This window comes from Budorcas taxicolor, chromosome 11 (assembly GCF_023091745.1).
Source record: "Budorcas taxicolor isolate Tak-1 chromosome 11, Takin1.1, whole genome shotgun sequence".
Lineage (NCBI taxonomy): Eukaryota > Metazoa > Chordata > Mammalia > Artiodactyla > Bovidae > Budorcas > Budorcas taxicolor.
Window position 1 is genome coordinate 11289337 of NC_068920.1, and position 481135 is coordinate 11770471.

Consider the following 481135-nt stretch of genomic DNA (forward strand, 5'->3'; position numbering starts at 1 on the left):
GGTACATCTTTGTGCATGTAGCTATTTCCATATTTTCAATTAGTTTCTGATGATAGAGTCCCTAGTGGTATTATTAGGTCAGAGAATAGGAACAGTTTTATGGCTTCTAAAACATACTGCCAGATTGCTTTCCAGAGGAGTGGAACCAATTTGCAAGGCCATCACAGAGTCGTTTGCTTCCCAGATGGCCAGGCAGGATTAGGAGTGCAGCCTCTCACGGCAGGAGAGGAGGGGTGTGGGTACGTATGTGTGTGTATTTGTGCACATCTTTCTGGTTTGTATGTGCACTGATTTAAGCCTCAGTGCCGTTATGCATTGTTCTTAGTAGGAATATGCTCGGTATCCAGTTCCCATATAAGTTTTGTAGTTCAAAGTTTAATACACAGCGTGGTAGACATGGAGTTGGGCTTCCCCAGTGGCTCAGCAGTAAAGAATCTGCCTGCAGTGCAGGAGTCGCAGGAGACTCAGGTTCGATTCCTGGGTCAGAAAGGTCCCCTGGAGGAGGGCACGGCAACTCCCTCCTGTATTCTTGCCTGGAGGATCCCTTGGACAGAAGAGCATGCTGGGCTACAGTCCATGGGGTCACAAAGAGTAGGACATGACTGAAGCAACTTAGCATATGTGCACGCACAGACATGGAGTTAAGCAAGTATATATACGTTTTCTATTTCCTTGGAATTTGAAATTTTAAAAAAGTTGGCAAAGGCGACTTGGCAAGCGCATTTAGCCATTGTGATGAGGTTCTGATCGGCCCCCTGCTCTTCAGGAATGCCTGCCGGTGTGGGGGTGAAGGTGGACTCTGAGGAGCTCGGGAAGTAGGAAGGAGAGCCCTGGTAGTGCCCGAGCACGTGCTCGGGAGCAAGGCTGGCCCGGCTGCAGGGTGCACTGCCCAACGGTCTTAAGGGCGCTCCAGTGGAGGGCTGAACTGAGGACTTGGGGATCCCTCGAGGCTTTGTGGGAAAGGTACTATGATTCATTAGCAGTTTGTTCTAGGTCTTTGTCATTGCAATTTTCTTCAATTCTTTATATTTCCCATTGGATCATAAGTGTTTAGTGCCTTTAACTGGAGACTGGACCTTTTGAAGTTGGTTGTCTTTCTGTCCTTTCTCTGAGGGGTTGTGTATTATGCGTGCAGGCGATGGCTTTGTGGCTTCTGATTAAATGGTGAATGAATGAATGAATGAACGGATGAGTGAGGGACGTTAGTACTCCATCTCCATGGTTCCAGGAGGGGTTCTGAAGCCCGGCAGGCAGGCTGCGGGCCCGGCGTGTAGAACCTGCGGTGAGTGCTCTCTGGGGTATGGGAACTTGATTTTGAGCTGAGAAATTTAGGAGAGGCAACGCTGGAAAAGACGGTAGGCGTGTGCGCAGGCCTCCAGGGCACCTGAAAGGGCCTCCTCGTCAGGTGGGTGGGGACGCCGAGCCGGAAGGCTGCGTATCCTCCTCGGAAGGCCGCGTGTCCTCCCTGGAACGCTGCGTGTCCTCCCTGGAACGCTGCGTGTCCTCCCTGGAACGCTGCGTGTCCTCCCTGGAACGCTGCGTGTCCTCCCTGGAACGCTGCGTGTCCTCCCTGGAACGCTGCGTGTCCTCCTCGGAAGGCCGCGTGTCCTCCCCGGGGCGCTCCGGCGGACGGCAGCAGGGCGCGCGGAGCTGCCTCTCCGGCCCCCAGCCCAGCGCCCTTGCCTGTTGTCTCAGGGGGACTTGGGGTGCTTGATTGGCCACGTCCACCCCCCCATTACCTCACGTGATGTGTGTTTGGGGTGCTCTTCGCTGTGCACCCACATTCCCCCTCCCTTGTGGCTCTGCAGATCTGTGTGTGAAACTTGTGACCTTGACGCAGCAGTCAGACTGGGCTCCAGAGCGGCGCAGGCCGAGAGATTTGGCCTGAGAGCCGAGAGAGAGCGCGGGATCAAAACTCAGTGCGGGAGCAAGTTAGAGCTGCGTGGTGTCTGAGTCTGAATGTGAGCTCCTTTTCCTTCTGTGAGGGAGACTGCCCCGTGTGTGGTGTCTGAGTCTGAATGTGAGCTCCTTTTCCTTTCGCGAGGGAGACTGGTCCGTGTCAGCTGCGGCGCTGATTTGCGTGTGCTTCTGCCACAGCTGCGATCCTTGCAAAAGTCTCATCACGGCCCGCGTGCGTGGAGCAGAGTCTGAAGGTCGTCAGGGAGCAGTGACCCCGGGCCTGAGAGCAGAAGCCCCGTGGGGGGTGCTCTGCTCCCCCTCCAGACCCGCCCCCTGTCACTGACTTGCTGAGGCTCAGGCTTTACTGGGAGGAAGCCCCCGAGGTGTCAGATGAGACACCGCGGACTCCCGCAGCAGCCCCATGGGGGCTGCTTGGGGGCTCAAGCGGTGCCGCGGGGGCCCCAGGCCCCCTGAGAGGGGCGACGTTTGCCTGGCGAGCTTGGAGTGGTCCTGCTCTTGGTACTTGGGTTTGGGATTGGTGGGTGTTTACATTTCAGGAGAACTTCTCCTTGGTTCCTATAACTTTGGCTCCCTGGGTGTGACTGCCGAGCTCTGCAGCGCTGGCTCAGTGTGTCCACGCCTTCCTCCCCGGAGAGCACGGGGTCCTCCGGGCAGGCCCCCCGTGGCCTTGTGCTCAGGGTGGTTTGTCTCCACAGCCCTGGAGACCAGCGCCACCCTGCCTTCCGTGCAGGAGCTGACCTGGGTACTCAGCTCAGAGCAGAAAGGAGAGAGGGGCTGACCTGCCCAGGGCCGCTGTAACGTGCGGAGGTCAGCACCTCTTCACTCTGTCTGAACAGGATTAGTTGTTTCTATGACAGGATCTTGAAACTTCTCAAAAATGTAGACTATAAGGAGAAACTGAAAGGAGAGAAAACGTGCTCAAGTTCCTTCCATCTGAAGGCCAACCACTCATAATATTTAAGCGTTTCCTTCCATTCCTTTCTGCTGTGTAACTTTTATGTGGTTCTTATCAGCCTGTTTCTGAAAGTTTTACCTTTTTCTTTCATGCATCACATATGTTCTTCCTTGTTACTGTAGACTTCCCTTTACGGAGATTTACTCTTTCATTGATCGGCCTAGACTGAAATGCGTGCTTGCTCTGTTAACGCGGGAACCAGAGGCTCGTCCTTCTCCCCCTGTGAAATGACGCTGGCTGCCCCCACGTGGTACTGTTTCTAACACAGCAGGGTTTTCTGTGTTTGAGACTAGAGCGCTTTCTTTCCCTTTTAACTTCTGTGTATTAAAACGTGCACATTATGCAACCCTGATAAATGTTACCAAGGGAAAAAATGATTTATACAGAGTTTTCTCTATTTGTAGGTTGTTGTGTTAAACTCAGATCCACTTATTTCTATGCCGTCCTCTTTAGATTTGGGAAACCCTTTAAGATTGAGACTTTCTCAGCTTTTGACCATGGTGGCTTAGTCAGCTAAGGAGAAGCCCGTGAGCCTCTTTCTCAGGCTGGGCACGGAGGGTGAGAACCTAGAGTCTGTTGGTGATGGGGACATGGGGCTGCGGTCCAGCCGCCAGGAACGGGAGGCCAGCGCCCACCGCAGACTGCGTGCTCCCGTCAGCGCGGTGCGTTTTTAATCCGTGTTGATGTCATCTCTTCAGTGTGGCTCCCTGCGGTTTACCCCCTGTGGATTTGTTTGGGGGCGCAAGTCAGTAGAAATAACTTTGCTTGCATCATTGGCTCTAGTGAGTGTTTTTGGGTTTTATGCATTTTACATACATATTCATCCACAAACCAAATTTAGGCGTGTAAAGCTCTTTGATTTCCATTGAACACTTATACGTGTAGAGTCTAAAGCCTGTAGGCAATTTAGACACAAGCAGACAACTTGGGACCATCTTCTGGAAGCAGTTCAGATTATGAGTGACCCTGCAGTCCTTACAAAGGTGCCTTTTGAATTGAAGCACAGCAGTTTCACTCATAGTATCCATCTGCCCAGAAGTCAAAGTATTACAATGCCCAGGCTGTCTTCTGGGCTTCGCTTACTATTACTCTGCAGCGAGTCTCTAGCTTACTATTACTCTGCAGCGATTACTCTGTAGTGAGTCTCGTAGCTTTTCTTCGTGCAGTATTTTTGTGCGTTTTGGGTGCCTTCTCCCTCACACTTCGTAGCAGCCCTGGGGAAGCAGCAGACGGGAGATGTCTTTATCACCCAAGGACTTAACTGTTTGACGACTGAGGACCATGTTGCCAGCTTAGAAAAGACGTTAACAGTGGTGCAGGGTATTAGAGTGACCCAGCAGGGAGAGCCAAGGGAAATCAGAGCTTAAAGACTGGGCCCACGCCTGCAGCCACTGGGAATGTGCTCACTGAGGAGGGCTTTGAAAAATTGGGTTATTCGTTGGATGAGCTCAGAAGTGAGGGGCTCCTCCTTCCTGCCCCCAATTCTCGGCTGTTACTTCCTAAAGAGCTGTCACTCAGGATTTTCAAGAGCACAGTGCCCATGCTTGATTTATCAGTTTTAAAGGGGTCCAGCCTGGACTGCAGCAAGGAGATCAAACCAGTCCATCCTAAAGGAAATCAACCCTGTATATTCATCAGAAGGACTGATGCTGAAGCTCCAATACTTTGGCTGCCTGATGCGAAGCGACTCACTGGAAAAGACCGTGATGCTGGGGAAGATTGAGGGCAGGAGCAGAAGGGGACGACAGATGATGAGATGGTTGGAGGGCATCACCGATTCGATGGACTTGAGTTTGAACAAACTCTGGGAGATAGTGAAGAGCAAGGAGACGGCATGCTGGGGCGCATGGGGTCACAGAGGTGGGTGTGACTCAGCAGCGAAGCGACAGCAGGCCTGGACCTGAATGAGAAACTGGGTGCCCAGTGTGCTGCAAGTGCTGTGGGTGCTGCAGGCCAGAGCTGGGCAGTGAGGTCTGTCCCTGTTGGCCCTGCTCCCGTGACCTTGGGGCTAGTGGGGAAACTGGAGCTCAAGAGCAGACCCAGCGCCGGGCCTCCTGTGGCATAACGGGGGAGGCGCAAGCTGCCAGAGTGCTTGGAGGCGTGGCCTCTAACCCCGATCTGAGGGTTCTGGGGTTGGGGTGGGGAGTGTGAGTGTGAGTGTGTGTGTGTGTGTGTGTGTGTGTGTGTGTGTGTGTGTGTTGGGAGGGCGGTGGTGCCTGCAGACTGACTGTCGCCGCCAGGCTTGTGACTCCATGGATGTGGGGTATGCTGGGGCGTTGGGAGTTGTCAAGCGTCCCAGATCTCAGTGTGTAGCAAAACTTGGGCACCTCCAAGCCTTATAATGATATGTGGCATATGGATTTTATCCACAGAATGTTTTTGATATTAAGGAGCCACTGAAGGACAACCTAGACAGCATATTGAAAAGCAGAGACATGGCCAGCAAAGGTCTGTCTAGCCAAGGCTATGGTTTTTCCAGTAGTCATGTATGGATGTGAGAGTTGGACTATAAAGAAAGCTGAGCGCCGAAGAATTGATGCTTTTGAACTGTGGTGTTGGAGAAGACACTTGAGAGTCCCTTGGACTGCAGGGAGATCCAACCAGTCCATCCTAAAGGAGATCAGTCCTGAATATTCATTGGAAGGACTGATGTTGAACCTGAAATTCCAATACTTTGGCCACGTGATGCAAAGAGCTGACTCATTTGAAAAGACCTTGATGCCGGGAAAGATTGAAGGCAGGAGGAAAAGGGGATGACCGAGGATGAGATGGCTGGATGGCATCACTGACTCAATGGACGTGAGTTTGAGTGAACTCCAGGAGTTGGTGATGGACAGGGAGGCCTGGTATGCTGTGGTCTATGGGGTCACGAAGAGTCAGACACGACTGAGCGACTGAACTGAACTGAACTGAAGGACTTTAACCAGTAGAGCGCTTAAAGTTAGTTCACATGGCTCGGATTTCAAGAATAATGTTTTGGGGTAAGGAACAGCCTACCTGGATATTATTTAAGCAAATAATATTGTTCTGAGGATCGCGGGCCGGTGTTATTAAGGATTAAGACCCTTCACTGCCACAGAACGCTGGACACTGTCACCTTTACTTAGGGGCCGCCTGACCTTTGCCCTTTGCTGTAACGTTTGTGTAAAGCTGTCCCATGTCTTTCCTTGCACGCAGACCCTGCAGAGCTGCCTGGTGAATTCTGACCCTGTGTGTGGCGTCTTGGTCTGGGGCCATAAATATGGTTCTAAAGTCATAAATTATCTGTAAGGAAATTCACTATAGATTTACCTAGGTAAATAAATGAATTTTGAAGCCAAAATCATAGGGGGAAGTGGGAAATTCACTTGAGTAAGAAAAAGGAATAAAGAGAAATGGTCATAATACAGTCTGGAAAGGAGAAGCCACATCTGAAAAACAGTAAGACCTGCACATGAAGAATTTGCAGTGAAGTAATAGCTCTCCCCCACCTTTCAAAGGAAGAGTGACATAACCGGCAAGAAAACACATTTCCCAAAGCATCAAGCTATGTTGACGTTAGCATAATAGTACGGATTTTGAAATGGAGCTGTTATTTTGAAATGAATTTGTTTGCCTGATTTTTGAGGAGGAGACTGGTTTTCAAAGAATTGGGGAACAGCAGGCAGCAGAATCCCCAACACTGTCGTGATGAGCTGGTTGTGTATGTATGTTCAGAGGCGGGCGACCACGCAAAACGGCCAGACAGAAGCCTGCTTCATTTAAAGGAGGTCGTTTCCCTCCTGCCGCCTCACGCGGCACCAGCAGTGAGTTGCGTGGGACAGAAGGCAGTGTGTGCTGCTGAGGCTCAGCCTGTTGTCCTTGAGGCCTCCTTACAGGAGGCGATGCTGGTGGCTATCCAGAGCTTCCCTGGCCTCCCTAACCGACTGATGGAGCCAGATCTCTGTTGGCTGACACCTGCCTTCAGACCTTGTTTGTAGAGAAAAGATCACTAATGGAAGCAGCCAGAGAGGTTGTCAGAGGTCAGACGTGCTGCTCCCAGGCTCATCGAGGGTGAGGGGCTCGATGGATCAGCTGCCTCTTTGAAGCCGGGTCTGTGCTGAGAGTGGTTTTCCTGTGAGTAAATAGTACGTTCAAATAACAGGTCATAAGCGACACACTGGAAACACACATAGGTTCCTGAAGGTTTGAACACTGTAAGCAAGACTATAAAACCACCGAAACAACACAGTCGTGGTGGTGTCGTGTCGTGAAGCTGCTCAGTCATGTCCGACTTTTCGGGGCCCCGGGGACTGTAGCCTCCCAGGCTCCTCCCTCCATGGGATTCTCCAGGGAGGAGTACTGGTGTGGGTGCCATTGCCTTCTCCCAGGGACAACGCGGTAACAGGCCAAAAAGATGGACAGGCGACACGTGGAGAGCTCGGGTGGCCAGTCCTGTCCTCCCAGTAAGAAACCAAGCTCACCAGGCTGACGGCCGGCACCTTTGCTGTTTTTCTCCTCCTCTACTATTTTTTTTTCTTATTCTTCTAAATTTTTTTTCTTCATTCTTTTACTTTTAAATGAAGAGTCCACAGAGCTTCTCCAGCCTCCAGGGCCTGAGGCCTTGAATCACCCCAGTATCCTGAAGCTGGTTGACGTGGCTGGCACCCGGGAGGCACTCCTCCTGGTCACGGGGCGGTGCTCGTCCCCCTGCTGGACCACGGCCGCTGAGGAGGAGGCCCGGGCAGATCCCGCCCGGTGGTGTCCCCCGGGCAGGCCTGGTGTGCGGCCATCAGGGGGCAGCTGCTCGGGGCCCGGAGCCGGGCCTCCTGCTTGCAGACGTCGACCTCCGCAGTGTGCTCCCTCAGCAGCCGGCCGGGCGCCTGCTTTCCTCTTTCCTTCCAGCTGTGTTCTCTGTTTCGTCACACAGACAAAACCGTGAGGTCCGTTTTCCTCTTGATGCTCTGTTGATTTTATAGCACTTCTAATTGCTGACGACAATGACTGTTTTCCTAATCGGATCAGAGTCCCAAGACTTACATTATGGGAGAGGACCTTAGCGATTCTCCTTGTTTACATAGTCGCAGAGGTTATGTTACTTGCCCAAGGCCACAGCTAGTTGGTCAGAGGACTGGGTGTCAAAGGGCTGCATGAGCAGATATTGAGCGGAATATCCGACTTTTTTTCCTTTGTGTTCATAGTGGAAACCTGCCTGATCACTTCCTGACCCTGAACCCAGGTGAGAGGCATGTTAGAGGAAATCATGAGGGACCCCCGAGGAGGGACTGGAACCTTACGTGGAGACACCCCCCTCCCCAACCACAAGGACCGGCAGACTGGGTCAGTGCTGTGCATGGGATCTCTTCAACTTAGAATCCAGTGAAATTATCCTTCAAAAGTGAAGGGACACGCACTTTCTCAGACCAACAAAAGCCACAGGAGACACCCCCGTCCCCGCAGCCACAGTGGCCGGCAGGCTGGGTCAGTGCTGTGCATGGGATCTCTTCAACTTAGAATCCAGTGAAATTATCCTTCAAAAGTGAAGGGACACGCACTTTCTCAGACCAACAAAAGCCACAGGAGACACCCCCGTCCCCCCAGCCACAGTGGCCGGCAGGCTGCGTCAGTGCTGAGCATGGGCTGCGCATGGGAACGGCCCAGGACTCACTGATGGCCTGAGCCTGACCGAGTGATGACCACCTGGGCTCCTGGGCCACAGGACAGCCCCGCTGGAGGGCTGCATCGTCCACGGGAAGCCCCCGCCCTCAGCCCACCCACCCGCAGCTGCATCCTTCCCCGGCCCATGAGCTTGTGCCCTAAACCTCGGGCTCTGCAGCCTCCCAGGCTCAGGTTGGGGCCTCTGGTTGGAGACCCTGTGTCTCTCGACAGTTCAGTCGTGGGAGAGATGAGACCACCAGTCACGGTGGGCAGCACTCTTCAGAGCTCCTTGTGAGTCAGCTTGTCTGCAGGCCCCCGAGTCCTCTGCACATGAGGGACAGGGTCCTGATCCCAAACTCCACCCCGACACCTGGAGGGAAATGGAGCTGTCCAGAGTGCTGGAATTGCTGAGCCTGGACGGAGCCCTGTCCAGCCCGAGGGGCTGTGCCCTACAGGCCTGGAGCACATGAAGGCTAGAGCCCCAGCTTCAGGAGGAGCCTGATCCAGGCCCAACAGGAGGGCGGTGGCTCCTCTGCCCTCCTCACGAGCTGGAGAGCAGACGGGGAGCGAGGCCTTTGGGCTGACCACCTGCTGTCTGTTGCAAACCCACCTTAAACTGGACCAGCCCCTCCCCCGGGCCAGTCCTCTGTTCACGTGCAAGTTCATTTATCCAAGTTGTTAATATTTTGACTCCTGATGGAATGTTAGGGTCTGGTATGGAAATATGGGTAAGAAGTATTTGTTAAACAAACGTATTTATGGGGCAGCTACCGTGTGCTTGAATGGTGCGAGAGCTGGAAAGGTGAATAGAGTATGCCTGTTGTCCTCCAGGGGCAGTAACTGGTTGGAGAGTCATTCACACGTATTTATTATGTGCCCAGAACCCAGCATTCATAAATAAGTGTCTCTTGACTGTTAGTAGGTGTGTGGTGCAGACAGGTGTAGAGGCTGAGCCCCGAACCCAGCCTGGGGTGGGGGGAGGTTGAGGGGCGGAGAAGGGTGAGGGTTGAGTGGGCCAGGGTGGGGAGGGGAAGGCAGGGAAAGGGGGGAGCAGAGACCCTCGGCGCCCCCTGCCCTGACGGAGCAGAGGGTACCCGGCAGGGGGGCTTAGAGCCCGGAGCCTGGAGCTCTGCGCACGGTGGAAGCAGCCCCATGTCCACCGGAAGGGCAGAGTGGCCAGGGGAAGCTCCAGGGCAACGGAGGCCGATGGCTCACTCCGCCTGCCTCCCTGGGCCGCCCAGAAGGTAGACTTGAGCTGGGAAGGTTTCAGATGCACCAACTCCGTGCTTTCCAGATATTCTGTAGGACTCAAGGCGCTTGGATGTTAGTAGATAGGTCCCAGGGTCCAGCTGGTGCAGAAAATGCCCGAGATTAGAGTCCACTCTGTCCCTTGGTGTGTGCCACGCTCAGCAAATGGCTGATTCATCAGACTCTTGCTTTTCTAGCTCCATGCCCATTGCCGTTCTCCCCTTTGGCATCCCAAACACTGGCCCTAACATCCTCCTCGTCTTGAGCTCAAGGTGGGATTTCACGGGAGGGCTTTAGCCATTTCTTTCAGTTACTTAGTTTTCCTGGGTCTCTCATGTGTTCCATGCTGTCAGACTTTTATTGTCTTTTTTTCCCCCCTGTTAATCTGTTTCATGTCAATTTAATTCCTAGACCAGCCAGAAGAATCTAGAAGAGTAGATGAAATTCACATCATAAGATGTGAAAATTCTGGAACTTTTCCCTCCAATCTGTAATATTATCCCTCCGAAGAAAGTTTTGTTTGTGTGTTTTCCCTTTTAACTTGTATTATTTTAAAGCCCCACTGGGTCCCTGAAGCGGATATAGTTCTGGTGGACAGGGCGGTGTTGCACTCAGTCTGTCTTTCATACCATCTTGGAATTGTCCTGCTCTGCCCAAGAGGGATACCAAGGTTTAGCCCTACAAAGATGGGGCTGCTTTTCCATTTTGATTTCAGAGATGCTCAATAGACTTCCTCCTGCTTCCCTTATGCTCCAGATTATACAGGTAGCAAGTTACACTTATATGCTTTTTACTGTGAGTTTCTGTTTTGAATATTTAGGGTGGAAAGCTGCTCTCATCTGGATTCCTTCCAGGATTTTCTGCGGCTCCCTGGGAGGATCGTGTGGAGTGGCCAGTTTGGTGATGGGCTCGTTACTGCTGAGCCTCAGGGAGGAGCTGGCGGGAGCTGGCCTCACCAAGGACTTTTCCCACCTGCCCCCAGTCCTGCAGTGACTGCAGCTCCTGCTCTTCCAGGCTGAGAATCTATTCAGAAAAGAGTGAGGATGATGCAGTACACTTCGCCTGCTTGAAACTGATAGGCCATTTACCTCTGGGATTTAGTTTCTCTACCAATTAATTTATAATCTATTCCACCCTTCTCTCCCCTTACCCGTCAGTCACCACTCTTTTCAGGGATAATTGCAAGGAAGAAGAGACTCTGGCTTTCCATCAAAGTGTGTGTCACGCTTCCACTCTGCTGTTGCGTGCAAAGGTGGACCACCCACCTCTCCACCACCTTTGCTTCCCTTTCTCAGTCCTTGTTCTGTTTCTTGTTTTTTGAACATGTTAGTGAGAGGACATTTGTATAGTTTTGGTGAAATGAATTTCCATTTGCCAGCGTATGAAGAGCACACATTCTGGGAGCCGGATCATAGGTGCCTGATTGACTGTGTACAGAGATTTGGAGAAAACGTGGCTGTTGGCCCTAACACTTGGATGAAGTGAAGGCTGGAATGCAGCCTTCCCCTGCCTTTCCGGGCTTGGCTGGCGGCCCCGGAGTGCTGGGAAGATGTGTGCCGAGACTACGGGCTCAGTGGAAGGAGCATCAAGAGGCTGTCCACCTGGAACACATCAGGAGTCCCCTTGTTCCTTCCCTGCCTCCTTAGACCGCCCTGTTGAGAGACAAGCATCCTGTCGCAGGAAGGCATGTCAGCAGCGCTGCAAACACCTGGGTCCTCGTCTAAGCTGCAGCTCACAGGCGCAGAGCTGAGAAACTGGAGCATTTATCAAAAACGGCTTCCACCTCTCATGATATTCATTTTTAGTTTTGTTAATAAAGAATGTTTCTATGTGGCTTGGCTGCTTCATAGATTCGTAACATATCAAGTCCTTTGGGACATCTCATCCCCCCAAAAGCTGGGAGCTCTGGGGGTGTTTTAAATTTTCCCCTCTGTCACAGGGCAGAGGAATTGCTGACATACTGTGGGCCAGAGCCCCTAAAACAAATCTATTTCCACCTTTTATACCAAAGCTAGGGGAATTGCCGGAGTGACACGTTGTTAATTTTGCTTCCTGATGCTGAGTGCACCTGATGGGTCTGCTGTCCGGCCGCGGGCGGGGACTCGTGGGGACTGGTGTGAGCCCAGCTGCTCTTCCTGCCCCTGGGGCAGGGGCCAAGTTGAGCAGTGTCCACCCTGCAAACACGAGGATCGCTTCGTTGCTAAAGATCGGTGGCCACAAGCATTTCTGGTGGTCTGTCGTGGGACACGTTACCTTCCTACAGCTCAGGCAACAGATTCTGAAAGAGCCGTGTCAGAACTATTTTGCACACATTTTCAGGTTAGAAGTAAAAAAAAAAATGTCCAGTTATTTATGAAGGTGCCTATCACGACTTATGCTTTTTGATAAAATATTCCAAATAATCCATAGAATTTTTCTTATTAAACACTATGAGAAAGATGAAAGGCAGATGACCAGATATCTTTAATATATGCAGTATACATATTGGATGAATTCCTTGTAACACAGTCGTCACTGTGGTAGTAAAATGTCAAGAATTGCAAGTTCAAGGGAAGAAGTCTGAAGTTTAATAAAAAAATGTGAAGACGTTATAAACATCACTAGTAATCAGTGAAATGAATATAAAAGCATGCATTTCTAAGCATCAGATTGGCAGACGTGAGAAAACAGCAGTCAGTGTCAGGGAGGGGCTGGAAATGTGACTTCTCAGGTGCACTTGGTGAGTATCGGCTGCTTGCCGGTGTATTATGACGACTCAGAAGATGCGCTTGCTTTTCCGCTGTGACAGGTACCTTCATCCACGGCTGCTCAGTACGGCTCCATTGATTTCACGTGACGCTCAGTAGGGCGCTTTGCGGGCTTGGTGCCCCTGAGATGTGACTCACTGCACGGAGGGCTTGCACTTGCCCCAGGGGAAGCCCGAGCTGCTGCGCTGGTGCCTGAAAGGACGTTTATCCTGGACAGAACGAACACAGGCTCTAGAGCAGGGGTCTCGACGTGTTGTCAAAAGGAACACTTTCTTTTCCTTCCGGAGGTCATGAACACCTGCATGGGGCCATCCTGGCCAGCCAACTCACAAACAGGCTGGTAGAAGTTGACGTTCATAATCTGAGGTCGGCCAGCTAGCGCAGTGTGTCCAAGTGTCTGTAGGATACTGGTTTCCGAAATCAGTCACGTTCTCCACCTCGTTCAGCATCTCCCAGCGTTGATGCTTCAAAACTGTGACCACCTGGAAGAGCCCGCCCGTGCCTCTTAATTGGCTGCAATTGCTGTCCTGCCATCACCGATGTGCCTGTGAGCTGGTTTTGGTCATAACATTTTTGATACCAAATGCATTTTTTTTTCCTTTCAAATTTTCCAGACAACAGCTGGGTGTCCTACAGTTAAATTCTATACTGAGTACCCAGCGTTAGCTCAACCCTGTAGATAGAAGGCTCAGTCCAAAGGACTCCCCGCTCCTTCAGATGCTAGTCACGCACCGTCCGGGTCTCCGTCTATACCTCTCACCACCCAGGTGGAAATCTTTGGTTTCCACAATGCCCTCCTCAGCTTCAACAATGTGCTAGATTGGTTCACAGAACGCAGAAAGTGCTTTACTTCGGGGTTTACGGGTTTATGATGAAAGGAGGAGCCACCTAGGAGGGTGCGTGGGTCAGGGGCTGGGTGGGAGCGCGGGGTCCCTCCACCCTCCCAGCACCTCGGTGTGCTCGCCACCTGAACGCTCTCCGAACCCCATCGCTTAGGGATTTTTATGGAGGTTTTATCATATGTAGGTCTGATTACAAGTACAAGGATATTGTGGATTAAAAGAAAATCAGAAACATGTGGCATCAAAGAAATTTCATGTTTGTTAACAGACCTCTTTGGACTATGCCTCCAGGCTTCCCCAGAGATATCTTCATTCATTAACTCCGACGGGATTGTTAGATTTGAGTAGTTAGAACATGTGAGCATGTGAACATATGTACTTCAAAACTTCTAAAAGACTGTACAAATGTGATATTGCTAGGTCAGTACTGTTGGTTGATCATCTTATTAAAGATTGCCAAATATTTTGGGGTCCATCATTTATTAGGAACTCTGAAGTTTTCAGGTAGCCTTTGGATAAAAGATTTAATTTTTTCTCTCGTATTGTTTGGTTGCATTAATCACGGCAGTCTGCATTTTAATGTCTCCTTTTTCAAAGTGTGTCTATTAGACTGCTGAGTTGCCATTTTAAAGTGCTTTGTACGTAGATACTCGGAGTGAGACATTAACCAGAGCCATGTTCCCCATCCTCTGGGAGCATTTAAATGTCTCTGCTTTCCCCACATCCAGCCCACCATGCACCCGCTCTGCCCCTTAGGATTTGCCAGTCTCAGGTGCTCAGTCGTGTCTGACTCTGTGACCCCATGGACGGTAGCCCACCAGGCTGCTCTGTCCATGGGATTTCCTAGGCAAGAATACTGCAGTGGATTGCCATTTCCTCCTTCAGGGAATCTTCCCAGTCCAGGGATCAAACCCGCGTCTCTTGCGTCTCCCCGTATTGGCAAGCGAATTCTTTACCACTAGCACCACCTGGAAAGTCCATATACCATAGGGGTCCAGGCAAATTTCAGAGAAGACTGGCTGCTTCTCAGGGCCTGGTACTAACCCATTATATATTGTGTTGGCCAAAAAGTTTGTTCAAGTTTTTCTGTAAGATGTGGGTTTCACATCTTAAGGAAAAACCGGGGTGAACTTTTGGGTGAACCAGTAGTTCCCGGTCTTAAAGGAGACGTTGCTCTGAGCCCGTTGTCCACTGTTCCTGTGTAACACGTGTCAGGATGTCTGGGTGTTTCAGTGAAAATCATGTGCAGTTTCATCAGACTTTATGTACCAGCTCTTCCGCAGTGACCTTACGTTATTTCTAGTTTTCACAGAAACTGTGAAATGGGTATTCCTCACCCCCATTTTTCAGAGAAGAAATCAAAGTCCTGAGAGGTAGCATGACTTGCCAGCCTCCAGGTTAGGTTTGGGAAGTTTGGGAGCTGGAAATCAAGCCCAGGGCTGCTTTGCTCCGGTGGCCGAGGAACCGTGGGCACTCATGGTGCGGTGAGCTCTGGGTGGGGACCGGGAACGCACAGAAAACTCTCCACCCCGCTGCCGCCCGAGGAGGGTGCTGCCTGTTCCTCATCAGGATGCCGAGGAGGTTCCAGAAGGACTTAATTGAAAGCTCTGCATAAATGCATGACTTTATATTAGGTTGGCAGAGGTTTCCTGCCAATATATGAAGTGCTGAGAATCGATAGGAAGAAGTTTACGGTTATAAAGTAGAAACGAGCAGAGCATGAAAGGCTAATTGGGACGTGTTGAATGTTAGGAAACCTGCAGATTTATGTATGTGAGGTTTGGAAGATGCTCCCCTAGCAGTTTCTGGCAGGTTTTGATAATTGATGATGGACCGAAAATAGCTGAGCTCCTCAGATGAGCCCAACAGGATGTGCTCTCCCAGAGAACCCTCCTTCCTCTCCTTGCACCTGAAGGGCACGCACGTGTGTTCCACTGGGTATAAGATGGTTTAGGGTGAGAGAGGGAGTGAAGAAAACGAGGGCACTATTATGTGATTTCAACACTGTTTATCCGCCTCCTGCCCCTGAGATGGTGCCTGAGCCCCTAGCGTGAATGGTAGGGGGGGTCAGTGCCCCCGGGGAAAGGTGCTCCCAGTTGTTACAAGGGAGTAAGACCACAGTGGTTCAGCAAAGACAGCAGATCTAGGCTCGCTTTCATTCAGCAAAGCGACTAATTCTGAGTTGAGTCGGCTCTCACGATTATAAGCCAGATAAAGAATGCTGTACTAACACTGAGTTTCTGATACGATTTTTAAAATTTAATCCAAAACACCGTTTTTTTTGGTATCAGTAACTTCTAAAATGTACCATTCTACTTTTTTAATTGTCTAGGCATTTTCTTCCACCAAGTACTTTTTTGTGTGCTGTTTCGATGGAATTCTGCCAGTGAGATGAAAGAAAACTAAGCCACATGCCTGTGAAGAGCCAATATTTAAGTGATGCTATGTATTCTTTTTCTTTTAGGCTACACCGCACTGCACGCGGGATCTTAGTTCCTCGACCAGGGATCAAACCCGCACGCTCTGTAGTGGAAACTCAGAATCTGAACCACTGGACCCACCAGGAAGTCCCAGTGCTGTATACTTTGATTTTACTTAAGTAGGCGGGAAAGGAGAAGAAAGCACTTTGTGTGTAGAACTCATATTGTGTGCCAGGCACCCTCCTAGATTCCATGTGTTTACATATATGTATATATATTTGTATGTCAATATACTGTTATGTCACTTTGCATAGTATTTATAACCATTTTGCAGATGACAAAACTGTGGTTTAAAGAGATCAAATGAAAAAAAAGAAAAAGAGATCAAATGACTTGCTAGTTAACATGGGTTTAGAATTTGAACCTAGGACTTTTTCTTTCGAAGCTCTTGTTTTTGTTGGTATCTGTCTTGCAAAGACTAAACTGCAGTTATCAGAAGGTTACAGAACATGACGTGGTGAAGCTGTAGTGTTGCTTTTGATCTTGTTACTTTGAGCAGCACGATCTTGTTAAGTAAGTGTTTCCTGAGGGTCCTAGGGTGAGTCTAGAGAATGTGTGAGGGGAGTCGGGCCTCCCTAGGCGTTGAGCCTTTTTCCAAGGACCTCATCGTCTAGAGCAGAGGAGGGTGCCTTTCTGAATTGCTGGTCTCTGCTTATAATTGATTTTTAGAAATTCTTATTGGCAGCTGTCACTTCTCAAGCTGTGCTATTTGGCCACTGTTTTTCTTCACATGGGGGCTTTCCTGGTGGCTCAGATGGTAAAAAAAAACACTCCTGCAATGTGGGAGACCTGAGTTTGATCCCTGGGTGGGGAAGATCCCCTGGAGAAGGGAATGGCAACCCACTCCAGTGTCCTTGCCTGGAGAATCCTATGGACAGAGGAGCCTGGTGGGCTGCAGCCTGTGGGGTCACTGGTCTGATTTGGCCACTTAATATTTTGAGCCATGCCCAGCGAGCTGTCAGACCAGTAGCACAGCTGCACGTCTCGTGTGACTTTGAGCTTGGCCTGTGCTCATCTGGTCTGTGCGCCCTCTGCTGTGCCTTCCCTGGTCCTTTCTGGCTCTCCAGACTTAAGGCGTCCACCACTGACCATCCCCTCGGGGTCTTTCCTCTTCCGTGGACGCACGCCCCTCGTTCTCTGTGTTGGCCCCTCCTCCTGCCCCTCTGCGGGACTCTGGCCATCCTCTCGTCAACGATGCACTCCCCTGTCGGCGTGTTTCTCTGTGTAACTCAGTATCGAGGTGCTCCAGCTTCATATATTTTAAGGTCTTTGATGTTGGGGACGACTATTTGAACAACAGTATTTTACACAAAGTGGGAGTTAAAAACCCCTTTACGAATGATTCAGTGTGACTTCATTTCAGTAAACTCGCTGGCAGCACAGGCTTTGGTCAGGGACCGTATCACAAGGGGCACAAGGGGCCTGGCACTTGCGCACCATCTGTGGGGCTGCCATCCAGGGCACTCCCGCTGGGCAAGCCGATCGGCCCTCTGTGTTTAAGACGCGTAAACCATTTGGTCTTGCTGTCCAGCTTTTAGGAGTTTGTCCTAAAAATGCTGTTATGTATATGCAACCATATGTGTACAAGGGCATTCTTTATAGATTTATTCATTTTAGCAAAATATTGGAAAAAGTTCAGTGTTCAATAGAGAAATTGCTAAATGCATTGTGGGACACTCGTATGATGAAAGACTGCACCAGGCGAAAGAATGAACTAGATCCATGTGCACCTTCCCTGTAAATTCTTCCCTGACAAGAAGAAGGTGCAGAACAGACGCTAACATTTGCGTAAAGTTAGGTCTGCAGCGGGGCGTGTATGTGTGTGTGGATACGTACAGCTCTACGGCGTGGAAACTTGCTGATAGGGAGGTCGAGGAGGCAGTGGAATTTACTCTTCACTGCTTACCTTTTCATAACATTTCAATGTTATTACAATTTTTCTATGAAAAATATCAGATTAATTTTTTAAAAGTCTGAAGTCTGATAGTACAGACTTATTCCCAAGTCTGTTGACTTAACAACAGTAGGTGAGATAATGTGTGTCAAGAGCTTAGCATAGTTCCAGATCTAACAGCGCGTCTTCAGTAAATGAAGCTGAGTGGGGGCCGTGGCGGAGATGGTGGAGCTGGGTGAGGACGCCAGGACTTTACACTAGGAAGTCCTGGTGGCGAAGAACAGCGGATGCCCCGTCCCCCAGCTCAGCCTCACCTGGGGATCCGGGTCCTCACAAAGAGAAGGTCGGAAGTGTGAAATAGTTTATAGTTCTGGTGCGTTGGTTTAGAAGATAAAGTTAAGAAGTAATGTTTTTCTTTGTTCCTGTCTGCATTTTCACGTTCATTTTTTTTTAACATAAAGTCATCGTGAATCACTTAATAGCAGAGAAAAAAATTAAAAGCTGTATGTGTCTCCCCAGGGCCAAGCCATTATTGAGTCAAACTTCACAGCCTTGACAGACGAGCCGTGCTCTCCTGTGGTGTGGAAGCTTGGCCACCACCATCGCGCTCCTGCTATGTCTAAGCCCGGTTTTGAGCAGCTTTCCGGCTCTAAGGTTAGGATCTGATACTGCCACCTGAGGGTGTCCGTCACGGGCTCATGCTTTCCGTGAAGCTTCTGGGGTGGGATCCGGCCGCGCAGGCGCGTGGCCGTCTGCTGGGGCCTCTGGCCTGTGAGAGCCCCGGTCTCCGGCGCAAGTAACCGCCAGGTGAGGAATTCCTGTGTCCAGCCCTGCGTCTGCCCCGCGGGTGACGGTCAGCGACTCGCACACTTGCGGCTGCCTTGTCCATTTCGGTTCTGTTCCACCCAACCCTCTGTGACGACCAAGGCCCTGGTGACCCGCGGGCGACCGTGGGTGGTGCGCGGCCCACGTTTCTTCTGAGTGTTGCGGCTTCCTGGTTTGGCGGGCTGTGCTCAGAAGACCGTTAATAGATGTGTTTTTAATCTTTGTGTCCTGCAGTCAGGTAATGATGTTATTTTTTGTTTTTACCAATATTAAAAAAATCCATAAGTGATTTAATTAAATTCACAGATGTCGTTCAGATAGAAACGATTTCAAACCTTTTTTCTTCTGAACAGATATTCTTAGCTGAAAGTTAACGTGTTTCTGATCAATTAGAAATTACGAATAAATAATTTTTCTGTAATACTTCAGCAGTGCTGTTGGGCGACATACAGTTACATTAGGTGATTCAGTGTGTAGAGGCGTCATGAATTAGTTTTTCACTGTTGCCATCAGAGATTTAAGTTTATGGAGAAATTGTGTGGTCAGTCATCAAAGAAAACGTATATAACAAGTACAATGTTAAAGAAACAAACTTAACATTTGGTATATAAACACAAGGGCTTCCCAAATGGCTCAGAGGTAAAGAACCAGCCTGCCAGCTCAGGAGACGTAAGAGAGGCGGGTTCTATCCCTGGGTGGGGAAGCTCCCCTGGAGGAGGAAAAGGCAACCCCTCCAGTCTTCTTGCCTGGAGAATCCCACGGCCTGGGAGCCTGGTGGGCTACAGTCCAAAAGAGTGTGACTCGACAGAGCGTCCGAGCGCCCATGCGTATAAACACACACAGACTCTCATTTAGTGCCATCGCCAAGTAGTCAGTGGCAGCAATTTTACCTACAATGAGTGTAGTCGGCAGAGGGCGCCTGTGCATTTAACTCCGTTCTCATACTTTGGGGCAAGTGTTTTGCCTTTTGCAGAGAAGAGAGAGGCAGGAGAGGCGGTTTTTTGGAAGGTGCTCAACTCAGCGTTGCTGCTCCCGCTGGCCGAGTGTCTTTCTAGCACAGATGTCAGGAAGCAGTGGGCCTACCGCTTCAGCACAAAGCTCCTGCAAGACTTCATAGGAAAAATTACAGAGGCATAGATGTAACTGAACCATTCATTTTCACCCTTTCCCCTTATATCATTCTGTTTTCACTGCTGACTAAAAATTGTCACTCACCGTCCAGTTCTGTAAGAATGCAGTCACTGGCCTCGGTAGCCGCTGACCTTCAACACCCCCTGAAAGAAGTGCAGGGTGGCGATCAGGAACCAGGCACTCTGCTCCAGGAAAAACTGAAGAAGAGGCCTTCAGATAGATGTTTTCAGAAGATTGTATGAGCCCAGTTCTTGCAACTCTGTATCTAGAAAAGCACTACAGTCGTGACTGCAGACCCCTGATCCTCATGACTAGCAGTGTGTGCGTGCATGCTAAGTCACTTCAGTCGCATCCGACTCTTTGCGACCCAGTGGACTGTGGCCCGCCAGGCTCCTCTGTCCGTAGAATTTCCCAGGCAAGAGTACTGGAGTGGATTGCTATGTGCCCTCTTCAGGGGAGCTTCCAACCTGGGGACGGAACCTTCATTCCTTACATCTACTGCATTGGCAGGCAGGCTCTCCACCACTAGCGCCACCTGGGAAGCCCCGCGACTAGCAGCCATGTTCTGCAAAAATAAGTGTCTCCTTGCATGCACCCCCCCCCCCCCACCAGAATTACATGTACACTGGCTGCCCTTCCCCCACCTCTTTGGAGCAGCTTCTCAGATGAGAGGCTGTCTCCTGGGCTCATTTTGCTCCAGATAAAAACTCATAACTCCCAGGTTGTCCATTTTTTCAATTGACATTATTTATCAGATACCATTTCCTTTAAGATTAAAACAACCCCCCAAATAAGGTAGTTCTTAGTAAGAAAGCCCATAGTGGAGGAAAACATATCTTAGTTCTAAATATCATAGATCATTCTAGAGTTATAAAATAAGACGCGCTTTTTCTCTGAAAGAACAAAGATCTGGCCGTTGATGGTTTTTAAAAGTCAGAGAGACTTTATTTCATTCCCGTGTAACTGGAAGCTGGGAGTCTTCAAAGTGTTTCTAAAACCAAAGATATTTCTTCACATGTATGGCAACTCATAAATCTGTGGGCAAATAAACTGTTTTCAAAAGCCCAGATTTGTTTTTGAAATAAAATATATGCTCGTGTTTCCCAGATCTGTATTTAAAATGATGCGCAGAGCTATTTATGTGGTGTCAGACTCGAAAAGACCGCCAGCATTTCAAAGAGCTCAAGTAAACAGTGGCTGACTCTGTCACTCCGTGCAGAATCTTTCCCAACTGTTTTTTAACCTTGCAGATTTTTTGATACTTGTAAATATCCAAAGATGGCTCCGTGGGTAAAGAATCCACCTACAATGCAGGAGACGCAGGACATTTCGGGTTTGATTCCAGATCAGGAAGTTCCCCTGGAGAACTTGGCAACCTGGCAACCCGCTCTGTATTCTTGCCTGAAAAATCCCATGGACAGGGGAGGCTGGTGGGCTAGAGTCCCTGGGGTCACAAAGAGGTGGACCCTGGTGAATAAACACACACACGGTCTTACATGTTCATTGGTCAAATATACGTATCATTTGTTTCTCTTATTTCCTTGTTGAACAGTCATTCCTAACCCCAGATCAGTTGAAGAATTACTCATATTTCTTCTGTTTTCTTAAAAAAATACTTTTAAAACATTACAGAACTTTCTCTCGTCTTATTTTGGCATGTCAGATGAAGATTAGATCAGATCATTTTTCTCCCAAATATTTAGTTTCTTAACACTGTTTCTTATATGAGCCATTTCTATCTTGATTAATGAAAATATATATTAAGTTTTTAGATATCTCTGAATGTATTTGCTCTTTCAGTTCTTGCACCAGTTTTTATTATTATTTTCCTATTAATTTTTCAAAGAATTCCTAGCTTCTGTCACTTTAATTTTTCAAATAACGTGGGGATTATTTTTATTTACTTCTTTTTTAAAAATTTTTATTTTTACTTTATTTTACTTTACAATACTGTATTGGTTTTGCCATACATTGACATAAATCCACCCTGGGTGTACATGCGTTCCCAAACATGAACCCCCCTTCCACCTCCCTCCCCATAACATCTCTCTGGGTCATCACCGTGCACCAGCCCCAAGCATGCTGTATCCTATATTGGACATAGACTGGCGATTCAATTCTTACATGATAGTATACCTGTTACAATGCCATTCTCCCAAATCATCCCACCCTCTCCCTCTCCCTCTGAGTCCAAAAGTCTGTTATATACATCTGTGTCTTTTTTGCTGTCTCGCATACAAGGCCGTCATTGCCATCTTTCTAAATTCCATATATATGTGTTAGTATAATGTATTGGTGTTTTTCTTTCTGGCTTACTTCACTCTGTATAATCGGCTCCAGTTTCATCCATCTCATCAGAACTGATTCAAATGTATTCTTTTTAACGGCTGAGTAATACTCCATTGTGTATATGTACCACAGCTTTCTTATCCATTCATCTGCTGATGGACATCTAGGTTGTTTCCATGTCCTGGCTATTATAAACAGTGCTGCGATGAACATTGGGGTACATGTGTCTCTTTCAGTTCTGGTTTCCTCGGTGTGTATGCCCAGCAGTGGGATTGCTGGGTCATAAGGCAGTTCTATTTGCAATTTTTTAAGGAATCTCCACACTGTTCTCCAAAGTGGCTGTACTAGTTTGCATTCCCACCAACAGTGTAGGAGGGTTCCCTTTTCTCCCCACCCTCTCCAGCATTTATTGCTTGCAGATTTTTGGATCGCAGACATTCTGACTGGTGTGAAGTGGTACCTCATTGTAGTTTTGATTTGCATTTCTCTAATAATGAGTGATGTTGAGCATCTTTTCATGTGTTTGTTAGCCATCCGTATGTCTTCTTTGGAGAAATGTCTATTTAGTTCTTTGGCCCATTTTTTGATTGGGTCGTTTATTTTTCTGGAATTGAGCTGCATAAATTGCTTGTATATTTTTGAGATTAGTTGTTTATCAGTTGCTTCATTTGCTATTATTTTCTCCCATTCAGAAGGCTGTCTTTTCACCTTACTTATATTTTCCTTTGTTGTGCAGAAGCTTTTAATTTTAATTAGATCCCATTTGTTTATTTTTGCTTTTATTTCCAAAATTCTGGGAGGTGGATCATAGAGGATCCTGCTGTGATTTATGTCTGAGAGTGTTTTGCCTATGTTCTCCTCTAGGAGTTTTATAGTTTCTGGTCTTACATTTAGATCTTTAATCCATTGTGAGTTTATTTTTGTGTGCGGTGTTAGAAAGTGATCTAGTTTCATTCTTTTACAAGTGGTTGACCAGTTTTCCCAGCACCACTTGTTAAAGAGATTGTCTTTACTTCATTGTATATTCTTGCCTCCTTTGTCAAAGATAAGGTGTCCATATGTGTGTGGATTTATCTCTGGGCTTTCTATTTTGTTCCATTGATCTATATTTCTGTCTTTGTGCCAGTACCATACTGTCTTGATGACTGTGGCTTTGTAGTAGAGCCTGAAGTCAGGCAAGTTGATTCCTCCAGTTCCATTCTTCTTTCTCAAGATTGCTTTGGCTATTTGAGGTTTTTTGTATTTCCATACAAATCTTGAAATTATTTGTTCTAGTTCTGTGAAAAATATCACTGGTAGCTTGATAGGGATTGCATTGAATTTGTAGATTGCTTTGGGTAGTATACTCATTTTCACTATATTGATTCTTCCGATCCATGAACATGGTATATTTCTCCATCTATTATATTTTTATTTACTTCTTAATGTACTTTATTTTATTTTTACATTTTCTTGGTCATGCTGTGTGGCATGTGGAGTCTTAGTTACCCGACCAAGGATCAAACCCGCACCCCTTGAATCAGAAGGTTGGAGTCTCAACCACTGGACCAGGGAAGTCCTGGGGATCATTTTTAAAGTTGGAGAGTTGAACCATAAAGAAAGCTGAGTGCCGAAGAACTGATGCTCTGGAACTGTGGCACTAGACAAGACGCTTGAGAGTCCCCTGGACAGCAAGGAGATCAAACCAGTTGATCCTAAAGGAAATCAACCCTGAATATTCACTGGAAGGACTGATGCTGAAGCTCCAATACTGTGGCCACCTGATGTGAGCACCAGTGGGCTCTGGGTTCGACCTGGGCTCTGGCTCTCACCAGGACCCCTGTTTTCCTTGTGTTTGTACAGCCTCATTTTCCTTTTCTACAAAATACCAATCTCGAATTGTGCTGATGACTAGATGAGGGGATATCTGTGAAGTGCTCAGTGACTCAAGAAATACTCGTCGTAATAATGCCATGACTGTTCTATTATTCATCTGTTCTTCCACCAGATCTTTTGCAAGAGGTGGTAGTAAACCAGTGAACAACTTTTAGACATTTTTCTCTTTGATCTGTTGTAAAGGTGGAAAATCTGTAAGGCAAATTGCTATTTTGATATTTTAAAGATAGCAGAAAAGCTGTGGTTTTTCCAGTAGTCACGTATGGATGTGAGAGTTAGACCATAAAGAAGGCTGAGTGCTGAAGAATTGATACTTTAGAATTGTGCTGGAGAAGACCCTTGAGAGTCCCTTGGACTTCAAGGAGATCAAACCAATCAATCCTAAAGGAGATCAACTCTGAATACTCATTGGAAGGATTGATGCTAAAGCTGAAGCTCCAATACTTTGGCCACCTGATGTGAAGAGCTGACTCATTGGAAAAGACCCTGATGCTGGGATAGATGGAGGGCAAGAGGAGAAGGGAGTGACAGAGGATGAGATGGCTGGATGACGGCACTGACTTCATACACATGAGTTTGAGTAAGCTCTGGGAGTTGCTGATGGACAGGGAGGCCTGGCGTGCTGCAGTCCACGGGGTCGCAAAGATCGGACATGACTTAGCACCTGAACAATAGCAAAGAAAGACCCAGGACTGCCGAGGTTGCAAAACTGCTAATTTACATGAGTATGTTCATCAGGGGCAGCGTAAATTAAATAAATGTAATTTGTTGAGTAAAGGGGCACCTTGACCTCTCCACTGCAAGGTCAATGTGGGGTTCCTTTCTGTTGCAGCGTGCCCATAGCGCCTCAGACAGACTGGCGCAGACGAGCCCACGTGTTCTGTGTTCAGAACAGGTGATCGGGAAGCGGAAAGGAGAGGAATTCAGCTTTGTGCTTGAATTTTGTGTTTGAGACAGGCAGACAGTTAAATGCCTATAGCAGCACAGGAGAGCGGCTTGAACTTTAAGAATGTTCCTTCTCCTCCCTTCTCCTGCTTTGCCCTGGGATTTTCACATTTATATTAATTATCTTCACAGCTCGTATTAGGTTATACAATAGAATCTGAATTTCAAATAAATGTCAAAATCAGAAAATAGGCCTATTACCCTTCACAGGCAGCCAGGGAAGAAAACGCGCTTCTGTTCCTGAAGCGTGTTGTCCTGTGAAGCACAGACCTTATTTTTCAAATACCTTGTCACCAAAACAACCAGGAGACCTCATTAAAGAGTCTCCAGGGTGCTGGGGCTGTGGCGGGACGTGGCCACGTGGAAGAGGGAGCCGCGGCCCCAAGGCTGGGCCCGCCCCCCGCTGGCCCAGGATGACCTGGGAGCCTCTCCCCGCTGGACCCAGGCCTCTCGTCCAGGGAGGGAGCAGGTGTACCCAGCCGGTCTTCAGTGTCCTTTCAGGGTGTTCACTTCTCTGGGCAGACACAGGAGGTGCCACTCTGCGTGTTTTTCCGAGCCATTCCCAAAAGAGGTGGTGGTGCTTTGGTCCTTGCTCAGGCTCACGGCGCTCACGTAGATAAAGCTCATCACCACCCTAGCGGCGCTTTTCCGTGTGTGTGTGTGTGTGTGTGTGTGTTTCTTTGCATCATTGTGAAACAGAGCAGGACCCTACGGTCCTTCTCCCCCAGGTCCTCAGCCTGCTTTTTGTCTCTGGACAAGCTTTAGCCAAAGAATAAGTTCCATCAGAGACATGAGACAGTGCAGAAGCAAAGGATAACAGTCAAAGGGACCAAATCGTAATAGTTTAGTCCCTGAGCAGTGTCAAGGGGCTTGCGTTCCTCCTCCCGGGCTGTAGATAACATTCTGAGCCACATCTGGGGATCTGTCCATGGATACTGAAACCCCCACCAGCTGGAAGAAGTCAGTTGCATGACGACCAGCCTGTGGCTAAGACATAAGCTGCCACAGTCCTGAAAACTGGCCTCAGGGACACAAACTGGCTGTGTATTTTCCCGAGGAGCAGGGGTTCAGCATCCACTGATTACGTGTGCTCAGAGATGTTCTAGATCAGAACTGCTGTGAATAACGGGAATTGACTGTGTGTTATTTTCATCGCTTTCACGATTCAGGTATCTTGCAATTTGAATTAAATGCTTTCATGTACTAGCGAATCCTTAAAACTTACAAAACTTACAGAAAAATGCAGAACTATGTTCCAGGGGGTTCAGCCAGGATGATCAGGACTGGTTGGGGCTGCTCAGGGCTGACGGAAGCTGATATGTGGACTTCAGTTTCACTCTCCATCTTGATGCGGTATTCGGGCATGATTTAGCAGGTGTGTGGATTAAGGAGTGCCGCTTGACTCCCGTCCTTGTGAATGACTTGCTGAGACACCTCAGTGCTGTGCTTTGGTTATTTTCACTAGGTCTGCTGTAGGGAGAGGACGGAGCAGTTGCGGTATCACTGTGAGTTAATGGATGGTGTCTCTTCTCAGTGAAACAGCAATTCGGAAATGCCTAATATGGGTATTCTTAGTGGGGGTTACTCCTTTGACCTGGGAAGAGGTTCTTTTTAAAGGACAGAAACATCATCCTGTTCCTCCAGGAGCTTTAAATCCAAGAGATGGGCCAGCGTCCTGATGGGTGGGCTCAGTGAGGGTTTCGTGGGCTTCTCAGGAAGAAAGAAGGGATGGGTCCGTTCAGTGTGGGCAGAGTATGAAGGATAAGACCTGGTGTCACTGAGGTGGAGCATCTCTGGGGTTACGGACCATGTCAACAGGAAGCTGTGTTTCAGTTTAGAAAGAAAACTCAAAAGGAACTTACCAGGACGGTGTCTATTGCAAAAAGTGAGGTTGGCTGGCATTTATCAGGAGAGGATGAGCAATGGGAACGTCAGGGGCAGCCTGGGACCAGGCGAGTCCGGTCAGCCTGGCCCTGACCTGGTGCTCCTTTCGGTCAGGAGGCTGGCGCGGGCCAGCGCAGCAGCGTCTGTCTGTCCCAGTGCGGCCAGGAGGAGCCAAAGAAAGAGAGGCTGCAGAGAGGGGTGACGCTGAGCCACCGTCTGTAGGTCGATAAGTGTTTCAGGCTGTTCGTGTCTGCCTGATAATTGCGGAGCTATTGACTGTACTTCAGGAAAATATAAAAAAGGAGATACAGCGGGGGGAGAGGGAAGGTGGGATGATTTGAGAGGGCAGCAGCATTGAATCATAACCGTTACCATGTGTAAAGTAGACAGCAGTGGGAATTTGCTGTGTGACCCAGGGAGCCCCAGGTTGGTGCTCTGTGACAACCTAGAGGGGTAGGTTGGGGAGGGAGGTTCAGGAGGGAGGGGACATGTGTATGCCTATGGCTGGTTCATGTTGATGTATGGCCGAAACCAACACAAGATTGTAACATAATTATCCTCCAAGTAAAAATAAAATTAAAAAAAGAAGCAGACAAATAAAAAAGTAATTACGGAGCTAAGAACTGGCAAAGACTCTTTCCTCCACTCTAGCCAAGACTCCAGGATTTTGTATGCAGCGACTTTATTTGGAGGATCTTAGATGGAATCAGTTTATTTAGAATATTTAGGAGAGAGGGATTTTTGACCTGGAGGCCATGTCTTCTGTGTAACAGTATTATTTCTAATTACGTAAAATAGTTTTTAATATGCAGTTCAGTGAGTTGATTTAAAACAAGTTTTAATTTTACTTGCCATAGCCGTTCGGCTTGCTAATTACTTCTGGGTGAGCACGTTAGTCTTTTTCATTAGCAAAGTATTTTTTTATTTTGAGACTGTTCTGCACATGTAGGGTTGTTACATTTTATTTGAACGCTGAATTTAGTGGATAATGAATTATGTTGTCATTCTCCAAATGGGTACCATGTGGAACTAGTGTAAATGCCTTTCGTTAAAGACAAAAATAAATGATGACTAGTTGATTGACCCAAGTTGAGATTAACTAGCAGTTTTGATGTTTCATTTGACTTTGATAAGACAGTGAAGAGCATTAAGGGTGAATGTGGTATATTTGTTCTACAGTGTGTTATTTTTTATATGCATTGAGAAGAATTTTTTTTCCCCTGGCATACTTAAGTAAGTATTCATACTGATGGGGACTAGTAACATGAACTTAATTTTAACTGATATTTTTCTGAAGTGAAAATTTGTGAAAGAGTGGTTGGGGGTTCAACTGCCATTCCAAACATGGTTACATCTTTAGATACTTACTAACCAGGCTTTAAATTAATTTTGCAAGGTCTTTTGTGTGTAGTCGTTCCCTCATGTATTCGTTTAATTACAGATTTTCACCTTTTGACTTGTGACAGCAAAACTGATTTCTCTTGGAACTGAGTCCAGTGATGTGTGTGTGTGTGTGTGTGTTTAAAAAAACCTTTACAAAGTTGTGTTTTTCCATTTGTCTGTGTCCATCACAAAATACTTTTCTCTTGAGGACTCCTCTATTCTTGAATAATTAAGTTTCCAGCATGGCAGAACACTTTCTAATCTCTCATTCTTGAAAACACGGCATTTATGAGCAAAGAATGGTATTGCTAGTCATTTCTCCACTGAATTACAGTGATGAAAAGACATCTCTTCTGAATGGGAACGTGGCCTTGTGTATTCAGATAACCATTGTGTTTCGAATTGCCTTCATTGCTCCTTTTTTCTCCCCGCTTAGACTTAGTTTAATAAAAGACATTATCTACACACAAGGTGCCAATCACATACGAAGGCCATGGTGTCGGGGGGTGTGGGGGGCTCTGATCTGTGTGCCTGGGCGCTGCCTCTCCTCGGGGCTGCCCTCTGAGCGAGCTGCCAAGCTCTTGCGTAATTGTCTTGACAAGTGCGCACTGCTTCATGGAGCAGCTGGGCCTCTGCCAGCCCGTGGAAGCCAGGTGCCCCAGGCAGCAGAGCCAGTGCCACTTTCTTGCTGGGGGCTTTAAGCCATACCTTAACTATGTTGCTGAGACCAGTGGTGGATAGATAGTTATCTGAGGCAAGGATTGCGTTCATTTGTTCTGGCGAGGTAAGAGCATTTGAGAATGGTAAAGGGCAGCTGGTGTTTCCGAGCTGCAGACGCTCCTGTGTGTCAGAGTCTTCTCTTTCTGCCTTGGGGGCTTCCCTTGTGCCACTTACATGCTCCAGAATCCGTCGGAAAAACACATTTTGATGGTGCATTTTGAGGGGAGAGAGTTTGTGTGCTTCATGCTGTCGGGCGTTAAAGGGCCTGAAGTAGAAAGGCAAGGTTGTTGCGCAGTGCCCACGGCCACATCTAGGAATTGGGCACACCAGATGTGGGGAAATAGTCATTGTGTCCAAACAGACAGAGCTCAAGGAAGGAGTCCGGGCGCTCCTGGTGCCACTGTGCATTCAGACGTTCTCGTGGGTGATCCGTGTTACTGCAAGAGAGTGATACCGAAATGCAGTGTCCGCCTGACCCTATATTGGTTATTTGCTAGAGGGAGACATGTCCATGTCCACAGATAGTTACCTACCAGTAGGTTCATTTGGCATTAAAAGTGTGACTCTTTCTTTATCTGTTGGCTTCAACCAAGCCAGCAGGAGATAAGTTTTCCTGCTGACCAGTGAATTCCAGAATCTGTACAAACAGTATCTTCTCGTCTTTCTGCACATCTAGGCTGGACTCTCTGTGATTTTATTCTTCATGTGTTGCATAAAACCCCTCCCCAAATAGCCCCCCATTATTCTCCAGGGTGGCCCTCTCCTGATAATGTGTGGCCTTGTGCCCAGGAACAGACTTCATTTGCTCGTGCCCTTTCCCTTCTGGTCTTCCTCTCCCAGGGACGGAACTCTGCCTGGGTCCTGGTGACCCTTTGGTAAGATCTTCACTCTATTTGAAAAGTTTCAGCTGTGTTCTTGGCTTCTTTAACTCCTTCAGTTTGGGTCATATGAACATTCTGTAACCCAATCTTGTTTGTTTCTCTAAAATGTATAAATGTCTTGATACAGAAATTCCTGAATTCAGAACTAGCTTCTACTAACATTGTAGTAGTTGTTGTTCAGTTGCTCACTCGTGTCTGACTCTTTGTAGCCCCATGGACTGTAGCCCACCAGGCTTCCCTGTCCTTCATTATCTTCTGGAGTTTGCTCAAACTCATGTCCATTGAGTCAGTGATGGCATCCAACCATCTCATCCTCTTTCACCCCCTTCTCCTCCTGCCTTCAATCTTTCCCAGCATCAGGGTCTTTTCCATTGAGTTGGTTATTTGCGTCAGGTGGCCAAAGTATTGGAGCTTCAGCTTTAGCATTAGTCCTTCCAGCAAATATTCAGGGTTGATTTCCTTTAGGATTGACTGGTTTGATCTCCGTGCAGTCCAAGGGACTCTTGAGTCTTCTCCAGCACCACAGTTCAAAAGCATCAGTTATACTAACATAACATGATGTGTTTTATTTCTCTACACTGTTTTATTCCAGTTCCCTTCTGAGTAACATCACCTATGAGATAAGAGAAGTGAAAACACTTTCATTGAACCCATTTACTGTTTTGCCATGTAATTAAAACTTCAGTAAGCCTGTTAATCTGTCAATATTAATATATCATAATTAAAGAAAATGCTATTTCTAGAAGTACCCAAAGGTCATTCCCTAACACACAGGTGCCTGAAAAAGTAAAACATGTTATTTGTCTTGAGAAGGAAGGCAAGGGGAGGCTAGAAAGGTGGCTGGGTCCCTCCAAAGCCATATGTGAATTTTCTGCTCAGCCATGAGAGTTTTTAAAGGGAAAAACTGAAGAAATCATCTCAGCTAATCACTGAGATGGGGCGGGAGGCGGGGGGTGGGTTAGGCCGGGGTGCCAGCTGGTGGACTTCTTGTGATTTTTTCTTTGGATGTTAGCTTGTTCTTCTAGTTTGTTCGAGAGATTACTGAAGGGGATGCTAGGGAAGCAATCTGGTCACCTGTTAATGGCTTAGTCTTCATTTCTCTTCCTCTGATCTATGGAAAGAACCAACAGGCTCTTCGCATCAGGTGGCCAAAGTATTGGAGCTTCAGCTTCAGCATCAGTCCTTCCAGTGAATATTCAGGGTTGGTTTCTCTGGACCACACGATGCCTTGCCAGCAGGTTAGGCAAGGCGTGGTGTGGTCCGGGCATCCGAAAGGTGTGCCCGGGCTGGGGAGGAGCAGAACAGGGGGATGTCTTTTAGGGTTAGTGACACGACAAGCGGGGCCCCTCCTGAGAGCGCCTTCCTGCCAAAAGTTGCTCACAGCCTTACTTTTCAGCTTCTTGTGGAAAGTGGTATTTTGGGCATTAGCCTACTCAACATTGTGACATCTGTCAAGGAGCCTGGTGACCGTGGGGTTTTCTGTCCCCCAAGGAATGAGTATGCAGTCACTACCGAGTAAAGGAAACCGATCACACAGTAGAATTAACACTCTTCACGTTTCTGAAACCCGAAAGAGCTCAGCCTTGAAACCGCTCTTTCTGCAGCTGCTAATGCTGGAAACGAGGCTGGTAAATCAACACCACGCAATGCCTGTCACCGACTCCGGACCATAGTGAGGTTTGACCATGAACCTGGAGACGAGGCATGGAAGGGTTTCATGTCACCAAAGGAGAGGTTATGCCACATGGCTCTTCTTCTGCCAGAAGCGGATTCACCAGCGCAGTCAATAAGTTGGATGAATGTGGAATTTGATAACGTGGCTCTGTCACCCGTGTTTAACTTCAGCACGGCCCAGGTCGCGCCAGCCGCAGACACACGCGTGGAAGTCATGTGGACAAAATCCAGAATTCATCCTGTGTTCTCTGTCTCAGTGGGTGACTGTTTTTTTTTAAACAGTCTGGGTTCTTTTTTTAACCTTTAATGGGCCATTTTTAAGCTTTAACTTATATTGTGTCTTATACTGGCAATGAATTAAGTACATTATGAACACGATCTTTTCCTAGGAGATAGGTACTGTTTTCTATGAGAAGCCTGAGGGCCCAAAGCAGTCAAAGGCTGTGGCAGTGATAACACCTTCCCCAGAAGGCTCCTGAGCTTGGTGGCAGCACACGCCTTTGGAGGGAAGAGGCTTTCTTCTGTCTCCCAAGGGCGCTGAGCCAGCCGCTGACAACCCACCAGCGTGACTGAGATGCATAAGGCGGCTCAGGCATGTGTAAAATTTATATCCGTGGCAGTGACAACCTGAGCACTGTGGAGGGGAGACAGATTTCCATTGAAGCTCAGCCAGAAATGCTTCCCGCCACAACTCTGACAAAATAGTGCCATAAATGAACAGAGCCAGAGAGTTTCTGGGCTCCGAGAAAACCTCCCGTGTGACGGCTGCCTCACACACCAGCTCTACGCCCAGGTGCCTAATAAGCCACCGCACAGGTGCACGGGCGTTCAATTCGGAGCTGGGTGTCCTCAGCCCCGTCATCCAAGTGGGCTGTGATGTGGGGTGCACCCCCGGGGTGCTCTGGATGGTCACTGGGAGCAATGCTTTTCCCTTCTAATGCGTTATTATCATGAAGTTAAGTGCTCTCTTGGTAGTATGTAGAGCTTAGAAGTCAAATAACCCACCTACCTGTGGGCTTGCTAGTAACTCAGTGGTAACAATGCCAAGTTTTAGAAGATGGTTTTGGCTGCTTTAAGTTCATGGCAGTTGTTTTTACCACCCTAGGGGGTTGACATCTAAAGCTTGTCATGCCCGAGATCCCCGAGTCCGTTTAAACCTGCTCGTGGGCCAGCGAGAGCGTCCAGAAGTCTCCGGTGTTGTCTCGATGCTCCTAGCATCTTGGGGTTTAGGCCCCTCCACCGGCTCTCTGTCACCTCATTTTTGATGTGCACAGCCTGTGCGAGGTGACTGCCGTGTGACTTCAGCTGTGAAGTCTGGTCCTCTTGTTAAATCCTGGGCATTAGGAAAAAGATCAGGCCACTCTCTGTGTCCTGACTGCTCCGTGTCTCTCCCCAGGTGAGGACGCCCTGCTCCTGGTTTCCCGTGGGTGTGCAGTGGAAACCTGCTCTTTTACCAAACAGACGTGTCATTGATGGGATCCCGCGATGGTATTTAATGGAAGTGACACGACCAGATATGAGGGTAGAAAAGATTTGCATCTATAAAGATAGTTCCAGCTGTCCACTGGTGTGGTCTATCACTCTGTGTAATATTTCCTTAAGCTTTTAACTTCTATTTTTTAAAAATTACATAAAAATAACCGTTACCTAAATTGGTGTATTTTATTTGAAACATCCAAAAAAAAAAAGTGTTGTTCATGTCATCTTACAATATAGTGAACTATTCTGGAAGTCACCTTTTGGCAGAGGTGAGCAGAACTTGGTGATTATGAGGATGGAGTGGGGGTATGGCAGTTCAAACCTCCCTCCATCCTTCAGGGCCTGTTGGATGCAGTCATGGGCCTCCTTTCAGGAATCAGACCCCGAATGGAGTCAGAATAAAAGGAGGTCGTCACATCCATAGGTTTGTTCCATGTGAGGGATCCAGGACATGACATGACATGAATAAAGGACATTTTCTTTAATTTCATTGTCTTGAGTGTCCAGGTGATGCTCATGATTCTCTTGATGTGGGGGAGGGGGATGTGCTGGTGGGAGATGGACTCTCCCCGGCTGAGAGGTGACTGCCGTGTGTGTCCTCTTTCCAGAACCCGTGAAGGAAGCTGCTGCCATGGTCTGCTGGGCTCTCAGGAGAGTCGGCCAGGTGCGTGCCCGCTTGGCCCGCAGAGACAGCGGAGTCTGCCGGGGCCACGAGCATCAGCCCTTGGGCCGGAGGCCCGCCCCGGGGGCACCGGGCAGCACGGTGGAGCTGCTGGGCAAGTCCTACCCCCAGGACGACTACAGCAACCTGACCCGCAAGGTCCTGTCCAAGGTCGGCCGGAACCTGCACAACCAGCCGCAGCACCCGCTCTGGCTGCTCAAGGAGCGGGTGAAGCAGCACTTCTACGCGCGGTACACGGGCCGCGCTGGGACCCCGCTCTTCTCCGTGTACGACGACCTCTCCCCGGTGGTCACCACGTGGCAGAACTTCGACAGCCTGCTCATCCCGGCCGACCACCCCAGCCGGAAGAAGGGCGACAACTACTACCTGAACGCCACGCACATGCTGCGCGCGCACACGTCGGCGCACCAGTGGGACCTGCTGCGCGCGGGGCTGGACGCCTTCCTGGTGGTGGGCGACGTGTACCGGCGCGACCAGATCGACGCGCAGCACTACCCCGTGTTCCACCAGCTGGAGGCCGTGCGCCTCTTCTCCCGCCACCAGGTGAGCCGGCCGCGCCATGCCGCGCGGCCCGGGGGCTTCCTTGGCGTCCGTGAGCCATCCGGCTTTCATCCGGCTTTCACCCGGATGTGCAGGCGTGGCTCTGCACATCCTGGCTAGCGTGCTGCGTTGGTAACGCAGGAACTGGCAGGACTTTACTGCCTCTTGTCTGACTTTTGCCTTCCGGTCCCCGCGTGCCTGCCTCTGCGTTTCTCCTGATGCGTGAGTAGTCAGCGCAGAGGGCTGGAGAGGCAGGGCTGAGACCTGTGGTTGGGTTGCTCCAGGTCCCAGTGAGCAGAGGTTACCCGGACATGGTGTTGGACACCAGTGGATTTCTTAGGTAGCCCAGGGGCACTGGCGCTCTCGTGGCTGAGACTGTAAGGTGCCTTCTTGCCCCCAGGCTCTTTCCTCAGCGTCGCCTGCTGTACACTTGTGGCTGCTGGACGTGTTTTTCTCTGTGAGAGGGCTTCGCTGTTCTATTCCCAAAGTTTCTGTTTGGGTTCAGAGAGCTTTTTTAATCGGGAAATCTGGTATTCTGGTCATTCTCAAAAGCACCCACCTTCTCGCATCTGGTAGCTGACATCCTAACGTGCGAATCTTTTTTTTTTTTTTGCAATTTGCGAAAATTTCTGAAAGCTTGAGTCTGTTTCCTAAGAGTGCAATGTCGCTTGTCTTGCATTAACGTATTTTTAAACCATCTCTGTTTTTATCTAAGAAACAAATGGAATTAATGAGGCGCAGGAAATATCTTGCGTTACTCCCTTAGTGCTTCTTACAAACAGGTTCACAGACACAGGAGGAATAATTGTCCACAAAACTCCCTCCTGCAAGCATCAGGTCAGTGGGTTGTTGTCACTGAGCAGGAACAGTGTCAGCTTCTTGAGTTGTTGGAGTGAGCAGGAACGGTGTTGGCTCCTTGGGTTGTTGGATATGAGCAGGAACGGTGACAGCTCCTTAGGCTGGTAAGTAATCATCGCTTGTTGTGTTAAATGAGTCACGTTGTAGGAGACCACTGCCTCAGGGTGCTCAACTCTTCCTGGGAATCTGTGAAAGTGCAGAAATAGGTATGAGCTTTGCACAGAAGTCCGCCTATGCTTGATCCCAAAACTGCTGAGATGAGCACTTTTCTATTTGGGAAAGCTGACTATTTTCTACATTAACTTATATTATAAGGATGCAGATTTGTTAGGAAACACAAAGGTCAAAGTCTGAGGAATATGACCGAGTGATGGAAGGTCACCTGCAGTTAATGGGCCAGCAGAGGTGTGACATCAGGGAGCAGGTGTCCAGGTCACGGCAGCGGCAGGCGCTCAGCCCAGTTTATCACGTTATAAAAATAAGAAGGGACAGGGCCCACTGGTTGGTGAGCCTGTGAGCCGTGGAAATGGCAGTGGAGGCTGTGAGACGCACTCTGGTGTTTTAATGGAGGAAGAACCCAGGGTCCCTGAGAAGGCGGGAAACGGGTAGATAGGGAATTAACCTCTTCTTGTTTCACACTTCTGCGGGGTCCAGGCCAGGTTAGCGGGAGGCGGGCACGGCTTTTCTTCGGATGATGTGACTGTGTGTTCTGCCTTGTAGTCAGAAAGACTGCACGCACACACGAACACGTATGTATCAATACAGTAAGGTAGTTCCACGGGCCTTGTTTCATTTGCTCCTCATCATAAAACCCTGTGAGGCAGATTACTTCCACTGCAGCCACGGGCAGTCTGAAGCCCCAGCAGGTTTAGTGACTTGCCCAGGGTCACCCCGCCAGCTGGTGGCATCACCTGAGCATCACCCGTTCTGCCCTGTTGCTTTTCATGGAGGAGTTACTTACGACCCAGCCAGGGCTTTAGTTCCAGGAAGTGTCACAGAGAGAGGACTGGTGTTTTGTAGATTCCTGGCCTCAGCTGGTACTAAGTCTGATCTAACCTTAACAATCAAAAAGAGTTTTTTTCCTTCTTTCACTTTATTAGTCTCTGAATAGTGGTTTTTTTTAAATCCCAATTGTTGTAATCATGCTACATATGTAATTTAAAAAACTGTATGGTCATTCTTTAAAAAGTTTTCCTGTTATTTCATAATCTTGGTAATCATTATTTTATTCACTACGTGGTGTATTTCAGGAAGAAGAGAGGTGAGTCATCAGATGTGGGGTAAAGGAAATAAGAATAAGCATAGAAATGGATATACGTTATTTAACTATTAGTTGTGAATAAAACCCTTTTGTGTTCCAGAAAAGGTAAAATGTGTCAGTATTCACAAATTTAAATGTGTTAAATGTACCGATTTAAAGACATCCATTATCAGATCAGACATTTTTCAATCAGAGAATCCTGAAACAGAATCACCAGAGGCTGAAAGTAAAGGGCAAGAAAAAGGTATATGGAGCAAACACTTTAAAACAAAGCTGGTAACACAATTATTAATATTAGATAGAATATGTGGAAAAAATCGTAAGTATGAATAAAGAGGGATAATACATGGACCAAGATGCTTTATGACTTAGGAATTTTAATGTGCCCGACATCATAGCCATAACATAGAAACCAAAGCTGAATAAATCAAAGTTTGAAAAGTTCATTATGATAGTAGATTTTAAATGACTTCAATCAAAGATTGATGAATTAAGCAGACGAAATGAGTCAAGATATAGCAAATCTGAAAAATATGATCAGCATGCTTGATTTGATTGTTTTTAAAATTCTGTAACTATGTATGTGTGTTTTTGTTTGTACAGACAGACAGACAGACAGACACACACACACACACATAAATTCTATACCCAAATGTTAGAGGTATATAGTCACATGGGAAAACTTAAAATAAGTTGTCCATGTACTAGTTGACAGTTGAAGTTGTAAATAAATGTCAGAGACCCAATAACATTATCAGAACTATGCCTGGCTGCCATGTAGTTGATGTGGAAAGCAGTAAGAAAACAGTAATAAAGCTTTCCCTGTCCCTAGCTATCTGCAGATTCACAGCTATAGATTCATGGGTTAAAGAGAAATGTTAGAGTTAGCAAAAGTTACTTATCACTAAGTAGCAATGAAAACACCGACTTCAAACTGCTCAGGTGTGACGAAGATAGTCACTTTATGATTCTGGTGGTAGCCCTGGCCACCGTGACCACTAACATCACCGAAGGAGGAGCAGCCAGACATACGTGTCTCCTGTCGAGAGAATACAAGGCCACCTGTAAGAAGTCCTGTCAAAAAAACCTGGACCTATATCAGCTCAACTTGCTGGCTCTGACAGGCACATTTATAGAGATACAGAGGACAAAGAAACAGATTAAACGATATCATGTGGATGCAATGAACAAAATCCAGCCTGGGGAAATTCTATAGCGATGCTACTCAAGCTGAGATCTGCCTAATGAAGTAAGTAAGCACAAGAATCAGAGTGAGTGGTGAGAAATGATGAGGCGGTCATATTCAAGGCTGTTGTCCGAGGACGTCTGTGGCTCTGCACGCAGTCTGCCAGGCCTCCCTCTTGGTGAGCTCTGTGTGTTCAGTCTGGGGAGTGGTTTTGCACAGCACCTGTGTATCAGTTCCAGACCGATTAGAAACCTGACACTGTCTCTGCCACAGACAGTTTGAGAAGCACTGCCCTTCAGGATAAATGATTCCCTTTCTTCAAATAAAAGCAAGGAGAAAACAATAGCTGGTGCCAAACGAAAAAACAGATCTCAATCAATCACAACGTGCCGGTCCTATCAAGGGAAAGCATCTTTCAAGAGAAAAAAAGATGTGAGGCTGTTGGAAACTTGAACGCTAACTGAACATTTGAGTTTCAGGAGTTCTTTAGCTTTTGAGATCTGACAGTAATATTATATTTTTATACAGTCATTCTCTCTCAGAGATACATATTGAAATACTGTGAACCAAATGATGGATTTTCGTTAAAATAATGGGGGACAGGCATTTGGGGATGAATGTAAGAAGATGGGTCATGAATTGTCAATGACTGAAGCCAGGTGTTGGGTACATGATGAATCATTATCCTCTCAATTTTTGGGTATGTTTGAAATTTTCCTAATAAAAGTTTAAAGAAAAAGACTGAAGGAAAACACTTCAGGGATCAGTCAGGGATCAGTCAGTCTGTCAATCAAAAACATTTTTTTTTCTGAACATGAACTGGGATCCAATGCTGTGCGAAGGTGTCAGTGAGAGAGAGACAGTGTCAGACGGTCACGAGAAGGTTCCTGGCTTCATGGGAAAGATAGCAATTAAGATTAAAAAGTAGCAGGAGGCCAGAAATACCACTCTCTGGGGCATGAGCGTAGATTATATTCAGTAGGAAACTGAAGTAGGCTAAAGCTAGGATGCATAGCCTTGCTTCCATCATTCTCAGACGGTCTTACTGTGGTGCTGTTTTCCAGTTGTGTTCAACTCTTTGTGACCCCATGGACACAGCCTGCCAGGTTCCCCTGTCCTTCTGGCGTTGGCTCCGATTAATGTCCATTGAGTCAGTGATGCTATCCAACCATCTCATCCTCTGTCACCTCCTCCTCTTTTTGCTTTCAATCTTTCCCAGCATCAGGGTCTTTTCCAGTGAGTCGGCTCTTCACATCAGATGCCCAAAATATTGGAACTTCGTCTTCACATCAGTTTTTCCAATGCATATTCAGAGTCCATTTCCATTAGGATGGACTGGTTGGATCTCCTTGCAGTCCAAGGTCTCTCAAGAGTCTTCTCCCACACCATAGTTCAAAAGCATCAATTCTTTGGTGCTCAGCCTTCTTTATGGTCCAACTCTCACATCCATACGTGACTACTGGAAAAACCATAGCTTTGACTAGATGGACCTTTGTCGGCAAAGTAATGTCTCTACTGTTACATATGCTGTCTAGGTTTGCCATAGCTTTTCTTCCAAGTAGCAAGCATCTTTTAATTTCATGACTGCAGTCACGTCCACAGTAATTTTGGAGCCCAAGAGAATAAAATTCGTCACTGTTTCCCCATCTGTTTGCCATGAGATGATGAGACCAGATGCCATGATCTTCGTTTTTTGAATGTTGAGTTTTAAGTCATCTTTTCCCTCTCCCCTTTCACCCTCGTGAAGAGCCTCTTTAGTCCCTCTTCACTGTCTGTCCTTAGGGTGGTATCCTCTTCATATCTGAGGTAGTTGATATTTCTTTTGGCAATCTTGATTCCAGCTTGTGCTTCATCCAGTCTGGCATTTTGCACGATGTACTCTGCATATAAGTTAAATAAGCAGGGTGACAGTATACAGCCTTGACATACTCCTTTCCCAATTTAGAACCAGTCCATTGTTTCATGTCTGGTTCGAACTGTTGCTTCTTGATGTACATACAGGTTTCTCAGGAGGCAGGTAAGGTGATCTGGTATTCTTATCTCTTGAAGAGTTATCTACAATTTGTTGTTACACACACAGTTAAAGGCTTTAGCATAGTCAATGAAACAAAAGTAGATGTTTTCTGGAATTCCCTTGCTTTCTCTATGATCCAATGAATGTTGACAATTTGATCTCTAGTTCTTCTGCCTCTTCTAAACTCAGCTTGTATATCTGGAAGTTCTCAGTTTATGTACTGCTGAAGCCTAGCTCGAAGAAATTTGAGCCTAACCTTGCTAGCAGGTGAAATAAGTGCAATTGTCCAGTAGTTTGAACATTCTTTGGCCTTGCCCTTCTTTGGGATTGGAATGAAAAGTGGTCTTTTCTAGTTTTGTGGCTACTGCTGAGTTTCTCAAATTTGCTGATATATTGAGTGCAGCACTTTGACAGCATCATCTTTCAGGATTTTGAATAGCTCAGTGGGAATTCTATCACTTCCATTATCAAAAACAAGACCTGGAGCTGACTGTGGCTCAGATCATGAGCTCCTTATTGCAAAATTCAGGCTTAAATTGAAGAAAGTAGGGAAAAACCACTAGGCCATTCAGGTATGACCTAAATCAAATCCCTTATGATTTATATAGTGGAGGTGACAAATAGATTTAAGGGATTCGATCTGATAGACAGAGTGCCTGAAGAACTATGGAGGGAGGTCTGTAACGTTGTGCAGGAGGCAGTGACCAAAACCATCCTCAAGAAAACAAAATACATGAAAGCAAAGTGGTTGTCTGGGGAGGCCTTGCAAATAGCTGAGAAAAGAAGAGAAGCAAAAGGCAAGGGAGAAAGGGAAAAATATACCTGAGTGCAGAGTTCCAGAGAATAACAGGGAGAGATAAGCAGGTCTTTTTAAATGAACAATGCAAGAAAATAGAGGAAAACAATAAATGGGAAAGACTGGAGATCTCTTCAAGGAAACTGGAGATATCAAGGGAACATTTCATGCAAGGATGGGCCATGATAAAGGACAGAAACAGTAAGGACCTCACAGAAGCAGAAAAGATTAAGAAGAGGTGGTGAGAATACACAGAAGAACCATACAAAAACATGTCTTAATGACTTGGATAATCATAGTGGTGTGGTCACTCACCTGGGGCCAGAAATCCTGGAGTGTGAAGTCAAGCGGGCCTTAGGAAGCATCACTACAAACAGAGCTGGCAGAGGTGATCTTATTGTAAGGTTTTATAAAATTTGGAAGTCTTGTAGTCTTTCTCAAAAAATAGAAAAAGATGAACATATCAAGGTCATTTCATATTAGACTTGTTAATAACAAATTAGGTATAAAAGACAATATTAGAGGTTTCATCTTAGGAACATAGATTATTCTCATTTTTGATGAACAGGTAAAAAATTATTAAATGAAATGTTTGCAGATTGAGTTCAGTGGCATATTGCGTCTTTCCACGTGATCACTGTGTGTGTGCCACATTACACCATCCTAACTGATGTGAGTTAACGTGGTATAATTATTAAGGAAAAGCATGTGGCCTCGTTAATAGATGTAGGGAAACAAGTTGATGGCATTTAATGTTCTAGGACGTTAAAAAAGCATTTGATGGCATTAACATCTTATGATAAAAACTTTTAGCAAGCTAGGAACAGAAGGGAACTTTCATAACATGATAAATGGTTTTGTCAAGGACTTACAGCATACATCGTAATTAGTGGTGAATCATTATAAACACTTCTATCAAATTAGCAACAGTTCAGGGTTATTTGCCGTCAGTGTGTAGGAGGCACTGTTGCAATCACTGTTCATCATTGTGTGGGAGGTCCTAGCTTATGCAGTAAACCAGAAAGAAAAAAGCAAGTCTAAGCTTTGGGAAACATGAGCTGAAGCTTTATTTGTAAATGGCACGATGGGCTACCCAGGAAGGTGACTAGAATGTCCAGATCCATCATTAGCACTGATTAGACCATTCAGCAAAGCTGTAGGCGCAAAGACAATACGTACAAGAACCTGTTTCTCATCTGTAGGTTATAACCCGTTAGAAAATATAATGAAATACAGATTTCATTCATAACATCACCTACAACGTTGGAGCATCTGGATATCATTGTTGCAGATGTTCAAGGTACTTGTAGATAACATTATCAGATATGATTGAAAGACATAAAGGAAGAGACAGAGGACCAATATACCGTGTTCGTAGATTTATGAAGATGGTAGCTCTCCCACACTTGATCTATAAGTTCACCATAAATCTAATAAAAGCATATTTTGGAGAAGCTGAAGAACCATTTTTCCTATTTGTAGGAAGAGCAAATTTACAAATAGCCAGGAGAAACATAAGTGCACCAGTCTAAGGGGCTGTGCCTTGCCAAGCACCCAGGCTCACCGTATTCTGGTCGTTGGGGTGGTTTCGTGTTGGCACAAGTGTGGTCACATAGAGAACTCTCAAAGACCTCTCCTCCTCTTTGGGAATTTGTTTTCACTATAGAATGGAACCGACTTTAAATAAGTGGGGAGATGGTGGATTCCACAGGAGTCGCTCTTAGTTGCCCAGAGAGGGAAAAAACGCCCGCCCTCCACCTCTCAGCACACACAGAATTCAACTCTAAATGGCTTCACAATCCATCGCGAAGAGAAAGTCTTCCAGACTTAAGAGGAAAACGCAAGATACGACTCTGGGGGAAGAGTACAGCCTCTTGAACTGAGAATTCCTAAAAGAGAGGAATCTTTAATGGAAACAATGTCTCAAGCTGACTCTTAAGGTAAAACTTATGTCTAATAAAAGAATTCTTAAAGGAAGTTAAAAGACAAGCAGTGGGCTGGATGGAGAATCTGCTCCACATGTAACTAACAGAGGATTTGTGTTGATCAGATGTAAAGGCCTCAGTGTGGCACAATCCAGTAGGGGAAATCTGACATACTGAGAGTTGGCCGGCATGTGAGACAGTGAGAAGGCTCTGAGGGCTTTTGAAACCCACGCCTGGAGTCCAGCTCCCAAGCCTATAGTTTAGACGCATCATGAGTGCTTACATCAGCAGGTAGATGAGAATGTTCACAGCACTATGGATCTGGTATGGCATTCCTATGTCTGTGAGAATGAGTAAGTCACAACCAAATACATCAAGATGAATGAACATAGAAAGTGGCATTAGGCAGAGAGAGTTATCAAAGCTAAGTTATTCTGATTACATTTGTGTAACCCTTAAGTCATGGGCAGAACTAACCTGATATGTTGTTTAGGGGTTCGTGCACATGTGGAAAAGTTCTGGAAAGCAAAGAAATAATTTAAACATCAAGTTTGTCGTTACCTGCACAGGAGTGGCAGAGGATTGTAGTCAGCAAGGGGCTGCAAAGTTTTTGGTATAATACTGTTCTCTTTTCTGAAAATGGGTGTGAGTGGTGAGCACAGGCTATATGCTCTTATTATTATTTAGAATGACATACGCTTTTTATGGGCTTGTCCAGTGGCTCAGCGTTTAAGAATCTGCCTGCAATGCAGATGTTGCAGGAGATGCTGTTTCGATCCCTGGGTCAGGGAGATCCCCTGGAGGAGGGCATGGCAGCCCCCTCCAGCATTCTTGCCTGGGGAATCCCATGGACAGAGGAGCCTGGGGGCTACAGTCGGACATGACTTAGCGACAAGGCACAGAGGAACCATGAGTCTTACACCCTGCTGTGCGGAGTGCATATAGTTGCCACCACTTTGTAGAGTTATTTGGTAGTTTTTCTTTTTTTCTTTTTCGTTGTGTTCTCTATGCAGAGAAGGCGATGGCACCCGACTCCAGTACTCTTGCCTGGAAAATCCCATAGATGGAGGAGCCTGGTGGGCTGCAGTCCATGGGGTCGTACAGAGCTGGACACGACTGAGTGACTTCACTTTCACTTTTCACTTTCATGGATTGGAGAAGGAAATGGCAACCCATGCCAGTGTTTCTGCCTGGAGAATCCCAGGGACAGGGGAGCCTGGTGGGCTGTCATCTATGGGGTCGCACAGAGTCGGACACGACTGAAGGGACTTAGCAGCAGCAGCAGCAGCAGCGTTCTCTATGATCTGGCATTTTTCTCTTAAGTGTTAAAAAAAGAGACAGTGGACTATAATTGTACATTAAGTACTTCTGAAAGAGATGGGAATACCAGACCACCTAACCTGCCTCTTGAGAAATTTGTATGCAGGTCAGGAAGCAACAGTTAGAACTGGACATGGAACAACAGACTGGTTCCAAATAGGAAAAGGAGTACTTCAAGGCTGTATATTGTCACCCTGCTTATTTAACTTCTACGCAGAGTACCTCATGAGAAACGCTGGGTTGGAAGAAACACAAGCTGGAATCAAGATTGCCGGGAGAAATATCAATAACCTCAGATATGCAGATGACACCACCCTTATGGCAGAAAGTGAAGAGGAACTATAAAGCCTCTTGATGAAAGTGAAAGAGGAGAGTGAAAAAGTTGGCTTAAAGCTCAACATTCAGAAATGTTCAGATCATGGCATCTGGTCCCATCACTTCATGGGAAATAGATGGGGAAACAGTAGAAACAGTGTCAGACTTTATTTTTGGGGGGCTCCAAAATCACTGCAGATGGTGACTGCAGCCATGAAATTAAAAGACGCTTACTCCTTGGAAGAAAAGTTATGACCAACCTAGATAGTATATTCAAAAGCAGAGACATTACTTTGCCGACTAAGGTCCGTCTAGTCAAGGCTATGGTTTTTCTAGTGGTCATGTGTGGATGTGAGAGTTGGACTATGAAGAAAGCTGAGCACCAAAGAATTGATGCTTTTGAACTGTGGTGTTGGAGAAGACTCTTGAGAGTCCCTTGGACTGCAAGGAGATCCAGCCAGTCCATTCTGAAGGAGATCAGCCCTGGGATTTCTTTGGAAGGAATGATGCTGAAGCTGAAACTCCAGTACTTTGGCCACCTCATGCGAAGAGTTGACTCATTGGAAAAGACTCTGATGCTGGGAGGGATTGAGGGCAGGAGGAGAAGGGGACGACAGAGGATGAGATGGCTGGATGGCATCACGGACTCGATGGACGTGAGTCTGAGTGAACTCCGGGAGATGGTGATGGACAGGGAGGCCTGGCGTGCTGCGATTCATGGGGTCGCAAAGAGTCGGACACGACTGAGCGACTGAACTGAACGTAAATAAGCTAAATGTACCTATGTCAGCTTAGATGAGGTTTTAGTAAAATGTTGAGAGCAACAAATAAATTATGAGTGATACTAAGCTAGGACGTCTTTTAAATAGCTCTTTCAAAATATGCCCAACCGTGCCCAGCAGTGCTCTCAGTGTGTGCTTAGTCCAGGCTCTCTGTCTGTCTGTCCATTTGTGTTTCACTTGCTTCTCAGCTCTTCCTCTCTCTCTCTCTACGCACGTGCACACCTCAATCACACAGTTTTTTTGGTTCCATAACTATGTAGGTAAGTGTGAAAAAAGTACATGGGAAGAGTAAGCACCCAAATCAAGATGGTGATTTCCCGTGAGGTGTAGACAGGGTGAGTGGTGGTGGCAGGTGCCATCATCGTTTCCAAGTGCATCGAGATGTCATGAATTTCTGGAGCGCACAGAAGGTGTCTGTGAGACCAACAAGTTTGAGAGCCTGTTCTATAGCTTCGAAACCATATTTTTTCAAAACTTTAATTGAGACGTCTCTTTTGTAAAAAATAGCAGATTCCCTGTAGTTGCCAGACCCACCAGAGGTAGCCTATATGATCCTTGTATCTCTTTAATCTGATTTAAATGTACTAATTTAGAGGAACGTGCCTGGACCAGCGCTCAAGGAAGCTCCACTTTCTGCTGGTCTTTGGAAATGCCTGTGTTGTCTCTCAGGCAGTGCCCTGTGCGGGGGGCCAGCGAGTGCTTGGGGTGAGGGCGGCGTGGGGCAGACGCTTGGGGTTTACCCTGCACTCTTGGCTGCAGAGGCTTGGTTTCCTCCGGGTCCCTGCCCTGCTTTGATGACTTCCCTGGGTCGGTGTTATCCAGGGTCTTCCTATTACGTGCACTCCTGACAGCCATGGATGGTCCATGTGAGCCTTCCTTCCTGCCCAGTTCTGTGTCCACTCTTGTCAAAGAAATTCTGAATGCTACTTCCTCCCTCCCTATCTCCCTCCCTCCCTCTTACTTTCTTTTCATTTTCAGAATGTGCATATTTTTCTTGCCTTTGTTTTCTTGGCTCGTAGTTCTCAAACCTGAGTGTATTAACAGTCCTGGTTCATGACCAAGTTTTTGTTGATCTCGCAGGCAAATTTAAATTTTAAGAGCAAAGCAGCAAGTCTTGTAGAGGTTTGTTTATTCACTTTAAAGCCCTCTCCCTGTCCTAAGGTGATTTCCTTGTTACTTTCCTGAGTGTCAACATATTCTCTTTTATGAAGTGATGGTCATAGTATTCAAAAATTTTGCCTGTTTTGGGAAGTAAATTGTTGCCGACCTTTTCCTAGTGCCCTGACTTTTTTGAAGTTTTTGCTGGTCTGTGGAATACAAAACTTTAAGTCTTAATAACTGAAGCTGTTGTTATAGAGAAGTTGCGAATATTTTATAATTATGTAATTCATGAATATTCACATAGAAACAAAGGGGCATGTTTTCATAGAAGACATGAATGAAGATATACAGAGAAGTAAGCTTTTGATATAATTTTGACCACCGTTATTGCTATATACTACTTCATTACGACCTCTGTGTCAAGCTCAGATTCCATCCCAGCCCCCCTTTTATTTTTTTAAAGCTTTTTTTTTTTTGCCATGCTGTGCAGCTTGCGGGATCTTAGTTCCCCGGCCAGGGATCGAACCTGTGCCCCCTGCAGTGGAGGCAAGGAGTCTTAACCACTGGACCACCAGGGAAGACCCCACCTCCCTTTTTAAAGTAACCCCTGTGGCTCCCCATTTCCCCTGTGGGAGGGCAGGTCGGGGCCCCTCCGTAGCCACGCACTTGTCTGCAATGACTTGATTCTGGTGGAGTGGACATCCTTCATTTAGCGTCCATTGTGGTCCACCCTTGTTAGAAAACCGCTCTCATTCATCATCAGAAAATTCCATTTTCCTCGCTTTGATGCTCTCTCCCACCTTACAGATGGTTCATTAGAACCCTACCGTTCCTGGGCGGCTTTGCCGGGCTCCCCCGCTGTCACTCACACCGCGAGCCAAGGGTAGCCTCTTTATTCTTGCTCTCTCCCTGAATCACTGTGCTGTCTTTCAGTGAATGACAGGTTTTATCCTCCACCCTGTGGTTATCGGGTTTCCCTAATAGCCTCATGCGGAGGGGCTTTATTGAAGAAGTTTTCATTTGGCCTTGATAGATTATGGTCACCATGTTTCCCTAATCTCTTCTTGACAATCTTTTAGAGGAAGGACTCCCCGTGTCAGAGACACTTAAGCTGAAATGGCTTTTCTTTTTAAAAATTCTTTTTCTCTACCCAAATATTTACTTAGGTGTACCTCTTGACAGTGAAGCAGAAGGCAGCTGGTCACAGCCAGGACCCACCATACATTGAACTCGGGTAACAGTTGGTTGCTGGGGGACGGACTGGGGCTTGGAGACCCATTTAAAGCGAGCCCAGTCTTTGTGGCACTGAGCCCATCAGAGAATTAGTTCTTGCTTCCCAGGTGACGTTAGTGGCAAAGAACCCGCCAGCCAGTGCAGGAGACAGAAGAGATGCAGGTTCCATCTCTGGGTTGGGGAGATCCCTTGGAGGAGGGCATGGCAGCCCACACCAGTGTTCTTGCCTGGAGAATCCCATGGACAGAGGAGCCTGTGGGCTATAGTCCACGGGGTCGCAAAGCATCAGACACGACTGGAGTGACTTAGCACACACGCATGGCAAGGTAGGAACGACAGCCTCTTAGCCTGTGGTCCCAACGCTGACCCTGGCTTACTGCTCTTTGCCTCCGGGAGCTCTCAGCACTTACTACCCTTACAGAGCTGAGGGTTTGTGCACGTCTGGGTTCCCCAGCTGGCCAATCAGTGCCTTGAAGGTCACTCTTCCTTCCTTGTGCCTGGTCCTGTCTCTAGCCCAGGGTCCTGTGCCGAGTAGCAGTCAGTGGATGAGGCATTCAGATGCCTCCCTTGTTCTCCAGACGTCCGGTGGGTCACCGTCCACTTTTCACTCCCAGAGCTGTTACTCCTGCCCCAGGCTTCTCGAGGAGGGCAGGGCTGGATTGCAAGGCCGAGGCTGGCTGTGACTTGATCACGGAAAACTTAACATAGAGAATTATGAAGTGTGACACAGGGAACTGGGTGGTGAGGGGCTGGCAAGTAAGACGAGAACCCTGGAGAGCGTGGAAGTAACAGATGTGGGAGCAGCGGCCGCCCGCAGAGGAGACCCCCACGCCTACCACCACCCACCCTGGCCCCAGCCGTGGCTCCCTGGATGGTGTAGTGGTCTCATGCTGGTGGAATTGCTGGATGTCTGCACTCTGGACTTCACTGGATATCTGGGGTACCAGGGGAAGCTGTTTCAGGGAAGGGGTCTTGCAGGAAGCCCTGTGCTGTGACACTGCCTGAGATGGGTGCTGGGGGAGACAGTCGGGGGCCTGGCGAGCGGGGCGGGCTGCTTGCATGGCAGGGCAAGCGAGGCCTGAGGTGTCAGCACAAGCCCCTTGCAGCATCTCCGCGACCTCTACTGACTGAGCTGAACACTGCGCCTGCTGGCAAAGGACAAATGCTTCAAGAGCCCGGCTCGGTTTTCGCGGAGCAGTCAATGAAGGACTGGCTTGTCGAGAGGCCGTGGATTGATAACTGGCAGAGTCAGCTTGCTCCCTCTCCTGAGTGTCTAGAAGGCTTCAGGGAGGCAGGCTGTTATTCACCCAATGCAGGAGTGGCTGGGGAAAGTCACATTTAAGGAGGCAAAACCATCTGTTCTTGCCACTAGCTCAGGATTTCTGAGTGTCATTTCAGTAGTGGAGAAGTCCTCCAGTTCCTGGTCCTCAGTGCAGGGAATGTATGAAGGACGGAGGGTGGTTTGAAGGCTCGTGCACCTGCGCCAACAGCATCCAGAGAGAATCGGGTGAGGGCTTCTGTCTCGTTCCTCCAGGGTCTCAGGACAGTCACTGACATGTCTGTTCCCCACTTGCTGTTGGAGACCAGCAGGGGCCTCACTCGGTTTTACTGAATCTGCATAATTACAGTAACAGTATTTTTTGTACCAGCTCAAGTGTTGTGCGGAAGCAGCAGAAATATTTCCACAGTGATATTATGCTGGTTTCACAGTAGACTTCACACCTCTCTAGAAACCACATTTCTTGGCCTGCTGCACATTCCTGAGAGCTATTGTGTGGCTGGTGGTGGAATTTCATGTCCTCAGCTTGGTGGGTACAGGTGGGGTGGGGACAGGAGGGGGCTTCTTTGCCGGCCTCTGAGGGGCCAGCAGCCCCTGGCACTCACGTGCCGTCAGACCGCACAGCCAGACGCCTGAGTCTGCCCTTGGAAAGGTGAAGGGTGACACCTGCCATTTAGCCGGTAGCATGCCTTTTCCTCGGCACTTTAAATATCCTCTCTCTGAGGCTCTGCCCTGGAATCTATTTTCCAGTGTCGTCCTCTTGACTCAGCCTGGAGTAGGTCTCAGTGAAGTCATAAACCTGTCCGTATGAATGGGTTTGGAAGATAAAATAGACTTTTCTTCAACCAGATATGGCATCTAAACACAGGGCTTTTTTCCAGCATGTTGTTGTTCAGACGCTAAGCTCTGTCCAGCTCTTTGTGACCCCGTGAACTGCAGCATGCCGGGCCCCCTGTCCTCCACTGCAGCCTGGAGTTGGCTCACATTTGTGCCCATTGAGTTGGTGATGCTATCTAACCATCTCATCCTCTTCTCATCAGGTGGCCCAAATATTGCAGCTTTGGCTTTAGCATCCGTCCTTCCAATGAATATTCAGGGTTTTCAGCTTTATTGAAACTTTACGCAATATTTATCTGATAGATAGCATTTCATCAGAGCAGGGGTTTCTGACCTCCTTCTTTTACCATTTGAAACTGTGATGAGAGGTCTGGACAACCTCCACAAACACACACATACTTTGTGTATAGTCTAAGGGGTATTGTAGGCCCCTGGATTGGATGGTGAAATTAGAAGTCAGTGTCCAAGGAGCCGTGTCAGTCTCCATGTTGCTAATTTCCGGCCTAAGTCTGTAGCAAGTTAGAAGAAACCTGTTTTCTAGTCTCGTAATAATTCTCTCTTCCCACTTCTGCTGTTTCTGTGATATTTCTCTTGGACCACGTTGCTGGGCTGGCATTGTGTTCGGTGGTGGATTTCATAGACAGACTAGTTAGTTAGAGTTAACTTAGCCGTAGGAGGGCAGAGAATGCACCTAACTTGGGAATGACCAGGTGTTAGCCGTCAGGTTGATTTGAGGATTGAGTTGAAGTCAGGAGTTAAGGGTCAGAGGCTGCCTAGGACTGGAGGGTGGGATGAGTGTATTTGGGGGATGCCAAAGGGACAATTTTGAATGTGGTGTTGGAGAAGACTCTTGAGAGTCCCTTGGACTGCAAGGAGATCCAACCAGTCCATTCTGAAGGAGATCAGCCCTGGGATTTCTTTGGAAGGAATGATGCTAAAGCTGAAACTCCAGTACTTTGGCCACCTCATGCGAAGAGTTGACTCATTGGAAAAGACTCTGATGCTGGGAGGGATTGGGGGCAGGAGGAGAAGGGGACGACAGAGGATGAGATGGCTGGATGGCATCACGGACTCGATGGACGTGAGTCTGAGTGAACTCTGGGAGTTGGTGATGGACAGGGAGGCCTGGCGTGCTGCGATTCATGGGGTCGCGAAGAGTCGGACATGACTGAGCGACTGAACTGAACTGAAAGGGACAATTTCTGTGCAAAAATCTGAGAGCCTCTGTCATGAGGCAGGGAACATTCCGGATCCAAAAAATGGAAGTAGTTCTGTGTTTAGAAAGCTGGTGAGGGCCTGGTGATTGGACTCAGGCACACATTTGAGAGTATGGATCTTGTAGGGAGCAGATCTTATCACTCAACTGAGGAAAAGTGACTCCTGGAGGCCTGTTACATGTTGGGGTTCAGTCATTTGTTGTACGTGTTAAGGTTCATGACCCAGGCTTAAAACAGGGAAGGGTTACACCAGACAGATGGAACATGGAACAAACAACTCCCATAAAAGGATCTTGAGTGGAGAGATGGACTTCCAGAGGGAATTTGGGTTTCCACCTCCAGGGTGACCTCAGTATCTTTAGGACACGGACTCTTAGACGAGGTGAACGACTCCTCGGTTGAGTTGGCGCAACTCTTTCACTCTTTCAGTGCAGAGAGAACTCTGTGGTAGTGGTCACATCTCACTTTGGGGGGTTTGGCATTGTGTCCATGTAGAATATGTATCCATCAGTTTTGGCAATAGTGGTGCAAATTATTCTTATTTGAACTACAGTGTCTTAAATATAATTTTAACATCTAGTTGTTAATGTTGATTCCATTATGTGTTAATATAGGCTATAGTCTTTATTAAATAACCGGCAATAAATTCATCCATAAAACAACAATGCAACCAATAATGATTTTTTGTTGAAAGGTTCCACCAGCACTCAGAATCCACAACCAATCACAACACCACTGAAGATGTAGGGGTGGTTTCCTTCTTGTAGTGATTTCAGCTTTTCAAACGTGTTCCAGGGCTTTTGGGTGTTGTCTATTTGCATAAATCACAATTTTGCAGAGGAGCAGACCAATAGGGTGTGTGTGTGTGTGTGTGTGTATGTAGAGAGAGGGAGATGATGAGAGATGATTTATACAAAGAGATTAATTATAAGGAAGTGGCTCACTTGCTCTTGGAGGCAGAGAAGTCCAGACCAAGGAGAACTGACGGGAGAGCTTCAGTCTGAATCCAAGTCTGAAGGCAGGAGGAGACCAGTGTCCCAGCTCAGAGACAGGCAGGCAGAGGGAAAGAATTCTTTCTTAGCCTTTATTCTATTCAAGTCTTCAGCAGACGGAATGAAGCCCACTCACCCGGGGAGGGCCGTCTGCTGTGTTCCGTCAGCTGATTCAGATGTTAATCTTATCTAGAGACAGGTTCATGGAAACACCCAGAAATAATGTCTAACCAAATGCCTGGTGACCCTGTGGCCCAGATAAGTGGACACAGAATGGACCTTCGTGCTCCTGGTTGGCCTGACTCTGTAGTGGACGCTGAGCGCCTCCAGGAAGTTCTGATAACTCCTCACCTGTGTTCCATGGATGCCACATTTCCGAAACTCCCTGTACAGTTAGTCAGTTACTAGAAAATACGTGAAAGTGTGCTTATACATGAGGGTGTTGGAGTGTGCAGCCACACACTCCCCTCTTCAGGGATGAGTTGAGGACCTGAGCTTTTGGGTTGTATCTCTCGGAGCTCATCTGTGCGCCTCGGCATCAGGCATGGGAAATGTTTCTGGGAGCGGTGCCTGTCTCCCGAAAACGACACCAGTGTGGGGGAGTCCAGTCCTGACCCTACGTCTCACTGTCTGTGGCCTGAGACGAGCTCTTGGGCCACTCTGAGCCTCAGTTTCCTTCATTGTCCTTCATGGACACAAGACCGCTCCTGAGTGTGGCTGGAGAGCCTGGCTGGTGCCCGAGTCTGCTGTGCTCAGCAGATATCTGCCCCCGCCCCCATAATTGTCTTAAACAGAGATGCTGGCTAAGCGTTCGTCTACCGGTCTATCATCAGCATGAATCAGTAATCTCGTGGGACCTACTTTTTAGGTCTGATGTACTTTCTTTTTTTAAGCCACTGCCGTCTTTTCTGTGGACTCATTAGTCATGTCTTATGTCGCCTTCCTTGAGGGGAGGCAGTAGGATTTAGACGGAGCCTTGCTTGGTCCTGTTGCGTCTCACCCGCTGCTGACATCACCAACGAGCTGTCTAGCCGCCTGAAGAGGGAAGCGCAGTCTCCTTCCCTGCATCATCTGTCACCCGCTGGGGAAGACAGTGAGGGAGAGCACGATGTTCGCGGCCCCACAGTGGGTGAAGTTTTCTCCTCTGTTACATGATGGTTGTCGTGAGAACAGGTTCATGCCGGGTTGGGGTGTTTTTCGTTGTTATTGTTATTGTTTTTTGCCTCAACGCATCCAGACATCGAAGTTCTCATTTAGTTTGTAGGTAACTTGCCTGCTTTGGCATTTCGAAGTGCCCGATGTGTTCTCTGTACAGCCCAGAGCTTGGAGAATATTAACGTACGTAAGTCTTCCTAAGGAAATGGCGCCCCACTCGAGCGTTCCGGCCTGGAGAATCCCATGGACAGAGGAGCCTGGCGGGCCGCAGTCCACTGGGTCGCCCGGAGTCGGACATGACTGAGCACACACACGCTTCTGGCACTGGGGCCCCTAGGAGAGCCCGAGAGAAAAGCGGCGACAGATGCCCTCCTCCGGCCGTGTCCGCGTCCGCCGTCCTTTGATGATGAAGCCCCAGGAGGCGGGCGGCTCGCTGATGGCGCTCCGCACGTTTCTGCAGGGCCAGCCTCCCGCGGGCCAGGGGCATGCCTCCAGGGAGGTGAAGGACGCGCCGTCCGCAGGCTCTTCCTGATGCTGGCGTCTGGGGAACACGCGTACGCCAGGACCCGAACCCCTCTCGGATAGGTTCGGCCTGAATCGTCGCTCACGGAGGCTGGAGTGGGGACGTTCGGAAAGACCGCGTCGTCCAGGGCGGACCTGTCTGAGTTTGCTGTGGAGCTCTGGCGGGGGGGCTCCCGGGAAGGCTTGGGCGGAAGCCACCTGGAGCTTTAGCTTCTCGTCCTCGTGGCGCCCGGCAACCAGTGCTGGGTCCCCCTGCCTGGCGGAATTAGCTGCTCCACCTGCAAGGTGTTTTTGTAGCCTCTTTGGCCGCAGACGTTGCCGGCTCCGCCTCTGCTCCTGTTACCGCCCTGGCACCAGCCTGGCGGCCGGGAGAGGGCGCCGGGCAGCTGGGGAAGGGGCAGCGTGCCCTCCGTGGGGCCCAGCCTCACCGCGTCCCCTCCCCTGCGCTCAGCTCCGCACCTCGATTAATCGGCCTGTGGTGTGTCGCCAGAAATCCGGGGCATGACAAACCCGATTCAATATCAATTAGCTAGAGCAGGAACGGACTTCCCACAGAAACCCCAGGGCGGAGCTGTGCTCGACGAGGCCCTTTCCCTCACAAGTTTCCCAAATAATGAAGAGCTCGCTCAGGGCCCAGTTGTTTAAAGAAATTAAAAACTGTGGAAATTAGCAGCTGAAATCCACTTGGATGAGCCTGCTATCCCTTTAATACGTCTGTCTGTTTCTCTCACTAAGACATCCCAATCCTCCTTCCACAGTGATTTGAATACTTAATATTTGCTGAGATGCTTAAGTTGGATTTGAATAGCGTAATTGAATTTTTCCTGCTGCATTCAGGGGACAGGAAGGCTTGGGAGTCCCTATGGCAAGACGTGTGAACGTGCTTATTTTTAGAAGTGATTCTTACATATTCTTCCATCCATGAGCCAAGAATTAATAAGCAGCGGGGCTGCCAGGTAGAGGAGACTGTATTCATCAGAATCCCGGCTTTATCTGTCCCTCTCCAGATGAATGGCCTGTGCCTGGGGCTCAGAGCTGTTCTGGTCCGTGACGGGTTTGGGTTGAGCCAAACTGGGCATAGATCAGATGCCATGCGAAGCCCCTCCTAAACAGGATTGTTGTAAGGTCCTGGCCTTCATGTAGCTTCTTGAGAGAGGCAGGTAAATTGGATGGTCCACACCATCTGGCCAGCCCCGGGAGACAGGCATGGCCATGGCACAGAAGGAAACCTGTATCCCTGAGTAGTCAGAGAAGGCTTCCGTAGCATCTTAGAGAGGAGCTTGGAGCTCTCCAGGAGGGGCGGGCGTGGAGCTCCAGGGAGCGCCAGCAGTAGACGGGAAGGCCGGAGGACCCGGGCTGCGATGAGTCCTGGAGCGGCCTGGGCCCAGAGGAGCAGTGGGGAGGGGAGATGGACAGAGAGCTGTGAGCTATTGGTGGAGGGCCTTCCATGTAGCTTTTTGGAGTTTGAGCATTAGTTTAAAAAGAGTGAGGAGTCTTTAGTTTTTAAGCATACGAGGGATGGCATCCTCAGACACAGAACAGACCTGTGGACCCTGGGGGAAGGAGAGGCCGGGACGAATCGAGAGAGCAGCATGGAGACATATACACACCACGTGTAAGAGGGACAGCCCATGCTGTGCTCCGTGACAACCTAGAGGGGTGGCATGGGCTGGGAGGTGGGGGGAGGCTCAAGAGGGAGGGGACACATGGATGCCTACGGCTGATTCACCCTGATGTCTGGCAGAAACCAGCACAATATCGGGAAGCAATTTTCCTCCAGTTAAAAATAAATTTAAAAAAGAAGCAGCCAATGCAAAAAAAAAAAAAAAAAAAAGGATGTCATCGGTTTAGCAGTTTAGAAAAATCTGCCAAATAGCTGGTGGAAATGGAGCAGGGTAGGGCAAGACTGGTCTTGAGGAGACTAGATTATTTATAATCATCTAAGAACCAAGGCGGCTCAAAGCCCCCAAAACAGCAGGGACAGCAGATCGGAAAGGGGAGACTCCAGGGGCAATGCGGGCTTTACTCGGTTTGGTGGCTGCATGAGGGGAAGTGAAGGAAAAGGGAAAACAGCTGGAAAGGAAGCCTAGGCTGCCGCCTTGGAACCATTCCCAGAGTCAGGGGTCACAGAAGGAGAGGTGTTTGGGGTGGGGTCCGGAGAGCTAGTGGACTTCGGACACGCTTGGGTGGAAGTTCTCCCGGCGCGCGTGTCCAGCAGGCAGGCGTGTCTGCGTGTTGGGGGTGGAGACGCAGACGCGGGCTCCATCACGGGTGGTGGCTTGGCTGCGCCCATCTCAGACAGAGTCTGCAGAGCAAGACGGGTACGAGCTGGAAAAGAGGCCTGCGGAGTAGGAATACTAAACGACCAGAAGGAAGGAGAGGAGGCCGTGAAGAGAACCACAGGAGTGCGGCCAGTCTAACTGCGAAGAGAAGGGCAGTCGCAGCAGGAGACGGGATGGAGGGCGTCTTGTTGGTTTTGCGGGCCGTTGTGTAAAGAGAATGGACCACGCTTACTGAGCAGAGAGAGCCAGGCAGAGGTCAAAGGTCCCGGCGCCGTGGTGGTGGGGGGCGGTTTCCAGGTGAGAGCGGTGAGGACGGTGTCACTGTGAGGCATTAGTGGCACCTGCAGCCATCAGGAGAGGGTGTGCGTCTCATTTTTCAGTTTTTAATTGAAGGTGGGCCTGAAGAGCCTGATTCTTTCCTCTCTGTGGCACGGGGCCAGCCCCCAGCCTGTTCCCTGGACTCAGGTACCGCAGCGGGAGAGGTGGGGTGGTTTCCTTGGCACCACGGTCCAGCTGAGATGCAGTGAGCGTGGGCTCCTGGGCATCCCACGTGCCTAGCGCATCCTCCTTGGGTTCCTTGAGGGCCCTTGCGTGTTCAGAGCCCCCGCCACATGGGCGTTATTTTCGTTCTTCTGTGCTCTGTCATCATCCTTCAGAGTTTCGTGCAATGAGCAGTGTGACTAACCCACGTCTCTTCCTCCCGGAGGGCTTCTGACCGCCTCTGGGTTTGAGCAGCGTCTCTTTCTCTTTCCCACCTGCATGAGGGTTATTGCTTTGTCTAAGCTCTCGAAGCATTTCTTTTCCTCGTTTCTCCCGCTTTTTCCTTTGCTTCTCTCCCTTCCTTGGATGAGGAGGGCAGGCTGAAATACCCCGTGTCAAGCACTGGTGTTGTGATAGGAGCCACAGGCTCACCAGCCTCCCTGTGCCCAGTGGTGCCCTCGATCTCCACGTGGCCTCCACCACCCAGTGCCTCCCTGTTACTGGGGCAGCATCGCTGTAGCTCACGCGCGGTTCCAGAGCGGGCCTCCTCAAATAGCCCAGCACCCTGAAGCTCATGCACACTGGAAGATACTCAAAAAGCAAACTTTTAATTTTCCTTCTTTGAGGGATCGATTGGCCCTTGTGCAACAATAATGATTTAGTTGGGATAAACTGTCAACTGTTTCATGGAAGGTGCCCACCGCTGCATCACCGTGTCAAGCACCACTGCTCCTCTCTGCTCAAGCCTTCCATCCACTCCTTCATCCCATCCATCTGACTGGAGGCCCTCTGACCACAAGCCAAGTTGACGATCATGTGTATGCTGTCACGGGAATAAGAGGGGAGCCCAGAAGAAGGGATCAGGGGCCAGAGTTTGATTTCCGTTCACGCTTCATCACTTGCTGTGTACCAGTGGCCGGTTAACTTCTCAAAGTCTCAAGTTTCTTATCTAAGAAATGGGGGAAAGAACAGGGTTGTGAGAATTAAATGAACCCCTCAAGTAGTAAGGTAAGCCCGCAGTAAGGTAGCAAATTAGTAAACGAGCAGTAACTGTTAGCCAAGAGCGGTCCACACTGCTGCAGCAGCAAAGTCAGTTACAGGGTCCTTACATCTGCCCAGGAATTCAGAGGGGCAGGGCGGGGGCGGGGGGATGTTTCGTTAGTATGTAATGTGGACTGTATGGATTAAACCAGTGATAAAGGCATAATTTTAAATGGTTGAACAGAAAAATGGCTGCCTTGGGAGCCACAGAGCAGCCTTAAATAACTGCCTGGAATTTTGCTGTCATTCAAGCCCCATTTATCCTTGGCTGCCCATCGGATTTTGCATAGATGTATGTTATTCTTCTGACCATTTGCCTTTTTATTTGTGTTTTAAATGTATGTTTAAAGTCTGGGCCGTTTTGCAAAAATCCTTTGGCTTTCTAAATTTCAAGTTTAATTGGCTTTTGCAATCCATTTTTATTCTTAAACCTGATTAGAATTAATTTCTTGCACCTATTCTTTTCTCATTTGTGAACTACCTGCCCTGGCTTCTGCAAGCAGTTCTAGTAGGGGTGGAATTTGTATTCTGGGTCACTGAGGCTTCTGAAAGGACACTTAAGAAAATGTCAGAGGAATAGAGGAAATCCTAGTGGAAAAACAAATGGCACAGCCTGTTGTGTGCAGTTAATGGGAGTCTAATTTAGTTTCATGGCCAGTGGATGTCTCTCAAACAGAAAGCTGAGTGAAAGTCAGCCACTTCAAGCTCCCTGGAATCAAGTGTTTCGTCCCTGCGTGGTGACCGCTCGGCTGAGTGGTCTCAGCTTCGCTGGGTCTCCACCTCTCCCGAGTCCGTCCCCTTGCTGGCGGTTGGCTCGGCGGCTCTCTTGTGCCCCTTCCAGCACCAGTGTTCCAGTTCCTCTAAACGTAAAAGCGCTGACTTGTTGACATGTGTTTTTTTTCTCCTGTGCTGTATTATGTGGATGGTATCATGAATTACTGCTTTTGCTTCTTTCAGAATTTTCCAAACTTAAGTCTTTATTGTATGAGTATTTTCTTTGTTCTGCCTATATGTTCCCAACACTGTAGATAGTAGTTTTTTAAAAGCAGTAAAATATTAATGTGATTCCAAAAGTCAGAACTGTATAAACAATCTTCCTTAAAGAAGGGTCCCTCCTGTCTCCGCCCCCTTCCCGCCACCTCCTCTTCACTCCGCCTTTCCCGGTTCCTTTCACCCTGCGGTCTGCTCCATTCCGATTTCTAGTAGGCAGCCAGTCTCATTTCTGTTTCGTCATTCCAGGGGTGTGTGTTTATTTTTGTTTTATGCGAATGAACAGGTTCATTATATAGATATTATATATATTCACTCATGTAGAATATATTTATTTAAATATACTTTGGCCACACCGAGCGGCTTGTGGGGTCTTAGTTCCTCTATCAGGGATCAAACCTGGACCCTCAGCAGTGAAAGCGCAGAGTCCTAACAACTAGACTGCCAGGGAATTCTCAGATTCATGTATATTGTATTATTTTCTCTTCTTTCTTGCATGAAAAGTACCATAGTAAGATTGCTTTTTCCACATAGTGGGGCTTGATAGTTCTAGTAGGGGTGGAATTTGATGATAGACCACATATCATTTCAGAGTGGTCATCCTCATATTTTAATTAATAGTATGTCTTTTAAGTACTCCACTGTATGGATCAGTCAGTTCAGTTGCTCGGTCGTGTCTGACTATTTGAGATCCCATGGACTGCAACACGCCAGGCCTCCCTGTCCATCACCAACTCCTGGGGTTCATTCAAACTCATGCGCGTTGAGTCGGGGATGCCCTCCAACCATCTCACACTCTGTCGTCCCCTTCTCCTCCTGACCCTGATCCCTCCCAGCATCAGGGTCTTCTTCCAGCGAGTCAGTTCTTCACATCAGGTGGCCAGAGTATTGGAGTACTGTATGCATAGTCCGTAGTTTATTTACCTTCTCTCTTTTTGTGTGTGAACATTTCTTTGTTTTTCAGTACTTTGTAATTTTAAATAATGCTACGGTGAAGACCTTGTTATGTATATATTAATTCTGGAGGTGTATTCAGGGTAAATAGCCAGAAGTAGAAGAATTAGGTCAGGAGAGGAATACAAATGTAGTTTGGTTGGATACTGCCAAATTTTCCTCCAGAATGGTCCCACCAGTTTTCACTTCCATCCGCAGTGTGTGAGAGTTCATCTTTTCCCAGGCCTCACCAAAAGAATGTTGTCTTGCTTTTTAATCTCCACCAATGCAGTAGCTGAAAAGCAATGTGTCAGTGTTGTTTCAGTTTGCACTTCTCTGTCTGAACACCTTTTCACAGGTTTAAGGGTCGTTTTCTTTTTTTTGTGTGGTGAATTATCTGTTCATGTATTTCTCCCATTTTTCTATGGAGTTTTCGGCCATTAAACCAGTGAGTTTATTCCACTGCCACTCTCTCTTCTTCCACTTTTGGGTTATACTATTTCTATTTTGTCGTGACATATAGAAAAAAGAGTTCGTTAGTAAGAAATTCCCTATGCTTTCGTATGTTTAAAGCTCTTACGATGGATCTGGTACTGAAAGCCCAGCGTTGCTGAGTGTAAAATTCTTGGTCCGTGTATTTTTTTTTTTTTTAATTGAGTTGTTTGAATATGTGGCTTCACCATTCCTTGTTTGTATGCTGTTTTGGAAGTCTGATGCGAGGTGGGTGGCTTTGCCTTTCTAAGACGTTTGATCTTTTTGCCTGGAGACCTTGAGGATTCTTTCATCGCTGAGGTCTAATGCTTCTGCTGGGACGCATCTTTCATTTGGTCCTTCAGGTACCGTCTTACCTGCTGCTGCTGCTAAGTCGCTTCAGTCGTGTCCGACTCTGTGCGACCCCATAGACGGCAGCCCGCCAGTCTCCCCCGTCCCTGGGATTCTCCAGGCAAGAACGCTGGAGTGGGTGCCATGTCCTTCTCCACCTGGTTCACGTTTATTCTGCTTCCCCGTTTTGTTTTCCCTCTCTCGCCGACTCCAGTTACATACATGTTATTTCTTCTTTGCCTGTCTTCCATTTCTGCTACCTTCTCTCAGATTCTTCTTTGTCTCTTTGTCATTTTCTTGGTTATTTCCTTGTTTTTCTTCAGGTCTTCTCGTTAAGTCTTCACTGAATCATTCCTTGTGTATCTTGTGATTTAGAGTTCAGTTCTGAGATGATTTTCTTTCCCTTCTGTTTCTTTCTTGAGTTCACAGTTCTCTGGTTTTTGTTCATGTTTGTTCTAAACATCAAGCAATTATTTATATCCCCAAATGCTTGCTTGAGCACATTTAATTTCAAGTATCATCTTACACTTTTCTTCTGCTTCTTGGATTTCTTTTATTGGGGAAGAGGGTCATCAGTTGAGCTGTTTTGAATGGTTTTTAAATTTTTAAAGACTCTTTCGTGGTAATTTTCTATAGTTCTGTAGAATTATTTCTGTTCCTTTCTGTGGATTTTTGGTTGTAGAGAAGGTTTTGCAGCTCTCTGGTGCCCTCTTCTGTTAGTGTAGCAAAGTGCGGACTCTTTAGTGGGATTTTTTTGTTTTAGAGGGAGGTGGGGAATGGTTTTATAAAGCCTCTAATTTTTAAGGTTTGTTTTATTTTGTGAAGCACTAGACTTTCTCTTTCGTTTCTTTTACGCCTCCTTACCTAATGGCCCCAAAAATATCTTTTACCGTCTTTTGCCCCTTTCTCTGCCGTTGTAACCATGCTTTTCGAAAACCGTGGTTTCAAATTGAGCGCGCATTTGAACCGCTTTTCCGTGGTCTCCGATCGGATCTGCCAGGACGCTCTTAGGACTGGAACACTCGCCCCTTCGGGCGCTGGTTTTAGGTCTCCCGGCCCTCGCTAGCCCCGTCTTCCCTCCCCTCCTCAGCTTGCGCTCGGTTGCCTCCGTCTTGAATCCGTCTCCCTCCCGGGCGAAGACCTGCTTTGCTGTTAAAGACGGGAGCATTTTATACAGTGGCTAGGCAGCTTCGGACTGGTGACAGCTGTGATTAGTGACTGGTGGTTGTGAAGACGATGTATTTAGTCACTGCAATGTGCCAAGGATCCTGTGCTTCTGTATCGTTTTATTTAATTATCATAAAGTCTCTTTTCATCGCCACCTTTTGAACCACTCCCTGAAGCTTAGCTGCTGTATCACTGTTTGGAGTTTGAAAGTGAGAGTCTCTCAGTCGTGTCCGACTCTTTGCGACCCCATGCACTATACATGTCCATGGAATTCTCCAGGCCAGAATACTGGAGTGGGTAGCTGTTCCCTTCTCCAGGGGATCTTCCCAACCCAGGGACTGAACCCAGGTCTCCCACATTGCAGGCAGATTCTTTACCAGCTGAGCTACCAGGGAAACCCGAATTTTTTGTAGCTTATTGGACAGTAAATGGCAGAAACACATTTCCAGCCTTGTCCTGGCCTTTGGGGTCACAGGGCAACAAGTCCAGGGCGCATCCAGCCTCAGAGGTTTCACAGGACTTCATGCCTAGACTGTCCTCTCTCACCTGGTCTCAGGTCACGTTGTAAGGACAGTGCAAACCCGGTTCACTGGTATTTCCAGGAGCCCGGAGGGTCATGTATCTTGTAAGGAAATGGCGTGTGAATAAGTTGGTGCAAAAGGAAAAGAGGTGATCAGCACGATCAGAACGGTGTCTTTAATTTCCTAAAGACTGTCCCTTACGTGTGGCACAGGGCCTTGATCAATGCTGATACCGAGTGAATGGCAATTTCAGTATGTTCACTGATGATAAGACTTGCTGAGTTTCATTTCCACATTGTGGTTTTTGATGTTGACTGGCGAAGATACTGTTTTTATTTATTTGCATTATTCCTCTTGGTTTACAGTTATTTGCTGGCATAAAAGATGGAGAAAACCTGCAGCTTTTTGAACAGAGTTCCCGCTCTGCCCATAAGCAAGAGACACACACGCTGGAGGCCACAAAGCTGGTCGAATTTGACCTTAAGCAAACACTTACCCGGCTTATGACACATATCTTTGGAGACGGTAGGTACTAAATACCTTTGTCTTTGGGGGCTTAAATATTCAAGAGTTGTCATCTTCCCGAAATCATTAAGCCTACTTGTGTCTAGAGTTTTTGGGCTAAGTTGTAGTTAATGGTTTCAGTCCTTAGTGAGATAGAGCTTATGGATTTCCTGGTTCATTCCATGCGAGGAGCAGGAGGATATGAAAATGGAATTAGCTGGAGAAAGAAAAATGATTACAGCTTTTGATAAGAATGGTAATGAATTGAGATCAGTCTCATCAATGGAGAGGAAGTGAGCAGGCTGATTAATGTCGGAATATTAATATAGTATCACTGGTCAGCCCTGATCGATGGGGCAGGATCCTTAACTGTGTGAGCGAGCCCAGCGGAAGACTTTACACTCTGAGATACTGATCACCACTGTCAGCAGCAAACTACCAACGGCTTCCTGGAGGACAGTGTTTCTAAGGTGTGGATTCTCACTTTAATCACTTGATCTTCATGCTTTCTCTGAGAAATTTTAACATTTCCCTTTCCCCTCCAACTCTTTCTGATTTAGTGGAGATAGTATTTTTGTCTATTTGTATAAAGACGTAAAGAAAATGGGAGATTGTTCTTAATTACGACCTAATTTTTTAAAAGATTTCATTCATTAATTAATTACTGCCGGCTCTGCGGGCCTTTGTGCTGTGCAGGCTTTCTCCCGTTGCGGTGAGCGGCGGCCCCTCTGCTGCCCTGTGCGGGCTGGCTTCCGTTGCCGTGCCTTCTCCGGTCGTGGAGCACAGGCTCTTGGGCTCAGGCGCTCGGCAGTTAGCTGCAGCCTGGGGGCTCAGGAGTTGCGGCTCACGGGCTCAGCTGCTCCCGTGACAGGTGGCGTCTTCCCAGATCAGGGATCAAACCCATGTGTCCCACAGAGGCAGGCGGGCTCTTTACCACTGAGCCACCAGGGAAACCCCTGGGATCTGCATTTAAAAAATGTTTAGACACCAGAAGCCCTGCGTGGTTAGGATCCTCTTTTATTCTCGTACTCTTGTGAGCTTCTTAAAAGAACAAGTTCTTTATTGAAGTGCGATCGACAAAAAGTGAACTGGATGTCTGTATCTAGAGTGTATATCAGCTACGTTTGTATGCAATAAACATATTTACACAGTTTTATAAGTCTCGACATTTGTGTATACCCGTGAAACCGCTAGTAGCATCAAGCTAGTCAGTGGGTCCGTCACCCCCCCAGGTCTCCTCTGATGCCTGGTGGACTCTCCTTCGTGCGTTTCCTGTATCTCCTCACCCCGGGCAACCAGAGATCTGATTCCTGTCACTGCCGGTTCGTTTGCTCCTTCCAGGTTTACGTGGGTGAGTCCTGTGATGTGTGTTCTCCCCACCCCCCCTGCTGGCATGTCTCACGTAGTGTGATTATTTGCAGATTGATCCGTGTTGTAGCGTAATGTCAGTAGCTCATGCCTGGTTTTCTGATGAGCAGTGTTCCATCCTGCCGTTACCTGTCCTTCCACTGAGAGACACTGGGGTTGTCTCCAGTTTTTTTGCTGTTACAGGTAAATCCGTGCATATTCATGAACACGTCTTTGTCTGGACTAATGCCTTCATTTCTTTTTGTTAAGTGCCCAGGAGTACAATGGTTGGATCATTTGAGGTGAATTTTCACTTTCTTGGGAGCCACTAAGCTGTCCAGTAGCACATGAAAACTGCTTGAGCTCCGAGGCGGCCAGTGCTGAAACTTTAGCCGTTCCAATAGGACAGGAGTGATTTGTCAAATAAACATTCGGTTACATAAGTAACTCTTCCAAAGGAACAAGGAAAAATCAACCTGTGAGAGAAGCGGGTGATCCTGAAGGCAACAGGTGACGTGGTTATTAGCAGAATGACTCCTGAACGTGTGAAGAGATGCTCAGTGTGATGAGTAATCAGGAGAAGCACGTGAAAGCTACCTGAGCCTCCCTGAGTCACTGTTCATGTGTGAGAAAGATGAAAACCCAACAGCCAGATATAAGCCTGGTCTACAGCACACAGCCTGGGCCTTACCAGCCGTGTGCAGCGCTGTCCCCCCGGGAAGCTTGGCCGCTTGCTCACTCGCTCGCTCCTCCTGTGCGCCTCACTTTCCCTACCTCTAGACTTCCCTACTTCTGTGTGAGCTCAAATATGCAGTTAAAGAGTCTGATTAAGATTTATTAAGCTAATGTTTCTTCAAATGTCTTGACTGTTCATGTACTATTTAAGAACCCACTAATAACCCCATATATTGCTTATATACGTATATATATTTTTAAAAGTACATCAATTTCATGCTAGTGTGTTTTTCTAGGAGGCAGAGAGTGGTATTACGGAGAAGGTCCAAACCAGGCTTTCAAGTGTGTTCATAGGGTTCTACTAAAACAAAAAGGAAATGAAGTTAAATATGACAAAATGTGATGATTTGATAAAACTGAATAGCGAGTGTGTAGATGTTTGCCATTTTCTCTTTCTGTCTCTTTGTTTGGAATACTTCGTGTTAAAATGGTGTAATGTAATTGTGAGGCAGGTTTCAGATGGAGATTGCTGATGCAAAAATCTTTTTATAGCCAGCTTCTCTTCACTTTCATGATAAAAGATAGGAATTGTGATATTTTTAGCAGTAATGTAATCCAGTTAACACTGGAATAATATAGGGAGATGGATTGTGCTGTTCAGGGCATTTTCGAGGCAAGTAATGGTAAAGGAATTCTAACATCTCCTTGGATACAAGGAGATACAAGCAGTCCATCCTAACGGAAATCAGCCCTGAATTGGAACGACTGATGTGAAGTCGTGATACTTTGGTTGCTGATGCAAAGAACTGACTCACTGGAAAAGACCCTGATTCTGGGAAAGACTGAAGGCAGGAGGAGAAGGGGAGGACAGAGGATGAGATGGTTGGATGGCATCACTGGCTCAATGGACATGAGTTGGAGCATGCTCCGGGAGATGGTGGAGGACAGGGAGGCCTGGCATGCTACATGCAGTGGGTGGGGTCGCAAAGAGTCGGATACCACTGAGCTACTGAATAGCAACCATTCTAACATTTTAGGGAGATAGTAGTCTGTCTCAAGTCGCTTTACAAAAAATTCAGGATCATCTCGATTTTTCTGTTCTCAACCTACGAAGAAAATTGGTTTTAAGCCCTCCTTATTTATATCTTGCTACACATTTCTATCATCACATGATCCCTCATTTGTGAGATTTGTTGTTGTTGTTAGTTGCTAAGTCATGTCCAACTCTTTTTTGACCCCATGGGCCCCCACCAGGCTCTCTGTCCATGGGATTCTCCAGGCAAGAATACTGGAGTGGGTTGCCATTTCCTTTTCCAGGGGATCTTCTCAATCCAGCCCAGGAATTGGACCTGTGTCTCCTGTACTTAGCAGGTGAATTCGGATTCTTGACCGCCGAGCCACCAAGGAAACCCTTGTGAGGTTCAGAAGCTGCCTTGCAGTTACACGGATGACCGAGTGGTTCTGAACTAGCGGATAGCTTCCTTTCTCTAACAGCTAGCATTTGTGTTTCTGCTACTTCTTTGTAATTTTTCATTCCTTTTGCCCCCCCTCCCCTTGCTTACTCTCCCGGCCCCTCCACCTGGGTAATTCTCACTTATCCTCTGATTTCACCTCCAGTGTCCTCCAGCCAGGAACCCTCCTGGAGTCTGTGCTGAACTCTGGGGCGCTGCCTCTTCTGCGCTCCTCTGAGCTCCCTCGGGTGGGTTTCACTTTGCTGGATTTCCACCGTGCTGCAGGCGTCCCCCTATTGGGTACATGAGACACAGTCCCAGTCTTTGTGCAGCTGAGAGTGTGAAGTCCCCTCCTGGGGAGGCCCAAGTGTCAAGGAAGCGCATAGGAAAGGCGGCTCCTCCAGAGTCCAGCCAGGAGAGCTCCAAGTGGGGGACGTCTGAGCTGCCTTAGTCACTGAGAACGAGCATCGAGCTGGACCATGTGAAGGACTGGAAAGAAGAAATATGCGGCCACGTGGAGATGGCCGCATGGAACCAGAAAAATTACATTTAAGTTCTCTTTGCTCCTCTTGCTCTGAAATCTTGAACTAGTCATTTAGTGCTTTAGGTCTTAGTATTTTTAAAGCCCAAGATAATAAATAGTACTGTTTCCCATGAGAATAAAGTGAGATAACATATGTGAACAAGGGCCCTTTAAAAAGATATTAAATGCATGTGTAAATATGTAAAAAAGGAATAAGGAAGGACAGGAAAATGAAGGCAATCAAAATGGGGCCGTACAATCAAAGAACAATAGTTACGTTGGCCTGTCTTTGTTTTGCCTAATAAGATGAGATGTAAACTTATGCCAGACAACAGCACAGAAGTTCAGACTGGCATCAATGGTGCCCTAAAAGTCTTTCTGGGCTCCAGCAGGTAATTAAACAGGCATGCACACTGCCAGACCTTGTATATGTTACAAAGATGTTCCCAGGGGTCCTGAGGATATGCATTCCTCTGAACGTAGCCTTGAACTTTCCTTTGTCTCATTATTCTTTACATTTCTATGTGAATAGCTTTCAAAACTGAGCGTTGAGGTGAAAGTGTCCAGGTAGCTGTTTTCCTTATAAAAGACCATTCCTGCAGAATATGAGTTTTCTCATACACCTCTTATGCCCATGGCCAAGAATTAAGAATCTCAAGTTTTGAAACAGCTATGAAGTTGTAGCATCTCTATTTCAGGCAAACATTTACTTTATTTTTAAAATGCTACCGGCTTAGACTTTTAGGTTTTAGATTTAAGACAGATCGGAGTTACTGTTTCATAAATCTTCACACTGACTTTTTGTTCATGAGACCAGAGTCAGCAAAGTAGTAGAGTGGCAATGAAGTATCCACCTGCTCAGAGAGCGCGTCTTTTCCTTGCCACTGAAGTTGGTCTGTGAAAAAGCTGTTTATTTTTTCTTTCCTTCCAGCCCTGCGATCATCCTTAATCCCATTCACATAATTGCTGAACACCCCCAAAATCCTCCCGCACGCCTCATCTGCCCAGCCTCGCCCAGCCTGGTGCATCTTTGCGGGGTATCGCTGAAGGGGTGTTGGGGCATTTGTATCATCCGCTGAGATGCTTCTCGGGGGAGGGGAGGTGCCCCCGCCAGGCTGACGCTGTGAACTTGAAGAGTGAGGGGCTGTGTTACAGGGGGCGGGCTGTGTGCCCTCACGGCGCTCAGGGGGGTGAGTGTTTGCAGCTCCCTGGGACCTGGCTGAAGGGACGTGCCATGCTCTGACTTGACGTGTTTCAGGGGGTCATTTAGTTGTTTTATTTGGGGTAGGGTTGCTAGTTGCTGAGAAATGTCTCAGTAAACCTTCTGGGTACAAGCCATCTGGACGTCTTTTAGAGCGGCGGTCCCCAGTCTTTTTGGTACTGGGGATGGGTTTTGTGGAAGACAGTTTTTCCACGGACTAGGCAGGGGCGGGGGGTGGTTTGGGGATGATTCAAGCGCATCACATCTCTTGCGCGCTTTATTTCTAACCTAATGCTGCCACTCATCTGACGGGAGGTACCGATCCTCCCCTGGAGGTTGGTGCCCCTGGTTTAGAGTAATAATAGCCGTAGTAGTGATGATGACAGGGAGAGATAGAGTTAACAGTGTCCGATGCTGCATTAAGCTCTCACACGGACTTTCTTTGTTCTGACCTGCATCTGTGACATAGGTGTGACTGTCATCTACAGTTTTAAGGTTCGGGAGCCCAGACATGGAGCGATGGAGAACCAAGTAGCCACACGGCTCCAGGGTAGCCTGAGGCCCGGCTTGAGCCTCCTTGTGCTTTCCTGGAGGCTCAGATGGCCAAGAATCTGCTTGCAGTGCAGGAAGTCCAAGTTTCATCCCTGGGTTGGGAGGATCCCCTGGAGAAGGGACTAGCTACCCAGTCCAGCATTCTTGCTTGGGAAATCCCATGGACAGAGGAGCCCGTGAGCTACAGTCCACGGGGTCGCAAGAAGTCAGACACGACTGAGCAATTGACACTTTCGCTTTGAGTCCCCTAATTTTTACTTCCGAGCCTGTGTTAGATGTTAGCTCTTTTGAAAGGGGAGAAAGAAGTCATTTCAGTATTATTTCTGACACTGGTGTTTCCCAAAGCCATGATGTTAAAAAAAAAAAAATGGGGCCTCCTCCTGGGTGTTGCCCATGACCCTGTAGCTCTGACTCCCCTGTAGTTGCTCTGGATAGAGCCTGCCCACGACAGCATCTTCAGGTGCGTTTCAGGCACCAAAGAGCACTCAGAAACTTCAGATTCAGTCCTTCTTTAATCAGCTGTTGATCAGGAGCTGCCTGGGCAGGCCTCACAATTATTCAACAACTCTTTTTAAATTTATTGTTATGGTCCAAGTTTATTTTACTGTTTTAAATTATTAGTGTTGTGTTCCTTTGTTCTTGAAAAACAAAATTAAAAATTACAACATACTATTTCCTTGTGGCAATTTGTTGTTATTATAGCTACTTTAGTTTCAGGGTTGTTTTTTTCTTCCCCCACTCGCCAAAGCAGTTGATTATTTTCTGCTAACATTTCAATTGCACCAGTGTCCTAAGGCTGTTATAAGAGAGGTTATCTGTTTAGAATTGGAAAGAGAAAATAACCTGCAGACAGCTTTTATGCTCATGGAATTCACTGACATTTTTTTAACTTTGCTAAATTGTTTCCCTCCATCTTGTGCCATCTGTAGCAGATGGTTTCTTTAAGAGCAGCTCAGGTGGGGCGGGGGATTCCTCACGTTTTGGTCTCGCTTTCTGTCCTTCCGGGCTTCCAGCCTGTCTCCCTGCTGAAGGCTGACATTTCCCTGTAGGAAGCACGGGCCCCCCAGCTAAACTAGACAGTTTAGACGAATGCATTTGAAGGAGAGATGGACTGTGATCCCCTGCTGCTGGCCGGATGCGTTGCTGTGGACCAGTCGCATCTCTGTGTCAGAGCCCAGCAGGCTCAGCGTTGTCCGTGAGAGGCACTCCCCACTGCCCGTCCTGGGACCTAGCTGTGGGCGAGTCGTGTCTGTCTCAGAGCAGCCGCAGCGGTGGCTCCTCGCCCAAGGGCACGCCCTTCCCAGGGCTGTCCGCATCCAAAGGCTAGCTGTGGCCGGAACCTGAAGGCCCAACCTTTGGGCCCCAGCCCGCTGCTCCCTTCCACTTCACTGCCCCGCTCCCCAGTTCCCAGGGACTGCATGCCAGCCCCAGGCCCCGAGTTCTCTGGACCTTCAGTCCAGCAGAGGTTCGGGGGCCTCTCAGATGCACTCACAGCTCTGATGGGGACGCACCCAGGGCTCGGCTCTCTCCAAGCCTACAGCTCTTCAGAGCTGCAGCCCCAGGCGTGCTTGGTGATGGCTTCGGTCCCCTTCTCTCGCCAGCAGGGAGCCCCTGCCGTCCTAGCGTTTGACTGCAGGCCTCTGGCCTCGCTTGGATCCCAAGCCAGCAGCGTGTGTTCCTGCAGGTGGCGAGCTCCTGGTGTCTCTCCGATTGCGGACCCCGAGCCCAGCAACACGGAGCTTTGCCCTCTCTGCCCCTTTGCTTTCTCGGCCTGTTTCTGTCCAGGGGAAGTATTTCTCTCGTCTTTGATCGCAGCCGGCCTTTGCGGTTTTCTCTGTTCTATCATGCCTGTCGTGGTATGTGGGGAACAGGAGGCTGACGGTGCGCTCTTGGCTGGGGGCGCTTGGCCCGGAAGCCGAGCGGGGTCCGTCTCCACGGTCTGCCCAGGGGAGGGCAGCGGAGGGCCGTGCTGCCCACCGTCTGGTGCAGAATTCTCATCTCGGCGTTTTCTGACTGTAAACATCGAGGAGAGGTATAAGCTGGCACGGCTCCTGCATCTGTGAGACGGGAGCAGGGGTGACGATCATGCCGTGTTGGCCGCCTGTCCTCAGCTTAAAGGCCGAATTGAAGGAGGCCCGTGAACCATCTCGTGTAGCGCTGTAGCAAATAAGCAATGGACGTCAATGACCTCAGTGTGCACTTTAGGAACGTTTCTTTTTCTTCATATTTTTATGAAAACCCCAGAGACAGTTTAGGTCGTGGTCTGATTTGCGGTGACATGCCGGTCGAAAATCACCCATTGAGTGTTTAAGTTTTTTACACACTTAATAACTTGTCACCAAAACACTGCGAGATGAATGTTGTTCTTATTTTGACCAAGACCGAGGCAGGGAGAACTGAAGGAACTTGCCTGAGGCCCCTCGGCTTGGGGTGGTGGCGCTGGATTCGGTCACGAGTCTGTGGTCACTCTCTCTGCGCACGGGGGACCCACCCACGCCTCTGGGGCCAGACACGGAGGGTGGGGGGTGGGCCTCCGTGTCACTGAATGAGAGAAGCGTGGTGTGGGATGACGTGGTGTTTCTGTGTAGGGAAGGAGGGAAACGAGAGGTGCACGCGTGTGTTTGCTGACATCTGTTAATAAAAAGGAGACCCTGGAAGTTTACCCAGTGGAATTCAAGGGGCAGAGGAGCCAGGAACCAGTATGCCAGTGAGACTTGTAAACCGTGCCTTATTTTTATTTCAGTTTGATTGATGTAATTGACATAGAACATTGTGTTAGTATATGATGGAATGATTGGATATAGGTGTATATTGCAAAAGGGTCGCCATGGTAAGTTTACTTAACTCCAGTCACTCGCAAACTTAGAATTTTTTTTCACTCATGGCCTGTTTATACAGGGAAATGTATTCTTTTTACAGTGTTTCGGTTTTGAACCCTGTGAATATATTACTTACTCAAAAATTTTTTTAAGAAAGCTATTAGAGCAGAGCAATATTGAGAAATGTGGAAAAAGGCCTGTCTGCCGCTTGGTACAGATGCAGCTTAGAGGGCCGTGGGTCTGATTTGGATGTCGTTTGCTTTTATAGAAACTAGCAGAATGACCTGCTTTCCCGTGCGTGCATTAAGTTGCTCCAGTCACGTCTGACTGTTTGCAACCCTGTGGACTATAGACTGCCAGGCTCCTCTGTCCATGGGATCCTCCAGGCAAGAATACTGGACTGGGTTGCCATTTCCTCCTCCAGAGGATCTTCCCAACCCAGGGATCAAACTCACATCTCATGCGTGTCTTGTGTCTCCTGCATTGGCAGGCGAGTTCTTTACCACTAGCCCACCTGGGAAGCTCCCTTTCCTGTGATCTTGACCTAATTCTCTCCTCTGCCAGGTGGCCACAGGGTAGACGGGTGATTGATTGGGTTTCAGAGGGTCCTGGAACTACACAAAGTGTTTCTCATATTGGAAAAGATGTGCTCAGTTTTTCACAAGTTTTAAGATTTATTGCCTCCCCCTAAAGTGTTGCAAATTAATTTATTTGCTATTTATTTTACTCAGAAAATAGTCTTTCGGTGTTATCAGCTAATCTGTCATTAGCAGATTTGATCACGGGAAAGGCAAGACTGCCTGTAACGCTCCGTGTCTGTTTTTCTCCGGCGTCTTTGCAGGACTGGACATCAGATGGGTGGACTGCTACTTCCCCTTCACTCATCCCTCCTTCGAGATGGAGATCAACTTCCACGGGGAATGGCTGGAGGTCCTGGGCTGTGGAGTGATGGAACAGCAGCTGGTAAACTCAGGTACGGGAGGGCCCCGCGTGTGGGCCCAGGCTCTCCTGGGGGCCCTCTTCCCAGGGAGACCCACGCGCGAGCCGTCTGCGTCCACATCTGCACCCTCCTGCAGGGCTCGCCGCCCGGCCTCCGAGCCTGCATCGCCCTCCGGACTTTATTGCGCTGCCCCCTGGGAGAGCACCATCTCTCTCGCCTAGTTTTGCAGAGGCTTCCTGCTCTTGGAGCTCTTCCTTGTCAACGCCGGGTGTGGGTTTGCGCTTACAATGTGCCGTTTGTTGATCGGCTGCTTTGGGATCGCCCACAAGCCTTTGAGGCGTGTCCCACGAGAGCTGTCTGTCTTCCAGGCTATTTAGGAACAAAGCCAGCCTGTCGTCCCTTTTTTGGTTCCCACTGCGTTTGGAGCTGTGCCCCCGGTTCAGCAGGTGTTGCCTAAGTGCTGAGAACACAGCGTAAGACACGTAGGCCTGTCACGCTTGCTGGTTTGTCCTCGACCCTCACTGTTGGCTGGACCACCCGATGCGGGGGATGTGGAAGATGGGGGCTCTGATGAAATTCTCCCTGGACTCTTTCCAGCTCTTCTCTGGAGGACCACTGTTACATGAAAGTGGTTATTTCTAGGAACCCTCCAGGGAACCAATGGTTAGGATGCCTTGCTCTCACTGCCAAGAGCCTCGGGTCAGGGAACTAGGATCCTACAAAGCCACAGGGTCCAACCCACCCCCCACCACCAAAAAAATTATTTCTAAACTTAATTTCAGAGCTGTGAAATTTTTTTTTTAAGTTGCTGTCAGAATTTAAGTTTAAAGATGTTTTATCACATTGGGAATCCTCCAGGGAAAGTTGTCTAGGATTGGGCACCGGGGTAGGAGGGTCCCTGCGTGGGCAGGAGGTGGAGGAAGGGGGCTGATGCTGACGGCCTCCACCGCCCCCCAAGCCCCCTCCCCACGTAGAAGGGCATGCCCTCTGTGACCAGGGAGTGAGGCGGCTCTGACTCAGGCTGGTCACGGGCCTCCTGCCGCAACAGACCGGAGGGGAGTGGGCCCTCTTGGGGACTCAGAGCTGAGGATGGACCCTGGGTTAAGGTCCAGGGTGAGAGAATGAGGGAGGAGAGAGACAGGAGCCGGGGAGTTGGCGCTGCCTGGCCTGGGCCGTGGGGCCCACCCTGGGCCCAGACCCAGCCAGCTGCGGGGTTCTTCTCCACTCGGCCAGGCAAGGCTCACGGAGAGCCCAGCTCCGGGCCACACGCTCCTCGGATGGTTCTCCAACGTTTGAAGGTCTTTCCTGGAGACGAGGGAGCAGAGAGGTGGCCGAGGAGGGCCTGTGAGTGAACGTGGGAGGCGAGGCCGTGTCTGAAGCGGCAGGAGTGACGGCCGTGTCTTCCTCAGCGCGTTGTCTAACCCCGCCCGTCTCCGTTCTTTCAAACGAGCACAGAGACGCCTCCCTCCAAGCTTCTTTCTGACGGTTCGTGGCGGCGAGCTGAGCACAGGCTCTAGCACGTAGCCAGTAAGCGCGCATCTCTGATATTATTAAACATTTTTTTTTTTCCCAAATGGTAAGAGCCACTTATTAACAGAGAGCCCCTTAGTTAGAAATGTTTAAACAGAGGCTGTCCAGCGTGTCATAGAGACAGGTTCTGGTCAGGCAGAACTAGAGCTCCTCTGGCATCTTAGTATCCGTGATGCTCGACGGAGTGAATAGCTTTAGAGGGAGAAAGATTGAAAGTAGTGAGAAACTCGAGAGCAAAGATACGCATCTTAATAGAAAACACAAAGCGCTGGGAGCAGATATGTGAGCTGCAACCTCTTGAGCAGGAACTAACTTCAAAAAAAAAAAGGTGCCTTTGTTTGTTTGGCTTTGTTTTTTAGACAAAAGACTTCTGGGATCCTAGGCTTCCTCCCAGGGGCACCTGGTGTCAGGGGCCAGCACTCAGAACGCAAATGAGGGAGGGTCAGTTACCAATCGGCTATCCTGAATCAGTTGTCACTTCCTCATGCATTGCCAGTATCCTTGACAGGTTTCTATGAGGTTTATTCGCACAGTAATTGGCTGAATATCGTCTCTGAAACAGGTTTCCAAGTCATTATTGTACATTAATGGCACTGCTGTTCTACAATTAGATCAGCCCTATCAGGTAATTCTTGGAGGAAATGACAAAGTAGAAAAAGAAAAGAAAAAAAAGAGAGGACACCTGAGATGCAAATGTGTCTGATAGAGTCACAGGGTGGTGGGGGGTGCTTTCGGGTGTTGGGAAACGTACACATAAAATTTAAATACCTTGCAAGAGAGAGAGACTGAAGGTAAGGAAGAAGAGATGCTTTTATGAAAGAAATTCTGTGTGGGCTTTTCTGTTTGAACTTGAAGTTATTATGACAGAGTTCTGCTCCGTGTTGTCAGACGGGCATGTGTTTTGACGTCTGTAGTCATAATCCTTAAACTGTGCGCCAGGCGGTCACTAACCACAGACAGTGTGTGGAAGTGCCGACAGCTTTGTTTTCTGAGTTCCCGTGGCGCGGCGCGGGGCTGGCTGGCTCTGGTCACACTGCCTCCGCTCACTTTGCCATTCTTACTGACTTTTCTCTGGCATTTCCCAAACTTCGCCCCCACCCCCCCCCCCAGCTTTTAAAAATAGAAGTTCCAAGCAATGCTAAAATCAGTCATTACAGTCTCCATCCTTACGGTTCTTACAGTTGTCCTTCAGTCACTAAATCTTGTCTGCCTCTTTGCAACCCCATGGACTGCAGCACGCCAGGCTTCCCTGTCCTTCATTATCTCCCGGAGCTTGCTCAAACTCATGTCCGTCGAGTCGGTGATGCCATCTAACCATCTGATCCTCTGTCGTCCCCGTCTCCTCCCGCCTTCAGTCTTTACCAGCATCAGGGTCTTTTCCAGTGAGTCAGTTCTTCACATCAGGTGGCCAAAGTATTGGAGCTTCAGCTTCAGCATCAGTCCTTCCAATGAATATTCAGGGCTGATTTCCTTTAGGATGGACTGCTTTGATCTCCTTGCAGTCCAAGGGACTCTCAAGACTCTTCTCCAACACCACAGTTCAAAAGCATTGATTCTTCTGTGCTCAGCTTTCTTTATAGTCCAACTCTCACATCCATACGTGACTACTGGAAAAACCATAGCTTTTACTATACAGACCTTTGTTGACAAAGTGATGCCTCTGCTTTTTAATATGCTGTCTCGGTTGGTCATAGCTTTCCTTGAGGCGCTGCCTAATGCTGAAATGCGTGGTGACCGGAGAGGTTGTCGGGCGACACCTGCAGGTGCCAGTAGCTCACGCAATGCCCTGGAGGCTTGCTTCCACGTGGCCTTGCCAGCAAAGCTCTGGGCGGATGCTGTTACTCTCCCTCTTCCGGAGCCTCCGAAAGGTGATCAGGATTGAATGGCTGGCAGCACCCCTTGCCCAGACCTTGCTGACAATAGTCCGTTCCTATATCTGCTGCCTCAGTAGTAAATTACACGATTCTGAAGTGGCTACAAGTCCTTTCAAATAAATGATTCTGCTGAACATCGAATGAAGGGCTGGAACCAACCAAAGCAACAGCAAACAAAGCCCTGTTGTCCTGCAGTTTCCCTTGCAGAGGGGCCCTGCCCCCATGTGGGTTATCTCTGTGACCAAGCGCATTTAATTAAGTGCATAAGATTAGATTGCTAATTTGAACAGGCAGTGAAAAGGCTTTATGACACATTTAAGTTGACTGTGGCGTATGTGTGTGTTTGTGCACAGAATAAGATTAGGCTCTTCTGGATAGCTCAGAGAATTTTCTCTCTTCTCCCTTGAGTTACAGCGCCTTCACCATTGCTTTCCAGCCGCTGAGATCTGGTAATTGTGATGTGGGCGGCGGCTGCTGTCCTGATGACTTGATTGTTTTTCCCTTGAGGAGATGTTTTGAAGACAGCAGTGAGTCATGTGTCCAAATACTACACACTTACCTCCCTTTGGGCTGACTCAGACAGCCTCCTTCCAGGTACCGTACAGATCAGGAGCACGGAAACATCACTGGGTGACTGTGGGCTGTCGTCGTGCCTGGAAGGCATGTACCATTTATCGAGAGAGTTAGAAGACTGTACACAGGCCAGGGAGGAGGAAAGCCTGACGTGACCACTTTCTTTACCTCATCATTAAAATTTAAAACTTGACCCTTTGGGGAAAAAACCTTATAAATATGCACATGAACATTTTCTAGTTTTAAATAATCATTCTTTTGTTCATTTGTTTGTCAAATATTTCTTGAATTACTTCTAAGGCTGTAGAAAAGCGAAAAAGCATTTTCCTGGCTGTTGAAAACAGCACCGCACAGCCAGACACAAACATAAATGGTTAGAGTGCCACGTGGCGCGTGTCTGTAACAGAGGTGCCGTGGGCAGAATTGGGGAAGGTGGTGCCAAGCCCTCGTTCTGGTTGCACGCAGGGTAGAAGGTAGCCTCTGATCCCAGCATAAGTAAGCTTCCTGTTCGCAAGGGGTCATGTCCTGATCTTTGCCTGGTCGCGCAGGTGACACGCCTGATGCTTCTCTCCCTGTCCAGGTGTGACCCTGTTTTCAGCCTGTCCCTCCCTCTGGTACTGTCGCTAAGCTCCTGCACACGGTTGTATCACGCAGTGTTACCAGTCTAAGTTGGTGAGCTCCCAGGTGGCACAGACCAAGACCATGTGTCCCTGTTCAGACGTGAGCAGACGTGCCGCTCCTGTAATTGGCACCTTGTCTGCGTGAGGCTCTGAGACGGACAAGCCGGAAGACACGGAAAATGGTGAGAGGTGACCTCTCGCGGTAAAGCTCGGCCCGAGGTCAGGAAGCTGGGACTGTGTCATCAGAGCATGAGCTCACGGGCCATTGGTTGGGGGTGTTGGGGTGTGTGAGGAGGGAGCCCTGTCCATCGGGTAGGCCAGTGGGGGTCTAGCAGACAGCCCTGCTCACTGAGGGGTCTCCGCCCCGCTGTCCAGAGTCCGCTGACCATAGACGTTTGCCTGTGTCTCTGGACTCTCAGTTCCGTTCCGTTGGCCTGTGTCCCCATCCTCGTGTCCTTACTGTTATTGTTTATTTATTTTTGCCTATACCGGGTCTTCGTTGCTGTGGGCAGGCTTTCTCTAGTTGCGGAGAGCAGGGCTACTCTCTAGGTGCCGCGTGCGAGCTTCTCTTGTTGCCGAGCAGAGGCCACAGAGCACGCGCTCGGTAGTTGCGGCTCACAGACTTAGTTGCCCTGCAGCGCGTGGGATCTTCCTGGACCGGGGATCAAACCCGTCTCTCCTGCATCGGCAGGCAGATTCTCAGCTGCTGGACCACCAGCGAAGTCCGATGTCCACACTGTTCTGACCCCGTTAGCTTTGTAGCAATTTTTGGAATCGGGACGTGTGAGTCCGACTTTCTTCTTCCTCTGTTCGTTCTTGACTGTTTGCCATGACGTGCTCAAGTCTCCCTAATTAAACAGTAATTTTCTCCTTAAAGTTACCCTTTACGGAAAGACGTCATGCCGATACTCTATCGCCCCTCTCTCGTCTCTGCCTGTCTTCCAGTCCTTTACTGTATCAGCCAGTCCAGGGTCCATCACTCAGCTGAAGAGTTGGGACACCATACAGGTCGAAGCCCCCATGTGTCCCCTCCCTGTTAGCACTTCCCCTGCCCCATGAGCATTCCCTGTTCTGAATTTTGTGTTGTTACCTTGATTTCCTATGCATTTCGTAAACAAGTGAACTTTCCCCGGCTTTTGTGCTTTAACAAGTGGAATCACGCTACCCGTCCTTTCCTGCAGTTCTTCAGGAGGACTGTAGACCTCCACGCGGTGCTGTGAGGCTCCGCTCTGTGGAGTTTCAGTTCATTCATTTTTCGCTGCTCAAATTCTAGTGGGTGAATGTGCCAGAGGTTATTCATCCGCTCTTTAATGGACATTTGACTGTTTGCAATTCTTTTGTTGTTGTTTCAGATGCTACTTGTGCACGTTTTTTGTATATCTTGCATGTATAGGACTAAGAGTTTCTTAGAGTTACGTTTTCTTTAGCTGTGGAATTGCTGGGTCAGCACTTCTGCACAGCTCGGGTGCATGCCAAGTCGCTTCAGCAGGGTCCTACTCTCTGCAGCCCCCTGGACTGCAGGCCGCCAGGCTCCTCTATCCATGGGCTTCTCCAGACAAGAATCCTTCCGGCACCGGAGGTAAACCTGCGTCTCCCTGCAGCCCCGACATCGCGGGCGCTGTCTTTCCCGCTGAGCCACCAGGAGGCCCTCAGCGTCTCAGCTTTGCTGGCCTCACCAGGCTGCTTCCCGAGGAGCCGGGCCCATTTCCACAGAAGCTCCTGTTGCTCCACAGCCTCTCCAGCCTGCGGCTTCGTTCAGTTTATTTGGCCAGTCTGGTGAGTCCAGAACAGTCCCTCACTGTGGTCTTGTTTACATGCAACTGCCGCTGAGGTGGATCACATTTTAACATATTTATTTGACACATACAGTTTTTCTTTTGCTCATTTTGGGTGGGGCTCATTTTTTTGTTTTTAATTGATTGGTAGGAATTAATTTATTTTGAAAGCTAATTATTTGTCACTTTTATACATTACAATTATATTCTCTAGGTTGTGGCTTTTTTCTTTCTTTCAGTTGCTCTTTCAGAAATGGAATATCTGTAGTTTTTACTTGAGTTGCTTTAGGTTTCTTTCTATAACGTCATTCTCCCAGAGTCGCTTCGTCAGGGAATGTGAGTGGGTGTAAGTTGACAAGTTCTGTAAGGATAACCCTTTTGCTTGTCATGCTTGATGCTAGTGGTTTAAGTCTCTGATATTATTGCTGTATCATTCATAGTTTTCATGTAGGGCTTCTGAATACTGAATGACATTCAAGCATCTTCCTTCTCTCTCCTAATGTTGTCAGGCTTGGTCCCGCCCTCTGTGACAGTTCTGGTGTTTGGAAGGCGGATTCTGGGATGCCCTTGTTTGACTAGGAGACATAGCTTGGAGCTTGCTTGAGCACTCCAGTTATACCATTTGCACAGAACTTGATTTGTTTCCTTGTATATTTTGCAGCTCTTCCTTATCCTGCTTAGAATCCATGCCATCCCTTGCAATATTTCTGCTATTGTAACAAAAGCAAATATTTTGGTAACTTGATTCAAGCTGTAGTTTGTATGTATGTTTTTGATGTTTTTGCAGCTGTAGTATATGTTACATACCATCTGTGGCATCATTTTTGTCCACAGGAGACTTCTGGAAAGCAGAGATTCCGCCCTGTGTCTTATTTTCATCATCTAAGGTCTTGGATATTTAGCAGATATAAAGCAGTTGTCCTACCTCCATCAGTGTGGACTTAATTTTCTATTTTCAACCATTCTGAGGCCCTGCCATGTGCTGTGCTGGAAATCGTGGGCCAGTCCTGAGGGTCCCAGTTTTGTCACCTATAAAATTAGGGTCTTAGATGATATAACCTCCAGATTTCCCTTTAGCTCCTGGATCCCATTATTTGGTCTCCTAAACAAGCCGGTTGGTTTCCCTAGTGGCTCAGTTGGTGAAGAATCTGCCTGCAATGCAGGAGACCCAGATTCTATCCCTGGACAGGAAGATCCCCTGGAGAAGGAAATGGCAACCCTCTGTAGTACTTTTGCCTGGAGAATCTCATGGAGAGAGGAGCCGGGCAGGCTACGGTCGATGGGATTGCAGAGTCAGACACGCCTGTTCGAGTAACTTTAATAACTTTGACCTTGAAACAAGCCAGAGTGTGTAGTATTAATACAACCCACAGGGCAATGTGTTTTGTTTTAAAACACCACGTGGAAAACTGCACTGAAGGACTGATGATTTCAAAGTGTGGTGCTGGAAAAGACTCTTGAGAGTCCCTTGGACAGCAAGGAGATCAAACCAGCCAATTTAAAGGAAATCAACACTGACTATTCACTAGAAGGATTAATGCTGAACTTGAAGCTTCAATATTTTGGCTACCTAATGCCAAGAGCCGACTCATTGGAAAAGACCCCGATGCTGGGAAAGATTGAAGGCAGAAGGAGAAGGAGGCAACAGAGGATGAGATGGTTAGATGGCATCACCCACTCAATGAACATGAGTTTGAGCAAACTCCGGGAGAGAGTGAAGGACAGGGAAGCCTGGTGCACTGCAGCCCGTGGGATCAGACAGGACGTAGCGACCAAACAATTGGAAATTGCATAGCACTGGCTTTTGGTATCTCTGGTTGGTTAATCAGGTCTCTTCCCCAGACCCTTTAAAGAAACTCTCTAAGACTGTCAAAAAAATTCTAAAAAGGATGCTCATCTAATTGAATTTTATTTAAACTATTTACGAGCCCCTTGCTTCCTAGAGTCTCTGTGGCTTTGCAGGCAGGCAGTGATGCGCTGCTACTCGACGGCACAGTTTTATTTTCTCCCCTGCAAAGAGGCAATTTGGAAGTTTAGGAATTATTTATGGCACCGTGGGGATAAACACAATCTGCTAAGTTATTTTTTTTAAGATTCGTTTCTGCGTTTTAGGCTGGAAGCAGTGTCTTCATGCAGCAGCCATATTGTCATGCCCGTGGATAAAAGGAAGTGACATCGTTAGGCAAAAGTTTAGGCCAGATTCTCAAATTGTGTTTTTAATGGACGTAATTCAGGAGTTGACCAAGTGTAGCATCTCTCAGACCATATGACTTAGAATGCTCATATTATTAGGGGTTTCATAGGAAAAAGGAGGAAAAGGACATGGCAACCACACCAGTCCTCTAACCTGGGAAATTCCATGGACAGAGGAGCCTGGCCGGCTGCAGTCCATGGATTTGCAAAGAGTTGGACACGACTGAGCGGCTGAACAACAAAACACAGGAAAAAGAAGACTGGCTACTCAGCAAAGTGTGGGACAGAGTGAGTTGGAAAAGCCGTGCGTCTGTCTAGTGGACGGTGTCTCTGAGCTGGGCGAGTAAGCAGAGCCCAGGCCTGCGGGACTCAGAGTCCTGCCGGGAAAAGGTCCCTTCCGTAGGCTGCGTCCCCAGGACACCTGGAGTGACGCTTGTCCGTCGGCTGCTGGGTTGCCCGTGAACTGGGAGGCCTGCAGCGGTGTGGTTTGGGGCAGTAATGACAAAGCACGGTAAGATAATTCTTCTTCATTTTTACCTTGAGGAGTGCCTTCAATGCGAAGGGAAGCAGCCAGTATCAACATTCATAATTTAGCACATTCATTTGGTATTTTAGGCTGTTCGTCTACAGAGTCCTAGAAATGGAGGGTTTGTGGGTTTTGAAGGCATTAGGAGGGGAAAGCTCTCAAAATCATTATTGGATGCTTCCAGGTATTAGATGAGCCTGTCCCTCCTCCGTCTGCTCCTTCAATACATGTTTGTGAAGTATTGGCCTGGCAGGTGCCACGCAAGGGGCTGCGGACACAGAGAGGTTTCTGCCTCTGAGGGGCACCCAGTCCGGTGGCAGGGATGGCAGGTCGTGAGCTGTGTCCCTGGGGCTGTGGTGACAGTCGGAGGAGGGGGAGGCTCCTCAAGAGACAGGCAAGGCTTACCCAGGGCCGTGACGCGGGCCCTGAGCCGGGAGCAGGCTCCGTGATGGTGCAGGGAGGAGGGGGTCTTTCCAGGGAAAGAGCCGGGCCTGGGCCGGACACACAGGTGGGCGGCCTTACTGCAGGTTCTTAGAGACAGATCAGCGCGGAGTGCTGGGAGAAGCCGGGCACCAGGTGGAGGCCGAGGTCCGCCCTGGCAGGGCGTGGAGGGCAAGACAAGGACCTGCCCTCTCACCTTTGTGGGAGCACGCGGTTGAGATTGAAGCACTGTTGAGAGTGAGTCCAAGAAATGCAGCTTCAACGGCAGGAGGCCAGGCGCACGGTCTAGATGGAGTGTGGCAGCGCCGTGGGGGAGGGAGGGCCCCAGGGTCCCCTCCGGGTCCGTGCGCCCACGGCCCGAACTCAGTGTGGTGAAGACGGCACCCTGTCGGGGGCAGCGGGTCCTGCATGCAGCTCTCCCGGGCTTCGTCAACACGCAGAACTCGGGTGTGCTCACCAGCATGCGCCCTCCAGAGGACCGCAGCGGGTTCCAGTGCCCTCTCTCGCCGCCCCCACCCCCACCCCGCTTTGGTACCTTCAGTTACCTTAGTAACCAGCATAGCTCCTTCCTTCATCTTGGAGGTTTGAAGAGGAGGCAGATCTCCTCGGAGGTTAAAGAGCTGACCTCTCACTCCTGTTTTAGAGAGCGCTCTTCTGGATGCTGTGGGCCGCCAGCCCTAAGGAACCTGGGTTCCCTCCGAGAGGACGTGCACGTGCTGGGGGCTCCGGATGGTGGCTCAGGCTCCCCTTGGCGGGCCTCCCCGGGTCCTCCCTGCGCCCAGGCCTGTCTGCTTCCCGAGGAGGAGCAGCATGACCGCATGCAGGAGGGGGTCTGTGGGGTCCTGGGGTACAGTAGAGACCTGTGCCTCCAAGGCCAGACCTGAAGGGGTCCTTGGGCTCGTCCTTCCTCCAGGTCTGTGGCCCTGTCCGTGGTTCGTGCCGTCGGGGCCCGTCCTCCTTGGCCGCGGCTGGTGATTTCCGTGCCAGCCATGGAGGGGCCTGGGCGCTGGAGCGTCTCGTTGTTTGCACGTCCCTCCTGCGTCCTGTCTTGGTGGTGCTGGAAGAGTGATGTGGGGAGGACCCGGGGTCGGGGGGCACAGAAAAGACTCCCTCCTTCTGGGGCTTCCTGACTGCAGCCAACTCTTCCCTCAACCACTACGGGGAGGGTGTACGTGTCCCTGCAGAAAATACCGGGAGCTTCAGACCAGAAAGAGGGACCTTCACTGACAAATCCATTTATCCCTTACCGGCCCTGAATCCCTGTGCCTGATTGAGAAGATGAGAATAACAACAGGCACCTCACTGATGTGGGACGGAACAGGTGAGCCCGTGTGTATAACGTGCTCAGCCCAGTGTCTTGGGCTCAGTCGCTCAGTCACGTCCGACTCTTTGTGACCCATGCACTGTGGTCCCCCAGGCTCCTCTGTCCATGGGATTCTCCAGGCAAGAACGCTGGAGTAGGTAGTCAGTCCCTCCTCCAGGGGATCTTCCTGACCCAGGGATTGAACCCGTGTCTCCTGCGTCTCTTGCACTGTCAGGCAGATTCTTTACTCACTGAGCCACCCGGGAAGCCCCAGCCGCGTGTCTGGTGTTCGGTAAATGATCAAAAAGCGTTAGATCCTTGCTCCTCTTACCTTACGCCTTCCGTCTTTTGGAGAGAAGTTGGAAACGACTCCAGGCGTCATTCACTCCATGCGTCTCCTGAAGTTGCCCGTCGGCGTCTGCAGCCGCTTGTGTAAGGGCGGTTTCTTTCTGGGGTGGGTGCAGAGGAAGACACGAGATGCTCCCAGGCCTCTGTGTCGTGGAAAGGTTAGGGACCACCGGTGTCACTGAGTCCCCTGCTCTTGCACAAGAGGGCTCGGGCTCATGTGATGAGGCGGTTTGAGGGGTGTGCGGCAGAGAAGCAGACTCAGGTCTGCGTGAGGGCCCGGACCCATTCATGGCTAATAACGCTGTCACCTTGAGGACCTTATTCAGACAAGCAGAATTTGTTAGGTAAAGGCGCTTGTCCCCCAGGAGGGTGAAGCGTTCGTCACTAGTGTTTTGAGGAAAGGGTGAGGGAGGCAGGGAGCATCTGTTGGGAAGCTAGATGCTTGGCACGTGCAGATGGATGAGACAGCGCCCCAGGCTTCGAAGAGCCAGTGGGCTAGCGAGGGGTCCGGTCCCAAGCAGACCCTGAACCAGTGGGTCATCAGGGCGGGGGTGGGGGGTTGGCAGCCAGGGCTGTTGGGGGTCCCGTACCCTGCAGAGCTGCTGTCTGACCTTGATGCTGAAGGCTGCCCAGGACTCTGCCAGGACAGAGACAGGTCAGGCCTTCTCGCAGAGGCAGGGCTTGTGAACGGGGGGATCTCTGAGGACTGCCCTGCAGCGTGACTGGGGGGAAGGTGCAGGTGGTGGGTCCAGAGGGCCCAAGGGTGATGGCCTTGGCTTACAGGTTAGGGAGGGTGGGCTTCAGGCTGGGGTCACTACGCCCGGGGGACGTCCTTGGGGGCTGAGGGGAAGACGAATGGGAGACGACCGTCCATTTATGATGTGAGTTTATTTCTAGGTCGCTTCCTTGCTTGTGTGTAACTCTGTGTGCATTCTCCCTTCCGCTGACTTCACTTTTTTTTTTTTTTTTTTTCCCTTTTTCTATTTGGATCCTTCTCGTTTCTTTTTGGGTTTTTTTTTGGCCATGCCTTGAGGCTTGTGGGATCTTAGTTCCCTGACCAGGAATTGAACCCGGGCCCCGGGCAGTGGAAGCACCGAGTCTCCACACTGGACCAGCAGGGGATCCCCAGGTCCTTCCAGTGTTTACTGCAGATGCAAGCGTGCGTTCTTTTTCTTTCCTTCTTAATAAAGGTGGCGCACTGTACCATATTTTTCCACATCTCTTTTTCCCATGTCAGTAAGCTTCTGGAGGTCTCTGCACATTGGAGAGTCTGTCTCCACCATGCGTGTGAGCCACTCGGTGTGTGACCGGTGCTAAGCTGACAGGCACTCTCTGTGCTTTCTGAGCTTGCCATCCGCGGCGGTGTTTCAGTGAATCGCTGTGGGCGTGTCACGATCCGTGCGCCAGTCTCCCTGCGGGATTCGCCTCTAGAAGGGGGCCTGGGGCTCCCTGGTGGTCCAGTGGTTTCCAGGGTAGACGTGGACTCGTTCGAGCAGTCACTCCACGGGTCTTCTCGGGCTGCCTCTTGCACTGTTTCTGCGCTTTTCTGAAAAGCTCCCAGGGCTTCTCCTTGAAGGTGGTCGAGACACTCCCCTCACTTTGTCCACCTCAGCTCCCCTTCAGGAAGGCCTTGGGACGAGTTTTGCTCCCTGACAGTCACGTCGTATTTTCGATGTGATTGGAGGTGCCGTCAGAACTTTCTGGGTCGCTGCTGTTCCTGGATCTGCATTCAGAGTTTACTTTCATTCTGAGCTTTTTGTCTATTTCTTAGAAAAGTTACTTTCGGATTAATTTACATATAAAAGTCCTATATTTTCATCTCATGTTTATCCTGCCACTTCAGGTATAGTGAAATAAATGAAAACGTCTTCAGATGTTGACTTCTAAGGCTTTATTACCAGAGGCAGCTTCATTATGTTTGTGGAAATCCGGTGTGCTTTGAAGGAATTAATCTAGCCTTACTCGCAATCTGTATGTGTTTACATAGAATGAACAAACATTACATTGCGTTTCATGAAAATTCAATTATTCCCGTCTCCGCGACACACGCTCTGCTTCGTATTTAACTCTCAAGGAAGTCAGTGTAATGATTCTTGAACTGTCCTAAGAACTGGGGCTCTCGAGCTCCCCGTTTTCTTGTATATTCTGTGGAGAAATGCCCAGTGGGCCCTCGTCATCCTGCAGCCCTGACCCTGTGTTTGGGGTGTGGACCACATCTGTCTCCAGGGCATCAGGCTCCTATGAGCTTCGCCTTCCTGCTCGGTTGTTCTTAGAATTAAGAGAAGCCAAGCGAAGGCTAACGCGGTCATGATTAATGCAGTGGAATCCACTGTATATGGAGTCTATTCGGAGTCTGCGTGATAGTCCAGTTTGCCAGTTTCTCCCTGAGACCCTAACCTCCCTGAGGGTAGGAACCTTTGCGAGCGGCTACAGTGTCACGGGTATTGAGCAGATGCTCTGCGGGTTTTCAGCGGGCGCAGGTGTCTGTGATGGAATCAGGACGGTTCAGCTCAGGTCGAGGGCCCAGGTGCTCGGCGTCCCTGAGGCACAGGCACAGGGGATGGTGCAGGATCGGAAACGGAATGATCAGGAGGGTGGACAGGGCCGCGGGGCGGGCGGACAGGGACGCTGGGGGTTCCCAAACCGGTCACGAGGAGAACTTGGTGGCCCCTCAGGTCCTTCCTGACCGGGCTTGGCTGCCCCTCCGGCCCCCGCTCGCCCCACTCCCCCCTGCAGACGCCCCTGCAGGGAGCCAGAGGTGCCGCGCGCACTCTGTCCGGGGCTCCTGGCGTTTGCGTGGCCTCCGGCGGAGCTCGGGTCCCGCTGTGCCTCCAGACACTTCCTGAGCTGCTGTTTCTTTTCCTCTCGGTCGCCCTGCTTCACACACGCCTCACCTCAGTAGGTGCTCAGTAGACATTTGGGCTCCCCGGGGGGCTCAGACGGTAAAGACTCCACCTGCAGTGCTGAAAACCCAGGTTCGATCCCTGGGTCGGGAAGATGCCCTGGAGGAGGAAATGGCAACCCACTCCAGTGTTCTTGCCTGGAGAATCCCATGGACAGGGGAGCCTGCAGGGCTACAGTCCAGGGGGGGTCACAAAGAATCAGACATGACTGAGTGACTCACACTTCAGTAGATGTCGAACGCGTGGATGGAGGGACGCGTTTTGGTGCAGATTCCCCACATCTGGGCTGAAAGATGGATTGGATGGAGCGGGGATGGGAGGCAGTGAGTTGGCTGGGAGTGTCTTCCAGTCACCTCGGAGAGAAATGTGAGAGTGTGAGTTACGTCCGGGCAGCAGAAATCCAGGGAGGAAATGGATTCTGGAGGCTGGAGGGAGGAGAGCTGACAGCCCCGAGATGCACAAAGGAGACGGCGTGACGCAGAGCAGAGGAGCCGGGGGAAGCAGAAGAGGAGGGCAGGCGCCAGACGTGCCCCGCATCACGCCGCCCCCGGCTGCTCTTCTGGGTGGTGGGGAGGCCCTTCTGTGTAGGTTTGGTTGAAAATCACCTTATCTAAGGGTCAGCTGCCTTGGTGTGAGGAACCATAATCAAAGAAAGGCTCTACAGCAGAGTGAATCGCGGGATGCTGGAGCCGCCTGCGCCTAATTATCTCATCGTTCAGATTTATTCGTAACAGTTCTACAAAGGCTGCGCGATAACAGTGACTTTTACAGAAAGAGATGCATCTGGTTAAAAATCCAAGGGAGAAACGGGCAAAAGAAAACGAGAACAGGAAGCTGGGGACGCTGGGCCGGGGCTGGGGCCGGGAAACACACGCTCGTCTCCATTGCTGTGAGAAGACATGAATCTGGCTCTCGCTGCCAAATGGGGAAAAGCAGGTGGGAAACACAGTTAACACAGTCTGTAGTATAATATCTGCAAGACAAAAGCTGCCCCCCCCCCCTTTTTTAAGGAAAGCACAATATTCTGGGCACATAGAGCTGTGAGAAGATACCCCCGCACCTGTGAAGCGTGACGGCTTTAACACAGTTGAATTTCATGGTTTTTTTTTTTTTTACATCCTTTGGTCTTTTTTCCTACTGGTGTGATAGTATTTGCTCTGCTTAACATATAATGAAGTTAATTGTGAAAGGTCTCTCTAACCCAAATCCACAGATTACTCCCAAATCCCCTTTTCTGTCTTTTACCAATTGGTCACTTGACAAGTCCACACTGGCAGGCCCCCGCTGTGCAGGGCAGGTCACCTGGTACCCCGGCGGGTACACGGGTGTGGGAATTCCCTGAGGAGCTCACTGTCCCAGTGGGCAGCCTACGTATAAATACCTGGAAAGTGTGTTCCAGGCCGTAGGCTGAGACCTTCGAGGATGTCTGTCAGTTCAGCTGACGGAGAGGCTGGTGTGGGCTGGGTGCGCCACAGGGAGTCTGGGAAGAAGGAATGATTAGCTTGTGATAGCCTCGATGTTTTTATTATTTAGTTTGTGCACTAAATTGGGAATTGAGTCATTAGTTGATTCTTTCAACACATTTTGATTTTCGGTACAGTCTCTGGAAACATCATGTTCCCCAGTTTGTTTTTGGCATAGAAGAGTGCCTGTTAGCTCAGTCAGCGCCGTTTGGGGTTACCAAGGACGCCCTCCGTTCCACAGGTGCCTGGAGACGCGCTTGTGCCATCTCTCCTAAATGCTGTGCCAGCCATCTTAAGTCCTAGTTTACATCTTTTATTCAAGTGGTCGGTACTGTTCTGAAAGCACAAACCCTTGTTTTTCGAGAGGTGATCTTTGAACAGTCAGGTCTTTGTCATTATAATCTCTTCATAATCTTTGAATTTTCGATGCTTGGAGGGTGAAGTCCTGCTGGGCTCTGGTCCCGGCTGCCCCTCTGCCCCCACCAAGCCCGTCCCCGTGGCCCCTGGCATTCCTGCCTCCCCAGCCTCTCAGTTCTTCCACAAGCCCGCCCTTCTGCTGGGACCAGCCTGGCCTAGCAGAGGACCCCATGGGACATACCTGAAGCACCTGTGTACGTACTGGTCCTCGGGAGCATCCGTGTCACCATGGCAATGGACCAATGGTGATTGTTCCCTGACTCAGCTCTTCCCGAAGACTAGGCACCGCGAGAACACGGCCCAGCATCCCCAGCCTCTCGCAGTGCCTGGTGTGGAGCCGGATCACAGATACTTTCGAGAAGTGGTGTCACCGAGAGGCTCCCTGCTCCGGTCTTCACCGAAGACTCGCTTGGTTATTGCTTATTGGCTATTTGTTTCTTACTCTGAAGATGGTTCCCAAGCAGCGTTTTGGTTTTAAATCTCTGCAGAAGATTCCAAAAAGCCACTCCAAAGGTGACACAGGTCTCTATTTGTTGCCTTTCAAAACATATACACATTGGGTGCCAAGGGAAGCTTTCTGAAGCTTGGGTACGTGCTGGTCTCCGGGGAGCCAGTGGGGAGGGCCCGGCGGTGAGGGTGGTAGTCGAGGAACGTCTGATGTGGTTTATGGAGCAGTTTCAAAGCAAAGTGACGGAGGCAGTCGCAGAAATTCTGGGCGGCGGAGCCGTAGAAGCACAGAACGCTGCTCTCCTTTCACTGGCCTGAAATCAGAAGGTCTCCGCCGTCCAGCTCCCTGCCGGTGTTGACTGCCTAAACGCTCTGTGTCACGGAGGCTCAGTCTGTAAACTGCTGCTTTCTAATCGCACTGCTCTCAATTATAAGGCGTTGAAAAGGCGGAAAGTCAGGGGTGACGCGTGGGACGTTGTCAAGACCTTCACCCTCAGTGTCTGGAGACCGGGGGTGGCTGTGGTCTCAGCGCTGACCGAGGAGCTGCCTGGCTCCGGGGGTCCTGGGGCCCCTCCGTGTCCTCATCTGTCAGAGGAAGAGCCTGAGCGGACATTTAGGATTGTTCACAGTCTCAGCTTTATTCATTGAACGAATGTCTATCGTGCCCCTACTGTGAGCTACTCTCCCAGGCCCTCGGGGCACCGCAGAGCACAGCCCAGCCAGCCCTCTGCCCTGCCACGGCCAAGTTCCGAGCATATGAAGGTGGAGTCGGCTCCAGCTCCTCTGTGCGACTGGAGGGCTGTGGCTGGGGGCAGGGCCTGGGGGCGCGGGAGGGCCCCCGGGCAGCAGGGCTGGAGAGCCGGCCGCGTCGTGCGGTGACCAGTGGACATCCCACCCCCGGGCCAAGGGGCCACCTCTCACGGCCGGAAGCGAGGACCAGCAGCGAGGACTGGGTGGCCCTCGTCCTGCTCCCTGCCCCGTCTGTCCCCACGTCCTGGCCAGCATTCTGACTCACAGCACGGGAGGTGCGGGAGGCTAAGCGGCCCCCTCGCCGTGGCCCGAGTCTTCCTGCCGCTGGTTTAAGCTCCGGTCATGGCACAGAAGTGCTCTGGGATCCCCCACCCCCTGCCCTACAGGCCGCGAGCACCTGCTTTGCCAGCCAGGCCTCGAGCCACTGTCCTCGCCCTTCCCTCCCTGCCCATGGTCACGGGGGCGGGCGCGAACCTCCTTCCCCTGGCCGCTCACAGCTCCGGGCCCCCCTCTGCCGGCCAGCGTCCCCCGCCAGATATGGCCGCGTGTCACAGTCGGCTCGACGGCTCTCTCTGACGCTCGGGCCCCGGAGCTGCCGCCTCCTACCCCAGCCCCCATCCGCCTGCACTGTCCACACCGTCCTGGGCAGGGCTGGCCTCCGTGTGCAGTTCCTCTGCGGCTCACTGGACTCCCTGAACGTCCCCGACCCGCAGGACTGGTTGCGTTGTGACTGGTTCTCCTCCCGTATTTCCCAGAGTTTACCTTCTGGCATCATGTGAGGGTTTTTGTGTTTAACCTTCTAGATCTGAGCTCCTTGACAGCTGGGCCCGTGTGTGTTTTATTTATTTATTTTTTAATCCCTTGAAGCACCCGGTTCCTGGACGTGATGAAAATTTAATGACCTGAAATAAATAGAATCGAATTCTTGGAGAGTTGGATTTGAGAGGTGGAAATAAGCCTATGGAAGAAGGAAGGAAAACGAGTCAAAGAAAAATTTAAAAAGCTCGTGCGTGGACGTCTCAGCGAAGACCAGACACTGGGGGGTGTCGCCGAGAGAGGTGGAGGAACGTCGTGGGTTTCAGGGCTTCTGGGCCTCTCCCTCTGTGTACAAGCATTTCCAGCCTCCTGCACTCATCTGCTCTGCGCACTGAGCTCGGCCTGCTGAGAAGCTCCCCGATGCTGATGGCGCTTGCTCGGGTGCCAGCGAAGCGCCGGGTCACGATGGAGAGAGACTCGGGTCCCCCGCCGTGGCCTCCGCATGGCTACCGTGAGTCCTCTGCCCGTGGCTGTCGGTGAGGGCCGCTCAGCTCCAGACTCGGCTCGTGCATCTGCACCCACCCCGGGCCCCTGGGGCCCTTCTCTCGGCCCTGGTTCAGCCCAACTCAGCCTCCTGCTCCTTGGGCCTGTGTGGGTTTCATCCTTCCTGAGCATGGCGAATGAGGGCTGCCCAAGCTGGAGAGGGCTTTGCTCTGCTGTGTCTACACCTGCGGCTGCAGGGAGGCGGGGAGCCCAGGCGGACGAAGCTGGCCTTCCTGCCCGGGGCCCCGGAGCCCTACCCTCTGGGCAGGGAGCACTGTCTCTCTGATGCCCGGGGCCCTGGAGCCCCGCTCTCTGGGCAGGGAGCATTGTCTCTCTGATGCCCGGGGCCCCGGAGCCCTACCCTCTGGGCTGGGAGCACTGTCTCTCTGATGCCCGGGGCCCCGGAGCCCTACCCTCTGGGCTGGGAGCACTGTCTCTCTGATGCCCAGGGCCCTGGAGCCCTACCCTCTGGGCTGGGAGCACTGTCTCTCTGACTGTGGCTAGCCTTCCTGCCTGGGGCCCTGGAGCCCTACCCTCTGGGCAGGGAGCACTGTCTCTCTGACTGTGGCTAGCCTTCCTGCCTGGGGCCCTGGAGCCCTGGGAGCACTGTCTCTCTGATGCCTGGGGCCCCAGAGCCCTACCCTCTGGGCAGGGAGCATTGTCTCTCTGACTGTGGCTAGCCTTCCTGCCCGTGGCCCTGGAGCCCTACCCTCTGGGTAGGGAGCACTTTCTGACTGTGGCCAGAACACTGCCCTCCGTAGTCTGAAATGCACAGAAACTCACAAATGCAGAGAGCTGGATGCGATCTGAATTTCTCCCCTCTCCCAATAACTGCTAATAATTGTGAGTTACCAGTAGCATACCGTGGGGATCTTCTTTTCCATGTGGGGATCACTCCCGTCAGCCTGGGACAGTTCTGTGACCCACCGGGTCCACTGAAGCTGCTGCTCCAGTGGACATTTTCACTGTGTCTTCTGCCTAGTCAGAATGTCTGTGGTTTCTTATTCCTAAGAAGGGCAAGGAGTAAAGGATTATTTATCTCCCTTGGTATTTTTCATTTTAAGAGTCAACACGGGCAGATTTATAGTGTTCGCAAGCATGCTGGTAGCAGTTTGATTGCGGGAAGAATGAAATTTCGCTCAGGCAAGGGCAAATTTATCTGTTGTGGGGAGAAGCGCCATGCCTGTATAAATGGCACAGTTCTGCCCCGAAGATAAATTTTAACAGAGGCGCTGGTTGTGGCTTTTATTCTTTTGTTCCCTCAGCTGCATTAGATTAAAAATTAAAGGATCAAATATATTAATTTGCCTGAATGAAATCATTGAGCTGGATGCGTTGCTTTGTAAAACTTCTGCGTTGACTGCTCCGCATGTGAAGGCTCACAGAACCGCTGGAACTGGGTGCGTGAGAGCAGGCCTGCCTCCTCTGCAGGCCGTCGTCCGAGCCATTCCTCAGACCTGCTCTGCTTCCAAGAAGAAGAAATCAGTTCTCTGCATTTCTGGAAACCATGGCTCTTGGATACTTGAGAAGCAAATTTGAATTTAGGCAAGCTAATTAACCTTTAGCTCAGAACGTTGGTCTTTTCACAGCTGTTTTTAGATAGAGACAGTTGCTAGTGGTTGCCTCCAACTTATTTCACATTCTTTCCCTCTGGAAACCGATCTGTGAGTTTTAATTTGACCCCCCGATATTCTGAAACGTCGCTTTTGTGTCTGATCTTTTCCTATCGCTGTAACTACAGTTTTATTTGAACTTGTCCTTCTTTTGTGCTTTTGGTTTGTGGTGACCCGGCTGGCTCTTTGGGCAGGAGGGTGAGGGGGAGCGCCCAGTGAGTGCCGCCTGTGCTAGTGGGCCCGGAGCTGCTGTCTGTCCCCAGGGCACGAGTCACGTGCATCTGTGCCCGCTGGGCCTCAGCCGTGGAGAGGTGGGAGGGTCCAGACCACTTCTTTTTCTTCCCTTTTTTTTTTTTTAATTTGAAATTTCTTTTTATTATTTTATTTTATTTTTTTTAATTTTAAAATCTTTAATTCTTACATGTGTTCCCAAACATGAACCCCTCTCCCACCTCCCTCCCCATAACATCTCTGTGGGTCATCCCCATGCACCAGCCCCAAGCATGCTGTATCTTTTTCTTCCTTTTGAAGATTTTTCTTTTTGTTAAATGTTGTTCACTGCATAGTTTAGCGGTCACATCGCTGAGCCAGGATGAGGGCAAACGCCCAGCATCTCCACCCGCTGCCCGTCGCACTGCGTCCCCGCCTCCTCCCTTGGAGGCAGCCAGGCTCCTGACATCTGCTCCATCTCCAAGTGACACACCCACGTTGCTACTTCTTGATTTCTTGCCACTTTAGTCTCTCCTTTAACTGTATGATATGAAATAAGAGGATTTAGCCACCTCTGCCCCACCCTGCTGGTGGCTCAGAAGGTGAAGAATCCTCCTGCCATGCAGTCAACCAGGTTCGATCCCTGGGTCAGGAACATCCCTTGGGGGAGAGCATGGGTATTCTTGCCTGGAGAATCCCATGGACAGAGGAGCCTGAGTGACTAACACTTTCTCTTTTCGACGATCAGAGCAGGTGCTCTCCCAGTCTCCCAAAGGTCCCTGTAGTTGGAGTGTGGCCAGGGCTAGGTCAGTGCTCCGCACTGGGAGGTCCTGACAAGCTAAATGCCGTCCACTGGTGCAGTAGCAAACTAGGATCCTCTTCTCTGTCCCACACAGCTTTTTATGCAGTTGTCTTTGCTTATTTCTCTATATTTTTGTTGGTGGCTCAGAGGGTAAAGCGTCTGTCTGCCGTGCAGGAGACCTGGGTTTGATCCCTGGGTCAGGAAGATCCTCTGGAGAAGGAAATGGCAACCCACTCCAGTACTCTTGCCTGGAAGATCCCATGGACAGAGAAATCTGGTAGACTACAGTCCATGGGATTGCAAAGAGTCGGGCACGACTGAGCGACTTCACTTCCTTTCACTTTCGTCGCTAAGTCATGTCTGACTCTTTGTGACCCCAAGGACTGTAGCCCACTAGGCTCCTCTGTCCACGTGATTTCCCAGGCAAGAATACTGGATTGGGTTGCCATTTCCTTCTCCAGGGGATCTTCCCTCCCCAGGGATCGAACCTGGGTCTCCTGCATTGCTGGCAGCTTCTTTACTGTCTGAGCCACCAGAGAGAGCAAGGCCAGCGGTAAAAACCTACAGTCACCCAGCGTCAGAGCTGGAAGGGACCGGAAGGGGCCTCTTATCCAGTCTTGGCAGAGAGGCAGGGGTATTCTCAGCCCAGGATTTCTGGGCGATGTCAAACACATCAGGGTAAACTCTTTGAAGAGCTGTAGTGTCATGGAAACCCTCGGGTCAGCGGCATCAAGGCTGATGCTTTTCTAAGTGGTATTTCTCATCCTGCAGTGCATTGCAAAATAGAAATCTTAAATTGTGAGACACTGCACATCTGTAGTACGGAGTTTAACTCAGTATTTCAGAGCATGCCAATTAGATCTTTTTTACCCCTGGCTGGTAACAGGAAAAAAAATTAGCCATATAATGAAAGGAGAATTTGTGTGATGGTAAAATAAGGTTGTATCTTATGATAACTGAATTCCCTTTCATAGTCTCCTCAAACGTTTCATAGTTTAAGAGAGAACTATTTAAGGATAATCTATAACATTACAGAAAGGATCCTCATTTTCTAAAATACAGTTTGACCAGGAATCTTTAAATCAGTTTCAAAGGGGGCCACTTCACTCGTAAAACATAATCACGCAATCATAACACCAGAGTTTCATCTTTCAGCATTTTCCAGTTGCAGATTCCCGGTGTGATCCGTAGACCATTTCATTTCCACACAGTTAGCGAATTATTCACACTTTTGTGTGAGTGGACTGCCCGGGATGCTGCAGGGGGTTCCTGGCCTTAGACAGATGGACTGGGGAAGAGTAGTGAGAAAAGGGGGGAAGGGCCCTTCGGGGGAGGGCGGTGGGGAGGGCGTCCTGTGTGCAGGCCGCAGCTCTCTCGGGGGGGTGGGAGTTCAGCGTTTCTGTCTCTGGAATTTGTGGCTGTGGATACAGATGTAGGTGTACATTCATCATGTATCTCATAACCCCCTCTCCAGCTAGTGTGACAGGGAAAATGTGAAAGATACGTCTTCCTGACTATCTCAGTTTGCTCAAGTCTAGTCATTCTGAGGCTTCTTCTCAAGTGGCGCAGTGCTGAAGAACCCGCCTGCCGATGCACGAGACGCAAGAGATGCAGGTTAGAACCCTGCGTCGAGAAGATTCCCCTGGAGGAGGAAATGGCAACCCCCTCCAGTATTCTTGCCGGGAGAATCCCGTGGACAGAGGAGCCTGACAGGCTGCAGTCCATGGGGTTGAAAAGACCCAGACACGATTGAGCACAGCACAGCCGTTTTGAGTCTGATGGGATTTGGGTCCTTGAAAAGGGCCAGAGATGGACGTAAGCCCTTGACCCAGTGTCTTAGTGGAACCTGCCGTCCGCCATTGCCACCTGTAGTCTGACCGCTCCTGGGAGTGCCGGGTGGCAGCCCTGCAGTCAGGGTCCCCATCCTCACTCCTCTGGGCCCCCCGTTTTCACCCCCCCTGTCCTCACCCCCCCGGGTCCCCCCCCATCCTCACCTCCCGGATCCCCCCTGTCCTTACTCCCCTGGGCCCCCCTGTCCTCCCCCACCGCGGCCCCCCATCCTCCCCCACCCTGGGCCCCCCATCCTTCCCCACCACGGCCCCCCCTGTCCTCACCCCCCAGGCTCCTCCCCCCATCCTCACCCCCCCGGGTGCCCCCTCTCGTCCTCACGCCCCTGGGCCCACCGCTGGGCTCCCCCCGTCCTCCCCGACCCTGGGCCCGCCCCCCGCCCCGTCCTCACCCCCCTGGGCCCCCATCCTCCCCTGCCATGGCCCCCCCATCCTCCCCCGCCCTGGGCCCCCCATCATCCCCACCCTGGGCCCCCCATCATCCCCACCCTGGGCCCCCCATCCTCCCCCACCACGGCCCCCCATCCTCCCCCGCCCTGGCCCCCCTCCCGTCCTCCCCAACCTGGGCCCTCCATCCTACCTGCCCTGGGCCCCCGTCACAGGTGGACCACTCAGAACTGTTTCTGACAGAGCAAGAGTGCAGTGAATTTTAGGCTTGAATATATTTTTATTTAGTGTATTGTTATTACTATCATTACCAGCATCTTTCAAGAATAGTTAATTTCTAATAAAGAAGCAGAATTTCTTTATTAAAAGAAAGCTGCTATCCGACATCAGCCCTGAACTGAATTTGTATTTGCAGGTGTTCAAATGTTATTAAAAGGGTCATTAGTTACAGAATGGAGAAAAAATAATCATGTCAAATGGTTTTCTTTTTCATCTGCATAACTTTTTGTTCATGGTGAGAGTTAATAAGAGCATCTAGGCTCAAAAATGGAATTGTTCGTGGAGTGTTACGACATGTGGGTCTGGCTTTGTTCAAACTAAATGAAGAAATGGAGGAGAGCATTAACCTATGCTGCTGCTAAGTCGCTTCAGTCGTGTCCGACTCTGTGCGACCCCATAGACGGGCAGCCCACCAGGCTCCCCCCTGGGACTCTCCAGGCAAGAACACTGGAGTGGGTGCCATGTCCTCCTCCAGGGGATCCTCCCAGACCAGGAACTGAGCCCACGTCTCCCGCTTTGGCAGGCAGATTCTTGACTTCTGAGCCACCCGGGAAGCTGTTCAAACTAAACCCAGAAACAGTCCGCAGCTAATGTGAATGTGAATGTTAATAAAATCTAAAAAAAAACGAGGTTCTCTGTCCTCCTGACTTTTCTTAAAACATATCAGTCAGTGAGATCCTGTCGTTCTCCTCCGTTTTCCCTCCTTGTCCTTCGGTGTGCGTTGCTGACGCAGAGCCGGGCGCCCTGGACGCTCGCAGACCTTTCTCACCCTGCTCTGAGCAGCCGCCTTGGCGGGAGATGCTCCACTGGTAGCAGTCAGCCTGCTATCTGTTTTCTCTTCCTCCTCCCTCGCACCTTCCTTCCTGCTCCTACCACTAAATGCCTTCCTCGCCTGTGTAAGGATGCCTGGGAACAGTGAGTGTGCCCGGCGGGCGGCGGGTTGCAGACACCCAGAGGCCAACCCAGAAGCAGCAGCAGAGGGCGCCGGCCTCTCGTTTCCCGCAGCAGAGCCGCACAAACCGCTCTCATCTGAGGAGCTAAAAACGAATGGCACAGACTAATTAAGTCTTGCCAAGGCCTTGTGCAGTGATCCACTGCTAAGTGCCCAAGATAAGTAGGTCTTATTTGAATCTTGGGGAAATGAGGTACAGAGGGAATTTCCCGAGACTCCGTAGGAAGAGTCAGAATTTCAGTCACAGCCCAAGAACCCTCCTCTGGCTTTTCCCTACTCTGGCTAATATCCCAAACGTTCCTGTGCCGAGGAAGAGCCAAAGGGAAAACTCAGGAGATTTGATTTCCTCCTGACTATTCCTTTCATGCAAGATATATGAGACGAATGCCTCCAGTAGATTGATACCCACGACTATGTGTACTGCCTGTTTCTAGAATTTAAAGTTTAATTTAAATTTTATTTTATATTGGAGGATAGTTGATTTACACCGTTGTCTTAGTTTCAAGTGTACAGAAAAGTGATTCAGTTATAACTGAATCTGAAAAAGAATCAGTTGAGTTCAGTCGCTCAGTCGTGTCTGACTCTTTGCAACCCCATGGACTGCAGCACGCCAGGCCTCCCTGTCCATAGAATGGGGATATATCTATATATATCTTTTTCAGATATCTCCATTTCTTTGCATTCTTTTCAGATTGTTTCCCCACATAGGTTGTTACCGAATACTGAGTAGAAGCCCTGTTCTACTGCCTATTTTAAGTTTAGTCTTTTTTTTTCTAAGATAGTTATGCCAGTGGCCCTTTGCTCTTAGCCAACAAAGAGCCTTAGAAAAGGGGAAATGGAAACTAAATAGCATTCGAGGAACCTGTGCGGGCAGCTCAGACTCTGCATGATCGTGTGGGCTCACAGCAGGAGCATCCCCTAGGGCGGGGTGGTCCCACCAGTGTGCCCGGGACCCCGCCCGACCCCGGCGCACCAGAGAATTAAGCCCCGGGAAGCTGCCCTGTGAGCCACAGTGAGCACCGTGGTTGCCATGGAGACCGCTCCTGCTGCCGAAACTCCAAGAAAGACCACTCGCTGGAGCCCGCCCGAAATGAATGAGAAACAAGGGAATTTAGAATAGGCCCTAGGCCGCTTGTCCCACGTGGAGTTTTAATTTCCTTCCCCCCCACCCCCGTCTTCCTCTTCCTCTTTCAAGGGATAGATGGGCACGCTCGGGCCCCTGGGGCCTCCTGGCAGCCGGACACATCCTGGGGCTCTGTGTGCACTGATGACGGTGCGTGACTGATGGGGTTGGGGGGGCGGGGGCCAGGCTTGTGCTGGCCCTCCTGGAGCCCGCGGGCCGCTTGTCACCGGGGTTTAGCAGGCACCTTGGGATTTGTCTGCAGCATATGTGCTGCTGTTAATGATTGAAAAATTACCACAACAATTAGTCACGGATCGCTACCGGCGGGGCCCCCAGATGCGATGGACAGTGTGATTAAACCCGTGTATGTGACAATTAACTCTCCCGCAGGTTTATCCATGGAGAAGGAGGGTGCCCTCGGGGTGAGAGCAGAGGGGAAGGAGGAGGAAGGGCTAGGAGAAGGAGCAGGAGGGAATAACGGCCACACAAGGGGCCCGGTGCAGCTGGCACTGGGGTTTCATCTGATCCCGAATTAATCACAGTTTGATTAATCCTGCTTTATTGCACCTTTCTATTGCCCATTTGTTTATATCTCCCCGTGATTTTATGGAGGCATGACTGATTAAATTCTGCCCATTCCATGTTTTTTAAATTTTAAAATCAGGTCTCTGCATTTAAGGCGATGTCCTAGGTGATCGGAGATGCAATTATCTCGTAAAAGCTAAGCAGGCACCAGACGTAGCATGTCATGAATCCCCTTATGCATCACAGCTGAGTAACCCAGAATAAATATTTGTTTGCTCTCTAGTCTGCCTCAGCGAAAAAGAAGCCTTGTGATGTCAATCTGCTTGTTTATTTGGGTGGAAGAAATAAGAGCGCACACACACAGGCACACATTTTTGTTAAATGCGAGGAGCGCATATAAATTTGTCCAATACAAATACAGATTTGACACATACAGAGTTTTTTGCACAAGAAAAAATAATGTTAATATTTGCATATACTGCCAACATGTATGCATAGCATCAAAGGGTAATGCCTGTAGCCCATAGATAGGTTCACGTGTGGGATTATTTTTAACTAAGGTGTACTATTCTTATATTTTGTTCTGGATGTTACTTTTGGTGGGACTCATCTCTGCATTTAAGCAATGCAATTTCTGCACGTGAACAGTGCCAAGGGGCTGGTGACGAGGACGGACAGGAGCAGAGCCTCGTGCTTTGTAACTCACGTCCGTTGCACATGCATGTGAGTCAAGACTGAGCCATGTCAGGGCACCTAAGGCTCCAGAAGTTGGGGATCACACCTGCAGACACGCTGTTTCTTCTTTCAGCCTTCCTTCGGCTTCTTCAGTCCATTGCTTGTTCAAAGTGAAGTTTGCAGAAGACTCTGAGTGGTTTTTTTCCCCTTTTTTTCTAAGGATTTATTTTTTTATTTTTGACTGTGGCGAGTTTTTGTTGCTGTGTCCAGGCTCTCGCCGGTTGCGGTGAGTGGGGACTTCTGTTGCGGTGCACAGCCTTCTCACTGCACTGGCTTCTCTTGTTGCCGACCACAGGCTCTAGGGTACAAGAGCTCAGTAGTTGTAGCCCACAGGCTTACTTGCTCCGAGGCATGCGGGATCTTCCCACACCAGGGATTGAACCCATGTCCCTTGCATTGCCAGGCAGATTCTTAACCACTGCACCATCAGGGAAGCCCACAACTCAGTTTTTAATTTGCAGGCTAAAGTAGATTATAGGCCTTCCCCTGTGGCTCAGATGGTAAAGACTGCCTGCAACACAGGAGATCTGGATGCGAATCCTGGGTCGGTCCCTCCAGGTCCCCTGGAGAAGGGAATGGCTACTCACTCCAGTATTCTTGCCTGGAGAATTCCATTGTCTTTGTTACTTGTATTGTTTAGCCTGATCTACCCAGGCCTGTAAAGACGGAGGGTCTTTGTGTGGCGTGGGCAGCCGTGTGCAAGAAGGCAATCAGCGAAGATCCTACTGTATAGATGGCACAGCACAGGTGCTGTTCTGACAGATGCCGCTGGATGCCAGCTTCCCTGATGGCTGGCATCACCACTTTTTACAGCATCAACCAAGAAACCCAGTTGCACTGTGGACCATTTGGGAACCTTAGGATCCTTCTCTGTCAGCCTCCTAATAGCCCTTCAGTTCTGCCAGGAATTAATATAAAAGTAGAAGAACACTTCATTCGTGAAATATTCCTCTTCGTTACCAAACTAGAGTAACTGCACACTTCTCGAGGTGCCATCTCATTTCTGTAATCTCATTCCAAAATGCCATATGCAAGGTAGAGGTTGACAAGTGCCTCCAGAGGAAAACTGGGCGAAGTGATGTGATCGTTAGCAGGTGGGAGAAATGACTTCTCCTCGGGTGTTGGACCGCTTCATGGCGTTTGTCTTGGTGTTGGGTTGAATATGTGGGCTTGAAGAGAACCGCAGTCTAGGTGTGTGCACACGTGTTTGTAGTCCTGCCCAGGCGGAACGGGAGGACAGAATCCAATCTGTGTGTGTGATGTGGAGACAGCTGTTGGAACTGAATGGGGGAGGACCTTAGATGCTCAGCCAAGGAGTTTGTGTTTCACCTTCGAGCCCGTGAATTGAGTCACAACAAGAGAATGAGAGGGCGGTTCATGAAGCATGTGTGTTCAGACCAGCTCCCTCTCCTGACCACACTCTGCAAGCTTCTCGTGACGCTGCAGGCAGAGGAGCAGCTGCTCCCCAGGGCCTCCGGGGCCCTGTCCTTCTGGCCTCTGCCTGCGGCTCTGACTCCCTCGGCCACTCTCTCCTCCGTTCCTGCACTGTGGTTACAGTGGTGTCTGGCTTCCGAGCAGGCTGGCCTCTTTCCTTTATGTGTGTATATGTATATATCAGTACTTTTTTAAACCGAAGTATAGTGATTTCAGTTCAGTTCAGTCGCTCAGTCGTGTCTGGCTCTTTGCGACCCCATGAATCACAGCACACCAGGCCTCCCTGTCCATCACCATCTCACGGAGTTCACTCAGACTCACGTCCATCGAGTCCAAGATGCCATCCTGCCATCTCGTCCTCTGTCGTCCCCTTCTCCTCCTGCCCCCAATCCCTCCCAGCATCAGAGTCTTTTCCAATGAGTCAACTCTTTGCATGAGGTGGCCAGAGTACTGGAGTTTCAGCTTTAGCATCATTCCTTCCAAAGAACACCCAGGGCTCACCTCCTTTAGAATGGACTGGTTGCATCTCCTTGCAGTCCAAGGGACTCTCAAGAGTGTTCTCCAACACCACAGTTCAAAAGCATCAATTCTTCAGTGCTCAGCTTTCTTCACAGTCCAACTCTCACATCCATGCATGACTAATGGAAAAACCGTAGCCTTGACTAGACGGACCTTAGTCGGCAAAGTAATGTCTCTGCTTTTGAATATGCTATCTAGGTTGGGTCATAACTTTCCTTACAAGGGGTAAGCGTCTTTTAATTTCATGGCTGCAGTCACCATCTGCAGTGATTTTGGAGCCCAAAAACATAAAGTCTGCCACTGTTTCCACTGTTTCCCCATCTATTTCCCATGAAGTGATGGGACCAGATGCCATGATCTTCGTTTTCTGAATGTTGAGCTTTAAGCCAACTTTTTCACTCTCCTCTTTCACTCTCATCAAGAGGCTTCTTAGTTCCTCTTCACTTTCTGCCATAAGGATGGTGTCATCTGCGTGTCTGAGGTTATTGATATTACATAGTGATTTAATGTTGTGTTAATTTCTGCTGTATAGCAGTTATTCGGCTATGCCTACATACATTGTTTTAAATTTTTCTTTCCCATGATGGTGTATCACAGGTTATTGAATATAGTTCCTCGTGCTATACAGCAGGCCCTTGTTTGCACATTCTGAATGTAAAAGCTTAGATCTGCTAACCTCAAGCTCCCTTTCATCCCACTCTCCTAAGCCCTTCCTCCTTGGCAACCACTAATCTGGTCTCTCTGTTTCTTGTTCTATTTCAGCTTCATAGATAGGTTCATTTTAGATTCCGCGTGACATCATATGGTGCTTGTCATTCTCTTTCTGACATCCTTCACTTAGTATGAGAATCTGTAGGTCCATCCATGTGGCTTCAAGTGGCACCATTTTGTTCTTTTTTGCGGCTGAGCAGCACGCCACCTTATTACTCGCCACCTCTTCTTTGCCCCTTCCTCTCTCGCGGGGCGTTCAGGTGGTTTCGCTGTCTTGGCTGTTGTGGACTTAGGGGAGCCTGACGTTGCTCTCCTTGCCTCCAGCACTCTTCCCCGTGGGCTTTGCAGGACCACCTCTTTCTCATCGTTCCGGCTGCCGTTCTTGTACTCTTGACCTATTTCCCAGCCTGCAGTTGCCCTCCCTCCACCTCTACCCTAAATGGCTCACTGCCGTGGACCCCAGCTGGGGCTCCGTGCTTTTGTTCCGTCCCCTGACTGTGCGCACAGCCACGCTGACCCTTGGTAACTCAGGAGAAGGTGCTTCCCTCCGTTCTGCTTTTGCAATTCTCTCTAGAAAAGTCATCTCCTCTTGTAGCAAATGCTGTTACAGCCCAAGTCTCCGCATAATAAGTCCCAGCCCAAGCAACTGCCAAAGCCCTGTGCAGTGACCCGATTCAGATGGTGTGCTTTATATAAAATTCCAGAAGAGTAAAGAAAACATCATTCTGGTTTGAGCTCATAGCGTTGACTGTCTTATAACTTAATTTTAAAGGTTTACTTAACGGCTTTAAAACAGTTGAGCCGACGCCTACACAGCTGCACCTGGGTCTGGTAACCTCAGGTGGGCATCAGCTCGCCATCGTGATCCAGCCGTCCCAGGGCAGCCTCCGCTCCTGAGGAACAGGGCCGGGAAGGATGGCTGGAGGACCAGGGACCCGTGTCTGTTCTCTCCAATCTCCCTCCTCACTGTCGTGAGCAAGCACACGCAAGAGGTACACGCATGCACACACACAGACACACGCGCAGGTACATACACGCTGTATTGAGTTTTCTTGTCTGTGGCAGCCTAGGCCCCCACACCCGCCCCTAAAAGAGGGACCAGGCGACTAAAGGGCAAGGAACCGCTGGTGCAGGAGGAAGCCCCGCCTCCAGCGGGGGCTCCAGGCCACGCCCTCGGCTCGCAGGATGGCGGGCGAAGTGCCTGGAAGACAGACGACAGGGCCAGGCTCACAGGGTCTCCTGGTGGCTCTGGGGACGGGCCCCGCGAGACCTGGCTCAGGGACCCTTCCCGGGACAGCAGTTCAAGCAGGCGATGAAGTGGCCGTTGCCAAGGGCTCTTATTTTAGGCTTTCACGGTTTGAGGCATGTTTTTAAAAGCTGAGTTCAGGTTTTGCATTTATTTTATTTCTGCTGACTTAACCTCAGGTTTTTAATCCGCCAATATGCAAAAATAGGGTATATAAGCCATCAGATTATCATCCGCTGATGTAGAGAGGGTGAAGTTCTGGGTGAAAAGGAGGATGTGATTATTAACTGTTGTTTGGGTTGGGGATGTCTCGATGGCTGGGACCAGGCTGTCCAGGCCATGGTGCTGCTCAACGTGGCCAGCAACTCTGCCCCTCCCGCTGACCTTAGTGCCTACACCAGTCTAACAGAAGAAAGACCACGAAGGACACTGTGGATGTGGACGTCCAAGGCACGTGGTAAAACGTCCCCAGCGGCCCTTGTGAGTGCCGTGGAGAGCGGTGGGTTGGGCTTCACCTAGATTTATATTTATGTGGATAGACCTTTCTAGGTGTGGACCTGCAGGAATATCTATGGTGGAGCCAGGCCAAGCTCTGCCTTCAGACTTGTTTTGCTCACGCTTTGATGAAGATGTGTTTATCAAGTCAGCAGTTGACACAAGGCTGGGAGCAACAGCTGCTATTAGTGACTTGATCTTGAGTCAAGAAAATCTTGATAGTCTAAAATGATGTGCCCAAAATAACAGGGTGAGAAATGGGAAAGATAAGTAGAAAGCCTTTAAAATAGGTTAAAAAAAAAAAGAGAATTGTACAGCTCCAGCATGAGGAGACATGGAAAATGTAATTTGTCACAAATTCAGTGTGAGTTCACTTATGACAAGAGGATTTCCTGGTGGCTCAGATGGTGAAAGAATCTGCCTGCAATGTGGGAGACCCAGGTTTGATCCCTGGGTCAGGAAAATCCCCTGCAGAAGGGAATGGCTACCCACTCTGGTATTCTTGCTGGGAGAGTCCCATGGACAGAGGAGCCCAGTGGACCACAGTCCACGGGGTCACGACTGAGGAACCACCACGATGATGAAGCTGTTGAAAAATGTTAATGATGTGATGGAAGCATTGTGTGGGGTTCCAGAAAAGCCTTAGCTCTGAGAGGTCATGTGGGTCATTGCAGTGAATCCTCTCCCTTGCCTGAGATGCCCCAGAACTCAGAGATTACCAAGTGGTGTGTCTGTTTGAATGCGTTAAGTAAAAATATTTCATTGCAAGGTGAGATACAGAACTTTGAGATAAACCCTTTGACGCAAAGAAATGACACTACCTCAGAAGAGATCTTCGGAGATTGTTAACAGATCTAGAAAAAGCCCTGCCCTTGGTTCGCCCTTCCTGGCTCTCTGCCACCCCAGCGCATCGTGAAATTACAGTCTCTCCTGCCACTTGTACCTAAAACAAAGCTCCCAAATCAGTATCATTTTACTGATTGAAATCTTTATTTTTTAAACAGGTTTAACTATATGGTGAATTTGAATTTTTTTTTAATGGTTCTCTAGAGTAGACGTCTGCAGCCTCTATAGAGGATTGAAAAACTGAAAACCACACTGTGTGTGTGTGCGCAAGAGCTTGTCTGTTGGTAGAATCCATTTTGCAAAATTAAAAATGAAAGCACTCTTTAAAAAATTCTCCTCTGCAGGTAGCCTGCGGCACGGCATTTCCTGGCAGCAGGAAAAGGCAGCCGGGCCCCTCTGCACGTCTCACGCCTCCCTTTCAGTCCCATCTCTTGGCCCTGGGAAGAAAAATGTTCTGGCACCAGCATGCCCCTGTCATCTCTGTTTGGGTCGGGTACCACCTGTCTCCAGAGCCCGGGGGAGCCCTGTGTGTGTTGCCCGGGTGCCACCTGGTGACGTGGTGGCTGTGCCAGGCCTCCGTGCTAATAAGCCGGGGGAGGGGGCAGTCATGGGGGAGGGAAGTGCCAGCTTCACAAAGCGCCCAGCCCCAGCCCCTCTTTATTATATTAGCTCGTTAAGGCTGCCTGCTGTCTTAAGGCTGCCTGCTGTCTGAGGGGGAATAAAAGGCCTGGGGCACCGCAAGCTGTCAGTTGCAAGCAGGGTGCCAGCTGTAATTACGACCTCGACCTCGGTTTCTTTCCCTTCTTCCTCTTGCTTGAGTCCCCCTGAGCTCTTTACTGTTCAGCTTCAGGACGGGAAGGGGACTCTGACCATTGGTCGTCAGTAGCCAGAGTGTGTACCCATTCAGTTGACTCTTTGAAAGAAGGCTCAGCTGGACTTTCCTAATGGCCCATGATTGAGACCCTGTCTTCCAGTGCAGAGGGTACAGGTTCAATCTCTGGTTGGGGAATTAAGATTCCACATGTTGCCAAAAAAAAAAAAAAAAGACAAGGCAAAACCGAGATGCAGTCTCCATGCACCAGTTCCACCGCCTTGCAGAACCCCGGTCCTGCCTGCTGTGTTAGCGGGGCGAGGCTTGCCCAGGACCTCCTCTCACCTTTCCCACCGGTTGCTTCAGCGTGCGCAGTCATCTCTGGGAATTTGAGTGTGTGTTGGTACACATCATGGCGTGGCGGGCTCTCTGAAAACACTCCCCTGCTTCCAGACTCCCTCCCCCGGTCGCCCTCGCCTTCCTGCGTTTTCCCACTTGGAGATGAAGCCCTCAGGGCCGGCTCCGCTCCTCTGGTCCGAGTGTGAGAAGGGCAGGAATTCAGGGCCGCTCCGGAAAACTGTCCTAGCACCTTCCCTCCCAGCGTGAACGAGGTCACACCGAGTTTTGGATCGAAGGTCCTGCCTCAAGGGGGAGGAGGGGGCCTCAGGATGTGGAGAGGGAGGGGGCCACGGAAGCCCAGGCTGTCTTCCTTAGGAGCCTCCATTTCTTTCTTTTTTTTTTTTAAATGAGATGTAATTCACATTCCATGCAATTCACCGTGTAACGTGTACAGCGCTGTAGCACATGCCTAGGGTTGTGCAGTCACAGTCTAATTTCACCTATTCTTTGTTTTTACCTTTTATAATGTTGTGTTGGTTTCTGCCATACAATGCAAACCAGCCATAATTACACATGTATCCCCGCCCCGTCTCATCCCTCCAGGTCATCACAGGGCCAGACTGGGTTCCCTGTGTTACACGCAGCTTCTCTCCCGCTGTCCATTTTACACACGCTGGTGCATATCTGTGAATACTACTCTCTCCGTTCATCCCACCCTCTCCCTCCCGCACTGGGTCCACAAGCCCGTTCTCCACATTCGCGTCTCCATCCCTTCGGTAAAGAACACGTGGTAGACACGCAGCAGAATGCTGTGCTCTGTGTGCTGAGCTCAGTCGCTCAGTCGTGTCCGACTCCCTGCCACCCTACAGACTGCAGCCTGCCAGGCTCCCCTGTCCATGGGATTCTCCAGGCAAGAACACTGGAGTGGGTTGTCACTCCAGGGATCTTCCCCACCCAGGGATCGAACCTGTGTCTCGATCGTCTTCTGCACTGCAGGCAGATTCTTTACCACCGAGTCACTGGAGAAGCCCCACAACAGAATATTACTCAGCCATAAAAAGAATGAATTCGAGTAAATTCTAGTAGGGTGGATGACCCTAGAGCCTGTTACACAGGGGAAAGTCAGTCAGAAAGAGGAAGACAAATAATTGTATATTAACATATACATATGGAATCCAGGGAAATGGTATTGATAACCTCCATTTCTTTAATTGGTAAATGTGAGTAATCCTATCTGTCTCAAAGGGCTGTTAACGTAAATCTTTTTTGGAATCAGATGGGAGATAAATACCACATTTTCAAAAATTCTAGAAGGTTTTTTCCTCCACGTTTCTGTATTTCTGAAGTCAGTCTTTGTCTTAAAACCAGTATCATCTCTCGATTATTGTGGCAGCATTTCCTAACAGTAAATAAAGCCTGCAGCAGGACCTTACAGTCAGGGGTGGCTCAGGGTTAATGAAGTATGGTTTAACTGAGCTGGGCTGTTAGTGCGATGAAGTAACTTGAGGAACGCAAAGCTAACAGAGGCCTGCTGGTTTGGAGGTTTATGTTACTGAGTAAAACTTCCCGGCACGTGAGTAAGTGACTCAGTTGTGAGATGAGTGAAGGGGACCCGTGGAGGGAAGCGTTCAGGAAGTGATCCTGGGGAGTTCAGCGTGCGGTGCCGTGAGTGAGGAGTCAGTGCTGGAAGCCGCTGGGGTGGTCCCTGGGGTGGTGGCCCTGGGCTGTGGGAGCCATCAGGGGTCGGAGGAAGCACGGTCCCCCCATCTCATATCCGCTTGGCCAGGGTGGTATGAATGCAGGGTTCAGCCCACAGCACCGTCGACCAGAACTTTCAGCAGCAATGGGAAGGTCCTCCGTCCTGTCCAGTACGGTGCCCACTAGCCACACGTGGCCTTGAGCTGAAGCTGCACCTGAGCGTAACTGAGGAACTCGATTTTAGTACCATTTGGTTCTAATTAGCTCAAGTTGAAGGAGCCGCATGCAGCTGTCAGCCCCCGGGAGAATCGGGGGCAGTCCTCGAGCCCAGCGCAAAGGGGTGCTCTTCCCGAGGCGTCTTCTGCAGCTTCTCCCGGCGTCTTGGTTCGTAGACTCAGAACTACCGCGCCTTCCAGGCAGCGCTGGGTCCCGTTATGGGCCTCCGTGTTCTCCTCTAAGAAGTGGGCTTCCTTGCTCCGCAGCCTGTTTCCAGTGAAACACGAGATGACGAATTCAGAGGCCGTCTGTAATCATTTTGGTGGCTGACTGTGCAGAAATTAATCAGGCCAGATCTTGGTCAGCATCTTTGCCTTTGCTGGGCTCGGATCGCTTACACATCAGAATGGAAATAGGAAAGTGCTCGCGTGATGTGGTTTTTAATTTCGTCCTCACACTGTTAAGATTTAAACCGGGAGGTGGGTTTGCAGTCTCTTTTCCTGGGGCAGTGACTGTGGTCGAGAGGGCGGCTCGGGGCTGGGGTCCACTGACTCGTCCTGGAAAGGGCCGGGCATAAACACTGTAGGTTTTGTGCGCTATATGCTGTCTCTGTTGCTGCTGCTGCTTTTCTGAAAAAACCTTTAAAATACAAAGCACATCCTTAGCTCTTGATTATGCGGAAGCAGACCCTGGCCAAAATGTCATGACCCCGGCTCCTGACCTGCTCAGTGCAGTCCGGTGTGGTAGCCGCTCGCTGCGTGGGGCCACGGACACTTTAATGAAAATGGAAGTTCAGTTCCCGCTAACAACAGCCACGTTCCAGGTGCCCCGTCGCCACCCGTGCCTGGTGGCAGTGGGCATGGGCAGGAGGGCAGAGTCTCCCCAGAGCACGGGGAGCCCCGGGTGCGGGCCTCTCCTAGAGTTTGGTCAGCCCCCAGCTTGGCCGCTGACTGACCTGACGGCCCAAGACGAGCCGTCGAATCTTTCCGAGCGTCCGCTCACGCACCTGTAGGACGGGGAAAGGAGAGCGTGGCGCTCCCGAGGGCGCGGTGAGGGGGCAGTGAGTCTGAACTCCTGCAGACCTGGCCGCACTCGAGCCCCCTGCTAGTACTGCACTCGAGCCCACTGCTAGTACTACAGCTCAGCTACGGTGCGTTATTATTCATTCTGGAAAAGCTTCACTTCAAAAGTTCTATTCAGAAGGGTCATCATGCTTTTCACGAGACACTCATGGAATGCAATCCTACATTTGCGTAATAGCTGCTCCATGCAGGGAAGGTCTCTGGGCCTGAATTTCCTGTCATTCCTCTGTCTTGTCTTCAGCTTACCCTTCTGATCCTCTTGGTGCTCCTCCTATGGTAACTGTGTGAAAAATCCACGCTGAATACTTGCTGAGCTTAGCGATGGGGTGGAGATACAGGTTAGCTCGCAGGGGCCAGTGCCCCGCAGTCAGAATTGTCGACAGTCCTGTTTTTCTCTGGCTTACGAAGGAGTTCAGCGACAGTGTCGATCAGCGCTCCTTCAGGGCTCGAGTCTTCTCTCATCCAGAGCCCCGAGCCCAGCGCGACGGCAGGAGGCCAGCCTGGGGGCCGCAGGCTTCTCACGCCCAGTCCCCATGGGCACCTGTCAGCCCCGTATCCATCACGTGGCGGCGTGAATGTGCCGCTGAGAGCCAGCCCTTTCCTGCTGCGATCGGCCTCTGTCCCCACAGATCAGAGGTCATGGTCATTACCAGCTGATATCAGCTGATAATGGTAGTGCTGTTAGTAATCCCAGGCGGTCAGTGATCACGTGTGTGTGTGTGCATGCATGCTTCATACTGTTAGCATCCCAGGAGGGCCCCGTGCCAGTAGACATGAAGTGGCTGGATTCTGATTGTTCACATCCAGGGATGCTGGTGGTTATTCAGAGAGGTTATCGTGAGGTGCATACCTAGAAGGGCTCGGCTGAAGCAGCAGAGCTTAGACAGAGGAGATGTTCTGGTTTTTGTTTTTCAGTTTGCACATCACGGTGTCCCGTTCCCCTCTGGGACACGCAGCCCTGTGTGTGGGTCTGGGCTGCTGGGCCACCGCACGGGCGGTTCCTTTTCGATGGGAGCGGATGTCTGGGCAGACAGAGAGGGGCCCTGCTGGGACCTTCCTGGCCTCAGGGGCCAGAGGTGGCATCTCTGCCCCAGGCACACGGGGTGAGGAAGTGCTGATGGCTGATGGGTGGAATCCAGAAGGTGGGGCCTCAGTGCAGGGGGCTGGAGCAGTTAGTGACTGGCCCCTAGGCAGGGAGCTGAAATTTCAGGAACCGAGGAATCTAGACTGACAGGCTCAGGAAGCGGGTTAGACGCAGTAATTCAGTGTCTTTCAATCCTGGAACGGACTTTATCAGGATCAATCCCTAACACTTGATGGATAAAACAGAATCAGGGCAGTAGCGGCACCAACCAGCTCCAGAAGGGCTGACGGATTCCGAGCACTCAGCACTCTGGGCTGGTACCAGGGCAGAGACAGCCTTTAGTGTTTACAGCAACCCATCGGGCACTCCTGCTGCCGTCCCCGCCTCCCCGAGGACGAAGGGGCGCCCCAGGTCACACATGTCCATGGTGGGGTGGAGCTGGGTTCAGCCCAGGTGGTCCGACAGCAAGTGCCGCCCCACCACCCCCGGCCCTCCATGGGCTCCTCTGCTCTGCTCCGCCGACTGTGCCCATGCCTGGCGTACCTCTCTGGATCTCAGCTCTCGTCTGCACACTGAATGGTTTGACTCAACTGTTCCAGCCTGTAGGTCATTACCAGGCTGAGGTTTTTAGATCCCAGCATCATAGGGATGCTTAGTCCTGTGGGTTGAGCCCTGGGAGGCCACGTGTGCTGTCTGCTGGGCACGTGTGCTATCTGCTGGGCACACGTGCTGTCTGCTGGGCACACGTGCTGTCTGTTGGGCACATGGTGGGCTCAGGAGGTAGCGACCGAGGGAAGGCTGCCCCGGCTCCCCTGTGGCCTCAGGCCATGTCCACTCTGCAGGATATTCTCACCTTGAGGCAGCGTCTGTCATTCCTGAAGCTAATTTCTTGAAGATCTTTCACTGGAAAATAGGTATCAGGGTCAGCGATGTCCTGGGATGAATGTTTTTTCCTGAGCTCCAGAGTCAATCTTCAGCTTGTATATTAGACTCTGACCTTTGTTGTAATGGTTCTTCTGAACCCTGCCCACATCTCCACACCATCTTCCCCCAAACCGCGGCGGCTGAAGTGCTCCGGCTTTGCGGGTAAAGCTCAGCGGTAGTTTGTGGCCGTATTCACAAGGTTGTCTGCCACCAGGCTGTGACTCAGTTCCTCGTGAAGAGCCCTTCACCGGTTCTGTGTATATCAGGTGCCCAGGCTTCTTCCAGCCCATCTGTCGCGGCTCAAAGAGTCAGGAGGGTTGCAGCCTATGATTGCACCTCCTGAGTGTTTCTGGTGACCTCTGCGCCTACAGCTGATTCCGTGGGTGCAGTTACTCCGTGATGCTATCTGACGACCACACTCAGTCGTCCCTGCACATGTCGTAAAGGCTGTGTTGTCTCCACGCTCAGGGAGATGAGGGCCGGTGCAGCACAGCGGAGTCCAGCGGTGAAGGAGGTGCTCTCGGTGTGCACCTGTCTGTTCCCAGGTCCCTGTGGGAAGACGGCAGGCGTCACGAAGCATGAGAGCTTGCTTGTGGACTTGGGGCTGCGGTGCCTCTCAGGGAGCTCATGGATCTGCAGAGCTTCAGCCCCCGCCTTTGGGAAAACCAACAACACGGGCACCCCTGTGGCCTCCAGCGCGGCTGCAGCTGTGAAGTAGCTCAGGCGCGGCGTGTCTAAACCCAGACCATCATTCCTCTTGCTCTCCTCACACACACGCCCGCCCGCGCGTCTTCCTGATTGTATTTCTTTTACTGCTTTTAGCCATTTCATTCAGTAAGTATTTATTGAGCTCCTACTACGTGACTGAACTTTTCTAGACACTGGGTATACACTAGTCAGTAGAACAGGACAGAACGCTGCTTTCTGGAGCTCACAGTCTGGTAGGAGTAGACAGTCAGCAAGGTGAAGGAGTGCATTCATTACATTGTCTAGCATCCCAGGATCATCGACGAGGTCATGGAGACGAAGCAGAGAGGCAGGGTGGGAAGCTCTGATTTAGAGGGGCGAGTGTTTCCATTTAAAACAGGAGAGTCTGCCGATGCCTTGCTGGGCAGGTGACCTCTGACACTTTCACAGTGTTGTGACCTCCAGTCGTCAGACGTGAAGCTCTCCTTTGATCGCCCTTCACCTGCAGTCAGTTGACAGGTCCGGTCGTTTCAGCCCGGGTGACACAGCTCGGTCCGTTTCCTTCTCTCTTGGGCGGCCATTACTTCTTTTTTGTTTTTTGCCAGTGCCATATGGCATTTGGGACCTTAGTTTGCTGAGCAGGGATCGAACCCATGCTCCTTGCGTTGGGAGCGTGGGGTCTTAACCACCAGACCACCAGGGAAGCCCCTCACTGCCGTCACTTCTGGCTCCAGCCTTCACCGTCTTTTCTCAAAATGCTCGGTTGCCTTGGTCCCCAGAGAGGCCTGCGAGGCACCAGTCCCCTTTCAGTTTGATTTTCTCATTAGTCATCACTGGCACGTAAAAGTGCTTTTGCATTTTATGTACAGTGAACATATAACTGAAAAAATAGGTGATGAAATTTTGTACTTTTCATAGACTTCTGTTTCCTTGGGAGTTGAGAAGCATATGATATTGTCATGCACATATAATACTTTTTATTAAGGTGTTATTTTACATAAAATGAAACATCCATTTCAAGTGCGTAGTTTGGTGAGTTTTGAAAAGTATAGATAATCCTGTAACCTTGGTAGGGAAAACAGAAAATTTCCCCCTTGAAAGACTTCCTTATGCCCTTTGCAATTGTCTTCCATTCCAGCCTTGAGCAGTCACTATGCGGTCACTGTCATGATAGCTTTGCCTTTTCAAGCACGTCACACCAGTGGGCCCATATAGTGCATAAGCTTTCACATCACGCCAGTGGCTCGCGCGGTACATGAGCTTTCACGTCACGCCAGCGGCTCGCGAGGTACATGAGCTTTCATGTCACGCCAGCAGCCCGCGCAGCGTGTGAGCTTTCACGGGCTCAGACAGTGCGTAGACTTTTGTGTTTGTTTGCTTTTCCTCCTCTCGTGTTTGAGGTTCATCCATGTTGAACGCTTATTAGTTTAGTATCTTCTATTCTTTATAATTGCCAAGTAGTGTTCCCTAGAGTGGGTTTATCTCAGCTTGTCTGTCTGTTCACCAACTTCTGAGCATCTGGACTGCATCTGGTGTGCGTCTGTCATGTGTGATGCTGCTGTGAACACCCACCCACAGCTTTGCGTGGATGTGTGTACACGGTTCTCTTGAATAGACGGGACTGGAAGTGAGAGAAGGATCACTTGGTAACTTATGTTTAACTTTACAAGAGGCTGTTGTGTTATTTCCCAAAGTGATTGTACCATGTGTGTTCCCATTGAGGATGTATGACTGTGATAGCTGGCCTGCACAGTGACCCCCCAGAAATCCCTGCTTTTTGGGGTTCACGCCTGTGTGTGGTCTTCTCCTGTGTTGTGTCAGGGTTGGTTTGAGTGTAGAACACAGCAGAAATGAGAGACCTTACTTCTGAGCTTAGCTTATGAAGTACACTTGCTTTTTGATTGGTTGGAAGCCGGGGTTACAAGCAGGCTTCTGCAGACGCCCACGAGATGAGGAGCTGAGGCCTCTGGCCAACCCCCAGTTAGAAATCAATAGGTCCTGTTAACAGCTCTGTGAGTTCGCTTGGAAGCACATATTCTGGCCCACTGATACCTCCAGATGACTGCAGCCTTGGAGACACCTTGATTACAACATCACGGGAGACCCAGAGTCAGAAATGCTCACTTAAACACTGTTAGACTCCAAGCCATCAGAAGCTGTGAGAGGCTTAATGTTTGTTGTTTCAAGCCATTGGGCTTTGAGATGGTTTGTTACACAGCAACGGATCGCAGTGAGAGTTCTAGTACCTCCCTCCTGAGCAGCATTTGACATCATCAGCATTTGTTTTTTTGTTTTTTTTTTTAAAAAAACAGATAACTTTATTTTTAAAACTTTAAAATTAGCAACCATTAGAGGGGAATCATCTTTAACTTAATCTTTTCTTCAACATTTGAAGAGTTTCTCATCTTTGTTAAGAGTTCCTTGGCTTTTTCAAAATCGTGTCTTTCAAAAGCTCTGCTCACATCATCAGTCAGTCCTTTCTATTTAGCTGAGACCTCTGGCTGAAGAAGTCTGGGTGGACAAGGCGCTGCAGTTGCTGGTATCTTTGTTGGAGCTTCACAGTGTCGACTCTGAAGGCGCAGTTCAGTCCATGAGGCTGAAGTAGTCTCGAGTCAGGTCAGGAGGCTGCAGCGTGTGGCACTGAGGGCAGAAGAGCCCATCCCCCTGCGATGGGCTCCCCAGGCCGCCGCAGTTCCAACATCGTGGGGGGTTGCTCCCTGCCAGTGACACAGCAGCGCAGTTCAGCAGTCTTTTCCCGAGCAACCCTGTCGGCCACAAGCCCGACACCCGGAGCAAGGCCCCCGGTCCTTCCGCCCCACATCAGGCCAGCAGCCTGCCACCCCGAGGTCATCTGAGGCTGACCGCATTGGTGCTACTGAGTGGCTTGGGGGTATCATCAGCGTTTTTAACTAGGGACTCTTGCAGGTGTCTTGTGGTACCTCGTTGTGATTTTAATTTGCATCTCTCCGACAACTAGTGATATTGGGCATCATTTTTTTTTTAAGGTCAAATTGTTCGTGTTTTTAAAAACATTGCCATTTGTGGAGTGTCTCTTCCTGCTTTTGCGCGTTTAAATACAGGGGCCTCCTGCCTCCCTGAAAGTCTCGTTCTGCCCTGCAGACCTGTCGCGCGGTTTCCACAGCAGCTGAGGGCCCTTCCCCGTCGTGGCCTGTGCCCTTGTTGCTGAGCAGAATTGCTGTCATTTTTTTTTTTTTAAGTATTTGACTGTGCTTAGCTTTAAATTCTCAATCTCCCTGTCTTTATTTCTGAAGTGACCTTGAGTTAATCAGGCACTTCTGAAGCTAATTCTCTAGCCACCACTCAGATTTCTTCCATGGCATTAATTACTTCTCCTTTTCTCTTGCCAGTTCCTAAGAGGTGTGCTTCTTCCATGTTGCAGGATCGCTTCTCTGCCCTTAGAATTTTTTCTCCCAGCGTCTGCTTCATTTCTACACACATGTGCAACGTTCATCATTTTAATTACCTGATTCATATTTTATAATCATCCCTAATTTTTGTTTCCATCATAATCTTCTTTCTGACTTGTCCCTCTAACACTCACTGCTTTTGTGCTTTCTAGATGTCAGGAGATGAATATTCTTCTTCTTAACCCTTCAAAATCAGGTTAAAAATAGTAAGGGATTCTAGTAGAGCAATTCTCAGTTAGGTTAGCAGAATTTTCATAACATCTACCTCATGAGATTGTTGTTAAGATTTAATAAGATAGCATATGTCCTGACTTTTCTATATTAAGAGATGACCTAAAAATTGGACTCCAAAAAAGTAAAATCTATTCTGCAAACATTACTACAAAATTGCTATTTACTGCTGCTGCTGCTAAGTCGCTTCAGTCGTGTCTGACTCTGTGTGACCCCATAGATGGCAGCCCACCAGGATCCCCCATCCCTGGGATTCTCCAGGCAAGAACACTGGAGTGGGTTGCCATTGCCTTCTCCAATGCATGAAAGTGAAAAGTGAAAGTGAAGTCGCTCAGTCGTATCCGTATGGGGTCGCTTAGCAACCCCAGGGACTGCAGCCTACCAGGCTCCTCTGTCCATAGGATTTTCCAGGCAAGAGTACTGGAGTGGGGTGCCCTTGCCTTCTCCGTATTTCCTGCTAGTCTTGTTTAAATGAACACCTCACAGCTTTATGTTAAACACAGATTTTTAATTCCACCAGCAGTGCAGTCATTGTTGGTTTTCAGTCACTCCGTCATGTCCAGCTCTCTGCGACCCCACAGACTGCAGCACACCCAGCTTCCCTGTCCTTTGCCATCTCCTGGAGCTTGCTAAAACTTGTGTCCAGTGAGTTGATGATCCATCTAACCGTCTCATCCTTTGCTGCCCCCTTTTCCCCCTGCCCTCAATCTTTCCCAGCATCAGGGTCTTTTCTAGTGTCAACTCTTCAAATCAAGTGGCCAAAGTATTGGAGCTTCTGCTTTAGCATCAGTCCTTCCAATGAATATTCTGGATTGATTTCCTTTAGGACTGACTGGTTGGATCTCCTTGCAGTCCAAGGGACTCTCAAGAGTCTTCTCTAGCACCACAGTTCAAAAGCATCAATTCTTTGGTGCTCAGCCTTCTTTATGGTCCAATTCTCACATCCATACATGACTACTGAAAAACCATAGCCTTGACTAGACGGAGCTTTGTTACCAGCAAATATTTACTGAGTACCTGCTATATGTTAAGCATTGCGCTAGGTCTGTGAGTGCCCCGTGACTCTGGGCATGCTTGCTGTGAACTTGAGTTTGCTTGCTCTTCATCTGGTATTTATCAAGCCTGTGTTCTGGGCACAGCTCGTGTATGGAAGTGAATAGTCCAGAAATTGTGTCATCCAGGAGCTCCCAGGTGAGAGGCGGACTTGGTGGAGGGTGGTTCCCACACTGGTGACTTTGAATCAGCGGGAAAGGCTCACACAAAGCACAGAGGCAGCTTCCGGGAGCACACGCCTAGTCCTGCCTGGGGCTGCCAGGGAAGGCTTCCCGAAGGGTAACGCTGGGACTGAAGTCCGAATGGCCAGCAGGAGCTCCCAGGGGCCAGGATAGGGCAGTGGTGTCCCAGAGCGTGCGAGACGCAGGACACACAGAGAACTAGAGGACTGCACCCGCATGCCCGTGTCCGTCCTTGCTGCAGAAGGCGCGGCTGCTGGAGCCAAAGATGGACAGATGTCGTGTCTTTGGCTGAAGAATGTCTTCTTCTGGTAGTTTCCATCTTTCTATCGACGGCCATCCAGCTGTGAGTTGTCCCTTGGGTGTGCTTGTGGGAGGAGGTGAGCTCAAGGTCCTTGTACTATTCAGTCTTGCCTCCAGCCTCCAAAAACGGGCAGAGTTTAGAGGGACGGGTCTGCATGGGACGTGTCCCGTCTTATTCTTGTGTCTCGTCACTCTTCATCTCAGCACTGACCCACGTTGCTTATGCTCACTTCAGGAGCGCATTTGCTGCCTCTTCTTTCTTGGTGATTATGAAATGTTACATAACTTGATTATTTCAATGCCTTTGTTACGTAATCGGAGCCCCAATTAATGTAGCTTAAAAAGAGAATTTGTTCTCACTTGATAAATTCTGTGTTGCTAAACCCATTTGCTGTCTCTCCCTGCAGCCTCAGCTCATGTGATCTGCCAAGCAGGGTGACCGCTGCTCGGGACACGGCAAACCCGGCTTCTGTCTCGTCCCGTCCTTTAAGGGTGTCATCATTTTGTGTGTCTTTGTGGAGTAAATCCACTGTCCGCCTTTGACCTGCGTCTGGGATCTCAGGGGTCCGCAGCCACCTGCAGAGCCTCCTGCTTCGAGTCTCAGGGAGGCCCACTTTGACGGCCGTTCTGTGTCCCTGTGTCCTCAGCCCCGAGCTTCCCATTAGCACTGGGAACAAAGTGGAGACGCGTTTCCCCTGTTGGAGAGGGTGGCCCCTGTGGACGGGCAAACCAGGGTTGAGCTCACGCCTGCTCTTCCTCCTCTCTGCCCGCTGCCCAGCCTCAGACTCCGGGCACTCTTGTCCCTTTTGCACGCCAGCTTTCTTTACTTCCCCAGCATCTCCTTTGCCGTGTTGCCTGCCCACAGTCACGTGATTGATGAGGAGCGTTTTAAGCACAGTCTCACAGAGAGGCTCTGTCAGTGTCCTTTTTCTCCCCTGCCCCGCCCTCTAGAACTCAAGTGTTCAAGGTGTCCTGATGGTCTTCTGTCCAAAGAAAATGAGGTGAGGGAAAAGCAATGGAGAATAGCTCTGCTACATGCCTCCTCATGGTTCAGATTCATCTTTTCCTTCTATTTGACCCTTGTAACCCAACGAACCTGTTGGTTTGTTTAAGGAGTGACTGTTCTTCCCTTGGGATCACACCTCCGAAAATGACCGGCTGCAGGAGGTGATGCATCCGGGCACCAGAGGTTGGAGGAGAAGGGAACTTTGTCATTTTCCTTCCCCCCTCATCCCCTCGTTTTCTTCCCTCTCAAATAATGAAGTCTTTTTCCAACTGTGCGCTCTGTGGAGGTCAGGAATGTGATTGCAGGTTGAGCCACCTTGCGTGAGAACGCACATTTCTAGCTTTCGACCCGAGGCAGGGTGGCCGCTGAAAGATGTGAATTTGTCACTCTTTCCTGCCCATGTTTCATCTTTTCTTTCCTTTTCTGCATTGTCATAACTCTCTAACTTTATTATATTTTCTTTGCTTTTCCTCTCTCGGCAAACCTTTGTGCTCCCAGTGGAACCAGAAGAAATTGTACATGGGGTTTTGATATTTTGCCAACTGTTTCCTGTAATTAAAAGTGCATTGGAAATGCAAACACAGCCTCTGTTCTGCTGATGCTTCTGGGGTCTAGTCCACTAGAAACGCGGAAGGTGCACAGAAAGAACTGGAGGCAGGAAGAGAAATGGAAGCCTGCTCTTCAGGCCAAAGGCTCCTTATGGAACATAAACCCTTTAGCCTCTGGGTTATCTGTTCCAACTCTGCTCTTTTATTTGGGTCAGAAGACCATCTGTTATGTTTTATCCACAATTAAACCCCTAACAGGGAAGTGGTGGTTCATGTCCTTGAGATTGGCTTGATCCACACGAATTGTCTTCTCAGGTGAAGTGATCCAGAGCAGAAACCCTCACAGAACTGTTTGGAACCTGTGAGAGCTTGCTGTTTAAATTCTCATGCTTGAAGCGGGAACAGTAAATAGATTACAAGCCATGTGTCAGCCCTAATTGACTGGCTGCCCAGAGTTCAGGGCTGGAAGGCTCTCCAGGACGAGGCTGGTGATCCTGTTAAGCTCCTGCAGCTGTGAGGTCCTCTCTAAGCAGCGAATCACCCCTTCGGTTTGGTGTCCCTCTTCCTTACACCCTTGCACGGCTGTGCAACACACCAGTGAGGCTCGAAGCTCTGCCGCGACAAGGAACTTGCCCTTCTTTTCACCCTCGTAGCATCAGCGTCTAGATCTGTCCCTGGCCCATGTTGACACCCAGTAGATGTGCAATGAAAGGATGAATGAAGAAACAAGATTCTCGTAAACATTCAAGTTTTGTTCTTTTGACTTTAACCAGCAAGGCCTAAAGTTAGGGACTTGGTCTGTCTGTGTATTGCAGTGGGCTGGATGCAGAACTGATTCAGTAGTGAAAGCCCAGGACACAGACCTACAGGGGAAGGGGCCAGGGTGCCCAGAAGAAATGAAACAAAGGACTGCGGCCAACAAAGGCCTCATGGCCAGTCACCCTCTAGTAGGTTTTTTTTAAGTCTCAATAATTGCCAGTCAGTTTTCAGATAAGCAGTTGGAAGAGATGACCTCTAACTTTCATGCTTTATCAATAATTTCACCTTTTGATGGCCTGTCGACTTTTAAATAGATAATATAGAGCAGTAAATTTGGCTCAAACATTCCGAAAAGGAAAAAGTAAACATTTTTTTAGTTTAATGAGATAACAACTAGAATCGTGTGAAAATGCCTGTAAAGAGGGAGTTTATTCCTGGGGCTCCTGTGACTTACTGGGAGGCAACCAGAATCCTTGTTCTTTCATACACAGCACGTCCTTTGTTTCTTTAGCACCATGGTGTTAACCAGGAATCCCAGGGACAGAGGCGCCTGGCAGGCTACAGTCCTTGGGGCCACAAAGAGTTGGACACGGCTTAGTGACTAAACAACATTTAGCCTGAAGACTTCCGTGTTTCTCTCAAGATCTCTCAAGTGTCTTTCCTGCAAGAATGAAAGGTTTGGTTTTTTTTTTCTTTTCTTTTCAAATGTCGGCAAACCCTCTTCTGGTCTAATGTTGAGCTGCTTCCACTCCTGTCTCCATGTTGGAGAAAACTCATTTTGTTAAAATCGTCAGTGGACACTCCCTCGCCCTCAAATTACCGTGACCTGCTCTTCCACTAGAATTCCCCCCTCCGCCAGTTGACTCCTCCCCTGACTCTCTGCAGTGGCTTCGCCGCACCACCTCAGACTGTCTCTTCTCTCCACCTCGGAGCGGGTGTCCCCTTCTCTCTGACCCTCGGTGTTGACGCGTGCTGCCTGCCTTCCTGGCCGATCTGTGGCGGGCCGGGGCGCTCAGCTGGGTCGCTGTCCCCTGGATGTTTTTAGAGGATGACTTCTCTGTTGGTGTTCTGGGAGTCAGTCCGAGATCATTAAACGTCAGACCTCATGAGATGTTCAGCTTCCAGGATATTTTGTCAGCAAAGCAAGGTAGAGTTTTGGGAAGCTGGTGAATTTGTTCTACCCAAAAGCCGGGCACCTGTGCACAGCACACAGGAGACGGGGCTGCATCAGTTCACTCCGGCTGCCCTAATGGAGCTCTGCAGACCAGACAGGGTCACGGGAACGTTGTCCCTCACAGGCTGAAGGCTGGGTGTCCAAGCTCAAGGTGTCACAGGGCTGCTTTCTCCTGAGGCCTCTCTCCTTGGCTGGCAGGTGCCACCTCCTCCCCATGACCCTCCCAGGGTCTTCTCTGTGTGTGTCTGTGTCCTAATCTCACCAGGACATCAGTGGACTGAGAGTCCGTCCACCTCAGGGATCTCATTTCACCTTGTAACCTCTGTGAAGACCTCACCTCCAAACGCTCTGAGGTTCTGAGGCCAGGACCTCACCATATGAATGGAGGGAGGGCACAATTCAACCTGTCAGGGTGTAAGTAAGACCCAACCCCATGTGATCGGAATTCAGTGGAAACAGTCCGTCAGGACGCTGGCGTGGAGCAGGCATCAGGCTTCATCCCGCCTCTCTGGGTCCCGAGCATCTCTCAAGGGTGGATCTTTTTTCCAGGCCTGTTGAGGATGAAATTCTTAATGTGAGACAAAGGACAAACTGGACAGCATGTGGACTCACTGTCTCGGAGTAAATGTCAGAAAAAGGAGTGAGAGGAACATTGTGCTCTTTTCTTAATAGTAGAAGCTAACATGTTTCACCAAACTCTATTTCCCTCCTTCAGTTTTAAGCCCGTTGTAACTTACCGTGATCAGTAAGACATCAGCACTGAAAATGAATGAGCTTCTTCGTTTCCTCTGTGTGTGTGTGTGAGTGTGTGTGTGTGTGTGTGTGTGTGTGTTAGTTGCTCAGTCATGTCCGACTCTTTGCAACCCCACGAACTATAGACCACCAGGCTTCTCTGTCCATAGGATTCTCCAGGCAAGAACACTGGAGTGGATTGCCATTCCCTTCTCCAGAGGATCTTCCTGACCCAGAGACCGAACCCTGGTCTCCTGCATTGCAGGCAGGTTCTTTACTGTTTGAGCTACAGAGAAGTCCCTTCATTTCCTAAATGTATTTAAAATGTCTTCCTCAACGTCATTCTGATCGAGACCTATAAATGTGGGGGGTTTTATCACTCTTAGTTTCATTTTAGGTAGAATTTTAGAAAATATCCGTTTTAAAATTATGATTCCTTAATTTATTCTCCTCCACCCCAAATAAGTCATTCATTAATCTTTGTAACAGGAGCTGGAGCGTCTGAAGCCAATAAAGTGTTTTATATTGTGAATAAACGGGGCCGCTTGGGTGGCTCAGTGGTAAAGAATCTGCCTGCCCGTGTACGAGATGCAAGAGATGCAGGTTCAGCCCCTGGGTTGGGAAGATCCCCTGGAAAAGGAAACGGCAACCCAGTATTGGGTTGGCAATCCAGTTGGGAAATGGCTCTCCAGTGTTCTTGCCTGGAGAATCCCATGGACAGAGGAGCCTGGTGGGCTATCGTCTATGGGGTTGCAGAGTGGGACACAGCCGAGTGACGAAACAGCCATTGTGAATAAACACTTTGAGTCCCCTTTCCCCAGATGCTGTAATGCAGGGATCTTACAGATGCTTATACAGCCCTGGAGCCAGTTTTGAGAGGGATGAAAATCCTCCAAACACATCTCCTTGACTGCTTGTGTCAGGGACTCCAAGGGGTAAGGGGGTCTCTCTGGGGGTGTTTAGGACTTAAATATTTGTTGACTTAGGCAATTTGAAGTTACTTGTTGTTTCACTGAACGGAATCTGGGACAAATCTTAGAGGATAAGAAGTGGTTTGATTTCTTTCATATTTTAGAGTTCTCTACTGGAAATAAAATCTCCTCTGATAATAAAATCGTTCTAGGTTGTCTGGGAAGATTTGTTTATTTGGGAGACTTTTCAGGCTCTTCCTTTGTCTCCTCTTGTTCTCATTGCCAGGCTTTTGGCTATTTCATTTCTTAGTCCTGGCTCAAGAGCACCCGCAGGGGAGCAGGAATGCCAAGGTCAGTCGGATTAGCCAAGTTAGATTCTTGACAGCGAGAAGCTTGACAGGGCTGGTGTTACTTCTCATCAGGCTGAGGACCTTCACCCCTTTCAGGTCTTTTCCGGATTTCAGACGGATCCAGGGAGGACTGTGTTCACCTCTGTGTCCCCAACAGCAGAGGGACCCACCCTCACCAGCTGCTCAGTCCATGGTGTCTGAGCAACTGTTGATTGAGGACTGGGATCCATGCGTTGCTTTTGTGTGCAGTTCCTCCAGAGAATAACGTTACTTTGTCTCGCCTGCTGCTAACCCCTGCCATCCTGCTCGGAGCTGGTCGCCTCTGACACTGCCAGCACGTGGCCCCTTTGCACGTTGAGTCCTAGTCTTTTCATAGCAGGACAGCAGTGTGAAGACAAGGGTATGATGGCTGAGGTGAGCAGAGGGGTCTCTCCATGAACTCAGGAGAACCAGGAACATGAATGAGCCCAGAGGCTGACATTTTGGATGTGGTCATCACATTTCGGCTGACCCAGCCCATCACTGGCTGATTCCCACCTGGCTCTGGCCAGAGCGAGACCTGAGACATTGGAGGAAACACCGTTTTTCAGAGTCACACATCTTGGGAGCAGAAGGAGGTGAAGCAAGTCAGGCTGTGCGCTTCTGTAGCAATGTCTTTACTCCCTGAAATGCAGTCTGTACCTGGGATTCTTCACTCCCATCTCCCGTGAATTAGGGCAGTGCCTGAAAAGGACAGAGCGGGTAAGAATGGAGGGAGAAGGTGGATTTTTGGGAAGAATGGAATGAGAATGCTGATTTTTTTTAAATGTGTAGTTTTATTCATGTATTTATTTCTGGCTGTGCTGAGGCTTCGTTGCTCTGCGGGCTTCTCATTGGAGTGGCTTCTCTTGTTGGCAAGCACAGGCTCAGTAGTTGTGGCACACGGACTCAGCTGCCCCATGGCGTGTGGGATCATCCCGAATCAGGGAGCAAACCTGTCTCCCCTGCATTGGCAGGCGGATTCTTTACCTCTGGACCCCCAAGCAGGCCCTAGAAGGTTGATTTCTAATCTCCCATCTGCCAGTGACTGGGTGTGACCTTGGAGCAGGCGTTTCCTCTCTCTGGGCTCCACCTGTTCATCCACTAGAGGGGGAGGTCCGTGGGTCGGTAGTGATGATCGCGGCTCTTCAGTTCAGTGCGTTACGGAAAGCCCCAGGCCCCGAGTTCCCCGTGGAGTTCCCAGCGTTCACTGCACTTCCGGCTTCGGGATCCTTGCTCCCTGTCTGGGCCTCTTGGCGTGGTGACGTCACTGCGTGCACAAAGAGAAACCTGGCGCAAAGCTGTGTACCACTTCCGGGTGCCGGCGTGTCCTCCGTGAGGTCATTCGTTGCTGTTTGAAAGAGCAAGCCTGGCTCAGAAGGCCGTCACTCCCTCCTGAAACGTTGGGGGCCGCCCTGGCTGGACCTGCTGCTCGCCGGCCTTGGCCCCCAGCTCTCCCCGCGGACGGCTCCCTTCCCTCTTCCCGCTGCAGGGGTGTTGACGGGGCGCCCGGGACTCTGGCGGAGGCAGACAGCGGAGACGCCACGCTGAGGCCGCACTGCCAGGCCCCAGCGTCTGCTGCACACTCGTCGTTTTATGCAGATACAATTTTTACACGATTCTTCGCTTCAGCACTTCTGCCCTGGACGGCGTTTTAACAAGCCAGGTGGGAACGTGAGCCAGCCCTGTCCCGCTCAGCTGTGCCTCCGGCTGCTCCGCTGGGAGCCTTCCCTTTCTCCGGCCGGGGAGGGTGTGTGTGGTGTGGGAAACGCTGGCTGCCGCGCAGTTGCACTTTCCTCCACGTCTTGAGGAAGAGGCTGATGTGGAGGCCGCATAGTCTCCACCGAGAGCCTGCTTCTCTCCGACCAGGCTCTCCGACGCCTGTGGTCTTGCTGAAGCAGGATGCGGGCTACACACGGTTTGAGGAGGAAGGCGGCTCCCTGAAAGCTGTCTCCCTGGCCAGCCGGGGACGTCAAGGCCTGCCAAGCCGCTGAGAGTGAGCGGGGCCTCCCGGTGGCTTCCTGGCGTGGGGGCCGGAGCAGGCCTGCTGGCGCCCGGGTGACGGGGAAGACACCCGCCCGTGCGGTCAGGGGCGCAGACTCCGGGGTTAAGCAGGCCTGGGCTCAGCGCCGAGGGGTCCCGCGGGTCAGGCTGCTCAGGCTGTAAGCCCGAGGACCCGACTCGCGGTCTTAAAGTTTACTGCAGGAAGAGGGGTGAGGTGAGAAAGCATTAAAAGGACACTGAGTTGTTCGTAGAACCAGTGAGCCCTCAAAAGGGGCAGGAGGCAGGGTGGCTCTGGGCTCTGGAATGACCTGAACTGGAGCATTTTCTGTCCCTGTGATGTTTTAACCAAACCCCCAAGACAGGGAGGATAAGTCTTGCCTTGCACTTTCTTAGGAACTGGGTGGGTGGGGGTCCAGTGATGAGTATATGCAAGGTTAGTTCACCCAGGGAAACTGGGCCCCATCATGGAAGGAAGGGCGTGGGGTGGTTGGGGACTCAGCCAACTTGTGGGTGTGATACAAACATCGCAGGGTCTCAAGTCTGAATCTCAGGTTAAGCCTCAAAGTCTCAGGGAGGGGTTCCCCCAGCTCTGGACTGAGAAAGCTGAAGGAAATAGTCCCCTGAAGGACAGTCCCTATTAATTAGCAAGTCCTGCCTGATTTTCAGCTGTTCATTCCCATTTTCTTAGCAGAGCCATTCACGATGAGTGACCCAAGCACGTGTCCATTTGCTCAAGACCGTCCGGGTTTCAGCCTCCGTGCCTTCCAAAGTCACATTGTCTCCAGCTGCTCATTTTTAAAGGGTCGTTATAACTGATTGCGAAGGGTTTCCTGGTGGCTCAGTCATAAAGAATCCACGTGCAGTGCAGGAGATGCGGATTTGATCTCTGGGTCCGGAAGATCCCCCGGAGGAGGAAATGACAGCCCGCTCCAGTGTCCTTGTCTGGAGAATCCCATGGGCAGAGGAGCCTGGTGGACTGCAGTCCATGGGGTCACACAGAGTCGGACCCGACTCAGTGAGTAAAGCACCACCACCATTAATGGTTACATTAAAATAAGCCGGGGTGGGATGGGTAGGCCTGTGCTGGTGCCCAGGGGGCTCCAGATCTGCCTGCAACTTATCCAGTGACTGCAGCCTCTACCCAGCAACTTACGGGGGGCGGCTCTCGGAGTCTCCAGCATGGTCACCAGAGCCCAGCCCTGCCCCGCCTGCTTCACTCCACCGAGGACACGCACCTCCATCCCCTGCGAGCGCCCCTCCATCCCAGACAGCTGCCAGCAGGCCCCGGCCGGGCTGGGCCGTGCAGATGTGTGCCTAGGACTCTGTCTCAGACAACAAGTGATCCAGACTCTGCTCAGCGCCTGAGGCTGTGCGCTGAGGGCTTGCGGAGCCAAGGACAGCTGAGTCTCCTACTTCAGACTAGAAAGTCAGCAGGCAGAGGGGACAGGAAGAAGGAAGAGGATGCCCAAGGCAAGGCAGGGTCATATTTAACCTCCTGTGGGGATGTTTCCCTGAGGCTGACCTCAGGTTCCACCAGTCTTCTGAATATTTTCATAATAAATCAACCCTTTACTTTGTAAATTCAAGTTTAATTGCTCTCAGTTGCACCCGGAAGAGCCATATCTTACCCTCCTGAGCTTAAAGCAAGTTGGGAATAAGACATCGGAGCAGATGGAGAGAGCGGAAGGTTCACTTGATTTCTCCCCGAGCGTCTCTCCCTCCGGAGGCCCATCGCCGCTTGCTCCGCCCTCCTCACCAGGCTCCGCCCTCCTCACCAGCCCTCCTAATGGCACCGCGGATTCTGCATGACAGGTGTCCTCTCTCCTCTGGCTGAAGTGGAAGCATAGGAAAAAGTAAATTTCCAGCGTTTGAGGCCTGCCTCCTCCAGGAATAAGGACCTATCGGGAACTTACTCCTTCCCCACGGTCTCAGTGATGGGCAGAGCGAGGGGGTTGGAAGAATTGCCCTCCTGGAAATTTCTCTGCAGGTGGAAACAGGCCCGCTGGAAGGAGACCCCCCCCCCCCCCCCGCCCGCCCCGCACCTCCACCATGAACCTGAACCAAAGCCTGACCCTCAGCTCTCGAGATGGGTGGACGCCAGCTATCGGATGGTCGCTGGAGGGCGAGCGCCTGGGGCAGGGCTGGGTAAACGCGAGCCGACCGCTGGCTGCCAGCCTCCTGCGCGGCCGTGCTATGTGCTGCCTGTAGCGCCGTGAGCCCGCACCCGAGCGCTTGTCGGGCTCCGTGAGCGGGCTTCCCCGGCTGGTCTCTAGCACCCCAACCCGCGTCTGGAGGTTCCCCGGTCGTTGGCCAGAGACCAGCACGCGCAGATGGCAGGTGGGATGCTTCATGCTTGTCGGTCACGTTGCTCCTGACGCCTTGGGCCTGGGAAAGGTCTGCTCTGGGGGACAGAGTAGATGTCGCTCCCAGACGCAGCGACGGTGAGAACAGCCATCTGCGGCCGGGGTTGATCCTTCAGGCAGGTGTGAAAGCAGCTAGTGGAGAACTTCTGAAAGGCGGCGCAGGAGAAGCTAGCAGGGAGGTCTGCCTGTGACAGTAAACCTTGCGTGTGGCTCGGGTCAGCCGAGTTCTCCACGGAGAGAGGCTGAAAGGCTAAGCCTGCCCCGCTTCTTGGGTATGTGTCTGCGGTCAGTGGCTTTGATATTCATCCCGGGATCACTGTCCTCCGGGTTTGCACATTCGGGTGTGCACGCACACTGCTGGCAGGGGTTTCAGATCTTTGTGCAAACTGGTTCTCACAGACGCCTGACCTGTCCAGCCCTTCTCTGCCACCTACCTTCTCTGTGCATGCAGCGCTTGCTGCCTTTCAAAGACAGGTTGCAGAATTTGGCAACAAAAAGATGGATGGCATCCAACACCTTAGCGGTTACTTCCCTGTGCCGAGCCCGATAGCTCTCCCCTTGTTGAGTGCGGTCCTGCCAGCTAACGTCGACCTACAGACTGGACACGTGACTCAGATGTTTGTGCCCATCTAGGGTTTGATGTATCATCTCACTGGTGTGTCTTGTATCAATTCATGAAAACGGAAGCTCTTCTCTTTTTTTCCCCCAAAGACTAACGTTTGGGCTCCCTGTAACTTGTAATGGCTAAAAATGAGTTTGAAGCATGTTCCTTTTCATCTCTTCTTCCAGCTATTAATTTTTAGTACTTTCATTTATGTTTAAAAAAGCGGTTAGACGTGAAAGTTCCCAGAGAAGAATGAGTAATTGGCAGGCTGAGGTAGCAGCTGGGAGCTGGCCCTGGTTTTCAGAGAATAATCATAATAGCTTTAAAGGGAGGTGAAAACTGTAATCGGAGCTGACTCTTTGAATCAGGGCGTTGTCCAGTGGCCCCGCTCAGCTCTCAGCGATCTCTGGGGAGGCAGGTCAGATGCTGAGGGTTGTCTCTGGACACGGAGGGGAGACCCAGGAGACGGCAGAGGAGCAGAGCGGCTCAGAACATGCGGGATGGACTGGAGGGGGCAGGCGCGAGGGACGTGGGTTCTCAAGGCTAAGGCGAGGGGCGCTTGGACCTCCCGGTGACTCACTTTCTGGGGAGCAGCTGACGAACACGGAAGGGGTGTTGGGAGGGAAATGAGTTGAGCTTGGCTCCGGGGCTGGAGGCAGGGGTACAGACGGCCGGTGGGCAGGGCAGCAGGGCCGCCCTCCTGCGAAAGCGGGCGGCTGCTCTACGTGGGTACCCGCCACGGCGCACCGTGGTTTGGGAAATGGGTCATTGGGAAGAATAGCATCCACAACACTGCGTCTGTATATAACCCGCACCCAGCGTATGCGCATCCCTGTGTGTTTATATTTACACACGGCCTCTGGTTTGTTTCTCTGTTACTTAAAATACAGGATGTTGCCCTTTCTTGTTTTCTAATGTCCCGTGGAGCTCCCCTGGGTGGTGCTGACTGTACCGTTAGCTTTGCATCTCGTGAGGCCTGTGGGCCGGGGATTCAGGAGACTGCCGCCAGGAAGATGGCAGGGAGGAGCAGGCCCCGGGGAGTCTTACGGGGGTGGAGGAGGGAGGCAGGGATCAGCAGGGTAGGTGGTTTTTCTCTCTTTTCTTTTTAAACAAAGATTTTGCCTCATTTCATCCTTTTTTTTTTTTTTTAATTTAATGATTCTGAGGTTATCTCAAGAGTGAAAGATCCCCCCTCTGTTTTCAGGGAAGGCAGCTCTGGGAGGTGGGCACTGGGGGGCGTCCCCCGGGTCACTTTGCCCCATCCTGGCCTGACACCAGCCTGCCCACCTGTGTACGTCTCGCAGCTGTGGACCAGGGCCTCCGTCCCTCTCGGGTTCGCCAGCTCTGCCTCTCTGTGCCCTGCCTGTGTCTTGGGCAGCCTGCTGTCCCCCTCGTGGTGAGGTTCTCCTCGGCCCCCAGAGCAGCAGGCACGGAGCCTCACGCCGGAGGAACTCGAGCCGCCGGAGCGCAGGGCCAGAGCCTGTCTCAGCTCGGTGACTCCCATGCCAGGGAGGCCACCTGTCACCCATCCAAGGTGGACGGGCACGTGGATGGGAGAGCAGAGCCTGACCTCACAGGGGAGCGGGCTCCCAGCCCTGCTCCTGAGGCCGCGCTAGGGCAGCTGAACCCATGGAATGGCATCCTGGTGAAGAGGGGTGGCCGCCTGTGCCTCATCACGGTGGCCAGCGCCCAGGAGCCCTCCCCTGGGCGGGCTTCCTTCTGGTGTGTTCAGGGCCGGCCTCCCAGCTGAGTCCCCTGCTTCCTGTCCTCCTCCCCGGGGCTCTGAAGGCAGGAGGCCCTGGTCCACGGCTGTCCCCCTGGCCTCCCGGGCTCTGAGGGACTGAGACACGGGGCGAGAGGCACGGCGGTGAGAGTGGCCACGTGCCCCCCACCCCCACCCCTGCTGCGTGGCTGCCCTTACTGACTTGGGGCGAGAGGGGGTCGAGGGGCACGGCGGTGACAGTGTCCGCGTGCCCCACCCCCCCACGCGGCTGTACTTACACAGGGCAAGAGGCACGGACGACGGTGACAGTGTCCACGTGCCCCCCCTTTAAGTGGCTGCAGTTACTGACTCGGGGCCACACCTGCCCCCCACCCCCGCCGAGTGGCCACACTTGCTGGTCAGAAGCAGCGAATCAGAGGAAAAGTAGAGCGATGGAGACAGTAATGAGAAAGAACGGTGAAAGCCGAGGTGCAGGTCGTTTTACATGAGAAGAGACTGAAGAAATCTTGGGATTTTTCTTGCCAAGGAAAATGAGGAGAGTGAAAGCGGTTATGCTGGGGGGAAAGGCCTATAAATTACATTTAAATAACTTTCCCCCAAAATATAAATCATGAAATTACATAAAATCATTTTGATTTCATTATGTTAACATTAATAAATTTTAATTTTCAGGTGCATATGCCTAAAGGCCTCCAGGCTCTTAAACACAAAATAATCGAAAAGCTAATTAATCACAAATAGGCAACTTTCCCAACTAACTCTAAGAACAGTTCCAATTAAGAAATAATACCCTCTCTACAAAGTAGAATAAAATACACAAACTGACAAGAAACTTAATTACAAGCCATAGAAACAGAAGAAAAACAGAGAGGAGACTCATTTCCCAGGCCAGGTAGCGTCTTCGGATGTGTTTGGAGGAGAAGCTGAAGGTGGCCCTAAGTGGGCTTTTCTCTGTCCTCTTTATCTTGTGGAGCTTCTCTAGGCCGTTGAATCTGGACTCTCATACATCTCTCATCTCTTCCAGCTTTGACATTAAAAGACTGAACACGTGAAGGTCGTGCACACTTACTCGGCCTCCTACTTAAACCATCCTTTTTCCGCACCTGTGTCTTCAGCACATTCGCATCCCAAGCACCCAGCACAGCGTCTGTAACCCAGGAAATGCTAAATAATGTTTGTAGCATAAATGGAGGGACACGTGATCGCTGGACAAATCACTTCCTTGGCAGAGGACACAGTGGAATAAAGCAAGCACACAGCAGTGACTCTGTCCTTCGCGGGGAAGCCCGCAGGCCCCTTCGAGTTTCCCCCAGGATCCTGAGCTGTGTAGGTCTTCAGAGGTAGAGTCAGAACCTATTAGCGACCCCAGGGAGGAGACAGGCCCTCCTTGTTTCATTTTGCTTTAATTCAGCTGGTATTGATTGAGGTGCCTGAAGGTAGCAGCACATAATGAAACTGGAATTGCGGGGGAGTCAGAGGAGCAGAAGTGAATTCAAGCGCTGGCTCTGCCTCTAATTAGTCCTGTGACCTGTGTCCAGCCGGATCAGAAGCCAGGTCACCCGTGGACCTCCTGGTTATGTAAGCAGCTTGAAATCCCTTTTCCTGCTTGGTGGGTTTCTGAGTCTGGAAAGTCAGAGTGCTAACCCCCCCTATTCTCATGGCCTATTGTGGTTGCTTGACTGTGGTGGGGGGGTTTAGTCCCTAAGTCGCGTCCAACTCTTTGCGACCCCGTGGACTGTAGCCCGCCAGGATCTTCTGTCCATGGGAATCTCCAGGCAAGAATACTGGAGTGAGTTGACAAGCCCTTCTCTAGGGGCTCTTCCTTGACCCAGGGATCACACCTAAGTCTGGCATGGGCAGGCATATTCTTTACCCTCTGAGCCACCAGGGAAGCCCGACATGACTGTGTGGGTAAGCCGAAAAAGGCCCTAGATAAAGCATATTTGGATTCTGGCAAAGCACTTGGGAAAGTCTCCTAAGATAACCTTATGAAAAGAATAGGGCTGGATCCTTCACTTAGACGTATCTGGAAATTGCTGAATGAGCATCTAAAAAACGTCTTGATGACTGAACATGCACGCACGGAAAGAGGTCTCTTGCTTCATTCCACAAGCCCCTGAAGCTGCCCCTCTGTTGTTCAGGGTTCTCTGCGAGCCCTGGGAGGAATGAAAGTCACGCCTCCAGCTTTTCTTCTGAGAGCCTCTTCCGTCTGTCTAGGGAGCAATGGGTTGGCCAGGGTGACGAGAATGATTGATGGTGATCCTCACAGTAACTCCCGTTTAGGAAGCAGTTCAGCTGAAGCTCCGTTTCAGGAGCCCTCGGCCAGAGTGAGTGAACACTGAGTCCTTGGTGCTCTTTGCTGTCTGAGTCGTCACTTGGCCCCCAGTCAGGTCCCTCCGAATCCCCAGGATGGGGAAGGCTTTCTGAACCATTACAGATACTGAGAGTCAAGAAGAGATGATTCTGTGAGGTGTATTTTAGATTTGTAAAGATCTATCAGTAGGTCAGACGTGATAAAAAATTTTCTCTCTTCATTCGATCGTCTCTGATCTCCCACGTTACAGATGGGAAGATGCTTATAGGAAAGCAAAATAGGAAAAAAAAAAAAGGGAATGAAAATCAAGGATGGGGAAAAAATCTGAGATTAAAGTGAATCTAGGAATGCCCCAGATATGTTTTGATTTTTAGAAAATTCTGTGTATTACAAATTCACAAATACTCAGCCAAACTCTTAAATGAAGCACAAGTAATCTGCCAACCATCTAGTTAAAATAAATTGTGTGAATTATAATGAAATTCCTTCCAAGCAAATACACATTTTTAATGGAAGGAAATGTACTTCAGAGGAACATTAAAAAGACACCAATCTGGGTCATCTTAGAGATACGCGTAGCCTTTCTTGCATAGTTATTCTGTAATGTTTTGCTGTTGTTAGTTGCTAGGTCGTGTCCAACTCTTCTGACCCCCATGGACCCCCACCAGACTCCTCTGTCCATGGGATTTCCCAGGCAGGAATACTGGAGTGGGTTGCTGTTTCCTTCTCCAGGGAATCTTCCTGACCCAGAGACTGAAGTCGTGTCTCCTACACTGCAGGTGGATTCTTTACCACTGACCTACCTGGGAAGCCCCTATTCTGTAATAGAATTTGGGGATTACCTGGCTCAGGCCATTGTTTAGAAAGAGTTGGTGGCATTTAAAACTCTAAACATCTCTGAAAATCTGTCCTAAGTGTCTAAAAGTTTTTCAGTGTGAATGTAAAAATTCAGACATCCAGAATATTCACCCTACAATTGGCTGAAGCTCTTCTGGCTGAAACACAAGGTAATCATGCGTTCAGTTTGCAAAATGACTGCATATTGCTGTGAGCAGCTCTGCATGACGAGGAGTATTTTCCCTGAAATTTGGTGCCAACTCTCAACTCTTTCCAAATGTTTTGACACAGTCTTGCACTGACATCCCTTTATCTACAGTCAGACGATTCAAACTGTACTTCATTAATTCTTCCCCCAAGCCCCTCTTGACACTCCCTGACACTTTTGCCAATAGGAATTCCTTGTGGAGTGAGAGCCCATATGGAAAGAACACCCCTGGTCCTATCCCCAGACAGTGACCTTGGCTGATGTAGCCACTTCACGAGAATGTTTATGGCCCGTTTTGGATAAAGTAATTGGTGCTAAGATCCTGATCCAGCAGTGGGTTTTTGTGTCCCCCACGCTGACAGTTGTGTGTCTCTAACCATATCTTACACCTGATACGTCTTAATTTAAGGTGAGTTTCTTGTGTCATCGTAAAATAAAAATAGTAGCAGAGAATATTTTAAAGTGGATTCGCATTTAGTAATTTAGTGCTCAGTGCCAAGTCACTTGAGCCAGCTCTTTGCAACCTTAGAACTGTAGCCCACCAGACTCCTCCGTCCATGGGATTCTCTAGGCAAGAACACTGCAGTAGGTTGCCATGCCCTCTTCTAGGGGATCTTCCCAACCCAGGGATCAAACCTGAGTGTTCTGGCTACCTGCATTGGCAGGTGGGGTCTTTACCAGTAGTGCCACCTAGGAAGCCCTTTCAGTAATTTTAGAATATTGTTAATTACATTGGGGCTTCCCTTGTGGCTCAGACCTTAAAGCGTCTGCCTATGATGCGGGAGACTGGGGTTTGAGCCCTGGGTTGGGAAGTTCCCCAGGAGAAGGAAATGGCAACGCACTCCAGTACTCTTGCCTGGAAAATCCCATGGACGGAGGAGCCCGGTAGACTGTAGTCCATGGGGTCGCAAAGAGTCGGACACGACTGAGCGACTTCACTTCACTTCACTTCAGTTACATTTGCCAAAGCGCTCAATTTCAAGGTATAGGCTCTTAGGTCTATAATTTAGTTTTCTGTTGGATATTATTCAGGGTAATTAAGCATGAACTGCTGCCACTGAGAAACACCCTCAGAATCTGGGTAATTCAGCACCACCAGAGTTCATGTCTTGCCCTCGTGGGGGCTGACTCTTCTGTTTGGTAGCTCAGTGTCACAGACCCTCCCAGCCTGTGCCAGACCATCCCCACGCTGGCTGCAGGGTCGGGGAGAGGAGCCTGGAGGTGGCGCCCCGCCTCCTAGACACCGCACCCCTGAGCTACGTGTACCCCTCCCAGACTCTGTGGATGAGAACCAGTCCTTGGCCTTGAGGGGCAGTGTCGGGACCAGGAGGAGCCCAGGGACAGTGTTTGCTGAGCGGTCTGTTCTCTGCCGTGCTGCCTGGAAAGGAGTTGATAGCAGTAATGACAAACAGCTAGATTCTCAAGCATACAGGCTTTCTCAAATTTTAAGTGAGTTTTAATGACAGATTTTATTTGATCAACGTGACTCGCTGGCGGAGCCTCACAAGCCCAGCTGTGCAATGGAAGGCGGCAGGGGCCCGGCTCACGGGGCCAGCTCTGCCTTCCTCAGTGTGCGCGTTTGTATTTGCCATCTAAATTATTTCACCTCTTTTCTCTTCATACCTGAAATAATTAGCTCGTACCACGATCCCTTATAGCTTCAATTTTTAAATGTCTTTATTCTACTCACGGTCTACCACAGGTAAATGTTTGCACAACCAGGCTCTGCTCTGGAATAGATGGAGTATGTTTGCAGTCTGTCTTTGCATTCTTTTTTGTTAACCAAGGATATAAAATGTTCACTCAGGAACCCAGAATTTAAACGTGCAACTCTGATTTCATTGGTACACTTACTACTCTGAATCAGTTTAATTCTGCAAAGATTTGACTGTCTGCTGTCGTGCATAAGCATTTTGCTGGGTGCTTGGCGTATGAAGATGAGGAGGTCTGGTAGGCTTTTGTTCTGGGGTAACCAGTACTCTAGCGTTGGAGACAGACGTGCACAGATAAGTTCAGTGTGCTCTGGGAAGTGGGATGGTGGCTAACCCAACAGTTAATGGAATGTGACTCTGTGCTTGGCATAGCTTGGGAGGTAGGCAGGGGCATCTGAGCTGATTCCCAGAAAATTAACATAGTAAGTTTGGAAGAGCATGGCACGTGGGGAAAAGCATCAGGTGCTCTTGTTGGCCCTGGAGCTGTCCTGTCCAGCGCAGCAGCCCTGGCCACGTGTAGCTGGCATGCATGTGGAATGCAGTTCAAATGGAGAGTCCTGTAAGTGTGAAACATATACCAGGGTTTCAAATACTTAGTTCAAAAACGAATGTAACCTATCTCATGAATACTTTAACAATTATTGATTACATGGTGCAATGAATATTTTAGATATAGTAGGTTAAGCATATTAATGAATTCCACCTCCCCCAGGCCCGCTGTGTTCAATGTGGCCAGTAGGAAATTTAAACCGCCTGCACGGCCTGTGTTCTGTTTCTGTTGGATGAGGCTGTTTTAGGGCGTAGCTTGTGAAGGAAGACGTGGCCAGAGTTGCTGGGTCCCTTCACTGTCTACCTGAAAGTATCACAGCATTGTTAATCAGCTGTATTCCAAAACAAAATAAAAAGTTTAAAAGCAAATATCTAATAATGCAAAAAAAAAAATCACACAAGAAAGTGGATTACCAATGTTGCAAACAGTCTAAAAGATTTCACTTTGCTGTCTCTTAAATTCTTATCAAATACCTAGAATAAATAGACTTCTAACTTAAACCGTGTTGATTACATTGTGAAACGAGTATTTAGACGCATTAGCTTAAGTATATTAATATAGTTAGTGTCACCTGTGTTTTTTCCCCCCTTTCTTCAGTGTGGCGCTGGAACGTTCAGACCTCCCTGCATGGCCCGTGGTCTGTTTCTATTGGATGAGGCTGTTCTGGGGCAGAGCCTGTGAAGGAGGGTGTGGCCAGAGTTGCTGATGGATGGTGGCTTGGGGGACTGAGGGGTGGCTTGGGTGCTGCTCTCTAGTCAGCTTAGCCTTTATCTGTTTAAGCTGGACAGCTTTCCATGGCAGAGTCACGGTCGGTCGTGCGTGCATGTTAGTTACCCCTGGCTTTGTGGTTGATGGGGCCGCCCCGGTGGCTCAGCAGGAAAGAGTCCACCTGCCAGTCCAAGAGATGTGGCCTCAGTCCCTGGGTGGGGAGGATCCCCTGGAGGAGGGCACGGCCACCTGCTCCCGTGTTCTTGCCTGGAGAATCCCACGGGCTGCGGTCCACGGGGTCGCAGAGAGTCGGACACTACTGAGCGACTAGACAGCAACGAGTGGACGGTGCTGTGCCGGCCCTCAGCTGGAGGCTGGGTTCCTCGCCGGGTGGCGGGGGCTGCCGTACCCAGAGGGCCAGAGGGGCTGCATGCGGGCAGTGGCAATAATGATGGAGGTCAGCAGTTGGAGTTTGGAACAAGGAGTCGGGTGGGGGGACTGCTGGATCTCTGTCTTTGGAAGAGATCTGGCAGGAAGACCCCAACAGTGGTCACTCCAACAGGAAGCAAAACTGAATTTTTTGTGACTGGTGATGCGGTTGTATCACAGGCTGAAGCTTTCTGGTTTGGAGAAGCAGGCTCTGCACTGGGGAGGGGGACAGTGCGTGCAGGTTGATGTGATTGGCCGTGGTACGTTGGCAGGTGCTTGGGTTGATGGAGCTGAAGCTCCAGCAAGAGATCAGGGCTGGAGAGAGAGGCTTGAAAACAGTGGGATCTGTGTAGTTACCTGGAGGACTGGAGGGTGGGGAGGACGGGAGGCAGTGGTGGCCTCCGGAGCACTGAAGGACGCCCCAGAGCCGGACCCCTGGACAGGCGGGGGCCTCGCCCTGGGCGGCCCCACCTCCAGAGCTGTGAGAAGGAGTTTTTAATGTCTCATAAACACTGGTCTCTGGTACTTCGTTATAGCAGCCTGAACTAAGTTCCAGGAGGGAGCTTTGACTTTGGCAGGTAGGGTTCCTCTCGGTGTTGGTTTTTGCGAAGGTTAGTCCTGATAGAACGGAGTGTAGAGGCCGCAGCGCCATTCATCTTGATCATACCGAGGTATTGACGGGGGCTGAAGACTGGACTCCGTGAATGTCAACTGCCCTTTCCAGAAGCTTGTCCAAAGGGAAGGGGTAACATATGCTAGAAGCAGGGTTCGGAGAGTTTGAAGGGAGAGCTTTCAGCACGTAGATTGGTTGGAGAGAGGGGTGGTGATTTTGGATGCTGTTTGCTGGGTGAAGCTTGGACGTGGAAATTTCTCCGTCAGTCCTGTGCTCAAGGCCCAGGAAGGAGGTATATAGTAAGGGGGCTGCTGTGTATTCCAGGTTTCCCTTTTTCTCTGCTGTACTCTCAAAGACCACATGACTCTCTGAGCCGGGTCCCTTATGCCATTTTAAAAAATAACGAAATGGAATAGGGGTCCGCCTGTGTTCTCAGGTTTAGCTGACCCCACTGTGGGGTTTATGCCGTTGCGTCTCGCTGGATGGATCTGGCGTGGTCTCCACCCTGAGCTCCTTTGAGAAAGTGGATGATTTGCCTGTTCATCGTTTTCCCGTGTTGCTTCGAATAAGCCAGTGAGATCAGAAGAGTGAATTCAAGCTCAGACACTGGAACCGTCACCCAGGTGACTTTCTTAAAACTCAGCTTTGCTTCCTGTTGGAGTGACCTCTGTTGGGGTCTTCCTGCCAAAGAGCCCCGGCCAGCTCCCCACGATGCCCGGCTGCTAGCAGTTTTGGGAGGAGGTGGCGACAGTTCCTCCTGACGAAAGACAGAGATGTGCTCGATGACCCTGCCACCCCCAAGGGTGAGCGGAATCTGAGGCTGCTCAAGTCGGTTCAGAGAGGAAGCCGCCTGCCACGGTGCTGCTGCTGGCGGCGGTGTCTGTAAGAAGGTCTGTGTTGGGGTTTGTAAGGCCTGAATGCAGGCATTGCAGGCGAGCCGTGGCAGGCTCCCGTGTCCAGAGAGTCACGCTTCCCTCGGCTCTGGCTCCTGCTGGGGACAGCCCGGTCCAGCTCAAAGCTGCCCCGTTACAGCAGCGCTCGTGTCTCTTGCCTCTAGACCAGTCGCAGTGTCCCTTCTCTGTGTTTGGCAGCGGGTGACGGGTGTGACCAGTTCTGCCCCTGTCCTTGAAGGGCACATTTTGAAAATTATTATTAAGAAAACTTTCAAGCATTCTGCAGAGCCCAGAGAATGATACAGTAGGTTCTCTGTTCACAACACCAGCTCATGAAATGACATGAGAGAGAGGCCCGGCGGCCCGGCGGCGGGGGTGACCCCGTGCCCGCCCACCTTCTTGTCCACGGCTCTGATTGTCGGGCCCCAGTGTCTGCCAGTTGGACGAGTGAGAAATGGTGAAGCCATGCTTTTTCGAATTATCTCTGGAGTTCCTGGGAAAAGACAACACGAAGAGGATAAGTTTGCAAAGAAATAGAGCTCCCCAAGGAAGTCAATGATCGATTAAAAATTCATGACAAATGTATTAAAGCTGAAAATGAGAAAGTATCGACGGATACATATGTTAGTGACCCAGAATATTTTGATTGTCCTGTTGGATTTTGATTGGCTGCTGAATGATGGATTTGGCCACTGCCCCCAAGGGAGGCAGGGTGGGCTTACATTTGACAGATGCTGTTTACCAGCAAGAGTGATGGCCACACACCTGCTTCTCTCCGGATAGAATCACATCAGATGCAAGCTCGGGTTCTTAAAGGCTTTACTTAAAAAAACAAAAGCAAACATATTCTTAGGAGTTCTTAGAAATCCTTTCTTTCCCTTGGTAATTTTTTTTTTTTTAATTTTCCATGTGGGATCTCAGTTCTCTGACCAGAGTCTTTGGTTCTCCATCCTCTCTGGGTCACCTGTTCTCGTGCTAAGTTCCTTGGACATTCAAGGGTTTGTTTTTTTTTTTTTTCTTACATTTTAGCAATTTCTTATTTACTGAACAATTAGACAGTTTACTGAGTTGCTCAGTCATGTCTGACTTGGCAGCCCCATGGACGTAGCCCTCCAGGCTCCTTTTGTCCATGGGATTCTGCAGCAAAAATATTGGAGTGGGGTGCCATTCCCTTCTCCAGGGGAATCTTCCCAACCCAGGGGACGAGCCTGTGTCTCTTACGTCTCCTGCACTGGCAGGCGGGTTCTTTACCAGTGAGCCGCCAGGGAAGCCCTTGCCCGGTGAAGGAACACCGTTTTCTTAGTGACAGTTTATGAGTAGTGGGCTCTCTATAAATCTCCTCCAGCGTTTATTTGAAATGTCTATACTGAGCCAGCAAAATCATTCTTGTAGGACAAGGAAGAGTGGCGTCGATCCCCAGAGTTTGGTGCCGCTCAGAGTTTATGTTGCTCTGCAGTGAATCCAGATCCCTCTCACATCAGAAAGTCAGGGCTGATTAATTGTCAGAATAGACTGGGGCTGTGCTGAGCTAACAGAGGCCCTCCTGAAATCTTAGTGGTTTAATCCACTGAAAACGTCTCTGCCGGAGAGAGACCTCTGTGGAGTCCTCTGTCCACAGCAATGCCATTTGGAACGTGTGGCCCCCCGGGCCCCCGCAGCAGGGGAGGAGAGACCTGGAGGGCCTCCAAGGAGTGGGGGGGTCTCGCTTCCACTCACTTTGGTTCCAGGGGTCGGAGCTCGGTCACGTGGCCCCCAGGCTCTGCTGGCAGGTCCAGAGTGCAGACGATGACTCAGGGCTTGATTTCCACATAGCATTTCCCCCGCGGATACCCTTCTTACTGGCCTGGATGTGACTGGCCGGTTTGTTGATGAAAGGGACACTCTGTGTCATCCTTGCGACTACCGATTTGGTCTGATTCACACATTATGTCACAAAACTTCCATGTGCTTACACCCATGGGACTGTGTTTTTAGCTTTGCCAACCGATAGCTTATTTTTATCCAGCTCTGTTCCCATGTCCCTTTAAGTTCCCCCTCCATCTGCTTTTATCTCTCAGATTTTGTAGCCAAATGGCTAAAAATGCCTCGGATCCCTTGGGAAGAAGAAGGGAGACATTGGGCACATTTAGTTCCCATGCTCCTATTTCCTTGTTCTAGTCCCCATCTCTTTCATTCGGTTTAATATTATACGCCACTCTCTTTGGGGTCCAGAATAAAATATTTGAATATTTCAACTATTTCTGCGTTACCTAGAGGCAGAGGAGGCAAGAGCGAGTCTGGGGGGTTGGGAAGCAGAGAGCCTCGGGAGGCCGTCTGCCTGAGGGGAAGAAGAGGGAAGGACAGTAAACCGCTTATAACCCTAAACCAGCTTTGCTTTCACACCACTGCCTTCAGCAGGCTCTGTCTAATCTTCCTCCTCATCCAGGGTGAGGTTTCAAGCAGATCTCAGCCTTCTTGGTCATGTTCAAGGGCAGTCCAGTCCGATAGCACAGCTTCTGTCTTCTGTCCAGCTTAACGCTGCTTCCCTCCCTGGGCTCATAACGGGGTGCAGGGGTGGGAGCTGGAAGGGGGGTGACGTGGGAGCAGGGGAGGAGAGTGCTGAGCGGGGAGGCGAGGCCGGGAGAGGCCTTCTGTCGCCGGAGAGCTGAAGCGCGGCGGTGGTGGCTTCCGGGAGTGGCCAGTGTCCAAATGCTGACTTTTTTTTCCTCAGAGGACTAAGATCCCGCTAGCTGCATGGCCAAAAAGAAAAAAGAAACAGCTTGGCGTCAGCCTAGAGGTCCTAAAGGCAACTGAACTGTGTGTTCGGGCCCACCTTAAAGGTTAACTCTTCCTGGGTGTAGGTGGTCACTAAAGAGATGGTCTCCCGCCATGGGGACCACAGGCGTGCCACTCTATAAACTGTAGACTGTGGGAGCAAGCCAAGGAAGGAAATAGCATCTTTCTAAGATACTCTTATTGATTTGTTCTTTTTGAAAAGGTCAGAGAATATAGCAGTGAAACGACCCGATTAATGCTGCTGCTGCTAAGTTGCTTCAGTCGTGTCCGACTCTGTGTGACCCCATAGACAGCAGCCCACCAGGCTCCCCCGTCCCTGGGATTCTCCAGGCAAGAACCCTGGAGTGGGTTGCCATTTCCTTCTCCAATGCATGAGAGTGAAAGTGAAAATGAAGTCGCTCAGTCGTATCCGACTCTTCACGACCCCATGGACTGCAGCCTACCGGGCTCCTCTGTCCATGGGATTTTCCAGGCAAGCGTACTGGAGTGGGGTGCCATTGCCTTCTTCAACGCAATTAATATCGACCCAATCACGGCCAGTGATGAGCTCATCCAGCTCTCGTGTGTTGACAGGTGTGGACAGGTGCAGGACAGAGCTGATGTCAGGGACACGAGTTTCCAGCCAGTCTCAGTGGAGGCAAAGAGGTGCTTCTCAGCTTTTCCTCCGGGGATGGAATCCTGTTTGATTTTTAGTTTGTTTTATATGTCATCTTTTAATTATGTTTCAGATAATGATGAAGAGAGATGCAGTTTGGTTATGAGAGTAAATCTTAAAAGGCTCAGTGGCTCCTTTATCTGCTGCCGAAAACAACTCCCACCAGGAAAGAGGGTTCCATTAATTGTCATTACCCGAGAATTATGGAATTAGAGCTGCTGGCATTTCTTTTATCATTTGTATATTTAAGTGACAGTGGCATTACTTACTCTAAATTAAGTTCCTTTCACAGTTAAAAATTATAACAGTGTGACAAGAAATGGCGCACTGTTGACTTTTATTTTGGAATGCCATCTTTCTAACGGAGGTGAAGGTGCATTTTTTCAGACTAGAAGGCAGGAAGGGTTATTCCTTGGCTTTGTAATAGAAGGGAATAGATAAGTGCATCCAAGTTAATTCTCCAGGAGTTTCAATGAGGGGATAGAACGTTTAAAGGGCTTCCTGGGTGGCTCAGTGATAAAGAACCCGCCTGCAGTGCGGGAGACGTGGGTTCAGTCCCTGGGTTGGGAAGATCTCTGGAAAAGGGCATGGCAACCCCCTCCAGTATTACCGCCTGGAGAATCCCATAGACAGAGGAGCCTGGGGGGGAACTACAGCCCCTGGGATCACAGCTTGAACACGACTGATGGGGCTTAGCATGCGCACCACGCTCAGAAGGAAGAGAACACTCTCCCACAGGGCTGCCCCCTGGCAGCCGGGCCTGGGCTGGGTTACTCTCGCCACTTGGAGCCGCCCCATGTGTTTGACTCACGGTCAGTGGAGTCAGAGCCACAAGGCCCGTGGGATCTGTGGGCAGGCCGGCGCTGGCCCGCCGTCCAAGGCCTGTCCCCAAGGCCGCCTCCCTCCCATCATTTGGGCTCCCAGGAGTTACATTCCCCGTTTCTGCTCCTTCCTTCCTGAAAGACATCTCAGTTCTAGGTGACTTGTTGTCTGTGGCCCAGTTTTGATGGCTCTTGTTAATAAGGCACCTTAACAATATCTGTGAAGTAGGTAGAAGCGTGTCCCAGCACTGACCGTTCTGCAGAGTTTGACAGGCTTCCTTGAGTACCTGTTATGGACGTGGGTCAGTCACATTCTGAAACTTGGTGTATGAAGAATCCCCATTTAGTTGAAAGTGATTGTAATTGATGATCATCTTAGTGCATGTAAAATGTGATTCAGTTTTTAAAAAGGCTCCCATACACATTTTGGAATTATATTGTTACCTGAAGTTCTGTGTGTAATTCAGGCAATTCAAAACAGAATAACAACAATCAAAGAAAAGCAACTTCTGTCTCAACAGTGGAAGATGAGCAAAGCTAGTAATGTTAACAGGGCCAGTTTTTGCTCACTGAAAGCCTTTGTTGGCAATGCGCTGCACAGAAGTACTTAATTCTCCTGAGTTCCAGGACCTTGGATTGAGATGGGAGAGAAAGGGTTAAAGGATAAAATCGCTATATTTTGGTGGCCAGTCAAAGGGAGATATAGGAGGTAGGATGTGAGTCCTCGGTTGATTATACTCCAGTCAACATATTTAGATTTTTGTTGCTATTGTTTAGTCCCTAAGTTGAGTCCAGCTCTGTGTGACCCTGTGGACTGCAGCAGGCCAAGCTGCCCTGTCCTCTGCCACCTCTCAGAGTTTGCTCAAACTCCCGTCAGCTGAGTCGGTGATGCCGTCCAACCATCTCACCCTATGTCACCGTCTTCTCTTCCTGCCCTCGGTCTTTCCCAGCATCAGGGTCTTTTCCAATGAGTCGGCTCTTCACATCAGGTGGCCAGAATATTAGAGCTTCCTTTAGTTTTTAACTCTTCGTAAACCCTAAGCAAGGCAAGGCTGTTCCCTTTATGTTTTCAAAAGGCTCTAGACCACCCGGTACTGTCGTCAGCCTGGTCAGCTCGGCTCCGTTTCACGTTTCTGCTGCCGTGTGTTTCCCCCTTGTTGGAAGGAGGTGGATTTTTAGGACTTAGGTCCCTGAAGGAAACTGGCGACGTGATGAGCCTTCTGGCTGGACACAACCCTGGGGCGTTGGTTCAGGTGCTGCCAGTCAGCATTTGCACCAAAAATGGCTAATGAGAACTAACGGGCCCCCCTGTACACACAGCTCAGGGACCACGACTCCATGCTCTGTGGTGACCGAAACGGGAAGGAAGTCCCAAAGCAGGAGGGTGTGTGTGTGTACATGCAGCCGACTCACTTTGCTGTTCAGCAGAAACGAACTCAACATGGTAAAGCAGCTATAGTTGAATAAAAACTTCCTTTAAAAATGACCCATTAAAAAAAAAAAAAGAACGACAACAGAAAAAGATTCCATTACAATGTTGATTAGAATCCAGCCCAGCTCAGACCGTATGAAGGAGCAGGGTTTTCATGGCCTGTAGAGGCTAGACACAGTCTGTTCCCGTCCGTGGTGAAGTTCTCTTCAAAGAGGTCTGCCTTTGGACCCTGTGAAGGACTTGTCGACCGAAGCATGCGGAGCCAAGGCTGAATACAACTCGAGAAAGTTTTCAGGCAGGGGAGCAGCCTCTGGGCTCAGCTCGAAAAGTCAATCATCCCGTGACAAGGCTCTGCGGAAGCGGCTCAAGGATTGTAGCGGGAACGCGGGGGATCAAGGACTCAGCCGTGACGGGAGGAAAGAAACCAGAATTTACGTAGCTGCACTGGCCTTCCCAGGCCTGCCTGTGGACGCGTGTGTCGCACTGGGATGCTGTGGGTTTTTGTCCCCGTGTGGCTGTCTTCACAGCCAACGGTCAAGGGCAGTGGAGGCTTTTTGTCCCCAGCGGCTACTCCACACAAGCCCTGGCAGCTCACACTGCAGGCCCCGTGCGTACTGGTCAGGACCACTGTGAAAGGCACACTCAGAGTGACGAAAAGCCTTCTGAAAAGCCTGCTGATACATTTAAGCAACTGCTTACGCAAATCATTTTAGTAGCTTTCATGGGATAATGACTAAGTCCATCAGGAAACTAGCAGTTACAAAGCAGAAAGCACACAGACGTAAGCACGAGTGGAACGGAACTCTCTTGTGTTTTGAAATACTTTGAACAGAGCCTCTTGAAGTTAATGTTTCATTGGATATATATTTGAAGTAAAAAATAAATAAATAAAAGATAGATTTGAGTCCCAGTGTCTGTGATCTTGCTAAAGTGGTGTTTATTTTTTAAACATAGCTAAGAATACCAGTCTGACATCCCCTGTAGGGTCGTTGTGAGGATCAGAGTCAAGATAATTGAGGTGAAGTGCTTTGTAACTGGTAAAGTTCTATAAAATATGAATACTAATTGCTAGGTTGTTTCAGCGTTTCTTGTCACAGTTATTTTGGGAAAGTGTCAGTTTATTGAGCCAAAGAATTCCTAGACATCAGCCCTTATTGACAGGGAAGTACTTAAAATAATTATTTTTCTAGTATGTCATGGTTAAAAGTTTTAATTTGACCCTGGGCTTTGCCAGGTGGCTCAGATGATAAAGAATCTGCCTGCAATGCAGGAGACCTGGGTTCGATCCCTGAGATTCCCTGGAGGAGGGCATGGCAACCCACTGCAGTGCTCCTGCCTGGAGAATCCCATGGACAGAGGAGCCTGGCGGGCTGCAGTCCATGGGGTCACAGAGAGTCGGACATGACGGAGCGACCAACACAGTTCTCACTTTTGCAGCAGAACAGCCTATGAGAGGAAACGTGGGGTTCAGTCGCTGGGGAAGAAAGTGAGATGGGAGGAGGGGGGATTGGAGCAGAAACAGCTCAGATGCTGGGTCTCCGAAGCCGCTGCCCAGGCCTGCCACTGGCCTGTCTGGACCAGGCCCGGTGATGGTGAAGAAGGCAGGGGGAGGGGACAGGGCATTCCGTTTTCCTGTTATCCCTTCTTTTGTGTCCCAGTTCACTTCTTTCTGAGGTGTCTTTTCAGAAATAGCATCTCGCATATCGCCCCATACTGTGGTAGATAAACCCTCTCACGGATTTAAATTTAAAGTCACTGCCTGTATCAAAAACTTCAATTTTAAGTATTAAATTCTTCCTAATATGACCTGTTTAAATAAAGTCAATAAGTTAAAAAGTGGAGAGATCTCTGAGCCCCACCTTCCTATTGCTCATTCCCTTCCTCTCCGTGTGTGAGCCCTTGTACACGCGCGCGCGGGAAGCTGGTCCAGCCCCTCCAGGGGTGTCAGGGATGGAAGCCAGCCCTGATCCCCAGCCCGTGGATCAGACGCTGCCCACAGAGTCTGACAGCAAACAGTAAATGCACAAATGTGAAAAGTTGTGGAGTCTTAGAAGGTGGTGTTCTCTGAAGAAAACAGAGCAGAGTAAGGGGATTCGTTGCTGAAAATCCTCCTAAGAAGGCCAGCTTCTGTATAAAACCGAAATCGTATGAGATAAGAGTCCAGAGATGGGAAGTTCAAAGGCAGGAAGAAGAGAAGGAGGAGGAGGAGGAGGACACCTAACTGCCTCCCATCTGGAGCGTTTTGTTTAACTGAGGGTGCTTCTTTCCAGTCAGTTTTCTGTTCCAGAGATTCTCGTTTACTGGAACCCTCCAGTTCTGGAATGTAGGAAAAAAGGAAAAAAAAAAAAAAATGCTGCCTTAAAACCCCATCAGCCCAGGAGCACCTGGCAACAAATTACTGCCGAGAGTGCCAAAGGCCTGAGAATTAGACCTGCCCGGATGACAGTGCCTCCGAGTGTCTGGTTAGTTACGGCTCACTCTCCTCCATAAAGAATTTGAGGCACCGTATAAAAGTATGTACAGGAGGATAGAATAAGTAGTTCAGATAATCAGGACGAAGAGGATGTAAGGATAAGAAAATAGAACTGGGACAAGAGAGACGCACAGAGCCGCGCTGCCGTTCTCAGAGGCGACCCGTAAGGATGGCTGTGCGCTTCCACAGGGCGGAGCGAGGAGGGAGTGAGGATCAGTTACGTTAAGTCGAGATACCCTCACACTGAAAACGGTCCAGTTGTTCAGAGAAGAAAAGAAGCTTTTCCTGTTCCCATTTTCTTAGACCTGAGATCAGTGTATTTGACGAAGACTCGTAGGGTCGACTCAGTGGCCTAGTGACCAACTCTCTGGACAGGGAGCTCCTGGCACCTTCCGCACGTGATGGGCCAGACAGCTCCGTGGTGGTGGTGTACTTGCTCAGTCATGTCCAACTCTTGCGACCCTGCGGACTGCAGCCCGCCAGGCTCCTCTGTCCAGGGGATTCCCCAGGCAAGAATCCTGGAGTGGGTTGCCATTTTGCAGGGGTGCAATTCAGAAGAGGCAGATCTCAATGGGACCAAAGCAAAGTGTTTCAAAAACAGAATTTGATGCAGCTCAGCCCATAGATGTCCTTCCTTGCAGCCCTTCCTGGTGACTGACCGTCAGCAGCAGGCTTTGCAGTAAGATTGAGTGTGAGTCAGAGGTGCTGGGCAGTGGAGGAAGCTGGAGGCTGCTCCTCATGAGGGCCTCATCCTTGAGCGTCCGAGTACGAGGTGCTACGGTTTCAGGGGCCGGCCATATGGCCTCTCGCTGGTCTGTCCTCCCTGGCAGCCAGGAGGCCCCGAGTCACACCCACCCTGAGTTTTTGTATATTATGATCTTCCTAAATTCATCTCTTGGTTGCCTTTCAAAGATGATGCGGGCCTGCTCAGTCGCTTCAGTCGTGTCCGACTCTTTGCGACCCCATGGATTGTAGCCCGCCAGGTTCCTCTGTCCATGGGATTCTCCAGGCAAGAATCCTGGAGTGGGCTATTGTGGCCTCCTCCAGGGCATCTTCCCGACCCAGGGATTGAACCTGCCTCTCTTAGGCCTCCTGTATTAACAGGTGGGTTCTTTACTACTAGCTCCACCTGGGAGGCCTCTGGTTCTTATAACCTCCCCAGAATAAACAAATTATTTCATTCAGCCATGAAAATTTTTATCCGGAATGTTTCTTCTCACGCGTTATATAAAAGGCGTATATAAAAGTCTGTCCTGCATTCACCCAGTTACTTCCCCTAAAAGGACAGACGGCTACTGCTTTTCTTTTTTTTTCTATCCATAATATTCCACTGTATGGATATAGTGGGGTTTATTCAACCCGCTTCCTATTCATGGACACTTGGGTTGTTATTGTCTTGTTATAAACAGTGCTCCAGTAAACAGCCTCATACATTCGTAACTTCCTGTGGGTGGGAAGCAGCCTGGTAGTCAAAGCGGCAGTGTGTGTGTGACTCTGAGGATGCCGACAGGGTGATGCTCCTTAGGTCTGGGGGTGAAAAGCCCACACGTGCGCCTGCTCTCAGCGTATGAAAGGTCGTGGTTTCCCTTGGCTTTGGTGTCAAGTATGTGATGAGATGTTTTCATTTTTGCAGGTCAGATAAGTAAAAAATAGTAATCTGGTGCACTTTTGTTTTTCTTCAGTAAACTTTTCATTTGCTTAAGAATCATTTTTTTCTCCCTTTTTGCGCAAGTCTCCATATTCTTTGCCTGTCTGAATAATGAGATTGCTTTTCTTTTTCTTACCTACCGTTAGGGGCTGTGTGTCATTCTTATCTTGCTCTAGGAAAGTTTCAGCTGGTGAAGGTAATGAATGAAAGAAGCAAAGCTAAGAACTAAAAACTGCATGTTAAGCAGATTCAAACACGCTAAACCTACCGCTCTTTCAGCTGCAGGTGCTGGGCTCAGATGGTTGGTTTTATCTAAAATTTTTATAATAAAATATAAAGGATTTAATAATTAAGGAAAAAGTCTAACTCACAGAGCAACATTAATATTCCACCTATCTTTATTATTTTTTATTTGCAAAGACAGTTCAGAAACATGTTTTAAACATATGTAAAAACGATTAACCTTATAATCTTTGAACATCACATTTTATTATTATTATTATTATTTTTTACATTACAATCCTTATTTGTCCCTATATTGAAGAGTGGTATCATAGTTCATACTCATGTTCAGATAGACATTTTTTATAAGCTGGTGATAAACATTCACTGTGTAAATGCACCTTGCCTCTGGTCGGCACCCGCTGAGGTCCTATCCGGGTGTTAGGAGTGGGATGGACCTGTGGCCCCTCGTGCCCTTTAACCCTCTTTCTGGTCTCCCCTCCCCACTGCAGCCGGAGCTCAGGACCGGATTGGCTGGGCCTTCGGGCTGGGGCTGGAGCGGGTGGCCATGATCCTCTATGACATCCCCGACATCCGCCTCTTCTGGAGCGAGGATGAGCGCTTCCTGAAGCAGTTCCGAGTGCAGGACATCAACCAGAAGGTGACGTTCCAGGTGAGTGACGGCGGGAGTCCCGTGAGCACGAGTGACAGGGTCACATGCCGTAAAGAGGATCAGTGAGTTTAAAGGTAATGTGACCTTGCAAAGCGCTTTCAGTAGAGATTCATAAGCACACAGGAGATCCATGGACCTTCTAAAATTATATACTGATAAAAGGAGATTTATCAAGCCTGTTAGTCTAAGCAGGGAACCAACTTTGGGCTTCTTTAATGTCTGTTCTTCATGAAATATCCATCTTTATCACTGATGATACTTTCACAGTTCAGTTTTTTGGGTTTTTTTTTATGCTAATCTAGACACATTGACTTTCTTATGATTAGTGTTTGAAATGTGCATTTTTTTCATCATTTTATTTTCAGTTTCTGTCTTTATATTAAAAGCATGTCTCTTGTAAACAGCTGGGTCTTTTTGTAAACCCGCATTTAATTGGGGTGTTGACTCTTTGTTACACTCAATATATTACATGGGATATTCTTGGGGTTAATTTTTACTATATCTTTAATTCTTATCCATTTTCCTTTTCTGTTCTTTTTCTTTATTTGGAAATTGAGATTTTGTGCGGGGGGTTGTTTGTATTATATTTTATTACTCTATTGCTGTTTAGTTTCTCAATTTTATATTATTTTTAAGTGGTTATTCTAGATTACAGTATGCATAATTAATTCATCACACTTTACCATGAGTAACCAGGGTATTAAAACTCCATGAAACATTTAATGTTACAATACTGTAATTCTATTTACTCTTTCTTTCTCTTGTATTATTACTATCATATTTTATTTCTCTGTATATTATAATCCCACAATACATTGCTCTGTTTGCTTCGAATAGCCATTGTCCTTCAGAGGAAGTTAAGACTGCATCTTTCTTGATATTTGCCCATTCCTCGCTGCCCTTCATGGTTTTCCGTAACCATTTTCTGTAAGTCTGAAGGACTTCCTTTACCGTTTCCCGTGGTGCAGCGTGAGTTTTCCCAGCTTCTGTTTGGAAATGCCTGTTTCATCTTTATTTTATATTAGTGATATTTTCCATGGATATAGGCGTCCAGGTTGCCAATGATGGTGCATGCTTTATTTTTTCCTCTCAGTTCTTTAAAATGTGTCATTTCGTTGCCCCTGTCTTTTCACTTTGGGTTTTGGCGGGTTGACCTGTGTGTGACCTTCTGTCTGTTATCTTCCTTGGGGCTTCAGTGTGTTGAATTAGTGCTTTTCAACCCTTTTTGAAAAGCCTCACATCTCTTCTGACAATTCTGTCTTTCTTTGCTTTTCAGACTGTGACTACGTGTGTATCAGCACATTTGGGTTTGTGCCACAGAACTCTGATGCCCAGGGTGTGCTTTTTATTACTGACTTTTTTTCCCCACTGTGTGCTTTATCGTGGGTAGTTTTTCTCGTCTTTTCTTTGGGTTTCCTTGTCTTCTCTATTGTGTCCACGTAACCACTAAGCCCCTCCAGCGAGTTTTCATTCCAGCTTTGCACTCATCATTTCTCCAGTTTCTACTTGCATCCTTGCGACTGATGAAATGCTCCGTCCCTTCATCCACTTTGTACAGTTTCCCTTAAGCTCTCCGGGCTGCTCATGATGGTGACGTTTAAGTCTTAGTCTGTTATTTCCAGGCTCTCAGTGCTCTGTGCTCCTTTTAGTCTCCTTTCTTCTTAGTTATGGGTCACATTTTGGTGCTTCTTCACTCGTCTTAGTTGTTAAGTGTTGGCAACATGTATCCTCAGGAAGCCTTACCCTCTCCTTGGGCAGGCAGCAAAGGCAACGAAGCCGGGTCGCTTCGTCATAACCAGGAATCGAACTGGATTTTGCGTCTCCGTAAGTTTGTGTAAGAAACTTAACTTCTGGCGGAGGAGGGTGGGGCAGTTAGGATTTGATAGCTGAGACAGTAGGTCTCTGTAAAATGCTTTGTGAATTATAGATCACAGAGAGCTACTTCCTAATGACTCCCTTATAATTAGTATCTATTGACTACATTGTGTCAGTTTCCCGTGGCTAATGTTACAAATTACCACAAAGCTAGCAGGTTCAACCCATATGTCTCTCTTATTTTAAAGCCTGGGAGGTCAGGAATTCACAGTCAGTCTGCTGGGCTCAGGCTCAGGGGCAGCGGGGCCGGGGCCCCCAGAGGCTCCAGGGGAGACCCTCCCCTCCTCCTGCCTGGGTCAGCTTCCGGGCCCACCGCCGTCCTTGACCCCTGACTGCATCACACCGAGTCCCCCCTTTCCTTCCCCGTGTGGCTGCTCTGCCTTCCCTCTGTGCATTTGTCTCTTGTCACAAGGCCCCTTGAGACGGGCTTATCTCCACCCACTAAGACGTTTTCTCCGTCACATCCGTGAAGTAGTCTCTGAGTGTCAGGTAACAGATCCGTGGGCTCCTCGGATGAGGAAGTGGACATCTTTGGGGGCCGTTATTCAGCCCATCACATACACTTTGGTTTTTTTAAACAAAGCGTTCTTTGTTTGTTCGTTTGGCTGCGCCGGGCCTTGGTTGTGGCACGTGGGGTCTCCAGCTGTGGCGTGTGAACTCTAGCTCCCTGACCAGGGATTGAACCCGGGCCCCCCTCGCGCGGAAGCGCAGAGTATTAGCCACTGGGCTACCAGGGAAGTTCTCCATATACCTTTATCTGTTCCATTTCCATCACGGCAAATTGCTTGCTTCAGATAGGATAGAGGAGATTTTGTTGTTAGCTGTAAGTAATATGAAAGTGTGAGCAGTTTCTGACCATTTGTGTGGAGTGGTCGTGGGTCTATACATGGAGGAAATAGGGACTCCTCTGTCACTGACTGATGTTGGCCTGTCTGAGGAAGAACACGTAACATGATTGCGAACGATGGTGAGGCTGAGCCTGAAGGCGCGACGCGTTGGCCGCCGCCAGCCATTCAGTGACGGTGAGACGGTGGGTCTCCTGTCGCCCGTCGTCTCTGAGGTCGGTTGTAGTTAGACTCCTGGGAAGCCAGCGGTCAGGCAGTGGTCTCCCTGGGGTACCAGGCATCAGCTGCGAGTGCTGCTCTGGGAGGACGGGGAGTTTCTTACGGCCAAGGTTGGCTGTTTCCCCTTATTTTGTGTCTTCCCGCGGTCATGGTTCAGGGCCCCATAGTCTGCACATTAACTTATTTTAGTGCCTTATAACACCTGTCATTTGTTGGGTGCTGGGTACAAGTCATGGGACCAGATTGCCTGTATCATAGCCTTCATTCTTCACAGTCTGATGGGAGTGAAGTCTATTAACCCATTGTATAGACAATGAAACTTGAGCCTTGGAGCCAACAAGGAACTCAGCCCCAAGAACTCTGCTAGCAAGTCACAGAGCTAGCATTTTCACTAAAGCCGACTCCAGGGAGCTCCCACCATTGAACTGGTAAAATCTTATTTTGTAGCCGAAGCACCACTCTGGAGTCAATGAGATGAAATGGACGGTTTCTGACTTCAAGCTGTTTTCAATCTAGAGAAGGAGACAGATTTATCAAGCGCTGGCTTCCCCCATGTCTCAGTGATAAAGAATCCACCTGCAGTGCAGAAGACACGGGTTCCACCCCTGGGTTGGAGAGATCCCCTGGAGAAGGAAATGGCAACTCATTCCAGTATTCTTGCCGGGGAAATCCCATGGACAGAGGAGACTGGCGGGCTACAGTTCATGGGGTTGCAAAAGAATCGGACATGACTGAGCGACTAAACAACAAAATTATAAATAACATGAAGTGCAGTGCAGGGCTGCACACAGCCGAATGTAGAGTCTTGCTAATACTGACCAGTGTATGCGGGGATCAAAATTTTCATCTTTTTTTAATCCTATTTTGCTAGTTAATTCTCGGAATCCGTCCACGTCTCTCCAGAATTGTATCAGGACTTGAGCCTGTGATTACTTGCTAATCTCCGGGACTTGGAATAGTTCCTAGATCCGGTTTCCGTGTCATTACCGTAAATGTTGTCTGGTAGAGACTCAGTGCAGGATTATTCGGTGTTTCCTCACTCTCTTCCCAGGTGAATCCAGCTGCGAGAATCCCATCAGCTTCGTTGTGTTGCGGTGAAATTAGTGGACCTCATTTTTCTTCCCACTGTTTCCCCATGCAATTTTTTCCATCTTGCCAAAAAAAAAAAAAAAGCACATAAACATTTTTCTTCTACAGGAAGGGGGATGTTTATCCTAGAAGAAAGTCATAGAAAATCAGAGGCACTGGGGGAGATGACCAGCCACAGGACCGTTTGTCTATGCCCTGTAGGCACTGTTGACGGTCAGGCATGGGGAGATGCAGGGAGCATGAAGATGGACCCATTTGCCGTGGGAACCGTCCTGGTGCATTTATGTAAAGCCTTCATCCCAGTGAGCATCTCGTCCCTGTTCACTGGTACTCCTATTGTGCCGACCTCCACAGCCACTGGACGAAGCGGCCACGGTCACCCCGTGACTCCTGGCCCTTCCTTCCCGTAGTTTCCATCTCCACCTTGCTTTGCCTGCCTTGCGATGTGAGGATGTTTCACGGACCCTCGGTCTGTTGAGTCCTGTTGGATTGTGACCCCGTGTCTGTCCTGGGGCCTCTGTCGTCAGAGGCTTGTAGATTTATGACTGCTTTTTATCTTTGTGAAAGCAAAGCGAAGAGCAGCCACCACACATTTCTTCCTTATTTAACACACTTTTAAAACAGTAAGAGAGGTCCTCAGATCTTCTGGTATAGATTGGACAGTTATGTTGTGTGACCTTTATATGTACACACGTTCAGCATCCTCGTTACAACTTTCTGGCCTTTAACCCAGTGAAGATGTGCAACAGCTTCCTGTTTGTCGACACCACTGGGTACGTGCATGCTCAGTCGCGTCTGACTCTTTGTGACCACATGGACTGCAGCCTGCCAGGCTCCTCTGTCCTTGGGATTTTCCAGGGAAGAATACCGGAGTGGGCTGTCATTTCTTCCTCCAGGGGCTATCTTCCTGACCCAGGGATCAAACTTGCCTCTCTTGAATCTCTTGCATTGCAGGCAGATTCTTTACCACTCAAACCACTGAGGAATCCAAGTTAAGGGGGGGTCTCAGTCTTACCTTAAGCATGGATTGTAGCCCATCAAGGCAAGAATATTGGAGTGGGTTGCCATTTGCTTCTCTGGGGCATCTTCCTGACCCAGGGCTCGAGCCTGGGTCTCCTGCACTATAGTCAGACTCTCTGCCATCTGAGCCCCCTGGAAACCATAATGCCCCCCTTGCCTGGACCTGGCTGTGCCTGTTTTCCCACATCAGTGGTGTGGGAGGCGTGGACAGGATGTGTTATAGGATGAGATTTTCTCTGTTTGAAACAGTGTAGAAATCTGGGTCCCCTGGGCACGTGCACCTGAGTTAACTTACAGTAGCCAAAGGGAAAAGGCTGGACTGCTGACCTCAAAGGGCTCAGCCTGGGATGAGCCTCTGGGAACGATCATCGGAATACCAGAGCCAGTTCAGGTGGAAAGTTCAAGGTTTTTATTAATGTTCTGGGGGCCGAATAAAACCGAAGTAATTTACCTTGCTAAGTTATTAGTCATGAAAGGTAAGCGTATTGTTGTGTCTAATTTGCCTTGTCCTGAATGAAAGGAGAAACAAAACTCCTCACAGTTTCAGTTAGTGGTGAGCTGAACCGAGTAACTGAATAAGTCCGTTATTCAGAGGATGAGGGAAACATTTGGGTTCATCTGTAACTTAAAGTCAGCCTGTATTTAGACTGAGAAATGAGAATTACTTTGTGATTCCATTATCACACAGCTTTTTTTTTTTTTTCCAACTGTGCACTTCGGTTGGCGTTTTGTATGTATAATCTTGTGATCTTGAAAATGAAGAATGGTTAATGTAAGCATTCATTTATATCGTGGATAGCTTAATTATTCCTTCTATCACTTGGCTGAGTGATGAATCAAATGTTTTCTTTCCATTTGAGGAAAGAATTTATTTTCTCAAGGGCCTCCCTGTGAGATTTATAAATTACAATCAAGAGACTGTAATTCATGACCAAGGATAGTGGATTATAAATAGATGACCCTTGTAGAGCCTGTTCGGCAGAGTGTGAACTCCTGTTTAATCAGTGGATGAAGACCAAACAGCTCTGGTATATTTATCTGTATTCATTTTTAAATTATGAAATCTTGTAAACATACAAACATTCGGTTTCCTGATTTGACTTTTTAATGACATAGAACTGTGTGCCCTCCACCCAGCAAATACGCTGGGATTTACCACAGATCCTTGTAAAGAAGAAAAGCATTCGAAATGCATTTGACACACCCATGCCTCCCTGATGGACCCCTCTTCCTGCTTTCTTCCCCAGAGGTGACCTCTGACTTTGGTTTGATGTTTGCCATCCTCAGGTTATTATTGCAGTTTGCATATATCAAAAAAAAAAAAAAAAAAACAACCACTGTAGGATTGCTTCAAAATGACACTGGACAGCCACAGTGGCTAAAAAATAGGAATTCACTTTGCTGTGAATTTCACCTGGAGGTAATGCAACACTGTAAATCAACTATTCTTTTATAGAAAATTTAAAAATTAAACTTTAAATAAAGAAGTAGAAATTCAGGGAGATGTAATGAGGAATTTGATGAGCATATTCTACAATGTGTATTGCAATGCAGAGAATCCAAAACAGCCAAATAACTAAGCTGAAGGACTTGCTTCTCTGATGTCAGGTCTTTTTTACAGTAATTGTAAGAGTGTGGACCCAAGGCAAGGCAAACACAGAGGCCTGTGAAAGGCAGTCAGGAGCCCAGAAACACAGCTTTGTATTATTTCTGGCCTCCTGACACAATATGCACTATAGAACCTGCAGGAGGAGGTGACGTCTGTGCAAACCAAGCACGGATAATTGAGAATCCATATGGGAAAAAAATGAAACTCAACCCCAGACTCCTAATTATTTAGAAACAAATTGCAGGGGTTTGCAGATCTAAGTGGAAAAGGCAATTTATCTGCTACTGACTTTGAAAAAGTCACTTTGCCGTGAATGATCCTTTGATTCTTATTGGAGTAGATTGAATTGGGGAGATTGAACCAAATGAACTGTGGTGATGTAAAATTAAAGCCTAATTAAATGTCTGATCTTGAAAGTTTGTGAATAAGTATTTATTTAAAGTGGTTGCTATAGGTTTTTTTGTAACGCCTTTAAAAAAAATCAAATTAGGGATATTTCCTTCTATTTCTAGTTTGCTAAGAGTTTTTATTACAAATGACTCAAAATTTACAAATGCTTTAGTATATTTTGAGGGCTTCCCTGGGGGCTCAGATGGTAAAGGACCCGCCTGCCAATGCAGGAGACCTGGGTTCAATCCATGGTTGGGAGGATCCCCTGGAGAAGGGAATGGTAACCCACTCTAGTATTCTTGCCTGGAAAATCCCATGAATGGAGGAGCCTGGCGGGCTGCAGTCCAAGGGATCGCGAAAGAGTCAGACACAACTGAGCGAATAAACAACAACCCCCTATCCCACAGCCCTTGGAACCCACTTCATTTCCTTTCTCTTTGAACTGATCACTGTAGGGAGTTCATCTGTGTGTGTCTTTTTGTGACGTGTATTGCTTATTCCTCCATCTGTGGTTGGACACTTGAGTTGCCCCCGACTCTTTGACTGTTGTGAAACAATTCCACTATAAACGTAGGGATATAGTTATCTCTTCAAGACCCCACTTGCAATTCTCTTGGGAACTCTTTTCCCCAGACGTGGGTTGCTGGATCATAGAGTAATTCTCTTTTTAGGTCTTTTGATGAACCGTCACACTGCTTCCCACCACGGCTGCACCATGTTAAACTCCCACAAACAGCACAGTTCCAATTTCCCTTCTTTGCCAAAAATTATTATCTTCTGTCTCTTTTAATATAGTAGCCATCCCAGTAGGCGTGAAGTTGTATCTCATTGTGTTTTGATGCGTTTCCCTAATGATCTGTGATGTTCAGAATCTTTCCACGTACCCGTTGACCATTTCCTTTGCTTTGGGCCAGCCTCCCAAGGGCTGCTGGTCACTCAGTCCCTGCCCTGGTGACGGAAGTGCTGCCGGCCATTTTTGAGGTCCAGCCACAGTCTGCTATGGGTGACTGTGATGGTTCAGTTCAGTTCATTTGCTCAGTTGTGTCCGATTCTTTGCGACCCCATGAATCCCAGCACGCCAGGCCTCCCTGTCCATCACCAGCTCCCGGAGTTCACTCAAACTCACGTCCATCGAGTCTGTGATGCCATCCAGCCATCTCATCCTCTGTCGTTCCCTTCTCCTCCTGCCCCCAATCCCTCCCAGCATCAGAGTCTTTTCCAATGAGTCAACTCTTCGCCTGAGGTGGCTAAAGTACTGGAGTTTCAGCTTTAGCATCATTCCCTCCAAAGAACACCTAGGACCGATCTCCTTTAGAATGGACTGGTTGGATCTCCTTGCAGTCCAAGGGACTCTTAAGAGTCTTCTCCAACACCACAGTTCAAAAGCATCAATTCTTTGCCGCTCAGCCTTCTTCACAGTCCAACTCTCACATCCATACATGACCACAGGAAAAACCGTAGCCTTGACTAGACGGACCTTTGTTGGCAAAGTAATGTCTCTGCTTTTCAATATGCTATCTAGGTTGGGTCATAACTTTCCTTCCAAGGAGTAAGCGTCTTTTAATTTCATGGCTGCAATCACCATCTGCAGTGATTTTGGAGCCCCAAAAAATAAAGTCTGAAACTGTTTCCCCATCTATTTGCCATGAAGTGATGGGACCAGATGCCATGATCTTAACATTCAGTTTTCTGAATGTTGAGCTTTAAGCCATCTTTTTCACTCTCCTCTTTCACTTTCATCAAGAGGCTTTTTAGTTCCTCTTCACTTTCTGCCATAAAGGTGGTGTCATCTGCATATCTGAGGTTATTGATATTTCTCACAGAAATCTTGATTCCAGCTTGTGCTTCTTCCAGCCCGGCGTTTCACATGATGTACTCTGCATATAAGTTAAATAAGCAGGGTGACAATATACAGCCTTGATGTACTCCTTTTTCTATTTGGAACCAGTGTGTTGTTCCATGTCCAGTTCTAACTGTTGCTTCCTGACCTGCGTACAGGTTTCTCAAGAGGCAGGTCAGGTGGTCTGGTATTCCCATCTCTTTCAGAATTTTCCAGTTTCTTGTGATCCACACAGTCAAAGGCTTTGGCATAGTCAATAAAGCAGAAATAGATGTTTTTCTGGAACTCTCTTGCTTTTTCCATGATCCAGCAGATGTTGGCAATTTGATCTCTGGTTCCTCTGCCTTTTCTAAAACCAGCTTGAACATCTGGAAGTTCACGGTTCACATATTGCTGAAGCCTGGCTTGAAGAATTTTGAGCATTACTTACGTAGCGTGTGAGATGAGTGCAATTGTGTGGTAGTTTGAGGATTCTTTGGCATTGCCTTTCTTTGGGATTGGAATGAAAACTGACCTTTTCCAGTCCTGTGGCCACTGCTGAGTTTTCCAAATTTGCTGGCATACTGAGTGTGTATAGCACTTTCACAGCATCATCTCTCAGGATTTGAAAGAGCTCCACTGGAATTCCATCACCTCCACTAGCTTTGTTCATAGTGATGCTTTCTAAGGCCCACTTGACTTCACATTCCAGGATGCCTGGCTCTAGGTGAGTGATGACACTACTGTGATTATCTTGGTCATGAAGATCTTTTTTGTACAGTTCTTCTGTGTATTCTTGCCACCTCTTCTTCATATCTTCTGCTTCTGTTAGGTCCAGACCATTTCTGTCCTTTATTGAGCCCATCTTTGCATGAAATGTTCCCTTGGTATCTCTACTTTTCTTGAAGAGATATCTAGTGTTTCCCATTCTGTTGTTTTCCTCTATTTCTTTGCATTGACTGCTGAGGAAGGCTTTCTTATGTCTCCTTGCTAATCTTTGGAACTCTGCATTCGGATGCTTATATCTTTCCTTTTCTCCTTTGCTTTTCACTTGTCTTCTTTTCACAGCTATTTGTAAGTGATGGCTAAGTGTGATGATTAGATTTCCGTATCTCCTCCGCCCACCTCTGTTCCTCCTGGCATGCCTTTGGACTTAATTTTGCCCGGGGTTGGGGTGGGAAGTGTCTGTTGTGGAAGAGATTATGACCGTTCCTGGGCCCTTGTCCCTCAGCGAAGTCCCGCCAGGTGGCTGAAATCCCTTGAAACCGAGTCTGGATTCTGAGGTCCAGAGGAGCCATGAGAAGATGGTAGCACGGCTTTGCGGAAGGGGGACGCAGCCCCTGTCTTTGCAGATTCTTTCCTCTTGAAATGACTTCTTGGTCGCGGAGCCACGGGGGCAGGTTCCTCCACACCCTGCCGATTGGCCGCCCCTGCCTCAGGTGGGAGGGCGGCGCTTCTCCTGGGCGCCTGGCCCGCCCCGTCCCCGGGCGCGCGGGGCCCTCTCAGGGCCGCGGCCGCGGAGGGGCCGCGCGGGGCTTCTGAGCGGCCGCGCTGGGTGGGCCCGCCCCTCCGCCTGCCCGCGCTGTCCCCCGCCGTGCGCCGCGCTGTCGCCGCCTCCCTGCGGTCTCTTCCTTCGCGACTTCTCTCGCGTGCCCCTCTGCACACGCGGGTCCCGTCCGAGGCGGACTGTCCGCGGAGCGAGGAGGAAGCGGCCCTCGCGGGCTGCCTGCCTCTGCTGCGGGCTGAGACCGCGGTTCCGGCGCGGGAAAGCGGGCAGGGCTTTATCGGCGCTCCCTTCAGAGGCCCCCTGCGCCTCGGCGCCGCGCGCTGTGGCTGTGCCGGCCGCCGGGGGTGCGGGGTCGGCCCCGTCCTGGGGCAGCGCGGGGGCGAGGGGCTCCGAGGAGGGTGGGCCCCGGCCTCTGACCAGGGGGCCGTCTGGAGGCACGACCCCGCCGTCGGCGGCGGCTCTGCCCCGTGTGTGCGGTGTGCGGGGGCCGCTCTGAGATGGAGGGGCACGCGGACGAGGGCAGGCTGAGTTTTCTCTGGAAGGCAGCTAACAGTGCATAAACCATCGTCGTCGTATTTCCACCGGTTCAGAAGCATGGAGGAGGGGTGGGAGCCAGGTGGCCAGGGGTCCGCTCCAGCCCTCCCTCAGGCTGGGGAAGAAATGGGGGGAAGTGGGAAGTGGGAGGGGGCAGCAGTGGAGAGACTAGAAGGTCAGGTTTGGGCTCGACACGTTTTAGGAGACAGAACTGAAGGGCCTTGGGGTGACCACATGGGGTGCCTGTGTGGTTTGTCATCTGAATTGAGATTCACGCCCCTTGAGAGTGAGGGGATCTGTTCACTGTGCTTCCAGCTACACAAGCAGACTCCTGCTGTCCTGGGCACACAGGTTGTTCACACACTTTAGGTAAAGATACGCGAGAAAGAGTGATCTCCAGATGTCTGGCCTTTAGAGCTCAGTGGATGGAACATAGGAGAGAAAAACCAGACTTGGAGAATTTACTGAGTGGAAACGTTTGAACCCAGGATTCACTGATGTCCCCTTTCAAGCTCTGCTATTTTGTTGGCGCTGTCTTTCCCATCATTTTGTTTGTTTTAATTGGCACAGACAGGTCCTCGGAAATGGTAGCAGATATGGCTGTATCCAGGTGACCCCTCAGGCTGAGGCAGGAAGGAGGAGAAGGTGGGAGCCAGGTGTTCACTGGGGAGGGTGAATTGGGGCTGAGTTCTCAGAGGGTGGATGGTCCAGAGCGAGTCCAGCGCTGGTGTAGGAGAATTGCTGGACAGAAGACAGCCTGCAAACACCAACAAGTAAGACTCAGAGGAAGCTTCCTCCCTACCAGAGGACCATACTAACAAGGAGGCGGGCTGAAGAGGGACCACAGGGCCAGATAGCTGTCCTTCTTCAGTGTCTGCTCAGCTGGCCACTGCTGACGTCACTTTGAAGATGCTTCAGGCTCTTGGACCTTGCTTGAGAACAGTTTCATGTAAACACAGGTCATCACCGAAAGCTAGTGTTACATCATTACAAAAATGGGGAAGGGGTGGGAAATCACGGTTTTTGGAAGATTTTGGAGATCTATTCTGGAACATTTCTGTATCTTAAGGAGAAAAAAAAATTTTTTTTCTGACCAAGACTGAAAAATGGGAGGAAAAAACACTCAAATATTCTAGTAAATGCTATCCACATTTGAATATTTGGAAGATCTTCCTAGAGTGTTTATCTTGTTGAAAGTGTGAGGACATGAGAAGAGAAGGTGATCCTGAAGGTTGGCTTGCGCCATTTGATTAAATCTTCGACAATCCTGAATGTTATGGTGTGCCCTCTGCCCCCAGAGGAGTGTTAACAGCCCTCACATCTCCTTTTTTCACTCCTGTGGACTTCAGTTTGCATGTTTAGCATTGTATTACCATAGCTTCTTCATCTTCTAGAGGTAATTCAGTTGCCCTCTTTCCCAGATACTGCAGGTTTATACTTTTATAGGATTTTTCCTTTTCACCCAGTTTTCCAATTATCACCTTGTTAGCTGCACACCTGCTTCACAGAAAATTGCACTGTGCCATTTAACCTTTAGAAAGAAAAAAAGAATGGAAAAACATACCTCATTACTCAGTTGGTTCAGCCTCAAAGAAAGCCACGTCTCTGGGTGTGGAGCTTCAGCGAGACTGCAGAAGAGAGCACCTGAGTACTTAATAGAGTCTAGAACGGGAGCGAGAAAGGTGACTGACAGGCTCCTGGCATCAGGCCGGGCATCCGCAGCGGCCCTGCCACTGTGCATACCCAGCTCCATGCCAGAGAGTGCACCAGCTTATACCTTTCTTTCTGAAAGTGTCGCCTCTGTTACCATGCCACTCTGAAACCATTCTCATTTATCCTTTCCGCTGGTGGTTCACTTTATTTCCTAGTATAGGGGAAGCAGACAGATTCACTGGCTGTTTCACTTTCAGATTTCTCATGGAGATGTAACTTCACACTTAAATAGTTATTCATTTATTGTGCTTACGTTCATGCACTGCATCTGTTAAAGGCAAATATACACCCATTAGTGTGTAAATGGAACTTGGGCACCCAGCAGATGAGGTGGAGCCTCGAATGTGATTTCTTGACTAATTAGCTGATTGTGATCAGAGGAGGGGCCGTAGGAATGGGTGGACCCCTCCGTGGTGGGCCTGCAGCCATCGAGACACAGGCCAGTTTTCTTTTGGTCTGACTTCATTCATGCCTCGATTGCGACATATGGGCGTGATTTTCAAAAACGACTTACGTGCTTGTGTGTGCTCGGTCCTTCAGCCATGTCTGACTCTTTGTGACCACACAGACTGTAGCCCGCCAGGCTCCTCTGTCCCTGGGGTTCTTCAGGCAAGAATACTGGAGTGGGTTGCCATTTCCTTCTCCAATGGATGAAAGTGAAAAGTGAAAGTGAAGTCGCTCAGTCATGTCCAACTCTTAGCAACCCCATGGAATGCAGCCCACCAGGCTCCCCCGTCCCTGGGATTCTCCAGGCAAGAGTACTGGAGTGGGGTGCCGTCGCCTTCTCCGATATATAGGCTTACCTAGCTATTAAATAATAGTAGATAATTTAATGGAAAAGATTGCCCGATCCTATAGAGAAGGAGGGCTCATGAGGTGCTTTGAGAACCACGGCCCGTCACAGCACAGACGATGGTTGGGAAGCTCCGGGGAAGCTGGCTGGTGGCCCTGGCTCGGGGGGCTCCAAGCCAGGGCCTCCCACTTCCCCCTGTCTCAGGCCTAACCTGCTGTCCCCGCCCACACCAGTCCTTTTTGCTCTGGGAAGCCCAGCCTGCCCCTGTATTCTCACCATCACCCCCGTTCCCGACCCTCTCATTTCTGCACTTTGCATGGCCAGGCCCGATCCCGCATGAAACCCAGACTCGCCTCTTTGCTGATTGAAAACGGTTCCATGTTGAGCATGCCTGGGTGGCCTGGGTGGCCCTCCTCACCCGCTCGGGCTCTCGTTGGGATCCTGGGTTGTCCCACAGCCTACCCCTACCACTCCAGCCTAATACAAATAGCCCTGCTTTATCCCCAGAAAAGGCTGAGGCCGTCTAGCACGAGTCCCCCCAACCCCCGCCCTCATTGCCATCTCTGAGTCTTCTCAGCATTAGGGGACCGTGCTGCCGTGAGTATCGATCAGTTTAAATACGTCATGGCCTGAGCAGTGTCTAACATACCTTACTGTTCAGCAGGTCCCAGCTATTGTATCAGTAACTGTGAGTGGATTAAATAGCAAACAAGCATGTTAAGTGCTGTATATGAGCCCTTCCTTTCCTGCCAGATTTATTGCTTAATGGGCTTCCCTGGCAGCTCAGACGGTAAAGCGTCTGCCTACAATGCGGAAGACCTGGGTTCAGTCCCTGGGTCAGGAAGATCCTCTGGAGAAGGAAATGGCAACCCACTCCAGTACTCTTGCCTGGAAAATCCCATGGACGGAGGAGCGTGGTAGGCTACAGTCCATGGGGTCGCAAAGAGTCGGACACAACTGAGCGACATCACTCACTTGTTGTTATTGAATCACTAAGTCCTGTCCAGCTCTTTTGTGACCCCATAGACTGTAGCCCACCAGGCTCCTCTATCCGTGGAGTTCTCCAGGCAAGAGTACTGAAGTGGGTCGCTGTTTCCTCCTCTCTGGGATCTTCCCCACCCAGGGATAGAACCTGTGTTCTATCCTGTTCTATCCTGTGTTTCTTGCCTCTATCTACTTCAAGTTAAATGTACCAAAAAATTTTTTTTGGATAACTCTTAACATTTTAGCCCAATGACTCTGCCCACAAAAAGGAAAAACAATGCAGTTTTAATGCCACATCTCCCTGGGTTTGGCAGAAGGAAGGAGTTGTTTTTCCCCCAGGCCAGTGTTTTTTCTTTTACCCATTCGAACATCCTCTCTGTCTGTGAACAGCACTGTGTGTCTTGTTGGGGCACTATCGATTTCTCCATGGTTATTTCTTTTCTGGAAACATGTAAGTAATCACCATGGCAACACGATCACTCACAGATGACACAAATACACCTCCACATCTATTAAATAAAGTAGCATTTAAAAAAGTAGTGCCTTCCCATTGAGGATCCAGTCCTCACCCTAGCTTCCCTATCTTTCTTTTTCGTTCTTTGTTTTTTTTTCCTGCCCTTGATTTCATCTGCTTTTTTTTCTCTTTTTTTTGCTGTAACTTAATACCCACAGGTAAACAAGGGTAGAGCTCATTTGAAGAAATTGAGGCTTCAGGGTGTTTTTACCACACTGTGGCCCGGTCACCAGGAAGGCCACTGCCAGACACCAGGTAGCCTTGTGCTGCCAGCTTTGCCCACGTAAAGCCCAGATACCCAAACAGCCAGCAGCCTTGTCCACTGTGTGGCGCTACAGTCAGAGACTTGTTCTTTCTAAACCTCAGTTTCCTCATCTGTGAAATGGGCATGATATCCCTCTGGCTTGCATGATTGGAGTGACTGAGACCTTGCCTGAGAAGTCCCTGTGTGTACAGGGCTGGTGCTGGATAGGCTGTCGGGATATAAGTTGACTCTGTGCTTCTGGAGCCCATCAGTCAGGCTGTGATGGTTCAGGAAGGCGTCCTCGAGAAGGGGACCTCACCCTTTGGGTCCAGGCAGCCCTCTCGCTTCCAAATGGAGGGCTGGTGTGTCTCTGTTAAGATTCATAGGTATATGGAGTATCTGTCAAGATGTGCAAACAGCGGAGAACAGTTTGCCAAAACCCACTTTTGATTAGTACACAGGAAACACAGAAACCGTCAGGGAGGTTTCGTCCTCACGGGTTCCAGGAACTTATCCTAAAGTTCCTGGCATAAAATTGTGGGCACAAAATTGTCAGGTACTTGGAATCGCAGCCGCTTGGCAGAGTGGATGGGACGCAGGCAAGGACAGGCGTTTGCAGCCTTCACGTGCTGCTCCGTTCAGAAAGACGGGGAGGAGGGGCCGTCGTCCTGACTGGACCTGCTGCGTCCACACTCGCCACCCGTTTACTGAGCGTCTGGTTCGTGGCCGGCATAGGGGTGGCTCCTGCCTCGGGGTTGGGGGGCGAGAAACGCTTCCCGAACTTGCACGTGCTCTCTTGACTAGGAACGCAGAAGAAGTTATATCGGGAAACACAACAAAACAAAAATGGAGAAGGGAAGGGAGACCATAGTGAGCAGAAAAGTGGAAAGTCTTTCTACGGGCTATATTTTGCTTTTTATTAAGAAAAAAAAAAAGAAAAAATAACATAGTCGTGTGTCTCTCCTGCTGGCGTTGCCACTGGAGTAGGAGCCAGCGTGTGGTTGATCTGGGGCGCCGTGCGTGCGTCCTGCAGGCGGTCTGGCTCCCAGCTCCGCGTGCAAGGTGCTGGGCCTGGGGGCTCTGCACTCTGGACCCTCCTCCCGCCGACAGCGGCCCTGTGAAAACTGCAGCTCCGTTAACAGCAGTCGATGGGAGGAGGGAGGGGAGGAGGGGGCGGGCTTAGGTGTGCTGTGCACAGGGACTGGGCTCCTGTTTCCCAAGACTGTTACCAGGACCGCAGGAAGGTGCTCCCATCCCGATGTGCTCCTGTGAGTCGGCATCAGGACCAGATGTGAGCATCATCACCGCACACACTGAGCCCTCTTTGCGAAGCAGCAGTGTACCCATGGTGCCAATGCTAAGTCCTTTTCATGAGTGTTCTCTTGTTCTTCAGTCCATAAGTCATGTCCGACTCTGCAGCCCTGCTGCCCTGTCCTTCACTATCTCTTGGAGTTTGCTCAAGCTCATGTCCATTGAGTCAGTGATGCCATCCAAGCACCTCATCCTCTGGCGCCCCTTTCTCCTCCTGCCTTCAATCTTTCCCAGCATCAGGGTCTTTTCCAATGAGTTATTTCTCCACATCAGGTGGCCAGAGTATTGGAGCTTCAGCATCAGTCCTTCCAGTGAATATTCAGGGTTGATTTTCTTTAGGATGGACTTCTTTGATCTCCTTGCATTCTAAGGGACTCTCAAGAGTCTTCTCCAACACCACAGTTCAAAAGCATTCCCTTGCAGTTCTTCTGTGCTCAGCCTTCTTTATGGTCCAACTCTCACATCCATACATGACTATAGGAAAAACCATAGCTTTGACTAGATGGACCTTTGTTGGCAAAGTGATGTCTCTGCTTTTTAATATTTTTTTAATAATAAATACTTTTTAATAATGTTCTATAATGTTTATGATAACATCATAAAGGAAGTACTAAGAATATCCCCATTTTATAGATGGAGAATTTAGGCATTTGTCCTTAACTATACGGTGCTCAGGTTGAAGCTTATGAAGTGGCTTTGGCCAGGGAAGGTGGTTAGAAAAGGCAGTGATAGCCATTCCCTGTGTTCGGTCTGACCGCCTGTGGCAGGGCATTGCTAGAGACAGTCCCTGGCTCGTGTGTGTGGCTGATGTAAAGCCCTCCACAACGAGGCAAGCTTTTACCCAGGCTCCATCCATGAAAAAGTATGACCTTTACCAAAGTTAAAAAAAATTTCTTTGGACAATCTTTTACCAAAACAGGATGGTCCTTTGTGCTAAAATGCGAGGCATGAAATGGGAAAGTTTCTGAAGTCATTGTCGACACAGGACACCCAGCCTTACAGGTTCTGTGGTGTAACACGCTAGTTCAGTTTTGAAGGCTCTCGTGTTTTCAAGGCACAGTAACCAGTGCAGACAGGAGAGGTGTGTGGCAGGGGGTCTGAGCAAGGCCTCCCAGGCTTTAAATGTGCCACAGAGTCAAGGGTTTTCCAGCCCTCCTGGGTCCATCACTGGATGCTCTAAACATGCGTCTCACCCATGAAGGGGTGTTCCCTGCGCCTGGTACCGAATCCCCAGGCTTGAAGGAGTGTTTGCGTGTTGAGTGCTCAATCGTGACCAACTCTTTGCAACTTCTTGGACTGCAGCCTGCCAGCCTTCTCTGACCATAAGGTTTTCCAGGCAACAATATGGAGTGGTTTTCCATTTTCTTCTTCAGGGAATCTTTCCGACCCCAGGATGGAACCCACATCTCCTGCACTGGCAGACAGATTCTTTACCACTGTATCATCTGGGAAGCCTAGGCTTGAAAAAGAGCCATTGTGAAAATGAAATGGTTCCGCATCCCAAATGTATTACTGTTCTTTCTCAGCAATTACAATCTGTAAAAGGATTGGAGTCAGAATAAGCAATATTGTGTTCCCAGGGAAGCCTCGGATCTCGCGAGAGTTGGTTTGGGCCACAGTTTATCCGGCGCCCACGGTGGGTGCTGCTGTGGGGGAAGCATGAGGTGGGCCCTGCAGAAGGAGCCTCCGTGCTCTGGGTGTCTCAGTTTCCCCCCTTACAACGTGAAGTCAGCTCTGCTTCCAAGGGATTTCATTTGCATGACAACTTTACACTCTCCCTCCGAAATGTGGAAGCCATGTTAAATTATTAATAAATCAGATTGTTCAGTAACAAAATCCAGCTCCCTGTCTCCTGTGTTTATAACTAGACCATTTGTTTAACAGTCTCTGTCATGCTTCCAGGCTCTGTTAAGTACTTTATAGAAAACCTCTTCCACAGATACTACTAATTAACCCCATTTTACAGATGAAGAAACCAAGGCCCAGCAAGGACACGTAACTGGCCCAGGGCCACTGGCTCCGGAGCTGGGCTGAGTGCAGCGAGTCTGGTCCCTGCTGCCAGGGAGGGCGCGAGGTGACCCCGCGGTCCGTCCTGGCCTTCGCCACAGCAGGCGGCTGTTTCCACTGGGGCACCTCTGTCGGCTGGGTTCTCTTTTGTGTCCCTAAATGTGAGGGCTTTTGAGGAAATTAATGCTTCTGCCTTAGTTTTTCATCCGATCTGTGATGGAGTTCAAAGGCAGGAAGATGGCTTTTCCCAGGAGACATCGCTCTCTCTGCTTTGGAGCAGCTCCGGCTTGGCCCTGCCCCTTTGCTGCACCCCCACCTCTGCCCTGAGCGTGCAGATGAGGGTCCCAGAGAGAAGGGGAGGGACGGGGCTCCGTTTCCCCTCATGTCAGCATTCTCCTCTCCGCGCTTCCTTCTGCTGTCCTGAGCCCAGTCAGCCAAGCCATAAGGCACAAACAGTGGGCTTCACCAGACTCTGGCAGAGTTGGCATCGCCCCGCCCCCGTCACCACCATCAAAACAAACGAGCGAAGAAGCCGCCGTTCCTTTTCCAGCTGCATCGCCAAGTGCTTATTACCCTCTGCGTAGGAATGTCACGTATTTCAGGAGAGATGTGCAAGGCCTTTTTGTAATTTCTTCTCCCCACCCCGGTGTGTGTGCATACGTGTGTGTGCGTGTGTGTGTGTGTCCTTTGGAACAAGGCTGTCTAAGGGTCTGCCTTGGCACGTTTCCTTGATGACTATTTTGTCATCATGTTTTTTCTTTAACCTTCCACAAACACGCATCTGCCTCCAAATAGCATTTAATGAAGAGGTGTTTGAAATAAATCTCTGGAAGCAAAAGCTACTTTCTTCATCATCTGTGTGGCGAGCAGCCAGGGAGGCTCCTGTGTAGAGTGCATAATTAGAAGCAGAGGACTGTGCGTGCGTGCCTGCGTGCGGGTGGATATCGATGGTGTTAATAAAAACCTGGCTTCAGTTCTTCCTCTGATCAGAATAAGAATTAGGTTACCTGGAAACTAAATGACAAGAGGCAGCTGCAGAAAGAAAAATGCATTATTTTTTATTATTGTAATAGCCCTCTTCCAATATTCTTTCTCCTTCCAAATCACGGTACCTCAGGATCTTTAACGATAACTAGGTATAAAAAGAAAGCAGAGTTTTGTGGGGAAAATATTTCTTTTGTAGAATAAAAATGAAAATCACCTGTATAATTATTTTTTTAAAGGCTGTTGGTCCTTTTAGGATTGGCTCCTTGATATCATAAAGCCCTTTTCATCATAATAAGACTCAGCCTCACTGTAGCCTCCGTGGTTGAGGAATGGGGTTAATCAAAACATATAGCTCACCAGGAGCCGTGTGACGTAGCGAGAAGACTAACCTTCAAAGGACTGATAAATAAGAAAGCAGGGTGCATTTAAAAGAACTGTAAAAACTCAGGTGGGAAACTGCCAGGCACGCTTTGGGTCCAGTCAGGACCTCAGTCTTCGCCTTAGGCAGCACTTGATGTGTTCCTGGGAAAGTGGGTTCGTGCTCCGGCCCCTTTGTAGCAGCTCTTTGATGTCTGCCAGTGACCTTGGTCTTCGTTTTCTTCCTCTGTAAAATGGGGATACAGTGGTTCCTGTCTCACAAAGGCCGAAGTGAGGAGAGTGTAGAACAGGAGGTGTCGGTGCCCCTGCGTGTGGGAGCGTCCCCGTTGTCTTCCTGCTGTGAGTGGGGGTGGACAGCATTGCAGGCAAATAGAGGCAGAAGAACAGGATGCACTTTCGTTGAGGAGGTTTCAGATAAGTGAGGAAAAGGTGAGACCATAAGCCCGGCAGATTTCTGTAGATGAAAGATGTTCCCAGAGTATAGGTTCGCACACATTATTTGGTTTACAAAATCTATATTGTTCAGCCCTTAATTTTCAGTTTCCATTCCTGTGGCTCCAGAACCTGTCCCTCCTGCATCACCTTGATCCATGGTGTGTTTCTGGCAAAAGATTTGATAACTAAATTCGGCGACGTGGCTTCAGTCACTGGGAGAGTCACAAAGCCTGTTAATGTTTTAAAGGTTCTGTGATGTCTTGCTATAAGAAACCTGAAGCTAGCATGTCCCCAACTTATTGGACCATAGGACCCTTTTATTTTCATTTATTTATTTTTGTTTGAGAGTTGAAGTATAGGCATCCATTCATTGTGTGTATAGGTCATGATGGCTATGATCACCGTATTTTTCCTACAGGAATGAATAAAGGTGTTTTTCAGTTTCACTGAGATGTAATCGACAATATAGGTTTAAGATGTACAACATAATGGTTTGACTTGTTTATATATATATAGTGAACTGGTTGCCACAGTAAGTTTAGTTAATGTCTATCATACAGATACAAAAAAGAAAAAGAAACATATTTTTCCTCATGGTGAATACTTTCAGGATCTGCTCTCTTAGTAAATTAACTTGGTTTCTTATCACATTAATTTGGCATTATTTCTGATAAGCACGAAGCAGTGAGTTGAGTGAGGGTCTAGAATCTGAAGCTGGTTAGGACCTGGGCTGTGAGTAACCCCTTCAGGCCCCAGCTGCCCACAAACAATTCCATGAAACCTTAAGAGAGATCTGTATCGTCCATGAGGTCCTGCCTCCCTGCCACCACGAGTTCACGAGCTCTGAACGCAGTGGGCTGCCCACATACAGGTCTTGGTTATTGTGACCTTGAGCTCATCCCTTACGTCTCCAAGCCTCAGGATTTTCATTTCCAGAGGGGGACAGTAGTCTTTATCCCATCAGGTTGTTAAATGACATATAATGTATGTCTTTAACATGTTCTGTTAAATGAGGCATGATTGTATGGGAACTGCGAGGTAACACAGTGACATACATGTGGATCTCTGGCTCTGGAGGTGGGGGCAGAGGGCGGGGGCAAAGGGCTGACGGGCCTTTTATTCCCCGGTTGGGATGACCGCTGCCCCTGGAAGTGCCCTGTGCTTAAAGGTGGCTGCGCTGCGCAGGAGCTGTAGTGGAGTGACCCGCGTGTGGCCCATGTTCCTCATACCTGGGACTAGAGCGTGGGGCTCTGACGCTCTGTGGAGCCCCCACGAGTTCTGAGAGGAGACTCTCGCCAAGCGGTGCCCCCAGGGGCATAGATTCCGTCGGTGAGGGGCTCCAGTCCCAGACAGCTGCAGTGAGAACCCCCGGGCCAGGGCACGTGCCCCGCGGGTACCAGGCTCGTGGCCTGGGCCGGCCTCTGCCGGGGATGTGCAGGACACACAGGCGGCCAGCTTGTAGTCAGCCCCATGCCTGCCTCTGAGATGCCTGCCCAGCAGGTTGTCTGCTTATCGAACATCCCCGTCACTTTGCTCCTTCGCCCCCAGCACTAAGTAGGTAGGAACCGTCCCTCTAGACTTTCTCTCAGTCAGTGGAAGAATAGCTTTTGAAAATGGGAGACCAGGAGTTAAAGGAACCCCCCAAAGTCACCAAAACTAGTCGGGGACAGAGCCAGGCTGTCCCAGCGGAGCGATGGCCCCTAGGCTTCGTGTGAAGATGCAAGAGGTGACTGCCTGGTGCGCGGTGGACCCCAGCTCAGTTCAGTTCAGTTCAGTCACTCAGTCGTGTCCGACTCTTTGTGACCCCATGAATCGCAGCACGCCAGGCCTCCCTGTCCATCACCAACTCCCGGAGTTCACTCAGACTCACGTCCATCGAGTCCGTGATGCCATCCAGCCATCTCATCCTCGGTCGTCCCCTTCTCCTCCTGCCCCCAATCCCTCCCAGCATCAGAGTCTTTTCCAATGAGTCAACTCTTCACATGAGGTGGCCAAAGTACTGGAGTTTCAGCTTTAGCATCATTCCTTCCAAAGAAATCCCAGGGCTGATCTCCTTTAGAATGGACTGGTTGGATCTCCTTGCAGTCCAAGGCACTCTCAAGAGTGACCTAAATCAAATCCCTTATGATTATACAGTGGAAGTGAGAAATAGATTTAAGGGACCAGATCTGATAGACAGAGTGCCTGATGAACTATGGAATGAGGTTTGTGACATTGTACAGGAGATGGGGATCAAGACCATCCCCATGGAAAAGAAATGCAAAAAAGCAAAATGGCTGTCTGGGGAGGCCTTACAAATAGCTGTGAAAAGAAGAGACGCAAAAAGCAAAGGAGAAAAGGAAAGTATAAGCATCCGAATGCAGAGTTTCAAAGAATAGCAAGAAGAGATAAGAAAGCCTTCTTCAGCAATCAATGCAAATAGAGGAAAAGAACAGAATGGGAAAGACTAGAGATCTCTTCAAGAAAATTAGAGATACCAAGGGAACATTTCATGCAAAGATGGACTCGATAAAGGACAGAAATGGTATGGACCTAACAGAAGCAGAAGATATTAAGAAGAGGTGGCAAGAATACACAGAAGAACTGTACAAAAAAGATCTTCACAACCCGGATAATCACGATGGACCCCAGCTCAGTGATAACCATTATTAGGTTGTTCATCTGATGAATTTTGTTTAAACTTACAAAACAAAAAGGAAAGGATAATTAATCATATGTTACCTTCTATAGTGTTCTGTTATTTATAAGGACTTTTAATATATATTATCCCATTTGATCTCCGTAATGATTCGATGGGGTGAGACTGTGCCTGCTGTCTGACAGCAGCGTCTGCAAGGCTGAGGCAGGTGGTATCCAGCTCACGTGGGAGTCGGGCTGCTCAGAGCAGCTCGGGGGCCCTGCGTGGCGAGATGTGACTTGCTGGGTGGGTTAGAGGCTGGGGAGCCACAGGCACTGTGCCCACACCCACCTCTGCTGTCCCTTGCTGTGTGTTACCTGCGTCCCATCCACACTGCCGGGGCCACACCGCACAGCTGGCCCCACGGTGAGGATGGGCGCGGGAACCTGGACAACCTAGTGTCCTTTGCGGTGACGAGCATGGGATGGTTTGGGGAGAAGGGAAGAAGTCCCGAAAGTTGCCTTCATGGCGATCCAGTGTATGGAGTATTCTGTTCACTTTTCGGAAGGGAAATTCGTCGTTACTGAGCTCGTAACGTTTCCTCTCTGTGCCTGAGTAGCCAGAGCGGGTGGCTGCTCAACAGTGGCCGTCTTCTCCCCCGGCTTCTGCCAGCGCGCACCTGCGTTGGGCATGGGGAGCCTCCATCAGGACCCGCATTCACCGTCCACGTGCCCGGAGCGAAGGCCTCCATCGCGCCTGCCCTGCGCACTGCGCTTTAAATGGGGCACAGGGCGCCTCCATCAGGACCCGCGTTCACCCCATCCACGTGCCCGGAACGAAGGCCTGGATCCATCCATCATGCCTGCCCTGTGCACTGCGCTGTAAACAGTGTTCGACTCGCATGGATTTGTTGCCGAAGAAAATAACGCTTCACATTTCTCCCTAACGTGGAGAAGTTGAACTCATTGTTTCTGTTACTGAAATAGAATCTAATATTAACAGGTGGAATTTTATTTTAAATAGAGAAGAAACCATTTCTTTTTAAGATGTGGACGCATAAACTGTGGCCCTTGTTTTCCTCTTAACATAATTTCTCTGGGTAAATGACTAAAAATTGAGACCATTTTTTCCTTTATTTTCTTTGTATCTAATATTTGGACAGAAATGGTCACCATAGATCCCCAGGAAGCCCCCCAGTTTTTTTGTTTCTTGGGGTCTTTTTCCCACCCCATCCCATCCCCTGCTTCTCCCAGCTCCCCAGCCCCCTCCCCCGCCCCACCCAGAGCAGCTGCCACGTTTTCTCTGAAAAATTTAGGTCCTCACAGTTAGCTTTTTGTTCCATATCTGTTTCTGCCAAGAGTTAATATTAGGCTATTTTCTGGAAAAACCAAATCCGTAAATGTTTTCAGAGGTCATTTGCCCAAATGCACCTTCCCTGGACGTTACTATGGTCAGATAGGATGGAGAACAAAGCTTCACAGACACAGGGTGGGGGTCTGCCCCGGGCCGGTTCTTTGGCCTTAGGGGATCGGGCAGAAATACCAACACCTGCATGTGTAGGGAAAGGTCGGGAGAGGAGGGGCGGAAGGAAGTCCGGTCCAAGGGAGTCGACCCTGCAAAAGGCCTGAAGTGCAATCTTCACTCCAGGTTGGACCAGCCGCTGGGAATCAGATGTCTCAAGTGGTGGAGGTTGGTTTCCGTTTCGCCCACTTTCCTCTGAACACTGGAGAGTAGTCTGAAGGCCAGCTCTGCATGAGCCAGGTCAAGTCCCAGCTCCTGGCCCTCCTAGCATCCCGCCCTGTAAGGACGGCGGGTGACGGGAGATGCAGCCGGCGCGGGGAGCAGGCCAGCCAGCCTGTGCTTGGAGCTCACGCTGTTTTCAGGTTAAATGTGGGGCGAGGGTTAACACACCTAGTTTCCCATTATGTCTTTTTTAAATCTGTAGCCCCGATTCACTTATCTGAGGTGTATGGAAGGGAAATACCCATCCCCCAGTGAACATGGTTACCTGGAAACAGCTGTCATTAAACTGTATGTGACCTCACTTGAAACACAGTGATGATGTAAGACTATGAAGATAAGCCAAGAAATTTAGTGGAAGATTTAAATGACTGTGCAAACCTTCTCTGAGAGGGCCAGCTAGAATTCAGAAGTCATGATGGCATTGGAAAGGCTCAGTCTTTTAAGCTGAAAACAGTGAGTTTCTTCCCTGGTGGCTCAGTGGTAAAGACTCCGCCTGTCAGTGCAGGAGACACAGGTTCACTCGCTGATCCAGAGAGACCCCACGTGGCTTGGAGCAGCGAAGCCCATGCTCCACAGCATGAGAAGCCCCGGCAATGAGAAGTCACGACAGAGAATAGCCCCTGCTCGCCACAACCAGAGGGGAAAAAAAGTGAATTTAAGAAGTGATGTCTCTGACCAGCTCTGAAGGTGAAATGAGACTGACCAGGAGATAGAAGCTCTCCGTTCTAGAGGCCCTTCTTTGTTCACCTGATGCATTTATCTATTCGCAGCAATATATTTATTGTCTTCATAGTGATTTTTATTGTCTTCACAGCAGTTTTTTGGCGACGTAATCTGCATCCTATAGTTTCCCCATTATACCTGTGCAGTTTGGTGGTCTTTGGTACATTCACGGAGATGTGTGACCAGCTCCACAGTCAGTTTGAGAAGCGTTTCATCTCCCCTGAAAGATGCCCTTTTACGTTCAGCACTTGTCTTCTCTGCCAGCACTCCCCCTATGCTCAGAGGGAGTGGCCTGGGCTGCAGGCCCCTCTCCCTGCAGCACTTTAACCAGAAGCACAGATGAAATTGCACTTGAACAGAGATTTCTGGGGCTTACTTTCCCCCCTTGTTTCTTAAGCTAAGAACCGCCATGTTGAGGCAGGACCCTGGCGCCTTGCCCCGGGTCCGCTCCGTCCCGCAGAGAGCCTGGGCCTGTGCGGTGCTGTGTCCCGCCTGCCTACCCGCCGTCCTTGGTGTTCTAATGCTTGGCGGCGTTTGATTTGTTTTAAATAAATATATTTTTTTAATTTTCATATGCTTGTTTCTTTTGGCCACACTGGGTCTTGTTGCTGTGTGAGGGCCTTCTCTCGCTGTGGCGAGCGGACGCTGCTCTCTAGGCGCTTCTCACTGCAGTGGCTTCTCAGCGCCTGGGGGGCTTCACAGCTGTGGCACGCGGGCTTAGCTGTCCACGGCATGTGGGATCTTCCCAGATCAGGGGTCGCACCCATGTCCCCTGCATTGGCAGGCACATTCCTAACCACTGGACCACTAGGGAGTCCCAAATAAAGAATTCTGAAGCTTGAAAGTAGATCAGAGAGGATTCAAAAAGACCTCAGGTCCTGTTTCTGCTCCTAAGGACATCAGTGGATAGTTGGGGGCTGTGGCTTAGAAACATGCTAAATTAATCCAGTCCACATTCGCCAGAAAGGTTGCATTGTTCCACGTGATTTCCTGGTGGAAATTTTGTTGTTTCCTGCGAATCTTCGTATCTAACTGAAATTCTGTCAAAAGATAAGAACAAACATGGGAGGCTCCCTTAAAGGTTGGAAGCATGCTTAGAACTCGGTGGATCTCACGTGGCTTCTCGGTGAAGTCACAGAACAAAAGTTTCCGAGTGGGATCTGGGCCTCCCTCCGACCAGCACAGTGCACTCCTGGCGCTCAGTGAAATTAAGTCAGAATCAAAAACAAACTGTTGGAACAAAGCGAGAAAATCTGTAAACATCAAGGCAGCATGGAGCCTTGAGTGAGAACAGCCTGAATTTGTCAAGCACCAAACCTGGCAGCCAAATTCAAGAAGCCGTTTTTTGTTACAGGACGAGTAGACGGAACTGTACTGAGGGCTGTCATTTGAAGTAGATGGAACTGTACTGAGGGCTGTCATTTGAATGTACAGGAAAGTCATTGGTAATGCATACTGTTTTATAGGAAAGACCGGCTTTTAAGTTCATTCAGATAAGATCACAGTCACATAGACAGTAAACAGACTGGAAGTGCTTGTAAGTCGAGATAATTAATCGAAAAGCTAAATGAGTCATTTGAAAAGGAAATGTCATGGACGGCACCATAGGGATACATGTTAGCTTTGGTCTTATTTACACAGTTATTAATTGGGCTGAACAGACTGCTTCTGGAAACAGTACTAAGGAGCTGAGCTGCTTCCTGTGAAACTCTTGTTTTAAATTGAGGCCTTAAAGCATGGGGGTTAAGAGCACAGCCTGGCCTTGCCTTTGACCTTGGCCCTGCTGCTCACTGGCTCGTTGACCTTGAGCACATCAGCTAATGTCTGTCAGCCACAGTGTCCCCGTGGACGCCGCGGGAACAGGAAAGGTGGCTGCGTCACAGAAGCGCACCGTCCATCAGTGAGGAAAGCGCCAGTGCCCTCCCCGGCGCACGGCACCCACGGAGGGCACACCAGTAGCATGATCACCATCAAAGCCGAGGGCCTGGGCGGTGTTACCGGAGGAGATGCCGAGCCCGGGGCAGCCCGCACAGGGTGAACTTAGCCCACATGTGGCCGTGGCTGGAAGCTGAGTGGACGTCACCATGGCAGTTCCAGAACGGTGACGAGCTGACGGGGAGGCGGGCCCGCCCCTGTTAGAACGACTGACTGTCACAATAATCTTTAAACAGAAAAAAAAACCATATTAGCTTTGCCTAAAGGGAAGAAGCCAGAGGCTGAGTGAATAATCGCTAACTAGAGCAGACCTTCCCTGTGGGGACGGTAACCTGTGCCCTCTTTGAGCAACACTAGGGGACAGACGGGCGGTTCAGTCGAGAGGGAGGCGTTGGTGCAGAAACCAATTCCTTGAGTAAAGCACGGCTGCACCAGGCTGCGTTACCGTGGACGGGTAAGGTGGCCTTAATAGACAGCGTTCCTGAACAGTTACGGGGCTGGAGGATGTTGACTTCATGGTGGGTAATGGGAAGGCCGCCTGTGAGGTTTTCACCTTAGCAGGTGCGTGGAGACGTTTACATTTTGCATATTGGCAGAGGCAAGCCTGGAGCAAGGGGCCAGCCAGGGCCGAGGAGCCCCGTCAAACCAAAATCTCCCTCTTTAGACAAGCCCCTCCCCTACCGGCAACCCACTCCAGCATCCTTGCCTGGAGAATCCCATGGACAGAGGAGCCTGATGGGCTACAGTCCACGGGATCGCAAGAGTCGGACACGACTGAGCAACTAAACCACCACCACCCCCCCACCTGAGTCCCTTTAGCAACAGGGTTTTGGACAGCTGTCACAGGTGTGCGTCCACTGAGCTGGGCGAGAAGACGATGAAGGATGTGCCTCGCGAGAGTTACTTCGTGTCTTCACTGCAGTTTGCTCACGTAGGCACCATCTCTGTCTGAGAGATGAGGAAACTGTGAGGTAAGTCTCCTCAGACGTGTGAACACACCCAGCAGGACCAAGACCAAGGCCTGACGCTTGGCTGCAAAGCTCAGTGAAGCCGCCTCGAGGTTCGACAGCTGTTCCTCCAGAGGCAGTGGAGGCGCCAGCCCCCTGGGGTCCCTCCCCCATGCCCAGGGTCCTCAAAGAGATCAGTTCAGTTCAGTCGCTCAGTCATGTCCAGCTCTTTGCGACCCCATGAATCCCAGTACGCCAGGCCACCCTCTCCATCACCAACTCCTGGAGTTTACCCAAATTCATGTCCATTGAGTCGGTGATGCCATCCAACCGTCTCATCCTCTGTCGTCCCCTTCTCCTCCTGCCTTCAATCTTTCCCAGTATCAGGGTCTTTTCAAATGAGTCAGGTCTTTGCATGAGGTGGCCAAAGTACTGGAGTTTCAGCTTCACCATCAGTCCTTCCAATGAACACCCAGGACTGATCTCCTTTAGGATGGACTGGTTGCATCTTGCAGTCCAAGGGACTCTCAAGAGTCTTCTCCAACACCACAGTTCAAAAACATCAATTCTTCAGTGCTTAGCTTTCTTTATAGTCCAACTCTCACATCCATACATGACCACTGGAAAAACCATAGCGTTGACTAGGTGGACCTTTGTTGGCAAAGTAATGTCTCTGCTTTTGAATATGCTGTCTAAGTTTGTCATAACTTTCCTTCTAAGGAGTAAGTGTCTTTTAATTTCATGGCTGCAGTCACCATCTGCAGTGATTTTGGAGCCCCCCAAAATAAAGTCAGCCACTGTTTCCACTGTTTCCCATCTATTTGCCATGAAATGATGGGACCAGATGCCATGATCTTCGTTTTCTGAATGTTGAGCTTTAAGCCAGCTTTTTCACTCTCCTCTTTAACTTTCATAAAGAGGCTTTTTAGTTCCTCAAGACCATGATGAAGAAGAGGAAATTCTGAATAAAAGGCAAAAAACGAAGTATAAATACTTATGGGGAAAAGAAATTAGAAATATTAGAAATGAATAATAGATTCACTGAAATAGAGATTTAAAAAAAAAAGAGAGAAACAGATGAGACCAGAAGTCAGTTGAAAGGAGAATGCGTAACTCAGAGGCTGTGACTAAAGAATTACACCCAGCACAGAGCACAAATACCTAAAGATTAAAAACCTGCAGTCAGTCAGTGAAGAGAAATGGAAGGTAGATTGAGAAGCCCTGCAACACGGAGCACTGGGGTTCCAGAAGAGAAAAACGGGGGTCTTGGCTGAAATTTTCCGACATGGATGGAGACGTGAACCGTGTGGGTGAAGGCACACGTTGAGTCCTGAGCAGAATAAACCAAGACAAGCGCAGGCCCAGCCTCATTAGAACCTCCAAGCTTAAGAAGAAAGCCTCCATGCGGCCGGGAAGAAAAGACAGATTCCTGGTGCAGAAGCAGCTCTGCCCGATGGCACACGTGTCATCATTGCGAAAGGGCACAGCTGGGCGGAGACACAGTGACCCTGTAGTCTCAGCCTCATCAGATGGTCTACGTGGGGGTGTCTCAGCCAGGTCAGTTCTGAAGTCTGCCTCCCACATGCTTTCACTGGAGAGGAAAGAAAAGATGTTCACCTGCAGGAAGAGAGGCAAGAGAGAGAGGGTGAGCCATCAGGAGCTGTGAAAGCCTCGAGTTCTACACTTGCCAAGCTCGCAAGGCACCTGCCGTCGCTGCTTTAAACTTGCTACCTCTTGTTAGCGTGAACTAGGTTTGCAATGCAAAGGTCTGGGTTTTCCTCCATGGTTTAACACCTGTATTTATGGTAATATAAACCCTGTATTTTGTAGTGTCTTACATTCTGGCTGTGGGCATGTTGACTGTTGTTCTTGGACTCCTGAAAGCAGTGCCTCCTCCCATGTCTGTCGTGGACGAGATTTCATGCTTATTCCTGACAACCCCTGCCTCCTAACTAATTCCTCTAAATTCCCATGTTCTCTAGAAGTGGCAAAAGGGTACCATTCAAAGGAAAAGCACTGTGTAACCAGCCATCTCCCTTCATCTCGCATTGTTATCTTAACCTGCAGATTGTTTATCACAGCATCTCAGCTCTGAAAAAAACAAGATGTTTTTCAAGAGCGGTGGTACTTTGTTCAGGAGCACCTGGATGGTAGCTCTATTATGTTCGTTTGAAATGTGTGTTCCGAACCAATGCTTTTGTTTGACAGCTTTGTTGATATTGCAAGTTGAGATCATTTATGTTTGAGTACTTGGTTCTTCGGAGGTTTTGCTGTTTAAAAAGTTTTATACTTTTTCAAATCAGTGATTCATCAGTGGGTTTATAGTGCTTAGTGTAAATCGATTTATAAACTTGTTCTTCTAACAGATTTATAGCTTTAGTAGATATTTCCTTAGTTGTATAGATTTCATAGGTATATAATGAAGCATTTAAGGAGACATTTTTTACTGTGGAAGTCACTTACAGACTTGCATCATGACTATCTATGTCTATGTGTGTATATGAGTAATGCACAGATATGTATTTATGATGTATGTATTTAAGCTGTGCAAACAAATGTGATAACTTCTAAAAATACCTAATTTTAAATATGTATCCAATATTGTGAACTAGTTAGTGACCCCTAATAAACTGGGAAAGAGGGGGATAAATTGGAGGAATGGCTACATTCGTGTCTGTCACATCCTTAGAAGCATAATTTGAAAAATAACTCCCTACATAATTAACAGAAGTATTCCCTTAATAATTAGAAATACTAACAAATAATGACATTACTAATTGAAATATCAATTCTGACAGGCCCTTACTTATTTCTCTATTAAAATGGCTTCCTGAAAGTATCACAGGAAGTTAATGAATTGCTTGTTAATTGGATGTGAACTTTTCTCCTCTAGTTTTCAAATGGGAAAAAAAAAATGAAGTATGATGTATTCAAATTGCTTTATACTAAATTGAACATTAATGACAATATAAATAGAATATATGGTAACATTACACATGAATGTGATAAGGATCTATAATATTCACAGGGGAATTTGCTAATTTTGGATACTGACTTATCTTTTAAGTTCGTTTTGTTCCTGAACACTCAAGTGCTGAAGCAATGTCTTGCCAGCATTTTCTAACTAGCCCAAGTGAAACTTGCCCTGAAAACACTCAAACATTGACATCCAACTAACAAATCAGTATCTTGTCTTCTCTCGTTTCATTAGCCTCTCAGCAAATACCCTGCTGTGATCAACGACATCTCCTTCTGGCTGCCTCGCGAGAACTACACGGAGAATGATTTCTATGACTTAGTCCGAACAATTGGAGGAGACCTGGTGGAAAAAGTTGATCTTATAGACAAGTTTGAACATCCAAAGTAAGTTTAAAAAAAAAAAAAAACCCTCTCTGGCTTATCCTTTTTTGTTTCTGTGTGACAAATGGCATGTGGGAGTGTGTAACATAGGTTTGCTGCGATGTAGTGTGTAAGAGACAAATGTGGTCTGAATTTATAGCGAACCTTCAGCATATCAGAAAACTCTTTTATGTCAGTACTTTCTGAAAATCTTTCTAAGATGCGGTTTTCACCTTTCCTGCCTTAGTAAACAAAGGATTTGAAACAGAAGGTTTTAAAGATCTTGGAGTTTTCCAGTGTTGTTTCGGGAAGTGATTTCTTACCCGCTCACATTCTGGGTACCGAGGAAATGAAGCCGAGAGAGCAGTTTGTGGCACGAAAGCTGTTTTGTTGGTCTCTCAGTGAACGTTTATCAAGTGCATACCACACACCAAGACCCTGCTGCGCCCTAGGAGCTCTGTGTGCGTCTGGAAGTGTGCTCAGGGACTGGGGGAGGCGGTGTTCCCTGAGCGCCTGCACACTCAGCTCTGTGTTCATGTCAGTACTTACCTGGCAGCTCGGTTGGGTTTCAGGTCCTTGGCTCGCCCATTTTTGGGGGGAGCAGGGTCTCGTAAATGTTGCTCAGTTGTCTTCTCAAGTTGAAGTTGATGTAAAGAAATCTGAGGCCAGGCTTGATCTTTTTTTCTTTCTTCCTAAAGAATTCTTTGTCTTCAAAGTTTAATAACCGTGTGAGGATCCCTCTCGGATGCGACCTGCTCTTGCTACTCTGTGAACCCTTGTCTCTCTCTAATCAAGGTTTGCTGCCTCCTGAGTCTCAGGAAAGTTTTCTTGAGTCGTATCAACAAGGCTCTCTCCTGATCCCGCCCTTGGGGATCCACACATGCCCTCCAGCCCTCCTTTGTCCGACGCCTCGGGCTGCTGGTTTTCCCTCTGATGTTTGAAAAGTCTCTCTCTCCACTTGGTCTGGGTGCCCCCCCCTCACCTTCTCCCCCACCCCATCTTCTGGGCCCCTTCTTGCCCACATTCAGATACTCTGTCCCACACCCACCTTTTCTGAGTTCTTCAAGCTCATATTCCAGTTCTGTTTTCTTCCTGTCTCTTCCCGAAGTCATTTCTGCTTTGTGATTTTTCCTTCTTAGATAAATTGCTTCATTTGGTTTTTAAAATTCACTGCAAAATACTTAGCCAGAAATTTCATTTGACCCAATGGCAGCATTTTTCTCTGACTTCCCGTCAGTTTTTCTGCCGTTTCCCTTTTTTTTCCTTCCCTGTATTTCAGTTGGCGCATCGGTGGTGTGCGTGTGATTGCTTTTTGTCCCTCATATTTGAATGCGTTGGGTGTTCAGAACCAGCTCTTTGCACGAGGTTGAGGGCTGAGCTGGGGGCTCCCTTTGACATCTTGTGAGTGACACGCCTCCCCAGTCCCGATTAATGGGAGTCAGCGCCCTTTGGTGGAGACCTTCAGCTTCTGTAAAAACACCTCTGGGTTGTTAGGCTGCTTTGTCATCAGGACAGAGTCCCTCATGGTGACTCTTCAGGACAAAGGGATTTATTTAGGGTGAGCCTGAGTCAGGGCTGAAGGCTGCGCAGACCAAGGCAGGTCTGAGGCCAGAGACCCTCCGCATCTCAGCGCCTCCCACAGTTAAACACACAGTCACTCTCCGCCCCTTGCTGCCTCAGCCCAAGGCTCTTCCAGCTCATCCTCTCTCTGATACCAGCACCATTTCTGGGGGGAGGCAGGCTCACTGAGCAAACAGTCACCCCACATGCTGGGCGGAGCCCTGCGCACCAGGCCACTTCCTGGGGTCTGAGCAGGCTGTGGACGAGCCGCCATTGGTTCGAGAACCTATCGTTGGTTTAATAGCGGGGGCCGCCCTAAACCGCCTGGCCCCCTCTTCCAGGCAAGAGCATCCTCAGCAGAGGGGCTCACTGCACAGTTTCAGAACTGGCACGGGGACACTGCTGTCCTCCTCCCGGTCCTCCGCTCCCCTCCTCCTCCCCGGCCGCCTCCACCTGCGGGACTCCCAGCTTGTCCCTGGCTGCTGGCTCAGTCGCGTTCTAGTCTTCACCTGCGGGCCCCCTGATGCAGGCTCCGCAGGGGCCCATGGCCCGTGCCTCCCTCCACCCACCCTCAGTGTTCTCAGGGGTGGAGGGAGGCTCACTGCCTCGTGGCTGGTGGGTGCCTATCCACCCTCCCTCCCTCCCTAGAGGAGCTTTGATTCCAAGACTGGAGGCGGTTTATTGCGTTGGAAGGCGAGACCGTGTGGTCTGGAAAGGGCTGGGAGTCGGGCACCCTATTCCTGCCTCTCTGCGTCCTAATACCTGGTCCCGGGCCGCCGGGCCGTAGTCCCCTCTGCCCACTTGAGAGCTCGGATACCGTCTTTCAGTGGTTGCCGCAAACACAAGATGAGCCCGTCTGTGTGACATGCTTTGAAAACCGCCGGTTTCTAAACTAATTGCTAGGTGTCGAGTATCAACCCGTAACTTCCACAGTCAACCCATCTGGTTTCTGTAAGACAGAGGACGGCCTCAGGACAGCGAGTCCGCTCGGGTCTGGCGGTCGGTCCAGATGACGAAGCTGATTCTAGAGGAGAGAGAGTGAGAGGCCACATCGCATGTCGTTCTGAAATGGAGCCTGGTCTTCCCGCAGCTTGAGGAGTAAAATTTTAATCAGAAAGGAAAAAAAAAGAAAACAAATACTTCATCCAGTGGCGTGGATGCTGGCAGGCCAGGCTCCGTCGTCCACAGGACTGGGCTCCGGGCTGTATGCCAGGGCGATGCTGCGGGCAGTGCCAGCAGGGGGCTGACCTCTCTGGTCGTTTTTCTAGACAGAGCCGAGTAAGCGCAGTTACCGGAACTTAAAGATGGGCCAGCAGTGAGAAGCCTGCCCCAGCTAATCTTGGGAGAGTGTGTCAGAAGACGCGTCCCCTTGAAATAGTCAGCGTGCAGTGCCAAGGAGATGGCCTTAGAACTCCGCTGGCTGCTCGCCCTTCCCTCGTTTTTATCACAAGGCTGGTGGCATGAGTATAAGAACGTCTATTGTTGTGGTTCAGACAGCCCGGAAAGCAGTTCAAAGAAAATTATTTTTAGCCTGGCATTTCTTTTCCCCAATCCCTTCTCTCCCCTCCGTCCCCAAGCCTTCTTTCTAAAGCAGCCAGGGAGGGGTGCATTCTGTCGCCATCACAGAGCGGCCCCGTTGGCCCCCAGCGGGAGACACTATAGAACACAGTTAGTTCAGTCCCCGAACCCCCCTCTTCCGCCGCGTCCCCCAGGACCTCGCCATTTGCAGAAGGATTCTTGGGGGTCCCCTGCAGGCTGACCTGACCCCAGAGGAGCAGCCCTGCACAGAGCAGGGAGGGACCGAGCGCCTCCTGGACGCCAGGGAGGCAGGGCCAGGGGTCAGGCGCCCGGCCAGCAGGGTCCCATCCCCAGCCGCCTGCCACACCACCTCGCGCCCTTGTGGAAACTAACCGGGAAGCGCCTCTCTCCTTTGGAACTTGCTGTTGGCACTTTTCAGGGAGTTCTCCAGCAGTGTCTGTGGTTGGCACCTTGTGCACCTTTTTGTAAGCGTGGGGACTGAATGCCCTCTTCCCAAGACGCAGGTAAGGGTGCCTCACACCCCTTCGTGGTGCCTGGTCTCACCCCCACAGTATCGATCAGAGGGACGCAGGTTAAGACCTGGACCTAGGGCAGCGTGTGTGGGGACAGGAGGTCTCTGTCTTGCTTGCAGGGATGGAGTGAGGAGCAGAACTCCCCTCTCCCCCATCATGGGGGCCAGTTATGAGAAAGGCTTTCCGTCGCTGGGCCTTTAACGTTGTTATCTCAGCTCACAGGGTCACTTCTCTCCACTGGCTGCCGCCCAGATGAGTGCCCAGGGGCTGTGGTGGGAGTCGGCCCTCCCCCGCCCCCCCACCGCCAGTCGCCTTGTCTGTCACCTCCCTTTTCACACCCCACGGAGACTCGGGCCCCATGTGCCGCGGTCCTCAGGAGTCAGTGATGTTGTCCTGGTGACCACAAGGTGCATGAGTCCAAATGCTGCCTCAGAATTGTACAGAGCATCACCACACCCTGACCCTCACTAGAGAGTCGGGAGCTGAGTCTCTAAGGATGGGTCTGTATTTGTAAGGAAGTCTCCGCGATACACTGGTGAGACCTTTTTGAGTCAACTTCAGATCTCCGAGCAGCAGAGACGCCCTGCAGACCTGGGCCTCTCCTGTCTGGCCTCCTGAAAAGCCATCAAGCCTCTTGTGCCCCCAGCGCCTCTGGGCTTCAGTGTCACCCTGGGCTGGGCCAAGACCTGCCGGCTAGGGCGGCTCCAGGCAGCTGACTCCAGTGTCTCCTGGCGACTTGTTTTCCTCAACTTGGTCAGTCTGAGGCTCCAGCAGTGGGGGGGAGCAGTCAGGAGGATGCACCAAAGAAGGCAGGGGGCAGCCACGCCCGGGAGGTGGGGCCCCTCCAGGGGGAAGGACCGGTGATGCACACAGGTGGGCCCAGTGGTCCTGCTGTCTAGGCGTCTGCCTTTGGGGTGTTGGTAGCGGGCCCGGCAGCAGGTGGAGGTGTGCGGCAGGACAGACCGGTGGTCACAGAGGAGCTGGGCTTTGGGACAGCCATCCAGGCAAGTGTGGAGGGGAGCCCAGCTCAGGCTGGCCTGGGGGAGCGTGGAGGCTGCTGCTGGGGTGGGAGCCCCAGATGTTGGGGCAGAATCCTTGCAGGACAGTCTGCGTGTTCTGCTGAGCACTGCTGGCCCAGGGCTTCTGTGGGCCCCACTCTCAGAGGTGGAGTCTGGTTCTGAGTCCAGAACGGGGCAGAATCTGAGACGCGAGGCTAGGGGGACACGGGGAATGGGGGAGTCAGAAAACCCGGTGGAAACAGCCGGTCTTTGTGGGAGCTTCTGTCTCTGTTTCGCTTCATTTTAGTAGTCCATAGCATCACTGTGATCGTTTGTTCAGGTGTAGTTTGGAGCCAGAGAGGGTGTTATCATCGAAGGGATTTGACTGGGGTCTGGTGAGGAGACAGCAAGGTAGAATGTCCCGAGAGTCCCGTGAAGGAGACCAGGACGTCCCAGGGCAGCACGGTGCAGGCGAGGGTGTCCCCATCACGGGGTCTCTTGTGACTCAGACGCTGGGGATGCAAGCGAAGGGGCTTCCGTCCCGCCATCCCCAGGGTCTCCACCCACCTGCTCACATGCCTCTGTCTCCAGCAGGGCCCCCTCGGGGTGTTCTGGAAGCCCCAGAGGGTGTCTTATTCTTGTTCACAAACCAGCTCACTCCACTGAGTGTGGCGTGACTGCATCGCGTCCCCGCGGCTCCTGGCCGGGCATTGGCAGTCCTGCGCAGCCCCGGCCGGCACACCGTCGAGCTGTGGAGCCCCGTGGTGCCCTGCGTGTCCCAGCTTGTGCACAGCTGGTCCACCCACTGGTGTTGCCATGCTCGTCACCTCTGTCTGAGCCCAGTCTCCCCACCGGCCGCGCAGAGACCCTCCCCCACGCCCTGCCCTGGTCTTCTCCCTTCCGGTTACGCAGCAAACAAGAACTGGGGGTTCCGGGTTGGTCCTAAGTCTCGTTTACGCAGGCGTCTTTTCCATGCGTGCACAATTCAGGGATGAGGACAAAGTCCACAAAATGCCAGTCGCCTTCCAGAACTGTTCTGTAGGATGCCTCGTGTAATATTTCTCAGAGGAGAAAGAACACTTCACAGAAGTGCTTGGCGTCTGTGTTTGAGAGATGTGGCCACTGTTCTTAGTCCTCACCTGCTCCTTAAAGGAAGTGGCAATAGTAAGGTGAGGAAGGACCCTAGCCTTGGAAATTAGGCCGGTGAAATATCTGTACCAGAGATGACAGATGTGGTCTCAATGTGTACACGAAGGTTTACCGGGATAATCTCTTACCCTGTGCTATGCATAGTCACCCAGTCATGTCTGATTCTTTGCAGCCCTGTGAACTGTAGCCCACCAGGCTCCTCTGTTCATGGGATTCTCCAGGCAAGAATACTGGAGTGGGTTGCCATGCCCTCCTACAGGGGATCTTTGCAACCCAGGGATCAAGCCCAGGTCTCCCACATTGCAGGCAGATTCTTTACCATGTGAGCCACCAGGGAAATCCATCTCTTATCCTGACTTTCATTAAATATGGTAATTTCTTCTGGATTGTCTGTCTAGTAGTACAACCAGTGTGCAAGTTTTGAAATTCTGTGGTTATAGTAGAAGTGTTTCTAGCACATTCTTCTGTTTTAGCAACTGCTCCATTGCCTTATATTTACACATTTTCCCGTCCTTGCACTGTAAATCAGTGTCAAGCACTAGGTCCTGAATTTTCTACTCTCTTTGGCATTTATAACGAAGTACTCAAGAAATTTTGATGAAATTAATTCACCATAAAGAAAAAAAGGAAAATCTCTCTTTTTTTTCGGAATATAACTGACACCTCTTTCCATGTAGACCAAAAACACACCCCAGTTGGTACCATATTCTGCTTAAATGACCAAAACCTTACATCTCAGTTAGGACAGTTTCTTTTCTTACAGGAGAGAAAAGTGTGGTGTGGATTGCTACATAGAAACAAGAATTAGGTTGCAATAAGTTGGGATGTGAGTAAACCACTGGTTTAAAAATAGTGTGGTTTGGACCAAATGTTCAGATAGAGAAAAGGAAGGAAAGAAAGGGGGTAGGGGGAGTTTTGTGAAGAAGGTTGGTCATATCCTTTATAAAATATATTTTGAAACTCTGAGCTCCCAGGATCAGGAAGCTGATGGCTGGGCCAGACGGGCGGGGGGGTGGGGGTGGGGGTGTTAGAAGTATGCAGATTATCCACGGTTACCTAAGAAACCCCTCTTCTGATTGGAAGAGGAGCAATCACAAGGCAGGAGAGAAATTCAAGGAGTCACATTAGGGCGGGTTCACGTGTATGTCTGTTTCCCGTAATGCAAGGAACGAGGAACATCTGTGAAGAAAGATGACATGAAGAGAAAAGCTGTCTGCTCAGGGAAGGTGGAGAAGCTTCCCACCTCTTGAGAGTGGAGCTCCCAAACCTTGATGCCCCCCACTGTCCTGCCCAGGGTGACAGGCGAAGTGGGCCCCGGCTTCCCTTTCCGTCAAGCCCCTGCCTCCCTTTTCTGGAAGCCCCGGCCCCCTTCCCGGAAGCCCCTGCCTCCCCGCATGCTGTCTCGACAGGGCAGCTGCTGCAGTGGTCCAGTGGGACTCTGCCCCTAGACCCGGCCGACTGGTCCAGAGAGGAGCACCTCACAGGGCTGGGCCGATGGGCCTCTTCTCCATCTTGTTTGGGTGGAAAACTAGAGAGAGCTTGGGTGGAGAGGGGTCTTGCCAGGAACCGTCGCTGGCCATGTTTCCTGTGGTGGAGAGGGCAGAGAGGACAGAGAGCAAGCGGAGGAAGCGGCCAAGAAGGAAGGCGGGTGTCGGCGGGGGCGGGTCCTGGTCCACCGTGTGGGCAGGGCCCTGGCTGCACCGACCTTTCCCTGGTCCTTCCTCGGACCCCACAAGCCAGAGTAACTCCAGGTATGTAAGGTCCTTGGATGCGGGTTTCCATTACTGGAGATGAGACGAGTTCCAGAAGGTTTGGGCCCTGGAAGCGGGCAAAAAGGCAGAGGAAGCAGGCTGAAGCCAGCAGCATCCTGGTCAGAGGACGTGAAGCGGCATGGAGCGGAGCTGTGGCCGCCTTGGGCTCTCAGTGTTTCTGTTCAGTGCAGCTTTGAAGTGGTTCTTCTCCTCTGAGCTGGAGTGGCTAAAAATGAATGCCGTCTGGGTGCGATGCATTCGTTCCAGGGAACCTGCACTGAACACTTACCACAGGGGAACCACTGTGCTGTGTGTGAGTCTCGTGGTCCAGAAATATCAGAGCGATTTTTAGAAACGAGCGCCTGTCCTCAAGCAGCTTGCCGTGTGATAGCAGGTCTGTGCAGACGATGTTTGCAGTCCACGAGCCGTCAGGGGTCTTGGAGGAGCAGGGCACCACCGTGGTTTCAAAGACAGGCCGCGTTGCCCTTTGCCTTAAATGCTCAAGCAGCTTTGCAGATCATGGTTCAGTGGAGTCTTGAAGGCAAAGAGGACTTAGACATGGAAGGGGCCAGGGCAGAGTGGGTGGCTTGCCAAAGACTAGAAGACAGAGGTGGGGGAGGAGTTCAGACTGACCAGCGTGCTGGGCGCACGGGCCTGAGGGAAAGGCCCTGAACTCCCTTATAAAAACGTGGACTTTCTCGTCGAGCACGTGGGAAGTCACTGAGCTGGTTCACCTGTTTGCAGTTTATGAAGGATTTTCCATCTTGCCTGTGGCGACCGTGTTGGCCAGGGGTGAGGTTGGTCATGGGAAAAAGATGTATTGGGTTGGCCAGAAAGTTCGTTCAGGAGTTCCTGTGCCATGTTGTGGCAAAAACCAAATGAACTTTTTGGCCAATCCAGTAGAAGCATGTGTGCATAGTCTGAGTGAGAGGAGATGAGTCCTTGCTGAGAAGGGGGGCTAGAGCCTTGTGGGAAGAAGCTGGCTGGTGGGGGAGATATTCAGGGTCCGAATCTATGGGGAAGGTGAGCCCGTTCCAGGGAGACAGCAGGGGGTAGGGGGAGGAAACACAGCTCCTGGGCCCGGAGGACAGAGGCCGACCAGGCCAGACAGAGGGGAGGAGGGAGCAGCCTTTGGAGGAGGCGATTTGATTACTTTGTGCCTCTTGGGCTGAGGGGTGACACACAGCCCAGCTGATGGGAGAGCCCCCGGAGGGAGGCCAGGTTTAGCATCCATACTCGGGACGGACTAGAACCCCAGTAAGTTCTAGAACAGGAGAAGGGGACGAGGGGAGAGTCCCAGGGAAGACCTCAGGGGTGGAGAGAGGGAGGGTGGAGTTCGGACGGACGGCCCGAGCAGCAGTGGTGCCGGAAGCACAGGAGGAGCCGCCGCCAGGACCGCCGTGGAGTCCAGGAGGTGGTGCCAGGGTCTCCTGAGGGGCTGTGGAAACTGCGGTTCAGAAAACCTTTCGGACCATCTGGTTTCTTCACCTTTCGTCCCCGTCCCTTCGCTTACATTTATTCCACAAGTGTTCGTGATGAGAGGATGTGTGATGTCATGGACACGCTGAGGGTGGACGCACTACAGAGAGAACCATGGGCTGAGGGGGTCGGACCACAGAGAACCAGGGGCTGAGGGTGAACCAGGGGCTGAGGGTGAACCAGGGGCTGAGGGGGATGGACCACAGAGAGAACCAGGGGCTGAGGGTGGACGGACTCCCCAGAGAACCAGGGGCTGAGGGGGGCAGACCACAGAGAGAACCAGGGGCTGAGGGTGAACCAGGGGCTGAGGGGGACGGACTCCCCAGAGATCCAGGGGCTGAGGGTGGACGGACTCCCAAGAGAACCAGGGGCTGAGGGGGGTGGACCACAGAGAACCAGGGGCTGAGGGTGAACCAGGGGCTGAAGGGGACGGACTCCCCAGAGAACCAGGGGCTGAAGGGGGCAGACCAGAGAGAACCAGGGGCTGAGGGTGAACCAGGGGCTGAAGGGGACGGACTCCCCAGAGAACCAGGGGCTGAGGGGGGCGGACCAGAGAGAACCATGGGCTGAGGAGGACGGATCACAGAGAACCAGGGGCTGAGGGTAGACGGACGCCCGAGAGAACCAGGGGCTGAGGGTGGATGGACTCCCGAGAGAACCAGGGGCTGAGGGTGAACCAGGGGCTGAAGGGGACGGACTCCCCAGAGAACCAGGGGCTGAGGGGAGCGGACCAGAGAGAACCATGGGCTGAGGGGGATGGATCACAGAGAACCATGGGCTGAGGGTGGATGGACTCCCGAGAGAACCAGGGGCTGAGGATGAACCAGGGGCTGAAGGGGACAGACTCCCCAGAGAACCAGGGGCTGAGGGGAGCGGACCAGAGAGAACCATGGGCTGAGGAGGACGGATCACAGAGAACCAGGGGCTGAGGGTAGACGGACTCCCGAGAGAACCAGGGGCTGAGGGTGGACGGACTCCCCAGAGAACCAGGGGCTGTGTCCGCCCCCGGGCCCGCCCTTCGGAGCGTGCGTCTGGCCATTCCCTCTGAAGCAGTGCTGCAGGAAGTTTCCCTTTCCCGTCACCCCCGTTTGTTTTCTTTCTCTGCTTGGTTCACTTAAAGGATCGAGTGAGACCGCTGGAGGACCTGCTCCGGAAGCAGAGGCTGTACGGATGTGGTGGTTAGCAACCCGCCACCGGGCGCCGGGTGGTCCTCCGAACACAAGCCTCCTCAGATTCATTTAAAGGGCTGCAGTCAGTGTATTCAGCTCAGGAAAGGGGATGGCCTGAAAACTAGGACCTAAGCATATGAGCAGGATTTAGAATTTAAATGATACTTTGATCAGCATTTCTTGAAATGGCACCCGAAGGTCAGGCCTCATGTCCTCCGGGTGTGCCTGTGCAGCAGGGGTCTGCGTGCCCCTTGTGGGGGTGGCCTCCTCCAGATGGCGGTGGGTCCACCTGGGGACAGGGTTCTGGCAGTCATCTGCACACTTCCACTCACCTCCCAAACCCGAAACAGCCGTCCCACGGTGAGCGGACGGGAGGACGGAAGTGGGAGGGACATATGGCAAGGAAAGCGGGGAAGACTCGGTTATGTTTAGGATGTGATGGTTTCTGACCTAGATTCAATCAATGGATGCCTATATATTGAACCTCTCCCCTTCAGGATTCCTCTGGCAAGAAAACCTATTTAAATATGAATCCCAAATCATGTCAACTCAGGTCTGCCGCAGGAATATAGCTGGCAGTATTAAACAGACCAAGCCCTCGAGAAGCCTAGTCTGAACAGAAGCTATTCTTGGCCTTATTTAAGTAAAGGAGATCAATACAGATATTCAAGATGGGAAAATCCTAATAGTAGGAAACCAAAACTCAAGGTCCCTTCAACCTTCGAAGCAGAGCAAGTGTTTCTCAGGAAACAGGTGTGTCTTAGAGATTTCAGCAGGGTCCCCCAGGGGTGGTGGTAATGCCTTCTTTATGCCCCACCCCTGGCATGGAGCCCCCCTTCCGGCCTGGACGTCCCCCTGCAGGCCGCTCTGCTTGTCCAGTGGCTAGACCAGGTGCAGGGTAAAGTCCGACTCGGTAACGTAGGACCCACTTTACACATTGATATATTGTAATCATACTGTTATACTATTTTTAACAATACTTTTACTTACTAAATAGGTTTTCTGCTTATTGCAATACAAGGGGGATTGTTTTTTCTTTTAGCTCGTGCCATAATGTAAAAATGGCAAGGCAGTTATTATACTCATAACGGCAGATTTGTTTAATTAAAATTACATTCAGTCATGCTGACACTCTCAGAAGCAACTGTGAAAAATAGCTATTATGATCTGTTGATATGCTGCCTTGAGCGACTAATAATTGTAGTTAGAAGGAAGTTTTGCTTCTTTATCATCAGTAAACTTGAACATTCACGTTTGAAAGAAGCAATATTAATAATTTTAAACTTTTATATTTGTTTATCAGTTAGGCCTTTGCATTGTTTTTAAAATCAGCCTCTCCATCCGTCCCCCAGTAAAGAGAAGACAACCGTTCCTGTTAACTTTCACGTGGGAGTGTTTGGTGGAAAAGCAGGTTTAAACAGTCGCCGATGGATGTGAGCGGAGGGGCGCCCTCACGGGTGTCAGTCGCCCTCCTGAGACTGCTCATGGTTCCTGGAGCTCAGTCGGCCTGCAGCGGATACATGGCGTGGCTGTGTCATATTCCGTCTCATTTCTTGACGTGTCCCGGGGGGAGTGGACTGTGTGTCACGGGGCCGGCAGGCCTCATGCAGCAGCCGCGGGCCCTCACGGCTGCCCTGAGTTCAGGGCTTGGCTTTGTCACCAGTGGGACTTTAAGTTGCTCTCTCTCTCTGAGTTTGTCTTTAAAATGGAATTAATGTTAGAACGTACCTTACAAGTTCCTTTGCAGGGGCTGACACGTACGTATATAGTTTTAACTACTGTTGGTGGTGGTGGCGAAATCCTCGGGCTGGCTCTTCTTCTGGGAGAAACTCACGGTAGCTGGAAGTAAGCGCTGACCACACGCCAAGAGCGGCCCAGCTTCCTGCTGGAAAGTTTGTGTGTTGTGTTATGTGTGTAGTTAGGCTCATGCTCATAGGAGACATCTAAGCTGCCTGATGAAAATGAACGACAGAGCTGCTTTCATAAGGTCTGATTGTTTTGGGTTGGAAGACCGGGAAAGAAAGTTGAGGATATCATGAAAGAAAAAAACATGTGATGGGCTTTGAGATCTGAGAAGGAATTTTTTTAACACCGTAAGAAGTTGCAGTATATATTTTTTATCTGAGCACAATAAATGCTCTAGGATGCAGGTGGTGTGATGTTATTGATAGAGAAAATGGGAAGGAATGCCGGACCTTGCAGCCAGCACATCTGTTTGTAAGGCAGTATCTGATGAGATTTCCATTCTGGGGCAGGCCCAACATCTGTGTTACTCAGGTGAGATTCAGGCCAGAAGTGGATCCTGTAGAGTCTTCATTCCAACACTTTGTTTTCTGATTTGGAATTCAGTGCGCAGCCAATCTGGTGATGGCGATGACTGAAAGATCGTTGCTGTCAGTGTTCATGAAACAAGGGAGACCGGTCATTTTTAGGAGGTGGCACAATTCTGCCATCCTCTATTGGTGTTTTAAAATCTGTTTCATGATAAAGTAGTCTCCAGAGCACATCAACTATTACATGTCTGTTTTAGACATCTATTGTTACACCAATTTATAAAATTCCCTGCGGCATGAATGGGTGACTCGTGCAGGGGCCTGAGGGCGCTGGGCACGCTGGGGCCTCCCTGGGCAGCACGTGCCGTGGTGGGGCTGCCTGCGGAGCCGCGCACCGGGGGATGAGACCCCGCTTCCTCACGCCGTCTCTCTAGAGAGAGAGCCATCGTTCTCACCCGCATCCTCGCCTGACTCCTCTCTCGTCTGCACAAGCCACTGGTCCGTCATCTAAAAACCTGGCGTCATCAATCTACCTTGAAAGCAGCGACATAAAAGTCTAAAATTGAAAGAAGGTTCATAGAAGCACATCCAGCTTTTTTTTTTACAAAAGCAGAATGATTGAACTTTTAATTGTAACACATGTCCTTCAGCTCGTGTGGCTGCGGACGTGCTTCCAGGGGCTGGCGCTCCGTCTGCATGTGTCCTGTCCAGTCGTGGTTGTTATCCTGTTGCACGCGCGTGTGTATTGTTCTCAGTCATTATTGGAATTTGCATATGAAATATTATAATGTTTGTACTCTGCATTTAGAGCACTCGTGAAGGTTTGTTCTCACCTGGGAATCCCGTCAGGTATATTAGGAACATCTTTGGGGATTTTCAGGGATGCAGAGTAGGTTGGTTCTTCTTGCTTAGGTAGAATAAACTGGCTCAGAGTTCATCCAACCATTTGCACAAATGCCTGTAGGAAGCTCTGGGGTGCCTGGGAAAGGCCATGTTATGTTGTAAATGGGGTATCAGACCTACCTTCGCTCTCTTCTTTACTGGACGTCTGATTCCTTATTTGCAGATGGGTCCGTGAGAACGGTGCCCGTGAGGTGTAGGGCCGTGGGGCGGTGTCTGTGGACTTGTGGGTTTCACTGACTGTCAGGCAGGGTCTCTGAGGACCAGCCTGTCCCTCACCATCACTGCCGCGGGCGGCGCCTGCGCCGCTGTCTGCTGCTGCGGGCTGGGCATCGGGCTAGAGCAGGGCTGTCTGAAGCCTCACTTGGTTTCTTCCCCTTGTTCCGAGCAGACTGCCCAAGGGTCACGTACTTCCCCCAGATAACTTGTCTCTAATCAACTCTCAAATCATCTGGTGGGTTTCTGAATAATCCTTAAAAAAAAAAAAAAAAGTCATGCTCCATTTTACTGCTTTCTGCTTCACTCTTGGACTGAGTTTTTAAAGGGTATATCCCCAAGATAATGTTGAGCTTGTTCATGACTGTGTGTCTTTCAAGTCTGTTCTTATAATCCTACGTGGGCAATTTAATTAGGGTGAGAGAGTGTGTGTGTGTGGGTGGGTGTGTGGGTGCGTGCACACGTGCGTGCAGACACATGAATTATTGAGTACCTGTTCTGTGTAAGCTACTGTTTTATATGCTGGTACAGAGGGAGGGTTGAGGCTTGGAGAGTTTAAGTCACTGGCCTGAGGTCACACAGCTGTTGGGTGGTCATGGCAGGACTTAAAGGAGACACAGCAGCTCTTGCATTGCTCCATATCTTGCAGAAAAACCAAATCAAATCTGGATGTTGGCCGTCTCTCCCCCTCCCCACCATGAAATGTGCATGCTAAGTCACTTCAGTCATGTCTGACTGTTTGTGACCCCATGGCTGTAGCCCACCAGGCTCCTCTGTCCATGGGACTCTCCAGGCAAGAATACCGGAGTGGGTTGCCGTCCCCTCCTCCAGGGGATCTTCCTGACCCAGGGATTGAACCCGGGTCTCTTGCATTGCAGCTACATTCTTAACCATCTGAGCCACCAGGGAAGCCCAGATTATAATACGCATATGTATAAAATACATACTTTAGATACCTGTATAGGAAACTGTAAGTGAAGAACAGTGTAGGCTAAAGCTTGAGCTATAATTGATCCAGGACAATCCATGTATAATATGCTTCCGAGTCACATGAATCCCTCATATGACTTTTTTAAAAATCACTTGTCCGTTGTTTAAGCTTTCTGATTAATCGGAGTAAGGGCTGAGGATAGTTTACTCCAAGATAAAACTCTGACTCTGAACGAAGTATTTTCCCTTTAAAGCAGCCACTGAGAGTTGATTTATAATATATCCTGCCTTCGCCCCTGCATGTAGAATCTAGCCTAGCACTTCAGGAAGAACGGAAGATGATTTTTTTTAATGTCAAAAAAAAAAAAAATAGAACTTCCTCCTTTGCATCTTCCTCCAGCTTCTGTCGCCGACCTTGGATGCCTGCCCTCCAGGGCAAGATAAGAGAGTAAATTTGCACAGTTGTGAACAACTTAAAAGAAGCCAGTTCTTGAAGGCACTGGACCATGCAGGTGCTCGTCATTGAAGAGTCCAGCAGAGGAAGATGGGCCTGCGGGTAAACGCATTGGGTACCCCGAGCCCCCCGCGGCCCAGTCACATCTTGAGAGGGCTCTCTGCATCCTTGCGACAGTCACTCTCAGCAGCCTGGACAGGCACGTTCACTCTGACCCTGCTTGGGTCTCGTCCTGCAGCACAGAGCATCTCACCCTGAGCTCGACTTCCTCCCAGGGAGATGGTACTGAAGGCAGTGCCGTTATGAGCTCAGAGCATGGGCTTCGGGGGAAAAAGGCTTGATGAGTGGCTTTTTGGAGAAATGTTTATTTTAGACTGATGAACGAAACAAGTAGCTCCACCCTAAGAAGAACTCTCAGCTCCCTTATGCTCTGCCTTCATGCACACACACATTCTCTTCCAGGAGGAGGGGGCAAGTGTCTGTGGGTGAGACAAAGAACCAAAGTGATAATCCAGCTTTGATCAAAATTCTTGTGTAACAGTGTTCCCTCTGAAAATGATTTCTAATCAATGAGCACTTCCACAGCATGCTCAGGAGTAATTACCTTACATGTGTTCCCTCTGAGCTCTGATTAGAAGCAAGATGTGAGATCAGAGGGGCAGAAGAGGAAGGTAAGAAGGGAAAATCTCACCCAGGCACTGAAATGCCCAGGTTGAGGGCTGTTTCATAGGCTCGTGCCCCGGGTAGGGATGTCGACCTCCATTCACCCTCATCCCCCACCGCCGATGAACACATGCCCACTCTTTGGGGCAGCATTGACGATGGCCGCAGGGCACCCTGCCACACTGAGGCAGGGCGACTGGCTGGCTCCAGTGAAAGCGTTTGTCCTGGCAGCAGACAGGTGTGTGGGCTGCTAAACCCCCTTCTCGCCCTGTGTCCTGGTGGTCAGGGGTCAGTTTTCAGCACGGACTGCTAGGTGCAGACTTAGCCCATGCAGTAGTTGAGCCTGGGCTTCGTTAGTCCAAGAAGGGACCCAGGGGCCTGGGAAGGGAAGTCAAAGACTGGGAATGATTCTGCCTGTGAAAGGAAGGCACGGCAAAAGGTGGTGAGGGCCGGCGGGTGGCGGGGTCACTGAGACAGTGAGGACTACGTAGGGTCTGTGCAGACGAGAGGAGGTCTGTGACCCCCAGTGCTCGCTGGATGGGAACGAGTTCCTAGGTTCTCGAGAATGTGTGACGAGGGGCTTCCCTGGGGTCTGATGTTTAAGACTTCGCCCTTCCGGTGCAGGGGGTGCAGTTTCGAGCCCTGGTTGGGAAGCTAAGATCCCACATGCGTCGTGGCCAAAAAACCCATAGAACAGAAGCAGTATTGTAACAAATTCAGTAAAAGACTTAAAAAAAATGGTCCAAATAAAAAAAATAATTAAAAAAAGAATACGTGAGGAAAGTATAATGAGAACACACGCACAGGAAAAGCAGAAACCTTCTTTCTGGCGAGAGTCGGGCTGTGGGCCAGTGCCCGGGAAGAGAAGTTTGTCCCTGTTGGTCAGCGAGACCGGAGCCCTCGGCCCCGTGGTCACAGCAGAGACCCCCCTGGCTGCTCCTTCCCTCCCCCGAGAGGGGCCGGCCATGCGCGTTAGCCCTGCTCTCAGATGGCTGGCGGGATGTCAGCAGGTTGGCCCCTGTGATCTTGGTTGTTCAGCCACGTGATTCCCTTGAAAGCACCCTCTCCAGGCGGCATCCTCCCCAGAGAGGAGCTTGGAAGCACCAGGGTCTGATCTTCCAGTTTTAAACCCAGCGTCAATGGCTTGCTCACGTGATGACCTGCATTCCTACTCCCAGTAGGTAATGATACAGTTTTAAAATTTTTTACCCACTGCAAAAGGACTGAAAGAAGCTCAAATGAATGGCAGGTTTATTTTAGTGACTGGTTCCGTGAATGTGTTTACCAATGGGAATAGCTGCAAACCCAGGTCATCTTAATGAAAACAGACTCAACAGACTCTCCGCTGACGCAGCTCTTAGGGTTCTGAAGCAGTGTATGTTTAGGCACAGAACAGCCCCTTCCTGAACATCTGTGCATTAGAAACCGACTTGGCTAAGGTACCCTCCCCACCTTTGAAGACGCTTCAGTTCTTCTGAGATTCTCCTGCAGACCTTTCAACCACGAGTAAATATTAACAACCATGAGTAAATATTAACTGAGAGAGCGGAGGGCAGTCATCCTGCCTCTGCTGTAGGACGGGGGGCTGCCCTCTTTACACATGTATATACATACTGTACATATGTAGACGGGGGCTCCCTCTATACACATATATATACACACATACTATACATATGTAGACGGGGGCTCCCTCTATACACATATATGTACATACTGTACATATGTAGACGGGGGCTGCCCTCTTTACACATGTATGTACATACTATGCATATGTAGACGGGGGCTCCCTCTATACCACGTATATATACATACTATACATATGTAGACGGGGGCTCCCTGTATACACATATATATACACATACTATACGTATGTAGACGGGGGCTGCCCTCTATACACATATATATATACATACTATACATATGTAGACGGGGGCCTGCCCTCTTTACACATGTATGTACATACTGTACATATGTAGACGGGGGCTCCCTCTATGCCATGTATATATACACACTATACGTATGTAGATGGGGGCTGCCCTCTATACACATATATATACATACTATACATATGTAGACGGGGGCTCCCTGTATACACATATATATGCACATACTATATGTATGTAGATGGGGGCTGCCCTCTGTACCACATATATATACATATTATACATATGTAGATGGGTTGCTGCTGCTGCTGCTAAGTGCTTCAGTCGTGTCCAACTCCGTGTGACCCCATAGACGGCAGCCCACCAGGCTCCTCCGTCCCTGGGATTCTCCAGGCAAGAACACTGGAGTGGGTTGCCATTTCCTTCTCCAGTGCATGAAAGTGAAAAGTGAAAGGGAAGTCGCTCAGTCGTGTCCGACTCTTAGTGACCCCGTGGACTGCAGCCTACCAGGCTCCTCCGTCCAGGGGATTTTCCAGGCAAGAGTATGTAGATGGGGGCTCCCTCTATACCACATATATATACATGCTATACATATGTAGACGGGGGCTGCCCTCTATACCACATATGTATACATACTATACGTATGTAGATGAGGGTCTGCCCTCTATACACATATATATACATACTGTACATATGTAGATGGGGGCTGCCCTCTAGACCATATATATATATATATACACACACACACACATACTGTACATATGTAAGTGAGGGGCTGCCCAGGGGGCCCCTCCCTGCTCGCAGGCTCAGCTGAAACAGCCAGAATGAGCTGTCACATCCAAGGGGGAATCTGGCCAAGGCTCTGGGCCAGTGCGTCTGTTGATATGTTAGATTTATTCAATTAGAGCCACAAGCAAAGGAACCTGAGTTGTGGGGTTGATTTGAATAATACCTCGGAGGAGGAGTGTGTAAAGCCATTAGGAAGCCCCAGGGGAGGAGGAGGGTGGACCAGGCTCCTCCGGGGTCCCCACATGGTCCCCGTGCTCCGGCCTGCTTTGCCGGTCCATCCCCGAGGGAGCAGGGTCCCAGCCAGACGGCAGACGCGCCTTTTGTTCAGGGTCAGGGGGACATTTTCCTGCTTCACCATCCTCTGAGGTCTCCTCCACGGGTGTGAACCTGCAGCAGAAAGAAAGCTGGCGACTGTGGAGGCTTTCAAGCCGGAGGGGCCTTGAGACCCCGAGGGACTTGGTCCTGTCAGATTGGCCCTTTGTCTCGGCAAACGTGCGTCTGGCACACGGAGCTGCATAGAATTGATCTGATGCTTTAAAAAATCAGCACGTGTGAAGTATTGGAATTAATTGCCTGGCCTCATACATTACTGTCAGCTGTAGGATTAACAAACCACACAGGGCCACAAAGAGCCTTTTCTGGGCTCTCATTTTTAGTGCCCTGTGGCCTTTGATCTTTTCACACTTCGTTCAAAGCGTGAGGCGTCTTTGCATGCTTTTTACGCACCAGCTGAAGGTGGGTCGGGAACAGATCGGTGCAAGGAGGCTGTCTGTTCTCAGGCCCACCTGGTGTTCCCCATGGAAGCCTCGTGGTTTGGTGGACTGATATGAGGGGGAGTTCTCGTGCAGGATAGCGGTGGGGAGACACAGGTAAGAGGGGGAAGGCTTTCTCGGAGTTGCTTGATGCCCTTGATTCTGACCTTTAATGTCACTCTTACATCCACGGCCTCTCGCTGTCCTCAGAACGTGTCCCCTGCTGCCCTTCAAATGGGGGCTACAGCGTCTCGAGGAGACCTAGATTAGGGACGGACATGTCTGGCTGCAGGGGCCCAGCCTTCACCAGCCGTGTGGCCCTGGACAATCCCTGAACCCTGAGAACCTGCTTGCTGGCTCCAAAGTGGAGGTGGGGTCTTGTCTCCCTGTCCACTCCAGCCTTTCCAGGGTGCCTCTGCTCTGGGAAAGAGGAATTCTTTACCTGGGCGGGGTTGGATTATGAATCTGCTTACTAAACTCGGTATGGTGTTCCTGGCCCCCTGTAAACACGTTCAGCAGAGATGCCTCGGGAGAGCTGAGGGAGCCTCCATGTGTCCTCTGCTTGTGGTCAGCACTGGCGAATTTGAGAGGTAGGCACCGCACAGCGAAGACATGGGCCCTGATGCACTTTGGTTTGGTTCAGTTTGCTGTGATCCTCACCCACAGTAGGAAGGGTACAGGGAGCTACTCTTTTACCCAGGAGGGTCTTCACCCTCATCCCATTCCAAGCAGGACTCTGGTCCCGCCTCTTCTTTCCTCCTTGCTGGTTGGGACCAAGGGCCACTTATTCACCCATGGCGGCTCAGACAGTAAAGAATCTGCCTGCAAGGCAGGAGACCTGGGTGTGATCGTGGGTTGGGTTGGGAAGATCCCCTGGAGAGAAGGGAATGGAAACCCACTGCAGTATTCTTGCCTGGAGAATCCCCTGGACAGAGGAGCCTGGCGGGCTACAGTCCATGGGGTCGCAAAGAGTCAGACACAACCGAGCGACTAACAGTGTTCATCTTTGTACCCTTAGCAGAGTGTTCGGCATATCATCAGAGCATATTGGTTGCCTGCCTTGGTTCAAAGTCAGCCAAGAAGATGAGAAGGAATATTTGAAATTTAACATAATCCTCAAAATAAAATGGAATTGTCACAGGTAGGAAAGACAGAGCGTGCGTCTGTTCACCAGCCTGGCCTGCACGCGTGCTGACTAGGGTTAGACCTTTCAGCACTTGATCGATCGCCTCTGATTTCTGTATCACCATGGGAGACGTGTACCATTCTGTCCCACTCACCCAGATCACCGCCTCCTTCGTTCAGAACGTTAGGAAGCTGGTCCCTATACCTGAAGCAGGACACGTGACTCCAGCAGAAGTGGGTTCAGGGTGAAGTCTGATGTTTCCCCGTGGGAGGGGCGGGTGGGGAGGTGGCGGGTAGAACAGGAGCGTGCGCTCCAGCCTCCACAGAACCACCAAGGATGGTGCCCACGCATCCCAACAGCCACGTGTGACCCAAACAGGCTGCCGGGGCCCCCCCGCCCCCACCTTTCGGCCGCTCCTGCAGTTGGCTCATGAGCTGATGGTTAAGAGACTGAAATGGGGAGCCAGACAGCCTGGGTTCAGGTCATAGCCATGTGCGGAGGCTCCCCTTGGCGGGGCAGGGGCGGGGGGTGGTGCAGGGTTCCTGAGTCAGGGCCCCGCCTTCCCTCCCAGTCAGGGGGTCGTCCACAGGCTGCAGGGGTTGGGGTTGCCAACAGGGGTCCCTGCTTCCTGAGGGCTGGATCTCCCTAACCTACTTCAGATACTTTCTTTCTTAATCTCTGACTTCAGCCTTCCCCCCCACCCCACCCCCCGTCTCTCTATTTTCTGTCTTTCTGCCCTCAAAGAATTTCTCCCCACCCCCAAACCCACTCTCTTTTTTCTGTCTTTCTGCCCTCAAAGAATTCAAATCCTTTTAGGTTAGAATTGGGGGTTTTCTTTACCCGACTCTATTTGAGGTATATCATTCAGGTCCGCTACCATTTAATAATTTTCTTTATGGCATTTTTTTGGTTGTTATATGGAAGTAGTCTTCATGAGCACGTTTAGTGTCCAAACTAACACTGAGGTATTACTTTGGGGATAAGATCTCGGTCCTCCCCTGCTCCGTCCCTGGGCCCACACGGCCCCCGGCACTCAGTGGGTACCAGCCCATCCCTGCTGAGGGGATGCGTGTTGCATAAAATAACACTGAGCCATAGATTCGTGATGTCTGTGGGTTTATAGTCGGGGCTGGGATTTCGGAGCACCTCATTATTCCGTTTCAACAGTCTTATCACAAAATGTCTTAAAAAACCGCCGAAGCGCACCGTGTCCCAGTTTGTCAGAGGGTTGGTTGCTGTCGTTGTGGTGGTGCTGGCTAAGTCTCCTTGAATTAGTGAGTCCTGCGGAGTTCTGGCTGATGTGGAGAGGTATGTGGTTAGCATCTGTTTGTTCTGTGCATTCATCTCTCAACCATGTTCTCCATCTATTTTAAGGAATGTTTCTTTGGGTGCTGTGTTTTTTTTTTTTTTTTCTATTTATGTCTTCAGCATGAAAATATAAATAGATCATTTATCTCCGGTATCCTTCAAGTGGCTTGCATCATCTCATGCTCTTACATAACCGAAGTTTCTGTCCCCAGGACACATCATTTGGGAGGTTTGAGTGGTTGGAAACGTCCTGGAACATGAAGGCCAGCCTCCAGGGACCTGAGGCTCCCTGTGGGGCCTGAGCTGTGCCTGCCGGCTCCCTGGCTCCTTTCCTGATAATGCCGTACGGGATACTTGTGCCGTTCACCCCACCTGGCACCTGGCCACAGACCATTTAAAGATAGAGCTGAGTTTTGCTCATTGTTGGATCCTCCGCAAAGTCTAACACAACCCTTGGGACTTCCCTGGCCGTCCAGTGGCTAAGACTCCGTGTTCCTGACGCAGAGGGCCCGGGTTCGATCTCACATGCCGCAACTAAAGAGAGCAAGGGCTGCAACTGAGGCGCGGTGCGGCCAGATACATTTTTTTATTAAGTGTAGCTCTACTCTCTGAACGTAGTTGATGCTTTCACAAGTCGTCAGTAGATTTGTGGCATAAATGTCTTTTCTAATTGAGGTGTAATTGACACATAACATTGTGTTAGTCTCAGGTGCGACCCGACAATGATTTGATGTTGGTGTATATTGCAGAATGATCACTGCAGTAAAGCCAGTTCACGTCCATCGTCATATGTGGTTACGTTTTTCTCTTGTGCATAAACGTTTCTTGAACGTGGTAATAGCAGAAAAAACTAAAATGAGCTAATATGTATGTGCTGTGCATATGTATGCATATTATAATTAACGTGTAACATACACTATCTCATTTAAACCGACAGCACCTCCATAGAGCGTGTGCATGACTGTTACTAATACCATGTTATGGATGAGAAAGCCAGGCTGGAGAGCTTTCATAGCTTGCCCAGAGTCCTCACAAAGAAGTGACAGAGCTGAGATCTGAACACCAGGCTGTGTGACTCTAGAGCCTGTGCTCGTAGCCACTCGCTGTAGAGAAGAGCTTGACCTGCTCGCAACCCGCAGAACAAGGTCATCACATGGGGTCTGGGGTTGATCGGTGATGACCATCGGTGATGAGGCCTGAAAGTGTCCCTCTCCTGCCTTTTTGGTTTGGTCAAAAAAAAAAAAAAAATGCCTTCTGACATTTTCTGACAAAGCGTTTTTTTTAATTCCTAGAAGTCTTGATCGCTGGAAGAGGTTACAGTCAGCATCCTTACAATTAGGCAAGTCCCCCTGCCCCCACCATTGGAACCATTCCCTTCCCTGTTAGCAGCCCCGGCAAACTGAGGGCAGAGGGCAGAGCCTGGTCGGTGGGCGGGATTCAGGGGTGACAGTGAGGGGCTTTCAGGACCAGGCGTGGAATGGGAAGTGGTGACGGGAGACACGGAGAGCCACCTGGATCTCCCCGGGCTGGTGGTTTGCATGCTGCTGCCAATTTCAGGGGACAGTTGTCCAGCACAGGGGCCCCGTGCCCCTCGGGGGTGTGGCGAGCTCTCCTGCAGAGGCCGGGGCCTCAGGGTCAGGCAGACCTGATGTTGGGTTCTCATCCTTTTCTTCCTGGGTCCGTGACCTTCGACACATGACTCCCCCTCTCCTGGTGCGTCAGTCACCTTTTGTAAGAAATAAAGTTAGTAGACTTTTGATTAAAGGTGGCAGATTGAACACAAGAATTAGCCTCGGTTACCTCTCAGGATGTTCTGGCAGTAACAGTGAAGAGTTTGGGGTGTTTTTTTGAAGCATAAATTAATCAAGGACCAGGTGAATGGGGCGGGGGTGGGGGACACATCAGCAATGTAAATTTGGGAGCTGATCAAGCCTGAGGGCCGAGACGCCAGGAGCCCACCGGGGACTGAGCTGGGGGCCGCTGCCTCTCACAACAAGCCTGCAGAATTATTTGACTCTTCAAATATGTGCAGATAAAAATAACAACCAAATTTCAGAAAGGAAGATCTGTAAGACTGTTATAAAATAGTTCCCTCTTTCTAGGAATTCAGTAAGTGTTCAGTTCAGTTCAGTTGCTCAGTCGTGTCCGACTCTTTGTGACCCCATGAATTGCAGCACGCCAGGCCTCCCTGTCCATCACCAACTTCCAGAGTTCACTCAAACTCATGTCCATTGAGTCGGTGATGCCATCCAGCCATCTCATCCTCTGTCATCCCCTTCTCCTCCTGCCCCCAATCCCTCCCAGCATCAGAGTCTTTTCCAATGAGTCAGCTCTTCGCATCAGGTGGCCAAAGTATTGGAGTTTCAGCTTTAGCATCAGTCCAAAGAACACCCAGGACTGATCTCCTTGAAGTCCAAGGGACTCTCAGGAGTCTTCTCTAACACCACAGTTCAAAAGCATCAATTCTTCAGGGCTCAGCTTTGTTTATAGACCAACTCTCACATCCATACATGACCACTGGAAAAACCATAGCCTTGACTAGACTTTTTTGGCAAAATGATGTCTCTGCTTTTGAATATGCTCTCTGTGTTAGTTTTCCTTTTTCTTTCAAGGCTCCCCTCATGTACAAAAGTCACCGCGTGGCCGTGTTGACTGACTGCTTTCCTCAAAGTCGTCCAGCCACCCATCAGCCCTTTCACTGTCTGTCACTGACGTCCAGCAAAGAAGAGGACAGTGGGGGCGCTGTGGACAGAGGCTTCTGATCTGTGCTTGTTAACACCTTCCGGCCTCATGGGGCACCTGGACTGAGGCAGTGGCGGCCGGACCCAGGGTGTAGCTGGCATGGTTAGAGGAACCTCCGGCCTTGGTGGGAAGGGCGTTAAAAGCACCTCGCTGCATGTGAGGATCTAGTGTCCAGGGTGCTTCCTGATTGGTGGGAACAGACCAGCTTCCCCCAATCTGCAAGGAGATGGTAGCCCCAGAGGTCCTAACAGGTTCTGTTGGGGCCCCTCAACCTGGTGCAAGAGGCCCCCACCCTGAGAGGTAGAGTTTGGGTTTGTGTGTGTGTGCAGGAGAGAGACTAAACGTGTATATTTATAAAGCAGGCCGTATGCCACTTACTGAACATGCACTGTATTTTTGTCTCTGCTTGCTTCAGAGATAGATAGGGAAGGCCTGCTAATTAGTCAATCTAGGCATGCATCTGGGTGTATCCACGTACATCTCAGTTGCTTCAATTGTGCCCAGCTCTTTGCGACCCCATGAACTGTAGTCCACCAGGCTCCTCTGTCCATGGGATTCTCCAAGAATACTAGAGTGGGTTGCCATGTCCTTCTCCAGGGGAACTTCCCAACCCAGGGATGAAACCCGAGTCTTCTGAATTGCAGGTGGATTCTTTACCAGCTGAGCCACCAGGGAAGCCTAATGTCAAAGTGTACATATTGATGAATTGGTTGAAGAACTGATGCCTGCATCTTTTGAGATGAGAGCCTTTGTCTAAAGGAGAGCCCAGAGCTTAGGTCCCCCGGCCGCACACAAGTGCAGGGTCACCTGAGGCCGTGAAAGGCTGTTTCCACTTGGCTGCACTGATGAGGTTTCCCAGTCAAGCTCAGAAGAGGCAATGGCACAGGAGATCGGATGTGGGAATCCTTTAAATCCTCCTGAAGAAGCTCCCTGGGACCCGGAGCTTTTTACCATGAAGATCGGATAAGTGGCTTCAGTAGAGCTGGCCCTGGAGTTGTGCTGTTTGAGAGTCCTTGGCCCTTGGAAATGAGGTTCTGGCTACAGAGGGGTTTGGGTGTATTTGTGCCCTGTCAGGATTTACACGCTTTCAGCAGCGTGAAGCCTGAACCACATTAACCTTTTTTAAAACCGGAGAATACTGAAAGCGAGCATGGCTATTTTCAAAATTTGATGTTCATAATTGGATATAGCTGTCGGTCTTCAGTAGAAGTTTATGTTATGGTCAGTAGCTTAACAGGCTTAGTGTCAAGTTGTGGTTAAGAGAGTGGGTTTGGAGGCAGGCTGCCTGAGTTCAGATCTGCGTGTCACCATTTATGAGCCGTGGTGCCCCAGGAATATCTCTGCATCAGCGTCTGTACCTGAGAGATGAGGAATGAATGTCAACAGTGCCTGCCTCAGCGCTGTTGTGACGGTCACGTAGATTAACACATGGAAGCACTTAGGAGGGTGCCTGGCACAAAATAAGCACTCAGTAAACATGGGTGGTTGGGCTCCCCCAGCGGTGCTAGTGGTAAACAACCCGCCTGCCAATGCAGGAGACATAAGAAGTGGCAGCCCACTCCAGTACTCTTGCCTGGAGAAGCCCATGGACAGAGGAGCCTGGCGGGCTACAGTCCATGGGGTGGCAAAGAGTTAGACATGACTGAGCGACTTACCATGCACGCAAACGTGGGTGATTATTACTGTTGCTAAGTTCTTACTCTGCAGGGGCTGGAAGCACTAATGCATTTTTGAAAGATTTTTGTCCCCAGTAATTAAAAACCAAAAAAGCATAAAAGGTGGACACTTGAGGGGGGTGAGCACTGTGCTGGGGTCTGAGACATTTAACTGCGTCTCACCTCAGTAGTTCTCTACTGTACGCTTGCTTCTTTGACAAGTGCTTAGTACATGCTTTGTTGTCAGAGCCAAGGTGGCGTTTACATTGTATAAACTGAAGGGAAGTTGCCAAGAATTTTGCATTAAAGAGCTCAGTTTTTCCAGATTGAGATAGATACATTGTTAGCCAAATACATGACTGGAATTTCTGCCACAAATTTTCAAGAGATGCATTTTGGGAGAAATCAAACATTTCCTCCTCTAAGATAAAACCAGGTTATTAGATAATTTTAAATTCATGTCACATTGCTTACTCATCCTTCTCAGAGATGCTGGTCATATCAATATTTTATATGTGTTCACATCCAACTTCAGATCGGGGTTATTTTTTATTTGAATTACTGCCCCCTGAGCTGCCAAGTTACTTGGCTCCGATGCTCACCCCTGTTTTATAATTGTTCCTGATAATGTTTGCAATATATTGGGAGACTTCCGTGCAGATTGCCCATATTAGGCTACAGTTCCTTTACCCTGATCCTTGAGAGCAGTGCCTGCCAGGATTAGCAGTGGGCAAGATTTCTAAAGTAGCTTGTGATTCACTGTGATCAGTACACTTGCTTAGGCCCAGGCTGTCCCCGCCTTCTCCACTTGTTCAGACGGTTGATAACAGATTCATCAGATGCTCAAGGTAGAGCGATCATGTCATCCTGCTGTAGCATTTTACCCTTGAGGCCTTAGAGCCCTGAAGACAAGGCTTTTCCAGCCAGTACTAACCCTGATAGTTAGTCCAAGAGCTGGGATTGGACTTGGATTCATTTAGTAACTAAATTAAAGGGGTTGTGATCACTCACAGCCACTCAGCTCAAAGACAGATAAAATCACGTCCACTCAGCACGAAGGCTAAAAGCCCTGCCATCCTCGGGGAGCGCACAGCTTAGAGAGGTGACGGTCAGGTAAACAGGTAATTACAGAACTTAGCTGTCCGCATCCTCTCCACCCAAGTGCCCCGGCTCGGAGTCATGCAGTTAACCAGTAGATGCTGTTTCAGTCCCTCGATGCAGTTGTCGAGTAGGCAGCTTTGTTCTTGAGGCCTGTCTTTCCACTTATCCAGTCATTTCTTCTTCTGTGAGTCATTTGTCAAAGAACACTCCTGGTGCCTGAGCTGTGCTGGCCACCAGCCTTTCTTTGGTACCACATGCCTGAGGGTGAGAATCAGGTCCTTGCCTTCAGGTGATTTTTCGTCTAGTTGAAGGAGACAGGCATGTGAAGAACTGAGAACAGAGATGTGTCTAAGGACCTGTGATGTGACCAAGAGTGACACAGTGCATCGAAGACACCACTTCAGTCCTGCCGAAGCCTCCCAAGGTGCTCACAGGCGTGCTGTGCAGTAGTTCATGGAACAAACTTTCAAATGTTCCCTCTCAGGGGGCAGTTACACCTTACACTCGGCTGGAAATCCCGTAGGACTTACTGCCTCCTCCTTCCCTTTCTTTCTCCTCGGTTGAGGCGTATCTGGAATGAGTGGTTCTGGAGGCGGGCGGGCTGGTGGACCTGCCCTGTGCTCAGGACTGAGAGGACCTGTCTAGAGAGAGCGTGCCCCCCGCAGCCCGGCCCTGGCTGCTGCTCACTCGGCCGCCCTCTGCACCTCCAGTTCATCCATTCGTCTGCTGGTTCAGTTGAATGCCTACTGTGCGCACACGCTGTAGAGACCGAGGGAAGCAGACAGACCTGGCTGATGTGCTCCAAGAGCTTATGGTCTAGACCAGCTGAAGCAGCTGGCTTTAATCAAATAATCACACGTATGAATGTGACATGACAGCTGGGAGAAGTGTCACAACATGGTGCCTGAAGCACAGCTGAGCCCTGGAATCGAGGGGTGGGAGGAGGAGGAGGCTGTACAGAGGCAGCACCAGCGAGGCTCTGGCAGGGACACGGGGCCCCGGGGGCTGTGTGGCTGGACCGGAGGGGACGTGGCAACGAGGCTGGGGCGGTGGGGAGCCCAGGCCACGGGGGGCCTCGCCACGTCCGAGAGCAGCAGAAACTCCCGAAGTGCATTAAGCAAGCAAAACCTGCTAGGTGACTGGTTATGGTGTTCAGGAGGTACCTAGGCTGCCCTGCAGAGGGAGGACTGGGAGGAGGAGGGACCCGGGGCCAGGAGGAGGAGGGGGGACCCGGGGCCAGGAGGAGGAGGGGGGACCCCAGGCCAGGAGCAGGAGGCACCCCGGGGCGGGAGGAGGTGGCTGCCGTAGCTGGGAACTGAGATTGTGGCCGAGGGAATGAGGGACGTGGACATCCCAAGATTAATAGAACCAAAATCTCCAGAACCTGACCCTTGATTGAATCTGAGGTTATGGAAGACGGTACCCTGTGTACCACGATGTGAAAGGACAGGACTGGCCGAAGCTGGGGTTTGGGCACACTGACCTTGAGATTCACCTGAGATGATGAGGTCAGCGTGCCGCACAGGCTTGAGGGAGCTGGAAAAGTCTAAATCTCACAGGAGACGTGGGGACTAGAATGTCAACTTGTGTGTGCGTGTGCATGCGTGCATGTGTGTGTGTGCGCACATGTGCGTGCATGCGTGTGTGTATACACGAGTGAGCAGCTGCTCTGTGATGCAGGTGGGAGGCCCCTCCCAAGAGGAGTGATGGGGAGGTTGGGTCAGGGTGGGCTGAGGACACGGGGGAGTGTCTGAAACCGTGGAGGTGGGAGCAGGCAACTGCACAGGTGGTCCTGCGAGGGGGACGCCTGGGAGCTGGGCTCGGGCACAGGTCCTTCGTGGGATCCTGGTGCTGGCACATCCCAGCCTGCTTCCTTCCTCAGGAAACCCGCTGCCGAGCCCTCGAGGCATTAGTATGTTCAACTGCACGAAAAGATATTTTACGTTGAAAGATAAAGGAAAGGAGAGGTGGTTTTCTGTTTGTTTTGCTCTTCTTTTCCTGCGCGGGTTTATCTCTGCCGTGAGGCCAGGCCACTGGGATTTTTGTTGACTTCTTACCATGCGTTACTCTGTGCCTCAACAGGTTTTTAAATTCATGACTTTTTTTTTCCAATCTTCTTCTCTTCTCTGTCGGTTCTTTTATTACCGCTTGTATTTTTCATGCGCTGTGCTGTCCTCATCCTTACGATGCGTTGCTTACAATGTTATCACCGCTGTTCTCTATGCATATTATTACTTGCGTTTTGCAGGGCCTTCCCTGTGAACAGCAGAATGTAATTTATGAAAGATGACAATCATGCTCATAGCGTCTCTGTGCTGTGTGTTAAGCTCACCTGACGGCAGTGTCGGGGTTCTTACCCAGACTTCCAGCTCCTGCAGCTGCACGTGGCCTCTTGTGTCTAGAAGGAGCCTCCCGGGCTCCCCCAGGATGGAGCAGAGAGGTCCGCCCACCCATTTATGGCATTTACCGTTTGAACTAAGTCTTGGAGAAGTATCTCCGGATTAATTCAAGTGTGTAAAAGACAAGGACTTCCCTGGTGCTCCAGTGGCTGAGACACAATTCTCCTTCAAGTTATTAATCAAAATATGATCGCCTGAGTAAGCAACGCCAAGTAGTCATTTTTCAGGTCCTTCCGTGAGAAGCTGCTGCTGCTGCTGCTACGTCACTTCAGTCGTGTCTGACTCTGTATGACCCCACAGACGGCAGCCCACCAGGCTCCCCCGTCCCTGGGATTCTCCAGGCAAGAACACTGGAGTGGGTTGCCATTTCCTTCTCCAATGCATGAAAGTGGAAAGTGAAATGGAAGTCGCTCAGTCGTGTCTGACCCTCAGCGACCCCATGGACTGCAGTCCACCAGGCTCCTCTATCCATGGGATTTTCCAGGCAAGAGTACTGGAGTGGGCTGCCATCGCCTTCTCCGTCTGTGTGAAGCTAGCGACGTATAATTGGCATGTGTTGTGGTCAAGAGGGAGATTCCTGGGTCAGGCCGCCCGGCTTGGAATGAGAAGGACCTCCCCTTTGCTGCCACATGTGACCTTGGGCAGATTATAACTTCCCTGCACCCCAGTTTACTTCTCTATAAAACAGACCTAATCCTACCCATCTTATGTGATTATCGTAAGGATTAAAAGAATTAATTCTCACAGAGCTCTTAGAACAATGCCTGGCATAGGGTCAGCACTTAGCAGATTCTAGCTGCGATTAGATGGCGTTCCCTCCTGCACTGGGCACTCAGAAGGCTGGGATTGTCTGCTGCCTCCACTGTCAGCTGGTTCAGCAGACACTCGGTGCTCATCACACGCACTTCAAAAAGTAGGCGACTGTAGAGTTCTTTACAGTGTCTAAATATTAATCCACAGTAGTAAGACTGTGTATGGTGTGAATGTTGATTTCTCTTCTCCCATATTAGTAATAAGCAATACTTGCTCCCTTTGCACTGAAAACAGCCCCCTTGGGACTTCCCTGGGGGCCCAGTGGTTAAGACTTCACCCCCCACAACGTAGAGGGCTCAAGTTCGATTCCTGGTCAGGGAGATAAGATCCCACGTGCCTCATGGCCAAAAACCCAAAAACATAAAGCAGAAGTGATATTGTAATAAATTCAATAGATCAAAAAAAAAAGGTTCACTTCAAAAATAAAAAAAAAAACCCTCTCCCCTAGACGGTGGGGCTCTTGACTACAAGGGTGTGTCTTCTTTCAGCTTGGTACAGATAAAAGCATTCTTTTTCAGCCCTTTTCAACAGAGGAATCAGATGATTGACCTTTTAAGAAAACGTTCCTCCCAAGTCTATTTGGATGGACTCGTTTGCTGCAGAGACCTGGTGTTATTCCGGGCCTCTGTCTCTCCTAATTGAAGGGCCTTGTGCTGACACTGAAGAGGGGTTGCCTTTGGGGCCACCGGCGGACAGCTTTCTTTACCGTCTTGTATTGTTAATGACTCAGAGAATGTTTTCCGATGAGATCAGAAGCAATCCACTAAAGAAAAAACGGAGAGAATGCGAGCGCTTAGGAGAGCAGGAGGAGGGATGTGAGAAATCCTAAAAAAAGACCAGAGCTGGTATGGAAGAAGGGGCGGGGCTGGCTTCCGTCCCAGCCTAGCTACTCAGAATCTTTTTTTCGAGTGGGAAAGGATGACACGAAATCCTGTCTTAACCAACAGTCAAGATGCCTTTGAAATGATGTGAGGGAAGCCGGAGACCGACGTGGCGTGGCGTTGGACCAGGTCCTGCCCTGCAGCTCTTGAGGAAAGATGCGTCCAGCACTGCAGTTCACCCTCAGGCCACCGGAGTGTCTGCATGGACCATCCACGCCGCCCGGGCCGGGTCTTGTGGGGTCCAGGGTAGACCCCTACTGCCGGCTTCCCCCGCCTCCTTCAGCCTCACTCAGCACTGCAAGGCGTCATCTGAACACAAATTAAGTGGCAGTCTTGGGCTTTAAAGAAAAAGGAAAACTTTTTCATTTGAGAAATGAAAAATGTAATGTCTTCTGTGTCAGTTCAGTCTGTGTCCCCTGAAACGATTTCATCTCTATGCTAATTTTATGCTGCAAATAGGAACTCTCCTGCTCAGTAAGAGGAAAGGGCTGGAAATCAAAGACTCTCTGAGTGGCTGGGAGCCCACTAGACCAATCCCCGCCAATTCGTCAATTCAGTGCCGCCGAGAAGGTGTCCTCTGTGCTGGCCTGGGCCTTGAGGCCGCCGGCCTTGTGCTGAGGGATCCAAGGGCTTCCTCTCCCGCCTGGAGCTGACCCCCATGCCTGGGGCGTGGACTCGTGCCTTTTACCAGTCTGCAGGTTCCTCCAGGCTCTCGCTCCAGTGACTTGCCTGGTGTGTCCACTTCCCAAAACTGACTTCTCTGCATTTCCTCCACTTCTGTTTTCAATGAATAATTAAGACATAAAAAGCACCATCTCAAAAGCACAAGTGCCAAGTCACTTCAATTGTGTCTGACTCTTTGAGACCCCACAGACTGCAAGCCCACCAGGCTCCTCAGTCCGTGGGATTCTCCAGGCAAGAATACTGGAGCGGAGTTGCCATTTCCTTCTCCAGGGGGATCTTCCCTACCCAGAGATTGAACCCACGTCTCTGACGTCTCCTGCACTGGCAGGCAGGTTCTTTACCACTAGCGCCACTAAAGCACAAAGTAACCCACGAGTCCAAGCACAGAGCTCTTTGAAATGGATGTTGTGTTATGTTTCGTCCTAGACGCATCTGCTTCTCTCACTGGAACATGAGATGCCGAGGGTGGGAACCTCAATCTGTACTGTGAGCACTAACGTGGGACCTTCCTCCGAGCAGCCACTTACTGCATACACGCTTGTTGAATTTTGTAACTCATCTGGAGATTCCTATCGGTCTGTCCCCTGGTAGTTCAAGGGCAAGTGGACGGGGAAGAGGTTGGCAGGGTCTCGTCCTCACGGCCCTTTAGCTGGTGTCACAGAGGTGCTGCTGTATAGGCTTGACCGTGCCTGTGCCCCTGCAGCTTCCTGTGTCCTTCCACACATGACGCTGCTGGCTTTTAGCTTTCTTTATGTTGTTTAGAGACGTTTCATGATGAAAAGGGAGTATGTATGCCTGTTCACAGACAGGACTGAGGCTGTTGCAAGAGTTATAAAAGGTTGATTTCAGCTGCATTTGGAGAGCCTCCAGCGATGGGGGCTGTTTGTGATGGAGCAAGTGGCCTGAGGGTGAACCACAGGGCTGGACACATCTTTCCTTGAGAGCTGCAGGGCAGGATCTGGTCCAACGCCATGCCACGTTGGTCTCCAGCTTCCCTCACATCATTTCAAAGACATCTTGACTGTTGGTTAAGACAGGATTTCTTGTCATCCTTTCCCACTGGAAAAAAGTAGGCTCCAGGTGGTCAGAGACTGTGGCCCTGCAGATGCTTGCCCAAGGCTCCGCTGGCCATGATGCTGACTGGCGGCCCATCTTGGACACCATCACAGGGTGATGGGAGAGATGTAGTGGGTGAATACGGGGCGGTGGTCCCTTCGGCCCTCTCTAGGGGTGGGGTGGGGACTGGCGGCACCCCGCAATGCATGAGGCCCCCGGGACCCAGTGAAGAGAAGGCCCAGAGGGTGCTGACTGGGCAGACTTGGTGGACAGGACATAACACAGCCTGTCTTCAAAGAAGAAAGGATTTCCTGGAGACTCAGTCCTCACACACGCCTGAGGGATCTGAGATGGGTAGTCAGGGAGACACAGGGGAGTGGGCATGTATGCACAAGGTGGTTCCTATCTACTCGATGATAAGACTGCAAGTTCTGTTTCCATCGTATCCATTTTCCCCTCGCATCAGGGTGTCTGAGCTGGAAACACAGCGCAGGGCAGGCATCTCAGTGACCTGGGAGAGAAAAGTACATTCCACACACTTTCTGGAGCATAAGGGGCTGAAAAATGCATTTCGCCATTTGCAAAGCTGGTGGAGATTGTGTCTCTTCCTTTTAACGATCTCCTTTGAGGTTTACCTGTCTCAGATGGCTATCTAATGCTTTCACTAAACAGACCCTGGAATTACTCAAATGTATGACAGGCTAGTGGCAGACCCACTGCTGGGTGACGTCTTGGCCTCCACCTTCTTTCTGTGGCGTTCTCCTCTTCTCAGCGGAGGGAGCTGGTGATGCGGCAGAGTCAGGGGGACTGGGAGAGGAGACGGCTGGGGCTGGGGCAGTGTTGGCACTGAAGAGGCCCAGAGTGGAGGGACGTGTCTGAACCCGTGGGAGGAGGGGGCGTTCGTCGCCACAGAAGGCCTGGGGAGCTATCCTGGAAAAGGCTCTGGAGTTCACTGACTCCCTGAGCTGAACTGAACTCTCAGTCCTGGGTGCTTCCTGTGACCCCCAGATCACCCTGTGACCACAGGGTGCAGTGCCCTGTGCTAGCAACGGTGTGCTACACAAACGGTCCAGCAATTCCCCAGCTGGCTTAGAATATGCGTTTCTTACTGAAAAGCAACATAACTGGGGGGTGGGCGGGGGTAACTAGTGGCTCTTTGTTTTTGTTTTTTCAATAATTACGATCCACTGCTGTCCAAGTTTCAGATGTACAGGCACGGGGTTTGATTTACACATTCTGTGAAATGATGACCAGTAGGTTCAGTTAATATCCATCTCCTCGTATGGATTCAATAAAAAGAAAATAAAGGAGAAATGGGGGAAAATGTTCTTTTTGTGATGAGAACTCCTGGGATCTAACCTCTTGATGACTTTCTTATGCATCATAAAGCCGTGTTAGCTATAGTGACGTTGTCCATTACATTCTCAAGTACTTTTTTATCCTATAACTGGAAATTTGCTCCTTTTGACCACCTTCCTCCAATGCCCCCTCCCGCATCCCTCACCTGTAATAACTGCAATTCTGACCTCTTTTTCCATGAGTTTGTTTGTTTGGTGGGGGGGGGAGGGGTGTTTTTAATTCCATATGTGAGTTAGATCACAGAGCATTTGTCTTTCACTGTCTCACTTACTTCACTTAAGGTAATGCCTCCAAAGTCCATCCGTGTTGTTGCAAATGGTAGGATTTTCTCATTTTTTTTAATGGCTGAATAAGGTATCATCATGAGCTTCCCAGGTAGTTTCAGTTATTAAAAAATCCACCTGCCATTGCAGGAGACATGGGTTCAGTCCTGGTTCAGGAGGATCGCCTGGAATAGGAAATGGCAACCCAGTCCAGTATTCTTGCCTGGAAAATTCCATGGACAGTAGAGTCTAGTGGGCTACAGGCCCTGAGGTTGCAGAGTCAGACATGACTGACTGAGCATAGTTTATCATTATATATTGATATACAGATATATGTACACACACATATATACATACATATGACAACTACTTGTTTACCCATTCATTCATCATGGACATCTAGGTTGTTCCCATGTCTTGCCTGTTATTTATAAATAACACTTCAGTGACCATGGGGGTGCAGATATCTTTTTGAGTTAGTGTTGTCATTGCCTTTGGATATATTCCCAGAAACGGAATTGCTGGATCATATGGTAGTTCTAATTTTAATTTTTTTGAGGATCCTCCATACTGTTCTCCACAGTGGCCATACCGATTTATATTCCCATCCACAGTGCCTGAGGGCCCCTGTTCTCCACACATGCCAGCGTTTGTTCTCCATTACCTTTTTCGTGATGGCCATTCTCATAGGTGGGAGGTGATAGTTCACGGTGATATTAATTTGCATTTACCTAATGACCAGTGATGTTGAGCATCTTTCATGTGCCTCTTGACTTTTCATATGTCTTCTTTAGAGAAATATCTATTCCAATTCTTTTCAATTGGGTTATTTGGGTCTTTTGGTATTAAATTGCGTGACTTCTTTATATTTTTTGGATATTGACCCATTATCAGAGATATATGGTTTGCAAATATCTGTGCTTGTTATACAGAGCAAGGCACATCAATGTGCTCCGTTAGCACTGGCTGGTCGTGGCCACTGCAGGGATGTGTATTGAGTTAGAAGAGGTGGTGTCTGGATGCGCTTTGTGAGACCCTTCATCACAGGAGAGCAACTAGGCTGACCCCTAAGAACAGTGTGGAGTTCTATCCTGTATGGTACCAGGCTCTGCAGTACCCTTGCCAGCTAAAGAGAGAGAGGAAATTTTAATCAGTGTTCAGTGTGCAGTTCAGATTTGCCACGTACCAGGTGTATGCAATGCTAGATACTATAGATACAAATATAGACCAAGAAAGAAAATTATTAAGAAGTGATTAAGATTGTGTCCAACAAGACCAAATTCAGGGGAGAGAAAAAGAGGTATCATTTGACATTACAGAGAGCCCCTTAAAAGGAAACTACAAATACCAATTGTGGAGCCAGCAGCTGAATCCATAGATTTATGGAAAATCTTGGTGCCAAATGAGCTTGTAGAACCGTCTCTCTCGAAGGGGAAGCAGAGGGGGAGATGCTGGCCTTCTGGTGTGCCTTTCTTTCTGGCCGCAACCGGACTTGACGGGGTTGGTGGAGGCTCATGCTTTCTCATCTTCAAATACTTCGGCTGCGGGTGACTGAAGCTTAGAGCCAGAGCAGCACTCCTGACCTCGATGGGTGATTACGCTGGCGCTGCGCAAGCTTCTGGGGGTGCTAAGCTTTCACACAGCCCCCCCAACTTCCGCTTTACCATTCATGGCAACATGCCTTTAATGCCCAGCATTCTGCCTGCTCAGCTCCACTCTTTCAGAAATCTCTGTACACTCAGAATAAGTAGTAAGCCTGAAAAGACGAGAGGTTTTTAAATTTGACCTCCTCCTTGCCCTGATGAATGAGGTGGAGTTTATCAGCAGCTTCACTTACGTTGAATTTTACTTATGAATGCTGATGATTTATATATGAATTTAATTTTGTTTTATATGTATTGTATATGCAGCCACAAAGGCAAATATTTATTTTCACTCTTGTACTGTTGGACAGTGGCTGCTAACACCCATAATATTGTACAGATTCAAGCTTGGGTCTACCTTTGAGAAAGCTAGGTAGATGCCCAGCACACTGTTAGGATTCTCCATGATGTTGCTAGCTGGTCAATCAGGCATTTCAGCCAGATGATCAAAGAAACCAGTGGGAAGAGAATCGCTAAAGCTTATTTAAATGAATGGTTGACTTTTTTAGTTGGTTTTTGCTGCTTGATTCAGGCAAAATGTTTAATGTTTTTTTTTTTTTTTTTAATGTAGCAATAGCTGAAGCAAAAATCTACAGCTTTGAAGACAAATCCAAGTTGGAATTCTAGCTTTACCTCTCAGTTGCTGTGTACTTTGAGCAAGTTATTTAACTTCTCTGAGCTTCAGTGTTTTTACTTGTAAAAATGGGGATGGTGATACTAACTGCATAGTGTTTTCAGGAGAACTGTGTTTTAATAATAAATATAAGGTACTTAGCACAGTCACTGAAAAAAAAAAACAAATGTTAATTCCCTTCCTCCTAAGAGAGTGATCTTGGATGGATGGATGGATGGGAGTCAGCTCAGAGTGCCTAGCCGATTGTGTTGTTCTGGCTCTCATGGTATTTCAACTGCAACTCAAATCCTGCCTTGTGGGTCACTCCTGCTTGTCATGGCTCCTGGTCTACACAGGAAAGAGTGGGCCGCCAGGGTGGCACCCAGCTGGGCAGAGCACTCAGCAACCCCAAGCCCACGCCCTCCTGTCTGCCTTCGAAGTTCCTGTGAAGGAGGCCGGGAAGGAGTGGGCAGAAGTGAGTCTGGCTTGAGGAACGTGTTGGTTGCATCCCACCCCCCACGTAGCTTCTTTATTTTTATTCATATTCCAGCATTATTTTATGGTGTAGTTTCTTTCGTAAGCCTCTCTAAATCCTCCATGGAGCTAGGCGAGCTGTAAAACCACGAAGCAGCAGAGACCTGTGTCCAAGTTAACTGTGGCGTGCAGCGGATGCAGGCCCCCACCCATGGGACATGATGCCCTGAACACGTATGTGCCAAGGGCCTGTGGGGTTCGGCAGCGGTGGGTGATGCAGTCTCCCCTCGAAGGATGTAGACCAGGGCCGACGGCTGCCGTTGTGCTGGAAGGTCACCCTTCGCTTATCAGGGCAGAGACCAGACGCAGGAAGTCATCAGGGCTGTGTTTCCTCACCCGCTTCCAGAGTGCAGAGGCCCTGTCTTAGGTTCTTCATCCCTGCCATGCGGGACCCTCAGCTGATGCATCATGAACACACGGGGCACGAATGGCCTAATGAGCATGTTGCACATGGGGAGAGTATTCAGAATAAACGAAGTGCAGAATTTCAGAGTGCCTGTGAGGAACGGCGTTTCGGACAAGTTGTTACTACTCGTAGGTACTTCCAGAAACACACACTGTCTGCTCACAAATGCTGCTGAGTGAATAAGTACCTGCTTTAATAGATAGATAAGCTTGGTTCTGATCATCGTGCTCGGCACTGAAGCCCAGTTTGTTGTCATTTTTTAGTTGCTAAATCGTGTCTGACTCTTGGCAACCCCATGGACTATACCACTCCCAGCTTCCCTGTCCTTCACTCTCTCCTGGAGTTTGCTTAGATTCAGGTTCATTGAGTTGGCGATGCTATCTAACCGTCTCATCCTCTGCCACCCCATCTCCTCTTGCCTTCAGTCTTTCTCAGCATCAGGGTCTTTTCCAATGAGTCAGCGCTTCACATCAAGTGGCCGAAATATTGGAGCTTCAGCATCAGTCAATCCTTCCAATGAATATTCAGGGTTAATTTCCTTTAGAATTGACTGATTTGATTGCCTTGCAGTCCAAGGGACTCTCAAGAGTCTTCTCCAGGACCACAGTTAGAAAGCATCAATTCTTCAGTGCTCAGCCTTCTTTATGGTCCAACTCTCACATCCAAACATGACTACTGGAAAACCCATAACTTTGATTATACGGACCTTTGTCAACAAAGTGATGTCTCTGCTTTTTAATAAAGCCCAATTACATTTTTTTTTAAGCACACTTTTCAAGTGTTGCCATGCAGCTTCTCTGGGAAAGCCGACTGTCTGATATATGGCATTCAGGATTTACGTTGCACATCAGGCCCTGTCCTGACAGTGTGAAGTTCCACCAGGACCCTCCATGACTGTTACTAGTTCTTAACGAAGCCCCAAAGTCAGGTGACGTCACTGGATTTGTATGTGACTGGAACATCTTTATTTTTCCTGGCCTTGTTGTGCCCACCCAGCACCGTATTCTCCGTGCCTGACTGTGTAAGAAATCTGAAAGTTCACCCACTGGAATACATACCTCATGTCAGTTGAGTGCCGCATGGTGAATCCTGAGGTAATTACTTTCTGCCTCAGCTGGGGACTTATGGAGCAGAAGCTAAAATTATTCCCGACTGGAGACAATCCCTGAGGTGGCGGTGAGAGTTAAATATAATTCCTTTGCCTCATGTCTATTACGGTTACTTTTAACTAGCTTGTGGCCCGCTGCCGGCCAGCAGCTGAGGAGGAGGAGGAAGAGTCCGCGTCCACGAGCTCCTCGGAAAGGCAGTCGAGGCTCCGGGCGGCGCTTCCGGGACCGCGCTTCCGGGACCGCGCTTCCGGGACCGCGCTTCCGGGACCGCGCGCGCTTCCGGTGGAGAGCTGCCCCCGCAGCCCCGCCCCCGCAGCCCCGCCCCTCCGGTCCCCGGAGCCGCAGGCGCTGGGCGGGCGAGCGGTCCGGCCGTGGCCTCGCCAGGCGCCAGAGGGGTCGTCCGCTGGGCCGGGGGTGCCCTCCGTGCGGGTTTGGGTCCAGAACAGCCCCCCTCCAGCTGCAGGAAGAAGCCCACGTCCAGGGTCGCAGTCAGACCGTCCCGGTAGCGGGGTTAATGTCCTCCTTTCCTCTCCACACCCCGAGTGGTGTCTTCCCCGGCCTCGCGGCCTGGGAGAGGGTTTGCTCTGGAAACGAGCCGAACGTGTGCCTTCAGAGGTCGGCTTGGCCACTGCAGGATGGTCCCCGGCTGAACGCTGTCTGGAGCAGAGTTGACCCCGGAGAGGTCCCCACGCTGCCCGCCGCCTCCTCCCCAGAGACGGCGAGGGATCCTCTCGGCAGAAGCCGCTCCGGGGTCAGCTGCGGGCCTCAGGGACCATCGAACTGTGTCCAGAACAAAAGTTAAGAATTGCTGTAGGTGGCCAGGGACTCCGGCAGGACAAAATTCTGACTGTGAGGAGAGCACCGTCTTGCGTTTCCACAGAAATGTCACGTGTCTACCCGGGACACACGTGCGCTGTTCTAACAGCTCAAGGGGCGGGCGCAGCTGGAAGAAGTCGGGGAGGTGTCGGTGAGCTGATAGCAGCCGATAGCGGGGGTCTTGGCGGCTACAAGGTGGTTACGGAGCAGCAAAGCCAACGTGGGGAGCGGGGCCTGGAGAGGGAGTGAGCAGACAGCACTGAGGTCCGTGGGGTCGGACACAGGATCGCCAAGGTTGGGACAGCTTCCTTACCAAATGCAGGTGCACAGTCAGCAGGGCAGACCCGCTCACCATGCCCTGATGCCCACCCTGGGACTCCCCCAGCACAGCTGCCCCACCGCCCACCCTGGGCAGAGCCCTTCAGACCCCCAGAACTCAGCTTCCAGAGGCCGAGTGTCTGACCGTCCAGCTAGCGCTCCATCCTCTGCACCACAAGTTGCTTCCCTTAGGCCCCAACTCTTCGGAAAACCCCCCTTTTCCGTTTCAACCAGATTTTCACCATGGCAGTCATTTGTGGATTGAATGAACAAGCTGCAATATAAAAAGTAAACTGTAGAGGTTCCATAACTTCAGGGGCAGGTTTATGATTCCAAGTGTCAAAGTGGAGATTTAGTTTAGGCTGTTAAAATTCAGGAAGGCATCATGAAGTCTTCCTGTGTCTCCTTCCTCCTCGTTAAAAATAGCATCTGAAGTCTCCTCGTAGCTGAGTCACTGCTTGGTGTGATCGGGGCTAGGCTGTAACCGGACCTGTCAGAATGAGGCCACCGTGATTCATGATGGAGGCTAAGCCTGGTTGCCACGGACAACGTGTTCCTCTCTGTTCTTTCCTGGAGTTTGGCAACGCCATATTTTGCTTTTGGAGTAGAAGCCCTTTTCCATAATGACAGTAATGGGATGAGGTGGCCCTTCCCCCTGTCACCCACAGAATTGTTGTTTAGTCACCCAGTTGTGTCTGTTTTGTGACCCCATAGACTGTAGCCCACCAGGCTTCTCTACCCATGGGATTTCCCAGGCAAGAGTCCTGGAGTGTGTTGCCATTTCCTTCTCCAATGCATTAAAGTGAAAAGTGAAAGTGAAGTCACTCAGTCGTGTCGAACTCTTTGTGACCCCATGGCCTGCAGCCTACCAGGCTCCTCCGTCCATGGGATTTTCCAGGCAAGAGTACTGGAGTGGGTTGCCATCTCCTTCTCCAGGGGATCTTTTCGACTCACGGATCACACCCAGGTCTCCTGCATTGACAGGTGGATTCTTTACCACCGAGCCACCTGAAAAGTCCCACCCACAGGGTTCCTCACTATTGGTTAGGGGAAAGTGTGTAATTAGCATAACTGAAGACCTGTGGAGAACACAGTTGTACGGGACGTGTATTTCATCTTACCACTGCAGCCTGCTATCAAGCCAGGCCACCAGCCAAGTGCCCAGCACCTTTCAGTTCAGTTCACTCGCTCAGTAGTGTCCAACTCTGCGACCCCATGGACTGCAGCACACCAGGCCTCCCTGTCCATCACCAACTCCTGGAGTTTATTCAAACTCACGTCCACTGAGTTAGTGATACCATCCAACCATCTCATTCTCTGTCTTTCCCTTCTCTTCCTGCCTTCAATCTTTCCCAGCGTCAGGATCTTTTCAAATGAGTCAGTTTTTCACATCAGGTGGCCAAAGTATTAGAGTTTCATGAGCACCTTTCATGAGCCCCAAACTAAGCGTCCCACTGAGGAGAGACAAAAGATCGAATAGATGTGGTCCCTACCCTGGAGAGAGCTTCTCGGGTGGCACTTGTGGTAAAGAGTCCACCTGCCAGTGCAGGAGACATAAAAGATGCGGGTTCGATTCTTGGATTGGGAAGATCCCCTGGAGAAGGACATGGCCACCCACTTCAGTATTCTTGCCTGGAGAATCGCATGGACAGAGGAGCCTGGCGGGCTATAGTCCATAGGGTCTCAAAGAGCCGGACACGCCTGAGCGAACTAGCCTGCACACACACTCCCCTGGAGGAACCTGGGGAGACAGAGCCAATGAAGGCAGCAGCCTGCACTTCCCACGTCAATTCTAACCACGTGTCTGTTCCCAGCCAGCTTTCTTGAAGCAAGAGCCACGCCCTGTGCTCATCGGGCAGGTGTCTGAAGGGTCGGCGAGTTTGTGGACTTGAGGAGAGCTTGTACTGCCCGCAGCCCCCGCCTGCCCCCTTCTGCCATCAGGACTGGGTCCCCACATGGTTCCTTCCTGCCTTGCCGGGGGCATGGGTTTGGGCCAGACCACCGAAAGGTGCAAGGGTCTGGGGAAGCCGAGTGCAGTTGCTGTGGTTTTTTCTCGAAGTGGGGCTTGGGCAGGAAGGAACCCTGTACTTCTGCATGCGTGCAGAATCCGGCTGCACTGCCATCGGCTGGACCTGCGCCAGCTCTTGGGAAGTGAGGGCCGAGATCAGGAGCTCAGGTGCTCTCCAGGAAGCAGAAGGGCTTCACCGCAATGCCAACGATGCCTGTTGCCAATAAACTCAGATTTATGGGAGATGAGATTTCCAGAAGAGGGTGCCTTGTAGACAGATGTGTGCAGAGAAGCAGGGGTGCCAACATGAGCTCTCTGGACACCTGGATATGTGGGAGTATGGGATGGATTTTGTCTATGGGCATAGATGGAGAAATGTATATATAATGTACACCTACCTTCCAGAAGAGTAGAAGGATATACCACAGGATGTTAACTCTGCTTGTCTCTGGATCATAGGATTGTGGTAGCCTTTAACATTGTTTTTGTATTTGTTTTCATTTAAATGTATTTATTTTCATTTAAAATTGTTTATATGAATCAATCATATGATTTTTTTTAAGTCAACCAAATACTAAACAAAATGTTGAAGTTAGACTTTCTAAGAGTAGGTGGTCCAGCCAAAGACCTATTGTGTGTTATATTCCAGCACTGAGTTAGAAACCATTTATCCTGAAGATATGTCCTTTTTTGGGTCAGTTTAAAGATAACTATTTTCAGGCAGTGCATCATTTTCCAAAAAGAGAAGAAAAGAGAAAAATAGGAATGTAGATGTCATAAATTCACAAAACAGAGAAAGTGTTCCGTGTTGATAATTGTATTTTCTTTGCATCTAAACCTAATATTGGTAACAGCCCAAATTTTCTCCATTTGTGGGTATTCTCATAGTTAACCTCCTATTAAGGTGTGTTTGATAGAAATATTAAGAGGAACGCTTACTGGTCAGAAATGTTCCCTTGATAGAAGACTGATGCTGGGAAAGACTGAGGGCAGGAGAAGAAGGGAGTGACAGAGGATGAGATGGTTGGGTGGCATCACTGACTTGATGGACATGAGTTTGAGCAAGCTCCGGGAGTTGGCGATGGACAGGGAGGCCTGGTGTGCTGCAGTCCATGGGGTCACAAAGAGTCAGACACAACTGAACAACAACAGCTGCTGCTCAGATGTTAGTTCTAATTGTCCTCCACAGCCCATGGAGGACGCTGATGGTTGACCCTTGGAGGGCATGGAAACACACTGAGACAGTAGATTAGCAACTGGGAGAGGCTGCTCACCCTCCACGCACCCACAGCCGCAGGCGAGAAGTAATGCCTTCACAGGTGCACTGTGTGGCCTGCTGCAGTTAGGATGCGTGTAGGCCATCCAGCCTTGTTTCCTTCGCAGGAGCTCTGGGAATGCCTGACTTCTTTTTACCTAGGCTCAGATTCTAACTGGGAGTTAGAAGGCACGATACATACGTTTTTCTCAAATTGGAATGATTTTAACTTAAATGAGATCAGTATCCCTAAGTTCTTCTGGGAGAAGTGTTACTTTCCCCGTTTCCAGCATTATAAAATACTTCCATATTTGTGGCATTTTGTTCTCCAAGGAATTCTTTAAAAGAGAGCGTGTGCTTCAGTTTCTTCATTATTCAAAAGAAAAAGCTGAGCTCAACGCCATCAAAAGGAAATGCCCAGAGTCCCCAGAAGAAGCTGGTGGCGGGGCTGGGGCCAAAGCCCCGCTAGCTCTCTTTTTACTCCTTTTAATATGTGGAACTTTTTACCTAAGATTTCCAGCTATTATGAGGAACCACAGAAGTGTTTTCTAACAATGTAGGTGGTCAATCAATATTTGATGAAGACATTGTTTAATAAACTTGCATATTTATTGACCCATTGAATCGATGAAAAGTATAGCACATCTGTATATACACACATAGGTAGGTAGGTAGGAGAATGGATGGATGGATGGATGGATGGATGGACGGACAAATGGATGACGGGTACTAGGTAGCAAGCAGCACCAGCATGCCCTCTCTCTGTCTGCACAAGGATTTAGTTATTATGTGTCCTCGATCCACCTGGCTCTCTTCAAAGGAAGAGGCTCTGCTGCAACAAAGACCCAGCGCCACCTAAAATTAAAATTTTCTAAAAAAGAAGGAGGCTCTGGGGAGGAGTGACAGAATTTTAGGAGACAGGGAAAGTATACTCCTTTTCACTGCAAACCTGCTAGGTGAGAAAGCCATACACAGTTGCACGCGGGTATTTTGGTATCAGCGTAGTATTGTCTTCAGTACCCATTTAGTCAGAAAATATGTCACCTGACACTCCGCAGGTACCAAATGGTGCCAGAGAGACACGCTGAATGAGGATAAATCATAGAGCATGTGTAGGAGGAACGTTACCCTCATTATCCCATGCATCTCTGTTTTGGATTTGTGTTTTCCAGTTGCTCCTATTTTATTTTGAAGGAGTAACTTAGAAAACCTTGAAAGAAGAGCTCACCGACAAATTAGAGTGAAAAGGCGCAGGTAAATAAAGTCACGTGGACTAATCCATAAATACCCTGCAGAAGCTACCTTCTTTTCGTCGCGTCTTCTGTTGGTTTGACATACCAGGCAGAAAGGTAAATTTCTCGCTTCCTTTACGCTGTCACAGAACATATCTTCTTAATCACCTTTTGCACATATTGAACCCCATCTTGGTCATAACTGAGGCATATGCTACACTGAAACCATGGTGAAATTATGCTTTTTCTTCCACCTCAGGGAAATTTCCCTGCTTTATTGAATGAAAGAGGCATTTAAAGTACAAATTAAAGATAACTACTGTTAATAAGTTTGGTTAGGCTCATAGAGACAAATAATACCAGTCAAAACAGCCTGACTCAAGTTTGCTACCAAAAAACGTTTAATCCACTGCCTCTAAGTATGCAAGAAAAATTTCCTGATGGAGATTCTTTACTTATTTTGGCTTCTCTGGCTCTTCGCTGTGGGCCTATAGGCTTTGCTGCCTGGTGTCAGGTGGGATCTTAGTTTTCCTACCAGGGATCAAACCCACATCCCCTGCATTGGAAAGCTGATTCTTAACCACTGGACCACCAGGGAGGTCCCCCTAATGGTATTTAAAGATGTTCGTCGGCTTTGGTTATCAAGGCTACTCACTTGAGCGGAGCATTAGATGAACAGGGGATCTCTGTCATTTCTATTATTGATGGTCTATGTTATTTACTCCTTCTTCTCTCCTCCGTTCTCATGTTGGGCCCTTAGGCGTTCAGTTGGATTTTGCATTTGTTAGATATAAACAACAGCATACCTATCAGACTGGAAACTTATTCAGAAGCATGCGTTTATACAATCTTCCATTTTTAAATCATGAGACTAACAGCGTATTTTACTGTACATGCCTCTGGTGCCCTAGTTTGGGACCTGTGTAAATTCTCAATGGCATCCTAAGAAAAGTATCACAGAGAGCAACGTTTAGCCATAAAGACATTTATGAAGTCGCACGGAGTAGAGTGTAAGTTGTGTGCTTTGTGATGAGACAGTAAATGATTGCAAATAGTGTTTTATATAGAAAAGGCTCACAGTGGTTTGAAAATTTTTGTATGGAGCCATTTTTTTAATATGAAAGTCTCATTCTGTTCACTCGTGTATTAAATGCTCCCAGACTTAATAACCGGAAGCTTCTGTGTTTGTATTGTATATCAGGAAGGGAAGGGCCTTATAGTCGATCTTAAGTGTTGGTGTGCCCCATTTTGCCTTGGGGATCACGACTCCAGCGTTCCCTCCCTCACTCTAGTGTTGTCCCGTGATATTTGCTGCTTCCTGAAGTCAATATAGACGGATCTGAGCCAACTTAAGTGTTGTCTCAACATTTACCTACAGAGGAAATTCCATTTGAGAAAACCGCAGAGTATGGCCATTCCTGGAACAACCGGGAGATGGTTATTACTGTCGGAAAGAACTGTCTGCTTTGCCCTGCTTTACTGTAAAAGGGACCAAATGAGTGTTTTAAAAATCCAGCTCAAATTCAGAGGCATTTTGTATATTTAAAGTATCCACATATCTAAGATTGTTCATGACTGGCTTCATAAACTGCTTTTCTTTCAATTAACAATATTAGAAATGTAGTATCTTAGTAAAACTTTTACAAAATTTTGTGAATCGAAACAAATCCTTCATCAAGCGACACGTCCTGCATTTCTTTTCTTTTTTAAATACAGACTTGGTATGAGTGCTGAGACTCAAACAGACATCGTTAGAAAGGACTAGTCCATGAGAGAGCCAAGAAGCAACGTCTGTGTTCAGCTTCCTGCATCCTCTCCTCCCAGCTCCTCCCACAAGCTTGCTTCCCGCCCTGTCTACCTTGCCCCTGTGCACCTTAATGTCTGTTCAGAACTCGGTGATGAGTCAACGTCGTAAAATTCTGTTGGCAATGGCGCCCCACTCCAGTACTCTTGCCTGGAAAATCCCATGGACAGAGGAGCCTGGAAGGCTGCAGTCCATGGGGTCGCTGAGGGTCGGACATGACTGAGCGACTTCACTTTCACTTTTCACTTTAATGCATTGGAGAAGGAAATGGCAACCCACTCCAGTGTTCTTGCCTGGAGAATCCCAGGGATGGCGGAGCCTGGTGGGCTGCCGTCTCTGGGGTCACACAGAGTCAGACACGACTGAAGCAACTCAGCAGCAGCAGCAGCAGCAGCAGCAGCAGCAGGCCTCTCTGACCGCGGGGCCCTCAGGATGCTCTGTTGCAAACACTTTCTCATCACTAGAGCTGCTGCACAAGGACACAGGAGCCTCCTCCAATTCCGCCCGCCCGCGGCAGGGGAACTCCTGCAGGCAGCGGTGCGTCTCTGCTGCTGGCAGTGGCCTAGCCCCACTGCTTTGGGACACACACCTGGCTTCAGTGAGGAGGTCGGGGGGGGAGTGGGCGCCCACCCCAGATGGAGACCCACTGGGGACTCTTGCCAAAGCCAGGTCTTTTTTCCTTCACCCATGTGCTCATGTAACAGAGTATGTGTGTGTGCGTTTCTTGTTTTGCCTTGCACGTGTTTGAAATGGTTGTTTGCACATCTTATTTTACCCACTTGATTGGCAGTTCCCAGGGGGCAGCGTTCTTGGTCACTCCTGCACAGAGCAGGCGTGCAGGAAATGTATGTAGAGTGACTGAGTGAAGGAACCTGTAAGACGGGCAGCTCAGCCTGGCAGCAGCGTGAGTCTGGGTTCAGATGATGACGGTGAAGACGGCAGAAGCAGGTGGATGCGATGTGCAAGGAGGGGACTGAGAGGCAGGTGAGCGAGGTTCTGGGAGTCAGGCCTTGCCTCAGCAGAGGGCGAGCTCGTGGGCAGAGCTGGAGATGGGGAGTCCACCAGAGCAGGGTCATGAGGGACGATGAGGTGAATGAACATGGAGAAACCGTGTCAAAAATCTTGTTCTCAAAGAAACCTTCTCTAAATGTGCATCCCTCGCAGCCTGCGACATCCCCTTCCCTCACCCAGCCCAACCCAGTTTCCCAAGATCGCTGTTCAGATAAATGACTTTCGAGCAGAAAAAACCCTCTTTGATAGACCCAGCGGATGCACTTGTTTTAAAGAGCGTCTCCCTCTGTTCCTGAAGGTCACAGTCCTCTGTAGACTCAGGAGGAGGGGGAGGGATGGGGAACCTGGAGGCTGGTAAGAGGGGGTTGAGGGTCAGCCCTCAGCCTCGGAAGCACCCCCTTCAATTCAGTTCAGTTCAGTCGCTCAGTCATGTCCGATTCCTTGCGACCCCATGAATCGCAGCACGCCAGGCCTCCCTGTCCATCACCAACTCCCGGAGTCCACCCAAACCCATGTCCATTGAGTCAGTGATGCCATCCAGCCATCTCATCCTCTGTTGTCCCCTTCTCCTCCTGCGCTCAAACTTTCCCAACATCGGGTCTTTTCTAACGAGTCAGCTCTTCGCATCAGGTGGCCAGAGTATTGGAGTTCCAGTGTCAGCATCAGTCCTTCCAATGAACACCCAGGACTGATCTCCTTTAGGATGGACTGGTTGGATCTCCTTGCAGTCCAAGGGACTCTCAAGAGTCTTCTCCAACACCACAGTTCAAAAGCATCAATTCTTCGGCGCTCATCTTTCTTCACAGTCCAACTCACATCCATACATGACCACTGGAAAAACCATAGCCTTCACTAGACAGACCCTTGTTGGCAAAGTAATGTCTCTGCATTTTAATATGCTGTCTCGGTTGGTCATATTCCTTCCAAGGAGTAAGCGTCTTTTAATTTCATTGCTGCAATCACCATCTGCAGTGATTTTGGAGCCCCCAAAAATAAAGTCTGACACTGTTTCCACTGTTTTCCCATCTAGTTGCCATTAAGTGATGGGACCGGATACCATAATCTTAGTTTTCTCAATGTTGAACTTTAAGCCAACTTTTTCACTCTCTTTCACTTTCATCAAAAGGCTCTTTAGTTCTTCTTCAGTTTCTGCCATAAGGGTGGTGTCATCTGCATATCTGAGGTGATTGATATTTCTCCCGGCAATCTTGATTCCAGCTTGTGTTTCTTCCAGCCCAGCATTTCTCATGATGTACTCTCCATATAAGTTAAATAAGCAGGGGGACAATATGCAGCCTTGACGTACTCCTTTTCCTATTTGGAACCAGTCTGTTGTTCCATGTCCAGTTCTAACTGTTGCTTCCTGACCTGCATACAGGTTTCTCAAGAGGCAGGTCAGGTGGTCTGGTATTCCCATCTCTCTCAGAATTTTCCACAGTTTCTTGTGATGCACACAGTCAAAGGCTTTGGCATAGTCAATAAAGCAGAAATAGATATTTTTCTGGAACTCTCTTGCTTTTTCCATGATCCAGCAGATGTTGGCAATTTGATCTCTGATTCCTCTGCCTTTTCTAAAACCAGCTTGAACATCTGGAAGTTCATGGTTCACATATTGCTGAAGCCTGGCTTGGAGAATTTTGAGCATTACTTTACTAGCGTGTGAGATGAGTGCAATTGTGCAGTAGTTTGAACATTCTTTGGCATTGCCTTTCTTTGGGATTGAAATGAAAACTGACCTTTTCCAGTCCTGTGGCCACTGCTGAGTTTTCCAAATTTGCTGGCATATTGAGTGCAGCACTTTCACAGAATCATCTTTGAGGATTTGAAATAGCTCAGCTGGAATTCCATCACCTCCACTAGCTTTGTTCGTAGTGATGCTTTCTAAGGCCCACTTGACTTCACATTCCAGGATGCCTGGCTCTAGGTGAGTGATCACACCATCATGATTATCTGGGTCATGAAGATCTTTTTTGTACAGTTCTTCTGTGTATTCTTGCCACCTCTTCTTCATATCTTCTGCTTCTGTTAGGTCCATACCATTTCTGTCCTTTATCGAGCCCATCTTTGCATGAAATGTTCCCTTGGTATCTCTAATTTTCTTGAAGAGATCTCTAGTCTTTCCCATTCTGTTGTTTTCCTCTATTTCTTTGCATTGATCGCTGAAGAAGGCTTTCTTATCTCTCCTTGCTCTTCTTTGGAACTCTTCATTCAAATGGATATATCTTTCCTTTTCTCCTTTACTTTCACTTCCCTTCTTTTCACAGCTATTTGTAAGGCCTCCTCAGACAGCCGTTTTGCTTTTTTGCATTTCTTTTTCTTGGGCATGGTCTTGATTCCTGTCTCCTGTACAATGTCACAAACCTCCATCCATAATTCATCAGGCACTCTATCTATCAGATCTAGTCCCTTAAATCTATTTCTCACTTCCACTGTATAGTCATAAAGGATTTGATTTAGGTCATACCTAAATGGCCTAATGGATTTCTCCACTTTCTTCAATTTCAGTCTGAATTTGGCAATAAGGAATTCATGATCTGAGCCACAGTCAGCTCCCGGTCTTGTTTTTGCTGACTGTATAGAGCTTCTCCATCTTTGGCTGCAAAGAATATAACCAATCTGATTTCAGTATTGACCATCTGATGATGTCCATCTATAGAGTCTTCTATTGTGTTGTTGGAAGAGGGTGTTTGCTATGACCAGTGCATTCTCTTGGCAGAACTCTTATTAGCCTTTGCCCTGCTTCATTCCGTATTCCAAGGCCAAATTTGCCTGTTACTCCAGGTTTTTTTTGACTTCCTACTTTTGCATTCCAATCCCCTATAAAGAAAAGGACATCCTTTTTGGATGTTAGTTCTAGAAGGTCTTGTAGGTCTTCATAGAACTGTTTAACTTCAGCTTCTTCAGCATTACTGGTTGGGGCATAGACTTGGATTACCGTGATATTGAATGGTTTGGCTTGGAAACGAACAGAGATCATTCTGTCGTTTTTAAGATTGCATCCAAGTACTGCATTTTGGGCTCTCTTGTTGACCATGATGGCTACTCCATTTCTTCTAAGGGATTCCTGCCCACAGTAGTAGATATAATGGTTCACCCATTCCAGTCCATTTTAGTTCACTGATTCCTAGAATGTCGATGTTCACTCTTGCCATCTCCTGTTTGACCACTTTCAATTTGCCTTGATTCATGGACCTAACATTCAGGTTCCTATGCAGTATTGCTCTTTAAAGCATCGAACCTTGCTTCTATCACCAGTCACATCCACAGCTGGGTATTGTTTTTCCTTTGGCTGTATCCCTTCATTCTTTCTGGAGTTATTTCTCCACTAATCTCCAGTAGCATATTGGGCACCTACCAACCTTTGGAGTTCATCTTTCAGTGTCCTATCTTTTTGCCTTTTCATACTGTTTGTGGGGTTCTCAAGGCAAGAATACTGAAGTGGTTTGCCATTCCCTTCTCCAGTGAGCCACATTCTGTCAGACGTCTCCACCATGACCCGTCTGTCTTGGGTAACCCCATATGGCATGGCTTAGTTTCATTGAGTTAGGCAAGGCTTTGGTCCATGTGATCAGATTGGCCAGTTGTCTGTGATTGTAGTTTCAGTTTGTCTGCCTTCTGATCCCGTCTCTCAGTGCCTACCACCTTACTTGGGTTTCTCTTACCTTGGACATGGGGTCTCTCTTCACGGCTGCTCCAGCAAAGTGCAGCCGCTGCTCCTTACCTCTGACGCAGGGTAGCTCCTCTTGGCCGCTGCCCCTGACCTCAGGTGCAGGGTAGGTCCTCTCAGCTGCGCACCCTTGCTTAGGGTGAAATCGGCACCCTGAGCCCCACATGGGTGTCCTCTGGGCCACGTCGCCCCAGCCACCCTTTGTGACCCAAGCATTGCCTGGACACTGTCTGCACCATCTCAGGCCCCTGGAGCCTCAGCCACGTCCATCCCCACATCCCGGAGAAACACAGAAGATGTGAGCGGGGGGTGGGGGGCCAGGGCGGGTGTGCTCGCTGGGGTCCAGGAGCCACACAGCAGGTGTCGAGAAGGGCCTGTCTTCAGTCCCAGACCCCCACTCTTGCACGCCTTGCACGGAGCTCCTAAGGGCGTCTCTAAAACTGCCGGACGACACGATGCCAGGTGCTCCCGAGTGTTTGTCCACTGCGTCTGCTCCTGGCGACTCGGGCTGCAGTCTCTCCTTAACCCAGAAGCGCGCCCTTCTGGTCGGAGGAGCGTCTGACACCCGCGGCTCTGGGGTTGGAAGGGAGAGCTGGGCACTGGGCCATCCTGCCAGAGGCCTGTCCTCAGGAAACAAGTCTCGCGGGGTCGTCTAGTGGTGAAGAGATGCCCGGTGGCTGCTGACCTTCCGTTGAAGCCAGAAAACGGGTGACCGGTGGGCCTTGTACCTCCTGTCTCTTCCTTCAGGCTGTGCTTTTCAAGGGGTGACACCCTCAATCTGGAGAGACCATGCCAGCAAGACGTTAAACCTAGGATCTCAAAATGAGTGATCCCGGGCCTCAGGAAGGTCATCGGAATTAAATGTGCCCTTGGGTCAGGAGACTTCTCTCCCCTTTTCTAACAACATTCGAGCACAGTGTAAGCCCTGCTTTCCCGGCCGCCCTGTTGAGGGTCTCTGCAGGGTTCTCAGAGCCGTGACGTCCTGCCGTCTCCTCCAGCCCTGAACACTTTTCCTGGGCCCCTTCCGTCACCCCTGCTCCTTGTCCCACCACGCTGCAGGCCGTCACTTCCCCGCGTTGGTGCCTGTCTGTGCCCCAGGACGCCCTCAATGGCACGAACGTGTGCCAAAGGTCAGACGTAATGGAAAGGAGACTAAAGCTGAGCCTGGGCCCCGCGGCCCTGGCCGGTTATCGGGGTGAGTTGCCATCCGAGTCAGCCCCTGGCCGCCCCCGTCTTGTCTCCTGCGTGACGCTAGGAAGCTCCGGTCTCCTTTGGGGAAACCCAGCCTCGTGCCCTGGCTCCCCCTCAGGGCCTGTCTTCCCCAGACACCCACCTCTCGGGCCTCACCCCAGGAAGCGCCCGCAAGTCAGTTCCTTCACCCGAGCCCTGTGGGATCCTTAACTTCACCGTGTGGACGGCCTCCCTTTCTCTTCTTCAGCATCCCTGTCCTCAGGGCCTCACCTTTCATCGTAAAGAATTCATTCACCTGTTTTTGCAGAATAAAGAGTTGTTCTGCCTCTAAAGCTAAATTTTATCTGCTAACCCAGTGTGGAAATAGCTGCATCCAGGTATAGGTTGATAGCCCTTGTTTCTTTCTGCTATCCAGTGAAAATCTGATTTCGGCAAGCTCTGCTCCGCGGCCACCATTACAGTGCAGCTCACTGCTGAGGCCCGGGGATGTCTGCAAACCCGCCGTGTGATCAGAGCCCCAGGGTATCCTTGGGTGTTGTGCCAATATAGCAAAGTTGGATGCAGCCCACTGCCCTTCTGGCAAGGAGACGCTTCACCAGGAAAACAGGGCTGCAGCCCTGGCGTAAGAGATGCCCAGACCACTGTGGAGAGCAGTACGGAGGCTTCACTCGCGGCTCAGCTGTTGAAGAGTCCACCTGCAGTGCGGGAGACCCGCGTTTGACCCCTGGGTCAGGAAGATCCCCTGGAGAAGGAAATGGCAGCCCACTCCGGGATTCTTGGCTGGAGAATCCGTGGAGAGCAAAATCTGGCGGTCTACACACAGTCCATGGGCTCGCAAAGAGTCAGACAGGACTTAGCGACTAAACCACCACCAGGAAATGAAATACAGAATTGCCATGTGATCCCAGCAGTCCCACTCCTAGGTATATATATGCAGGCAAAACTGCTCTAATTCAAAAGCATACGTGTACTCCAGCGTTCATAGCAGCACTCTTCACAACCACCAAGACCTGGAAACAAGGTAAGTGTCCATCTGCAGAGGAATGCAGGAAGAGGGCGCGGCACGTACAGACATGGACCGCTGCTCAGGCGTAAGAAGAAGGGAAGAATGCTGGACCTAGAGATGCTCATGCCAAGCGCAGGGAGTGAGATGGAGGCGCACAGGCACAGCATGAGATCGTTCATGTGTGGAGTCTAACGTGGGACAGAGATGAGTTCATCTGCAGAACGGAGCTAGCAGCACACACAGAACAGAAACGGGCCCACAGAGAGAGAACAGACTTCTAGTTACCAACAGCGGGGTTGTGTGGGGGTTGAGGCTGAGCAGATGCAGACTGTTACGTGTAGGATGGATAAACAAGGCCTTCCTGCACAGCACGGGGAGCTGCGTCCACTGTCCTATGACGAGCTGTGGAGGAGAAGCAGATGGCAAGGGATATATATGTGTGTGAACTGAATCGCTTTGCTGTACAGCAGAAATTAACACGATGCTGTGTTTACTTGATGAAATAAATAAAACAGTGACCCTGCGTCATGCAGTCACCCAGCCCATATTCTTTATTCCTGGGGTCAGATAGAGGAGGATGCCTCGTGGGTGTCTGTATCAGGGATGGGGGTGGACCAGGGAGTGTGAAGTGGGGATCATGGTGAATCAGAATAAAGAGACCCCCTGCCCCGTGCCGCCGCACACACCTGAGCTCCGGTCCCTGCACGCCTGTCCTGTCCACCGCCTTCATCACCGCGGACAACACCCCTTGGATCATGGCTTATTGTCCTCTTTTCATGGTGCTGAGAAAATTCAGCCGGTGCTCCTTCCACCTAATGCCTAACATGGTTAGCGTTTTATTGTGTTTCCTTCTAATCTTGTTTCCAAGCTTTTTTTTTTTTTTTTTTTTGCAGAGTTGCATTTTAAATGTATGTAAATGTTTTTTTAGCTTTCACAAAGTAAGATTATAGTGGCACAATCAGTGAAAAAAATCTCTAGCTTTAATAGAAAAATGGACAGTTCAGTAGAAAACAGTTCACTAAGCAGTTTATCTAAACTTATAGCTGGAAAACAAAATTTAAAAGTTCAGCCTCTCCAGCAATCAACGAAATGCAATTTAAAGTAATGATTTCATTTTTCATCCACAGTTAAAATAAATGAAAGCAATAATGACGTAACGAGGCTGGTGCAGGGCTGGGCGCGTGTGTAGAGCTCCAGGAATGAGTGCATTCTGCCTTGTGGCTGAGGCTTTAGGCGTCCGCACCCTGAGCCAGTGGTTATGCAGTTTCAGATCTGTGCTGGTGGATATAGCTGAGAAACAATCAAAGACGTCGGCACTGTCTCATCTAAGAGAGAGAATTGAGGAGCACCCTGAGTGAGGTAGCATCCTGTCACCAATGAGGGGACAAATCAACCACGTGTCTCTGATCCCAACGGTGAACTATTTTGCACATATTTAGAACATCTTAAAGAAGTGTTGCCAACATGGATGAAGAGGTTCGCTGTCTAACTGTAGGTGTAGAGGGTGTGATCAAGTGTTGTATGAACGTGGACGGAAGGGGCTGGTGAGCAATGCAGCTGTGTCGTCCCGGGCTCTCAGGACTGCAGGTGGTTTTCACTTTTTTCTCGACAGCTCCCCCTGTTTCCCAGATTATTTTCAGTGAGTGGGTGTTTCCCTTGTATACAGGGGAGGATAAGTTATCTAAAGAGGAAAAAGAAGAAAACCGCACTCTGGTTGCGGCATCTCATAAGCGTGTTAACCAATGCAAGATGGGAAAATCCCAGGACACACGGCGCGTGCCCGGCCCCTGACTCTGCCTGATCCATCTGCTAAGAACTGCTGACTGTTTTCTTGAGAGATCAGAGGAAGAAAGCAGGCCCTGGCCCCTGGCTGGTGCCTTTATTAGCATCTTTTCAGGTGGCTGTCAGCTGCCCCTGGCCCCCTCCTCTGATCCCCCCACCTCTCCCTTCCGTCGGCGGTTTTTCCTGAGGCTGCTCGCGTCTGGGCAGTGGTTGAAGTCCTCCTTTCATAAACAGTTGTGAAATGATTTGGAGTTTTCCAAGGACAGTACAGGGTGCTGGAGTCAACCCAGACGATCGTCAGAGCTCAGGGTGCTTGCAGACAGACCACCGTGTTTGGCGAGGTTTGCATTCTGCTCAAAGGACAGGCCCAATCCTACCTTGATTTAGAGAAGACTAGACATCTTGATGGAATATTACACAGTCATTAGACACCACAGACTAGGTTGCAACATCAAAACATGCTATGAAAGGCAGCAAACAAATTAATACCTATTTATGGTTACAACAGTGTTGAAAACATATTACTCATATTGAAAGGAAACAGAGGGAGCGTGGAGAAGTGAAAATGATTAATTTGATGGCAGATGATAGGTTTTTCTTTTTTCCTCAAATTCTCTGTGCATGCATGCTAAGTTGCTTCAGCCATGTCCAACTCCTTGCAACACTATGGACTGTAGCCCTCCAGGCTCCTCCGTCCATGGGATTCTCCAGGCTAGAATACCACAGTGGGTTGCCATGCCCTTCTCCAGGGGATCTTCCTGACCCAGGGATCGAACCCAAGTTGTTTATGTCTCCTCCACTGGCAGGCCAGGTTCTTTACCACCACCAGTGCCACCTGGGAAGTCCTTTAATTCTGCAGTGAATGTGTACTGAGCTCTCACTGTACGCCAGACACTGGGCTGGGCCCATGTATTCATTCTTAAATGTGGTTATACAATATGTGAACTCCTAAAGAAATATAAGGCGGGGTGGTGGAGTTCATCCTCAGGTCTGTCACTAGATCTGTCCCTGGTCGTCCAGTGAGCTTTCAGAATCCTCCTTCCAGTGCAGGTGACGCGGGTTCAGTCCCTGGTAGAAGAAGACCCCGCATGTCTCGGGGCAGCTAAGCCCTTGCTCTGCAGCTGCAGAACCGAGCCTCGTCCACGGGTCCTCTGAGGAAGCAGTTCCATCCCGGGCACATGGTTCCGTCTTCCTAATTGCTGTCTCCTGCACTCTGCCCCACCCACCTTTTAGAGCGTGGTAGACAGGCAGTGGTGCTGCCCTTCCACCCGCCGTCCCATGCAGTAAGCTCTCCCGTGGGGAGTCGTGGCCCAGAGCGTGTGTGGGAACACATTGGAGAATCACCCCAATGCCAGCTCTGCTGCAGAGCCCACACAGCCCACAGCCCTGCTGGGCCTGTGCCAGCCCCGCCGTCCTCCCATCAGGAGCCTCGCCGGGCACTGCCACTCAGAACCAGCTCAGAGTCCCCTTGGAGAGCAAAGCAAGGTGGATCTCATGAGTCCCTGGGGATCCGGAAGTTAGGCTTGCCTTTTGTTCTCTAAGGATTGCTGCCACCTCAGGGGCTGGTTTGTCTCCATCACCACCGCCCTCCAGGGGCAGCGATGCCAGCCTTGTTTCTGGAGACGCTTCCACCAGACTCAGCTGGACTGAGGGACACAAGAAGCCGACAGAGGGCACCAGCCTCTCTCATCCCGGCCCCTGCAGGTCGGCAGGCTTCTGTCCGCGCTTCCTCTCAAAAAGCGAAAGCGTCAGTCACGCAGGCACATCCGACTCTGTGTGACACCATGGACTGTAGCCCACCAGGCTCCTCCGCCCATGGGATTCTCCAGGCAAGAGTACTGGAGTGGGCTGCCATTTCCTTCTCCAGGGGATCTTCCCGACCCAGGGATCAAACCCAGGACTCCTGCATTGCAGGTGGATTCTTTACCATTTGAGCCACCAGGGAAGTCCCTTCTCCCTCTCGAAGGCCATATTAAACAGGCCCAGGACTCATCACCTAAGGAGACAACTCACACACGGAACGGAGAGGTAGAATGGGTTTGAAAGGACATTGGGGGTGCTAATCTATACCATCTTGCCAGCGAGAGTCTGTTAGGTCGGCGGAAAGACTCTATGAAGAGCGGTTCCTTTAACACCTGTTCCTCGATTCAGCTTCCAGTCCTTCAGACTGCCAGGCCCCTGGCCAGCGAGGGGACTCGTGTGTGCTTTCCTGCAGCAGTTAGAAAAAGATTAAGTGGAGCCAGAGATCAATCTCCTTTTATAATTTTTCTTCCCGAAGTGGAGAAACTCAGAATGCATCATCCGGAACCCGGGGGATGCAGGGAAGTCTGTGACCTGAGAAGACGTGCGTATGCCCGCAGCCAGCCACATGGAGGCAGGGCCACAGCAGAGCGAGGTGGACCCCCCGCCCCCCGCCACCGCCACCAAAGGAGGCTGAGAGCGCAGGAGACGTGGTCCTGTCCTTTAGGGACAAAGCCAATCGATAGTTGCTTCATTTCTGCCAGTTCAGAGAAAGAATGTGTTTCCTCCTGGATATAATTGCTTTTGCATAAGAGATTCATTACTTGGGAGTCAGGTGAGGGGTCTGAGATGCCCCCCACCTCGGCTTCCTGCCCTCTCCTCCATCCTTGGTCCCCATCTGGGCTGCAGGGCTGGTGGCCAGCTTCACACTGTCCTGTCAGACCCTGTCTGACCGCCCCCTCAACCAGCCAGACTGTAACCCTGCGGGTCTGCGGGCCTCACAGTCACATCTTGCAAGTCGCTGTTGTGATGGGGAGGCTCTCCTCCCACAGTGGCTCACCTTGATCTGTGAGCACCACGGAAGGAGAGACATTTCCAGAAGCTCGGTGGACTCTGCCCCACAGGGAATAGGAAGGACATAAGAATAGTTTGAGGACATGGGGTCACAAAGAGTCGGACTTGGCCTAGCAATTGAACAACATCAACAAAGTTTGAGGACCAGGTTTAGACTCTCCAGACCAGGGAGCTCCTTCTAAATTCAGACTGAAGTGAGAGGCGTCTGAGGCTCCGGGTGCAGGACTGTACTGTGGGCAGGAGGCCACGTCCAAAGGCTGCCCGGAGAAGGCTCGCATTGCATCGGGTCTCACACTATTCAAGTCTGGTTACCTTGGCAGTATTTTCCTGGGTTTTAGGTGAGAAAACCTTCAAAACAGAGCCAGAAGAACAGAGACTGTAATTCAGAAAGGATGTTAGTTAGATCGAAGACCCTTAGAATCCAGCCTCCACTGTGTCACTCAGCAGATGGTCAGGCCACTTTCTGCTCCCTCACGTGTAAAATGGTGAAATGATGCCAGAGAAGATGTGAGAGGGCCCGGAGCAGCCGAAGGAGGTGCCTGGACCACAGTGGACCCTCAGGATGCGTCCGCACAAGCTCACAGGTTCACTCTTGCTAGTGAGAACTGACTTGGCTTCCATGAACCTTTTATCCACTTAAAACTGATCTCAACTCCAGCTTTTAAAATAGCAACTAGCCACTTTCCTTTTCTAGCCATCAAAAATGGAAGCTAAGCTCTTGCTTGCCACCGCACCCTGAGCTGGGCATTGTGCAGTCATGTCCAGAATTCACTTTGAAAGCAAGATTTTTGAAAACCTGGGAGGGAGGTAAAACCTACCTGCAGAAGTTGACAGGATTCAAAAATGTCATGCTTGAAGGTTAGAAAGTTGACTCTATTTACTGCTAACCAACCTTAGGAGAGGAATGCTAAATTGTGTTTATAACATACCTCCTCCCAAGTTTACTGTAATAGATGCCAATGTGAAAATGTGTGTGTACCAGTATACCGAATCTGTGCCAGGAGAACCTGTGGGGTGAGGTGTGTACGTGGCTTTTGTGCATCCCTACCTCGCGTTCTGGTCCAGGTGTTCAGAACATGCTGTTCTGAAACCGTATTGATGATACTGTCCTCAGACCCCTCAGCTAGCTGCTGACCATCCCGGGTGTCGGGTCATTCCAGTGCCTTAGCCTATGGTCCCGACTCTTTTGCCACCAGAAAGGAGGGTCCTTATGCTGCTGCTGCTGCTGCTAAGTCGCTTCAGTCGTGTCCAACTCTGTGCGACCCCATAGACGGCAGCCCACCAGGCTCCACCGTCCCTGGGATTCTCCACGCAAGAACAGTGAAGTGGGTTGCCATTCCCTTCTCCAATGCAGAAAGTGAAAAGTGAAAGTGAAGTCGCTCAGTCGTGTCTGACCCTCAGCGACCCCATGGACTGCAGCCTTCCAGGCTCCTCCATCCATGGGATTCTCCAGGCAAGAGTACTGGAGTGGGGTGTCATTGCCTTCTCCGGAGGGTCCTTATAAACTCAGGTTAATCAATACCATGTCTCCTGAGCCCCATCCCCACATTGAACCCTCTATCAGAGAATTAGTATTTCATCTGTTTTGCAAAATAAATTTTAACGGTAATGGTCAGTCATTGTTGCACTCTTTGGACACACTCACACGCAGCCTGTTAGCCGTCCACACAGCAGTCCAGTCTGCATTCCTCTTCAGTGTTCTCAGGATAAACGGGTTGAACTTTTCACAGCCACAGAGACAATTGTCAAGTGCTGTCGGGTAAAAACCGATGAAAGAGAAAAATGCAGCATCTGAAGAGTGACTTGCGAGATGATGTCAATATTTTATTTTCCTTTAGGAAAGCCCTCGCCAGGTCTGCCCCTTCACCACTAATCTCTGAGCAGCCCGATGAGTTACAAGGCCCTGTTGTTCAGCTTTTAGGCTGGGAGGAAAGGGAAACCGCTGCTTCTGGGGCAAGGAGAGGCTGTTCGCGGGACATTCCCAGGCAGTGTGGCTGGTGCTGTTGCATCGGTCCTGCAGACAAGCGGGAGCACTCTGGGGAATCGTTTATCCTGAGCAAGTTGCAAGAAGGCTGTTCTTCAGTGGACCTAGAATCAGCATCTAGGTATCTCTGGCTAGTCTGGCTATCTTCAGGCGTGTAACAAAGTGCCCCCGCCCCACTCTGCTGACCGTGTTATCCTTGTTTGTGCAGCCATGTTCGTGTTCTGCAGCGTCGGGGCACAGTCGGGGAGAATGCACCGAGTGTGGAGTGAGGCGTCTTGCCTCTGGGGTCTGACAGAGGCTCCAGCGGGACCTCTGGGGTTTCAGCAGGAGAAGACATCCCCTCCGTGTGGCCGGAGAGTCCTCGCCAGCGGCCTCAGCTCTGTAAAGCTTTTATAAGGCGGCTGACGGCTCCAAGGGCGAGTGTTCCAGCTCCGCTCATGGTTAGAGAAGTACAAGTTAATATCTGCAAGTTATACTTTGTCATCTGTTGAATTTGCAGAGATTATTTTAAAGTTTATAATAGTCTATGCTGTCAAATGTACAGGGGGTGATAGGCGCTTTCATCTGTGTTATTTGTGGAAATGCAAATCAGTACAGTTCTTCTGGAAGGCAGTTTCACAATATCTATCAAAATTTTAAATACACACTCCCTTTGATCCAGATTTTATCTATCCCATAAATATCTTAATATAGGTATTCAAAGATGTTTGCCTGTGTGTTTATTGCCATTTCATGTAACGTCAAAAACTGTTCTTCCATGGACGACTGATGAAAGTATACAGGAAACTAGTCACCATTATTTCATCCACCAATAAGAAAAGATGACCAGGATATATTGAAAGAACCAAGTCTTGCATAATTCTGTAGATGATTTTCTGTTTTTAATAGACATATATACTTCTCTTGGAGAGGAAAATGGCAACCCACTCCAGTATCCTTGCCTGGGAAATCCATGGACAGAGGAGCATGGTGGGCTATAGTCCATGGGGTTGCAAGGAGTTGAATATGACTGAGTGGCTAACATTTTCACACTTTCACTTTCATAGATGTTTCTATGCCTAGAAAACATCTAAAAAGATACAAAGGTAGTTGCAACCCAGTGTTATCTCTGCAGTAGGGCACTGGAATTGGGGATATCTTCTGTTCTTCAGTTCATAACCCCCTTCTGTATAATTTAATTTTTTTACTATGAACATATATTATTTTTATAATAAAACAGTAATTTTAAAACCCAGGGTGGAAGACATTCATTTATTAGGGCTCCCTTTGCCAGAAACAGCCTATATAAATGGATCAGCCCCTGTTGACAGAACTTACCCCACCATCGAGAACAGGTATCAACGACTTAACAAGCAGTGAAGGTAATAAAAATTTTAGGAAAACCAACTAGAATCTCTTGGGGGATAAGTCTCTGCCTAGATGAGTTTTTCAGCCTAGTAGATATAGGAAAAAATATTTTGAAAGGAAAGACACTTTCTGAGTTGTCATCTAATGCCATGCATTTTATTTTCTTTTTTTTTTTCTTTTGAACTTTTTATTTTGTATAGCCAATTAACAATGTGATGATAGTTTCTGGTGAACAGGGAAGGGACTCTGCCATCTGTGTACATCCATGCCATGTTTTCCTGTCAGCCAAAGTGGCGCATTTATTGTCAAAATTTGGGAAATACCAATTAGCTCAAAGAAAAAAATGTAATCTCACATTGGCTTTATTTTGGGGCTTCCCAGGTGGCTCAGCTGTAAAGAGTCTGCCGGCCATGCAGGAGAAAGAAGAGACATCAGTTTGATCCCTGGGTCAGGAAGATCTCCCAGAGGAGGGCATGGCAACCCACTCCAGTGTTCTTGCCTGGAGAATCCCAAGGACAGAGGAGCCTGGTGAGCCACAGTCCATGGGGTTGCAAAGAGCTGGACGTGACTAAAGTGACTTAGCATGCGTGCACACAGGCTTGTTTACTGTTACCATGCAGTGCTCAGTCGTGTCTGACTTTTTTCGACCCCATGGACTATAGCCCGCCAGGCTCCTCTGTCCATGAGATCCTCCAGGCAAGAACACTAGAGTGGGTTGCCATTTCCTCCTTGAAGGGCTCTTCCCGGCTCAGGGATGGAACCTGTGTGTCCTGCATTGCAGACAGATTCTTTACCTGCTGAGCCATCAGGGAAACTCTTGGGCTATAAATTTAGACCCAGAGAACAATTCCAAGATTACATCTAAACAAAAAGCTGGACTGAGGACTGATTAGAATGAATTTTGAGATTTTTTTGAAACTGTCATGAGAGGTGAAGGAAGCTGACTGATGGGTAGAGAGTGAAAAGGTGTCTGAGAGAGAAGAACTAAAAGTGTTCTTGGAAAGCACTCTAATCTCCAGCCAAGATAGGTCCACATTTCCTGCGAGAGGGAGTCCTGAAGCCATGCTGCAAAAACTGGAGACGAAAAGACATCGAAGTCCGTCCTGCAAATGAGAAGTCTGGGTTTGTTTATTCATTAATTGAATTTAAAAATATTTATCGAGTACCCCACGCAGTACTCTTTCTACTTCCTGAGTATTTTCCTAGGACACTGCTTATTATTCACTTGAGAAGCCGGTCTGACTTTCAGTAAACAAATACAAACCATGAGATACACGGGAAGTTGATGATTGGCCTTTGAAGTGCTTTCAGGTCATTATTTTCATACTGTGTTCACGTGGGACCTGATTTACATTCATTTGCAGCCTTCAAATATCTAATTTCGGGCAAAGCTTGGCCGAGGGACATAGGCGGCCTCTGAACTATCTTTGGCTGGGTGTGAAGTAAGAGGTTGGGGAAGAATCTCAAACTACATCTCAGCTTAAAAGCAACAGTTTTTGTTTTTTTTTTAATTAAAAAATCATCTGATATCATTTGAACCTTCTTAACCGTAGATTTGTGTGACCCTCTTTAGTTAAAACGCTGGGTGTGGAAAAGAGGCTTGGAAGGAGTCTGGATGGAGCAGAGACCAGAGGTGGAAACCCAGTAACAGTGTCTGGGCCTGCCCCGCCACTGTGCAGGGCTGAGGAGCCCCTCTGAGATGTGGGCCTTGTGAAGCGTCCCCCGAAGCCTCGTGGGTCACGCGAGTCACCAGGACCACACTCCCAGCCTCATTGGAACTCGGGCAGCTCATCAGCGGGCTCACCAGCCACTGGGAGCCTCCGATCACCTCTACCAGCCTCCTGGGACTGGTCCCCAGGGAGGAAGGCTGCCGGTCGGTATATCAGTCGAGACTGCATGCGTGCTAAGTCACTCAGTCATGCCCAACTCTTTGCGACCCTATGGACTGTAGCCCACAAGGCTCCTCTGTCCGTGGGATTTCTCAGGCAGGAATACTGGAATGGGTGGCCATTTCCTCCTCCAGGAGATCTTCCCAACCCAGGGACTGAACCCAAGCCTCCTGCATCTCCTGTGTTGGCAGATGGCTTCTTCACCACTGAGCCACCTGTGAAGCCCCTTCTCAGTCAAGATTAGCCAGGTCAAGTCTGCACTGGCAGATAATCTGAAAAACACCAGTTACCAGGAGTGTACTTCTCACTCCGTCTCCCTGTCTGCCTGTCCACACTGCAGACACATGGTCACTGCAAGACGGTGGGCACAGCAGTGCCCCCGCGTGCCTGGCAGGAGAGGGGAAAGGGTGGGCGCGGAGCAGCACAGCCTGCTCGCAAAACTCTGGCACTCCTCCCGCACTGTGTTTCAGTTCCTCAGACCTCGGGGAAGGACCACGCACTGAAGTAGACGCTTTGTTTTTTTTCCTAAGTATGGGATATTACCAATAGCATTCGATTTATCTGTTTAATTTTTATTTTATATTGGTGTATAGTTAGATTTACAGTGATGTGTTAGTTCCAGGTGTATGGCAAAGTGATAATTTAATACCCGTTCAAGCATCTATTATTTTTTCAAATTCTTTTCCCCTTTAGGTTATTACAGGTTCTTGAGCCGCGTTCCCTGTGCTATAGGGTAGGTCCTCGTTGGCCGTCTGTTTTAAATGTAGTAAAGTAGACTCAATTTTCGTGCTCTTTGAGTGCCTAGTAGAGCTTTTTACAAGTGCAGCCTGGAACAGCAGCCCCTGCGGGGCGGTACTGGGTAAGATAGGGGGTGACTTGTCTGGAGGATCCATTCTGACTTGTCTGACCCCCTCTTGGCTGCTTCCTTACTGATCCCCTACTCCTTGCCGCCGCTTTGAGTCTGCTTATGCCCAGGGCTGTTTGGTTCATCTTTGCAAAGCTCAGCTTTGATGACGTCACCCCCGCACACAGAAATTTGTGGTGGTTTCCAACTGTCTCTGGTTCTGCCGTTTAAACCAGTCCTCTGGCCGGGGCAGCATCCCCAGGTCTTGTTAAAATGCAGCTCTGAGGCCCGACCCCAGACCGACTGAATCAGAATCCGCATCTTCACACAATCCCGGGAGATTTGTGTGCACGTTGAAGTTTGAAAAGCTCTTAACTGTGGCCCTGGTTCTCACACTCGGTAGCACATTTGAATTACTCAGAGAGACTGAAAGAAGAATTGCTAGGTTTCCAGGTGTGGAGGCAGGTCTTGCACCAAGACTCTTAGAGCGCCATGTCGTGCGGCAGAATCTGAGAACCGCACCTGTGCAGGAACCCAGGTGAACGTCACAGCCACCTTTGGGGCCTCCCCAAACCTTCCCAGGGCCATTTCTACTCCACTGTGCCAGACTGACCTCTGACGCCCAAATGCACCCTGTGCTTTTGAGAAAGTGCAGGTTTCATCCGTTCCCAGCAGTCACCAGGACTCTGTACACCACTGGAGAGGGCACAGAGCCCCACGCCTGAATTTCCCTTTTGAAGATGCCATGACTGCAAGTCACGGGCATACAAATCCTCCCATTTACTAAACTGTTCATTTAAAGTATTTCCCAGACTAATAGAATTTCAAACTTGATGTCCCCAGACAGAAGGTTGTTTTACCCTGGTTCCTTCTTTGTTCTATTTTTTACTGAACGTCAGATCTAGAGTAGATAACGGAAAGAATGTGCTTGATTTCATTTAGTTAACTTTTGGGGTTACAAAAGTTCATGTCTGGTTCATGTCTGCTGCCAAGATTCCCACTGCTCACTCCACTTGTGCTGGGGGGCACACATTATCAAATAAAGACCCTCCACGTCTCTGATACCTTTCCCAAGGAGTTGAGACGTCAGACACACAGGCGCCTGCAGGGTTCACTGACGCCCGCCTCTGTGAGACGCCCCTGCTCCTGTGGGTGAAGTCCCCGCCCCTGTGGGCGGAGTCTCTGCTTCTGTGGGCGGAAACTGTATTCCTGTGGGCGGGGCCTCTGCTCCCGTGGGCGGGGTCTCTGCACCCATGGGCGGAGACTCTATTCCTGTGGGCGGGGCCTCTGCACCCGTGGGCGGGGTCTCTGCTTCTGTGGGTGGAGACTCTTCCTGTGGGCGGGGCCTCTGCTCCTGTGGGAGGAGTCCTCACTCCCATGGGTGGAGTCCCCGCTCCCGTGGGTGGAGTGTTTTCCTTCTCAAACGGCTTCGGAAGAGGATGAACACACTACTTCCTGCTTCTGCTTGAGCAAGGTGTGCATTTTCAGCAGGACGTCTATGAGCCCAGCAAGCAGCAATTGCTCTTTTTCCATGAACATTAAATGAGATCCAGGGCCTGAGAAGACTGCAGCGCAGGCCAGGAGGCTCCCTGGGACTTGGTGGCCGAGGCAGACAGGTGGGCCGCCAGCCTGTGGCCATCTGCGGGGGTGTTGGGGGCGTGGGGGTGGACCTGGCACCAGAGCCTGGGGTCCTCTCATCCATCAGGGTGACCTGCTCAGGCCTGCCTGTTCCCAGCTCTGGGAAGGCCCAGGCTTAGTGTGTGTGCTGTGTGCTCAGTCGTGTCTGACTCTGCGACCCCATGGGCTGTAGCCTTCCAGGCTCCTCTGTTTGTGGGATTCTCCAGGCAAGAACACTAGAGGGGTTCGCCATTTCCTTCTCCAGGGGATCTTCCCGACCCAGGGACTGAACCCATACCTCCCATGTCTCCTGCACTGCGGGCAGATTCTTTACCACTAGTGCCACCTGGGAAGCCGGGGTTCGTGTCAGTCACCTCTTGCTGTGAATATGGAGCATGACTGTGAGCGTGGAGCTGCATGCACCTCTAGCTGGGCTCTGGGAACCAGACACTGCGTGCACACACGGCAGCATCTGGTGGGGGATGCAGAATGGAGGCGTCTCACGACCCTCTCGGAACCAGAATGATGGGTTCTTTGCAGCATGTTTTTAAAAAATTATTGTATGGATGTGTGGTTGATTTACAATGTTGTGTTTATTTCTGCTGTAGGGCATAGTGATTCTTTTATACAGATGTGTACATTGTTTTTCATATTGTTTTCCACTACAGTTTATTCCAGGATACTGACTACACTTCCCTTTGCTCTACAGTAGGACCTTGTTGTTTATCCAGCTTATATATAATAATTTGCATCTGCTCATCCCAAACTCCCAATCCTTCCCTTCCCAACCCCCTCCCCCTTGGCGACAACAACTCTGTTCTTTCTGTACAGACAGTTATTTAAGCACTGGCGTCAAGACCCGACACATCTGGTCCTGGCAGGACTTTGTGTCTCTTTTCCTCTGGCACCATCCCTAAAAGAGCAGTAGAAATGAGGAAAAAATGTCATTAAGTGAGATAAATGAAAAGCAGAGAGCGGTTAACTTGATGTCAACTTGAAGATAACATGAGTGAATGTGAGGCTGGTTGCAATGCACGGTGCGTTCCAGCAAGAGCTTTTTATTAGTAGTGGTTTTGTGCTTTAATGGGACGCCCGTGGTGTGTGTTGAGTGCTGTCTACTGTGCAAAGCTGGGCGTGATACTCTTTCATCAGGGATCTAGAAGTTTCCGCTCTGGATGTTCATTGCACCCTGCATCCCTGAGCTCCCCTTGGAAGGTCCCTCCACACTAAAAGATGCTACGTGGGTGCAGCCTCCTGGCCTCTGCTGCTTCCGGTCTCCACTGCTCCCGGGGTCCCCCGGACCCTCAGTCCTTCCCCGTGTGGACCCTGTACCTCTAATCTGGTGCCCTCTCGCCTTCCACTCGCTGCCTCTCTGGGAAGGTCTGTGTCACCTCCCCTGGTGGAGCTTTAAAAACACAATGCCAGGGGATGTCCCTGGGGGCTCAGTGGTACAGAGTCCGCCTGCCGGTACAGGAGACACGGGTTCCATGCCTGCTCCAGGAAGGTCCCGCATGCCCCAAAACAACTAAGCCTGTGCACAGCGACTCCTGCGCCTGCGCTCCAGAGCCACGGACCCGCAAGCACTGAGCCCACGTGCCCCGACTACTGAAGCCCACACGCCTGGAACCCAGGACAGTCAGAAAGAGAAGAGCCCGCAACGAGAAAGGAGCCCCACAGCCAGAGAGTGGTCCCCACTCTCTGCTACTAGGAAAATGCTCTCGCAGCAACGAAGACTCAGCACGGCCAGAAATCAAATAAGTAAATAAAATTATATATACACACATAGAGAAACACAATGCCAGGTCCTCCTTCCTGTGATGGATGGGGTGATCAGAGTTTAAAAGCGTGTCAGCACCGCAGAGACAGGGCAGCCCTTTGGCCCTGCGCCCCCAGGGTGCAGAGTTCGGGCACGGCTCCTGCCCAGCCGAGTGGCAGCCCCAGAGAACAGAGCATAAGAGCTCACCTCTGTCTTGTTCTACCACGTCTTTCAAAGCCCTGCAGCTGAGTCCATATGTTTCAGTCTCTCCTTGGCTGATCGCCTCGTGCAGTTGATACATAGCAGTACAACCAAACAAAAATTTTAAATCTGTTTTGGAGCAAACTCGAACGGGAGAAAATGCTGCCGTTCTCTGCCGAGAGCACATGTGAGCGTATAAATCCCATTGTGTGCGTGTGTATCTGAACGGCGCTTCCAGAGTGCCATTTATAAAATATTTATAGCAGCTTTACTGATTTCGGTTCATGCAGAGCTTTTTGTGACTGAAAAGGAGGCAGAGCCCTTTGCTGATTTAGAAGGTGGTTTGCAGAGCCTTAGGAGTGGGATCCAGGGCAGACACCGTGCTGGTGAAGAGTCCAGGGTTAATGGGAGCAGAGGGACGCAGCCGCCTCTGGGCTGGGCACAGCTGAACACGAGAGGCGCCTCCCAAGAAAGGGGTCGGAGGCTCACCTGGGGGCCTCTCTCCTTTGCTCTCCCCATGTCTGTGGCAGTCGGGTGGGGGGGGTCGGCCTTCCAGCATGGAGTTGACTGATGTAGCTGAAATTGGTTTCCTTACATCTCCAGCTGCTCTTCCTAAATCCTCATCTGTAACTTGAAGCCAAGTAGAAAACTGACTCCCTCACTCACCGAGAATAGAACCCTTGGAACGACAAGCTCGTTCAGGAGAATCACAATATCTGTGTAGTTGCTAAGTCATGTCCGACTCTTTGCGACTCCCATGGACTGTAGCCCGCCAGGCTCCCCTGTCCATGGGATTCTCCAGGCAAGAATCCTGGAGTGGGCTGCCGTTTCCTCCTCCAGGGGATCATCCTGACCCAGGATCGAACCCACATCTCCTGCACTGGCAGGCAGGTTCTTTATCAGTGAGCCGCCAGTGAAGCCCCTAAGCCTGGGTTTGTATGTGTTGCGTGTATGTTCATTTGTATTGTTTTTAAATTGCACGTAAGAGATACCATCGAGAAGGCAATGGGACCCCCTCCAGTACTCTTGCCTGGAAAATCCCATGGACGGGGGAGCCTGGAAGGCTGCAGTCCATGGGGTCGCTGAGGGTCAGACACAACTGAGTGACTTCACTTTCACTTTCCACTTTCACGCATTGGAGAAGGAAATGGCAACCCACTCCAGTGTTCTTGCCTGGAGAATCCCAGGGACCAAGGAGCCTGGTGGGCTGCCGTCTATGGGGTCTCACAGAGTCGGACACGACTGACGCGACTTAGCAGCAGCAGTAGCAAGAGATACCATACAGTATCATACAAGTCTCTTCTCCACTCTTCTTCTATACTCAGAGTAAGAAGGACAAAGCTGAGGAAGCATCTGGAAAAGTCAGGAAGGTTCTGGGAGCATCTACTCGTGTCCATTATCGCTGTGGTTTCTGAGGGAGATGCTGAAGAGATAGATGCTCCTGAAAGGGCTGATACGAAGGGAAAACGAACAGCAGTTGAGAATAGTGGAAGTCCGCTGTTGTTGAGCATTTACTATGTTCCTGCACTGCACCATGGGCTGTGAATGTATGGCCCTTGTGTCATCCATGTAAACCTGTAGTGCCCCCATTTCACACTTAAGAAAACTGAAGTTCCAGGAAGTTAAATGTCTTGCCAAGGTTGTACATGCACACATGCATGTTAAAATTTTAAATGTTATTTTAAGGAATTAAGACATGCTTACATTTATGTCTTAATTCATTTAGACATAATCATGAAACCATTACCTGTTCACAAGAATCACACACGTGTATGAAAAATAACTGAAAGTTTTCATGAAAGGAACCTCAGTGGTTTACATGTTTTCTTTGTTTGTTTTCTGTTTTGCTTTTCGGCTGAACCATGGGGCTTACGGGGTCTTAGTTCCCTGGCCAGGGATCAAACCTGGGCCCACGGCAGCGAAATCTCCGATTCCTAATCACTGGGCCGCCCGCCAGGGAGTTCCTGGTTTGCGCTGGACTCTCTCTCGTGTCCCTGCCGTAGTGGAGAGAGCTGGCTTCCAGTATTGGCTTCTGTGTTCCGTCTGGCGCTCTCACTTGTTTCGGCTGAAGTATATGGAGGATTTGACTTTGCCGCAGATAAGCTATTGAAAAAGAGAGATGTGTTTTAATCTCCTCTTGAAGTCATCATGGATTGTCTTCTTTGATATTACGCCTAAAGTCAACAATAGTAATCCCTTGAAAGTGAGCTGCACCGAGGGATCCGAAGCACTGTCGATGAACTGCTTTGTTGGTTCCGTTAAGACCCGTCGGTCTTGCTGACCGTCTAATGGATCCTTCACCCACGTGTGGTTTTTTGACAGTTATGAGAGGCAGTTGGAAAGTATCAGTTCACTGAGTTATGCAGCTGCTTCCAAGTTGACACCTTTCATTATCCAAGATCAAAAAACATCACGTTCACTAATATCACCACAGATCTCGTCAGAAACATCTTAAGTGTTGGGAGGCCTTGGCAGAAATAAGTTATCCAAAATACAGATTTTCACTTGAAAGCTTGCAGTTTATCTTTGGCAAAAAAAAAAACAAAAACAAAACACTGTCAGTTCTTGAAGCAGCAGGCTCATTGAGTTCATTTTCTGAGAAAATCCCACCATCATCTGTCTGCAGTTCTCTCACCTGAAATCGCTTTTCCAGGAAGAAAAGTGCCTGCAGCTCAGTCACAGAAGTGCTTTCCCTCAAGACGACCCTAATGCGTCAGCGTGTAGCAGGAATGCTCCATGTCCCCGAACAGTCGCACAGAGTACACAAGCCTGGTGCACCCTGGGGGGAAAGAGTCAATAAAGGTGAAGCTTCAGTGGAACCAGATTGAGGTTTTTCTTGCAAGTGTGAGATGGTGAAACCTTCCATGAACACCAGCGTAGTTGATGCCGCTCCTGGGATCTGTGTTAAGGCAGTAGGGAGTCTTCTCCTCGTGGGCCTTTGCACTGATGTTTTAAATGTCTACACACGAGCTTCCCTGGCAGCTCAGTGCTAAAGAATCCATCTGCCTGTGCAAGAGACACAGGTTCGATCCCTGATCTGGGAGGATTCCACATGCCACAATTAAGACCTTGCACCACAGCTATTGAGCCTGTGATCTAGAGCCCGGGAGCCGCAACTACTGAGCTCACGTACCCTGTCAATTCAGTTCAGTTCAGTTCAGTCGCTCAGTCATGTCCAACTCTCTGCGACCTCATGGACTGCAGCATGCCAGGCCTCCCTGTCCATTACCAACTCCCGGAGTTTACTCAAACTCATGTCCATTGAGTCGGTGATGCCATCCCACCATCTCATCCTCTGCCGTCCCCTTCTCCTACTGCCCTCAATCTTTCTCAGCATCAGGGTCTTTTCAAATGAGTCAGCTCTTTGCATCAGGTGGCCAGAGTATTGGAGTTTCAGCTTTAGCATCAGGCCTCCCAGTGAATATTCAGGACTGATTTCCTTTAAAATGGACTGGTTGGATCTCCTTGCAGTCCAAGGGACTCTCAAGAGTCTTCTCCAACACCACAGTTCAAAAGCATCAATTCTTTGGCGCTCAGCTTTCTTTATAGTCCAACTCTCACATCCATACATGACTACTGGAAAAAAAAACCATAGCCTTGACTAGATGGACCTTTCTTGGCAAAGTCATGTCTCTGCTTTTTAATATGCTGTCTAGGTTGGTCTTAGCTTTTCTTCCAAGGAGTAAGCATCTTTTAATTTCATGGCTGCAGTCACCATCTGCAGTGATTTTGGAGCCCAAAAAAATAAAAGTCTGTCACCATTCCCACTGTTTCCCTATTTATTTGCCATAAAGTGATGGGACCAGATGCCATGATCTTAGTTTTCTGAATGTTGAGCTTTAAGCCAACTTTTTCACTTTCGTCTTTCACTTTCATCAAAAGGCTCTTCGCTTTCTGCCAGAAGGGTGGTGTCATCTGCATATCTGAGGTTATTGATATTTCTCCCGGCAATCTTGATTCCAGCTTGTGCTTCATCCAGCCCAGCATTTCTCATGATGTACTCTGCATATAAGTCAAATAAGCAGGGTGACAATATACATCTTTGATGTACTCCTGTCCCTGTTTGGAACCTGTTTGTTTTTCCATGTCCAGTTCTAACTGTTGCTTCCTGACCTGCATACAGGTTTCTCAAGAGGCAAGTCAGGTGGTCTGGTATTCCCATCTCTTTCAGAATTTTCCACAGTTTGTGGTGATCCACACAGTCAAAGGCTTTGGCATAATCAATAAAACAGAAATAGATGTTTTTTTTTGAAACTCTTGCTTTTTCGATGATCCAGTGGATGTTGGCAATTTGATCTCTAGTTCCTCTGCCTTTTCTAAAACCACCTTGAACATCTGGAAGTTCATGGTTCACATATTGCTGAAGCCTGGCTTGGAGAATTTTGAGCATTACTTTACTAGCGTGTGAGATGAGTGCAATTGTGCAGTAGTTTGAGCATTCTTTGGCATTGCCTTTCTTAGGGATTGGAATGAAAACTGACCTTTTCCAGTCCTGTGGCCACTACTGAGTTTTCCAAATTTGCTGGCATATTGAATAAAACACTTTCACAGCATCATCTTTGAGGATTTGAAATAGCTCAACTGGAATTCTATCAATTCCACTAGCTTTGTTCATAGTGATGCTTCCTAAGGCCCACTTGACTTCGCATTCCAGGATGTCCGGCTCTAGGTGAGTGACCACACCATCGTGATTATCATGTACCCTATAGACCCATGCTTCACAACAAGAGAAGCCCCCGAAATGAGAAGCTCGTACAGCGCAACTAGAGAGCAGCCCGAACAGCACCGAAGACCCAGCGCAGCCAAGAGTAAATAAATAATACATGTCAGCACGGCAGAGAGCACGCAGAGTCTTATGTAGTGAAAGTGCTTCTATTGTTTTGTCCTTATGAACTCCTGAAAGAATCTCAGGGACCCCAGAGTCTGCACCAGATACACAGCTGACCTCCGCAAGGCCTTTTCTTCGTGGAGGAGGAAGACAGATAATAAACCTCAAATGTGGGTCATGCTGTCACCAGCAAAAAGCAGGGGTGTCTGACAGGGGCTAGTTTAGGTCGGACGGTTATGAGAGGCTTCTCAGAGAAGGTAACTTTAGGCTGAAACTTCCAGCAGGCAGAGTGGGTCAGGCCGCTCAGCCTCCAAGGCCAGAATGTTCAAGAGGCAGAGGACCCGGGTGCTGAGCATAGGAGTTCATCTGGGGAGGGAGGGGTTAGGAAGATTGTCAAGGTGCCCCACCGGATTGGGCCTTAGAAACCAAGGTGAGGAGTAGGCCTGTATTCTCGGGTCAGTGAGGACTCAGAGCCCCCCGAGCCCACAAGCAAGGTGACGGCCCCCGTACTGCCCCCAGGAGGTTGGGTCTTCACCGGTGGGTGAGTACAGCTGGATTTGAAGTCCTAACGCTAACCCTAGCTGTGAAAACTCTGAACACGAGTGGTAAAAGTCCCACAGATTACACACAGCGTGATCCTGTCTATAAAGGGAAAAATCGCTTCTAACAATATTACAGTTTGTGATGAGGCTGCCTGAAAAGGAAGCCGCGGGACAAGAGGCCTCAGCACGGGGGTCAGGAGGGCCACTTAGGGGGAGTCTACCTGGAGACGTGGGTGCTCGTCAGGGTGCCGGCTCTGCCCTTGAGTGGTGGGGTCCTGGGTGTTTACTGTCTTGTCTCGTTGGTGGTGGTGGCGATTCAGTTGCTCGCTCACATCCGACTCTTTGCCGCCCCGTGGACTGTAACCTGCCAGGCCTCTCTGTCTATGGGATTTCCCAGGTTCGGTTCGGTTCAGTTCATTTGCTCAGTCGTATCTGACTCTTTATGACCCCGTGGCCTGCAGCATGCCAGGCTTCCCTTTTCATCACCAGCTCCCAGAACTTGCTCAAGCTCATGTCCATCGCATCGGTGATGCCATCCAACCGTCTCATCCTCTGTCATCCCCTTCTCCTCCTGCCTTCAATCTTTCCCAACATCAGCGTCTTTTCCAGTGAGTCAGTTCTTCACAGCAGGTGGCCCAAGAATTGGCATCTTAGTCTTAATTAGGTATCTTAATCTTCCCAGGTTAAGGGCAGATAAGTAAGGGAAAGCAGGCAGCCACGGGTGGACCCTTCGTAAGAGTGTGTCATGGATCCCTGGAGCCCTGGGTCACGGCTGACCCGGGTGTGTACACCCGGGGTTTGATATAGAAGGAAGATGAACGTGGAGAAGAAACACGTCTAACACCTCTTTCCTTTCTTTACAAACCAAAAGGCAGCGCTTTGAGCTCTGATGACCGATGTGCAGAAATGAACACAGCATCTGGCTAAGAGCGCGGGTCCGGGGCTGAGGCCACCTGGGTTCCAGCCCTTGCTTTGTGCACTGCCAGCCGGGCACACACCGCCAACCCTCCTGGCCTCGTCGAGGTCTTCATCCACAATGCAGGCCGGGGGCAGATTCCCTCTCTTAGACTCGCTACGGAGGTGGAATAGAACAACGGTGGAAGTGCTGGTTCCCAGGCTCCCAGTCATCTGTGAAGGGCATGCGAAAATCCCCTTTCCTGTAAATTCTCCCCATTTCTTTCCTTTTGTTCTTTTATTATGTAGCTGGGGAAACCAAGAATGAAGCAGGTTTGTTTTTTTGTTTTGTTTTGTTTTTTGAGGAAAAGGTTGTTGAATCTGTTCTTAAGAATGTTTGAATTAAATTCTCTTTGCCTGAGGTGATATTTTTATCTTATTATTCTTTGAACAAGCAGTAAAATATATAAATATATACACATTTATATATGAAATTGGGAAGCTGCATGCTTTCTTCCTGAAAAGAGGCTTCGGGCTTTGGGCCAAGATGTGGCTTGAAACAGATTTTAGCAGCAGCCACAGCAGCAGGCGGTCTCAGTGGTGAGGGCCCAGGCCCCGGCACAGCTGGGAGCCGGCAGAGGCGGGCGGGGTGGAAGGCCCAGGAGACTGCGCGGGGCCACCCTGTTGAATTTCAGGGGTCTTCTGCTGCTGCCCAACCTCAGCTTTCCCATAGGAGCTTTGAATCTGCCTGACCAGGCGGCTTGCAGAGCTAAGACCCTCCTGTAAGGAAGGGGTTGGCGCAGGGCTGATAGCCACCAGCGACCAGGGTGGCCCCAGTGCCACCCCCACCCGGGGCGCCCCAGAGCCACCTCCCAGCGTTGCAGTTCCCGGGAGACCATCACCTTGCCCCGTCGGGAGGCTCCCCCTGCAGCAGCATGGGTAGGAAGGGCACGAGGGTAGAGTTTAGCAGGCACTGAGTGGAGGTGATTTGAGAGCAAGAGGCAGGCTGGGAGATGGGCTGTGTATGGAACGGACAAGACGGAGGAATGTCAGGGGACTTCTGTGGGTGGTTTCCATGACGCTGCCAAGGCGGGGCCTAGGTGACTGAAGGGAGGCCTGTCTTACTGGGTGGGCCACAGCCGAGGCAGGGAGGTTTTCTGTTTGTCTTACAATAAGTTTCCAGTGGACTTCAAATATTCAGAGTCGGGGGTTGCGGGGGCTGAGTGTCTGGGAAGGAAGCTCCTGGAACAGAAAAGCAGGTGAAAGCTGGAACTGGGGGTGGGGGCATCCCAGGCCGGCTCCCTGGGGACGGAGGCCGGGAACAGTGACCCCGGGGCCTCATGCCCGGAGTCGGGCAGGTTGAAGGGAACACATGGGGAGTACAGAGCTTGCCAGGAGGTTGCGTGGGGCTGCACGTGCCAGGCTGACAATCAGAACTGAACCTGATGGTCAACAACAGATGAGAAAAGAGATTGGGGAAGAAAAAAGGTCTGAGTTTTGAAGCACTTATTGGCTCCAGGCAAGGTCTCTCCTGCTGCCCGGGTTCATTCCTGGCTGTCTCCAGGCCTGTTTCCGCATGTGTCAAACAAGAACAATAATACTGCGAACTTGTGAAGACTGGATGAGTTGATGGGGTGAAGCTCTTGGAACAGTCCCTGGCATGTGAAAAAGCACCGTAATCGTGTTCTCCTGTGTTCATCGCAGGTCGTGGTCATTATTTTAGGAACACTGATCAGAAGGAAGGTGGGTGAGTTTGAGCCGTGAGGTGACTGTCACAGCAGGGTGGTAGGCCCACCAGCCTCTCAAGGGCTGGGTCTGCTCCCCCCATGCCCCCACCCCTCCACCCCCCGTGGCGGCTATTCCAGGTTCTCACCTCCTCCTCCTCCTCCCCTGCAGTTGAAACACAAATAGAAACTCGGCTTTTGTTTCTTTTTAAAATCTTTCTTAATCCCCACTTGGGTTAATCACACTGGAACCCCTTAGTCAAAGTGTAGAATGGATATGTGCGCGTGAACTTGGGGAAGGAGTCTCAAGCGTCTCCTCCCGAGCCAGCAGGCCCTGTGCTGGAGACCCCTCGTTGAGGGCTGGAGCCCACCACCTAGATGATCACTGGGGACGGCAGCAAAAAGGAAGATGGTCAGACAGTCATGTTAAATGAAATGAAAGCTAAGGTTGCACACGCAGAACCGTCATTCCCGGTAAGACTGTAGGCGCAAACGAGCAAGCGTGGCAGAGAGGGGCAGACGCAGGACTGCACGCATCATACGAAGACGCAGAGTCTGAGCCCATTGTTTTCTTGTAATGTTTCTGCGGTTTAAAAATGATGTTTAAAAAGTTTTAAAACAGAATGAGGGAGCTGTTGTTTCCGGAGAGATGAGAGGCCACAGACAGGGTGGGGCGGGGACCTCGACAGTCAAAAGAAAGCCCAGGTCCCCACTGCCCTCTCTTCAGCCCCAGAACACAGCGCCTGCTCTGCTCTTGGCAGCTCCCTGCTCTGCTCTTGGCAGCTCCCGCACCAGCTCTCAGCAGCAGACAGCACTCCCCGGGGACTCTGGCCCTGGCAGAGTGGGCTTCCGGGGTGAACTGGACACGGGATGAACATGCCGCATCCTCAGACTGTCTCAGTGATGGGCTCAGTGAAACAAACATGATGCCCGTTCCAGCTCTATCTCCCACCGTCCTGTGCAGATGGCGTGGCCTTGGGTAAGACTCTCAGCCTTCTTGAGCCTCGCTTTTGCCATCTGGAAAATGGGATTCATATTACCTTGGTTGGTGGACTGTTGTGGTAGGAAAAGCATGACTCTGGCCATTGGCACCCAGGAAGTTGCCTTTAAACACTGGGGCTGCTGCTGCTGCAGTGGCGGACGGTGGAGTTGTGTTCTCCACCGTGGGTTTCTCTGGAGAGAGCCAGCGTCCCGGGGTCAGCTTCCCGGCCGCCGCCCGCAGGGCTTAGGCCCGTGCCTCTGCCAGGGCTGTCTCTCTCCCCTGGTCCCTAGAGTGCTCTGTCTGCACCTGTTTCACCGTGGTTGTGGTGTCGTTTGTACTCGTTATCGCTTTTCGGAGGTAACGGCGCAGTACTCAGCAGCCAGAGTGAAATAAAGACCAGGCCAGGGACTGTCTGTCTAAAGGCCGGACATGCTACCCTGGGGGTTTCGGGTAATGGCGAAGAAAGTGCACGCGGGGACCTTCTAGTCAGGCTCTGTGACGTGGGCTGCAGCCAAGCCTGGAGCAGGCAGTGCGGGGCATCGTCTGGAACGAGGGGGCCCTCCTCGCGTCTCTCAACTCATCCTTTCTCCACGGTCCCCAGCTCCACGTGGGTGAAGGCGGGCCAGTTGTCCGTGTGATAAGAACGTGGCTCTGAACAGGCTGAAGCGCTCAGCCGCCCCCTTCGTCCCTGCTTCTGTGTGACGCTCGTGGCCCTGCGTCCTCAGCGCTGGGACGTGTTGTACCCGGGGGCGCCCAGAGAGGGTGATTCTCAGTGAGCTTCTCGCCCTAAGGCCAAGGTCGGTCTGCCCAAGCAGAGAGAAAGGCATCCGGTGCGTGGAGTGCCCAAGGGGCCCCACGGTGGGTGAAAGCCCACTCAGAGCTTAGCTCACCCTGGGCGCTTAACGGATGCTGAGTAACTGGAAGTGGGAGATGGGTGAGTGGTGGGCTCATGGGCCGTGATGAGCTGAAGGGGCCCTCGGACGTTTGCACACTGGTCATTGATGTTTCATCAGCAGCGCCTGCCTCCTTCGTTAGTCCTGAACGGCAGGAGGAGTTGCCAGCCACAGGGGTGACTTCATGAGGAACGTCAACAGGGGAATCATGCCTGGCCTGCAGTTCGGCCCAGGAATTCGGGTTTGTTTCAATAGACTCAGAGGTGGAGATGTTCTAGTACCGCCTGCTGATGTGCTTAAAGGGACCCGGCGTTCATACCGTGGCATTTGGAGGGGAACTGTGGATTTCAGAGCACGGAGGCTTTATTGGATTGTTTGCTTTTTTTTTTTTTTGCTTCCATGCCTATTTTTGAAGCAAGGTTTGCTAAAGCTGCAATGACTGTTTATTCATGCCGGGGAGGGAAGAATAATTTTGCTCATCTAGAAAGGATGCCTTCTTCAAAATGAGTTTTTGCTGTTGGCAAAGCTGAGACTGTGCTCACATGATTCTCTGCCTGCAGTAAAGTGACAGGAAAAACAGTGTGTGCCATGGACAGCCGCAGCTGGCAGAGAGGTGGCTTCAATCGGAAAGCACGCCCTGGACCGGAGGGGAGGCCCAGCCACGGGAAGGTTATGGAGGCTTGGTGTCAAGTCCTGGTTCCGAGCTCCCTGTGGTTGGGTTTCCCCAGGAGATACCAGGTGCTTGCCCCCCGGGAGCTGTGCTTTTTGGTAGGATTTTCTACTCCCTGCGGCTGCCCCTGGCCGCCATCCAGGACTGCAGCTTCGTAGGGGTTCCGAGCCTGCTGTGCTGAAGCTGTCCCACGCGGAACCTCCCTGAGTCCACCTGGGCTCACCACCTCTCTCCCCACTGACTTCCGAAGGTGGTTCAAGGGCCCCTAGTCTGTAGCACCAGGTGGCACGCTTGTGCCAGCACCCAGCCCGAGCCCCACAGGGAACTGGCAGTGGGCACAACAGCTCTCAGGTCCGCAATGCCCACTCGCGCTGTGGACGGCAGTGACTCCTGTGTTTCACAGCTCAGCTGCAAAGGGCACTTAAACAAAGCGGGCCTGGGTCCCCGGCGGCATCAGTCTCTCTGCAGGGATGGGTGGGCCTGTGCGGCCGGGGGTGGACTTGGTCTGGGGCATGTGCTGACTCAGCTTCCTCTTGCAAATGGCCTGTGAGGGTGAGCACGGGGCCCCCAGAGCCCCGCTGTCCCGGGCCCTCCCGAGGGCAGGGCAGGGCGCCAGGCTGCCTGAGCCCCTGTGGAGCCCACCAAGCTCCAGCCCAGGCCAGAGGGCTCCCAGAGCCTGGCCCCAGGGCTGGGCCTGGATGTGGCAGAGAGCAGGGGTGGACGAGCAGGCGAGTGAGGGCGTCTCAGGACCCAAGGTGGGCAGGCAGGGGAGGCGTGCGGTCTCAGCAGAGACGGTTGTTCAGAAAAGGCAACACGCATCCGCTGCTTGGCGTTTCCAAAGCTGACATCTGTGCTCATCCTTTTTCTCCTTGGAACGTTTTGGGATCTCCCGCGGTGCTTGGGTTCCTGTGGGTTTGGAGCCCTGTTCTTCCTCCAGGTGGCGGGGGCCTGGGTCCCTCTCGGGGGCCTCTGTCCTCGCTCTTCTAAGCACCAGGCTTCCCCGTTTTCATCTGCTTGTTTTTGAAGCACAAGCGTCCGAGGATGAAATGACGCACTGCATTCCTTCTCTTCCTCTCAAAACACCTGCCCGTTTCCCAAGGGACTGACTTTGGTCAGCCTAAAGCCAGTCTTCTCAGCCTCAGGGGTGCTGCCATTTGGACCAGATCATTCTTTACTGTGGGGCCGGCTGGTGCTCTGGAGGGTGTCCACCCACTAGGTGCCAGGGGCATTGCACACTGCCTCCCACCAGGCTGTGACAGCCCACAGCGTCTGCAGTAGGAACCACCGCCCCCCCGGAACCATGCCAGGGCAGCCCCCTCCCCTTTCCAACAGGAGCGTCATTCTTGGCTCTTGGATCTGCGTGTTGCTTTTTCACTCGTTCAGCTGCCCAGAGCGACGTGGGAGCAGGTGAGGGCTTGGGGGACAGGGAGGCGAGGGGCCCAGGAAGCGGCAGGTCAAAGACGCGGTGAGATTCCCAGAGCGCAGCATCCCGGAGGCTGAGACAAGAGCGAGTGTTGGGGCCGAAGGTGGGTGGGCTGTGCCTTCTCAGGCGGGCCTGGCGAGCGGGGATGGGGCAGAGGTGACAGTCTGTTCACAGAGGGCACGTCTGACCAGGGTGGGCGCCCTTGGTGGTCAGGAGCCCAGCCCTGCTTCTCCAGTCTCAGCGAATGGTCCCAACGTTCCGGTAACTGACCCTCCTCACCGTGGAGTTAGTCCCTTCATCATGTGTTTATGGTCCCTGAGCTTCACTCAGATCTCGCAGCCCGAGGAGGTAGAGGGGGAAACGGAAGCCCAGCGAGGCTGACTCACTTGCCCCACATCACACAGCTGCTCAGCGGATCTGGGTCCCTGCAGGGTGGCAGGGGAACACTGCCCTCGCCTGCCCCTGCGGGCTGACCATGCCGGACGGTCAGCTGACACGCCTGGGGCATTTAAGCAAATCCAGAATGCCAGCCGCCCTTGTGGGACGGAGCACCGCTCAGAGGCAGAAGGCTCCCTGTCTGTGTTCCCCTCCTCCATCCTGCGCCTCCCTCCTCCCCTTTGCAGTCCCCGCCCCCGCCGGCAGCCCCCTCTCTACAGTGTACGATCCAATGTGCTCCCCCTTCACCTCTGCCCTCAGCTCAGTCCTCCCGCACGTGGAGCCTCATTTTTAACGACGAGCTTCCCCTGTCCTGCCCTTGATCTGCTGCACGTCCCTCGTGGGTCACATTGTGCCGGGGTGGGGTGGGGGGCAGAACCGGAAGTGCCGTGTACCTGGCGCTCACAGCCCCTTTGCAGTGAAATCCATCCGAGGCCGGGGCGCTTTCGATCCGGGGTGCTTTCAATCCGCAGCGCACTGTTTGGTGTCCATCTTCTCGGATGTCCTTTCTCATTAATAACTGAAAATCATGAGAATGGGCTTCCCGGGTCCCTCTCGGGCCTCCGCCTTCACTAGCGTGGTGGGGACCTGGCCCTTCTCTGAGCCCCAGCGTGATGGATCACGTCCTGGGCCTGTGTCCTCTGGGTGGCAGCAGGGCCGGCCCTGCAGACCCTCAGCACCCCCGCCCCTGCCCTCCTCCCGGGGTCCTGCGCCCCCGCTCCTGTCCTCCTCCTGAGACAGGCTGGCGGAGTCCGCCCGTGGAGCGCGTGTGCCTGGGGTTCCAGCCTCACCCACACTGTGCCCTCTGTTCGCTCTGCATGCCTTCTCCACGAGCATCCTTCCAGTCTCATGTGCTGGACCCGAACCCACGTAAACAGCACAGCTCAGCGGTCAGCACCGGGTACCTCGGAGGGCAGGGACCACCTGGAGTTCAGCCCTGAAGGGCACTGGGTGTCTGATGGGTTCCTGCTGGGCCATGCGAGAGGGGGTGCTCTGCCCCCCAGTGTCAGCTATCACAGGTTGTCTCCCTGCAGCCCGCTCCTCACCTAGTTCCAGCATCAGGTGTACTTGTGTTCAGAAAAGCTTCCAAATTAAAATAAATGAATAAGTGAGCATCAGGGCCCTGGGAGAGAGCTTGAGAGGCTGGGGGGAGGAGCGGGCGTTCCTGGAGGCCTGGTGGGGAGGGGAGAGACAGGGTCCCACGGGTCTCCCTTCCCTCCCGCGGAACGACCAGGCCCCTCAGCCCCATTACCAGTCCCCGGACGGCCCCCAGTGAATCTCCTCTCTGTTTCTCTCCTAATCTTTGTCCAGAAATAGGGCCTTTTTAGACACTTTTATTTTAAAAACGAATATTTCAAAGCCTATACCTCCATTCACTGTCCCTTAAATTCAGGTCACTTCTGCAAACGTTTATCAAGTTCCTCCTGTGTGCCGATCCTGGGCTCTGAAGATAAGCCCAGATGGAGGTCCTGCCACCCTCACTGGCAGGGTGGAGGTTGGCAGGACAGACAAGGGACCCTCCGGGCATGGGTGCCCAGCCAGCTGCACACCACACCCTTTAACAGCGAGACAGGGAGCCTGAAAGGTCGTGCCTGGATTCCCTTTTCCCAGGATGAGGTTTTGTGCGATTTTTAACTTATTTGCAGATAATTAACCCTCAGGTCAAAAAATCGTACCCTTCTGCCTCTGCAGAGATTGAAATCAGATTTTTGAAGAGCAGCAATTGCTGTATAGAATTAAAAGCTTCTTGATGAATAATGCTGTCGTTACTGAGGGAGGAAATTACAGTAGCACTTTCTGCGATGTAATTAAAAAACCAAAAAAGCAGAGATGAATGGAATACCCACCAGTGAAAATGGGATTTGGTTTTCAGCAGAGGAAATTGAAGCTGTGTCGGTCACGTGGGTTCCAGTTTCCAGTCTTAAGTGAAGTGAGTCCTGACCCATTTCAGATTATAGCAGGGAGATTCATGGCGCGTTTTCTTTAACCTTTATACAACCATGGCCTAAAAAGTGGGGATGGAGTGTTGTTCCAAAAACATGGGGTCTTTCCAGCCACTGACTTTCTTTCTACAAAGACCAACCCCGTGGGCCAAGCATCCTCGTAGAACATTCAGTCCACATTTATTCCAAGACTCATCAGCTGGACCTGTGGATTTTATAATTGATTGATTGTATTGAAATGCAGAAAGCCCAACTGATAATAATTGTGTTGAAACAAAAGCTAGAAACATATTGTCAATTTAGCCTCAAGGTTTATTTGTTTACTGTATAAAATGGTAACACACTCCAGTATTCTTGCCTGGGAAATCCCGTGGACAGAGGAGCCTGGCAGGCTGCAAGTCCATGGGGTTTCAAAGAGTCAGATGTGACTTAGCAACTAAACAACGAGAGCAAACAAACCCTTGGATGTTTGTGACAGAGATGAGTACAGATCCTTAATTATAAAGCGGCATGAACTCAGCTCTTATTCATTTCAAGCCGCCAAAGCTGCTAGAATCTCCGTCATTCAGTCCAGAGGGGAGTGTTGTCTGAGAGTGATGGTTAGTGCAGAAAGATGGAGATCTGTGTGTGAGTCTGTTGCCGCCCAGGTACCGCCTGGGATTGGTCAGGGAATTTCGGTCAGGTTCCAGGTAGGGTAGGTTTGCAGCTACAGCCACACAGTGTACGGATTTGTCAGGAGGCAACAACTCAGGTTCAAGTTTCAGTAAAGCGGGCAGTGCACGTAGGCATACCTAACCATTTCTCTTCCTTCTTCCAGATTTTCTGGTATAAGGAGAGCTTATCTGCCCACCTCATGCTCAGCCATTTGGGCATTTGATTTTTCTGGAGTGTAATGAGTAAAATTAATAATGAAGTCCATGGTACGGGAAAACTTGTTTATGTTTCTTGCATATGAACCTTGTCAAAGCAGGCACCAGGCATTCTTAGGAAGACCTAGGATTTATGTCAGATCCCTTATTAAAGTGTAAGAGGAGGCAAAAAAAAGAGTGATGGTGAAATGCAGAGCAAAGCAGTCCACTGCTGGATTTCTGTGATGTATAAATACAGTAATGTGTACTCCGCCTCACTCTTCTCGTTCCTGTCTATACAGTTCCCATTAGTACGTGAGCTGTTTCTTGCCTCCTTCCATGCTAAGCCCGATGACTCGGGGTGAAGACATTGATTTAAACCCACTCTACTTTCACTTTGCCCTGTGAATTAGTGTAAGTTACAGAAATGAAATCAAACCTCCTCGCTACTACTCATTAGCAATACAATCAAGCTCTTGTGAGGGAAGATCACATATTCACTAGCTTCTCAGAAGGAAACTTGAGCAACCAAAGCCTCTTATATATGCACTGAGAAGCATGCTCCCAGGTATTCTAGAAGGCCATGGAGGAAGCAAGAAATAGACACACTTCAGAAATAACCTCCTACCAGAAGGAAGACAGCCCCTCCCCTTTCTGCAGCAGCGCGAGAGGCAGGTGACACTGGTTGGCTGTCCTGACCCCCATCCACAGCTCTCTCATCGTGGCCTAGCAGTGACCATGCAACCCCACTCTGAGCTATAACAGCAAGCGGAAGTTTCTGGATGCAGTTTCCATGCTTTTTGCCCAGTCTGCAAAACTACCCTCTGTCTGCAATGAGGCCTGGGGCTGGCACAGCCATCTTGTGACAATACCTTGTTAAGGCTGGTGGGGCAGAAGGAAAAGGGGTCCTGACCCCTCGGCCTCCTCGACTGCCCCTTTGGCCTTTGCTGTGTTCAGTCTCTCAGCCGTGTCTGACTCTTTGTGACCCCGTGGACTGTAGCACGCCAGACTTCCCCGTCCTTCATCATCTCCCGGACTTCACTCAAACTCACGTCCATTGAGTCAGTGATGCCATCCAACCATCTCGTCCTCTGTCGCCCCTTCTCCTCCTGCCCTCAATCTTCCCCAGGATCAGGGTCTTTTCCAGTGTTGGCTCTTCACATCAGGTGGCCAAACTATCGGAGCTTCAGCATCAGTCCTTCCAATAAATATTCAGGATTGACTTCCTTTAGGATGGGCTGGTTTGATTTCCTTACAGTCCAAGGGACTCTCAAGAGTCTTCTCCAGTGCCACAGTTCAAAAGCAGCAATCCTTTGGCACTCAGCCTTCTCTATGGTCCAGCTCTCACACCCGCAGATGACTACTGGAAAGACCATAGCTTCGACCATATATAGACGTTTGTTGGCAAAGTGATGTCTGTGCTTTATAATACACTGTCTAGGTTTGTTCCCTTGCCTGGGGCCTCTGGAAATGTTGAATGCCCTGCAGCCAGTTCAGCTTTTCGTGCAGCATGGCGCCGAATTCATCAGAACTGACACACAGTTGTGGCTGCGAGCTCTGCAGATACAGAGTATGTGGTTCTGTTGCGAAAAGTCAAAGGAAATGGGATCCTACGTGAACAGAACAGGATCCTCGAATGTACATTCCTGAAACCTAGAGAGAGCTCGATGAATAAGAAGCTGTTCAGAAACTGTCTCGGAATGAATGACACAGAGCAACACATCATTTTTACTTAGAAGTAAAGGGACGAGGAGAACAGAATCTTTCCTGTTTATCAGATACAAAGTTATCTACATAATCACAAGGAATGTTTTTATTGCCAGAAACATCTAACTTTTTTAAAAGCTTAAAGTGATTTTTTTATCATTATTTCTGCAAAATGTTTTTATTAAAGGAAACACCATATGGTAACAGCAAGAAGAGTTACTTACAAGTCACGAAGCTAGTCACAGATTCCTTTCCAACACTTAAATTCAAAATACTCATCACAGGTCCCTGCATTTAGAAAAAAAAAAAAAATTTCAAGTTTGAAGACTCCTAAAAGTATAAAACTTTTATCAGAGTGTTGTGCACTTGTTTTGCTTTTTGTTTTCTGTTCTCATCCTCTAGAATATATAATACAGTCTTGTGAGACCTAAGGGTCATGTTCTAACATTGAACAGCCAGTGCAGCGTGGGCACTGTTCGAGCAGCCATCAGCCACAGCCGCAGGTGAGCTGGCCCTTGGTGCAAAGTCTCAGGGCATCAGCCCCAAGGTCTGCGGGGACAGTGTGTGTGACACTGACACGTATCTCCATTCTTCTGCCCTCCTCAGGGTGACCATCTACAACCCAGGCAACCTTGAGCCATCAAAGTCTAACACACTGGGAAGTAGGGTGGGCTGTGTGGCTTCTGGTTCTGTCTCTGCAGTAGCTTAGTGTGGTTTTAAACACTCTGGATTTAAATGCAGAATTAGATGCAGTGAAAGATGGCCTCACCGAAAAAGAGAGCGATAAGACGCAGGCGAGAACCCTCACCTCTAGCTCAGGAATCTCCCACGTTGAGGAAGTTAGGGCTCTGCAGTTGTTGGAAAGATCACTGTAATTTATTTTTTATTGAAATGTAGCTGACTTACAATGTTTCTGCTGTATAACAAAGTGACTCAGTTGTGCACACACGCACATACACACACATACATACTTGTTCGTAGTTTTCCACTATGGCTTATCATGGGATAGGGAGTTTAGTTCCCTGTGTTCCACAGGAGGACCTTGCTGCTTATCAGCCTATCTATAATTTGCATCCGCCCGTCCCAAAGTCCCAGTCTGTGCGTCCCCACCCCCTCCCCACTGGCAGCCACAAGCCTCCTCTCGTGTCCGTGGAGCTGTTTCTGTGTCATAGATAAGCTCATTTGTGTCGTAGTTGAGATTCTACCTGTAAGCGATATCGTATGGTATCTATCTTTGCCTGACTTACCGTGCTTAGTATGATAACCTCTAGGTCCATCCAGGGTGCTGCACATGCCTCAATTCTGTTGGAAGATACCTGTACGATGGCTCCCTGAGGAGCTGAGCGGAGGGTACGGGTGTGCGTGTGCACACGTGTGGTGTGTGTGTGCAGACCGGTGTGAGCACTGCCCAGGCTCCTGCCGAACGATGCCGTCGTGAAAACCCACTCCCCTGCGTCCTCTTTATAGTCACACCCTCTCCTCCCCCCACCACCCTGCCCCCGCCACCACTCATCTCTATATTGCTGCCATTTTTCATCTCTATAATTTTGTCATTTTAAGAATATGAAAGGAATGGAATCACTCAGTATATGAGTTTTCGTGATTGGCTCTTCTCACTCAGCATGATGCCCTTGAGATCTGTGCACAAATCAAAAAATTAAACACCCAAGAATCCTAACTTCTGGCTTAGCCACTTCCAACTGTGTTTATCCTCTCAACAGCTATCCAGAGTACTCACCTCATCATACAGGTGAAGCCTTGAGGCTTGGACACCCACCGCCCAGCGGCGTCCCCAGGGCGCCCACTCCCTCCCTCCCTCGCCCTTCACCTCCCAGACAGCGGCCTTGAGGACTGACCTCTCTCTGGTCGCAGGGACGTCCGGGTCCCCAGGTCCCTGGGACTTCTCCTCTGTGTCCGTTTCTAAACTCATCCTTGGTTGCCATCTTGTTCCTCTGAAGTTTCTGTGTCCATGTGGTCTTGGGAAAGACAACCCCGCCTCTTCCAGTTCTAAGATGAAGGGGTCCATCAGAGTGAGCTTTTCCCCAAAGTGTGCCTGGAACTCCAGGTCTGCCAAACCCTGAATCTCCTCTTAGGATCTGTTACCAAGATGCTCACGGAGCGACTGGGCTCCTTTCCCGCGAACCCTAGTAGCACAGCTTTTCGCCCCCCACAGTGTGGCCTTTAATCATCACCCATCTCCGACTTTGTCCCTTCTTCCTGCATTGACGCCTCCCCAGATCTCTCATCCCTTTGATTCTAAACATAGCTTCTAATGAAGAACCAAGTCACTTATTCTAAGGGCCGAGTGGGGAAAAGAGATGACAGTTCTCAAAAACTGTAGCAGGTTGATTTTTATTTAATACATTTCACTTGTTCTCATTATATGCCTAGCCATCTAAGCGTGAAGTTCAGTGAACTTTGCTGGTGGAAGCCTTTGGAAGAGTTGGAGATTTTTTTTTGTCAGTACAAAGTTTCCTCTTGGTTTTCACCTGGCAGGATTCTCCTTTAGTTGTTTGGTTTTGTGTCTGGCCTTGTTCAGCTGGTTGAGTGCCTTTTCTTACCCCCCCGTAACCTTCACCACTTCCTCTTCCCTGCTTGCCTTTCACTTTTTAAGTGTCTGCAAAGAAGAAGATGTGTTTGAGGGTACTGAAAACCAGGAAAAGGGATCTGGGAATAGTATTGTAAACAGGTAAACGTCCTGTCCCATAAAGGTTTCTTGAAACAGAAGCGTCACGGTCTGTGAAGGAGATGTGGCGAGAAGCTCAGATCCTGCAGAGAGATGGGTCCCAGAGCTACAAAGAGAAATCACGCTTGTGCCTGATGTCCCGTGAGGTGCCTGAAGGTGTGCTCAGGCTGGGGGTGTGTGTTAGATTACGGCGGGAACACGTCATGTGACTCAAGAGATGAGTAGAATCCTGAGTTCGCTGCCCTCTCTGCTGGGTCTAGTTGTCTGAGCTCTGCAGACGCTCCCAGCTATGATGCAGCCTCTGGAGAACCCGAGGGCAGTTCCTCAGCGATCCGGTATCTTACCCAATAGCCACTTGTGTACCCTTGAACCTCCCTGTCACTCATCTCTGAAGCTCTCTTGATGGGACCATCTGATCAGTGACGGTCACCCTGCAAACTGCTCTGCCACGTAGGAAGCCATGGAGGCCTCCTTCCGTCCATCCCAACCCTGACACCAAAGCCCCAGCGACGGCCCCTGTGGGGGACGCTGACCACAGGCTCGGGGGGCAGCAGATGGGCCCAAGCTCACGCATCAGCTTTCCTACGGTGGCTGAAAGGCGACGGTGCTGGTATTGATTTACGGGGCCACTTAATCAATGCCCCAGGTTCTGTTGTCTCTTCGCCACTGTACAAACAGCTTGAATATTAGAAAGTGAAAGCCATGTTCTCTAATGACCCTCTCAAAGTTTCACGGGAGCATTTGATCAGTGACAAACCTCGCTCGGAACAAAACCGTGTTTCTGATGCCGTGGCCGAAAGCTCACCCTTGCTTCTGCGCTGAGGTTGCCTCCAAGTTTGGGAGGCTGGGTCGGGGTCATCGCTGGTAGATGCCGCAGTCTGGAGGAGCTGGGAGAGGGGATGAGCAGACGGGGAAAGCAGCCTCTGAAGTCGTGCTGGGCCTGAAGCCGGCTGTCTCCCTCTCCTTTGAGGAAGTGAAAAACCAACGTATTTATCAGGAAGCATTTAATGAATATCTGTCATGTACGCCACAGCCAGCAATAGTGGACTCCGTTCCTCGAGGGCTGATCCCTGCCGGGAGCATCTCATGTACACGCGCATCTCTCCTCGCCATCCTGCCACGCTCACATCTGGGCACTGAGCCCAGCCGGTCGCTCTCAGCTGCTGACTGCCGTTCCATCTCTTCCTTCTGACCAGTCAGCTCCTGGCACCCACGGTGACAGGGAGCGGCTTCACGTGGGCAGTGACCCACCTGGGGCCTGCGACCCGCCGGGGAGGGTGGGAGGCAGTGGAAGGGACACTCCTGAGGGACACCCCGGACGACGCTTCCCTGGCCTGGGGACCGCAGTCTGGGGCTGAGGGAAGAGCAGGGCTGAGCAAGAGGCAGAGAAACCAGACTGGCTAAGGCCAGCCCTCTGGCCCGCCCCGCTCTTACCAGGACAGCCTGACCCCATGCTTGCTGTGTGCTCTGAGCCCCTTTGCCCTGGGGACTGTGGTCCCCACGGCCAGCCCTGTGCGGGCAGGCTGGACCCGTGTGGCAGAGCCACCGTGACAACCGTGCTCTGCGCAAGCCGCTCTTAGAGTCTCTGTCAACAGGTGAGACACACAGGCTCTGGGGGCTTACGTAGCTTCACCAGGGCACGTGGCCACGAAGTGGCAGAGCTCGGATGCAAACCCAGCTCTGTCTGAGTCCTAAGCCTCCTCTCCTTCCCAGGGGGCCCCATCCGCTCCCACCTCCCGACGGGCTTTCTGTTTGGAAGATGCTCCCTTTTCCAGAGGCGGGAGGAACCGCCCCATTTCCGTGCTGTGCTCCGTGTGGGCACTCGGTGACTCCTCCAGAGGTGGCCCCAGGAGTTCCAGGCGGGTGCTGTGATTTCTGCACAGAACCCTCTAGGTGGGCAGCACATGAAAACGCTTCACCCTTTTATCACTAAATACAGCACGCGTGCAGATAAGTGCCAGCACAAACGTACAGTCTGATGAATAATCCTAAAGAAGCCATCCCGGTCAAGATCTGTCTGGATCTGGTCATTAAACATTGGTGGTGGTGATGGTGTTCGGTCACTAAGTCATGTCTGACTTTCTGCAACCCCGTGGACTGCAGCATGCCAGGCTCCTCTGTCCTTCACTCTCCCAGAGTTGGCTCAGGTTCGTGTCCATTGTGGCGGTGATGCCATCCAACCGTCTCATCCCCTGCCGCCCCTTCTCCTTTTGCCTTCAAGCGTTGGTGGCAAAGAACTGGTCATGGTGATCTTGGTCACTCTGCCCAGCCTAGTCACTCCGTTACCTTCATCTGCAGCGTCTGGCACTCTTCAGGAGAAGCAGTGGTGTTTGTGCCGTGATCTGTAACGTTTATGCCACAATTAACACCCACAAATAGACCCACAAGATGGTATCCTAGAACAGAGCCGTTAAAAAAAATAATAAAACAAAGTTCTGAATCAGGGCTACAGTGATGATGAAGTTATTATTAGCCCTGTTCTACTTTCGAGCTCATGTGATGCCAAATTCTTGGGGGAAAAATGGCCTCCCCAGCGATTTCCTGGAAATCCTAAGTTAGGAGTGGGTCCAGGGCTCTCGGGGCCGTGAGATGACTGCTCCCCACCCGCAGCCTCGCCCCGAGCCCTTTTCCCTTTCGTCGGGAAGGGACGAGCCTTTCCTTTGAGAGCCAGACGTGCTCACGTCTGCGGTAGGAGAGCTTATGTAGACATGCTTCACTGTGTGTGCCTGTGGTTTAATGGTCTCTTTTACTTTTCAGCAGACATCCCGCCTAGATAAATACCAGTTTCTATTTGTGTGTATCTCTTGTAATTGATTCTTTATTAGCTTTTCTCAAAGACAGTGGAATAAAAAGACCTGTTTGAAGAAAGCACAGAATGTCCATCGCTGCCATAAGAGAAGAAATAATCAAGGGGGCTTTTGTACCAAAGGGAGCCCTCTGTGACCCTGTGTGGTAGAGTCAGAGGGGAACCCTGGGAGCGGCTCACCCTTGAAAGGAGCCCCGAAGCCTGTGATGTGGCCCAGGCTCCAGCTGGCCTTCCCTGCAATTAGGAGCGGATCCGTCAGGATGTGTGTCTCCGGTTCAGACGTTAACCCTTACTTAGTCTTCAGTGTAAAAAGACAACAAAAAAAATGTCTTTCAGCTCTGATGAGTCCTTTCATTATTTTAATTACTATGTAATCTGTAATATTTGCTATTTAAACTCCCAGGCAGCCAGCAGGTAGCTGTCTGTTTCACTACGGAGGGCAGCCCAGAGCCAAGCAGGCTTTATTCTAGAAGTCAGGTGCACCCTTGCAAACAGAGACAATGGCACCCCCGAGGAAACACACATACACACACACACGCATGCACACGCATGCACACACATGCACACACACACTCATCTTCCACACCAGCGGTATCCAGTTTCTGTTTGACTGTGTGGGTCCTTGTCTACCTGCCGGCCATCCACGCACACTTGGTGCGGTTCCAGACGGCGGCTTTCTGGGTCCTGGTCACGAACTCGGGCCACTCAGAGTCTTCAGCCAAGGAAGGTGGGTGGCCCGGCGCTCTTAATTTTTTCAAACCAAAGCTCTTTTCGGATAGCACTGACTCAGGCTCGGGTCTTAAGGGAAGGGATCCGGCCTCGAGGCAGCAGCCTGACTGGGCTGGTGAGGCTGGGGCGTGGTCAGGAGGCTGCAGGCCTCCCACCCCCTGCCCCCGCCCCCCAAGGGAGTCTGCTCTCTGCCATTCGGCAGGCGTCTGCTGAGCCGCTGCTATGGACCAAGCATCATCCCGGTGCCCGGCACTAGGCAAGGAATCCTGCCTTCTGGGGGAGTTGGGGGGCTGTGCACAGACAGGTGATGGGTGTCACAGCCCACCAGCCCAGGGATGCCAGGGAGAGCTTCTCAAGGGAGGAGCTTCCAAGCAGAAACCTGAGGAAGGAGTAGAAATTTCTGAACGGGGCACATAGAGGGAAGGTCCCCAGAGTTTGAAGGCAAGGGAACACCCATCACCATGCTGGACTCAGCCTTAGATGGGAGGAAGGATGGAAGAGAAAGGCAAGGATTCTGTGAGCGCTGGCGGGCTGTGGGCTTGCTGACGGGCACCTACCTGGAGGGGCTTCTTGGTGACATCCTCTTCCTGCTTGGAAGGAAGACAAGATCATTTAAGAGATGACCGTTACTAGTAATGGGCTTCCCAAGTAACGCTAGTGGTAAAGAACCCGCTTGGAGATGCAGGTTCCATCCCTGGGTTGGGAAGATCCCCTGGAGTGGGGCTTGGCAACCCACCCCAGTACTCTTGCCTGGAGAATCCCATGGACAGAGGAGCCTGGCGGCCACAGTGCATGGGGTCGCACGGAGTCAGACAGGACAGAGAGTGCATGCATGCACGCGTGTGTGCAAACACACACACACACACTCCTATCTGGGAAAAGGTAGTTTTGTGAAGGATCAGGCTCGCCTGATTCCTCTGCTCTGCTGTGCAGAGGTCCCGGGAGGGGGCGAGCTGCGACTCCCACGAAACGCTTCTGCTTCTCCCCACCCTCCTCCTCCAAGAAGACATGGTAGCCAGCACATCGGGCTCCAGCTCCGTGGTTTCTGCCACATCCCCATTGAAATCTCTGCACTAAAGCTAAGTCCCAGGGCATATTTAATTAAGAGACAAATGGCAAAATGAGGTTGTGGTGGGTGTTTTCTAACTGTGGCCTGCTAGATTTTAATTGCTCCTCGTAAACCGTGAGAGCTCCTCCCAGGCGCTGCTCTGCACACCCCTGTCCTTTTATCATCATGAAGGAGATGTTCTCAGCCGCTGACAGGCCGGGCCTCCTGTCTCCGCAGAGAGACTTGATCTCGCCCGACAATGACTCAGCAACTTGCCGAATCCAATTAGCAGCTTTGCAGCTCCTTCCTCTGAGTGGCTGTTGTCAAGTCTGGCTGCAGACGCCTCCCCCAGCCGCATCGCCCAGCCCAGGGTCTGCCTGCTCGTCACCAGTGATTACCGCTGCTAGAGTGTATGCACCAGTGCGGGGCGCTGGGGGTCCTGGTGGGTTTCAAACCTGCTTGGCCCAGGGTCCTTGCTTTTCTCTGTCCTTCGCCGGAGGTTGACACGGAATGCCCTGGGACACTCACGGTTAGAGCAGCCAGAGGTTCTGGGCAGGAACTGAGGCCCAGAGACAAGAAGGTGCTTGCTTGGGGTTACCTGGGTATTTAGGGAAGGGCTACGCTTCGGGGTCCCGGGTGTCAGGAGACCTGTAGCCCCCGCCATGGTCCCTAAAGACTCTGCCCCAGCTGGCACGGCAGTGAGGCGGGAGCCGTACAGCCCCTCGGGCTCCCAGACTCAGTACGTGACCCTGACCTCTCAGGTTCTCCTTGATGAGACCCTCAGCACCCGAAATTCCCTTCTGTTTTGATTCGGGGACAGGAGGCGGCAGACCGAAGAGAAGGAGAGAGAGAAAATGCAGGCGTGAAAACGTTATGAATCAGCCACTCCCACAAACACTGGAAAAAGCAGGTGGCCAGAGGGGCTCTGCTTTGGGGGGCGGCTCTCTTGAGGGGGAAGAAGAGGGCTCCCTCTGGTGTTGTGCTCAGGGGCCCAGGATTACACTGGGGCCTCCGTCCCAGCTCAGAGCGCTGCCGGCATCTGTCCATGGACGCGAGATCTGTCTGCAGCTCTTCTGATGGACACTTGCCCGTGTTTCTTGAGTTGCTGTTTTTGTCGTTGGAACAGACCTGGGTCCACACCTGCAGGCCTGGTGAATGAGCATATTTTAGTGAACTGTGAAATGATCGACCACGGCAATCAGCCGTCTGGACCTGGGCGCCACCTCCCCGTGTTAATGTGCACGTGAATTTCATGGCTGCGTCCCGTCTGCTGAAAAGGGTGCCACAGACCTGGCACTTCTCTCTGCCGTGTTTTGATTTTTCCTGTGCCCCGAGGTAACTGCAGAGAGTGGTTTTTAAAAAAACAGAACCAACCAGAATATGTCTTCCAAGTCGAGCATAGTCGCCACAGTGTTTCAGAGAGAGACCCACCAGCCTCTTCCCTACAGTTTGGATACGAGCGGGCGGTCCAGACTGAACCCATACCCCAGAGGTGCTGATGGAGAGGCTGCTCAGGTGTGGGCCGGTGGGGTGCTCATGGGCCTGGACGGCACGAGAATGAATGGACACAGCTGAGCACCTGGCGCCCAGTACATCACAACTAATGTCAATGCCCTTGTTTTTTTTTCTTTCTAAGTAAATCAGGGGACACATAACTTTTTATTAACCTAAATAAATGTATGCCCTGCTCATTAAACAAATTAATTACCAAGGCTTATAGTGCTAACTATGGTAAATGCTGTCTTTTACTGAGTATTCATTTTGTACCAGGCATTATGTTATGATCTTATCTCATAAGCCTATTTGTGTTGGGTTCTCAGTCGCCCAGTCGTGTCTGACTCTTTTGTGCCCCTATGGACTGCAGCCCCCCAGGCTCCTCTCCCCATGGGATTCTCCAGGCAGGAATACTGGAGTGGGTGGCCATTTCCTCCTCCAAGGGATCTTCCCAACCCAGGGATGGAACCTGCGTCTCTGGCGTCTCCTACACTGGCAGACAGATTTTTTTTTTTTAAACCACTGACCCACCTGGGAAGTCCGTGTTTTATTAGCCCTACTTAACGGTGTCGAACACTACGCTCAGAGAGAGTCAGGAACTTGCCAGAATGAGAGCAGGTCTCTCAGTCCCTCTGCTGGCCTGACTTACTGTGTTTCGTGAGTGGTAAGGTTCTGTGGGAAGCCCGGAGCTGATGGTAACAACCAAAACAGAACGTCAGCTTTCCTGAGTTATTCACCCCAACTGAGGGCATCTGGAACAGCATGCAAGGTGGAGACCGCCCCTGGAAAAGTGGGACCTCTGAGACCAGCCCCTGTAAGCAGTTCTGCTGGAGCGTCAACCTGGTTCTCCCTCCTCTATGATCTAAGCCATCCTGTGATTGCTGCTGGCTTCTTTTTGAGTTTGGTTTTCCTCCTGAACAATACATTCATAGGGCTTTCATTGCAGGTGTTGAGTGGTAACTTTTCTCATTTTGTCTCACTTTGAAAATGTTTTTCTTTTGCCATTATTCCAGAATAACAGCTTAGCTGAGCGTAACTATATGGGTCCACCTTTCGTCGGTATTGTTCCGTCGTCTCCTGACTTCCTTGGAGCCACTGAGAAGTCTCGCGTGTCTTTAACTGCTCCATTGTGAGTTTTCTCCTTTCCCTCCCTAGTTGCTGTGAAGGTCATCTCTTGGTCTTAATTGTTCTGTAGTTGCATTACCCTGTGCTTAGGGTGGAGTGTTTTTTAAATCCCATTCAGAACTTAGTGTGCTTCCTGAGTCTGAGGCGTTCATCGTTTCTGGAAATCCCCAGCCATCATCTTCTCAGATATGGCCTCTCTTCTCCTCTGTTCCTTCTTCTGGGACTCTGATCCGTCTGATTTTTTTACATTCTCCAGGATTTTCATTTCTGCACTTCCCTCCCTGTTGTGTTGTGCTTAGATGCTCAGTCGTGCCCAACTCTTCGCGACCCCATGCACTCCAGCCCACCAGGCTCCTCTGTCCGTGGGATTCTTAGGCACGAATCCTGGAGTGGGTTGCTATGCCCTCCTCCAGGGGATCTTCCCAACCCAGGGATCAAACCCAGGTCTCCCACATTGCAGGCAGATTCTTTACCATCTGAGCCATCAGGGAAGCCTCTGTACTTCCCTTCAGTTCAATTCAGTCACTCAGTCATGTCTGACTCTTTGTGACCCCATGAATTGCAGCACCCCAGGCCTCCCTGTCCATCACCAACTCCTGGAGTTCACCCAAACTCATGTCCATCGAGTCGGTGATGCCATCCAGCTATCTCACCCTCTGTCGTCCCCTTCTCTTCCTGCCTCCAATCCCTCCCAGCATCAGAGTCCTTTCCAGTGAGAACTCTTTGCATGAGGTGGCCAAAGTATTGGAGTTTCAGCTTTAGCATCAGTCCTTCCAAAGAACACCCAGAACTGATCTCCTTTAGAATGGACTGGTTGGATCTCCTTGCAGTCCAAGGGACTCTCAAGAGTCTTCTCCAACACCACAGTTCAAAAGCATCAATTACTTGGTGCTCATCTTTCTTCACAGTCCAACTCTCACATCTATACATGACCACTGGAAAAACCAAAGCCTTGACTAGACGGACCTTTGTTGGCAAAGTAATGTGTCTACTTTTGAATATGCTGTCTAGGTTGGTTGTAACTTTCCTTCCAAGGAGTAAGCATCTTTTAATTTCATGGCTACAGTCACCATCTGCAGTGGTTTTGGAGCCCAAAAAAATAAAGTCAGCCACTGTTTCCACTGTTTCCCCATCTATTTCCCGTGAAGTGATGGGACCAGATGCCATGATCTTCGTTTTCTGAATGTTGAGCTTTAAGCCAACTTTTTCACTCTCCTCTTTCACTTTCATCAAGAGGCTTTTTAGTTCCTCTTCACTTTCTGCCATAAGGGTGGTGTCATCTGCATATCTGAGGTTATTGATATTTCTCCCGGCAATCTTGATTCCAGCTTCTGCTTCTTCCAGCCCAGCATTTCTCATGATGTACTCTGCATATAAGTTAAATAAGTAGGGTGACAATATACAGCCTTGACATACTCCTTTTTCTATTTGGAACCAGTCTGTTGTTCCATGTCCAGTTCTAACTGTTGCTTCCTGACCTGCATATAAGTTTCTCAAGAAGCAGGTTAGGTGGTCTGGTATTCCCATCTCGCTCAGAATTTTCCACAGTTTATTGTGATCCACACAATCAAAGGCTTTGGCATAGTCAGTAAAGCAGAAATAGATGTTTTTCCGGAACTCTCTTGCTTTTTCCATGATCCAGTGGATGTTGGCAATTTGATCTCTGGTTCCTCTGCCTTTCCTAAAACCAACTTGAACATCTGGAAGTTCACAGTTCATGTATTGTTGAAGCCTGGCTTGGAGAATTTTGAGCATTACTTTACTAGCGTGTGAGATGAGTGCAATTGTGTGGTAGTTTGAGCATTCTTTGGCATTGCCTTTCTTTGGGATTGGAATGAAAACTGACCTTTTCCAGTCCTGTGGCCACTGCTGAGTTTTCCAAATTTGCTGGCATATTGAGTGCAGCACTTTCACAGCATCATCTTTCAGGATTTGAAATAGCTCAGCTGGAATTCCATCACCTCCACTAGCTTTGTTCGTAGTGATGCTTTCTAAGGCCCACTTGACTTCACATTCCAGGATGCCTGGCTCTAGGTGAGTGATCACACCATCATGATTATCTGGGTCATGAAGATCTTTTTCGTACAGTTCTTCCGTGTATTCTTGCCACCTCTTCTTGGTATCTTCTGCTTCTGTTAGGTCCAGACCATTTCTGTCCTTTATCGAGCCCATCTTTGCATGAAATGTTCCCCTGGTATCTCTACTTTTCTTGAAGAGATGTCTAGTCTTTCCCATTCTGTTGTTTTCCTCTATTTCTTTGCATTGATCACTGAGGAAGGCTTTCTTATCTCTCCTTGCTATTCTTTGGAACTCTGCATTCAGATGCTTATATCTTTCCTTTTCTCCTTTGCTTTTTGCTTCTCTTCTTTTCACAGCTATTTGTAAGGCCTCCCCAGACAGCCATTTTGCTTTTTTTACATTTCTTTTCCATGGGGATGGTCTTGATCCCTGTCTCCTGTACAATGTCACAAACCTCCATCCATAGTTCATCAGGCCCTCTGTCTATCAGATCTAGGCCCTTGAATCTATTTCTCACTTCCACTGTATAGTCATAAGGAATTTCATTTAGGTCATACCTGAATGGTCTAGTGGTTTTCCCTACTTTCTTCAATTTCAGTCTGAATTTGGCAATAAGGAGTTCATGATCTGAGCCACAGTCAGCTCCCGGTCTTGTTTTTGCTGACTGTATAGAGCTTGTCCATCTTTGGCTGCAAAGAATATAATCAGTCTGATTTTGATGTTGACCATCTGGTGATGTCCATGTGTAGAGTCTTCTGTTGTGTTGTTGGAAGAGGGTGTTTGCTATGACCAGTGCGTTCTCTTGGCAAAATTCTATTAGCCTTTGCCCTGCTTCATTCCGTATTCCAAGGCCAAATTTGCCTGTTACTCCAGGTGTTTCTTGACTTCCAACTTTTGCATTCCAGTCCCCTATGATGAAAAGGACATCTTTTTTGGGTGTTAGTTCTAAAAGGTCTTGTAGGTCTTCATAGAACGGTTCAACTTCAGCTTCTTCAGCGTTACTGGTTGGGGCATAGACTTGGATTACCGTGATATTGAATGGTTTGCCTTGGAAACGAACAGGGATCATTCTGTCGTCTTTGAGGTTGCATCCAAATACTGCATCTCGGACTCTTTTGTTGACTATCAAGGCTACTCCATCTCTTCTAAGGGATTCCTGCCCACAGTAGTAGATACAATGGTCATCTGAGTTAAATTCACCCATTCCAGTCCATTTTAGTTCACTAATTCCTAGAATGTCAATGTTCACTCTTGCCATCTCCTGTTTGACCACTTCCAATTTGCCTTGATTCATGGACCTGACATTCCAGGTTCCTATGCAATATTGCTCTTTACAGCATCGGATCTTGCTTCTATCACCAGTCACATCCACAACTGGGTATTGCTTTTGCTTTGGCTCCATCCCATCATTCTTTCTGGAGTTATTTCCCCACTGATCTCCAGTAGCATATTGGGCATCTGCTGACCTGGGGAGTTCATCTTTCAGTCCTATCACTTTGCCTTTTCATACTGTTCATGGGGTTCTCAAGGCAAGAATACCAAAGGGGTTTGCCATTCCCTCCTCCAGTGGACCACATCCTGTCAGACCTCTCCACCATGACCCGTCCGTCTTAGGTGGCCTCACATGGCATGGCTTAGAGTCACTGAGTTAGACAAGGCTGTGGTCCGTGTGATCAGGTTGACTCGTTTTCTGTGATTATGGTTTGTGTGTCTGCCCTCTGATACCCCTCGCAGCACCTACCGTCTTACTTGGGTTTCTCTTACCTTCAGCATCGGGTATCTCTTCACAGCTGCTCCAGCAAAGCGCAGTGAAATGCACTGCTGCATTCTAAATAGTTCCACACATCTCTCGTCCTGTTTTTTAAATTCTGCATTCAGTTGTATCTAGTCTGTTGTTTAGCCCTTCCACTCATTTTAAAGTTATAACTATATTTTTATTTCTATACATTTTCTATTAACATGTTGGTCTTTTTCAGAGCTGCTATCATTTATAATGTTCTTTCATATCTTATATGTCTATAAGTATTTTTAAATGTTTCACTTTTAGTCACTGCAAACACTTTTTGGATTGTTCTTGTGTTTGGAATTCTCAGGATACTGATTCTCCTGTGTTTTGTCTGGTGACTGGCATGTTCTAGGCTGTCTCCTCACGTGCTCTGTGTTTCCCAACTGCGCTTATGTTCACCGGGGCCTTTCCTGAAGTGACCCCACGAGGCCCCTGTGTTCTCCAGGGCTGTTCTGCACTCTCTTCTGCCAGGCAGTCTAGGAACCCTACGGGCAGCATCATCCCAGGACCAGTTTTGTGCTGACGTCTCAGCTTGAAGGTCTGCAGCATTTTCTGGCCTACTGTCGCATCAGGGATGCCGCCCTTCAGAGTTCCAGCTTTGTGTGGGAACTTCAAGTCCAATTTCTTGCTTCATGTGGACCAAACCCTCCATCTCCTGTTCTCAGGTAGACATTAAAATTTGAACTCTGGGTTACAGTAGCTGATTCTGCTCCCTCCTCTGGGCAGCACGAGTTCTAGACACATGTTATTACAGGTTTTTTTTTTTCTTTCTTTACTTTTTGCACCTGAAGATTTCTCCTTGCTTTCATAATCTACTCAGCTATCAATGTTTTCAAGTGTTATTCGCAAATCTAGGAGTAGTTTCAGTAGGAGCTTTAGTTTATCATGTTTCACCATCATCTGGACTCTTCTTGGCTCAGTACTGTCTTATTCTGAGCTAATTGTCGTACATGGAACAGATTGTGGAAGAGAAAGGGACAGACTTAACTCTCTGATCACCTGTTCTAGCAATCTGTCCAAAGCACAGCCCAACTGAGTGCCCAACATTTAGTCCTTTGCCCAGTAAAAAACTCAGCCTGAAGTAAGGGAGCTGGAAGCTGTTGGCCCACATGGTATCTTATCAAGGCATGGCAATGTCAGACTGGACCTCAAGCCCACAATGGAGGTGTCTTGTTGACACTTTGTCTTTGAAATTGACTCCTGAGCAGTCTTGCTGAATCTCACCTAAACGTTTATAAGGAACAGAATTCAACTTAGAAAATGGATTATGTTTTTCTCCTGTACACCAGAAATGTAAGCTCAATGTGTTTTTTTTTTCTTTTTTTGAAGTAAGAAAATATCAAGAAAGGAACATTTTTTCCCTTGAGTTTGAAAATGGACAACCACAACTCAATTATATTTTGATATGGTTTATTGGCTCTGACTTTTACTTTATTAGTACTTTCTTCCAAGTTGCTGACCATGCTTTGTTCACATGACTTCCATTTTTCCTAACTGAGGGACTAGTTGGGAGCAAACAGCATTACTTTGGTTTTATTGAGAGCTGGAGAGGTCAATAGATTTATGCACGAAACAGAGATGGCCAGACCACCAAAACAAATGCTGTGCACTTGAGCGGACCCACCTCCATGGCCCCAGACAAAATTGCTTTTTCTTGGAAGTACATTTTAGAGCTATTCGCTGAAGTTTCATCAAGGGAATAGGCTTCTGAAACTCACAGCTGCCTTGAAAGAGCAACATGGTTGAGACCCTGGCCACTAAGTCAGGCAGCAAGCTGGGGACTAAAAGCACAGCTTTGGAGGCAGCTGGGATCCTGCCACTGTTGCCTGCGACCTGAGTGATCTGGGAAGAGGTGTGGTGCCTCTGTGAGCTGTAGTTCTCTCACCTGCAAAATAGGGGTGGGGGGGGAATCCCCATTATGATGGGACTGTGATGAGAATCAAAGGAGAGCTTGCAGCCAGGCATGCTAAGTCACCCAGAAACCCTAATGATGACTCACCTGAAGCTGTGTGTATGGAGCCCACCTAGGCTTTTCTCTGGGGTGGATTTCCTCCTCCGAACCCCTACAATCTCTTCTCCCCTCGGGCAGTGAGGACCTTGGGACTGATCTGGCTTCTTCCACCGTGGCTGCGAGTTCTAAACCGGATTTACCTCCTCGTTCATTCAGCTCACCACCTGCATATCTGTGCTCCGTGTTTTCCAGGTCTGACTTTGGCGTCATCAACCTTATGTTTTCCTTCATTCTAGCTTTTTTTTTTTAATCCATATTTGTTATACAGGGCAAAGATAGAATGAGATATTCAAGGGCCTCGCGCTTTATGCTTAATAGACCTTTCTTTCCTTCAAAGTGTCTTTCTTCCCTCTTTTGCCCTCTCTTTCTTCATACTTCCTGCGCTTTCCCTGCTGTAAAATATTCACTAACAAATCAGTCCTTTCCTTTCTGTGATAAAGTCCTAGTCACGCTTCAGAAGGCATCCGGTAGTTCATCTGTCAGTGGGATATCCCTTAGAAAAGCAGCCAGCGGTGACTGCAGTGGACGTCAGCAGCCCGGCAGAGTGCAGCTGGGAGGGAAGATGAGCCGAGTTTAACGCAGGGGGAGGGAGTGGGGTTCCAGCCTCGGCCCCTACCCGCTCACGCCGTCTCTGCAGCCTGGCCCTGCTCTGTAAGCAGAGGCGACAGTGTCCACCTCTCAGGACTGCCCTGTGGTCACAGCCAGTGATGTCATGTGGGCGTGAGGTTCTAGAAGCTGCATAGCTTTATAATTGCCAGCTTTCCTTATCGTTGCTACTGTTACTATTGACAAAGTGGCTTCAGTGTTTTAAAAGGTATGTGATGCCAAGGCCCAGAGCTTTCGTCAGTGTTGTCAGTATTTGGAATTTAAAATTTGTTTCCATACCTAAGTCATACAAGCTTCTGGAACAAGTTTGTGTCAATGTGTTTCCTGAGAGTAGACGTCTGGGGTGGTCATTTTGAGTATCCAACAGAATACACGCTGTGTGGTGGATGTTCATTTCATTTGTTGACCAAATGAGAGAGTGAATGAATGGCATGGAGAGACAGACAGATGTCTAACCTCCCAGGGAGAGGTGCCAAACATTACAGGCACTTACCCCAAGGCCCTTTGTCACTGTGACCACCACTGGTCCTGGGGTCCCCACCAAGACCACCAGACTGCTTTGCTGCTGACAGTGAGCTGACGGGTCAGCAGGGCTGTTGTGGGGGAGAAGGGCTGGGGTGAGCACAGGGCCAGTGAGGAGAGCCAGGGAGCCCTGGCCAGCTTGCCGTGGGGCGAGGTCCCGCTCAGCCTGTGCTGTGGGTTCCTGGGTGGGCTGCCCCGGAAGCGATCATCACAAGGGTCTGCCGCGAGCACTCCACCCTGGACCACAAAGTCTCCACGGTCCCTGGATCCACGGGATGCTGGATCCCGTGATCCCATGAAACACATTGCTCGGATGATGAGTGTTTAATCAGCTCTCCCTGCCATATTCCAGCCTAGAGTCTATGTCCAGAGGAAGCCTGTGCTCCCAGCCGAGGCCCTGTTTGGTTGCTCTTGCCTTCAACTTCTCACTGTTTGTCAAGGGATGACGCGACTATTAGATCCAGAGGGTCTCTTCTCAAAAGCATTTGCAAAATAGCTGTAAATCATGGACATATGTTTAAATTTCTCTTTACTAATGTATGCTTCCTTTGTAATTAACTAGTTACCGAGTCTTTTAACATAGTCAGCCCATTTCCTCCATGACTCATTAAGGAAATAAAAGCTGTAGGACATGCATACTCATGGGGGGCTCCACCACACACTCCTTGGTTGGGTGGCTCTTAATTCAGACAGGTGACATGGTTTTTATATAGTGTTATACCTCTGCAACCCTCCATCGTTGGGGGCTGTAACAGCTAGTTTAACAACCTCTGGATGCAGTGAAACTGCCAGGAGCAAGGGCCCACCCACCTTTCACGGGCTTCCTTAGGCACCCAGTCCTGAACTCTGGTTTCAGTTGAGGCTTCTTTGATGTTGTTTAGTTGCCAAGTCGTATCTGATTCTTTGTGACCCATGGACTGTAGCCCGCCAGGCTCCTCTGTCCATGGGATTCTCCAGGCAAGAACACCGGAGTGGGTTGCCATTTCCTTCTCCAGGAGATCTTCCCAACCCAAGGATCGAACCCATGTCTCCTGCATTGCAGGCAGATTCTTTCCCATCTGAGCCACAAGGGAAGCCCTGAAGCTTCTTAGCCAAAGTTTTAAAGCCGTCTCCCTGCAGATCAGGCAGCCTCTGGACAGCTCCCCGTTGGACCCCTTATACCTGGAGCATATGCTCAGCGTCCTTTGCTGAAACAAAAGACGAGACATAATGAACACCCCCACCAGTAACACGTGTGTCGCTCACCGCCTGGCACAGCATCCTCGCCCTTCACCTGCCAAATGCTGCTCATGCTTAAGATCTAGGTGTAAGTTCATCTCCGCGCCAGTCTTTTCTCACCCCGAAGTCACCTGCAGCCTGCGCCATGCGTCCAGCACTCGGCGCTAACAGCCTTGCCTGGGGGTGGCCACGCCACGGATCCATGCCTCAGCCCCCACACAGGCGGTAATCTCCCCGCTCGTGCGTCTTGCTTTGGGGTGCTCCTTCCCCTCACCTGCCGCTGTGTCACGCACAGAGCGGCCGCTGCGTGAGTATTTATGTGCTGATGAAGCAATGCTATTCCCCACTCTTTGTCTCGCGCAGTTTCTGCCTCAACGCAGAGTACATCATCGCAGGTCGACTGACTGAGCTGAAAATGTAGCATGTCACCTACCAAAAATCTTGTGTTTTGTGCCCCAACTCATCCACTGGGATGCCAGCTCATTTGGGAAGCCGCCACGTACCAGCCTGGAGTTAAAGTTAGCTGTGTCGACTTGGGCTGGGCAGACGCAGCCGGGGAGGGAAAGAAAACCTCTTCCAAATTTTCCCCACAAAGGAAGAGCACAGAGCTTTGGAAATCTGTGCCGCATGAGACGTTACTTCAAGTTTGTTAGAAATGTAGGAGGGCGGCTTGGAAGACAATAAAAATGTTGCAAAGAATTTTTCAAATGTGGTAAACTCTGTGGCAGCATGGTGAGCTTCGAAACCACTTGTGTGAAAGGCAGGGCAGCCTGGTTGCTAAGTTAGTGACGCCAAGAAGCTGAGCCGTCTGGGCAGGCGGAAGCCAAGCACACCCTTCTCTTAGGATGGTCCTACCCCTGCTGAGCAGGGCCTGGTGGGGTTTTTCATCATTTTTGATTTGTCTGTTTTTAGTATAAATTTGAATTCCCAATTTCCATTTCTAGTAATTGCCAACTAGGTGGTTTGGGCCAACTCTCCTCCAAAAGGAGAAGTTTAAGGTGCTGAAATCCACAGAACATGAAATTCACCCCCGCCACCATTCTTCAGTGACACTGATACCATCACACTCCGGTGTGGCCGTCACCACCGTCCGCCTCCTGAACGTCCTCATCTTCCCCCGTCACCACCACCCACCTCCTTCGCTCAGCGGAACCCTGCCCGCCTTGAACACTGAGTCTCCATCCCCTCCCTCAGACCCTGCGACCACCACTCTCTCCTCCATCTCTGTGAGTCTGGCTACTCTTGGGAACTCGTGGGAGCGGAGCTGTGTAACCTCTGACCTTCGGCATCTGCCCCATTTCACCGACCAGAACGCCTCCCAGCTCCCCCCAGGCTGCAGCACGTGTCTTCTTGGATCCATTTGTACAGGTGAGGGGCTGCAGCTCAGGCTTGCCCGAGGTCTTTGCGGCCTTTCTCTGTGGCCCCAACTGAGGCTGCAGAATCTTTGGGCACATGAATAATAAGACCAGTTGTCAGCTGTAGCCCGAACTGGACGGAACACGTGACATGTATTATCGTTGTTTGGTCCTTCAGAAACCCCGTGGGCCTGGGGTCCGCATCTTAGAGTGAGAGCCTGGGTCAGTGACGAGGAGCTGGGCCGAGACCCAGACCAGGGAAGCGGTAGGGCTGGGCTGAGCTGCCCGTCTGCCTCCCCATGAGAGAGGCTTTTAGGAAGCGTCCCCAGAGCAGTTGCTTTCATCAGAATGTGCAGTGGAGGCTGAGAACTCCGGCCCCCAGCCCAGAAGGCCAGGGCAGAATCTCCTCCTCCTGATCTCGTGGCGTGAGACACCCTCCCCCCACCGAGAAGACAGACGAAGAGAAATTTCCAGGATCCTTGAGAATGAAGTGGGCGGGGAGTGGGGGGAGCTGACGCCTCCCTGAGGACTTGACAAGTATCTGATGTGAAGTGGCTCGCCTTGCCGGCAAAGCCTGCGTCTCCGAGGACCTCTTCAGCTGCCGGCGTGTGGGGGGTGCTGGGGCCCGGGGTGGGGGCCGCTCTGGAAGCAAACCTCTCTCCCAGCTCCCCTCCACCGCTCCGTCGGGGCCTGGAGTAGAGTTTCGTTCCCCAGGCAGTGACTGTCAGAAGAAGCATCTGGCTGTTTTCTGGTGAATGACTCCAAGAACAGAAATCCCGGTGGGAAGAAATTGCCGCTACAGAGGCTGTGTGAGGCAGTGGTGTCCACCTGTGAACACGGGGGCGTGCTCAGAGTGTCCCCTGGGAGCGGCAGGCCTGAGACGTGACCAACACTCAAAGCATGTGACGCGGGGAGGGGTGGCAGACAGTGGTGGGTGGGGGCCCAGGACGGCCCGGGGGCTCTGCTCTGACCCAAGACCCACCTCCTGCAGGCCGTCCCCCTTGGCCAGCCCGCCCGCTCTCACCCGCCCCTGCAATGCCAGCTACTGCCCCTGGCTTCCACCACCAGTGCCCCCAGGGCGGTCGCACCCCACTCTGCCCTTCCCTGAAGCCCCTCAGGTAGGCGCCCCTTCCCCTTCGTCCACGTGGACTCAGCAGAGGCTTGGCCCAGCTGGCTTGTTCCCCCGGGACCTCCGCTGTTGCCCACAGTGTCGCTTGGGATGCAGGGCCAGGGTGAGCCAGCCATCGCTTGGTCCAGCCCACCCCCGGGAGGTCGCATGGCCGGGGCTGGGGCCTGGGTGCTTTCTTGCATTAAACCCTCGAAACCTCTGTTCTCGGAAAGCCCAGGGCAGTTCATTAGGAGCCAGGCACACAGTCCCTGGACCCGAGGTCTTGTGACCGGGATTTCATTTCTCCTCTCCCCTTTGGCTTTTTTAATATAGCGAAGGTCGGAGAGGGGGAGGGGGCTGTGGCTTGCTTAGTGTGCAGAGCACTCGTTTAAATCGTGTCCAGTTCCGAGCGGCAACTCTAGTCTCTCCCTGCCTCCCAGCCCACTCCTCACCAGCCTTCCCAGCCAGGCCCCTGGGGTGCTCATGCCCTGTTCCCTCCCCGGCACCCCTTCTCTCCCCATCAGCAGCACGAGTCGGGGGTGGGGCAGACCGCCCAGGGCCGTCAGGGTCTCATCAGTGTTTGTGGGTCCCACACTAGCAGACCAGCCCAGGAGGCACGTGTCACCATTACACCGCAGCCTGGGAGCCGCGTCCCACGGACCGCAGGGGGCGGGGGAGGGAGTGGAGGCTGCAGCTCCGGGTTCTCTATGCCTCATGCCCCGTCCCCTCCTGATCCCCTTTCCAGCGCACTGTTCCCTCTCCTGAGCCTCCCGGTGGTGCCGGGTCTGCTGTGTGGCCGTCAGGCTGGGCTTCGGCATCACTTGAGCCAGGAGTGAGTCTGGGGCCGCACTGCCCTTAGCTCCAGGAGCTGCACCCGCCCCAGGACAGCTCGTCGCCGCAGGTGGTGTCCCGTGCACTGTGTGTGCGGCCGCCCATTCCGGGTGGCATCCAGCGCACCGCCGAGGACGGAAGGAGCTGGCGAGCAGCAGTGAGCCTCACGGGACCTTCTTCCCACTGACGGGCTGTTGGGTTATGACATGCCGTTGGTTTCGGCTGCACGTCCCAGCGGTTCAGCGTCTCTTGTAGATCGTACTCCGTGCAAAGTGATTATAAAGCATTGGCTGTTCTCCCTACTGTAGGTCCCAGCCTCACTGCTTACTCATTTTGTGTCCGGCAGCTTGCTCCTTTTCATCCCCCTTCTCTTTTTGCCCTCCCCCAACTCCGCCCCTCTGGGAGCCACTGGTGTGTTCTCTGGGAGCCTCTGTTCTCTGGGTGTGCACCCAGAGCGGGGTACACGTGGCAGCTCTGTGTACCCGGCTCACAAGGTACCTCTGTGCACCCAGGTCAAATGGTAGCTCTGTGTCCCCGGGTCACGTGGCAGCTGTGTGTGCCCGGGTCACGGGGCAGCTCTAGGTGCCCGAGTCACATGGTAGCTCTGTGTGCCCGGCTCACGGGGCAGCTATGTGTCCTCGGCTCCCGTGGTAGCTGTGTCCCCAGCTCACAGGGTATTTCTGGGTACTTGGTCACATGGTAGCTGTGTGCCCGGGTCACATGGAAGCTCTGTGTGTGCTTGGGTCACATGCAAGCTCTGTGTGCCCGGGTCACATGGAAGCTCTGTGTGCCCGGGTCACATGGTAGCTCTGTTTAACTTGTTGAGACACTGCCCTATTGAACACCCTTGCCTGGCTCACGTCCAGCCCTGACTCGCTGTGTGGATGTGGCTCAGCGACCTGTGTCCTCTCTGCCTCCTCATTTGTGTGTCGGGACGGTGGTGTGGTCTCCCCGTGAGGGACGTGGGGGCCGTGACGCTGACGTGGACGTAAAGGGCTGAGCGCAGCGCCTGGTGTGTAAGAGGGGCTGCATCTGTGCTGCTGTTTCTCTGATGGGGGAGCCGTGGCGGATGAAAGACTCAGAAGCTTTTGGGCTGAAAGAAGCCACATTAAGAGGATGTAGAAGAATCAGAGAGGCCCTATCCAGACCGTTGGGGCTGGCCCTTCCAGGCGTCCCTCCCCGTCTGGGGACTCCATCTTCTCACCTGCTCCACGCTGAGCCGTGCAGACCCTTCAGCTCCGTGGTCTTCGTGGCTGGGCCACTCCTCGGGGGTGGGAGATTTGGTCCTGCACTCAGACAAGGCCCAGGTTTCCCCGCCAGTAAAAGGAGGACCAGTTATGTCCACCGTCTGAAAGCTCTAAATACAAGTCTCTAGGAAACAGACAAAGGGCACTCCTTTCTCCATCTCACCAGTGACGCTAGGAAGAGGCAAACCTGGTTGGTTTTCAGTTGAATCTACTGAATTATCGCCAGGTATTCTGCCAAATACTGTTTCTCTCCATTTTTAAAATTAATCCGTATGTTCATGATTCATTACACCCAGCTCCTCACAGTGTTTTGTAAAAGCTGTTTGAAGCCCAAGAATCCTTACAGGGGCCTTCTCGGAAGCACTCAGGAGCAAGGAGATAAAACTTTGCCTACTTGTCTTTGGTGGGAAGTCTCAGCCTGGCGAGTCTGCGTTTCAGCTGAGAGACAGAGGCCTGCGTGAACCCCTGGAAAAATATAATAACAGTGGCGTGAGGACACTTCCATCTCGCACTCGTGAATCTTGAGAGTGTCCAGGCCGTGGCTCCCTCTGCCCGCGTCTCCTCTGCTGTCGGGAAAGGTCATCGGAGTCTGCACTTGCCCCATCGATGGAGACGCTGGGGGTCAGGACGTGTGTCATAGCCTGGAAACGAGGTGCCGGCTCGAGGCCTCCAGGCTTGCAGGGCCTGTGTGGTTGGGGAGGAAGGAGGAAGATGCGCCCCACGCAGGCCTCAGGGACCCACCTCCCTGCAGGAGACTGTCCTCCGACCTTGCTTGGGCCCTGTCTGCTGGCAGCCTGGGCCCAGGTCCCGCCGCCACACCTATTCTAGTAAATGTTTGCAGCCCGTGGTTTCTCTGCCCTTTTACTCCTCCTTAACTAACTGACCCTCCCCTAGAACCCTCCGTGTCTCAGAACCCTTGACCCAGCAGCCCCCAGCGGCCGCGGGAGGCTGTCCAGCGGGGCCCAGCTGGGCTCCACCTCTGCATGGACGTGGCTGCTTGGGGACCCGGGCAGTTCAGGCCTTGCCCCTCCAGCCCCACTGCGAGGCCTGCCTGGGAGCCTCCTGTAGCTTGCACACAGCCTCTGCATCAGGCGCCATGGCCTGGGGTCCCCCGAGGGCTCCACAAAGGCTTTGCTTCCGGGAACCAGGAGGCACAGTGGAGACGAGGCTCCTACGGGCCGAGAGCTTGGGGCCCCCCATGTTGACCCTCCCTCCCATCTGCCATCCCCTCAGGATGCTGACAGCATTGCTTCCATCACTGTTAGAGGCAGGGGTGGGAGGAGGGAGGGGAAGAACAGGGAGACCCAGAGGGCAGGACGAGGCTGGCCCGCCCCCACAAGGCCTGAACGCAGACGGCCGCCCCAGGGTCCGGTGATTGTACAGGAGTTCATTCAGCAGCTTTTATGCAGCACCTGCTGTATGCCAGACACTGCTCTGGACACCAGAAGAGCAGAGTGCAGCCCGCCAGGAGCGCACAGTGTCGGCACGGGCCCGCCTGCAGCCCGCAGGGCGAGTCTTTGCTTCTGGTAGGACAGCTTTATTGAGACGTGATTCAGACATCATACACCCATTTAAAGTGTTCAGCTTAGTGGTTTTTATAATATTCATCACCATCTCACTCCAGGCATCCCATTACCCTCAACAGACACCTGGACCCCCTTAGCAGTCACTCGGTCGCCCAGCTGCGCCCCCAGCCCGGGGCTTCAGGAATCTGCCTTCTGTCCGTGTGGACTTGCTGTTCTGGACATTTCGTTAGATGGAGTCGTATAAGGTGTGGCCTTTCGTGCCTGGAGCCTCTCAGTGGAGCATGGGGTGTTCAGGTTCGTCTGGCCTGTAGTACTAGAACGCCCTTTCTCTTCATGGCTGCTTAATTCTCCACACGGAGGGAGAGTGTTTGTCCACCCACCAGGTGAAGGGCTCTTGGGTCGTTTCCACTTTTGGGCTGGCGTGACTGCTGCTGCTCTGAACATTCACATGCCGGCTCGTGTGTGGACACACGCCTTCGCTTCTCTTGAGGGTATACCCGGGGAGGTATCACTGGACCGGAGGGTGACGGTGCGTTTCAGTATTTGAAGGACTGTCGGTGTGTGACCCTCACGTTCCTCCAGCTCTTTGCCCAGCGGCCGCATGACTTGACGTCCGCACCAGCCAGGGGTGTGGAGAGGCCACCCAGAGGCCCTTGGCTCAAGGGTCTGGGCGGAAGGCACGTGGCACGTGGTGCCAGGCTGACATCCCTGGGCCTTGCCTGAGACCACTCATCACTCCAGCTTCATCACCTGCGGCGGGGACGGCAGGGCTGGCTTGGCTGGGGCTGAACAGGAGGGATTTGGTGGCTTAGTTTCAGGAGAGAGACGGAGGTGTCCGTGGTGGGGGGCGCTGGAGGCCCAGGCTTTGCCAGCTGGTGCCCACGCCTCCCTGCTGAGGTGTTGGGCACCCAAGGGTCGGCAGCTGCCGCGCTGCAGACATGCTGTCGCGATCCGCATTGCGACATTCCCCAGCTGCACCGTGGGGCCAGGCCCGCAGCCGCCTGGTGCAGGCGGGGATCGGTGACTTGTCTGCACAACATGGGGAGGGCACCACCATCTGTGTGCTGCCCGTGGCCTGCAGGTTCCTAACCCGCTCTGCTGGTCAGAGTCCCCCAGGGAGCCCCGGGCCCCCCAGCTCCGACTCAGTCTCCAGGAAAGCCTGCTGCTCCCTCCCGTGGCACACCTGCCCACACACACCTGCCCACACTCACACACACACACCTGCCCACACTCACACCTGCCTGCACTCATACACCTGCCCACACATCTGCTTGCACTCACACACCTGCCCACACACACACCTGCCCACACTCACACACTCACACCTGCCCGCACACACCTGTCCACACTCACACACCTGCCTGCACTCATACACCTGCCTGCGCTCACACACTCACACCTGCCCGCACTCACACCTGCCCGCGCTCACACACCTGCCCACACTCACACACCTGCTGGCGCTCACACCCTCACACACCTGCCCACGCTCACACACCTGCCCGCGCTCACACACCTGCCCACGCTCACACACCTGCCCACTCACACACCTGCCCATACTCACACACCTGCCCGCGCTCACACACCAGCCCGCGCTCACCGCCTTTCTCTCCTGTCCTCCAGGACACACAGGACCAGCCACTGCTACCGCATCACCTACCGCCACATGGAGCGCACGCTGTCGCAGAAAGAGGTCGGGGGCATCCACCAGGCCGTGCAGGAGGCGGCCGTGCGGCAGCTGGGCGTCGAAGGCAGGTTTTGAGGGCCCACTTCCCGGGCGCGGCGCTCCCGGGGCTCCAGGGTTGCTGAGTGAAGGAGAGAAGGATCCCATCTGTGGACTGAGGCATCCATCATCCTGCGGTAAACGGGTCAGTTCCAGAACTCTCAGAAAATAAAGCATTGCTCTCGAGAACCTGTGGACATTTGTCTTTCATTTGGGAGAAGCGGGGAGGCACAGAAAGGCGAGAGCTGGTCAGGAGCGCCCTTCCGCTCCTTTTAGAGACGCTTTGCCTGTGGGCGCTCAGGCTGCTTAATCAGTCCCTGGAGTCCGCTAAAGTGTAAACACCAGACATGATTTCTTGCCTGACAGGCTCTTCCCGCCCCAGAATGAGTGAAGCCACACCGAGGGACGGACTGCAGACCCCGGAGGCTTTCCTGCATCAGCTCCCAGCCCATCTCCCTCCTTCTGTTCCTCAAAAGGCAGGAGCACGGGGCGCGGAGGAGACGCCGGGCTCCTTGGAGGCAGAGGGAATGGGCAGGATTTTATTTCCTTTTCACTGGAGCCCAGCCTCTGCCCCAGGGCCTGGGTGGAGTTGCCTCCTGTCCCCAGGGAGGAGACGGAGACTTGGCCGCAGGGCTGGGAGGCCCATGACCTGATGGGACCCGTCCTGGAAGCCCGGGAGTTTTTGTTTCCTGACCAGCGGCCTCTGCTTCCGAGATGACCTTTATGGGGGACTGCGGCGCTTTGGCGTCTCCCCGCTTCCATGCCCGGCACTTCTGTAGTCTGCCTGCCCCACTCCTGACCACTTTTCCTAATCAGATTCCCTCCCCAGCGTGATGCTGGAGGCTCATGGCGGACCACATGCGCTGGGATAAATATCTGATGAGCGCGCCTGTTCGCAGCTGGTGGTGGGGTGGGCAGGCACTCTAGCAGGAGGCACAGCCCCAGTGTCATTTTGCCCTATTATCTGCGGGTCACTTCCTGTGGACTTTCAAGGGAATCCAGTTCAGGCCGCATGCCAGCCGGGCCAAGCCGAGGGCCAGGGCCCAGGAGAGGACGCGCGCAGTGCCCCAGGGGACTGCTGATCTTTCCACCAGGGGCCTTTGCTTGCAGACATTCCTGACCCAGCCTGGGATCCCTTTGAGCCCCCAAACCAGTTAGGCATTCATGGAAATGCTCCCCCCAGACCAGCTGAGGGGGTTATGCTCAGAAAATATGGCTCTGTTCATTGGCCAACCACCAGAGCTCAGAGATGTCTGGGGCCAAGCACTGCACGGGGAGCAGGGAGGGCGGATGTTCGGGGTGGCGGGGGTGAGGGGTGGGGGTCTTACAGAGGGTTTTTCTGAAGGTTCCTCTCAACACGATGAGATGTAGTCAGCCCTCTCATGAGGGGCCTTAACCAGGAACACGCCAGGCAGGGGGAGGCCTCACCCGAGCCTGCTGCCCCAGATTCGGAACCTGCAGCTACACGGGGTTGCCAGGTCCCTCCTGCTCCCAGGCCTTTGTTCTGTTTCCACAAGACCTCAGCCCCGTGAGTTTATGCGACCCCCTCAGTCTGCTCTGGGTACTGGCGCTCCTGCCAAAGGTGGGCCCGGCTACCAGGGGCACCAGGGGACGCCCAGCTCCTGACTTCTTCATGGGAGTGAAAAAGGAGAATAATGAAGAAGAAAAGAAGAAAGAAAAGGTCATCCCTGAGATGGCCGGCACTCTACACTTGGGGACGGACGACTCTGCTTCGGGCAGCGTGGTGACCAGCACCAGGGCCATCGCCACACCCGCTGGGGTGCCCGCCCCTCCTTCGCAGAGCAGGGACCGTGGTGCGACCCTGCGAGCTGAGACCACGAGGCCAAGGACAGGCCCAGGGTCCTCCGGGAGGCGGGGAGCAGAGCTGGAACTCGAGGCGCCCCCTCTGTAAGACCAAAGCCTTCCCACCAGCCCTGTGCCTGCCAGGACGGACAGCGGACGAGCACACGGTGCCCGCGCCTTGCCCTCTGCAGCCTCAGGCCCAAGCCGAGGGGTGTGCCCCCCACGGTCTCCGCTGCTTGAGTGCAAGCCAGCCCGTGCTCGTGTTTGTCTACTGGGACACCAGCCTTAAAGAGGGCTTGGTGTGCACATGCTTCCAAAGGACGCGGGATGACCAGGCCACACTGAGTTAAACAGGAGACCTCAAGGAGGGCGCGCGAACCTGGTTAAACTGCAAGGATCCATCAGTGTAATCAGCGAGTTCTGCTCTAAAGCCGCACGTCCAGCCGGGTCCCAGCTGCACCCCGGCTGCTGGCGTCCGTGTGCAGGACGGGCACCCAAGGCTGGGGCCCAGCTGGGTCATCGCCCTTCTCTCCCGGACAGGAACGGCTTTCACAGGCAGGCGTGTGAGCCTGGCACTGTTACAGGGCACATTTTGAAATCTGCTTTTAACAGCTTCCAGTCTACTGAGTGGCTCGTTTGAAGTCATCTTTGCTTAATAAGAAACAACTAGGATGAAAAGCAAAGTCAATGGAAAAAGGAAAGTCTTTTCAACAGGTGTTGCCAGAGCAACTGGTTCTCCATGTTAGAAAAGAGAAAAAAGGAAAAGGGGGACTTCCCTGGAGCTCCGGTGATTAAGAATCCACACTTCCACTGCAGGGGGGGCAGGTTTGATTCCTGGTAAGGGAACTGAAATCCTGCATGCTGCAGCCAAAAAAAGAATTTTTTTTTTAAATTTTAAAGATGTTATTTAAAAAGAAAATCATCTTAACCCCAATTCCACACTTCACAGAAAAATCAACTGAAGATGGAACATAGGCCTAAATATAAAAGTGAAAAACTTTTCATCGAGCTTAAAGAAGAAAACATAAGGGATTATTCTTGGGACCTCGGGTAGGCAGTGACTTCCTAGAGAGGTCGCAGAAAGAGCTAGCAAAGAAAAAACTGATACATTGGGCTTTTTCAAGATTTAAAACATTTACTGTTTGAAATACATCATTAAGAAAATGAGTAGGAATGGATGGACCTAGAGAGTGTCATAGTGAGTGAAGTAAGTAAGACAGAGAAGGAGAAATAGCGTATGACGTCCCTTATATGTGGAATGTAAACAGAAATGATACAAATGAACTTATCTACAAAACAGAAGGAGGCTCACAGGCTTAGAGAACGAACGTACAGTTGCCAGGAGAAAAGAGCTGGAGGAAGGGATAGTTAGGGAGTTGGGGATGGACGTGTACAGACTGCAGTGTTTAAAATGGGTCACCATCGAGGACCTGCTGGACAGCCCAGGGAACTCTGCTCCAAGTTACGTGGTGGCCTGGATGGGAGGGGAGTTTGCGGGAGAATGGCTGCCTGTATGTGTATGGCCAAATCTTTTCACTGTTCACCTGAAACTATCACAGCGTTGTGAATCAGCTCTACTCAAATATAAAATGAAGAGTTTTAAAAAAATGAATAGGAAACCCACAGATTGGGAGAGAAATTTGTGACACATATATTCAACAAAGAAATTTATATCCAGAATACACGAAGATTTACTACAATTTAGGAATAATTAGCACCCCACTCCAGTACTCTTGCCTGGAAAATCCCATGGATGGAGGAGCCTGGTAGGCTGCAGTCCATGGGGTCGCTAAGAGTCAGACATGACTGAGTGAGTTCCCTTTCACTTTTCACTTTCATGCATTGGAGAAGGAAATGGCAACCCACTCCAGCACTCTTGCCTGCAAAATCCCATGGGTGGAGGAGTCTGGTGGGCTGCAGTCCATGGGGTCGCTAGGAGTCGGACACAACTGAGCGACTTCCCTTTCACTTTTCACTTTCATGCATTGGAGAAGGAAATGGCAACCCACTCCAGTGTTCTTGCCTGGAGAATCCCAGGGACAGGGGAGCCTGGTGGGCTGCCGTCTATGGGGTCACACAGAGTTGGACACGACTGAAGCAACTTAGCAGCAGGAATAATTTCTTTAAAAAGTCTTTTGAAAAATGCACAAAGATTTCCTACAATTTGATAATTTAAAAACTAAAAATAGAAAGAACAAGCACTTCATAAAGACGTTTGTAAATGACCAACACGACGGAAAGGCTCAACGTCGTTGGTCACCAGGGAAGTGCATCTGTGAAGCTTTGAGCAGACAGGGCTCGTCCGTGGTCGCAGAAAGCAGACCGGAGGTGGCCTGCACCTGGGGAGGGACTCACCGGGGCGGCCTGCAGGGGTTTGAGTGACAGGAATCGTCTCCGTCGATCGGCACGCAGGTTACGCACACGGTGCGTTTGTCAAGACTCCTCCGACTGGACGCTTTAAGACCTGTGCCTTGCGCCACAGATACATGACGCCACAGTGAGAAAGAGACAACTAACGCAGGCTGCGTCTCACGACCCGGTGAGCAACTGCAGCTCCACCGAGGAGATGGCAGCTCGGAGCCGGAGCTGGGGGAGCAGGCAGAGAGGTGGGCGTGGGAGGGGCTCTGGGACTTCGGGGACAAGGTCATGCTTGAGATGGGCCGCAGCTCTCCAGGAAGTGTGGTTGGGGAGAGGGTGGGTGGGGGCTGGAGCAACAAGGTGCCTGCACATCTCTCTCCCACGGGGGGAGGATAACACGTGGACCTGCTGAGACTCAGACCCCATGAGGCTCCCTCCCTGCCTGCCGTCAGCCCGCTTCCAGCGGATGCTGTGAGGACCACAGCCTGCCACACGAACCCAGCCCTCAGCCCTTCTGGACCACGTGTCTGAGCCGCCTGGTTACCACTAGCCGGCCACGTCTGCGCCCAGCTCCCCCCATTCCCCGTCCTCCCCCTCCCTCCTCCCCTCCTGCCATCCTCCACTCCCTCCCTGCCTCCTGCCCAGCCGTCTGGAAGAGGCTGCTCTGGCCTGGATTAACTCAGACCCAGACGATGAGAATGAAGCCACAGGCTCGCCGGAGGGAAACACGTCGAGCCTGTTCACAGGCTGACCCCTTGGATGAGGGCACACCGCCTGGCAAAGGGCCCCTCCCTGGCGAGGACTGCAGTCAGCGCCCCTGTCACTGCGTGGCGGCTCCTCAGGCCAGACTGGGCGGGCGGCCCAGCCTCCTCCTGGCTCCCAAAGCCCCTCCGGCCCCACCAGCAGCACCGGGCGGAGGGGAAGCAGGCCGCCTCCCTGCAGGGCGCATCGGGGCTGGAGGCTCTGAGGCATTGCTCTGCGGGTGCAGGGTGGGCCAAGCGCTCAGATGACCGGCCTCGCCTCCTCTGTGCCAGCCCCTCCAGCAGGCTCCCGGTGATGCTCAATTCAGCTCAGCTCAGCCCAGGCCAGGAGAGCCTGTTAACTCCTGGACTGATGCCGTGTGTGGGCCTCGGGGCCTGAAAAATACTGTTGAATGAATGGGGTCGCTTCAAGCATGTTTTCAAGAAGCCAGGCGGTTTAGCAAAATGGTTGAAAACATGGGCTTTGTCCTCAGGCAGAGGCAAGCTCAAACACGGGCTCCGTAACCCCTTAATCTCTCGGGGCAAACCTGCACTCGGTGTTGTAAGGATGATGTGACCCTGTGTATGGGAAGCTGTTCGCATGCGGCCGGGTAGGCAGACAGTGGAAGGAGAGCTGGCTGTGGGTTCAGAGAGGGCCACCCTCCCAACTCAAGTGACCACGGGGTCTGGGAAATTGTGGCACAGGGCGGTACCCTAGAAGGTCTAGACTCCAAGGGAACTTAGAGATCATTTGTCCGGTGGCCCCATTTTAGGGGTGAACTGCTGAGGCCCAGGGCAGTAAGATGATGTCTGTACTACATGGAGGAATAACCAGTGCAGCCTGGCTTAGACAGTTACCTCACAGAACAGCGAGTCTGGAGGAGCAGGGCGGGTTCACTGGCCCAGTGCTTCACCGAGACCCCAGGCTCTTCCTTCTGCTCTGCCAGCTGCAGCAGGTGGGCGAGGTCTCCTCACGGTTACAGTGTGGCTGCAGGGGCACCAACCCGCATGGCTCCACACACCCCCCAACAGAAGAAATGGAGGGGGCCGAGGATCTCTCTCCCTTCACAAGTGTCTTTTTCTCACAGAGAAAACTGCCTTCCCTTCAAGCCTCATTGGCCAGGATTGGGTCCACAGTCCAGCTTCAAGACTTGGGAAGGGAAGTGTCTCTCATTTCTAGCCTCTTCTTTTCTCTAGGGAAAAAAGATGCTACCAAAAAATAAATAAATAAACATAGATAAGGGGAGTGGGAGATGGCATTTCATAGGCAAACCGTAGTGTCACCCAGACTGGCCCAAAGTCAGCCAGCTACTTGCCAACCAGAGCTCTCAGGGCCGGGACGAGAACCCGCTTCTCTCAGTTCCAGGCCCAGTGTCCTTCCTAGGTGTCTCCTCCTGGATGTTGCCAAACCTTGCTGAGCAAGAGCATTAGGAGGTGTGTGGTGAAGGGCCGGGTGAAGGACAGCTAGTCTCCACCGGAGAACTAGTTATGCTGAAGCTTGGAGTCCACACTGAGCAGGAGGCCAGGCTGAGAGGCAGCGAGGGCCGCCCCTGTGTACGCAGGAAACCGCTCAGCCTAGAGGTTCCCGGGCTCCTGGGTGGGCCCGCCCTGCCCCGCCCCGCCCCGCCCCGCCCCTCCAGACCCCGCGTCTGGATATCCGTCAAGCAGGGTGGCGACAGCAGTGGCGGATTCCTCGGGCAGGGGCGCTGGTATCCGTGGCCTGGGCTCCGTGTCCCTCCGGAGCTGGCTCTTCACCGAGTATTTTGATCACTGCCGGGCGCCTGCTTCTCTAGCGTGTTTTAGTCCTTTGAGTGTGTGCTCATTCGTGTCTGATTCTTTGTGGCCCCATGGATTATAGCCGTCCAGGCTCCTCTGCTCATGGAATTTTCCAGGCAAGGATACCAGAGTGGGTTGCCATGCCCTCCTCCAGAGGATCTTCCCAACCCAGGGATCGAACCCAGGTCTCCCATATTGGAGGCAGACTCTTTCCCACCTGAGCTCCCAGGGAAGCCCTTTAGATAACTCATTTTTGTGTGTCTGTAATGCATAATTCAGTAGATGGCAACTGTGCTTTCCAGACAGGTGGACGGACTGGTTCAAAGTCACATAGGAACCCAGCATCCTGGTTCCCTGGGACTTACCGCATTTGCTGTCAGGAGCACTGCGTGTCACCAGAAATCAAAACGCAGAGCCGTTTGTCAGTTTTCCAAGCCAAATGTCAGGAAAGCAGTTACGGAAGCCCCAGAGGCTCGGAGGCAGGACAGAGCCAGCCCCACCGGGTGGGCTGCACATCCCTGGGCCCAGGTTTCCAGAAGGCTGGTGAGGGATGGACCCGAAAGGGAAGGAGCCATGGCTGCCTTCAGTGCCAAGGAGTGATGTGGCCACAGCTCTGTAGGCAAAGAGCAGAAGAACATACCCGTGACCTGAGAAGCTGGCCAGAGGAGGGCGGGGTGGGGGGGGGGGCCTGCCAGGAGGAGGCAGCTGCAGTCCCTGCAGGAGCCGGCTGTGGGGAGGAGAAGGCTGCATGGACAGGAGGCTAGAAAGAGAAACGATGTTTCCAGGGCCTGGCCAGCCCAGCTGATGAAGGCGGCCGATGGCAGCGTCCATCTGTGAGCTGGAAGGACAGCAGGGGTCTGGAGGGACACAGCTGTCCTGGGCCTTGTCGCTTGCAGGACCTGCTGCCACTGATGATGCTAAGATGCTGGCAGAGATTGGACTGCATGGCCTCCCCTGGAAGACACGGATCTCTCACCTGCCACCAGCATGGGTCGGAATCCCAGGTCATGGGTCCCAATAGGGGTCCCGGGGGGTCCCTGGGGTGCCTCAGTGAGGGTTCCCATCTGAGAACCCTCAGAATCCCAGGCCCACACGATGAGTCGCCCCTTTACAGGAGGGATGAAGGGACTGAGGCCGCTGTGTGCCAAGCAGGCTGACACTTTCATGAATTTTTTTTTTACCAAGAAACTCATTTGTAATTTTTCTCCCCCAGGACCCCATGTTTTAAGAGATTCTCATCTAGCAAACAAGTGCATTTACCAAGCAATAACTTATTCATTTTCTCATTTTTAAAATTAATCAAAGATACACAAAACTGCCAGCCAGAGCCTCTGATCTGCAGGAGATAACCCTTATTACCACCCTGGCTTGATTTAATTTCTGCCCAAAGCAAAGGAACTTAACATTTTTGATAGCCCTCACAGCCTCGCTGGGGGAATGTGGGGATTTTCACTTTGCTCTGTGATGTGTTCACAGCAGCTCCCAGACTGCCCCTCACTGAGGCACCCTGGGACCCCTATTGGGAACCACAGCGCCATTTCAGCAGGAAGTGAAACACGCAGGGAATCTCACCAGCCCATCGCAAGCACACATTGCATAATCATCGGCTATTTCATAGGCAAGCTGCTGTCCACCTGTCACCAGTATAAAACACGCTGCTGTGAATGTCTTCAGGTCCACAGCTTTCTGTATCTTGGGGATTAGTTCATTCAGCTCGATTCCCAGGTGGGAATTTCTGAGTCAAAGGGCTCAGTGTTATATCCAAAATCATTTCTGATGATCCAGACAGAGACTTGAGGATAAAACAGGGGGAACCCAGATTTGCAACCGACCACCAAGAGCAGATTTAGAAATCCTGAGGGAGAAGCAAGGGGCTGTGTCCAGCGGAGATGGCCCCCGGAACCCCGGGGGTGTTGGCGCTGTCTTTCTCGCTGTCTCCCGGTGAGGATGCTGACCGTGGCACACGAGCAGCAACGGAAGTGGGAATCAGGTCCTCCGGGCAGGGGGCTGCAGCCACTCGAAGTCTCCCGTCACCAAGGGGACCTTCCCTTTCCCCTCTTCTTTTCCGGGTGAATGTTTCTGAATCTGTGCGGGGTGGTTGGAGAGAATTCGTTTAAAAGGGGGGAGAAATAAAGAAAACAGATCTAGAGGACAGTTTAAAGGCGAGCCTGAGGAATTGGCACCAAACACAGCAGAGCCCCTTCTGGTTCATTCCTGTTTCTGTGAGACTTCACGGTTTGATCTTTTCTCTGTGGTGAATTTATTTCCATTTTCCTTTAATAAAGCAGAACCACCGGCGTGCTCTGCTGCGTCTAATGACACGCAGCCTGTGGCTTGTCGAATGTCCCTGTCCCGATGGGAAGTGTACACAGGCATAACGCGATGGTGATTATGCCGGGGAGAAATTAGGAACAAGGAGGCTCAAACTCACTCTTCCGATCCCGCGATGACCTGCTGCAGGCAGACAGGTTACCCTGGCGATGCTCGGGGCCTGGGACCGCGGGCCCCGCCGCTGGCAGGAAGCTCGAAGCTTCCAGCACCCTTCTCGCCGCCGACTTTTCACAGTCTTAAAAGCCACCCTGGTGGGTTCTGCTCGTCACCAGGTACCCGCGTGGGAGTCAGGCGCGCCGGTGGCTGCTGCCTCCTCCCGGGGTGCCCCTGCTGTTTGCAGCCGCTCGCCCTTCCCAGCCTGCGCTGCAGCTGTGGGCTGACAAGACCTGCAGGGCAGAATTCGCCGCTTCACGAGGTGTGGCAGGCGTGTCTCATGGCCCGTAGACCGGATGACCTTACCGTGTCCCAGTTTCCCCAGTGCGTTTTCCCGCCCTAAACTTGCACAAGGGCAGATGGACTGTGTGACTGAGCTCATCCCCAGAGCCCCTCCCCTCCCGGCCAGAGTTCACAGAGTGCAGATGCGCGGTCGTCCATCTGGTCCGCGGGCGTGCACACACCCAGGCTGCCACGGATAGCCGGCAGGGGCGGAGGATCCTGCAAGGTCAGGCGCCCCCAGCGGCCCTTTCCTCTCCGGGATTTGCCCTCTCAGAGAGGCAGGCATGGGTGGCTATGGCGGAAGTGGTCAAGCCCCTCTTTTAAGCCTGTTTCTGTTTCTTCAAGGTGCTCGGAATCCCTCTCCCCAGGTGTTTGGGGTTTCCCACAGATAACAAAGCCTCCAGGAGCTCCTGTGATGGCGGAGGCAGACCCCACCTCATGCTTCCCCGAGGGCATTGAGCATCGCCGCTGCTGACTTGCTTGAAGAGAGCAGCGGCTCTGAAGAGGCAGGTCCGGAAGACCCCCGCCCCACTCAGCTCTCTCTCCTCTTCCCCCTCATCTTTAAATAGACCTCTGCCAAATTACCTCCCTTAAAAACATATATATGCCAATTACCTCCCTTAAAATATATATATATATGCCAAAGTACCTCCCTTAAAGGTCCTATCATCCTCCAGCCTTCCCTGGTGGTCCAGTGGCTAAGATTTTGCCCTTCCAAGAGGGGACATGGGTTTGATGCCCTGCCAGCGAACTAAGGTCCCACGTGCCAAGGGGGTGCCACCAAAAAGAATCGGGGACTTCCTGTACAGTCCCATGGTTGAGACTCTACACTTCCAGGGCAGGGGGCCTGGGTTGATCCCTGGTAGGGAAACAAAGACCCTACATGCTGTAGGGCAAGGTCAAAAAACAAAAGCCTTGCAGTGTCACAAAGAAGCTGGGCTTCTCACCGAAGTGTGCTATCCTCTCTCAGTAAGATGTGACCTGTGTCTCCGTCTCAAGTTGACCGTCCAGTATTAACCTCCACCACCTGGTGTGTCGGTGGCATTTTCTCCCGCTGCCCTAGGGTTGAGCGTGGACCCTGGGTGGATTTGGGCTCTTGGAGCAGATGGCCAAGTCTCAGGTGGGACAGGAGGAGAGGCAGGCCCACCGCCTGGCAACGACCCAGCTGGGCGGGGCCTCCATCTGGCAGCTACCATCTTACTTGGCTCCACACTGGGGGAGGCGGGAGCTCAGGAGGAGGTGTGGGGCCTTGAACAGTCAGGAAGAGTTGATCATGCTGCCCATACGAAGTTACCCAGGGCCCTTCAGAGATGGTCCTGACTTTGGGACTGGCCACCTGCCACCCAGGAAGGTCCCCTGGAGAAGGGAATGGCAACCCGCTCCAGTATTCCTGCCTGGGAAATCCCGTGGACAGAGGAACCTGGCGGGCTACAGTCCGTGGGGTCACACAGTCAGCACGACTAAGCAACTAGCACTTCACTTTTTTTCCGCCTGCCACCTACGACCAGCTGAGGGCCTCCTATCACTGTTTCCTACCAAATCCAGTACTTTATAAAAATAAAGACATTTTGAGCAAGTTGGGTCTCTCCCAGAAATCCAAAGCTGGTTTAACATTAGAAAATCTGTTAAGATGGTGGGCCACAATGAAAGATGGAGGAAGATCTGTCCTAGAAGGTTCACAGCAGCATTTCTTTAAATGTTCATCAGCAGAACAACAGATTCACAGATGGTGATCTATTCATGTGCAGAGTACTGTGCAGCTGTGAAAAGTGAAAGAGCCAGTGTGTTATGTGTTAACATTCTTGGATTTCAAAAATGCAGCGTTGAATAAGGGAAGCAAGTTGCAGAAGATGACATATACTGAGATTCATTTATATTGAAAATAAAACATAGAAATGGTACTACATCGTGTAGGGATGAATGCATATGTAGTGACTGTGTGAAGCAAAGAGCAGTGATTGTAAGGCCTGATTTCACAGGTTACCTGTTCGTGGGGCGCTGATGCTGTGAAAATTTCGAATGTATGGGCAATGTTTTGTTTCTTCATTCAGATGGTGGATGAAGAGCAGTGCATTGAATTTATTCTACATACAATGCGTACATCTGAAATATTTCACAACACCTTCAAATAAGCGTTGAATTAGCGATGAAATTGAAAAGTGAACAAAGAAGCAATAATGGGGACTACTACCTAGATTAAATTTTGATCTATGAAGAAGAATGAGTAAAAATCTTGGGAGAAAGGAGAATGTTATTTGAGGATTCATGGCGCTGGACTTATATGTATATACTCTAGATTTTAGGGGAAAAGCTTTCAATGTATATATATAAATACGTAAGTTTATATGTAAACAAGGAAATCAAACCTGAATATTCATTGGAAGGACTGATGCTGAAGCTGAAGCTTCAATACTTGGGTCACCAGATGTGAAGAGCCAACTCATTGGAAAAGACCCTGATGCTGGGAAAGATTCAAGGCAAAAGGAGGAGGGGGCGGTAGAGGATAAGACGGTTAGATGGCATCACTGACTCAATGGACGTGAACGTCAGCAAACTCCAGGAGATAGGGGAGGACAGGGAAGCCTGACATGCTGTAGTCTATGGGGTCGCAAAAAGTCGGACACAACTTAGCGACTGAACGACAAAGAAACCGCCACCATAGAGTCCAGGCCAGGGCGCGACATCGTGGAAGGACGTAAAGTGGGGACGTCTGGAGGGTGGAAATGACAGCGAGGCAGCGGGCGAAACTCAGGCGCCTGACGGGGCCCAGGGCCAGGCGGGCGCCGTGGGGAGGAGAATGGGCAGAGGCCTCGGGGGCGTCTCTGGGGGCGGCCTCCACGGGGCTCGGAGGCTGAGCTGTGTGGATTGAGGGTGAGAGGTGTGATGCCTGGTCCTGGCTTGGGTGACTGGCGGGAGAAGGGGTGGCCCGCAGAGGGGAGGCGTGGAGGCCAGCTGCAGACACTTGAAGTCCTGGGAGCCTGTAGGACTTGTGAATGGTGGGTGGCTAATTGTCTCTGTGGAATCAACCTGACTGAGGCATGGGTGCCCAGATAGTTGGTCACACTTATTCTAGGTATACCTGGAGGGTATTTCTAGATGAGATTTGCTCTTGAACTGGTAGACAGAGTAAAGCAGATCTCCTCCCCCCGATATGAGTGGGCTTCCCAGTAGAGAACCCGCCTGCCAATGCAGGACACGTAAGAGATGCAGGTCTGATCCCTGGGTCGAGAAGATTCCCTGGAGAAGGGCACAGCATCCCACTGCAGCCTTCCTGCTGGGAGAGTCCCGTGGACAGAGGAGCCTGGCGGGCTGCAGTCCTCGGGGTCGCAGAGTCAGGCACGGCTGGAGCGACTACACACGCACACATCCTGCGGGTGGGCCTCGTCCCGGCATCTGCAGACCAGACGAGCGCAAAGGCCGCGGGTGTGGGGCCTCGCCCTGCCCAGCTGACAGGGCTACCCCGTCCTGCCCGCCGGCTGGCTCTCCTGGGTGCGGCTGCAGAGCCCGGGGCGGCTCAGTCTCAGCAGCTGGGGGCCGGGGTTCAGGTGCGAGGGCTGCAGGGAGGAAAGGGCTTCTGCCCTGTGCCCGTGAGGGTTCGGCCTCCTCACCTGGATGGGGCTGGTGGCCCCACCTTCATCACACAGCCGTGGGTGCCTCCCTTGTGCCACACTCACCCCTCATCTTCAGACAGGCAGATGCAGTAACTGGTTAACAGACAGGAAGAAAGACTTCACTCACCAGCATATCCATTCACCCATCATTGTCGTAAGAGTCCAAGGAAACATACAGGGGCTTTGCCATTTTCACTATCTCAGGAAGTTTCCTTAATTTCATGAGCTTAAAAAAAAAATGTTAACACTCACAAGATGATGTCAAGTGCCTGGCACCCAGCAGTTGCCCAGTGAATGGTTTTTATTAATATTGGTCTTGTGCCAGGCTGGGGAATCTGTAGATGGTTAACTGCGAACCTGTCCTCGGGAAGCATATTCTGTGAAATCTTTTGTTTCTTTCCAGCAGATGTCGTGGAAGCAGACGTCTTGGATGAAAGTGCAGTGGCCCGGTCCTCTGGGAGCTGCCCACCCCGCCTGGGAGCAGAGCCCCCAGCCCTGAAATCGCTGGGCCAGGGCCAGGCGGGACAAATCCCCTCTCCGCGGTTGGGCACTGGTGCCCCAGGCCCACCCATCGAGGACACCAGGGTTTGCACGACAGGGCAGGAGAAGAGGAATGCGTTTGGTCACTGGTCCCACGGGGGCCTGGAAGCCCGGGAAAGAGACAGAGGCCCGCGGCCTGCCTCCCGGGCTCCAAGTGAGCAAGTGTTGGGGAAGGCGGGTGCCGGAGCGGAGCTGACTTCGCTGTCGTCCCAGCCCCTGCTCAGCTCAAGTCACACGTGCGAACAGGCTTCTGGCTCCAGGCAGCTGGTAGACTCTGGCTGACAGATTTGGGATCTGATTAAGAGACTGTTGATTTCATCCGCGTGTGCGATGTCGGAGATGGATTCTAACAGTTAAAACGGGGAACGGCGGAAAAGAGCCCTAGACCGTTGCCAGCTCTGCAACGCTGGCTGTTGCTTCTAACGGCTTTCTCCAAACTGTTAACTCCCCGACTTGGAGGTGCCTGTGTGCGAAGGGGCACTATTGTGGCGTGCCATCTGGGGGCGCCGAGATGTGCGTGGAGCAGAAGCGAAGAGAGCTCCACATGGAGGGGGCGGCCCTGTGCAGCTCCACGCCCCGCTTCCTCTGGGCCTGCTCTCCTCTTGCACACACAAGCGGTCCCCCAGGCTAGCCTGGCGCTGTCAAAGCAAGCAGGGCTCTCTGCTGAGGAATGCCATGGGATTCTAGCCCAGAGGGTCCACCCATAGACACAGGGATTTAAACAGTATCATTAATTGTCTGCTACAAAAAGAGACACCAAAACTAAAGCTCCCTTTCCTGGGGAACTCTGATGAGAAGCTTACACGTTTATATATTTAAATTTAGCAGCAAAGGATTGGTCGTTTTGGAAGCCACTCAGACATGCCTCATGCCACCCCAAAGAGTGGCTGCATCTGTAACATGGTGGGGTGGGCACAGATGGCCGCCACCACCAACCGCCCTGTGTCTTTTTAATGAAACTTTATCGGCGTTTTGGGCTTCCCAGGTGGTGCAGTGGTAGAGAATCCTCTTGCCAGTGCAGGAGACGTGAGTTCCGTCCCTGGTCAGGGATCAGCTCTATGCTGATTGACAATGTTGTCTTTGTTTCCGCTTACAGCAAAGCGAATCAGTTATGCGTCTACACGTTTAGATCCTTTTCCCATCCAGGTCATTACAGAGAGTTGAGTTCCCTGTTCTGTATAGTAGGTCCTTACACGCTGCGTCTTGACTTCTCTGCCAGTTGCATTTGGTTGAACACAAATCCTGTTGCCCACACTGGTCAGTGGCAGGTCAGACAATGATTCCTTAAATCCAGAACTCTCTATGCAGTTTCCAGGGTTTTCCACCCGGTCTGACCTGAAAACACTCCAGGATGCAGACACGGTAGGCATTTGCAGTCACTAAGGGGTGTCTGTGTCCTGGGGTGTTGTCGTGTGAGATGGGGTGGAAACCCCTGGAAACTGCATTGAGTGTTCTGGATTTAGGGAATCATTGTCTGACCTGCCACTGGCCGGTGTGGGCAACGGGGTCCACTGTCAACCAAATTTTCATTCGCTAGGAGGTGAAGCAGCTGAGGTCTAAGGACAAAAATCCCAGAAGCAAAGACTCAACTCCAGGCCTGAGGCCCTCTGCACCACCTCCCGAGGGAGAAGGCACCCCGGTTCCCTTTCAAGGGGGAGAGGCACTTTCGGCAGGAGCTGAGCCCACACCCCAGCCGTCCCGCTCACCCACTCAGGGGCCGGGAAGGCCCTCCGAGCCGCCCCCTGCGCCCATGTGCAGAGCCCTCCGACTGGAACGTGCCTTGCGCAGGGTGAACGCCCTGCAGGGCTAGATGGCCTCCGCCTCCGGGGGGACCTCGGCTCCCCTTTCAGTCACTGTCACTGGCATGACCAGCTGGGTCCCTGTTAGGGGAGGTTCGAAGCAGACAAGGGCATGACTCGTTTACCAGGGACGCATGGCAGGTGTGGAAATTGGGCCTGGAGGGCAGGAGCTCTCCAAGATCAAGGCTCCCAGGGCGGTTCTGAGGGCAGAGGGGCAGAGACAGGCGGTGACAGGGCTGGGCTTATCCTCTCTGAAGGAGGGGCCAAGTCTAGAGCCCTGGGGGCCTGGGAGCACCCCTGGGTCACTGCTGGGATGGCTCCGTCTCCTCTCGTGGCTGCCTGAACCAGGGAACAGGGCCCCGTCCACCCAGCACAGCGCCTCCTCCAGAGCAGGCTCGTGGCTGCCTGAACCAGGGAACAGGGCCCCGTCCACCCAGCACAGCGCCTCCTCCAGAGCGGGGCTCGTGGCTGCCTGAACCGGGGGAACAGGGCCCCGTCTACCCAGCACAGCACCTCCTCCAGAGGAAGGCATCTGCTAACGGGGCCCTGACCCTCGCGGGGTGCGCGGGATGGAGGGGACAGCGACCCTGAGCCTGGTCTCTGCCTGTGATGCACGTGATCGGACCCCGCTGTGCCTGACTCCAGCCCGGACTCTTCCAGTCAGCAGTACCCTGCGGGGTCCCTGGGAGGGGGCCTGCCTCTCCCCCACATGCCTGTGAAGGGTCCTCCCCTGTGCCACACCTTCCAGAGAGTTCCCCTGCCTCCAGGGCAGCCAGGAGGAGAAAAACCCTCAGATGTTATTTCATCCAGATGAGAACTGGGGCCAGCCCCCCCCCACCACCCAGGGGACCAACATCTGAGCATATCTGGGCCAGCAGGGCTGGGGGCAGGGGTCTCTATCTCGAACCCTGCAGGGCAGGCAGACTCTGCACTGAGCAGAAACCCGAGCTTGGCCAACTCATGGCAGGGCCAGAGCCCCAGGGCGGCCTTGGGGAGAAAGCAAGACGGCCGCAGGGCCCCAGTGACCAATGCCGCCGGGGAGGGAGGCCAGAGACCCTGAGGAAGGAAGACCAGGCCCAGGACGCGGAAGCCGGGCTCTGAAAACCAGGGCAAGAAAGCTGCCCCTCCAGGTTTAGAGGCAGAGGACGCCGGGCAGGCAAACAGACGCAGGAGGCGGAGGGAGAGAGAGAAGCTGAGAGAAGCCGGGACCCGGGACTCAGCAGAGTGGCCTCACGATGTCCAGGGTGATGAAATATTTATGAATGGGGAGGCTGCCTCATGCTGCAGTGCAGCGCCGGGGAGAGCGAAGTTTCAAGAAGACTGTAATAGCAAAGCCCTCCATTAATTATCGGAAGCAAGCTGTAACACCAGTTCCTATGGCAACGGGGTCCCCGATGGATTTTGTGCTCTTTTTTTTTTTTTTTTGAGCTGCTCCCATTTACTGCGGTACATGCATTTGTTTCCCACCAGAGACTTGAGCTTGTCCTCTGCAGACGAATTCCTCCCGTCCTCACAGTGGCTGGAGCGAAGCTGGCAGGCCAAGCCGGGGCGGGAGGGTGGCGGGGAGAGCAAAAGCTTATGCAACTTTGGGCTGAAAGTGCCAGGAGGATGGTATTGGGGGCTGAGAGCCTTTCGCCGGGGTGGGGGTCGGGTGGGCAGCAAAGAAGGCAGGGGCGAAAGGCCGCTGCAGGCAGCTGGCAGAGAGCACAGGTCACTAGGGGCGTCTAGGCCAGCACCCGCTCCCCTAACTAAGGTCTTTGCAATCCAGGCTGGCACCGGGGTGGCGTCCTCGAAACCCGCTGGGTCGTCTGTCAGTGTGCCTGCTACAGCCCAGCGGAGTCTAACACTTACCCATGGAGAGCTCTGGGGGAGGGCGGGAGAGAGCACAGGGCTCCAGTTCCCTGGGAGCAGTCCAGGCCAAGCAGCCACCCTTACCCCGCCGGGGCCGTGTCCCCGCATCCCTTCTCCATCATCACAGCCCCATAGCGCCCCCCGCACCCCTAGGCCCCACCAAAATGCGGGTTTGATTTGGTGCTAGCTGGAAAGCAGTTCTCCCAGGGGGGACAGTCCTGAGACTGCCTGCCCTGGAGTGCTCTCAGAAATGCTCTATCCCAGGCCACAGTCCCCGGGCCACTCCGGGTGGGGTCAGAGGTCAGTCCAGCTGGTGAGCGGCTCTGACCCCCCAGTGCTGCTCCTTCAGGAGGGGGCGTGTGACTTCCCCACTGGGGGCAGCAGCCTTGGGTCCAGGGGGCTGGTGTGGGTCGTGAGAAACGGCCTTGACTTGGAGACAGCACACCTCCACTGCGCTATTCAGGCCAAAAATAAATCCCTGCTGCTCCTGGGGAGTTTTTCTGGGTCTACTCTGCTTTTTAAGTTGCCAAAGAGACTTACAGGCACTGGTGGGGGAAAAAAAAACTGGGAAGATGCCGAAAGAAGAGGCAAAGCAAAGTAATGTCTGTGTGTGCTCACGGGCTTCGCTCCGGCCGCCCCTCTCATGGGGCTGTGGTGGAAGGCGTGCCCAAGAGCCAAAGGGGAGCCTGGGAGCTTTGCTCCCGGGCCATCTCCTCCTGTTTAGATTCATCCCCAGGACTGACTGGGCTTCCCAGATGGCTCAGTGGTAAAGAATCAGCCTGCCAATGCAGGAGACTGGGGTTCCATCCCTGGGTCAGAAAGACCCCCTGGAGGAGGGCATGGCAACCCACTCCAATGTTCTTGCCTGGAGAATCCCATGGACCGAGGAGCCTGGCGGGCTACAGCCCACGGGGTTGCAAAGAGTCGGACACACTGAGGCGGCTGACCACACACAGAACACACAAGCTATCCGCACAAGTAAACGAGCTGACATACGCATGACCTGGCCTTGGCCACCATTTCCTTTGCTTTGCTTCCTTGGATGAGAACACTTGAGACCTACCCTCTCGGGACACTTCAAGCACGCAGTGTGGCACTGTGTCACCCAAGGCCACCACGCTGTCCTCTGCATCCCCAGAACCTGCTCATCCAGCATAAACGAAGTGTTGTCCCTTCACCAGCCCCCGTTTCCAAGCTTCTCTGCCTCTGTAAGCTGGGCTGCGTCAGAGCCCACGTGCCTACAAGTACCGCTCACTTTGGGTTTCTGCATCTGCTTTTTTCCCTAAGAGTAAGGTCCTCCAGTTTCATCCAAGTTATTGCAAATGGGAGCAGTCTCCCATTTTCAAGGCTGAATAATGCTCCATTGAAACCAAGCAGGACCCCATGGGGCCTTTGGGAAGGGGTGGGGCAGACCCTCCCCACATCCTCTGCCTTAGTGCCTCTCTGAAGTACCCAGACTATAGAATTTGAGACACATTTCCTGAGCGGTTTTGCAGATGTAACCCCCCTCACCAAATGGAAGATGTTAACTACTTGATGACCTTAAGCACAGAGCCCCAGGTGTCCTGGAGCCTGAGGACTGGTACAGTTCACCCTGTGACCCCACCTGTGACCCCACCTGTGACCCCACCTGCTACGTCCCATCAGCCGATCAGAGACTTGTGTATGAGATGGTTATGGTTACAGACCCCGCAATCCAACCCCCTCCCCTGGCTTTTAGAAGTGCTTTCCCGAAACCCTTCTGGGAGTTTGGGTCCTTTTAGGGTTTGGGCCACCTGTCTCCTTGCACAGTCCTGCAATAAAACTTTCTCTGCTCCAAACCCCCTTTAGGTTTGTTTGACCTCACTGTGCACAGGGAACAGGCATTTGTGTTAACGTATAAAAGCTCCATTCTTGACTTTTTGAGGCCCCCTTCGTCCTGTTCTCCATAGTGGCCGTGGTCCCCTCATCTCTCCTCATTCAGGTGAGACCTAGACGAGGCCGCCGGGGCCCGCAGCCATGCATCCACACTGGCCTCGTGGGTTCCCCGGCCCCAAGGACCTTCCTGCCAGGCTTCAGGCGCCCTCCCTGGAGACAGACTCCCTTGAGTCTTGAGGGCTGGATGCATAGTCCAGGCCACCAGGTCAAGCGTTTGGGCCCTGGGGCGGAGAGAAACTAGGTTCAGATCCTTAGAGCTCGGCTGTGGGACCTCAGGAGACAGGACCGAGTCTCCGGCCTTCAGCCCTTCCTCTGTACCCCGGGCTGTGGTGGGTCCCACGTGGTCTCCACACACGGTAGATGGACTCGAGCCTGTGGACACGGGTCACGTGCTGGAGGGCGCCACAGCCCTCAGCTCTAATTTCTAATCATTAGAATTTTTATATAACATGGATGGTGATGGTGGTTTAGTCTCGCCGTGTCTGACACTTGCGACCCCATGGACTGTAGCCCACCAGGCTCCTCTGTCCGTGGGATTCTCCAGGCAAGAACACTGGAGTGGGTTGCCATTCCCTTCTCCAGGGGATCTTCCTGACCCAGGAATTGAACCCAGGTCCCCTGCATTACAGCCAGATTCTTTACCAACTGTGCTATAAGGGAAGCCCCTATATAGCATTAAAAATAGGTATAAATAAGTTTGTTAAATACTAATTGCCCTTTGTAAGAGAGAGAGCCCTGGGTGGAGTGCCTCACAAGTATTTGTTGACGGAAGGTTAGCTGACAGCGGAGAACGGGGCCTGCAGGAATAGAGCCGGGGGGGAGCTGGGTGCCCAGGGAGTGAGGGGTCAGTGGTCATTGCATGGGGAGACGGGAGGCTGAGGGAGGCCCAGACCCCCTTCTCAGCCTCTGGTTCTGCCTCAGGCAGTCCTTGGCCTGCAGGGTGGCAGGAGGAGGGCTCCAGACATCCCTCCTGGTTTGGAGAGAAAGACACACCATCCTTCTCTCGGGTCAACCACACCTGTCAACCTCGGGCTCACAGGTCACCCGCTGCCCAGGCAAGGGCCTGGGAAGGTGTGTCCTCCTCCTGGCCCTGTGGTATGGGGGCCTCGGGGAGGCTAGAAACCCTTTTCTGACCCCAGCCACTTCCCACCTTCAAGGAGGGACCTCTGGGGAGCCTGGCTGTGTGCCCGCTGTCGCCCCCCAAAACCCCCCACCCTGAGTGGTCCCCAAGATGTGAAGACAGTTAGCACCTGCTCTGCGCTCCCAGGAAGATACCCCGTCTATCTGCCGGGGGACCCCCTCCAGAGAGGCTTCCCCAGAGGAGCCTGCCTGTTGGGCATTTGCTGTCGGGAGCCACATGGAGCCCAGGGCGTCCTTCCAGGGCAGGGAGTGAGAAATTGCCTGCAGGTTACAGTGCGATGCTGGGAGGGGAGAGGGCAGAGGGCTCTCGGGGCCTGGAGTGGGTGTGGGGCAGAACCGCCAGAGGCCTGGGCTCTACGGCTCTTAATGGGAAAATGAGATATTTCCCCGGCAATTTCTTTTAAGTGACTATTGAAATTAATGCCTCATTCCAGCATTACATCTTTGTTTGAACGTTTGCCTCTCAGAGGGTGCAAAAAAAAAAAAAAAAAGGAGGGGAAAAAAATAAAAAACCTGAAAGGAGCACAGCGAAGCTGCTGAAACTGCTGAGGACGGGGGTGGGGGTGGCGGACCAGGGCTGCTGGGCCGGAAGCAGGCTCCGGGGTTCCATCAGCACCACTCGGGACACGCAGGGGGCCCGGGCCGAGGTTCCGCTCAGCCGTCAGAACCCCATGGTCCAAGCCTTGGCTGGGAGGCTCAGACCCTGGATGCGGCCTCTCACCGGCTTTGTGGCCGTGTCCCAGGCCTCAGTTTCCCTCGGGGGGGCTCACTGGGCTGTCAGGGCGATTTAACAGCTACAGTGTTTGGGCGCATCCTAGGTGTGGGGCCCGGTCCTGCCTGGGGTGGGGGGGGCTCTGTGGCTGGAGGCCCTGAGCTGGGGTGCTGGGGAGGGCGCTCTGAGCCCCAGTTTGAAGGGTGGGACTGGTACCCGAGTTTGTCGTGAGAATTTTTCTGAGCTGATTCACAGGCCTGCCTGGCTTCACTTGAGGCTGGATAATATTTGTATTTGCTTCCTAAAACTGTTGTCATTGTTCAGTCGCTCAGTCGTGTCTGACTCCTTGTGACCCCATGGACTGCAGCACGCCAGACTCCCCTGTCCTCCACCATCTCCTGAGGCTTGCTCACACTCATGTCCATTGAGTCGGTGATTCCATCCAACCATCTCATCCTCTGTCTTCCCCTTCTCCTCCCGCCTTCAATCTTGCCCAGAATCTGGGTCTTTTCAAATGAGTCAGCTCTTCCCATCAGGTGGCCAAAGTGTTGGAGCTTCAGCTTCAGCATCAGTCCTTCCAGTGAACATTCAGGGTCAATTTACTCTAGGATGGACTGGTTTGGATTGGACCGTAAGTAGCCTCCACATGGACCACCCCCCTCCTGGGCCCGCCTTGAATCTCCTTCTGAGAGGAGACCCCTCCCACTGGTTCGTGGCCCACTCGCCTCCCTGGGGGCCGGGCTGTGGGGAGCCCCCCGCCCAGGGAGGCTGCTGGTTGGTGAAGGGTGGGCTTTGCTGGCTGCAGTGGTGACCTCCTGAGCTTGTTGTCCCTGTGGTTTGAACGACACTTCCCCGGGCTGTGCACCTCCAGAAGGAGCTGAGCCCCTGGTCCCACCTGCTCTGTTGGTGGCCCTTGCTGAAGCCACTTCCTAACCCAGGCCCACTGGGTGGGGCTGGCAGAGAGGCCAGTCTTCCTGAGCTGAGAAACAGGCCCTGGATGATCAGGGCTGTGTGGACAGCAGGGGCCCAGCGGGCCCCCGGCGGGGGGAGGAGGCGGGGCTAGGGAGGGGTCTCTGGTCCCCGAGGGTCCTGGGCTAGCAGGCCCTGAGCTCCATCTCCCAGATCCACGAGGGGACACATCAGGACCACTCGGACCAAACCCTGGACTGTGCAACGCTGGGCCAGTCACTGAGCGTCTCTGGGCTTGTTTTGGTAAAATGAGCAGCGGATGCCTCTGAGATTCTGGCCATTTGAGCTGAAACTCTGTGACTCCTGCTGGGATCCCACGGGAGTTTTTCTTCCAAGGATGAGGCAGGAGTGCCAAGTACAGAAAGTTGTCATGGGGTAAGAGGGGGGGAGCCCTGGGCACAGAGATCACGGGTGTCTGCGCTCCCCTCAGACGTGCCGGTCTGCTGTTTCCATGACAACACCGGGCACTGGCGGGAGGTCAGTGTGCTCCCCCAGGGTCTGGACGAGCAAGCCTGGGGGAAATTCCAGCTCGAGGCTGAAGCGAAGGATGTGGGGTGAGCTGAGGGCCAGTGGCTCGTTCCCTGAAGCTGAGCTGTGATCACATCCCCAGGTAGGACCAAGCCTCCCCCGGCACATTCCAGGGCGGCTTTACGTCTGCAGAGGTGGTGCTGTGACTGGCAGGGCAGACACTCTGGACAGCCGGGCTGTGCCGTGGACCCTGCCATCAGGCTGCCCAGGGGATGTGGACGGCCAGCATGGGCTGTGACCCGGGCAGCATCTGCGGGCCGGGCACCCAGAGCAGACCCTCCCCAGGGACAGTGATGGCCGGCTGCCTGCTCCACCCACTGCAAAGAGGCAGACCAAGCTCTGGGGCTTCCTCTCTCTCCCACAGAGAGGGAACAAGCAGGCCTGGAGCTTGGCGAGCCGCTCTCAGGCCCCCCTGGGAGCTGGGGTGAGATGGGGCCTCCAGCAGGTGTAGGCGTGTCCTGAGAGTCATCCCAGGCCCTGGGGTGGAGGGGATGAGAACAGAGCTCCCCACGGGTGGCGGGCTGGCGGCGGGCTGTCGTTACTTGCACAAGGAAGAGAGCCAGTCGGGGCAAGGAAAGCCCCAGAGCCAGGCTTCTCTGGGAAACAGCAGGCAGGGTGCTGGTGCCGGAGGCCGGCCGGATCCGGAGGCCAGGCATCACAGGTGAGGCCTTTTGAGTGACGCATCTTGGTTTCCTTCTGGGCGTGGCTGAGGGAGTGTGTGGAGGTGACTCCAGGCACGTGATAAATGCCCGCATCCTACAGGATGGGCACCCGTCTCAGAACTTGTTCCATGACCGAGTCAGAGGAATAAGGAATCCTCTGCAACTCAGCACTGTGTCTTCTGACGAATTTCCTGGTCAGCTGGGCATTGAGGAAGGGGTGGGGTGGAGAGGAAGGAGAGTGTGACACCCAGCCTGAGAACATACCATGGACATGCCATCTTGTATCACGGGTGATACGAGAAGCACAGGATCCAAGGCCCCCAGACAGAAGTGCTCCCTGAATCCTAGCTCATTCCCTGTCCTGCAGGGACAGTGAATAAGTGAACAAAAGGTGGGAGGAACGACACTTGAAGCAACTGCATATCCGGGGTGCATTTCACTCTGGATGAAACGTGATTCTAGAAAGTTCCGTATGACATGGAAATGTTATAAATTGAATCATACTCCAAGAAAGGGTTTTTTTTTTTCTTTTAATTAAAGTTTAATCAAGAGCTTCCCAAGTGGTTCAGTGGTAAAGAATCTACCTGCCAAGGCAGGAGATGCAAGAGATTTAGGTTTGATCCCTGGGTCGAGAAGATCCCCTGGGGAAGGAAAAGGCAGCCTACTCCAGTGTTCTTGCCTAGAGAATCCCATGGACAGAAGAGCCTGGTGGGCTACAGTCCACGGGGTCACAGAGAGTCAGACATGACTGAGTGCACACATATACGTTCTGAGAAGTTCACAGATCACAAACTGAGCACATCTGTGTATTGAAAAGCAGAGACATGACTTTGCCAACAAAGGTCCGTCTAGTCAAGGCTATGGTTTTTCTAGTGGTCACGTATGGATGTGAGAGTTGGACTGTGAAGAAGGCCAAGCGCCGAAGAAGTGAAGCTTTTGAACTGTGGTGTTGGAGAAGACTCTTGGAAAGTCCCTTGGACTGCAAGGAGATCCAACCAGCCCATTCTAAAGATCAACCCTGGGTGTTCCTTGGAAGGACTGATGCTGAAGCTGAAACTCCAATACTTTGGCCACCTCATGTGAAGAGCTGACTCATTGGAAAAGACTCTGATGCTGGGAGGGATTGGGGGCAGGAGGAGAAGGGGACAGAGGATAAGATGGCTGGATGGCATCACCTACTCAATGGACATGAGTCTGAGTGAACTCTGGGAGTTGGTGATGGACAGGGAGGCCTGGCATGCTGCGATTCATGGGGTCGCAAAGAGTTGGACACGACTGAGCGACTGAACTGAACGGAACTGAGCACACCTATGAAGACCCCTCCCTGAACCCTCCATTCACTTATCCCCTTAGGACAACCTCTATCCTGACTTCTAGGAGCATAGGTTAACGTGGCCAGGTCTCACTTTATTTGGAAGGATTCATATGATTTGTGCTCTTTTTGTCTGCCTTCTTTGGCTTGCCTTGTGTTCGTAAATTTCATCCACGTTGTGGCATGTAGTTGCGGGTTAATTTTCATTGCTGTGGAACACTCCATCGTGTGACGATATCACTGTGTATCAGCCACTAATTGGCAACAAATAGTGCTCATCGGCACATCCTAATCTGTGTGTCAGTGGATAGACGCATGCACTTCTGTTGGGTGGAATCTGAGTTAGAGGTTAGGCATATTCGCGGTTTCAAAAATGCTGTCGGTTTTCTGCAGAACAGCAGTGAATGGGAATCTCAGTCGTTCTGTGTCTCCATCAACACTTGCCATCCCCCGTGCCTTTCGTTCCCGCCATGCAGGTGGGTGTCTGTTGACAGTAGATTATGCTTTTAATTTGTGTGTTTGCCGGATGACTAAGGCAGTAGAGCATGCTCTTCTATGCTATCAGCCACGTAGATAAGCTTTTAGAGGAAAAGCTTGATCAAATGTTGTGTTCATTTTGGTTCGGCTGTCTGTTCTACCATTATTGATCTGTAAAAGTGCTATGAGAACAGTTCTCTTGAAAACGGGAGAATCCTTTTGTGGTATGAGGAGTGTTTGACTCTACATTTAGGAACCTGAGTATCAGATTTTCTCAGAAGTAAGTCACACAAGTACTTACAAATTTCAACACGGAGGTTAATCTAAGTGTGGGGGAAATTCAGCCTCAAACTTTTCCAGCTACAAAGCCTCCTCTTGAAACACCATAAGACAGTCGCTTTTTCCTCCAGTTCATTTCACGCTAGTTTGCCAAGTGGGGACAGGCATGGTCATCCCGTTGGGGGCTGGAATGAAGAGGACAGTGGGCTAGTGGGCGGAGGAAAGGACACAACGGGACCAAGGAGGGTGCGAGGTCCTGCGGTGACGGGACGTGTAACCAGGCGCAACGACACGCTCAATGAGAACGCCTGGGATGAAGCTTCATCTGAGACATGAACAAGGGTGGAGGCCTCCTGAGTTAGATGGGCAGGTGCCTGGAGAATCAGTGTCAGCCCAGCCAAGAGGAATGCTTTTGCTTAATTTGGGGACAAACCGAAGAGCCAAAATATGGAACAGAAATATCTCTGGCAGCAACCATGCCCCTCCTCGGCCCAGATTAGCACAGGTGTGCCACTGGGCAGCTTTAAGGCCCTGCTCCTGTATTTCTAGGGGTGTGAAGTGCACGGACCCAAACTCACCCCGAGGCCCCATGTCAGAGGATGGCCCCCAGCTGTGCCCCACCAGTCCCTCCACCTATGCTATGCCAGGCATCCTGCCTGAAGACAAAGTTTTACCCTCAAAAATCTCACAGTATTGTGGGAGAAATAAAAAGTAAATAATTAATATCAGGATAACGTAGTGGTTGTGAGACAGAGGTTTCTGGGGTGTTAACAAGGAAGGGGTCCTACCCAGTGGCTGAGGAGGGGGACCATCAGGGTGAGAAACCTTGGGAAGGGCTTCCTGGAGGAGTTGCTGCCTGTGAGTGTATTTCTTTCCATCATTTGCAAAGAGGATATATTTGAGAAAAGTTGGGATTTCACAAAACCCCTCCCTGCATCAGAGCAGAAGGGAAAGATTTCCAATTTCCTATCCTATTTAAATACCCCATGCTGTTATACCTAGGGTTCTTGTGACTTATGTTAATAAACCGTTTTCCCCATTTTCAACATGAACTCAGTGAAAGTTAATTAAAATGCTGTAAAATGTGACCTTGTGTGAATTAATCAATGTTAGAAAAAATGAGCCTATTTTCTCTTCCTTCCTGTTCCTTACCTTTGGAAACCCAAGGAAACATTCACCGGCCATGTACACAACGTTGTCAGGACTCACGGTTTTCAACATCCTTCTCGTGCTCACAACCACAGGAATGGACGGCTGGGTGACCAGGTGCAGACTGGAGGGCCTGTTGTGCTGTAATTCAGCAGAGACTCCGTTTACCAGGTGGGGGAAAGACGAGTGGATGCCTGAGTAAGGGACATGGGTGGGAGTTCATTGCAGATGAGGGTTGGGCGTGTAAGCTAACTGTCTCTCCCAAAGCCCGCTGAGCCAGAGGCTGAGAGAGTCAGAAGCTCACATGTGCTCTTCTGGACGGAGTCTACGACAAGACATCAGCTGAATCCACTGAGGTGCAGCTGGGTGCAAGCAGCAGAAACCCTGATTCGCCATCATCTCAGCAGCGAAGTGATTTATCATCTCACGTAGTGACTCCAGACGGACAGCCGCTCTGGGGTTGGTTAACGCGCCAGCTCACCATTGTCTCAACGACCCAGGTTATTTCCATCTTTCTACTCTGCCATCCAAAATATTTTGGATTGTCCTCACCGATTGTTCTCCTGATGGACCCAAGAAGACTGCTTTTAGGAACACCTTTAGGAAGACTGATTTTAGGAACAATACGCAGACTCCGAACCCAAAGGCTTCCTCAGCGGATTTCCTGCTTAGGTCCATTGGTCAAAACGGCACCCCACACCCAAGCCTGAACAAATCATTTGTCGGGACAGATCCTTCCAACACACTGGCCTTCCAGCCAAGGGCATGGACTCTCACCCCTGGTAAAGGTGATGGCCTAGATTTCCCCAGAGGACTTGAATGAGGATGAACAAGATCAGATTCTGTTACTAAGGCAGAACAGCAGGCCACCAACAAGAGGTTCTTGCTTCCTCTGCTTGGAGTTGAGGGCACAGACTTGGGGATTCAGGGCTTGCCCCTTTGAGCATCTCATTTCTTCTTTTCAGGAGCAAGTAGGCACTGGAGTCACAAGAGACAAATGAGTGTAGTCAGTCGTGTCCGACCCTATACAGTCCATGGAATTCTCCAGAGCAGAACACTGGAGTGGGTAGCCTTTCCCTTCTCCAGGGGATCTTTCCGACCCAGGAATCGAACCGGGCTCTCCTGTGTTGCAGGCAGATTCTTTACCAACTGAACTATCAGGGAAACCCAGTGTATAATGAAGAAACAGGTTTATCAGAATGAGAACACTGGGGACCAGACCCAATATGAGCAGGTGGGGGAAGCCCTTAGCAAAGTTGTGGAGTGCCCAGAACTCAGCTTCTGATGCCAGGGAACTCCCTGTTCTGTGTCTTCCCTCCCCAACCCAGATTCCACCCAAGGGACCCAGGGAATCCTTCTCCCCTCTGTCCCACCAATGCCTGCAAGTGGGAACGCGTCAAAGTCCACACTAAGCTTTACATAACAGTGAGCCCAGGAGAGGGCCTAAAAACAGACTTGAGTCCCAGCTCTGCCACTTGCTAACTGCTGAACCATTCTGAGCCTCAATTTTCTCACCTACAAAATGAAAATAGTGATAACTACCCAACGGGCTGCTGCTTCTGCAGTTATCACTGTTCACTGTGAGAGGGCAAGCTAACTGCCAACAAGTTGAGCATCCCCGTGCCTGCAATGCAGGAGACCGCCTGCAATGAAGGAGACGCAGGTTCCATCTCTGGGCTGGAAGGATCCCCTGGAGAAGGAAACGGCAGCCCACTCCAGTATTCTTGCCTAGAACATCCCTGGGACAGAGGAGCCTGGCAGGCTACAGTCCATGGGGTAGCAAGAGTCGTTCACGACTTAGCAACTGAAACAGCACCACCACCTCTCCTTAATAAACATTTATTTCTCACTAACACAGAGTCCAACAGAGATGATTCTGGTCAGCCAGCTCTCCCGCGACCCAAGGACTCAAGGATTCCTCAGGGCCTTCCATTCTGTGGCACCAGGATCTTCAAGATCCAGGGGATCTTCCCAACCCAGGGATCAAACCCAGATCTCCCGCATTGCAGGCAGATTCTTTACCAGCTGAGCCACAAGGGAAGCCCAAGAATACTGGAGTGGGCAGCCTATCCCTTCTCCAGTGGATCTTCCCGACCCAGGAATCAAACTGGGGTCTTCTGCCTTGCAGGTGGATTCTTTACCAGCTGAGCTATCAGGGAAGCCTGAAGGTATCTAAGGGAACGTCATATCTGCTTTCACTATCTAGACCCAGACACAAATTCCTTGCTGTGAACTAGGACCTCTCGAGATCCAAGGGAGCTGGAATAGAAAACTGCTGTGTGCCAGGAAGAGAAAAATACATGTGCTGGGCATCAGGCCGGTCCTTGTCGTTGCTGTTATCAGTAGCACAGTTACTGAAAAGGTGGTCATTTCCAGAGTAACTATGGCCTGTGATGGTTCATTGATGGTCCCTGTCATTACCCCAGGGAGCCAGCTCTAGGAGATGATGACCCTTAAAGGCTGGTCTGGGGTGTCAAAAAATCAGACCCCACTGCTGATGGAACGGTGAGATATGGTGGCTTCTATCTTCTCCGAGGTACCAAGCACAGTCAAGGACACGGCGGGTGTCTGGAGAGCAGGAAGCACCTGGGATGCTCCTCCATCTGAGACAGCCCTTCACTCCCATCAGGCAGGTGGAGGGCTCCTGCTCCACCCTTGGGTGGGTGAGCTGGTCACCTGTGAGCCCAGGGCCATGCTGTCTGCACCTTCTTCCGCCTCCATCTCTGTTTCATGCTTCCCCTCCTCTGCCCGATGAGTCACCGTCACGCCCTCCTCATCTCAGGCCAGCTTCTGGGGAACCACTTGAAATTTCAGGTAAACTGGAGCGTAAGAATCTCCAGAATCCCAGGCCCTGTTGAACTAAGTAGCCGAGAGGGGCCTTGGGGTACATCAGTATTCACCTCCACCTCAGTTTTCACATTCACAAATCAAAACATCACAGACGCAGACTTTGGTGTAAAATAGAATCCCTGAGCCGTGCGGGGACTCAGAGAAGTTCACGGCATCTCATCAGCACACACTTGGCCTTTAAAGGGTTCCGAGAGTGGGGCTCAGCCCATGGGCAGCCAGGTTCTCTGCAAACGAAATTGGAATCAGCAAAGAGGGCCTCTGTCAGCTGAGTTAGACTTGCTTTTCTCAGCAAGTCTACCACATTGTGGATGGGGAGCTGCTGGATCGAAGAATAGGAATTTCCCAAGATCTGTGTTCAGATCACACTGTCTGCCCAGGGGGGTGTCTCAGCGCTACGCTGACCACATGGAGCCCTTCCTCTGCATTCTGCCTCAATGTACTGTCTCCTTGGCTTTGACTGGGTCTGCCCTTGCTTAGGAACTCCTGATTGCCCTCAAACGTGGAGGTCTCTTCACTGAGGACCAAGAGCAGGTGTGTACATGGCTGTACCTCCAGTCACCTGGGGGGCTTCTGTGGCAGGGAACAAGGCTGTTTGTGACCTCAATGGGGACCCCGTTCTCAATACCTGCACTTAAACTGAAAGTGAAGTCGCTCAGTCGTGTCTGACTTTTTGTGACCCTGTGGACTGTAGCCCTCCAGGCTCCTCCGTCCATGGGATTCTGCAGGCAACAATACTGGAGTGGGTTGCCATTTCCTTCTCCAGGGGATCTTCCTGACCCAGGGATTGAACCCAGGTCTCCCGTATTGCAGGCGGACGCTTTACCCTCTGAGCCACCAGGGAGGCCCTTAACCTGCACTTAAGGCGTCCTTATTTCAATAAACAATTATTGAATAATGTGTTGCTTACACTTCCGCATAAGACTGCATCTAAAGAAAGGATTCTTAGCTAAACCCAGTTTGGAAACAACTGCAAGAAAGGGCACCGTATCAAACGAGGAGCAAAGGATGCTCCTGGTGCTTCTACTCAGATTCCGTGGGGCAGAGGAATGGTTGAGGTTTCCTCCGGACCTGCCCGCGCCTGGAGGAAGCAGCCAGCCGCTGTCCTGGGCTGACGCTGCAGCCTGGCTTCACCTCGAGAGCAGGGAGCTCATTTTCCCTCTGAACTCACAGCCTGCTGCCAGCGGGGGGTGGGGGGGACACCTGCAGAAGCTGCTGCAGGACTGTTTGGGCATCAGAGGAGGCCATTCCACTATTCCCTGGGTCCTGGGGGCTCAGCGGGTAGGAGGCAGACAACTGGCGGGCGGGCGGGCAGCTGCACCCCTCTGGAGTCGCCCCGCCCACTCCGCCAGCACTGCCGTGCCATCTGCACCTGTCTGCCCAATCCTGGTCAGTGGCCGCAGTTGGTGCAGGACCATCCAGAAAAGAGGATGCTGTGACTATGAGGAGGAGGGGCGCTGGGATCACCGCTAACCTCTCCACCTCCTCTTGCAGGTAAATGAGCTGGTCAGGAGTGGAGATGACGCCCAAGGTCACGCGGGCGGTAAGGGGGAGCTAGGAACGTGATGCAAGCCCAGCCCACGTCCGATCACAGGGCACTCCCTGGCCCTGGGCCAGATGCCCTCTCCCTGCTTCCTCCACTCTCTCCCCGCTCTCCTTGTGGCCCCATCTGCATTCCACCTTCTCTGACTGCTTCAGTCCTGACCGCAGCTGCAGGGATACCCAACACGCTAGCAATGCCTGTCCCCGTACCCTTCTCCCCCACCATGCGATGTGCTTAACTCAGCTTGGGGCTGGGGGCCTGGTGGCCTCTGACCACGTGGCCATTGCCTGACCGAAACTCTCTGTGACCTCAAGTAGGAGCTGCAGTCTGGAGGCCAGGGGTGGGCTTGGCCAGGGCACCTGCAGCAGCCTGGACTTGCTGACCCTCTGCGCAGACACCGGCATTAGTAACTCCCAGGGTGAGGGTGAGACAGGTCCTTGTCCCACAAGCCTGATTCTCAGACGCCAGACCTGCTTCCCTGGGATAAGAACACTTTAGAGGCCCCTGGGCAGTGTGTGGGTTTCATCTGACAAGCTCAAGGGCTGACTTGTGTCTCCAGCTTCTCCTGCCTTCCTCCTTGGTGCCACCTCCCTCCCCCATCGCCCCCCCACCCACCCGCCCAGAGCGAAGTTGTCTCTCCCTTCTTTCCAGCCTCCACGTACCTGGCGTGACTTACACCCTTATATCCTGCAGCTGTATTGCAGCGACCTGCTTCGTTCTCTGCCCCGGGTTTTCTCACCTGAGACACTCTGAAGGCAGAACCTATCTTCTCACCCAAGGCTGCAGGTGCTGAGAAGGGCCTCGGTCACTGTGGGCTGACTGGGATCCTGGGCACCTGGGGTCCACATCAGGGTGCACAGGGCAGGCTGGGAGGCAGAGTGAGGCTTCCGCCTCCAGCTGGGACCATGGGTGACCAGGGCAGCTGCTGATTTCCTGTGACATCACAACCCTCAATTAACCAATTAATAGCGTTAACCCTCAGTTAACTGAGAAGAAGGCCTCAAGGTGTGTATGAGGGGGCCCTGGAGCGAGCCTGACAAGCATTTCTGGAGTGACCCGTCCCAGTAGGAGCTTTTTCTAGAGCCTGTCTGTGGAACGCTGAGTCCCCACGCTCTGGGAATAATAAAAGGTTTTGAGACCATCCAAGCGTGAGAAAGGCATATCCCTGTGAAGCTTCACAGCGCCTTTTGGTGTATTAAAAGCTCTGAGCGATGCTACAGTAAGAAATGTGAATTGTAAAACTATAAAACCAGAAGCTAAATAATATGAAAGCAATCCCTCCCCTGACCCAGAAGTCAAGTGAGTGCCTGGGAGCAGAGCCTTCTGTCCTCACAAACAACACTGCACTCCGTCCACCCATCTGGGCTCAAGTCAGCCCCTCTTCTCTGTAATTTTGTTTATGCCCACTTTCAATTTCTAAAAAAAAAAAAAGAAAGAAAAGAAATAGTTTGAGCCCCAGAAAGACATCCGGCCAATGAAATGCCGAGCTGGAGCATTACAGCATCAGCGAGGCCACTCATTGGCTGGCTGGGCCTGAGGAGATGGCTGCAGCTGCCTGGCCCCGCCCCTCAGCCCCAGCCTTGCGCAGCTTCAGCGAGGACCAGGGGTGCTGGAAAGGTCGCGATGCCCTTGGCCGTAGGCCCCCATAGCCTGTCAGCCTGGCCATCGTCAGCTGGCAGCTGCCGCTTACAAGCCAGTGGCAGAGAGCGCCTGCCTTCCAGCCCTGGCCTCACATCACACGCTCCTGGGTTGCCATGCTGCCACAGTGGTTTTTCGTGCTCCTCCTGGGGCAAGGGTGCTGCGATTTCTTCCTTGAGCAGATTAACCCTCCATTCAAACGTAGCCCTTTCCACTATGCAGCCCAGGTTGACATTAAGCTCCTCCTAATTTCTCAGTGACTCATTCGTGTTGGCACCCATCATCTGGCACTTGCTGCCGATGTGGTATTGTGTTGCAGGGCAACATCCACTCCTGCTTTCTACTGTTATACAACACCTTCTGATTTTACCTGGGCACACATATTCTGGAATAAAGACTACCTTCCTAGTTCCCTCACAGCTAGATATGAATAAGCTCTGGCCAATAGGAAGTTCAGCTTCAGCTTCAAGAAAGTGTTCGTAAAGGGAAGTGTGCCCTGTATGTACCTTCCACTCTCTCGCTGGCTAGAATGGAGATGTGATATCTGGAACTCAAGCAGCCAGCTTGACCCATGAGGTAGCAACTAGGATTAGGGAGTGGTAAGATGAGAGGCCCTGATGCTGGGAGGGATTGGGGGCAGGAGGAGAAGGGGACGACAGAGGATGAGATGGCTGGATGGCATCACTGACTCGATGGATGTGAGTCTGAGTGAACTCCGGGAGTTGGTGATGGACAGGGAGGCCTGGCGCGTTGGGATTCATGGGGTCGCAGAGAGTCGGACACGACTGAGCGGCTGAATTGAACTGAACTGAAGATGAAAGAAACCTGGTCCCTGATGATTTTGGAAACCAGGTATCAGTCCTGGATTGCCTCCTCTGGACAAACGTTTTTATAAGTTATTGGGTAGCTTTGGAGTTTATGATTGTGTTAATCAGGGCTCTCCAGAAAAACAGAACTAATAGGGTATATATGTATCTGTAAAGAGATATTTGTTTTAAAGAATTATCTCACACAATTGTGAAGACTGAAAAATCTGAAATCTGCGGATCTAAGAAAGAGTTGATGCTGCAACTCGAGTCCAAAGCCAGTCTGGAGGCAGAAATCCCGCATCTTCAGGGCACTGCACTCAATCTCTTCTTTTACAGCCCTCAACTGATTGGACGAGGTCCACCCACATAATGGAGGGTATTATGTTTTGCTCAAAGCCCACTGATTTCAATTTTATCTGCCTCTAAAAAATACCTTCACAGCAGTGTCCAGGTTGTTGTTTGACCCCACAGTGGGTACCACGGCATTTATGGGCTGAATTGTCCCCTCTAAACTTTTACAGTGAACTCTTAGCCCTCTGTACCTCAGAATATGATGGCATTTGATGATAGTATCTTTAAAGAGGTAATGAAGCTAAACCGAGCTTGCTAGGATGCATCCTGATCCAGCCTGGCTGATGTCCTTAGGAGAAAGGGAGGTGAGGACACGCAGAGGGACAGCAGGTGTCTAAAGGGGTGAGCGTGTGAAGACACAGCCAGAGGCGGCTGGCTGTCTGCTCCCCAAGGAGGGGCCTCAGGAGAGACCGGCCTGCTGCCGCCGTGGCCTTGGACCCCAGCCTCCAGAAGCCGGCCAGCCTGAGCAAACCAACACAGCGGGCCTAGCCGAGCTGCCAACACAATGAGCCCTCACAGTGCTGCCTCCTCACCGAGACCGGGAGGACTCGGGAGGCAGGCCCCGGTTGTCCATCTCTGGTGGCCAGGCAGTTCTTATACCATGCAAGGAGCTTAGGCTCCAGATTCCTCAGTGATGGTGGGTGATGGACTGTGGTGAGGAGGGGTGTGCTGTGGTCAAGCTCGGTCTCTGGAGAGGTCGCCCAGGACCCACAGATGGGTAGAGGAGGGTGAGCCTGCAGTCAGGGAGGTTGGTTTAGAAGCTGGCACAGAAGGATAAAGAGCTGCCGGGGCAGTAACGGAGGTAAGAGGACAGCAGAGCAGCGAATCGCCTGCTGAACCAGGGAGGGGAGTCCGGCAGGAATTCCACGGGTCCCGTTGGAGAGGCTGTGGGGACGGGGACGCACCAACCCAAGAGGAGCCTGCAGGCCGTGGTGGGCAAGGCCAACAGCTTGTCTGTTTTCAGGCATGCTGAGCTGTGTGTATCTGGGGGATGTCACTGAGGGCTTCCGAGGTAGTTTCACATGCTCGTTTGGAACTCAAGGGGCAGTCTGCTTGGAAACCCGGATGTCTATGTCCGTTTCTCTCCAGCAATTAAATTTTTAGGAGCTGTGAATATTCCCTCCATTTGTGCCTGTCTCAAACTTTCCCCAACATACCTGGCTCTGTGGTTTTTCTCTTTTCTTTAATACTTCCCTAGTTTTGATTTTGTTTCTATCTGTAATCCATATAAGACTTGTTTTTGAAATGTACTAAAGTAGGGATTTATGATGGATATAGCCAATTGTCCCAATATCTTTATTCATTTATTTATCGTCGTGGGTGCACCAGAGATTGAACCCACAGCCCCTGCAGTGAAAATGTGGAGTCTTAACCCCTGGACCTCCAGGGATGTCTCTTCTTTTTTTTATTTTTTCATTGTCAATATAATGAAAATTTTAGAAAAGAAGCAGACATTTTGAGGACTCCCTGTCACGTGAGAAAAGTGCAATGTCATAGCAAACATAACTCACATTTTCCTGGCGTGGGGTCTTTCCTTCATCCAGTATCTTTTCTCTCCTCCCAATATTCGGGACTGCTGTCATGCTCAGAGGGACCTGCCCTCGGGCTGCACGAAGCGGCCTGGCTGCTCTTCTAAAGGCAGATTACCGTAGAAAAAGCTTTTTTTTCCCCACCTGGAACTGTTTCCCAGGAGCCAAAACCTATTCCTGGTGAAGTCCTCCCTGCCAGGAACAATCATGTCGGGAAAGAACAGAACGCGATCAGGAGCAGCTTGGCCCTTTAGAGCCTGCAGTTGACTGTCCCTGCCAACTGTGACCCCGGTCACTCTCTTGTTAGTGGGCACCTGCTCTGAGCCAGGTCCTGAGCTCTCTGGTGACATTTGGGCCTTGGCATCCTCATTTAACAAAAGCAATGTTAAAAAAAATACCTGTCTTACAGGGTGATTGTGACACATAAAAGGAAGTAATCCATGCAGAAGGGCCTCTCACCATGCCTGCCTCGGGGCAGGAAGTCTGTCAATATCAGGGTATCCTGTGGCTGAAAACCTGGCCTCTAGTTACTCTCTTTCCCTCCCCAATTAAACACACCGGTGGCAGCAGCGGCACCAGCAAGATGCAGTCCAGCTACTTCTTCTAACCGTTTCCTGCTGGAGGGACGTCCATCTCCCTGGTTAGTTGGAAATGACAGGCTCCTGGACCTCATGGGAAGCCCTGAGCTGCTTGATTCGTTGGTTCCCATCCCTGCACCTCGTTCTGAAGGCTTCTCATCTCAGGAATTCATGGGCTCAGGCAATGGCGTGTCACCCCCAGTCTAGGAGGTGTGACAGCCACCTCGCCTGGCACAAAATGAAACAGAGTGGGATTAACTCTTTGTTGCCCAGCAAGGACCTCTAGTCCCCAAAGACCTAAAAATCTGGGGTCTCCCCTACAGGGGGAGGGCTCCTCGTGGGGAGGCCTTTGCTCCCTCCAGCTCCCCAGGGAAGACGCGCCCCTGCCGGGCCCCACTGGGCCAGCTCTCGGGACCAGGTTCCTGCCGGCTGTTCTGCCATGTGATGGTGGCAGCCGCCATAAGGCCCCTCTAGCTGCAGACGCCCGGCCCCGGATGAGGACACTGCAGTCTGTCTGTTTCTTCTTTCGAACACTGACAGCATCCTGAACATCTTTGCAAAGTGAACCTTCCCTGACTAGCAGCTGAAGGAGAGCCACACGGGCTGGTTCCTGAGCTGTTTTCCATCCAATCCTCAAGGTGACAAGCAGTGGTGATGAAGGTGCTAATGACGGTTGTCAAGCCCTCAGTAGCTCCCATTTATTGCCCTGTTCGGCTAAAGACCTGGCAGATCAAGGCCCGTCTGGCTTTTTACTTACTGCAGGCCGGAGGTGGCTAAGTGGCTTGTGCGCATCCTAACACTTCCTCTCCCCACTGTCCAGCTCTGTCCCTATCTCACTTTAGAAACAAGCGTTCAGAGAGGCCAAGAGGTCGTCCAAGGCTGGGCAGCCAGCAATGGCAGAGCCGAAGCTGGTAGCGGGTCCTTCTGCGTGAAGCTGGCACTTGGCTGAGCTCCTGACGGGGGCACCACCCGTGCCCTGTGGCGGGCTGCCTGGGCACCCTGCCGGGTGTCCTTCCTGCAGGGCCCCTCGGGCAGGGATGGAAGGAGTGGGGTTGGGGGGGGGGGGGTGGGGGGCGCGTTGTCCTGTGTCAGCCCCGCCAGCAAGGAGAACGGCCGGGAGGCGGGATGTCTATTGATTGACTGAAATTGGATTTGTTGACACAAACTGCCAGCGTTTCACGGTGATGAAAGGATTGCCCACCAGCCTCATAACAAGCTGAGATTTCCCTGAGGGCTGCCCGAGCTGCTGGTGCGGTTCTTTGTCAGGAGAAGAAAGCAATTAGGAGCATGGGGGAAGTTATTAGGCCTTATTGCTTCGCTCGGCTCCTGCAGCGGGGAGGGGCGCGGATTTCGGGCCCCCAGGCTACGTGCTGTGGGTTCTGTTTTCGCTGCATCCGCCGCGTGCAGCCCGTCGGGGGGGGGGGGGGGGGCGGGGACAAACAGTGCGGACGCTGACTCCAAAGCAGGTGGAGAAGGCGCACACAGGCCGGGTCGCCCAAAGAAACCAGCAGGTGGAACCAGCGTTTGCTGGCTTTAAAAATAGCATCGGTGAAGCACAAACCCGGAACGCACGGCGCACACACCTCTCTACTGTGCTTTGCGCATCCCGCTCCAGGTTCTGTCACGTTAAAACTATTCAGGCTGGCGTAGTTTAAAAGACACATTCCGGGAAGATGGCCCTCTCTACGCCTCTGCAGAGGGGCGGGTAAAGGAGGAGGCAGTACTTCCGTGGGGGGAGGGGGGCTCAAGGAATCGCTTTAGCGGCTGTTACTGGGATCTCAGAGATGCCCGGGAGTGTGGGTGAGCAGGTGGGGGGCGGACCATTAGGGATAATGCCACCTGACATTTGTGCAACTGTTACACCCAACAGAGCACTTTCACTGACACTGCTTTACTTTTTGTTGTGATAATGTAGACGTAATATTTTCCATCCTAATCCTTTTTAAGCGCACTAATCTGCTCCATTAAGCACATCCTTGTCCTGCATCATCACCACCATCCATCCACAGACATTTGTCCTCGTCTCAAACTGAAACTCTGCCCGTATTCAACACTTCGCTCCTGTTCCCCCAATCCCAGCCCCTGGCAACCACTGTTCCTTCTGCCTCTAAGAGCTTGGCTGTCTAGGCGACTCAACATAATATTGACCTTTTACTGACTGGCTTATTGCACTAAGCATGTCTTTGGTTTCATCCACTTTGTAGCATGTTCCAGAATTTCCAAAACTGAACAATGTACCATGGTACCCATGGACCACATTTTGTTCATCCGTCTATCCATCAGCGGGTTATTTCCACGTTTTGGCTGTTGTGAGTAATGCTGCCATAAACACGGGTGTACAACAGGTCAGACCTCTAGTTTCACTTCCTTTGTGTCTATACCCCGAAGCGCAATTGTTGAATCGTATGGTGATTCTATTTTAGGTTTTTGAAGGACTGCTGGGCCATTTTCCATGGCCTGCACCATCTTACATTCCTACCAGCACTGCACAAGGGTTTACCCTCTGCGCATCCTCACCAACACCCGCCACTTCCTGTCATTTCTGATATTAGCCTTCCCGGTAGGTGTGAGTGGTAACTCATGGTGATCTTGATTTGCATTTTCCCGACGATTAGTGACGTCGAGCATCTTCTCTTATACTTGCTGGTTATTTTCATATCTTCTTGGAGAAATGTTTATTTGAGCCCTTTGCCTGTTTTTTTTTTAAATTGTTTTAGTCACGTTGCTTTACTTTTATTCTTACAGTGGCTGGGGCTAGAGTTATGGATAAACCCCATTTTACAGAGAGGAAAATAATCACAGATGTCTGAAAACTTGCCTGCAGTTTCCCAGGTGGTTGACTGTCAGCTCTGACTTTCAGAGCCTCTTTCTCTTGGCCTCTGGAACTGCTGATAGGGGTAGAGCATCCCAGGCTGAAAAAGAGTAGCTGGTGGCCACTCCTGCGGGGGTTGACAGGTGTCACACGCAAGGTGAGGAGGAACTGGGCAGGTGAGGGGGGAGGAACGTCAAAAGCAAGGGAAGAGTGTCGCGCCCACGCCCACATCTGCACAGGCCATCAACAAATGCCTGTGAAGTGTTGGCTCCGTTTCAGGCTGACACGTGGGAGGTGAGCAGAAGAAGGCATTGCCTCCGTGGTATTTATATCCTCCAGCCGCCCTCACGTGGCTGCAGAGCCCTTAATACATGGGTCATCTCCACAAGAAGTGCTGTCAATGCACCAGAGATCAAAAATGGAAAGGACTTCGTGAAAACTTTTCCCTATTGGTTACATGTTGGAAAGATAACATTCATGAAAACTTTTCCCTATTGGTTACATGTTGGAAAGATAACATTCTGGGTGTCTGGGGCTAAATACAGTATATTACTGCTTCCTTCTGCCCTTTGATGTGTGGCGACTATTAACTGGACGATTACATATTAGGCTCATGTTGCATTTATACTGAACAGCGCTGTTCCCGCCAAAGCCAGGGACACAAGTAAAGAAGCGAATAAACAGATATTGCCACATCAGGAAGTGAAGGGTGGAGTGGACTGACGAAAGCTGGGGTGGAGCAGAGGGGCTCCTCTCAGGGGCCGGGCCCTCTGCGGAGATGGTGTCTGGGCAGAGACCTGAAGGCGGGGCACAGGGCAGTGTGGCAGGAGGGGTGAGCCTGGGCTGGAGAGGCAGGCTGGAGAGGCCGGCGAGCAAGGTCCTCCCGCAGCCGCAAAGGCTGGCTGACTCGCCAGGGTGACTGACAGCGGACCCAGGGAAGAGTGACAGCAGGGACAGAGTCCCCACGAGGTGCTGAGCCAGCCAGACTCGGGGGACCTCAGGGGCTGCTGGTTTGGGATGGAGGGGACCCCGTGGTGGGGCCAGAATTCATGTCTGCTCCTGAATCTGGAACCTCATTTTGCCAACAAAGGTCCATCTAGTCAAAGATGTGGTTTTTCAGTAGTCATGTACGGATGGGAAAGTTAGACCATAAAGAAGGCTGAGCACTGGAGAATTGATGCTTTTGAACTGTGATGTTGGAGAAGACTCCTGAGAGTCCCTTGGACTGCAAGGAGATCCAACCAGTCCATCCTAAAGGAAATCGCCTCTGAATATTCACTGGAAGGACTGATGTTGAAGCTGAAACTCCAGTACTTTGTCCACCTGATGAAGAGAGGACTCATTAGAAAACACTCTGATGCTGGGAAAGATTGAGAGCAGGAGGAGAAGGGGACAACAGAGGATAAGATGGTTGGATGGCATCACTGACTCAATGAACACGAGTTTGAGCAAACTCTGGGACATAGGGAAGGACAGGGAAGACTGGCGTGCTGCAGTCCATGGGGTCGCAAAGAGCAGACGCGACTGAGCCAGTGAACAACAACAGCTTGAGTCTGAGTTGTGCTGTGGCATTTGAGTGGATATATGCAGTTCTTGTTTGGAGAGAGAGGTCTGGAGCTTGGAAGAGTCGCTGAGATGGAAAGGACAGGGCATTAGAGGCCACCTTGCAGGACACCCTTGGATCCTTGCGCACAGACGGGGTCACGAGTGTTCCCTGGGGGGTGATAACTGGTCAAATCCGGTTTGAGTCCTGGCTCCGCTGCCTCCTGCTGCCGTTCGCCTCTTCATCTGGGGATGGACCACAGACCTGTGGGTCCTTGTGAGGTGCCTCCTGCTTCCTCGCTCTCAATGTGGGCTGGCCCTAGGATGGCCTGGCCGGGGAGCGTGGTCCTCTGCTGGCCCGAGCCCAGCCCTAAGGGGCACAGCAGCAGCTGCCTCATCTCTTGGCGCCCCAAGCCCTTCATAGAGACTCACCTGTCCTGAGGTCATCATGTTGGGAGAAAGCCCCCTGCTCCATGAAGGGGCTGGATAGGGGGACAGAGAGAGAGAGGCCCAAACAGCCCCGGCCTTCCAGACATTCTCACCGAGGCCCTGGAGCTCAGACTGGAGTACAGACTGCCTGTCTTTGCCCTGCCTTTCGTGACCCAAGTTTATGACCCACAGAAGGGCGAGGTATAAGAAAAGTAAGTTGTCGGTTGAAGCTACTAAGTTTTAGAGTAGTTTATTCAGCAATAGATAAACAGAACAATAGGTAAAATGGGAGAATACTACTTATTTGGTTGTTGGGAGGATGACGTGAAATTTGAAGCACAATTTTTGGCTCTGGGTTGGTACTAAATAAACTTCCCTTTTCTTTCCATTGTACAGGTTATGCTATAAAGTCAGAAACCTGTCTTGTCTTAGTTCAGCCTTGCAGAATGGCAGAGAGGGAACTGAAGCCCTATTTCATGTCATATATATATATATTTTAAATGTATGGAAATATTGATCATGAAATTATAGTAGATATTCTCTCTGTGTTAGTCAACTCTTTTCGACCCCGTGGACTGTAGCCTGCAGGGCTCCTCTGTCCATGGGATTTCCCAGGCAAGAATACTGGAGCAGGTTGCCATTCCCTTTTCCAGGGGGTCTTTCTGATGCAGGGGTTGAACCTGGGTCTCCTGTATCGCAGGCAGAGTCTTTGCCATCTGAGCCACCAGCGAAGCCTGATATTCCCTACATTCGATCGAATATCTCACCTTGGTTACACTGGTTTCGAGTCACATTTTGCTTTTCTTTTGTTGACACCTGTGTTGAAGGTGCCAGACATACCCAGGGAGCTCTTGGATGACTGAACCTGTCAGTCAGGCTGCTCAATCGATGTGCCTATTTTCTTCTTTTTTTAATAGATCATACTTGTCTTTAGTTTGAGCCTTCATTTTTTATTGCCGTATAGTTGATTTACAATGTTTTTTTTTTTAAGTTTCAGGTGTACAGCGAAATTATAGTAAGCGATTATGTAAGCGATTATGTAAGCGATTCAGTTATTATTTAGTCGCTCAGTCGTGTCCGACTCTTTGCGACCCACGGACTGCTGCATGCCAGGCTTCAGTCATACACATATATCTCTCTATAGAATCTGATCTTTTCCATATTCTTCTCCATTATACTTATTACAAAATACCGAGTAGAGTCCCCTGTGCTATGCGGTAGGTTCTTGTCAATTATCTATTCTGAACTAGATTGTAGAGTGCGGATGTTAACCCCAAACTCCAAATTTATCTCTCCCTCATCTCTTCCCTTTGGTGACCATACGTTTGTTTACTACGTCTGTGAGTCTGTTTCTGTTTTGTAAACGAGTTCATCTGTATAATTTTTTAGACTCCACATGTAAGTGGTATCATGCAATATTTGCGTTTCTTGCTCTGATTTCACTTAGTATAATTGCTGGGTCCATCCATGTGCTGCAAATGGGCATTCTTTTTTTAAACTCTTTTTTATGGATGAGTAGTAGGCCATTTTGAATAAATGTGTGTGTGTATATATATATATATATATATATGCCAATTTTATTATTTATGCCTTTTCTGACCCCACACATATTTTTGCTCATAATTATTTAATCTGTGAAGCGAAAGTTGCTCAGTCATTTCTGACTCTTTGTGACCCCATGGACTATACAGTCTACAGAATTCTCCAGGCCAGAATACTGGAGTGGGTAGCCTATCCTTTCTCCAGGGGACCTTCCCAACCCAGGGATTGAACTGGGGTTTCCTGCATTGCAAGCAGATTCTTTACCAACTGAGCTATCAGGGAAGCATGATAAAAAACTTCAATTTGATTTAAATTCTTTATTAAAGCAAATCCACTATGCTTCACCCGGGTTGAGTCTTTAATGAGAGGAATTATAGAGAAGATTATGGCCAAGAGGAGCAGTTTTGCTTTGCTTCTCCAGGAGGAAGTTCTGTGTAAAGATGGGAGAGGAAGTGCAGCTCCCAAAAGCACACCTGTCCCCTGAGAGCAGATGGAGCCGGCCAGGAGGCAGCTGACCAGGCAGCCTGTGAGCTCACAAGGGCGTCTGCGGCCGCAAGGCTTCTGTTTCCATGCTGCTTAGGCATGAGAGCAGAGACAGTCGAAGAAGAGGTCATTTTGGTGGTTATGAATCTGTGTCTGTTTTTTTATTCTATTTTATTGTTTGATTTATTTATGACCAATAAATGAATTTTTGAATTACTGATGCTGGAAAAGATTGAGGGCAAGAGGAGAAGGGGGTCACAGAGGATGAGATGGTTGGATGGCATCACGGACTCAATGGACATGAGTTTGAGCAAGCTCCGGGAGTTGGTGATGGACAGGGAGGCCTGGCGTGCTGAAGTCAGCGGAACTACAAAGGGTCAGACACAGCTTAACAACTGAACAACACCGGTAGTTCAGTAGCTGAGACTCTGCTCTACTATTGTAGGGGGCACAGGTTTGGGAACTAAGAGCTCACGTGAGAAGTGATGTGGCCCTCCCCCCAAAAAATTTAAAAAAATAAAGGAAATGCTTTTTATATTTCACCACTTTGTGTAATGTATGCATGTATATTTATAGACTGCTGCTGCTGCTACTGCTACTGCTAAGTCGCTTCAGTCATGTCCGACTCTGTGCGACCCCATAGATGGTGGCCCACCAGGCTCCCCCGTCTCTGGGATTCTCCAGGTAAGAACACTGGAGTGGGTTGCCATTTCCTTCTCCAATGCATGAAAGTGAAAAGTGAAAATGAAGTCGCTCAGTCGTGTCCAACCAGTAGCGACCCCATGGACTGCAGCCTACCAGGCTCCTCTGTCCATGAGATTTTCCAGGCAAGAGTACTGGAGTGGGGTGCCATTGCCTTCTCTGATATTTATAGACTAAAAAATTATTTTAAAGAAATTTTCTATCTTAAGAGTAAAAAATAAAATGCTATGAGTCTTCCTTAAAAATCATGAGCAATTGTTACTAATTAATTTCTAACCTACATCTGCTTTAAAAGATTCAAAAGATGATCTGGATTCTTCCCCTCTTCTGTCCTTGAAGCCTGGAATACTGTTTTCAAAATTAGATAAGTAATGCTTACACTCATGCTTTCATTCATTCACTCACCCATCAAAACTCTCTTGAATGCCTACAAACTCTGAGATACTAAGATAAGAAATAGATCAGCAATTTATAGAGATTTACTGACAGCACCTCATGATTCCTTTGGGTTTTGGTGTTGCTTTTCAGAGCCAAGGAGTTAGCCAAAGAAATGCTATTCTAAGTGGCCCTGAGATCATAGGAGATAAAAAGGATCACTGTACTGTGGAGAGATCTCTAGCAGACACCAAGGAATAATGAAGTCAGGGAGCCAAGACCTTACTCCTGGAGGTGTAGGCACTTAGGTTCCAGAAGACACCCAGGGCCATTTGTTTGAGCCAAATGACGCTCTTTTGGACAGCTATCCAATTGTTGCCTATATAATTCCAGCCAAGGATAAAAAATTCCATAGATCATCACTGTCTGCTGTAATTGCTAGGATGATTTTTCTTAAGCCAAGGTGAACTCTCCTGCCTGGTACTCTTTTCCAGTGATCTCACCATGCCCCGCGCTTCCACCGAATGTCGGCCTCTTTCTTCACGGGTCCTCGGCCGAGGAGGATCCAGGTGTGATGCCTCCTCGGGATTTCTCCAGGCTACACTCGCCACCCCCAGGTCCTTCATCACCTCCTCACGACGACTCTTTCCTAACTGCCCCCTGCACTTCCTTTGCACACACCGCATTTGTCACCGTCTCCCCTCGAACTTAGTGCCAGGGTCACTGGCATTCTCCACGAGCCGATTGGATCCTCCAGCCTCGTCACCTCCACCTGTTCCACCTTCCCTACCGTCATTCTCTGAATCAACCCTTGCTTGTCTTTCAACACCTGGGCACCTTGGAGAGTCTCGTCGGTGTTCTTAGGAGTGAAGGTGCCCCAGGAGAACATACATCCATTTCTCCAGAGGGAGGCTGCGCTGTGTGAACAGGGCACCCCGAGCCCTGTGCTCAGGAGAACAGCTCTCTCTTTAATGTTGCTTACTTTCCGTTGCGCTGGGTCTTCGTTGCCGTGTGAGGGTGTCTCACTGCACGGCTTCGGCTGTTGCACGGGCTCCAGGCCTGTGGGCCATGGTGCTTGTGATGCACAGGCTTAGTTTCCTGTGCACGTGGGGCCTTCCCGGGGCCAGGGATTGAACCCATCCAGCGTTCCATCTGTCCCTGGGACTGGCAGACAGATTCCTAACCACTCTACTCCCAGGGAAGTCCTGACAACAGTTCTTTCTGTGCTAAGGCGTTAAGAGGCTTCCCTCCACAGTCCCAGGCAAGGAGACAATGCGTGGGACGTGATCACTATACAGAATAGCTCTTAATAATAAATAGAAAAACGCACGCGTGTTTGCTGTGACATTCGCCATTCCCTGTGAAGTGCAAAATATTCGTAGTGTCAAAATGTGGTACCGAGGAGCTTTGGGGCCCTGGCTGAACCGCCTAGCTTCTCCCATCCTCAGTCCTTTTTCAGCTCCCTTGCCGGCGTGGCAGTGACAGTCACTTGCTAATCTGCCTCCCAGGGAGAGAGACCCGTGTTGGGCCTGCAGGACGCAAGCGAGCATCCTTGTCACAGGGACTGTGGTTTTGACAGATGGGAAGAGAATATTATCAAAGCAGCACAGCCCAATTCAGGCGTGTCCTGCCTTTGCACTCTTCAACTGTTCCCAATATCCCCTGCAGAATTTGTAGATGCAGCTGCTTTAGAGGCCACCAAGACTCTCAGAAGAGCCTGTTGAATGTTGTCACACCTTATCCTGGTTCTTCGTCAGGGGTGCTCACCTGACAGCCTCCCTGGAGCAGTATTTAGTTTCCATTAGGCAACAAGCTTCGTTTTCATCGGTTCCTCCGTTAGTCACTCACCCCCTGGCTGGTGGCCGGTCCTCTTATTGGATGTGAACACTCTGAGCATCCAGGTAGCAAAGCCCCCAGAAACCCAGGCTCTTCCCTGAGGCCCCAGCTCCCACTGTGGTCTCTAGTCCCCGCTGCCTCCAACTATGGAGTTCTGTGCCTCGACTCTCTTTAACCTCCAATGGCTGAAGAAGAATAAAAGGTACACAGACAACCACAGAAAACAGCAGTTTATTAACCTGGACTGATCCAGAAAGGGCTATAAAACGAACACCCTAGCCTATGGAGGGTCATAAATAACAAAGATAATTTTCCCATGTTTTACGCAAGTATAATTTTTGGTGGTAAACAGTAAGATGATATATATGTGTACTTCCTATCCCAAACTGTACACAATTAGCATTTAGAAGACTGTAATTATAGCTTGGTTGGGCTTTTGGTAGGTGCTAAAATTGATTTCTTGGCTGAATTATTTTGCAATAGACTTAAACCACTAATTGTACACCTAAACGAAATTGAGTGTGAACAAATCGAATAACTTTTATTTTACCTTGGATAATAATTTATTGATGCAAATAAAGCTCCTTAATTAAATCTGGCATAGCCAGGCCTGTGGAGGCCCACATAAAGACACTCTGTCACCCAGCTTTAGTGGTGATTTTAATTTTAGAATAATGCTCTGCTATTCTTAGAGAGAATTGTGTATCTATTAAGGACTGTGGAGGTAGTGAATTGTTTGAAATCAGTGCTTCTTTGAATTTCAGATGGATTTAGGACAGATCTTTTTGGGAGAAGTGCTACTGATTTATAAATTAGAATTAAATATAGCCAAAACTGAAACTTAGGTTACTATTCCTGAAAATAACTTCTTAATTCAGAAGCTTCCAAAGTCTCTCAAAAAAGAGAAGAAATGGGTCAATTGTGGAGACGCACTTTTATTCTGATCAATACATGTTAGAAACTTGATCAAAGAGAAATGATTAATACAACTGCATTAGTTTCCTAGGGCTTCCATAACAAAAGACTGCATACCAGACAGCTTAAAAAAAGAAACGTCTTGTCTCACAGCTCTGGAGCCTAGAAATCCAAAATCAAGGTACCAGCAGGCACCTCCTCTAGCTTCCGGTGGCTGTCGCGTTCCTTGGCATCCTTGGACTTGCAGCTGAATGACTTCCGTCTCTGCCTCCGTCATCACACAGCTCCTCCCAGCGTGTGTCTCTGTCTCCACGTGGGATATGAAGGCACCAGTCATCCTGGAATACGGCGTAGTCCACCCACTCTACTGCTGTGTGACTTCATCTTCACTAACTGCCTGTGTCCAAGTAAAGTCACATTCCCAGGTACTAGGGGTTCAGACTCCAACACAGATATTTTGGAGGGGGACATAATTTAACCTTTAATAATAAGAAAAAATATCCTTTCCCAGTTCTATATATCTACTTGGGGAGGCAAACAGAAACTTAATGAACAACTCACACAAACAAGAATTGCTTGATACGTATATTCTCAGCCTCTTTTAATTCCCCTTAATCACATCCTAAAGGAGATCAGTTCTGGATGTTTGCTGGAAGGACTGATGCTGAAGCTGGAACTCCAATACTTTGGCCACCTCATGTGAAGAGCTGACTCATTGGAAAAGACCCTGATGCTGGGAGGGATTGAGGGCAGGAGGAGAAGGGGACGCCAGAGGATGAGATGGCTGGATGGCATCACCGACTCGATGGACATGAGTTTGAGTGAACTCTGGGAGTTGGTGATGGACAGAGTGGCCCAGCGTGCTGCGATTCATGGGGTTGCAAAGAGTTGGACACGACTGAGCGACTGAACTGAACTGAATCACATCCCAATAGAATATAAAAACCATTATACCCTGAGGGATGTAAAAGTACGTGGTGAAGTGAAGGCAACTTCTTCCTGTTTCCCCTGAGACTAGAAGAAGAATGAGGGTCCACCTGCGGTAGGAGAGCCTTAAAGCAATATGCACTTGTGTCAAAATGGTAGAGCATCATGGTGACTGGGAAGCTGCCCCGGCCCTTCTCTGTGGGTGTTAGCACCATGGACGGTTCTTCCCTGCCAGAGATGGACGGACTGGAGACATTTTTGGAAGAAAGAGGTGGATTGTCTCAGGCTTTCAAACTGTTTCCCAGAGCCTTGAAGTTGTACAAGGCACATATGTGGGGTTCGTCCATGCAAACCCCTTCACTCTGTAGAGGAAGAAGGAACTCGCTCTGTCCTGTGATTCTCCAGACATCGAGTATATTTGAGTTCATCAGGCTATTTGTGTCCTTCAAAAGCCTTTTCCTCTCTAATCTTTGGCTCGTAACTAGTCTCTCATCCACTGGCGATGTCTTGATAATGTCTTTTGTGATGCAGAGAGCCAGCTTCTCCTGTGTGGCTACAGTGGTATTTTCCTTATAGTTGTGTGTGTGTATGTGTGTGCGCACGCCTGTGCGTGCACGTGCATGTGTGCACAGACATTGTGAGCATATGTTCTCCACAGGACCTTCTGGAAGGGTCTCCCCTCAGCATTGTCCCTAGGGCCGCCCCTGCCAGAGCTGCAGTGTTGACAGTGGTCCACTGCCAGCCAGCACTGCGATGGGAACTGATCCATCCTCGAAGCAGGAACAAGCTGTTTCCCCGCCTTCACCAGTGACTGTAGCAGCCCCCGCCACCCCTCCCATTGTTATAAAGCTGAGAGAAGTGTCAGGACAATGCAGGGAGGGGACGTGGAGCCCTGGGTCGCCTTGTGGCCTCTGGACTTGCTCGGGACTGATCCTAAATGTACCGTTTCCATCAGATGCCTGACTGACGTGGTGGATGTGATGATGTCCTCCTTGTGATGAGCAGTTCTGGTCATATAATCACTTCATGTTCCATTTTCAGCCTGATTGCTATCATCTATCATCACTTCAGGAGCTCGTTTTTATTTTAAAACTTTTTCCAAGTTCTTCCTAGTTTCTTTTATTTTTTTTTTAATTCAAAATCTATCTTTATTATTATTTTTAAAAATTTCTTAATTTTTAAATTAATTATTATTATTTTTTGTTGCTGCACCGCACAGTATGCAGAATCTGAGTTCCCTGGCCAGGAACTGAAACTGCACACACCCACACACACACCCCCCACCCTCCCACCGCCGCCCCCCGCCTTTGGAGCATGGAGTTTTAACCACTGAACTGCCAGGGAAGTCCTGGAGCTGTTTTGTTTTAGACTTTCACTCAGTAAGTTTAATGACAACACTCCATTCAGTAGAGTACAAAACAGGACAAGGCAGCTTTGGGTGGCTGACAAGCCCTTTATTCTACATTGTCCCTTTAGGGCTTTATTTTTATACCAATGCTGTGGTATGCTTAAAATATAGATCATTGAATAAAAGTATTAAAAATACAAGTACAGAAAATACATTCAATAAATTAAAGCAAAAACAAGCTCTGGAACAAGATGACCTTAACCGAAACTGTTTGGATATACCCAGGGAGCTACTTTTTTGAGCCTTATCCCAGGTCTCTGGTCTCAGCGACCCTATTTAATACGCACATCAGCCAAGAAAGGCCCGCAAAAGGTTTGTTTTAAAAGGTAAGCAGATGTAGACTTCTTTTGTAATACACAAAGTGCTGATTTCAGTAGATCCAGTAAAATAGAGAACATCTGAGAAAGATCATCAATCAAATAGTCAATCAATCCAGATTAATGTCAGACATCAGTTTTACAGCACTCTTTTAAAATCTATATAAATTTCAAATTTTTAATAGTTTCTTATACTTTATAGAAAACTCTCTACAATCTCAAATGCTTATTAACATAAGCATACATGAAATACCTTTGTAATAAAAACAGTTGTTCAAATGTTACTAAGGTACTATCTATGGTCCTAAAATAGGCCACTTCCATCTAATAATTATGGATCATCATAATAGGTACATAAATGTATCGGGGTAAACAGAACCGCTGTGTACATGAGCCGTACCTGAGGCTCCAGTAGTCATGGGTGTGAGGTGACCACAGGACGTCCATTTCTGAAGCCTCCACAGTGTTCGCGGCTGAAGGACGACCTTTAGGATCTTCATCAGTGCACACAGAGAAGAGCTCGGTTCCTCTCTGGTACGTTTCACCCAGTTCTTCCGTGTTAATAGGTGGCCTCATTCCCAAAGCTGCCTAGCATGCATCATCGTCAAAGTCACTTTCATCAAAAGTTTCATCATCATCATTGTCTGAAAAACTGATGTGTGGAATAGATAAAGTCATCATTGCCCACTGAGTAAGGCCAAAGGCAAATACGTCTGCCTTGTCGGTAGTAATACCATCCTCCTCCAGAGCTTCCTTAGGTCTCCCAGGCTCAGTGCTAAAGGATCAGGTCTCAGGGGCAGTCACAGTCATGCTTTCATCCAATGGTAGAGAGACTCCTACATCACAGATTTTAATTGTTTCAAAGTCACCTTTAATAACAACGTTTGAAGACTATATCTCCACGGAGCAGTTTCTTATCTTGGTGTGGATGCTTTAACCCTCTTACCATGTTCAAAGCAACTTTTAAAATTATGGCTGCTGGAGAAGGATCTTGGCTGTCTTTATTTTGTTCTTCTATTAAGTCACTCAGAAACTTTTCACCTCCATATTCCATAGCAAGCTGGACCTCACCAGCTTCAGTGAAAGCTATAATGTTTGGATGATTGCGTCTTTTCAAATTCTTAGCTTCATGAGTTAGTCTCTTTAGATACATACTCTGATAAACATCATTACATCTAGGATTAATCTTTTTCACAGCCCAAGGAGAATGAGACAAGACTCTTGGAGATCTTTTCTTCAGGTAGACATTTACTCTAGTACCAAAGCAAAGCTTCTGCATAAATGGAGAGGCGGGGATATTTACACATGGCGTTAAACATGACGCAGACTTCCTTTTTTCACATTATCTGCTTGGTGTCTTGAAACTATTGGTTTCTTCCATTGTAATAATCACTCAAGTTCTGGAGCCACGAGGTAGGACGACGAGACATCCAGGGAAAGGCTATTTTGAAAACTGGTCCCGAGTGGCCCCAAAGAGTCCGCGGCCGCCTGGGGGTCCCACCTGCCAACACACGGACTCAGCAACTGTCATTGTGAATCTGCCGGGCTTTTCCCAGGAGCTGGTTTTTAAATAAGAGTGTTTTCACGGTAAATAGTCCCTGAAATGGAATGGCCATGACTTCGGTCTAGAACCCTCGATATTCTGCACTGTCGATCTCCCACCGGGGCTCGTCTAAGGTCCCTCACAGGATCTTATTCTACTCTGGATACGTCTAGCACTGATGGATCTGATAAATTATGTGGCCTCAGTAGCAGGATAAGCTGCACTGAAACCTAGAATTTCTGGAGAGCCGCTTATACTGTGGGCCCCACTCAAGCCCAGCACTCAAGAAATAGTATCAAGCGCAATATAGGCTGCCCCCCAAATCCAAAGTGTCCCCAAGCCATGGAACGTTTTATACAGGGTAATCATTTACCTTAGAGGGCACCCCTGTAAGAGGCACCGACCTCTTAGGTCTTCATCAGTATGGCAGGACTTAGAAAGCTTAAAGAATTATTATGTTCTGACACACGTGTTTCACTCTAGCCTTCAAAGCCCTCACTACTTCCTGTCTGCCCTTCCAATTAGCATGATGCCAGAAGCACAGTAGACCAGCATGGTATTCTGGGGACTGTCAAGATGACAGAGGGCAGGAAGATGAGTGTGCCCGTGGGGTAAAGCGGTGAACCTGCATTTCTGTCCTTTTGATGTAATGCAGCTGCTTTTGGCTGTCCCTCCTAGGAAGGTTTTAAAAGAACTCACTGCCAGATAGATAGTCGCAACCCAAGTACCAAAGACTGTGTTGATCTGTTCTGGTTTAGATTAGATACCAGCTCTAATTCATCAGCTACAGTTGGGACTACTCATTGGGGAAGTTTTTGGTAATCTACCATCAGTCATGAAAATCCAGGGCTTCCCTGGGGTCTCAGCGATAAAGCGATAGCCCACCTGGTATCGGACTTCCCTGGTAGTCCAGTGGGTAGGACTCTGAGCTCTTGATGCAGGGGTCTTGGGTTCAATCCCTGGTCAGGGAACTAGATCCCACATGCCACAACTAAGACCTGGCAAAACCTAGACAAACAATTAAATAAAATATGAAAAATAAATGCAGGAGCTTCTGGAGACTTAGGTTCGATCCCTAGGTCAGGAAGATCCCCTGGAGAAGGAAATGGCAACCCACTCCAGTTTTCCTGCCTGGGAAATCCTGAACATGGGCCGAAGAGACTGGCAGGCTACAGTCCATGGGGTTGCAAAGAGTCAGACACATCTTAGCAACTGAGTACACATCCGTGAAAATCCATCTGATTTTTGCAGAAACTATAACAGATGAATTGAATGGGGGTAAGACGGCAACTTTCACCCGTGTTCGTTAGATTCCCGAGGGTAGCACCGATCTCAGCCATTCCGCAGAGATTTGCTGTCTTATCTGAGGGAGGGGGTCACCTTCTGGTGTTTCCACTTGTTCCTTCCTGTCTTCTTGGTTGGGTTTCTGCCAGCTGCTCAGCCTATATATTCTAGGTGGCATCCTGGGACAGAGGAAGTGACCACAGGGTTGTCAGACCCTCAGAACTGCAGGGAGACAAGCCTGGGTGCTCTGCTGTCTTTCACTTGAGCTCTTTGCCAATTTATTTGCAGCAGAAAAGCTGCAAAGATAAGCAGCAAGTGGCTGCTCTGAGGCTGAGAAGCTCAACAGAGATTTCAGCAGGCTGATAGTACTGGGAAGACAGAACTGTGGATTCAGTGTCTCCCCGGGAGGAGGGGTCCTTGAAGAAACCCCTGGCTGGCAGGTGGAACCCCAGCAGTAAGGGCGAGTGAGAAATGAACCAGCCTCTGAGGCTGAACCATGTTCTGGATAAGCTCAGTCACAGATTAGATTAAAGTGCTCTGTTTGCCAGAAGCAAATAAACCCTCTCAGGAAAAAGGACATCGTTCACAGGCCTTACAAGTTTCCACGCACAATACTGGTATCCAGCCCAAAGAGCAAAAATAGATGATAGAAAAAGGCCTGCTGCCAGCAGATATGCAGGCGCATCAGATGTGAATTTTAAATAACAGCGATTAGTAATAAAGAAAATAGAGTAAAATGGTGAAAATAGAGTAAATGGTGAAAATAGAATGGCTAGAAATCTGATGAAATGAACCAGCTATTGCTAGACACTGAAATGTCACTGAAAAAAAAAAAAAGCCAGATATAAAAGACTCATATAATTCCTCTATAGTCACATAAACTAAAAAAACAACAACTGGGGACTTCCTTGGCAGTCCAGTGGTTAAGACTTCACCTTCCAGTTCAAGGGGTGTGGGTTTGATGGGAAAGCTAAGATCCCACATGCCTCATGGCACAAAAGCCAAAGCACAAAAGTGCCGGGGGCCAGCGTGAGGAACTCCGCCCATGGCAAAGGTCATGAGGAAGGAGGCTTGGCATACGCAAAGGCGTGATCAAGCCTCAGGAAACCCCCTGTTCCCCAGCATCTAACCCCCAAACCAGAGTCTGTTTTATGCTCTCACCTACACCTCTGACTTTATGGGGGGCTCTCCCCCATAATCGTTTCTCTCAGAGAAGGAGTAAACGTGCAGCTCCAAGGCAATAAAAGTTCCTGGGCGTGACAAGAGTGTTTCAGCTTACGGACTGCTCTGAAGGTTATCTAGGCCGCCTGTATAGGTTCGTCCGGCCACATGTGATTGTTTACAGCCTCCAAATCTGAGAGGCACGAGATGTTTTAGACTTACTACAGGCAAATTCTTTTGGGAAGTTAGAAATTATTAGTATAGTGTGTTGGTTAGGAATTATATTGGTGAAGGGTTTTTCATTTGTTGTGTCAATAATTGCTGCTAATTCCCTGCTCTGGGTGGGACAAGGATGTCTCAGGTCTCTCTGCTGACAGACTAGCTTGTGTGACAGGATTATCCATACTCCTGCCACATGATTGTTTACTACCTCTCAACCATAAACAGCACAGAGAGTTTTGGAGTATTTTGAGAGTCTTAATTAGCACAGGGCTTTTTCTTCTTGTTGAGTCAATGATTGCCGCCAGGCCTCCATATCCTTAGGCACCTGGGAATATATTAATCAATGTATTTGGAATATAGAAAAGGAAATACAGTAGTTTTTGATGTTAGCAATACTAGACTTTTTGAGTTAATGGATTTTCTCTTTTGTAATAGATCACTGTACTTTGTTATAAATCACTGTGTCCTTGCTATGTAAAAACGTAACTTTATCATATCTTAAGACCAAATAGATCTTAAGGGGAACATTGGTGAAAGGATTTTCATTTGTTGGGCTGATGTTTGCTGCTAAATCTCCATGTTCCCTACCCTTATAATGAATATAACTAGCATATAGGAAGAAATAAACATTAACCTTTAAGCATATAGGAGAAATAAGTATTAACCTTTAAGACTAATCATGTTAACCTTGGGTTAAATAAATTCCTTTCTTGATTGTAACTCACTATACCCTCAACCCTATAGGAATGTAACTTTATTTGGAGGGTGGTGCCTGGTTTAAGAAAAAACACCCTTGGAAGAAATAAGTTTTTTGGTTATCAGAAAGAAAGGATCATAAAATGTCAGCAGGTCTCACTCATGGCCAGAAGATGATGTACCTTTTTTATACATTTATGTGAAGCACCTGATTTTGATAAAGGTCAGGACTGCTGACTCCCGCATGACTCTATATTCATCCCTATGTGTAACAAAAGGTATATAAGCAAACCCAAAACTAAAGGGATCGGATCAGTTTCCAGAAAGACTGATTCCCCCATGTCGTTTCTTTCTTGCTCCCGTTTTTCTGGCTGAATTCCCATCTGGAGCATGGATGCTCTTCCACGTAATCCAAGTTATTCAGCCTCTTTTTCTCCACTAATCTTCCTACTACACTATCCATTTCTAATCTCTCTATATCTGTGATTAAATACGTATTTTTCCAAAGACGCCGACTCCGTCCCCACCTTCGAATCACCCTGGATCCACCGGGGCTGGACCCCGGCACAAAAGAGAACCAATATTGTAACAAATTCAATAACAAATTTAAAAATGGTCCAGATCAACCTCCCAAACCACCCCCACCCCCCGCCCCGCCAAAAAAACCCCTAATCCACACTGCTCAAGGCTGCTCACCTTTGGAGAAGAGGGAGGGGGCTTGGAGGCACAGTGAGGCCTCTGAGACTGCCATTCGGGCGGCAAGTGTGTTCTTTTTGAGAATATTTATCAAAATCTACACGGAGAACTTATACACTTTTCCATAAAAGTTAGCCAAAAAGACAGAGAAGCGGCCGCATGGCCTCAGGCTTGAAGGTACAAATAATTGGCATGTTAGAGAGAGTTCGGAGGGCCCTTCCCACTTCTATTGCTCCCGGTCTATTTCGAGCCACCATCGGCTCTTGTCTGGGTTCACGTGGAGCCTCTGACCTGACCTTCCTGCCCCAACCTCTGTCCCCTGGAGTTTACTTTCAACACAGACACAGAGGATCCTTTTGAGACGAAAGTTTGTGGTGTGGCAGCTCTTCTGAAACCCTGCAGTGGGCTCCTAGCTGCCCTCGCAAAACGGCAGAGGTCTTCCCTGGGGCATCCAGCCCTGATCACTTCCGGCCCCACCTCTCACTGCTGGCCCTGGACCCCTGGAGCAGCCACCCCAGCCTCCTCCATCCTTGGATGTGCCAGGCACCGCCCTTCAGGCCTTGGTCCTGGCCCCTCCCCTCCTGGCTCCCTCCTGCAGGGATTCTTGCCCCCTTTTCCTGCTCAACTTAATTTTCCTCTCCATAGTTAGCACTTTCTAACATGTTGTACAATGTCCTTTTCTTCTCATACTCATAACTCATTATCTCTCTCCCCTGCAAGGCGGTAGACTTCATAAGGACAGGATGGATTTTTGTTCACTGGGTGTGTTCTATGCACAGAACAGCGCTCAACACAAAATAGATGCGCAATAAATATTTTAAAATATATGTTGATGACGCAGAAGCAAACGGAGAAGCAAAATCCGAGGACAAACAGGTAACTCCAAAAGAGAACTGGGGCCAGATAGTAGAGTTTTTGTCTCTAAGTTACAGCTCGTATTTACAAGCTGTAATTAAAACGTTCATGTTTATATCAATAAATCTCTGCGTTCTCAATGGTCTGTTTCTGCAGTAAACAATCCTATTCAGTGTTGCATCGTTGCAAGAGGATTGACACTAGATCGAGCTAAGTTAGGGGTTTCCCCAGTGGCTCAGAGGTAAAAAATCTGCCTGCAATGCAAGGAGCCACCGGAGAAGCAAATTTGACCCTTGGGTCAGGAAGATCTCCTGGAGGAGGTCATGACAACCCACCCCAGTATTCTTGCCTAGAGAATCCCACAGACCGAGGAGCCTGGTGGGCTACGGTCCAGGGGTTAACACAGAGTCAGACACGACTGCAGCGACTTAGCAGGCACGCAGAGCTAAAGGCGCATCCTCTGCGCCGTTCCCCACTCACAGGGCCCCGAGGAACCCGCGGAACCTCAGGGGTCTCAGTTTCCTTGTCGTGTGGGATTGAACGCCACGCCACGCGTAAACCCACAGCCCCCGCGTGCGTTCAGCAATGGTCTCTCGAGTACCTACTGTGCTCCTGGTGCTCTCCCAGACTCTGGGGGCGCTTGAGTTATTCCTCATTTTGTGTTTACTGAGGTCCACTCGCCCCGCTAGTACAAAACAGGGCAAAGCGCCTGCCCCGGAGCTCACACTGCAGGGAGGGAGACAGTGGTGGAGCGAGACACAAGAAGCACGCGTTTGGTAAGCTGGAGGGAGGTGGGGCTTCGAAAAATATCCAGGAGAAGGGCCAGGGCCGGGGGGATGCATTGGGTCGGGGTGGGGAGGGTGCAATCTTCCCATCACGGAGTCTTTTCTTTTTTAAAATAACGTTACTTTCCTTTTTGAATTATTTTTTAAAATTTTACTTTTTTGCTTTTGGCTGTGCTGGGCCTCCGTTGCCGTGCAGGCTCTTCTCTGGCTGTGCTGAGTGGGGTTACTCTCTAGTTGCGGTGCCTGAGCTTCTCGTTGCGGTGGTTTTTCTTTCTTTTCTCTTTTCTCTTGTTGTGGGCACAGGCTCCAGTCAGCCTTCAGCAGCTGTGGCTCCCGGGCTCTAGAGCACAGGCCCGGTAGTCATGGTGCATCGCTGCCCTGTGGCACGTGGTATCTTTCCGACCCGCGTCTCCTGCTCCTGCTGCATTGGCAGGCGGATTCTCTCCCCCGAGCCACCTGGGAAGCTCTTCCTCACGGCAGCCTGAGCTTGGGGATGAGCCGTGGTGCCTGCCTTCCAGGGCTCACAGCAGAGTGCCTCTTCCAGGACACATGGGCACAGCATGGACTCCAGGGCTGACCTCTGCTGTGGCGGCAGATGGCGCTTTGCTACGGAGGGAGAAGTCTGAACGCGAGGCCTTGTGAGCCCGCAACACGCCTGCCGGGTCAGGGGTCGCTGACTCAGTTGCCCACAGTCGGCAGGCCTGGGGAGGTGCCCTGTCCTAGACCAGGGGATCGCTTCCTTCTCTAGTGAAAGCGGTGACAAAGGCTGGGCATTTACAGGATGGGAGAGAATTAGCCTCCTGCCGATGTCTAAATCTGCACAATTTGAGAACTAGGGTAGACCCAGGTCCAGAGAGGATTAAACGCTCATTTTGTGACTGTCATAGTTACAGACTTTCCAGAAAAGGAGAAAGACCCATTATCTCCTCTAAAGGGCGTGATAGGCAGTTTCTGCTAAATATTGCATCAAAGAAACTTGAACCAATTCTCCGCACTGAGTTTACGGTGCAGTCTACGGCTCCCCTAAGACAGTAAATGATGATGGAGTGGGGAATATTTACCAAAACCGAAAGTGGGAGCCATTTATTTAGTCATTAACTGTGAGACTGGCCATGCTAAAATTATTACGCTGAAGAAACTCATTTCTTAAACACATAAATAACCTCGAGCACATCATTTAAAAGTTTCCGTTTTCACTGTTCATTTAAAAGGAGAGGATTAGTTAAATAATCCTAACTCTATTAAGGTTTTATTTTAGGGAGATAGGAACATTTCCATAGACGAGAAGGCTGGGTGAGCCACCCCCGTGCACCAGAAGTAATAGAGCTTCCTGTGAAGAGGGGGCTTGAGTGTTCCTTAGGGGGTTTCTCCAGAGAAGCTGTCGTCATTCACTGAGCGGTTGTAAAGACAGCAAGCCCTTTGTTAATCGGGAACTTTCTCCTCTCCTCTGTGCTGCCTTCATCTGCCCCTTTTCTTTCTTTAGGACTGAGGTCAGCTTCTGCAACCTCCAGGCAGCGAAATCCCAGCACGTCTTTCCATCCTTCTTGCTCACCTGTGACACCCAGGCTCTGGGCTGCACGCGGCGTTCCTCCTTCTCCCCACCTGAACATGCTGTTTCTTCTAGCAGCGCAGGAGACAGACCCTCAACAGCCAGCTAGAGCCGATAGGTGTCCCCAGCGACTCTTTTTTAGATTAATTTTTATTGGAGTATAGTTGCTGTACAGCACTGTATTATTTCTACTGCAGAGCAAATGAGTCAGCCACACATAAGCACGAGTCCCTCCCTCTTGGACTTCCTTCCCATTCAGGTCCCCACAGAGTGTTCCAGAGAGTTCCCTGTGCTGCACAGCAGGTTCTCATTACTCATCTACTGTATATACAGGATCAACAGTGCACACGGGTCAATCCCAATCTCCCAACTTCTCCCACCCTCCCCTTTACTCCTTGGTATCCATATCGCTGGAGAGGGTGTGGAGGAAAGGGGATCCTCGTGCACTGTCGGTGGGGGTGTAAATTGACATAGCCACTATGGAAAACAGTATGGAGTTTCCTTAAACAACTAAAAATACAACTAGCATATGACCCAACAATCCCGCTACTGCGCATATACCCAGAAAAAGCCATAATTAAAAAAGATACATGAGCCCCAGTGTTCGTAGCAGCACTACTTACAGCAGCCAGGACATGAAAGCAATCTAAATGTCCATCAGCAGAGACGTGGGTAAAGAAGATGTCTTACCAAATCATTCTGGAGACCATTCTGGGCACTTCCTGTGTGTTAGACAATTTGTTATGAATTACCACTAAAACTTTCCCAAGCGTCTGCTTCCTCTGAGTTCACGAGGCATGGACCCTCTTCTGCCTGAGATGGTTTCTGGGAAATAAAGTAAAAATTTCCACTTCTTTACTGCCTTCTCTCTTTGAAACTATAACATCTTTAGTAGCTTTAATTACCATCAGGACCACAGAGAGCCTGGAGGAGAGTTCTATAGCGATAGACGCAGGGATAAAATGATTTAAATGACTTGCTTTATTTTTCCTAGTTAAAGAACCATGCCTGTACATATTGGGAAATGTAGAAATTAAAAATAGGCAAAAGGAAAAATAAACTCTATCATAAGCCCTCTCAAGGGGACAGTTCAGTTGACAGCCTTCTCGTGTTTGTATCCACACGTACGTCTTTCCCTTTTTCCAAGAATGGAATCACTTTGGACCCACTGACCCACAGCATGCCTTTTCACGTAGAGACACGTCCTGAGTGCTTTCCCATGTCCTTGCATTGTCTCCTGCACGTAGTTTGGACTGACCTACTCTTCTTGGCTTCGGTCTTTTTAAGTCCTGGATCCCCTGTGGGGGCAAATTCTGCCAGCCCCACCTTCACAACAGACCCAGAAACCCGCCTCTGCTTGCACCCTGGTCCGGGGCGTGCTCATCTCACGTGTGGAATATTGCAAAGCTTTCTTGGGGCGCTCCATCCTCTGAACCTGTTCCTTGAGCCCGTCCCAACACTCAGCATAGAGCGGCCTTTGGAAAACTGGACTTCACGTCGCTCTTCTGCACAAACCTGCACGGCTTCTCCCTGCGTGGAGGAGACGGCGAGGCCGTCACTGAGGTCAGACTTCCCGCGTCCCCTCCCCGCCTCTTCCCCTCTCATTCACTCCACTTCAGGGCAGTGGCTTCCCTGCTGTTCCTTGAACATGCTCCAGCCTCAGGGTACGTGATTGGCAGTGGCTTCTTTCTAGAACATTCTCTCCCCATTACCCCCACATCTGCTCCGCAGAGAGGATGTAGGCATGAAGAGCATAAATGGATGATCCTCTGACTTGCCATCTGGGGCATAATCATTTCCCCTCAGGCTTCTTGGGCCCTGCTGCTTAGACCTCTGCCCCCAGCATGCTTCCCACCCAGAAACCCTTGCTCTCGCTGGGAGCTGGGTGGTGAGGACCTGGTCCTCCCACAAAGAAAGCTGATGCTTGTCTCTGGCTCCTGGGAGGTCACCTCCCTGCCTGATCAGAGAGTCTTTGCTGTTCAGTGTGGGCTCCTTGGACCTCACATGATCATGTATGCTAACGGGGGCGGAGTGGCTCACGACCCTCGGGCCAAGTGATACCAGCCCGACTCCGCAGAGAGGGGAACTAGCCTGGGGTTCAACCTTGGGCACCACTGGCCCATTGCTTCTGCCTTCGTAACAGGTGAGCGTGCCAGGCTGGGGTACCTGACTCAGACTGTCACATGCTGATGCTGTTAATAAGAGGCTGGGAATCCTGAGGACAGTGGAGGCCTCGTGTTTGGGACCCCAACTCTACCTTGCATATGTCTGTCTGGTTGCAGTCTTTTCCCTACAACAAACCCTAGTTGTAAGGGTAACAGTTTGAGTGAGGGCCGTGAGTCCTTCCAGTGACCTGTTGGCGGCAGGGGCTGTTTCAGAAAGCTCCTGACCTTGAAGGTGGTGTCAGAAGCCAGGGAAGCCTTGGGGGCTGTTCGCTCAGACTTGCAGGTTGACTGGCTGCAGGTAAGGCCCCGTCTGCCTCTGAGCCGCCTTCAGACAACAGACAGCCCTCCATTACCTTGTGTTAATAATCCAGGTGTTCCACCGTCATCCCAAAAAATGGTCACATGCTCTTAACAAAGGTCCGTCTAGTGAAGGCTATGGTTTTTCCAGTGGTCATGTATGGATGTAAGAGCTGGAGTATAAAGAAAGCTGAGCGCCGAAGATTGATGCTTTTGAACTGTGGTGTTGGAGAAGACTCTTGAGAGTCCCTTGGACTGCAAGGAGATCCAACCAGTCCATTCTAAAGGATGTTCTGGGTGTTCATTGGAAGGACTGATGTTGAAGCTGAAACTCCAATATTTTGGCCACCTCATGCAAAGAGTTGACTCACTGGAAAAGACCCTGATGCTGAGAAAGATTGAAGGCAGGAGGAGAAGGGGACAACAGAGGATGAGTTGGTTGGATGGCATCACCGACTCAATGGACTCCGGGAGTTGGTGATGGACAGGGAGGCCTGGCGTGCTGCAGTCCATGGGGTCACAAAGAGTCGGACACGACTGAGTGACTGAACTGCACTGAACTTATGTTGTTCAGTCACTCAATTGACTCCCACTCTTTGTGACCCCATGGACTGCCACACACCAGACTTCCCTGTCCTCTGTCTCCCGGAGTTTGGTCAAACTTAGGTCCATTGAGTGGATGGTGCCATCCAACCATCTCATTCTCTGTCACCCCCTTCTCCTCCTGCCCTCTGTCTTTTCCAACATGCTCTTATAGCTTATGGTAGATATCAAAGGTGTTTCTTGGGGGAAATAACGAGGTCCTTGTCATTGATGCAGTTCCGTAGTATATATCATATACTTATTAGGTACCCGACTCCGTGCAGGCAGGTGTGTGACCTGCCCTCTGTACAGCAGAGGCTCTCACTTGTGCTTGCCACGGGCAAGTTCACTTTTGCTCATCCTCAGACAGAATATTTACAAAATAAAGCCAAACGCTTCTATTTGTGCTTACTCTGACCTTTCACATGAAACAAATCCTTAACATTGGCAAAGGGCTTGACAAGCATTTAGTATTAATTAATTCTTGCCTGTCTCTGGGGAGCAGGCAAGCATTCTTGGGAACAATATGGACTGTTTCATTAGGCAGGTAAGCCGTTCACCTCGAGGCTGCATTTGCTGTCAGGAGGCTCAGGCTGCTCTTGCTGTCAGGATTCCTCTGGCCCTTGGCAGGCCTAGTGGGGCCTCCTGTCTCCAGGCTTGGAGGCAGGGATGGACAGGGCCCCGCCCTGCGCCTTTGTCTCTTTTCTTCTCCTTTCACTGACAGCCTCATGCCAGACTTCTCCAGTTCTAGCTTTTTCCCCGACTTAGGAAATGAATTGGACTACAATTTACATGTGATGATTAAAAGAAGGTCCCACTGGGGTCTGTGGCTGACATCGTGTAAACTTTGCTCAGGCTAAATGTCTGTCCTTTGAAATCTTCTACAGTTTTCCAGGTAATTATTTTGTTATTTCTAAAATTGGCACCATGACTTTTGCCTGGAAGGCTGTATGGGCTTTCTCCTCTTCCGTCCTCCCTGCTCCTCCCCTGTAGGCCCACGTCTCTCTGTCCAGACACAGGCTGGAGGCACTGACGGAGCGTGGCGGGGGCGGGGGTGTGTGTGTGTGTGTGTGTGTGTGTGTGTGTGTGTGGCATCCTTCACCAGACCCTAGGTCATCCAAATTTTCCCTGCCTGCTGGAAGTGTCTTCCCAGGCAGCTCAGTGGTAAAGAACCAGCCTGTCAATGCACAAGGCATAAAGCATAAGAGATGCAGGTTCATCCCTGGGTCAGAAAGATCTCTCGGAGGAGGGCATGGCAACCCAGTCTAGTATTCTTGCCTGGAGAATCCCATGGACAGAGGAGTCTGGTGGGCTACAGTCCATGGGATAGTAAAGGGTCAGACATGACTGAAGTGACTTAGCACTGAAAGTGTCAGTAATTAGAACACCATGCCGACAGCCTTGCCACATGTTGTGTAGCCATCCGTTAGATTGGAGGAGTATAGTGATTTTAGCTTAAGAGACAGCAGACCCCTCTCCCCATCACCCCTGCTTCTCTGCTGTTTGCACGAGCATAGCTGTCCCACCGTCAGGCAGAGGCCTGCTTGTCGTCCCTTTCTTCTCTCAATGAGAGCTTTGCACATCCCTAATGCATGTGTGGTTGGTAGTACTCTGATTCTCCAATAGGCAGTTCTCTTCTAATTTCAGACTGCAGTCCTCCACACCTTTGAATTCAGGTGTGGCTGGGTGTTGAGTTCCAGAGCAGGATGTGAGAGTAAAGATGATGCACGTTCTTCCTGGGCGAAGGCCTCCCTTTTCTGCCCTGGAGACACTGAAGCACCCCCATGGAGACGGCGGGGTTTTGAGATGGGGTAAAGTAACCTTGGAGACGGCAATGGTACCCCACTCCAGTACTCTTGCCTGGAAAATCCCATGGACAGAGGAGCCTGGTAGGCTGCAGTCCATGGGGTCGCTAAGGGTCGGACACGACTGAGCGACTTCCCTTTCACTTTTCACTTTCATGCATTGGAGAAGGAAATGGCAGCCCACTCCAGAGTTCTTGCCTGGGGAATCCCAGGGATGGGGGAGCCTGGTGGGCTGCCGTCTATGGGGTCGCACAGAGTTGGACACGACTGAAGTGATTTTGCAGCAAAGTAACCTTGGAGCAAATCCCTCCCCACCACCAGCCCATCCTGGACATGTAACACAAAGGGAAATAATCTTTTAGTGTTCTCAGCCTTTAAGATTTGCTGGTGTTTGTTATTAGGACCCAGCCTAGCTCTGGGTTTGGAAAACGACTGCTCCTGGGCTGAATCTGGCCCTCCACTTGCGTTTATAAATAAAGTATTATTGTAACACAGCTTCACACATTCATATACGCCCATTACACACACATACAGTTGCTTTCATGCTGCACTGACATTGGAGAAGCATTCCAGCAGAGGCTGCATGACCCAGGAAGCAGAAAATATCTTCTATTTAATATTTGACCCTTTAGAGAGAAAGTCAGCTGATGCCTGCCTATCCTGATACACTCAGTGAAAGCTCCTTGAATTATTACATTGACAGTGTAAAAGGCAGAAGCCCAAAACTGATTCTAAAATAGCACCTGATTATTTTGAGTGATGGTCAGTGCAGCTTAATTGGCAAGCACTAAAGGAATGCCATAAGTATTAGACTTGGGGGCTTTCTCCTTGGGGCGCTCTGGGCTTGCGAGTAGGGGACGTTTCTCCCTGCTTTTGGGAAGTAAGGACTCAAAGTGAGAAAGAGAAGGTAAGAAAATAAAAAACCCAAGGACTCTGTGTGGGCTGAGGGATTTCTCACCACGATCTCCATCAAAATAAATCCACTCATTCACTCACTTGCTCACTTATTCATTCACCAAGCGTGTCGTAAGCTGCTGTCCCTAAGTCCATGGCTGAATGGAAGGCCCATAGCCATCACGAGACAATCTCACTCGCGGGTGATGCTCGCAGAGCAGTGGTACCGTCTGCCAGTCAGGGTCTCCCCTGATGTTTACCCCACCCTTGATCTAGCCAGCATGGTAGCTGGTGTCCCTGAGGCTGAAGCCAGGCAAAGTCTAAGAACTGCTGATTCACCTGCCAGAATACTTGGGAATTTTCCTCCCTATGAAGGAAGGCCTGAAACAATGTCTTCACACGCAGCTTCTCACGGGGACAATTCCTAGATCATTGCTTCGGCCGGGACACCCCTGCTGAGGCTCATCACACACAAGAACTTTGTCCAAGTGCTTCTGCCTTTGGCTCTTTTCACCTGATCCCCCCCCTAACGACAGCCTAGAAAGAAGCATCATCCTGACGATAACAGAATGACTGAAACTTGGGTTTTCTTTTGGAGGGGGAATGTCTGGGGAGGAAGGAAGGGGGTAGGTGAGCCAGGTGGGAGGTAAATGAGAGGAAGATACACAGCAGCAGAGGTGATAGTAAATTGGCAATGCCGTCTGCAGTTTTATGTGAAGTTTGCCTTCCCCACATCTCTACCTCCAGCAAATTGATTCGGTACCCAGTTCCAGCCATCGTCTTACTTCAAGTTTGGTTGCCTAGGAAACAGAGGCACACTGCTGGGACAGTCTGCCTGTGTCCTGTGCCGGGTGAGGCCATTAAAGCCCATCAACTCGGCCTCTGAGAAGCAACTGAACACGGAGGGTTTCAACTTCCAGCCGGGTTCTTATTTATTTATTTTACTGCCTCGGCAGCAAAATGAGATATCGAACCATTCACTCTATCGATTGGGGCGGTTTTCCCCTGCACCTCTCGGATGCCCGAAGCCCTCCAGAGCTGGTGGCAGCCCAGAGGCCTTTTGTTAACAGTGGGTCCTCGCCGGGATAGCTAGGCAGCTTCCAGCCTCCGACCCCCAGGGCAGGGGCCCAAGCGAAGGGGCACACGGACCATCAGGCTTACAGAGCCTTTGAACATGTGAAGAAAGCCACTCATGGGCCTCTCACAGAAAAACACACATGCACACAGAACTTTGCATGCATTTTAAGGAAGGAACTGGATTCCCAGGCTAAACAAGTTTGTTCTGCTTTCATTTGAAAAAAAAAAAAGGAAATACAGGTCAAAGGTGTCCAAGATTTAACAATCCACTGTCCTGGGGACCGTGTGACCCAAAGAAAGAAACGCACTTCGCTGCACCTCCTGGGTCCTCTCAACCTGCTCGAAAGACAGAGGACTTGACAGACATCATATCTCGGTGTCTTCCGCCTGCTGTATGGTTTTGTGATCTAAGAATGATTTTTACATTTTTAAGTGAGAAGTGGGAAAAAAAAGACTGTTAGGTTTTTGGGGAGACTGGTTGCTTGAAGAACTGAGGAAGTTGCTTCTTGGCTCCAAAGCCTAAAACATTTGCTGCCCAGTCCTTTATAGAGACTGGCACACTTGGTGAGGGGAGGGGCAGTGATGTCAGGGGCACCGCTTGGCTTCATCCACTGTGATGGCTCTTAGCCCACAGGCCAAGGGCCCAGTGTGGATGCTGGGACAGCCTCCAAGAATGTCCAACCCACTTAGACATTCGGAGACGGGGAGAAGGGGCACCGGGGTGATCTGCGGACCTGGGGGCCCCGCTGTGAGCCGGGGTTAGACCAGGTCTCCCTTTTGGAGTCTGATTGAGGCAGACAGACGTGACATTGATTTGTGGCTCTTACAACATCAGTTCGGACCCGTGTCTAATGGTCCCCGCAGTGCTGGAGTACTTGACTTTCCTCAGTGGCCAGTCTCCCGTGTAAATGGCCACGGCCCTTTGGGGGAGACTCGGGAACCCATCACCCTTACACTTGCCGCTTGCTGCAGCCTTTCCTCCCTTCCTCTCTCCCCCTCCTCCTCCTGGGGACCAAGATTCTCCCTCAGTCCCTGGACTCTGGACCCCAAACCTGGATCCACTCTGGAAACAGAGCAGACTGGGGCCTGGCCCTGAGCCTCCAGTGTGTCCACCCCAGGCATCTTGGACCACGCAGACGGGATGCTCGCTTCACCGACTGCCTGTCCATTTTGCCTCTAGGGCCCACGCTGCTGCTGCTAAGTCGCTTCAGTCATGTCTGACTCTGTGCGATCCCATGGACAGCAGCCTTCCAGGCTCCTCTGTCCACAGGATTCTCCAAGCAAGAACACTGGAGAAGGTTGCCATTTTCTTCTCCTCTAGGGCCCACGACTATCCTGCTAACTCCCCATGGGCCAGGCCCTCCGGCTCCTCTCTGACCCCACACCCCCTGTGATAATTGCCTCCACCCACTTCTGCAGATGACGTGCTGTGAAGCGGCCCCTGCTGTCCCTGTGTCCTCTCGTCCCCTTTCCTGGGGGGGAGCCCGGTGCTGCGGCGGTGTCTCCTGCAGAGTCAGCCCTGACCCTGAGGGCAGCTGGGGCCCTCGGGGTGGGAATGGTGAAGCCGGGGGCCTCGTGGTGCCCACCCTCAGCCTCTCACGGTGCGTCCACTCCACTGCGCCCACCCCTCTGGGAGTTTAAACTTGTTTGCACTGCCCGCCACAGACATGCCAGCATTTCTGTCTCACCTGGCTCAGCTGTCACCTCTTCCATCTCTGGAGGCCGTCCTGGTCGTGTGTTGGCACCGTCTCCTGGTCCCTCACCTGGATGTTCTGCCCTGATTCCCAGCAGAGTGCTCCCAAGTCAAGAACATGTCCTGGCTTCCAGCTCCCCAGGGTCCGTCCTCCCACACGCTGCTCCCCTTACCCCGCCCCACGGCTGCCCTGAGCTGCAGTCCTTTCCCTGTTGTCTTGGCTGGAGTCTGGGGTTAGCAGATCCAAACTATTTTCTGCAGGCTGCTGCTGCTGCTGCTGCTAAGTCGCTTCAGTTGTGTCCGACTCTGTGCGACCCCAGAGACGGCAGCCCCCCAGGCTCCCCCGTCCCTGGGACTCTCCAGGCAAGAACACTGGAGTGGGTTGCCATTTCCTTCTCCAATGCATGAAAGTGAAAAGTGAAAGGGAAGTCGCTCAGTCGTGTCCAACTCTTGGCGACCCCATGGACTGCAGCCTAAAGAGTACTGGCGTGGGGTGCCTTTGCCTCCTTTGATCTACAGGCTATCTATCCGTAAGCAGCACGGTCGTACTGCACAGCACGGGGAACTGTATTCAATGTCCTGGGATAGAACATGGCAGAAATAACTGAGTCTCTTTGCTGTACAGAAGCAATTAACACAACAATGTAAACCAACTAGTCTCCAGTAAAATGCATTTCTCGGAGAAGAGGTGTCGGTGGTCTGCATCCTCCCTGTCACCCTATGAGAAACACCGGTTTGACTTCCTCTCTGAGGGGCCTTCCTTGGCCCCCCAAGCAGAGGTCCCCATTTCTCTGCTAAATGGCTCCCTGACTCTTGGAAAACAAAGACGCAAACATCTCCGTTACTGCAACCAGCTCCTTCCTAGGTTACATCTTCCTGGGAAATTGACCAGAGTTTCAGAAGAGCAAGTGATGGTGGTGACGGAGGGGGCGATGGAGGGAGGGGAGGAACCGCTGATTTTGATGGGAAGGTTGAGACCATCTCTCACTTAATCAAACGGTCACATCAGAAGTCACATACCTGGGGGAAGAGCGTCCAGGGCAGGACTAGCAGGTGGGAGAGGTGGAAACAGGCTCGGCATTTCCGGGGAACCCGAAGGGCTGCAGTGATTTAAAGGATGACAAGGAGGCAAAGATGGGAGCTGAGGCTGGAGAGGGGTCCGAGCAGACGTGGTTAAAGAGGTGAGAGTTTCAGGGAAATGCTGGGAGAAAAAGCAGTTAGGGTACTGTTAGTCGTTCAGTTGTGTGACCCCAGAGTCCATCAACAGCATTTTCCAGGCAAGAACACTGGGGTGGGTCTCCATTCCCTTCTCCAGGGGATCCTCCTGAACCAGGGTTCTGCATTGCAGGTGGCCTCTTTACCGTCTGAGCCACCAGGGAAGCTCTGGGTCGAGGCAGACGCTCAACAGAAGGGAGCGTCCTTTGTTTCACAGTTGTTTGTTTGGTTTTGGCTGCCCCACTTGGCATGCGGGATCTTAGTTCCCCAACCAGGGATCGAACCCACGCCCCCTGCAGAGGAAGTTCGAAGTCTTAACTGCTGGACCACGAGGGATGTCCAGTAGTTGTTTAAGGATAGTGGAAGGCTGGGAGAGGCGAGGGGCATGGAGCGGTTCTGGGCTGATGGGACAGACTTGGGAAGAGAAGTAAGAGCATTCACTCCACTTCCTGGAACAGAGAGAGTTTAAAGAAACGTGAAAACAAGGGGAAAAGCCCTTTTATATTTCCCCAAATCTTCCCATCTTTAGGCCTCTCTTTCCTTTGTGTGGATCTGAGTTTTCACCTGGCGTTGTCTCTCTTCTCCCTGAAAAGCTTCCTTTTCTTGTAGAAAACCTGTGAAACTTCCTTCAACTTCTTTTTTTTTTTTTTGGTATCATAGGTCTGCTGGTGACAGTCTTCACTTTTTTTGTTTTTTGTCTGAAAAATCTTTGTCTTTATTTTTGAAGAATGTTTTCGCTAGATACAGGATTCTAGTTTGACAGGTTTTTCTTCTAGAATTTGAGAGGTGTCGCCCCATTGTCTTCCGATTTGCACAGTCTCTGACAAAACGTCTGTTTTAATTCTTCTCTTCCTCACTCTTCCCATAAAATTCATCTTTTTTTCCTTGACAGCCTTTAAAATTGTCTTTTTTCCCCCATAGTCTTTCAGAATTTTGACTCTGACGTGCTTTGGTGCAGTTTTATTTATGTTTTTCTGATTGGAGTTCCTCATGCCTCAGATCTGTAGATTCTTGGATTACTGTGGCCTTCAGTGAACTTTGAACCACAAAAAGGCAAAGAGAGTTTTCTCCTCTGTAGAACGAGGATGAGAAAGTGCTGTTTTGGGGGCTTCCCAGGCGGTGCAGTGGTAAAGACCCCACTGCCGATGCAGGAGACGTAAGACACGTGGGTGTTGATCCCTGGGTGGGCAGGATCCCCTGGAGGAGGAAATGGCACCTCCCTCCAGGATTCCTGCCTGGACAATCCCATGGACAGGGGAGCCTGGTGGGCCACAGTTCCTGGGTTGCAGAGTCTGAGGCTGCTGAGCATGAAACCAGGTGCTGCACTCAGCTGGAAGCAGGGACTGATGACGAGACGGCTACGAGATACACAGAGAACTAAGCGCACCGCTCTCTTCCCGCCCGGAACAGTTTCCTCCACTTTGGTCTGCCGGAGGCTGGGGTTGGCCCCACACCAGGATGGTGGGGCCGCCAGTCTCACTGTAGGTCAAGGTTCCTGCAGCCTCTTTCCTGCATCTTCAGATCGATTATTTTGTTTCCCTCCACTCTGCTTCTGTTAAAACATAAAAACTTGTAAATGCAGCCTACCCACGAATCATTTTTATAACTCTGATTTTATACAGTTTAAGGAAGGTTTTTTTTCTTCTGAAATCCCTTGCCATTGTCGCTTGACCAAGGGAACATGTCCCTGTTGACTTTTATAAGCAAACTTGGCCATGACTTCCCCCGACAGGCCGGCCACTGGGAGGTGGTTAGACACTCAGCGAAAGATTCAGACTGGAGAGTCTAACCTCCCCCTCTCAGTGTAAACACAGCTCAGCATCACTCCACAGGCAGGCGTGGAATTCCACAGTGTGCTGAGGGCTATGCCAGGGCCCACCCAGGTGCAACTTTCCATTTGGAGGATACAGATTTGGTTAATATTGTCACCTGCTGCCATGGAGCCCTTCAGACTGTGTCCGTGGGCTGTGAGGATCCTTAAGAGCAAAGACTGCTTGCAAATTGGGTCTAAAATCTGAAGCCACTTGGCCCTGGGACAATCTTGTTTACGGACTTCTACAGTGTGAGTTATTATAATGAGTAGATAGCGAACCACCGAGCTGTCCCTGTCAGGACTGTGGCAGCCAAACCCCAGGGTGCTTTCCAGGGTTCCCACCCCATGATGCGCACGCCCTCTGCACACATCCCCTCCCCCGGAGCGTGGGAGGGCCTTTGAGCTTGCTTCTAGCCCATAGGATAGCAAAAGGCAAGGGATGTTGAGATATAATTAAGCTCCCATGTTAGTAGGTTTTAAGTTAACCGAGAGGGTGAGGCTGACCTAACCAGGTTAATGCCCTTGAAGGAGGCACCCACCTCTGAGTGCAGAAGCTCCCTGGAGACTCCAGGAAGGAACCGGCCACATAGGAGGGGTCCCAGTGGCAAGGACCCTGGGCTGCCTCTTGGCCCTGCAGGCGACCTCGAGGACTGAGGGTGGGCTCCAGGAACAGCCAGTGAAAATCAGGCCCTTCGCCATACAGCTCCGGGGAAGGGAACTCCGCCACCGACTCGAAGGGTGTTGAAGGTGGTTTCTTCCCCGGGGGAGTTCCAGGTGGAAACGCGGCCCCACTCGGGGCCTGTGGGACCCTCCCTGGAGAATCCACAGAGGCTGGAGACTGTGAGACACTGAATATGTGCTGGGTTAGCACGCTAGGTGTGCGGTGACGCGTCACACAGCCTCAGATGACCAACACGAGGACTTGCACTCTCGTTCCCAGAGCCCCTGCAGGGGTGCTGGTCCCCGCCTGGCAACTGTCCTCAATCAAGGAAAGCCACCTTCCCCAAGGCTGTGGCCCTTCTCCGGCCGGAGGGATGGCGCCAGGACGCTCCGGATGGACAGGCCCTTTGTCTGACCACCCCGCAGTCCAGCTCCTTCCTCTCCCAAGTCCTGCTTTCTTTACTCCCCTGGGTGCGGGTTTGAGATCACTGCACAGAATCTTTCCTACACGCCCATCTCCGCCTCAGATCTGTCCCCGGGGGAGCCTGACCTAAAATAGTCGTCATTATTTTCATACATCACTCATTGTCAGGGGCTGTGCCCTAAAGTCTGAAAGCTAAAGGAAGAGCCAGTCGAGAGAGGAACAGGTGCTGGTGACCTTATTTTCATTTGCTTTCACTCTGTAAGCACAGATTCCCCTATTAATTTTCAATAGCCTTCCCTCTGAAAGACTATTGATCTTTTTTTAAAAAAAGCAATTAGTAAGAAGGCACTGGGATGGTCTGTAGAAATGATTAAGGTTCATTCTTTTTATTTTTCCGGAATGGGGCATGGAGGCCGGGTGTGTGTGTGTGTGTGTGTGTGTGTGTGTGTGTGTTACTCGCCCCACTCCCATTCACTCAACAGATGTTTCTCAGGAGCAGAGCCGGCCCCCTTGCAGGCTGTGCACCACGTAGACACACGCACGGAAGTCCCCACACCGCCGCGGGCTCCCGGATGTGGCATCACTAGTGGCTGAGCCGGGCTGATGGGTGAGACCCTAACGCTCCACTGCCCCACCTCCTTGAAGGACTTACTTACTTAGCTCCAGTGACTTCTCTTGTGCTGTGAAGTTGCACAAATCTGGCTTGGACCCACCAAAGCGTTCCTTAAGCCCTGGTGTGTCACTGTATAGATGGGAAGAGACAGAAAGAGCCATGCGCTATTTTTGTCTCAGGTTCTAAATAAGGCAGTTTACTTTGATTTGACAATCATGGCCAGTAACGCCCACACAGTGCCTCCATGTGCCTGGCAGTGTCTGAACACTCCGCAGACAGTCAGGTAACCCTTCCAACCACCCCAGGTGGTCGCTAACAGTAAAGTTGTGAACAGATAGATGTCCATACGTGCGTTTGAGTAGCATCAGCTTTCGTTTCAGAAAAAGGGGCTGGGCTCATGAACGAATGCTTGGAAAAGGCAAGTGAGACTTATTTAAGTTTGCAGGAAACCCTGAGTTTGCTAATAATTCTTTCTCCCTTTGGAAAAAAAGGTCTCTCTTAGGTGTAGATGTTACATAAAATGTGTGCCTATTCTTGACCACCCAGCACCAATTACCCAAGTTTAAAATAGCCCAGGCTTATCTCTTCCCTTCCCTGTCCTCCCCTGCCCACCTTCTGATGTCCTCTGTTCCTGCACGTATCTGCAAACGGAAGGAGAGATGAGCAGAAACTCACATCTGTCAGGCTCAGTTATGCGTTACCAGCTCTGCTGAAGACCAAGTGGGTGAAGAGCTAGAAATTAATGGAGTGCCTGTCCAGGGCACTCCCCACCCCCACCATGTGCCCCCTGCGCTGGAGACCAGGCTCCCTCAAGGTCTCCTGACTCCAAACTGCTAGGCAGCAGGAGAGCATCCTTACATCATTCTATTTCAGGTTGCCAGCTTTCCTTTGTTAGCAAAAAGTTCTGGAAAAACACCAGTTTAGTTTGTTTCACTGAGGAACAGAATGGGTTTGCTCTCCACTGTGTGTTTCTAGGGTTTCCCAGGTGGTGCTAGTGGTAAGGAACCATCTGCCAATGCAGGAGACAGAGATGAAGGTTCAGTCCCTGGGTCAGGAAAATCCCCTGGAGGAGGGCATGGAAACCTATTCCAGTATTCATGCCAAAAAATCCCACGGACAGAGGAACCTGGCAGGCTACAGTCCCTGGGGTCACAGAATTGGACCAGACTGAAGTGACTTGGCACACGCAGGTGTGTTTCTAACCCATCACTATTTCCTGGCTGCTTTCTATCATGTGATGTCACTCTGTATTGAATTCTGAAAAAGCCTAATTCCCAGTCTGTGCTGATGAGGAATGCTGAGAGAGGAAAAAATACACACAAATGGACAAAAAGAGAACAGTAAGTGCTTTAGTTGTGTCTTTTCTGATAGCTGGTGAAACGCGTCTGTACCCCTTCTTCTCTGTTTTGTTCACCCACAGTGTATTAGTTTCCCATGGCTCTGCTGTAACAAAGGACCAGAAATGTAGTGGCTTACAACACAAATGCATTTTCTTGCAGTTCTGGGGATCAAAATTCCAAAAAGTGTCTTGTTGGGCCAAAGTCAGGGTGTTGGCAGGGCTGCGTTTCTCCTGGAGGCTCTCGGAGAGAATCTGCTCGCTGGTCCGGGCTGGTTTATTGCGGGTGCTCACTCTCCTTGCTTGTGGCCCCGTCCTTCTCCAAAGGCAGCACCAGCCAGGCAAGCCTCTCTCCGCTGACCCACCAGGACACTGAGGCTTCTGCCTCCTCCTTCCACTTTTAAAGGACCCGAGCAATCAGGTGGGGCCACCTGGGTAACCCACGATAACTTCCTGTATCTTAAAGTCAGTTGATTAGCAATTTACTCCCATCTGCAACCTTCATTCTCCTACCCCCATGTCACAGAAAAGGTTCTGGGGATGAGGACATCTTTGGTGGGGGGCATTATTCTATCACACCCAGCGTGCATGTTCTTCCAGGATGATGCCATGGAAACCAAATGTCGTGTAGACCAACAGATAATATATATTTTAAAAAAATAGTAGAGTCTCATAATGTTATCATAATCTGTGTATTACTGCTGGTTGCACTGGGTCTTCGTGGCTGTTGCTGGGGCTTTCTCCAGTTGCGGTGAGTGAGAGCTGCTCTTCACTGCGGTCACCGTGAAAGCTCCCCGCTGCAGTGGTTTCTCCAGTTGCGAAGCACTGGCTCCGGGCCCGCGGGCCTCAGCAGCTGTGGCTCCCAGGCTCCAGTGCTCCGGCTCGGTAGTTGTTGCACGTGGGCTCCGTTGCTCCCCAGCATGTGGAATCTTCCCAGACCGGGAATCGAACTGGTGTCCTCTCCTGGGCAGGTGGATTCTTATCCACGTGCCATCAGGGAAGTCCTGATAATACTACAAAACCCATAAAACAAGAGAAGGAAAATGGAAAGCTCATCTGACATCAATGCTCGCTAATTCCAGAACACAAACATCCACTGTACACTTTGGGTGAGGCCATTGCAGACACTGTCGTTTGTGATTACTCTTCCCTCTGGATAAGTCAGGTGAGTTAGAATCACCATCCAAGCGACATGGAAACAAGCATGATGATCCTGCACACTGTCAAACGAGCGCTTGGTGCGTTTAATTGCTGAGTTAGGTGGTATAGGTGGGGCTTCCCTGGGGGCCCAGATGACACAGAATCTGCCTGCAATGGGGGAGATGTGCGTTCGATCCCTGGGTTGGGAAGATCCACTGGAGGAGGGCGTGGCAACCTACTCCAGTATTCTGGCTTGGAGAATCTCCATGGACACAGGAGCCTGGCGGGCTAGAGTCCATGGGGTCGCAAAGAGTTGGACGCGACTGAGCAACTAAGCATGTGGTATAGACAGTGTGGGTTTTGAGAAGAACGACTCTTTCCCTTTCTGCTGTTCATGACGATTCACAGTTGCTTGAGATGGGCCAAGCACCTCCAATCCATCCATTCATCCAAAGCCATCGACTCACTCAGCATGTATTTTTTCGTGTCTGACAATTTCCAAGTATAGTGCTAGATGCTGGGGACGTGATGACAAGACCAAATGTGTACTGTTTGCTCTTAGACATTTTGACCTAGCAGGGTCCAAGTGGGACCTCCCGTAAGCCCTAGAAGAGAGTGAGGGAACCTGGCCTTGAAGCACTAGGAGGTCTGAGAGGCAGAGAGGAATGAGGAAGTTTCAGGAATAGGAGGGAAAGCTGAATACAGCCACCTGCCCAGAACTGCCCTGGAGACCATCTCTGTGTTTTCACCTCTTTTGATTCCTGGTTCCTTTGCTGGTTGCCCTGACATCACTCTCAAGTCCACAAACTCACAGTCACAGAGGAAGGGGTGAGAGAAATACATTTTCTGGGCTCAGAGGAAGACAACCAGACATCAGACTTCAGGAAAGAGACGACTGTGTTACAGCGAACAAAGGAAAACCTCTTTGGTGCCGGGGTTGGGAAATGCTGAAGGTCAAAAGGCAGCTCGTGACATTTCATCAGAAAGGACACAGGGACACACACTCCAGACAGCTGATGCAGAACGTCGGGGAGATCAGTTCAAGAGCTGAAAACAGGCTCAGAAGAGCAAGTGCAAGGATGCTCTCCCCGCAAAAGGTAGGCAGTCTTCAGACACGGACCTCTGTAACTGCACTTGAATGGCACCTCAGGCTCTCCAGTCCAGATTTTCATTTTGAGTGACTAACTGCCAAGTTGTTGTCTTGGTTTAGACCTTTAAACTGGATTTCCCCCTAATAATTGGTGGACAAATGCTTTCATTATTGTTGCTCAGTTGTGTCTTTTTGGCCACCCCATGAACTGTGGCCCGCCAGGCTCCTCTGTCCATGGGATTTCCAAGAATACTGGAGTGGGTTGCCATGCCCTCCTCCAGGGGATCTTCCCGACCCAGGGACTGAAACTGCCCCTCCTGCATTGCGGCAGGTTCTTTACCACTGAGCCACCAGGGAAGCCAGGACAAAGGCTTTGTCCCTGACAAATCCATCAAAAGCAATGGCATCCACCACATCCCTTGAGTTACCAGGTACATCCTGATGACTTTCCTGCGTGTGTCTCCTGCCTCGACGTCCAGCCTCCGAGCTCTAGACTTGCTTATCCTCCTGCCTACGTGACGTCTCTACCTGGAGGTCTCAGAGCTGCCTCGGATACAATGTAGCCAAAATCAACCAGTGTTATTTCCACCCCAAACCTGGCTGGGTTGCTGTGTTTGCTGACTCAGTGAGGGGCCCTGCCTCTAGGAAGTTCCCTGGGAGGTGACCTTGACTCCTCCCTCTGGCTCACCACCTCCTATCCAGTCAATCCTGAATGCAGCTACAGATTCCCATCACAAAGCCACCATGCTCACCCTCGGGGCCGCTGCCCTGGCACAGCCCATTCTCCAGATTCTGGAAAGTTCTTACATTTCCTCTCCTGCATCAACCTCTCTTCCTCCAGCATCCACTTCCTGTCCCAAATGTTGTGAAGACCTCTCCTTGCTCTTAGGATGCTCAGATGGTAAAGGACCCGGCTGCACATGCAGAAGACGCAGGTTCGATCCCTGGGTCGGGAAGATCCCTTGGAGAAGGGAAAGGCAACCCACTCCAATGTTCTTGCCTGGAGAATCCCATGGACAGAGGAGGCTGGTGGGCTACAGTCCATGGGGTCGCAAAGAGTCAGACACGACTTAGTGACTAAATGACACCCACAAAGACGACTTGCGAGTCCTTGTGCAGGTAGGGACAAGCCCGCCCTCTCCATGAACCTCCTGCCTTGTCTCTCCTCTTTCTTGGACCCCAGGCTCACGGGTAGTTTTAATTCTCGGAAGGCACCACACTCCTCCCACCTCCGCCTCCAGACACCTCTGCTGGCCTGCCTTCAGCAGCCCCCCCTCCACTCCCTGCTTAACTAACCCTTGCTCACCCACGAGACCTCACCTGAGATGCTACCACGTTCCATTGGTTTTAAACACAAGTTCCACATACATCTCTGAAATTGGGGTGCTTTGCACTGCGGTGCCTTTGGCTCCTGTTGGCAGCAGTGGGGTCTCGGCTGTGTGCTGCCTGTGTGTGTGCACATCAACAGCGTGAGCAACCAAGCCTGAATATGGGGCTGGAGGCTTGGCAGCAGGCCCCTGACAAGATGTGAGCGCTGTTTTAACCCTTGTGAACTAATGGCTATGGTGTGGGGGTGGGAAGTGGTGGGTCAGATCTGTTCAGCACATCTCCCAAGCAAGTCAAAAATAACTTTGGCTCTGCATGACCACAAGCCTGGTGCAGGAGGACGTAACAATAGCTTTTCATTCTTTTAGAGTTTCTTTCTAGCAGTATCGTTGTACCGGGGTGCTTGATGGTACAGAGAGGGACCGTGCGTGGAGAAGCAGAGACATCAGCTCTGAGTTGAAGGTAAAGCAGAAGAGCTGGACTCTGAACAGGAAGAAATGTTGGTGATTCCTTAAGCATCTGTCTGACTCGCATTTTCTGTCTTAGCTATGCACAGAGTGACATGTAATTAAAACCTATGTCAAGTTGAAAATGAAATATTCTAAGTCATAAGAGAGCCTCATGTCATATTTAATTGGAGGTGTTATTTTCCTTTCTTAGCGTACATATCAATAGAATAATGGCATGGCTTGCAGTGGGTGACATCTTAGATGTAATCACACACCGTAGTTCTTGAGAGCAGGCTTCACCGGCGCCCCACATTAAGCCAGCCTTTCATATGCTGCCCCATATTCCCGCACTTCGTAGCATCCTCACTAATAGCTGTAAAAGATAGTAAAGTGTCTAATTAGCCCTTTAAAGTCCGCAAGCGTAGGAGCTCCAGGTGAGAAAGACTGCACCACTGAGAGGTACCGCTTTCCCCGGAGGCTAGAGCGTGTTTGCATGGATGAGCGACCCTGGCTGGGACTGAGCTCCCATCTTCAGGGGGCCCAGAAAGAGACACTGTCCCCAGACGCTGTCGGTCGCTGGTGAGGCCAGCGCTCGGCCCCAGCCCAGGTGGCGGAGCGGCGAGGCTGAGTCCCTGAGAGGCAGCTGGACCTCCTGCAGCCCCGGTGCCCCCCACCCAGGGGCGCTGGCACCACCCCTCCCTCCTGGCACCACCCCTCCCTCCTGGCACACCTCAGGGAGCAGTCACAGTTTATCTGGAGATGGCACAGTGCCCGTCCCTGGAAGCGAGGCCTGAGAGTGGCAGGGGGCATCGTGAGAACAGGACAAACACAGATGGAGCAAAGGTGCACCCCCCCCCCCACAACACACACACACAAGGAATCACTTCCCTGTGAAACAGTCTTCCTACAGAGAGGCTGAAAAGACCTGTCAGCCTGCCTTTCTGCGGGAGAGGGGGCTGGGGCTGTGGGAGGGCAGGGAGCACGCGGGGACAGGGCCCCATGGGATGGCCCCCACACTGATTCCCCTGCAGGCCCCCAGGCAGGACTGGGCAGGGCAGGGGGGTGCTCCCAGTCTCCGTCAGCAACAGCACATGCCTGAGAAGGGCAATGAGGCCCTGCCATTCCCTCAAGATGCCCCAGGCAGGTCACTCTGCCTTCCGTTTTTGCATCTGAAAAGCAGAGAAGTCACTTCGAAGTGCTTCCTGCCAGCTCGTAGTCAGAAACGTCCGTGGACAGGGCAGAACGGCAGGCACACGCGGGGATCCCAGCTCCAGGTGGGGGGGCCCTGAGTCTTCCCGGGGGTGGGGGCGTGGAGGTGCTCATGTTTTACTCCCACTTGGCCCCTGCTCCTCTGAGTCAGTCCTGTTTGTGAATCGCTCTCTGACCTGTGAGAGCAGCTGTGTACTGACGGCGAGGACCGGCTAGCCAGACCTCAGCCCCTTTGAGATTCCCCCACACCACGTAAGGGCTTCCCTGGGGGCTCAGATGGTAAAGAATCTGCCTGCCAGTGCAGGAGACACAGACTTGATCCCTGGTTCTGGAAGATCCCCTGGAGGAGGGTGTGACAACCCACTCCAGGATTCTTGCCTGGAGAATCCCATGGACAGAGGAGCTTGGCGGGCCACAGTCCATGGCGTCGCACAGAGTCGGACGGGACTGAGTGACTGTCACGTGTTTTGTGTAGACTACTACACCACATAAAGCCATTCCTGAAGTGTGTATCGGGCACTCGTTTTGTTGAAAAACTCAGTCATTTCTGCAAACTCATTTCCCCCAGATTCTGATTTGGAAAAGCTCAGCTCTTTCCCAACCTCACATCCAGCCTGGACTCCGAAGCTTCCTTCAGGCATCTAATGGGCGAAGGCTTAGAGCCTCCCCACCCCGCCCCGCCCCCAGGCCTGGCCCCAGCCTCTGCAGCAGGAGTAAATGAACGCTGAGACCCATTACCGTCTGATGCAGCCTCACATCCAACCACTTCCCCAAATTCCTCTCTGCAGTGTCCAGACCCCACCTCACTGAGTCCACAGGAAACGGGCCCCAGAAACTCTGGCCTGAAAGTCCCGGGGGTCCTGCCTGTCTTTGTCTCCCCACCAGCTCTCGTTCTCAGCGCTGATGAGGTTGAGAACTGGTCCTTAAGTCGTGTTCCTGAATTCACCAGGGGCCACACCGGAGCCAACCACCCGTCAGCCAATGCCTTGGGACACAGGCCCCACGGAATCAAACACAGACGTTTGCCTTACGTAGACGTTACCTCCATGGTCATACGAAGTAAATGAAACAAAACTCATGGCTAAAGAACAAGCTTCTTTGCATTAAGAAAGCCGGGAGTCTGTCTGGCATGTTTCACTAAGTATTAGAACAGTTCCCAGAAACAGCCCGCCCCGCACAGAATTCCCATTGACTGCTGACGGCACACGTGGGTTCACTGGTGCGACCTTGCCCTCCAGCAGGCCCTGAGGTAGACCTGGGGTCACAGATTTAGGCTGATAGTAAGCCTACAAGTCTGAAAGGTAAGCTGTACATGACAGGTGAGCGTAAGTGGCAGGTAAGCTGCACGTGATTTTCTCAAACTCATTGTAAGCTCCTTGACCGCCGCTGTCACAACTTGGCCATTTTCGAATTCCCCTCGTCCCCGCCATTCCCCTTTCAGCCTATGATCAAGTGCTAGTGATGGATGGATTCTGACAAGTACAGGTTCAGCAGAAGTTTGCTGAATGAAATTATGATGAAGACTTTTGGTTTCTTTGGTGTCTACGTTCTTTGAGATCAAGTACTGAATACAGCAAATGTGACGGCAGATCCAAGCGCTTTTTTCTCTGGGGTTTGACTTCAGCAGGATTTATTCCCCATGAGTCTTGCAGGACTGGTCACAGTTCATGGCCATTCCAGCAAGGGGACTAGGGAGCTACTTAGGAACCAAGAGGGACCCTTGTAAAGCAGTCCAAACCCCTCCCACAAAGCAAGAGGCAGAAAGGCCACGGATAGGTCACCTCCCCCGACTCCCCAGCTCCTGCGCTCCAAGGCATGGTGGACATGGGCTCACAGGCATGGTGGACATGAGCTCACAGGCACGGTGAGCATGGGGCTTCTCACCTGCCTCCTGGACAGTGTTAACTCAGTCACTTGGTGAGACCAAGACCTTGGTCCTGGAATAAGCTTCCCCTGTGGCCTAACCCTGGATGACAGTGGAAAAGAGGAAAAGTTAAAATTGTACATAACCTCCTGCTCCTTTTGCCTCTGTAACTCAGCTTGCTCCTCGCAAAGTTTGGATCACGTAGGTCTCAGAAAGCTGGGACAATACTAGGAACTGGGGCTTATCTCACCCACCTTTGTCCTGCTCTTTGCAATCACCCAGCCTCTGCAAACCCACAAACCCGCTTAATCATGCCTGTCCACATATAAAAACTCTGTAACCCCTGTGTTCGGGGCTCAGAGCTTGGAGTGTTACCTCCTCTGGGCCCGCCGGTGTCATAAACCCGAGTTCTCCAACTCTCCGAGGGTGAGGCTTGGTTCCTCTAGCACTGGTTTCTGCAACAATAGCTGGAAAAAGTTACGAGCGTACTTGCCCTGTGAATAGGGCCCTGCAATGCCAGCGTCCTCCAAGGGGCGTGCCTTAGTCTGCACAGGCTGCCTAGCAAAATGCCACAGACTGCGTGGAGTGTCTAGGTTGCATCTCTGGAGACTGGGAGTCCAAGGTCAGGGTGCCAGCAGGTCAGGTTCTGGCGAGGACCGTCTTCCAGGTGGAGTCTCCTTGTCGTGTGCTCACATGGAGCAAAGGATGAGGTCTATCTGTGGGGTCTCCGTTATAAGGCCTCATTTATGGGGGGGGGCACTCTCATGACTGAAATCCATCCTGAAGGCCCTGCCTCTTAATACCACTATTTTTGGGGATTGGGATTTCAGCATACGAATTTTGTGGGGACAGAAACATTCATCCCACAGCAGGACTGGCCGTCATTGCTATAGCATCTTCAGCAACTTGATGCTGAAAGTAATCAACATCTTCCTTGGAAAAAAGAATCATAGATTAACTTCTGCCCTGAACTGTTCTGGAAGGGCTTTTTAAAAAAACGTGCCTTTATTTATTTGGTGGTGTCAGGTCTCAGTTGCAGCGTGTGGGATCTAGTTTCCTGAACAGGGATCAAACCCAGGCCCCCCGCATTGGGAGCATGGAGTCTTAGCCGCTGGATCACGAGCGAAGTCCCCTCCGTAGGCTTTTAAAGTCAGCAAAAACTAAAGAAGACAAGGAAGCCTGGTGTGCTGCAGCCCATGGGGTTGCAAAGAGTCGGACATGACTGAGCGACTGAACTGAACTGAAGCTAAATGCTTCCACCAATCTCACTGCCCCATTCTCACGAGAATCTGGCTCACGAGATTCAGCGACCCCTGTTTTCTGGCTCCAGCAACCCCTGTTTTCAAGAGGATTTCTGCTGTAATTATGGGAGCACAGGCCGACCAGCCCCATTTCCTTGCTCTGTTAGCAAGATGCTCAGTTATCATTTGAGTTCAGTTCAGCTGTGGAATCTTCTAACTGTAGTTTGGACCCTGGAGGGGCAGAGGCTTAATAGGGGCTGCCTTTTCTGCATCCTGTAAGAATTGCAAAGATCCAATAAGTCAACTTTTACACAATGGGATGGGAAGGGTCTATCTGGGCTAAAAATGTACCAGGAAAAATCATAGGTTGTTTGTTCCTAGCACGGTGGCTCAAAGTACACCCCGTCTTCCACCTTGATACCTTGTTAAAAAGTTGGAAAGTCTCTATCAGGGTGAGAAAGACAACTTTGACTTGTTCAGTGGGTGGTTTTTTAAAAGCCCTAGAGATTCATTCCTAACACAGGTCTATTCAAAAGTGTCACAGACACTTACCGCTCACCCACACATGCAGGGAAGCCAGGAGACAGAATATAGAAGAAATTAGAGCCTCCGGGGTGGAAGGAGGAATTTTCTCTGTTGGCAGTAGGGGCCCTTCGCTCTCTGCTGGGGTGATGTGAAGACAGAGCCCCTGCAACCCATCTCGGTGCACCCACTCGGTGGGGGAGTCAGGCACGGCCCTGGGTTTTTCCTAACATCCAAGTTCTCAACAAAAACCTTCCTGAATTCAAAGCCCTGACTGCGGCTGACATGAGACAGTTATGGTTGCTAACTGTTTGCCGCCCCAAACCAAGAAGTATTAAGTGGCTGGATAACTAGGCTGCCTTCTTCCAAGCCTGCACTCTGGGCTTGGACATGTGGGACAGACGGGATATTCAGTCTCCTGGATGACACTGAGGTCCAGGTATTTACATTTCCAGCCAACACAGTGGGGTCCTGGAGACCAGCCCCTGCAATCTCTGGCCTCACTCTCCACATTGCTGGGGACCCATTTGGAAAGCATCATTAAACTCGGCATCTCCTGGCAAGCTGAGGTGACTGCCGCCTCATTGACTCCATCCCAATCAGGATGTGTCCAGTTTCATTTCCAGTAACCTCAGCTCTTGACTCCAGGTTGCTGACCTTGTCTTCCTGCAGACTTTTCCTTGGCTGGGCCTTCAGCTCCCAGCATCCCTTGCTACCTGTAAAGGCAGAGATCCCCTGCCTTAAGGCTGATCCCACAGAAAACAGCCTTTGACCTTCGAGTCCCAGCCTCAGACCTCGTGAGGGGACAAGGTCAATGGCCATGTATGTATCAGAGTAACAGGTTCGTTGTTGGGCTGGTCCCGATAACAGCGCTCCTTCTTCCTCCCTTCTCTCTTCATCCCCCCCAGCCCTGTTTTTAATTTACCCCTTAGACTAATAATAAGGCTTCTGAGGTGGCATTGGTAAGTCTTATTATTAGTAAAGAATCCTCCTGCCAAGGCAGGAGATGCAGGAAGTCTGGATTCCAACCATGGATCAGGAAGATCCCCTGGAGGAGGAAATGGCAACCCCCTCCAGGATGAGTGTCTGGAGAATCCCAGGGATGGGGGAACCCGGTGGGCTCCCATCTATGGGGTCGCACAGTGTCGGACACAACAGAAGCGACTTAGCAGCAGCAGCAGCAGCCTCCTGCCAAGGCAGGAGATGCAAGAAAAGTGGGTTCCAGCCCTGGATTGGGAAGATCCCCTGGAGGAGGAAATGGCAACCCACTCCAGTATTCATGCCTGGAGAAACCCATGAACAGAGGAGCCTGGCGGGCTGCCGTCCACGGGGCCGCACAGAGTTGGCATGATTTAGCGCACACACAGACTAAAATTTGGGAGTCAGCAAATGCTGAGCCAAACAGGTGGTCCTACTAGGGCTCTGGCGACGAGTGCCCCCGAGATTCTAAGGAGTCGGTTGATTCCCTTATCCTGGTATTACATCCTGGCAAAAGGACAAAACCTGGGTGTCGTTAAGCCTTCCATACCAATTTACCTTTATGCTGAGGAGAAAATGTATCCCAAAGGGTAAGTTATTCAAAACCCTGCAAGTGTCTGGGAAGAGGGACTTCTAATGAAAGTGCCTTTTCAACCATAACTATATCGTGTCCTGACATTTATAATGAAGCCTAGAGCCAGAAATAGATTTTCCAGGAGCGTGGGACGTGTCCCAACAGCTAGATGAAGCCCCTTCTGCTCCAGCGGTGCCTGCGCCTAGGAGGAGTCTGGGGGGCTTTCGTGTCGGTGTGGTTCGGGGGGTTTCTCGAACTGCTCAGGGGCCCCCTCGAGGGGTACAGCGATGGACACCTGCGACCACAGCCACACGTGCGTTCTGGCACAGACAACACAGAAGGAAAATAATTGCCTCCGTTTCTAAGCAAGGCCAAACGCTAACCTTTCACGGTCTGTTTTATTCTCCCTAGAAATTATATCGATTTGGTCTTTCGCTTTGTGATTAAGAGAGAATTTAGTTAGCAGCCAAGGCGCGCTGCTCACATATTTATCAGTGTGCTTGAAACCACCTTGACATCACCCGACAGAGAGTTGGAACAGTTTGTAAAATTAGTTACAAGAAGCCTTGAAAGTTTCTGGGACTTGAAGAAACCAGGCCGGGTCACAAAGAGGGCTCACAGGCCCTCCTGACTCGGTGGGAGCCCTTTAGACGTTTTCAGAGGGGAGACTTAACACCTGTGAAGTAGCCGCGAGAAAAATCAGTGTGCAATTCTGCTTTAAAATGGTGGTTTTCCAAACGCCGCCTGAAGGAAACACGAGAGGAAGAAACCGTCCGCTGTGAACTGGAGGGACGAGGGCGGAGGGCAGGCGGCGGAGACGCGGGTGCTCGGTGCTCGACAGTGGCCACGGTGCGGGCGCGGTGGTCAGAGGAGGAGCAGGAGGCGGTTTTCCGGTCGCCAAGCGGCCGTCCCAGGCTTTTGTGCTGATGCGGGAGGATATACGGGGCGAGCTCCCAAAGAGACCGAGGGGAAAATCGGATCAGTCCCACTTGGCAGAGGATGCTGTGCACAGAAACGCCACATGGATTAGAGCGACGCCATCGTTCACGCAAAGACGGTCCAAGAGTGGAAAGCGGGGTGACGCTGCACTGCCCCTGGGCCCAGCCGGCTGTGCAGACAGAGGTGGTGGTGGGGGGAGGGGGAGGGACTGGGGGGGGAGGGGGGCGGCGCGGGGGCGGGCAACAGGAGGGTGACGCTCAGCCTGTAGGGGGCAGCACTGTTAGCCCCAGTCAACCCGCAAAGCCAGCTGCAGCGATCGAACGAAAAGCCAGCAAACTGGATTTTTATCTGAAATCTCACCTGCTGTAAAAGGTCGGCAACACCCCTAAAACCTCTTTGAAACACTGTTCCGAGAGCCTCTCTGAGACCGAGCCTCTGCGCTCCCGTATAAAAATCTCTCATCAGGGCCGGGGAGAGGGAACTGTGTTATTATCAGCACAGAAGACAGAAGGAAGTGGCAAGTTGCGAAGGTTTTTATGAGAAAACGGCTCTAGAGCCTCCAGGTTGGAGCAAAGCTCTGAAGCTAATGTGTGTGTGTCAGAAGGTTACTCACTTCAAATCTGGAAGTTAAAACCAGAGTTCTGATCATTAAATAATGAGTGATAACAGTTGAAGCCGAATATGAAATCACTTCCACGCAGCAAGAGGTTAAATATTTATGCTGTTATTTGAATCAGAAGTTATATCTGGTAGAAATTCATGAATGGCTGAGTGATGTGTTTTCTGCCGGATCTGTCTGTGATCTGCAGGCTGAGGGAGTTGGCCCACATCCTTACAAATCAGGCGCCACTGCTTATGGATAGCAGCTACTGAAATTTTGGACCCAACGTCTAGAAAGGAAGAGCAAGTCCTTTTAGGGCAAACCCTGCAGCCTCTCACTTGTGTAACACGATGGGAATATTCACCGGGGTTGGAATTTCTTCCCAGACTCTGTTGAGTTTGGATTTTGCTTCATCTCACAGCAATCTTGCCTGAGGTGTTAACGTTTATTCCCCTTAAGTAGCTTCACATGTTATAATGCTGTGCCCTGAAGAATAAAATAGGGGAGAAAAGGCTCCTGGTGGTGGATCAGATTACCTTCCAGAACTGCTTATTCCTGCCCACCTCGCCCTGGTGGGCTGAGCATACACTCCTGACCTTTGGTTTCAGGTGTGGCCTTCGTTGCTGTTGATCAGTTGGTCAGTTGTGTCCGACTCTCTGCGACCACATGGACTGCAGGACGCCAGGCTTCCCTGTCCTTCGCTGCCTCCCAGAGTTTGCTCAGACTCATGTCTATTGAGTCGGTGATGCCATCCAACCATATCATCCTTTGTTGCCACCTTCTCCTGCCCTCAATCATTTCCCAGCATCAGGGTCTTTTCCAGTGAATCAGCTCTTCACATCATGTGGCCAAAGTACTGGAGCTTCAGCTTCAGCATCAGTCCCTCCAATAAATATTCAGGGTTGATTTCCTTTAGGATTGACTGGTTTGATCTCCTTAGTATTTGCTTTAGGGGCTTCTATGCTAAGAGACAGGACGTGATCAAATGCTGGAAAGGACTTGTGTGACCGGGTGTGTTCTGCCATCTTCGTGAGACGCAATTTCTCCAGATAACTATGGCCTCTGCAGCCTGGGGTGAACACGTACAGAGTGGAGCACCACCACCCCACCCCACCCCACCCCAGCCAGACCTAGCTGGGTCTGTGGCTGATGCAATATGTGTCCCCCCTGCCCCGCCCCCACCCAGAGCCCAGCCTGGGGAGCTGCCCTGCCAATACACAGATCCAGGAGAACAAATAGATGTTCTTTTAAGAAACCAAGTTCCGGGAGGATTTTATTATTTAGCATTATTCGAGCACTGACTCACTGATTCCATCCTTTCAGAGTGAATGAGGCTTTTTGCCTTTTAATTGGTCCTTATAATTCGTTTGCTTCTCCAGGGTGTAAGCATTTCACTCAGCGTGGGAAGAGTAGGCATTTTAAAGGGCCGGGAGACCTGGACAACACTCAGAGCGTCTCAGCTTAGCAGTGGGGCTTCTTGCGCGCAGGTTGCCGAAGTCCCACTTGCCATCATCAGTCATCAGTTGAAGATCAGGTACAGTTGGAGAAGGGCATGGCAACCCACTCCAGTCTTCTTGCCTGGAGAATCTCACGGACAGAGGAGCCTGGCGGGCCATGGTCCATGGGGTCGCAAAGAGTCGGACACGACTGAAGCGACTAAGCAGGCACGCACCGTGGGACCTGGGCGTCATCATCTTCTTCGCCCTCTGTCCCGTCTCTCCTATCCACCTTTGGGCCCCTCACTCAGCACCCAGGAGAGGCGGTCCTCACCTACATCTCAAGTCTTTCCAGGGCCCTTGCCCCTGCGATCCCCGGCCGGTTCACTGTGCTCTCTGCGTGGATTAGTACAGTCGTCTCCAAGTTGCCTCCTTCCAATCCACGTCTCATCTTGCGTCCCCCTTCCCACCAGCTTAGGAACACTTGTACTACGTCCAGGTCGCTTTCGGATCATGACGGGCTCCTAACTATGGCTTCCCAGACCCTTTAGGATCCACTTCCTGCCTACCATGCTACCATCTCTCACCACCTGGTGTAAGTATAGAAAAATGGAATTCAGAAATAGACCCACATATGTTAATATACCAGAGAAGGCAATGGCACCCCACTCCAGTACTCTTGCCTTGAAAATCCATGGACAGAGGACCCTGGAAGTCTGCAGTCCATGGGGTCGCTAAGAGTCGGGCACGACTGAGTGACTTCATTTTCACTTTTCACTTTCATGCATTGGAGAAGGAAATGGCAGCCCACTCCAGTGTTCTTGCCTGGAGAATCCCAGGGACGGGGGAGCCTGGTGGGCTGCCGTCTATGGGGTTGCACAGAGTCGGACACGACTGAAGCGACTTAGCAGCAGCAGCATGTTTATATACAACCAATTAATGGGCTCCCCAGGTGGCTAAATGGGTAAAGCATCTGCCTGTAATGCAGGAGACACAAGAGACGCAGGTTCAATCCCCAGGTCGGGAAGCTCCCCTGGAGGAGGGTGTGGCAACCCACTCCAGTATTCTTGCCTGGAGAATCCCATGGACAGAGGAGCCTGGCAGGCCCCAGTCCATAGCGTCACAAAGAGTTGGACACAACTGCAGTGTCTTAGCGCACGTGAAATTATAAATCAGTTATACGTCTATACATGTTCTTTGTCGTAGTCTTTCCCATTATGGTCTTACGTCAGGACACTGAATACAGTTTCTGTGCTGTGCAATAGCCCTTGCTTATCCATTTACACATATCAGTTTGCATCTGCCAGTCCCAAACTCCCACTCCTTACCTCGCCTCTACCCGTCTCTGCTTGGCAACCGCAGCTCTGTTCTCTGTCTGTGAGTCTTTCTGTTTTGTCAGTTCAGTTCGGTCGCTCAGTCGTGTCCGACTCTTGGCGACCCCATGGACTGCAGCACGCCAGGCTTCCCTGTCCTTCACCCACTCCTGCAGTGGCTCAAGCTCAAGTCCATCGAGCTGGTGAGTCTGTTTCGTAGATAAGTTCATTTGTGTGCTATAGTGACTGAACTGAACTGAACAGAACTGAGATTCCACGTATAAGTGACATCATGTGGTATTTGTCTCTCTCTGACTTACTTCACTTAGTATGACCATTTCTAGGTCCTTCCACATTGCCCCCAGCAGTCTTTTTCATCTCCAAGGCCCTGTGAGGGCAGGACAGGGTGTTCAGGCAGTCCTACAACAAGGAGTCGCCTGAGTAATAAGATCCACGGCTGGGAGAATGGTGTCTGCCTCTTGTGGCTCCTCACCTCTCAGATGCTAGTAGATGAAGCAAGGTCCAGCGAGTGTTTCTGGTGTTTCCTCTGTCCCCAAGCGTCCTTCCTGATATCCAGCCAAGTCACTTTGAATTAAGCGGCAAGTGGGCATCATTTAAGAGTTCAGTATGAAAAGCTGAAGGTAAGGGTCAGGGAAGGGAGAAGCCCGTCTCCCCAGGTTGAGCAGGGCTGGTGTGATGGGGGGCCCCAAACCCAGCTGGACGAGGGCTGACCGCTCATCACAGGACCTCGTGTTCCTTCAGTGCTTTTTGGAGCAGATGCATCCTTCCAAGCCGGAGATGGGGGCAGGGCCCCGGGGCAGGCAGGGGTCGGGGCAGGCACTGAACGCCGCAGAGCAGCCAGAGGAGGCTTGTGCCGTCTTCTCTGGAGCCTCCGGGGGCTGATGCAAGGGTCAGGTGGTAGAGGAGGGACTGTCTGCTTTGCCGTCACTGTGCCGAAGCCCCCCCGCCTGCGAGGGGTCCAAAGTCATGGCATCTTCCCTTCTTAAGGGTGTTCTTTCTTTTTTAAAATGAAGTGGAGTTGGTTGACAATATTGTGTTATTTTCAGATGTAGTATATACGTTATTATACAATCATTCAGTAAATGATTCAGTTATATATATATTATTTTTCAGGTTAGTTTACATTATAGATTATTACAGGAGTTTGAATACAGGTCCCTGTGTTATACAGTAAATCCTTGTTGCTTATCTATTTTAGATGTGGTAGTGTGTATCTGTTAATCCCTGGCTCTTGCTTTATCTCTCTCTCCTCCACCTTTCCCCTTTGATAACCATAACTTTGTTTTGTAGGTCTGTGAGTCTGTTTCTGTTCTGTAATTAGATACACTTGTTTTTAGATTCACTGTTGTTTCAGATTCCACATGTAAGTGATATGCAATATTTGTCTTTCTCTCTCTGTCTCACTTCACTTAGTACGATAATCTCTAGGTCATGTCCGACTCTTTGCAATCCCATGGACTGTAGCCTACTGAGCTTCTCTGTCCATGGGATTTTCCAGGCAATAGTACTGGAGTGGATTGCCATTTCCTTCTCCAGGGGATCTTCCTGACCCTCAGATCGAACCTGGGTCTCTGGCATTGTAGAGAGACACTTTACTGTCTGAGCCACCAGGGAAGTCCCTAGGTCCATCCATGTTGCTGAAAATGGTAATGGTTCATTCTCTTTTATGACTGAGAAATGTTCACTGTATATATATACACACACACACGTACATATATATATATACACACATACGTATACACACGTACACACACATATACGCACACATACACACACGTACACACACATATACACACATACACACATACTATATATACACACATACACACATGCACACACACATATACACACATACACACATACATACACACATACACACACATACACACACGTATATACACATATACACACATACACATACATACATATACACACACATACGTACACATGTATACACACACGTACACACATATACACACATACATACACATATAGACACACATACACACACGTACATATACATATATATACACACACGTACATACACATACACACACACGTACATACACATATACACACGTACATATACATATACACACATACACACACGTACACACACATATACACACATACACACACATACATACACATATACACACGTACATATACATATACACACATATACACACGTACACACACACATATACACACATACACACACGTACATGCACATATATACACACATACGTACACACATGTACATATACATATATACACGCATACACACGTACATACACACATACACACATACACACATACATACATACACATATACACACATGTACATACACATATACACACATGTACACACATATATATACACATATACACACGTACATACACATATATATACACACACGTGTACATACACATATATATATACACATATACATGCATCATTGTTGTGTTGTTCAGTTGCTAAGTTGTGTCTGATTCTTTGCGACCATGTGGAGTGCAACCCACCAGGCTTCTCTGTCTATGGGATTCTCCAGACAAGAACACTGGAGTGGGTTGCCATCGCTTTCTCCAGGGGACGTATGTGTACCATGTACTTTATATACATAAATACATAGCGCATCCTTAATCATTCATCTGTCGATGGTGCTTCGGTTGCTCTCTTGTCTTGGTCTTGTCGACAGTGCTGCTTTGGGTGTGTCATTTCTGCTAGAGCAGTTAACAAAGAACACACTGAGTGCCGAGGACTATAGGAAGCCCTTTACGGGATTTTCTGATTTAAATCTCGCAACAGTCTTACAGGGTGGGTGATCTTATTATCTCCATGTTACAGATAAAAAGATGAAGGTTTAAATTAGTTGAGTAACCTGCCCAGGTTCACTCAATTACGACCACAGGACTGAGGCAGGGACTCAGACACGACGGTACTTTAGCCTCACTGTACTTTGTCCAACCAGGACCTGGAGAGAAAACGTGGAGCAGGACCATATGTGGTCGGGGGGACCAGGTAATGCAGGAGTGCCTGAGGAAGTCACTTCTGAGGTAACTCTTGTTTATTCCCAACCCAGACGGTAAGAGACCAACTGGGCAAATGTCTTGACCTGCACCCCCAAGTTGAGAGTTCAGACTATGGGGCTCACACAGGTAGGGTCCTTCTTGGACCCACACGGCGTGACCCAAACCTCAAGGAAGGGGTTGTAACTACGGCAACCACACGTGTGCTAAGTTGCTTCAGTTGTGTCCAACTCTTTGGGACCCTATAGACTGTAGCCCGCCAGGCCCCTCTGTCCATAGCATTCTCCAGGCACGAATACTGGAGTGGATTGCCCTGCCCTCCTCCAGGGGGTCTTCCCAACCCAGGGATTGAACCCGTGTCTCCTGCACTGACAGGCGGGCTCTGTACCACTAGCACCACCTGGGAAGCCCATAGCAGCCATGATTTACCCTAATCTCTACCCATAGAAAGAAGAGAGTTTTATCTTAAAAAGAAAAAAATCAACTGCCAGGATAACTTACGATTGACATGCAACTTGGATAGTGAAAAGCCAGTGGAGAGATTTGGTGACGGAAATACAGCCCTTCAACTACACGAGTCTGAAGCTGTAGGCGAAGGAGATTCATGGGTCAGACAGCTCAGGTCCCTTCCCAGGAGCCATTCGTGCTGGGGTCAGTAGGTTTGGCGTCTGTCAGCATCGCTCCGTTCGCTAAAACCCTCGAAGCCTTGCCTTGTCACATCCCTTTGAGAGCTACCCTTTCCTTCCTTTTGCATTGGCTCACTTACAATGTTAGTAAGCAATTTAAGAAGTGAATTATACTAATTTTGCTTATCCCTGAAGTGTGAAATTTTAGAAGATGGTGCCAAATGAATGATCATGTATATTTCTCAGTTCGTTCAAGCCTTATTTTTTTTTTAGTTTGTTCATTCTTAATGACACTTCTCTGCTGTGTAAATTTCACTGAGCAAAATGGAAGATGAAAACAATTATAAAATTATCTAGAAGTACAGGTTTTGGATGCTGATAAGCAGAGGAAAGAAACTTTCATGGATCTGTATATGCACACTTTTCGTTCACTTAAATTCTAGGTCAGTTGTTCACTGGGCAAAGATACTAGCTAGATTATCAGCTACCACAAACTTCTGCTGATGAGATGAGACTGAAATAAAGCTGTGGCTGAAGATAAGATAGATTCTCATCTTGCACATGCATTTGAGTCTAAAAGTACATTGATGGTGAAAATCAAATGAGGTCAAAGCTAGCCTTGAAAATTCTTTAATTATTCCACAAATAGCATCTATGGTATGATAAGGGTGGGGCTTCTCTGCTAACTCAGATGGTAAAGAATCTGCCTGCAATGCAGGAGACCCAGGTTCAATCCCTGGGCCAGAAAGATCCCTGGAGAAGGGAATGACAGCCCACTCCAGTATTCTGGCCTGGAGAATCCCATGAACAGAAGAGCCTGGCATGCTACAGTCCATGGGGTCATATAGAGTCAGACCTGACTGAGCAACTAACGCTTTCACTTTTTCTTTCTTCATGATATGTGCACTGGATCATGTAGCCATCAACAGTTCACTGTGTAACAAACACCCCACAATCTCCATGGAAACCAACAGTGAGCATTTAATGATGCCTCCTGTGCCTGTGGGTCTGTGGCATCTCTGCTCCGGGTCCTGGGCTGAAGAGGCCTTAGCCGTCTGTCCAGGGTGCGTCCTTCCCATGCTGATGGCAGATGAGCGGGAGAAGATGCCTGAGCATGCAAGCACATTTGAAGCATCTCCTTACTGCGATGGTTACTAATTCCCATTGGCCAAAGCCAGTCATGTGGCCAAGCCCCGACTCATGGGGCAAGGAAGCGCCTCTCCGCAGTGCAAGGCCGTGGCCAAGTGTGGCTCTCTACTGCCACGGGGTCAGGGAACAGGACAAATCATTTGTCACCACATGTCCTTAAGGTGTAATAATTAATTATATAAAGGACAGGTTCTAGTTCAGTCATCTGAGCAAGTGAAATCTGTGTGTGATGCCATTGCCCCATGAGGACAAGATCTTTGCTCAGCTTCCAGGTCTGTGTCCTTGTCCTCCCTGCCCTCTGATGGCCAGCGGAGCCTGTCTGTGAGGACCAACCCAGCAGTCTAGTGGCCAGCACCCACCCAGAGACCCTGCAGAGGTCCCGCCTCCCGGCCGTCATTTCTGCTGAACTTCTGGGGTCCCCATCTGCACCCACCCCTGCTCCCTGCTGCCAATCCAGCCCTCTGGTCCCCTCCTGCCCTCCCCTGACTCCCATGGACCCCATGCTTTGGGCCTTCAGTCCCAGGTGGGACTTCAGTTTACCCCCAGGAGCTGGATAGCTCCCCTCCAGGCCTCCCAGAACCCTGGGACTCAGGATCACCCAGAAGTGAGGTCACCTGGGGCTCAGGGTCACCCAGAAGTGAGGTTACCTGGGGCTCAGGGTCACCCAGAAGTGAGGTCACCTGGGGCTCAGGGTCACCCAGAAGTGAGGTCACCTGGGGCTCAGGGTCACCCAGAAGTGAGGTCACCTGGGGCTGGGGGTCACCCAGAAGTAAGGTCACATGGGAGTCAGGGTCACCCAGAAGTGAGGTCACTTGGGGCTCAGGGTCACTCAGAAGTGAGGTCACCTGGGGCTCAGGGTGACCTAGAAGGGAGATTGGATAACACGGACCTGAAATTTTCACTTTTCCCTAAAATGTCCAATAAGATGATAATGTTCTAATAGTCAGAATTCATTCAGAATAAAAAGCAGACACAGAGTACAGCAGAGCAGATTTAACTGGAAGAAGCGCATGGCAGTTGAGTAGGGCTGGAGAAGTCTGCTCCCAGAAAATCTGGTTGAGCAGGAGTCCCAGGGAAGCTGCGATTCTGGCTGCTGGGAGACCAAAGCCGGCGGTTCTCCCAAGGGCGTCTCAGAGTCCAGCAGCTGCTACCAGCCACTTCCGCTGCCTCCCCTCAGTGATGGCTCTTGAGGGGACCTCCCCTCTCCCTGAAACTGCAGCAAATCATCTCAGCCACTTGACGGAGGGATTTTTTCCCCCACCTGTCTCTGGAAAACCCTAACGCTGACCCATCCTGGGAAAAGAAACGGCAGGCTTTCCTCTGCCGGGGCTCAGGGAGCAGGGGCGATGCTGTTTTGACGCAGACTGTGTGGGAATCCACTTTACCACTGCCTCATATTCAAGCTTCCGAGTGGCAGCCGCCGCTGCACCATGGTCCTGTCCCACACCGTGCAAGTGGACGAGTGCTCAGCCTGGTCATGGGGAGGGGGGAGGGGACGGACACGGATACATGTGGCACTCTGTCCTGACCAAGACAGGGGGTGACGTTTAAAAAAAGTTCTCCAGATATTTATGTTAATTCTAGAAGGCCCATTTTATATTTATCTCAACTGAAGAATACTTACAGTAAAGGGGTTATTTTAACTTGGACACTACATTTTTTTTTTTAACTTGCTGGGGTGTTATATTACTTTAGCTGACTGCAATAGAAGAGCATATTGGAGTTTTTACAAGACTCTCTTGTATGGTAAAACCTGAAAAAAGCCTCCTTAAGTTCTACCTAAGCAGAGGAGAAAAATTCTTCTGGCATTTGTTTCTCTCCTGTTTGGTTTCTTGCCTTGGTTCACATATTATTTTATATTAAAAAAAGCCTTATGCTCTAGGCATAAATCCTACTGGCAGATCTTAGCAACCATCAACAGTAACCACTCCATCCTCTTCAGTCTTGGAAGAATCTATAAAATATATAGAATATGGAGATAATTATACATAGCTTCCCCCAAAATTCCTATAAAGTAAAACTTAAGTTTGAATTTGAAGCCCCCTTTGGATCCTGGATTTTAAGCAGTTATTAATATGCTTGCTCATTCAACAAGCACACATTGAGTACATACCCTGTGCCTAGTGAAATTGTCTAGAGTCCTACCCCCTGGGTCTCTGTCTGGCAGAGGAGCTCCCAGTCGGGTACCAAAAATCTCAGAATTGCCACAATTTAAATACCACCTAGCACACAAGCATTCCCCTCTCCAAACTGAGTTAGAGGAAGCTATGCATGTCGCCAACAGGCTCAGCTTCCCTCAAGGAACCACCGAGGAGCTCTTTCAAACTGGCGACGAGATTACTTTTTTCCAAAACTGCAGTTACACTCAAGTCTGCAGAGAAAGCGCTACTGCCAGCAGGCGGCTCCGGCAAAGCCGTCTGATGAAGGGGATGGCTGAGTGCACTTGGGCTTGACTGAGTGCTCTTGGGTGCCCTTCCGAGTCACCTGGCTTCTCAGGGGGCGTGAGCAGGGGACCCTATTATTCAGAAGATGTGAATGCCTGCATTCTGATGATTCTGCTTTCTCAGAAACATCTTATTGCATCCACTGCTTAACAAGAAGTTGACCTTAATAAATGCCGTAGATTGGGTTTCCCAAAATAGAGAAGGGTTTTTGTTTTTACAAGAACATTACAGCCGACAGTGAAGCTGTAAGATCATAGGGCCAGAGGGTTCTTCAGAGAGTCGCTAGTGTACCACCAGCAGCTGCCCAGAGAAACACAGAAAGGCTGGTGCTGCAAGACCCCTCGCCTTTTAGACCAGGAACTCAGGGCTCTGTGCCCCATGTGGAGCTGAAGGCTGAGTGGACTCCGGTTCTGGGCTGCTCAGAGGACTGACTCCATTACAGAACCCCACAGCACGGAGACAGTCAGGGCTCAAAGATCTTGAGAAGAAATGATTTCCCCATCATTCCTCCTTCGCTGATTAACTGTTACTGACTGCAAATCTACTTGAAACATACCAGTAATGACGTTTTACAAATTACAGAGTGAGATGGAACACCACAATACTATCTATAGGAAAAGACACTCCAATACATACTTTTAAAAGCTAAGCTCAGAGAGAATGTTGCCAATAACTGCAGTGTGAAACGTGGCCGCTTTAATATACGAATCAGCTTACAATTGCCTGTAATCAATGATCTTAACAATATAGTTAATAGTTAGGAGCATAGGGCTCAAGTTAGGTCTGGTTTCAAGTACAGTTTCTGTTACACACCAGCTTGAAAACGTGTGCAAGCTACTTCACCTATCCGGGCCTCAGGTTTTCCTCTATAAGATGTGGTGTCAGAATGAGAGGTAATCTACGTGAAGTCCTTAGCCTGGGGTGGCCGTGTGCTGTGTGCTCACTAAATGTTAATCACAGAATACGCAATGCAAATTAAGGGTCACTATGGGTAACCAGCAAACCTTAAGAGATTCATTATTGTGGCCATGACTCCAGTTGGCATTTCCAGCAGTTTTGGCATAGTTCTTGAAATGCAAGCCCCCTGCCTTCTGGATTTTTCTAAGTGTGCCAGAATTCCCTCTCAGAGTCTTACATAGGAACTTCTGATGGTTTATAAAGTTTAAGTTCACTACCAACACAATTTTTTTTAAGTTTTTTCTGACAAAAAGGAGAAATCACAGAGCTTCAGTTCTTTGGGCACACGGAAAACTCAAAGGAGTGGAGGGCATTTTCAGTTATGAGAACGTTTGAATTGAAACAATGTCAATTCGAACGACATTAGGAGTTTGGCTAATCAAGCCAACGTAACCACAAGTTGCATCTCCCGTTGGTCTCGGCACTAAGACTGCAAGGCTGGGCTGGCCAGGAATGACATGGAGGAAATTAGATGAAGTCCGCAGACACGGCTGATTCTGAGACTCTTTTCCAAAAGAGATGCTTCAGCCAGGGGGAGGGGCATCTGCACGTCACAGGTGGGAAGCGGGAGAAGGTGGTTCAAGGGCTGAGTCTGCACCCTGCAATGGTCCAGCCCCACCTCTTACTGGCTTTGTGACCTTGGGCTGGTCACTTAACCTTGCTAAGCCTCAGTTTTTCTAGTGATAAAGCCAGATGTTCTTAATGTACCTGGCCCAGAGCAAAAATGACCCATAACAAATGTGGTCATTGTTGTGATTAAGAGAGAATTCAGTGAAGACCCGGAGGACTGCCAACAAAAGCCCCAGCAAACCAGGAGGCAGTGGGGAGGATGGGCTCCACCAGTCCTGGGCCGGCTCCACGGGAGGTGAAGACTCAGCTCCCTCCTCCTCGTCCCTGACGTTTGCCGCAGTCCCCGCCTGTTTCAGGCTCCTGTCAGCTCTCACTGGGATCTCAGTGGTCATCTGGCCTCCTCCAGCCATCTTCAGGCCAATTTATCCTCCCTGGTGTTGCTGTTGTTTAGTTGCTAAGTCGTGCCTGACTCTTTGTGATCTCATGAACTGAAGCACGCCAGGTTCCTCTGTCCTTCACAATCTCCCAGAGTTTGCTCAAATTCATGCCCACTGAGTCGGTGATGCTATCTAACCATCTCATCCACTGTCACCTGCTTCACCTCCTGCCTTCAATCTTTGCCAGCATCAGGGTCTCTTCCAATGAGTCGGCTCTTTGCATCAGGTGACCAATGTACTGAAGCTTCAGCTTCAGCATCAGTCCTTCCAATGAATATTCAGGGTTGATCTCCTTTAGGATTGACTTGCTTGATCTCCCTGCTGTCCAAGGGACTCAAGAGTCTTCTCCAGTCCCACAGTGCAAAAGCATCTCTCCTTCGGTGCTCAGCCTTCTTTATGGTCCAACTCTCACATCTGAACCTGACAACTGGGAAAACCATAGCTAGATAGACCTTTGTCAGCAAAGTGATGTCTCTGCTTTTTAATATACTGTCCCTGATGTTACTAGACATCATTTCCTATGACCAAGTTGCAAACCCTCAGAAAATCCTTCAACAAAAGTTTTAGTAAGATCCAGCCCAGATTTCTTGGCACAACCACGGCCTTCCACGACCGGGCAAACACTTGCATCTCCTGTCTCACATGCACCCACAGCACAGGGGAGGGTCTGGAAGCCAGAGAAAGACAAGCTGTGCTCCGCGGCTCCCTAGGTGATAAGACACCTGCTGGGGGCAGAGGAAGGACATTTACCTAAGCGTTTACCTAGGTCAGCTCTCACATGGGCCGCACAGTAAAATCACCCTGGGGACTTTCTAAAACGTGCCAAAGCCCAGACCACACCCCAGACCAATTGTCGCAGAGTCTCTGGGGGCGGGACCCAGACATCGCTATGTTTAAGCGCCTCTGGTCATTCCTATCTGCAGCCAAGACTGTGGACCACAGGTTTACCCTCACTCTCATCTTTTATTAATCTAGTTTTGAAATTAACTTTTATTGAGTATAGTTGATTTAAAATGTTGTGTTACTTTCTGCTGTGCAGCAAAGTGAATCGGTTATCCATATCCATATCTCCACTCTTTTTAAAGATCCTTTTCCCATGTAGGTCATTGCAGAGCATTGCATAGAGTTCCCCGTGCTCTATCGCAGGCGCTTACTGGTTATCTGCTTCACCTATAGTGGTGTGTATGGAATGTGTGAGAATGCCATCATCCTCATCTTTTAAAGGAAGGAGTCTTCTCTCTTATTTGAAGTCCAAATACATCAACCTCAAATTTTTGAAGATCAGCCACCTGCTAATCGCTGTGCACTTTTGGGAGGAGCAGTGACCAATTTTGGGAAGTGGATGTCAGGGTGGTGAAGAAGCGTGATCAAATCAGGAACTGGGAGGTCGGCCAGGCTCCTGCCAGGCCTGTGGTTTTATGAAAACCCTCCTGAATGTCAAGAAGCAGGGGCTCTTGTGGCCTGGGCAGCTCCGTGGACAGCCCAGGCCCGTCCAGCTTGGCTCAGCAGGACCTGCGAGGGGAGGGAGGAAGTGATTCAGGGCTGCCCTCTCCCCAACAGCAGGACTGGGCTGCAACCTTTTGCGAGAGGACAGGTGAAAATAGCAGCCGTGCTTGAGGAACAGCTCAGAAATCTCCGCTTCTGAACCGTCCGATTACGTGATTGAGGGTTAGTGATCTGAAGAAGGGTGGGCACTAACCGTTGGTCATCTGGTGTGTGTCCTGGGCTGGGTGCTCTAAGGGGGTCTCGCTCAGTCCTCGCCAGGACCCGGTGAAGCCGCTGTGTCATCTTCTTTGTGTGCACCGGTGATGGCGAGAAAACGGGCCAACAGCAGAGATGTGACGGATCCTGGCGCCCGTGCCTAGAAGGCCCGCTGTGCGCATTTGCTGGTTGGCTCCCCACCTTGCCTGCCCCTGGCTCCAGCCCAACTCGGACAGTGAGGCGTGGACTTCTCCAAGAGCCAGCACGCTCCTGGCTGCATCCTGGGGCTCGGGTGAGGATGTGGAGACGGTGACAGCAGAGCCTGACGCAGACCTTCTTCCTTCTCAGCCCTTTCGCTGGCTCCTTCTCTCTCCCCAAGTTCTTAACGTCAGGGTGCAGTGGGGCCCAGCCCCGCATCGTCTTCTCGGTCTAGGCGTCTTTTGCCTTCAGATCCACACGTGTACTGATCCTTCCACTTTACGTCTCCAGGCCAGGGCTCCTGAACCCCAGACTGTGCTCTGCCTACCCCGGACACACTGTCTCCCGTGGGCACCTAATAAACCTCTCAGATCCACGTGCAGGAAAACTGACCTCCCCTCAGACACTATCCCCGCCTGCAACCTTCCCCATCTCAGCTGATGGCAACTCCATCCTTAGAGGTGTTCAGTCTCAGGAATCTGGACTCTGCTTTCTTTCACCTGCTTTGACCTACCTGAGTCCAGACCCCAAACCTATGAATTTCCCTTCCTCATCTCCCCCTACTCAGATGGGCAAGGTCATGTTCTCCATGACTGCAACCAGGCTAACAACGGTAGCTTTGCGCAACAGCAGCGTTCCTGGGCATCTTTTGAGATGCGGATGACCTGCAAGGTAAGTATCGTTTTGTGAAAGGAGCTTCAGTTTCTCATGTGCCCATGCGTAGTCTGCGTTTAGTGGTACGCAATATGAAATGTATTGCAACCATGAGCGGCAGTAAAAAATTTCCAAAGCCGTGGGTTAGTTGCTGTCTTCCTCTGCTAGAGCACATTTTCTCTTCTCCACCTTAAAAAAAAAAAAAAAAAGTAAGTGAGATTAAGCTATGAAGTTCAGTAAGTTGGGGTATTAAACGCTCTTTGACTTAATGAAATTTTCAATTTATGATGAGTTTACAAGGCCATAATCCCATCATACGTTGAGGAAGAGCTGTGTTTGACTTTGTCTGGGCTGACTTGGCAGAGAACAGCTGATAAAAGTTGTGTTTATTTTCCATTGCTCCCATAACAAACGACCACACACCTAGTAACGGCAACAGCATAGATTTCTCGTCTCCAGTTCGGTACGTCGGAAGGCCAGCACGGGCCTCACCAGGTGAAAACCAACGTGTGGGCAGGTTGCATTCCTTCCTGGCAGGTCGGGGTAAGTCCGTTTCCTGCTCAGTCAGGTTGCTGGTAAATTCAGTTCCTTGCGGTTGTGAAACCAGGGTCCCTGTTTCCTTGCCGACTGCGAGCTGAGGGCCATCCCCAGCTTTTAGGGGTCACTGAGGCTCCTGATCTGGGGTCCCTTCCTTCACCCTCAGCTCCTGCAGCCCTCACACTCTGAGTGTCTCCGCCTTCCTTCCCGTCTCTTTGACAGCAGCTGGGACATGTTCTCCACTTGGAGGGACATTTTTGGACCCACGTGCATCACCCAAGGTTCTCAGTCTCTCTCTCAGTCTTTGACTTCGTCTGCAAAGTGAAGTCCACGTTCCAGGGACTAGGAGGCAGTCATCACTGAGGGACCACGGTTTTGCCTTCTCAGAAGCGTTCATTTGATTTAGGTGTGCTGGGCGTTGAAGAGATTTTCTTTAGCCACTTGAGCTTTTCCGTGAACAAAAAAAATCCTCGTAAAGCCTCCAGCCTTACACTTCTGATATTTCAGAGCTGCAGCTGTTGGCGTTTCTTGGAGGACGCCTTTATGTTTTAGTAAACTCTCAGAACATTATTACCCTCCCCCGAGCTTACACACAGCCCCAATACCATTATTTTATTTCTCGCACTGCTTTTGGCCTCAGCGTCATCAACTGCAATGCAACTTGCTTTTCCTTGTTGTATATGTTTATTCTCTTTCTGTTAGGTCCTTGGGAGAGGGCCCAGATGATGAAATTTTCCCTATTTTTCCAGAAGGAAAAGAAGTCTCCAGGAAAGAGAAAGCACTGTCTCAATTGCCTCCTATTTTGTTTTCCTAGATTTTCAAATTTTTATATAGTCCTTGCGTCTTGATTTTTCCTTAAGGATGTATTTTTACAGAACTGTTGGTGCCATTTCCTTGCATCTTCACTTCATGTCATGAATATAACCATAGATTTTCTTTCTTAAAAATTCAACAAGAAACATGTCTAACATGTTTCTCTGTATAATTACTGGATTTTTGCACAGTTGATATAATTCAGCCATTAAGAAACCAAAACGACTGGGCTCCAAAACAGCTGAGTTGATAAATACATCGATAATCTGACCAATCTGGGATTAGGTAATATCCAGATGTTTTAAGAGCTGATGTTAAAGAAAGGAAAAAAATGTCCCATCTTTATCAATTTAGTGAACCAATAGATCCTAAATTTTAGTTGCCATTTCTGGCCGTGTAATAAATTTACCCATGTTGTTGTCTCATCTTTACATTTGAGAACAATTCAGTGAAGTTTCTTAAATAGGAAAATGTTTAAACTATGACATTAGGTGAATAAAAGACTACAAAACAACTCATACAGTCCCAACCTTTGTGTCAGTTCTGGCGTGATCAAAAAGCACTAGAGTGTTATGCCGTGCAATCAGAAAGATGAACTGGACGCCATTCGGTTATACTGTCAGTATCTGAACAGTCAGTCAGAAGTAAGCGCTCTACATACAACTTTGGGTGAAAGCCTTCTTATGGTGCTTTATATGTTGAAATTCCATTGTCAGCTGATGAGAAAATAAGTATCTGGTATTTCAAGAGTAAACCCCTGCATTTCTAATGATTCCTTTGGAAACTCTTAACTTCACATATGAAAATGACTATGAAAAGCTTTCCAATTAACCAAGCTGGTGTGCCATGAAATTTGAGGAGGCTAAAGGGTTTGATCCCTGGGTTGGGAAGATCCCCTGGAGGAAGGTAGGGCAACCCACTCCAGTATTCTTGCCTGGAGAATCCCCATGGACAGAGGAGCCTGGCGGGCTGCAGTGCGTGGGGTCACACATAACTGGAAATGACTGAGTGACTAAGCGCAGCAGGAAGAGATGCGGCAAGTGGCTGCAGACACGATCCTAGATGGGTCTGGCTCGGAGAGAAATGAGTACGAGGGGACCGTTTAGTCTTCTCGTCCGAGGTTGTTGACGTTTTTCTTTGCTGGGACCTCCAAGGCGATGATAATTCCTAATTAGAGACTCACTAATCATGCAAAGGTTCATCACAGAGAAAAAAAATAAGGGTAAATTACTGCCCACAAGAGAGGAATTTGGGAACCACAGGATGGTAACAATGCTTGACACTGATAGATCACTCCGGAAAGGAAGTTTATAAAGTCCTAACAGCTCATAAAAATCAATGTGTTCTCCATAGAAAGAACAGGAAAGAGATGACTGTCACAAGGCTGTTTTTTTCCTTTTTTTGCCTCCTTTAAGACATTTGAATCATCAGATTTCCCGTATTACTAACTTACACCGCATGAGGCAGTCATCCTTTGATGGCAGAGTGCCAAAACATTCTTAGAAAGTGGTTGGGAAGGGAGGGGAGTAAGTGCTTCCTCGATCTGGATTTGGAGTTCTGCTAAGAGCCACCATGTCTAGGACTCTACCGACACGCTCCCCTCTGACTTCCTGCGAGATGGTTCTAAGGAGTGGGACCGGGAACATGAGGCAACAAAGCCGTCAGTGCACCGTGAGTTTACAAGTCACTTAAAGTGGCATGCATGCTCACAGAGGGACATGGGCACGGAGATATTGGGCTGTTTGTTGACTCATTCATTCTTTGATTCGTGATCAGTGGTTATGTGCACTCAGCAGTCAGTACTGAGTTTCTTCTCTATGTAAAGGTCCTAGCCAAGACTGTAGGTACAGAAACATATATGAGAGATACCTCTGCTTATAAGAACCACCAGGCAGGCCCTAGCTGCCTGAATTCATTCATTCAAGGCATGCTGCTACTGCTGCTAAGTCGCTTCAGTTGTGTCCAACTCTGTGCGACCCCAGAGACAACGGCCCACCAGGCTCCTCCATCTCTGGGATTCTCCAGGCAAGAACACTGGAGTGGGTTGCTGTTTCCTTCTCCAATGCGTGAAAGTGAAAAGTGAAAGTGAAGTCGCTCAGTCGTGTCCGACTCTTTGCGACCCCATGGACTGCAGCCCACCAGGTTCCCCTGCCCATGGGATTCTCCAAGCAAGAGTACTGGATTGGGGTGCCATCGCCTTCTCTGCATTCAAGGCATATTGATTGTCTACTCTAGATTAGGCAATGTTCTAAGAAGCTTCTCTTCTAGTTGGAGTGACTGTTCAGTCACCAAGTCGTGTCAGACTCTTTGTGACCCCATGGGCTGTAGCCTGCCAGGTTGCTCTGTCCATAGAATTCTCTAGGCAAGGACACGGGAGTGGTTGTCATGGACTTCCCCAGGAGTTGGGATAAATAGCAGTTAAACAAGTTAAAAAGGGTGTTCCACTTCGCAAAGAAAATGAACCTAGTGTATGAGATATGTAGTCATGTTATTTGACCAAACGGAGCTTAAAATGCATTATCTCTGGAGACATTTTAAGCAAGATGTTAATGTCAACCTATAAAACCTTTTCAGCTTGGGGCCTCTGGGGCAGAGAAATTGTGGTGAGGTCAGAGAATAAGGCAGATGCTGGGCCAAGTAGGGACAGGCCTATTATAGAAACAGCAAGTGAAAATTCAAACCCTGAAGGGTCCTCCCATCTCTTTGCTTCCCTTCCCTGTAGCAGACATACACCTGTGACTTGGTATTTTTCACCCCATTTCATAATGTCGCACCTGCTCAGAAATCAGTCTCGGCAGTGCTGAGCCAACTCCTTTTCATACTGACAGCGGTATTATAAAAAGACCCTAAGGAGAGGACTACCGCCTGCAATGCAGGAGACACAGGAGTTTCGGGTTCATTCCCTGGGTTGAGCAGATCCCCTGGAGGAGGAAATGGCAGCCTGTTCTAGTATTCTTCTCTGGGAAATCCCATGGACAGAGGTGTCTGGCAGGCTATAGTCCATGGACTAGCAAAGAGTTGGACACGACTGAGCAACTCGGCACACAACGAGAGGATTACAGAGAGAGGGGCAAAACCCAAAGAGGCTACTTTGGTATAAGTGAGTGTGAGCTTGGGAGTTACCCCCTCTCTGAGTTGGGTGTTCAGAGAGAAGACGTGTCCTTTGCATGAGTAGAGATGGCACCTGCCTGCTGGGGTGCAAGTCTGCAGCAGAGATGGTTGCTTTGTTTTAGCTCCACACTTGCAAAGGAAGAATCATGTATTCTTTAAAACATGCCGTTCATTCTGAGGAGATCTTTTGTGTATTAATTCTTCTTTCCATGTACCTCCATTCATAACCACACAGCTGCATGGCTATCAAAAAATAGGTTTATAAAATGATTAATTTTCTATAAGCTACATGAAAATCAATCCCTTTCATTACAGTCAAAGCTAATGGTAAAGAATATAAAAAAGAATGTGGTTATGTATAATGGAGTCACTTTCCTGTGTAGCAGAGATTAACACAGCAGTGTGAAGCAACTATACTTCAATTTTTAAAAAAAGCTCATGTAATTCTCTATGTTGCCCTGTTGCTGATTTCTGTTTGAATGCCCCTCTTGGCAGTCAGGAGTTGGATCCGTTTTGGTCACCTTGAACAGTGCAACCCAGCACACAAGGATGCTCTGAAATACTTGGTGGTGGCTCCTGGGCACAGTGAGGCCTGCCCTTCCGCCCTGCGTGAGCCGCTGATGCAGGTTCAGAAGCATCTGTGCTTCTGGTGTTGGACTCAGAGGGACTCAGGTACTGCGGGTCTGCCACCTAAACTCATTTGGGGATACACACCTTCCGCTACTGCCCCCTCCTTTTAGAGCACGCCAAGTAGGGCCAGTGTGCAGTCGCCACGGAAGAAAGAGCATCTTCAGAAGGTAAGGGCGGGAGGGTCTGGTGTTACCGCACGATGCTCTGTTCTCCTCCCCCTTCTGCCCGGAATTGCTCAAGGTATGATGACCCTGTCACTTGTTATTTCAAAATGGTGCAAGTCACCAGCTGTTTACAAACAAGAAAAACTCATGTTGTACACTTGGATGTAACATAATGTTGTATATATCAATTATATCTCCCTTTTAAAAATGAGATTAAATCCTCAAAGTGTGAAAAGAAATAAAATTGCCCCAGATGCTGGAATAAAGTTTCTGAGGATCCAATCTCTTCCTCCTCTCTGCCCCTCTAGCAGAGGAACTGAAGTGAGCGTGTTGAAATGATGAGGTTTTTGCTGGGGTGCAGACTGAATGGAAACAACCCCCTGAGTGTAGTGTTCTTCTGACTGGAGTCTTGTCACTGCCCAAGCACACGGCTCTGTTTTACAACCCCTCTCTGGGTATCAGCCATTAACCGGCTCCATATTTGGGTCTGTTTTATAAGCCCTCCCTGGGTACCAGTTACTAACCATCTCCAGATTTGGATTGGATATTTCCAGACTCAAAAAGCTCTGAGAGACCCGGATCATTCCATAACCATGGTCTTTCTAATTCTAAAGGAGTTCATGGGCTGCACTGTAGTAGAGGGAACATTTGCACCAGCTGGGTGAAAAGTTGGCCCTAAAGCTCAGGGGTTGAGCTTTGACAGGCCTTGACTTTTGTTCCTTTCAACATTATTATTATTTCATATTTATTATTTTACAATATTTGTATTTCAACATTATTATAATTTAATATTATTATTTTGAACACTCTGGGCATAGGCACAAGCAATGATGAGTAGCCCCCGCATTTTAGGGAAGCTGATAAAAGCACGAAGGACAGTGCGGTGGAATCTCTGAACCAGGCGACCATGTTGGGACCCGGCCTCTGCGAGTCACTGTCTGTGGGACTTAATTCCCCTGGGACTGAGCTTGCTCCCCTGCAGAACGGATCCCACTAGGACTGACCTTGTGCAGATGTGCAGCAGGTAAATGAGTTAACGACTGCAAGGTAGTTAGAACAGTGCCTGGCCTGTATTTTGTGCTCCGTGAGTTAGTTCTTCTTGTTAGATATGCTCTTCTACGATTTATCAAAAGGGCTTTAATGTGGCAGCACTTTAGAAGAATTTAGAATTTTGACCCTATTGCTACTGAACAATGTCTCTTTTTTGAAGATTTTTTTTTTTAAGTGGACCATTTAAAAAATCTTTATCGAGTCTGTTAAAATACTGTTTCTGTCTTATGTTTTGGATTTTGGGCCATGCGGCATGTGATATCTTAGCTCCCCGACCTGGGGTTGAGCCTGCACCCCTGGGATTAGAAGGCAAAGTCTTAACCACTGGGCCACTAGAGGAGTCCCTGGACTGCGTCTTGGAAGGTGAATGTGGGGAGACCTGGATTTCTCTTTCTCTGATCACAAATAGTGACTGCATGTTAAACATTTTATTTTTGAGTAAACCTTGTCAAGTACATACACCTTTATTTCCATTTTTCTGCTATTGTTTCCCGTGACAAATAATGCCTATGGATTCTCTACTCCTCAGCTGCCCTGTCTTTTATCTTTTCTCTGCAATAGGGCCAAAGGCTCACAAACTCCAATTCCCAGACTCCTTTGCCTACTGCTTCCTATTTGTTTCTGCCAACGGGAGGCTCTGGCAGGAGACTGGAAGGCGGGAAGGAAAGCTTCACAGTCTCGGCTGTCACAGTGGCCACGGGCTCTGCATGATACTGTTTCTCCTCGGCTCCTTCAGCCCTAAGCATTGCAGCGGTTTCCTCGGGTGACATCACTCCTTTCCCTCTTCCAGCCTTTCTAACACATTTTAACTATTCCCTTGTATTACGGTACCTCTGTCTGAAACACAAGCTGATCCTAAAGGAAGTCAACCCTGACTATTCATTGAAAGGACTATTGCTGAAGCTCCAATCCTTTGGCCACCTGATGTGAAGAGCCGACTCATTGGAAAAGGCCTTGATGCTGGGAAACATGGAGGGCAGGAGGAGAAGGATGACAGAGGATGAGGTGGTTGGATAGCATCACTGATTCAGTGGAGATGAACTTGAGCAGACTCCAGGAGATAGTGAAGGGCAGAGGAGCCTGGTGTGCTGCAGGCCATGGGATCACAGAGAGCTGGACACGACTTAGCGGCTGGACAACAGCAACAACGTCTGACATACCTGGACTCCTCTTTTTTCCTGTTGGACACACTGGTATTCCTAAGCTGCCTTGTGGTACCTGCTTCCTAGTTGACAGCAATCGTTGTTTAAAGTAGGTAGATACTTGACAGCCCAGTGGAAGTACTTTGCTATTCACTACACAATATCGATGAAGTCTCTTCTTTTTGAGTCTCACAAATAAAACCTATCAAGATTCACACGAACATATGGACAAACAGACACTGAAGAATAAAATGAAAGAAAATACCAAATGCATTTTATTAGCTCTCATTGCATAACAAATCATCCTCAAACAGCATCATAGCAACAGGAATCTTTTATCATCCTTCGTGGTTTCTCTGGGTGTGGAGTTTGAGAGCAGCTTGACTGGCTGGTCCTGGCTTGAGGTCTCCATGGAGGCGTAGTCAGAGATCAGCTGGGGCTGCAGCCATCTGAAGTGAAGACTGTGGCTGGAGGACCTGCTTCCCGGGGCTCCCTCATGGGGCTGGCGAGTCAGTGCTGGGGGCTGGGGGGAGGATGCGGTTCCTTTCGATGTGAACTTCTCCACAAGGATGCTTGAGTGGCCTCATGGCATGACAGCTGGCTTCCCCCAAAGAAAGTGATCTGAGAGATGGAGGAGGAAGCTGCAAGGCCTTTTCTGACCTAGCTTTGGAAGCGATGCATCATTACTCCATTGATATTCTACTGGTCACACGAGGCCAGCCTTGGTTCATTGTGCAAAGCGGCTACACACTACACACAGGCATGTAGTCCGGCAGTCAGAGACCCTTGGACGTCATCCTAGAGGCTGGCCACTGCATGCACGCTCGTCGTCCACACTTGAGGGGATAAACTCATAATTTGGGTGAAGGGGAAGCATGGAGAATTCTCTTTTTCATCAAACAAGGAAGCAGGAACGTTACTGATTTCAAGAGTTCCTTGGGTGAGAGGGAGGGGATGAAGGGAAGAACATGAGACTCTCATGACCCCTGTAGCACATGAGAGAACATAAAAGCTAATGAAATGTGTAGGAAGTTGTTCTGAGAAGCACGGAAAGGATATTCCAAGGAGGAATTGCTTCTTTTCTCTTTCTTATTGTTGTTAGTCACCAAATCATGTCTGACTCTTTTGAGACCCTATGGATTGTAGCCTGCCAGGCTCCTCTATGTTTCCTAGGCAAGAATATTGGTGTGGTTTGTCATTTCCTTCTCCAAGGGATCTTTCCAACCCAGGAATTGGACCTGTATCTCCTGCATTACAAGCAGAGTTTTTTTTGTTTTGTTTTGTTTTTTACCACTGAGCAACCAGGGAAGCCCTTTCTCTTTCTACTCTGTTTTAGTGATTTTTCATTCATTTCATTTTATCCGCATTGCTATGGGAATGTCTGTTCCTTTGATTCTAATCACTGGATGGACTTTGTTGCATGTCCAAGAGTTTTATGTCTCTCTTCTCACAAGGATAAACACCCAGGTTGCCAGAGAAGTTTCTGAGGGAGAAAAGGCATTAACAAGAAGCATCTCAGATGGACCGACAGCAACAATACCTTTCTTTATCCTTCCACGATTATGGTGTACAACTACATGTGTGTGAGGCAGCAGGGGTTGGAAATGTTCTTTTCTCCATAAACATTTGTGCCAGGTGCAGTGCTAGGCATCGTGGGAGATGCAAAGATGATTGAGACACAGTCCCTGACTTCAGGAAACTTCTGGTTTAAATACACAGCTGATCAGCAGACAGCTAATTCCAGTACAAAATTAAGAAAAGGCAGAAGTCAACAGAGGGGATACCCAGTAATTCTGACCAGGGGGTCAGAGAAGAGTTCATGAAAGATGGAGCCTGAAGGAGTCTTGAAGAGCAGGCTACCCATGGGTGGAGGGAGGTGATGGGGGAACTAAGTGAGCAAAGAGTGCAGCTGGGGGACAGCTCAAGGAGGAGCACGGAGTCCCCAGTGGCTGCAGGGCACGGGTAGGGGTGCGGAGGGCTGCAGGCGAGCAGGAGTCTGGCCAGATGAGAGGGGCCAGATCCTGGGTGCCATGCAGGGAGCCTGAATCACTGGGCAATGATTCAGCAAAGGGAAGGAAGTGAAGCTTCCTGAGAAAGGAAATAACGTGATCACAATCACGCAGAAAGAAGAGAATCATGCAGAAAGAAGAGAATTCAAGATACACTGAGACCAAAATGCATATTACTGGCTGGAGAAACGCCGGTGATTTTAATTTTCCCCTTTTGGGTCACCTGCGGTTGCTAATTTTCCTACAGTGAGTGTGGATTCTTGCTAAATTTTAAAATAGAATACATAAAATAATTTTTATATGGTTAAATGCAAGTAGGGTGAAGGAAGGAGGACAATGAGAAGGATGTTCTGTAGTTGAGAGGAGAGAAGCTGGAGGTGGGGCTGGGCGGAGAGGGCCGGGGCTGCGAGAGGCAGGGCTGTGAGGGGTGGACCTTTGGGGGCGGGACTGGGCTGTGAGGGGCGGGGCTGTGAGGGGCGGGGCTGTGAGGGCGGGGCTGTGAGGGCGGGGCTGGCAGAGCCGGAAGGAACGCTGAGTCTTTCCCACGTTTTTTCCAATGTGTCCTTTGTGGGCTGGGCTTTGCTCCAGGAGGTGGATGGAGAAACGGGTCGTATTGGGGGGGGGCAGAAGGATGGAAAGGGAGGGTATCTTTTAGGCTACCGGAGATTTGTGTAAGTTGTAAACTGAAGAAAAGGGGCATCTGGAGAATGAGATACAAAATGCAGAGACAATTTAGGGCCTAAGAGGCAGGATCCTAGAGCAAATTAGAGTGAATAAGGTCAGTTTCCCAAGTGCAGTGTGACTGTGTGTGTGTGTTTGTATCTCTCTCTTAAAGAGGATGCATATGAAGCAGAGAATATAGGAATAAGGGACTGTGTCATTATGAATTTTGGATTTGAATACTCATGTATAGCCATCCCTGAAAATAAAGATTTGAACCGTTTATTTCCTGCCATTTATAAAAGTGGCAAGGGCTATTCAGAAAGGGGAAAAACTATACAACACAGCCAATAAGCAAAGCAATTGAGGACATGCAGGTGGCTCTCTCATTTTCCTCATAAGAGCAGGAAATAGTGCAGAAACCCGGCAGGAGGACAGGTCCGCAGGAAAAGGCACTGGCCCGGAGGCTGCTCGCGAAAGGCAGCCAGTGTGCATGGCGCGGGCGTGGAAACCACGCGCTGGGCAGAGAGAACGCCCAGAGGGTGGTTGGCACACGGGCAGGGATGCTCACAGCTCCTGGTGGAGCTGGCATTGACGAATGTGCGGCTCACACTCCCGAGATTCTCTTTGTCCCTTTCAAGGTTGCCTGTTTTGAAGAATTTGTGTTTTGCTAGAGTTAAATGAACCGGTTTGCTTGGGATTTCCGTCCTGCCTGAGGGAGGCGCAGTTCCCCAGCCCGGGGAGGGACGATGGAAGAGGAGGGTCCCAGAGCCATTTCTCACTGTCACGCCCGGAAGCGCCACAGACCCTCTGAGGCCCGGGAGAGATGAGGCCCGCGGACAGGAGCCTTGGGCCACTCCGCCTGTCCATCAGCCTGAGCTAACGACCCGCCCGGCCTGCCCCTCCGGTTTGCTTGCCTCGTCTCGCTTCCTTCCTAATCGAGAGGAGACTCCCGCGGTGGTGTCTTGATGTCAACAAACCAATTTGTGACTTGATTAGCCCAGATGGACAAGTGTGTCCTTTTCTCTCCTCCCCTCCTTAGCAGGTTTGGACTCGTCTAAGGCGTTTCTCTCCATGTGGAAGGCAGCGCCTGCCTGTGGCCGCGTGGCTTTGCTTTTCCCTGTTTCCTTTACTCACTTCCCGTTCTAGACTCCCAGGGCAAGGGACTCAATTCCAGGAATTCCACGGAAATTGGACCCACTTCGGCCTTCCCTTGTGGCTCAGCTGGTAAAGAATCCGCCTGCAATGCTGGAGACCTGGGTTCGATCCCTGGGTTGGGAAGACCCCCTGGAGAAGGGAAAGTCTACCCCCTCCAGTATTCTGGCCTGGAGAATTCCATGGACTGTATAGTCCATGGGGTCGCAGAGTCAGACAGGACTGAGTGACTTTCACTTTCATCCACTTCCTTCTGTCCTCTAGGTCACATACAAAGTTGGAAACCCTACCACCATTAAAAAAGAAAACAAAAATCATCCCAACACCTGATTTTTCCAGGTGATAAGGTGTGTGGCTAAAATTAGATGCTGTGATTTATCAAGAGAATAACCACCTGGTGATACGTTCATTTCACTGAAGTCCCGTCGAACCATCTATCTCTGTACATGAACTTCTCATACCTGAGCAGGCCTGTGAGTGACTGGTACAGAAACTAGTAACTCACGGGCCTGTCTCTGAAATTCCTGGAGGAAAAGAAGGCTTTTGCAGCTAAAAGGGACACAAAACAGAGGAAAAGATAAAGCTTCTATGCCAACACGTGGTAAAATGTCACCGCAAGCTTTTGATTGCTTGTCCTTTGAAGCTTGGTCCCTGAAGTCTCCTTTCCTTCACATGTGCCTCTTCAGCCAGGCTGCCACCATCCCATCCCCATGTACCCCCCAAAACTCAGAGAAGGGCCCTGAGCAGATCCCAGCAAGTGTTCTCTGGATACCTGTAACATAAAAAATCAGTTTTGTGTTGGATGGGAGGGGAGTTTGGGGGAGAATGGATACATGTGTACATATGGCTGAGTCCCCTTGCTGTTCAACTGAAACTATCATTGTCAATCGACAATGCAAATAAAAAATTTAAATAAAATCCCCCCAAATTAGAATTTGTCTGGCTTTTCTGTTTGCAGCTGTGACACATTACCATAAACTTGGTGGCTTAAGCAATGCAAATCTCTAATCTCAGAGTTAGTGCTGAGGGCCAGAATTCTGGCATGGATTTCACTGGTCTAACCTCACCGGGCTGCATGACTTTCTGAAGATTCCAGGCGAAAATCTGTTTCCTTGCCTTCTCCACTTTCCAGAGGCTGCTCAGATTCCTTGGATTGTGGGCACCTTCCTCCAACCTCAAAGTTAGCAAAGGTAAATGAAGGCCTTCCTATATCCCCTGACCCCGCCCTCTTCTACTTAAAAGAACCCTCATGATAATATTGGGTCCTCAGGGGCAACCCAGGCTAACCTCCCTATTTTGAGGTCAACCCATTAGCAAACTACCTCTATCTGCAGCGTTTGCTTTCCTCTGCCACGTTGCTAACAGTCACAGGATCCGAGGATTAGCACTCTTTTCAACGTCATTCTTCTCCCTATCACAGAACTCCTGTTTCTTTCTTTCTTTCTCCCTTGTGCTATCTATCTCGCTTTTGGCTCAAAATAGTAATAAGAAACAGCAAAGTGAAGTCTTAAAACAGGTTCCCGAAACAGATGAATGCTCACATTTCAGCTCTGCCTGCTGATTTGGGGCCAATTTCTAACCTCTCTCTAAACCTGTTCCTCATCTGTAAAGTGAGGAGAATGCAATCTCCTACAGAAATTAGTGCAAATATGGGATGATGTTGGCAAAGCTTTGGCATAATGGTTAGTGTGTATTATGTGCTCCTTGAAAGTAAGTTAGATTTTTTGAGGAGCGAAACAGAGTAAGTGGGGAAGAGGCAAGAGACAGTGTAATCCAGGTCTCTGTAGCCCCATCCTCCTGGTTTGCTCCCAGTTGGCCTCATCGGATGGAAAAGAGTTCAGCTGTCATTTTGGGGACGCCTCCCTTCCTCTTTCTCCACGCCATTCAGGCCAGGAGCTCCAGCCGTGGTACTGGCCCATGGATCCACGGGGGGCATGCCTTAGTGGAAGTGGCCGAGTCCCTGCTCCACCTGCCCTTGGTCCCTGGCCAAGGATAGCAGGATCCACACCCTCGGCTCCAGGGGGTGTGCCTGTTAGATTAGCGAGAAAGTCTGGGGTTTCAGGAATAATTAGGCCTGACTCTGCCCTTGCTAGAGGGAGGAGGACAGAAAGTTTAGCTGGACCTTCCCCACCAGCTGGGTGATGGTGAGGTGGTGGCAATCAAGGCAGAGGGGGCCCAGAGCACCCGACGCAGAGCTGCGAAGTGTGGCCTCAGGAGAGCCACCAGTCACCTACTGTATGGACAGCCCCAAGAAAGTGTTGACATGTAGTGTTGATGAGGATGTGGGCAAACGAGCCATATACTCTTTGGGAATGTAATCCAACATTAAAAAGATTAAAAGGACATGCACATTTAAAAATAAAAAATAAACACATATACATACCTTCTTGTTCAGCAATCCAAATTTGGGGGGATCTGATCTACTGAAGAAACAAAAATGCTAGTAAACAACGTTGTTTCTACAGGAATCTTTATTACAACAATATTTGTAGGACACACAGATAAAACCAGAAAAGCCTGAATGTCCATTGATGGGTGGAAATAAATTGTAGTATGGTTGTCTAAGAAACATTGTGTAACTATTTAAGAGAAGGTTTAGCTGTTTATTTGGAAGAATTAGTAGAAGAGAAGTATATCATAATTCTGTGAAAGTGAAAAAAAAGCCCACTCTCCATATGAGTATACGTCAGGATGTGTTTTCACGAGCTGGGGAGAGGTGTATGAGAATACACATGTTTGTTAACATTAGTGCAGGGTGGGTTAATATTCTTGGCTCTGTGTAGCACTGTATCACATGGCTGATTACAAGGAATGAATTCCTTTTTCTGGTTTAATTTTGAGAGAGTGGTTTAATATAAATGGCGGGGGGCAGGAGTGATGATGGGGAGGGAAGCTGTAGGGGAGGCTTCTGGAGCAGACCCTTTAGTGTTTCGAGAACTAGGGACCCCAGATTGAGGGTTGGAAAGCAGTGAGGGACAGGGGGCTGGCCTGGGCTCCCATGCCAGGTTGGGTGGGTAGGGTCTAGGGACACAGACCCTGTCCAGAGGCTGACAACTCAGGAAGCTTATTTAGAGCTTCCTGAGAAGATTAGCACAGGCTGGAGCACTGGGTAGCCTGTAGCAAGAGGAAATTAAGTTGCTGGCCTATAAAGGAAGGGGCTTCCCAGGTGGCTCAGTGGAAAAGAACATGCCTGCCAGTGCAGGAGATGTGAGTTGGATCCCTGGGTTGAGAAGATCCCCTGGAGAAGGAAACGGCAACCCACTCCAGTATCCTTGCCTGGGAAATCCCGTGGACAGAGGAGCCTGGCGGGCTACAGTCCACGAAGTCACAAAGCATTAGACATGACTGAGTGCACACACGTGCATGCACACACACACACACACACACACACACACACACACAGCTCTATAAAGGAAATGTGCCTCACAGTATTAAAGGTCATAATGAAGCTCTCCACTCCAGATTATTTTAAAGAATTCATCAAGACCATGGGGTTAAGCCTGTGTGGAGGCAGGAGTGAACAAGAATAATAACACCTAACAGCAGGTAAGAGGCGTGTAGCAGGAAAGCGCTCCATATATATCACATTTGAGACAAAGTACAACCGCATGAGGCAGGAATGACCATCCCCAAGGAAAGTGAGGTCTGGAGGGGGTAAGGAGTCCAGCCTTGGCTATGTGGCCGGCGACAGAGCTCTTCTAGCTCCCTGAAGGCATGTCCTTCCAGGGTGAGAAGCTGGATGCAGCGTTTACATGCCTCCTTGTCCCTGTCCTTCCTTCCCCGCACCAGGGCTGAGTGGGGGACATTGCCTTAGTCCGGCTAGGCAGCACGGCTCCTGGTTTCTTTCTTTCTTTCTTCCTGGCTCATTCTACTTATTTTTTAAAATGTCGTTTTGTTGACGTACTGTTGATTTATAATCTGTGTTACTGGTGTACAGTGAAGTGATTCAGATATATGCGTATGTGTGCATAGATTCATTAGCATAACTTTCCACAATGGTTTATCACCAGATACTGAATAGAGTTTCCTGTGCCGTACAGCAGGACTTTTTCGTTTATCCATCCTGTATGTGGTAGTTTGCATCTGCTCATCCCAAACCTCCAGTCCACCTCCCCATCCCACCCCACCCCACCCCGCCCTCCCTCCTTGGCAATCACAATTCCCTTCTCTATGGGCCCATTTTTTTTCATTCCGGCATTTGGGTTTGGTACCCACACTGCCATGGTCCCAGGAGATGCTCTTCTTCTTCTGGGAAAGCTCCGAACTACATAATTGCATAGCTCCTGCCACGCAGGCCTCGGCAGGCGTGGGCAGTGGCCGCCAGTGACTCTTGGGAGAGCCCCACGGCCAGTGTGTGCGTGGCTCCAGCCGCCCACTCTGTTTTCACACCTGGGCGAGGGGTGAGGCCACAGTCCTTTGATCTCCTTTGGTGGGTGTTGGGAAGTAAGGGAGGGGTGGCCGGGAGCCCTCCCTCAGGCCCCAGGGGACAGGGTGGGGGACTGTTTCAGAGTGTGGACCCCTCAGGCGCCAGCTGGTCCTGCCAGGATGGAGCCCCTTGTGGGGGGCGGGGAGTGGGAGAGAGAGGAGGGCTGAAGACCTTCCGGAAGCAACTCTGCTAGGCTTGGAGGGAGTTTGGGGAGGGAGAAAAGGCCTCTCTGTCTTCGCCACCCATCCATCGAACTCTGGACTGCTGGTGCTTGCGCTCAGCCTGCCCCGCACCGCGCCCCCACCCCCACCCGCGCGGCGACTCGCCTCTCCCGCCCAGAATCCGTCAGAGTGAAAGAATTTCCAGATACACAGAAAGAAAATCTCCGTGGGGACCCTCGTGCAGATTCGCTTTTCAGGGAGGTTCCTGAATGAGAACAGGCCGCAGGCTCATCTGTACCCCCGCCTCTGGCCCACAGCTCTGGGGTCTCCAGCCCAAGGCGACTGCCTCCCTCCAGCCCCTCCACTCGCCCTACTCCTGGATCAGGTTTCCCCTTCTTTCTCCCAGGCCTGAGTCCTCATTTTGCACGCCCTCGGCCTTCTCCTTCCCTTGCACTTCTCCTCTGCGCCCCCCATACAGCCACCTCCCGAGGGCTCCGGGCTGAGTGGGGACTCTGGAGCGGGCCTCTCTGAGTTTTCCCTGAAGATAACCAAGCATCACACTCAGGTGGGCGGACTCCTGTGTCTTGAGTCTACTTGGGCAGGGGGTGGAGGGTAGGAGGCCCCTTCCCCTGTCCCAGGTCCTCCAGGGCTGGCCGCTGGCGTGCGTGCAGTGCAGTACCGGGCCCAGGTGGTCGGCACGGTAGACCCCATCCCCTTCCTGCTTGATCGGCACTCCTCACCCCCGCCCACCCCTCTCCACCTTTGGACTGACCTGCGGCCCACCTCGGTTAATACCTCCCTGAGCTGGGATCAGGGCTTACCCCCGACGCTGCTTTAAAAACAAACAAACAAAAAACCCAATAACACCAGCTAACATATGGAGATGTCATCCTGGTTAAACAAATTACAGTCGAAGACGGCGTGATAATAACTGAACAATCACCGCAACTAGAAGGAGCGGCCTCTAACCCGCCAGGTGCGCCCCGCGAAACTGGGCTCCATCCAGGAGCACGTGAGGATGGGCCCGGGGCCTGAGACAAGGCGAGGGAGCCCCTAACCGGCACCCAGCTTTCGGGAGACTCCCTGGGACGATCCGAGACAGGCTTCCCTGGAGGGCAGCCCCGCCTGGGAGGCCGCAGGAGCACCAGGTCCGGCAGACGAGGGCGACGGAGCCCCTCCCTCCTCCTGGTCTCCTTCCAGACCTCGGAAGAGGTCGCTTCTCAGGGGGGAAGCCCGCGCCCTGGCGGGGGGGGCGTCTGCCGTGTGTCCCGAGGGTCTCCCCACTGCCCTCTCAAGCCTGGGGAGAACGCCGCGTGCGTTTTCCTTTGGCGAGCAAGGGGCCCAGTGGTGCGCGCTGGTTCGCCCGCGTTTTGGGGGCAGCAAGAGGCATGATTAGGAGGGAAGATGTTAAAACAAGAATGGCCGGTGTAAGCCCTCTTTCTTTCCCTCCCTCTTTCCCTCCCTCTTTCCCTCCCTCATTAAGTAGATTCGTATTTAAAACAGGCTCAGAAATTTTAATTTGAATTCCAGGCGCTGAGCTCAGGTTACAATCGTGCCATTTATACTGAGACCGAAAATCACCATCGAAACAACTAGAACCAAGGTCTATTTTACCAAACAGCCAGAGCTCCTTAGTGGGTGACCACTGCGCGCAGGCAGCTAGATCTCCTTGGGTTTGGCCTGAGACTAGGGATGGGCAGGAGAGCTGGCGGGTTGGAGAGGCGGCGGGGGAATATCCCCCGGAGGGGCGGGCGCGGCGCGTGCGTGGACCGGCCGCGCTAATAGATGCCGCGGTTCAGAATCCTCACCGCTTCCCAGCGCTCCGGGCGCAGGGGCGCATGTGTTGCTGGAATTCAATCCGTGGGGGGAATGCAGATTGCGCTGCGACCCACTGGGTTTGATTTATGAACGGTTACTCCAGCGATTGTTTACACATTGCATTTCAGGGCTCCCGCGCACCCCCTTAGGAGCCGGCGCCGGCACCCGCGGCCGCCTCCGCAGCCTCCTTTGCGGTCCGCCAGCTTCCGCCGCTCCTCCCCTCCCCTCGCCCACCTCCACCCTCACTTTGTCCAGAAAATCCGACTTCGCCGCCCTGGAACCCGGGGACCCACATTCGGCTCTGCCTCCCGCAGCCTGCTCTCCTCCGGCAGTCCCAGACTCGGGGCTGCTCCTCTGAGTTTACTTGCGGGCCGTTACTTCTCCGTGAGACCACGCGGGCCAAAAATAGGAGAGGTGGAAGCAGCTCGCCGGCCGGATCGATGGGGCCCTCGCCGTTTCAGCTGAACTGTCTTATTAATTATGAAAGGACTCGCCCGATCCCTGCCAGGGACCACGCCTCTGGCCCCTCCGCTGGAGCCCTTAATGGTGGTTCCTCCGAGAGCTGCCTCCGGCCACGACAGAGGAAGCGGCGAGTCGCGAGCAGGGCTCGGCCCTTAGGCCGGTGGCTCGGGCTTCTGACCCGCGTGGGTCCGCGTGTGCATTCTCAGAGGCGCCCAAGGCCAGCGCCCCCAAACCTCCCCTAGGAAGAACCCCTGCCTTTTGGCTTACAGAAGTAAAATATAGCTTCCCCTTTCTCTTAAGCAAACACGATTTCAGGGAAGCGGCAAGATGTTCTGGTAACCCACGGCTTGAGGACTGTAGGTTATCAGATGGCTGGTGAGCTGGTGAATTTACCACCTGGCATCCTGTGTCCCTTCAGGGAACCCCAAGAGAACTCGGCCAAGAAAGCAGGCTTGGGGCAGGAAACAGAGGACACCCCTATTTCAAACAATAACTTTTATTTTATACTTCTCTATACTTTGTAGCAAATCTTTTTTTTGCTGAATTTAATTTATAATAAACTTTTTAAAATTACATCTCTTTTTTTTAAATCAAGGCTCTTTTATGTCAAAATCTTTTTTTAACTATATTTTAGATTAACATTTAACATCCCCCCCCTTGTGATCTATACCGTTGGATATTCAGGTATTACTGTATGTGGAACAGCTAAAACAAGAGGGAAAACCAAGGCAGTGGACTTCGAAAGATGCATCAACACGAGCAGGTAAAGCTTAACCTTTCAGTGACTTCAGCAGCGTTGCTTCTGGCAGCCTGTACCTCTGACCCGAGGTTTCCTCAACTCCCTCCCTCTCCCCATCGTAGCCTTGAAACACAAGGCCAACCATCTGTCCTTTCACTTTTCTCGAGGAGAAATGTGCAGTGGAAATGATCAAAACAAGATTCTGTGTTAGAAAGACAGTGAGCGTGAATTATTCACGAGATGCTGTTCTGTTCAGCGCATTTCCCTGGCCTTCTCCTCTCCTCTTTCCTGTTAGGAGGAGCCCATCATTGGTCATGTATTCACATGATTAATATAGTAGGCGGCCCAGGGCCGTTCCTGAGATTCTTGTGCCAAAAAAATAAAAATAAATAAAAAAAAAAGAATGGGGTGGGTTTGCCGTTTTCGTGTTTCTGTGTGAAGACGGACTGAAGCTGAGGTCCGAGTTTGGGCTGTGCTCGCTTGCTCACTGATCGGTAACATTTGGCAAATGAAACACAAGGAACCAAACGAAATCAGAAAGAGAATCAGGATTTCCCACAATTCCCATATGAGTGTTTTCAGCATCACAGAGAATCACAACGTCCCCAAAGAACGTATGGATCTTCCTCTCGGTTTCCGGGAGCATGGCGTGAGTGCGGGCGCGCGCAGGGGGAGCCGACCCGGCGCTCAGAAGGAAAGCCAGGTCGCTAAAGCTGCCGAGAGAGACACCAGGAGCACGGGCAGCGCCGGGAGCAGGGGCCCCGCCGCCCCGTTGCCGCCGCCGCAGAGTTCGAATAAGCTGCCTTGGATGTTGAGATTTTTGGATTCTTTTCTCAGTTTATCCCACATATCTTTCGCCCCTTCTTGGCAATCCGTAAGGGCCGTGACCGTGCAGCTGTGGAAATCCTCCCAGTATCTGGCGAGGAACAGAACAGAGCAGAAGGAGGTTCACTGTGGGCGCGGGCAGAACTCCGGGCCTGCGCCCCGCGAGCGTCCCCCTCGCGGGCCGGCCAAGCTCCCGGCGACCCTCCTCTGCAGCCCGGGGCGCCCCCTCTCTCTTCCCTCTACCCCCTCCCCCGGGACCTCGTCCCGTCCCGGGAGCCGCTGTCCAAGGTGGGGCCGCCCCTTCCCGGTCGGGTTCCGCGCCCACGGCGCCGCGCTGGCACCTGGGCCTGCGCTGACAGATTGCGGGCCTCTGCGGGCACAGCTAGGAAAACAGCGCTAAGCCGCGCAAGCTGCCGCCCATTAATGCCTCTCGGCTTGCAGGACGGCCGGCCGGCGCGGCGCGCAGCCCTCCCCGCGGCTCCGCGCCCCCCTCCCCTCGCCCTCCCTTCCCCTCCCTCCGTCTCCAAGCCGCCGCGCCCGCTCGCCTCGGCCTTCCGTCTCCTCCGCTCCGCCTTTTGTCTCCCTCTTTCCTCGTCTCCCTTCTCTCCCCTTCTTTGTCTTCCTCCTTTCTCCTCCCCTCGGGTTTCCCCCCGGGTCCCTTCGTCGCACCCTCCTCTTCCTCGCTCGCTTCGGTCCTCCGCGGCCCCTCGCCTGGCCCTCCCGGCTCGGATCCGGTGCGGAGACGGCCGCCCGCCTCTGCCTCCCCGGAGTCGGTGAGTGCCAGCGCCCGTGCCCCCGGGCCGGCTCCCTCGCCTCCTCCAGTTTCCTTAACCCATAGAGCTCAGGCCCTGGGCGCCTGGTCCCTGCTCTCCCCGACCCCTCACCCACCCCCAGGCCTTTCCTCGGCCCTGGACCCCGCGACCTTCGGGAGGTGGTGCCAGCCCCCCGCCCCCAGGCGCAGGGCCCGGGGCCAGCGTAGAGCCCGCCGCGCCGGCCTTCGAGGGGCCCAGCTCCCGGTCCTCCCTGCTCGCCTCTTCCGGAGCCCGCGCCTTCCTCGGCCGCTCGATCCTCCTGTGCTCGGCTCCTAGCCCCGCCCCCACAACCTTCATCCAACTTGTCCTTTTTTTTTTTTAATTGTCCCCCTTTTCCTCTGAAAACCCAAAATAGATCTCCAGACTAAATATAATTCCAACCCGTGATCGATTCCTGGGCCGCTGTCTCCTTTCGGGGCTGGGTCGATCCGTGCCGTCTTGCTAACTCCGGTCTGGCTCCCCCTTCGCCAGGGCCCTTGGTGTCAGGTCACCAGCGAGGGCCCTCCACGAAATCTGTGCGTTCTTTCCTCCCCTCCCTCCTTTCTGCTCACCGGCCTGGACTGTAAGCACGCTGAAGGCAGGCTTTGTCCTGGTTTCCAACTCCCAACCCCGTCTTCCGGCTGACAGTCAAGTTATAAACTTCTGTTGGACTGCCTTCAGCTCCGGCTGCTTTCTAATGACCTCCGTGAGTCTCTGATTTATGAGGACTGCAGGGCCTGGGGCACAGGCCTTCCATGTTCCTCAATTTGTAATAAATACTGAGATTTAGAGAAATGGAGAGTCGGCAGGACAGCTCTCTGCATAATTACACCTCCCAAAGGACATTTCAATCTCTCCTTTCTTTATGCATGCCCAGATGGGGACCAGGTCTTCCTGGAAGAGAGATTGGGCAGAGGAGGACAGAATCCAGGTGGGTCTGAGAGGAGGTGGGCTTCCCTGGTGACTCAGATGGTAAAGAATCCGCCTGCAATGCGGGATACCTGGGTTCGATCTCCGGGTTGGGAAGACCCCCTGGAGGAGGGCTTGGCAACCCACTCCAGTATTTTTGCCTGGAGAATCCCCAGGAACAGAGGAGCCTGGCGGGCTGTAGTCCATGGAGTTGCAGAGTCGGACATGGCTGAGCGACTGAGCACATGGCACTGAGAGGAGGTGGCTTTAGTGCCACCAACAGAGTGGCTCTCAGCCCAGCTGTGGTCTCTGCCACTTCTGGGAGGGCCCCACCCCATTTCCATTCTCCTGCTAAAAACCCAACAGCTTGGAATAAGCAAATTTGGGCAAACGATGGAGGAATTGAGAGCTGATCTCTATTTACGCTTTTGCCCATCTTTATAGGTACTTTCTTCCCTGTCATCAGACATTTAGGATTAAAACAGGTGCGTGTGCATCCCAGACGCAGCCTTTTGTCCCTTTCCAGATAGGAAAGTAGCAGCCACTTGGCTGCTGTGGCTTCTGGTGGACACCAGGGTATTGAAGAAAGCCTGTAGCAAAATATACCCCCATCGAACTACTCAGTGCTTAACAAGTAACATGCCACCCCCAAGGAATTAGGGAGAGAGGAGGGGCTTGAGAGTATACAAAGGAGGGTGCAGAAAGTGGTCACCGCAACCTATGGGGAACAAGGAACACCCTTTGCCTGGGCTTTACGGGAAGGGCCGTGATAGGGGTGGGAAGGGTTACAGCTGTTTTTGAAAAATAAAATGAAAGTGTGTGTGCATGTGTCTTGCAGAAGATGGGGATATTTCTAAGGTCTGCCGTAGCTGAGATGTGACTGACCCTCCACAGTACTCTGCTACCCTCATTTGCCAGTGGGAGCTGTGCTTTCTAGCCAGGCTCTGGGCAAACACCCCTGGGCCTTGTTGGGCCCTTAGCGGCCCTCGGCTGGGGACACCTTGCAGATGCAGGAAGGGGGGGGGATAAGCGAGGGAGATAGCTACCCTAAAGCTCCAAATTGGCTCTAAACTCCGCAGAGATGGTTACTGGACATGTGGGCAAAGCCATCCACACAAAATAAAATATTCTTTCAGTTTCTCTCCTCAAAAGAGAAAGAGGGATCTGCACTCACTTGCTGCCAGTGAAGTTTCTTGGCCTGTGCCAGAGGGGAATTTTATTAGAGGAAGGGGACAAAATAGGGGAGTTCCTTTCCTTATAAGCAAACCTGGTAGAACTACCTAAAACGCCCCTCAAGCCAAACCAAGTGTCCCGGTTGAAGTGCTCATTTCCGCAGCAGGAGAGGAAGAGGAAGAGGGCCTCAAAGCCTGGAGAGGAGCTGCCAGCAGCTGTCGGTGCCCCCTCACCCCTGGGGTCCGGAGGTTCCAGGGTGTGGATTGCTCGGGCCTCTGTGCGCACGGGTCAGGCTGTGGAGCGTGGGACTGGGCCCCAAGGAAAGGATCTTCCTCTGCCCATTCCAAGCCACAGGGTCCCCTTGGACAGGGTAGGCCCCAGCCAAGGCCTGAGGGCGGGAGGTGAGGCGCCCTCCCACCTCCACAATGCGCCCCCCAGCACCGAAACCTCGCGCAACAGAGAGGACACTTACGTGCACACGGTCTTGATGTTCGTCTTGTCGTCCAGGCCCTGCGGGTAGTTGGCCATGCTGTCGCCCAGCTTGAGCAAACAGTCTGAAAAGCCCTTAAAGACCGCATCACACTTGCCCGCTGCTCTCACGGCCTGCACCAGGTACGCTGCGGGGAGCAGGGGACACTGGTCAGCGGTGCCACCACCCGGCCCTGGAGCCCCGCAGCCTGCCCATCGGGACCCAGTGAGCATCGCCCCATCCAGCCATGTCCAGTGGCGCCCAGGCTCGGAGCGCGCCAGGGCGAAAGGTGAATGAACGGTGGGGCCGAGAACTTTCGAGCTGCACGCAACCCAGCGTCTTCTGCAGGTGGCCCGCGTGCACAGGTATGGGGGCGGGGGAGTCCAGGCCTTTCCTACCGTGCGACCCCCGCCTGCATCGCTCTCCGCATCTTTTTCGGTTTCCTTCGCTCCCTCTTCTCACCTCCCCTGCCTCTTTATTTCTTTCTCCTGGCTCCCTGCTTAGCTTCCCTAACACACCCCTAGCCGGCCCATCAAGGCTCTCGCAGTGCGGTTTCCCTTTTGTGAGGTGATGGAGGGGTGTGATGGCACAGTGCAGGGGTGAGGAAGGGGCTGGGAGGCTCAGAGCTGGGCCCCGCAGCCCAGCCGAGTGTCTGTGAACAATCCCTGGGTTTGGGGCCTGCTGCTTAGAGTGGGCGCTGGGCAAGTACTGCTGAACGAATAAACAAATAAATTCTCTGGAAGCCCCCAGCAGCCACCGACTTGGATTGTTTCATTATAACAGGGATTGTCTACTGTGGAGTTCCTAGTGAGGTCCCCGTCTGCACCCCTACACCCCTAGACTGGGAGGGGGAAGGGTGGTCCCGGGCAGTTAGGGCCGGCAGGGTCAGGATGTGTCCGAGCTAGTGACCCTGGGTCACCTCCCCGGAGGCCAGATCCCTGAGGCCGGTCCCTTGCTTCCCTCTGCCTTGCTCAGCTCCTCGGGAAAAACCAGCCCGGCTCCGCCAGCCATCGACGAGGCGCGACCCTTCCTCTCCAAGCCCCAGCTCTGCAGCTGGGGGCCGGGGTGGCTGCCACCAGGGGCTCTCGGCCTCTGGCTCGGGGCTCCCCCCAGAGGGGCGGGGGTCGCAGCCGGAGCGGAGGCAGCAGGTGGAGGAGGAAACTCAGGGGACACTGAGTCCTTGATGCTGGTCTCAGGCCAGCCAAGCCCCAAGGCACGGGACCCGAGAGAGAGACGGGCTCCAGGCGGCGGCTGCGCTGCCAAGGCCCTTTCTCTCCATCCCGAGCTGAAGATGCCTAAGCCAGCGGCCAAAAGCACCCTGGGCGCCTGGAGTACGCACGCGAAGCGCAGATCTGCGCTGCCGGGCGAGGGAAGGGGAGAGAGGGGCCTCCAGGGCCCGGCCCTGAGCGCCCGCCGCTTCCAGGCGGCGTTCAGGGCTCCATCGCTCGCGTGTGTCTCCGGGGAGGACCGGACACCTCACCGCTCCCAGCCGCCGGTCCCTGGGCCAGGAGCAGGCTAGGGGGAAGGTGACCGAACCCGCAGAGGCCTCCGAGAGCGCACCATTTGCAAATTGCTGCAGGGAGAGCGGGGCGGGCCTTAAGCTTTCTAATCCGGAACGGGAAGCTCGGGCCGATACGTCAACCTTCGTCAATCTCCCGGTCCCCTCACGAAATAGCAAGAGCCCCTGGACTGCAGTATCAGCTAGAACACTGAGCTAGAATGAAGGAATAAACGAATTTTTTTTTCTAACAGAACGAGGGCGGATGAAATGAGCCTTGCGCGGCGTCCCCTGTAAACCACACCGCAAGCTCTGCTTTGCGGCGAGCAAAGGAAATAAAATACAGTCCATCCTCTCTCCCCGGCCCCCAATCTCTTCTCACCTTCACCCCCAAAACTTGGAGGCGAAAAAGCAGCCCCTAAGATGCACTGACAATATTTTAAAGAGAAACTGGGTTCTCCGGGGTCGCGGAGCGGGCTGGGGGGGACGCGGGAAGCGCTTCTGTTGTGGTATGTTTTCAGGGGCTGCTGGAAAACCTTCCACAGCGCGCATGTGTGTGTGCGCGCGCGTGTAAAATAAGTCGTGAAAATTTCTGTCTTTTGCAACTCGGACTCCTCGGTCTCTAGTTGGCTGGGGAGGCCGGGGGCTTGCCCCTGGGCGCGTTTGGAAGGCTCCTGCAACGGGGCAGGTGTCAGCCCGGGCCACCCTGCTGTCCTTCCTGAGCCCTGGCTCATCGAGGCTCGGGCGGGTGACCTGGGCTACTTCTCTGTCCTCCACTGTGTCCGTGTCTTGTGCCCTTTCCTTCCGTTCATTCATTTGTTCGACCTCTCATTCATTCCAAACTTCCTCCCGCCTAGTCTTCACTCGCCTTCACCACCCCTCCACCTCCCCGTCTTTGCCCAGCCCCCATTTTTCTTGCCAAATGTCAGTGATTTGGGACAGCTCCCAGCCATGAATTAATAAAGATCGAGCCTCCGGTTCGGGAAAGGGCAGGCATTCGGGAACAAACATGCTCAATTTTAATTCCATAGCCAACAAATGGTCATTTCCCGGCCGAGGTTAATGTGTTTCAAGCGTATTTCACATGCACAGTCTCTGTTCAAAGTAAGGTTATTTCTCACAGGGAATGCAGAGTCCCAAACCTTTGGCGATTACAAGCCCTATATAAAAAACAACTGCTGTCTTGCTCTCTAAAAATCTGCAGTCATTGCAAAAACCACATCCACTTATTTCCAAGATCTAAGGGATTTGTTGCAATCAGAAATGTTCTTTATTTATTGCAGCTCTTTGCATGAATGTCAAAGATTCAAAACATCAAATCGTTTCTTGGAATTAAAGGAAATGCCGCCGACATCCTGCATCTGTACACTCTAAAATCCCTACAATGTTCATGCAGAAAAGAAAATCAGATTCTGAAAATCCTGTCAAATGCATAAAAATCTATTGCAAAGAATCCATGTTAATGTCTAGATAACTCCAAAGCCTGTTTGTTCCATATTTCTCATGAAGAAGAATGTTATGCATTTCATCTCTTGCCCCAACCAAACCAATTCCCTAAAGCAACCCCCCCTCCCGCAATACTGCAAGGATTTGTCTGCAAAGAATGCTACAGCCTCAAATGATAGGAGCCAACAATTTCCTCCTCTCCAGAAAACCCATTTGAAGACTTTCTATTTTTTCTCTTGTCCATTCTATTAATAATCTGCTTCACTTTCACTTTGAGGCTACATTAATTAATGCTCTGACCCAGCAACAGAGAAGGGAGTTTTCTCGTGTTCCCTTCCATTACGCCTCCTTCATTTTGGATGGAAAAAAATAGGAACTTTCAAAAGCCCCAATGACAGTGGAACTAGGACTCAAGGCTCCTTAACATGAAATGGGGACTATGTGAATCCATCCATAAGCAATCCCAAACTAGCAAAAATTACAAACACCCAACACCACACATTGCAAACACTTCTTAACCCCTTCCTATATGTAACACACAGATGCCTGTGTGGAAAAGAAGAGGCAAATGTGCATAGAAAATTATATCCATATATATTTAGCTGAACTCAAGCTCCTTAATGATAAGCGTATTAAAAGATATACTCTGGGGTTTCCTATCATTCTTAATGTGCCCCCTAGCCCTGTCTGAGCTGCCCGATGTGAACGCTGCAGTTAGGATATGGGGGGGGGGGCGGGAGAATGACAAAGTTCTAAATGCAGCAGTCTGAGCCCCAGAATATCTTTGCATTCTGCACATAAACTTTCCAGTTCTAGCTGCCTAGCCATCTTGTTCCTGCATTCACCTTTCGACCCTTCAAAATAAAGCCTTGCAGTATGGCAGGGAGCAATGCATTTCCCCAAAGCGCACCAAACCTGGGGCACCCAAGAGAAAGAAGCAAATACGGACGGACGTGCGCTTTGTGAAAAAGAGGGGACAGCCCCTCCAGAAAACAGCCGGCCGCACACACTTCCTGGCGAATATTTGGAGTCTCTCTCTTTCTTTTTTAGCAAAACCAACCCGGGACGCGCCAGTCCCTAGGAGCCGATGCCCCCATCCCTGGGGTTTGCCGGCTTCTCCGCACCCGCCGGCGACCGCGGGCTAGTCGGTCCCCCCGGGTGCCTCGGGCCCGGCCACCCGCCGCCCGCCGCCCTCCGCGAGCCCGGCCCGCGGTCCACTTACCTATTTGCACCGCGAGGATCAGTGAAATATATCTGCCGTTCAACTTAAGTCCCATCCTACGTTTAGTCAAACCATTTGCGACCGCAGACCTTTAAATAGTTAGTTTGGAGAACGCGGGGGAAAGCTGAAAAATAGGCATTGCCAACAAGTTCCAGGAGCGACGGAGACTTTATGCACGGGGAAGGCAGAGGGAGGAGAGAAAGAGAGGGAGCGAGGAAGGGAGAGAAAGAGAGAGAGAGAGGCCGAGGGAGGGGGAGAGCTGGGAATGGTTCACTCCATTAGGAGGGGGCGGAGGAAGTACAGCCTCACGCCCACGAGCCGGCCTGACGTGGGGGATGACACGGAACGATTTTTTTTTTTAAAATAAAGACACCTTGGTAGAGAATCGCCATTTATAGTCATCAGCAGCTCGAATTAATCAGTTATCTCCAATTAATGTGCTGTCCGAAGAGTTCTCGCCTCCCGGGGGTGGGGGGGGGGACCACTTCCCCAGCTCGGCGGCCATCCCCGCCTCCTCGCTGTTCCCGGGGCCCCCCCAACCCCGCCCCCTCTCTGCGCAGAACCGGGGCTCCCTCTCCCCTCCCGCCTGCAGCCGGGTAGTCCTGGCGCGCCCACTCGATTGTTTCAGCCCGCTCCTCCACCAGCTCCTGGGCTAATCCAGCCCCCTCCCTACGTTGCAGCGGGGTTCAGAGGAGCGGGAGCTGGAGGGGAAAACAGCTCAGCTCTAAGAATCTGATACCCCCACCTGCCCCCTGCGCTGGCCTGCTCGAGTTCTCCAGCCCTGCGGCTGGGCTCGGGGGCACGGTCTGGAGCGCGTGAGCACACACTCACGCACACACACGCGCGTGCCCGCGAGCCCAGCGGAGCGCTCCAGACCCTCCGGCACGCAGGGCCCGGAGCGCGCGCACACGCCGGGGCCCCGGGGTTTACTCTGCCCCTGCGGGGTCCCTGAAATGCGCACCGCGTGCCCTCCGTGATGCCCGCGCGGGCAAGAGGCCGCTTCTAGAGACGCGGCATCATATATCTTGGGGAGCGGGGAGAGCCGGCAGGAAGGAGCTCTGCAAAGGCGACTTTCGGATCAAGGGATTTACTAACTCTCAGACCTTTGGGAAATTTCCGAGGCCATCACCAGTGTGAGGGGTTCCTTCTGATCCTGATGCGCCTCTTGAGGTTTTGTTGTTGTTGTTGGGCCGCACAAACGCACACACGTACCTCACGTACGCACACGCACACCCGGTCCACACACACCTGCACTGTTTGGTGCTCGGGCGCACACCCTTGTAGACTCAGCCTTCTCTGCAACCAAGCGCTTCTGCAGCTGCGCCTGTGCTCCTGAGAGGTGCTGCTACCCAGCAGCGTGAGTTAAGGATGAGAGGCGTTCTTCCTAAACGCCGTTAAGCTTTGGTTTCCTTCCCTTTCTCTGCACCAAGAGAAGCCTAAACTCTAGCTTCTTTCATCACATGCTAAGGAAGGAGTCGGCCAACTTTAAGCGCATGTAGAGAAAAAAGAAATGAAAAATGAAAATGACCCCTTAAATCTCCCCAAATTACAGGAGAAAACGAGATGTTAAGTGAGCAGTAGCTATGCGTGGTTAAGGTGACATCGAGTCGAATTCACTTTCCCCCGGAGCCGCGCCTTCGGCGCTCGCGTCTCTTCGGGGATGCAGAGACGGGGAAAGGGGAAGAAGGGGCGAAAGAAGGGCGGTGGAGGGTGACGCGCTAAAGGGGAGCGCGGGGCCTGACTGCGGCACTGTGTGACTGCACAAGGTGGGCCCTTACCCGCACCCGCCGGATCCCGCACCCAGAGGTGGGGGCCTGGGGGCGGGGCCCCGTATCCCACCCTCCCTGACATCTCCAGGCCTACGGTCTGGGCGGCCGGGCCGGGTCGGGGGGCGCGCCTTTCCAGCGTCCGGGAGCCTTGCGGTCGCCCCGGGTGTTTCCTTTCCCTGAGCAGGGAGGGCGCCTGGAGGAGCCGAAAACATGGGCGGCGGGGGGCGGGGCGGGGGCCGGTGGCGAGAGGGGGGTGTCCCTGGGACCCGCCCCCCACGCCCTCCAATGGCGAGGCGAGAGGTTGGTCCGAGGGGCGGGGCCTCGGGGAGCCGCCGCAGGCCCCGCCCACGGCCCCGCCCCACCCCCGGGGCCCCACGCGCGCGCCCCGGCCCCGCTCGGCCGAGACTTGGGGCGCCCGCGCCCAGCCCAGATTGCTGTGAGGCCCGCGGTGGGGGGCGGCGAGAAAAGGATATATTTGTCCTCAACGTCCTTGCCTTTTTTCCTGCCCACCCACTCAGGAGCTTCCAAGAGTGCCCTGGGATTTCCTCCACCCCGCCCCCTGTCATCCGAACTTGGGGCGCTGGGGGCGTGCGAGCAGGCAGAGCTGAAGGCCTAAATAAAGCGGAGTGAAGTCGGGGGGCGGGGGTGCGGGCGGTCTGCGCATGCGCACAGCCGCCAGCGTCTGGTGGGCGCGTGCTGAGGGGGAAGGGGCGCCGCCCCTGGGACCCCCGTGGGCCTTCTCTCCACTTTTGTCCACTTTCGCCCAGCCTCCCCTCGCTGCTGTGGGTCGTTTGGAAAGTGAGAGTAGAGTCAGTACCACGCATTAATGATATGGGGTGAATGGCTGAAAGCAGATGCTGGTTTTTTAAAAATTATTTTATTTTTAAAAGTCCAGGTCGTTCTGCAATTGGTACTGCTTGCGAGGCTGTTTCCCCCAAATTCTTAGTGAAAGGATAACGCAATCCCTAGTTACCAACGCATGCGGGCTGTTTGCAAACATTGCGGGCAATACCCACGGTTGAAGGTGGACTTGGAGAAAGTTTCCTCCCTTCTTTTTTTAATTTGAAACGTCCACTCCCCGTCACACTTGAGGCGAAAGAGCAGTGGACTAGAGTGGGAAGACGCAGGTAACCAGGCCTTGTGTTGTCAGTTCCGTGATGACCGGCCCTTGTCGGTCCCCCGCCCCCCGTCCCCCGCCCCCCGGCGCGCCCCCCCCTCCCCGCCCCCAGGCGGCCCGCCCCTGCTTCTCTGAGCTGCGGTCTGGTGATCTGAAAAACGGAGGAGATCGGACTAGGTGATCTCCAAGGTGGTTTTCACCTTCGGGGTTTTGTGAACAGGAGGTTTTCTAGAATACTGTGGAGGTGCCGCCCAAGGAATAAAGGATGCTAGTTACAGGCGCCTTCTTGTAGAGGACATGTTTCCTTTTGATAAATCATTTCATTCAAACTTAAAGAAACAAATACTATTCAGGATAAGATAAAAAAAAAGTCAGTGGTGCTGTTTGGATCTACATATCAAATTGAACCAGAGGTACCCCTGGAAGTCAGTCTGCATAATTAAGACGTGAATATGCAAAACTCCCTGTCCCCAAGTCTACCAGGAAGAGACCATGGTCTCTAAGTCTGGTTGGCACTGCCTTTCTTTCTCAGTTGGCGGTCCTGAAGCGGCAGGCAGGGTTCCCCACACACGTAGCCACCTGATGAGGGGGCGGGTGTCCTGGCATTGGCAACAGGGCAGAGCTCTGAGCAGTCCATGTCCCAGCTCTCTCTACCAGTCCACCATAAGTGGACCTTCCAGATGCTGCCACTTAAAAAAAAAAAAAGAAAAAAAAAAGCCTTTGAAATTATTTGCAAGAGCAATTGCCAGAGCAATTGTTAGGCAATTCTACCTTTTCTTGGGTCAGAAAAAAATCCACTGCTAAATGTTAAAATGGGCTGGTCTAACAGCGCATGCCGCTCGTAAATTTAGTAGGTCATTTTTATGTTCTTTGCTGTTGCTTAGTCGCTAAGTCATGTCTGGCCCTTTTGCAGCCCTGTGGACTGTAGCCCGTCTCTGTCCATGGGATTCTCCAGCCAAGAATACTGGAGTGGGTTGCCATTCCCTTCTCCAGAGGATCTTCCTGACCCAGGGACTGAACCCCTGGTCTCCTGCATTAGCAGGTTGATTCTTTACCACAGAGCCACCAGGGAAGCTCTGTCATTTTTATTCCTTTAACTAAAATCCTTAATCAAAATACAATTATGAATGTATATGTCTTTTTAATTTAAAAACCGACAACTACACCATATTGAAATATGTATATGAATTAACATATACAGGGGGAGGGAATTTTTGCAGACGTCTGTTGCTAGGGGGCCTGATAAAAATCAGCTTTGAGAGGCTTGCATCTACTGCTTGGTAAGGTGACTTTTCATGTTTGATCACCACTTTAAAGGTAGTTGAAACTTCTAGGGCTTAAATATATGACCAGCTGAAGAAATTTGACTTTAGTGCAGAAATCCGAATCCTGGGAACAAATGTTATGTTTGAAATGTATACGTGTGATTAGCTTTGTACTTAATAATACATATTTTATTTTTTAAAAAATCAACATTTTTGTTATGAAATATACACACAGAGCCATGCCCAAAACAAAGATGCAGAGGTCACAAAACAAAGGTGTGCTTGATCATAAATCGAATTATCTGTGTGGTCCCCATTCACACTGAAACAGTGCAGACAGCTAAAATGCAAGCTGTCTTCCTAGGTATGATCCTCAGTCAAAAAGTCAGAGAAACTGTCGGGACAGTTAGCAACAGCTGATTGCAGTTTGTGAACTGGACATCAGTTGGTACTGTAGTTGATTTCCCAGTTGGAGAGTTGCGTAGTGATCACAGACAAGATCGTCCTCGCTTTGGGGGTTCACACACTGGAGTACTTAGGGGAGATGAGACATCATATGTGTGGCTTGTTCTCTTAAGGTTCAGAAAAGGAATAGCGATAATGGGGATGAATAGGCAGTCATGGAAGAACACAGCCAAGTGTTAAACCCGGCGAAATCTTTGGGTGAAGGTATGTGAGAGCTTTTCGTAATGCTCTGGCTATTTTTCTTTATGTCTAAAGTTATTTCAAATTAATTATTTAAAAAATCTATTCTAGGTGGCTTAAGGACTTGAATAGTCTACCCCCCCAATCTTTTAAAACTAAATGAAATATATAGATGAATATTCTTAAATTTTTATTTATTTAGCTGCACCAGGATCATAAGTTGCAGCATCTGAACTCTTAGTTGAAGCAGGTGGGATCTAATCCCCTGACCAGGGGTCAAAGCTGTGCCCCCTGCGCTGGAAGCGTGGGGTCTTAACCACTGGACCATCAGGAAAGTCCCTTTTAAACCTTAAATAAGCATACAGAGCACGAACTGGAAGAGATTAATACATTTGACCATAATAAATGAAAAACTTTTGTTCACCAAGTAACACCTTAAAGGAAATGAAAGGATACATTACCAAAATCATCAAGATTGGTATCAAGAACTAAAGAATTCCTTAAACCACACACACACACACACACACACACACACACACCTTGAAATAAAACCAAGCAGAGGACATGAAAAGGTATTTCACAGAAGATGAAGCATGTATGGTTTATTCCAGGAATAAACCACACACACACACACACACACACACACACACAGAAATAAAACTGAGCAAAGGACATGAAAAGGCATTTCACAGAAGAGAAAGCATGTATGGTTTATCACAGGAATGTAAGCAAAACTGGCTTAATGTTCACAGTGCTCAGTGTCTCGGGGCCTTTGGCCTCCTGAGAGCCTTTCCTTCTGGGATGACCTCACCCTGGTCCATCTCTTTCTTACCACTGCACTCAGACCAAACAGTCGTGGAAGGGGGCACTTCAGAAATGAGGGGACTTCTTCTCAGCGAGTCTTCTTGGGGAGTGACAGCGTGTGACCCGTTCCCCCCCCCCCCCTCGGGGGATGTCGGCCTGGTTTGCCTGGCTGGCCAGGTGTCTCTCCCTCAAATTAATCACTCCCTCTTTGTAACTGGTGAGTGTTTTGGGGGAAGCGTTCCCAGAGTACGTGGACTTCCTAGTCCTTCTCATGACTCCACAGAAAGGCCCTAGCATCCACCGACCACTCCTAAGTCAGCCACCTCAATGGTGGTCAGCAAATGGTGGGTCTCTATTTTCCTCATTTCTTCTAAACTTGCTACTTGACATTCTGCAGTAGGAAGAGCTCCTTCCTTCCCTTCCTTCCTTGCACACTTCCTTTCCTCCTTTCCTTTCTTCCCTCCTCCCCTTCCTCCTTCCTTATTTCCTTCAGTGGAATATGCTTTGGTTCCATTATCTTCTTTTACACCCAGAGGAAGGGTTGAAAGTGAAAATTATAAGGTAGTTATCTGTCGTCAGAGAGTGAACGCTCCACCTGCCTGTCAGGATCTTGTGCCCCACACGAGAAAGACCAGCTCTTTTTCCCAAGGCATCTGGATGTCACCTCTCCTCCTCTTAAAGTATTATCTGCTTTTTAAAAACTGTGTTCAATTAATTCATCTGTTTAGAGTGTCACTTTACCAGATGCATATTTTTGCCAACTGTGCTTTTGAACGATGTAATCTCGTCAAGGGTTCAAACACAGAGACAGACCTGACCTGGAGGCGAGGCTGGCTGCAAATGTCATCCATTATTTTGTGAGCTCACTGGAGGGGCGCTTGGCTGGGAGCCTGCATGAGCATCCTCTCATTTCCATCCTGGTGAGAGGCTCCAGGACGCTCTTTATGAGCACACTTTTGGATAGACTTCCTTTCCGCTTGTGGGTATAAAGAGGCTCCTGGCGATAAGTTTTCGACGTCAATCCGTCTCGCCCTGACAAACCAGCAAATCCAGCCTCATGGGTTTCAACCAGTAAGTTCCTGATGATTGTGAATCATTTATTAACACAGTGGAATTGATCACACTGCAGGTCACTCTTGGAGTCAGACAGATCGACGTGGGATTTGCGTTCTGGCTTCCTCCCTGAACTTATTTGCTGTAAAAATATGGTCCAGTAATTTACTTCCTTAGCTTCAGTTTCACTTATCTTTAAAATGGGTGTAAAAATATTGACCAGATGGGAGCTGTTGAGAAGAAAGCGCAGTGTTGTATTTAACAAGCTCAGTGTGTGTGTGTGTGGGCGGGGGTGTGGAACCTTTTCTGCGTCCTGGGCTCCTGTTTTCAGACTGTAGAGAGAACTCTTACCCTCCTCCCTTGGCAGGGGTGTGGTCTGGGGGGGGCGGATGCTCTGGAGTGGCAGGCGTCTCAGTCTCAATTTCCTCCTAGTTCTTCAGCGCCTGTTTTCCTGGAGTCACTTCTCCCTCGTGGGTCCATCACTGTGCTCTCGGTCACGTCTTATGCTGGACGATGGCCTTTGTTTCTAGGAGCCTCTGAAGTTGGTCTCCTCTGGGAGGCTTGCTGCGTTCGTGAACTTGGAATCTGCTCTGCACTCTTCTTACCCCTCCGTTCTTCCAGAGGCACGTTGGCCCCAGGACCTAATTTGGAGAGGAAAGTGGGAGACCCACTTTAGCCTCAAGGTTAAGCCATCTTCACGGCTACAGGGATGTATTGTACAGCGCAGGAAATATAGCGAATATTTTGTAATTACTGTAAATAGAGCATAAACTTTAAAAATCATGTAAAAGTTAAATAAATTTTTAAACAAAGCACTACATGCAGAAAAAAGAGATTTAGCCACCTTCTCTACTTAAGTTTTTATTAGAGGTTTGCTCTGAGATGTCAAGCGTTTGCTCAGATGGATGAGGCTCTTCTCTGTTTCTCATCAGATCTGTGTTTCTGTGTGTTCTCTGCTCAGAAACTTGGGCCGAGGGAGGGGTAATCGGTGCCCCAAACCCCTGATATGTTACAGATAATCACTGATCACAGCATCATGTGTGTGTATTAAACACATAACCCTGGGTTAACTTGGACCCCTGGCTTTCTTGACGGAGGCTGAAGAATTTGAATGAGCTTGAAGCAGACAAAGCGGGATTGTAGTTGATAGAGCTTCACTTCAACATAAATCATTCACAGTCTGAGACGGATGTTAAGCTGCTCTGTGCTTGTCTCATTGGGATTATAGGTTATAAATGGAATCGTCTTCTTCCAGAAAGAGGCATTGAAGTCTTAACCCCAGGACCTCAGAATGGGATCTTATTTATAGAGGTAATCAAGTTAAAGAGAGGTGGTTAGTGTGGCCCTTAATCTAATAACATCCCTACCGTTATAGAAGGGCAAATTTAAATACAGTGACCGGCACGCCCAGAAAGAAGAGGGTTTGAAGACAGCTGTTCAATGATGGAGTCAGGATTAGATGTGACATCTTTAAAACAAGGAATTCCAAAGATTTCTGGAAAAACCTCCTGAAGTTAGCACCGTCTCCCTTACAGACCCTTCCTCAGAAGGAATCACCCTGATAACACCGTGAGCTTATACTTACAGCCTCCAGAGTGTTGAGACATTAAATTTCTGTCTTTCAAGCCACCCAGTCAGTAGCACTTGGTTATGGCAGCCTTCGCAAACTAGCCCATAGGACCAGACGACGCTGGTGGCAGTGGGGTGTCTCACTAGAGGGAGCAGAGTCTGGGGGGGAATCAGTCTCGGCGCAGCAGGTGAGGTGGGCCTTCGCCAAGCTGAAGGAAGGGCTTCCCACCTTCTCTGTGGCCGGAGGTCCACTGGGCAGAGACGCTGAGGCCTGGGGAGGCCTGGAGTGCTTCCTCTCCTGGTGGAAGTCCGCCGGCTGCTCTGACCGCAGGGACAGCCGGAGCCAGACAGTGCCCAGGACAGTCGCTGGCTGGGGCCATGGCTGCACACTGTTTTCAGTGTTGTATTTCCCTTCCATAACTCCTGACCCTAGGAAGGTGTCACAAGAGTTTACAGCTGTGTTGTGAGATATGATGCTCTACATCCAGGATGAAGGAGACAAGAGGTGCACGGTAGGTACCACGAGAGGCACAAGTGGTGTCCTGGGGCCCCGGCAGGCCCCCGGATGGGGTTCGAGCAGGCAAGTTTGAAGGCCTTGTCCCTGGCCCATTGAGGGGTGGCCTTTCGGGAAATGCTCAGAAATATCTGGGGGAACTTTTTGAGAATGGATAATTCACAGCAAGAAATCTTGCCACATTTGAAGTGAATGTAACTGGTAGTGGTGGTTTAGTTGTTCAGTCGCGTTCGACTCTTTGCAGCCCTCCGGACTGTAGCCCACCACGCTCCTCTGTCCATGGGATTCTCCAGGCAAGAACACGAGTGGGCTGCCATTTCCTTCTCCAGGGGAACTTCCCGACCCAGGGATGGAACCTGGGTCTCCAGTGTTGCAGGGAGTCTCCTGCACTGCAGGCGGATTCTTTACTTTCTGAGCCACCAGGGAAGCCCGTATATAACTGAGACATATTCAGTTGAATGAGGGCATGTCGCATGTCTTTGCTTAAATGATGTCCAAGGAGAATGATTCCCGGCTTAAAATTCTATTGTTCTAATTAAACAAAGCTGCCACCGAGCAGGGACTAGGTTCTGCAGGTGAAGGAGGGCTGCCTTCAGACCCTCAGGCAAGGAGGTTGGAGCCAGTTCAGGGTGGCTGCTCAGGATCAGGGATTACTGGCCACTGTGAGGAGTGACAGCTGGTCACACATGCGGGAGGCCCAGGTTTCGCATCTAAAAAATCCTTGGGGGCCAGTGGTGGTGGGGAGCTGGGTGATTTCTAAGATTCTTTCCAGCACTACAATTCCAAGATTCTGGGAGGACAGAACTAGTAGATATCAGACCAACAATCTGAGGCTATTCAATTTGAGGACAAACCACCCCAAACAGTAAGAGCCCCAAAGAGTATAAACATCCATGGGTAAAGTCAGAGAGCCTTGGGGCGTCCCTGGTGGTGCAGCGGGTAAGAACCTGCCTGCCAGTGCAGAGGACACGGGGCGTTCAATCCCTGGTCCGGGACTCCTCACCTGCCACAGAGTGGCTAAGCACATGTGCCGCAGCTCCTGAGCCCTTGTGCTGCGACTGCTGAAGTCCGCGCGCTTAGATCCTGCTGCTTTCTCTGGCAACAAGAGAGGCCACCGCCTTGAGAAGCCCAGACACTGCAGAGAAGAGCAGCCCCTGCTCACAGCACCCAGAGCAAGCCCGCGTGGCAACGAAGACCCAGCCCAGCCAGAAGCAACTAAATAATGAAATAAAAAGTTATTTAAAAATATTTTCTGCTAAAAAAAAAAAAAAAATCACAGAGCCTTTACAAAGCATCTTCTATAAGACAGGTGCCCTCTAGGTGTAACAGGGGAGCAAAACGGACCTGGTTTCCAACCGCAGGCCTCTAAGCGTTTAGAAAGACCCAGGCAAACACACTGAGGAATAATTCCAAACTGTGAAAGGAGCTCACACTCCTGGGGTGGGAAAGAAGCAGCCACAGGAGGAAGCTACTCCACACTGGGGAACTGTATCAGTCCCTAGGGCTGTGGCAATAAACTACCACAGCGTGGTGGATTAAGAGGACACACGTCTGTTGGCTCAGGTTCTGGGAGCTGGAGGCCTAACATCACGGTGTCGCAGGGCCAGGCTCCCTGTGGGGGTTGAGAGCGGGTCCTTCCACGAGTTTTCCTGGCTCCCGGCGGTTGCTGCATCATTGGCAGGCCTTGGCCGGTAGTTCCCCTCCACCTGTCTTCAGGTGGTGGTCCTCCCTCTGTGTCGTCAAATCTCTCTCTTTTTATAAGGACACTCGTCATTAGATTTAGCACCCACCCTAACCCAGCACGAGGGCTACCCTGGTGGCTCAGATGGCAAAGAATCCACCTGCAATGCAGGAGACCTGCGTTTGATTCCTGGATCGGGAAGATCCCCTGGAGAAGGGAAAGGCTACCCACTCCAGTCTTCTTGCCTGGAGAATCCCCATGGACAGAGGAGCCTGGCAGGCTACAGTCCATGGGGTCGAAAAGAGTCGGACACGACTGAGCGACTAACACTGACCCAGCACGACCTCATCTCATCTTGATTATGTCTGCAAAGGCCGAATTTCCACATTCACGAGTATCTGGGTTAGGACTTGAACAAACCCTTTCTTGAGACACTTCAGCGATCAAGGATGTTTTCTCTGAGGAGTTGATACTTAGGTTGAGACCTGAAAGAGAGACAGTGATAGCTGGGCAAAGAACCAGGATAGAAAATAGAACTTGAGGCAGGAAGGACCTTGCATGTGTGAGTCTCGGTGAATCCAGCCGGGGAAGGTGGAGTAAAGTGAGGAGACAGTGGTACAAGGTGAGTTTGGACAAAGGTTGAGGCCGTGTAGGCCACCGTAAGGAATTTGGATTTTATTCCAGACGTCCTGGGAAGCCATTGTGTTTCAAAGGAGGAGAGCGTCCCAGAAGGGTGAGGTGGTGACCTGGTCTGGACAGGACCTGGTCTCTGCATCATGGAGTGAAAGGGGCCAGGAGGAGCGGGGAGTCTGTGCAGGCGGCTCTCAAGGTGGCAGGTGAGGCAAGCTGGAAAGAAATGGATGCATTCTTGAGACTATAGGAGAGCGAATCAACAGGATGGATCTGGATTGATTGACTTCTTATATAGGTCCTTGTCCAGAGGCACAAAGTGAGATTTTAGTGTCTTGCACATAGGGTAAGTTAGGTCATCAACTTAACTTATAAAAATTAAGTAGTAGCCACATTAGAGCTTGAGTCCGGTGCCTTTTACTCAGTGTTGACAAAAGCTGGTCTTAGGCCATCTCAGATGGTTTGACCTGAGATAATCTTTGTGTATATTCCGCACAGTGTTTGAATAGTGGGGATAGGTCACATGACCACCTAGAGCTCCAGTTGCTCTCGCCAAGTCAGGGAAGCTGGCAGCAAAGGGGCTTGCAGGCTTGCCTGGTCCAATGATCTGGAACTGAACTCAGCATGCCCTTCAGACAGACCGCTCTCGGGTCCCCAAGTCTGCTCCTGGGTTCTGATATATAGCCAATGTTGTTGCTGTTCATCCGCTGAGTTGCGTCCCGACCCTTTTGCGATCCATGGCCTATAGCCCGCCAGGCTCCTCCATCCATCGGATTTCCCTGGCAAGAACACTGGGATGGGTTGCCACTTCCTTCTCCAGGGGATCTTCTCGATCCAGGGACGGAACCCGCATCTCCTGCACGAGAGGCAGATTCTCTACTGCTGAGCCACCAGGGAAGCCTGTGCATCTTACGTCCTTCTCTTATCACCTCCCTGGCCCCTCTGGGGCTTCAGTTTGCTCCTCTGCTGATTATGACATGCAGAGTGGTTTTGCTTTGTGTGGCCCCTTGTGAACTTGTGTGGCAGTGGGTGGGTGGGTGATAGGGTATTTGGGATTCAGGCTCAATGTCTTCCTCTCTAGAGATGTTGAGACTTGATGAGAACTGTGACAAATCCAGAAAGTGGCCTGACTGATTCTCACATGAAGATTCAAGGACTGAATCTGACGACTCTCTCGCTTCTCCAGGTTTTAGTCCTTTCCCCGGTACTGTCTGAAATCGGTCACAACAGCTTTCAAATCACCAGGGACAGTAGACACACCGTCTTCTGTTTTAGAAAGCAGGCAAATGTATAATGTATTTTGAGGGGATTTTCACAAACATAATGAAATCTTAAAAAAGAAAGCTTGTTTTCAGCTCCAGTTTTCAAGGAGATTAATCTTTGTAGAACACATTTTTTTCCTGAGTATTACTGGAAAGAAGGAATTTCAGGAATTATAAGTGCCTTAGAAAATCAACTTGGACATCTCCCCCATGAACTGATTACTAAATTATGAAACCACGAGGGACTGCACATTGCTTAAAACTTCAGCATGGGAGCAAGTGGCTTCTTAGCAAAGGCCACCCAAGGTCTAACATTTATTTCTTTGGAAATATGTCTACAGCTGACATGAAATGACCTCTTACCAGGCCTTTTACAAGCGTGCTGGCTGCATAGATAAGTGGGCTTTCATTCACAGGTGAGCAGCTAAAAGGGAATTCTTGTTTCTGCTCATGAAGAAGTAACGACCAGCTCTGGGAGAGTTGCAGAAAGGAAATCGGTGTTTCCACTTACATGTCCTCTGAACAACAATAAAATATTTATCAGCCGCCAAATAAAAAGACAGATTATTCTTTAGATTCTGAGAACCTCACTGAGGTTTCCTCCCTGTACCCTTTGGCCTAATCTTTTAGTGTCTTGTCACAAAACAGGGTAAAACGTACCAGATACATATGACAGATTGTTCCTAGTTCGAATATGCCTTGAATCGAGCCTGAAGTTGAGGTGACATTTATAGTCTCCATTAAATGATGGCAAAAGTTGGAAAAAGTTGGAAGGTGGTTGTTATTAATGTATGTGTCTCAGTTTGGTTAGAAGCAGAACTCCTTCCTAATATTTATGTTGGAAGGCAGGATCCGTCTGGTTGGAGTCCCTTATGTTTCTCAAGGAATAATGCGGACAGAAGGTGGAGATGGTATGACTTGCCCAGCGGTTTATCTAAGTGTCTTTCATTCTTTAGAAGCCAGTGAGTTGTTGACGATTCTGTTTCCAGCCTGCATTGTTTGTAAGGAAAGGTTTTTCCTCCCTCCTTCCGCCTTCCCTTCCTCCCGTGTTCTCTGCCTCCTCCTTCCCTTGCCTCCTCCCTTCCTTTAATACAATGCTTGAGTTTTATTATATTAAATACACACATAAATGAATGAATAAATACCAGCTACCAGGAAGACTCCCTGTAACCTAGAAAGTTGTCTTTAGTAATACGTCATGAAAATCGGCAGCCAAAGAATAATTTATAATGGAGTTGACCAGTCAGTGAAGGTGCCACCTCGGGTTAGGCAGGAAAGAGAACATTCTTGGACTTGTCAGCGAAAAGTCAGTGTTTGCTTGACATTCAAACCAAAAGACCCACTTTGAATGGCCAGAGATTCCCTCTCCTGCCTGTGGCATTCCTGTCTGAGTCCAGGCACTTACCCCGGCACGTTTCACTGGTCTTTCCCAACCATCATCACCCCATCTGCCGTCTGGAGAGCCAAAGAGATGATTTTGCATCAGTCTACACACCCTGGCCCCAACCAATGCCAGAAAGTTGTTTGCACCCTAGGCGAGCTGCTAAGGCAGTGTGCAGTGTGGGTTTCCTGGGTCTTGGGTTCTCTATCACATCACACTGAATTTAACTGAATAAGAGAGATGGTCTGTTTTCTCTTGGATCCTGCCCACCGGTCACAGAATGGACTTTGAAATTCTGTCCTCAAGCCATCTAGCACACCTTCAGAGCAGATTGGGGGTGGAGGGAGAAAAAGGGTGGTGAGCGCCGTGAGCCTTGTTCTTTTCCAGAGCTGAAGACAGATAGAGTTTACCTCCAATGGCAGTGTAGGTATATGGATGTGCTGGACTCTTAAGTGATGTTTGGGGGTGTTGGGGAAGCCTGGTAAATGAGACTCGAGTTCACTCTTGTCTCTATTAATCAAAAGTAGACATGTATGCCTGCTAGCCTGAAAGCATGGACATCAGACTCGGGCCCCGCTACTGAGCATTTGCTCAGAGGCTGCTATGAAACAACTGGAAAATGAGTGCACACCCCCAGTCGAGGGGAGAAAGGCTGCTCAGACAACCTGTACTTATTGCACTCCTTCTTTTTTTTTTTTTTTGGACTTTACCTGCTGCCCAGAACTTTTGATGTGTAGGAAAATGATGCTCTTTTCTTTCCTCCTTTTGGTGATACTAAACACTGACGTTTCACATTTTTAAAACTGTTTTCTGATTACTGGCAAGAATTAGCCATTAACAAGAGAAAGAGTGTAATTTAGATGATACAGAGTGTTTAATTCAGAAGAGAGAGAGCTCACAGGAGGCCCTTGGAGTTGGAAAGACTTCTTCTCCAGATATTTTCTCCTCTCTTGCCACTCGCTGGATAAGATGCTTATCCTTTGGGCCCCAAAGTCGTCCTGGCACATGACACGCCTCCACTTGCCACATTTTGTAATGAGTGTAAGTAGGGCGACTGGACATCTTGGTTTGTCCAGTCAGTCCTGATTTCCGTCTGCTCTTCCAGAATAATTGTAAACGGTTCTCCCTTTTATGTCCCAAGGTCCAAGTTTAGATTGTAGATATCATTGGAATATAAACTGAGGACAACATAATCCAGGGTTTTTATGCCCTTGCAGTCAAATAAACACAATCTAGTAACTAAAAGTAATTTAAAATGTTTCTTGTGTCTCAGGAGGGACACGGAAGACTCTCTAAACTGCAGTCTACCATGCCATTCTTGGGAAGTCACTCTCCTCTCTTTCCTAAGTTCCCCCAGGTCAGTGCCTGCTCTGAAAGTTTGCAAACGAAACAGCCCGACTTTGCACCTTTTATTCCATCTTTCCTCTCCCTCTCTGTCTGGGTGTTTCCCTTTTCTTTCTCCATTCCCTTAATTTCGCTTCGTGAAGCTGCCGAGCGCAATGAGGCAACAGGAGAACTCTCTTTCCAGGGTGAAGCGGGGTAAGATTCCTAACCGGCCAGAGCCGTCTTGTGCAGCTGGAAGCGAGACGAGGGAAGGCTGAGAAGTCTTATCGGCGACTAAAGGTCCTCTCTGTCACAAGTTCTCTGAGAGGCAGGCTGAGTTCTGCATCGGTGCTTGGCACAGAGAGCTACTCAAGAAGTATTTGATTTGTTGAAGTAGATCAAGGAGGATTCTACCTGGCTTTGAAGGAAGAGCAGTATTTGAGTGGGGGTAGAGGCAGTAGGAGGAGTTCCAGGGAAATAAGAATCAGGGTGTGCGTAGATGTGGGCTCATGTGTCGTGTGGTGGGATGTGACGGGACTGGGAGATGGCATTGGATGCTCACGGGCGGTAAAGTGGGGAAGCTTATGGGCTCAGACAGCTCCGGAAGTGTTCTGGAAGTCTGGGGGGGAGCTGTGCTGTGGAGAGCCAGGTCAGGCTCACGAGGTAGGGCAAGACGTGGTGGGAATCATAGTTCAATCTGCCAGTTTCTTTTGGGGGTAGTTGCTATGTTTGTCCCTTGGATGGCAAGGAGGTCAAACGAGTAGATCCTAAAGGAAACCAACCCTGAATATTCATTGGAAGGACTGTTGCTGAAGCCGAAGCTCTAATCCTTTGGCCACTTGATGTGAAGAACCAACTCATTGGAAAAGACCCTGATGCTGGGAAAGATGTGAAGAACTGGCTTTTTGGAAAAGACCCTGATGCTGGGAAAGACTGAGGGCAGGAGGAGAAGGGGGTGACAGAAGATGAGATGGTTAGATAGTATCACCAACTCAGCGGACATGAATTTGAGCAAACTCCAGAAGATCGTGGAGGACAGAGGACGCTGGCATGCTGCAGTCCACAGGGTCGCAAAGAGTTGGACACAACTTAGCGACTGAAGCAAACAGTTACTATGCTTGGTACACTGGATGGCATTGTAATGGATAAAGAGCCTATAGCGCATAGAAGGAACTCCATAAATGATGGTTAACACCACCACCGTCATCCTCATTGTCATCATCATCCTCACCATAATCATTTTGATTATTGGGAAAGTCTTGGGGTGGAGAGACATGCTGGTGGATTAAGAAAGGTGCTGTGGAAGGAAGCAGGGGAGCTTCTCTGGGAAGAAAGGAGGCTCCGTGCATAAGGGCAGAGTACTAGCCGAGGAGGAGATACTTTGCTCAGTGCCCCTTGGGTAAAGTTAGGATGGAAGCTTATTTGTGCTCAGCATTAAAGACGTCTTCATATTCAAAGTGCCAACCATTAAAGAGATTGTGTCGCGAGGAGGAAGTGAGCTCCTGGTGTTGGAAGAGACAAGCGGAATCTGGATGACCACCCGCCTGGGATGTTGCTGTTGTTGTTGTTGTCCAGCTGCTCAGCGGTGTCTGACTGTTTGCAACCCCATGGACTGCAGCATGCCTGGCTTCCCAGTCCTCTATCATCTCCCAGAGCTTGCTCAAACTCATGTCCGTTGAGTCCGTGATGCCATCCTACCATCTCATCCTCTGTTGCCCCTTCTCCTCCTACCCTCAGTCTTTCCCAGCATCAGGCTCTTCACATCAGATGGCCAAAGTATTGGTGCTTCAGCTTCAGCCTCAGTCCTTCCAACGGCGGGAATGTTACAGGGGCTTTAATAAACATGTGGAAGAGAGGAGTCATTTTCTTTGAGATCCCCTCCTGCTGAAAGAGTGAGGATTTGTACCTTTAGAGCATGGGCCAAGTTAGTAGCAAACAAAATGGCATGGAGAGGTCATGGTCTGCACCAGTGGTTCTCAACTGTGGGCCCTTTCACCCCAGGGAACACTCGGCAATGACTGGAGACGTTTTGGGTCATTAAAACTCAGGGGAAGGTGCTATTAGCATCGAGCGAGTAGAGGTCAAGGATGCTGTTAAACACGATAATGCACAGGTCAGCCTCCCTCCAACACAGGATTATCCGGCTCCAATTTCGCTATTGGCAAGGTTGAGGAACACTGGCCCGTAGTTTAACGTCTGTTGAACAGTAATGAGCATTGCTGAATGGATAAACGCTGACTCACATTCACCAGGTAGTATTTTCTTAAGCGATGAGCCAGAAATGCTGCCAAATATGCCCTTTCTGTTGTGGTTTTCACACACATCTCAAAGGTTCTTCTTTTTTCTTCAAAGCTTCTTTGAAGTCAGTGAAACTGGTTAAGAAATGCAGTGGGCGATAAGGACAAATGCTCTGTAAGAACTTGTTTGAAACCTAATTCTGGCTCCCATCCAGGAGGCTCTGTGGAGTGCAGTCTTGTATTCCTCATACTCTCTGGAGGGTAAATGCCTTCCCTGACGGCTGAAGATGAATAAAGAAGGTTCAGGTTTCACAGATTGTTTCTTGGTAACCTGGTCATTTCTTCATTTTGTACACGGCTCACAAATGGCTGTGGTGACCATAGGTCCAGATTTGCTGGAAACAGTCATGTATTGTATTGCCCGTAATGTATTGGGGTGATTATTAATAGTACCTTTTTGTTTTAATCAACAAAAGTGTCCTGGTTTAGATAACAAATTAATATTAATATTGTAAACTTAATATTAGTTGACCAATGGGTATTTTAACCATGCATCCACACCATTTTAAATAATATGCATTACTCAACTTTAGCGCTACCAGTTTAAAAATAACTCCTCAATAGTGGCTAGTTTGATTCATTACCACCATCATGATAGCTACTTTGAATTACTTGTCTCGAATAGTGATGACCTCTGTCCTTCAAGCCACATTCCAGCCCACTTCCTGCTGTGATCCACTACCCACGTTTATGACTTGCTTGGGCAGACCATGGACCCGGAATCAGCGGCCACTGGGAAAGGTAAGTAGCTTGGAGAGGGCCAGCTGATCTTGCTCTGATCAACCCAGGAACACATTTCTACAAGACACACAGCCCTTCTCTAAGCTGCTAAGCAAATCCTTTCTAAATCATGACCCCTCTGCATTAATTTTAAATCCCCTTTTGCCTTTTATGTCCACTTCTCAGCTCCATTTCCTAAACCACTGGCTTTTCCTCAACTCTGATTTCCAAAGAGGTGATTCTGAAATGCGGTTTCATCGGTTTCCTGAAGAAGGTAAAAATGATAGATTTGATCAGGCAACTCTGTGTTTTACAAATACAGTGTCCCGAGTCTCAGCACTGAAAACTTAAACAGGGAATGATTTCTGTTCCATGAAGCTTTCTCGCCATAAAGACCACAAACTCCCTTCTGCTTGTCTAAGATTGTCTTTTTCCTGCATTGTTTTGCCCTATATTGTACTTCCCTCAGCTCTTTGGGGGAGAGGAATGTTTGTTCAGCAGGTGCTATGTATGGTAAATTGCCAAATGCATTCACGTTGCTGTATAAATAATGAGCATTTCTGCATTCACAGACACTTTGATTGCAACAGTGATAATATATCTCCCTTATTTTAGCAAAAAAAACCCCAAACCCCAAAACCATGTAGGCAAGAGTTTTACCTTGCTTCAGCAGATAAGACGTATCGGGCTGGCACGTGACCTTATTTTTCTTTGTCAAAACTGTTAGTGGAGCAGTCCATGAAACTGTTACCGAAAGGTGTGGGGTCCGCCTGCTCACCGCTCAAAAACGAATAAGCAGACCAAGCTGGCGGAAAGGAAATTTGCTTTATTTCAGATGCCGGCGACTGGGGTGGGGGCCGTCTGTCCACAGGCCGACTCCCCCACGCTGGCCACCACTGGGGCGAGAACTTTTACACAGAGTGGGGGGTTCATGCAGAAACAGCACAGTCGTCTCTGTCGGCCGTCTTGAAATTGGTCGTCAGTGGTCTGCCCAGAGTCCTCTTGGTTGTTTCAGGTTCAGTTAATCTACAGTTCCAGGGGCCGTTTGTTCCATTTCTTCGAGGCCCGTTCTCAGAATTGTAGCGGCTCATGTCACGGCTACAGTCCGGTGGTCGTGTAGTTAACTTCTCCATTTGATGTTTTAGCATCTATGTGACAGCTCATAGCATATGGCTCTGACTGTTATCTACAGCCCTTGAGAAGGAGCTGACTGTCCTTGTTTATGCTTAATGACCACAGTATTATTATCTGGTCTCCTTCGACTGTTTTCCCTTGTTTCTGCATTTCTTATTTCTCTGATTAAGCTTATTCTTAGACTAAAGCTTTCCATAGACAAAAGGCAGGCAAAGGACATTGAGGGGGCAAGGACCACAGGGTCCTGCTCTTTTTCAAGACTGCTCCTAAAATATGCCAACTGCTTAGAATGCGAAAACCATGAACTTCACTGGGCTCCATCTGAGCACAACCCATCCCCACCCTTCCAGTTGACTCCCTACGGTGGGATTCCCAGCTTAAGTTATCAGGGGGCTTCTTTTCCTGTGCCTTCTCCTTGCCCTCCCAGCATACCGCATGACAGCATCTGTGTGGTCAGAAGCACGGACTTGGGGATTTGTTAGCAAACCAGACCTCCAGCTGTGTGACTGCCAGCAAGTCAGCTAATCTCTGTGGGTCCCGTACGTGTCACTGTTGTTGAATAGCTGCTCACTCGTGTCCGACTCTCTTCGATTGCATGGACTGCAGCCCGCCAGGCTCCTCTGTCATGAGATTCTCCAGGCAAGAATCCTGGAGTGGGTTGCCATTCCCTCCTTCAGGGGATCTTCCTGACCCAGGGATCGAACTCAGCTCTCCTGCATTGGCAGGCAGATTCTTTACCACTGAGTCACCTGGGCAGCCCTCAAATGCTTTAGGGGAATAAAAAAAAGCTCTTCTGATAGGGCCATTGTGGCGGTTAAACGACAGTGTATGTATATGTCTCTAGCACCTGGAACAGAGAAACACAGAATAAGGCAGCGATTCTTCTTCTCCTTTCCTGTCTCCTTTTGTGTTGTTGTTGTCAAACAACACAAATATTGTGAAAATATTATAGCGCAGCTGCTGCTGCTAAGTCGCTTCAGTCGTGTCCGACTCTGTGGGACCCCATAGACGGCAGCCCGCCAGGCTCCTCTGCCCGTGGGATTCTCCAGGCAAGAGCACTGGAGTGGGGTGCCATTGCCTTCTCCAATGCGTGAAAGTGAAGTCATTCAGTTGTATCAGACTCCTAGTGACCCCATGGACTTCAGCCTACCAGGCTCCTCTGCCCATGGGATTCTCCAGGCAAGAACACTGGAGTGGGGCACCATTACAGCATAGCAGAAAGACTCAAGCACCTCCACGTGGTGTTTTGAGATTCATCCCACTTGTAGGCCAAGTGACCTGCAGGTTGGACAGACTGCCCAAGTCCAAGGGCTTCAGCGTTAGCGTCAGGACCTACGTCAGTGATTTCCTGATCCTGGGCTGGGACCTCAGGAGCGTAATTGTCTCTCCTCTGTCCCGGCCCTCCTGCAGCTCCAAGGAGACCCCTCTCACGGGGCTCCCTGAACCTGCATCATCAGAGGTGGCTGTAGCCTGCACTCCTGCAGCAGAGCTTCTTGACGGAAATAATGGTGATCTCCTTGCACACGCGCTTGTTGGTGTGGAAGTCATTGCTCAGGCGCATGCAGTACTCCTCAGTGATAACCTGGGCGGACTTCTTCACGGTGTTGTGGGAACACAGCCCGTGTAGGCGGGTCCCTGGTACAAGAGCAAGGTGGCCATTCTCCCCGGTAGGTGCCCCCGCATCCCTGCCGTCACACATCTCCAAGTCAACAGCCATCATCTGGCCCCATGGCCACCCTCCCAAGAGACGGCGAGCAACGTAAGGGCAGGGGCAAGGCCTCTTCACCTCTGCAGCCCCACAGTTGGCTTAGAAGAAAGCAGGCGCTCAGGACGTATTTTCTGAGTCTATCAACTCGGGGAAGAACTTGACAGCTTCCAAGGGCAACACTTTATTGTTACCTTCTCTTCCTGCGTAAAAAAAACAAACCCTCACAAAATTCCCAGCTGGGAAGCACTGCGGCTCTCCCGTGAGTTTGAGCACACGGCTCGCGCTGGCCTTGGGAGGACGGTCCCTCTGTCCCCACAGCCCCGGAGGAGATCGGCGGTGGCCCCTCTGGCGTGGAGGCTGCAGGGCTCTGCCCGGGACACGGTACCGGGGGGGCCTCCAGCCCCTGTGGTCTGCTGACGGTGCACGGCTATAGCCTTGTCTGGAGCCTTCCCTCCACCCACAGGAGCCCTTTGTCCACAGATTAGGGACAGTATGCCCACCTCCCTGCCAGCTAACCTGCTGCTCCCAATGACTGATGCTGTTGGTGTTCAGTTGCGAAGTCGTATCCACCTCAGCACGCCAGGCTTCCTGTCCTTCACTGTCTCCTGGAGTTTGCTCAAATTCATGTCCATTGAGTCAGTGAAGCTATCTAACCATCTCATCTTCTGCTGCCCTCTTCTCCTCCTGCCCTCAGTCTTTCCCACCATCGGGGTCTTTTCCAAGGAGTTGGCTCTTCACATCAGATGGGCCAGGTGCCTCAGCAACAATCCTTCCAATGAATATTCAGGGTTGGTTTTCTTTAGCATTGACTGGTTTGATCTCCTTGCTGTCCAAGGGACTCTCGAGATAAAGGGATGCAAAAGCATGGCGCCTTTGGGATCATAATTATGTGAAAACCAAGTCTGATTGATGGCATTGTAGATCTGGTCAGTTATAAGACTGTCAATGAGGGGGTTGTATGGCTCAGTCTTCAATCAATGCACACATAACAGGACAGAATCAAAGCCTTTCTGCAGAGTTTTTCTTTTTTTAATTTAATTTTTTTCTCATGAAGCATGTGAGATCTTAGTTCCCCAGTCAGGGATCAAAACCAAACTGCCTGCTTTGGGAGCACAGTCTTCACCACTGGACCACCAGGGAAAACCCCAGAGCTTTCCCATAAGAGGCCTGTCCAGTGAGAGTCTGCAGACCCTTTGCGATGTTCAGCAGGCTCCCATTGCTTTTTTTTAGTACTTTGTACACATTTGTAAAAGATAGGTCCTATTTTAGTATTTCAGATTTGAAGCTTATTAGACATCAAAATTTACCAGTTTATGGCAAAGGATCAAAATGAGTTTCCTGTGAATGTTTAATAATTCTTAACATTTGATAGGGAAAAGCTTATTATCAAAAAGTAGTCTTAAAGACCCAACTCCAGAATGCCAAAATGTTCTCATTGCGTCACTGATAGAAGTACAGGTTCACTTATTCGTGGTAACTAGCTGTTTTCCAGAATGCTTAAAATAAAACATTCTGATAGTATAGAGAAGACAGAATTGATCTTCCAAAGACACTATTTAAGTCTAACAGAACTAAACTGAATGTGTTTTCCCTCTGACCATGTCAAGATTTTGTCGCACTTCAAGTTGGAAGGTATGAACATTTGTTAACTTAGCGTTAGAGATATGCAGAAAAAAGCCCCTAATAATAGAGATTGTTTGCTTATAACGACAGGGAGCTTGAAGGCAACGCATAAGCTAAGTTGACTTGGTTTGCATGTTGTCCAGAAGTTTCTAGAAATGGGTCCTGTGTCCACACACAGCATCTTCACTCACAAAAAGTCCGTGTGGGTGGTGTTGGAAATGACATTAAAGATCATTTATTCTAATTCACTTATTTTATTTTGCAGAGGAAGAAACTGGGGACTGGGAAATGGAGTGGTCACAACTGCGGTTGGCCCTCAACAGAGTTCGAACTTCAAGGGTGTGAGTCAACCTCTAGGTGAATTGTTTTCAATAGTAAACACTGCGATACCGTGTGGTCTGGTGTTGGTAGAGTCTGTGGGTGCTGAGCTGTGGATACCAGGGCCTTCTAGAAGTTGCATGTAGAGTTTTGACAGCCTGGGGGGTCGGTGCCTCTAAGCTTGGCAATGTTCAAAGGTCAACTGTATACATTTAAAAACGTGTAGCAGTTCCTTTCATTGTGCCCTTGAGCCGGAAAGCCTGCCGCGGCCCCTTGCCGACGGTCGTCCTGCACTGGTCAGCCTGAGAACGAGCCAGAGGAGACAGCAGGGTGCGAGGGCCGCGAGGGGCATGTTTCTGCCCGTCTCTGCAGTTGGAGGGAGCAGCTGTTCTGCGGTCGTGGCCCGTGAGAAGGGAAGTGGGCTGTGACCTGACCTGCCGGCAGGGACCCCCCAGCACCCCGGCTGGGTCTGGATATTCTAGGGCCACCTGTGGCTGCTGGTGTTTCCATTAGCCCATACGAGGCCGGAAGTGGCCTGGAGTAGAGGGAGACGCTCGTGTATGGGTCATGAACACCTCTGGGAGGTGTGTGGGTGTCACAGTCTCCCCTCCTTTCAGTCTCAGGGGAGCCCATCATTATTTCAGAAATAAGGAAATGTGGAGAAGGTTCAGAATTTCAGAAATGAGGAAATGAGGAGAAGGTGCAGAATTGGGGTTTTTAAGGGGGCCCTGTGCCAGGAGACTGGGCATCTTGAGTGACTCCAAGTGGATGTTCAAACCAACTGAAGACTTGAAGAGATGGGGACCAAAGCTGGGTGGGGTTCACCGGCCCCTGTGGGTGGACCCTGAGCAGAACATGGGCACTGGAGCGTCACTGTACCAAGTCACAGACCACCAGGCGCTGCTCAGACCTCAGGCACAGCCCATGCCAATGATCACATGATTTTGGAGCAGTCAGAACATTCAGGGATCATTGACAAAGCCGGGCGAGGCAAGGAGGTGAAGACGGAGGAAGAAGAAACTGAAGGCCAGTGTGGTTCTGTGTGCAGACTGGATCCTAAACTTGGGGACCCCCTCTTTGCTTTTCCTGTTGGTAGACCTGCTGACTGAAGTGCATCTATCGGGAGAGCTGAGATACTGCAGAGAAGCAGTCCCCAGCGGTTCTGGCACCAGGGACCGGTTTTGTGGAAGACAATTTTGCCGCGGACTGAGGAGGGAGTGCGATGGCTTGGGGATGATCCAGGCACATTGCATGTATTATGCACTTTATTCTATTATTATTGCATCAGCTGCACCTCAGATCATCAGGCGTTAGATGGCGGAGGCTGGGGACCCCTGCTACAGCGGGCTGTTCATGCAGGCAACCTGTGTGTCACAGGGGAGCTGAAAGGAAGGGCAAAAGAGTAACCGATAAATAAATAACCCCAAGCAAAGAAACAAACTCCCTCATCACCACTGCCTGAAACGGCCTCATTTTTAAAAACAACAAATACAGAAGTGAAAAAACAAAATAAACTCTTCCCGTGCCATTTTCTCTCAGGAGTTCTAAGCAGCTGGAGGAGATGGAAAATAGATTGTGTTGTAACAAAACAATTGCCCATGACATTTTCAGGAGGAATGGAATATTAGCTGAGAAATGATAGAGACGGTGGTGAGGAAACTGCTTAACGTCTTACATTTATTTCATAAACTTGTTTTTAATCCCCCAGAATGCTCAGTTGATTTAGTCGTGTCTGACTCTTTGTGACTCCCATGGACTGTAGCACATCAGGCTTCTCTCTCCGTGGGAATTTCTTGGCAAGAATACCGGAGTGGGTTGTCATCCCCTCCTTCAGGAGATCTTCTCGACCCAAGGATCAAACTCGCACCTTCTGCATTGCAGGCAGACCCTTTACTGCTAAGCCACTGGGGAAGCGCCATACCAGCAGGCAGGGATTTAACGAAAACGGCTCTGCCCTTCCTAAGCTCTGAAGTCACACTGCTTAGGATTTACGGTTATTGGTGATCACTGTCGTCGCTGTGGGTATTTGGACGGGGGGGGCAGGTGGCACATGGATCCATCGTGTACCTTTTCCCCGGGTCTACAGGGAGCTGTTCCACCACCAGATTCATAACTAAGGTCAGATCAAGGGCTTCCCTCTGGGCACAAGCCTCCAGTCTCTGTAGGCAAAAACCCAGTGTGTGTGTAATCCTTTAGAGGATCTTTAAAGCAACTGCTTTGATGCTGCAACGTTGGCATTCTGACCATAAATTGATGGAGGGAACAGAACGGTAGAATTTCAGCTTTCCAGAAGTCAGTCATGGAACTGGTGCCAAGGTCAAGATGCCAAATGTGAGGCTTTGACCTCTGCTTAGACTAGCAGCGGTTCTGAAGCCCCCTCCCTTTCTTGGCTGTGTATGCGTGATGGTGATAGCACGCATTGGCATGTATCCTTCTGGATTTTGATGAATCCTCACAGAATGTTGCAGAGAAGTAAAGCCAATGACATCACATTTTTATGGCCTTCGTAACATATGTTGTATAAGCGTGTGAGTAATGAATCAGTCTTTTCAAGATCTCAAAACTTGTCCTTTTACAAAGAAAATATGGCTTATCTAATTTTGAAAACAGGATTGAATTTATAAAAAGAGACTTCAAGCTTCCAGATTGTCTCACTCCGTCAGTAATTTTAACAAAATAGAAAGTATGTGTCGTTAAAGAATAAGAACAAGTAAAAATTATTTCACGCAAAAATTGCCTGAGAATTTATTAATTTTCAGAATGCTCTTATGATGATGATGTCACTGACCACTTCATTCATTTCATCGTTTGTCTGCCTTTGACTCTGAAATAAGAGCTGGCGTGTGGCTAGCCAGCTTACTGGTGGCACCCTTCTCCCTGGTGTGCTCTGAAGAGGTGGGCGCGCCCGTCAAGCGTGTTTCTTTGCCTATAGCTGCATCACTTCCTCCTCAGGTCAACAGAAAAATCTAACAGCATGAACTGTGAAACTGCAAGCTGGAAGCACCACAAAACTGCAGAATCTAAATGCATTTTATATGGGATTAAATGTTGTCTTTATCACCAAACACGGTACATGTTTATTGTATAATCTACGGGCAGTATATAATGAAGAAAAATGATTCCCCCCTACAGAAACACATCCACAAAGAAAACACGATTAACACTTTGGAGACTCTCAGATATATACTATATACTATGTAATAGCATATAGCATAAAATATAATATGCAGCATGTAAAATATAACATATAATATACTACACGTTACCTGTCATATAACATACGCGTTACCTGTCATATAACATACACGTTACCTGTCATATAACATACGCGTTACCTGTCATATAACATACACATTACCTGTCATATAACATACACGTTACCTGTCATATAACGTACGCGTTACCTGTCATATAACGTACGCGTTACCTGTCATATAACGTACGCGTTACCTGTCATATTAACGTACGCGTTACCTGTCATATAACGTACGCGTTACCTGTCATATAACGTACGCGTTACCTGTCATATTAACATACGCGTTACCTGTCATATAACGTACGCGTTACCTGTCATATAACGTACGCGTTACCTGTCATATAACGTACGCGTTACCTGTCGTATAACACACGCGTTACCTGTCGTATAACACACGCGTTACCTGTCGTATAACATACACGTTACCTGTCATATAACGCATAATATATTATACATTACCTATCTCTCTAAATCTTTTTATTAAGTGGGATCATCCTGTTCAGTTCAGTTCAGTCACTCAGTCATGTCCGACTCTTTGCGACCCCATGGACTGCAGCACAGCAGGCTTCCCTGTCCATCAGCAACTCCTGGAGCCTACTTAAACTCATGTCCATCGAGTCGGTGATGCCATCCAACCATCTCATTCTCTGTGGTCCCCTTCTCCTCCTGCCCTCAATCTTTCCCAGCATCAGGGTCTTTTCAAATGAGTCAGCTCTTCCCATCAGGTGGCCAAAGTATTGGAGTTTCAGCTTCAGCATCAGTCCTTCCAATGAACATTGCAGGACTGATCTCCTTTGGGATGGACTGGTTGGATCTTTTTGCTGTCCAAGGGACTCTCAAGAGTCTTCTCCAAAAGTAACCTGCTTTTAAACCTTGAAAACAGCACGGATCCATCTCTATATCAATACACATAGAGCTACCACATCCTTTGACTCAGCTCCAAGCAGAGCAGTTTGAGAGGAGACCCCGGCGGCAGGTGGGGACCAGCTACCACAGGGCCTGGTAGCAAGTCTGGATTCTACTCTAAGAACAATGAGAAGCCACTGGAGGAATTCAGTCAGAGGAGGCGCAGGATCAGACCTACATCCCTAAAGCCGAGGGCCACCGTGTGAAGACTGCGTGGACGGAAGACAAGAAGGAATTTGGGGAATGAATGAGGCTCCAGCTGTTTCCACAGCTTAGACCAGGTGTTCCTTGCTGATTTGAAATGCAAAAATACCTATCTGAATTCAAGTTCTCTAAGGCTTTGAGCTTTGTTTGGTTTATTTTTTAGGGAGTACATTGTTTGTACATTTTGCTTGTGTTTTTTTCTTTTCTTCAGGTGTTTATTTTTTCTCTTCTTTAGTATAGAGAGATTTATGTATATTGAGCTAAACTCCGTCATCTAGGCGACATTTTCTCTTCTGTCATTTGTTTATTCAATTTGTTTATAATATGTTATGAAAATATTTTTTCATGAATATATTTCTCTAATTTTTGAGATGAGCAATACACTGATGGAATTCAAAAATTAAACACAAAGTGAAATTGTATAGTGAAAAATCTTTCTCCCAGTCCTGTCATCCCCTATTCAGAACCTGTACTCCCCAGTTGTGACAGATACTATTATTAGTACCTTAAGTATTTTTCCAGAGTTTATATTTGTGTATAGAAATGGATGGGCTTCCTGGGTGATACAGTGATAAAGAATCCACCTGACGATGCAGGAGATCCAGGTTTGATCCCTGGGTCGGGAAGATGCCCGGAAGAGGAAATGGCAACCCACTCCAGTATTCTTGCCTACATTCCAAGGACAGAGGAGGGCTATAGTTCACTGGGTTGCAAAGAGTCAGACATGACCAAGTGACTTAGTACACACAGAACCAAACAAATATAGATAATATAGATGTCTATTTTCCTCTTTTTATACACAAATGATAGTAAGTTATATACATTATTCTGTACCTTTTTTTTTTAAAGAAATTAGCAGTACAGCTTGGAGTTCTTTCCGTACCAGTACATACAGCCTTAAAGCTGCAGAGTATCTTGATGAGAAAAGCTTTCCATCTTTTAGGATTTAAAAATAGCTCCTCATATTTTGAGGGTTTTACCTTTTGTATTTGTATATTTAATGTCTGGAAATTATTTTTGCAGAGGATTGAATTTAACATTATTTCTTTCTCAAAAGGAGATCCAGTGGTACCAACAGGGCTTATTGAATAATCCATCCTTTTTCCACTGATTTGAAATGCCATCTTTACTCTATAATAAATTCTTATAAATGACTGTGTCTCTTTCCAAAATCTCTGTTCTATTTCACTGATTGATTTGTCTAGGCCAAAACAGCACAGCACCATTCTAATTTCTCCAGTATTGCAATGTATTTTGTTAACTGGTAATTCAAATATTCTTTCTTCTTAATTCTTTTCCAAAAATTTCTCCTCATTTTATCTTTTATTTTATAGGTGAACTTTATAACTAATTGGTCCAGTTCAAAAAATCTAGTTACATATTGATTGAAGTTGTATTGCATTAATAGATACATTTGTGGAAAAATCTTTAAATGGTGACTTCCCATTTGGAGCATAAAATGTCTCTTTACTGATTAAGCTCTTCTATGTTTCTCCCTTATAGGTCTTTTCTACTTCTTAAGTTAATTTCTAGATGTTATATATATATATATATATATATATATATATATATATATACAATTTTTTTTTGCTGCTACTAAGATGGCTGCCTCCTTTTCTCATAATATTACCCAAATGATAATTTGTGGACTAGTATTTGTCTCTGATTTTAAAGAATTTATCTATTTTTGTTTTTCTGATTGCTTTTAACATAGAAAATTGCAAACATACACAGAACTCAAGTGGCTCAGTGTATGAAGAATCCACCTGCAAATCAAGAGATGCAGGAGCCGTGGGTTTGATCCCTGGGTCGGGAAGATCCCCTGGAGAGGGGCATGGCAACCCACTCCAGTATTCTTGCCTGGAGAATCCCATGGACAGAGCATCCTGGTGGGCTACAGTCCACGTGGTCACAAACAGTTAAACACGACTGAAGTGACTTTGCACACACGCAGTTTCAACACATGGTGATTATTTGGTGTTTTTTTAATCTATAGGTTCACCCCCAATTCTTTGTTTGTTTGTTGCTGTTGACAAAGTCACCCCCTTTCCTATAGAGTGCCCCATACATTGATTTTCATGTTTGAATCCAATGGTGTCATTCACCATGTTCCCCTGTGGCCTGTGTCCCTTCCAGTCCCATCGTCAAGGTCTGTTAGGTCATTTTTGGTTGATTGTAGCTCATTGTCCTGTGTGTTTCTAGGGAAGGATCATGGGGACGCATACCAGAGCTCTCAAATGTACACGACAGCTTCTCTGCAGACGTTATGTTTGAAGGTCAGTTTGAATGATGAAAAGTTCCTGGTGATTGTGGTGGCGTCCTTCTGTTCTGAGGCTGGCAGACACCTGTCCCCTCCCTCTGGGTTCTTCTGCACAGTTGCTGATGCCACAGGAATCTTGCGGCCCTATTTGTTCCCACTGGCTCCTGTTGGAGGTTCTTGGGGATATCATATCATCTAGTTTTGTTGCAGACGTTATCACTGTCTTCTTCGTTATGTGATCCTTGATTCTCTTTTTCTGTGGTGGTGGGATTCATGGAGATTTAAAAAGCTCTATAATCACCTCTACTCAACAATTTGCCAAAACACATAGCTTTAAAAAGTTTTTTCCAGCTAGCCTTTATGATTCTTCTAGGTGGAAAGTCATACCATCTGTTTTTCGTTCTGTCTTCCCAAGAGTTTGTTCTTGTTCTCATTCTGTTCCTCTGTTGATCTTGTTTCGTCTTCCCATCTTCTCAAGTCTCACTGTGGGTTCAATCTGGACTATTTCAGAAGTTGTGTCCATCACTGCTTTAATTCAGCTTTGGAGGGAGCCAATCGTCTCCATGCCTCAGATGTTTGAGTTTTAAAGGTTATCATCTAGGTTGGGAAGTTTTGGAAGATGTTCTCTGTCAGTAGTTATGGGGATGACTGCCTGTTTTCTGAAGGGCTTCCTTCCCTTGCATATCCCCAGCAGGGGCAGGCAGCACCTTGAGCCCATGGTTGGCGTCTCCCTCAGATGTGGGGGCTGTGAGAGCAGCTGGGTTTGGGGCATACCAGCAAGGACCAGCAGGTGGGAGATGGCCTCCTGGATGAGATGGTAATTAGAGGAGCTCATTTGAAAGTATTATTGGAGGCAATTACAATGGTTGCTGACCATTGGTTATACTCCGTTTTGACTCAATTGTTATTTCTCCAATATCACTCTTTTCTCTCTTTTTTGAGCAATTTGAAGGGAATATGTATGGGAATAGTGGCATTAGGGACACACACACACACACACACACACCAATGGTAATTTATAAACATGGCCAATATAAAAGGCAAATTACTTAAAAACCCAACTGCTTCAATAATTAAATGCGACAAGTTATTTGCGATGCACTTCAGAATTGATATTGACAAGCCAATTGTCTCAAAATCACAGCATCTTGCATGAACGTGACTTCATACAACACAACACACTTCCCGCAACACATTTTATGTGTTGGGTTGCATCACATTGACAGAAATGCCATCAATTAAAGAACCTTGAGAGTCTTCTGTGGAACTCGGGTCTAGTCAACATCCAGTAAAAGTTATAAGTGTTATACCTTATGACTGACTTATTTAACAGCTCGCTAGTTGGTTTGCTTTGAGTTTGATCAAATATGACTAATCACTAAATCCTCCTTATTCATGCTATGCATACAAAGTTGAACTAGGAGGAAATATCTTTATGGCTTTTGTGACATCTTTGTGACTTAGTGACTTCTTGTGGGGAGGACACTTTTAAGGACAGAGCTCATTTTAAATGAATATGTCACAATGAATGACAATCAAGTTTGTTCTCTGTTAAATTAGGAAAGCCCTAGTTAGAGCTTTTGGCTGTAGAAATTCTCTCAGCTTTAACTTGGTGTCATAACCTCGAATTATGATCCACATTAGTTAGAGTATTTAGACGCTACGGTGAAACTGGGATCTAAAAATAGCTTAGTAGGTGTTCTCAGAGCCAAGTGGGGGATTGTTTCCCAGGCAAAGGTGGAGGAGGGGAGTGTACCCGTGCTGCTACTAGATAAACTGATTTTCCAGTGACCCACGAGAAGGACACATTCTGACCATCAGCTCTTTCTCTGGAAAGGCTGCTGGAATGAGGACACTTTATTTGCCTTTTAACCAGACAGCATGCCAAGCACCGTTAAAGATGGCTCTGCTCCTGAATCATTAAAGGGCAGTGGAGAAGCAGCCGTGAAATATGCCGTTTGCTGACATTCCGTAGCACTGCCCTTCGAGGCAGCTGCCAACGGCGAGCAGCTGCCTCTCACATTCCCCTGCCACTTCCTCGCTTTGCTGAAAGAGGTCAGCTGTTTCCTCATTACCGACCTTTCTACCGGCTGGACATCTGGATCCACAGTCCTCGTGTATCCTAATTCAATATTTTCTTGGCTTCATAAATGACATGCTGGACAGCTTGGGCAACCTACGGCAAGAAGCATCTCTAGTTTGGTCCCAGTGACTCGGTCCCAGCGAGTTAAGGCAAGAGATCCAGCCCACGTGATGCAAGAATCGCTGTACTTTTCCACTGAGCTGAGTTGGAGGAGTGCTCTGGAGGACACGGAGAGAAGGAAGGTGAGGGAACAGAGGGCAGCTACGTGTCCCTGGTTCCCCAAGCCTGCACACCTTTGACAAAAGTCAAGCACTTAAAGATGAAGAATAAACAGAGGCCCTTCCTTTCGGTTGTAGCAAAATCTGACATTCTAGAGTTAGAAGACTTCACGTAGGGGGATTTTGTACCCAGGCAACTTGGTAAACATAAATAAATAAATTTGAGATTGAAAATTCCTATTTAGGTATTTGGGTTGAATGACAGGCATAGACCCTGGAAAAGACCCTGATGCTGGGAAAGACTGAGGGCAGGAGGAGAAAGGGGCAACAGTGTGAGATGGTTGGATGGCATCACCAACTCAATGGACATGAGTCTGAGCAAACTCCGGGAAATAGTGAAACCCAGGGAAGCCTGGCGTGCTGCAGTCCATGGGGTCACAGAGAGCTGGACATGACTGAGCGACTGAACAACAAACAGAAATATAATGTCCAACAAGGCAGCAGATGCCCTCATAAAACCAACCCTGAGCTGGCCTGGGGTCTGCTTGGACCATGGTGACCCACGGCCAGGTTCTAGGACACTCTGGGGCACAGGCTTCCTCTGGGGTAGGTGTGAGGGGTTCTATACCACAGGAGGGTCTAGAAGGAGACGAGAGGTGGTGGGATGGATGTTCCCCAGACCACTGCTCCCCTCTGGATGGGGTTTGGAATTTGTACCACTAAACACAGGCTCTTGACTTAGCTAACATCTCCCTAGGCTGTCATTATTGACATGTGAGTGAGTTAGACTTTCATCCTGGAAGATGTTTTTGTGGGGTTGGGGGTCGGGGATCAGGATTGGAGAGGATTCAGATGAAGGAAGAGGGCAGGGCTGGGGGGCACAGATGATGCAGAGGAGGGGATGGGCACCATGAGACAAGAAAAGGGTGCCCAATACGAGTGAGTTCAGTGCCCTAAGTAAACTCCTTTTTTATCAGTTTGCTTATGGGTAGCCTTGGTGAGAATCCAAAATAAGATTTGCCTGAACAATTGTGTAGGAAATTGTGAAGGTCTGTAACCCACACACGGGTCTAAGAGAGTGTGTGCATGCTCAGCTGTGTCTGACTCTTTGTGACCTCATGGACTGTAGCCCTCCAGGCTCTTCTGTCCGTGGGATCTTCCAGGCAAGAATACTGGAGTGGGTTGCCATTCCCTTCTCCAGGGGATCTTCCTGACCCAGGGATCAAACCTGAATCTCCTGCACTGGCAGGCTGATTCTTTACCACTCAAGCCTTAGAGATGTTGGGAACAAAAGGAGATCACCACACATCTCAGACACTCCAGGATGATTCAACATCTTAATTCTCCTGGCTTGACGTCTCTGTCACCACTGACACATCTCAGAAACACTGCCGTCTCAGTTTCTGAGTATGTTCTAAGGCCCTGGGGCCCCAACGGTGGCCTGTGGGCCGGCAGCACAGGCCTCACTGAGAACCCTGTTGGAGACGCTCAGGCCCATCCCAGACCTAGCAAGTGCACACGAGCAAGACCCCCTGGTCTCCAGAGCGCCTCTCAGGGAGGGCTGCACAGACGTGAACTGTCAGAGCAGGACCAGGTAACCTTTGTAGACAGACCCAGAGGCAGTTGTGATTCTCGCTGCCAGAGGTGAACTCCTTCCCGACACGGCCCTGAGTGGGCTCTGGCTAATGTGGTTCATTTAGGCCACATCTGGCCTCCCTGGTGGAGGGATTAAGAGCTTCAGAAGGGAAGCAACATCGCAATGTATCTGCTACGGAGACTCCTTAGTGCTTGCATAAAGATATTTCCCTCTAAATCCCGGAGCAAACCCAAATACTTGTTTCATGTGTGATGTTTTTGTTCACCAGCAGAAAAATGTCTGGATGGATTTGGCAGCTGGGAGGTCCTATTCCAGCCCAGGAATGACTCATGGCCCCCTTTCCCAGTCAGAAGAGCTAGGAACTGACCCTTCCATTGGCTCCCTTGATGATGTTGATGACTTTAGGTGGGTCCCTATCAGGGCCCCATGACAGTCTACTGTAGAACTTAATATGAAGTGCAGAACCTTTTCATAAACATATCAGGATTTCCTTGTACCTAAAAAAATCCCAACACACCTTGTCTCTTTATAAGATCTTAGTAACTCAGTCCGTTTCATTGTTTAACACTGAAGAAGAAAAAAAAAGGTTGATCAAGTAAGCATTGTGGTCAATATTATAAACAATATCTTGAAAGATTACATCTTGCCTTTCAAGAAGCTACTATTTTGTTTGTTTTGAGCTTTATATTTTGTATTGGAGGTATAGCCAATTAACAATGCTGTGATAGTTTCAGGAGAACAGTGAAGGGACTCAGGCATATATATACATGTATGCATTCTCCTCCAAAGCCCTCTCTCATCCGGGAGGCCAGGTAACCCTGAGCAGAGTTCCCTGTGCTCTACAGCAGGTCCTTGTTGGTTTCCCGTTTTAAATACTGCAGTGTGCGCATGTCTGTCTGAAATTCCCTCACGATCCCTTCCCCACTGGCAACCATCAGTTCATGCTCTAGGTCTGTGAGTCTCTTTCTGGCTTGCAAGTAAGTTCATTTGTATAATTTCTTTTTAGATTCCACATATAAGGGATGTCATATTTCTCCTCTCTGTCTGACTTCCTTCACTCGGTAGAACACTCTCTAGGTCCATCTGTGTGGCTGCAAATGGCATTATTTCATTCTTTTTAATGGCTGAGTAGTGTGTGTGTGTGTGTGTGTGTGTGTGTGTGTGTGTGCGTGCGCACGCACCACACCGTCTTTACCCATTCCTCTGTCAACGGACATTAGTTGCTTCCATGTCCTGGCTCTTGCAAACAGTGCTGCAAGGAACACTGGGGTGCGTGTATCCTGTCGGGTCATGCTTTTCTCCAGATGCAGGCCCGGGAGTGGGATTGCTGGGTCATATGGTAGCCCTATTATTAGTTTTTAAAGGAACCTCCATACTGTTCTCCGTGGAGGCTGTACCAATTCACATTCCCACCAACAGTGTAAGAGGGTTCCTTCCTCTCCACACGCTCTTCAGGATTTACTGTTTGTGATGAGTTTTCTGATGATAACCATTCTGGCTGGTGCGAGGTAACGTCTCATTTAGTTCTGATTTGCATTTCTCTAATAATTAGTGATGTTGAAGGTCTTTTCATGTACCTATTGGCCATCTGTATGACTTTCAAGAAGCTGCTGCTGCTGCTGCTAAGTTGCTTCAGTCGTGTCTGACTCTGTGCGACCCCATAGGCGACTGCCCACCAGGCTTCCCCGTCCCTGGGATTCTCCAGGCAAGAACACTGGAGTGGGTTGCCATTTCCTTCTCTAATGCATGAAAGTGAAAAGTGAAAGGGAAGTCACTCAGTTGTGTCCGACTCGTAGCGACCCCATGGACTGCAGCCCACCAGGCTCCTCCGTCCATGGGATTTTCCAGGCAAGAGTACTAGCGTGGGGTGCCATTGCCTTCTCCAAGCTATTATATTTTAAATTGAGGAATTACCTGGGAAAAGAAAAGAACTTAGTACATCTGGGGTTTGCCCCCAAGTAGTTAGACTCACAGTGTTTCAATTCAAAGTGGGTGAAGCTCTTAAGATGAAGACCTTCTCACCAAGAGGAGGGAGATGAGTCAAGGAACCGTCCACCCGAGCCGGGACACCATGTGGTCAGAGCAGTCATCTTTCTGGGTTGTCCTGGACACACCAGGCTTGTGTCTGCTATACTGGAGTAATAATTATCAGGCCCATCTCTTCTTTCCACCAACTTGGGATGGACCTTAAATTTCTTAATAGCCATAATTGATTTATTCACATTTCCAAAGACTTTTAACAGAAATGTTTTAATAAAGGAAACAGATTTGTAGTGGGAAAATGACTCATGTCCAAGCTGGGATGATGCTGAGTGCTAGGATGCTTCAGAGTATACAACCAGAATGTATAGAGATATTTTGAGTATTATCTGTGTTTCAAATATAAATTAAAGTTTACTAAATTTTAGACTTATAAAATTGCTAGTTTTGTAGCTTTTGAAAGTCTCTGTGGTCATTTCTACATGGTTTATAAGATGGTCACTCTTTGACCCACATGGTCCTTCATGAGCTGGTCCTGCCTACTAGTCCAGTCTAATCCCCAGGAACTCCTTCTCAGAAGAGGGCGTGCTTTATTCTCTGAGGCTTTGTGGGGCTCTTCTCTCCTCTGAAGGGAGTTTATTTCCCTAACAGTCTGCTCAGTCGATTGTCCTTTCTTCCAGTCTCTTCTCATGCTAACCCTCGGTGAAGCCTCACTTGGAAACCTCCATTCTTTGATGCGGCCCCAGCACTTTGATGCATTTGTGGAGTACATGGGCAGTGTGCCCTCAAGCCCAGAGTGCCACGCTGTACAAGCTCGAGCCAGGGAGAGGGAGATGGAGAGAGGAAGATGGAAAGAAGGGAGAGGGGAAGGAAGGAAGGGAAGAAGGAAGGGGTACCACAGGTGTAGAGTCAACAGCTGATCAGGAGAAACGCTGGATTAGGGGGCTAAATTTATATGAAACTGAGATTTCTCTCTAGTTCTAAGTCCCTATTTACCACCCCCCCTTGTCTTTTCCTCCGTGTTATTTGCTATAAACCTTCAAGGAAGGCCTGCAACGTCTTGTGCACTTTTTCAGGGACATTATCCGGTGAGGAGGACCCACGTGCTTTCTTCCTCTGCAGCACTGCCGGGAGAGGACTCTGGTCAGAAGGAATAGGTGGAGACAGTTTTAAGGAAGGAGCAGAGAACCCAGTTCCTGAAACTGGTGCATAAAATAAAAGGGGCTAGTCTAGGGCTCAGAAGGGTCGCAGGGGGGTCTGCGCTCGTGTGTACTGTCATAAGGTTGAGTCTCAAAGTAATCACTGCATTTATTATAATGCTGCTTATGTAAGGACAAAAATGAGTCCAAGGGGGTTCTTATTCCACGAGGATCTCATTAAGAGATGGATGCTCATAAACAGAAGGTCTTAAGATGCCAGTGCATTTGGCTAACTGTACGTTTCCTCACTTCCTGAGGCAGTGTTTCTAGCGTGTGGTCCAGGGACTGCTTGTACCAGAGTCACCTGGGCTGCTTGCTAAAATGCAGAGTCTTGGATGGTTCTCCAGAGTCACTGAACCAGAGTGAGGAGCCAGCTTTGGACTTTCTGGGGGCAGCTGTGGACTGCAGATTTTCCACCGGTCCACCTGGGGGTCCCTATACTTATGGGAGGGTGAGAACACAACCCTGGGAGCGGGGCGTGGCCTGTCCTCACTGTTTCTGACCTCGGACAGAACTGAGTTTCCTAGGAGAGTAAACACTTTGATGTGATGGCTGGAGTAAAGCTAAAAATAGCCCATGTGGCTGCCTGAGCCTCCCTAGGAAACCTGGGTGGGTCGGGATAACCTCACCGCCAGCCATGGGTCTTCTTTTGCGCCCAGTCTTCTCCTCCATGTTACTAACAAGTCCTCTCCCGTGTTTCTGCGCATCAGAGGTTGAAAGCTGTCGGCCTGGTGGTGGTGTTCAGTCGATAAGTCGTGCCCGACTCCGTGACCCCATGGACTGCCGCACGCCAGGCTCCCCTTTCCTCCACTATCTCCTGGAGTCTGCTCAAATTCATGCCCATTGAGTCAGTGACGGACATCTTTCCCTCTGCCACGCCCTCCTCCTTTGCCTTCAGTCTTTCCCAGAGTGGTATCTTCTCTTTAAATGTCCTGCATCTAGTTTTCCAGCTAGCTTATTCTGGGTGGGTTGTGAACTTCCATAACAAGCTCTGTCAGCTTCTGAATATCTGTGGAGGGTTAACCATGTGGAGCTTTGCCCTCAGTGGCCAGGAGATAAGATTCAGGTCAGGACAAGGGTCTCCTCCAGAAAAAGAAATGTTGGCAGTGGAGACTCGTACAGGGCAATCATAGCCCCTGTGTTTTAAGAATCCTGTTTTCCAGCTGGTCCTCAATGTTGCATGCATGTTAAATTGTGGAGTTTTTGAAACTATTCTTATTTTAAAATAATCTTTCTGTGATTTTTAATGATTACCCACAAACTTCTAAACCCATCACTAGTCTCAATTTTCAAAAATCCATGTAAGAGATTGGGTTGCCAGTTTTGAGAAACAGGTGTGTCTTACCATGGGGTCTCTGTGCTACTCAAGGACAAATTATTCAAAATGATGATTTCTGTCTTATTTAAGCTGTCTGGTTAATGTTGCTTTTAAACCAGTACTTCTCAGTTTGCCTACTGTCTTGAGTTGTTCAACTTTTCAGAACATTTATTTTTTCCCACTTTTTTAGATTCTATTCCAGCAGAAGTCACTACAGAATACTGAGTAGAGTTCCCTGTGCTGTGCAGTGGGCCCTGTTATCTATTTTATGTTTCTTAGCGGTGTGTATATGTCCATCCCAACCTCCTGTTATCCCTCCCCACCATCCAGCATTGTGGACATGGACACTGTGCTTGAACCCCTGTCTGTCCGGATCTTAAAGTTACATCTGATTAGTTCAAGTAGCACACACTAAAGAAAGCTTGTATTTGGTTTGAGACTTACAGAGCCTGGATTATTTGCTTAGATGACTTAAATCAATTAATCAGTCAGATTTTCCCTTGCTTTGTGTTGTGCGCTGTTCCGTAGACATCAGAGAGAGTGACGCAAGTGCACCTCTAGCATAAATGTGAATAACCTTTGTGAACCCGAGGCGTTGGGACACAAGGTCCAGTCAGCAAGCATCGTTAAGACAAGCAGCATGTGAAAAGGCAGTTATCTTGTTGCTAGTATAAGCCAGGGAGGAACTGCCAGACGTGAAGAATCACTAGCATTAGGGTTTATATTCTGGTGTTGATAGTCACTTGGAGGAAAGTTACATTAACTATTTCAAGGGAGGGGTTAACCTAGTTGAATTTGATCCAGTAGAGGGCACTATATCTCTGTCCTTATGTATATACATTTACGTGAATATTATATACTATTAAATATGCCCTATATTGCAACAATGTAAGATAACACGGAGCATATATGTATATTTTACATTCCTTTATGAACATCTTTCCCCAAAGGATGAGCGACTGCTAAGACATGAGAACATGGCTTGTAGACGAATGGACATGGTGAAGCATTTAGAGGAAAAGCAGGCACTGCCCTGCTGTGTATTTACGCATCCTTATTAACGCACTTCTGGAGTCCGATATGTATTTTTTTCTTTTAAGAATCACTGTTTTTCTTGATTCTGGCTTTTAAGGGAAGGGATGACTACATTTTCTTCATCTTCAAGGAGAAGAAGGTTAATTTCTTGAAAACGACTTCACGGCTAAACATGTCAGGATAAGTGCTGATTTTAAGCTTTGTTTCTCGCTTGCTGCGGCCCTCAGAGCGCGGCCGGGCAGCCTGGGCGCAGGCGCGGGAGGGCCGCGGTGCCGCGCTCCCGGCCTGCGCGCAGGGCAGGGGCGCTGATGGCTGGGGCTGGCGAAGCCCGGGAAGACATCGCGGGGAGATGCTGCGGCGGAAGAACGCACCCCCGCCCCTGCTCGGGCTCTTTGTCTTGGCGATCCCTGCTCCCGCTCCTCCTTCCCAATCATTCCTGTTCAAATGCGCCGGCTGCCCAGCAAGCTGAAACAGCCAGAGTACTCCGCCCAGCCAAGCAGCTCCTTAGAGGTGAGGAGCAGGGCAAGGAGGCTTTGCAGTGCTGGGCTCATTTAGCTGCGAGCACCCGGAAGGGAAAGGCCCTCTCTCTCCAGTCTGGAGAATAGGACTCTGAATTTCGGCCCCACTGGAAAATGAAGATGTCTTCTTCTGTCTTTGTTAAAAGCGAGCTTGCTTTTTAAATCTTCAGGAAGAGTTTGCTAGAGAAATCTGCTGCGGCAGAAAGGGCTGTCCATTGTGACAGTGTCCTAAAGTGTAACGAGATACCGGAAAATGTTGGATGTCACTGATCTTGATGATATATTGAGAAATATTTTGTCGCCAAAGTTCTCCTGGCCAGAGGACATTGAGGGAAGGCCTGGGAGAGAGGGGTAAGATGTAGGCTGGACTCCACGGAATGCTAGATATTCCAGAAAGTCTGCAGAAGGGCACTCTCCTTGGAAAACTGCCAGCTTTTAAAAGAAGCATTCCCCTCATTTCTTCTTACTTTATAAGGGATAAAGCTTCGGTTAGTTACCAGTATACTTTTTCTTCCAGTTTTATTGAGATATAGTTGACATACAGCACTCTGTAAGGCGCACAGCAACATGATTTGACTTATGAACATCGTGAAATAATTACCATGATGTGTCTAATGAACATCCATCACCTTATGTAGATAAAAAAAGAAAAAAATTTTTCTTGTGATAAGAACTTAGAATTTGCTCTTAACCCCCTTCATGCATAACAAACAGCAGAGTTAATCGTCCTAATCATGATGTGTATTATATCCATAGTAATTATTTATCTTATAGCTAGAGGTTTGTGCCCTTTGACCACCTTCATCCAGTTCCCCTTCCCCCACCCCCTACTTTTGGCCACCGTAAATCTGATCTCTTTTCCTATGAGTTTGTTTGGGTGTTTTTTTAAGTTTAATGGATTGACCTGTAACACTATTAGTTCTTGGTGTACAACATAGCGATTTGATATTTCTATACATCACAAAATGATCACCACGATGTCTAGTTACCATCTGTCACCATGCAAACACATTACACTGTTACTATTTCCCCCTATGCTGTACATTTCATCCTGTGACTCATTTATTTTGTAAGCTACAAATATATTTTTAACTAATGCCATTAATATCCATTTAAATACAGAGGCTCTGGGCAAATAAATATTTGCTAAATGAGTGAGCTCTGGTAACACAGGGCCAGAGAAATAAGATCATTTTCCTACCTCTGTGCCTTTGGTGCTGTTTCTGTGGCCTTAAAGGACCTCCCCCCTTGACCAAGCCAGGTTCAATCCTATTTATCTTTCTACATCACACTTTTAACAGGTGATTTTAAAAGACAACAACCTCGTGTTGGCTAAAGGGTGTGGGGTGAAAAAGGCACGTTGCCCGCTGCTGGACAGAATGTACCTGGCCTTGTAGCCTTACTCAGTCACTCAGTCATGTGTGACTCTCTGAGATTCCATGGACGGTAGCTCTCCAAGCTCCTCTGTCCATGGGATTTCCCAGGCAAGAATACCAGAGTGGGTTGCCATTTCCTACTCTAGGGGATTTCCCCAGGTCTTACCTTTCTGAAAAAATATCAGTATGAGCAAGGAATTACCGTTAAATGAACATATTGTACCAAGAAGCACAGACAAAGATTTAGGTACCAGTGAATTAACTGAAATGTTAGTTTCATAATGGATTTTGGCTAGACTCCATCTAGACTAGGGAATGAATGGAGCTTGGCCCAGGTGAGCAAACCCTGTCGAAATGGAAATTGAGAGATTTTCTGAAGGAGCAGTGTGTATGGCATTAAAGAAATTCATCATGAAAAATTTCAAACACACACAGAAGTAGAGTAAGAGAATGAACTTCCATATACCTATCACCCAGATTTAACAACTCTCAAAATTTTGCAACTTTTGTGCCTATTCCGTCATGTTTTTTGCTGAAGTATCTTCAAGCAAATCCCATTTATCATGCCATTTCTCCCAGCGTGAATTAATATATTTTATATTTTACTGAGTTTTCATGTTATTTACCTATGTATAGCCTTATTATAAACCATTTGACAACATCTATCAAGACAGAAATTCAATGTCCTTTGCACAGCAATTCTACTTCTAGAAACTTCTTTGGAAGAAGTGCTCACGTATATAAGAAACATATATACATCTTTTTGTTCACTGTAGCATTATTTGTAATAGTGAAAAATAAAAAGTGTTCATTAGTGACTACTCCCTGCTATGGAGTGATGCTAAGTGATCATTTAAAAGAATGGGTTCAGGCTACATGTCCTGGCTTAGAATGATCTCCAAGAGTTACAGACAGATGGAGAAAAATAAAGAAAAAAGAACTTAGCTCTTCAATGTAACTTCTAATTTTCAAATTTTATTTTTGATGTCTCAAAACATTCTTAATACAGTAGTAGTAGCTATATTATATGCCCAAAATAATAAAAAATAATAATTTGCTCTGCTGAATGTCTTTCATCTCTAGATTTCAAAGAGCATATATTATCATACTGTTGAAGCCTTAATAGGCTAAATATTTATTATATGCACAAGATAAGATCATTTAAAATTTTGAAACTAGAATATTAATCTTATAAAGGGATTTTTGAACCAAAATCCATCTAATCTTTCAGAATTTTTTGAGGGTTGGATAATTTCATCCACTGTAATATTTTCCCTAAAGTACTCAGAGGCTATACACTTTTTACAAAGGACTTTAATTTTGCCCAACATTATGGCTAACTTTTAAATGACTAAGCTAGAATAACTGCTTCTACTAAACATTTTTTGGACTGTGAAGAAGGCTGAGTGCTGAAGAATTGATGCGTTTGAACTGTGGTGTTGGAGAAGACTCTTGAGGGTCCCTTGGACTGCAAGGAGATGCAACCAGTCCATTCTGAAGGAGTTCAACCCTGGGATTTCTTTGGAAGGAATGATGCTAAAGCTGAAGCTCCAGTACTTTGGACACCTCATGCGAAGAGTTGACTCATTGGAAAAGACTCTGATGCTGGGAGGGATTGGGGGCAGGACGAGAAGGGGACAACCCAGGATGAGATGGCTGGATGGCATCACGGACTCGATGGACGTGAGTCTGAGTGAACTCCGGGAGATGGTGATGGACAGGGAGGCCTGGCGTGCTGCGATTCATGGGGTCGCAAAGAGTCAGACACGACTGAGCGACTGAACTGAACTGAACTGAAGCATTTTAAGATTATTAGCATAGTGAAATCCAGATGCCGTATTACACCTACTGGGAGGGAATGATATTTAGTTAGTTAGGTAGGTTGGTATTTAGTTAGGTAGGCATTTAGTTAGTTAGGTAGGTAGGTAGATGGTTAGGTAACAACACTTGGAAGGAGACAATCTCTGTTCTCTAGGTAACTGTCATGTAACTAAAGAAAGTCATCATGAAGTATGTAGGAAATTTCGTGAAACAGTTTGATTTAAAAGAGAAAGGAATGGGAAAAGGTGCAATCGTCTTGGTTTTTGTTGTTGTTCTTCAGTTATTAAGTTGTATGCATCTCATTGCAACCCCATGGCCTGCAGCACACCAGGCTTCTCTGTCCCTCACTATCTCCCAGAGTTTGTTCAGATTCGTGTCCATCGAGTCGGTGATGCCATCCAACCATCTCATCCTCTGTCGTCCCCTTCTCCTCCTGCCTTCAATCTTTCCCAGCAGCAGGGTCTTTTTCAATGAGTCGGCTCTTGGCATCAGGTGGCCAAAGTATTGCAGCTTCAGCTTCAGTATCAGTCCTTCCAATGAATATTCAGGATTGATTCCCTTTACGATTGACAATCTTGATTAATCACCTTTGAACAGATAAAACTAAATATTTTAACTAGACACCCAGAACTTTTGATAAAAAGAAAGGAAAAAACCACCAGATTGCTCTTATTATGAGAGAGAAACTAACAGCTTTGGAATGAATATAAACTTGAGCCCGTTTGTCCTTCAGTGAAAGTCATATTGAGCAGCCTCCTTTAATGTGTCCTGTGAAACTCTATTAACCTGAAAAGTGTAGACCCCTAATGAAAGTTCTGTTTACAACCGAGTGGGACTTAGTTCTCAAGAATGAGAGCAGCGTTATCAGAAAGAGTTAAGAAACTCTCAACCTAGTAATAACACAGGATGATAATAAATCTGTGACACTTCCATGAGTGATTTGTATAGAATAATACTGACAGCGCATACATCAGAATATGCTAATGATGTTGTCCGTATTAAGTTTAGTTTTATATCTTCTTGAGTCTCTAGTTTTTGAAACCATTTGGCGTGTCCCCTTTTGACTTTTCCAGGCTCAAAAATTGCTTATATAGTTTGGGAATTTTACTTCTTAAACATTTGAAAAACTTAGTTGTCAAGCATTCTGAATCTGAAGTCTTTGAGGCGATACTTCCTTTTCCAGATATTTCCAAAGTTATCAAGTCACGGTGGTCTCAACGTCTTCTTGTGTCATTTTGGCAGCTTTCATTTTTGCATAAAGCGGTTTATTTTGTTGTGATTTTAATTTTTTAAGCAAAAATTCTACATTGTGCTCCATTATACTTTTAGTCTCTTCCGTACCTCTGTTTTGTGCTTATTTATTTACAGTTTTGTGGTTTTTTTTTTTTTTAACACTTTCGCAGAATTTTTATTTAAATATAAGTAAGGGATAGAAGAATGATGCTGAAGCTGAAGCTCCAGTACTTGGGCCACCTCATGCGAAGAGGTGACTCATTGGAAAAGACCCTGATGCTGGGAGGGATTGGGGCAGGAGGAGAAGGGGACGACAGAGAATGAGCTGGCTGGATGGCATCCCTGACTCGATGGACGTGAGTCTGGGTGAACTCCGGGAGATGGTGATGGACAGGGAGGCCTGGCATGCTGGGATTCATGGGGTTGCAAAGAGTCGGACACCAGTGAGCGACTGAACTGAACTGAACTGAAGGGATAGTGAGGGCTTCCCTAGTGGCTCAGAGGGTAAAGCGTCTGCCTGCAATGCTGGAGACCCAGCTTCGATCCCTGGGTTGGGGAGATCCCCTGGAGAAGGAAATGGCAACCCACTCCGGTACTCCTGCCTGGAGAATCCCATGGACAGAGGAGCCTGGAGGGCTACAGTTCATAGGGCCACAAAGAGTCGGACATGACTGAGCGACTTCACTTTCTTTCACCTTTCAAGGGATAGTGCATATACCTGGATAGGTATCCCTGGGCTGTTGGATTATGAGTGAGTCCTTCTTTACTCATATTTTCAATGCACTGTGAATGCATTAATTTTTTTCAGACTTCACATTTTATTAACCCCCTTTCATATTAAAAGGGGAAGTCACACTTTGAAATGATTGCTTTGGAGTTTCATTCAATCATTTTATTTGATAAAGCTATGAACTCCGCCTATTATTCTGGGCACTTTTCTCTTGTCAGTGGTGTTGGATTTTCACAGAACTGAATTTCTTCAATAAACTTGACTCGTATCAGATTTGAGCAGTTCCTCAGGAGACTGGCATGAGGGGAAAAGTGCTCCAGACCCCAGGAACCAGCCTGTGCTTCTGCAATGTTCTCTTAGAAGTGGCCTCTCATGGGGTCTCCTTCAAGAGTTCCTTACAACCACATTTAGAAATATTATCATTATCCATTCTTGTTTACTATCTATTTCATTAACTCCCTCTTCATAATGGTCATAAGTATTATTTTACATATACAAAGAGGGTTTTTAAAATTAAATGGCTATATCTTTAAGTTCTAGAACTTGAATTAGTACCTTTGCAAATCTGCGTATTCACTTCTCAAGCACGGATAGTTCTTTTGTGTCTTTTACTATTTTGTGCGAGTGTGCTCAGCTGTCTCTGACTCTTTGTGACCCCGTAGGCCCCCAGGCTCCTCTGTCCATGGCATCGTCCCACAAGAAAACTGGAGCAGCTTACCATTGCCTCCTCCAGGGGATTTCCCCTATCCAGGGATCGAACCTGCTTATTTAATGTATATTCTTTCTTGCTGCTGCTAAGTCACTTCAGTTGTGTCTGACTCTCTGTGACCCCATAGACGGCAGCCTACCAGGCTCCCCCATCCCTGGGGTTCTCCAGGCAAGAACACTGGAGTGGGTGGTTGCCATTTCCTTCTCCAATGCATGAAAGTGAAAAGTGAAAGGGAAGTTGCTCCGTCGTATCCGACTCTTCGCGACCCCGTGGACTGCAGCCCGCCAGGCTCCTCCGTCCATGGGGTTTTCCAGGCAAGAGCGCTGGAGTGGCTGCCATCGCCTTCTCCGATATTCTTTCTTAGATAATCTGTTATCTTACACGCTTGAGAGTTCTAACCCTACTGTCTATGCCTGCTGACTCTTGGCCATGACGAATTACTTTCTCATCAGCTTTGTAACTTTTATGTGGACTTTTTTCCCCTGTGAAACACCTTGTGGTCTGGGCTGTGGATGCACCCTTCCAGAGTGACTTTTGGGTTTGGCTCTGGCACAACGTGAGGGGTATCTGTATCCCAAGATGAATTTTCTCTCATTATATCTTCATTTGGCCTGAGGTTCTGACCACAAGAGTAGCAGAACTGGAATCTCAACTTGTCTGGTGCTCAAGGGTGGGTTTTTAGAAATCTCAGAAAAGACTTTTTCTTTTTTTTCAGTTGGAACCCGTTAGGTGCAAACAAGTTTTATTTTCCTGTTCTAATTCACAGTTTAACCGAGGATGCAAATCTTCAAAGTTTTAATTCAGGCAAAAGAAGTTGAATCCAATAGTTAGGGGTGGTGTGCAAGAGCAAAGATAAGTAAATGGAAAACATGGGGTTAAGTGTGGTCTATCTCCACCACAATAACAATATCAAACGTGTCTTGGTGGCAGGATACGGTCGTCAGCAATCAGTCTGTCTGCCGAATGTTAACTGAAGGTCATTACCAAGCAGTGAGGCTGGACACTGGAATACAACACATAAAGGCTGAAAAGGAAGAAGTGAAGTGAAGTTGCTCAGGCGTGTCTGACTCTTTGCAACCCCATGGACTACAGCCCACCAGGCTCCTCCATCCATGGAATTCTCCAGGCAAGAGTACCGGAGTGGGTTGCCATTTCCTTCTCCAGAAAAGAAAGAAGGAAACTGTTATTTTTGGGTTTTGCTGATAATAAATGTCTCTATGGAAATCCAGAAACTCTACAGGTAAACTCTGGGAACTCATAAAAGCATTTGGAAAAGTTGTCAGATACTGATCAATATACAGAAATCAACAGTGCTCTTCAACAGCACTATCAACTGATTGACAACGTGAATTTAAGAAAGACGGCATTTACGTATTACCCCAAACTGTAAGGCTATCAGGAATACAACTCCAAAACATGTGACATTGTCATGGAGAACATGAAAAACTTTACTGTAAGATGTAAAGGAAGGTATAAATAAATGTCAGAACACAGTACATCTCTGGGTGAAAAGATAATGTTGCAGGAGCTTTAATTCTTCCCAAACAATTTATAAATTCAATATAATTCCAATAAAAATCTAACTCAACAATAAAACTCTCTTAAAATTATTTGTGAAATTCAATATGCTTTTCCTAAAATTCATGTGAGAAAGTAAAGAGCCAAGAACAGTAATTTTTTTTTGAAAAGCAGCAGCATCAGTGGTAAAAGTGAAAGCAGGAGCTGGAAAAGGAGGATGGAGATACAAGATAAATGGAGATGTTCTCTAAGCATAATAATTAAAATGGACACAAGACTTCCCTGGCGGTCCAGTGGTTAAGACATCACCTTCCAAGGCAAGGGGTGCAGGTTCGATCCCTGGTGGGGGAACCAAGATCCCACATGCCTCAGGGCTAAAAAGCCAGAGCAGAAACAGTATTGTAGCAAATTCAATAAATTCAATAAAGACCTCACATCAAAAGACTCTTTAAAGAAATAAAATGGACAGTAATGTAAGGGGGCATCATGAGACAAAACAATCTAGAAACAGGCACACAAGTATTAGGGAACTTAAAGGACAAACATGGTATTACAAATCACTGGGAGAAAAGATGGACCCTTAATGCATGGCATAGCTACCATAGATTATTTATATGAAAAAGGATGCAATTAGATCTTAACTCCTTACCGGCAGAAAAACTACACAGAAAAAAAAAAAAAAATTCCTGGTGGGTTAAAGACCTATCGTGAACAATAAGCTGTAAGCATTCTAGAAATAAACCCAAGATGTCTGTTATTTTTAGTACTTTTCTATAAGCTTAAGATATTTCATAGTTACACATTATTTAAGAAAGAAGTAAGTAAACCAGATATTTGGAGAATTATACTGTTTGCGGGGGGAGGTTTCAGAAAATTTAAGGGGCAAAATATTTATGATGACCATAAAATAAACGTTTTCCAATTTCTCTTGATTTAAATGGCCCTGAAGGCCAAAACTGAATATTCTGGACTGCCAGAGAATATTACTTGGCTTCACTAACTCCCTATAAAATGGAGGAAAATAAAACCTACAGCACAGGGCTGTGTCTTTTATGCCTTTTATGATCTTTATAGCCAGGTCTTTTATGGAGAGAGGAAAAGAACCCAACTCAAATTTCCTTCAGCAAATAAAGGAAGTTTGGCTCACGGAGCTGGGAAGTTCAGGGGTGATGAGAGTAAACCCATACAGGGCCAGACAGTGGTCTGAAGGCGTCACACCCGTCGACCCACTTAAGCCTCATGACAACCCCAGTGAAATGGGTTCTGTCCCTGCTCTCATCTTACAGATGAGCAAAGGGATGCAGAGAAGTAAACAGACCGTTGAGTGATAACTTGTGTCTTCATGGCCGTGGCCTAGAAAGGAGGCGGGAAACACAATTCTAATTTGAATTTCCATATGTTTGTTCAGGGGTGTGCAGTGTTAACTGTCATTCCAAGTCTATGAAACCCTCAAGGTCTGAATCTCTCACTAACACTTTGGAATGTTTGGGGAAGACACAAAGAAGGGCTAAATGTTTCACCTGGTTTGATCCAGAGCAAACACAGAGACTGCATATCTGGAGGAAAGAACCCACGGGAGAAGGGCAGGATGGCCTCTGGGTCACATAGCGGTCTGGAGCTTACTCTGCGGTTAGGGAGCCCTCCTTAAGTTTATGAGCAAAGGCTAATACTGAAACAGCGAAAAAAGCCTGGTGGGCATTTTAAGTGATAAGCCCAGGAAATGAAAGGTGGAAAACTTGAAGGCAGGGCCAGCAGTTAGAACACTGTGTGTTGCCTTAGGATGACCCTAGATAAAGTTAGACTCGCTCAGAAGCCAGGACTGTGGCTGTAAAAATAAGAAGAGACAGGTGAGGAAGGCGTCATCATAGAACAACCAAACTGCACCTGGCGACAGAATGGGACAAGAGAGCGGGCGAAGTGAGGGGTACTTCTGCAGTTTCAGGCTGGGCGACGGAGAGAATGATGTCACTAGAAAGAAGAGTTCCAATAAATAACAGGTTCTAGAATCCTAGGGACAGGGGAGCCTGGTGGGCTGTCATCTATGGGGTTGCACAGAGTCAGACATGACTGAAGTGACTTAGCAGCAGCAGCAGCAGCAGGGAGAAAAGGCCAGAATTCAATTTTAGGCAAGTTGAATTCGAGATGATGGCTAAGAAACTGTATCAGTTAGGATTCTTCCTTGGAAGCAACCAAAATCAATTCTGACTTAAGTGGCCAGGAACTTTCCAGAAGGTTTGGGTAGTTTTCAGAGTCTTCAGGAGATCTACAGGACCAGCTGAGGGCCACCCTGGGGCGACGCCCCAGTGCGGGGTCCCCGTGGCACTGCCGCCGAGCCCTGCGGGTCACTGACGCTGGGTTCTGCTCTCCTTGGTCTCTTTGCCACTGAGCCAGTCACTAGCGCTGCCTGCTTCTCAGCCCCTGCCTCCCTAGACCCCAGGCTCCTGACTCAAGGGCCACTGGGAGAGCAAGCGTCTGGGATTTCCAGCTTCTTGAGGGGGATGTAGCCTCTGTCCCATACTGAAGCTCATTAGGTCTTGCAAGTTTCCCAAGGTATTAATAGGAAAAGAGTCATATGCTAGAAACCAAAAGAGCAAACAGGTACAAGCTCCTGTAAGGCAGTGGTCCTCAACCTTTTGGGCACCACAGACCAATTTTACGGAAGACAAATTTTCCACGGGTGGGAGATGATGAGGGGATGCAAGCAATGGGGAGTGGTGGGGAGCGGTGGGGAGCGGCAGACGAAGCTTCACCTGCTTGCCCACAGCTCCCCTCCTGCTGTGCACCCCGATTCCTAACAAGCTGGGGGCCAGCACCAGTCCAGGGCAGGCTGGGGGTTGAGGAGCCCTGCTATAAGGGGCTCCATAAGTTTGGACTGGAGCTCAGGGGAGAGGCTGGGGTTAGTGATATAGTGCTGGGTTTTTCCCCAGAGTAGAGCACCTTGGGCATGATGTATTAGATAGATAGAAGAAAGAAAGAAAGCTGAGCACTGAAAAACTGATGCTTTTAAACTGTGGTGCTGGAGAAGACTCTTGAGCATCCCTTGTACTGCAAGGAGATCCAACCAGTCCATCCTAAAGGAAATCAGTCCTGAATATTCATTGGAAGGACAGATGCTGAAACTGAAACTCCCATACTTTGGCCACCTGATGCAAAGAACTGATTCATTGGAAAAAGACCCTGATTCTGGGAAGGATTGAATGCAGGAGGAGAAGGGGACGACAGAGGATGAGACGGTTGGATGGCATCACTGACTCAATGGACATGAGTTTGGGTGAACTCTGGGAGTTGGTGATGGACAGGGAGGCCTGGCATGCTGCAGTCCATGGGGTTGCAAAGAGTTGGACACGACTAAGTGACTGAACTGAACTGAGATAGATATATGGTAGATAGATAAATAGATAGATGATAGAGAACTAGATAGATGATAGGTAGGTGGTAATGGATGCATGATAGATGGATGATAGGAAAGAGATGATACATAGATGACAGGCAGAAGGTAGATAGATGGTAGATAGAGGACAGCTGAGAACTGACACTTGGAGAAACTTCGGGGGTGGCTGGAGGAGGGAAAAAAAGAGGTGTCAGCTAAGTCGGAAAACTCATCAAAGGGAGAGAGAGCTTCTGTGGAGTGGAGTGCGCTAAGCAAGTGTGGTACAAGGTGATAACCGCCGCTCCCTGGGAAAATACCCACACCTTTTCTAAAGATGTCAGAGTTGGCTATCCCAGCCATTGAAGCAGCTGCAGAAAAGTAGTGAGTGGGTGGGAAAGAAAGAAGGAACGGAGTGTGGTCAGCCCATGAGTCAGCCCTCTCGCGTATACCCTGCACAATCCCAGCCCATGCTATTTGTGCTGGGAAATGAGTCACATGGAGAGCCCAGCTCTGGAGTGCTGCTTGGCAATTAGCTTCACGCCCTTTCCTGAATCCTTAATGGTTTTCGGCCAGGGCCTGGGTAATGAGGGGGCAGCCTCTAGCAGTGTATGAGATCTCTGGTTAAGCACAGAGCATGAGCTTCTGCTGAGGTCTGCCTGTTGGTAGACCCCGACAGTGGCTTGTTGGAGGCTGGTTCCCAGGGGAGGCACCCGACATGCAGTCAGGCGGATGGACTTCTTCAGGGTCCAAGGAACCGGGTCTAGTGCTCCTGGATTCTGGTTGAGTCATAAATTTCATTTGAACCCAAGATGCAGCAGTTAGCTGTGCTCTCTGGAATGGGCCAGAAAGGGGGTGAGGTCCTGGGGACAGACTTCAATTCCCTATGGGTTTTCTGTTCATAGGACAGAGGGTGTGTCTGGATCTGACGTTTGGCCAGGATTTTGACCTTGAACTTGATATTTGAAGACTGTTCCTCTAACAAAAGTGGACCAAAATCTTTCCATCATCTGAGAGGACCTGGAGGGGTGCTGAGTCCTACAGGAGATTTCATCCAGGAGCCAGGAACACAGTAGCCCAGGGTTAAATTTGAGCTCCTCTTCAACGCATAGGGGGAGGAGGAAATGACTACCCACTCCAGTACCCTTGCCTGGAAAATCCCATGGACAGAGGAGCCTGGCAGGCTGCAGTCCATGGGGTCGCAAAGAGTCAGGCACGACTGAGCGACTAACACACTTACTAACTTAACGGCACAGTGGGAGGGGAGAACACGGTTTTCTGAGCGGACCCTATGAAAGTGCCACGGACTCAGACAAGTGGTTGCCACAGACTCCTCAAGGGCGGAGAGCACGTCAGAGTCACCTTTCCATCTTTCACCGCCAGAACGGATAGCTCTTTATCTAAAATTATTTAATGTGTTTATTCGGCCGGAGTCTTAGCTGCAGAGCTCGAGGGCTCAGCAGCTGTGGCGTGAGGGCTTCGTTGCCTCTCGACACGTGGGGTCTTAGTTCCCGGACCAGGGCTGGAACCCACGTCCTCTGCATTGCATGGCAGCTTCTCTATCACTGGGCCACCAGAGAAGTCCTGAGAGTGGGTAGCTCTTGAGTGGTAGATCTCGTGGCTGAGCCCCAGGCTTTGCGTGCAGCACGTAGGGGGCATGGAGGACGCAGCTCCGCTGGGCCCGTGCTCAGAACTGCTGATTCTGCTGGTCTGTTGAGCTCTGAGGAGGGGCCTCTTGTAATGGACACACTCTCAGCTGATGCTGTTGCTGCTGCTCCGGGGACAACACTCGGAAAGTCCTGGCCTAAAGGAAAGAGACCAGGGAGGGCAGGGAGGTTCATCAGGGAACGTGTCCATCCGCAGTTCATGAACTAACTCGGCCAGTGCTCTGGGCCCGGGACCACCCACGTACCTGATGCGCTGGGTGACGCCGCAGGGTTCCCGCCCTGCAGGAGGCAATGAGTGAGCTCCGCTCAGAAACGCTCCTCCGTCAGCCTCACCTCCGTCTCGCAGGATGGTTTCCGTTTCCTCGCTTGGCCTACTTCTGGCTGGAACTGAAGCCCTGCTTCATATTTAATAGAGGCTTCTGTTCTCCCTTCACGCAATATATTGATTCTTATAATTGGGCCTTTTTGCTTTCTCCCAAACTACATTACCCGCATTAACAGCTGGCTTAAAACTCCATTAGAAAACCATGTGGGCCTTAGTGGAGGAGAAAAAAAGGAAATGCAGCTCAGAGAGCGCCAGCCCTTCCCGTAAGACGCTCACGGATGGGGAAGTCGGCAGGGCTGGCTTTTCTGCCTCTTGCTGGCTGCCACCCCCCAGAGCTCTCTATCCAGCAGGCCAGCTGCTTATTCAGCTCTGCTCTGCAGACCAGGACAGTCAGGATGCAGTCGGGGGGTGGGGTCCCCCTATGTTCTTAGTCTACTCTTGCTAATGAGACAGCCATCTTGTGAGTCTGCGTGCACATCTGGGTACCACCCTGGGCCTTAGCTCATTGTATTGCAAAGTCAGAAAGGCTACACAGCCCTGTGGAAATTCTCGGGCTCGCAAGTCAGATCTCATTTTAGTAGCTCTCTTGTTATTCAGCCTCCCTGGACTTACTTGTGGTTTAGTCGCTCAGTCGTGTCTGACTCTGCAACCCCATGGACTGTAAACCTGTCAGGCGCCTTTGTCCATGGGATTTCCCAGGCAAGAATACTGGAGCAGGTTGCCATTTCCTTTTCCAGGGGATCTTCCCGACCCAGGGATTGAACCCACCGCTCCTGCTTTATGGGCCTCCCTGATAGTTCAACTGGTAAAGAATCCACCTGTAATGCAGGAGACCCCAGTTTGATTGCTGGGTTGGGAAGGTCTGCTGGAGAAGGGATAGGCTACCCACTCCAGTATTCCAGCCTGGGTCCATGGGGTCACAGAGAGTCTGACGACTGAGCGACTTTCACTCACTCCTGCTTTATAGAAGGTTCCTGCTCACTATCTCTTTTGCACATTGCAGTGTATGGACATCGGTCCTGCGCTTCCCTATTTGCCTGACCCTCACCTTCCCTCCTTGGCATCCATACGTTTGTTCCCTGTGTCTGTGTCTCAATTCCTGCCCTGCAAAGAGGTTCATGGGTACCATCTTTTCTAGTTTCCACATTTATGCATTAATCTACAAGATTTGTTTTTCTCTTTCTGACTTACTTCACTCTGTATGACAGACTCTAGGTCCATTCACATTTCTATAATAAATAAATAAATAATCTTCAAACTAGGAACCAATAAAAGCCCCTGGATGACTCTCATGTGAAGCCCTGGTTGAGGCCCATCGCTTTTGACCGCTGCTGCCCAGTTTGGGAGCTGGACGTGTGGGTGTGGGACGGCTGGTATGTGGCTGGTTGGAGCTGAGATGTGCTCTAAGTGCAGAGTACACTCCGAATTTTGGAGATTCTGAGGACAGGAGGAAAGCAAGACTGCAGAATGACATCTCATGGATGAATACATGGTCAGAGGTCATTCTCAGTGACAGCTTCCCAAGTGTGTAGACACTATGGAATAGGTCCGATCAAATACATTACCCAGTTTTTGAGAGAAGTAGACATGGATTAGTATACCTGTTGGCTGTGTGTGTGTTAGTCGCTCAACCGTGTCTGACGCTTGCGACTTCATGGACTGTAGCCGCCAGGCTCCTCTGTCCGTGGGATTCTCCAGGCAAGAGTACTGGAGTGGGTTGCCATGCCCTTCTCCAGGGGATCTGCCTGACCCAGAGATCGAACCCAGGTCTCCTGCATTGCAGGCAGATTCTTTACCATCTGAGCCACCAGGGATAATACATTTCATATTTAGATAATAAAGATGGTTGCTTTTGCTTTTAGCAAACACATGAAAAGTCAACGTGCAGTCTTTATAAGGGGAGGGAATAGGAGTAAAATCAGAGTAACAGCAAGGCTCGATTGCTTAGCACCCTGGCCTGGCAAGAGAAAGGCAAGGGGGCTGCATAGAGACGTAAGAGTCAGGCCAAGATGGAAACGGCAGGGCACACGGGTCACTCCTCACCCCCAAGCACCCAGGGGACACTTTGAAAGAAAACCAGGGGCAAGTCGACACCCTGAGGCAAAGAGCCTCCACATTTTCATTTGTCACGAAGTAATGGTTTCTTCGGAAGATGAAGCCTAGAGTGCTGCGGAGGTTGTAATGGCACTGAACCTTCCCAATTCATGTTGCTGCTTCTGGAGGGTCTGATGCCAGCACCTGGAGCCATTTCGTGAGTCAAAGGATTTTAGTCCCGGTGAAAATAACCCCCAACATATGTGAAGTTCATAGTGCGAAGTGATCACGCCCCTGGGAGTGAGGAGCTGGCATGGGGAGCACCAACTCTGTAAGGTTCCACCCTCGGGGGGCTACCCAGAATGCCTACTAGTGTCCTGCCGTTGGATGGAACCCAGGAAACGAAAGTCTTCCAGTTTCAGCTTTTCCCCCTCATGTCCTGATTGCGCCGTGTGAAACAGTGAAACAGGGCGAGAGCAGGGTCTGCATGTTCCCCACGGCCATGTGCCAGGACACAACACCCTTCACGCCACATACTTTACGTTCTTGGCCACCCTCTGCAGACCACTTCTGATTGATTTCCGAGCCACCCTCAGGGTGGGTGCCCTGCTTCCAGCACCAGCAGTGACAGACGTGTCCTCCACGGGTAATGAAAGCAGCAAGGTGATCAGGACTCTCTTCATAGGAGCTCTTTTGATGAGCAGTCACCACACCAGGGACAGGAGACATCTGATGGTCTCCAGCCCTAAAGGCATCTCTCCGGTGCGGGGAGAGGTGCCCGCGATAAATGAATGGTTTCTCCCCTAGAGACTTCTGCCCGCGTGTCTCCTGCTCGCTTTGTGTAAGACCACAGTGTTGGACCTGCCGGGTATCCGCGGCGCTTTAATTTCCCCAGCTGCAAGACGCCACCCAAACTCAAAGGGCCTTGCAAGGGCATAATGCTGAGCTTGATTACCTTCCAGCAGTTTTCTCTCCCTTTCCTTGTAGCTAATGGATGAGTTCTGTGCACAAAGCCCCACTCTTCTTCTAGGGTCAGCTTCCTAATGGAACTGAGGCATAGGATTTCCTTTCATCCTTCCACAGCCTTCTGGGAACATCTCTCCTACTTTACAAGTCACCTTCCTGACTCCCTTTGGTTAATTTTAGGAAACTTTTCTCTCCTTCGGAATTCATGGGTCCAGAGGAGGCCAGTGGAGTCCCGCCCATCACCGAGTCATTCCTCCGCCTTCCCGACCGTCATGTGTAAAGAAAAAAGTGCTGCCATTTAGGGGCATGTGGGCTAAAAAGAGAAGTAAAGGTGAAGCCGCGATTCTTCACATTTTCTTTTTCTGTTTATCCTTCTCATTTTTGCATGACTTCTTGCCAAGAAACAAGGTAGACTTGCTTCGATTTTTTTTTTAGTTATTTCCTTCCTCTGATAATTTCTTAACTAATGTGTATAAACTTAAGGGCCAGAGGCTGAAGCAATGACATCTCCAGTCAAACCATGCCCTCTCATTGCATTTGATGAGACGTCATTGGTCTTCCTGCATCATAAGGAGGTTATTCTGAGCAATTATCTGTCAAAAAATTACACAGCCTAGAAGAAATGGATAAATTCTCATAAACATACAATCTATCAAGGATGAATCATAAAGCAACAGAAAACTTGAACAGACCACCAGGAGTTAATAAAAAAAAAAAGAAGAATATCTTTGCCACCAAACTTTGAAATAGCTTTTCACTCATCTTTTTTATGTCTTTTCTTTCTCTCCATGTATGAGACAGAATTAAATGTAATAGAATCAGAGGGAAATGATCATAAAAGTCAATGAAATTAGGTCCTGTTGAGAGGGACTGCACTGGAGAAGGAAATGGCAACCCACTCCAGTGTTCTTGCCTGGAGAATCCCAGGGACGGGAGAGCCTGGTGGGCTGCCATCTCTGGGGTTGCAGAGTCGGACACGACTGAAGCGACTTAGCAAGAGGGACTGTGGGCTTCCCAGGTGGCATGAGTGGTAAAGAACCCACTTGCCAGTGCAAGAGACGTGGAGATGTGGGTTCAATCCCTGGATCCCGAAGATCCCCTGGAGGAGGGGAGGCCGTGGCGACCCACTCCAGTGTTCTTGCCTGGAGAATCCCATGGACAGAGGAGCCTGGTGGGCTACAGTCCATGAGGTCACAGAGTCAGACACGGCTGAAATGACTTAGCACACACACAAGGGACTACACCTCCAGTTCAGTTCTGTTCAGTTGCTCGGTCGTGTCCGATTCTTTGTGACCCCACGGACTGCAGCAAGCCAGGCCTCCCTGTCTATCACCAACTCCCGGAGTTTACCCAAACTCATGTCCATTGAGTCGGTGATGCCATCCAACCTTCTCATTCTCTGTCGTCTCCTTCTCCTCCCGCCTTCAATCTTTCCCAGCATCAGGGTCTTTTCCAATGAGTCAGTTCTTTGCATCAGGTGGCCAGAGTATTGGAGTTTCAGCTCCAACAGTTCCAGAGAGAAGGACTATTGTCTTTATCTTAATCTTTATCTTAATCTGTAAACCTAGGGTCCTTTCGGTGACCTCTGAAGCTGAGAAGCTTTGGTGTTCACACTGCCCAGTTTCCTTTGGATTCACTGGAGGATCAGCCGCCGTGAGGCCCTCCATCTACTTTCATCATCCTTTCCTAGAATTCGAGTTCTAATGTTGTCACGTGCACATGTAAATAAGCCAGAGTAGAGGGGGGATGAGCAGGGCAGGCGAGGATGCTGAGGGCCTCCGAAGGCCGGTGGGGGAGAGGAGAGAGGGCCACGTGAGCCTGGGATGGTGTCTGCAGAGGGCCCGGAGTAGTCGTGGGTCAGTTCTCAAGCCCTCCCGTCCTTTCTGATGACTTGGCGCCAAAGCTATCACTTTGCTATCAGGAGACATGGTGTCAGCACTGATCTTTTTCAGATCTAACACTTTTCCTTTTTCGTAGCATCATTTCTTTTAATTCATATTTCTCTGAGGACGTAGTAGTTCTCATACATGTGAAGCCCTAAGAATTTGGAAGTGATCAACACCTGTATTTCATTCTAAATCAGAACTCCGTGTACCTGGAATGACGAGCTTTTTCTTTCCCGGAAAAATACTTCAGGGGAGGCAAAGGGACACAAGGATGGAGTTTGACCCTCACTCTTTTTTGTTCTGGAGCTGGTGTGTTTCCTATGCCTTGTTAAGACGAGTGACACAGAAAGTGGGAACTGTGTCATCAGCCCAAATGCCTTGTTCTTTGTGGAACAGACCATCCCAGTTTTCTGCCCGCTTTGGTGGGACTGTAGATGGTGGGGACTGAACCACTTCAGACCAGCCGAGCTCCGCAGCATGGGAGACTCTCTACCGCCCCCTGGTGGATGGAGTAAGAGAAACATGGTCTCTAAGGGCTAAGGATGAAGAGCCAACAAATGGGTTAACTGGTCCCAGGGTGGAGGCTGGGACGCTGGGAGGAGGAGCATTATGGGGTGGATGGGGCGCGAGGAAGGAGCGGGTAAAGTGGGCCCCTCCCTTGTCGGGCCCAGGTCCCTCACAGTCGTGTTCACTCCTTCGGCCTTCCACCTAGGCATACCCTTCCTATCCCAGGGTCCCGGCACGTCCCACGTCAAAAAGGAGAGGTTCCTCTCCCAGTTAACTGATGTGGGATAAGCCTCCAGCTCGTCACACACGGTCCAGCTGTCTTGCTCCTGACAGCATCTCCTCCCAGGCCTGTCTTCCCACCCCAGCCATCTCACAGCTTAACCATCTTCGGGATGGTGGGTGGCTAGGAGAGTCGATGAGCTTCCCAGTGAATTTATGTCTCTCTCTCTGTATGCAATGCTTCTTGAAACTTTGATCTCTTCCAACTTTCTAATATAATTGTCATTTTTGGAGCCTGGATTATTACTCGTTGCTGAGTCCTAAACATATCTTTGCTTCCAGACTTGTATTTACCTGCTTTTATAATATCCCATCGATGTTAACTGGAAGGCAATTGACATTAAAAATTGGGCCTCGGGTGATGTGGAAAAGCCTGAGATTCCAGCTAATAAATTGGTAAACCTCTCTCTTTTTTGGCACTTTTACCCTCTTTCACTACTGGCAGGCAGTCCAAGAGTGTATGGTCTTTATCTGATAAAAAGCATTGGCTAGAACGGTGTCCCGATGAGGCTCAAGTTATGGGCTAAGAATGAAGTAGCAACATTTTTATCTACGGACACACTGCTACACACAATGCGTGATAACCATCTCGGTTACAGGGAGGACAATGACACAGCGAGTGTTTCAGAGCAGTTTATGGGGAAATGTCAGGCGCTACATCAAACGCAGATCTTATAATATAGATGCTTAGATTTGGAACTAACTTTAGAATTGCAGGGCTTCCTTAGTGGCTGAAATGGTAAAGAATCCACCTACAATGCAGGAGACCTGGGTTCAGTCTCTGGGTTAGGAAGATCCCCTGGAGAAGGGAATAGCAATCCATTCCAGTATTCTTGCCTGGAGAATCCCGTGGAAAGAGGAGCCTGGTGGGCTACAGCCTATGGGGTCGCAAACAGTCAGATACTACTGAGCGATTATCACCTTCACGTTTTAGAAATCACCTTATGTATCCTCATGTCTGGTTTAGGACCTCACGCAACTATTCCTGGTCGGTGGTCTGGCCACCCAACCTCCACTTTGGGGACCAAGTGAGGGCTCACTACCTTGACTGGTTGTTTGGTCCAAGGTGGGAAATCGTATTTTAGGGAAGGAAGTGGCAACTCCAGTATTCTTGCCTGGAAAATCCCATGGACAAAGGAGCCTGGTGGGCTACAGTCCATGGGGTCACAAGAAGTTGGACACGACTGAGCAACTGAACATGTTCAGCCCATGGGGCCTCATTCTGAGACAGAACGCAAAAGCTCATCTTTTCTCCCTTCTGCAGCCACCATCTCTGAACCCCCTAAACCCAGCCTCATTCTGAACTCCAGCGGTGGAAGGCGCTGCAGGGTGACTGATACTTTCCAGAGTTGTTTCAAGTCACTTTGGCAGTAAGAGGAAGAGGGAATGGGGCTATTTCTGACTCTCTGATTATTGTCTCGAAGGCGCTTGTGTACGGGAAAATGGGAGGTGGTTTCTGGGGAAACGAGGTCTGGGCAATTCAGGTTTGAAGGCTTCAGATGCTTCATTCCCGGGGAAGAGCAGACAGACAATGGGCTATGCTCAAACAAGCTGTGTTCAACGGCCGAGTTCTAAGCCCTGCTCCCTTTGATATTATTTTGGCTTTAATGCTTAGGTCAACGCTAGAAGGTGAAACGGCGAGAAGGAAATGGACTGCCTGGAGACAAAGCCCATTAGGATTTTACTGGCAGGAGAAATGAATAGGAGTAACAGAGACGGGAGGGGAGCCCGAACCCTGAGTGCCAGGGAGGGTAGCCCTGCCTCCTTCCTCCACTGGGTGGCCATTGTCGTCATTCATTCATTCGACAGTGCTTATTGACAGATTATTCTGAACGGGTACACAGCGATGTATGCCGCAGAGTCACAGAGCTCCTTTTATAAGATGAAAAGTGGACGGTTGCCTAGATGGGATCTATTTTAATCCTTTGAAACTGTTAGTCATTTTTGGCAAAGGAAATCGTCGTGATGGGTCAGCCAGATACTACAGCGTCTTTCAACATTTGGTAGAAATTGTCAGGGAAGCCATGCCAAGGCACAACAGAGACGGAGAGAGAGAAAAATCTACTTTAAGCTTAAAGGTTATTCTTTCCCCACGTGCTAACATATGGTCTGCCATGCGATCTCTACTGTATCTCTTGCCTTCTGTGTACAATGACGTGAACCCCAATTGAGGTGGCCCCAAAATTAACCGTGAAGGATGTTGGTTCTCCAGGTTAGTTTCTAAGCTGTGTCTGTAATGCGAGATTGAAGTGAAAATAGCAACTCCCCTGTCTCTGGCATCCAGACCTTGCCTTTGCAGCTAGAGAAGGAGATGAGTGAGCAGGGTAAAGGTGCTCATTTGAGGGACTTCCCTGGAGGTCCAGTGGTTCATGCTTCTACTGCAGGGGCCATGGGTTCAATCCCTGGTCGGGGAACTAATATCCTGCAGGCCAAAGAAAGTTAAAAATTAAATTAAAAAAACAGGTGTTCATTTGGGTCTGATCAGATAGTGGTCTGTCAAGAAGTAAATCTGGAAGCTTGAAGTCTTCCATTAAGCAGGAAAAAAAAAAAAACAAACCCAAAAACTGAATTAGAACATAAGAAGTATTCATGGACAGCTTCTTAGGCCAAAGAAAAAAGATGGCATGAAACCAAAAAGCCTTGTGTATTTCAGACCCTGTGACTCCACTTGGCAGTTCTAAGAATAGGTTTTTTTTAAATCATAAATTATATTATAGCATAAGATGGCCCCAGTGATCCTTACCTTCCGTTGCGTTCTGTGGGATTCCCTCCCTTTGACCTTCGGCTGGACCCAGTGAATCGCTTTCTACAGATGTGACAGAAATGGTGCGCGTCTCTTCAGAGGTTAGGTTCCAAGGAGAGCTGGACTTCTGCCTTGCTCCCTCGTGTTCTCCTCACTGTGGAAGCCAGACGTCCAGGTGTGAGCTTCCCTACAGATGGCCCAATGTAACAAGGAGCCAGGGGAGGCCAACGGGCAGCGAGGAACTAAGGTCCGCAGGCCAGCGTCTGTGAGGGGTGCCCACATGAGCTCGAAACCAGAGCCTCTGGGTTGAGCCTTCCAATAAGACCTTAGCCCTGGCTGACTGTGATGGCAGCCAGTCCTGAGCCGAAGAGCCCAGCTAAGCCTTGCCTGGCTTGCTGCAGTCATCCGGCTGTGTGAACGCTACGGACCTTCTTGAGCGCTCATCTTTTGGGAATATACACATCCTAATTCTGTTCAGTACATACCTACGAATGGAATTGCTGGGTCATGGCATGTATTCAGATTCAGGAGACGTTGCCAAAAGCTTTCCAAGGGGCCTTGCCCATTTACACTCCAGCCAGCGGTGCCCAGGGCCAGGCTCTCATCTCACTGTTTCGGCAGGACTCTGCTGCCTTTCAGTTCAGCACAGGGCCAGGTGTGCCGTGAGATTTTAATGGCATTTTTTATTAATAGTAATACTAACGGGAAGAATAATAACAGCAAAGGTAACCTTTTGCATACCTAATTATCTGATGTTTTAATTTTCAAAAAGCAATATATAGCCAGGGCTTCATTATGCATTATCACTTTATGTGTAGTTAGCACTGATAGAACCAAATATTAGGCACTGCAGAGAAGGCAGAGGCACTGTGGCTGTCCTTAAATCAGATTTCTTAGGGGATAACCAGGATTAATGGAGAGAACCGGTTGAAGTAGAACACTTTTATATTATGCTTTCAATATTTAGGCTATTTAAGTGAGCTTGGGCTTTTTTTGTTTTTTAAGCTTAAATTTCCCAGATAATGGCCTTCATTTTCTGCTTAACATTGCTAGTCAGGAGATCCTGGGAGCCTATTGTTTTTCATCACAGAGAGCACTATTTTCACATTATACCTGTTTTTCAATTTTATATCAGTAATAACATTTTGTTGATCTATATGAGTTTTTAGCATTGTATACTCGATAAAGCTAATTGGGATATTATTGAAGATATCTAGCATTTCTTTTAATGATCTGCATAAAAGCAGATTTCTTTATTAGAGTCATATTTTGTGAATTCATGGTTATAGCCAAGAAAAAGAATCACACTCATGAGCTCAGCCTTGCATCTGTAATAAAAACAGTGCACAGAAAACCAAGTTTGGCAGCGGTGGTCAAGCACTGTGGGCAGTTCAGCCTGGACAGGCGTCATGCGGGCACCGAAACACTTGGTGGGCATGTGAGCCTGTCACTGAACGGTCCCCGGGAGAGGGGACTGCCCTGGTGGTCCAGGGGTAAGACTTCACCTTCCAGAGCAGCGGGTGTGAGTTCAATCCCGGGCTGGGGTGCCTTGTGGCCGCAAAGCCGAAACAGAAAACAGAAGCAATATTGTAACAAATTCAATAAAGACTTTAAAAAAAAAAAAACCCTGCAAAATACAGATGTTTAAACTCGAAATTGGGCAATGTAAGCCACGAGAAACTAGCCCCAGAAAACAGTAGGGGCGAACGATGAAATATCACTAAAAGCAGGAGCACATTGAAAGTGTCAGTCGTGTCGGACTCTTTGTGACCCTTTGGGCTGCAGCCTGTCGGGTTCCTCGGTCCATGGATTTTTCAGGCAAGAATACTGAAGCGCGTCGCCCCATCTCCTTCTCCAGGGGAATCTTTCCAACCCAGGGACTGAAACTGCGTCTCCTGCGTCTCCTGCGCTGCAGGCAGATTCTTCACCTGTTGGGTCGTCAGGGAAGCCCCTCCACAAAATGTGAAGAATAAGCAAATGATAAAAAATCATCAAAAGTAAGAGACTAAGCACGTCATTCTAGTAGGAAAATATTCAAAATCCATATTAACGCCACGGTTTGTAACGTAAGGGCATGCTCTGATCCGTTTAGGAATCTTTTCTGGGGAAAGGCATACACAAAGATGCAGTGACGTCCTCTGCTTTCTGAGGAAGCGGTCGTCTGTGGGGCTGGGAAACACGGCCGGGACCTCCCAGACTGTCCTGCCAGGGACCCTGAGGAGTCACCTGGATATGGCTGGGTTTTGGATGGTGCTTTGATGCGAGATTCTGCGTAAAAACCCGGCACCCAGCTATGGCACAAAGGCCTTTGCAAACAAGAGTCTGGGCAGGAGGAAGATTACTCATCATGGGCACTGGTGGAATCCTCAGGACACATTTCTAGAAGGCAAGAATGGTCCAGAGCCACTTCCATCAACTGTGGCAAGAGAGTGACATTCCTTTGTTCATGGATAATTTCCAACTCATCTTGGACCAGATACTCCAGGTTTTAAGCCGTTATTGGACTTAAACCTGTAACAGTGGCCACATATTTGGGGTTTAGGTATAGCTGGAATAGGACATGGCAACCCTCTCCAGTAATCTTGCCTGGAAAATTCCATGGGCAGAGGATCCTGGCTGTAAACGGCAGGACACAACTGAGGAACTAAGCACATAGCTAACAGAAAAATGAGTTACTTTATTCCATGTGGTTAGAGACAAATCAGTATAGATGGCTGATTATGATATATATGTGCAAGTCAAGGCATTTTTGAATGTTCAAGGGGAAAAATGGCATGTAGTTTCATGATCAGGCTATTAACTGTCCCTGGTGCTTCACGGGAAAGACAGGTTCAGGGGTGACAGGGAACTGACGTCTCTTTGAGGTTCTCCGTGGATTCGTCTTATTTCCCAAGGTTTTGAGAAAGAGCAATGCCATCCTCATTGTCTTGACTTCTCTCTCAACTTCAAGTTATCCCTAATGGCATCCAACCAAATGCTGATGGGATGAGGGTGAGGAAAGGCCTAGAAAACCACAGCTTGAAAGTCCAGGTCCCCTGCAATGCAGCATCACACAAGCTTAGTCCAACAGGCTCAGAAAGGAGAGCAGTCGACGCTCTTCCTGCCGGAAGGAAATGCTCGGTGCTGGAACTTCATCTTTTTTATCTGAGAAATGTGTAGAGTTGCACAGTGTGTGTTAACAACCTCTATATATCTGAAGAGATCTAGCATGTGTCCTCCCAGGTCTAACAGGGTAAATATTGCCAGTTCCTCTAAGTCTTCCTTTTAGGCTATGATGCCTTTGTTATCATGTCTAGAGCCTTGGTGGAGGGACCTGGAAGCTGAATCCAGCTAGGACGGTTGACAGAAACATCTGCTTGTGGCTTCTCCAGTTCGGCAGTCCCAAAGAAGCTGAGCTTTTATACAGAAGCTCACGACTTCTGTGGAAAGGGTTTCAAGAGACAATATGCGAAAGCCGCCCATCTCCCTGGGTCTGAGAACCAACAGAGTTCTTACTACCACATTCCATTGGTCTGAGTACCAGAAAGCTAGCCTAGAATCAAGGGGAGAGAAGGAAAGATGACCAGCTTTCAAGGAAAGGAGCGGCAGTGATCTTATGGCTATTCACAGTCCACTGCCTGAACATAAGAAATTCTAAGTCTGATTGTAATTTTTATCATGCAGTGCTTTCCCACTGTCCAAACTTGCTCAAACCAGAAAGAAGAGGAAAGAACCCTTTCTTGGGTGTTTTAGGCACTTGCTTTTAGTAATAGGAAGGACTCATTAGGACCCCTTAAGTTTGAATTAGCTTTAGGGTGGTAAAATATTGCTTAGATAATTACTGAAGTCCTAGAACCATGATTAGCTTGAAAATTAATGGGAGATCATGAATTGTATTAGCAGCAAGCTTACCAAGCATCTTTTAAAAAGGTCCATTGTCTTTGAAGCTAAAAAATGCTCCCCAGCTCTTGACAACAAAGGTAAACACCGTCTCCTAGTAACTTTTCTTGTTGCAACTGAGGTTCTTTGTCTTTCTGCTCATTTATTTATGTGTTGTGGGTTTCTTGTTTTCATGCTTCTGTAGAGATTTATAAAGGCAAAACCAAGTCTACATGAGGTGGAGAGCTTTGCCTGTAAGAGAGAGACGAGCACAGCCCTAGGAATAAGCTCTTGGGTCTTTAGCAGTCCTTGCCCATGGTAGTTAGTCGGATTCTCAAAGTTGAGTTTCTAGGAACTGGTCTGTCCCCCACTGGTATCTGTTTGTGTGACAGATGGCTCCCCTGACCTGCTTCCTCTCCCACTTTATCTCCTGGGAACCTGTTGTTCGATCACTGAGTCATGTCCAACTCTGTGACCCCATGAGCTGCAGCTCACCAGGCTTCCCTGTCCTTCACTATCTCCTGGAGCTTGCTCAAATTTGTGTCCATCGAGTCAGTGATACTATCTAACCATCTCATCACCTGCTGCCCCTTTCTCCTCTTGCCCTCAATCTTTCCCAGCATCAGGGTCTTTTCCAGTGAGTTGGCTCTTCGCATCATGTGGTCAAAGTACTGGAGCTTCCAATGAATATTCAGGACTGATTTCCTTTAGGATTAATTGCTTGGATCTCCTTGCAGGCCCGGGGACTCTCAGGAGTCTTCTCCTGGACCCTAAGACATTCTACTTCCCATCCCTGAACCAACCACAGGCACACCCTGGTTATCTATCCTGGGACTCAGTCATGGCCTGAGCTAGGCTCACTGCCCCACAGGCTCTTGTCCCTCTGGGTCTGCCTGTAGTTCTCAGTTCTGGGTCCAGGTTTTAAATCAGCAGCCACTTTTAGCCTTTCTCCACCACACAGCCTAGAAGAAACAAATTCTTGTTCCTGGAAGTGCTCCAGCTCTGACTCATACCTGCACTTCTGTGGCTAAAGTCTCCATAGATACTTTCAATGAATGATCCCACGAACAATTCTGATGGGGAATACGAAGAGCCCGCCCCTCCTTGCTGCATACCCACCATCTCCTCAGGCCGCAGCAACAGCAGTTGCCAGGAAGGGCTGGCCTTTCTCTCCGCTACGCAAGCTCGTCTCTGCCAGGTGTTCTCCACCTTACCTCCTAGTCTTTTGTTCAAGGTGCACCTTAAATCTTCCCTCCAGTATGCTTGGAGAATTACGGGGGGCTCTTCCAGGCATCTTTTTCTTTTCATTTCGTGGTGCTCGGGACATAGCTCTATTAACACACCTCTCCCCATCTAACTGCAGATTTATAAACACGCACTTTATGGACATTTTGATGTATCTGGCTCTGCAGCTGGCTTGTGAACAAGCAGCCCAGACTGTTTATCTTTGAATCTCTACTATGATGCCTGCTGGTCAATAAATACCTGTTGAATTCATGCTTGCACACAATCATTAATGAATAATGGATGGTTAAACAAATGGCTGGAATAAAAGGATGGATAGATGGTTGGAAGGCTGGCTGGATATTGAGAGGATGGAGGGGGTAGAAAAGCTGAATAAGTGATTGTGTGGACTATTACTTTTCAAAAGTAATATTGGAAGGATATTCACAAATGATGAACTTATACGTGGAATTTTATGACTTTGGATTGCCAATGAGTCTAGCACAAACTCCATTTTCCCTCATATTCCTATCATAAATTTGTATATTTTTTGTTACTATACTGCAGCTCTTCAAAGAGTCTTGAAAATAAAGTGAAAGTTGCTCAGTCATGTCCAACTCTTTGCAACCCCATGGGCTCTACAGTCCATGGAATTCTCCAGGCCAGAATACTGGAGTGGGAAGCCTTCCCCTTCTCCAGGGAATCTTCCCAACCCAGGGGTCAAACCCAGGTCTCCCGTATTGCAGGTGGATTCTTTACCAGCTGACCCACCAGGGAAGCCCTCGAAGAGTCTTGAGTTGGTTTTAATCCAGCATTCTTTAAACTCTGAGAGACATAATGAGATTTAAAGAATGCACAGCAAAGCAGGGATTGACTTCACTTTCAACTCCTACCCACTTGATTTACCCTGATGTGTGGCTACGAGGTCCCTTTAGTTTCTTCGTCAAAGATTGGAAATGATTATTTTTTTAAAGGATTGATACAGTAAAATTATTTGAAATACACATATTTATATAATCTCTTTCATCTCTTCCTCTCTTGCTCAACTGTCATATTTCTCTACATCTATCTACATATCTCTCTATTATCTATCTCTTTGCACGTGTTGTTATGTCTTGCTTGATACATACCCAGAAGAACCTTGTGGAAATAAAAGTATTGTCACCCCTCTTTAGTCATCAAAGAGTAACACCTATAAACACAAATAAGGATTTGTTCAAAGCATAGAGGACCTGCACAGGCAGAAACTGGACTTCAGAGTCTCTGCTGCGGCCTGAGATACGTTGCTGTTCGTTGTTGTTCAGTTGTGTCCGATTCTCTGCGACCCCATGGATGTCACCCGCCAGGCTCCTCTGTCCATGGGATTCTCCAAGCAAGAATGCTGGAGTGGGTTGCCATTTCCTTTTCCAGGGCGTCTTTCTGATCCAGGGATTGAACCTAAGCCTCTTGCCTCTCCCGCACTGGCAGGTGGCTTCTTCACCACTGAGCCAGCACGGAGGCCCAGGTTG

General features: G+C 50.0%; 2 protein-coding genes across 2 annotated transcripts; one reads left to right on the plus strand and one right to left on the minus strand.

The window, feature by feature from the left end:
• The first annotated feature begins 31508 nt into the window (after positions 1-31508).
• On the plus strand, positions 31509-288170 carry FARS2 (phenylalanyl-tRNA synthetase 2, mitochondrial). The gene is made up of 7 exons (XM_052648510.1): positions 31509-31569; positions 33397-34013; positions 61405-61564; positions 70953-71084; positions 146267-146427; positions 177877-178028; positions 287882-288170. Exons 1-7 carry the CDS (start codon positions 31524-31526, stop codon positions 288018-288020), a joined length of 1407 nt encoding a protein of 468 aa, XP_052504470.1. The 5' UTR covers positions 31509-31523; the 3' UTR covers positions 288021-288170.
• Positions 288171-405518: 117348 nt separating this feature from the next.
• NRN1 (neuritin 1) lies at positions 405519-414163 on the minus strand. Its single transcript, XM_052649355.1, has 3 exons — positions 413998-414163; positions 409835-409979; positions 405519-406580 (listed from the first exon to the last, which is right to left on the minus strand). Exons 1-3 carry the CDS (start codon positions 414050-414052, stop codon positions 406352-406354), a joined length of 429 nt encoding a protein of 142 aa, XP_052505315.1. The 5' UTR covers positions 414053-414163; the 3' UTR covers positions 405519-406351.
• Between the last annotated feature and the right edge of the window lie 66972 nt (positions 414164-481135).

What these genes read in the sequence shown, in the direction of transcription:
- NRN1 (XM_052649355.1), bottom strand. Translation starts at nt 414,052, where the DNA reads ATGGGACTTAAGTTGAACGGCAGATATATTTCACTGATCCTCGCGGTG. An exon ending in GATCCTCGCGGTGCAAATAG is followed by an intron (nt 409,980 to 413,997) that starts GTAAGTGGACCG and finishes TGCTCCCCGCAG; the next exon opens with CGTACCTGGTGCAGGCCGTG. An exon ending in AACATCAAGACCGTGTGCAC is followed by an intron (nt 406,581 to 409,834) that starts GTAAGTGTCCTC and finishes GTTCCTCGCCAG; the next exon opens with ATACTGGGAGGATTTCCACA.
- FARS2 (XM_052648510.1), top strand. Translation starts at nt 31,524, where the DNA reads ATGTGGACAAAATCCAGAATTCATCCTGTGTTCTCTGTCTCAGTGG. An exon ending in GACACATATCTTTGGAGACG is followed by an intron (nt 61,565 to 70,952) that starts GTAGGTACTAAA and finishes GCGTCTTTGCAG; the next exon opens with GACTGGACATCAGATGGGTG. An exon ending in GACAAGTTTGAACATCCAAA is followed by an intron (nt 178,029 to 287,881) that starts GTAAGTTTAAAA and finishes CCTGTCCTCCAG; the next exon opens with GACACACAGGACCAGCCACT.